General features: G+C 38.6%; 15 protein-coding genes and 1 non-coding gene across 23 annotated transcripts; 8 read left to right on the top strand and 8 right to left on the bottom strand.

Annotated features, from left to right (window-relative positions):
* Positions 1 to 23,948: 23,948 nt before the first annotated feature.
* On the bottom strand, positions 23,949 to 41,511 carry LOC144994587 (2-hydroxyacylsphingosine 1-beta-galactosyltransferase-like). The gene is made up of 6 exons (XM_078953019.1): positions 41,190 to 41,511; positions 34,964 to 35,796; positions 30,481 to 30,623; positions 27,539 to 27,615; positions 26,911 to 27,130; positions 23,949 to 26,778 (listed from the first exon to the last, which is right to left on the bottom strand). The coding sequence occupies exons 1-6, from the start codon at positions 41,206 to 41,208 to the stop codon at positions 26,400 to 26,402; spliced, it is 1,671 nt and encodes a 556-aa protein (XP_078809145.1). The 5' UTR covers positions 41,209 to 41,511; the 3' UTR covers positions 23,949 to 26,399.
* Positions 41,512 to 50,358: 8,847 nt separating this feature from the next.
* Positions 50,359 to 73,049, top strand: LOC144994620 (testican-3-like). Its single transcript, XM_078953257.1, has 11 exons — positions 50,359 to 50,543; positions 50,689 to 50,811; positions 62,414 to 62,453; positions 63,580 to 63,688; positions 64,872 to 64,980; positions 65,710 to 65,818; positions 66,017 to 66,130; positions 66,206 to 66,427; positions 68,867 to 68,929; positions 69,023 to 69,160; positions 70,853 to 73,049. Exons 2-11 carry the CDS (start codon positions 50,689 to 50,691, stop codon positions 71,014 to 71,016), a joined length of 1,191 nt encoding a protein of 396 aa, XP_078809383.1. The 5' UTR covers positions 50,359 to 50,543; the 3' UTR covers positions 71,017 to 73,049.
* A 1,500-nt stretch (positions 73,050 to 74,549) lies between these two features.
* Positions 74,550 to 84,408, bottom strand: LOC101155826 (choline transporter-like protein 1). The gene is made up of 16 exons (XM_023956810.2): positions 84,160 to 84,408; positions 83,866 to 83,967; positions 82,846 to 82,988; positions 81,972 to 82,108; positions 80,989 to 81,082; positions 80,589 to 80,758; positions 79,914 to 80,003; positions 79,688 to 79,830; positions 79,033 to 79,219; positions 77,387 to 77,555; positions 77,142 to 77,298; positions 76,920 to 77,003; positions 76,705 to 76,842; positions 75,378 to 75,614; positions 75,095 to 75,166; positions 74,550 to 75,014 (listed from the first exon to the last, which is right to left on the bottom strand). The coding sequence occupies exons 1-16, from the start codon at positions 84,181 to 84,183 to the stop codon at positions 74,991 to 74,993; spliced, it is 1,971 nt and encodes a 656-aa protein (XP_023812578.1). The 5' UTR covers positions 84,184 to 84,408; the 3' UTR covers positions 74,550 to 74,990.
* A 9,111-nt stretch (positions 84,409 to 93,519) lies between these two features.
* LOC144994589 (rho GTPase-activating protein 7-like) lies at positions 93,520 to 169,450 on the top strand. Of its 4 annotated transcripts, none has more exons than XM_078953032.1 (18): positions 93,520 to 93,818; positions 95,483 to 97,359; positions 100,316 to 100,450; positions 100,901 to 101,014; positions 114,646 to 114,679; positions 153,525 to 153,596; positions 154,728 to 154,809; positions 156,282 to 156,345; positions 157,904 to 159,549; positions 160,143 to 160,322; positions 161,695 to 161,854; positions 163,422 to 163,629; positions 163,946 to 164,162; positions 164,583 to 164,697; positions 165,630 to 165,833; positions 166,430 to 166,647; positions 167,572 to 167,745; positions 167,843 to 169,450. In XM_078953032.1, the coding sequence occupies exons 2-18, from the start codon at positions 95,530 to 95,532 to the stop codon at positions 167,940 to 167,942; spliced, it is 5,553 nt and encodes a 1,850-aa protein (XP_078809158.1). In that variant the 5' UTR covers positions 93,520 to 93,818; positions 95,483 to 95,529; the 3' UTR covers positions 167,943 to 169,450. The 4 variants fall into 4 exon arrangements, with proteins under 4 accessions (XP_078809158.1, XP_078809151.1, XP_078809160.1 ...); XM_078953025.1 differs by having other exon boundaries at positions 93,604 to 93,818; positions 95,486 to 97,359; XM_078953034.1 differs by lacking the exons at positions 93,520 to 93,818; positions 95,483 to 97,359; positions 100,316 to 100,450; positions 100,901 to 101,014; positions 114,646 to 114,679 and adding an exon at positions 128,005 to 128,398.
* A 2,900-nt stretch (positions 169,451 to 172,350) lies between these two features.
* trnaq-uug (transfer RNA glutamine (anticodon UUG)) lies at positions 172,351 to 172,421 on the top strand. Its single transcript has one exon. It is a non-coding gene; the product is annotated as a tRNA-Gln (tRNA).
* A 6,401-nt stretch (positions 172,422 to 178,822) lies between these two features.
* LOC144994593 (LON peptidase N-terminal domain and RING finger protein 1-like) lies at positions 178,823 to 189,441 on the top strand. The gene is made up of 12 exons (XM_078953047.1): positions 178,823 to 179,694; positions 181,528 to 181,643; positions 182,173 to 182,295; positions 184,354 to 184,542; positions 184,638 to 184,851; positions 184,968 to 185,073; positions 185,195 to 185,309; positions 185,393 to 185,514; positions 185,602 to 185,760; positions 185,869 to 186,031; positions 186,173 to 186,325; positions 187,791 to 189,441. Exons 1-12 carry the CDS (start codon positions 178,938 to 178,940, stop codon positions 187,947 to 187,949), a joined length of 2,376 nt encoding a protein of 791 aa, XP_078809173.1. The 5' UTR covers positions 178,823 to 178,937; the 3' UTR covers positions 187,950 to 189,441.
* A 1,774-nt stretch (positions 189,442 to 191,215) lies between these two features.
* cabp4 (calcium binding protein 4) lies at positions 191,216 to 213,604 on the bottom strand. Of its 4 annotated transcripts, XM_023956794.2 has the most exons (10): positions 213,530 to 213,604; positions 208,264 to 208,337; positions 208,061 to 208,121; positions 206,480 to 206,581; positions 206,051 to 206,183; positions 200,623 to 200,653; positions 200,155 to 200,298; positions 194,566 to 194,675; positions 192,920 to 193,067; positions 191,216 to 191,407 (listed from the first exon to the last, which is right to left on the bottom strand). In XM_023956794.2, exons 3-10 carry the CDS (start codon positions 208,114 to 208,116, stop codon positions 191,379 to 191,381), a joined length of 753 nt encoding a protein of 250 aa, XP_023812562.1. In that variant the 5' UTR covers positions 208,117 to 208,121; positions 208,264 to 208,337; positions 213,530 to 213,604; the 3' UTR covers positions 191,216 to 191,378. The 4 variants fall into 4 exon arrangements, with proteins under 4 accessions (XP_023812562.1, XP_078809192.1, XP_011473579.1 ...); XM_078953066.1 differs by lacking the exon at positions 206,480 to 206,581 and having other exon boundaries at positions 213,530 to 213,597; XM_011475277.4 differs by lacking the exon at positions 208,264 to 208,337 and having other exon boundaries at positions 213,530 to 213,579.
* A 19,395-nt stretch (positions 213,605 to 232,999) lies between these two features.
* On the top strand, positions 233,000 to 284,816 carry doc2g (double C2-like domains, gamma). 2 transcript variants are annotated; one of them, XM_004065859.5, is made up of 11 exons: positions 233,000 to 233,139; positions 235,884 to 236,284; positions 239,685 to 239,764; positions 240,261 to 240,335; positions 245,007 to 245,116; positions 257,368 to 257,494; positions 258,348 to 258,404; positions 258,933 to 259,057; positions 275,667 to 275,748; positions 275,977 to 276,073; positions 282,337 to 284,816. In XM_004065859.5, the coding sequence occupies exons 2-11, from the start codon at positions 235,897 to 235,899 to the stop codon at positions 282,474 to 282,476; spliced, it is 1,281 nt and encodes a 426-aa protein (XP_004065907.1). In that variant the 5' UTR covers positions 233,000 to 233,139; positions 235,884 to 235,896; the 3' UTR covers positions 282,477 to 284,816. The 2 variants fall into 2 exon arrangements, with proteins under 2 accessions (XP_004065907.1, XP_078809204.1); XM_078953078.1 differs by having other exon boundaries at positions 233,011 to 233,139; positions 236,036 to 236,284; positions 282,337 to 282,608.
* Positions 284,817 to 285,510: 694 nt separating this feature from the next.
* serping1 (serpin peptidase inhibitor, clade G (C1 inhibitor), member 1) lies at positions 285,511 to 291,541 on the bottom strand. The gene is made up of 11 exons (XM_004065756.4): positions 291,406 to 291,541; positions 291,028 to 291,075; positions 290,849 to 290,957; positions 290,265 to 290,426; positions 289,822 to 290,121; positions 289,495 to 289,701; positions 288,521 to 288,664; positions 288,200 to 288,403; positions 287,934 to 288,073; positions 286,065 to 286,287; positions 285,511 to 285,878 (listed from the first exon to the last, which is right to left on the bottom strand). Exons 2-11 carry the CDS (start codon positions 291,073 to 291,075, stop codon positions 285,631 to 285,633), a joined length of 1,785 nt encoding a protein of 594 aa, XP_004065804.2. The 5' UTR covers positions 291,406 to 291,541; the 3' UTR covers positions 285,511 to 285,630.
* Positions 291,542 to 294,479: 2,938 nt separating this feature from the next.
* Positions 294,480 to 300,507, top strand: LOC144994600 (transmembrane protein 134-like). Its single transcript, XM_078953093.1, has 8 exons — positions 294,480 to 294,681; positions 295,087 to 295,349; positions 295,424 to 295,491; positions 296,088 to 296,174; positions 296,247 to 296,323; positions 298,693 to 298,737; positions 300,026 to 300,079; positions 300,158 to 300,507. The coding sequence occupies exons 2-8, from the start codon at positions 295,140 to 295,142 to the stop codon at positions 300,238 to 300,240; spliced, it is 624 nt and encodes a 207-aa protein (XP_078809219.1). The 5' UTR covers positions 294,480 to 294,681; positions 295,087 to 295,139; the 3' UTR covers positions 300,241 to 300,507.
* Positions 300,508 to 301,342: 835 nt separating this feature from the next.
* On the top strand, positions 301,343 to 305,343 carry LOC144994599 (AH receptor-interacting protein-like). The gene is made up of 7 exons (XM_078953087.1): positions 301,343 to 301,499; positions 302,106 to 302,288; positions 302,389 to 302,577; positions 302,726 to 302,902; positions 303,108 to 303,249; positions 304,444 to 304,673; positions 304,761 to 305,343. Exons 1-7 carry the CDS (start codon positions 301,359 to 301,361, stop codon positions 304,764 to 304,766), a joined length of 1,068 nt encoding a protein of 355 aa, XP_078809213.1. The 5' UTR covers positions 301,343 to 301,358; the 3' UTR covers positions 304,767 to 305,343.
* A 129-nt stretch (positions 305,344 to 305,472) lies between these two features.
* On the bottom strand, positions 305,473 to 309,800 carry LOC101168841 (cyclin-dependent kinase 2 associated protein 2). The gene is made up of 5 exons (XM_004065752.5): positions 309,678 to 309,800; positions 308,214 to 308,369; positions 308,050 to 308,141; positions 306,237 to 306,357; positions 305,473 to 306,034 (listed from the first exon to the last, which is right to left on the bottom strand). The coding sequence occupies exons 2-5, from the start codon at positions 308,266 to 308,268 to the stop codon at positions 305,967 to 305,969; spliced, it is 336 nt and encodes a 111-aa protein (XP_004065800.1). The 5' UTR covers positions 308,269 to 308,369; positions 309,678 to 309,800; the 3' UTR covers positions 305,473 to 305,966.
* An 82,295-nt stretch (positions 309,801 to 392,095) lies between these two features.
* LOC101172125 (G-protein coupled receptor 83) lies at positions 392,096 to 411,813 on the bottom strand. The gene is made up of 4 exons (XM_023956746.2): positions 411,130 to 411,813; positions 410,588 to 410,713; positions 398,788 to 398,921; positions 392,096 to 394,515 (listed from the first exon to the last, which is right to left on the bottom strand). The coding sequence occupies exons 1-4, from the start codon at positions 411,556 to 411,558 to the stop codon at positions 393,798 to 393,800; spliced, it is 1,407 nt and encodes a 468-aa protein (XP_023812514.1). The 5' UTR covers positions 411,559 to 411,813; the 3' UTR covers positions 392,096 to 393,797.
* A 7,994-nt stretch (positions 411,814 to 419,807) lies between these two features.
* LOC144994601 (ankyrin repeat domain-containing protein 49-like) lies at positions 419,808 to 429,165 on the top strand. Its single transcript, XM_078953110.1, has 3 exons — positions 419,808 to 420,000; positions 422,614 to 422,859; positions 428,553 to 429,165. Exons 2-3 carry the CDS (start codon positions 422,647 to 422,649, stop codon positions 429,027 to 429,029), a joined length of 690 nt encoding a protein of 229 aa, XP_078809236.1. The 5' UTR covers positions 419,808 to 420,000; positions 422,614 to 422,646; the 3' UTR covers positions 429,030 to 429,165.
* Positions 429,166 to 441,002: 11,837 nt separating this feature from the next.
* LOC144994604 (uncharacterized) lies at positions 441,003 to 457,709 on the bottom strand. The gene is made up of 9 exons (XM_078953114.1): positions 457,553 to 457,709; positions 451,377 to 451,471; positions 451,016 to 451,079; positions 449,236 to 449,593; positions 448,431 to 448,505; positions 446,413 to 447,431; positions 443,448 to 444,274; positions 443,083 to 443,334; positions 441,003 to 442,471 (listed from the first exon to the last, which is right to left on the bottom strand). Exons 1-9 carry the CDS (start codon positions 457,630 to 457,632, stop codon positions 442,212 to 442,214), a joined length of 3,030 nt encoding a protein of 1,009 aa, XP_078809240.1. The 5' UTR covers positions 457,633 to 457,709; the 3' UTR covers positions 441,003 to 442,211.
* A 6,082-nt stretch (positions 457,710 to 463,791) lies between these two features.
* On the bottom strand, positions 463,792 to 469,976 carry cntf (ciliary neurotrophic factor). Its single transcript, NM_001291290.1, is given in 3 exon segments — positions 463,792 to 466,879; positions 466,961 to 467,269; positions 469,817 to 469,976. Coding segments are annotated over 3 exon segments (603 nt in total). The 5' UTR covers positions 469,937 to 469,976; the 3' UTR covers positions 463,792 to 466,705.
* Positions 469,977 to 470,985: the final 1,009 nt, after the last annotated feature.

A 470,985-nucleotide genomic window follows, 5' to 3' on the forward strand; every position in this document is an offset into this window, starting at 1 on the left:
CCAGATGCCAAATTGTTTTCTCCACCTATGATGTCTACCGTCAACTGCATGTTTCCTCATCCATCGATTACAAGTTTCAAGTGCTTAGGAGTGTAGCATCTGTTAAATGTATTTTCTATGGTCCCTTGAAAATCTCAAATGTGGCATACCCCTATAAAAGAGAAAGTTGGCATGGTGGAAAATGATCTCTGTAAGGCATATAAACACAGTGCAGAACAAAATGACAGGTCTTTTAATTTCCCATTAAATGTTGGAGCAAACATATAGAAAACAAATTGAAGCAAACGCATTGTAAATTAAACTTGCGCAGGTCAAAGCCAGACAAATGTAATCTGACTGACCAAAAACACATGACTTTTATGACATTTAAACTTATTTGTAGATTTCCCAGTTTTGTGTGTTTATTTACGGAGCCCGTGTCCTGACATTAAGATATAAAAATATATCTTGTTCCCACAGATTAATATCTTGTTCCCACAGGTTATTATGTCGTTCGCACGAAATACTATTCCGTTCCCACAAGATACTATTCCGTTCCCACAAGATACTATTGCGTTCCCTCAAAATACTATTCTGTTCCCTCGAAATGATTAACTCGTGCGAGCTGTGCTTTGCTGCCAATCACTGGCCAATCATTGGTCTTGTTGTTAGACCTTGGTCACAGGGACACGGTGATTGGCAGCAAAGCACGCTGGGAAACGTGACGTACTGCTATTGTTGTTATGCTACGAGCTAAAGGTAAGTGCTTTAGGCGAAGCAGCCAGCTTAATATGATATTTTTCAGATTTTCATCGTGAAAATAACAGATCGACCATTCTTGCTTTTATTTTTACCCCTATTGAATGCTCACAGAGACACGGAAGTAGCGGCAGGAAGCGGCTTTTGCAGCAAGATGACTGAGGGCGTACCAGATGATGTGAACGTGAATACGATGGATGCTTTTGTGCTTTTTGAAATAAATAAATCTGTTCTCTAAACATCCTCCGTGTCTTCAATGCAATGTAATGAGACACACACAGACAGAAATGTGAAGGTATCTGCTGTAAATCTATGACGTAAATTAATAACAGGAAATGATCGGCTAGTCAGTTAGCATGTAGCCTAATAGCCTTCGAATGTAAAGATACTGACTGCTAAAGTTAATAAAAGACAAGTCCTGAATATTATTATTCCTATTCGACCCTAAACTACAATATCAGCTTTCTGACAACAGACCAGCCAGTTGCCCAAATGCCGGCATACATCAAAGAGCTCTGCGGCGGAGCTAGTAGTAGCCTAGCAGGAGCTATCGTATGACAAAACAGCCTAGTTATCATAAATCTTTTGATATTTTTGTTATATTCATTGAGACGGTAATAAAGTGATCATTTTTGTTTTTCATGTTCCTTCTTTGAACGAATATGGGTCACAGAGACACGGAAGTTACCGCTGAAAGCGGCTTTTGACGGCGTACAGAGAGCATATCCGCGTGAATGACTTGTGACGTGAATAATTACTGCGTTCGAACGGATTAATTATTGCGTTCGAACGACATAATTATTGTGTTCGCACGAGTTAATCATTTCTATGTAACGGAATAGTATTTTGAGGGAACGGAATAGTATCTTGTGGGAACGGAATAGTTTTTCGTGCGAACGACATAATAACCTGTGGGAACAAGATATTAATCTGTGGGAACAAGATATATTTTTACATCTTAATGTCAGGACACGGGCTCCGTATTTATTTACATCAGTGCAACAATACAAAATGGTGCTGGCATGTGGAGCCATTCATATCTTTTGGACTGGAATGTTGATTTTCTCCAATGTTACAGGTCAGGATTTGTGTTCCTGTTTGTGGAAAAACAAAGTTTGATGTTTTTTATACGTTGAACGTATACTGTTCAACGTATTCTCCAGTAAGATGTTTTACCTTATTGATACGTTGGTTTGACTGAAAACCAAATCAGAAGAAACCATTGATTTTCAGCAGATTGTGTTGTATCAAAAGTTGTTTTTCCTGATAACTGTAAGGAAACAAAGGCAGGTAAAGAATCCTCAAGGCCTATAGATCATTATTATTTTAATGACACTGAAAAAATGATTTCCGTCTTTTAGCTTGAGGTCTTATCGTGGAAAAAAATGGATTATTTTCACATAAACAGCTAATCAAGCAACTTCCAAAGCAGATTTTTTTGTTGTTGCTTTTCTGAAAGATCTGTTTACCCTCCCAAGTGTCCATAAAGGATGTGTGAAGTTGGCCTCGGGCAGGTTGCCAACTCACCTGCAGAATCTGTCTTATTTTCTCATAGAAATAGAAATAAATAGCCACAGTCTGCAGAAATGCATCTGTTTCTGTGATGGATATCTCCCTTGGTCTATGTTGTTGACCTTGCTACTTAACCTATTCTTTTTTTCTCTTTTACTGCTATTTAGCAATCCAGTGAGAGACCATATTTTTCCAGTAATACAAACATTGATGCAAGAAGCAAACAAACACCAGTAGGTGTAAGCAGATAGAGAAAAACAAATGAAGTCATGCATAACAGATATGTGATGACAAGTCTGATTTGATTTCACTCTGTATGACACGAGGTACTGAAAAAATAAGACATACAACTGAGTCTTTTTAATAAGTTACGCAGCCTCGTCTCACATCATAATAGCTGGAGACGGCAACCTAGAGGCACACAATCTGAATATTTCACAAAGTCAAGTTTAAAAGTCCAAAAAGATAAAGACAAGTCAGTTAAAGACTGCCTTGACAAGGGAATTGTGTCTTTTGGAAGTAAGACAGACAAGCAAAATAGAGACAAAATGAAACTGAAAGCGACACGGAAAGGGAGGGAGCTTGTGCCATTTGCTAACTTGGGTAAAACAAAAGTCCACTTCTCAGCCTGATGGCAGGTAATCGATAAAGAGAACAGGAGAAAATATGATAACATGACAGAACACAAAAAGGTGTGTGCTGAGGCAGGACATGTGAGGAATGGCACGCGCACACACAGATTTTAAAGGTCATCAGCAATCCTGCCTACCCGGAAGACAACCAGCAATCAATAGCAGTGAGGAGACAATAAAGTAATAAGCAAGAAGGCTGTTATTTGTTTTGTTTTTCTTAAGTTATTTTGCTCTCTGACAGACGAGGAAAGTCAGTTGTTGTGCAGCTGACCTTCAAACTGCTTCAGAGGTTCCAAACAACATTGGTGGACAACTCATAACATTTCTCTCTCTTCCCTTTGCAGCTTTGAACAGATTGTCAAAAGGAGATTATCACCTCTTGCTCTGGTCTGACATTTTGTATTCTCTGTCAGACAAAGTAAAACCTTTTTCAAATTTGCATTTGGCATTGTCTTTCCTTCAGTGTTGTCTAATCCTGGCTTTCATCCTGATTCATGCAGCTCTTCTAACTTTTTGATGAACATGTAATACAAGTGTTTAAATCTATTATCACTCTAATTCCTGTAGAATCTCTTCCTGGTGGTCCTGCTGTCAGGATGAGGAATATTCAAGTATCTTTGCAAGTGTGTGAATGTCAGTCTGCATGCTAAAAAGGCACTCGTATCGAGCCTGGCAGCACCCTACAAAATAAGAGCTCTCATCCATTTTGAGCATCCCTTAATGAAAGTAAAATGGTTTTACACAAGGGTCTGTTTTATTTGGAGAGTGTCTCAGTATGGGATTATATACACGCAAGCATGACTTTGAAATTGCAGAGGTCTATTATTGTTGCTTAACCATAAACATTTATGTTCCTGTCCAATTAATTGGGATCCAGTGTGTGCAGCATTTTGATGTAGTAATTCTGCAAGACAGCATACACTTGTAACATTTGCAGGACATAAAACGGCTGAGATGTATAGCAGGGAGCCATGCAAGGACACTTGCAGCCCAGAAAAAAAAAAATATGGGTGTGTCATTATTTCAACCTGAGCTGCAAAGATAATTCTTCCAGGGATTAAAAGTCCCGGCTGTAGCTGGCGGCTAAGTCTCCTTCTTCCTCAAATCATGCAGTGGGAGTCCAAACAGGTCCTCCTACCTCTTGTGTGTTTACTAAGGATGCTACCAGGCATAATTTCAGGTAATTATGTTCACACTCACACATAAAAAAGCTAATAAACAAGTGAACTTAACCTCAGTGTTTCCACAAACACACCCCTTATATATTATCGAGCACAGGTGACTAAAACTATATTGGCTTCAGATGTCATGCAGAAAATTACACAGTTATTGGGTTATCACATTTGTGCACACTGACACACACACACTGACAAAGCAAGCTTTCAGTGAGACAGTCACGTCTCCCTGCTTGATAATCCATCTCCATTAGCCACAAGTGATGGGTTCAGATTAATAGGAGAACAAGCAATAAACACTCATGCGTACACACAAGCTCTCAGAAAAAAAACGACACTAACACTTTTTATCCCAGCGGCACTATAAACAATGCTTTCATAATGACATATAATTGTGGAGAAGCTTGCAAACAAAAGTACAGTTTCTAAAGCGTGAGCACAGATTTGTTTGTCTAATTAGTGTTTGAATTTTTTTGCTTTTAGTTAGCTAGACTGCAAACAGGACGAAAACAAATTAAGGGAAGTTTCATTTTTTTTTCATTTGATTCATTTTACGGCTCAGTCACACACACCCGTGCAGAGGTTGACCTGTACGGACGCTGTGGCTTTTTGGGTTGTACGAGCCGTTGAGGTTTGAAGGGAGGACGGGCTGCATCTTGGGGAGGGGCACAAGTGTGTCTTTGAGTTCACTTGAGGCTCGTGCGGCCACCTTAAGGGACGTGATGAAAATGGAATGTACCATTGTTGTGCGTGTGGTAAGTAGTTGTAAGTGTTGTGAAGTATTTGTAAAGATAATATAGGTTGCAGGCACTTGTGATGTACGGGTGATGCTGTCGTACGATGTTCTTTACACAGCATTCCAGTTGCTAAGGTGCACTGGCCCCCAAATGTCCATGCGCAACTGCTGCACGCACGGGGTGTACTGCACCATAATTTCCTCATTTCTAACGGCCAGGCTGCACACAATGGGAAGCACAAAGACACACCTTTCACTTGAACAGCACTAACGGGTTCCCTGTATAGTGTTTGGGTGAGTTGAAAAAAATGAAAGATGAGTGCCTCCGTCTCACCTATTTCTCCCTTACATTTACGTGTTGTGTAAGTGTTCCTCATGACTTGTAGCATTACCGGAAAAAAAAATGTGCACATTTTCACTTTATGGGCCCACTGGGTTGTCTAAGATTTTAAAATCTTGTGCGTGCTTCTTATAGATTTACTTATTTTTTACCCGCAGATAGCCCATATCTAATAGTTGTGCAGTTGTGCCAAAAGCTTTGCATTAAGTTACATAGATTTCTTTCAAAAATTGTTCATGTACTTATTCAGTTTTTTTTTGTTTGTTTTTTTTTACCTATTTGGTGTGGTGCTGTTAGTCTTGCAAGACAGTTGAGGTTCTATGATATTCTTAAGAAACGACTTTGTGGGACCTTAAAGTATTTTGCTGTAGCCAGCAGGACACACTTTATTTTAACCTTTTCAACACCGAAGATATCACCTAAATCAGTGTTTTTCAACCTTTTTTGAGCCACGGCACACTTTAACCTTGACAAAAATCCCGCGGCACACCAGCATCCAAAAAAATAAAATAAAACAGAAATTCATGGTCTGTATTGATCGACAGCCCCCAACCCCCACCCCCCCCGCCCGCCCGCCCGCCCGCAATCTCACGTGTATTTTTGTGATAATTGTGGCCGGAAAAGCAGGAAGTTGCGGCTGTTTTTTCTAAGAGATGAAATGAAAGTTAAATTAGAAAAATTTAGAAACTGTTTGTTTGTTGGGGTTTCAAGGCGTTTCGCAAGGACAACTCATTGTGCGCTGGGACACTGGCTCTTTAAGCCAATGCATCATGGGAGATGTAGTGTGAAAAGTGCCGAAAACTTGCAGAAAGACTGGCGTCTCTGAGATTTATTGTATTGTCCACTTGTTTCACGGTCTGACACCGGACTCTGTGGAAAGCTACACCGCTAAAGAAGAGCTTTAGCCGATATTTTTGTTAGAACTGAGCGACTTTATCAGCAGAATTAAGAACAAGGAAGTGAAGACTTTAAGCACTTCTGATTGGTCAGACTGATGACATGTGATTAAGCCTTCAAGAATGATTGGTGGAGACAGTTAAAGGGACGGGACTTTTCCGCAAACTGTCATAGCTGCAGGTAAATCGCGGTAACGTAATCCTTATCAAAATGTCTTTAATAGAATTAAATAAACACAAAGAAAAAGTAATTTTAAGATCTTTCATATTCCTAACTACTCAGTGTTTTATCAGGGCCTGTTTGGATGAACAAAGAGCTGATTTCCTGGAGATGGGAAATGTTTTTAGATCAGTGAATGATTAATGAGGGCAATTTCTCCACGGCACACTTGACCATCTCCCACGGCACACTAGTGTGCCGCGGCACACTGGTTGAAAAACACTGACCTAAATAACACACGCTCTTTGCCTCTTTAGCCACTTTCTCAATCAACGTGAATCAGCTGATTTTGACACAGAGAAATGCAGCTTTTCATGTTGGATTTGCACCATTATGACGCCGATATACAAAGTAAAGTCTTGCATATCTGCGCAAAGCTGCTTTTCTCTGCTGGAGTTCCGTTAACTGCGTAAACAGCTGCAGAGTTATGGTAGTCGTAAGAATGTAAACACTGGAGCTTTAAGGATTAAACTAGTCAACCTCCTGCTTCTTCACTTATGGATTTATGCGTGTAGTTTTTGTGTCTGTTGTATACCTGTCTTTTATAATGTGCTCTGCATTTCACCGTTTTCCTTCTTCTCCACCCATACTATCCTCTACTCACCAGTAGATCCAGCAAAGCCTCCCTCAGTTCACCTTTTATTAACGTACCAGAAATAGATTTGACTCAAGAGTTTTTTTACTCTGAGGCCGCATTAAAAGCTTCTCAACTCTCCATGTCAGAGCCTCAAAGACAGGGAAATTTCATTTTTGCTCTTGTCCAATTCCATTTAATCCATATTTTGTCTCCCAGTTGGCATTTGTGCACAGTCATCTATGAGGCACAGTTGCAACTGCCACAAACAAAAGCAGACTAGCATATGCAGTCTACCACAAACAGCACACCTAGTGAGACAACTCTGGAATCTTTTTCTTGTGATTTTGAATGGTGGGGTTGAATGGAAGCATTTATCTGTTTGACACAATGCTGCTCCTTTAATCCTGATCCTCCTCCTTCATAATGATGACACTAAGACTCCTTATCCTGCATTGCAACTAATCACTTATCCTTTTATCTGACTCCACACAGTGAGGAACACATATTCCCTTTGTGCAGCAGTCTGTTCTGTTAGAAAAGGCTGGATGCAGAGACAAAGATAAATGTGCTGAGAGACAAATGTTCACAGATCAACAAAACCAAAGCTTGGTTTTCTTAATCTGGAAGATACAATAAATATAAAACACTGACTAGTTTAAAAATGACTAATTAGAATATTGTTGGACAGTCTTTTATATTTAATGTGGGTCAGCTTGTGTATTATTGCATAATTTTTTGGGTATCTTTTTAGCCCTCAACTGCAGTTGATGTTGGTGTGTTTTACATTTTAGAATAAGATTTGTGAAAAGTGTATAAGAATGTTAAAAATGTTTTGGTTATTAGCTTTTCTGAAATTTAGAGATAAATTTTGCAGAACAAACTAGTAATTTTGCAAGTTTCATTCCATAAACAATTGGTCTCCGGCTCATGCACTCATGAGATCGTGGAACCTTTCCAGTCAGGGTTCAGAGCCGGACATTATACAGAGACTACTCTTTTACAAATTGAATCGGTTAGTTCAAAAGGGGCCAAAGTATACAATTTTTTAAAATATAGATATTTTATGATCTATGGTCTTCAAGGGAAAAACTATCTGATTACGTGCAAAAAAGTCCCAAGTCCGTTGCAATGTATTGACTATGCTTGACGTTTAAAATGCATTAAATGCTAAATTCCTGGTCTTGGGCATCTCTTGCATGGATTTTGCCTTATGCCATAGCAGCAATAGTTGTCCAATATGGCAGCGCCCCTGTTTAATTCAAGAAGGGCCCAAGTCCAGAGACTTTAGTTTGCTAGTCCTCTGAAATTATAAAATTATAGCATTTATAAGCTATGAACTGGTGCTAAATCTGGGTAAAGTATTAATCATTTGGTGTAGCCTACATTTAAGCTATGCAATTAAAATCATTTCCTGGAAAAACAAACCTCTTGGACTTGGGCCCCTTTTGAACTAACCGATTCAATTGTTAATAATATTTTGTTAGTAACAGACACAGGTGAGCTGGTTGTTCTTTTTGCTGTTAGATCTAAAGTCAGCTTTTGACACAGCTGACCATGACATTTTAATTGATCGGCTGGAACTCTGGGTGGGGGTGTCTGGGAGAGCACTACTTTGGACGCTTAACTCATAGACAGGTCTGTCTTTGACACTCGTCCAGGTTGTACCCCTTGATGTGTTCCTCAGGGATCAGTTCTGGGCCCATTGTTGTTTTCTATTAATTTGAGGCCGCTGGAAATGCTTCTCCGAAGGCATAATGTGAATTTTTATCTTTATCCTGATGCTGATGACTGTCAAGTTTATATCCCTATACTTATAGGGTCTGACCACAGGATTAAAACAATAACTGACTGACATTAAACTATGGATGTCTACTCCTTGTTTTCATGTAAACAAGACTGATGTAATGTTGGGGATCCCTGTCTCTTTTCCTGTGCATATCTCTCGCTCCAACCTATTCTCAGTTAGAGCCACTGCCTTCATCAGGACAACAGCATAAAGCCCACTTCCTCCAGCCACTCTGTCTCAGATTGTCCTCTTACTGACTCCAGCTTAGCCATTTGAACGTTTTGTCTCCAGAAATCATTGTTTGATTATGCCTGCCGTCCCTCCGCCCGCCATTGACAATGCTGCATCTGATTTTAAAATGCAGCTGCTAGGTTTTTCTGTGGTGCTAAAAAGTTCAAGCATATAATATAACCCCAATCCTAGTCTCATTAAATTGTCTGCCAGTCAAATATCAGATTTTTATTAAAATTCTTGTTTTTACTTTCGTCACTTGCAGATGCAACATTTTCCGCCATATGCAATATGCAAAAATATTTTGACGGAGACTTTTTTCATGAGTAGTTACTGAAAAAGAAAAAGTCAAAGCCTCTGTTGAGCACTGCAAGGATGTTTAACCCCAATATGTTTTTGCAAACTTCAGATATCAGATTGTATTGTGAACCAACCTCATTTTTGTGAGCTACTTTAATTTGATTTTTTATTTATTTTATTCCTCCATCCTTTTTAAGGCAGGGAGGAACAGACTGTGGTAAAATGCTCATAAATGGGTGTGTCTGCAGTTTTGTACGTGAAAACTGCAACCCAACAGACTCTGGTATCCAGGCAACTGATTCACTCCTAAATATTTTAAAACCTCAGATACCCCTGCCATTGTTTCAGAAAGCTCGCACAGACAAGCACTTATTCAAAGACGCACATTTTACATGCACACAGACACATAAATCCCTATGTGGCAGCTGTGGTAACACTTGGAATATAAACACATCACTTCGAGGCTTCAAAAACTTTGGAACACATTCTCTGCTTGACACCCTGGCATCCAGAAATAGACAACAGCAAAGAACAAGTGGCGCTTTGTTTAGACCTAACGACCGAGGCGAGTGACACTTTGGACGGATACAGGGATGCTGCACGTATGCTAAGTGGAGGAGTAACAGGAGAAAGTGGCAAAAAGAGGAGAGAGGAGGTGAGGTAATCACTGTTCAACCCAAACAGATGTTTCTCTGCAGGGCTGGGGGGATCAATAGCACCTTTTTCTCCTTTTCCCTCTTACTGTCACCAGCACTACAAAACAAACTTTAGCTACCACATATGCAATAGCAGCTAAAAAGTGAGGTGAAAGCATGTGTGAAAACATGCATGCAACTCTGAACATTAAATAATGCACAGATAATTTAAACATGCTCACTCATCGGGTAATGCCTTGAGGCCATCTAACTGCCACTAAAAGATATTATCAATAATGTATTACCAGTGTTTATGCAGTGCTCTTGTTTCTGACCTGTTTTGTCCCCATCATTTTTTTTCCTTTTTTTGCCTCAGACATTAGGTGCCCTCACATTTATCAGAAATGTCAAAATTGGACACACAAATACTTGTTAGCATGTGAATGACGAATCCATGCACACAAGCAAAATGCAGTCAGGGTCTGAATGTAAATGAGTGGGATTTTGCTCTCTGGGCAGGCCTGATCATAGGAATTAGTCTTATTTAGCGAGATTCTAATTTTGCACTTAAAGACCATTCATGTTAGTGGTTTTATTTAACTTTTTGTATTGTTGGGTAAGTATTATTTAAAGACAGAAAACGGACATTTAGTTAGAATTTGGCTGAAAAATAACATAAAAAATGATAACTGCAAAATGAAAACACTCACAGAAAACTCAGTTTTTATCCAGAAAGGCAGGATTCTGCATTTATGTGTCTACCTTTTTTGGATTATCCTGAAAGGTATGACTTGTGTATGTGTTTGGGTGTAAGGATAATAGCTTGTTTGTTTATTTGCCGTTTGACACCAGTCCGCCCTCTCCTATTGATTAGTGCTCCTGCCTCTCTCTTTAGATCTCCTCCCAGTTGGCTGGTTATGAAAACACTATTGTTGGAGAGACAACCACTTTGCCTGAAGCCTTCAAAAGCTCTGTGCTGTGCTTTCACAGGTGGTCATAGGAAGGCATTCACAACATCTGCGGGTGGGATTGGACACTAACACTAGTTTTTGGTTTAAATGAATTCCTGGTCTTTTGCTGGCTGTGCTTTTTTTTTTTTTTTGTTTATTCCAGTCAAGCTAGCATTTCCGTGTACATCCTGACAGCCACTCAGAGAGATTTGATGTAAAGGCTGACGTCAGTCGGCTGGTTGAGTAGGTGATGTATTGCAACTTGTCTCAAGAGTCTAAAACAAAGTACTGCCGTTGCTGCCAATAAATCTATATGAACCATTAGCTGGTGGCTTGGGACTCAACCTCATCATTTAGATACCCACACGGGTTCATGGACGCACACACAAACACACACTCATACACCTTTCAAAATTCTGCCTAATGTTTTTTTTTCTTCTTTTTTTTATTTCCAAAAGTCCCTTGTTGACGTATGATGTCCCCTAAAATATTCTGCTTTAAGTTTTTAAACTCTCCACTTTTGAATCATAATATTTTCTACACTTTTATGATTCCACTTCTACCTCCACCCCTCCCTCCCTCCATAGCTTGTCTCATCCATCCTTCCATCTTTTCATTTCCTTAGTGTGCTTACCTCTCTACCCCCTCTGCCTCCCTCGAGGAGAAAGATCCTATCTGTTTGGCCCACTCCTCTTGTCCCCCCACCTGCACTTTTCTTGACCCAAGTGAAGGACAAAGCTGCCCACGCAAGCAAATTTAGCAGAGGCCTAAATGCTCAAGAATAACCCCATCTTGGTGTTTGTCCTTCACAGAAACAAGCCATCGCGTGACCCTCTTCCTGTCGCCCATACCCTTTACCAGGGGTGTAACGGTACACGTAGTTGGACCAAACCATTTTGGTACGGCAATTTCGGTTCGGATCACTTTTGTATTATGTCCCCCCCCCAAATGTATTAACTTTGCGCAGAGGCAGAACTAATGTTGACCGCGAGTTTCCGCCGAGATGGGTCTGCGCTCGCGCGTGTTTATGAAGGAGGGGGGGCAGAGCGTGGCAGCGCGCAGCCCAAGAGTATGTGTGTGAACGCAGGTTCAGGGTGTAGTGCTAGGTTCACCGGAACAATAATAAAAATGGTTTCCTAACCCGCTCTGGAGGCTCTGAGGAAGTGAACCCCTAAGGAAGATCCGCCTTCGGCCCGGGAGAGGATCTCCCCTGCGTTTTCCGACCATGGTCAGAAACCTCAATGCAGGAGGTTCAACAGCTATTAGGTGACGGAGGTGACAGTGAGCATGTCAACAGTATCATGTGGATGTGAGGCCAGAGCTGGAGGACACCCCGCCACCTTTTCCTTGCACTTTCCTTTGTGGGAATACTTTGGATTTGTTTGGATGAAAGGAAAAAACAATTTTAATCTTAAACGAAGATAGCATGTGCCATAGATAACACATCTAATCTGTTTACGCACTTAAAATGGCATCACCCGACTGTAAAAATCGGGCCTACAAGAAAAAAAATGTGCACGTTTTTTGTTTTTTTTTCTTTTCATGCCAGTGTTAAGCATCCAAAGTTTTCTGTTCCTGACAGCTAGTAGTTGTATTATTTTATATAGCTAATCTCCTACATAGGTTAATTTTTATTATTTTTATATAAAACCAATAAAAGCATTTAGCAAGAAAGTTTTTTCTGACTTTTTTGTACCGAGAAGATACCAAAGATCTATCAAACCGAGCCCTATGAAATTCTGAACCAAACCGAATTGAGATTTTAGTGTACCGTTACACCCCTACTCTTTACGCACCTTTAGGGCTTCATTTCATACGTTTCATTAACCTGCAATACTCCAGCCTTTCCTGTCAAACTCTTCCCAACGTACCCTTATCTATGGCATTAGAAATTAAGCCTCTATTTGAAAAAAGAAAGACCATTATCAAGGCTTTGTAAAGAAGAGTGTTAAGATAAGCCAAGAGGTGGAAAGTCATTATAAAACATTCAAATATGAGAAAGTTAAGGAGATGAGCTTGAAATGGATAAAAACAAAAGACTGACTCCTTTAAAATCTAAATTAAAGGTTGCATTTTGCCATAAAGAAAAAAAAACCTTAAATGTACAGATATTCAAACTTATGAAAGACAAAATCAAGGGAATATTTTGAAGGCAAACATATGGAAATAAATGCAACAAAGCAGGGAATGGTGTTTGTTTGTGAGGGACAGAAGTGCAGCACACAGGTAGACTGTGAAAAAGCTAAAGACCGACTACTGCAGACTTGGTAAGCCAGTTTATAGTTTCTCAGTACATTGGCTGCAGAAACCTATCTGGCAATGTTAGGGCCTTCTGTGAAGGTTTGTTTGTAAGATTGTGACAAGAAAAGCAGGCATTTGCACTGTGCAGCTCTCAGATGTTCCACAAATACAATCGACATTGTAGATTAAGAATAATTACAGGTGAACATGCTTGATCATTTATATAAGAAATAAAATGATACCAGCGGGTGTCTGCCCAGGTCTCTTGTGTAGGTGATGTTGTTGGACTGCAATTTGTCACTTCATTTGGGAGAATGTGAAGCATCAGGCATGTTTTCCTAATCACAAATCAGCTTGTAGCAGTTTGCAGACTTCAATTTCTCACAAGTGGACAAGGACATGAAGTTAATCGTAATGAGCAGCTGTCAAATGTGGCTGACCTGTTCAGAGTGGATTTGGAGAGTCCACAGTAGCATTATAAAGCCCAGCAAATGTGAAAATCTGGAATGATTGACATTTATTGTACATGAGAGAGTTCCTTTGCTGCTTCTGGCATCAAACAGAGCAGTTGCTCTGTCTCTCTGTGGTCCAGTCAGCTGCGATGAGCAGAAGTATAGGAATGATCTCACTTTGTGATTCTTTTCAATGCAATGTTAAGTCTGGGAGTGTTCAACTGAAATTGTTCTAACTCGCCAGAGATACAAGGAATCAACTGTAAAATATTCTGATTTTGTTTCAAGAGAGGGAAAAAAGGACAGATGATCAGTATTCTCTTTATTAGTATTTTCTTTCTTTTAGTCAGTGTTCTGTGAAGTATGTGTGCGTAATTAGTATCTTGCCTGGAGTAAACAAGAAGTGGCGCTCTCAATTTGGAGATTCTGGGAAGAATTCTGCTGGGGGCAGCAAGCTATTGAAAATTACATCACATGAGCTAATTCTTCAACATGTATACATTTTTTCAGAAGGAGCTTATTTCAAATATCAGTGCTTTTGGATGAGACATTTGGAGAATATAATTTTTGGGACCAAAATAATTCAGATATGACATGTTTACATGTGTATTCTGCTGTTTTCCTGACAGAGAAGATGTATAAATGCATAAAGATAGATAAATGAGAATAAAGTTCAAAACCGCAAAAGAAAGAAGTCAGTTTCTGATATTCTAAAAGACCAACACTGATAAAAATCATGACGAAAAAAAGGCCAGTTTAAAGAAATTATTTATATAATAAAAAACATGCTAGGAGGACCACAATCTCCCTGCTCTGCTCTATTCTGATGCATCCACTTGGAGACAAATAGATCCATGTATGTCCTCGTTTTACTTTTTCAAATTGGCATCTGGCTCAAAGCTGTATACGGATGGAAAGCTCCAATATTGCTCGCCATTTTTGTTGCACTGGTAATGTCACGTTGGGAGTATAAGGGGCTGTAAGCTAATGGGAGAGCGTGTAAACAGAGAGCTCTCAACAACGGGTGTTACTCCAATTCAATTCAATTCAATTCAATTTTATTTGTATAGCCCAAAATCACAACAACAGTCGTCTCGATGGGCTTCGAAGTAAACATGAACTCAAAAGGATCATGAATACAAAGAGTTCAATAGGAAAATACTAAAATGAACTAACAAACTGACTAAGCAATACTGGCATCCCTGCCCTTACATCCCCCTTCGTGGTAAGAAAAAACTCCTAAAAAACTGGATTCCGGAAAAAACGAAGAAACCTCAGGGGTGCCCACATGAAGGAGGGATCCTCCCCCAGGACGGACAGGTGATTTATCAGAACTCTCCACCTCAAAAATCCCAGCCAGAACTCAGAGGCAATTTTTTTTTTTAATTAAATTTTTTTTTTTTCTAACTTGTCCTGCCCAACAACTGAGCAAGCAGATCAGAGCTGAATACCTCTTGTATTGGACAGATTTTAATGTTACAATTGGAGTTTATGGATTTTCAGACAGACTGGGTGTATATTTGTATAAACCCCTTTTGTATTTGAGGCAAAAGTTATTTATGAAAATTATAGTTGTATGCATTCCTTGTTGGACCAGACAGAAAAAAGAGACAAAAGAGGACAGAAAGAAACAGAGTGGGATGTCAGAGATGGGGGATAAGGGGTTAGAGTAGGGGGTAGTCAATATTACACAGTTATAACATAAAAGTGTCGTAAGTAAATTAAATTACATAACTTAGTTCACACAGCAACAACAAAACAAAACAAAATAAAAAGGCAAATTTCTAATGAACTACTGGCGCTCTTAGAAAAAGGCATATTCCCCTTTAGAAAGACCACTGGGAACATTTTAAAATAGCTTAGAAGATGATTGGAGTGGGACTTTAAGATCTTTTAAGGATGTATGTCATGCTATTCTTAACCCTTGTGGCCTCTGCAGCGTGTCTGCTTTTCGCCTAAGAAAACAGCAGAACTTTCGCAAAGACAAGTGTGCATATTGTGCATTTAAAATGAAAGCGTTTGCCAATCATTGCTAGCTCTGATGAGAAAGTGGGTGGATGGATCAAAACACTGCTTTGGGGATGTTTCTTATGAGTGATTAAAATTATAAGACACTTAAAAGCTCTAAAAGTTGATTTTGCACGATACAGGCCGTTTAAAACTTTAAAAAAATAATGCTTGAAGGTGGATACAAGCCTGACTCAACTCCTAAAGGATTCAGCTAATCTGCAGGATACATGATGCAATCTATGATTGTAATGCATTCCCTGACATTTCTCAGTTAAAAAAAATACCAACAACATAATTACATTTCTGGTTTAAAAGTAAATCAATGTAATATTATGCCAGTGTCCTTTAAAGCTGCTACAGAAGAAAAAAAAGATTGAGTTGTTTTTTTTAAAGGTGAAGAGCATTTTTCTGTGCATATTCTTGCTTGGCTCTCCAATCAAAGCTTATCCTTGACTCTGTAACTGAGAATGTGCTGATGCAGCCCTCTGCAAGCATGGATAAAATCATTGATATTGGAGAGATGAAATATTATTCCTTCAACTTAACAGGTAGGTTAGACTTTTTTATATATAGTTTTGTACATATACATATCAATGACTTTTTTTTAAATTTAGCCGCCAACCTGGCAGATTTTATTTGCCCCGTATAAAGTTTAACGTTCTTTTAATTAATCCATAAAATGGGAATTGAATTGTCTCACTAACAAAATGCATATTAGACTTGCCTGAAAGATGAACCTACACATATATAAGAAGCACTATGTTGTTTTTGCTACTCTGTGACTTTTATTCATTTTCTAAAATTGTCACACAAAAAAAGAGATCACTGACAAGGAAACCTTCCCATTTCACCTCAATTTCATTCAAGAGCCCACATCTAAAGGGGTAGACTTTTTAAACCAGCTTGAATACACATTCCTGCACACATTTCCCCTCTAAAACAACCGATTTCCAAAAAGTTTGTAGGAAAACGCATCAATTTCAAAACTCGGAGAGCAAGCACAGATTTCAGCAACATCTATGGCTCCAAACATGTTTGACCGCTGCACCTCACCTTGGACAACACCAGGTCAACTGCATCTTTATTTCAGAAATCAGCCTCATTAAAAATGGATACAATTCTATCAATATTTCAGTCATAAGCAGTCTTATTTCTGTCCTGCCTGTAAGACTAAATCATTAATGACCTGGGGAACTCTTAAAAACAACACAGCAGAGAGTTGAGTTGCATGCATGTGTGTGCCGGCATGTAAATGTTTCTCCATCCAGACATGTGAGCTGCTGATACTGGGCACATCTGTGTCATCACGTCACCGCATCTCATCCTCCATCTGCAAGATTTGTGGACGTCTTCTCTCAAATCATTTCTGCATCAGCAGTTTAAGACTTTAGTTGACACTCCACTTATGGAAAGGAGAACGGTTGTGATTTTTACATCCATTACCATGTAAGAGAGCTGAAGCATTGAACTTTGTAGCAATTCATTGAATAATGAAAGATTTTAAACTGTTTAATGAAGAGTTTTAATAAATGGCACATTAACCCCAATTTTCTGTTTTCCACACTCCATGCCAGGATCAAAAGTTTGTTTTATTAAAGCCAACTTTACCATCAACTAAAACCTTGCATTACCTTAAGTAAAACTCATTTATAGGTGACTGGGTCAAGAACCACCAGCCTAGAGAAGCCGCACCAGCGTCACTAACATGAGAGCTAGCAAAATGTCTTCACAGCTCTTTGGTTTCACTGTCATTATTGCTCACTGACCAAAATGGATGAGAGTAATAGCTGGTAAAATGGCCTGACTGTCAGAGAGCAAATTACTTTCATTTCATTGCAGCACCATCAAGCAGCGAAAGGCAATGACATGTAAATAGCGGACAAAAAGGAGAAAGGCACTTACACAGAAGTCATTGACATGTAAATACCAACAGAGGGAGATGAAAGATGAAAGAAGGCCTGTTCAGTTTTTTTCTTTTTTTCTAGTGATGTAACGGCCTTCGCTGTCATTCAGGTGTAATTTCAATGAATAGGAAGGAACTTTGATTGATGGCTTCTTGGATGAAGCTTTCGGATCAGACTATAACCCACGAAGAATGGAAATAATTCTCAGCTCCTCTGAGTACCTCCCCTTCTCCTGCTATCTCTCTTATCCAGCGAAGTGCAGCACCACCCATGTAAAGCAGAGAAGTACATGAGTCACATAATATCCTCTCTTTGCACAGAAATGGCTTCCTCAACGCATCAAGCTCCGTGCTGCGATGGCTGTCGCTGTTGCGTCTCATGCCTGGGCTATATGAGTGATGACAGAGAGCAACTGGCTTCCATTGGGATCTAATCAAATGTGAGGGCCCATGTGGGCTGCAGCCTGATAGAGAGGCGCTTTAACAGAGCTGCTCAAGGGAGACTCATCCATCAACCTGCAACCAACCAAAGAGCACCGGGCTACCGCTGGCAATGATGGAGAGCCCCCTAACTGACTCGATGGAGGTGTGCGTGGACGTCTGTCTGCACATGCGTGGCTCAGATCAGTATGTACGGGCAACAGATTATAATAGAAGAGATAACCACGTTATCCCCTGCTTCAAGTCAGTCTTTAAAATGACTGATGTTTGAAGGTGGGATGTCGGGCACATTTGGTAACACACTTACCCATCTTAAACATTGCAGCAAGAATAAGAAAAGTTTCATTCCTGGATGCATCTCCTCTGCTTTCAGAGCAACTTGCTCCAAATGACTGCTGCTTTATATAGTTTTATTTAGGTAATTCCAACACAAGCGGAGGTAAGTGATGAAAGGGAAGTTTGCTCTATTTGCAAAATTGATCTACAATAAAAGTATTACACAATTTTGTTCCATGCTTTTTGTCATTTACACTCAGAAAACTGCACCGCAAAAAAGCTAAAAAAACAACAACAAAATATTAAACCCAATGAAGGTCAAACTTTATCTGGATTAAAGACCCAATCTAATGAAAATTGTGTTTTTGGTGTTTTAACAGTTTTCTTGAGGCATTATTCTTATGATGAAAGGCATTTTTCAAGGAAATTAAGATCAAAATTAGTTTCAGAATTTTTTTGTAAGTCAAATCGTGGTGAATCATGAGCAGGTGCAGATGAAAAAAATGCTGTCTGAAAACGCTTGTAGTTGTTACGTAAAAGGCCACAAGCTCAGCTTCATTCTGATGCATCCGCTTGCAGGCAATTAGATCCATGTATGTCTTTGTTTTCCTTGTCTGAGCTGGCATCTGGCTCAAAACTGTATGGCTGGATAGCTCCAATAAACTACAATATTATTAATATTGGATCTATTAGCAGCGTAGCATGTAAACAAAGGGATGATGGGAAGTGGGGGAAGACTTACTTTGCACCAACAATCCCGCCCACAACTCAGAGGTAAATCTGTGATGAACTCTTGCTGCTCTGCAGAAACTGTATCCAAGAAAAGGACACAGGTTGTTTGATTTTGACTAAAAATTATATAATCACAATTCAAAGACCACTGGGAAAACTTTTACAATAGATCAAAAGGTGATGGGAAGGAAGACTTTAAGATAGAAGTAATAGGTGCTTGGCTGCACGGTGACGTGGTGGTTAGCAAGAAGACCCTGGTTTGAATCCCGGCTGTATGTTCTCCTCTGCAGGCACTCTGGTTTCTTCCCACAGTCCAAAAACTTGCTTCACAGGTAATTAATGATTCCAAATTATGCCCAGGTGTGCATGTGAGAGTGTGTGTGGTTGTGTGGTCCTGCAGCAGACTGGCAACCTGTCAAGGGTCTACATTGCCTTTGCCCAACTGATGCTGGGATAGGCTCCAGCAACCCCATGACCCCAAAAGGGATGACGTGGGTTCCAAAAATGGATGGATTTACTGTAAATAGGGGCTATCTTGAAACTTTTGAACTGATCTGATTACAGTTAGTCCACTTTTAGATTCAGGTGACATAAAATATAAAAAATAAATTACTAGTGTTTAATTTTCCGTGCTTTGTTTTCCTTCTTTGACTAAGACAGTCATTATAGTAGGTTTCAGCTATAGTAGTGTTAGGAATTTGTTCAAGCATGGCATTGACTTTGTGTTTATTAAGAGTCACATAACCTCTCTGCTTTGTCCCTGCAGTAGTGTGGCTATAAATTCACCCTGATAAATATCTGGCCTAAAATGCTGATTTTTCTACAATTGAATTCCTTATTTCTTACAGATGCACTGCATCAGCTTCCAGACTAACTAAAGCTTTGCAGTGTTTTGGAGATGGAGATTAAACAGGACAGGCTGGAGAAAGAAAGTGGGAAGATGTTGTAGGAGTAGAGGGGAAAAAAAGAGACGAAACTGAGGAGGAAGAGATATTCAGGGAGGAAGACAAAATAAATCGGACAGAGAATTAGATCGCCGAGAAGCTGAAAGAGGTAGATTGTTGTGCCAGGACAACATTTGGCAAGCCCTCTTCTTCTCGGCGCTGGCCAGGGTCTTAGAGATGGGTGACACAGGCTGTCTGCCCCTTTGTGCATGTGTGTGTGTGAGCGTGTTGTCACTGGAGTTTCGAGATTATAGTGAGAGGTGAGGCCAAACTGACAACAGCTGCTGGCATACAAACCACATGACATTGATTTATTTTTGATTCCTGCCTAATACCCTTTCCTACCCCCTTAACGCTCAGACACACTTGTACACACACACGATCAGTTATAAGTCAGCATGATTGATATAAAAGCTGTCATTCTTTCTCCCGAGCTGTGGGGCTACTCTTATCTCCATGGTGACACGGTGACAGGGCTCCATCCAACCCAGACACCCTGGTAAACACACACAAACTTAAGTGCAAATATACAAAACATATAAATATGCGCTTAAACACACTCAGATATGTGGCCCACACATACACACAAATAGCAAATGCTAATTATAATTGCTTTCTGCAATTATTTATTAACCATATCTGTCAGTTTCGAGCTTTATCTTATCTTTTGAAGCCGCTGAAGGGGCTCTGTTTATCCACACGGATCATTTAATTTTCATTTGAAATCTTGAACGCACACTTGAAAGCCTCTGATGTTAAAGACTTCTCCTCTCCCACTGACAGCCACATCTGTCATGTACATTTTGAGCTCTGAGTTTCACAGGGCAGAGGGGAGATTTAACATGAGTTACAGCTGCTGATGTAGTGGAAAAAAATAAAAAAGGAACAAGAATGATAACCCAGCCTGACACATTAACCCCCTCTACCGAATTATCAATGCCGAGATTGCAAAATGTTTGCATCAGAACATTCTTGGAATTGGAAATTGGGTTGACTGTTTCAGAAGATATGAGTGAAATTTTCAAAAAGCTACAAAATTACTTATTAAAAAGACAGACATATACATAAGGAGACGATGACAAGAGGCTGTTTTTATGTGGAATGCTACTGCCCTCTACTGGAGGTGTGAATAACATGCACTTTTTCTCCTACTAATTTATTTTTTACCCCCATAAAGGTTAATCAGATTTTTACGTCAGCATTCTATAATCACAATAATCTTTTCTAAGTGTTTTTACGTTATCCTTTGCATATTAGACCTAAATTATAAACTAATAAAAGGCTAAAGGAAAGGTCCAAATCATTCACAAGAAGTTAAAGTTGTAAAAAATAAATATTTAATGGCTCCACAGATGATGCAATCGTAGAAACTTGTGGCTTGAGAGTGGAAAAGCAAACAACAGCTTTCAGAGCAAAGTTCATTGTTTACACAATGAACTTTGCTCAACCGTAGATAAGCACATTCCAAAATACATTTGGAGCTGTAGGCTGTGTTGAGTGCTTTTTCTGTTTAAATATAAAAAAAATATGAAAGAAAAGTTTGAAATAAACTGTATTCATCACTGAAATAAATAGTGAAAAACAAACATGATTTTAGGACAAAGCATTAAAGCAAAAACAAATGAAGTCCAAAGTGTGTCAACATGTTTATTACTTATTTTGTTTGTTCAAATGTGGTCACTCTGGCACTGGGGTAGTACAGAGCCCAACAGGTATTCTCAGTTCTGTCAAAGCCTTTGATAGAAACATTACACGCTGCTGGTAGATCTCCTGGAGTGTGCCCTTACAGAGATGAATAAACACTGAAGCACAACTTTCATTCATTTGCTCTTATACAGGCTAACTCAACAATTTCAAATCCCTCACACACTCCCCAGAGTCACGTGCTCCTGTGCAAGTTAAACCCAATATCCACTTTCACATAAATGTCAGTGAGCGGATGACTTTCTACTATCAAACTACAGGAAGCTTCGTTACTCAGATCTCACACAAAAGGGTGAGGACAGTCCCGCTCTGTACGATGAGCCCACTTAGTCCGACACAAAGTGTTTAATTGCCTCTCCTTCAGGGCACAGAGGGATGTTGGATGACGGGGAACTTGCAGGGTCTATGGAGGGAGGTGTGGCTAATAATGAATGAAGTTGCGGCATGAATTTTTTCCAGTGGGTGCTCTGTGATATCGGATTCCCCATCTGCAGTCCAGCCCTCCATTCACTCCTCTCCAACCATCTCGGTTAACAGAACGGCACCTGATTTGGCCATCAGCAAGCAACAAAAGAAAACAACTTCATGGAATGTAAATGAAGTGTCATGCACATACGTGGGTGTGTGTGTGTGTGTGTGTGTGAGGCTTGCAGGCCCCTGTAGCCAGAGTGAATAATTAACATCCCCGGTGCGTGAAGCAGGGTACCAGGCAGGGGTGTTCAGTTACCCCAGCCTCACTCATCACGAGCATCCAGCATTAGATAACGCTATCTATCTACCCAACATGCGTGTGCAGTTGTCTACCCCAGGTGATTTAACCATTTGATACCCACAAAAGCCTCTTGCAGCTTGGTAACAAACCTGGCCAGAAAGCCTATCCTGCTCCTATTAAACTGAGACTGGTAGCCAGCACAGCTGTAACTGACATCAGTACCAAAAAGATTAGGACGTTTCTTTGTCCCAATCAGGAAACAGTGCTGCCTGGAAAATAATTATTGAAAAAAGAAACTCTATGAAATATATGTGGAAAATTTCATAAAGCTGAGTTTCTTTGTAATAAATAAATGGTTTTTAATTTGAAAAAGTAACTTGAGTTCTAGTGGAAATAAAATACAGGTTTGGCCAAAACATTTTGACAGCATCTTCCTTTATTCCACAAATGTTGTTTTCTGTTGGTCTTGATCGCACCTGAAAGCCTTTAAAAACAGATAATTGTGTAACTTATCATCAGGATTTCCACATCAAAAGCCAGTTTCTTTGAAAACATTGAAATGCCGGAGATGAGTAGCCTTCTTAAAAATGCAAACGTGTTCTCACTGGATGACTGGTCTTCAAATTTCGACTTTGGTTCACCCCTACTTATTAAAGCTCACTCCTGCAAAGGTCAAGAGGTCATTATACCCTTTGGGAATTTTATCATTTGCTTGTTCCCCGGGTCAGGAGAAATTTTGGAAAACAAACTTTTAGTTCGGCTGTAACCTCTGCATGGGACGCCCTACAATACTTCCATTTTTTTTTCCTTTTCTTTCTTAATGATTTTGCTTCATCTGTGATTATTTGTATGCTTTCATATATATATATATATATATATATACATATACATACATATATACATATATATATGTATATATGTATGTATATGTATATATATATATATATATATATATATATATATATATATATATATATATATATATATATATATATAAATAAATAAATAAGAGATCTCAATGGGACTTTTTTTTGGTAAAAAACCCTCGCCATCTGATCTATTTTGAAAACGTTTCCAGTGGTTTCCTAATTCTGATTATGTCAGTTTTTGCCAAAATCAAATAAATTCTTCAGAGCAGAAGTACTTGTTAGGAATTTACCTCTGAGTTGTGGGTGGGATTGTTGGCACAAGGTAAGCCCACCCAACCTCTCCGTTGCTGAGAGGTTGGAGCCGCAGGGATCTTGTGGCCCACCCAGCGTTTTCTACGTCACAAACACGCTCTTTTTCAAACTGCACTTTTTAGTCTGCTCCTGGTTCACAACAATTTGAATAAAGAAGGAAATACTCAGAAATACAATTTTAAGCTGCTTTTTCATAATACATGTCCTCCATGATCTGAAAAATGCAAGAAGAGCATGTTAAAAACACCAAAAACACAATTTTCATCAGAGTGGGGTTTAAAATAAAAATTAAAGGTTAGATAAAATAAACAACTTAAGTTTTGGGTGTATTTTTCTTTTGTTTTGTTTAAATAACCAGCTCTTTCAGGGCGCTTTCTTTACGAACGGTTAACCCAGTTTTAACCCAGCACTTTAATGAGAGTATATCGATATTATTCATTTCAGAGCCATTCAAAACACTTAGATCGATAACGGCGTTCAGTGAAACATAGAAATCACAAACTTTGACATTTCTGCAGACTAGCATTTTACTTGCAACAAGAAGTCCAGTGTAGCAAACATGTGTTCTTGTCCTGAAAAACTGCATTTATAAAAGATAACGAAAAAAAAAAATGAAATCACCTCTGCCAACAAGATTTGGAATTTTATTTAGAATTAGTGTTCTGTTTCTGTTCTATTTACAACTCAGACACACATGGCAGGAAAAAGTCTTAGTGTCAATTCAGAATGAGGTCAAAATGAAACAAAGTGAGTAACAAAGAAGAGCAACTACATACGCAGGAGGGACTCGATGCGGGAGGAAACGCAAGGCGAGGACAAAAAGGAAATCAAGCAGGAGCCCCCCAAAGAGGACAGCATTCAAGTTGAGACAAACATCACAAAATGAAACACCCGAAACATTATTGTAGAACACGGAAGGATGCCTTCTGTCTGTATGGACGGTAATACTGAATGAGAATAGAGGAGAAATCTTTACAACCATTTCAAATCCTGTTCATAGCCAGTGTAGCACCTGCACGTCGAGCCCCACCCAAACAGCCGGTGTTATTGATGATTAAAATGACCTAGTTTCAAGTATAATTGTCTTCAGCAGAATGGGGTTGTGCTGTGCAGGTGTATTAGCAGCTCACAGAGAAAGAATGGTTTTATTTTTCTTGATCAATAAATTGGAACAAGCCGTTTTGACGATTTCTAATATAGTTCTTGTGGTTGAGATAATATTTCTTCTGTATTTTGTCATAAATCTGCAGTTTGTGAGTCCAAGATAGACTTATTTAATGTGGTAAACAATCCCTAAAATGCTTTTTTATCTGGCCTGTGCCGCATGACTTGCAGAAAACATGCATGTGGAGAGGAGCGATAAGACAAAAAAAGTCAACTTTTAAGGTACTGCGCTCATGAGGTATTCCACATCCACCCATTTTTCCTATTTGTCCTTAAACAAGATGCTTTATGTTTAAAACTCCTCAAATTTCAAATGCAGAAATTTCAGTTAGTCATGATCAAATAGTGTAATATACTTCAACCAACATGGCGACAAATGATGACAAGAAAAATATACATGTGGGGTTTTTAGAGACAATTTTGTCTCTTAAATCATATTTTTGCTTTTTTTTTATTAAATGAGCAAAAATCAGAACTCAAATGTTTTTTTTCCCCACACGAATCACAACGGACTGAAACATATCTCATTAAAAGTTTCACCCAGACACTCTAAAATGATACCAATACCAATCAGATTGCTGAAATAATAGCAAGCAAACATACAGATCCGGGTTCAAGCAGACTGCATTCACATATACTTGCATAAAAAAAGGTCACGTGGACGATACGCATCACTCTCGCTCACGATAAATTGCACAGAGGTTTTCAAAGTTTTGTGCTTGGACTTCAACGGTGAAAACCAAAAACAAACAAAAAATCAAAGGTGAGAGACATGAAGCGGAGCGACCTGAATCTTAAAATACCAAGTGAGTATAAATGAACGACGTATGTTAGAATAGAAACGGAATCACATAGTGTGCTAGCAAATCAAGAACTACGTATATCATTGGTAGAATTCTAGCATTGAAAATGGCAATCGACAATCAAATCTTTTGTAGTGTAATGAATGGATGAATGCAAAATTAGGAAAACGGGACTTAATGAATCACCTGATTATTAGCCATTCTGCTTTTACAATCCACAGTATTTACCATGCAGATTATTGCTCATCATCTTTTATTAATACCATCGCCTTTTCACAAAGATATGCCAAAACGTAGCTTTTGATCTTGCCAGAACAAAAGCTAATTTAAATACAACAAGAAATTAAAATCCCAGTTTGGCACTGCTGTGTGAAAAGGAGAATTGTTGTATTTTTCTGCTGACCTGCAGAAGCAACACAGTTAATAGTGTGGCTGAGCACAGGCCGATCTTAAGCATGCCGAACAACGCTGCATAGATGTGAGCTCGGAATAGGGAGTGTATGTTTACCCTCGCTAATGTGTGAAATAAATTAAAATGAATATACAAAAGGTCCATCCTTAAAACGCCTTTGTACAATAATAAATAGATTCATCTTCTATTTACAGCTCTCCCGGCTTAAAAACGTTTCCAAAGCATTTTTTTTATTTTGTTCTAGGTTTGAAGGCATTGGTGCTCAGGTTTATATCACTTTTCCAGTGTCCCATTAGTAAAGGAGGCAGGAAGACAAGACGGAGCTTAATGGAGAGAAGATGCTCAAATAAAAATGACATCCTCCGATTTATCTTTCCGGCATTTCAACTCTAAAGACTTTATGGTGTCATGCTGAAACTGCTGAAGCTGCAGCTGTTATTCTGCTTTTTTCTTTTTTTTGGTTAGACTTGTCGCATTTCACACATAAACATTCACCTAGACTCACACATACACTGGAGATTTTTTTTTTGAGCACCTGATGTTTTGCTCTCATCACGCCCTACAGCTTAAAGTTTGCTCTAAATAGCAGTTGCCTCTTGACACAGACCTAAGAATAGCTTTGCCTCTGAGCTTTCACAACATAGAGCTGAGTCCTTAGGTCAACTTTTGCTTTGCGCCTCTTTACCATTCAAAGCATTAATCCGTCTTCTTCTCGTTTTTCAAAGAGCCATTGCTGCTGTGCTTCCCGTTGGCGATGCTGCCTCTATGACAGTGTCCGTTGGTCATGCTGCTATCATCCCTGATGGCGCCTCCTCTGGCGTGGTCCACGGACTTTCCCCTGAGCAATCGCACCAAGCCTCGCAGGGCAAAGACAGTGAGCGCCATGGCTACTGCGACCGTAAAAACGACATCCAGCAGAAAATACTGATAGAGGGAGACTTCGTACACAGCGGATCGAAGGTGGTTTGCTCCTTTGTGCCGGAGAATGTAGCTAATCCAATAGACAGCCCTGGACACTGGGTGGCCCGGTTGATCTTTGTGAATGTTGGATAAGAGACGAGCTTGCTGACGATACCTGGATGCGTAGAGACAGGACAGAAAAAACATCTTTAAATAAATGTAGGTTCCAAACTAACCAAAGATGGGTTTTTCTATTAGTAAACGATTGGGATTGGTACTGACAAGTGTAAAAGACAAATGAGCTCACCTGTTGTCTTTCATGACGCTAGTCAGAGCAATGAAGAGATCTTCCTCTGACATGTACTTCCAGTGTAGCATGATGCCCATTCCTTTAGCTGCCACACGAGTCATGGTGTCATAGTGGTCACCAAAAAGAGGCACGCCCACCACTGGCACCCCATGGTACATGGCTTCATAGATGCTGTTCAATCCCCCGTGACTCAGGAAAGCTCTTGTATTAGGGTGGCCTGGATGACCGGGAGAATAAAGTGCTTTATTTTCCTTCTTCCATTATTGGGAGGTGTGTCCACTGATCATGTTTCACAGGACACCTCATTGTGACAATTCTTCAGCATTATATTCACAGGTTTTACTGATGACCCAGAGAGGAATAAAACTTCTACTGCAATGATTCCGGGGAGCTGCTAAGTGCTTAAACTGGCCAGATTGCGGAAATATGCGACTCTTTTCATAATTAAATAATAAATCAAAATTAATGCTAATTTTATATGTCTACATAAAAATCACAATCTAAATTTTAATAAATGTAGCTCTTAAGAACAGCATGCAATTTTCTAAGGATTTTCAGATCTTGTATCAAGAATTTTTTTTTTTCCAGTCAAGTATTTAAGTCTGTATCCTGTATCTGCACTTACCCAACAAGTCATTCTGGGGCATCCAATCAACAAGCTTGGTGTTGTTGCCAAGGTTATTGGGTGGAACGCCGGAAAATCTAAGGAAAGATAAGAAAAGGACAGCAATGGGGATAAAATATCTTCCTGGGAAAAACATCCTATCTGTTGGTGACAAAGGATCTGATCACAACACGATGCCCCAATTTGAGCCATTTTTAATTTTATGCACTTTTCTGTGAAATCGAAATAATTATTGAGAAAAACGTTAACCTTTTTTCTTTTTTGACATGCCATCATTCATGCACTACGAGAGTTTTAGGGCCCAAAAAAAAGACAATTAGAAAAAAAAGAAAAACAGAAGAACAATACTCATCATTGGACTAATTTAAACTGTCTTTCATGCAGTGAATGGTTTTAAGATATAGTTTTTCACTTTCCATCATAAGTCAAATACATCTTTTTGCTAGTGGCTAGTTAGCTTGGCTTTAAAGAAGTGGAATTAATGCTTTAGAAAATCCTCTAATCAACACTTTTTAACTATTCACTTTGCAGAGCATCTAAATGATTGAAACTGGTTTAATAACACTAGCCAAGGTTATTCGACAAGGACTGACAAACCCTTGGGAAACAATGGTCTTAGAGCCTAGTAAAAGAAATGTCAAGCTTGGATCATGCGCTCAAATTCAAGTCAGACTGTTTTTCTAAATTGTGTTAAACACCCGCTCAGATGAAAACTGTGTTTTTTGTGTTTTTAATGTGTTCTTGTGGCCTTTTTCTGATGATGGAAGACAGACAATATTGCTTTGAATTGCATTTCATTTTATTGTTTTGAATGAAATGCAAAACAAATTTTCATTCAAATTCAACAGTTTTCATTTAAATTGTTGTGCATAAGGGGCAGAGGGGAAAAAAAGTAGTTTGAAAATACAATCGGCAGACAATAGTAGACAAATCGATCCATGTTCGTCTATGTCTTTCTCGTCCGAGCTGGAATCTGGCTCAAATAAAATATTTTTTCCTTATACCAAATTTCAAAATGAATACTGACTTATACAATGACGTGATAAGTGGATTGCTAACTGGGTAGCAGAGGAGCTGGGAAAGCACACACTGTATGTATGCTGTGTAGATGATATGCTGTGAGCACAGTGATTTATTAATTATTTGTGACTCTTAGAACTGTGTGATCCGCAGTCCTATAATGGTTAATTGGAATGCTAAATGTTTTAACTCCTCATGAATATGCATGCTCACCGCAAGCCCCATCATTGTCTGCTTCCCCCTTCAAACTCCGTCAACACCGGTCAACAAAGCCTTGCTTCATTGTCCTGCTACTCAAAGCGGGCTTTTACTGATTCACTCCTGGTACAATGAATTTCTGTTGGATCCTGTTTCTCTCCTCTGTCTACTTCCGCTTTTATTCATTTTTAAGAACCGCAGAATGCCGGCCTTTCTTCACAAACCTAAGTACCTTCAAAATGATTATTTTTCTCCTCTTAAAACCTCAGAACCGTTATTGAAAATAGCTTTCTGGTTACATCCCTGTTTAACTTTTCTCTTGAGATCACGCATGTCCTTCCTTATGAGGATATTTACTCTTCCATTCAAAAGAAGTTGACAAGCTGCACCAAAGACTCAAAAGATGTTTTTTTCTTAAATCCCCGGTGCTTTCTATCCAGTCTGAATGAAAAACGCAGAGCATTACCAGGCTTTTCATTTTTTCATAATTATTAACCCATTTCAAATATGTCATAATGTTATTTTAGTGTTCCATTTCTTATCAAGGCTGCAATAAATTTCGAAATTGTTTTTTTCAAATGCTGTACAACACAAATGTTTCTTAAATCTTTTGATGCATGATTATTTTAAGCAAATTTAAAAACACTAACCCCTAATTTGTGCACACAGTAGCACATTTAAACATTAACTAAGTTTTATTGTCCTACAATAAACCTAAGGCCTTGGAAAAAAGAGAACATACTGGTTAACATTTGGAAAAAAAGACTTAATTGCTTTATTTACACTTTCTTTTTCTTTTTTCTTTGTTCTTTAATAGAAATTACACATTTTAAAGTTAAAGTTAAATTGAAGTTAAAATTATTAAAATCTGCCAAGACTTGTGCTGGTGCTCTTAATGAATCCTAGGCTTAGAAACAGGGCAATGTAAGAGTAAAACATTAACTTTGTGGAGGAAGCTGGATTTTGAAACATTTTTAAAAATAGACCTCATATGATTTCCTCAATTTACTGTCTTTTTTTTCTAGCATTTATAAGCTTTTCAGGGCTAATGATCACAGAAAATATTGGATCAACACCTAGACCCCGAACCGCAGCTCAAACATATTAGTTTGTGTTTCAAAGTTGAAACGGTTTGTTCCAATAAAATCCCATTAAGGCCACGTTATGCTGCCTAGAAAATAAGGACAAGCATCTGTCAACATCAATGACTTCACAAAAATCTGGGGAAAAATATATATATATATATATATATTTACTTTTTCTTCTTTTCTTTTTAATATATAGCGCTTTTCTACTTTCTTTGAAGGCCAAAACGCTTTACAATCACAGACCCATTTACCCATGCACACACATTCACACACTGCTTAACACTGGTAACAGCTTATAACAAATGTGGGGTTCAGCCCAGCGTTCAGTGACACTTTGGGCAGGAAAAGCAGGAACTGAACCTACCAATCTACAATCTGCACCACAGCAAGCCAAATTACTCTTTGTGAACGTTGCACAGTAAAACAAAGTCGCTTTAGCTAGTTTGCTTATAATGATCTCGGAAAAGTTGAAGTCTGATTTTAAAAAAGATCTTGATGTTGCTTTTACTTTAAGAACATTTTTTGTTAAACTGAAGAAAATAACATTTTTTTTAGTATAGACTATTTTTGTCCCTTTACAGTAGAATTCCTTAATGTCATCCATTATATTAACATATGTGTTTGTATGTGTGTTACCTCCAGATGACACGCTGTGACAGCCTGCCCAGAGCTCCAGCCAGTTTGTTAGCGATGTCCTGGGACAGGTACTTCACTCCAGCTCCAAAGGATACGATCACCACACCATGCTCGGATGCTTCACTCACCCAAGCCTCAAAATCCTGGGGAAAAAAAAACGACTGCTTATTTGCAACACAAGTATTTTTAAGAGATGCTGTTTAACAAATATCAAAATCAGTAATTTCATGTGTGCATGATAATCAATGATTTATATTATTATCTGTTTTTCTTGCATCTTGTAAACTGTATGCAGGAGGACAAGAATTTGCTGAAGTAAAATAAATACCCCCCCCCCCCCCCCAAAAAAAAAAAAAAAAACAAAAAAAAACAATAATTTAAACAGTAATCTGTGGACAACTTTATGTCAAATTTTGAGTTTCTGGATATTGGGTGTAAAAAATGGATTCCAAATCCACTACAATATATATTACCCATGCTGTCCTTCATATAGTGGAATCTCAGGAATGTGTCTTTTATTATGCCTTTTTCATTTTCAGTTTTCAAAAAATCTTTTTTCTTTACTGATTTTAAATGATGCTATTTAGATGAAGATGAAAGAGAACTTTAAAAAGCATTTGTATCAAGTGTAAGCTGATTGTACAGCCCAAAGACTGTCTGAGGTAAACAGGCTTTAAGATCTTACAAAAAAATTTAATTTATGAACAAAAAGAACATCAGCCATCAACGATAAAAATCACCCAAAAATCCAAACACTGCCACATTTAGTTGTAATGTAATGTAATGTAATGTAATGTAAATGTAATGTAATGTAGATGTACTTAGATGTATGGATAAAAGTATAAATAGCCAAAAAGTAAAGTAGCTTTCATTTTCTACAAGATCTGGGATTAGAAAAAAAAATTCTTTAGTCAAACTAGTGTTTGTAAAATAAATGTAATTTTTAGCCTGCTGCTTCACACGTCTCTCTGGAATGTCTTTATTTCGACTTTTAGCTTTTATTTTATCTTACTGTGCTATAATCCTAGGTTAAGATTAGAAAAAATATGTATTTGTAAAATTTGAGAAAAAATGATAGCCAGGCATGAAGTCAACTGAGTTGCAGAAAAACAGTCTGCCATATATAAATCTTTTCTCATGTTTTAATTTGTGATAGGGTATGTAAAATAAACTGCCTTAACTGATGATTTTCTGAACTGTGTCTGATTCTTTAAATGAATTTTGAAGTTTGCAGATCGTGAAAGTTATTTTGATTTTCATTCTGTAATATTTGAATTGGTTAAAGATTGAAACATCCGTGCAAATAAAATTTTAACATAAAAAAATGTCTTCTAGAGATGTAGTTGTAGAGTTAGATAATTTCATTCTTCTCTATGAGTTCTGGTAATTGCCTGTCTGTCCTGGTGGAGGATCCCTCCTTCATGTGGGCAACCCTGAAGTTTCTTCGTTTTTTCCGGAATCCGTTTTTCTTTTAGGAGTTTTCCCTTACCACGAAGGGGGGTCTAAGGGCAGGGATGTCCAGTTTAGTTTAGTCTGTTTAGTTAGTTCATTTTAACATTTTCCAATTGAATTCTACGTATTCATGATCGTTTTGATTTTATGTTTCACTTTTTCAATTACCTATATTAAGCCCATCGAGACAACTGTTGTTGTGAATTTGGGCTATACAAATAAAATTGAATTGAAGAGATTTAGATTTTTGACAGAAGCACTCTACAGCCATAAAATGTATCCTTATTGAAAAAAAAAAACGTTTAACAAGCACAAAGCTTAAGGCTAAAATAGATGTTTGCCTTTTTTCATTCTAAAATAAACCCAAAATTAAAACAACAACATAATTCTTATTTTAAAAAGGAATACTATAAATTTTTTACTAATGTCAAAGTTATTTAGATTACTATATAAGGTAAAACCTACTGAAACGTTTTGCAAAGAATGGCAATGTGTTCATAAACGCACAAAATGCATTAATAAAATCAAATAATGAGCAGATTTGGTAGTTAAAAAAAAACGTAGGTTGATTAGATTAACATCATCTATAGGGCAGAATCAAGAGGAAACCATGGTAGAGTTATAGGACTCCAAGACTAGCAGAGGCAGAGAGGCTGGTGGTCCACCTGCAGCAGCTACGCCGGGCCCTGGCACGGAAGAACCTCGCTGGCACACTGGGTTCTGTGTCCCGCGCAGCACAGCCCGGCTGTGGCTACAACGCAGCCATAGTGGCCGCATAAAGGAGTCCCAGTGTCCCCGGAGATTTGGCAAAAACAATGACTTCGTTCTCCCCCTAACTTCCATTATATCTCCCTACACACAACACAGCACAATGCTGGCTTTAGGCTGGACTGGCATTCCTAAAACCCCCAGCAGCAGATACCGACGACCCGCGCTCTCAGTATTCAAGTGCTTAACAAACCCCCGTCACTGACGCCTCTGCCCTTTATGCCTTCCCCTCCGCTATCTGCTTTAAAATGTACTATGCTCATGCAGCCCAGAGCCATCTTCACCCCAGCATGGCCTATGAAGGCTAGCTTTGTAGCTGCATGCGATAAGAGATGTCAAGTGATTAAAAAAACAATAAGAACTCATTTGAATCTGAATAAAATCCAGAACATGACTTTCTATCGAGATAATAAGGAGATATGCAAAAAAGAAGAAAGCCAAGACGGACTTACCAAATTGATTTGTATTTTCTTTTTATTTTGATTCTATTGTGAAAAAATCTATTTTGACAAAGGCCCCTGGCAACACACAGAGAGAAGTCTGTAATGTTTATTAAAGATGCACTTTAACTGTGAGAGACAGAATGTAAAAAAGAACCCAGGAATTCATTTTGTATAATTCTTTAAAGAAAAAAAAAATGTTCGATGGTCCAGAAAGTTTGCATTTAGGACCAACGAGCAAGCAAGACTTGTGTCCGTCACATAACTGTTATTCTTCTTTAGGAAGCTCTTCTACTTATTACCTGTATCAATGACACCTGTTAGAACTCGTTATTTGTATAAAAGACACCTATCCACACATTTTTAAACAATCCGACTGCAACCTCTCCACCATGACCAAGACCAAGGAGCTGTCGAGGGACACCAGGGACAACGAGACGGTGGATTTGAACATGGTAAGGAAGAAGTTTGGAGAGAAGAGATCAACTGTTAGAGCAATTATTAGAAAATAGAAGAAATTCAAGATCACTGAGAATTTCTCCACACCTGGAGCTCCATGCAAGACCTCACCTGGCATGGTACAAATTAGAACAGTGAGGAAACAGACCCAAGCAACAAAAATGACCAGAGAAGAGTGCTGGGACCACACTAACAAAAGTTACTATTAGTAACACACTATGTCATCATGGATTCAAATTCTGCAGTGCTCCAAAGGTTCTTCTGTTTAAGTCACCACTTGTCCAGACCCATCTGCATTGAAGAGCGGGGCCTTTTGTTTTTGAACAAATACTCATATTCTGCACCATTATACAAACAAACTCCTTTAAAAACCAAACAATGTGATTTCCTGGACTTTTTTTTTTTTTTTTACATTCTCTCTAACATTTTAAGTGTATTTATGAAGAACATTGCCGACCTCACGTCTTTTTATGTGGAACAATTTGACAAAATGACTACCAAATACATAATTTACTTCACTGTACCAGCATTATGTCTTTTCTCTTTAAGTTATTAACTTGTTTTAACCTGGCAACACGGTTGCGTAGTGGTTAGCGCTCACAAAACGAAGGCCCCGGTTCAAGTCCCGGCTGGGGGACCTGAATCAGAAGATCAATGGGGGACCTTTCTGTGTGGAGTTTGCATGTTCTCCCTGTGCAGGCCTGGGTTTTCTCCGGGGACTCTGATCCCATCTTATCCCATCGTCCAAAACCATTCTTAATAGATTAATTGGTTACTCTAAATTGTCCCCAGGTGTGAATGTGAGTGTGTATGGGTGTGTGATTGTGACCCTGCGTCAGACATGTCCAGGGTGTCCCCTGCCTTCGCGCACGATTGGCCGGGATAGGCTTCCATAACCGCGAAAGGGACAGAAACGGGTTTAGAAGAGGAATTAATGAATGGTTTTAACCTCAGTGGACCACACAGTTGACCATAGAACTGAGTTATTGTCACTGGTTATTGTGAAAGGATTTTTAATTTAATGTTTAAGCTTTATAGTTCTTCCATTTCCCAAAAAAATGCAAATTTACTTTGACTACTAGTCATCTCAATAACAAAGCATAAACCACCAACATTCATTTAACAAGTGCATCAACAAAATTTGAATTTTAGACTGTGGATCTATAGATTACTGGGGTTTACCTAATAACCAAGCAACCTAGCTTTATTGCTAAGTGATTCTACATTGCTGAATAATATTAGCTAAAATATTTTAAGCATAGTTATGATTGCTGCAATCATATGAGCTTCTTTTTGATATTTACAAGTACAACAAAAAGGATTAGATTCACTACATTAACCCACCCTTATGCCCCTCTACTGACCTGTGGTAGCGGACTGGGAGGCTTGGTCAGGATGCCCCCTATGTAGACCACATGAGGAAGGGTGGGCCTGGGGAACTCCAAAGCCATGTCAGTGCAAAGCATCCATAAGCGGCTCCCCTGCACCAAGTCAGCCATGGCCGCTTGAGGCTTTACTCCATGTTTCCACATGATTTGATCATACTTGGGCAGTATAATATAATGGACTCCGAAGCGTTGCGCCAAGTACACGGCAGTGTTGGCGATCCTCTCCACTAGCGACATGCGATCTGTCAGCAGTGAATTAAATTCAGGTACATATGACAGAGGGGCTGGGGCTCCGACTTCTGCAGGGTACCACAGGCCTGTGCTAAACACAGCATATTGAACGCCAAGGATATGGGCAATCACAAAACCACACATTTCGTTGGGGTCCACTAGCAGCAGATCAAACTTCTCTTCCTTCAAACGATTCATTAATTCAGTATTGCCGACAACAACATCACAGTTCTGGGCGTAGTGATCAAGTATGTCGAAAAGTTCTAGAAATGTCAAACGCCCTGAGAAGATGTTGGTGACTTTGGATTGGAGAAAACTGTCAGCAGCGCTGCTATTAAAAATTCCTGGGTACCGTTGCAAATGGTAGTGATTGGAAGGCGGGACCTCCCGACCCTCAGAAACCAGAAAATGGCTCTCGTGACCCTCTTGGCTCAGAGCCGTTGCCAGTGTCTTGAAGATGTAGAGATGTGACTCAAACATTATAGGCGGAACAACAATCACTTTAGCGGCCAACGATGTGCCAGAAGTCCAGGTGAGGAGGCTGAGGACAACCAGCAGAGATGATGGTGGCAACATGGCTAAAGCGAAAGATAAAAAAAGGAAAAGACGGTTATTAACAACATTGTATGCCACCAAAATAAAGTTCAGAAAACACATAATAATGCTACAAATTTATTATTTTTTTTAATCTAATTAGCCTTTGAGATTATAAACTGAGAAAAAAAAATATTGTAAATGTAAGAAACATACAATATGTAAGAAAAAGAAATATTTTTGTGACACTATGGAACACCATACAAGAGGCCAGGCAGTTCAGATGAGGGCTATTGGTGTAATGATCAAGTCTGAAAATATATTTTGCTATCTTAACTATTAGAGTTGTAATATTTACATTTTTCATGTCTTATAACATAACCTTGAATATGCCACCACAATACAGATAAACTGCTTCAAACATTTCTTAAAGTGTTTCTTTTCAGAAAAGAGTTTTGTATTGAGGAATAATAAAAAAGGACAATGCCTTGTTTCTGTATGAGCCTTTTGTCTCAACCAACAACACTGCCTGATAACAGAAACATCAACAGGAATTATGATTTTAAAAAAAGTCAGTTTTAACAGTTTGAAAAAAGTAGTGAAAGAAGTGAAAGATTGAATGAAATATTTCACACTAGTTGGTTTGAAGGCATAAGTATGCATGTGTGAACACTATCTGTATTGTGTACATGTTGACATACGGACATTTTTGCAGCTAGCAGGTGTGTTTATGACATTTGAGTGTGTGTGTGGACAGGCCCCGCCCCTTTGAGATTTGTATTACACATGAACCTTACCGTAATGATAAACATCCAGCAACTTGTTGCTTTATGCTGCTTCATGGTTTTATCCCCCCCCCCCCCCTCCTATTATCACCCTCCTATCCCCCCCTCTCTCTAACATCCCTCTCTCTTCTTCTCTCTTTTCCTTTTCCGTCCGGTCCAAAACAAAAGATTCTCAAATTTGATTAAAATGAATAAAGTTTGGCCTCAATTACAAAAGGGGTTTATTCAGACATACCTCTGGTTTGTCTGAAGATTAATAACCCCTGTTGTTAAAGTAAAATATGTCCAACACAAGAGGCCTTCAGCTCTCATCTGTCTGCCCAGCTGTTGGACAGAACAAGTTAAAAAAAAGAAAAAAGTAGTTAAAAGCCCACAACAAAGGCCATGCAACAAGTGTGCTCCTCCAAAATAAGAAGTAATATAGGTTTACAGCTACCTACCTCTTAAGAAGTGGAACCACTTCTTCCTGAATTGATTTCTAATCAACCTTTTTAATCTGCTTTTGCCTTTTTTACGCCGTCTCTGAAATGCTTTATTTCCAATCACAAATGAGTTGTTTCTGTTTTCTTGCTGAAAAATACCCCCATGAGAAGAGAGGTTTCAGTCAGTCACCTGTAGTCTGAACCAACTGGAAAGTCAAATTCAAACCTGCTGAGAAAACAAGGACAGATTTACTAATTCTGCCTCCATGTGATTCATTTTTACATGGACTCTAAACAAAAACAGCCTAAAAACATGATCATGTTTTGGATTCTTGCCATTGACAACTTTTTTTCAGCTCAACACCGGCTCTATAATGTCACAAAGGCACTTCTATAGTATAGTTCCATATGAAGTGCCCCTTACTAAATTTATAAAAAGCCCGGTTTGAGAAGGTTGCGTCAGGAAGGGCATCCGGCGTAAAACATTGCCAAATTTACCATGCGACTTGTTCGCTGTGGCGACCCCTGATGGGAGAAGCCGAAAGTGGAAGAAGACAGTTTTTAAAAATGTTCATAAATGTTCAGCCCTAATTTTAAGCATCATCGAATTGACTGACTTTAAATGAAAAGTGCATTTCCTAACTTGTCTTAAGTCTCTGCTTCAACAGTCTTGGTTCATCCAGCTGCAATGATGATTGGTAAGGAAAATAAACATTTAAGAGACTATATATTGTCTGAGTCATGCCATTATTTCTACTGTATCCAATGGCAGGCAAGGTACTGTGTCAGTATTTGTGCAGGTGCAAAGTTTACTCTGCCTTTTTTTTTTTTACATCTTTTCAGTCCACCCTCTCATACATCCTGTCACTACCCCACTCTAACTGTGTCACTGACACGGTGTGGGTCGCACCAGCGTCATTCTTAGCCTCCAGTTGATCTTTTCACCAACAACAAAAAAAAACCACAAAGAGCCTTTTCTTATGTAACCACGTCATCATTTGTGCTATGTATGCCAACGTCTGTGACGTTTTTCTATAGGTAATTCTAAAAGTTTATTGCCAAAATTCAATATGAACACGGTTCATATTTGGTTCAACTAGACAAACTCAAAGTCTCTAACAAAAGGCCAAAACAAAGAGTGACCGACTTCTCCAAGAATGTTTGAGACACTGGGAACCTGTTAAGGGGCATGCTCCACCTGTGACACGTTTTATGCAGGTAGATGTAGGTAATGATTACCTTCTGCCAATGCCACAAGATAATTCCCCCAGCTAGTTTTATCACTAAAAGAGCAATATCTCATTACAGTGAGCCATTTTGCTTGAATCTACACTGAATAGCAGGACTCCTCTTTTTTCAGATGACTATGAACTATTACCACACAAACAATGAAGTGTCTTTTAATGTTTGCAAATAACTAGGACTTGCAACAGAAAAGACTTGGGGCGGCCACCATTTTGTTTAAGCCCCATCCGGAGTATATCACTACAAACACTTCAAAGTCCAGACTGCTGCCTGTTGCTATAGAAACTTGTCCCCGTCTACTGAGCACTCCGATGCGTCATGACTTAGATTACCAACCATGGAGTCTGATTACCCTGAGCTCTCTGAATCTGGAATGAGAAAATAAATGGATGAGAAATAGTGTAGGGACAGGATCGACGATAAAGCGACTGAGGATGGTTGATTCCCACTTCTCTAAGCCAAAACATTTACCATGATTCTTAAATGTGGGTATGTGTAACAAGACCAGAAGAACAAGACAAGCCAAAATAAGTTAAACTAAAAGTTAATGAAAGTTTAAAATGCTATTTAAAACCAGAATTTTTGCACTTAAGTTTTACCATTTCTTTAACACGTATAACAAGTTTTTCTTATATCGACATAAACACTTTTTGATTCTTCAGATTTCAAACACCTTCATATGCAGTTGTAAATCTCTCCCCAGCTCTGATACAAGTCTCTCAAAGTACAGCACCTCAAAGAATACTTTTTGTTTTTTTTAAATTAAAAAGTGTTCATTTGCTAATAACTATTCTACCCTAAAATAAGCATGGACGGAAAAATACAGGTTTTCGTACAACAAAAATACTGCTTTGGGTTCAGCAGACAACATGTAAGCAGGAAGTCTGACTCAGACGAGGTGTGACACATCGACACTAAAACGTAAAGAAGTATTTTGTAAGTTTATAGAAGGCGATCTTCAGAAACATCTAAAATATTGGTCTTTTTTTGAGGTTTATCATATTTCAAATTCAAAAACACTTGAAAGTATATTTTTTATACTCTCAAAAAGCAAACTTTGAAATAAAAAATAATAACTTCTCTTTGGCTCTTAACCATGGAGTCACATAAAATAGAGATAAAATTGTGCATTAGTCACAAGAGTGTGTGTTAAGCCAATGAGGGGTGGGGTACATTTTCTGCTTTAGTCTAGCAGAATGAGCATACTCTCAAAATGCACAAAATGCAGAGGAGTAAAATGAAATCTGACATTTATTCAAACACAATTTTGATTTTTGTCTAGAAATACTTCTCAAAAACAAGGAAGAAAATAAATAAAGACTAAAAACAAAGAAAAAAAACATACAAACTGACAGATACATGCCTCCCTTGGCTTCAAAGGCGAGTTCAACATCTCGCTCAAAGCTAGAGATTTAGTTCGTCTCTAACAATGTTTGTTTTTTTCCTAATTCGGCATATCGGAAGTTAAACTCAGATAATGGAATCTAGCATGCCAGCACATGGTCGGTCAAGAAGCTGTATATCCAGAAAATAAAAAGAACCCAGTGCCCTGATAGAAAAAATGTGTTGACGAGTGAGCAAATAATTTCACCTGCAACATCAAACCTTTCAGAATAAAAGAGCAGCTGAGGTCACAGCAACTTCTCCATCTGGGATTTTGTCAAAAACAGAATGGAAGTGGAAAAATAAACAAAAAAAATGCATGAAATGAATCAATAACGCTTGATGTTCTCATGCAAAAGCATGGTGTGATGTTTACAATACCAACACGGTGTGTTGGTATTCCTTTATCTCCAAAAGCATGATAAGCGTTTCACAGAAAGAAGACACAGGCGGTGTCTGACACCACCCTTTTTTCTTTATTATTAAAACATTTATCAGAGTTGGATTAACTACAACCTTGGGATTTAATTCATTCCACAATCGTTTTACCTTTTGGTGTGCTTATTCACGTATCCCAGTAGATTTACTACAGACTGTAGTCCATCACAAAAGCCAAAACCCAGGAACAGGTCAGACAGGTTCTATCTATGTGCTAATAATTATCACTTTAAATAACAGCGTAAACCAATACACCCTTTAAAAAGAATAAAAAGGGCTTCACATATCCACCTTTAACACTAATGAATGGGACCAGGTTAAAATCCTCATATGTCAGAAAAGTACAATTCCCTTGTTTATTTCATTTGTGTTAAACTGTATTGAACTGTTGGCAGACATTTCATCAGTTTTCTTGTTTGTTTTTATTTCATAACTTTTAATGTGTGCGGATTTGGTAAGGATACATGTGGGATATAAAAAAAAAAACGATCTCTGGGTTTAACTAATTTTGCACGACTATCTGATAAATGCAAACGATCAGTTTATGTAAACTAATGGGTGTTTGTAATCATAATAGTCAGTTCACTCTGGGTTTTTATTTTTTTTAAAGCTGTCATTGATTTATATTACGCAACTACTGGTTCACTGTTCACAAGTTACGATGTAATATAATAAAAGGTAATATCATTAAAGATAATAGTTACTTTTCTGAAAGCATAACATCAGTCACCGTAGTTAATATACCATTACAAATGATGAGCAGAACATAGTGTATAAAGTTCACAACTTGATAATATAACTGTATCAAATGTTGGTTATCAAATATATGACTAAGTAACAAATATTACAAGATTTCATTATTATATTACATTTTAACATTGTGAAAAATTCCATTCAATTTCATTTTCGGTGACGAAAATTCCGTGCGGAGCCTGAACGCAGCACCGTCACCAGCTACCTTTCTTAAAGAACGAACCATATTTTTAAAAAGATAAATAAACACAAAATACTATCAAACAGGCATAAAAGTGGAGCTAGTATCATTTCAGAGTTGACCGCTTTAAGAAATAAAACAAATACGTGAAATAAAGAAAACTGTTGTATAAATGGGGTTGAGTGGATGGCAACACCTGTAAGAAAACTCCGCCTGTTCACTGGCCTTACCTTCAGACGTGCAGGTCATGAAAAGTGGGAAAGTGGAGTCCTGACTACAATGAACGGAGTTTAGAGAGTCAAAAACATAAAAGAAAATAAGGTTCCCTGCGTGGGGGAATAGAGACTGTACGGCCAAAATGTGTCCCCAGGAAATTAATAGAACTGAGGGAGCATGAAACTCGCCGTCCCCACCACGGAAAGGCGGGACTAAAGAGTGGTGCAAGATGGAGAGAAGGGAGTGGTTGGCAGGCAGACCAAACGCAAGCAGGGGAGGAAGTAAACCTGTGACTGAGAGCACACACAGGTAGCTTGATTGTGTCACTTCTGACAAGGTGCAGAGGTCAGGGGTTTGTCTGAAGGCATAAAAAAAAGATTGTCTTTACAGTAGACGATGTATATGATCATTAAATAGGTTGTTAAAATTATTTTTAGGTGAACAAATCTTTAATAAAATATATTTTTTAAAAAGTTTTCAAAATTGTTTTTATTTTATTTTATTTTTGTTCTCTCCTTAGCACGAATAGTCAATTTACTCTCTTAAAACACTTGGGTAATGTCTTTAATCCAATTTAATTCTTGGGTTATTTGTGTTGGGATTTTTTTCTTTTCTTTTCTTTTTTGTAACTGTTTGGGGAAATAACCTACTTTATTTATTTATTTATTTATGTATTTATTCATTCATTTATTTATTTATTTTAACCAAATTTATGTTTTATTTTCAAGAGTTTTCTTTCTTTTTCTCAGTTAAAAAAACCTCTAGAAAGTTATTCCCTTTTTAACCTCAGAGTGGTCAAAAACAACCCAACTTGGGTTATTTTTAACAATTGACTTTTTAGTGTGTAATAAGTGAGGCCGTAAACTTGTTTTTTACTTTACATATACTATATTGTTAACTCCATGTGCTAATTTAGTCTGAAGATGTACGGTATTCAAAATACTTTATTTATCCCTAGGGGAGATTGCTTGAAAAAATACTAATTTAAAACAAGGATGATGCGTCTTAACACATGTGCACTAAAGATGTTTGTATGCTGTAATGCACTTTGTGTTACGTAGTGTTTTATAAATAAAGTTGTACTTGATTTGATTCAAAAAGAAAGTGCCATGGAAAGAAGTCAGAATAAATAAATGTTAAAACTCTGGAGTCTTGACAAATGGTGGAGTTAACAAAAAATATCTTGTTCTTTTTTAAGAAAAAAAAATGTATTTTGAACACAAAATGAAAATAAACACAACAGTTAAAAATAGACTGATAAAACAAAACAATTCCTTGAAAAGCAGTTATGTGTTGTGCATATTTCTATTTAACGTTTTAAAAGTGAAAGAGTCAAAAAACCTGATTTATAGTTCTTGGTAAATTCCACTATTTGCCATGTTCATTCATTCTGTATAAATGTTATTGCAGCTGAGAATCAAACTAATCCAGTGATGGACCCTCAATTCTAGGGCAACAAGAGGACGGATTGATCTTTACAGATATTTCTTGCCTTAAATCACTTGATTTGTTCACAAACATACAATCTTTGAAAAAGGTTAAAAGTTGAATTTTTCTCTCTCTCGTAACATCATTTTTTTATTTTAATGTTAGCTGAAAGCATTTTTAGTGTCCTCCATAGGACCTTGATAAAAAGGGTTTGCAGAATGCCTGTCACATTTTCTGGAAACAAAGTTCTTTTCTGTCCTTATCATCAAATTTCATGATAATTTTGATATCTGGAGTTGAGAATTGTCACGATTTAACACTATTCCGAGTAAAATATGTTACCATTATCTTTGTATCAAATAAAATCACGTGAAGCCTTTTTTTATTTCCAATTTAGAAAATGATTTTTCCTTCTATCAAAAGTCTACCCTCTTTTTCTGAAATTGGACTTTGTAAAGACTATACAAAAAAGTAGAAGAGCTTTTGGTGGGAACAGGGGGTTGGGTTAACTCCCCACCTGCAAAAAGGCCAAGAAGGCAGATGTTTATCTCCTGCAGAAAATGGTGGAGGTGGAGAATTCGAGGTGTAAGGTCGTTGTGACGGTAACACAAAGGAGTAATTCTGTTGGTATGGTGAACACTTACATGCAAGCGCACTGAAACAAAGAGGAATGCAAAGTAATTTTTTTTGGACCGAGTTCTGGAGACTAGGGTCATCGTGGATGCAGATAAAGACAAATGGATGGTTCTTCTCCAACAGTGATCCATTTGTTATCTGGACTCCACACACACACACACACGCACACACATATAGCTAATCTCCTTCAATACATTCACTGTGCTGTCTATGCCATATCCTTAGCAATGGCCTTAGTCACAACAGGACGCAATCTAGCTTTGAGCATCCACTGCTGTCTCTCTGAGTCCAAACAGCTAAATGGAGGTGGATGTGAGGTTTATGAATTGTCTCTTGTAAGGGTTACGTATTTATCATTTAATTACACGCTATTATTACCATAATATGATTGTCTGGGTTCTATCTTTCAGTAAAGAAAACAATGACGTGAAAAGTGCTGTCTATACAAGATATGTTGTGACAAACTGGCTTCTCCTTCTGCAGAAGTCTAACAAAAATTCTCATCTCCTGTGTGATTCTTCTCTTTGTTGGGGAAAAGTCATAACCCTGACAGTCTCCCTCCTACTTGAGCTCATCATGTACTTCTGTGAACCACCACCCCTCCTTCCAATCTCCATCCAACCCCCACCAGTCTTCTGACCCTATTGTCTTTCCGCCCGCCCCCAACCCCTTCTTCTTTTCCTCTTACCCCCTCATATCAAGTGTGTTACCTGAGCGCCATATCAATAGTTTATTACCCTGGGATATCCAATCTACAGAGCATGGCAGAACTCTCCCATGGAGAGCTGAGGTGGTCATGTCTGTGATGTGACAAGAAAAACAAATAAATAAAAAAGAGAACAGAGGCTTGCAAAAAAGAAACAGAAATGTAGAAGGGTAAAGGCAGAGTTGTTGAGTTTATATCATTTTGTATAGATTGAATTTGTGTGGGGACATCAGGTAACCTTTCTACACTAAAGGCTTTATTTTTTTTTACTTTTCAATTTTGAATACAGTTTGTAACTTTCCTATGGGCAAAAAACTTTACTGGATAATGAAATACTTTCATTCAAAATCTTTCTCAAACTCTCTTGAAATAAAACAAATTATGAATAAGTCGCCAGACTTTGTGTCAATATACTGACATCTACAGGAGAATCAAAAGGATTGCAACTAACCAACTCTATCCTGTATTATTTTACTTTTATAACTATTTATTTTTGTGCACAACACAATCATCAGTATTTCACTCCAACAAATTACAGAATTGTATTGTATTGTTCTGTGGATTTGTTGGTTTTACCAACCTTGTTCGGGAACTATTCCTGATCAATCTGATACAGCCTCTGTGTAAGGAAGGATAACATTCCATACAACTATTCCAGAGTTTTCTCATCAATGTCAATCAAATCTGACATCAGGGATGTCTCACATTGAGACTGACCCTATAGAGATTTTAATTTTTTTTAGGTATAAACTTAACTCCTCTGGGCTACAGCATCGCAGTATTTGTGAGGTTGGACTGAAGTGGCACTTGAATGCTGCTCAAAGGCTCATAAAGCCTTGGTTGCAAAAACTAGTCTCCCCAAGGAACCTGAACTTATGGAAGATGTTAAGAAGTACTGGACAGAAATAATGGACTCACCTTGACCCACAGCTTGGGCTCTGGAAGCAATTTCCTTGAGATAGTTTTGTTCCTGAGAAAGTCTGGCAGAGGAACACGTCACACATATCTTGAACTGGGATATAGAAGCATTTAATTTTGTTCTTTTATTGTCAAATCTGCTGAGTGGAAGTATTCCAAAGTCATATGATTGGGATTTGGTTTTGTGTGGAACTCTGAAGGCAGAGGACAAGTACAAACAGGACAACTGTACTGCAGCTCTGAACGTCACTGAAGCAAAAACCTGATTTTGGGAAGACATGATACATGACCCTTATTGGATCAATCAAATTTCTGGCAAACTATCAGACATCTTAGGAGAGACTCCTTTAATTCTACCTATGTTGAGGGTGAGAATTTGTTGATCTCAAAATGGAAGGAGACTATTCTACACTGTCCCACCAAGTCTTAAAGCCTACTTTGGGACTTGGCTGCCCATTGCAAGGTGGATACGGTGGATAGAAAGCTCAGCTGTGCATGACTCTGGAGTTGGATGGAACCACACTGTTAAATTTATACCAGTCTGTTATAAAACATTGAAAAAAAAATCTCAATTTTGTGACAAACCTGTGGCTTTTTCCTTACTTATAGCCATAGCTGTAAACAAAGGGTTAAGATTACAGATGCAGGCATCAGAAAGGAGACTGTCTAACAGGAAGTGTGTGGGCTTTATTTCCCTACTTTTGATGCTTTCTATCATTTCATTTTAGTTCAAGTTTACAAGTGTACCTCATTTACCACAGGGGGGAGCACAAACCCCACTTCTGAAAACTTGGGATCAGAGCTAAATCATTGTGATGCCATTTGAAAAATTATGCTAAATGTTGTTTCCTTCTAAAATGTTTTGCTCTTTGATATATATTTGTTTAGGTTCTGCATATTCAGCCACTTTATTCTGGGTTTGCTGATATAGCCATATTAAAACATAGGGCTCACATATGACAAACCCAACGTAAAGTCTAGTATATTGAACAATATATTTGTTCGAACAGAACACAATAAAGGAGCCTTGTTTAGGGATATGTGATTCAGAAAACAGTAAAAGTGACAAACAAACAGGCAAGAGGCAATTTAACATTTTATAAAAGTACCGGTAGTTAATTTGAAATGTTACATTTATCTCGTAAGCATGAAGCCTAAACCACAAGTTAATGGCCACACTAACAATATTTTTTTTTGTTTTGTTTTTTGCATCTCATGACTTCATCCATCTGTTATATCTGCACCACCTACATTTCATTTTCACTTCATGTTGGGTTCTTTCCTTTTCTTTTTTTTCTATTTCCATGTTGGTGTAAGCATTGTTGTTTCAGTCCACCCTATATCCTTTTAGCTGTTTCCTTCTCTGTCATTACTCTGCTATTAGCTTTCATCATGAGGCGGAAACACTGACCTTAAGGTCACAGCTCTACTCGGAACAGTTTTTTTTGTTTTCTACAAAACACATTTTTGTGTTTTACAAAAACACATTTTTTTATGTTTTACAAAAACACATTTTGTAAAACACAACACATTTTGTGAAAAAGTTCTAATTATTTTGGATTTTTGGGTATGACAACGCAACAGATGACCCCCCCCCCCCCAAGATGTTTTCTGTATTCCAATGTACTGATTTAAAGTTTTTTTTTTTTTTTTTTTTTTTTTTTTTTATATCAAACTGCTTCTGAAGGATCTTTTTGGCTTCCAGGAACAACAGAAATGTTTATAAATTTGAATTTTACAGCAGTGGATGCAGTTTAAATTTCGTAAACAGAAACAGATATTTAAGGAAAAGATTTCTGCAATTTTGACATCAGATTAGTTTGGAACACTTTTACTACAACTTTTCTTTTACTATTTTTTCATTCCTGCGGATTAGCCTAATCTTATAAATTTACCCTCTAAAAGTAGAAAAAAAATCAATTAAAACACAAAAAAGCTGGCTTTGATTCAGCTATAATTTCCTTTTCCTTCCTAAAAACACAAATGTATTCTTAAACTTAATGATATCTAAATAAATTGAATCAGATCGGTCAGAAAACTCAAGCTTGGCGTTGAATAACTGGCTGTCCTCCATACTGCCCTTATGTCAAACGTATTTAGCGCTATGTGAAAGAAATAGATCAAAACATTTCAGTCTTTATCTCCCAACCCAGCATCCTGTTGCTGACACAGAGAATTTCTTTCTGGCCGGGCTCCAGGCCTTTGAACAGTCGTTCAGGAGAGAGGAGGCCGGTGACTGATAAAATGGGTGTCAGCATACAGGAAATGTAGCATTGCACTTCTTCAGCTTTAGTTTCACAGGATTGTTCTAAGTGCTGAGCCACTCTGCTGGAGTTTGTCCATACGTATATTCATCTGGGATGCCGGCAGCCTCCCTCCTTCAATGTACTTTCAATTGTCCAGGACTCACCTCAGCACTCAATTTCCTCTCATTTTCTCCCTCCATCTGTCTCTGTGAGCAGGTGCACAGTGACAGAGCCACTGAGCTGTGAAATCTCTGCTTCTTGAGATGCATTTCATGCACACATACACACACACACACACACAGGCTCTCCCACGCAATTCACCCTTTGTTTTTGTCCCATTTCTAAACCCCATTCTACTCCTTACTGTATCTCTTTTTTGTGTAATTTTCTCCTGCTGTTCAAAGACTGACACAACTTTTTTTTATTTTGATGGATTTATTTTTTAAAAACAGGGGAGGGGGAGGTGAAAACATTAAAATCCTATCAAATGAAAGATCCTGCAGAGTTTTTTTAAGCAATGACAGAAGCATTTGTTTGCATGAGTGTGCGTGTGTGCAAAAGAGGGAGAGCACTCAGTGTGGCTCTCCTGCATATGTCTCTGACCGCATCTACATCTTTAATGTTTCAGACTGAATAATGGATGACACTTCTGGGCATGAAGACCCACACACATACTTTCATCCCTTCCACTCGCAAGACTGCACAGAGACTATTCCAGACCATCAGAAGTACAATGGAGTATGGTTTAGCATCAAACTGCACTAACCTTCGTAGATCAACGGTAGAAAAGAGCGGGTCACTGTCAAAAAAACAACCCCTACCTGCGCTATCGACCACAGAGTTTTCTACAACCGACTTCCTGTTTACAAGAGGCGCACTTCCTGTTGGAAGGAGTTCAAATAGAACATTGTACACCTGTTTTATACTTTTGTGCCTAGTTGTGTGGTTGACTTCTTACTCATTAACATTGCTGAAAAGCACTTGGTATGAGTTTCTCTGGAGGAGACATGCATGCTTCATTCTTTTAATTTGACTTTCAAATGGCTGCACCCTGTCATCTTTACAAAATGCCCACACACACACTTGCCATTTCCAAAGCTTCTTCTGAAGAGGAAGATAAGAAGCTAAGGTCAAGGTTGGTTTCTACAGCAACTGTGTATAACAATGCCATGATCCAACTGACAAGCAGACGCTTCTCATCTGCAGCCTCTAAAAAAGGCTGTGGGAAGATCAACCTTTGCTCTCCTTCTTAAGCCTCAATGCTCTTTTCATTTACGATCATTTTTTGGTTCACTTTTCTGTCTTTCAGCACAGTAAATGGTTGGAAAATCACTTAAAGTCTCACTCTGATCATATTTTGATCTATTTTCAAAATGTTCCCAGTGGTCTTTTAATCACGATTATCCTATTTTTCGACAAAACAAAAAAGTCCTGTGTCCTGTGTTTTCGAGAACATAGTTTCTGCATAGTGGCAGAAGCCTGTGAAGCTTTGGTACAGTTTCAATAAGGAAGATATCCCTCGTCTTCAGGTACGCTGGGTTGCTGATTCTTTATTCCACACATCACTCATCAATTGGTCTTCACTCTGAGCCTGTCGCTAAAGTGCTCACTTTCTTCACAGCCAATCATAATCAAAATCCCATCTTTAAATTTAAAGAAGTTTGTCCATTCTTATTCCAAATATTTCGCTGTCCCACCTCTGTCCCGTTCTCCTCCTGGCTCTTATTCGGAACGGCCTGGCCTTAACCACCATCACTGTCTGAGCCCAGGGATCTTGTCACTTGGTCAGAGGTCATCTCGAACATACAAGATGTCTCCGGACTAGAGCCTAACCGCCAACGACTACTGACTATTTATACTTAATTCCCGTTTCACTATTAAATCTTTTAATCACACTGTCAAAATTTCAGAGATTCACGGATCTATTTTCGAATGGAGGAGAGTTGGGAGGGAGATTGTGGCTTGCTGTAGTAGCTTCTATGTCACACATACAAACTTTTTCCAACAAATTTTTTTGTCTGTTCCAGATTCACAGCATTTTGAATAAAGAAATAATCAGAAATGCATTTTCTAAGCTTACATTTATTTTGCTCTGCTAAAAATGCCACAAAAACATGTTCAAAACACCAAAAATTCAATTTTCATCTGAGTGGTTCTAAAAATAACACATAGATGGAGAAAGTCTTTTAACAGTTCACCGGAAATCACTGGAGAAATAAAATGACTGCATATTAAAGATGTAGCTTATTTTGATTTAAATTCCTCACTATATGCACAAATAATGGGATTATGGCAAATGGGAAAAACAGTGTCCGGGCAACAAAGAAGTGGTTTCATGAGAAGCATTTCAAGATCCAGGAGTGGCCTAGCCAGTCTCCAGGTTTCAACCCCATAGACAACCTTTGGAGGGAATTGAAAGTCTGTGTTTCCCAGCGACAGCCGCAAAACATCACTGCTCTAGAGGAGATCTGCATGAAGGAATGGGCCTAATTAGCAGCAACAGCTTGTGAAAGCGGTAAAGAGTAGCATACAATGTTTGACTGCTGTCATTGTCAACAAAGGGTATATAACAACGTATTGAGTTGAACTATTGTTATGGACCAAAAACTTATTTGCCACCATAATTTTTAAATACATTCTTTAAAAAATCAGACAGTGTGACTTTCTGGATTTTTTTTTCTTTCATTCTCATTTTGTCTAGCATAGTTGAGGTATACCTATAATAAAAATGACATGCCTCTTCCATCTTTTTAAGTGGGAGAACTTGCACAATTGGTGGCTGACTACATTCTTTTTGCCCCACTCTATATGATTGCTTCTCTAAAAAAAGTAACACCAAATATCAGAGTTGCACTTTCTACAACTTTGGCTAAAAACTGAAGTCCTCTCTAACAAATCTTTGGAGTTAAAGCCCTGACCTCACAGGTCCGCTCACCATCACAAATCAGCCAAAGCACACAAACCTTATCTTTTTAAACAAATGGGAGTCACCAATGCCCAAGCAAGGTCATCTTTACTGTGACACATGATATATATATATATATATATATATATATATATATATATATATATATATATATATATATATATATATATATATATATATATATATATATATATATATATATATATATATATATAATTAGCTGTTCGTGCTATATCATGAGGTTAATTTTTACATTCGGCGCCCCATAGTGAACAGGACTTTCTGCTCTTATTGAGGGCTGACAGGGAGGGAGGGGTGGTTGGTAAATATATAAATAAATTGTCACGACGAGCCCGCGCACGGTGCCATGCGCGTTCGCGCTCTCTGCTGCGCACAGACAGCCGGTGCGGAGAGTCGGGGGGGAGGCAGGCAGGAGAGAGCTGCTAACGCTGGTGACAGATAAACGGCAGCGAGCGCAGACAGTCTGAGGAGCAGCGGATGCGACAAGGTGAGGGCTGGAGATGCGCCTCTGTCCCCTTCTATTCCCAGCCATTCGACGATGGAGCGTTTGTGTTGTTTATTTATTTATTTTTATTGCAGCCTGATGATCCGATGTCCTCTGTGCGCGTGTCTCCGTTGTTGTGTGTCCGCAGATGCTGAGAGTCGCCTTGCTGTGCGTGTGCGCCGTCGCCTTCGGACGCGCCTCTGCCCGATCCGACAGCGGGAATTTTTTGGACGATAAGTGGCTCACCGGAAGGTGGGATAAATTCAGAGATGTAAGTATTGTTTCTGGATTATCACCCCCACGGATACCCCCCCCCTCCCCCCTCTAGAACCCCTCCCACTCCGCTCCCTCCGTCACACAGCCACCCTGGTTGGTTTGAGATCATGCGCTCCTCGTGTCAATGGCAGCCAGGCGACGCGTCACGAGGTCCGTTGTTGTTGGTTGTCACTCGCTCTCCAGTCGCTTCACTGAGGCTGTAAATTAACTACTAATAATACATTGCATGAGTTTTGTTGGTTTCGTCTATGAAAGGCCTCAGTGGCACATGTGAGGCATCCTTACAAAGGCCCAGTAATTGTTGACAGTCAGGCCACACCAGCTGGTGAAGGATGATCAGCTGCAAAAGCTGGAAAGATTCATTCAGAATAAATAGGTCTTTTGCACCTGAACATTAAAAGGATTCAACATGGAAAGGAGATCTAAAAAATGAGAGCAAATCCCACTGCAGAGACTTTCTGATCCCCATGGACGTATTAAAGGAACATCCAAAAAAAGCTGTTTTCCTGATTACCTGGAATGTTTTTCCCTTGATTCTATCAGTGTAACAACCATTTAATGTGAAGTGGTGGCTGATTATGTTGCTACCTCTAACCAAGCATATTAGGGGCCACCATCATGCTGCTAGCTCATTACAGCCCATGGTCTGACTTTGTGATCCTGCTGAAGGTCCTACAGTTGCTTTCATATGGACCATAGATTTTCCAATGATAGTATAGGAAATTGCTGCTCCTTTCATGGGATGGGCTTCATGCTTTAAGGTTCTTAAAGGTGCTTTGACACAACACCTGTATTTTGTTGACAAAAGAAGTGTGGAAACTCCTTCGCATCCCTTTGGTTCTGTCTTTTGCAAAATCTTGCCCCTAGCTGTTGGGTAAATTGCTCTATAGCGCTAGAATAGGTGGATGCAGGCTTGAACTTGCACTCACACATGCACTTACAACAGTCATTGTAACATATTTGTGTTTGAATTAAACACGAACACCCTTTTTTTTGCTAAATATGTGGTCTGATAATATTACAAAATACCTGGTCCTTAAAGAAACACGCTCTTATTCTGAAGTGTTATATTCATTCATGTTTTTTGCAGGGAACTGAGCTTGAAATCTTAAAAAAAAACATGGTGGATATTCTTCTTTTACATGTAGGACAGTCTTGTGGGCCGTTTTCTGTCTGTCACAATGAAGCATGTCAGGTCAGAGGATGCATCTCAGCTTGTGAGCTATAAAAGTAGATCTCACTTCCTGAGCTGCTATGACACACAGTCTGTTAACAGCTGATAGGTTGACATGCTATTCTTTGTCCTGTGGCCCATTAAGTTAAGCCCTTGTATTTTTAAGTCATGTCCTTAGCTCTTCTGTAGCATTCAACACTATTCATACAGAAAATAACTGCACTGCATAGATGAGAACATGGGTTTGGTGATGCTACTCTGCTCTTGCTTGAGCTCCATTGTAGAGTGATGTCAGTCTGATGGATAGATCTGTATATAATGGACCACATGCATCCACACTGTGTCACAACACTGCCACATTCCATAGAGGCTGAGCTTGTGGGTCGATGAGCACAGCTTCACCAGAATGACACCCAACATGCAGCACAACCTATCAACACTCACGAAAGGGTTTAAAGTGTTGCTATTTTTAAGAAAAAAAAAAACATTTCATTAACTAATAGCAGCTTTATATTTCTGGCCAAAAATTGATTTATCATTGCATTATGGGATTTATCCAATTTGCATGTATAGATTGTAATTCTTTCAGGGAAAACAAAAAACAAAAAACATGTTTGTTCTCTTTAATAAGCAGCTTCCGTTCACATTTACCCTTAATTTCAGCAGTATCCTTTCAGAAAATAATCACAGCAGCCTTTGTTTGGGATAAAATCTGTAATTGTTATCAAAGAAATGACTAATGTGTAAGATTTCAATTCATAGTCATCCTTCCAGACATTTTGTGCCATTGTAAATCCAAGTTAATTTCCGTGTTAAGTGCAGAGGATGCACTGTTCCTTTCATCTTCCACTAAAAGCTGTAAGTGGGCCTCATGCTAAGTGCACTAGATAGAATCGTTGCTGCTGAATTACTGGAGTTCCTTTAAAGAATGGCTGAAGAGTCCTGAGGCTGCTTCTTTTTACCAGTACCATCTCCGTTTTTAAACATTTTTCCCTTCCTGCCTGACCCTAGATAATCTGCAGGAGCGCCAGAGTGCAAAGATAAGCTACTGCGGAAAATAATTGCAAGAATGGGTGAAAAAGGATGATGAATAACGTGCGATAACCGGCTCTTGATTGCACGGTATAGCGCAAGAGCAAAATCATGTATTATGTAGACATGCATCTTTAGGGCAGATAATACCTTTTCCATCCCACACTCCCTTCTTGTGTGTGTGTTTTAGGTTTGTGCATCTGTCCTGTGTTGTTTGTGTCCTGGAGTGTAAATGATGTAGGAAAGGTACTGAGCTTGAGGCCTTTTCCACTTCAAAGCACCTAAATGTGAGTTTGTGCGTGTTTGGGAGAGCACGCATGTGACAAGCTGGAGCAAGACGAGCCGAGTCAGGACAGTAAAAGCATACATGTATTCCTACTGTTGGAGTTTGAAGAAAATGGCAGGGAGAGTTGGAGAAGTCTTATGGGAGCAATTTGCAACAGTAGATCCCAAAGTCAAGGTGAGAAAATGAACAGAATATCTTGTACAGGGCTGGTAAATTCATTTTTTACTGTTAAAACAAAAACAAAATCAACACGTTTCTAATATCTGATAAAGATTTAGGTATTTAGTCGATGACATGATCTAATTTTTGATGTTTTGCTATAAGAAATGTATGTAATTCAGTATTTGTGAACACTTCTGTGTTTGTTTTAATTTGTTGACTTCAATTCAATTCAATTCAATTCAATTTTATTTGTATAGCCCAAAATCACAACAACAGTCGTCTCGATGGGCTTCGAAGTAAAACATGAATTCAAAAGGATCATGAATACAAAGAGTTCAATAGGAAAATACTAAAATGAACTAACAAACTGACTAAGCTATACTGGCATCCCTGCCCTTAGACCCCCCTTCGCGGTAAGGAAAAACTCCCAAAAAAAACGGATTCCGGAAAAAACGAAGAAACCTCAGGGGTGCCCACATGAAGGAGGGATCCTCCCCCAGGACGGACAGGCGATTTACCAGAACTCTTAGAGAAGAATTAACTTATCTAAATCTACAACTACATATATAAAAGTCCAGCAGACGAGCTTCATCCAGCCGTGGTTGTGGGGACAGTCAAAGGCGCGAGTCGAGCCGGAGACAGGAACCACAGCCAGGTGTAGGAGCAGGAGCAGAGATGAGGTACTCGGTCAGGTACAGAGCAGAGACGAGCCAGAGATGAGCCTGAGACAGGATCCACAGCCAGGTGTAGGAGCGCGAGCAAAGGCGAGGTAAACGGTCAGGAACTGGAGCACGGATGAACCAACTGGAATCTGGAAGCACTCCCACTCCCCAGGAGGGGAGAGGAAAAGAGGGACAATACATGAATCGCACTGTACCAGACAGAGACATGGAGAACTAAATGATAAATTATGATCAAGAATAGAGGAGAGGAAGGGTAGAAGTAAAAAAGGAAAGAGGACAGAACCCCAGAACTAAATGATAAATTATGATCAAGGATAGAGGAGAGGAAGGGTAGAAGTAAAAACAGGAAAGAGGACAGAACCCCAGTGCACCATAGTTACCCCAGCTTCAACTTCTAGCAGCCTTTTAAAAGAAATAGTTATTATTAAGTTTAATTTAAACAAATTAACATTAAGTTAAATAATCTCTGAATACTAACTAGTCTGACAATAAGCCTGTCCAAAGAGGAATGTTTTCAGTCTAGCTTTGAATGTAGAAACTGAGTCGGCCTCTCTTACATGAGCTGGGAGTTTATTCCATAAGACAGGGGCTTGGTGACTAAACGCTCTACCTCCAACCGTACTTTTACTAATTCTAGGAACCACAAGCAGTCCTGCATTTTGCGAGCGAAGTGTTCTCATTGGATGGTAAGGGACTATGAGGTCCTTAATATAGGACGGGGCCATTCCATGTAAGGCCTTATAGGTTAACAGGAGGATCTTGAACTTGATTCTGGAATCAACTGGGAGCCAATGGAGCGAAACTAACACAGGAGTGATGTGATCTCTTCTGCTAATTCCAGCTAACAATCTAGCTGCTGCGTTCTGAACAAGCTGGAGACTTCTTAAGGAACTCTTAGGACACGCTGCTAACAAGGAGTTACAGTAATCCAGCCTCGACGTAACAAATGCATGGATGAGTTTTTCAGCATCACTCTTAGAAAGTAAATTTCTGATCTTAGCAATATTCCGCAGGTGAAAAAAGGCAGTTCTACATGCCTGAGATATGTGAGCCTTAAATGATAAATCCTGGTCAAGTAAAACCCCAAGGTTTCTAACTCTGGAATTGGGGGCTATACTTATGCCATCCAGGGAGACTATCTGAGCAGACAGAGTATCTCTGAGGTTTTTAGGACCAAGTATAATGACCTCAGTTTTTTCTGGGTTCAAGAGGAGGTAATTAATTGTCATCCAGGTCTTGATGTTTCTGATGCAGGCGTTCAGTTTCTCTATCTGGTCATTCTGGTCAGGCTTCATGGATAAATACAACTGCGTATCGTCGGCATAACAATGAAAATTAATGCTGTGTTTCCTGATTATGTTTCCTAGGGGTAACATATAAAGCGTAAACAGGATCGGTCTCAAGACTGAGCCCTGTGGGACTCCATAGTTGACTCGAGTGCACTGAGAGGAATGGCCATTTACATTAACGATCTGATACCTATCGGACAGATAGGATTTAAACCACTGGAGAGCAGATCCTCTGATCCTTATGTCCTGCTCTAATCTATGGAGTAAAATACCGTGGTCGATAGTGTCAAAGGCTGCACTGAGGTCCAACAGGACCAGAATAGAAAGTAGTCCCTTTTCTGAGGCCAATAACAAGTCATTAGAGACTCTAACTAGTGCAGTTTCCGTACTGTGGTGAGGTCTAAACCCCGACTGAAAGTCTTCAAAGTGGCTGTTGTCCTGTAGGTGGCAGTAAAGCTGCTTAACTACAACTCTTTCTAGGATTTTAGAAATAAAGGGCATGAAGAGATCAATCTACAGGCAATTTTGTTGTTTTGAGGGCCTGGCCCCCATAATGCAATGTTGTCATTGCTCAGCCAGCTGTGCTAAAAGAGACTAACAGACAGATTATTATGTCATCATAGCTTTTTCTTTTAGATTTTGGTCCAAGCTCGATACAAAAAACAATTTGATCAGGGATTTGAAGAGATTCCTGTGAAGATGCAAAAAGGCAATCCAAAAACAGGAAAGAAAAATTGTTAAAGCTGTGATTAAACAAGACTTTTGTCATTTTTTTTTAGCTAATTACAAGAAAGAAAGAAAGCGATTCCTATGGAGACAGTTTGACGGTTTCTGTCATGCTCTTTAAAAATAAAAAGAATCTTGTAGCAAACAGCATGGGTTTGTTCACTGAGTGTTAAAATGATGAAAGATTAAAACATACAAAATCAAATGAGGCAAACCCGTGCGACCATTCAGTTGAAATGAAACACTTTATTACTCATCCTTAACCCATCCTTAATTTCTTAGAAAAAGGCTCTAAAGGTTTGTAGGGACAGGATGAGGGGAAGTCCAGATGCAGCAGATGGTAACACTAGTCCAGCATCCCTAATGGCATCACCTCATGTCAGCCCCCAGCCGTGTGGAGGAGAGGTACAGGTATAGGCTGCAGTCATTAGGGTTGAGCCTGCAGTCAGCCTTTTTTCAATTTTATATCTATTTTACTGATATAGTATTATTTTTTAATCATATCAATGACTTTTATAAGTAAGATAATCTGCTTATATTTTGGATACTTCATTGCCATGTTGATTTCTAAAAGTTATTTTTTACAAAATAATTTAAGTAATTCATCTTTGTCATGTGCTTAATTGATATTTCAAGATTCTTAATTCTGTCTGATAAAAGCTAGGAACCGGATATTGATAAATCATGTAATAAAATGGTTACAGTAGAACAGGGGTGGGATTATATAAATTCGCTACCTTCCACTCCCTTTCAAGCAATATTTAATTTTATGTCTAATTATTCTAAGTTTGATTAGTTATTGTATGAATGCATAACGGATGACTGTTGTTTTTGTGTATTATTCCTATTTGATTGCTTGAAATAAACCATTTCAAATCAAACCATTAACCCTTGTGGTATCCTAGACACTTTACCATTGGGAGTTGGGTCATCTAGACCCACAAGACAGTGCGCTGAACCTTTTTTCTTCAATGATTTGTGATCTTCACTGGTGTCCATGGATTACATGAAATCTTTCCACCTTTATCCACCTTTGTCATGGTAGGGAGAACACGTCAAAGTAAGGGTGGGGTCATCTAAGATAGCACAAGGGTTACACAGATTTGAAGGAATGCAATTCGACTAATAACTTTGCATGCAGTGTGCACAAGAAGATAAGACAGAAAAGGCCTAATTAACATTTCATGACAGCCATAGGATTTGTACAATAAATGCAAATACATGTATAAACTAAAATGATAGGAATGGTTGTATTTTCAACTTTTAGTGTGAAGATCAGGGATTTAGAGATTTTTTTCTAGTCTTTTGTTGAGTTTTGGTTGGTTTCAAGTATAGCTTTAGCATTCAGGTAATGTTTGAAGATGTGCTTTTCGTTTCAGTTTGTTATTCCACAATGTATCAAAGAAGTTTTTTGTCTTTAGGGTTTTTCATCTTCACACATTGCAAAAACTGAATCTTAAGGAAGTAAAATACCCTTGTTTTTTTTAAGAAAAACAATCTTATCAAGAAAGTTTTTCAATAGCAAAATCTTAGTTTGAGCATGTATTAGTGACTAGAATTTTTTTATAATAATTCTTGGTTAAAACAATTTTCTGGGCAGATTTCTTTTTTGTTTTTCTTATTGAATGCCATCTTTTTTTGAAATCTATTTTAGCGAAGTAAAATGAAATTAGTTAAGCTTCTGCCATTTTGTCTTATTTCTCCCATTCTCTTGGTTGCCAACAAACACACTGCATGTTCATAATTGAGCTTTGTGCAATCATTTCGTGTGTTGTCAATAGAAGAAACTGTGAAATTGCCAGCAATCATGTGAGATTAAGTACAATGTGCTTTTGTTCAAGCAGGATGCTGTTTAGCAGAACAAATAACAACTTTTCTTTTGTTGTTTTTCTTCGATATAGCCATTTTCTTATTCTGTTTTTGTGCATCACTTGATGTATTTGTTCACATTTTAAGAAAGTAGTATTTACACCTATTGTGTAGATAAGTTCTGATGCAGTTATTATATTCTGCGTGGTTATTTCCAAAAATGACAAATGGATTGCAGAACGTGCTTTGCTAGCACATAAACAAACACTTAAATAGGTGTGCAAAAATGTTACAATACTAAAACTTACTTAATCTCTGAATTAATTTTCTCACAAATGTAAAAGATTTTTTTTAATTATTCAAAGGTTTCTGAAACTTTGTGATCAGAAATTAATACCTAAAAATGTAGGTTTTAAAATGTTTTACCCACCTATGAACAGATAAACAATTATACATTAATATAACATAAAAAATAGAAACTGAAATATTTACCTTTCCATTTGAATTCAATTTAATTTGTAAATAAATGTGATATAATCATTTGATATCAAGGTAAATCCCCCGAAAACTTTCTGTAATGTGAATATTAAGACATAAAATACTTGTGGCATGTGGCCATGTGGGAGAGGCTGGTTGTGAATAATAAAGAAAACATGAGAAAACGGTGAGATTAGAAGAAAAGGTTATAGCAATGAGACAGAATCAGAGACAACACGGTGCATTTTTAGTTTTGACAAGATTCCCATAGATGAAGGAGGAATCCAAAGAGGGAAATCTCTGAACTCACACTAAGGTCAACAACAGCTCACTATTTGTTAAGCTCCTTTTACTCTGGCATTAGCCTACACCCAAGAGTTTCTTCGACATGTCCCTCTATTGAAAGCCAGCGAATCACTCACCTCTGTGCATACTTAGTTTAGCCCACAGAGTCACATTTACAAGCTACAACCAGCAGTTCTTTTCTAGATTACAAGTTCACTGATCTGAATCTTCTGATTGTCTTAGCATTTTTTGAACATTCTAAATACCCACTCTGATAAAAAAAAAATGTATTTGTGGTGTTTTGAACATGTTCTTGTAGCATTTTTATCATGATGGAGGACATATATAAAGAACATTACGCTCAAAATTGCATTTCTCAGTATTTCTTTATCCAAATAGTTGTGAATTAGGAGCAGATGAAAGAATGCTGTTTGAAAAAGCTTGTAGAAATGCTTCAATGGCAAGCCACTGGCTCCCTGCTTCGCTGCATTGTGTGACGTCCACTTGTAGACAACTAAATCCATGGACATGTCGTTTTTCATTGTCTGAGTTGGCATGCATGAGTTGGAAAGCTCCAATATTCCTTGCCATTTTTGTTGCACCGCTAATGTTAGTTTGGCATTGTGAGTGGCTGTAAGCTAGCAGGAGAGAATGTAATAAAAGGATGATGAGAAGTGGGGGTGGGGTTACTATTGGCCAACGGTCCCAGTCGCAACTCAGAGGTGAATTTCTATTAAACCACCGCTGCAGAAACTGCCCTAGAAAATGACATTTTTTTTAATTTTGGCTAAAAAAAAAAAGACCACTGGGAACATGATCAGAGATGAACTTTATTTTTTTGCATTTCCAATGATAAATAAGAAGAGCAAAAATAAAATAACTGCGACAGACTGGCAACCTGTCCAGGGTGTCCCCTGCCTTCGCCCACAAGTGGCCGGGATAGGCCCCGGCAACCCCGTGACCCCGAAAGGGACAAAACGGAAAAAGATGAATAAATGAATGAAAAAATAAAATGGAAGAAATTCAGGGTCAATGGGGTCATTTGAATGCTTGAGAGCAGGTTTTTCCTGTTTTGTATCAGTACTTTCTCCTTCATAGAGACTTTTTTGGCTAAAAGTGGGGAAACAAACTCACATCCTGCCTATCACTTTAACTTAAATTCTGCCAACTCATTTTTAACACTGAAAGATGGAGGGTTCTGTCTAATAACAATATAAACCTTAAAATCCTGTAACCTCTGTCCTTCATTGAAAGTCAATACTCCTATATAGTTGCCCTTTTCTTGCATTGCTAGTGCAACAACAAGCAAACACACTGATCTATATTTTTGCTATCCAAATTAAAACAAATAATTTTATTTATTTGTATTTTCTTTTTAAAAAGACTGTTTTTGTTTAAAATCTTTATTTGGTTGCTCTGAAACTGACAGCTCCAAACTGCAGGTATAAAGGTAACTTCATAAATTAGGTGTGGGCGATACTGAGGATTTGGGTATCGATTCTATTCCAAATAATTACAGGGCCAGTATCACCAATAACAATACCAACAGCAATACTTTTTTCTTGAAATGTTATAATAATTTCGGAAGTGCACAATTTTTGGTAATTAAATATATATAGAACACTGGGTAGAGACTTTCAGCAAACAAAAATGTTAGTTAAATAATTACAACAATCTGAACTGAACATACATTACATTTTGAACACTTATAGTAATAATAGATTACTACCATAATATTAAGAAAACAGTAACTAGTGCAGAATAAAAAAAGGCAAAAATGTAAGTATAACAGCATCACAAACATTTATTTAACCATAAATAAAGGCAGTAATAAAATATCAAAGTCACTAGTGAAAAAGTAAAGAAAAGCAACAGTGTAAGAAATATAAACAACACAACACAAAATCCTGCCATTGGTGCAAATGGTGGGGCAAAGTGTGAGCAGCAGCGAGAGAGGCGGACAATGTTGCTGAATCCGGCAACTTCCCACACAAATTGACTGGGCATTTACTCAAACTGGGCTGTTTTTTGCCCAATCTGGCAACACACAACACGACAGTGACAGTGCATATTGAAGAAAAACTGTGCCAAAAGTTTAGAAAGCATCGGTCTCATCATGCCAGTAACAATACTTAACCTTGGCAGTGATACTATTGATACATCTTCACCAAAGACTGCCATCACCAACTCATCTACTTACTGTTCTTAGCAATGTTGTCACTTTAACCATCTCATTGCTCTTTTGCACTATTTAGATTGCTGTTATTCTTCTTATTATTATTGTTATTTTGTTTTATTATTCTATAAGCTGATTGCACTGTGGGGTGAGAGGAAAGAAATTTCATCTGTGCTGTATGTCATGTGTATGCAGCATATTTGAAAATAAAGCTGACTTTTGACTTGACTTTGATACGCCCACACACCCCTATCATAAATCCACTATACCACCCAGCAGGGCAGCTAGCAGCACACTTCCTGTCCTGCTGTGTGGGGCAGAGTTCACTTTTGTGCTCAAAAGTAATCAGCTTCTTTTTTACAGAAGGTCACCATTTTGGTCTTACACAGCTTACAACATAGTTGAATATTGCTTTTTATAGTCTTAGTAAACTTTTGTTCTTTGTTATTGTGCATTTAACAAAATTGAAGCAAAAAATGTTGGTGGTTTTATTCAAAAGCATAATTAAGAGAATTTTATTTATTTATTTATTTATTTATGTTCATTTGTGAGATTTTTTGTGTGCAAAGCTTAGTTAAGGGAAAAACATTTCTGTTACATTGAAGTCTACATTTTATGGGCTATTTCAAAACCTCAGACACGTATTTCCCTAGCTCTTTTCTGGTGCGTACATTTTGAATAAGCTTTTGATGTACAAAAAGGCCTGCCTACATTAGTTTCTAAAATACCCTTGAATGCATATAAGTTTAATCAAAGATTACAAGTACATCAAAAGTACATCAAATCTCTAAAACTAAAGGACAAATCAAGCCTAATACACAGTCATATGTGAGAAAACAACCACATCAATCTGTTGTAAAGTGAATAAAATTTTTTTTTTTCTCAAAGTTCAGTTTTTGCTAAAAATGTATTTTTTTAGATCTATCTAATACACTTTGGTATCATCTGTCATTAGAAAATTACAAAATAAATACTAAGATTAAAGCAGTTAGAGGATACCTAGTATTTTTCTTTTGCACATTATTTTCCTTTTGGCTTTGTATATGCAGCTGCAGTACACGCAGTATACCTTTCTGAGATTGTACTTAAAGTATTTATGTAAAACAGCTTTTTTCTGTATCTAGACAGGTAAATATTGGATTAAAGGAGGGTCAATTAGAATTATCTGGAGTTTGATTGTTCCCATTTAATTGTTGCTACTGCACTAAATTGTTGGAATGGTTGTTGACCCTGCATGTCTTTAAGGTTCATTTTATTGCTCTACCGGTACACATATAGACTAAACAGTTTAAAAAGTCTATACTTTCATTTTTTTTAAAACCTGAAAACATTGTTTGTGGTGAATAAATTAGAGCTAATCTCCAACTCTCTATCTTTGTTATGCTTTCTATCAAAGGAAGTTGAGGTTTGTATGGCTTCCTTAATATTGCTTTGTAGCCTTTCTATTGTAATATATTTGAAGTGCTATCTGAAAAACATTATTTGCATGGTTTTGCAGGAGCCTGGGACGTGGACTCCTTCTAAGCCTTTCGATCAAGGTGGGTGTAAATGAAAGAAAGCAAAGTCATGTGATCAAACTGAGTATGCAATGGACAGCAATATTTAAAAGTTAGTTTAAAAGATGGTCAATATTCATTTTTTATGTCATTTTTATATCAATTTTAGGTAAGGATGAATCAGTGGTAACACAAATAAAAAAAAAAGACGTCAGTCTAACCATAAGTGAAGACTCAGATAATGCTAAACAACATCATTGTTAATTGTTAGTAACCCAAACCTATTTGATGGATGTAAAACTAAGTAGGAACTAAAGTAGTTGAATTTATGATCATTTTGTTGACATAATCTGGATATAATCAGAATTTCATATCAATCAATAAACTAATTCTTCATTGCGTCCATCAGAAAATATAATCTCTAACTTTAATCTGAGTACTTTAGGACGTGGACACATCCTCTCACTTCTCACTGTATTTCCAAGCTGACGCACACATACACACACTCAGACAAACACACTCGACTGGACATGAGGGAAACAAAAGCATTATGCTGCACGTTGGAGGATGGAGGCAGGATAATCTCCTAAAGCTGCTCAGAGATTACAGTAAGGTTCTTTAGAGCAGAGGTCATTCAGCAACTGTTCCGAGAACAGCCGAGGGCTTTTGATCCTCTTCATAGGTGTCTTGCTAAAAACCAACATGAGATCATCAAAACTTTGATTATAAAAACCGAAAAAAAGATCATGCCATCTGTTTCAGATTAAAAAACAAATCTCAGCCTCAATGGTTTCATATGATTCTCACAGAGATCTGACTCTGGGTCAGTTTGAGGATCTCTGCTGGAGCACACATGAGGACTCAGTGCAGGCTGATCAAAAGTAGCCTCTAAAACCAGTTCCAAGTTCCAAGTCCAGTTCCTGTTTTTTTTAGCAGTTTTATGGCTCTGAGCAAGCAACCCATTGTTAGTGAGTAAACATCGAGCGGTATTATCTTTACATGTTGCCTAAAACTTCAAAATTAGGATTACATCATTTATTTAAAGGATCAAACACTCATCTGAAAAAAAAGCATTATTTTATGAATACATTTTTTATCAAATTAAGGGTTGTGCTGTTATAGATAGGCATCCAATGATTATTTTTTTATCAACATCCTCTATATTTAGGTCTTGATCCTGCCAAAGACCCCTGTGCAAAGATCAAATGCGGCCGGCATAAGGTCTGTGTGGCTGAGGATTATAAGACTGCCACTTGTGTGAGCCAGAGGAGAGTTAGGTAAGAACGCACCTGGAAACACACAGATACACTCTAGTGCAGTTTGATGCAGAAGAAAACCACTACTGAAATATATTTCAACATAAAAACCATAAGAGCAACATAAAAAAACCAAGAAAAAAAGGAAAGTTACTTTGACTTTTGATTTAAAATATAATGAAATAGGGAAAATTAAAAAAATATTCTACAGCAGGATGTTGCTTGTAAAGGTACTGTCCACTCCATTCATCTTTTTATCTGTTATAAAAGAATTCCCCATGGTCTTTTAATTATGATGATGCAGTTTTTAGCCAAATTTTAAACAAGTGTGTCATTTTCTAGTACATGCAGAATGACAGGACTTCATTAAAAAATTCTCTATAAGTTGTGGGCAGAACTGTTGCGCGAAGTAAGCCTCATTTCCCGTCATCCATCTGTTGACACGCTCTCCTTTAAGTTTACAGCCCTCACAACCTCAACCTAACATCACGGTGAAACAAAAATGGTGAGCCATATTGGAGCTACCCAGGAGTTTTTAAAATGCCCGCTCAGACGAAGAAAACAAAGACAAACATGGATCTAGTCTTCTGTCTGCTCCTGATTCACAATTATTTTAATAAAGAAATACTCAGAAATCCAATTTTTATTTTCTGTCCTTTGAATATGTCCTTTAAGATCAGAATAATGACACAATAATATGTTAAAAACATGATTTTCATTGGAGTTGTTGATTAATAGAAAACCAAAACACTTTTTTAAACACTCAAATATGAACAAATGTATCTTTTTTTGTCTGGTTTTCTGTTTTCCTGGCACTCTTATGACTGCTTTGGGACAATATGGCCTGGTCCAGTTACCCAGGCACTGGCACTAACTTACAATGGCGAATGCAAAGTCCTGCCAAGTGAAATGAATGGGCTTTGTATGTCTGTGTGTGTTTCTGTCTCCAACGCCTCAGACTGGACACAGGACAGTAACACCACACTGACCTCGTTTTTCATTCTAACACAATTCCCACAACACAAAAAAGTAAAACAATAATAATCACAAATAAATCCTAAATCCTTTTCTTCTTTCTGAAATTGATGTAAGCGTATTAGATTACATTGCAGATAAAACATGCTTGTCTTTTCCAACAAGGCATTGTAATTAAGTACACATTTGATGGTTTCCTTTTTTTTTTGTGATGTGATTCTCATTTCAGTTTCAAAGATGCCAGTTTGTACCAGAGTCCAGGGTCTAAATGCAAACCGTGCCCCGTGGTTCATCCCTCGCCCGTCTGTGGAAGTGATGGCCACACTTACTCCACAAAGGTACCTTCACAAGCAGACATGCAGTGAGCTTATATCAGTCCAGGACAGGTAGACTACCCTCTGTAAGTACAGGATGGTGAGATTTTCTGTTCGACCTGAGCCGAACTTGCTCTTATGTCATGCAAACACAAGCAACTGCAGGCACATTAGATAAAGGTTTAAAGGCAAGTCTCTGGAGGAACATTTTGGGTCCTACATAATCTGGGAGCTGATTTGATTTTGATGTTTTTAAAATGAAATGTGTGTTTCATTTTACTAGATTGTTTTTGTTTGTTTTTTAAGCTGGCTTTTTTTTAAGGATGTTCTAAGGATTGTTCTATCAACAGATTGAGGGCTGTGGGGTTGATGTAACTTGAGATGGTTGCAGGACAGGGAGAAATGTGACAGCAAACAGAAAATAGTGTCCTTATTCATTTTCTGAATATTAAGAAAATCAGATTGCTTTACTTTGAGATGCATTTTATGATTAACCTTTTTATGTGAACCTTGTACTTACACAGTGCTGACATACACAAAAAATGTATCTAATTTAAGACCAAAGAGATTTCTTGAAGAAAACTGTTAATCCAGGAAATATGTTCAAAACAAAGCATCTCATGTGCTTTGGAGGTGAAGGAATCATTTCCTGCCTTTAAGTGACTCATTTTTTGTTGTTTTCTTCTGACACATGCTGATCTTACTTCCTGTTTTTTTGTTTTTGTTCCATCTGTCTCTGTTGCTCTCGATCAGTGTAAGCTCGACTACCAGGCATGCATCTCAGGAAAGAAGATTACTGTGAAGTGTGCTGGCATGTGTCCCTGCACCTCTCAGCCTGAAAAGAGTTCTGTAGAAAAGAAAGGTACGCACTTAGACATCAATCAGTACAGGCTAAGCAGGGATGGCTTGGAGGGCAAATCATATCTGCTTATTAACAATTTCTCCAGAGTTTAGGCTTTCTGAAATGTTAAAATATCGTTTTTAGACTTAATTTGAATAAGCTCAAAAGAGAAGAGGCAGCAGCCCTTTGTGAGTACAAATATTTGTTATTGTTTCTCAGTGTGCAGTGAGTCGGAGCTAAAAGAGGTGGTGAGTCGCCTCAGGGACTGGTTCCGAGTGCTGCATGAGAATGGCAACCACAAGAGAGTCAAGATCCAAAAGCCAGAGAAAAGCAGTGAGTCACAATCCCCATTTCCCACCACATCCACTTCACCAACAAACATATCTCACCTTACGCGCTTTCCCTCAGAGTTTGAAGTCGGAGCGTCACCTATTTGCAAAGACCCCCTTGGGTGGATGTTCTCCCGGCTGGACACCAACTTCGACCTGCAGCTGGACCAGTCAGAAATCAGAAGCCTCTATTTGGACAGGAACGAGCCATGCTCTGATGCTTTCTTTAGGTCATGTGACACTCACCCCGACAAAGTCATAACCAGCTCCGAGTGGTGCACAGGCTTCCAGAGATACACAGGTACTGGTACTACATCTGAACACGCTTCTCTTCAAGCACAAACTCTTGTTTTGTAGAGCAGATGGAATCATGGTTTTAAGTAAATGTAAGATACGGACACCTGAATGCCAAAAAAAGAATGAAGATGCAGTATTTGCTTTGAGGAATTTTCTGAAGAACAGAGGTCAGGAGGAGCTGCATTATGTTTTTGTGCGTCTAGAGAATGTCTGTTGCAGATGACAAAGAGAAGAGCTGTTTTTGTATGAGAAGGTCTGGAGTGGTGGCGAAGTTCATTGGAGTTATGCAGAACACGTTTGAGAGCTGTAATGGAGGTGTGACGGATGAGTTCAAGGTGGAGGTGGGGTACACCAAGGATCAACTTTGAGCTTCTTTTTGTATGCTGTGATGATGAAGAGACTGACAGATACATTTAGACAGGAATCTCCGTGGATCGTGATGTTTGTAGATGTCCTTTCTGTGGGGAGTTTGCATCTTCTACCCCAGCGTTCATGGGTTTTCTTTAGTCACTTTGGCTTCCTCCCACTGTCCAAAACCATGCTTAACAGATTGCAAACTCTAAATCATCCCTTAGAGGAGTGTGTGGCTGTCTGTCTCGGCGTAGGCCGGTGATGGACTTGCAAACTGTCCAGGCTGTACCCTGCCCTCGCCCGACAGAAGCTGGGTAGGCTTCAGCTACCTCTGTGACCCCGTATGGGACTAATCAGGCATAGAAAATGGATAGATGGATGGATGCAGCAAGACAGAGAATCTGTGTGTAAATGAGAATGACTCAAGGCTACAGGGCGCAGAGGGGAAGAAGGTGGGGAACTGTCAGTACTTAAGGCTCGACAATCCACAGCAAGAGAGAGCAGGGTAAAGAGGTGAGGGCAATGGGTGGAGGAAGGTGTCAGATGTCATGTGTAATAAAAATAAAGTGTCAGCAACGAAAGGAAAGGTGTACAAGGTGAGAGCAGCCATGTTGTTGATTTAGAGACAGTGGGTCCATGAAAGACACGGGAAGCAGAGCTGAAGATGTTGAGATTTTCTTTGATAGTGGCAAGGATGGATGGGATCAGGAACGAAGACATCGGAAGAACAGCTCTTTAACCCTTAGCAGTCTCTGCACTCACCAGTCCGTTTGCCAATCACATTGGTGGTTTACAATGACATAGAAATGACTCCCACATTAGTATAGTTTTCATTCAACATTTAAGGTAAAGGTTTCAAAAAGTTTGTGGCTTTGACATTTTTGATTTAAAATAAACAAAACAAGAGGTGACTCACCTTGGAATAAATTCCCGACACTTTGAATGAAGCTCCACGCAAAGAAATTTTTCACATTTATTTGACCTTGTCTTTGCTTTATTGTTTTTGGATTTATACATTTTTCTCTACATGTGAGATTGTTGTTATACAACATAAAGTTTTCATATCTATTTGGGATTTTTGCTATAAAAAAATGACAAAACTTACCAACAGAATTAGATATTTCTTAGTAAAGTTTTAGGTTCAGTGTGGAGTTATTGTATAAAAGCATGAAAATTATCTATTAAAAAAAGAAGCTGGGGTTGTACTAAAAAGATTACCACCAAAAACTGCCGTAAAGGTAAATTATATGAGAACATTTTAAAGTAATAAGAAAAAAAATGGGCAAAATGGTTCCTTGACATCATCAGTCGGAAGCAGAAATTATACGACGCAAACCCAGAAGTGTTCAGAATTGTAAAAAACAAAAAAACTTTTATTTAAGCTTATTAGAACGGGAAAATCCATAACTGTCGGGGGCGCCGTTTAAAAGAAAGGTTTTTTTTAGTGATATGAGGGAATTTCCAGCTGGGTCCTCTTGAAAAAAAAAAGCGTAGAAAATAACCATGACTACTAAAGGTTAAGTTTAGACTCATCTATACTTGATTCTCACCACCTAAATGACCCTATTGAGCATGAACCTTTTATCGCTTTGCAATCTACCTGCAACACATCATATTTTAGCCTTCTGCATAAAACATGTTACTAGAATTTATCAAAGGAAAAAAAGAAAAATAAAGGCTTTTTTTTATTAAAACGACTTTGCACCTTAAAGTTGAGAACCAGCTGGTAAAACACTTGAGTTTGTCTTCATGTTTTGCTTTGTTTTAAGCATAAAAAATGTGTTCAACTTTCTGCACACACATAAAAGAATCAAGTCACCTAATCAATCAGAAAGGCAGTTTTCTTTATGCACCTCAGTGCTTTGAAGAAGAAAAAAGAACTACTATTATATGGGATCAAGGATTAAAATCTGATTTTAGATTTTTCAAAGAAAGAAAATATTTTGGCAGATGAGTCATCAGATTCATTTGTGCAAGTAAAGGAAGCAAGACGACGGAAAATACTACAAAAAAAATATAAAAAGCATTCAAAGACAGACAGATGCCTTTAAATTTTCACACCGCATTCTTCTTTTTTGTCTCTCCCATTTAGATTCTCCGTGTAAAGCAGAGCTGTCTAGTATGAACAAAAAGCAAGCTGGGAAGAAGTTACTTGGTAAGACGTGCGCAGAATCACAACAAGCATTCACAAACATAGCTGCTGCTCCTGGTCATTGTGTGCTCCTGTGTGTTTTGGCTGACTCTGTAGGCCAGTACATGCCATCCTGCGATGAGGAAGGTTACTACAGGTCTCACCAGTGTCACAGCAGTAGCGGCCAGTGCTGGTGTGTCGATCGCTATGGCAACGAAGTCGCGGGCTCACGCACCCACGGTCCTGCAGACTGCGGTAGGCAAAACACTAAAGGCGGTAGCGGGTGTCGGGTTTCTGAAATTGAATGGATGCAGTCAGATTTGCTGATTGAAGTGTTTGGAGGAGGGAGCTGCTTCACAGGGAACAGAAGCACTTTTAACACGACATGAAATCAAACAGTTTCAAAATAAAAGCACACTTTTCAGCCAAACCGATCTGAAGTCTCACAAATTTTTTTTTTAAACCTAAAGCGTAATTATGTTTAAGAATTTTTTGAATGTCATTAAAAGTCCCCTATTCATATGAACTCATTATATACTTAGAGTGTGTCCAAATTCCCTCACTACTCACTATTTAGTGCACGATATAGGGCAGGGGTCTGCAACCCTCAACACTTAAAAAGTAAATTGTACAGTTTCTCATGACCAAAACGGAGAGTGAGCCACAAAGCCACATTTCATTTTATAGAAAATACAACACCATATTTCTGCTTTTGTGACCATTATGCAACTTTTTTATAAACTATTGCTTTCAATATTTAAAATAATTAAGTTAGAAAAAAAATACCAAAAATACAAACCAAGTTTCTTTTACCTTTCATTGCTAAATACACATTCATTTCGAACTGAAATTCTTCCTCAAAAATAATTGTCTTGAAGTAAAAATGTAAACAAGTCAACATTTTTCATTGTGACAAGTCTATTTTAGTGTGCTATCATCTGTTTTCTATATGTGTTTGTGAAATTATCTATTCTGAAATATGTGAATCTTTTGTAAAATTCAAAAACCTAACTTAACCTAAATCAATTACTTAATAAACAAAAACAATGCAGTACTTATCAATTCAAATAATTAGCATTTTCTATAAAGCCAGAGAGCCACAATGGAACAAGGTAAGAACTGCATATGGTTGCAGACAGCTGAAATATGGAATTTGCCATTTTGTTGGGATGTCCAAATATAAAATTCCAAAATCCACTGCCCTGGAACTTTCCCAGAATCTCTGCGAAAAACCAGTGTGCTTACTAGATTGGCTAATATAGACCTTAAATCATTGCATTGAAACCATTTTTCAATAGAAAAAAATCATTTATATTTCATTTTCTTACATTTTCCAAGTTTTCATAAGAATACAGTGAATTCATAGTCTTTGTAGGCTTTTACTTTAGGAAATGGGTGACATATTTGCCTTTAAGAAAAAAAATGAGTAAGATTGTGTACAAATGATGTTAAAATCCAGGACTGCATAGTCCCACACTACTGTCTGTTAGGGTTCAGGAAGAATTCATATATAGTCTTAGAGAAACTTCAACAAAAAAAAAAATGGTTTTACCCATCATCCCCTGACACAGAACACGAACTAAAAGATTTACTGCTAAAACAAACAAACAAAAGAAAACAAGGAGGTTCTCATGCTTCATTTGTAATGCTATGCATTTTTTTTCCAACAGCCTATATAGGTTTCTACATTTTTGAAACAGGAGGGGAGGCTAAGGGTGTGAAGGACATGAAAAACAAAAAACAAACGCCTTCAGCAGAAAAAAAAAGGCAGAGCAGACTTTGTTTCAGGTGTTTGTGCTTAGCTTAGATAACCATCAGCATCCTGTTGTTCAGACCCGAGGACAGACACGGCTCTTCCGATGAAAAAAAGAGCCTCCTGCTGTTCGCGCTCATAAATTGCGACGCTCCCAGTGTTTTCTTCATTTTTTTTTGTTTTGTTGCTTCCAGGTGTCACTTTTGAGTCTTCTGGGGATCTCGGCAGCGGCGACTCGCTGTTCAGCGACGACGACGAAGACTCGTTTGTCCTCACTGATCAAGCTGGTATGGATGATGAAGATGATGAGGATGATGATGGGGATGATGATGATGGCAATGATGAGTACTTGTCATAAATTTTTTTTAAAGATAACAAAAAAAACATACTTACAAAAAAAGAAAGTTTGTAAAAACGTTTGGTCAAATTGCACGTTTCTAGGTGACTCAAATCTTTCATTGTTCTAACAGCCTTTGGACTACTGTCTGTGTATTTTTTCATCAGTTAAGAAAAAAATAAGCTATATTCCAGGACAAAAAAATCATTTCTATTCCTATTTATGTAGAGAATATGGACAGTTAATGGCACTTGTTCAAATGTAAGTCAGCCAAACCAGAGAAAATAAGAACTGGTTGACAATCAGTCCATCACTTTGGATTTGATTACAGGTGCAGACCTTTTTTCCTTCAGCTGATAGTCCATGTCTTTCAGTGTCCCCCATCTTTGTGCAGCACTCTAATGGCTGAGTGTGTTGAAGCCTAAGGCACAACGTTAAAGAGATTTTCCCCTCCTTCAGTCCTCCATCTTGCTCCTCTCCTCCTCTTACACTGTTGTCCTTATCAGATGTTCCTATGTATAGGTGGGATGTTGATGATGTAGATAGGAGAATATTGCACTCTTGAGGTTTCTTTTGATCTTGATTTCTGTGACTGTAACCATGTTAAGAAAAAAAGAAAAGAAAAGAAAAAAAAAACAAGATAAAAGTTAGACATCGGAAAAACAAAGACAAAAAAAAGAAGAAAAGAAAACTCAAGTTAGATAAGGGCCAGAACCGACACGTCAGATGTTTTTAATGATCAACACGTCAGATCCTCACAAAGGATCCGTAAGACAAGGAGAAATTACTGCTTGGCTTGTGGTGTGTGGGTGGGGTTTGGGTATTATCTATTTTTGTAATCTGTCTCTGAATGAATCCATAGTAAAAGAAGAAAAAAACAGATTTGTCTTAGCTTGTCCACTCTGTGATGTTATTTCGGTTTACAGAAGCTGAACTTTTGAGGAACTCAAAATATACAAGAACTTGAAGTTGTTGTTGTAAATTAAAAAAAAAAAAAAGGAGAAAAATTCCCCTCAGGTCTGTACAGATAAAATACACTCCAACAGGTTGTCGATCCGTAAAGAAAAGCTCATTAGAGCTCAGCAGAAAATGTGTTTGCATTTTCGCACGTGATGAGATTTTAGCACACAGCATAGGAGGACAAATATCTTGCACAATGAGTAAACCGCAGAGCCATGCAGACCTGCTGAAGATACAGAGTAGGGATTAAAAGGCTAGGTGTGCCTTTCACTGGTAAAGACAGCTGGTGGTGATGGAGGAACAAGCATGCTTACTGGACTGACTTAAACTTGTCTTTATACCGGATAAGAGTAGCTTTACTCTTAATCCTATTTGGACTTGAGTGTGGTTTTTTTTTGTTTGGGGTCTCTCTTGTAAAGGTGTTTACTCGGCCATTCATTAGATGTTTTAATTTGTAATATAGGATTACTAGAATGTAGAGAAGCACATCGATGCTTAGCAGTTAGGGCGTATAAACACTTAGACTCTGCTGGATATGAAAATGTTTTATATATATCTGAATATATATTATACACTGGCTAGGGGAAACTTTGGTTTAGACAGCTTATATGACAAAAAAAGGGTGATCCTAATACATTTTTTGCTTTCACTGTGTTTTAAAAGCTTAGTTTGTACCTGATCTGCTCTAAAAAAAACCATTTTTTGTTCAAATCAGAGGCAAAGGTTCAACTTTTAGCCAATATGTGGGTATTGTTAAGAAAACCTGGGATCAATTTTTCACCAGTAATTTGGCTCCATTTTGAATTTCTGTCAACTTTTCCTTTAATAGCTTGAGAAGTGCCATCCATTTTTTTCATGCCCTTCATCGATGCTTCTCCCACTGAAATCCAGCTTCATTTTATAGAATGAAAGGTGTTTCTGTCATGGCGTGATAAGCGAGAGTGATGACATGCAAATCATTTTTGAAGACCTCAGACACTGTAGCCACTCTCAACAAATCACACATCACAGCTCTGATAGATCTAGGTTATGATACAGATGCATTTTTTACAGTGTATGTATGTTTTGCTGAAATAAAGCTATATTGTCCAATATGTCTTTATTGTGGGTTTATTTTGTTAAAATACTTTTTTTCATTTTGTTGAGGTTGTATGTGTGACTTTATTCATAAAAATACAAATTTTAGGGATTTTGTAAATTAAATAAGATAATTTGACATTTCTGAACACTAAATGTTGAAAATATATAGCTATATTTTTTATTTGCTTTGCAAACAACATTTTGTACAGTATAAAAAGGTGTCTCTATGTTTTGGATAAAGAACCCAAAAGAGAAAGTGACTTCAGTAAATAATGAATGTTCATTTTCACACACTTTCCTTTCAGCTGTAATGTGCTGACCTGCAAAATGAGGAGAGATACCATCTTTGGAGCTCAACTTTTAACGCTGGGAATGAGACTGCCATTTGAAACTCTTTAAAAGAACAATAAAAAGATAACTGCCTGCAAACGGGGAAACAGAGTGACTGAGAGCTGACGGGAAACGTCTCAGGAAGCACTTCTGGCATTGGGAAATCTGGTTATTTTAAGTCCCTTTAACATTAATAGGAATGTAGATGTTGTAAAAGACTTGATTACCAACAATATTTCTTGATTTGTCTCTTTATGGTGCACCTCACACTGACAAATATGGTATCTAATTTAAAAATAGAACAGTAAGACAATTATCATGTTTATGTATATATGCTTTTTTGTTGAAAGAACTTCAATCTATAGTTTCATTTCCATTTAAGGTTCCTTTGTAAAATAGGATAAATAGAATTTCCATGTAAGTAGCCTGACACTTTTGAATAGGTTTATATTAGACACGTTTTTATTTATTTATGCTAAATCCTTTAGAAATCTATTAAAATGCAATAAGTGACCTCAGAAAACTCAAAGGGTCTTTCAAATATTCAAGCTTTTTCCGTTTCAGGCTTTGTAAGCTGTGGAACCATTCACACTCATGAGTTTTTGAGTCACTTGTGACTGACAGAAAACCAACAAGGAATTTGAATAGATGATTCCAGAAGTCATCTTCACTTTTTAATATTTGTGACAATTAGTCATCTGACAAAGCAGAAGTTATGACGAACGAGTGGGGTATATTTTTGACCACTTTCAGGGCTTACAAAAAGGCAAGAGGTATAAATTGAAGTCATTTATATAATTAACTAATAGCGTAGTCATATTAAAGTTTTATTTTTTCCTTTATTCAAAATATAATGTAATAAAGGGACTTTATTTTCGTCATTATATTACAGCAAGTGACTCAATTTGACAGCTGTTTTTCAGCTTCAATAACTATTTCAAGGGATTTGCTGCCCTCTTGTGGCCAGACTTAGAGATAAATAAATTGAGGTGTGTACAACATTTTAATTTTTTTCTTCCTTTTCAACAATTCATGATTAATATTATGTTATGGTGTGTTTGTTTTTTGGGAAAGGGTTGGCTAAAACGTATTCACATGTATCTATTACTTATGATCCCGTATTAATATTTTCTTGACTGAGGCAGACTCAAAAAGGTATAATACGCATAAAATAGGAATAAAAATTTTGTGAGCACATGGTTTTATTCATGTTGAGGAAACAACAACTTTTTTTAATATACAAAAATCTCAAATGTAAAAAAAATATTAAAAAAGGAAACAAATGTAGTTGGGTAGTTACTAGTTTTAAAATACACACAACCTCAAAATTTAGGTAAAATACACGCAGCAGTCCATATAAACATGATAAATTGTACAAATTCTTAAAAAGACACTTAAAGTGGGAGGTTTTTTAAGATGAAAAAATATTAAAATTGACTAAAAAAAAAAACATCAACATTTTTAATGAAAAAACTATAAAAGCAACCACATATTAGTATCAGATTTAAAAAACAAATCTTTAAAAAGGTGTTTGCACAGAAAAGGAACTCAGTATTATCTGTGTTCAATTTAGATTAACTAGTGTTACTGTGACCTTTTTTTTTGCCAGTCTGTTAGGAATGAGGTCATGCTAAAGTCCCTCCACGAGTCTGGAAAAAAAAAAAAAAAACATTTAGCCGAAATGTCTTTTGTATCCACAAAACAGTTATAGGCTCACACATATACCCACCATGGGCTTCATTTCCTTTTCGTCTCCCCTTTCTTTGTTTAGGCCCCCTTTTCTGTTGTTCTCAACAAATTCCTGAAGAACAACAGAGTTATTGCAGAGCAGAAGGTATTGAACATGTTGATGTGTAAAACTGTCAAAATGTTTTAAAAAGGACGACATTCCTAAACATTTTCCAATTAAAAACAACCCTTCTAGAAACCGACATAGAACGCTCAGGAGCTCCTGCCATCTGAGGTCTGGAAGATTCATCAACACTGAAACTGATTACAACCTTCTTTCTCACCATTAAAGACTTATCCATGAAGTACTCCTTCCCAGGAGAGCCATCGCGATACTTGCAGTCCACGGCGAAGCAGAGAAACAGGACGTCAACCACATTCTCGTACACAGAGAGGAAGCAGTGCGCCACCAGGAAGGCAAACACGCAGACAATCAGGAGAGGCAGCACCCAAACTGTGTACTCCCTCTGGTAGTTAAGAGCCAGAATGCCTGAAAACGCTGTGGTGGCGACTATGAGGATCTGAAAATATAAGCAGCAAGTTAGTTGGAAACTTTATTAACTCAAAAACTGACAAGAAAAAGATTTGTCCATGGCGGGCAGCACAGGCCGATGATCTCTGCCACATCAGCAGCTCCGGGTGTCATTCCAGAATATCGATATGGATGCCTAAGTCCTGAGTTCAATACCTGCTCCTGAACCATGTGAAATCTTTTAACAGGATTGCATAACACGCTGTCTGGAGAGGAAACACTTCTCACCAGCCTGTCTGTTAAATCAAAACACAACAAAACAAGAAAAAAAAAGTAGGGCTGCACGATTTGAGGAAAACTTGCGATTTGCGATATTAGTGATTAGTATTGCGATAACAATATAACTTGTGGTTCATGAAAAAACAGCAAAACAACCAAAAACATAGTTTCCCTTAAACTGCAACAGCTAAATTTAACTAATAGTCAACATGTCTTAAATTATACTCCAAATGACCCTAGTCTACATAGGAGGCGAGCATCTAACATAAAAGGGCTCCATCCGATTGGTCAACAACATGAAGGGCTCCATCCGATTGGTCAACAACATGAAGGGCTCCATCCGATTGGTCAACAACATGAAGGGCTCCATCCGATTGGTCAACAACATGAAGGGCTCCATCCGATTGGTCAAATGCATAAACAGATTCATTTTATTCGTTAAATACTTCAAGCTGCCAATAAGATAGTTTTAGCACATTTAAGATAACCTTTTATTGCAATTTTTGCCGACTTTTGCGATACGCATATTGCACAGCTTGAATTCGTGATAACGATAAATTTGCGATTTACTGTGCAAGAGTGAAGGAAATGTTTTTCAAAAACTTATGACAGCAAAGTTTTAATAAACTGGTACCAAATAATCTGCGAGCAGCTAAAGGTAAACGTCACCTGAATCAAGCATGCTGCATTTGTACCCACTGACACTACAGCTAAATGAATTCTATTAGATGTGGAAACATATTATTTAAAAAAAGGAAAATGGTTTCAATACTTGATTTTCTTGAGGCATAATGGTCAGAGCCTAAAAAAGTGTTTAAACCCATGAAACAGAGGACTTCACTGCAGAACAGATCTTGCACCTTTCCCATGAACAGCACAAAGTCCCCCACGGTGTTAATGGTTGCCACTCGGAGAGCATTCTCCACCAGGAGAATGAAAGCTTCACTGGCTGAGGTGCAGAAATTGGTGCTTTTGATGGCTGTTGCAGTATAAGCATTCTAGGGGGGGTAAAAGAAAGTAATTTTATTTCAACACGGCATTGGTCATGTCTCCTTGTATATTAAAAATGTCTTACTTGATTCAAGTATGCCAAACATTTTTCAAGACACCACAGGCAGCAGATGCATGCTTTCAGCATGCAGCGAGCACAGGCGTTTTCCTGAAACACAAGGACACCAATGAAAGGCCAACATTTTACCAGAGAAAGTACCAAAATGTGAAACTGAAGGTCACTGAATAGACATTTTCAGTCCACGTAGGGACATCCAGACTGAAATAAATAAATGTCAGGGCTCACTTTCCCCTTGAGCTGGCTGCTGATGTACGTCAGGATGAGACGAGGGATCTTAACAAGCGTGATGATGAAGGAGCCCTTAGCGATAGTGCCCAGGTGGTAGCGAATGGTCTGCAACATGGCTGAGAGGATGGGTGTTGATGTCATTGTGGACTTGTCTCTAAGGAGGTTCACACACAAAACAAGGACATGAGTGGAAACAGACGGCATGGGAGTCATCTACACGCAGACGTTCTCCAGCTTCATACCTGGTAAAATAGTAGCTGGCCACAGCTAGAGCGGTGGTCATCTGCTGGAAAGCAAGAATGAACTCGCTGATCCAGATGAGGCCGACAACATGGTACCACACGGTGTATTGAAGAGGCCCTTCCATCCGGTACTCCACAAATCCGGTGGAGTTGTTCTTCACTGGCGTCCCTGAAAGGAACAAGAAAGGTGCGCCGGTTCAAGCTGGATCACCCTTAATCACGAATCGCTTTCGAGAACCATCAATCAAACCACTCATTTTTATTTGATTTGGGTTTTACTTTCATCTGTTAAAGACAGAACAAATCATGGCGAAGCTGCTTCCTTTAAGATTAAACACAAAGCGGAAACATGTGAGAAATCAGCTGCTGTTGTGCCGGCCTTTACTTTTGAACGATACTTCAAAGGGAACCAAGACAAAGGGAAGTGCCACTCCAAGACAGAAGTGCTTCTTTGACTCCCTGCATCACGCGACACCAGCACAAGACTGTGAATGTGTCAATGTGGGAGTGCATTCATGCCATGCGAACCAGGCAAAATGCCACAAACGTCATATCCCAACTGAGTTGGAGTGATGGGATAGAGTTATTTTTTTTCAACGCCGGAGTTGTCGCTGGCAACACCTAAATGACCCACACTCTTAGACATACAGCAAATCTTTGATTTTTTTTACACAAACAACGTGAATCAGCTGATCCTGAGTCAGCTGATATGTGTGGATTGCATAAAAACTTTAAAAGTGTTGCATATTAGCGCAAGGCTGCTTTTCTCCGCTTCAGGATTCGCTGGAATTATGTTAATTGAGTCAAATGTCCTGAACTGATCAAGTGATTGGAAATCCAATCAAAATCAGATTTTGCATCCTGATCAACGTTGTAACATTTGTTTTATTTTCATCATTATGATACGCTGTATCAATCTCAGACTTATTATTTTATTTAAATGCCCTAGTAGAAGTCGGATCCCTTCTCTACCTCTGTGCCGGTCCCAAGCCCGGTTTGAGAAGGTTGCGCCAGGAAGGGCATCCGGCGTAAAACATTGCCAAGTTTACCATGCGACTTGTTCGCTGTGGCGACCCCTGATGGGAGAAGCCGAAAGAGGAAGAAGAGTAGAAGTCGGATCGCGACATTTCACTGTCCTAAACTGCAGCAGAAAAAACAGAACTAATTTGAGCAGGAAGACTTCGGTAAAGTTACTAAAAATGATAAAATAAAGGTTAATAAAATGAGAATAGGGGAAAACCTGGATCTGTTTATTACATTTGTTCACTTTTTTAATGTGTTTCAAAAGTATTGGATCAGAACTCAGTATCAGCAAATTATCAAAATCAGGAAGACTTTTTAGCATCACTTCAGGTTGGATAAAATGTCCTGCAAAAATACATTTGACTGGAATGAATGGTACTCTGAATTCTTAACCCTTGTGCCTCCGAGGCACTTTACCATTGGGAGTTGGGTCATCTAGACCCACTAGACAGTGCACTGAACCTTTTTTCTTCAATGATTTGTGATCCTCACTGGTGTCCATGGATTACATGAAATCTTTTCACCTTTATCCACCTTTGTCATGGTAGGGAAAACACGTCAATGTAAGGGTGGGGTCATCTGAACCCTACAAGACAGCACATGGGTTAAAGTTTCCTCCTCACCTGAGGTCCCCAGGAAGAGCAGCACAGATATCCAGTAAACCCAGAAGAGCATGAGGGATAGGAAGGTCAAGAAAGGCTGCAGGACAAGCATTGGGAGATGGATGAACACTTTTCCCGCCACGTGGAAAAGGGAGATGGTAAGAGCCACGCGCTTCCTCATGAAGAAAATCACCAGCAGCAGGATTACCTGAAAGGTTGACGAAAACAAAATATATCAAATGATCATCCTTTAGATTTAAATTATCAAATATTTTCTAGATAAAGGCATTGAGATGAGTACTTTCAGCTGCATATTTTGATCTTTTTAATTATGATTATGCCATTTTCAGCCAAAAAATTAAAAGAACTGTCATTTTTTAGTACATAGTTTTTGCAAAACGGCAGTAGTAACTTAGAAATTTTGCCTCAAAGCTGTGGGTGGGACCAATGGCACGGAGCAACACCGCCCCTCTACCCTTCCCCATTGCCGAGAGCTCGGTACATTTTCTACCTTAAAAATTCACTCTTTTTCCAACTGCACATTTTTTTTGTCTGGGCAACAATTTAAGTAAAGAAATACTTCTTAATATTATTAATATGGCCTATATCATCCGTAAATGCCACGGGTATATGGTAAAAACACAAAAAACTGGATTTTTTGACTCATCAGACCTACCGTGAACACAGTAGCAATGATCGCATACACAAGTAAAGCCTTAACGTTGTCCGAGGTGACCTCTTTCCCAATCGCCGAGGTCGAGTTGTTGTCCAGCGCCTTCTTGTGGTCAGCGTACAGCCACCACAAAACCGCAACCCCGCCTGGAGGAGTTACCACACATTAGTGTGATATAAACAGATAGCAATAAGATATACTTAGTGCCGTAATCCAATGAGCATTCTACCTGTGGAACCGACAATTACCAGGCAGGTGAGGATGTACACCAACAGTTTGGTTATGTATCGGATGACGGCCATCATGATCAGGGATAGAACTGCATTTAGGAGAAAAGATGCATTATTTTGGTTCAACTAACATGCAAAAACTGCGGTTAAGGCTGAGTTTTATGTTGTAGAGGCCAGATAAAGGAACAGAGAAAGTGTGTGACAAGTACTACATGCGTTTTTAACAAATGGAGGGGCTTGAAAGGCTCAACGGCCGTGAAAAAAAAATCTGTCCTGCAGTGAATCATCAAGAAACCTGAGGCGGGCAGATCAAATAATGGAGATGAAAGATTTTGAAATTGACCTGGGATTAGGTCTGTATTCTTTATTGCACCATTGGGAGAGCAGATTTTAAATGACTGCCTCAGGGCTGAACTTTAGTGGGTCTCACAACTGTAAGCACTCAGACATTTCCTGTTTTTCTTTCTTTTTTTCTTTCTTAATGATAAAAATAGCTGGCCGTCCAACTGCTTCCTTCCTTCTGAATTCTCATGAGCAATTTGAGCGGTGCAGTAGAGGAGCCACGAAGAGGGGGGGAAAAAAAGGAGCTTTTATTTCTTAAGATCAAAAAAAAAAAGGAAAGAAAAATAATTCTGCTTAAAGATGCCTGTAGGGCAGATCTGGAAGGTTGGTACCTAAAGCCAGCAGACAAAGACCTATGATGACCTCCTTGCTAGTCACCACCCCGGCTAGGACCCGCCGCAGCACGGTGTTGTCGCTGACAAACGTGATGAAACCCTGAAAAAACTCCGCGTAGCAGCCGATCTCCATGGGAACACAGCGGCGGAACACCGGGAGGGGTTTGCTGAGAACATAAGATGAGAAACACGGTTACGTTTCTAGCTTTGACACAAGATTAACACCAATAATCGACCCACAGGTGTGTGTGGATCATTTGCTTGAAGCAACAAACTAAAGTTAAATAAAAGACCATTTGTGTTTCAATATATATTTATCCAATGATCAATATTTTTTCTTCTTATAAAGTTTAAAAAGAATCTGTAAACTTTCCATAAACAGGATATTTTTAAATACCTTGGTTGAACAGGAAGTTTTGGACATTTGGTAAATCTATCGCCATGACTTTCATATCTTGTGGGAGTGATTTCATATGAGCAGAGATCAGATCCTGAGAAAAAAAAAAAAACATTACATGGCATTTATTTGAAGTGAAACATGAAGAAGTGGATGAAGAAAAAACTTTCAAACATTTTATTCTTGTGCGCAGCTCTTATTGAGCCTGAGTGATCTTCTGACATGTCAGGGATTCCCTCACATCGGAGTACGCGCACCAGTCAGGAGCCGAAAGAGAAAGGCTCAAAAGGCTAGTGCGCCATACTGAAACCCTGACCACAAAAAGAGATGGAATGTGGCCGCAAACATCCGCTGCTGCAAGGCAGTCCTGCTGGAAACGTGCCGAGGAAATGCATGGGCAGACTTAAAAAAATGGACAGAAATCTGAAAACTGTTGTTGGAAACATCCAGTACGATTTGTTGTTCTGTTGTTTAAAAGTCCACATAGAAATGTCTATTTTTAACCTGCTTGAGTTTAAGAATAATGATGAGCTTGATAACATTCCATCAAAAAAAAAAAAAAAAAAATTCTGTACGAGATTCCATCATAAAGGATTCATGCGCTTCCTCAAGCCTTAGTTGGGTTGACCCATGCGGATGCTGCAGGTTTTTGAGTTGTAGACGGGACCAGCTGCATCTTAAGAGGAGCACAGATGTGTCTTGCTGTTCCATTGGGCTTGTAAGAATAATGTAAGTTGCGCACACTTAGGATTTACAGGTGATGCCTTACGCGAGGCCTCCACAGTGAATGAAAAATATATCGACATCACGATATCAGCCTGTGCAATACCCATAATGCAAAAGACAGCGTAAACCATGATGAGTGGTCACCTTAAATGTTTACACACACGCAAAGACGGACAACGGACGCCTGAGCGCACACGACCTACATTGTTCTTCATTTTTGTGAATTAAGGCCTCACAGAGTTCAAATGTTTCCTCACCGTTTTGCAGAGCGAATGCCTTGACAGCCCCGTACGTCTTAAGTTCCATATCTGGACATTTGGAAACGCAAAGTGCGATGGATTTGATCTTCCTGTTCAACAAATCAAGGTTGCAGGGATCCAAAAAGAAAACATATCTGAAATAAAAAACAACAACACATGAATCTCCAATGCACAAAGACAACGTGAACCACAAACAATACCATAAAATGTATCCAGTTTTTTTTAGAGAAGCACAAATTTACACGCCTCATTAATGACTAGAGGAGAAGAAATTAACATTCCAATGAAAAAAAGTTTCTTTCCCTAATTTATGTATTTTATTTTTTTTTCTTCAGTCAGACTCTTCTTGCGAATGTGTTTTTTAAACCCAAAAACCTTTTCACAAATTATTCGGATTTGTTGTTCTAGGCTAATCAACCTATCCAAGACTGGACACCATCAGCCTCTTTGACCCAAACAGCAACATTTTATTCTGCAAACACAAAAAAAAATAAATCTGTTCAATGCAAATTCTTCTGGGAGGCTGCTGCAAGGTCAGTTAGGGACGTTTTGTCTGAGTAAAAGATCAGACGTTTTCTTTCTGATCAGACAGAGCTGTCGTTGTTGTTGAAACGCCTTTGACACAAAGCCTCTGTGGGCAATCAGCCCATCCACCGAGCATGACCCATTGTTTCTGTCAGAACTGGACCTTCAGGGGGAATGCCGATGGAAATCTCCAAACCAACTGAAATTCCAACAATCAAAAGATCGAATCAAAATCCAAAGAGCTGAAGCTATCCCATTGTTTTTCTTAAAGCACTGAACTATTTAGCTCAGTAGATCACCAAAAAGATGAACCACCCAAACATCGTCGCTAATAAATCCAACCAACTTGTTTTGACTCATGTCCCGGCCGCTGAGAGGAACCCCTTCGATCTTGCTGTTGTTGCGGCCACAAGAGTTTCCGTAGCTGTCGTATCCTGTGAGAAGTCTGGAGGCGCCCCCTGTGGCCACGGCAAAGCCGCAAATAAAAACCTGCGGAAGAAACAGATAGAAAGAAAACACACTTCTTCTTTTTTTTTTTTTATTTAAATGTGGCAGTAAAGAAAAAGACGATGAATAAGCAGTCAAAAGCTTCTCAGGAGACTCCCTTCTTACTTATGCACACTGAGCTTTAAACATTTTTTCCCCCACCTTTTAGAAATGTATAATTTTCTAAATCTTCTATAATCCTTTCATTGAGAACATTTCATTTTTCTCTCAAAGGCTCCCTTTACCAAAACATTGGTACAGGGAGCGGACGGGGCCAAAAAAAATGCATGCCCTTTAATCACATGACCAAGTCTGGTGTTTACAGTCAAAGGGTGTGTGTGTCAGAGAGGGACCTTTTCAACATTTATGGCGACCAACATAAAACAATAAGTGACTTTAAAAAAAAAGAGCAACAAAGAGAGCTTAATCTGCACTATTGATTTCAAAAACAACAACAACAACAAAAGCTTAAAAAAAAACAAGAACTATTATAACAGGAGGAAGATAAAGTTGTGACTCAAACTGAAACCACAAGGCTATTTTCTAACTGAGCCAAACCGGTAATTATAAATACCTTACAGGATCAAATTACTCAGTTTCACTATTACTATAGTAACAAAATCACGTTTTCAATGCAATCATTGACTGTGTACTGGAATTGACAGATTGATGACTTGATTAGAACATAACGTGTGCTCGATTATCCAATTGGATCAATTATGCACAAATTAGGATTAAAAATTATCAAAACTTTCTGTACATTCACAACATTACTATATTTTATTAATATACTTGTTCAGAAAAAAGCATTACCCATCTTAAAGCTTTGCACTAAAAAAGAAACGAAGAAGAACACAGCTTGTTATTGACATTAACTCACCATGCCGAGACAGAACAACATGAATATGATGAGCCATGGTATGTCGGTGCATCTGCGATCCTTCGGCAGTTCTTTTCCGTTTACCAGCCAGTCACTTTTGCTCTGTGTCGAGCAGAGGAATCAATAAAATAAAGACAAGACGAGTTTGTTTTTTTTTTTTTCCGAGGATCACCTAAAGTAGCTTCTCATGCAAACTCGAAAAACAAAACAAAAACAAAAAAACGCGTCACCGCCACAGACTTATGTGAATGTTAAAAAAAAAAAAAAAAAAAAGCATTGTAGTTAGTTACTCACCTCCGAGCTGCTACAGCACCCCATTTTTGTGCAGCGGAGGAACACAACTTCCCAAACCGCAGACTTTCCCACCCACCCCCTCCTTCTTATTTAAATATGAAGTTGCTTTAACTATCTCTTTACTTCCTCTTTCTCTGCTTTCATAACGAAAACAAGCATCTTAACCTCCAGTTTGCTTCACCGAGAAGCAGCCATTTCTGTCTTAGCGATCTTCAGGTGAACGCGGAAGGAGAAAAGTTATCACACCCTAAAATTGTTGGTGTGTTCAAAGACCATCGGTCATTTTCAAATAATTAGAACATTAAAGCATAACGATTCTTTTTACTTTTTGTTGTTTATAAGAATCATTTCCCATCTTTCCACGCTTGAATTTTTTTTCAAGATAATTTTATGACATTTTTGCATAAATTATAGAAACAATTTTTTCCGCTTTCGTTTTCTTTTAAAGAAATTTATTAAATATGCTGCACCAAATAACCAAAGGAAAATAGTTTTATAGACAAAGAAACTTCATTTGAACTTTTCAGGCTTCTTTTTTGAGCATTCCTTAAAATACTTGTGTAAAATTATTTATTCTAAATTTTATCACACATACGCATTTTAGTAATTGTATTTGCCTTTTTAATTTAGACATTTTGTTCATTTATAAATAAATCAAATTATGGATTACTGAAAAGAATTTTGAATTGAATTGAATATTTTATTATTGCGCGCTCTACAGTCTCCTTGAAAATTACATTTATCCTTGAATGCAGCACGTCAGTTCTTGTACTCTGAGCTCAGGTGTGGAATCTGGCGCCCTCTGTTGGATCAGAGCCGAAACTTTATGAAAAGATCAAACTCCAATCCTTAAATAATCGTCAGACAAAAGAAAAAAAAAGCGAGACAGGGTTCTACACATATATAAATTAATCATTAAAATAAATATAACAAATGAAACTAATTTCTTTCAGTTTCTTTATTTTACTATAATACTGTTCCCCTATGATCACAAGTCCCTTTTTTCAGGCTTGTGATAGGCTTTTAATTTTATATCTAAGAAGAAGTGATGCAACAATCACAAGTGATAGCAATGTCAGAGAGAAGGTAAAGGGAAGATTAAGAAATACCAAACAAGAGCTGATAAAAGGTGAAGGATATAGTGGTGAACGTGTGGAGCATTCAAGGCTGTGACCTTTAACAACATTGAGGATCTCTGTCCAGTAGAGTGCAGCCTTAACAGCTAGATTCTGTGCACAACCCTCAAGCTCCCAGGCATCTAGTGAAGGAAAACCAATTGCACACAGGGTTAGTTTGTATATTTAATTTAATATCTGTCCCATAAGTGGTATAGAGTTTGTACTACAGGAAACATTTTTTTTATTTACATATGTTTAACCCTGGCTAAAATTAAGGGTAAAAATTTGCCTTTTTTAAAATTTAATTCTTTGTTATTTTATTTTTGACTGCTGTTAATTCATGCTATCAAAAACCAATAAACAAACAAAAAAAAATATTAAATTAACTTTGACAGCCCAGATGATTGTATCCCCAATGTGTATGGGACAATCTGAGCTAAGTGTAATATTTGTAGTAATGGGAATCCTATGGTTTGTACACTTTACATAACCTTCCTTCTAACAGCTCACTGAGACATTTTAATCTCATTGTTCTGTTTTTCTAACATAGTCCTTCAGAGTTTGTAGTGTTCTGTGATGTAATGAAAACGTGTAAGATGAACATGTTTCACAGTTGTATATCCTGATAGCTTTAATAGTAAACTACAAAAGCACAAAACACTTATTTTTGATTCTACAGTGGATCAGGTGCATGCAAGGAGCATTTTTGAAAGTACAGGATGTCTAATCAGTGCTGCAGACGATCAGAGTTTTTGATCAAAAACCTGAGCACATGCAAACATGAATGGTAACAACTGCTCAGGGATCTGTTTCTTGGCATGTGTTGAAACACCTTCTCACCACTTATCTTGTCAACCTTGGTTTCTGTTAGTCCCTGCTGGTGTTGTTTTGACAACAGTGTCCAAGGACATCACACTTCTCTCAATCTACGCTGAAGGAGTCAGCACCGGTACAGCATGTTTCATGCAGATGTCTCAGCGGTAAAGGCGGTGTAGGACTTTGTCTGTTCAGGGTCTAATTTATGATCCAAGGATTGAACTTATTTTCTTCACATACTTCCAAAGATGTTTTAGCAGATAGAAGATGGGATGAACCAGTCAAATAGATGGTGTCCAGCTTTTGTTAAAACCTCTTTTCTGGTTAGGCAATTTATCTTAAGTGCAAGCTAACTGTTAAACAAAAGCAACACATATAGTTATTTGACCTATCATGCACATACACTCATAATGCAGATATACATCATGAGATCAAAGCCCACAGAGGGTAATGTAAGTAAGAAATGTTCAGATCTAAGGTTTATACATAAGCAATGAGTTATTTTTGCTAATGAAATCGTACTTTGAAAAAAAAAAAATAATTCCACATGGTAGCTCAGTTTTCTTTATTGAAAACTGTCTTTTTTGTGAAATGTGAAGATATGGACTCAGTTAAATGCCTGCTTCTAAGCAAGGCATTCTTCTTTTTTCTTTCTCAGTACTGCTGGTTTTTCCACTTACTCATGTCAACTTTAAAGGGCCTTTACCGTGCAAAATCAACTTTATTGAGCTTTTAAGTGTATTATAATCTTCTTCCTCACGAAAAACAACCCCAAAGCAGTTTTTTGATCTGTTCACGGATCTCGGAGCTTTTCTCTAAAACCCTGCTGTCTGAGCACCAGCCCCTCCCAATCCACAGAAACGAGCGGGTTCTTACATTGTCTTGTCACAAAGTGACAACAGCCCCTTCCAGGAAGAGTGCTGGCAGCACCGCCCCCAAGCTAACCCACACACACACACCCTTTCTCTGCTGAGCTAGCGGTGTTTGGCATAGACCGTTTAATTTTATACGTATGCACAACATGCATTAGGCCTGCATAAAATATCATAAATTTCTCGTTATCGCGAAATCAAGCTACGCATTTAACAAAAGATGGCAAACATTCCATTAATGGTTACCTTAAATGTGATAATAGAATCTTATGGCAGCTTGAAGTATTAAGTATTAAGTATTAATTAAATCCATTTGGGTATTTGACCAATCGAATAGACCCCTCGAGACAGACTGGTGACCTGTCCAGTATGTCCCCAGCTCCAGCAGATGAATGAATGAATGGACCCATTAAAATTGTTGACCAATCGGATGGAGCTCTTTTATGTTAGATGTTAACATCCTGTGTAGACTATTATTGTCATTTGGAGTATACTTTAAGTTAAGATGACTCTTATTTAACTTAAACTGTTTCAGTGAAATGGAAATTATGTTTTGGGTTGTTTTGCTATTTGTTAATGTATCGCAAGTTATATTGTCATCGCAATATTGATCATTTATATTGCCCATTGCGAGTTTGTCTCATATCGTGCAGCCCTAACATGCATCCATTTTTGCAAAAGTTCTGATGTTGTTTGTTTTCGTGGGTGAAATGCAGACATGCTGTGGCCTTGAGTCCAGCTCTGGGTTGACGTCATGAAATGGGCGGTACCCACAAGGAGCGAAAACCAGGGACTTAAAGATTGAGTCGTCTTACTTCCAGGTAGAAAAATCAGCTGAAAACAATTCCATTAAAAAATCATTTTTTAGAGTGCATACGTTAATATGTTATCATATATACTGTATATTTAAGGATATACTTTACTCTGAAAAGCTTAAAAAAAGCATGATAGACCCTTTAAGGTTTTTTTCCAAAGTTTATGTAATGTTTGTCAAAGGATTATGACTACACATCTGTTTTTGTCAAATTTACATTAAAAAAAATCTGTTCATGAAAAACTATTCTCACATTTCAGCTATAAAAGTATCTTTTGTCGATGAAACTGCAAGTTCCTTCATTAAAAACCAACAGAAAACCTGTTTTTTTTGTCTCAACTCAAACCTAGTGTAATCATTTGATGAATAAAAACTAAAATAACCACAATAACAAAACAATAGTACATATAAAACTAACAAGCCAAATAAAACTACAGCTCTTGTTGTTGAGCTGTAGTTTGTTGGGCTATAAAACCTGAGTACTAATAGAGGCAAAAATCCCCCTTTTCTCCCACGCAGATGACAAATTCCTGTTTAATTTTACAAATCAAATGACATTTGCGCACATCTTCAAAAGCTACCCCCCAGCATGCACAAACCCATGCACTTAAACCCTCCCCAATAAAAGATGATATTATCTCAGCCTGTGGTGGCCAGTAACCTCAATAATATGTACTTCCGTTCCCACGGTAACAAACTAACCATGGTCAGTGACTAACCCCCCACCCATCTGAGTCTCCCATGATGACTGCTTTTGTGTAGACTCAAACAAGTGAACCCAACATAGATTTGAGACAGTTTTTGCTCAATTGGGACAGATTTAAAGCTACATCATGTACACAGAGAGGCTTCATTCAAAAAAATGCCAGTAACTCATGTTTCCACCCTGGCCTTAATGATAGTTGTTAACCAAGATAATTCACAGCTTTTGAAAGGAGGCTGGCAGCCATAACAAACAGCGGAAAGAACTGCAAGGATCTTGATGTGGCTTACATAAAAGCTACTTTTTTGCATTTTTGTCACTATAAATTACTCAATAATTTTTTTTTTTACACATTTAAGAACATTCTAGCAAAATTTAGAAAAGATTATTAAAAAACCAAAGCAGCTTTTGTAAATATAAAGGACGGAAATTACACCTCCGTGGGAGAGATCCATTTTTTCCCCCAAGCTAACATCCTCAAAAATATTCCAGCATTTGCTAAATTTCTGTATTTTGGTGCCCGAGACTTAAACTGGCTTATTTTTTCCAATAATAAACTCTATCAGCAGGAATGTGAGGTTGTTTCCTTTGAGCCCGCACTACTCCTCAGAAGAATTTGCCAGGTTGACCAGAGGGGGATTTTGGGGGGGATTCAAGAATGGTTCTTTCTTGTGTGACCTCGTCCAAACATGTGACTTTTTGTTTTGCACAGAGTCGTCATGCTCATCCTTCATCCAACAATGACATTTAATCAGACGCAATATAACTTATGGTTTAAATAAGTCTGGTGCCAAGATTAAATTACATTAATGACTTTGCTTCTGTTGCTGCAGTGATTTCATGAAAGTTTTTCTCCATTTATGGGAGACCAATCCTGTAAGTAGCGTGTTTGGTACGGTGACTGCAAAGCACCTCATTTGAATGATATCCTTGATACATCAGATTGTGATGTTCACCAGCTGTTCCAGATGGTTTGGATTCACATGCAGGCCTGTCCTTTAAAATTATCATGTCCGCATGGGTATAATGAAAGGATTGCCTGAGCTGTGCTGTGTTTCAGCCTCTCTGCCTCGATCACCAGTTTTCTCCTCAAAAAAGCTACTGTGACTGAAGAAAATCTGGGTTTCATTACATTACACTGCTTGCAACATGTGACAAGATACAGAGGACGCTTGTTGGATTTGGATCCTTTCCTTTGCATGCCAGTAGGGGCCATCTGTGTCCCCAGAGAACCAGGACTAAGGGCTGTGCACAAGTTCCCAGTAAAAACTCTGAAGAAAAAGAATCTCTCCCAGAGATTACCAAACATCGGGCTGACCCAGAGATTACAGTTGAGCACCATGGGGACACTCATGGGGGGCTTTGTTGTACTTTCTCCAATTGTTTTAGAAAATTTAATGCATTACTCATAATATTGGCAGTTTCTGACTTAAACAATTATTCTTAAGGAGCCAAGGCACTGAGATGACATAACAGTCAGTGTTTGAGGACAACACTTGATTTTTGGGTGATGGTTTTGTTTTGGTTTGATATATGGTTTGTGCATTACAAAACAACAACAAATTAAATATTCGGGAAAATCCTTTTTTGAAATTTTCAAATAAGGAAGTATCAGTAAAGAAGAACCACATAGTTAGCTAATGCACATGCCTGGTGTGAAAGAACAAATATGAAATCCTTCTTAAATTTGGCAATTTAACAATTGTTTGACACTTTCAACTTAAACAAGCAGTATGGATGCAACAGTCCAATTTTCCCATGATTTGGTTCAATAACGTAACATACACTTCGGTTAAAATCCAGAATTGCGGCATCCCTAGTGTTGTAGAAGACAGTTATTATAGCAAGAAATGTTCTAAAACTTATTTGGTGAATGTCAGGATGCTGCATTGTCAACATATAAGTCTTTCAAAAACAAATTTCTACTTTTGTGCCTTGAGGAAATAAAATGCTAGCAGTTAGTTCATGTTTTTATTCACTTTTGAGGTTAAAGACGCCTGTGTTTGTTCACTTTGTCCAAGCACATAGCAGAATGCATAAATACCATTTTTTTTTGAGTAAAAATCCTGTCTTTTGCTTAGTTTGGCCGGTGTGGGTACCGGATGTTCTCGGGTTGCCGGATGTTCTCGGGGTCCTTCGGGGTCCTTCGACCAATGATGACGTCACACTATTTGATTGGCTGTAAGTTGCCACGACCAATGAGTTAACGTCGCTAAGTTTTTTTTAAAAACTTTATTGACAATTGCGGTATCATACATTAACAATGACATTAACGTTAACAACGAACAATAACAATGTAATGAATATTGCTTCGACCTCTGCGCCTCCCTGCTCTCTGGCTCTGGGGGCCTCGCGGCGGTCCTGCTGGCCCTGGCCTGGGTGGCGGTCTTGGTCGCCCGGGGGGCGGTTGTTCCCTGCCTGTTCCCGTGTGGCGTTGGGGGAATTCCGGCTGCCGCTGCTGCTGCGGCGGGGGTATGGGTGTGGGGGTGGCTGGGCGCTCCTCCTCCTTCTTTTCACATTCCACCATCCATTTTAGAAGAACATAAACACTCACCTGAGCACAGGTGTTAGCTCACCTTTGCACTAATAGTTTGCATGATTGAATGAATGAAAGATTTCACACTAGTTGGTTTAAAGGCATAGGTATGCGTTGGTGAACACTATCTGTTTTGTGTGCATGTTGACATGTGGACATTTTTGCGGCTAGCAGGTGTGTTGATAATATTTGAGTGTGTGTGAACAGGCCCCGCCCTTTTTGTACTACATTTGAACCGTACCGTAACGATAAACAACCAGTAAACCTGTCTGCTCTATGCTGCTTCATGGTCTTACCCCCCCTTCCCCTCCTATTATCACCCTCCTACCCCCCCCTCTCTCTAACGTCCCTCTCTCCTCTTCCCCTCTTTCCTTTTCCGTCCGGTCCAACACCAAAGATTTACAAACATGATTGAAATTAATAAAGTTTGGCCTCAATTACAAAAGGGGTTTATTCAGACATACCTTTGGTTTGTCTGAAGATGAATAACCCCTCTTGTTAAAATAAAATATGTCCAACACAAGAGGCCCTCAGCTCTCATCTGTTTGCCTAGCTGTTGGACAGGACAAGTTAAAAAAAAAAAAAAAAAAAAAATGAATATTGCTTCGAAGATCAGTCACCATTGCCAAACATAATATATTAACATAGAAAATAAAGAATAGAGGGGAAAAAAGAAACAATGAACATAACACACAAATAAATAAAAACATAAGTAAAATAAAATAAAGGAACATAGAAAAAATCTAAATAGTCTAATACTAGTTAAGTTAGGGGTACTCGTGAAGTTTGTATTTCTGAACAAAACTAAGCAATTTCAAGCCATTCTTCTTTTTCATATAATGAAGTGATTGAAAGTAAAAACAGAGCTCTTTATTAAATGTTATAAAAAGTGGTTTGGTCTTCAAAACTTGACCTCACCAAGATGGCGGTGCTCTCCTCCAATGAGGAACCACGTGATGTCTCCTCTAGTGATATAACTCATTGGAAGGACCCTGAAGGACCCCGAGAACATCCGGCAACCCGAGAACATCCGGTACCCACACCGGGCGTGTGATGCCTACTCAGGTGACACTTATTTGTGTTTTTTTTTAATAAACAGCAACAACCACTAGAGGGCATTGTAGGTGTTTGTATCAGCATTTGCTACTAATGGCAATGCAGAACAAGAAGCACCAGCCTCTGAGGAATTGTTCAAAAGATGTTCAGACGATAAAAAATTCAATGAACTTCACAATTTGAAGTGATATCAAGAGTTTAGCTGACTTGTTAGTATTTTCTTTATGCTACGGTTATCTGAATAATTGTTTACATGTTGGGCTAATCTACTAGATTCCTCCTCTATTTCATGAGACTGAAAAAGCCTCAGTATGTTGTAGTAAAGTGTTCATATAATCTGTCCATAGTTTTCATTGCATTTTTTGGCTGCTGGGAGTTTTAGTTATAGTTATTAAAATAATCCTGCATTTTGTGGTACCAGCATCAAACTTGGCATGAATATACCTTTGGATCCCCTCTTTCAGAAAAGCACATTAGCCACGAGAAAATCAAAGATCAATACATTATAATATAATTTAATTCAATGTAACATAAGATTACATAATATAAAAAAAACAATGCAATACACAACACAACACAACAGTATTCTGTAGGTTTCCCTAAAGTCAAGACATAAATCATTTTTGCACCAATGAGCACATTGCCGCCTCTTTATTGGTAATTATTTTGGATTTTTCTTATGGCTAAATGCCCTTTTCTGAAAGAAGGAATCCTTAAGCATATCTATGCCAAATTTGGTGCTTGTACCACAAAATGCGTTATCGATATTACACACAATTTGTCAAAAAAATCAACCTAATCGGCTTCGCTATTATATTCTGGAGCAACTTTTTGTCCGAAAAATATGGTAGGCATCCTTCTGTTTATAAATTGTCTGCTGACGTGTCTTGAACTTTTTTTTAAAGTGCTTTTTTAATTTTTCTTTTTTTATTCTTGCCACATGTTTGGTTAAGAATACTTGTAACATTACAAAAGGACAAACTGAAGGGGAAAAAAAACTTTACAAAAATATTTTAATAAAAGCAGGCTCCAGATATAACTGCGAAAACATTAGTGCAATCTCTCCTGGCTCACAGCCGGCAGACTCACAGGGCAGCCAGTCTGTTACTAATCAAAACCAACTGGTTGAAGTCTTAACGGGCTGAAGGAGAATGGAAAAAAAAAGGATGGCCGAGGAAAAAGAAGAGCTGGGAGGAAAAGGTAAATGCTCTCTGAAACAGTTAGCAGAGAGTGAACATTAGAGGGTAGAGTGAATAAATGTGTGTTTGGTGAGTTTTAAGGAGGAGGGGGGGATGGGGCTCTACGGATGTGATTCATACTCCCTGTCAAAACTGAAGGGGAGGAAACCTGATGAGGACAGAACAGAGGAGATCAGGGAGGGTGGGGAGGCGAAAAAAAAAAGAAAAAGGCCGGCCTATTTTACACCACCCCGACTGTTTGAGACTCAGCGTCAGCAAAAGCATAATCTGATCAAGATGGAAGTTGCAGCTTGACTGCTTCCTGGTTTTCTGCTTTCCTTTGGGGGTTTCAGTGTCTGTCCAACAACTTCAGGGTGAAGATGTAGAGTGGAGACTGGAAAATGCCTTGCAGAAGTCTAGATTAGGATCTTTTCACAGATGAAATATGTCTACTCGGTTGGAAAGACATGGATATCTAAAATCTGGATGAAATGCTTTTGGTGGGATGAATGAAACGGCGGCTCAGTAGACGTTTCTGGATGACTGCAAGACGACTGTCAAATGAAGTAAGGAATGAACACTAACTTTAATACATCTTTCCTTCTAGGCCTGCAGCTTCATAGGTAACTGTATCTTTTTTAACTCACCCATTTCTTATTTTACTAGACAAGTAGAAGTCTGTGCCAGAACAGAAACACCAGTTCTTATGGTTTGGGGTTGCATATTTTATATGACTTCTACGGTACAGGAAGCTGTTTTTCGGCAAAGAAGTCGATGTCATTTTGAGCAAAATCATATTTGATGTAATGATATTTTTACAAATGGAGTTTCTTCACAACAGACAATTTTTAGCTGGCATACATATCAAATGCATAGCGTGCAACAGCATATCAAGGATACCTAACCTATTATCTTACTCTGGCACCAGACAGGTTTCCTTCTTTGAATTTATTTATTCTTGCCCCCTCATTTGCCCTTATTTTTAAGTACATATTAGTATCATTATTGACAAAGATTAAAAATCATCTATACAAGCTTCTTTAAGCATAGCATAATAATAAAGATAAAAATAACAAAACAAAAAGTAACATTAAATAATATAAATAAAATTAGCATTATCTTAAAATAACGTTCTCCTTTGCCATCCTTCCAAAGTCACCATTTGAATAGTCTGGCTCTGCCACTAATGTGTATGATTAGATTAAATTTAATGGAGACACTGACTTTTTCACATTTCTTTTCTACATTATTAGAGGGCCGATATCATGCAAAATTAACTTTTTGAGCTGTTTGGTGTATTTTAATGCTAACAACCCCATAGCAGTATTTTGATCCATTCACGCATTTCTGAGTATTCCTCTGAAAACCTGCGCTCTGAGTACCAGCCCCACCCAGTCCACAAAAACAAGCGGGTTCTCACATTGTGGCGTAGAAAGGTGGGGATGTTCCCCTTCCAGGAGGAGTCTGCGCTGCCAGTACGGCCCCCAGGCTAACACAAACACACTCCTACTTTTGCCACAGAGCTAGCGGTAATCGGTTACACGCTTTTATTTTATATGCACAATATGCACATCCCTCTTTGCATATGTTCGGATATATTTATTTTTGTCGGAGAAACACAGAGATGCTGCAAAGGCTGGCTCTAAGTTGATGTCCACAAGGAGAGAAAGGCGGTGCCACAGAGATCAATGAAAATTAGCTGCAATAAATATCCAATTTTCATAAGAAATCATTCTTTAGCTAGGCAAAGGTTATATGAATATAATTCACTCTGAGAGGCTTAAGAAAAGCATGATATAGACCCTTTGAATCTTGAGAAACCTACTAAGAGTTTGCAATTTGAAACACAGTTTAGCAACTTAATATACTCTAATGTAATTTATTTGTTGGGGACTTTGATTTCGTTCTCTTTATCTGTGAATTATGCTTTTTATGTGTGTGCGAAAATGTGAGATTACACCAAATTTTCAAAACCTTTTTGAACTTTTCCATTTACATTTTGTTAAATGTTAGTATAACCTTTAAATGGATTGCACTTTATTGGAGTTCCCAGGGAATGTAAGTGCAGGGTCATTGCATCATTCTTGAACTTTCACTTATTGCTTCCTGTTTACTTGAGAAGTGAGACATTGTTTCCCTTGAGCTTTTAGCTTTTGTAAACTTGGTAGCACTTGATGTTTCTCATGCCAATTTCTTTCTTTCTTTTTCTTTTTTTTTTGTTCATCTACAGCAGATGTGCTTCGAGGATTTATTATGGGATAGAACTGGCTCTCCATCATGCCAGTAGCCATTAGGAAAAGAAGCTGGGAAGAGCACGTAACTCACCCATCTGGACTGCAGTACAGCTACGACGACCTGGATCTGGTCTGCTGTCATGGAGTTGACGGCGAAGGACCTGGGATTGGATCTGGGGATTTAAAACAAGGTCGACGGCTGAGGTGTGCTTCATTGCCAGAAGGCTGCCACCAGCTGCCCACAAATGACCATGCCAGGTCACTCGTGGGTGAAGCAACCACTGACAAATATATTACTGAGTCAGAGGAGGTAACATTAACTGACAAGAATGAAAAAATTGCTCAAGATTTGCTTGAGTCATTCAACGGCTCTCACAAACTGGACTCGCAATCACAGCCTCTGCAAACTACAAACCCTGGAACCTCTGAAACTCATTGGTGTAAATTTAACAGCATGCCTGCTGGTGCAAACAGCTCAGTTGATACCAAAAGTCGGAGGGAGCACATTTTCTGTAATGGAAGTGTTGCTTGTCCACAAAGCAGCCAATGCCACATCTGCAACAGCCATAATGTCTTTAAAAGTCCACATATCTGTCGTGAAGGGCAACAATACATCTCTATCTCCTCAAACAATAGGTCTCCATTGTGTGGTTCTGCTTGTGAACTGCCTGGCAAACTTCCAGACTACCAGGAAACAAAAGAGAGCCACACAGAGGGTTACAGCAGACCTCCTGAAATCTCTCGGGCCACCCTAAACCCGGACTCCGTCACTGAACTCAGACCTCACGCTAACTGCCCAGATGTTGTCAAAGGGATGATTTCCACCTCTGACCGAGCTGGAGCTGGTGAACCGCTTGCTGTTGAGCTGCACAGTTTGGCTAATGAGAGGGAGTGCGGTGATGCAATATCAACAAACAGGACAATGGACTTGCTTGTAAATTTAGTTGCAAATGGAGATTGTGCTGAAGGAAGAGTTGATGGTTGGAGCACAGATTCAGCTGACAAGCTGGATGGAATGAATGACTCAGCAATTCGACAAGAAAACACAGGACTTGACCATCACGCAAGAGACGTTGAAGGAGAGCAGGATCAGCAGAGTTCTGCTGGGTCATTGGATCAGGGTAATAGTTGTAAGATGCTTAACCAGACCTTGATGAAGCAACGTGATGTAGAAGTGGCTGTTGAGAGCTGCCTTGATGGACAGGAAAGTGCAAAAGAAGACAACAAGGAGGCAACGTTGCTCAATCACAGTCCATCTGAATTGTCTGATAATGGAATGAAAAGACAGTGTTGCTCTTTAACAGGAACTATGTCGTCTAATCAACCAAGGTCGGAATGTTTACCTGTAGACCTCGAAAACACTGGGCATAGTGCAAATGAGAATGTGAAACTATCCTTATGTCAGTCAACTGAAAATTGTAATCTTCAAAAATTACCTCAAAAATTGAGTGTTGGTGAAGATTGTACTGAAAATTGTAGTTCCAAACTGGATACAATACCAGAGATCACCTTTATGGATCAAGTCAATGTTCTAAAATCTGAAATGAACACAGACACTCATTCTTTTACCCAAAATCCTATTCAGTTCTCCCATCTGGACGATGAGCATAAGGCTCCTGGAAACCCAGCACCATGCTCTAAAGAGGTCAGTGAGAGCAGCCATGGCAACCAAACCCGTTGCTTGAGTGAGTCACCTGCTGCAGAGGTGACAGATGGTCACAGGGAACACTGCAGACCAGAGGCCACAGTTTCCACAAGGAAGGAGGCGGACAAGACTTTGAGCGACATCCAGCTACAAAGCTCAGTTTGGGATGGAACGAATGAGACGGGGCATAACAAAGCAGACAACATGGTCAAAGTGCGCATGAGAAAGGTAGGAGAAAATACATCACTGCAGAATGGATGCCATTTTTTCACAGCCTACTTTTTCCTACATCTTTTTTTTTTTTATGTAAACAGATTCTCATTGGGAAAAATGCTTGACAGATGGTTTGTCCCACACTCTGGCACGTGTCTTTGAAAACCATGACTTCACTTCTCACAGGCACACAGATCAGTGAGAGGGGGACCTGTTAAATGTTTTACTCCTTCTTGAAGAAAAACAAGGTCCTATAAGGCTATAAAGTCTGCAAATGCAGAGGACGCTGGAAGCTCAAGTATTCTCCAGAGTAAAATGCCTGAACTGTTTTTGAAATCAGCTATTGTGTGCTGTGCAGTTCATTCTCAATCTACCACTTTGATATAGTCATTTTGAATTTTTTGAACACCTGTCTTCTTGTTATTTTATTCTCTATTCGTGCATTACATACCTTTCTAATGAGCATATCGTTTAGGTAAAACTCAACTGTAACCAATATAATTACTTTTTTTATTATGAATTTGAAAAGATCAGTAAAAGAAATCCCATCACTGACTTCATGTTTAATCTTTAACTTTGCACCACTTTGTCCAGCATGTTTATGACCATTTAAAAGACTATTATAAGTTTGGACTTTTTTACAAAATGTGTGCCTTTTGAATTGGAATTGATTTATCTATGGATTTGTTTAAGGGAAAAGTACTTAAAGACCCACTCCAATCTATTTTTGAGCTATAATTAAAGCATTCCCAGTGGTCTTTTAATTTTTATCAGAAATTCACTGCTGGGTTGTGGGTGGGACCGTTTGCCCAGAGCAACCCTGCTCACCAGGGAGCTTGTGGCTCACCCGGCGTATTTTCTATGTCCCAAATATGATCTTTTTCAAACTGCATTTTTTTGTCTGCTCCTGATTTACAATGATTTGAATAATAAATACTCAAAAATACAATTTTGTACTTAATTTTAGTTCCTGTATGTCCTCCATCATCAGAAAAATGCCACAAAAACACAATTTTCTTCAGAGCTGGTCTTTAAAATATTGCAAAGCTACCTGTGGGATAAAATTAAGTATTTATAGATCTGATTTGTTTAACAATTTTGACAACATCATGAAAAATATGGTCAAAACTAAAACATAAACATGCTTTCTTTTTGGCTTTTAATCCTGTATTTTATCTTCTCAACATAAGCAATGGCAACAAAGTCAGACTGATATTCCATTGTGCTTTGCACTCTCTAACAGTCATTTCCCCAGCAGGCCATGTTGATGGTACAGACTCAGTTTGTAAAATGAAACCATCTGGTTTGTATAATGGCTTGAGATTGAACAGATATTGGACCTTGTTACTGTGTTTATTTGTTTTAGCAACAAGGTCTTATCCTAACCCCAGGGCTAAACTGGATGAACAGTTCTTTATCTGGCTGCAGATGCCTTACTTACATCCTCCTGAGTCTTTTTTCTTTTTCTTTTTACCATTTCCACCCTAACTCATTGATTAAATATGTCTCAACTTGATTCTTTTTCAATACATGTTCTACTTATATATCATCTTGTTTAGGTCATGTACAAGTCTTTGCTATTTTCTAATTTTCTACAGCAGTTGGAAGACTATTCCGTATCTGATCAGTGAAAAAAACAGTGAAAACACAATGTACGTGCCAGAGCAATGTGTGGTTTGGGGGGTTAAACGGAGCAATCTCAAGTTTGAGTTGTGTGGGAACCGTTTTCTCTTTCCAAAAGGGGAATTTCAAAGGAACAAAGTAGAAACCTCAAAAATGGGAAAGACAGGGAAAGCGTAACACCCAAACCCCACCATGCCCTAAAAATACTGCACTCTAAGATTGTGCGTTACCCATTTTTTTTATACTGTTGTGTGGTTGTTCCTGCCATACTGAGACTGATCCTTTTGTTCATTCAGTGAAGCTGGGTAAAGATGGCATTGTCTCTTTATGGCACAATGTGTCATTGTGATTGTGTGAGGGGACAGAATGCAGCGGTGTGCAAAGCCCCTGGCTTGGAATGTCGCTGAATGCATCGATGTGAAGACATTTCCACGAGACGGCCCTTGACATCTATGTGCCCTTTCAGCAAACCCCATAGAAACAGACTTTGGCAGACTAATGGGGAACTAAATGGAAAACACACACATGCACTAGTCATGAGATGTTATTGGAGACCTAGTTTGTGGTAAAGTGCAGCAGTAAGCCCGTAATTGATGATTTTTGCTGCTTTAGATAGTTTCGCTCCACTCACATTGACACTACTATGAAAGCAATTCTTTATACTCACGGAGAGTCAAGAATCTTTTGAGACACGTTTGGTAAATATTTGAAATACGTTATTTATCCTTCGCAATCTAATCAAATTTGGGCTTGAAAGTGTTTCCTTTATCTGTGTTTTGCCCTGGCAAACTTTTCCATGTATAGTAGCCCTTCATTCACAGGTTTTACACGCCTGTGAAAATGCATTTCTTGCTTGCAATTAGGTTTTTAGGCAAAACAGGACAACTCTTTTTTTTTTTTTAGTAAAAGCTTGGACAGGGAACCCCACACACCAAGATAGCAGATAGGCAGATAAAGATGAAGACACATAGCTTTGAGCTCTAAAGACTTTTACAGGTTTTTTTTATGTTTGGCAAAAGCAGGAATAAAACACAGCTGTAGTTGCTTCAGTTGTCTTGTATCCGTCAAGCCACTTGAGGTCAGTGTAGCCTCTTTAACACAGTTTTGATTAATAAGAAATACAGATGTATTGTTTATTTCAAGATGACATGATGGTGTCACATGAGAGTCAGCAACAGAATTTAGTTCAACTGCCAATAGAGGATAGAAATGGAAATGAGGTTTGCTCAAAAACCGTGCAAGGACCATTAAACCTGCAAGTAATATGGAGTTTGACAAATTTCTTCAGAAGATTTTTAGGGTATTTTATTAATTTCTGGTTCTCCCCTGGTTTGTCATTTGTTCTCAGCGGGAGCATGCTCGTTTGGACTCAATGGTGCTTCTGCTGATGAAGCTGGACCAACTGGACCAGGAAATTGAAAATGCACTCATTGCAACCTCCTCTGTGGACAGGACCCACACCCTCCATCGACAGCAACGCCTGGTACATGACTTTGCTTTTTGGTTAATAGGTCGTTTTCACAAAAAAAAAAAACAACAACACAGCTATTAGTTAAGGCACTGTTGAAGTCCAAATGGACTTCCCCGGGTTCTGATTTGGAGTCAGAAGGAACCTGTAGTTGAAGGTTCTAATAATGAGACTCGACACTCTGAAACTCTGGTTCGCCCCTGCAGAGGGAGAATTCAACACAGCTGCTTACAACCTCTCATCACAGTCTGTGTCAATTCTGGCTTCTTCCTTCTGCAGGGTCTTTTTATTGAACACTTGTATCCTAATCTACTCAGCACAAAACATCAGATATGTCAGTTTTTTATTTAAATATAATTATTACATGTGCTGGATTTCAAAACAAATTGATTCTCACTTACTGGATGTGAAAAAATTTAAAATAAATGCTGGTTCTAACTTGCTTTTTTTATGTAATTTGTGCAGAAAGCAGATGAAGGATCTTTGCCAGCTGCTTCACAAGCCCCCCCAAATCCACATTTTTCAGGCATTCTCTCCTCAGAATCCACAGCATCTCCTGATGAAAAAACAGAAAATAAGGTAAGTCAAGAGGTCAATGTACAATCAATTCTTAAGACTCTAGAAAATGCAAAGATAATTGTTACTTTTTGTATTTGTCACACTAGATTATTCAGCAACAAACTATGTAAACCCATTACAAAGTTTAGTAATACTGTCTTTCTTTTTATTGTTGTTTTATTTTCTGTATTACCGGTAAGTAGTAATGCTAGTGACAGGAAAAGTGATCAGAAAAATATTTTCTACAAAATATATACACAAAATAATAACAAATTGTCCAATAAATTGCCCAAAAAACTAAAGATTTTTCAAAAAAATCTGAACAGTTATTTGTACAAAAAAATCTTTAAAAATACAAAAAGGAAAACAACATAGATAAACTTTTTACTTGTTATTTATTTCCTAGCGCTCTTTTTTAGTGCTTCTCCAATATGTCTAGAGGTTCTACAAGAGAACTTTACTTTATAATATAATAACAGTAAAATAATTTCTTCAAAGGTAGCCATTTCCACATAATCAGGTACAACAGAAGCAACCTCTGCTGCCCAGTCGCTACTATCACACATTTTCCTCTACACGGCTTTGGTTTTGTTGGGTTTGACCAATTTATATGAGTTATAATCAATATAAGATAAAAAATAGAATGAATCCTATTTGTGTTCATGAAAAAGAAGTAATATTGTTTTAAATTTAATGGATTTCAAGAAATTTTGCAAAATTCTATACAAAGATAGAAAAAAAGAATATCTGCTTAGTTATTCCTCTGTACTAGTATTATTTTAAGCCTTTTGAAAATTTTATTTTGATCATCTTGTATAGTCTTTTGGTCTTTGTTGTGTATCTTTAGTAATATTTATATACATTCTGTCATATTTAGCAGATGACAGGCTGCTGACAGATGCGTTTAAGCAAAATTCCCCTTACCATTTGAATAAAATTAGTTAACCTTGTATGTAAAGTTGGTTCATGAGACATTTTCTGTTTATCTTTGTTCAATTTTTCTTTTTGCCTTTATTGTAAATATTCAAATTTGATCACGTTTGCTAGTGCTTTTTACAGTTCCTCAAGTGTTTGGCTTTTACAAAATCATTTAGTTTGTGTCAGGTACAAAAACATAGTGATGCTTAGGCTGTATAAGGTCAGAAAAAGGAAAAATGGCAATACACACTGAATGCATGCGTAAACACATATACACGGCAGCAAACGTCCCAATTGCAGGAATGTCCTTCTGCTCTTGGAGCTTAGCCAAGCAGACGTTAAAACTCTATAATTAGCTGGTTCCAAAGTCCCCCCCTCCCCTCAACTTAACAAAGGGGTCATGAGGGGAGTCTGGGAGGTTAAAAGCCAGGGCAGGGGGAGCATAGGGGGACACACTTCAAGTGGGACATGCCTTTTAATCCTTTGCTTGCTCATTTTAGGACTTTCTAAGTCCTGCACCTAAACAATCTTTTACATTTTGCCCAAAATTTTTGAATTTGATGAAGGAGAAAAAAAAAGCCTCTTAAGCAATGTGGGCATTTTTTATGCATTAGTGTAAAAATTATAACCACAAATGTCAAGGAGGGTTGTTATGCATCTTAACAACCCTTCCATTTAGCAAGAAGAAACACACACGCATTCCTCAATTTTCTAAAGTTTCATGTTGATATTTCTGTCTTCCTGCATGTCATAACTTTTCTCACAGGAGAGGAATGACATGCCTATTTTGCACAAGCCCAAATGAACATGCTCTATGATTAGTAGGCTTGGTCTGTTGCCAGTTACTCCATGGCATTCATTTCTTATGTAACCCATGGTAACTCACTAAGCTTGGGTAAACAGTCCTTTCACTGTGCCTAATAGGAGGCCTTTTACAGTGGCGGCCCCATGGGGTGATAGATTGAAGCCAAATAGATGACGACTTCATGAAAAGGATTCCCTGATGTTAATTGCTCCTGGTTAATTTTTTTAAATCCCTTACAAAAAAATGTTATGACAATTTAATCTTTTTTATTTTGCAATGTTCTAAGTTACAATATTAATACAACAAAGGGATTCAATGTGTATCTTTTTTTGTATCACTCAATTCAATTCAATTCAATTTTATTTGTATAGCCCAAAATCACAACAACAGTCGTCTCGATGGGCTTCGAAGTAAAACATGAAATCAAAAGGATCACAAATACAAAGAGTTCAATAGAAAAATACTAAAATGAACTAACAAACTGACTAAGCTATACTGGCATCCCTGCCCTTAGACCCCCCTTCGCGGTAAGGAAAAACTCCCAAAAAAAACGGATTCCGGAAAAAACGAAGAAACCTCAGGGGTGCCCACATGAAGGAGGGATCCTCCCCCAGGACGGACAGGTGATTTACCAGAAATCTTAGAGAAGAATTAACTTATCTAAATCTACAACTACATATATAAAAGTCCAGCAGACGAGCTTCATCCAGCCGTGGTTGTGGGGACAGTCAAAGGCGCGAGTCGAGCCGAGACAGGAACCACAGCCAGGTGTAGGAGCAGGAGCAGACAGGAGCAGGAGCAGAGACGAGGTACTCGGTCAGGTACAGAGCAGAGACGAGCCAGAGATGAGCCAGAGGCAGGATCCACAGCCAGGTGTAGGAGCAGGAGCAAAGGCGAGGTAAACGGTCAGGAACTGGAGCATGGATGAGCCAACTGGAGTCTGGAAGCACTCCCACTCCCCAGGAGGGGAGAGGAAAAGAGGGACAATACATGAATCGCACTGCACCAAACAGCGGCATGGAAAACTAAATGATGAATAAGGTTTAGTAAGTAACCAAGAACAATGATATTTTGAGGAGGTAGCTGTTATATTTTCCACCTCATAAATTATTGTGACTCTTGAAAATTCTATGCACGTAATAATATATGCAGTAATAATTTAAGAAAGTTAAAATACTGTTTTCATTTATATTTAGCAAAAAATCACACCCAATGTATCTTGGATAGTTTTTCATACTGTTTTTTGTTGTTGTTTTTTTTTCTTTAACTGACTTGGTGTAACTCTTAACAGATGGGAAATAACTGATATTTGAGTCCAAGCAATGTTACTCAATAAACAGTTGAATATATATATATATATATATATATATATATATATATATATATATATATATATATATATATATATATATATATATATATATACAGTGCAGACCAAAACTTTGGACACACAAAGAGTTTTCTTTATTTTCATGACTATGAAAATTGTAGATTCACACTGAAGGCATAAAAACTATGAATTAACAAATGTGGAATTATATACATGACAAAAAAGTGTGAAACAACTGAAAAATACAAAGAAACTGGCTCACATGGACCGCCCCAGTAAAGGAAGACCAAGAGTCACCTCTGCTGCGAAGGATAATTTCATCCGAGTCACCAGCCTCAGAAATGGCAGGTTAACAGCAGCTCAGATTAGAGAGCAGGTCAATGGCACACAGAGTTCTAGCAGCAGACACATCTCTACAACAACTGTTCCAAGGAGACTGTGTGAATCAGGCCTTCTTGGTAGAATATGCAAAAGAAAGGCAACAAGCAGAAGAGACTTGTTTGGGCTAAAGAACACAAGAAATGGACATTAGACCAGTGGAAATCTGTGCCTTGGTCTGATGAGTCCAAATTGGAGATTTTTGGTTCCAACCACTGCGTCTTTGTGCGACGAAGAAAAGGTGAACGGATGGACCCTGCATGCCTGGTACCCACCGTGAAGCATGGAGGAAGAGGTGTGATGGTGTGGGGGGGCTGTGCTGGTGACACTGTTGAGGATTTATTCCAAATTTAAGGCATACTGAACCAGCATGGCACCACAGCATTTTGCAGCGGCATGTTATTCCACCCGGTTTGCATTTAGTTGGACCGTCGTTTATTTTTCAATGGGACAATGACCCCAAACACACCTCCAGGCTGAGTAAGGGCTATTGGACCAAGAAGGAGAGTGATGGGTGCTGCGCCAGATAACCTGGCCTCCACAGTCACCAGACCAAAACCCAATCGAGATGTTTTGGGGTGAGCTGGACCACAGAGTGAAGGCAAAAGCGCCAACAAGTGCTGAGCATCTCTGGGAACTCCTTCAAGACTGTTGGAAGACCATTTCAGGTGACTACCTCTTGAAGCTCATCAAGAGAATGCCAAGAGTGTGCAAAGCAGTAATAAAAGCAAAAGGTGGCTACTTTGAAGAACCTACAACAGGGGTGTCAAACTTATTTTCCTCGAGGGCCACATCAGTATAGTATTTGTCCTCAAAGGGCCAGATGTCACTAATACATGTAACTAAATGTAATGAAAAATAAATGAAACTACTCCTTAATGTTAAATAACTCATTATTTATGATACATTTTTAAAGTGACAATTATGGAGTCCTATGTTGTTCATAATTAAATAAATAAATTGCAGTTGCATAGAAAACATATGTTTGCTTGTTACTCAATCCTTTTAGATTTGATTCTGTCAGGTTAGGTTATATGGATAATGTTTAAGTCCTAATTTATAGTTGGCAATTCCAAAATTTAAAGTCCTATTCCCCCTAGATATGAACAAATACACACCATTTTATATTTATTTTTTTAAGAAATTAAAAACTTTTATGGTCTTGAGGGCCACATAAAATGACATGGAGGGCCACATTTGGCCCCTGGGCCTTGAGTTTGACACATGTGACCTACAATATAACATATTTTCAGTTGTTTCACACTTTTTTGTTATGTATATAATTCCACATGTGTTAATTCACAGTTTAGATGCCTTTAGTGTGAATTTACTATTTTCATAGTCATGAAAATAAAGAAAACTATTTGAACGAGAAGGTATGTCAAAACTTTTGGTCTGTACTGTATATATATATTTTTGGGGAAATTACTTTAATAGCATAGGAATCTGAATCTAGATAAGGATGGTATTGTCCTCAAAAAAAAAGGATGGAATGAGAATAGAAATAATTAATAGTACTTCCTGAGAATCCTAAAGTAGCTCCCATTCACATGTAGGTGCAACCAGCCTATTAAAACAGTGACAAAAGCAGTAAATATAAATATTTTTACAAGATTCTTTAAGACGTCTTCTATTCAGTTTAGCAAAACTCAAATGTGTAGTACAAGTAGCGTATTTTTACCTTTCCTATTTTGAATAAGAGAAAACTAAAGAATCTGCATTGAATAATGTGTGTTGATTGCTATAATTAATCAGCATTAGTTAGAAAGACCAAACTGATTATATTTTTCTCTTCTTCAGTACCTTTAAAGTTATTTTGAAAATCTATTAACTTGAAACAAAAACTGATCTCAATATAGATTCATATGACTTCATGACTTAATTTTTTTTTGAATTAATATTTAAATTGGTCTTCTTAATGACCCACTCAGATAATCTTATCTTTTTTAAAAGCGTTCCCAGTGGCCTTTAAATACTGTTTATGAAAAAAAAGAAAAAAGAAAAATCTGTGTCGTTTTCTGGGAATTTCTGCAGAGTGGCAGACATTTGTCTCAGAGTTCTGAGAGGGACCGTTGGCAAGGGACAACCCCGCCCGCCTCTCTTCACCTTCCCATTGCTGAGAGATCTCTGTTTACACGCTCATCTGCTAGCTTAGCCCTTCACACCCCCAACCTAACATCATCAGCGCAACAAAAATGGTGAGCAATATTGGAGCCATCCAGCCGTACAGTTCTGAGACAGACACCAGCTCAGAAGAGGGAAATGAAAACGTACATGGATCTAGTTGTCTACAGGTGAATGCATTGGAATGGAGTGGAGCAGAAAGCTTGTGAACTGTTCATTGTATTTTCTACGTAACAAATACACTCTTTTTCAAATGGCCTTTTTTCGTCTGCTCTTGATTCACACGATTTGATTAAAGAAATACTCTAACATGTAATTTTGAGCTTCATTTTCGTTGTATATGTCTTCCATCATCAACAAAATGCGCCAAAGTGTTAAAAGCAACAAAATTTTTAATTTGCCATTTAAGTTGTTATTGGGACGACATCAATGTCCCTGTAGCACCTACTGACACTCACAACGTGCCACACTATTGTCAAATGGTACAAAGCACACTCTCACACTATCCTGTCTTTTTATGTAACCACGATAAACATGGAGTATATGATGAGTGGTCGTCTACTTTTTATCTCTCACTCACTGTTTCAAATACAGTAAGTCATTGGGTTCATGTCAAACTTGGTTTAGCAGGGCACTACTTTTAGGCTTCAGCAGGTGGTTGTCATTATTGCATCCGATGGTGGGGTATGTTGAGGGGGGTAACATCTCGCGGATGTTGTGCCACAGCAGGTGCTTTTTTTTTCGTGCTGGAACAGCTATTCTTTAACCCGGGTGTTTTTCTTGGCAGGATTCCTTTACATGCTGGATATAGCAGGTGTATTTCACTGCTGTTTTGCATGCATTGTTGCTTTGTAACAGATGGGTCTTTTTTGTCATTTTAGTGAACACAAATTAACGACTCCAGAGTTCATTTAGTTTTATATCGAACTACATTTGTGATTAGGTTCAGATTTTTGGTTAATCTGATTTTGATGGTTTCATCCTACTTTTGAACAGATCAAAATAGCCATTTGAAGAAGGAAGTGACATGCAATCAGAGCACAACTATTTAACAAACCTTAACAACTTGAACTAACTAAACACTATTAATACGCAAGGTGCTTTCACACCTTGTGAGTTTCACTGGGTACTACCAAAAACTAGCACGTCTTGATTAAGTTTGGTTTTCTTTTACAATCAACTCTTAAAAGATAAACCAAGAAAATTGTGATCATTCTGCAGTCAGTTGGGTTTTAAGTGGTGTTTTTGATCATGTTTTAAAATTGTCCCTTTGTCAGTGACTCCAGTTTCGGGTTCATCATGATTCACAGCTGTCTTCATTTCAGTTAATTGCCATCAATTTTGCATCAAACAATTTCAATATACATATATGGTTTGAAGGGAACATTTTGTTACACAATGTGTAAAAAACATTTGTTATGAGACCCTATTTTTAGAGAAGTGCTCCGGATGTGCCCAGACATGGCAGCGGGTGGAGACTGCTGACTTCTGACCACCTTCCTTTGAATGTCACAATCGGAAGCAACAGATCATTCACTTTCAGCACCTACTGTTCTCACCAGCAGGGTACAAAAGACAGAATCCTGCACAGGACTTAAGAAGAACAAAGCGTGCGGATCCTGTTAAATTTAGCTCCATTTTTTACAAGTCAAGCACATGTTCACAGTGAAGGTGTTGCTTCTTACTTCTTTGTGCCTTTCATCTTTTGTCAACACTAACAGCCTTTAGTCGTGTTTTGATCTGTTTTTTGTCTCCTTGGTAACAGCCCTCCAAAGACAATTAAGAATTTGCTTTTTGGGACTAAATTCGGGGGGGGGGGGTTCTATTAAGATATTTTTATCTAGGTTCAATATATTTTTTATGCGTGACATGAGCAACTGAAATATATAGCTCTTTATCTGTCTGCGCTTTGGCAGACAATAGAAGTGCTGAGGCTTGCGTGCTAAGGTCACTAGCAGATCTCTGCTCTGTCCTTCCTCCATGTCCCGCTTTGGCAGCCTCACGGTCCCAAAACATCCTTCATGTACACCACACCTTCTCAGAGTTACAGCCAGATAAAAGCCCCAGGACTGTGTTACTTTCACTGGCTTCTGTTTATCTTTACTCGAGCTTCCCCATCCCCGTCCTTGCTTGGGTAGTCAACACAAAGCAAAAACAGGCGTAATTATGTTTGCCTACATTCCACCCACATATTTGACTTAGTCTGACAAACTCAGACAGTCAGCTATGACACTGACCACTATTCCATCTGACAAAAGCTGCTGGAAGGGGTTGGTCACGGCCATGCTGGTTGCTTTGTGTTGTGTCATTGCTCCCAAGGTCAGTCCTCTGCTGAGCACAGCTGTAACATGAACACAAACACAGACACCCCCAAAAATGACTAATGTTTGGAACAGGATGTGGAAAATGAACTTGTTTTCAACCCCAACAAGGAAACGTTGTTTTTTCTGTCAATTCAAGGCTGGGTCATTTTTACTTGTTAGCAGAGCGGATAATATTTAAAATCACATCAGAATCACAAGACAACACATAATAATATGATTTGATTTATCTATTTGTTCCTTTGTTCCTTGTATTCTGCCCCATCTCTTCCCTTCATTGTCTACACATGTCAGTCCAACTCAGTTTGCATTCTGAACATTTTGTTAAATCGTATTGAAGTTATGACTATTTAATTGCTTCACAAATGACAATTATGTTTTAGCATCTGTTTCCAAGTCAGATACCATGTACATTTTTGTTTTTATAGCCTGTGCTTATTCATAGTTCTTTTTTTGATGGCACGAAGCCTAACTTACATCACCTCTGACACCCATGACTTATATTTGTATTTAGTTACTTTTTAACCAAATAATACAGTTTCAACCACAATAAAATGATGCATTCGTGTCTTTTTGCTTATGAGCAGTTGCAGCGTTCAGACAAGATACTGGGTGAATCAATGCAGATACACATCTGTTACATGAAAAGACGACCTCCCATTGCAGTTGAAGCTGTTGGATGACGGTATGGCACATTGACTATAAATTTCAGGGATGACTGGGATATACAAGCATCTGGAAAACAGCCCTAGAGCTAGAGATAATCAAGTGCTATAAATCACAGCATCAACAAATTGAACGCCCTCTTATAACCACAGACATGCACATACATGAATTCACAGTAAATCACTGCGCAATGAAAGCGTCACATATTTAGGGCTGTGACTCAAAACATTAATTGGGACAATTTATATATGCATTGTTGTACTGGATAAAGAACAGAGGAAAGCCTTTTTGGTGGATGTGGCAGTTCCAGATGATGGCAAAAAACGCAGAAAGCTAAGATGCTGAACAGGACTCTCAAGCTCCCAGGCTTGCTAAGGGCATGAATAGATGCCCTGTGTCATGATTTGATTTTGTTGTCTTGTTTTTGGTCCTTGTTCTGTCTTGTTTCTGTTTCCTGTTTTATTTTGAAAGTCTCCTGTCTTGTCTGTTTTCTTGAGTTTTACTTCCTTTGGTCCCCATCAGCCCTGATCGTGTCCACCTGTGTCTTGTCTGCCCTGTCTGTATATAAGTCTGGTCTCTGCCTTCCTCCAGTGTTGGTCCATTAGTTATTCCTGTCCTGGTTGTCCTTGTCATGCCATGTTCCTCGGTTCTTGTTCCACGCCACAGTGAGTTTTGTTTAGTTTTGTCATCCTGCTCTGCAGCGCCTTTTGTTTGTTCATTAAACCCTCTAGACTCTGATCCTCATGCCTCCACCTCTGCGTCTGGGTCCAACCGGCTCTCGAGCCACCCTCCACCATGACACCCTGAAGACAATAACTCAATAACTAGAGAAAAATCCCATAAATTCATGCATTACTGAAGTTTTTTGCCCAAAATTGTAAGGTGTTAATTGTTCAAAACCAAAGGTTTGGCACAATTTTATTCCACCATAGTTTAAAACTGAGACCAAAGCTGCTTCAAGCTGCTAGTCTCTTCAACATGTCAGTAAACTCTGCATCTTGTACAGGACTTGCACCACCTCAGGTTTTGACAGAGGACAGTCTAATCCCTTTTGTTAGCCTGGTTTCTGCTTTCCCCCCAAAATGTCAGCAGCTAATCCACAGGCCAACATTGTTGTTGCAGTCGGGACCTTAAGCTTATCCCTATTAACTCTGGTCTTTTAGACACAAATTCAGACTTAGTGAGCAAAAACAGGTGACACGTTTTTGTTTTTTTTGTCTTGATGGTTGTATGGCAGTTCAATCATACCATTCTTGCAGTTGCACACCTCTGTAAGCAGGTCAAACGTTCTGTGCCTAAGAATGATAGGAGTTGGCTTCAAGAGTGACATCTTGACTGGTGTTAGAGTCAAAAAGTTAGCTGGCTGATTGATTTAATGCTTTGGGAGTTTAGCCTTAAAACCCTCTAGATACAACCACAAAACAAAAAGATGTGATTTGGCATTTTTGTGTGAGGAAAAACTACTTTTTGACTGGTGTGTGCATATTGTTGAGTTTTTATTGTGTAGGATTTCAATATTAACTCTACTCAATTTGAAAACACCCTCTTTTGCTTTCAGCATGTTGGGGTAGATCTGTCAGTCAAAAGTATAGACCAATTTAAACGTTGCACAATTTTTTTTAGCAATTGTTTTCTTTTCAAACTGTTGCTAAACCCAACATCTGGACACTAATATAGCTTTTTTTTTCTGCAGGAAATGTTCCAATGCATCATTACACTAAGTCGCTGCATCACTTTCTGTTGACACACTCCAAGAATGACATATGGAAACTATTAAAATGTGGGGGAAAGGAGAAACTATGAGGGTTTGGTCTCTGGGGAAGTTAAATCTTTGCGTAAGAAAAAATAGCTTTCCCACGTTTCCCTTACACGTGGACTTACACAATACAGAGGAACAAAATCGGACAAAAAAGGAAAGTGCTTATTTATAATGGTCAAGAAACAAAAAACTGAGCTTAAGATAACATCTCCATGGGTTTTGACTGGACAACAGGACTGTAGAGACATACTTTTTACCCCTCCTCCATAGTACAGGTAATACACAGAATGACTGGAATGAAGGCCTGCTTGATCGTGAGCCATCTGTACCAATTTAGCCATTTCTGCTAAGTGGTGGAGAAAAAAGGTTTGGGTTAGCCTAAGCCCCCTAATCCTTGGTCAGCGGAGACCATGGGTGGTCAGACATAACTCACTCTCACCATCTGCAGCTGCAGAACTGGAATGGGATTGAAACAAGCTTGGGGAATGGTTGTTCTTAAAGAATCTCATGACTTTCTTGATAAATTTTACTTACTCATTCAGAAAAGCAAAGGCGTATATATCCACAGACACAAGCTTCCAAAGGGATTTGGTCACTTCTGTATTTGATGTCAACATGCCTAAAAGAAAATTTCCTTCCCTTATTAATTGCAGGTGGACGTTGTTTCAAATTCTCATAGACCTACACACGTGTTAGACAAACACATCTGTACCCCCTTTTCTACCAAAACAACCCATTTCTATTAAATGTGTGGCAGTATATGAGGCAGCTGATACTATTCTGCAGGTCTCTGTGGACACCTGACACGGCCCAGACAGCTCCACAATGTGACAACCTGCACCACGGCATGCCAGAGGGGGTGCAGGCATGTGTTATTGTAATGCTAGAAAAACATTATCAATTACTGAAACCCCTTCACTCACAGTCTTGCAGTTTCTCACTCACATTTCTTAATAATGCAGTTGCTGTTATGAGAGGAAACATAACCCTGTTGATGGGGGATTTACCCTGTGTGAACATGACTCTATGGGTGACCGACAGGAACTCATGGCGCAGTATTTACATAATGGCAAAGGTGCATGCTTGTCAACAAAATGCCTATAGTGGTAAGAACAGAAGCTCGTAGATCTGCTGTTAAAGAAGTATGGAGGGTCACATTTCTCAGTTGGTTTTCTGGGTCAAACTTCAAATTGTTGTTTTTGGCTAAATATTTTGCACTTCCCAAAACACCTGATTTCAAAATTACATTCAGCCAAAAGTGTATTTTTGCAGTTGGTAAAAAGCGTGTTGTGTACCTAATTGACAAACAATACTGAAGCACCAAATTGCAGTCAATGACCAATTGAGAACTTATAAAAAAATGATAAAAAGTTTTCATTTTTATTTTGTAGAGTTAGTTAAGATTAAAAACTTAAAAACAGCATCCAGTTTTGTTCCTTGGTTATTCCACTGTCAGATGTCCATCAAATCTACATTGTCATATGTAGTTACTCTCATGTACAGTACTTCTATTAATGTGGACAAACTGACACAAGAATAATCTGTATTGTGACTAATTGAGTAAAAGAAAGAGTGCTTGTAGACACTTTTCACCTCTTGCAAACCAGGGCGTTAAAGAATAAATCCATGTATTAACATTTGTGATTAACCAGCCAATATTTTGGAAAAGACATGCATGAGCTGCCATTGTCTTGCTATCATCAGCAGATAATGTTATCCATATCTTTGCTCCTTTGTCTCAAATATAAGGAGCTGTGTTGATAGTTGAATATCTAGATTCCAATGGGCATTCTTTTTTCATCTGCTTATCATGTTTGATTGTGACATGCACAGGCTGTATTGTCTGGTTGGGAGAGTAAAAGATAAGAGAACATTTTCCCTCCTATCATTCATATGATCAATATCTTTCCAGACTGGCATTTGGCTGGACTTTGCTCCAGTCTCTAGTCAGATAAAAATAACTCAAAAGACGTGCACACTGATGGAAGATGGACAAAAGCGGGAATGCTTCAAGAAAGAAAAACGGGAGACTGAAATTAATTTCTACTAGGAGAGTATGGATTAGAAACAGGTCAGGGTGTGGAGATCAGCCAAAGACCCTGAGGTCAAATGTCAGTAACAAGAAAGATCTTTGCATTCCATCTGGGTGCTGCCCTTCATACAAACACACACGCACCACAAACACACGCTCAAACTTCATTTCACAGACTTTGCCAGTGCACAGCATTCATTTCTAACAATTCCAAAGAAGAGTCAAACTTTTCTGTTCAAAGAATGATGAATAATAATTGACTTTGTTAAAAAAGCATGAGGTTTTAACCAACGGTTATTGCACAGTTAAAGCAATAATTTTTGAAATGTTTGTTTGATTTTTTTATGTGATTTCAATTCAGTTTTATTTATCACAGGCTTCACACTGGTAACTACACAAATACATAAAATCAGTCATAAAAAACAATAGCTTATGACTAATCTAAACTAAACTAAACTAAACTAAACTAAACTAAACTAAACTAAACAGACTAAACTAAACTGGGTATCCCTGCCCCTAGACCTGGTGTTTGATGCTTGTTTTTGAAAAGCAATTTCGATAAAAGCATCTCCTCGCGACAACCGCATTTAAACCAGGGGCGGGGCTAATGGAGGGACTGGCCCCTCATTAGTCAACATTAGTATAATTATTAACAAAGATTTAGAAATCATCAAAACAATCTTCTTTCTGCATTGCACAAGCTAAAAGATGCATTAAACAACACTGTTTGAAATACGTAGTTGTGATCCTTTCATTTGGCCTTCCACTGTGCTGTACTCATTTGCAACCCTTCCAAAGTCTTCCGCCCCCTCATAAAAAATGTTCTAGCACAACCACTGCTGCATGTAAACACCATAAAAGTTTGTCCCTTTTGGAAAATTAAGCACATCTTGATTGTTTGAATGCATTTTTTGTTTCACTTTATGTTGCTTTAACAGATGGAGTACAACTTAATGGCAGCAGTAATCTAAAAAAAAGTACATTATACCAAATTGAATTAGCCAGTTTTTGTGGAAATCAATATGGTTTACTGTAGTAACACTCAACTACAGTTGTAATAATCCATTTGAACCCATCTACTGCCACTTTCAAATTGAATGGACATTATTCCTTTGTGTGGAGCCAATTCTAATTGTTTCATTAGATGATGTCTTTAATTTGGAACAAGTGAAACCAAATCAGAAAATTAAAGAACTGTGTTTACTTTAGGTCACCTGTAAATAAGCAAAACAATTCATTATATCTTGAATTAAATGCATGACTAATGACATTGTAAATGGCATGAATATAAAACATAACATTTTCCTTTTTTTTTTCAGAGTGCCTTGGTTTTTCCTGAAAAAGAAAAAGGCGGTAAGTTTTAGCTGGTCTCCACAGTTGGTTCACAGTCTGTAGCTCTCCTTCAGAATGAACATGTGATAACATCAGGCTTCTCCATTTCTCACACGTCACATTTTTCTTCTAAAGACAGTGGCTCAGAGATAGAGTTGAAGTTAAAGGTCTGTAGCTAACCTGGCTTTGCTTGGTGTTGTGTGAGGAGATTCAGAGGCTATTGCTGATTGATAACCTTGTCTGGGCTCACAACGGGAGGCCAAAGAGGACTCCAAGCAGAGAGAGACAGTGGTAGAGGAAAGCAGACGCCGAGTCTTGTATGAGACACTGGGTGCAATCTGAGATAAGATCACAGTCATCTTTTAAACCATCAAGCCTTTTGCATTTTCAAGATAAAAGCCAGACTGGACGTCGAGTCTAAGTAAAACAGATTGTCTGAATCATTCCCTTGTTTACCTTTTGCCCTCGTGCCTATAAAATATCCTTTATATACATATCTATGTTTATATATTTTGCTCTTTCATCTCCAGATTTACTGCATGCAAAATGACTTTCTACTGTCTTTTAGCAAATTTTAGTGCTGTAAAAGAGGTACACGTTATGGATTTGTAAATATTTAGTGGGTGGAATACTGGTTAAATTACTTGGGATTATATTTGTTTACTGGTACCACTAGATCTCTGCAAAAAACATAGATCAGACTGACAAAAGTTCTTAATCTGTGCAATGATTTGCACAGATTTAAAGCAAAAATATCAATCTATTGTGACTTCCATTTATTCTTGGATGTCATCATATTTCAGCAGTTAAAGTCCACCTGGAACAGCTTGCGAAAGGAAGAAAATGTGTAAACGTGTGAGCTCAAAAAGAAAAAAAAAGGCTCAGGCCAGAAGGTTTTCAAGTTCACAGTAAAACCTGAATCTTAAGAAAGGGAAAGACCCTTGTTTCCTTCCAACATTTTTTCTGTCTTGCAAGAAAAATAATCTTGTCAAGAAAGTTTTTAAATGGAAAAATAATTTTAGTTTGAGAAAACATGTTTAGTGACTACAATATTTTTCTTGAAATAAGAATTCTTGGTAAGAATATTGGCAGATTTTTAGCTTGTTTAAAAAAATCTACCAATCGAGTGAAGATTTTTGACTCATCTGTTTTTTTTTTTAACAACTTAGCATAAAAGAAAGAAACTAGGAAAGAATTAATACTACAATTACAGAGGAAATTGAAATGAACTCTTGGGGCAGGTTTCTGTATTCCAGGTATTTGTATAAGTATTGCATACTAAAGCATGGAAGAAAATTGCATTCAGTTAAAGAAAAAGGGGTTGTTCTTCGTTTTAATTTTGTATGTATTTTGGTTCTAATGATTTCATAAACTATAAAAGCAAAGCACTGAACAGGGATGAGCACTAACCTTATCTGCTCATGAAAACTATGACATGTGCTGCAATTAAAAGTTGAAAAGCCACAAAGTGTTCGTGTCATAGACATCTGTTTTAGGTGCTCGTTACGATATTACCAGTCTTTTTTGTTCTTCCTACTTACTTTATCCACAAACATTACAGAGCTAAACATGGAAATATTGACCGTATGAACTGTTTATCTTTTTTTGTTTCTGTCAATCCTGATGACAACTTTGGGCACAAAGCGATGAAGTCCATTGGTGAACAGAACTCTCATGCTGTGGTGAACTTTAGTGGCACACAGTCTGTTTTGCAAAAATTGGCTTTTCAACTTTTAATTGCAAGTCATCTTATAGATTTCTAGAGGATAAGTGCCCTGCCTGTTTGTAGTTTTTTGGATTTATAATCCTTAGAAAAAAATTAGAACAAAAATCATGGAAAAAAATTAAACAAAGATCACCTTTTTTTTTTTACTGAATGCAATCCACTTCCACACTGAAGAGATTCTTGGGACTATATATCTTTCTAAACCGCTTGTCACTTCATTGTGTTTTGCTTACTGAATTATGCATTGGACTGATCAGAAAAACAAACTTAACATGCTGCAACTCTGTGCCATTCTGTCTGCATTTGTCCATCGGTAAGCAAAGTATAAATGGCCGTTCAGGCAGCAGGGGAGTGTTGTTCATTAAATACCTCCTGTGTTTTCAGTCCACTGGTAAACAGTACAAGCACGATAGTCTGACAAAAGGATGAGGCTTTCATTTTACCCATGTCTCAAAGCCTGACAGACCTTTGGAGATGCTCCTCCCCTATAATTACTGCTTTTGTATAACTACTTTTCACGAGGGAAGCGTGGAAGTTTTGTATACGCACCCAAGCATCTCTGTTTTAGGTGGTCGTCGACAGCTGCCATAGACTGCCATAAACAATAGAAGAATCGAGGTGTGACGTCACCCATAGAAAATGCCCTACCTCTGGCTCTCACGAAATCAGGTCAAATTCCTCACCATTGCTTCCTAATATGGGTCCTGTTGAAACCAGTTGACAGTCAGTCATTGTATCTATGGCAACTGTCGCCGAACAGGAGTGAGCTTATTATGAGTCCCCTCCTATGCTTCTACCTCTTGAACGGTACTTTTTTATTGACTATGAAATTGCGCTAATTGGATTTGCGATAACAATTTCACCTACTGGAAACTATTCAAGTTTGAAAAAAACTCAAATTTATAAAAAAAAAAAAAAAAAAAAGTTATGCTTGGAGTCTGTGGTCTTTGAGGCGTGATGTAACGGACATATTTTGCAAAACTGCAATGGAAGTACTTATTGAATGAGTAAAATTGAATGAGTCCCGTGACCAACAGTCCTGCAAAGGTACACAGTTTGCATCAATTTTCTTAACCTGCTGGGGCCGCAGAGTTTTCTGACCCCGTCCCGGATAGTGTTGGGCAAAAGAGGGATACAGCCTGGACAGGTCGCCAACCTGTGGTCGGCATAGCAGGTTGCCATGCCCGGCGGCGGAGCACGTTTACCTGCTATGATGGCACCCGGGTGGCTGGCTGGCCATAGACAGCGCAAGCCAGCCAGAACAATTATTAAAAAAAAGATCCTCTAGTTTGATAACAACTATCTATTTCTCAATAAAAGTTTATGGGGTTTTGGCTTCTTGAAATCAGTGGTAACCCAAGAGGGGAGGGGTTGAGCTGTCAATTGTTTTTAAAGTCTATGAAAGCTGCTCTATAAAAAATATTCTTTGGCTTTAGTTTTTTCCTCAATATGAATTATTTGAGTTTTCTAACAATGCCAACTCAAAGCAGTTTGTGCATTCCTGGTCATTTTCTCTAATTTCCCTCAATTTGGAACAAGTTATGTAACCATTTTCTCTGCATTTTGGTAGGCAGGGGTACAATGGGAGTTTTGGGGGAACACAAAGCGTTGTGTTCATTGTTCCACTTCAAATCCCTCTGTGTATCTCCACTATTGATGCCAGTGGGAATGACACATTTATGACATCACATGTTCTGCCCCAAGGGTTCCTGCATGTTCTGCTCATTCATGGGTCGTTTCACTATCATGGTTACAAATGACAACAATGAAAGACGTGTGCAGCTATAATATTATAGGGAAAAACTCAAAGACCTTAAAGATTTTCACAAATTAACGTTTTTTATCTGTTTGTTGATTGAGTTATTTGAAGCAATAAAAACGAAAGACAAAAGCAAATAAAAATACATAGAAACATCTCATAAAAAAGCATATTTGAACCTATAAATGCAGTTTACAAGCAAGACTCATTAAACCCATTAAACATACTGATTGTCAAATAGAGTTTGATGAAACATTTCAAGAATTGTTTGGCTATAAGATGATTTTACTTCTCAGCCCCTGCTGGAGTTGTTAGAGAAGGATAATTATGATTTCCTCTCAACCAGTTTGGTTTAGTAAAATTAATTAATGTCTACAGCATCAACTCACAACAAAAGTTTTATTATCAAGCAAAAAAAGATAAGAGAGATCAAGCATGGAGGATTTATGATTGCTTTTATAATAAAACATAATGCACAGTAAATAGCCTAAGAAAACATTTGTTGTAATTTGTTGGATGGTAAATCTTTCTCACACTAGTTACAAAAAAATGAAATAAATCCAATAGGAAAAAATGGCAAATTATAAGAAGTAGAAGTGAGTGGTTGCAGAATTGTGAACATTTACCAGGATAAGCTTTTGCTCAGCTGAGCTTAGTGGCCTTCTACTGGGCAATGATTTGTATTCCCGTCTGCTTATCTCCAGAGACAGCTTGTTTGGTTCTGTGGCCTAACATCCTCTTATCCAGGAAGTTGACAGGTTTACCTCGTGTCAGTGAAAGCACAATAAGGAAAAATGAAGAAACAACTGAACACAGTGAAGTTTGGGGTTTGCACGTTTCCATAGGCTCTCCTTTGTAGTTGTTGAAAAGTCTCCTTTTTCCGTCATATTTAAGTTGTCTTTATTAAACAGTTACAAAGTGAATGCATTATTCACTAACATTTACCAAATTAATTCTAAGGTTTTGTTTCTTTTATTTTTCTATGGTGGGAGCTTCTGATCCGACAATGGAAAAATATTTCAATAACTTCCAGTGTGACAAGGGGAAAGTTGTTGATTGTTAACAGCAGAAGTGAGGAAAATGCTAACTTATAGTTGACAATGACCATAGGGAAACATAACCAACTCCTTTAAGCATCACTCCAATCATCCTTTGATCCACTGTAAAAGCGTCCCCAGTGGTCATTTTGTCAGGTAGGGAGGGCTGGTGAGCATGAAGGACCCAAAATGCAGAGACGAGAGGCACACGGTTCTAGGGCAAGGGGTTTATTCACTTAACAAAAAGCGCTGCAGAGCGGGGAGACAAAACTAAACTTACTGTGAGTTAAACAGAAAAACAGGGCTGAAGACAGTCAGGGAAGAGACAGTTTGGACCAGCACAAGAGGAAGGCAGAGACAAGACTCAAATACAAAACAGGACTGACAAGACACAGGTGAACATGATCAGGAGAGATTGGGACCAGAGAAGTAAAACTCAAAAGCATGACAAAACAAGAAGCCTTTTCAAAATAAGACAAGAAACAGAACTCAAACATGACAGAAACAAAAGGAAGCAAAAACTAAGGCAAAGACACCCAAACCATGACACTTTTTATGATGATCATGCCGTTTTTAGCCAAAATATAAATAAAAACTGTCATTTTCTAGTACATAGTTTCTGCAGGCCTGCACTAGTTCATAAGAAATTAGCCTCTGAGTTGTGAGACTGCTGGAACGGAGTAATCCTATCCTTATTTCCCATCATCCCTTTGTTTACACTCTCTCCAGCTATCTTACAGCCCCTCCCCACCCCAAAACAACATTACCGGTGGAATCAAAATGGCAAACAAAATTGGAGTTATCCAGCCGTGAAGTCTTGAGCCAGATTAGACGAGGAAAAACAAAGACGTCTGCAAATGGATGCATCAGGCCTATGTGGGCGTCGATTGTAGTTTGTACAAAACAACTACAAGCTGTTTCAAACAACATTTTTTTTGCCTGCTCCTGATTCACAATTTGAATGGTGAAATACTCAGAAATGTAATTTTATTCTTACTTTTCTGTATATATGCCCGCCATTATCATGCCACAAGAACATGTTAAAAACACCAAAAGCCCATTTTAACCAGAGTGGGTCTTTCAGTAAAAACTGCCTTGTAAGAAAAATGTATTTTAAGACAACACACAGGAATGCATTCAAAAATAAAGATGCACCAGGGGAATCAGCCAATCAGAGAGCAGGATAGACCGAATGTCAAACTGAGAATACAGAACTTGCACTAGAGATTACTATGAAACCCTAAAACAATGAGTAATTAAACTAAAAACGAATACACCATCACAGAAATATTTTACCGACAAGGTGATCTTAGTAACATAAATCAAGCCCACAGTCAAGGCAGTTAGGATGAATGGGACAACACTGTTTTTTATTGTGTTTTTCAGTAAAGCATCATCTCTGAAAGTGGCAATGTTAGTTTGCTTCCATAGGGTCAGGGTTTCTTTTTCTGCAGCTTTCTATCTTTAGGCTCCTTTACATTTATTTTCTGTTAATGTGAATGAATGGATGGAAGTCTTGATTGTTTTAAATGATTTTGTTCTGTCCAAGAAAAAGTACATGTCACTTCTTGTTCTGAGTATTTTTGTGTGTCCGGTTTCAGGCTATATTTGAACTCCTCAGAGATCTTTTCAGCACATGGCAATAAAAAAGTAGTAGACTTTTGAGAATTGAGATGTCAAAAATTCCTAACTCCAAATACCTTTTTTTCCCAAATTGTATTTGATCTTTGATGTATTGCCCTGTGTCTTGCTAGTCTAAATATAAAGTAGTCAGAATACAGAACACAATGATGGGCGTTCGACCAAAAGCGGGATTAAAGCTTGACCTTTTACCTGAACTCTAAGGCTTACTTGCCTTTGGGTGTAGGTGCAGGAAAGGAAAACGGATGAAAATAACATCCTCAGTGGGCTCTTGTTAGGGAGGGACTCCCTGATGTTAGGAATATCAATGCTGAACATTTATTTTATTCACCACAAAAACATTGTAAAGGACAAGTTTTTTATCAGCCTTAAAGGATAAAAGCGTTGGACTGTGATCATTACAAGCTCAAAGTTGGATCATCTCATCCACCATTCCCTGTTTTGCAGCCATGACAACTTCCAGCCTTTTTAAAGCCCCAAATCATCTTTTGATATATTGTAAAAGTGTTCCGAGTGGACTTTTAATTATGATTATGCTGTTTAAAGGCAAAACCCCAAAAATCGTTTTTGTTTTCTAGGACATGGTTCCTGCAAAAAAGTGGTAGTTCATCAGAAATGTATCTCTGAGTCTTGGGCAAGACTGTTGCCGTGGTTCAACCCCCGCACCCCCTTCCCGTTTCCCAACATGGCTATGTTAAAGCCACTCACACTCCCAACCTAACATTACTGGTTAGATATATCAACCTAGTCGTCTGCAAGTAGATGCATCAGAATGGAGCCAAGCAGGGAGCTTGTGGCCCCGCCATCACAGGTACAACCTTTTGCCAACGAATTAAATAAAGGAATACTCAGAAATGCATTTTTTAAGCATATTTTTCTTAATGTCCTCCATTATGTGAGAAATGCCACAAAAACATGTTAAAAACATTACAAACACAATTCCCTTTCTTTAAAGAATTTCAGAAAACTTTTGGAGTGCCTCTGTGGGAATTGGTATATTAATCTCATTGACAGTAAAATAAGAACTGGACTAAACAACCCCTTTCCCTTCGCGTTCCAAATGGGAAGTACTCGCTGGTCCCAAAAATCTAAAATCCCTTTAGACTTTTATTGAGAAATAAACAGCTATTACTTTCATTGTGTTTGTCAGAAAAAACATTTTTGCTATTAACATATTCTTGATAATCAAAGTTTTTTTTCCGCATTTTTGCTGTAACACAAGTTTTTCTAATAAGATGCCTCAATAAAAGTATCGTCAAACATTCAAAGCGTTTTACACAGAGTTGTGCATAATTCTTCAGCTTCATCGATTTGTTGCTATTATTCCTAAATGGTTTTTTTTCCAAGCACAGTAGTTGAAATAATCTGTGGAATGTCTTAAAGGAATAAGACATAAAAACAAAAATAGCATTACAGTGCAGTACAACTTAGATGTTGCTATAGATGTTACAAATCTATAGCAAAACAAGTATGAATTTGTATTCACAGATTGGGTAAAGTGGATGAATAATTTGTTGATGTGTATATAATGGAAGTGTGACATGTTTTGTGAAAAATTACCATTCTTTAAGCAACAGTGGAACCCTATAGCGGCCTTCTCTTCACATATCTTGTAACTATGTCTCTGGGCTCTACAGACTACAGACCAAGTTTACATTGTTCAAATTGAACATATTTTGAAACAGGTTTCCAGTCATTCAGAGATTATCACAGTGAAATCAATTATTCACACTAAATTACTTGCTTTTGTCATTTATGAGCAACTCTTACTTTCCTGCCTATTTTTTCCCCCTTTTAAAGGGGATTTCCTCGTTGACAGATTTAATTCAGTTGCTTTTGCAGTGAGCCAAGTCAATAATGCTCTGGATCTAATATTCCTCTTAATTATTTTCTTTGGTCAGTTCACAACCATGATACAAGTGGCTAAAATGGTGCAATACCAGATTCTTGCCTGTCCCATCCATCGGCTCTGGACTCACCCCTGGCAATGACGACCCCCACCTGTTAATGAGCATTGGTCTTTTTTTATACTTGTTTCAATTTTACTGTGAAAGTTTAGGCTTTGCAAAACCAACACAAATTCCTTGACAAAAACCCTTTCTTTAGGTTTCCATGTCTTCAGCTGACCTACTTTGAACAGGAAACCACAGTATGAGGGTGGATTTATTATGGAGCTGTTAGTTCATATGGGAACCCAGCAGACTAGTTGCTTTAGCTTTTAGAGGAAAACATTTTCTCATTTTTTACTAGATTCCTTTATTTTACAGGAAAAAAAAGAATGATAGCATCCAAAAACAGCCTAGCTTGGATGCCTGCACCTTTAACAATTTCTCAATATATCCCTTTTATGTTTACTAATGACTGGTGTATCAATTTAAGGCTACATGACAGCTGTGTGCAATTTATTTGATTTAGTCACAAGCTTTCTGGCCCTTTCTGTTTCGATCACACCCCATCAATAGAAAGTGACTTCCTGAAGGGGCAATGATTAAATTACATTTTTGCTCACGAGCGTTATTGATTTTTAGATTTTTAAATCTTTATCAACATTTATACCATGGTCCGAGTAAATACTCAATTCTGATTGGCTGCTGGGTGTGCTTTAAAAGCTTAAATGTTCTATATCACTGCGCTGGCTTCTTTAAAACAAACTTTTGTTTCATCATCTGGACAAAAACAAGCAGTAAGAGGTGAACTTTCTCTCTAAACTGATGCTTTATTTAACCCCCCATGACGATCCGCATTAATATCGCTTTGACCTTTACCACTGCAGTCGAAATCCGTGCGCTTAACGTGACAACGCGTCCACATAACAAATAGTCTGCTTTTTGTGAAAAAAGCAATCCAAACTGAAAAAAATAACAAGAAAAAAGTACTAAAAACTGATTGAATGTATATAAGCATCGAGTAAAACTATATACCTTTTCAGAAAAGACATAATGCTCTCCTTTGTTTCATGCTGCTCCTCTTTGATCTAAGCACAAAGGAAATGTGTTTTTGCTTTGCACAAATGGCATAATAGCAGGGATACTCAGAGTAAACCCAGTGCCTGACTATCCAACCATTCGTCAATTTTACTGTGTCAGAATTGGACGAAACAGCAAAACAGCTAAAAAATGTCAGTGAGGTGTAGTTTGCACATAAAAACATGTTAAAATGATAATTATGGGGGAGCGGTTATCACAAAATACCAGTCTACACTACATCTGTCAGACACGTCTTATGTGTGGTGATTTATTATATGCATGATTACACATTTGGCCTAATCTGTAAAAAATGGTTCAAAAAACATTGTTTTAGTAGAGACTTACCATCCAACAGGGGAGAAACTTCAGGGAATCCTAAAAAGGTGCTGAAGAAGACCATCAGACAGATTGACTCTACTATTGTCATCACAAGATTTAGGTAAATCTCAGGTTGGCTTAAACATACAAAATTTCAGAAATATACCAAAAAGGTTTCTGTTTTCCTCACACTGACCTTTTATATTCATTTGAGTTGTTTTTTATTTTATTTTATGATTATATGATATTTTCTATAGCGTTTATTTTTACTTAGTGAATATTAAAAAATTTTAGACCGTATACAAGCTATATCTCAAGATAACTGTTAGAATGAAAAAACTAGGCACCCCTATCATCTTTTTGTGTATGTTATACAGCAATGAGCAGCATAGTTCTAATGTTTTCGTAAGCATTTGTGACGAACTGGCACACACTGTTTACACCTGCAGTTTGATATTTACTTATACACCCCTTCACCTCACTTTTGGGTTAGTATGTCATCAATAAACCCTCTCCTGCTGGTACACGTATTTACACAATTCTGGCATGCTGTACACAGAGAGGCATTTGGCAGCACTTCCTTTCCTGGGGTATAAGAACTCCATTGTTTCATTTTCTCATCCTTCCTCCACCCCCCTTTAGGACATTTTCCCTTTATGTCCAGGTTACAGTCTGTCCATTGCCCCTTATCACTGGTACACAGGAATCCACGGGGGAATGCACGTTGTTGTGTTGTGATACAAATGCTAACCCAGATGGTTTGCATATAACTGCAAAACAGACAAACGGTCTTGGAGGGAAATTGGATTCAGATGCCACATGAGTTAAGCAGGTGTGTAAAAGACGTAAAAAAAAAAAAAAATAAAGCTCTCACAGCGTGTGGTGGAACATCCTCAACCTTGTTTACAGTTTTGGCTCAAGATACCTACAACCAGGCATTTGACGGTCGTTCAAGAACAAGCTAAATGCAGGTTCTTGAGCGCACGTTTATCCCATGGTGTCCACACTGGACAAGCAGAGATGGGCTTCTTCTTCTTTTCTTTTTTCTACTGTTTACTAGTGCATGACCACCACCTCCAGTTGGACAACGCTTTGTGCGAAATATCAAAGGGGTGAACATTTTTCTCCTTGTTTTTTCTTTCACAGTTCTATTCCTGTATATGAAAGACTTGGTGTCATATTATTCTGGCTGGGCACAAGCCACAGTTATTAATTTCTCCTCCATGATCAATTTTCAAATGGTTGGCAGCTGTGTGAATTAAAAGGGACACCATACGCTACTAAATCAGTCTCTGATTGGTCAAAGTTTGACTTGGTTTTACTGCCAACACGTAGTTTTTGTTAGCAGGTTTTGTGTGTCTAGCTCGAAAACAGTCTCATAAACTTGAGACTGAACGCCAGAGAAATGAAGGGAGAAGCCCAACATAGACCTTTCTTTGTAACTGGCCGCTTGAACGCGCGTTTCCAAGGGTGGTGTGAACAGAGCTTGAGAGCTTAATGTCAGTTGGCAAGTGCTGGTGGAGATGTCCGGTTGTGTGAAACTGGACTCATCCTTCTCAGCAAACCTTGGGAGTCCACAAAGTCAATTTGTTGAAAAAAAGCCAGTTTTAACTTTGTTTGCTGGGACAGTTAGAATAGGGGGCTGATTTTCTTAAGTGTGAGCTTAGAGTAATGGAGGTCATTCTGGTCACGGCTGCACATTACAGAAAAAAGGCTGCTCAACCTGTGATAAATTCTTATGAGCTTAGACAGTTTAAATAACATAGGGTCATTTATTTTAAGTTTAGTACAAAGAAAGAAACATCTTAGCTATCATTTCATTTCCAGCATGTGTCTCTTTTGAGGTGACAGATAACAGTTTTGGCAGTAAAATCTACACTCCAGACTTTGAATATGCAAAAATCTGTTTCCAACATGCAAGATTTTTTTCATTTGCCTAACATCAAACAGGGGATTAATTCGATAAATTTGTTTAGAGTCCACCAATTTGTAAAGTTATATTAGAGTTTTTAGTCTTGTTTTAAGTTATCTCAGGGGCTATTATTTCGGTAAAGGAAAAAAAACCACATCGGATAAAGTTCAATAAATTGAAGTGCCAGTTCTTTATTCATTCGGCTCATTCCAACACAATCCAGTTTCCAGTTACAGCATAAAAAAGAAGTTAGCTGATTAAACCAACAGATTGCAGTACAGCTTTATTTGCTTTAAGTACCTATTGGTGTCAGTGAAATAACAAAACAAAAGACTACACAAATGACCGTTGGGAGCTTGTTGGAGAAAGAGTTTCTTTTATCTACCAGAATAAAAACAGCATGAACTAGTGGGTTACATTTTTGTCAAAATAAAAAAAAACAAAATATAAAAAACATTTTAAACATCCTTCTTCCATAAGGAAAGTGTCCACTTTGGTTTGTTTTTAAGATAATAATTAGGTTTTAAGAGAAGAAAAAAACGAGGTAAAAAATAAACAAATGAGAATGGATTGCAGTAATGGTTTAAAGACGTGTACATTTCTGTGTAAAAAAAAAAAAAGCCTGGAGATCTCTGATGTTTCATAATTTCCATTCATCTTTGTTATGTTTTAGCATTTTTACATACTCTCTGAGACTTTGCATTTCAGCTGCAGAGCAAAACATTTCACTTCCACAATCAATCCTTCCAGACTCATTTAGCTGCGGATTGATAAACTCACAAACACGCACATGTGTTTAGGTGGTTGAAAATGGGTTACAGGTAAATATTTGGGAAAAAAGCCAGGTTTCATGGAAGCAAAATATAGGTATGGTTGGGGTGCACAAAAACGGTGCTCAGTACTTTAAGTTTTTAAAACACAGGGTTAAAGGTACTTTATAAATAAGTGTGGACCTTTCACAGACCTTTTAACTATCTATTTAGCCTGCACCAATTCCTGAGGAAAATATTAGGTTTGAAAGCTTCTAAATCCTTCACTGCCAACACTCTTTGCTTACCAAAAATATGTATCTGCTTCTTGGTAGCCTGCACATCCATCTTAAAGGTTTTTAGCCTGAGCTTATTTTATCTGAGTATTAAAACACTAAGGACACATGTTGCAATTTTTCAAACCAAAGAAAACAATATTTTGATGTTCAATAAAAAGTTTATCTCAAAAAAATGATTAGTGAGGATTCCTGCATTTACATTAGCGCATTGAAAACATCGTCCAAATATTCTGGAGTCTTTAACACTTAAATACATTTTTGTAAGTGTCATACAAATCTGAAAGAACTTGTCATAAAGTGAAACATCCATATTCTTTATGGCACCACTCTGCTTATGCTTGTATTCATTTTTCATGCTGGACTATGACTAATCCTTTTCACAGACTGCAGTGTTGGGCTTGCCTAACAGAAGCTAATTCAGCATTATCCGATTAAGCCAGCCTCAGTAATAGATTCCAATGGGTTGTTTTGTCCATCTCTGTAGCTTAATGTTCTGTTACATAAGACATTTCTATTTCTCTGCAACTAATTGGGTGTTTATATGTGGAATATCTTTAAGTGCAAAAATCCATGTTTGGTTTTTACCCTCATTTCTAGCTTTGAAGCTCATTTTTACTCTGTAGACAAACTTTTACTCATTGAGGTGCAGCCTAAGCTCTTCTGAAGAATTCTGCAAACCTTTTTTTTCTCCGTACGCGGACCTGAACAGGTGGCACTTTACAAAAAGCAGGCTGTCTTTGCAATCTGTTAACGTTACCTGTGTCTAGACGGCTTTTGGCAGGCAAACGGAGTGGACTAAAGGAGAAGGGTGATGTGAAGGAGAAGCTCAATAAAAGAGATAGATGTTAGATGATAAGCATTCAGTGACTGTAAATCACTAAGATATTCAAAGAGAAAGCTGGGGCTTATGCACTTACACTCACTCTCTCACACACAGCCAGAATAGAATATGAGAGTGTTGCAGCACTAGCTGGATGTGTCCCAGCAGCAGTTACCGCACTGATGTTTGCTGCAGCAGACGGGAGTGCACAGTCTGCACTGGAACGGTGAGGAAGAGAGGGAATCCGAGCTAGCTGGATGTTTTGGAAATTTGGCAAAAGGCTTGAACAGAAAAACTAAAGACAAAACACAGCATCAGCAGGGAAAGGTGTCAAAGAGACAAGCAGGGCAGGAACAGGCGTGAGTCAGGAAGTTTGCAGTCGGATGCTCATCGCCATGTCTCGCTCCATGAGGCTGCTGCTGCTGCAGAGGTCCTTTAGTGACCACATCAAGTCATCCACCACCAAAGCTCTAGATATTCTTAGCAAACCGTCTCGAGAGAATCGACTGGCAGGTGAGTGAAGAACTACAGGTGTATGTTTAAGTTCACATGTGCTTGCTGTGATAAAAAATATGTTTATTGGGATAAGTTGCCTTTTGGACTTAAAACTTTCATTGTTTTTGAGAATTTGAATGCAAAACTACGTTGTCATTCCCTCAGATAGAAGACCGTATTGGCGTCAGGGCTTTTTAAGACAGATCAATACAACCATTTATTTTAAAGTGTGTGGATGTTAATCCAAAAAAGAAAAAAAGGAAAAAATTACTGCTTGGTTCATTATATCTTTAAGGTTTTCTTGTGCTTTCACAAAAGCACCATCATCACGTCCCTCCTGCTTCTCCCAAAAATGATGGGATGCGGTTTTGACCCATCCATAACCAATGAGCAGGTTATAAACACTCGACTGAGTCCATTAGACTGCACAACTCTCTGGGAAGCTTGGGTCTAAATAATAAATATAACCCTCTTTTGAGAAAAGCAGTGAAGGCAGGAAATGAATTATAGAAAGTTGGTCACTCATGGGTGATATCAACCCCAGGTCAAAGTATTTTCAGGATATATGTGCTCGTTCTTTGATGTCACAGTTGAGAAGATTTTTTTTATTTAATCGATTTTAAAGTCTCTGCTGCATCACACCCATAAATAACCCTTTTAAAGGGATTTTTCTAGGGGTCATTCCCCACGACCGTTAACTTACTCCAGGTTAAGAGCACTTGGTTGTAAACATTAGCCGATAAACTGAATGTTTTAGACTTGGCATAGCTCACTGCCCAAGAAGAAAGAAGCGAGTCAATGCTAAGATAATTACCAGGATCTAATTACAACCGCCCTCTTGCATCTATCACCCTCAGGTCATGTGAGTGGTTTCAAAAACTTGGATATCTGTTAGTATAGACATTTTTTGTAAATATTTTTTTCTTAATCTTTTGATAATGACATGGTTTTGATATGGGATCTGTGCGGACTAAAGGCTGTTGGTTAATAACAGAATAAAGACACGGTCTCAGGGACTTTATACTGTGCTGTTGTTCCACTCATCAGGAAACTTAATATCTTTGTTGATATTTCTCACCCTTGTCACCCCCGTGATCAAATCACATATTTAAGTATGTTTACAGCCAAAGGGAGGGCAAAAAAAAGAAAGAAAGAAAACAGATGTCTTCTTGGTATCTGTTACGGCATTAAAACATTATTATTTTCAGTCGGCCTCTGATGGATTCTTTGAAACATGAATCATTGGAGAGCTTTGAGGACATAAAAAGAGTCCCAATAGATATCTACTTTATGACAACTTTACTTAAAGACCCACTCCAATAAAAATCGTGTTTTTTGTGTTTTTAACATGTTTTTTTTGGCATTTTTCTTGAGAGGGTTGATAAGGAAAATAAGCTTAAAATTGCATTTTTGAGTATTTCTTTATTCTAATTATTGTGAATTAGGAGCAAAAAATTTTTTTTCTTTCCAAATGAGCTTATTTGATATGTATAAAATATGGTGGGTTGACCACCAACTCCCTCATCCGCTCCATTCTGATGCATGATGACTTTGTTTAGCTTGTCCAAGCTAGCATCCGCCTCACAACTGGAGCTGGAAAGTTCCAAAATTGCACGCAGAGCTCTCAGCAATAGGGACAGGAAGGGGAGCGGGTTTGCCCTGCATTAATGGTTACGCCAACAACTTATTTCAAATTTCCAAGAGGACATGGCTGTAGACATAAACAACAAGAGCTGGAAGTCATCGACTGGAACCCCCTTATGTCACTCCAGAAAAAACTCAGCAACCCTGACACTTATGGTTTTTCCCATTTTAAGCATTAGTAATAGTCTTTTTTTTTAAATTCAGAACACTTTTTTACATTTTATTTTCAGTATTTGTTTTTTTTACGGTCTCTTTTTTGTACAACTTCTGTTTATTTTGCTTCAACAACGGTGCAACATTGTGTCAACACCTAGACCAATGTCAACACCTTGACATTGGTCTAGTATGATTAAATTACGAGCCAGACTCTCGTGAAGGTTGTTTATACTCCCCACTTAAACCACTTTGGGTTGCTTTACCTGGGAGGTCAGAAAAGTTTATCTTTATCATATGATTCTGGCCTAATATTGTTGCATAACGTCTAAAGCTTAGCCAGTAATCTGTTTTCTCAACCATTGGGGAGGAATGATTGAAATAGTAGAGAGGTTAGTGTTGTTCATACAGTAGAATAGCACTGGATTTGAACAAGTGATTGATTCATATACTGGTAAGTTTTCAAAATCGAATCCATGGATCTACTCTCCTTTAAACCACTTTTTTGTTAGTTTTAATTCAAGAATTTTAATGAAAGTTCCAACTCGTCTTCAGTTTTTTAGAGGGTTGTGATTTTAAAAAATATATGTTTCTTGTTTATTTTATTTTTTTGTTGCAATTTTTTCCTTCAAGTAATAATCTGGGGCTAAATGGGATTGGACAGTGGCGCAGTGGTTAGCGCTCTTGCCTCACAGCAAGAATGACCCCCCCGGTTCAAGTCCTGGCTGAGGGACCTGACACAGAATACCAACGGAGAACCTTTCTGTGTGGAGTTTGCATGTTCTCCCTGTGCGTGTGTGAGTTTTCTCCAGGGACACTGGCTTCCTCCCACCATCTAAAAACATGCTTCGTAGGTTAATTGGTCACTCTAAATTGTCCCTGATGAATGTTGTGAATGTAAGTGTGCATGGGTGTGTGATTGTGGCCCTGCGACAGACTGATGACCCTGCCTTCGCCCACAAGTGGCCGGGTTTCAGGTAGACGCTAAATGAAGGTTCACCTAAAGGTTTCTGTTGTGGTTCATTTTTGTTTTGATTTCTCACAGCATGTGTTGACTCTCCTTTTTACTTAGGAAATCCAAATGAGAATCAATATGCTAACATCAGGGTATCTATGATTTGTAACGCTAATGGAAATTTAACTTCTAAACCTTTTTTTTATGTAAACTGTGCCTAATCAAGTTTGCAGCAAAAACAGATGAGTTGCTGAAAGCCTATCTCAGGCCCAGCTTAGCAACACAAACACAGAACACTCAGTGTGACATAATGGATCCAACAAATCCCCAGGGAAATCCAGGAACTCTGCAGAGCTGTTTCAGAAACAGGTGTTTAAAAGAAGAACTTTTATGAGGTGGTTTAGTCGACTCTCAAAAAAAAGGATTATTAAACAAGGATTATTAAAAGTCTGTTTCCACTGAAGAAGAATTTAGCATCATAAATGGACAACACATATGGTAACAAGTGGATGTGTTTAATTGTAAGTGTACTTTTGTGTCTTCACTTGTGTACAGATTTGTCATTGTTAGGTGGCAGTCAGGCCTTTGTATGGGACTTAGGGGAAAGCCAGTGGGAGGTCCATAGATGTGTTCCGGTCTACGCAGACACAGTTTCTGTACAACCACACAGATGTTCTGAGCCCATTGTGGTCCTGCAAACCTACAGGGATCCTGCTGAGCCGTTTCATGGTTGAAAGATCCCCAAAGAGGAAGTCAGGAGGGGTACACCAGAGCAAGATCAGCAGGGACCTGTTTGAATAAAAACACTACAAGCTAATATGGAACACATTAGCTTAAAAAATAGATATTTTCACAGCAAGAATCAAAAGAGTGATCACAGATTTGACTGGAAAAGAAAAGAAAAACACAAAAGCAGATACACAAGTATGAAAAAGCACCCAGAGCAAAAGCAACTGATATTTTCATGGTCATGAATCAGTTAGGACATTAAAACAGCTTTGACTGCTATAGTTTAACATCAGAATCACTTCTTAAAAGTTACATACAATCAATTCGTTAAGTTTTTTGAGTTTCTTTTTATGTCACTAGACTTGAGTGTTTTTCGTCACCATGCTGAATCATCAAATTTAACAAAAAGTTTTAGATTATCATGCACATCTCATCTTAGAGGTCATCTTTTCCATTGCTTTTGTATGAGCCACTGTTTTGCAGCACTGCTTGTGAAGTTCCAGCTTGTTCCCAAAGCCCTGATGAAACATCACGTTTCAGTGTTCCTTGACATTCAGGTCAAGCTGCTCACGTTGTGCCTATAAAAAGCACCTCTTTATTATTTTATCAAACCACGCCACTGTCTTCAACACTCTGTCTACATCATATCTGAGTCATGAGGCTATAAAAAAAAGTAGGCCAAGAGCATCGTTTTCTGTCAACTATGTTGGCACCAGTGGTTTTATAAAGTGTGTTGCATTGCAGCAGCTTTTACTTTGTAGGGTGTGTTTGTCTTTTAGAAAGGCAGATACTATTTTTGTTGCTAAGTTTGACTTATCTAACTGGTTTGTTTTGCTCAACGTACCACATGGTTAATTACTTTTTAAAATTAAAAAACTTTATTATTCTTTAAAGCCACTTAGCTAAAACAGAGGGGTCAAAGAGCCAAATGTGGCTCCGGACCCTCAGGTTGCAGACCCTTGGATTAGGTTGGTAAATCTTAGTGAAATCAAAGAAAAACAAAATTCTTGCTTATTAGATTTATATATATTTTATTTGCTTTGGAAACAACCTATTTTCTGCTTCCAAGACCCCCTGTGCTGAATCCAACAGTCCTCTTCCAGTTTCAGGCTTGACAAAACTGTCCTGACCGATTCTCTTGCTTTTGTAGAGCTGAGCTGTACTGGTTTTACTTTAAATGACGGTGAGCGCTCTCGAGGTATTTATTATTGAATTAAAGTCCTTCAACGCTGTTCCTGTTCAGTGATTCAAAGTACACTTGTGTCTGCCTCACAAGGCCACTTGTTTCAGAGACTCTGGAATGTTTTGCTAAACCCACTGACTCCATCGAGCTCACGCTGAACTTGTTTACTTTGCTGGTTGCACCGTTCTCCCTCACCCTCCATTTTTTCTCACTTTCTGTCTTTAACTTCTGAAACGAGTCATTTATTTAGTATTTTATTTCTTGCGTTTTTCAATGATTTGTAGAAATTTGGTTACATCTTGCAAGGAGTCACACGATGAGATGAGTAACCATTAGAGTTACTCCCAATCTAGCAGAAAAGTCCATGTAAACCACTTTAATTTTCCTTATTAGGAATTTTATTACAGGTTTACCAAAGAATTTCCATCTAGAGTTTTGGCTTATTGTTTTGTGAGTAATAAGTCATTTCCTGTTATTTCATTTCCTCTGGTAATTACTTAAGTAGGATGTCTAGTGCTTTTCTGCTGGACCGTCAAGTAGCCTCTTGACTTTACATTGTTTCATACTTCACTCCTGCATACCCCCACATGGACTCAATGGCAAAATAAGACTGCACTTAAACAAAATGCTTGCTATTTCAAGTGCATAACTCATAGGTTTTTGAATGTCAATATTCTTAAAACCGCTAATCTAAAACAACCTGGGTTTTACAAAAAACAAAATATGTGCAAAAATGATTAGTGTGCAAGAATGTCAAACCAAGGTCTTTCAGAGTGTTCGCCTCCCACAGCCTTCCTCCTTCCATCAATATAAATGTGTGACTGCTGTTTGGAGCTGTGCTGCTTTGTTGGCAGAGACAGAGCTGTCTTTATTAGTCGCACTTGCTGTGTAGGGGGTGACGATCCAACTTTCATCAATATTGCGTGGTTGATTGGGGGGAGTCATATGCTGTTTATGAGGATTCCCTCTAGCAGTAAGGCACATGAGGGACCGGAGGGAAGTGAAAATGTGACTTCTACTGAATCTGTTTTGAACACACGTTCTTTGATATCACACAAAGGGAGCTGTTGTAGGAAAAAGTGGGTTAGAAAATGGCTAAATAGGGTCAATGGGGTGTTAACTTGGTCTATTTAAATGACAAATTTACAGCTTGGGGGTTGCACAGACATAAGCATAATCGACAATTAAATGGGATATAATAAAGCATGGAAAGTCACCTCTGTGTCTATTTACATTTATTATAGTTTTGTCTTTATTCTAGTCATATTTGTGTATGGAAACTAACAAGAAAAACTAGTTACAACTGAGTAACTTAGTGAAGTAATTTACCAGAAAGATTGCCCAGGAGTTACATTTTTACAAACACAAAAGTCTTTGTTTTTATAGAGTTTTTAAAGTTGTCTACAATGAAATCTGACTTCAAGGTTACAAGTTGATGTGGCGAATATTCTAAAATGACTGAGGTAAGAGGAGGCTGTTGGCGTGACTTGTCACTCATCATTAGCAGAGAAACAGCCACATTCTGGATGAATCTATTCCAGATGGGTACTTAGAGCGATTTTTAGTGCCCCATTAAAACAGTCTCATCTTTGGTGACTTAACTGCCCGTTGGGGTTCCTGATCTCTTGGTATGTTGTTTGTTTACTCCAGCGGGCCTTCATTTCCTGCCTGTCTGCTTCTGGTAGTGACTCTAACTGGTCTCTGTGGGTTAGCTATTTTTAATTTACTGAGTTAACCTGCAGGAGCTTTTAGACTTACCCCTTGTTCCTTTTGCAATGACTTAAAATGCCTCAAATTAGTTTGAGTTTCAGTATTCTTATTTCACTGAAACAACAGGGATTATATTTTTTAAAACATCCAATAATTACAAAAATATAAAAGCATGTTTTTATGGTCAAAAAATAAACCAACTAAAAGAGGAAGACATACAAATGTGTATGTTAGCCTGGAAACTGGTCAGTATGAGATAAAGCAGTACTCAAATAATAACAGATGAATCTCAGTTGTTAAGAAGACCACAGGTTCAGTGTTAGCTTGAGGCAGAAGGATCATTTAAGTCACAGGATAATAAATTTAAAAAAAAGAAGCAATTTTTTTATAGTAGTTAGGACAGCTAGCTTCCCAAAAGTCAAGGGAGCATCAACACCTTGACCCGGTTTCTGCCTCCATCATCTACTCACACACTGACCTCAGTTAAAAAGAGAAGAACAATTCATTTGCACAGCCTATTCTTAAAATTTAAAACACTTTTATTTTGTAATTCAAATAGATTCTTTTATACATCAAGAGAATGCAAAGAAAAGTTTTGTAACCTGCATCAATCAGTCAATTCTCTGTGATTTATTCTTAGAAGTAAAGAAGCTTTTTGCAAAGCAGCAATGTATCTCTAAAAAGGAGCATTTATTTTCCTCACACAATAGAAAATTGGGCTTTGGGTACAGAAGTCAAAACTGATTTGTGGTGTGGACTGATAATGCGGATTTCCTTGACAACATATGAGAATTGAAACAACAACAAATTGAAGTAAACTTTCTCTAAATAAATTTAAGTTGGTGCTGAAAATATAATGTAAATTTCTGTTTCTTAGCCAAAAAAAACAAGTTTGAAAAGATATGATTGTTTTGAGATTTTTACAGAACAGTGAAAGCATTTTAAATAGCATATTTCAGTTCTGACCTCTGATTTGCTTAAAGTTGGGTGTTTGTCTGCTTTTTGTTCCCTGTTTTTGTTCATTTGTTTGACTAAAGATTGCTCTTTACAATTTTTCCATCCAGAGTGTCTTTGTTAAAATACATATACAGATCTTATATGTGTAGTCTTGAGCTCTGGGTCATGACCACAGACGTGAGGTCACGAGAACAAGCGGGCGAAATAAACTTCCTCCGTAGGGTGGATGGATGCTCCCTTAGAGATAGGGTGAGAAGCTCAGTCACCCGGAGAGAGTTCGGAGTAGAGTCACTGCTCCTCCACATAGAGAGGAACCAGGTGGCTCGGACATCTGGTCCGGATGCCTCCTGGACGCCTTCTTTGGGGAGGTGTTCTGGGCATGTCCCACTGGGCGCAAGGCCCGAGGAATACCGAAGACATCCTGGGGGGATTACTTCTGTTGGTTGGCCTGGGAACGCCTTGGGGTCGCCCCAGAGGAGATAGGGAGAAAGTGGCCGGGGACAGGGAAGTCTGGATATCTTTGTTTGGATGGCTGGATGGAGCCTCTAAAGAAGCCTCTGAAAGTTCCTTAAAAGATTTCAAGGACTAAAACTACCAGATGCATGTAATGTTTGATGTTTTCTTAACCTTGTTTTTTATTTGTGTTGTTGCTTTTCATGCAAGCAAAGATCTCAATTTTATTTGAACATAATCTTCTTCTTAGACTGATTAGCCACTAACTGCCCCTTCTTCCCCTGATCAAGGGGTGTTGCCAGTGACCTTTAGCCCCCTAGTCACTCCTAACCACTTTGGCACCATGAATGGGTGAACACAGGGCCACTGGCTGAGTGTTGTCACCCTCCACGCACAGGCCAACCTCTGATCTGCTTCTTTATAGCTGGTAATAATGGAAGCAGTGGAGCGCTTCGCATTAGCATATTGGCTGAGTGACACTTGGACAACTTAATGTCCACTGTCGTTGGGGTCAGGGTCAGGAAGTGTTTCATGACTGGCATTTCTTTGCCCACGTTGTTTCACAGATCACAAAGTTCCCTTCTGGCATTTTAAAAATCTTATCTTCATAATGTATTAAACCAACAAACAAGTAGATCCATCATGCTTTCAACCAGACCCATCACAAAAGACAAATAATTATCTTTACTTCCATCCATCCATCCATCCATCCATCCATCCATCCATCCATCCATCCATCCATCCATCCATCTATCCATCTATCCATCCATCAATCATCATGCACCATTTTTTATTTTACTTAAACCACTTTGTTTGAACCACCTACTGTATTTCCAAAAACTGCAAAAATAGTCCCTTCTTCATAAGGAGAATACCTGATTGGAGACAACAAATTTTGATTTCCAGGGTCCAGTGTTTTTGACGCATGCAGGCTCTGTCACAATTACTAAACTCCAGCTGGACAGTGTTAGTCGCCCTCTATTCTCAGGAGTCACACTATCATCCTCCAGGGACCAATAAGGAGCAGCGGGTTCAGGGGGAAGTTACAGGTCTGACTGCAACTTCTGTTCATCAACCCAAGTCTTCACCCTAAAACAAGGCAGTGCTGTCTATTAGCTTGTAAAGTAAATAAACCTACTGCACCAGGATGTTAGTCAGACGGGGAAGGAGTGGGTGACTGAGAGCCCTGGGTATTTTAGGGGCAATCACATAAATTGTTCAAGTTTGTAGAAGACAGAGATTACGACATACGATTAAGTAGGAATTAAAAATAATCTTCTGGAAAAAAAATCCATCTTAAATTCTTCATTAAGGTGCTTGTTGCTAAATTTAAACTCCCTTTAAGAACGGGCAAAAAAAGCCAAATTCAAACACAAATCACCACAAAATCCTTCCACTATATAGCTAAGAAGGTGTTCCCCCTTTTTTAATCTGCATTTAAGTTAATACATCAAATCTTAGGATCAGCTATATAAATAAAAAAACAGAATGTTCAACATGCAAAATTCGAAATTGTATCCAACACATTTTTGTTTCACAAAAGTAAAAAAAATGGACTTTAACTGCTTTTCAAACTGTAAAAAAACAACTTATTTCTGCACCTCCTTGATTCTTGCATATGTGAGACATTTGTTCTATCAATATCACGTCTGTCTCTGGTTTGCAAGGTCAAGATTGCCATGTAAGGAATGAGCTAATATCAGCTGGCTAAGCTTTGCTTTCCTGTTGTGACTGCCATTGTGCAAAACAAAATGGGATGGGAAAAGCCCTTGAGTCTCTTTTATTTCACCTAAAAAGAAAAACTAGGAACGTCTGCAGTAATGTTAGGTGCTCCACAAATTATAATTTTAGAATACATGCAAAGAATTTGAAACTTGACATGAATACCAAATTCAGATTTATGGCCAGAAATTTACAAAAAACTTTAAGAGACACATATCTTTTGAACATCTAAAGAAATGTAAGTACTACTACAATGGGAGCAATGAAGAATTATAAGATGCAAACCTTCTTGGTTCACTTTCAGTGGAACCAGTTATTAAAATAATCATGCATTTTGTGGTACAAACACCAAATTTGGCATGATTGTAGCTGATGGACCACTGTTTCAGAAAAGCGTGTTTCCCATGAGAAAAAAAAAAAACAGTACACCTCATAATCTGGAGCACTTTATGTATGCATTAATTCTGGTTGTGTTTTCTTATATTAAAGCAATTTTAAGAGGTACATGGTGCTCTTTCATTATGTCAGTTGGTTTGGCTTTTTTAAGTTGCAAACAAGTTATTGTGAATACACTAATGCAGTTGATGTGTAGTGGTGTCAAACTGTGTTGTTTGACGTGTTAATAAAAAGGTTGGGAATTAGTGTTGTCACAGTAGTGTTTGTTAGTGGTATCAGACTGTTTTGTTTTTTTTACATGTTGCAAACAATAGTATTCTGTAGGTACCCCTCAAGTTAAAAGACTGCATTTTGTGCACTAACATACTGGGGCAAATAGAACAAATATGTTTGTAACAGTTGAGTTTATGGCCAGCATCTTTAAAATGGCTCTTATTTTGAATTTCTCTCATGGCAAACATGTTTCTGTGAAGGAAGCACATTGGATGCTTGTGCCACAAAATGCACAATTTGTCTGATATTTCAATCTAACTGGCTTCGCTATATGCCAAAACGAACCATTGGGTCGGTGATGATGTCCAACCTGAACGTGGCTTGTGTTTTTTGTGACAGCCTTCACGTCTACATGGTTCATCATGTGGGTCACTACAGGTTAGAGTTCATAGAAGGTTGCAGGTCAGAGCAGGCAAAACTAAAGAGTCGACTTCCTGCATTACTTGCTTAAAAAGATAAAGGATACATTGTATATTGGAATTTGATCCTAGCTCAACACAGTTTGAACCCCAGAACAAAAGTCAAAACAGGAAAGATAAGGGAGAGAAGAGGACCTTGCCTTCAGTGTTGGGAGAGTTTTTTTGAGCCTGGCATTGTTGTTGTGATCATGTACCCAAATTGAATCCTCTTTATCACCAAGTTGGATATTTAAAAGATAGTGACATAGGCCACAACTTGTTTTCATAACCATCAGGTACAAACTTCTTGTTATCTGTACTTTTTCTTTTTCTCCATGACGATACATTTTGTCATCTTTCTGACAATGCCCACCCACTCCCACCTAAAACAACAACTACATTTCAAGAAATGTCACTGTGGGGCATATTTTGCTCTGATTTCAAATTACACCTCAATGGACTGTGATTCACTGGTGCTGAAAGCAAATACATTTGACACCTCAGCCAACTCCTCCAAATCCATGCCATATCCGCCTTCATCCTGAGCAATTCATCAATATGCCAGACAGCATCAGCATACCTAGAATTCTTATTGTATCTTGTCACTGTATTTCTGTTGTGCACAAAGGCCTTATGCCAGTGCCGGAGAAGAAAAATTGTGGGCAGGATTTAAAAATCATATTCTGACATTTTTAGAAGCTGAAATGTAAACCATTCTGACTGTTTGATTCTAGACATTTTAGCTATTTTAAGTTGAACATGTTGGCAATGCCAACTTTTCATGTTGAATTTTAAAGCTAGCTTTTCCACTGTAAACAAATGCTTTTGAGGGTTTTCTTTCTCCAAAAATCTGTCATTTATAAGATTAACCCATAGATGAGCTGCCGGTAATCTGAATCGGAAAAGACTTAAATCTAGTTTCTTGTTGTAATATTTGTGAAAAAAATAATAAAATGATTTGCAAAAATCGTGGTATGGATCAGTCCTTACAGTGACGTCTATGCATCCACAGGTGGCTGCTCTTAAAGAAAGGAATGCATCATTGCACACTGGGTTTAATTAGTCCCTCTTTTGAAATCACTAAAAACCCTTTTAAGTAATTTTTCATACAAACCGTTCCACTTCAATGATTTTAAAACCTTATGATATTTGAAACTAACACAACTGAAATTCCAGGGCTTAGAGTGTTATATTTTACATGCATTCATTTCTGTTCTTGATTCGTCTTTTTTAGGGTCGTGAGGAAGGGGTTGGAGGATCTAGATCTAGGATCTAGTTTCAACTGGTGCAATGCTTACACAGCAGAAGGGCTGCCAAATTACATCAGAGATAAACAATATCTTGTTAGTTATTTTTTCCACTTAATTCATGATATGTTTGCTCATTCGGGGAAGATTAGATGAGTAGAAATGAAGGCATCTGTTGTAACGCAGGAAGTTTGGAGGCGACACGGCGCAGCATGGAATGTGTCCTCGTTCACAGCCATATGGTCGCCATCATTAACCACTGGCTTAGAATTTTTTAGTGGTTTTCCATAGACCCCTCCCCCCACCCCCCCTCTTCTGCTGGGATGGAATGTGGTCGCACGCTCAAATAGCCAAATAGCTCGTAAAGTACAAGATATAAAACCAAACTTGTTTTGTTAATTTGAAACAGTGATGACAAAACTCATCCTTCACAATTTTAGGAGTAGTTTTGCAGTTTTTGCTTAACTTTTAAGTTCAAACACAGCCCTTAACACCTTGATCCCTGTAGATTCAAGTTATTTTTGGGGTTTTCTGTGATCAGAATAAAAACTTCATTAAGTATGACTTAGTGAAGTCCTATTGAGTTTTCACACATTTACCCACATTTACACAAGGTTACATAGGTTTTGAAGTTAGATGGTGCATTTGAAAAGCTTACCATTTACAAAATCAGAACACCAGCACTTGTAATGCTACATGCAGTACACACCGAGCATGTGATGCACTGAATACGGGTTTTTAGCATACAGTGCTAACATATGTCTGTCGCTACCCAAAACTAGCCCATGCACTCACAGGTGAAAGAGGCTTGCTGCAAATCTCGTGATCAGGATTTTTTTCTCACAGCTCTATTCCGATATATGAAAGACTTGGTGTCATTTACAGTAATTCTGGCAGAGCACAACCTGTTATTTATGCCTCCTTTTGAGATTGACACTTCCCGTACGTCTTCCTGTACGTCACTACTACATGAGTTCCTGATTGGTCAAAGTTCAACCAGTTTAACTGCGCGTTTTTTATGTACTATAGAGCCTGAAAATGATCGTAGAAAGTTGAGTGGTGAACGCTACAATTTTGAAAACAGAAGGCCAAAATGAATATGTACTGGTACTCGGGTTTCCATTAACTTTTTACTGGAAGGGGTTGTTTGAACGTACATTGCCAAGGGCGGTGTGAATGTAGCATCAGCAATTCCTTTAAGTCTGCAGCAAATAACCAAATACAGGTCTTAAGATGTTGTATTTTGCTGGCCTCTTTATTTTTTTATTCATTTCATTTTCAGGTTCCAAAAAGCCTCAATTGGCAAATAGAAGATGGTAATATGGGATGTCCTGCAATTTGACACAGAGATAAATAAAGCAAGCAACACATAGACCGCAATGATATAATGTTATAGCAATTCTTTAACAACTCATAAATTGTTAGTCAATCCCTGCAACACATCCGTTGTTGACAAGTTAATGTTGGTCCAGATTCTGTGCTTAAATGTGGCTAAAGTATCTCATAATTTCAGAGTAGTGAATGTATTTCCTCATATGTTTCCAATTGTGCAGCTTTGACTGTCAATTCTTTGCCTTGTTTGAACATCTGCCTTGTAAACATCTGGCCAATTTAGCATCACCACTAGGAGTCAAGAAGCTGCAATGCAGTAGGGAAGGAAACAGGTTTAGAGCTCCTAAGTTTTACTTTAAGTACTAATATTTGCTTCCAGAATATCTAGACTTGTATTTTTTAAAAGGGGGTGATGACATGTTGACAAGACCACATGGAGATTTGTCCACTCAACATACAAATCCAAGGAAACAAACACCAACGGTTGAAAAAAATTCAAAAGAGTAAATTGAAATAGGGCCTTAAAAAAACAACAACATAGAAAAGTGGGTCACCAGAGAAACCCAGACTTTGTTCAGGATGCATGTGACCATCATCAATTCAGCATCACCATGAGTGGAATTTAGAAGGCTGTTCTTTTTGTTTTTGTTTTTTATGAGCAATTTCCTCAGGGAGTCCCCAGATTTGGTCTGAAAGCTCTTTTCAAGAAATGTTGTTTGTGGTTAGCTGCACGAGTTTGTTCAATTATTGGAATGGCCTGAATCCGTTTGCCACAAATTCCGCCAGTCACAAGTTATTAGTCTGAACTAATGGATCCACTCTGTGACCAGATACTTTTGAAAATGATCAAAATCTGTCCAAGTCCTCAGCACAAGTAGTCAGATAGATTATTTAAAACTAGTTATGGAGACACTTTCAGGATCAGATAAAACACTATACACACACTACTAAATGCAGACTATTGGTCTGATTGTGTTAGTGTGTGTTTGTAATAATTTAAAATGCCTTTATTCTTGTAAATATGAATGTGCACACACAAGAAAGTAGACAGACAAAAGCCACACACAATAACTCAAAAGCTCATCATCCCTCTCCTAATTATTCACTTTTTTCCCCATAATTGTCTTGTTTAATGTTGTTGTTGTGCCATAACCTAAACACACTCTCACTATTGTAACAATGCTGGAGATCCATTGTTTGTGTTAGTGTGTGTGTCAGACTCCTGCCTCTATTGTGATCACAGTGAGTCCATCAAAGCTCGGGTAGGATACCGGCGAGGTATTTGGTCGACTGTCTGCCTCGGGCTTCCTTATTTTGTGTGTGTGTTTGTGTGAAACCTGGTCCAAACCCCTGTCTCCGTGCACTTCCTCATTGCCATTGTGTGCATGGAAGCATTTGCTCTGTCTTTCTCTTTCTGCTGTCAGTGTCTTTTTGGGCTGATCCCCAAGACTATGGATGAACTATTTCTGGAAATTCCTGTTATGAGGAGATTATGACTCCCTGCCTCCACCCTATTTGATTATGTCTATCGCAAAGATAAGTTAAAGCAATTCATCTCTGCCAGCATCAGGGGAAGCCTTAAGACAGACACATAATTGTTAATAGGGGAATATTAAATAAAGTTTCATATGTCTAATTCACTGTAATACGAAAATCTCTAATTTAACTGTAATGAAATTATCACTGGCAAACAGATTCAATATAATTTCAATTCACAAAGTTAATTTTGCGTTTTGCTTTCTGGTGTACTATAATAAGATCAAATATATTTGTTTCTTTCTAAAAAATCAATTAATTTTAGCTATTAACCTTTGTTTTTTGACATAACAAAAACTGGATTATTCATTAAAATGTTTTGCAAAATTTTGCATTAAAAACAAAATTTTGTCAAACCCCCCAAGAAATTCCATTAAAAGAGAAAAGATTCCCAGGTTTGATGAATTAATTTTGCGTTTTCCTTCCGAAGATTGATTTGATTTTGACAACTCGGTCGTAACCCTCTAAAGCACACTACATCAAAGAATTGACAGAGAATTCAAATTTCTTCGGCTTAAGATGAAATCCATTAAAGAAAAACTTAAAAAATGCAAAATCATGTTTTTAAAGAGATATTAATGGTATCAATGATAGTATTTTGAGTGATGTGGTAGGTTTTTTGCTCACAACAATGTTGGTTAAAGATGCAAAACTATTGACATGAGTTTTCAGGAAAAAAGCACCTTATTTTCCCCATGATCTCAAATTTGATCCCCACGTTTGTAACATGATGTAACTGTAATATAAAGAATTAACTATTAACAAATGTTGCCATGTTTTAATAAACTAAGTATTCATTTAAAAAAACTAATAACAAGAGAGGAGTTATTCTTACTATAAAGCTTAGAAAATTAGCAAAACTTTTCCCGCCAAAAGTGATTTTCAAATTTGAAATGAGCAGGAAAATCCCTTCTTCTGCCCCTAGTGGATTGAGCCCTTCTTCTGCCCCTAGTGGATTGAGGATGAACTACAGGGCAGAAAACATGTATCAAGTTATATACACTGAGTATTTAAGGAAAGTTTGAATCATGCCAATAAGATAGGGGTCTCAGAAATGGGTGCATCAATTGTAAAACAAAAGGTTATATAGGGCAAATTATGATCAAAATGTTACATTCCTTGTGTTTAACTTACATTTTGGGAACTAAATAGAATATACCTTCATTTTAAAATTTTCTATGACCTTTGAGAAGGTCTTCTTCGCTTCTGTTGAAACGGCCTTGGGTGTTTGCGGGTGTGTTAGCCTGATGCATCCATTCATTGACCCTCACTTGGCCCTGCTGTTTGAGGTTAGGGCTGGCAGATAAAGGGAGGGCAGATCCCAAGGCAACCCCACAGGGCGTCTCTTCAGGTCAGGAGAATTGTTTTCATTCTTCATGCTTCTTTCATTTCTGCAGCTATATTGTTCTTTCTTTCAGGATAACATAATTTTTCTCTTTGTTACTGTTGCAGAAAGTCTTTTTCAAGTCATTTTTTGATTGTTTTCAGTTGCTCTTCTTTTCTGCCTTCTGTCTCTCAACTTCTGTCTGTGTTTGAGGGTCAGAGGTGACACTGTTAAAACTTTACAACCGGCAACAGTGGCTTCGCCTAACAGTTCAGGAGTTAATGGCCCAAGTGAGAGCCTTTTTTAGATCAAATATCTGCAATTTGTTTTCTTTCTGCATTAGTGCTTCTGTTGTTTCAATACAGAAGTGATAATTAAAAACCCACAGCACACATGAGTAAAATTGACCATAAAACAAAAGCTAATCCAGCAAAACGTCCATGTCTGGGAAATTGTATTTTGGCTGTTTTCTTTTCTGAAAAAAAATGGTTCCAAGTGATGCAAACTCTAATCCTTTGTGTATTTCTTTTCTAACACCGATGCATCTTCTCATTTCCTTTCTTTTGTGCAAAGACCCTTATTATTCTCGCATGTCTTTGATTTGTATCTGAATCATAAGCCAAACAAGCGCCTGACTCTGACAAGCTTTGAGGAAGGAAAATTGTAGACACTAGAGAGACACACTCATTTGCCCTGCAGCTGCTGGCATCAACAGCAGTCTGCTCGTCTAATCTTTCGCACTTTACCACACACAATCATCAACAGCCCGCGCCGTTCTAATGTATTTGTCACCATCAAACAAGTTGAGCGCTGGAGCTCCCTCATCTCTGCGCGGGGCGGTTGACCCATCTTTGCGTTGGTGCATTGGGTGCTCCCTCTGGGTGGTCAGGTTTTGTGGTTCTGGGATTTGGCCTTGTTTGGTAATCTCTGCTTCCTTCCTATGCTTTCTCTTCCTCTGCATTGCAGGCACACTGAAAGACCATAATTATCCTTCTCCCTCCCTGCAGGTTATAAGATTTAGTGAAGAAATCTGGGAAGATTTACCTCTGTTAATGAGCTCATAAGATCATGTATTGTCTGTTGACGTGTTGATCCGACGTTTATCCTCTGATGACTGGATAATTTCACATTTGTGCTTTTACAGTTTGGCCTTTGAGGAAGTAAGAAACAAAATAAACGTTTTAGCCAAAAAATCCTGCGACGCTTTAAATGATGATCAAAACCAAAATTAGTAAATTATTCAATTTTGATTATTTTTACCTAAAAACATTATTTTTATCATAACATTTCATTTTTAGTCTCACATCTTCAAAACAACCTCATATTTTGTTAGTTTCAGAATTAACAAAACTCATTACAAACATTTTTGAACATTGTTTTAGCTAAGTAGTCCATACATTCATGCTGGCACTATAAAAATATATGCATTTCATCTTTCAAGTTGTGGACTAATCATCTCTGGGAAGTTTAGAATAATATTTAAAGGCAAAGTTCTCCACATAGTTACAACTGAATTTACTTTTGCTGCTTGCTATGACTTAAGCCCTACATAACAAGTGTTTGAGTTCTTCCATCTTTGTATCATGGTTAGAACAGCTCATGAAAAGGACATTTTCACATGAAAACTACCAACAGAACATGAAGGCGGTTTCTTGAAATCTTTTATTTTGACTAATGGAAATTCATAGCTAATTTTCCCCATGGTTCCCACCCTTTCATCATGGTGGCATGGCAACAGGCAAGTAGCCGGTTGGATCTTTTTCCTTTGCTTGAATCTCCTCTGCTTGCGGTCAGCTGGGAATGGTCTGGCAGCTTACAAGAAACTAAAGAGTTAGCCAGGATTTTCTGCATCATTCTTTCCTCGGATGTCCAAGCTGTTGATTACCACATTTCCCTGTCACTTAGTGACACGTCATGGCCTGCATTTACATCAACCCAACACAGTGAGTTACCATGATTTAAACTGAAGAAAAACATCACGTTGGTGCTTAAAAAAAACCCTGCAGTTTGGATGAGAGTTTCTTTGGTTCATGATGGTTGGAGGAGGTCTAAGCGTGGCGCAGCAGCAGGCTCCGTGCGCCGGACGCGCCCCGATTAGGGCGGGCAGGAGCAAAAGCATTACCATACCTGCTGTAGTGGTCTTTTCACGGCACCACTTGCGCTTTTCAGGCTAATCTGGCGTCACAAAAGAGCCCCTCACTGTTGTCTCCACTGCTTTCTAATGAGATGCAAGCCGGTCACCAGGCCAGGAGCCGCCAGCCCTGCTTCTTAAATGAGGGGGAATAAGGCTGTCAGAATGAAAGGTCACATAGGAGATCCCAGGGAGTCAAGTTTGTCCCCCCCATATAAAACACACAGAACTGGAAACTCGGGAAATTGAGTAAGGAAGGGAGAAGGATGGAGCATAAAGCATGTAGATCTTGCGTCATTTACGCAGAGACAGTGCTCTTGTGTGTGCGCCCGCGCCTCCTGTGAGTGTGTTTCAGCTCCTTATCAGGTGGGGAGCAGCAGAGCAGCTGGGGGTGGAGCAACGGCAGTTTTCCATTCCTAAAGTTTGAATCACACTGTTCTCCATTCACAGTCCTGCTCGGAGCTGCATCACTTGGCTGGGAAGAGCGAAGCGTTTTGTGGAATTCTATGAGTCGCAGCTGAGTCAAACTAGAACCATGGATCTACTGTCTCGCGTTACGGCTAGAGGACATCTGCAGAAGACTGTATAGTTTTTCTCCATAGTGGATTATCATGCGGACTTCGTTCTAACGGCATAGTGGGTCTGAGCGGACAGTCGAGCAGGCGCAGCAGGGAGTTTTACGCAAAGCTGCTGGCGACCGTGACACTAAAAAATGATATTAACACGTAAGTTTATTTATTATTTTTATAAACACTTTTAGCTAAAGTGTGACTCATATTTATTTTAGTCCCTTTGACAAGCATTTTTTTTACTTCAACTTAGCGCTTTCATCAGTCTACAGCTCACCGCTCCCGCTCAGGGATGGCTGCGGAGAACAAGTTTGGTGCGTGACAATTAACGGAACTTCATCAAACAATTATTTTATATTAATTGCTAAATATATCGTGGTTAGTATGTAGTCTTTTTTCCCCTAGAACCTATACTTTTAACGTAGCTATAAAGGTTTCTCCAAGAGTTGCGCCTTGAGGGCGCAGCGCTGCGGGCTGTCAGATAAGAAATCCACCCCTCATTCAGCCTCCACGTCCCCACTCCCGTTTTCCATTCATCCTCGGGTTTGGTTCATCTAACAATTTTTGAAGTTCCGCAAACTGTGAGGTAAACGTTTTACGAAATCCCCTTCCTCAATGCTTCTGATCTCTTTTTTTTACGCACAGAGCAGCCAAAATTCAGAGCTTTGTATTTATATGTTGATGTGCAATCTGCGTATTTTCAGTTTTAAACTGTGCTGTAGATCTGTTCAGCCATATCTCTGCCCCGTCAGTGCCTACAGTTGGTATGCCGTTGGTCTAATCTCCTACATGCAAAAGAATCAGAGGGCTTACATTGATTTGAGGGTTCTCTTTCTTTCTCTTGTCTCATTCGTTCAGTCTTCTCCAGCACACACATCCTTATCAGTAACCTAAGGCCGAGAACAGATATGAGTACAGAGTGGTTCAGTTAGGCCATAAAAGTATTGGGAACGTGCTCAGAGGCACACAGGCACTCACATTTACCCATTTGCCCATTGTGACACTATGTTCTGGTCCAGTCACTCACTTTGTCTTTCAATTAGGGAAGCATTGATTCTGACTGAGCTGTGTTGGAGTTAGGGGCTATCCGATGGGAAAAGTAAATGAAGGAAGCGCGCCTCATCAACAGTCTGTGTGAAACAGGAAATAAGCTCAGGCCTTATCTGAAAGGCTGCAGAGGCATCCAGATGTTTCATGTGAATACTCTTTGGAGATCTGAAGGCTAAATTGTACCCTAATTTTTCTATAGCAAAGTGGAAACCTTCATTCCTTGAGTAGTTTTTTAATGATGTTTTTTATTGTTGGGGTGGTCATTGTAGGTATAGGCTATTATCTGTCTGTATCAAGCTTCTCAAAGGTTTTGAACAGAACTGGTCACCTGATCCAGGGATAGGACCCTCCATTTGAGCATAAATCTGTCATCAGCAGGATGACACAGGGGCCTTTGGGGTTAGCGGAGCAAATGATCCATTCCAGGCCATCTGTGTGTTTGCATGCATGTGTGCTGCTGAATTTGTGCCTGCATGCCACCAGCTGGTGGGAAATAACTGGAATGGACCATGTTAGTAACTTCATTTTCATTTTGTGGATCTGTGTGAGCGGGACAAAGCTTGAGGCTCGCCAGATGGTTATATTCCTGGCACTGTGTCCCTTGGCTAACAGTTAGACCTTCTTTGTGAAGCCCAGCTGTCCAGCAATGGAATCACAAAATATGATCCAGCGTGAAGAAGAAAAATCTGTTTTCAACCATCTTTGCATTCCAATACCGGTCATGCTAAAACCATCTCTCTGGCTTTTCAAACTTTGCTTCCATATGATGAATATATGTTTGCTGTTTTCACATAGCCAGTTGTGAAATAGTTTTAATCATAAATCATTTTTATAGTACTGAAAGTTGAGAAAGGCCCAGCAATAATTGCAAGACTTGAGGCCTCAGGCTTGACATGGCTAGCTATGTCTAAAACTATAGACGGCACCTTTTGGAATGGGAAATGCTTTATTGCTGTGTGTTTCTAAAAAACAAAAAAACAGGTTCCCCCTTGCCTCTTTTTGTAATAACACCTACAGGCACTTGTAGTGGTAGAGGTTCATAGCTGTAGGTGGAAGCTTCTTATTAAAAGGAAGAGGTTCCAAGCCCAGCTTCTAGTAGCTGTTTGGGGGCTGTTGTACGAATTAGATAAAATATATGGCCATGGTTACAAAAATCATTCCGTTCTTGTGGTTAGATTTTATACTGTCAAAAATTGTTGTTATAAACTTCATTATTGGATTTTATATTAGAAATTGTACCTTTATAGGGGTTTGATCTTTTGATTGCATGTAACTGTCAATCCACATATTTATCAGGTGTATTCCACTAATTGTCAAGCTTTTATTTTGTGTTTTGGAAAGGAAGTGCTCAGTGACCTCATATCCTGCCAAGATGGCGATGAGCTTCAAAACATGCTTTAAATCAGCTCTATAGAAACCAGGAGTCACGGCTCTTCATTTCATACTTGTGTCAGAGTTTTTTCAGATGCTTGCATTTTTGCTGTGCTTTGTGACTACCTTTAGACAGATAACAATATTAACTCAGAAAGGTAGTAGAATTGATTGACAATAGTAAATAGAACAGTCACTGTTGAGTAGATCATCATTTGCACATGCTTCTCAGGATGGGATGCTCTTCATCCCAGTTGCACTGGGGCTGCTATGTTGATTAAAAAAGGCAATATAAAAAATAACCCATTGTTTGTCATTGATTTTACATTTTAATTTCTTAATTATCAACTTTCACTTAATTTTCTGTATTGCTTTAATGAGTTAAATGTTAACTATTTTCCCAGCATGTCATCATTGCACTTTGCTTTTTTAAATTGTTTTTAAAAGAACACCACAGACTAGCACACTAGAGAGCTCAATGCACTAGCACAACTTTATAGAAACAAAGGAGTGTCAGATTAAATTGAAAGAAATTGAGTTGTCCTATTTTTTATTTGCTTAAAAAGACACAAATTTAAGCATTTCTCCATTCTCCCATTGGGGATCGGAGCTGAACCACAGAGTCTGCCAGGTTTATCACTGTATCTCTCTCGAGCCACTTTGAAGCTCTGTCAGAGTTACCCAGTCAAACCTCTAGTTGATAAGAAGCCATGACAGCCTTTTGATTTTTTTTTTTAACTGATAGTATTTTGAAACCCACAGATGATTTGATAATTCTCGATAAGCTACCAACACAGAAGATGTTGGTCGGGCATTCTTCTCAATCTGTCTTCTTCAAAGGACTAGTTGTTAGTGATAACTGCTCAGACCCATGACCTCCAGATTGCTGTGGGTGAGACTTTGAGGTGGGGAGCAGTCTCCTTTGTTTGCTGGATGCTGACAAACTCTCTCTGGAGCGAAGGCTCTGCATAGCTGGAGCCTTTTTGCCTTTCTGTGACGGAGCGAAGCCTTGGCCAGCAATTGTGAGAATTTCCTGCCACCGGAAGGGAGAGAAGAGATGTGGCAGGCTGAGCTGAAATAAGCAGAAACAGGGTTAGAGATGAGAGGAACTAAAAGGAAATCAAACAATGACTATAATAGGTTAATTTTAGTAACTTTAACTAACAGCAAACCACAGAAGTATGGCTTCTTTAGATTCAGATAAAATCTATTGAAGTTAACTCAGCTATCTTATCCTCAGATATCATTCTTATCATTTGTTCCCACAGAAAGAGAGACAGCCATCTCACCTCACGGTGTTGTTTCATTCATATGCAACAGAACTAAATGTAATTAGCTGTAAAAAGAAACTGCCCTGTTGATGCAAACAGTAATACATTTATACAGAGATGTTTCTTTTTATTTATTTACTTTCAGTTTTGTCTGAAAGCCAATTTTGACTGGTCACATGTTGGCATCAGTGGCGTGAGTCCTAGCCAGCCAGGGTGGAGCCACATCCATTCTTGCAAGACAATGCACTCTATTGGTAAAGTCAAGTTTGTTTTTAGTATTGTCCTGAAATTCTCCATCACACTGGAACATATGGAAAAGTTACCCAACTCTGTGAGCTGTTCTTATTCATGTTCAGTGTTGTACCTGAATCGACTCAGCACACACGCCACCATCGTAAAGTAATCTATTCGGCTTGATGTTAGCACAGAGATTGGCTTTTTTCTAAATGTGTGCCGTAGGACATTTGTTCTGTGTGGCTTTGTATGTGCCTTTAACCATAAGAGCGTTTGCTAAGTACACACAATCACCGGAGCCCATGTTTGTCTTGGCTGCCTCTGCCTATTATCTGCCCAGGAACAAATGAAGGGAGGGCCTCACAGCCAAGTACTCAGCAGTCAATGCAGTGCTGCTCGCCTCCTTTCCTGCAAGGGAAGCAGGAAGAGGAAGTGAGGTAGTTCCCTAGTGAGTGTTAGGAAGCTGGGGCGGACACTAAGAGGGAAAAATAATAAATAAATCAAAAGTAAAAGATGTTAAATCATTACAAAAAAAGTAAGAATGAGGTTAGTTTGCAATTATCTGTGTTTTGTAAATATTGTTGAATTTTACTTTTTTCTTCACTTTTTAATAAATGAAATAAATCTGAGGGTGTGTGGGTGTGTTTCTGTGTGTGGTTCTGGTTGTTTATGCCAGACCCCCATGTCCACTTTTTTGTAGCCAAACAAAAGGTCGACAAGAACTATGAATAATTGGGGACACATTGCAGGGGAAAACATTCGGCACCAGCATAAACGTGGTGAATACATTTGTTATCATTTCATTTTCTTAGCACGTTAAGTGACATGTCACTGTAAAGTGGATCTGACACACATTTTGTCCCATGGAGGGGTGTGCTCATGATAGCTTCTCTCCGAAAGAAGCTTATTGGATCCCATACTTTTTCAGTGAAAAGCTTTCCGTGTGTCTGTACATCTACTTTGCATTTCAATTACCGGTATCCAAGTGTCTTGCTATATATTTTTTTTTTTTTGCAAATACTGCTTCTGTACTAACACACACACACATTGATACACATACAAATGCAAGAAATCTGTAGCCCTTCGCAGTGTTTGCTTTCAAGAATGTGGGCATAATTACCCCTTAGCTTTCTATGTTCTCCTGGGTTCACAGCACTCCCTAAATACAAGGTTTAACACACACACATGGTCTTTTGAGGCATGCCATTTCAAGTCCACTGGGAGAAAATAGAAATTGTTTGTCAGAAAGTACCACTTTTTTAGTGCTACTTGACCCTTTTGGCACATGCTGGTTACATGGTTGAGATCACTCCTGGCCTGCCTACCCCACCGTGGCAGAGGGGGGACTGTTCTGGTCATGTCACACCTTGTTGTCAGAGGTTTTATCTGCTGTCTAGGCTTGCTGTTGGTATTTAAATGCTGGTATATCTTTTAGACCAGACCTAAGATTGTTGGTCTTTGTCTGACTTCAGTCTGGCAGTGTATTACGGTTAAGTTTCATCTGTTCATAGAAAACAATCAGTCCAAAGTTATTCCCAAATTATTTTTATTTAATGTTGTCTTTGCTCCACAAGAACAAAACATGCACGGTATAGCAACATAATTTAGCTTTAGAAAGTAGCAGAGTTTTGCAACTCAAATCTAAAATGCATTAGTCAGTCAATAGTCCTATTTAAAAGTGTAGCAGACTATTACAATGTCAGAGTTTCTGTTTTATCTATTGTTGTTGTTTTATATATTAGGTCTAATGGTTTGTTACAAAGTCTTTGTTGTGCTACATCAACACGCTAAGGAAGCATTGTAAAATGAGGGTCTTAAGGTCTTACGCCATGTTTGTGTCTCCTATCCAAACTACTGACTGTGTGAAGATGGTTGGCTGCCATTTGGCACATATCATCTAAAAGGCTTTCACACATAATTGGGAGACATTGCTGTGGCTCCCGACAAACCATGAACCTCAACATGCAGTCACAGTAGTTAGCACAACAACCCAAAATGTCACACCTTGTGTTTAAAAGGATTTATGAGTTTCTTTGGTTGTTCTGTGAATATGATTGACTGCAGTGACGGTGACACATTTGGCATTTTGGGTCACTTTTTCTGTCGTTTCAAAAGCGTAGGTTTTCTGAAAGCATCAAAGGCTTTCGGACACCATAGAGGCCTTATCAAAACATCCAGACTTTGGTGATGTCATTGTAAAAACTGAAAGCACCTTTCTCAGCGAAGAAGCTCGAGCTGCGCATACTTGGCAAGTGGGAACGTGAAGACAATTTACATGTAGATGCTTTGAACTCCAGTTTTGGAAACAAGAGAGAGGAGAGAGACTGATGGTTAATGAGGTGAAAGAGTTCACATGTGATAAGATCCTCACACTCTGGAGGCATTGGGCTATCTTACGACATGATTTAGGCAAAATGTAAACAAATGTCATAGCATCTGCTTGTAATTAATGGTTAATCCTGTTGATTTTTATACATCTTCTCTTTCTGTTTTTGTCTTTTTGTAGAGATTGAAGCCAAAGAGGCCTGTACCTGGCTCCGAGCTGCAGGTTTTCCACAGTACGCCCAACTTTATGAAGGTAAAAAATGCTTTCAGACACTTTATATTTGGTTGTTCAAATAAAATTTGACACTTAATTTCTTCTTCAAATTCCCAGGTTCCACTATTAAATTAACTAATATCACATATCCAAACAATGTATATATTCAAAAATACAAAAAATAAAAAATAAAAGTCTGGCTTTAACTAGTTTTATGTAATACAATCCATGCATGAAAATTTATAAAACTTTTCATTGGTCTTTGTGTAAGTGAAAGCAGGAAAACATTACCACTGTAGGATTTTTCCACTTAGCAGACACTGGTTTCAAATTCTTGGTGGTCAGGATGTTTTCACATGCAGGATGACACCTTTCAGACCATATGAAAACAAAAATAATCCACAGTTTATCCTTCTGCAGATTCTGCTATAGATAAACCTTTGTCATCTCCTTATGAGAGGTATTTTTTATTACTCGTGCAAGCAAACATTTTGCCTTCATTGCATATATGGGCTCGTTTGTTTTGTCAGTGATGTCAAGGCAATTGCCCCATGAAAGATGCCTGATATGCATTCTTTAACCTCAGTTGTTTGAAGATACTGAACTTTCACGAATAGAATTCTCTTATCATCGTTGCTCCTGAGGGGTGGAAAAGCAAGATTTCCATTTTGACCAGGGTCAGCACATTCCTGACAATATCTTGGTGTCCGTCCATCCATCCATCCATCCATCCATCCATACATCCATCCATCCCCAACATTCCATCCATAGAAGTGCATTCTGTTTTGACACAGACTAACCTTTATCAGTGCTGCAACTGGGTGAAAAGGTGACCCTGCTGCTGAAGTAAAGTAGAGTGCAAAAACAAGAAACAGAAGGAAGTCAGAGCGCGGAGCAGAAGTGGAGTAGCTATTGTCAGTCTTCAATCAGTCCCCTGTTCTCTCCCTCTGTGCTCCATATCCCCCCTGCCTGCCCACTTTCAAAGCTGCAGCTGTGTTTGTTTGGTCGGCTAAGACGCTACTTCCTCTTTTAGCTTTTCATCAAGAGTGTATGGGGGAGAATGAAGATGTTTGAGCAGTGGGTGTGTTTGGGGCAAGTTGGGGGATAACTAGTCTCATCTGCACACACTGACTGAATGAGCTTCTTCCACTAACCTGACTTTTATTTTAGATGCCCAGTTTCCCATCGACATTTCTTCAGTCACCAGAGACCATGACTTCCTTGATCGGGATGCCATTGAGGCTCTTTGCAGGTAAGATAACAAGATATACCACACCTTGCTTTTGCTGGAATGCGCCTTTCTTTTCATTTTTTGTGGGCTATCACATATTTGCCCTCACATGAAATTGCAAGAGCATGACTTCAAAAGGCAGCTTGCTTTAAAACGTTTTAGATTAGATCAATACCCAATTGAGTCTTTTATGCCATTATTGCAAGCACACATGTCACTCCTACCACTTATTGTTAAGTAGTAATAGTGAAACAGCTAATATTTGAAATTGTTGTACTCTAGTAGAAGGGGTATAAAACGTCTCATCTTATTCACTTCTTTAGTACAAAGTGTACAATTCCTACCACAAATATCTGATTGTAATCTGATTTATCAAACTATTGGACTTAACAAGTGACATAAACAGGACAACCTGATGTCTTTTGTCCTACCATTGCAGATATCTAACAATCAGATATTGGATGAATAAATCAAGATTTCTCCCTGAAAAGTCGATACTTCCCAGGCTGGATCGACCTTTATGCATATTGTAGTTTTACATGTAGTAGTAGTGCTGCCTAACGGAGGCCAGTTTTGTTTCTTTTTTGCAGAGTGTAAAGGAAAAACAGCAGCAATGTGTTGTTCATTTTTAGATATATTAGTCACTGTATTAGCAAAACTAACGCTATAACGTTTACAATTGCAATCTTTACAGAGAAGAGACGCTTTGGGCTTTGAAAGAGATAGAAAGTAAAAAAGTTATAACATTATGTAGCGCTTCGAAATAAATCAGTGAACTGAGTCACAAGTAGACTAGGATTTTCTCATGATCACTTTTCCATCTATGTAATTACTCCCAGTAATCTGATTTTTGTGGGCATAAAAATGGGCTCATTAACTTGTTTTTATTTAAAAAGGGCCTACTGATGCTAGACGTCACTAGAAAAGGCTGTCTTTGTCAACACTGCATTAATTACCATACGTGAAGGGTGTTGATATGTTCTTAAACGTAATGAGTTCCTTCACCAAATTCCAGCTCTTAATAATGAACCCCAGTAGGTGTCCTTCCAAACATCTGGAAACTATCATCTTAAGAGAGTCTACTCTTAACAGCCTTTCACCCTTTTCCCAAAGCCGCAGCCATCCTTTGGTTTCCATCACTCCATTTCTCCATTGTTATATGATATGCACTCACAGGAGGGTGGACCCCACCAGTGCCCTTGGTCCCCTTCTCCAGGTGGCAGGGGGGATAAGCTTTCTGTCCCCTCCCCACATTTTTTTACACCACTCCAGCAGATTTCATTCTCCCCACTTTCCTTATCTGCGCCTTTATGTCCACGGAGGGGATTATCCTTCAGCAGCTCATTAGCCAGACTTGTGGCTCTACAGCATCCCCTGTCTCTCTTTTCTCCAGATCTGCTGTTCATTTTGTTTGCATCCTATCTGTTGTAATAGTTTTAAAACATTGGAATGTTTTGATTATTTACTCAATTTTTGTGATTCTGTGTTTGCAGGCGACTAAATACCCTTAACAAGTGTGCTCTAATGAGACTGGATCTATCCCCACAAAGAAAAAGAGTAAGTTTTATGCTCACACCTGTACTTCCTTCAAATTTGAAACCCCCCCCTGACCATCTCCTCAAATAGGATTTAATTTTCCCACTCCCACTACCAGTTTGCCAGTGGATCAAAGGGGAAAAAACAGCGTTGTTGAGTTTATTTCTAGATCAGGCATGCTGTGTGAACCCTAGCTAGAGGCAGGATATCTTCAAGGGCTTTCATTAACTGGGACCTCCTCCCATTAAAGGCATGCTATGCTCCTTTGTCACATACTTCCTCAATACTCTGAATTCATATAAACTGCTAGTATTTTGTGACTTACTTGTGAAGTAATTTTGAACAGGAATGAAACTTTAACAAATGAAAGGTATTTTTCTAACAATCACATACTAATACTAAGTGCTCCTTTATTTCTTTTACTTTCAAACAACAAAAGAAATGGCAAAATTCCAACTATAGACTTGTTACAAGTAAACTTTAAAGTCCAGACAAAAACTTTAATGAAATCTATTTTTTATTCAAATACAATGTAATTCCATGGCAGCATAGCACCATGCCTGTTCTATGCATAGTGGTTTTCATCAGAATGACCCTCAACTTTCTTTTCAGCATACTGAGGGACATAATGGGGCCAAAAAGGTTATTTGGCTCCTTGACTCCTTGGCTTCTATATGACAGCAACCAACCACGCTAAAGCCCCCCTCCCCACCCAGACAACTTAGGAATGCATTGATCTCCTCATGTCTTCACATTCTCTATCCTTTTACATCACCTTCTGTCTACTTTTCTCTCTATTTTACTATCCTTTTACTTTTCTTTTTATGATCTCCTCTGTGTGACCTTGATGATAGCGACCTTTGCTGACTGCTTTGTTGATTTGATGGATTTGGGATAAGAGATTGACAAACAGTCACATTTCTGTTGGCCTATCACTGCTCAAAATACAATACGGAATGAAAAAAGAATGTGTTTATTTTGGATTCCAACCAGGAAAGCTAGAGAAAAAATGATAATGATAAAAAGTAAAATAAAAGTTGAAGTCCATCCATCTCCTGCTTATATCCTACCCTAATGAGTAGGAGTTTGTGTGTGCCTGTGTGTGAATGCACATGCGTAGACAGAGAAGATAAAGACTATTAGGTAAGTGACCCCAGTCTGGCTGGCTGGTTGCACTGTGAGCTGTGGGGGTCATGATGGAATTTCCTGGATTCCCTTCAGGGTCTGAGATAGATTAACTACACTGGGGGCGCGGTGTATTATGTTAAAATGCCTGCAAATTGATTGGAACTCAAAGAGGACTACTTCAGTCCCTGCCCCATGTCAAGAAAATGTATATGTTAAATCCTCAGTTTCCTCAATTATTGAAGAGATAATAATAGACTGACGGTGATTGTAAGCAGAAATGCTATTTTTTGCTTGTTTCTGCTATTTTCTTGAATCACTTATTCACATCTCTTGAGGATGATCTTGTGCAATGGAAATACTTGACAACTTGAGCAAATAGTTGTATTGTCTTACGTAAACAAGCACCTCTCATTTTGCATAATGTCCTCTCCCTCCCTTGCCCTGTATTCAGAGTGAAGATTCGGATGAGGACGAACCTTGTGCCATTAGTGGCCGCTGGACCTTCCAGAGGGACAGCAAGCGCTGGTCACGAATGGAAGATTTGGAGGTGTTTTCAGAGTTACAAGCAGATCCTGTCCAACCCTCGTTTCCCAAGGACCAAGTATCCCAGAAAGGCAAGCTGGGTTTGCGTGAAGGCAACAGTTCAGAGAGCGTGCTCACTGATCTCAGTGAGCAACCTGAAGTTGGCTCTATCCATAGCAGTGGTTCTGGAGGAAGAGGAGAAGAAAAGGGCCATGCTGCAGCCTTGCTAAATGAAACTATCCCTACTGGTGCCCTTCGTGCCAATTCAGTGGCTAGCATGTGTTCATCTTCAGGCACAGGTGGGTCAGGAGGAGCCAATGAAGACTCTTTATCCGATGGGTTACCTCCGTCACCCCTGGATTCGTTCCGACAGTTCACCTTTGATGTCGATACAGGAATGGTAGGGGGACATCTGGACAGAGGAGAAGGCAGTGGCAAAAGTGCCCGTTCTAGAGCTAAAGGCTTCCTCAAGAGGATGGAGAGTCTGCGGCTTCGCAGTGGCACTTCCTCCAAGAGAAAGAAGAAGACTAGCCCTACCAACGGAAGGATCGAAATTAGTGGCCCTGTTATCAAAGAAGGTTTTGATGATGACAAACTCAGAAAGCTTAACTGTGTGGACATCTCAAGCATCAATCTGAATAACCAGTGCAATCCCACTCAGACGATGACTCTTAACCGGAATCGCTCTTTATCTTACTCCACTCAGACCAGCAATGGAAGCACTGGCAGCACTGGGAGCAGCCAGTCTGAAGCCAGCAGTGGGAGTGCGGTGAGCACTCCAAGCCCTGTCACCCGAGCTCGTAGCCACAGCACGGCAGCAGGTTTCAGTAAAAGAGGAGGGATGTATTTGGAAGGATTTGACCCTTTCAGTTTTCTCCAACAAGTCCCAGATCGGCAGCCGTCTCTGCCTAAGTCTGCCCCACCCATCTCCTGCCAATCTGGTAGTGGGATGTCAAGTGATGAACAGAACTGCAGGAGCAACTGCAGCATTCCAGACAAGATCAGACAAGAAGAAGATGAGGAAGACGATGATGAGGAAGAGGGGGGCATGATTTTTTTCTATTTGCCAGAAGACCACAAGCCTGGAACTTTCCCCAAAGACTTGCATGATGGGAATTCACGTAATAACAATGGGAATGATAATGGGAACTCTGTGGTCCTCAGGGGACGGCAAAGTAGACGCCAGCGTTGTTCCTCTTCGGGCTCTGTTGACTGTCGCCTTAGTTTTTATGACAACGTCCCCTACACTGAGAGAGAGGAGGAAGAGGGGGATGAACACAAACTGGAGGAAGTGTTGCAACACGTTAGCGGCCTGCAGCGCTTCGTTAATGCCTGGTCAGAAGCTGCAGCCTGTGAAGAGGAAGAGGAAGATGACGATGAAGTGGAGGAAGGAGACTCCGATTCAGCCTTGGACTCTGCATCCCCTTGTCCTTCGTCCCCTTTGCAGAACAGACTGGAAGAGACTGAGAATGGAAGTGACCAAGACAGCACAGGAAACCCTCTGGGGGAAGCAGAAGAAGGGATGCGAGAGAGGAGGGACTCAGGAGTTGGAGCATCACTAACTCGAACCAGCAGGTTAGTAAAGATTGCAAATACCTTGATGAGATTTTAATGGATTGTAGGTAACAAAAGCACTTCAACAGTCCTCCAATTTACCTGCTGTTTTGTAGAAATTATCTTCAAAGAAACCCTTTTTTCCCATAAACATAGTTTACTCTTTTCCATTATAAAGGAATTATCATTTCAGAAAAAAAGTGCATATATAAACAGTGAGGCAGCTATAAAAGATGATTAAAAACGAAGTGACAGCAAAGGATAACAGAGGTGCAAGCTGAGACTTCTCTACTTACATAATGATGGCAAGTAGTTAGGAATGTGGCTTGGTCTCCATGGGGACTGTTCCTTTGCTCTCAAGAATTCACCAGCAAAATTGCACATGGTGTTTTGTAGATAATCTCTTGATTGATGTATACATACATCCTTGTAATCCCTAAACTGATCACTTGGCCACACGCAGTATTTGTTCATGTTTTGTGTTATTTTCCACTTTTACGTATACAGAGGCGTGGCATAGTTCCTTAAGAGTGAAACTTGTGATTTTTTTATCTTATTTTTTCACTTCCCATGTCTCAATTTCTGCTTTCTTATGCTCTTCCAACATCTTCCAGACCCCAAAAACTTCGCTGGCCAAGCTTTCAGAACTCCCATCGACCCAGTTTGGCTTCTGCCCAGCTCCAGATTAGCTGCCAGTCCGTGCTGCAAATGAATCTGTTGCAGAAACTTTCCCTTCTGCAGCTCACCGCACTGCTGGAGAAACACACCCCTACGAACAAACATGGCTTTAGTTGGTGAGTGGATATGAGTAAAGCAGAGGGGGAAAATACAGAACAGATATAGAGAGAAGCAAAAGGTTTAGTGACACTATGACATACAGCTTCTTTTTCATGTAAAACAGTCCATGCGTCCGTCACATTGTTCTTCGAAGTGATGTCTCCAAATAAACTCTTTCAAACTTCTCCATACTGCTCTTCGTCCAATCCACTCCATCTGCTAGTTGTTGTATAGCGCTGTGACGGCTGTCCACACAGAGGTTGGGTTTCACATTCTTTTCCCAGGGCTGTAATTGCTGAGAAGGGGTGTACATTGTCTTCTTCACAAGCGTGCAATCATGGCAGTTCACACGCAAGGTGCTGTGCTAGAGGGTGGAAAGAACTGCCCACTTCTCAAATGATCTATTTCTAATATCTCCTAAACCATTAGTAGGCAACAGCTTTGACCCCACTTTAAATCAAACTCTTCTATTATGTGTTTACATTCAATGTCCCAGTGTTGATTGTGACAGATGTTTTAGTTTTATCATCCCTCTAGGCAGAAATATTGCTTTCTCTGTTTTGTATCATTAGAATGTCAAGTTCTTAGAAGTTTACCACTGAAATAGAATATTTTATATTATTTTTTCACAGGCAAGTCATATTTCTTGAGTCAGTTCCCTTGGATTTTATGTAATCGCTTAAACCCAAGTACCAAAAAGTGAAAAAAAAACAAAATTTGGTTGTTTTTCTTCTGCTCCAGGCTTCTCTTTGACAAAAACAAAAGACGCCATGACAGTCCCATGATGGGCTCAATGAGTCAAATTGTTGATCATTTGAGGCCGTGCGTGTTCAGGATTCCAGCTGCTGATCATAAAATGTTCATTTTTCCATAACAGTCGTTCTTAGAAGAACTTTGGGTCTTGTGAACATGAGCTTGTACAAAGACGGGCTTGTACTGACTCACGCACAGGCTACAAAAAACATTCACACTTTCGCAATGGGACACGCATCCATAAATCTGGAGGCACTCTCTCGTGAAATGGATAGTACTTTATGTTTTATCCCTGAGTTTGTGGTTATTCACTAACTCTCTGCTGACAACTACGTGCACACTTACAGAAAGCAAAATATGATTTGAAAGCAACTGTATGAAAACAAGCTAAAATCTGGCTTTTTTTCATACATTTGTCCTAAAATTTTCCTTGAAATTGATACCTTGAAGTTAGGCAATTAGTATTTAACACTGCAGAATTTTATTTTAGGTCAGTATCATGAATCTTACATGTAAGTTGTGCTAAGATAACCCTGTCAATATTAAAAGGAATATTCGCATGTAAGAAAAGTAACAAACATCTGGATTTTCCAAATAAAATAACAGCTAATATTTGATTTTATCATCCAAAAACAGGGCTGTTCCAAAGTTTATGAAGCGGATCAAGGTGCGTGACCACAAAGACAGAAACGTGTTTGGTGTTTCACTACAAGTCATCGTCCAGCGGACTGGCCAGCCCCTCCCACAAGGAATACAACAAGCCATGCGCTATTTGCGCAACAATTGTCTTGACCAGGTATCAATAGACTCACATACACAGTACATACTATCGACTGTATCTGAGAACTGGACTGAGTGACCCCTCCCTCCTGGTGTTCCAAAGGACCCAACGTTCCATGAAACCAAAATCCTTTAATTGAGGAATAAACAGCTATTATTCAGTCATTCTGTTTGTCAGAATGACCATTCTTCATCTGCTATTTTTTTTTTTCTTGCTAATTCCATTGTTTTTTAAATTATTTTCCTGTAGTGCAAGTTATTCAAGTTCAAAGTGTTTTGGTAGACAAACTCTCTTCAGCTTGCTTTCAAATGGCAGGGTTATGGACTTCCAACAAGCTCACTCCTAAATTTTGAGGGTTGTAGCAATAGAAATGTTGACTCAGACCAACTTACTGCCTACTGACGATTTCTGGTTCCAACATGGCATAGTCTGCGTGAAAAATTGGCAACTGAATTGACTTAATTTTGTTGGAACTAGAAGTAAGATGTTTTCCATGGGTGAGGCCACACTCACTGTCCAGTTTTCATACAGTCAATGGAACATACATACTTATGTTGGAAGCATAATTCTTAAAGTAAGAGCCAAGGGTGGAAAGACTGAACTGTATGTATAGAAATCATGTTGAGTTCACACTTCTGCAGGACACCCCAAACTATCTTTAGCAACCTTGCAACTTTGGATTCATGGGATTATACAGTATAAAAACAATGAATCAATCATACTCCTTTTACTTACTCGGTTGATGCATAGACTTCAACCATGCTGTGCAGTATTAGCTGTTGAAATAGCTCGTGCAAGTGCAGCTCCAACAATAGAGAGCGTGCTGGTGAACATACACTTGTAAAAACTCATATAAAATCTTTCAACTCCAATCAGAAAACCAACAAAGAAACTGTCTAACACTCAAAGTCCACAGTTCAAGATAACACCTTCCGTCTAACCACATAAAACATGGTTTCATTCAAAAACACAAATACTCTCTAATGACTCAAGTGACGCACTTTGTTTTTTTGGATAAGATTAAAACATCTTTTTGCCTCAGGTGGCTGGATTGCATAAGCTCTTAGTTTTAGAACATTTGCAGTCAATCACACTTGTATCCATGATTGTTTTTACTGGACATTACGTAAGATGGATTAGTGAGCTGGATAGAGTTTGATTCCTACTTATGCTGTGCGTACACAGCTTCTCTCTTCACACTTAATCTCAATGTATGTTAAAACTGGTGAGACGTGGTGAGAATCCTACCATGCAGGGATTTGTAAATCACAACCAAGTGCAAAATATGAAGAAAATAAAACCTGATAGTATTATTTTCAACGTGAAAAAATTCCTCTGAACAAATTTTAGTTAATGAACAATACTTAAACTCTTCACTTTTTAAGTAGTCACCTTTTTTTCTGCCCTAAAAGGCCCAACATAAAGTCCTACCCAGAATTGTGTGCAATTATTGGTGCAATGGCCAACACCTGTTTCCAGATGAAAAGAAATAACTCAAACTGAGGCTAAACAGCGAAATGTGTCAAAAGTCTATAAGGAAACATGTAATGATAATTTTTCATTTGCTTTCTTCCTCTTCCAGGTGGGCCTTTTTAGGAAATCTGGAGTTAAATCTCGTATTCAGGCTCTTCGTCAGATGAACGAGGCGAGCGGCGCCGATGGGTGTGGAGTCAACTACGAGGGCCAGTCAGCTTATGATGTTGCTGACATGTTAAAGCAGTATTTTAGAGACTTACCAGAACCGCTGTTCACGAGCAAACTGTCAGAAACTTTTCTTCAGATCTATCAGTGTAAGTGCAATACCAAAATCACACTTTTAGGGGAATATATGTATTTGGTCCCTTTTTTCTTAAAAAAAAACCCCAACACATTTTTTGAGTTAAAGCCAAGTCACACATGTGCACGTTGCTTATAATGAAACAGATAGTCTTGTATAACACACTTGGGTTAGTGCATATTGCATTAGAGCTCATTTTTGGCAGACGAATAGCAACTTAACTAAATCTCCTTCCAGATTTAAGCATAATTTTCATCAACGATAGCATCAAAATAGGGTTTTGGTTATTTAAAAAAAGTACCTTGAGGAATGCTATTTTCCCCCCGCAGACATGCCTAAAGAGCTCCGTCTTCAAGCCACTCGGGCTGCGGTGCTGCTTCTACCAGATGAGAACCGAGAGGCGCTCAGGACGCTGATGTGTCTGCTCAGCGACGTGACGGCAAGCGTCGCCGAGAACCAAATGACTCCCACCAACCTGGCTGTTTGCCTGGCACCATCACTCTTCCATCTCAATACGCTGCGGCGAAAGGAGAGCTCCTCACCGAGGTGTGTGCTTGCGCCTCGTTCACCTGTCTGTTCCTGTTAAATCACTGTTGTTTGGGGTTATGTAACAGATTGTATGCTATATGTTTTGAAAACAGGAAAGGGTCCTTATGAAGGGACAGGATATTGTAGATGGAGGGCCCAGATTTAAAAAGGGAAACGAAAAGTTGGAGCAAGAGAGGAAGGAATAGGGAGAGACAGAGGAAACAGAGCAGTTACATAAACATTTTAATCTAATTAAAAGCACATTGTTCCACATTTGGCTCTAATGTGTGAGGTCTCATAAACTGTATGCCGTTTAACCCTCTGTTTCCACTCTCGACCTTTTACCTCGCCTTGCTTTTCCGTTGCGCTCGGGCATTATAACAAATGTTGGTGATCAATCTTGCTATGTCCTTTTGCTTTGCCTCATCTGGGATACAGAGTGATGAACCGAAAGCAGACTTTGGGGAAGCCTGATCAGAGGGACCTGAATGAGAACCTGGCTGCCACCCATGGCCTGACGCACATGATCCAGGAGTGCAGGAAACTCTTCAGGGTCAGTGGATGGAACAGAGCTAGCACAGACAAAAACACAGAGGTTGACATATTCGCTGCAGATGTCTTTTTGAGTGTTTTGGTGACATTTTTGAAGCATCTGTACCACCTGTCTCCCTTTGTTTCCCCTGTAAGCAGACATGATCCAAGTTACATAACTGATTCGGGTTTTGTTGTGTGTGTGTAGGGGTTTAGTCATGTGTTCCAGCTTAGTCATGCTTACTAAATGTCATATCCAACCTCTTGCTGGGGTCACTATGTCATTTAGAAGAAATAATGATCAAGAATGTAAGACTGTAAGTCTATGTCATGCCACAGCAAATGCTAAATGGTCACATCATTCAAACTTTTATTAAATTGTACAGAAACTTCCTGTCTTCCTGTCATGGTCATATCTCACAAGTAAACTCAATTATCCAGGAAATGACTTTGTCTAATTAGATTTTTCTTTTGTCACAGAGGTTTAAAAAAGAAGGACAACATTTGAAATATTGAAAAGCTAAGTTTTCATTTGGGATTTTTTTAAGCTATTGGTTAGTTTTCAATCTTACTTTTTTGCAGAATCAGAGGTACAAATAAAGGGATTAAACACTGTAATCCTAAAATTTTAACTATGACAGATTCTTTAACAAGTTTGCAACTGCCCGTAAACTGAGAGGATTAATATGTTTAGAGCAGAAGTGCTTATTCTGCTTTCTGAAGTTTCAATCAAAAAATAGTTAGGTTTTTGGGGGTTTTCACATTTCCTATAAATGAGTCCCACTTCTGCATGAATCACTGCTGCTGGTATTTTTTTTTCCAACAGTTCAACCAGATGTGTCAAATTAAACCCCTTACTTCACCCTTGTGGGTAATAGCATCCAGCAACAGGCCATAAAATGTTAAGTCGTGTTTTTTTTGTGTTTTGACGTTGTGTGTCCTCCGCTCTCACAGATCCCCGAAGAAATGAACCGCTGCAGGAACTCATATGTGGAGCAGGCTCTTCTGCCAAAACGATTGGAGGAGCTTGGAAGTGAAGCCAAGCGAGGAAGTATCCTGCAGGAAAGCTTAGACACTCTCCTGAAAGAGGCCAAAGACAAGTTTAGAGGTTACGACAGCTGCTCCACTCCAGAACACGTCGAGCTGGCCTATAGGAAGGTAATCATTCACCGCAAATGAAAGTAATGGAAAAACAGAATGTAGTCACTTTTAAAGCAGGGAGAAAAAAAAACGGCTTATCTGTCTGCGATGTGCAAACACAATGACATTCATGAAGCCTGCGCGTCCTGCCGTCTTTACTTTTGGTGTTTGCCTCGCCCTAGTCCTGATTTTCCAAATAGCGAATGGGAAAGTGCAGTTAGGGTTTCCTGTGCAGAAAAAACATCTGTGTGAAAGTGGCCTGGCCTATTGGCTTCTCATTCCCATCCCCCCCAGCTCTGGACACTCTCCCAGAATGATATCATCTTGACATGGACACACGCTAGTACAACCACACCATTATCCCAGGCCATCTTCTCCTCTTTCTAGTGTGTGAATGTGGTGGGTTGAGTTATTTTTTTCCTACTTTGTGAAAGTGTGTGTTCTTCCTATCAGTCTGAAGACTTGAATAAAGGCTAGCTGGAAGTTTTGAAACAACTCTGGACTCTTGTGCAAAATAATGGCTCAACATCTGGGTTGGGGGTTGTACAAAGTTTAAAAACAGAGTTTTAACTAATAAAGCCTTTAAATTATTCTCCTTGCGCTCTGTTTCTTAGGTTAACGACGGTTTTCCACTGCGGCAGTGGAAAGTGACCGTAGAAATTCATGCCAGTCCTGAGGAGGTTCTGACTCGGGTGCTGCGGGAGCAGGGCCAGTGGGATGAGGATCTGCTTGAAAGCCGAGTCGTGGAAACCCTTGATCAGCGGACAGAAGTCTACCAGTACGTCAGGAACACCATGGCTCCACATCCCACAAGAGACCATGTGGTGCTCAGGTAGACCTTCTCCTCATCTCATCCTGGTCTTTACTTTCTATTTTACATTGTTGTTCAATGTAATGCTACTTTCCAATACATGGTTATGTGACCACTTACAATGAAAGTCTATGTAAACGCATATATATGCACGTTCAAAACTCTCGCATTCACTCAAGTTTTTAAGTCCGTTTATAATAATTACGGTTTGTGCCCAGCTGGAATTGAATCGGTTAGTCCAAAAGGGGCCCAAGTCCAAGAGGTTTGTTTTTCCAGGAAATTATTTTAATTGCATAGCTTAAATGGAGGCTACACCAAATGATTAATACTTTACCCAGATTTAGCACCAGTTCATAGCTTACAAATGCTATAATTTTATAATTTCAGAGGACTAGCAAACTAAAGTCTCTGGACTTGGGCCCTTCTTGAATTAAACAGGGGCGCTGCCATATTGGATGACTAGTGCTGCCATCTATGGGATAAAGCAAAACCAGTGCAAGAGAGGCCCAAGTCCAGGAATTTTACACTTAATGCATTTTAAATGTAAAGCATAGTCAATATATTACAACGGACTTGGGACTTTTTTGCACATAATCAGATAGCTTTTCCCTTGAAGACCATAGAACATATAATATCTCTATTTTGAAAAATTGTGGACTGGGGCCCCTTTTGAATTAACCAATTCAATTCTATGACACCAAGTCTTTCAGATATCTAAATAGAGCTATGAAAGAAAAAGCCTGAAACAAGATTTGTGAGATTTGCACCACTTTATCATTTGGCACCAAGCCTCTTCCAATGCTAGTATTGGGTAGTGGCAGTCCAGTGTGAACACCATATGCTAAATTCACATTCAAGTGCAGGTTCCGCGTTCTTGAGCACGCATCGCATGCGCCTCTGTGCACATTGCATAACACTTTATCCAACCTTTGTGTTGTCCTCCAGGACTTGGGTGACAGATCTGCCGAAGGGAGCGTGTGCACTCGTGAGTTCATCTGTGGACCATGATGGGGCGCCGATGGTAGGCGTCCGGGCCAACGTCCTTACATCACGCTACTTCATAGAGCCTTGCGGGGCCAACAAATCGAGACTTACACACATTTCAAGAGTTGACTGCAGGTGGGCATAATGTTACACTATTTTATAAAACTAGCCTTACAGTGCACTTCGAGTCACTGATTTATTCATCAAACATGCAAATCTTTCTTCTCTCCAGGGGTCGTTTCCCGGAGTGGTACAATAAGCTTTATGGACACTTGTGTGCTGCTGAGGTGGCACGGATTCGGGAATCCTTCTCTGTGCCCATGGACAAATAAGAGAGCAGCACGCCGTTTTGACTGGAATGCCTTGTTTCAACAAAATACAGATGAAGTGAAAGTCTCTTGATCCTTTGATAAACATAAACCAGGATTAAAGGAACTGTTTTCTTCAAAACAGACTGCTTTTCCCTTTAAAACTGGGACTGCCAAGAGGACTAACAGAACTAGCTGGGCCTCGGGACGTTATGTTTCTGACACGGGATGTTTTGCCTCCGACTTAATTTAAAACGGCGTTATCGCTTCTGAGAAGCAAGGGGGATCTCAAGTGGGAGTGAAAGGAGGGACATGGGAAAAGCCAAAAACGTATATCTAAATAAATAAATAAAATTGTATGGGTTGTTGTTGTGGTTCCCCCAGGAACAGAATAATATGTACATATACTGTAGTGTGCTCTGGTCGCGTAGAGCCAGTCGGTGTCCGCTTTGTGTTACCTCCGTCCCCTTCTCTGTTACAGCAAAGCACAGGAAGAAAAGGAGACGTTATTATAGCGAGCTGATAGACAAATCTATGGGTGTCGAAAGATGCGAATGTGCTGGTAGTTTGCAGACTGAGTGAGGCCAATAAACAGGATATCGTGAGATGACAGGTGGCCTATAGTACACAAGGTTTTAGTGTTTCAGTGTGGAGGCAGAGGAGTATTGGTGGCTGGTTCACCAAAATGAAATGACTGATCAAAGAAAGGACATAATTGACTGGAAGACAAATAAAAGGAAAAATCTCTTTCAGCCATGCCTCATCCAATAGTTTGATCGAGGTTGCTTTTGATCAGGAAAATCGGGTTTCAACGTTGAAATACAAAGCCAAAATGCTTAAAAGTTTGAAATCTACAAGAAAATCCTGTTGACATTTAAAGGGCCAAATGAATAAAGGATGAAAAGTTTTTGATATTGATACTGATACCTGTAGAGCACAGCACATTTATTTTACTTAAAAAAGGTAAAAAGAAAAAAGACAAGAAAGGGCAAAAGTTATGATTGCTTTTACATCAAACAAGCACAGAAGACGCAATTATCTGACTTTGAACATTAATTTCTCTCTGCACGGAAAGGTAACCTGAGGAAAAAAGAGGTCCTTTTATAAAGGTGGGGATTTTACAGGTTTTACTGTATAGAGGAGGGCAGATTGAATGTGTAGATTTTTAAAGGAAGGACAAATATTCTGCAAAGATTCTGTGTTTTAAACCAAGATTGAAACATTTCTTTGGCTGTAACAGTTGCGCTTCAGTCTGTTCATGTTACGTGTATCATAAATTCACTAAACCGTTGTTCACATCGTAAATGTTTTTAGCTGTAACTGTGTCTCTGCCAAATAATAATGCATGACAATGACAGTTAATTTAAAGCAAATATATTTATACCTCAGATATATGTTTGTTTTTGTTTTTATATCATTTATTTTATTGTATTGTATACGTAAAACTCTGTGTTACAAAAAGTTTTATCTTTTTTAATAATATTATTTCTGTACAGGTTAATCAAAATGCACTATTAAATGTATTAAACTAACTGTTTTATGTGCTTTTTGCTATGCATATAGGAACCATGCAAGAAAGTTAAGTCTGTCACTATTTTTGTTTTCCTTTTCTAATCCATCATAATTTCTACTGTCACTTGTTTATGATTAACTTTGTTTCAAGTAATTACACCCGCTCTCATTTAATCTGAATGCAGATCTCTCTTCCTGTGACTGTATTTCGGTGTCTCATGACTCCATTCCACACCAGTGGATCTGTTATTGGCCCCGAGGGGTCTGGACGATGGTGATCTCACTCCATATGGTTCATACAAAGGTATTAGAAAGCAGACGGCTCTGCTGTGCCTCAGCCGACCTGGTCGAGACAAGGCAAGGATTCTGAAAAGAAGGGGAGGAGGGCTGTCATGTTTTAAACAAAAGGGGGCTTTGAAGGATCTGAACAGGTTCTGATGTGCCTCTTCATGTTTTCAGTCACTAAGTCACAAAGTGACATGCTGTCATCTTTTTTTCTGGAAAACAGGGTCTGGGGGTTTGCTGCCCTTGTTTTGTAATGCACTGCTCCTCAACAAACAGAAGACTTTTTGCAAACCTTGAACACGTTCTGATTTACTTCCAACATGTTCTGTGACAGCAAAAACAGGTTCTAACATGACTTATAGGTCTTGGCAAAGACAAATCTGTTTTATGATAGCATCATGAAGTACTTGGGCAGAGGCAGAGATCATCTAGAGCTTTGTAAGGATCAAACACAAGTGGAGCCAAATGTTTTTTGCACTCTTTTATCTTTACATTTTCCACTTTACTCCTTTAATAAAACAAAACATCTCCAAGAGTATGTTCTCAGACTTCCCACCTATCTTCATGTATGTTTGCTTACACAACCCCAAGCACTGGGGTGTTTTTCCATGTACTCGAGTATGTGTTTTTTTCCCCAGCACCCCAAACACCTCAGAGAGATTGTACAGGGTCAGATAACCAAGAGTCGCCAGCAGTGCTACGTTCCCGCACTGATGTTTGAGAATGCAGAGCACAAGGTTTCCCACAATGATAAATGAATATGAATGTGCACGTTCTCCAGTGTGCTTGCCAAGCATTCATCGCAAAACGCTGCTCCCAGTTGCAGAGAAAAAGTAAAAACAGGTGTAGAAGGTGATATTGGGCCACATGTTTCTTACCTAATGCCTATTTCTCAATGGTTTGGTTGATTTTTTTTTTTCTTATGGTTATTTTTATTTAGAATTTTCAGAACAAATGAAGACGTCCGACCATATTTATGTATTTATTTGCATTCCTGCACACAATACATGATTCTGCCTTTTTTAACTTGTGTAAACCAGCTGTGTTAGTGAGCCAAGAAATAATAAATGAATGAGCTGCATATCTTAGCTTGGAGCAGGATGCTGTGATGGAAGATTCCCAGTGCTGTTGTGGAAACAGAACTAATATATCTCTGTGATAAAGTTATTTCAGGAGTCAACATGGGAAAAGGATGGGAATGTGGATATGGTTTACTGTGTGTCATTTCCTCAATATGACTTGATAAGTTTAGAGAAATTTCTGTATGGAAATTTCTGGGCTAAAAAAAAACTGACTTAGATGGTTGTATATATTAATTTGAGATGATATGGGAAAAGGAAAAGAAATTTTCACAAACTTGTTTTTTCTTGTACATCAGTTTTCTGCTTGTTTGTTTGTTTGTTTGTTCGTTTGTTTGTTTGTTGGACCTCAGTCCCTCATATTGAATGCATTACTTTTCTTCAGCTTACCGATTTGAATTTATCAAAGCATTTTTTCAATTATTATTATTATTATTATTATTATTTGTTATTGTTTAACACGGACAGAACAATTATGCTGCAAACAACTTAACCTTACTGATGTACAAACTGAGGAATGAGTAACACGGACCAACACTGCCTTCTAGTGGTGATATCTAAAACTGCTGAAAGGAATGAGCTTATTGTAATTTTTCTGTTAAAAAAAACGAGTTAAAAACAAGTACATTGGAATTTTCTTTGGCAGCTTTCGTGCCAGGTCGGTGAATTACAACAATAACTTGAAGAAGGAGAATAAAAAGAGAAAGAATATGACTTAAATAGCTAAGTAATAAGGGAAATGCCTGTTTAGTTTCATCTTCAACACTCATGTAACTGTTTTTGATTTAATTTGATTTCTTTTCTGCCTTTTATGTATTATCTTATTTCCTTACCTTAAATTAATTACTAGTAGGTGCATTAAATGCCTATGTTTGTGTGTGTGTGTGTGGGTGTGTGTGCCTGTTTGTTGTCTTGTAAATTTTAAGTTCTTTTTCGTCTTGTTTTGATATATGTAAAACTTGCTCAGCTGTATCTGTCGGTTATTTATTTGCTTGTTTTGTTGTATTTTGAGGACCCCCTTGAAAACGAGATGACACATCTCAAGGGGCTTATCCTCTAAACAAATAAATTGAAAATAAATAAATTGAAACCTACTCTCCTTTCACATCATTCTTACATGGATCAAAACCAGGCCTTGAGGGCCAACATGCTGCTGGTTTTCCTGCAATCCTGCCATATCTGCAGTAGTTTACATGGATCAGGTGTATTTAGCCAATAAGAGCCTCAATACCAGGAAGGTTGGAAAACATGTTGGACAGCAGTCCTCAAGGCCTGGAATTGGACATCCCTGAGCAATCCAGCACCTCAAACCCAACCAACCCTCCTTAATCATCATTGTGACATGGATCTAAACAATCCAGTGCCTCAAATTAAAAATAAAAGACACCCCCTTAACATACCTTCTCTTTTCTGGCCTATAGCAAAGAAAAAATAATTTCTTAAGAAAAAAAATGCTCTTTTAGTGAAAAAAATATCCCACATTATTTTTTAGATCTTTGACTTGGTTTCCAATTCATTACAGTTTTTATTATCAAAAATAATTTTAAACCTTGTGAGGTTCTATGGTGTAATGGTTAGCACTCTGGACTTTGAATCCAGTAGTCTGAGTTCAATCTCAGTAGAACCCTTAAACCCAACCTATTCTTCTCACACATCATAGTTACATGAATCTAAAAAAGCCAGTGCCTCAAACTAACATATAGGATGCTGCAAACAGCATCAAACATGCCTGCAGTTTTCTGGTGTCAAAAATCACATGTTTGTAAACGTGAATCAAGCTTTATGAGATATATATTAAAGTCTACACAGATCATTAATTGTTTCTGTTGCTTTAGATTACTTAACATATCTTCTAAATTTTCCCTAAATGTTTACATTTTTTAACCTGGTTTCATATATACACATCGAACAATCTTATTTTTGTTTTTGTGTTACTCTGTTTCCACAGCAACACTTTCCATTAATCATCCATAGCAGAAGTCATACATTTTACTGGTTTCCACTTTAAACCGTTGTAAATATAAAGGGCAAACCCCCCCCCCCCCAACCACTCAAATTTCCAATAATTCTCCTTCCCTTCATTTATCCATGTCTCTGACAGTGCAATTACTTTAAAATTTCCTTTAAATGTTTCCAAAAAAGTATTTAATTTAGTTAACGTTAAAGTTTCGTCCACCTTTTGCTCGAGGAGTTGAACCCTTAGATCCCTTTGTTCAATGATAGCCTTTAGCTCCTGGATCTCTTTTTCCATGAGACCTGTCAGTGTTTTCTGGATTTTTACCACTTCACTGATGTCCCTTGTAGTTCTGTGGTATAGTTTTCACCATCTCCAGTTTTACTTGACAGGAAGTTCTAGTGAGAACTGTGAGGAATCGAAACATACCTTCTGATGTAGCAGCTGATTTTATCAATATTGTACACTAAATTCCCGCTCAGATTTTACCCGCATCATGTGACTTTTTGGTCGAAAATTTGAATGCTTATGAACAGCCAATGATGCTGTGGCTCCACTTAAAACAAAAACTGTAAATCTAGAGCTACAGCACTGTGGAGAAATGAAAGAATCAGAGCCATGAAACGTGACAGCAGAGGAAGGGGACAAAAACAAACTGTATAACAAGAGATTTTTATTGAACAAGCAAAGATGTACAAAAATAAAATAAAACAAGCTGGTCACAGCTTGTTGATACTCTGACACATGATCGAGTTTCCCCCCAGTTAAACCACCAGTCTCTTTGACCCAATCCCCATATCACTATTAAAAACATCTTATGAATTCTTTGAGTTTGAACTTTCCAATATGCTAAATTACTTTCTTTAGACAGGTTTGCCTTTAAAACAGCAGTGGTGAAGCCTATTCCTGTCCTGCATTTTTGGGTCCTCCACCACCAGTTCCTGACAGTTATATTTCATAGAGCCAGTGTTTTGGTGTGTTTATTATTAATTGCGGTTGTCTTTTATGTCTCTGCAAGATTTCTGGCTCTCACAGAACTTTAACTAATTAGTAAGAGGATCCTCTGTCCTCCACTCGTTATTTTGATTAATGGCACCTGTTTGAACTGGTTATATGTAAAAGACACCTGTCCACAACCTCAAACAGTCACACTCCAAACTTCACTGTGGCCAAGACCAAAGAGTTGTCTAAGGTCACCACAAACCAAATTGTTAGAAATGGAAGACATACAAGACAAGACCACTGATAATCTCCCACCATCTGGGGCTCCCCGCAAGATCCCACCCTAGGGATGGGAATAGAAGCCCCATGAAGCCTCATTGGGGTTCTTGTAATTGTGCCGGAAAAATGAACCACTCATTCAGGGCTTCGAAACCACACAGAACAACGGCATCTGGTGGCGGACTGGTTGTATTTCGACATATGTTTCAACATGCACAGCACTTTGAGTGACATATGTTGTTGAAAAAGTGCTATATAAATAAAGGTTGATTTGATTTGATTTGATTTGAACAAAGCTCCTTGTAACACTTTAATGAGGAAATGATGATGAAAAAAATGTGAAACAACACAACATGTTACGTTTTCTGTGAGAAGTGCTTTACACAGCAAAATACACATCACATGAAGAAAAAAATATACGCAAAAACAAATGTATAGTGCTAGACTCAAACCTAGGACCTCTGGATTTAAGTACCACTGACTATTCCACCGAGCTATCTCTATTCACAAGATACTGACATGCCATTATACATTCATTGCAGTGTTTTTTTTTTTTACACAACGTTCATAGTGTATTGTTATATTAGGAAAAACCGAGTTGAAATCATCCTGAGCCACCGAACGCTTTTTACTAGGAGCCATGGTAAAGTGCAATGAACTGACGCTGATACCAATACAGGGGAAACAATGGAAGTGGTCGGGAAACGTTCAGGATTCATTTCGCATTTCTAGAGAATAGCGCGCCCAACTGTTCGAAACGCAAGTGACATCTGAACCGTGGTTCCACTAAACGAAGCATTTGGCGCGTCATACGTCATCCACCACGTGATCTGCACTGGTTGACACACGCCCTGAAACATTGTGCTGAAACGCTCTGTTTCATGAAGGTGAACCGCGCGCCGAAGCGCTGTGTCAAACGGGCCATCCCTATCTCACCCCATGGGGTCAAAATGATCACAAGAACGGTGAACAAAAATCCCAGAACTCCATGGGGGGACCTAGTGAATGACCTGCAGAGAGCTGGGACCAAAGTGACAAAGGCTACCATCAGTAACACACTACGCCACCAGGGACTCAAACCCTGCACAGGCTCGTCTAAAGTTTGCTAGAGAGCATTTGGATGATCCAGAAGAGGATTGGGAGAATGTCCTTTGTTCAGATTAAACCAAAATAGAACTTTTTGGTAAGAACTCTATTCATCGTGTTTGGAGGAGAAAGAATGCTGAGTTGCATCCAAAGAACACCATGCCTACTGTAAAGCATGGAGGTGGAAACATCATGCTATGGGGCTGTTTTTCAGCAAAGGGACCAGGAAAACTGATCTGTGAAAAGCAGGGGTCGCTAACTTGTGGACTGTGGTCTGGATCCAGACCGAGATGCTGGGTCATGCAGACCCAGACCCGGGCAAGTATCCAAACTCGATGGAAAACTAATGTTTTAAATGGTTTTGCCGTCGTTGCAACCAACACATTCTCACTCTCATCTCGTCATGGACATATTTGGGGGGCCCTTCCGCATCCCTTTTTGATTTTTTTGGGCCGTTTTTGATGTTTTGGGTGTGCTCAACTCGTTTTTCAATGTGCTGCCTTTTCTCATTCAATCGGGTGTCGTGAACCAGTGCTGGGCCCCAGTCCAAGGGTCGTGGGTCGGGGTGCAGAAGGGGAAAAAATTCTTATGCTAACTTTGTTTTTCCGGCTTTTTATTTTCTGATCACGAAGGAAGTTTTATTTTTGGAAAACTGCTCTCCACATCCACGTGTCGTTCAGAAACATCATGAGCAGGTCGGCAACTTTATTTGATTGAATCTTCATTCTCTGAATCTTCTTTCTCTAAGAAATATTAACAGCTGGTTTCAACTCAGACTGTTTTTCCTTTAATGTCAAAGTGGATGCTAACAAGAGGACGATAATTTTTGCCGCGACTAACTTTTAAGATGTGATGGATAATTAAAGAAAAAACGACACAACCTTTAGAAAACTGGTATTTTTTAAATTTAAACATGAATCTATCGTGTCTGCAGCTTTATTATTTTTATCTGAAACATTCAAGAGTCAGTTGATGCATATTATGCAGAGCAAGTTGGTCAGTGGAAACAACTGCCCATAGATCCATACGTCGAGGAAAACTCCAGGTTTTGTCTGTAAACTGCAGCTTTATGTTTCTTTAAACTTGAAGGGTCTTCCTCAGTTTCCTCATTGACTTTTTTTCTCCCCAAAGAAACTGTCCAAACACATCTTTTTGTTTGGCTTTTGTTAACTTTTAGCTTTGGGCTTATAACTTAGCTAGTGCTATGAGCGAGCAGCCCCTTCATGCCGTCTCTATCCGATCTGTGACGGCTACCAAATCAGTCTGTGCATGCACAAAAATTCAACCACAAAGTCTAAGTTTAAAACAGACGCAAATATTGTACAGAGATTGAAGATTCAATCACTTAAAGATGCCAACCAGCTGAAGAAACTTGAACTGAGAAAAAACTTGTTAACCCTTGTGCTATCCTAGGCACTTTACCATTGGGATTGGGGTCATCTAGACCCCACTAGACAGTGCGCTGAACCTTTTTTCTTCAATGATTTGTGATCTTCACTGGTTTCCATGAATTACATGAAATCCTCTTCACCTTTATCCACCTTTGTCATGGTAGGGATAACACATCAATGTAAGGGTGGAGTCATAGGATAGCACAAGGGTTAAACGGACATTTAGGATTTTTTTCTTACAGAAAGACTGAATTAAACAGGAATTTTCCAGTTTTGAAAAGCAACCTTGATAGATAAATTTGAACATTTGTTCAAATATACATTCTTCCGGGGAGGTGTTTGACTTGTGGAAGAAGCTAATGAGGCTATTGTATCCTCTTTCATCAAGTTTTCTTGGTGATGTCGGTAGTTGCCCTGTGTGTGTGTGTGGGTGTGTGTGGGTGTGTGTGTGTGTGTGTGTGTGGTTATGCTTTCTTCACACTAGATGGGGGTATTACACAATAACATTGCTTAATGTGGATTAAGTTCAAATTAAATAAAGTTAAAAGTAAAAATCAGCAATTCCCACAGTGTATAATTTTAAATGATCAGAAATCTAAAGCTAAAAGAAAATTTTTAATTATCTTGAAGTAAAGTTAGGTAGAAATCAACACATATTTGAAAATGTTAACTCTGTGACAAAGTACCATATTTTTTTTTGTCAATTACTGGAGTTAAACTAATTTTATTTAGACACATTACACATATATTTTAATATTTCAAGTCTTGATACATTGTAATCCTTAATATCATAGCTCTTATTGAAAAAAGCCCAAATTCTGTCTGTCAAAAAATTAGAACAATGTGAAAATGTTTTATGTTAGAAACTTATAGAGGTACCCAAATTAATTAGTTGATGCCTGCAAAGGTTTCTGAGCCTATAAATGGTCTTATTGTCTTTGTCATTGGACTGCACAACTATGGGAAAGACTGCTGACATAGCAGTAGTCCAGAAGACAGTCATTGACACAATTCAGAAGGAGGGTAAACAACAAAGGATCACCTTAAAGCAAGCTGGTTGTTAACAGGGGACTGTATGAAAGCATTAAAGGAAAATGAGTGGTAGAAAAAGCTGTAACAGAAACAGGGATCACCGCAGCTTTCAAAGGATTGCCGAACAAAATCTATATAAATTTAGAGATCACAAGTGGCAAATGCTCCTTTTCTCATATCGAGCCACTTTTGAACCTAAAGACAAAGTTAGAAGTGTCTAACTGGGACTAAGGAGAAAAAAGAACTGGGCTGTTGCTGAGGGTCCAAACTCATATTTTCAGTAATTTTGTATTCCATTTGGAATTTAAGGTTTTGGAGTCTGGAGTTCTGGGGTCTAGAACAAAAGTGGAGAGGCATAGAATCCATGTTGCTTGAAGTCCAGTATGATGATTTAAGGTCATTGGCATCTGCTGGTGTTGCAGATGACAGTTGACTTTTCTGACGTCCACAATCAATGCAAGCATCTGTCAGGAAATTCTAAAGCACTTTACACTGCCCTCTTCTGACAAGGTGTGTGGAGATGCTGCTTATATTTTTCAGCAGGACTTGGCACAAATATGGGATGAAAAGATACATTTTTGATTAGTCTGATGAAATTTTCTAATATTCTAAGACAGTAAATGTGAGGCTTATATCATTTATGAGCCATATTCATAAAAAGGAACAAAGAAGTCCTTAAACTGACTTGTTTATTTAAATTGTATTCATTGTATTGACTGGGAAAAATAGTAAGCTTTTTTGTTTTGTTTTGTTGCTAAATTCTAATTTTGGTGTTGTATAATAGGTTAAATCAGTATTAAATTACCTTAAGTAAACATAAGGAGTGCTCATACATTTTGCAATATATTTTACTATTATAAGGATTAATGTTTGACCTCAGTCTGATGGCTAAGCAAAAAAAAAAAAAAACATTTCTTGCCAAAAAAATTGTGCTTTATTCCCTTATATTTACTTTTATCCTTTTAAATACGTACAAATAAATCCCCACTTTAATTGTTAATTGTACATCATACTAAACATCTAAAAAATTTGATTTAGTGAGATTTTTCAAAATGCAGAAAAACAATATCATGCAACTTTTCTATGTTTTTTTTATCTCCATCCAATTGGGTCGGATTCCTTTAGTCTGTATTTATAATTATGATTACTCTAAAAAATATGATTACTTTTTTATTTCGTTCTTTTTTATGACTAGGTAACTTTGCTTTTATTACTTTGTGGTTGAATTGATAACTCTCCTGTTTTCCTAAATGTATTAATTGCTGAAATATGTGATTACCTGCCGTTCTCTAAGAATCACATAATAAACTATAACAGTGTAAAATTGAAGCCCATGTTTCTGACGGCGTCGACATCCAGCGCACTTTAATACGTCCCTTCCGTAGTTATGAAACTTTACAGCACATGTTTTGTAACCGAGACAGTTTGACCAATCAGGACTCAGCGTGCTGTTCACGTGATGCAGATTTTTTTATGTAACAATCAGAGTATCTGTGAGAAAAACAGTTCTGTAATTTGTCAAAGACCGCGGCAGCTATCGCCATGTATAAACACACAGCTAGACGAAAAGCTCCGCATTTATAGCATTCCCAGACTCGTTCATGCTAAAATGTCGCTACAACCACAAGTGGCGGAGGCACCGGAGGAAAGACTGAGCTTCTTTATCGGTGCGGACCCGGTCTCAGGGGGAGAGGAGGAGGACCATTCCCATCATTGTGAGCTCATTTTGGAGAAAGGAAACGCATTGGCTTCGAAAGACTGTCTAAAGGAAGCCATTGACTGGTTCTCCGCGGCCGTGCGCTATGGCCCCGTGCGACCCGAGCAGCTCAGCACCTTCGTGGACTGTATTCTCCGCAATTTCAAGACGAAAACGGCCGGACGAGAAGGACCCACAGGCCTGGGTGAGGAAGAAGGGGAGGACTCGGTGTTGCTGGAGTGTCCCAACTGTCGGGGCTTTTTGGGCGAACCCGTGACCGTAGCCTGCGGACACTCGTACTGTAGAAGATGTTTGCACCGGCGGTTGCTTTCGAAATGCAAACTGTGCTGTGAACCTGTCAGCGGCGAGGAGAAACTGAATGTAACTCTGTGCGGACTTGTAGAAAAATGTTTCCCAGAGGAGCTGAAGAAGTTGAAAACATTAAGTGAAGTGGACGCCATGTGTAAAAGGAAACGCTACAGAGAAGCTGTTTCACACGCGACTGCTGTTCTCCGGTCAGGTGAGTCTCATAACACACACGTCTCTAACTAAGGTCGGTCACAAGAAGGCTCTTTATTCATCGGTATCTATGACTTTCTGGTGGAGTTCAGAGGTTCGCGGGGCTCTGTCGGTTTTTTTATTTTTATTTTCACTAAGCTCAGATTGGATACTTTTGGTGACATTTGTTGACCCACATTTTCACTACAAACGCTGAAGTGGTTCGCGGCTCTCGGGATCTCGGGAGATGGCAGGGCCTCGCTTATGAAAGTGGGGAGACTGCGCATGCGCGTTTGAGGAAAGTTGTGTAAGGCAGGTCGTGACACTTTGGGCAGGTTTTGCAACTTAAAAAAGGGGGGGGGGGGGATTTTGTAATTGTGTGAGCTGTTACGAACCATGCTTTCATAAATATTTTTTTACGGCTGCAAACGTATATTCATGGGGCGAGAAATAGTTTTTTTTCGGCCAGTACTTACACCTACTACTAGCAAAGCAGCAAAGCGGGGGTTTTCAATAACAATATCCTCATAGGGAGAAATGATTTTTTTTTTAACTCAAATCTATGACAAAAATCTTCACCGGCTAAAATCAAACAAGTAAAAAAATAAAATCTAAGATAAATAATATATTTTTTGAAGTCCTACATAATTCAATAGTTAAAAAAATGTTTACTAGCCACTTCAAGTTAACCAGTTTATTAGAATAGAATTGAATGCAAATTTATTGATCCCATTGAGAGGAAATGATTGTAAGAATATTTAATATTATTCAACAGTTGCATAGTAGTTTAGAATAACAATTGGGCCTTCAAAAGATATAGTATCACTTTCAACCTACTGTTGTAATAAACATACTATACAATTGTATGTTAACAAAGCTTAGATTACCTATTTAAAAACACTTTAAAACATTCTTTATTAATTTTTTTAAACAAAATATTTCAAACTATGTAAACAAATTAAGACCGTTCCAGGTTTTTTCCCCCTGATCAATAAGCAAATATTAATTTTTAAAATATGATTTGGAGTAAATGCCGATGTGCACTACTTAAAAAAAGTGATTATTTAACCAAATAATAATTTTTTTTTATTACAATTGTTGTTGCTATTATTATGCTGTATTAGGTATGCAAAGTGACATTGTGTTGAAAAAGTACAATGAATTAAAAAAAGTAGGTGGACTACACCAAGACAAAACATGATGACATGAAGGTGCAGCGTAGTGATAACCCTTGTAATGATCATAAAGGCACCTGGTCATGTTTAAAAAAATGTTCTGTTGACATTTATTGGAGCAAAAAAATTCATTTGAAAGTGTACTATTTAGTTATTTCTCTACCCGATATGGAAATCTTCATTCTCTCAAAGTTCCATTTGTTCAGATTGTGTATTTCAAACACAGCTTTAATAAGTAGCATCCAGCAAAATGAAAATTATTCTTCTAATATCAATTTCTGCTTAAAAAATATATGCTTTGATTAGAAGGCTTACTTCCATTAAAAAAAAAAAAAAAAAAACCACATGATTTATTTGGAAACAGAAAGTCAACTTAAGTCTTTTTATGTAATTCCTTCTAAATCAATTTTTTCCTGACATTATCGACACTTTTGCAAAATTTAAGGAGATATGATTATGTAATGTATGACCTTAAGGAAAACTTTCGGTTTCAGGAAACGGGAACTTACTTGCGCAACCAGACTCGTACTTTTTTCTGGTCCATGACACACATTCATGTTTGTTTTGAAGTTTATGGTATCTTATTGGTAAATGATTTATCTCTTCTCTGCCATGGATGGAAACTAAAACATTATACGATATCAACAAACATGGCATGAATATTAATTTCTCTCTTACAGATCCACACATGATGGCGGCTCGTCTGTCTAGAGCGGAAGCATACATGGCTCTCAAGCAGTACCGACTGGCTTTAGAGGACGCCGAATTCTGTTCCAGATCCACTTGTTCTGCTGAAGTATGTCACAAACAGCAGTTTTTTAAAATTCCATCCAATATCCTTTTGAGCGAGGTTAAAAAATAAATGTTTTGGGTTAAATAAGGTTAGAAAACCAAAATGATCTATTCTTCCATTGATTGTGAGGATCATAAAAGTTCTTCTAAAAGTACCAAAATACGATTTCTTTAAAAAACAGGGATATTGAATTTACCTCCTCTTCTATATTTAGGGTTGTTTCCATTGGAGTAACAAGAGTATCATGCTAATCAAGGGTTTTGTTTACTAAAGCGGAAAATGTAAAGATTAAGGTCAAATCCAATCGTATTTTTAGATCACAAACCAGAGAGCATGTTCACATTTATTGTTTTTAAATTGTCGTTTATTTCCACTTTTTTTTTTATATGCTGCATCCCAAAGTGAGAGTTGCAAAGGAATACCTACACACCATAAGGAAGCTGTTGTCTGTTCTCCATGTGACTGAGCTTCAGGGTTAATGTGAGGTGTAAGCGTAATTCTTAGGAGACTAACAACATTTCTGTTCTTGCAGGCCTTGTTTAGGAAGGCGATGGTGCTGCATGAAATGGGGCAGGTGGACAAATCCCTGCAGGTCTTCCTCCACTGCCTGTCTGTCAATGAAGACTTCCCAGGAGCTAAAAGACAAGTGGAAAAGGTTTGTTCGTAAAAAAAAGCTGCTAATTTGGAAAAAAGATGCTTTAACCCTGTTATCGTGGATGTGATGCACATGGTTGTGTTAATCAAAGGTTCATGTTTGTGGGACGAGTGAGTGGAGCTGAGGAGGGTGACAATTATCTGACAGAATGAACAAAACAAAAGGACAGTCATGTGTGAAGGTTTTATAGCTTGCATTTGTTCGTCTGCCACGGATGAGCAGATTTTGGCCCATTCAAGGGATTTATTTGCTGTTGTTAGATGGAACAATCATCCTTTCATCAGGTGTTTCTCACCTATTGATCTGAAGGTTTTGAGGTTTGATCGGTCAATAAGAAAGCAAGCTTATTTTCCTCAAGTGAGATTCGATTTTAACCCACAAAAACTCATGGTGATATCAGCGTAACTAAAAAAAATGTCAGAAATGGATTCTGTGGTCCACTTGTTTGTGGTAAAATATACATAATTTTATTTTGAAGAAATAATGGGTCTGGGTTCTTATGGGTTAAAACTTTGAGAAATAGTTTTTCCGTTCCTGTTGACTAACATCAGAGAACCCAACATTTTGTGCGTGTCAGAACATTTGACTGAACCTGTGAACAGAGCAAGATCCAGCGGGTCTCCTCTGTGATCGTTTGTCATGGACTTACATAAGTTAGTGGGTCAAGTCTTGTGACTGCGCGTAATGACATTAGTGCCACTTAATAGACAGAACACAGACACTATTGTAGTTATGTAAGTGACACACTTTCTCCTCATGCATTTTTTAGAGGAACATGATTATTCTTCTGGCAGAGGCATAACGTGTGATGAATTTGTCTGCGTCTGTTTGGTCGGACTGTCTGTACAGATTCAGACAAAAACCTCATTCATACGTTTCTGTTTTGATCCGGGTTTAAAGTGGAGATGGGGCTCCGATAGTCACTAGAGGACGTCTCAGTACACTCTGGACAGGTTGTTTATGGGGGTCAGATAACAGTCAGCCCCATGGTTTTTTGGAGGGGTGTGGCAATCACCTGGCTGGGATTAAAGGAGAGATAAGATATAGACAACATTAACTTGCTTTAAAGTAAAAGTAACAATGTGTTTCTTTACCCTTTGTAAACAATAAATAGAATTTATTGATGTGATTCCCAATCATCACACAAGTGCCGATCCTTTTACCCCAATTATTATACCTTGTTTGGTTGACTTGTACTCCGGAGTAATTTATAATCCGAAAAAGACGATACAAAACAACATTCTGACGAGAAATGGCCACTTTTGCTAAGGGATCTTGACAGATTGTCTGAGTAATTCTTTTCGAGAACCACATTTTGAGTCAGCTGATATAAGACTAAAATGACTACATAGGAATTACAAATGATATAATAATGACTCTGCAGTTCTCTGAAGTCTTCTGCAACCTCTTGTTGCCCAAAAAAAATCGATCATTTATGAAACAAGCCCCAGATAGATAACTGGAGAGCCTTTTTTGTTACGCATGTAATCTGCTCATAAGGCAAATGTCGTATCAGTGGCGTTCCAGCAGTTAGGAAACACCAACTCAAACAGCTTCTTTGGTGTCACATTATTCATAGCAAAGAACAACACGGTTGCTCTTTGTGGCTGCATGGACCAGACGTGGAAAAATTCTGAGCTGTCTCCATATGCTGGGGGGAAAAAAAGCAATAATGGCATTTGTCTTATACATAACCTTATTCACACCTTCATGAGATTCTTTTCATCAGAACCTTTTGACATGGCTTGTTAAAAAAATATTGCCTTTGTTCAGCTGACATACAGATTCCTCTCAGCTCTTTTTGGTCAGGCTTTTCCACAGGCCAAGTAGTTCCAGCTGGTGTCAGGTGATCGCTTCCAGAGGTTTTTAAATCACGTTAAGATTCCACTGCATGTTTTTGGTTTAAACATTCCAGTTATTAAAACTGATCTGTATGACTTTTTTTTAATAAAAGGTACTTAACCCTGACTAGATGTTGCTTTGTCTCTGACGGTTTTGATGAAGCTAACGAGTTCTCTTGTTCAGCCTGATAACATACTTGTTTGTTTTTTTTTGCAGATCTTGTGTGACCTTCTTTCCCCCGCGGATGAGAATATTAAAGTCGGCCTGAAGGAAACCACTCAGAACACGTTGCCTCATTTACGCAGCAAAGCCCTTATGGCAGAAGCACAACCACAGTGTCCGGTTCAGAGAGCACACCAACAGCAGAACCGAGCTGTTTCCGCACACCAAGTGAACAGCCAGGAGGTACCTTTGAATAAATACTGCTATATGCGTGTTTAATGAATGACTTGATTCAGTGCCACTTAGGGAACCATCGTCTGTCATCTGTCATTATCCAGAAACGCTGGGAAAGTCTGGAGCGGCCCGGTCTGAGCCGAACTCAATCGCTGCGAACGCACGGCTGCAACAGTGGCGATGAGGGACTGAAGAGAGTCAGCTCTGCTCCTCAGCTGGGCGACCAGGACAAGGGAAGTCTGCTGAAGAGGAAGCTGTCTGTGTCCGACCTGGAATCCTGCTTTGTGGACAGTGGAAGTAGCAAATACAAGAAGCAAGGTGTGTTGTTAAGACTCACTGAGATTATTTTGGCTGCCTTTAATAAAAGACATACTATAACACTTTACTGCAATAATAGTTTAACAGCTTTTTTTTCCCCCCTCTTCCTAATTTAGGTGTCACCAAAGGCTCCAAACAACACATTTCCAAAGCAAAAACCTGCAAAAGTGTTCCTGAGGGTATGCTGGACTCTAGTGACCTTGAGTGTTCTCTTTGCATGAGGTAAGAGAATACTAGGATGAGGATTGTTTGTTTTTACCAATGCCTTCTACATTATTTGTTGTAAAGTGAAAACAAGTCAAGAAAGGCCTGTTTGTAACTCAGATCCGTTGTGTTTGTACAGATTGTTTTATGAGCCTGTGACAACTCCATGCGGTCACACCTTTTGTAAGAACTGCTTAGAGCGCTGCTTGGACCACACACCGCACTGTCCGCTCTGTAAAGAGAGCCTGAAAGAGGTGAGGCAGCAGTCCTAGAACAGCCTCAACGTCAGAACACTTCAGGCCTAACTCTCTGCTGTTACTCATCCTGCTGTCTCCAGTACTTGGCGTGTCGGAAGTACATGGTAACCACAGTCCTGGAGGTGCTAATCAAACAACACCTGAGCCACGATTATGCAGAGAGGACGAAAACTCATCTAGAAGAAACCAGAGAGCATTCTGAGTAAGAAGTCTTCTCTAATACTTGGTTTTATATGGTTATCTCCTGGTGGCCTATGACAAATTGACCTTTGTGCTTGTCTCTTTGCAGCCTGACGAAGAATGTGCCTATCTTTGTGTGTACCATGGCTTACCCCACCGTGCCTTGTCCTCTGCATGTCTTCGAGCCTCGTTATCGCCTCATGATTCGCCGCTGCATGGACACCGGCACACGGCAGTTTGGAATGTGCATCAGTGACTCCCAAAAGGGGTAAGCGCGATAAAAAAGCAGTTCTTCAAAAAGACTTAAAGGGAGATCTGTTCCTAATGATCCAGAGCATTGAAGCGTTCCTTCAAACTTCTGTTCCCTTCCCTGCAGGTTTGCTGACCATGGCTGCATGCTGATCATCAGGAGTGTCCATTTCCTCCCCGATGGGCGTTCTGTGGTTGACACAATCGGAGGAAAACGCTTCCAGGTTTTGTCTCGAGGAATGAAGGATGGTTACAGCACAGCAGACATTGAATACTTGCAGGATAGCAGGGTAAGAGCCAGCGTGAGAATATGGTCGCGTACTTTTCTAAGTACATTTGTCTTTTCAAATACTTCAAGAAAATGACTTGTGATCTTGTGCAGTTAGAAAGAAAAACAAGTCGGTTAAGAGACAACCAAACTTTTTTGTCAGGTGGAGGACACGGATGAACTGGAAAAGCTGCAGGAACTGCATGATGCAGTGTATGAACAGGCCCAGGTCTGGTTCCAGAACCTCAAGATCCGCTTCCACAACCAGATCCTGCAGCACTTTGGACCAATGCCAGAACGAGAAGCAGACATCCAGGTACGCACTCATGTTTACAGCTACCTGTAGACGTTTGATCCACAAATGAAGACGTTTGTTTTCAATAAATAGCAACCTTTTTCTTCTACATTTCATTCCATGATAAATCAATACTCTTTATGATGGCACTAGTCTGTGGAGTAGCTCACATAATGCTTATAAACAACTTTTTGAAGATGAAAGAAAATGTGCTAGTTGGTTTTTGACTGAAGTCAAGCTGAAGCCCACAGTCAAGAAGTCAATTTCTAGCTTTGTGATTATCGCTTTTCCACAACTATAATTCTTATCAGAAAGAGAAGCTGCAGAAAGCTGTAATCCTCCTCTGGATCTTTAAAGCTGGTAGTTGTGGAAATGCTAACAGAAGCCCTGATTGCTAGTTGTGAAATGAGCGCTCTCATGGCACATTGACCGTCGGGAACACCCACACTGACGTGGAATCGCCAGCTTCGGAGGTCTTCATATCTGATTGCCATGGTTTGGAGCTCAGCTGTGACTGCAGTGCGGTCTGTGGCGCTCACGGGGATTACATCCCCGCCTCAAGGACAGCCAATACAGACTGTTTTTACAGTGTAGGCTAAAGAGCTTAATGGGTACTTTACGTCTAATCCCGCTGGCTCAGTTGCGTCACAACGCTGCCATGCAAAGAATCTCCACTTCTGCACAAGGCAGCCCCCTCAGAACAAAGTGGGATCTGAATCCTTTTGCTGCTGTTTTGCTTGTGAACTTTTTTGCTGACAAGAACTGTTTGATGAGTGGTGAAGACAAACATACCTCTAACACAGAGAACATCTTACTCAAATCCTTCCAAAGCATATTTTGGAACTGGCTCTCACTTTCATCTGCATAATTCTAAAATCAGTCATTGTGTAACCAATCAATTGATCTGATAACTCTTTTGAGCCTCGCAGGGCTGGCTGCCTGACCAAATCATCACGGATGAAATTGCAAATGTTTGAGTATGAAAAGCTCAGAATCAGAGCTGTGGAAACTCTGCGCTTTGCATCTAATTTTCATGCTACATAACTATATTTGTGTTTCTATATTTGTGTTGTGCTCGCCTGTTGTGCATAAGTGGAATTTGTTGCAGCGCTCGAGCATCAAAGGGAAGCAGAAGCACCTCATTAAAATGATGGAGGATAGTCATATACAATTAAAATAGTTATGCAAAAGCTATTGACAGCTGGGACACAAGTGTAGCCTAATCAGCCTAAAGTCCAGTAAAAGCCCACTGAACTTGAATACATGCGATAAAAAAGACAAGATTTCTTTGTTATTATATTTGTGAATGAAAGGAAATGAAAAGCCACACGGAGAAAAACATTTGAGACATTTAGAAGAAGATTTCCCATTTCCCAATAAAATACATGTTAGAATAACTAGGTTCATTTAAAAAAATTCTCCTGTGGGGCGTTTTGATGATTGGAGAGTAAAAAATGTCATTTTTTAATGTGTTTTTTTTCTCCAGGCAACCCCGAACGGTCCAGCATGCTGTTGGTGGCTTCTGGCTGTTCTGCCCATCGACCCTCGGTACCAGCTCTCTGTCCTCTCCATGACCAGCCTCAAGGACCGGCTGGTGAAAATCCAGCACATACTCACATACCTGCAGAGCATCCCCAACAACTAAAGCTTCCCTGCAGCAAACACGCTTTTGGACTTTCCCAAAATTAAGCTTCAACTTTTGCCTCCGTTACCAGCTAACAACAGTTAAAACACAGCAAGACCCGTCATTGTCTTGTGCATGAAAGTCACACAACCAAAATTGCAATATCCTTGAGTTGTGGATCAATAAAGAGGCCAAACTCAGGGATAGCCACAGTATCATTTTGTCTTTAGCAAGTCGAAGAAAGAAAGAAATCTGAGTTTTTTTTAAAAAGATTCTGCAACTTTTACAGAGAACTTCCATGACTGGTGTGCTTACCAAAAAGTGAACAGAAGAATGACTGACATCCGGATGGATGCTCTTGCAAAATATTTTTTAATATTTTAATATGGAGATGAGGTGTGTTGAAAAATGTTCCACCAGATTCATGTTTATGTAAAGGAGGGCAGAGTGGTAAAATCCTAAATGCTGAAAGTCCAAAAAGTGATAACAAGACAATACACTGTTTCCCAGCACTTTAAGAAGGCACTCAAACATGCTTCAGAGTTATCTGGTTTAAAGTGAAGATCTATCAAAAGGACTTAGGGGATGCACCTACAGTGTCAATCAACCATCAATGAAAGTATTATCTTTGAAAATCCACATTTTCTTGTTTTTCCTCACAAGCTTAACACGCACAACTTCCATTGCGGTTGGTGCCGAGTGGCAGTTATCCTTTTTTGTTTATAAGGTTATATATTTTTCATTTTTCTCCCCATTTTCCTTTTTTTATTATTAATCTTTTTATTTCAGGTGTATTATGTTAAAAGAAGCCCTGAAATGTATATTTTTTTCCAAGTTCTTCCTGTAATTTCTGTGGGACTCTCCCTGTTTCTTCTTTAGCCCAGTTTAAATCATCTTTTTTTTTGGTTTTGTTTTTTTAAATCCGTTGGAAACCAAAATCTTTTGTGATGGACACATTTTCAAATGACAATTTCAACGGTCCATTGATTCCGTGCTCCTATTCTGCCTCATTAAAACTAAATTCAACCTGCCGCTAAATAATTGTGAATTGGATGATTAAAATATGAATTTTGACACCATTTTTCTTTTAGAAATACGAAGGGGTTTTTGCAATATAATGACAAATCCAAACCAGAAAAGAACTTTTCATGGGTGAGCATTTGTTTTCATTTAAAGCTGCTTTCTCTGCTTGGAGGAGAAGAGGATGCCTGCAGTGCTTCAGTTGCGGGACTGCATTTGCCTTATACCATTTTTGCATCAATAGGATAATACTGGGCTTGGTTTCCATTCCTTCTTTTTTGCCACAGCATGAATGTTTTTTTTTCTGTCTTATTTAGTTTTAATTCTATTGTTCACAGTGTTTAAAATCTGAGCAAAACATGCAACCTAAGTTTGAAGCTTTTTAATGTAAACCATTTGTATGAAAGGTTTTGGGCAAATGATGCATTTTCTTTTTTTTTTGCTCTCATGTTTTAAGTTATCAAGTTTCAAAATAAATGCACTTTTTTCAGCATTAGCCTCATTTTTTTTAAATAAACATATCTTAAACAACATCCCCCATAATGCAATTAAAGTGAATGAATGCAATGATTACATGTCACAAAGTCTATATTTCACATTTTATACATCTTATTTCAAATTACATGGGAATTGCATGTCATGGGATGCCAAGAAATGTCCCACATAATAATTGAAATATATTGAGGTTCCTACAGTGACTAAAATATCAGAAATTTACAAGTCTCCCAATATGCTACTTATGTTACAGTATTTAAATTTTGCAGCTCTAACTTTGTTGTAATGTTTCACCGTGTTTGGTAACTTGATAAAACACTTAACAAATAGGAAATGAACACTTTTATTACCATTTTGGAGAAAAGCTTAGTTTTTACTTTTACTGCCTTTCTTAAACAAAGATCATATCTAAGTAAAGATGCTCCACTCTCTTCTGAACACAGGTTTAGTGATTTGTTGAGGTTTGTGATTGAGTTTATCAGGGATGAGTGACCACACTTGTTCCATAATGTGGGCAACATGGAAAAGATTCAACTTCAGTAATGACTATGACACGACAGTGAATTTTTTAATGAGTGGATTTAAAAAAAGACGGAAAATGCAATATTTAAAATAAAATGAAAAACTCAATGCTATTAAGATAAAAATGAAATCAGTTTATGACAATAGTTGTCATCTTTTTCAAGTAATGGGTTGCTTCATAAAAGATAAGCTGTTTTTTATTTTTTTTAACACGTTCAAAATTACAAACTAATGGGCTTACATGAAAATAAGGCAAGATGTATTGACAAAAATAACGTAAGAGAGACATTTGCCTCTTTCCCGTGAATTTTTATTTAACCATAATTTAATAATCTGCCCATACTGCCTCATGGGATTTCGCATTTTCACCTCTTAAGATAGGATTTTAACAAAGTTGAGAAAAGTGGGAAAAAAAATATTCTGTACAATTATAAAAACGGTCATTTTACATATTAAAGACAGTAAATTGATGATCAGAATTAAATCATTTGATCAGTTCAGCTTTGAGGTTGTGGATTATAGATTTTAATTAACAGTTATAATTTGAGCCTAATGGCAACAAGGGGAACATTCGTATATCCCACTAAATGCAAATTTTGTCTCATTATTCCACCTAAATGTCTAACGTAAAAATAAATAATTCGCTGCTTTGTGTCCTATAAAATATTTAAAATTATGTGATTACCTGGAGCAATGTAGCAGCTAATTAGAATTTGAATTAGCACTTTACCCACATGGAAATATCACAATAATACTGCATGTGCTTATCATATATGCAGTACATTTCTGCACTTTTCTTTATCATATATCTTTTACTGGTGCACTTTGTCCGGCCATGTTGTAATATTTATAGGTGTATGGTGTGTTGTGTTAACTGCTGTGTGTTTTATTTTTTTGTGTTTAGATATCTCGAGATTGAGTCATTGCATCTGGACTTCTGGTCTTTTCTTCTTGGCATTAGATATGAAAGTGTTTCTAAAAATAACTACACGCAGGACATGATTTTGTCGTAATCTGATATTGTAACAATAAAGACTTTGTTTCCATAGATTAAAAGGTTGAAAATAAATAAAAAAAGATTGACTACATAACTGAGAAAACAGACAAGAAGGATGGAAAGGAGAATTTATAACCACAGGGGGGCAGTCACGCTGCATTTCCTTTCCCCACACTGCAGGTTTTTGACACTAACCCTTTACCCAGTTCAGTTACACAACCAGAACTCTGTTTACCATAAAAATCCAAGGAGACAATTTTATTACAATTTTATTTAACTGGACAGTATACAACAAGGCAACATACATAAATACAAAAAACATATGTATAAAAAATATGAATTTATTACAGGCTGCAGCCAAGTAGTCTTGCTACACAGCTTCTGGGCCCATTTCACTCTTCATCTTCCATCGAGGATTATCGTGCAGAAAGCATCATAACAAATTCTGCACAGAAACAGAAGAGTCACAGAGAAAGATTTAAGACTCTCCAGTAAAGAAAAACATGCCGTCATACTCCTCTGAGTCAACTTGGAAGTTTTAACCAACATCCCTCCTGAAACTGTTTTTTTCTTTTTTTTTTAAGTATTATTATTATTGTCACTAAATTAGGTCCTTGTGGAGCCATTTATCAAAACAGGACAAACTAATTAAAACATTAATCTATTTCTTCATTTGTTATTGTTAATAGCAAGCAGCTAATTATCCCATTTTTTTTAACTTACCATATTGATCATTGTTGATCCACTTGTTCATTAACAGTGAGACAAATGGATTTGGTCACATAAGAGGGTTTAGCTTGAGGCAGGTTTTTAGTTTTAGTTTTTTTTTTAGTTTTTGTTTTGGAAGATGGCAGATTTGGGGCATAAACAGTAAACGTCTTGTTCGATGAGAAACAGCCTGTAATGTTTGATAAAATTGTATTCAAAAATCATTAGGGTATGATGCATCAAAGCGTTCTGTCACACTCCACATAAAACACGTCAGCACAAGCATTTTAATAACTAATTTCATATCTCAAAATTAAAATCCCTGAAAAATGTTGTTTGTTTTTTTTTTTGTTTCAGGAAAAGGAATTTTGGCAGAGCCTTTAACTATCTTCTTTTTGATGATCAGATTAGAAAATGTCATAAAACCACATTAAAAGAGGCATCTAGCCCATAGTCTCATAATGTACAAAAACCAGGACAGGTCATCTCACAAGCTTTTGCTCAGAAACAACCCCTGCTTGTTTTACAGTCTACAAAGAGTTCTGGATAGCCTCTAAGCTGTGCAAAAAACCAAAAAAAAAAAACGTAATTTGTCATTGGCTAATGTTAGTGTTCACAAGGCCATCATAAAGGGAACACTTATCAATAATTGTGTGCAATTTTCATCTCCTAAAGAATAGAATTGCTGCCTGTGTACAGTTCCAGCAGTCCTCTTTGCTTGTGTCCAGAAGGGTAGAAGATTTCAGGATAGAAGAAGATAAAAAGGAACATTCTGGTTTAACCCTTTCAAGGCTTCTTAAAAATGTTGCATACTTTAACATGCATGATTTTTTATCAATATAAAAAAAACACAAAATGAAAGCTTAGTATTTTACACACAGGATTAAAAAACATGTTTTTTTTAAGTTAAAACATGCAATACTTAATGTGATTTTTCTTTTCTTTCATTAATCAGTGTAATATCTTCAACAGCTATATGGGGTAGTTAAGTACACTGTTCATTTTAAAATTTCTAAATGAGTTTTTAACTTTTCCAAAAGTCCTCTTGGTGTTGCCTTTACACTTGTAATGGTAACATTCTCATTAATAAACTCACATTTATCTATGATTGCCATCACATGAGTGAAAATGATTGTAATATTTTAAGTGGTTATTCGTTAATCTAAACTCAAACAAATGTGCCAAATCTGAAAATATATGTAAATGTATAATAATATGGTGTTAGCTTTAAGAATCTCAATCCACTCACCATCAAAGTCAATGCAGCCATCTTTGTTGAGGTCAATGTCCCCCAGAATCTCTTCCAGCTCGCCCTTCTTTAGCTTCTCCCCGAGGAGGGTCTTCATGCCTTCCTTTAGTTCTTCCAGGGTGATCTTTCCATCACCGTCACAGTCGAACTGTCAAGATCATGGATGTCATGACCAAAATATTGAAAGCAAAGCAAACTTTTCTGCATCGTTAAAAGTGGAGAAAACACCACAAAAATATAACAACATTCACAAACAAATCTTTGAAAAGAAGACTTAAAAACCTGAGTTTAAAAAGTTAAAAGTTAAAAAACAAATAAACACAAAGTTGAATGAAAAATATAGTGAACAGATATGATCCCAGCTGAAATCATTAAGAGCGTATCAGCACTGATGTTTGCTTTTGCAGCAATCCTTTAAACCTGTTAAGCCATAGTGCATCAAAGAAATGTGTGAAGTAGTGATTCATCACCTCATTTATTTTGCTTTGTCTGATGTGTCACAAAGGCCTCCAGTTCTATGGAATTTTCAAACAAGTCTCATAGGCTCAAATTTAACAGAAAAGACAAGTATTCTGCAAAAATTCGGATTTGCTTTTCATTTTTCTAACATTAAAACCAGAGTAGCAGTTTAAGAACATGGTCAATCATATGCTTATCTAACACTTGGATAAATATCTCCTAAAATCCACATATTGATTAAACGCAGGCAACGTTCTGGTTTGAACTTTGATCTTTCCTCTTACCAGAACTGCACATTTTTACACATTTTTCTTAAAAAGGGATCACTCGTAAAGTTTAACAAGAGTTTCAAATGAAAACTAATTTTGCAGCTAATTGAGACAAAAGTCCAGGAAAAATATGTTAAAAATAGAATTAAGCAAACAGCATCCAATATCATTAAGCTTCTGGCTGCATGGTTCAAATGTACATATTAACACACCTTTGCACGTTTGGGCTAAAAACAGTTTGTCCCCATCTGACTCAGAAATATTTCCTTAGGAGGCATTTTTTCTGTGCAATAATTCAGTAAAATTATGAAGGGTTGGTTTTGGAAAAACCAGTCCTTTAGTGCATCATTGAGTGCAAGATTAGATGAAAACATCTGAGGTGTTCTAGTAGGTTTAGGAACCTGCCCCTTACAGGTTTCCTGGGTTATCTTTGAATATTCAGCCAGAATTTGTATGTACAAGTAGAAAACTGCAGATCTTATTTTTGTATAACACCACTAAGGTAAAGTGCACTTTAACAAAGTAGAAGAGAATTCTGGAGCTGGAGGTTTGAGTTGTCTGAGCAGATGCATAAATAATTGACATTTTTAAGCCACAATGATTTCCGAAAGCTAAAAACTAAGCCATAATTGTTTTTTCATTTGTTTTAAAGCTGCACATTGTGCAAATACAATCAAAAAGAAATTTCTGGAAACTCAATGGGACAATTCTGTCTAGGAAATTATATAAACAATTGACACAATTGCTCATGAAATTGTTATGTCTGTGTTTTAAAAATTGAAAGGTGTCAATAAACAGTAAGATAAACTGCTGTAACTCAGAGTCTTTCGGAGGATTGCCTTATTTTTTATTTTTGCTTTCTTTGCTTATTTGCAGTTATATGTATTGATAGCATCATTTACCATTCGTTTTGTTTACCTGTCTAAAAGCACAGCGCAGTTCTTTTAGTCCAACCATATGAGCGGTCTCTGCCACCATCCTCGGTCCCATTAACTCACAGAAATCATCAAAATCCACATGGCCTCCCCCTGCAGAAGTAAAAGAGTAAAGTAAAGTGTGCACGTTAAAGCTGGTTTTACTGAAGCATCTAATTAATCTTTAACTCTTTAGATGTGATATTTACTTAGGCTCGACACATTTAAGATTTCTTGCAGATACTCTTCTCATGCATAGTAATTTATTTTGGTTTGCTTTCACACTTGAGAGGATCAGTGTAAATACAGTTGCAAGCATGTAGAAAAAGCTTGATAGTTCTCCTATACAAAAATTAACTCATCTTCTCACTACACCACATTTAATTGACCCTTTTTAACATTTTGCCCCCTATAACTTACATTTTTTGGTTAATAGATGCTCAATGTTTGTGTAACGGAACAAGATCGGTCTTTTTGTTTTAATTACACAAAATATTGATTGTGCCTAAGTTTCTTTTCCCCCCTGTATTCAATGTTGGGTTGGTAGCCCTGTCACGGTTTAGGTTTTTTTGCCTTAGTTTTTGCTTCCATTTTGTTTCCGTCATGATTTGAGTTCTGCTTCCTGTTTTATTTTGAAGGTTTCCTGCATGTCATGGTTTTGACTATTACTTCCCTGGTCCCAATCTGTCCTGATCGTTTTCACCTGTGTCTTGTCAGTCCTGTCTTGTATACAAGTCATGTCTCTGCCTTCCTCTGTGCTGGTCCATACCGTCATTTTACTGACTGTCTTCTGTCCTGTTTACCTGGTTAGCCCGCAGTAAGTTTTGTTTGGTTTCTCTGCTCGGCAGCGCTTTCTGATACGATAATAAACCCCTTGGCCTGCAAAAAAAAAAAAAAAAAAAAAGAGGCTGAAACGTTCTGTCAGGTTTTGTTGGGGACAGCCAAAAGAAGCAAACCAGAACTTACACAAAATAATTTGACTATTTTCCTTCTGGCTGTCCTCAACAAAAGCTGAAAAAACCCTCCTTAATGTGTTCTTCTTTGCTGGTTTTCCCTTTTATTTTTGGCACTTGCTTTTTCCCTCTCCCCTTTCTGCTTTATTGTCCAGCAGGAGAGGTGGGTGTCCTGTAACGTTAGGATATTTATTATAGCTTAGACCCACTCCGATCATCTTTTGAGCCATTTTAATCACGTTCCCAATGGAATTGTGCCTATTTTAGCCAAAATGGGGGGGACTGTCATATTCAAGAGTATAGTTTCTACAGAGCAGCAGTAGTTCATTGGAAATTTGCCTCTAAATTGTTGCTGGGACCGTGGATACAAATGCAAATTCATTTTATTTTAATTCTAAAGCGGCTTTCATGAAAAAAGAACAGCTCAAGATGCTGTACATAAAAACAAACAAGAACACAGCAATCCCCATACATGCAATAAAATAAGCCCCTCATCATAAATGCAATGAAAAAAACAGAGAAATGATTATAAAAAGCAAAATAAGAGGGTACCAAGAAGGTGCCGTCCACCCTGTGGCCCGGGTGTCAGCATTTCTTTGCAGAGCAACCCCGTCCCCCCCCCTTTCCACTCCTTGTTGCTGAGAGCTCCCTGTTTACATGCTCTCCCGGTAGCTTACAGTCCCTCACACCCCCAACCTAACAATACCAGTGCAAAGAAATGGCAAACATCGGAGCTATCCAGCTGTACAGTTTTGAGGCAGATGCCAGCTCAAACGAGGAAAAATGATAAGGTCAGTAGTTTTGTCCAATAGTGCGCTGCTACCAAACCCCCCCTCACAAACAAAATGTTCTCTCTGTTTCACTGGAAGCAAAAGCACATGTTCAGCAATGTGCTGGTTTTGCTTCAGCCCATCCAGTCACAACCCTCTTTGCTCTGCTTGATACAGTGGTAATTATTAAACACAGACACAATGGGCTGGCTCATGTTATTACTTTGACAAAAGGCAGGCTTATTTGATGCTGCACACACCAATACACTTGCTGCGCTTTCATTAGTTTGAACCCTCGTAGAAGTAAAAAGCTTAGATGGTTTTGATGGGTCAGAAATTTGATCAGAGCTTTTTAGTCTCCGATTGCAGAGAGACAGACTAGCGCGGGGAGAGGCAACCAAGAAATGCTTGACAAGTGTCATGTGGTTACAAAATCAGCTTAAGGCCTGTCAAACAAAAGGCCCCCTTTGGAAATAGATTTTCAAGTTATAAAAGTAGAGTATCATTTTGTTTGACTGGTTTTGATCTGAAGCAGGAGCAGCAGGAGCAGTCCTGGAGGACTCCTGTCGGGAAGACACTTTGTCTCAATCTTTTGGTGAGCCTTAAATCTGAGTTTCTCTGCAATTGAAGGTGTGATACCACTGGTAATGTATTTCCACAAAAGCTCTATAATGCTCTGACAAAGCTTAGAAGTTATATTAAATACAAAATGTGAACGTACAACTATTTAGTTCTCTCAATTTATCTAAAAAAATGCAGATTTGCTTTAATTTTTTCCTTTTTAAAAAAAAAATCTTATTTTGATTTATTGTACATATGCTTTAATTGCATTTATGCCTGTCTTCAGTTCCTACTGTTTTTGATTTTTAAAAATCATAAACGTCTTATTTGGACATTTTTTTGGTGAAAATATTCATTGAATCTGTGTTTTCAAGAGCCACTGTTAGTCTTGTTCAATCTAATCAGGAAATTATCCTCCTGTGTAATCTGATTAGCTGGCAGGAAGGAAGCCAGAAGCTAGCAAGTCTGTTATGCTTAATTGGTCAGAAAAACAAAAGTTTTTATTTCCTATCTACTTCTTCTTCACTTTATTTCCAAATGCCAACATATTAAAACAATTTGATTAGTTAGACCTTGAAAAATATCACACTACTGCAACAACTATCTGATTATATTGAGAAGGGACATGGCTGCTATAATCAAATACTAAAAATATGAAACAAAAATAAATTTTTCTGCTTTCATAGTGTGGATGGATGGAGTTTTCCTGCTCGCTCTTTTCCTTCAGCATATTTTTATGCAAATGAAAGTACAATAATTGGATATTCTCCAGGGCTTTGAGATTTTGATTTAAGAGATTGTGCTTTTTAGTCACTTTTTGGTTTATTGACATGATGCTGTGATCCTCTTGTCAGGTTGTGCTCTGTTTTCATTTTCCCAGCAGTCTCAGTCATAGCAGGTTTGAGTTTTAATCATCCTCAGCTGTTTCTGTTTCAGTTAATTTCTCTTCCATCTATTTAAGTCCATGGTTTTCAGTTGCACATTACCAGGGTTTCTGTTGTCCCATCTGTTTTGTTTTTTTTATTCTGTGGTTTCATTGGGGTTTATCTTTTGAATATTGTTTTTTTTTGTGTGGAAATTATTTTATTAAAGATTTTGCTACATATCTTTGTGTCTTGCATTTAGGACATTCACTTTCTTTTTTTGATATGTAAAAACATACTTTTTCCCCTCTATGTTAATGTGGAATATAAACATTACATTTTGTTTGGTAGCTCTTCTTTATTTTTTACTTGTGGGTCATTTCAATTTGTAAACCTTTATAAAAGGAAAAACCTCTCAGAAAGTGAGGAACACAAACTCACTGTGTGTGTGATGCAGCTTCTTTATGTCCTCTATGGAAGTCCACTGATTAGATCACAAGCTCAGTTTTTCAATTGCACAGCATTCAGTATGTGTGCAGTGTAAATCTTTAAGCACAGACTTCTTTCTAAAGCAGCTGTTCTTCTGATACGCTGAAAGTTCTAGTTGACGCTTTTCTGTTTCCTACATAATATGCCTATGTGCGATTTCTGTTTGTTTGTTTTTCCTCCTGTCATGCAATGGACTCCTAAACCATCAAGGGTGTATCCCACTTTTGCCTGACATTGACTGGGATTGGCTCCAGCAACACTGTGAACCCGAAATGGATGGATGGATGACTTCTTCCCACAGTTCTAAAGCTGCTTCCTCTCCATTGCTTAGTGATTTTAAAGAGCTGTAAGTGTGTATGTAGTTTGTCCAGGTGGGGCCCTGTGATCCAATGTCTATCCATGGTGAAGATTTTTTTTTTTTTTTTTTTTTTTTTTTTTTTTTTTTTTAAGAAACTGCTACTAAATATTGTTTGGCAATATATACTGAAAATGATGCTTTCAGAAACACTTTTTAGAATATTACAGTATATTAAAAGAAAATTTGGGTGGTTATTAGAACAGTCAAAGTTGGCAGAGCTCACAGAGTCTCTGAGACACAGTTCCAAAAGTTCTGGTCTACATAGGGATGAACATAAAATCACAGGTAATTTATATTTTTCAACAGTGCCGGAGAGCAAACGCCACAGCAGCATCTAAATGGTATGATGTGACATTTGCAAGTAAAGTACTGCTCTTTAATGGGATGCAGCTGGCTGTTTATGCAGATGGCATGACATTAGTACGTTAGTTTTCCACAGAAGCTTGTGTGGTCACTTGTGCTGATGGCTGGAACTAATGGCTAAATGTAAACCAAGCTCAGTGGTACTAATGACAAAGTTTTTCATTAATCAAATTGGCAGCATTGGCAACAACTAAAACATTCCTTATTGTTATTCTGAAAGTTACACTTAATAATTATTTAAACATAGTATTTATGCAAATATAACCTTTCATTTGTACCTCATATAATGGAACTCTGACATAACATTGGAGAGAAAAGCAGATTTGTTTAGTCAAGACTTCTTTTTCTCCATTCTTTCTACCTCCTGACTGCTTTTTCTTGTATCTGTCCTCACATATTAACCGGAAGGAAGAACTAATGTAGTAAAATATTCATCTGCTGTATGATTTGAAACATAACTGTGGTAAAATAGCTGTGAATGTGAAAACTAAAACAGTGCCCCAAAGAAATTCCCTGACTGTGCAACAGTATAAATGTTGCCAAGCTGGTAACCTGCTTTATTTTTACATGCTGCTGTAGTTTAAAACCTGGAGCAGTGGGTTCAGCGTGAATGATGGATTTAGCCAAGACGTCCAGGTGCAGGGGAAATAAAGCTTACTGTTTGGAACAGTGTTGCAACCAGATTTGTTCTGTTGCTGATCTATATTAAAAGTTCAAATAGTTTTTTTTAAACATTTTTATAGCACCTTTTTATGTAAAAATAACAGCTCCAGGTGCTAAATTACAAAAATAAATAAAAACAGAAAAAATGTATATTACACAATAAATAAAGTCAATTTGAAACTTTAACCCCTTGAGTTGATTTGATTTATCCTTACGTTAAAAAGGGATTAATCTACAAGGGAACGCAATCACTAAATGGATCCAGCAGACAAATAAGAGCCCCTCCACATGCAAACTAACTAGTCCACTTTCCGTCTGCAGTGAAATGCCCAGTAATCAGTGTGACAGAGTATCCTGCTGCTCCTGGTCCCCCAAAGACAAACATCAGTTCCTCCAGGACTTGTAGGGAGAGAAAACAACCACAAACTTTCTTGTTGTACACACAAAAGACATGACTCACAAAGTCACAACAGCTCATTTCAGAAAGTCCCATCAATCATGCACACATGCTCTAACCCCCAAGGAATCAATGAAAACCGGACCGTCACGTCCAGGCTGACGGATAATACTGACATTTCATCTTGATTTGCTGGATGATCTCGATGAGCTCCATCTCAGTAGGCATGTAGCCCATGGTCCTCATGCAGTCTGCAATGTCTTTGTAATGGATGAAGCCATCTGCATCGTAGTCAAATTCCTTGAAGGCCTCTTGCAGCTCTGGTAAACAGAAATTTACATTGATTGCAACAGCATAAGACAGGTGACACATCTCTTCCAGGAGTAAGACTCCAGTTATGTTTGTGCAGAAAACGAGAGTAGAAGGTTGGAAGATAGTTTTGATTTCAGCAAAAAGTTCCAAAGTGGACTGGGGGGGCAAAGCATGTTGTGCATTTTAAGTTGATGTTTTGTGTCCCTGGAATGTATTTTTAGGGGAGTCTTTAAAACATTAAATATCTCCCATATATCAAAAAGCAAGCAGGTTTAAAGGTGAAAGTTTTACAGGATAAACAGACTATCTGTGCTGCTAGATTTCCATCTTACCATCTAACTCCAGTGGCATCAGCTCTCTTTCCTGCAGAGCAGGGGGGGTACAAAGGCAATAATTAAAAGGCAGCATGGCAAGATGGCACAAAAAACCAAGAGCGCTTTAGTTCTCCTGAGAAATATTGAGCAATAATTTGTTTTTGACTTCCAAATTAGTACAACATGCATTTCATGTCAATGCTGCTGCAACCTGACAGTGAACTCTAATGGGATTTCACCCAGCGACATATCTCCCTAATTTGCAATCTGATACAATATCATGCACTACTTGGTGTCGGCGCACACACACAAACGCACACCCAAACGCCATTGCAGCATCCTCAAAAAATAAAAATAAAAACAATAGCGTTATCGCCATCTGTGTGCATACAAATAAACACCCACGCATGAGAGTATGACAGGGAGTTGCAATCCTTGCAATCCCTGTTCATGTGGATGTACTCCCATTCACAGATATGCACACTACTATACTTTGAAGCTTTTTGCAGACAAGTTGGTATTTGTATACATGTATGAAGCAGTCTGATTTCTTTGGCTTGCTGTGATATATCACTTTGTTTTGCTCCCTTTTTTTTCCCTTTCCCTCATATTTCTGGAGGTGAGCCATAGCTAAAGGCAAGGAGCAAAGTGTCCATTTTAAGCAGAATGGATGACGGCAGAACACAGGCATGCTGAGGGCTTAAAGCAGCAGGATGTACATCTGTCTGAAGACAAAGTGAGGTGACAATCCATGTCAAATTTTTGTAACAAACATTAAAAACCCAACAATGTCTCTAGGGAGCAGATTTAGGAATCAAGATCATCCCGTTTTATATATATTTCTGATTAAGCGTATTAAACTTTGAACTTTTCTTAAAGATCTCCAATCTTCTTTTGAACTACTTTCAAAGTGTTCCCAGTGAAATTTCTAATTACGATTATGCTGTGTTCACCAAAAAGATAAATATGCGTTTTCTTGTACATATTTTCTGCAAAGCGGCATAGTTTATAAGAAATTCTGAGTTGTGAGCGGGACTGTTGGCGAAGTAAGCCTGCCTCCATCCCATCAATTCAATTCAGTTCAATTCAATTTGTATTTAGATAACCCAATATTAAAACACAGTTGTCTCAATGGGCTTCGCTAATTGTACAAAACCTAAAATCAGTAATAAAATACAATTGCTGATTGCTAAACTAAACTAAACAGACTAAGCTAAAAGGGACATATTTGCCCTTAGACCCTCCTTCCAGGGAAGAAAAGAAGAAACCTCAGGGATGTACACGTGAAGCAGGGATCCTCCCCAGGACGGACATGCAATGTACCAGAACTTAGAGAAGAATTAACTTATCTAACTGTGCAACTGCATGTTAGAATACTGTAACAGATGGGCTTCATCCAGATGGAATAGGGTTAGGGTTAGGGTCAGAAGCCAGGTCCACGGCCAAGTACGGAAGAACAGACGAGTCAACTGCAATCTGGAATCACTCCCCGGACAGAACCCCAGTCAACCATACTCTCCCCAGCTTCTAGGTTCTAGCAGCCTATTATCAACTAATTGTAATTGTTATTAAAATTAAATTCAAACCTTAGTAACTTGCATGCACTTTGGCACATACAGTATAGCCAATGGTAATAATAATAATGACAAAAATAGAAAATCCACAGTTTTAGCATAATAATAATAACACAACATAGTATTAATCCAAGCATGGGGTTTATGAAACCATCTTCCTTCTGCAGAGATATATGTATAATGGATATAAAAAAATTGTAATTATTCCCACAAACGTCATTACAGTAGTGAGAGCAATAAGTTAAATATTCCCTGATTACTAACTAGCCTGGCAATAAGCCAGTCAAAGATGAATATTTTAAGCCTAACTTTGAATGTAGAAATTGTGTCGTACTCTCTTGAATGAGCTGGGAGCTTACCCAGTAACACTGGTGCTTGGTAGCTAAAGGGTCTACTTCTAACTAAACGTTTAGACATCCTGGGGGGGATGGTAAGGCAATATAAGATGTTTTTATTATAGGATGGGCTCATACCATCTTAGGCCTTGAACTTGAACATCCACTGTTAACACGCTTTCCCGCTAAACGCCCCTCACAACACCAACCTAGCATTACCGGTGCAACTAAAATGGCGAACAATAAATAAACTATCCAGCCATACAGTTTTAAAGCCAGAAGCCAGCTCAGACTTACATGGTTCTACTCGTCTACAAGTAGATGCATCAGAATGGGGGTGGAGCGGGGAGCTTGTGGCTTACTGTAGTAGCTTCTATGTCAAATCTTCAAGGGTTTTCCAAAAGAATTTATTTTGTGTCTGCTCCTGATTCACAACAATTTTAATAAAGAAATACTGCAATACTGGAATGCAATTTTAAACTTAATTTTCTTCATATTTGTCCTTCATCATAAGAAAAATGCCACATAATATATTAAAAGCACCATTTTCATCAGAGTGTACACTTGCCACAGAACCCCAGTGTCATGTGATGCTTCTTTCGTTAAGTATTTATTTAAGCATTGTGTCAGTCCTGCCTCTAAGAGTGTATTCTCTGGAAGGGTCATGAAGAACTTTATCTTTACTCTCTTGGCTGCCGCTTCTCTCGTTTATATTTCAAGGCACGCAGCCAGAGCTGCGAATTTTTGATTGGCAGTCTCTGATGCCTGAGGTAAAAGGAAAAAAAAAAAGTTTATAGATCTGTATTTGTTACACATTTTGTTGCTCTGATAGTTTGCGTGGTTTTTTCCTTGCCTTGATGTCATGTTTCTTCTTTACGAGGGAAAATAATCCTCCAGTTTTGTTGTTCTCAGCTCATGACCCCTGATTTCTGCGATTGCTGCTGCAGAGTTGTGTGTCGGGTGGAGCTCAGGGACGGTTTCAGCAGGTATAAAATACAGTTTTGATCTTCTTAGAAACCACCTGCCTCATATGTGCACTTTTAACAGTATAGTTGCATCCTTCTTTCTGTTTCTTCTGACACTCTCATTAGGAGAGTACAGTTTTGACCTTTACTTCTGAAAAAGTGAAAAAGGAAAAACTTGGAGCTGAAATGCAAAGGAAAGAGGAATATTTTCCCCCTAATTTATCACCAGTCTTGGCAGTTAAAACATTAATCACACAAGGTCATCCTGCTTACGTTTGCAACTGCAACAGTAAAAAGAGAGGCTCCCATGGTTTATCTTGGTGCTGCTCCACGTTTCAGGCTCCCAAACGATTATTCACACTAAAATATGGGCAACACAGTCAGAATGCGATGCCAAGATGCAATTGCATAAATAGCTATGTCACTTCTCATCACTGCCTATGAGCTTCTGTGGTTATTTAAGCCTTCTGTTCTAAAATGATTTTCCTATTGTGCTGCTCACAGTTTATTGCAGCTGTTTCCTGATCCCAGGATCCTCCAGTCAAACAGGACTAACATTTAGATAGCAAGGTCAGACCAATAATTAGATTTTTTTTCCCCTCGTCCAGAAAGCATGGACAGCATGCCGTGCAGACTCTAAGTTCATCCATCAGAATAAGCCCATTAACTGTTAATGTCATTCTGCCTGCCTTCACATAGCCAATTTGAGCAGTCCACTGCTTTGTAAGCATGACACATGTGCTCTCACAGAGCTTTGTTCATGCTTTGCAATAACACATAAAGACATCAAAGTGAAAAGGCGCCAAGAAAATGAGAAGGAAAAGCACATATAGATCCTGTTGATTCAACAGCCCTATCATACAGCCTTTACTGTTCATCTATCAGACTTTTATGTGTACCAATTGCTTTTCATTTGTGGCAGCTCTATGACACTTAGATCTAATGATTGCTGACGGTGAATCTTGGGTTAATGAAACAAGTACTGCTGCAGCATCGAGGGTCTCTCTGCATCCGTGCACCAGCATCATCTATCTTCAGCCAGGAGAATAATATGATCAGATCAGCACCTATTGTTAGGCAAAAACCCAAGAGCTAAATCTCACATTTATAATTTTCCCAAAATTTCTCAAGAACAATAAAATAGGGATCCCATTGGTTGATAATGATCCTGCTGCAAAAAACACCATTCAATTTTTATAAGTACAAAAAAACGCACTTGGTCTTTAATTCTGTGTAATCATGGTAAATCATTTTCTGATCATAAAGGCAGCCTTTGATTCTGTTTTGTATTTCCTCTCAGCAGGGTCTCCTTCCATTCAGTGATTACAACCACTGCCTCTTTGGCCTCAAAACTCCAAACAATGGAAGTAAATTGCTGAAAAATGGCACAAAAGTTTCTGAGTTTAAACTCACATTTGTGGATTTTGTATGCATACGTTTCTCTTAGAAAAAGAGCTAATCATTTTGTTGGCGCTAAACAAGGATTGTTAGTTTAACTCACCTAATTCATGCAAAAAGCAAATTGTTAAATGTTGAAAAAAATCTGCTTTTATTATAATTACCAAGAAAAAGGTTTTTATATTGTGTGCACTTTGGCCAAATGGGAGTGACAACGTTCAAGACCAGCGCAAGTTGTAAAAATACAAATTAAAGTCCCATCAGTTGACACACACTTTGTGTGAAATATATTCTCCACATTTGATCCTTGGGAGAGCGGTGAATTGCAGTCAAACCTCACTGAAGAATCATTTGGTGATTTAATACCCCCAAATGCTGAATGTCAAGCAAAGAGGCAAGGGGTCCCATTTTTTGAGTCTTCGGTATGACTCAACCATTGATTTAAACCAACGTCTTCCCAGATACTCCTCCTAGGCTACTGAACTAGTTTATAGGTTTACTCTAACAATTGATCTTCAAAAATGTTTGTTTTTTTAAAGCTTGGAGCTATTAGCTATGACATGGGGGGCTGTGAGTGGAGACATTTGAAGCATGTGCACTAAAGGTTTGCAACTCATGAAGCTCTAAAGACCAATCAGCATGTTAAGCTATGTTCACACCACCGTCAACAATGTGCGTTCAAGCGACCATGTCCAGTGAAAAGTTTATGTAAATGCACGTAAATTTCTGTTTTTGTCTTCCACTTTCAAAACTCTCAGGTTCACATGTCGCTACACAAGTTTTCAGGCTCTATGTACAACGCGCCATTAAAAGCTCATTGAAAGTTAAACCGGGTCAAACTTTTACCAATCAGGGACTAAAATTGGGTAGTTACATACGGGTAGTGTCCCAGAATTATATGACACCAAGTCTTATATATATCCAAATTGAGCTGTGAAAGAAAAAGTCTGAGGCAAGATTTGCACCAAGCCCCTTTCAACTGTAGGTAGTAGACATGCACTAGTAAACAGTGGAAGAAGAAAAGAAGAAGAAGCCCCTCCCTGCTTGTCCAGTGTGAACAGCACGGGCAAAATGACTTTCTTGAATGCACGTTCAGGATGTTCTTCAGCCCTTATTATGCCTGGTGTGAACGTAGCTTTACATTCTCTACAGACTTTTAAAGCTTTGAACTGACCTGTCCAAAAAGCTTATTTAGATAGGAGACATAAGCTGCAGCCACCATTGAACTGTTGCTGAGGCTCCTTTTACTCTTCCGCTTACCCTCCTCTTCTCCAGGATCCTTCCCTTTGGCTGTGGAGGACTTGGTGCTGTGAAGTGTGGATTTTTATTCTAGTTGTTGAGAGTTGTCATCATCAAAACAAGCATATAATTTGAAGTAAAACGACCTAGTGCAGCAGTAAATAGTGACTTTTAGGTGGTAGTCTTTAAAAGACAATTATGAAACGACTGCTTAGTGTCAGTACCATCTACAACAGCAAAAAAGTCACTATCAAAGTTAAAGCTCTTATTCTGCAGCTCCTTGATATCCATCATGCAGGGACACTATTCCTGTTCATAACTCCCAACCCACTCCCATTTGTTAGAAACTGAGAAGGATAGAAACCAGAATTTCTTGGAGAGGCTAAGCTGAAGGGCCTTGTTTTTGAATTTCCCCATAGCGGGCGATTTTCCAGCAGGTGCAGCCCTCCCTCCTCGTGGAGACACGCTGGGAGAAAAAAAAGCCTTTATCAATTTAAGGTGCGCTGGGTTTTAGGGGAACTGTCATGAGTCATTATCTTTTAACGTTCTTCTAAAACAAACATGAAAATAACTCCCAATGAAAGCTAAGGATGACATCACAGTCCTCACCTTGTTACATTTTGGTTTCTTGGTTTGGTTCTTTAATTTGTAAAAGCCTGATTTGTATTTACTAGATATTTGACTTGCATTTAATAGTTGGTTACCTTTTTTATTAAGCTTTCTTGATTAGGCTACTTGTATTAATATTGGAAAGTGCCATTTGGATTGAAAGGTTTGGATTGGTAGGTTTATTTTCCTATAATATAAAAATGACCTGGTGATATTACAGCGGACAAAACACATGTGATGACAGAAAAAAACTGATCAAGCATCATTCCAGTCCAATGTGTTAAAATACTTTGAATGTTTCGAAGACATGTGACCATACAGTAGAAGGTAGTAATAATGTTTCATTTGGATTATTTTAAAGAGGAAAAACAACAGGCGGCTGAACTATATGAAACTAAAATGTGAATGGATATGACTCTAATTCTTCTTTGCTTGATTGTGAACAAGTTACACTTGATTATCCTGCAAGAAATACAAGGAATCTGGAAAACCTAACCTGCACTGTTCAGTACCCAGGTGTTTATCTCTGAGTCACACTGGTTGAAGTTATGGCTAAAAATGTCCTGGATTGATTTTAAGTCAGTGAATCGGATCTTTCAAAATGAACAAACATCAACAATGAATAGGATCGTCAACCACACATTACGATGTGAATCGAATTTTAGATCATCACGCAATCAAAATAAAGAAGCTGATTCTGTTGCAGAGAAATGTGGCTTTATGCTGTTGTGTCACTTTTCTCTGAATCAGAATCAGCTGATTCACGTTGGTCACGTAATCGGACGAGGAGTTACGATATGTCAAAGAGCGTGTCATTTAATTGTTGCTGACGACATCTCCAGTGTTAAAGGGTTAAATAAGACTCCCTTTCATCGTCCATAAACAGAGGAGTGCAAATGCATACAGCAGTCACAGCAGACTGGTGACTTTGAATAAAATGGAACACAGGTGTGACCCACTGATGAAAACTACAGCAGACACCAAAACTTCAAAACTGGAGTTCGCAAAATAAAACAAACAGATGACCAACACAGACCAAATCCATCCAGAAACACACAATCAAAGAACCAAACCAAGAAAACAAAAACACAAGTCAGAAGTTCAATAATGAGAGACTGATTTTTCTTGGTGGAAATGCGACGAAAAGGTTATCGAGATAAGCCCCTTATCTTACGACTATTTCAGCAGATACAAAACTGATATTTAGAATGTTCTTGTTGTGTTAAAGCACCACATTAAGATGAAAGACTTTAAAATTTATATTTGCATTGACAACAATATGGCTATTTTTCTAACTTTAATTGTAGAAGACGTTTTTCTGCACTTCTGCACTGACCTGGCAGCAGAGGAGGGCCTGCTTTCCGGTGTTGCTTTTGGACTTTTTATGGACATCTTTACTACAAGACAAACACAAAGCATTAGTAAAGAAGCTCAGAAAAACCACACACACTTTTCAAATAAACTAGAGACACACATTCATTATTTACAGTGTTTTCAAAGCTAAATTAATGGATAAATGAAATGCAGAGGTACTCTGACCTTTTATTTGTAATTGTGTAGATAGATGTTTTGTCAATTACACTATAATTGGATCCTTGGTGTAGCTTCCCAAGCTGAAATTATAAATGAATATTACATTACAGTTTTTGAAATGTCTCCTTCATTATATTTATGTTGAAATGTCTAAGATGGAGAAAAACAAATTCATTTCAAGTTCTGCATCTATTACAGACAGTATTCCTTGTATAAAAGGGTTCTCCTATATTTCAGTCATATAACTCCCTGGGAATTTTCAATGAGTTCTAACTTGGGTTAGAGTTACAGTTAGATGTATAAAGATAATTCCTCAAGGACTTAAATAAATGTATACTTAATTCCTCAGTTTTATCAGGTCCTTACACAATACTAGACACTAAAGCTTCAGAACTCCTGTTTCACAATGTGTCCTTCTTTCTTTTTAGTAACTGCATCATTTGTTTCCCAAATATTTATTTTGTTTTTAAGTCATTTTGATTTAAGAAAAAAACATCCAATTACATATATACATATTACACCCTTCACAGTTTAAATGTATTAATTTTTTTTAAGAATTGTTCTCATTCTATTGCCAAAACATAAGTCTTTGGCATGTATGGTTATCTCATAGTAATTCAGAGTGTAAAAGGTTTTGTCCAATAATTATTAATACATTTGCACCCCTGTTTTTTGAGTTAATGCCTCAAAAATGGGTATACAGAAGATAAAACTGCAAGCTCATCATTATGTTTTTACACCATAAATATACTTTCTGTATGCCTGGTTTGTCTGCATCCACATAAATCATTCAACTAGCCACATCTACAAACACCCTACTTTTTTATTTATTTTTTTACATAAAATATATGCCTTAGTTTGAATACATTTTGGAAAATACTTTTTAGCCTCAAATTTCTTCTGGACTTTTTTTTTTTTAGAAGGCAGAAGCTTGACCTTTAGATAGCACCATTTTGGAATAAAAACCTAAAGAAGGCTTGATCAGCACTTACAAAAATCTACGACTAAGATATCTGACACTTTGAGGGTGAACTTTTTCACATAGGGATACACCATCATGGACTTTGTTTGAATGGGCAGTATTCTACCTAAATTTTTCACACCTCCATTTGACCTTTTATATTTTCCCAAAAGGGGAACAGAGACAGATGCAAACCAAACTATGGGGAAATGTCAAGGTAAAAAATGACCATGTAGTTTGTCCTCCGAACAGATTTCCAGGTGCCTCCACATCTTTACTACACCATGTTTACTAGAGATATTTTCAACTTTTTCACGATAGGCGCTTCTCTAAATTCCCACTGTGGCCTTTTTTTTTCTACTAAAAATTCAAGGAATGCACACCAAATACTTCCTTTTTTTTCTGCTGTGTAGTTTGTCCACATTGGTATTGTCACTTAACCCGATGAGGGTTTTCATGCAGACAAAAAAATGACAAGTTTTCAGGAGGATCAGAGTTTGCATGTTAGTCCTTATCAGGTGAGATTCTATTGATACTAAATAAAACAAAAGGACAGCCCAAACAACTCCAGAAAGAACCTTTAAGGTCCCACTCTGATCATCTATTGACCTATTTTAAAAGTGTTACCAGTGGTCTTTTAATTATCATTATGCGGTTTTTAGGCAAATTCAAAAGCCTTTGTTAATTTTTTAGTCATAGATTCTGCAGAGCGACAGGAATTCATCAGAAAATTGCCACTGAGTTGTGGGAGGGACTGTTGTCACACATCGAACCTGCTCTTATTTCTCATCTCCCTTTTGTTTACACGCTCTCCTGCAGCACCTCACTACCCCAACCTAACATTACCAGTGCAACAAAAATGCAGAGGAATTTTGGAGCTATACAGCTGTTAAAATTTGAAACAGGTCCCAGCTCGGACGAGGAAAACAAAGACGTACATGGATGTAGTTATCCATAAGTGGATGTATCGGAACAGAGTGGAGCAGGACCTTGCAACTGTAGCACCTACGCCCTGCTACAGGCTTTTTCAAACATCATTTTTCGTCTGCCCCTGATCCACAATGATTTGAATAAAGAAATACTCAGATATGCAATTCTAAGCTTAATTTTCTTATTATGCCTTCCATCATCAGAAAAATGCCACAAAAACACTAAAATTTTAATCGAAGTCTGTCTTTAAAAAGCTCTAAGGAAATTCACTTTGAAGCTAAAAATGTCTCCTTTCTTTATGGGTGTGGCTGTCGTGTTGATATAGGCCGGTCTCTCTCCTGTAAAAGCGGGTGAATAATAAAAAGGTTGGCAGTCAGCTAAAGCTCTCATATAGAAATACTGCTATAAATGTGAGTCACAAAGGAATGAATGAGACCGAGGCTGAAGGGAGCTGAAACGAAGACAACAGTTGTGTGGACGAACAATGGAAATCAGGTATGTGGGTTACAGGAAGATTGAGAGAAGAAAGATGTCTGAGAAGAAATGAACAAGAATGATCTGAAGAGGAGGAGGTGGAGGAGAGTTGTAGTTGTCTGTTTGAAAGGGAGATTAATGGTCTGTCGTGGAGCTCTGCGGGGATGTAGGGACAAATTGTGCACTCACGCTATTAGCATGATGCCTCAGATGCAGTAAAAACACAAAGACAGATGCTCAAGAGCTGCTCCCGCGTTACTGCTTAAGGCCACAACAACCGTGGGGGCTCCAGTGAAAACGCAAAGGGAGAGGCAGCTCTTTAAATTATTGTGGACTATTTAATGTGTGACTGTTAAATGAGTCACCTCCCACTAGTCCGGACTGAAACGTGCCATGACTGAGTAGTGATTGCCTTTTTGCAATGAACTCCCACAATCAGTGTGACGTACATACTGATTGCAAAACACTGGAGCACGATGAGTTGTTAAAAACTGGAATGGAAGAATCTTTAAGGAGACAAGTGATGCGTTTCTTTTATGTTTCTGTATACCTTTATGCAATTAGTTTTATAGATACAGATCTACAGGTATGATATATTTAAAAATGAGTCTAAGAAAAATTCACAATGTTGATGAAAAACAACTTAATTATTTTCTCAGAAAATTCTCTTCCTCATCTTCAACAAGCATATCTCCCATCAGGGTGAACAAGCACATCAACAACTTGCGCACATGTGAGTTTCACTGCACAAACCACTGAGTAGCACTCTCCGTGTCTTCGGCACTCCTCCCTAAGTGGCCAATCGCTGTCAATCACTGAGCCAACACAGGCAAATGTAAATTCTAATCAAGCTAAGTGAGGTAATGAAATGGGAAGCTATAGGTGGACCGAGCACAAACAAACCCATCCAACACAGCTGACAATAGAACGCAATGCTGCTGCGGTGAACTAATGTGCTGACAGTATCTGGGAGACGCCGCCCAGAGCCCTTAAGGTTAAATAGAAACTCCAAATGTGTTTTTGTGAGAACCACTGGAGTGGAGATGGTCAGGCTCATTTTCTATGTGACTCACACGCAAGCTGTGCAAAAATACAGTACTCTCTGCAATGATTTTGTTGATATTTTAACAGGACAAAACACTTGTTTGAATGGAAAAAGGGCTACCATGTGAGCATCCACGGATTCATTAATGTGCCAATTTTAATGAGAGGGAAATGCATAAATCCTGCAAACTTTACTTCAAAGCTGCCAAACACACTAGGACATAATAGAAAGAAAATAGGAGCAGCTTAAAATGAGCCTGGAAACCTTTTTAAGCTGAGTGAACACAGTGGAAGGTTATTATCATGGATGTTTTTTATTTATTTATTTTGCGTTCATTCTGATTTTGTGTCCCACAATTTAGCAGCTAACGTTGATTTTCACATAAGAACAGGCAACTGGTTATAGAATTTCCATTATTTGCAAATTGTGGAGCATTTAGTCGTGCCAACAGGCAGACTAACATGGTAACCCACCAAGGATATCATGAATATAAACATTTTATTGACAAAAAGACCTTTCTGAATACATTTATGTCTATACTCCTGTTTTGCTTTGTCTCTGCTCAAACACACCTGACTCAATTCACAGTGACTCATTTTCAGGCTTCTGGAAAGCTGATGAGCTGAATGGAGTGTGTCTGAGCAGGAAAATCAAAACTCGCAGACCAGGGTTGGAAAGCACTGCTCGAGGAGATGATGGGAATCAATGAGGAGTGGAAGTTGTATTACAAGCAGCACGTTAAACGTGGCAATGCTGCAGGAGGTGAATATGCAATTATCTCTGTCAGTGAAAGTCTTTCTTTCTGCTTCTGTAAAATCTTAACAATCGTAAACCTGTTTTTTCATTGTTTTTAAAATTTTAGACTTTATGTGGACAAAAGCTCAAAAACCCACTCCCAACCCAATTTAGAGGTGAATTTCTAATGAACTACTATCATTCTGCAGAAACTATGTCCTAGAAAACGATACAGATTTTTTAAAATTTCAGCTAAAATTGGCAAAATCATAAATAAAAGACCACTGGGATTACTTTAACAATAGATTAAAAGATGATTTGAGTGGAACTTTACATTTATATAAAGTTAAAGTGTGACTTAATTTTATTTTATTATTATTAAAAAAAGGCTACCTTGATAAACAAAAACAATCCAAATTGTTTAACTGGAGTAGGCTGTGAGTTTAGATAGGCTTTTGTTGCTATGTGCTTTTATCTGCCCCTCACATTTTGCATCTTTACAGTGTATTTTTGCATGATCCAAAAACTACATTGGAGGAAAAACTGTCAGGTTTGGAGAGCTATCAAATTGTATCGTATTTTAACGCCTCCACTCCAAATCTTACGTACCTACAGATTCCCCACCAGCACTGATTTCTGGACACAACTCTGAAATGAGGCTGTTTGCTTGAGATCCTCTCAGCCAAAGAGAACAGAGTTCAAGCATATCTTTATCTTCTCTCTCATTAAATAAAAACGTCTTCCTCCAGTGGAGTCCAGCCTCCCCTCCCTGAGTGTGTTTATATGAGCTGGCAGAAGCAATCAACAAGGGCACAAATATTGAACCACAGCAAATAGAAGCATGGCATTGGGTATGTGTTTGTTGCACTAAAACGTAGCATTGGTTTGAGTAATCAAATGGTGTAGAGCTGAAACGGCTGTCAGTCCCATCAGACTGAGTAGGCTGCCTCCAACACAAGTAGAAGCAAATGAGCCAGTATTGATAGAAGATAAATTATTGAACAGTATATCTTAAAGCAGGTTAATGCCTCGCTATAAATCATTTGAACAGAAAATCTTTCGGATTCGTTCCCTCTCCAGCCATAAAACAAGGAAGAACGGTTGAAAGAATTGCAGTGTTTACTTACTTGTAGCTCTTCCTGTTCGTCTTGCGTGACGGATGCAACTGAAGCATAACTGCAAGGAGGCCTGTTACCTAACCTGAGGATTATATGATGAAAGGTGATTATCCAGCTAAATATGTCTGGATTAGAGATGCAACTCCTCAAGAACAAAAAGGACAACAATGTGTTCATACTACACATGTCCTCCATCTGCCAATCATCAAGTCAGCATTTCCTTTCACAAAGCGAGGAAGCCTGTACGCCAAAAGAGCTCCACTGTTTCCCTGTTCAGTGTTTGAAGCAGTTTGTCACATTGGATTGGGCTTTAGGGAATTGTAGCTGCAGCAAATGTCACACAGACTCCAAATGAACTACTGTGTGAAAGATTAATAAAAGATGTATGTGGCCAACGTTATTTCAAATCAGAATAAGCCGAAAGTCAAAGACTAGGCCGGTTGAAGTGTAAAAAGTTCCAAGATTTGAGAAAAAAAAAACCAAATTTCTCTCTCAATCGATATATAAAATGATGAATGTTTTATTTCAAAGAGACCTTTTTAATATTTCAGTGATGGATGGTTAGCCATTTACGTCTTTATACGTGACTGAGGGCTTTTTCCTCTTTGTACTGTCCCCCTTTTTTATCCCAGAGTTGAGTTCAAAGCGTGAAAGCCGTTAGTTAGTCGAGTCTTTATCAAAAATTTTATCATTTATCAGCCCCTCGCTGCAAAATGCCACTAATTGAGGCATTCGTTTGACATCACTTTATCTCCATCACAGATGGAGAGATGTTGAGATCTTTAGATCGCAATACGTATTTGAAGTTGAGAAATATCAAAAGAGATATTTGGCTTTTAAGCCGACAAAAGAATCCAGAACCACATCTATTCTCTTGTTCCTCTCCTTCTTATTTAAGCGTAGAGGTCAGTGCCTGAACTTTGTCTCACTCCGCTGAACAAACCTTTGGCAGAGCACATGCTTCACATGTAAATGTCACTTCACTCTAAAACGTGTAAAGGTATATAAAAATAGAAGCAGTGTTTTTGCACCAAAAATTGTAAAAAAAATAAAAAAATTAATAAAAAGTAGATGTTTCATTAAAGCTTTAGGAGAATCTGGTAGCAGTTAATGTAAGTGGACATTTTGTGGTGTGCATTTGAAAAAACAAAACAAAACGGCAAGTCAAGCACTATTGTATTTCTCTGCTTCTCACTTTTCCTACCTCCATTCTCACTGAGGCAGTGCTGCAGTGGGACACTATTGAAGAACCTATTCCTTTGTGCAGTCAGACTCTTGCCACGCTCAAATATGCTTAGTCTGTCAAACCAAAGCCCTTATTTAACACTTTGACTTTTTGAAAAGCTATTTAAATGCTTACCTTCACATAAAAAAGGTGTGTAAGTCGAAACAATTTAGTTTCCATGCGCCAGTCAGCTCCCAATGGAAAGTTAGAAAGCAGATCTTTGAATTGCTAACCCTTTCAAACCTGAGCTGCTCACTGAACACACTGCAACACTCTTGTGCTGGACGGGCATTGATGGGTTAACGGGTTCCTCTAAGGAAGTGGAGGGAAAGGCTGCTGCTGCAGAAAAAAAAGGTTATCTCAATCTGCTCTGACCCAAAATGATGCTGCATTCATCGTCCTACCCTTTCTACTGCAACTCCGACAAAAACTGCAGTTAAGTTGCACTTATCTTATTTTAATCAAAAGGAGAAGACAGCCTTTCAGTTCCTTTAACATTTAACTTTCATTTTTTCTCCTTCATTTTCAATGTTCCATGCTTATTTTTTTATATTTACACTTTATTGTACTCAGAACATGTAAAGAACCTTGTGTTGTATCATTTTTATATGAAAAGAACTGTACAAATAAAGCTGATAGACAAATTGTAAGTGTTTTATAATGCAAGAGCTTTTCTAACTTTTACTATTTGTACAAAATGTTTCGTCAAGATAAATTTGTCATGGAAAAATATAAATGACCTATTTGGAAATTCCATAACTAAAGTCTAATTCAGAAATTGGAAAATGCACTGAGTGGGACATCTGGCTGTTCTCTCTCAGCACAATTGAGAGTCACACATCATTTCCTTCACATCGGTAAATGCTAAGCTGCCAAGCCTGTGCCTTTTCTCCATTTATATTATAGGAATGTGTTTAAACAAGCAGTTCAAGGCCATTGATACTGAATATAAGTCTAGGTTGGAGATCACAAAATAAATTGTTTAATTGTTTTTTTTTTTTTAACTCATAAATCCATAAGAAATCTACTGTTACATCTCTACCTCTGTGTGTTCTGCAAAAACTAAAAATAAAAATAAAAAACTAAACAGGGATAATCTTGCCATTCAATATAAATCTAGCAGGTTCAAATTTATAAATTTGCAGGGTTATTTATACAAGGGTAGTTACAAAGAAAATTGGAAGTTTAAAAAAAGTTGACTTTTATTTGCAAAGAAAAGTGTTTATGAGGGCTTAATATAATAAAACTTTCTTTTGTTTAGAGTTAAAGAGATCAAATCAAAAGTAAAAGGCAACTGCCAACGTACAAGGAAAACGGTTGGAAATGATAATTAAAAATCCTAAAACTATGTGAGTATCTCTCAACCATTCTGCTCAAGGCTGTTCATTTTGCTTTACAGTTTAGGCTTAATCCTTGCATCTTTTTTCACAGTGTTATTGCATTCAGTAGCCTCTAGCATTTCAAACATCTATGTGCTGCCCAGCTAAGGCTTGTGAAAAATACAAATGTGTGGAACATTTAAGGGTGAAAGGGGGGGTGGGGGGTACAATGCTACAGCAGCAATGCAGCAGCAAATACAGCAGAGCAGTTTGGAGTTCAAGCTTTTTTCTAACTCCTGACCCATATGCTGCTTTCCACTATCCTTTATGAAGACAAGTAGTTCCTCTTTTTCATGTATATATAGGTATAGTCTTCCTGCAGCACTGATTTAGATTGTTAATAATAAAATGAATAAATTAGTAGTCACAGAGCTCAAAAAAAGGTTTCTTTGTATTTTTTGTCTTCACATCAGTAGAATACATAGTCTGCATATATGTTGATTTAGGGAAACTTTCTTTGATAGAAAACAATTCAGGCTGAAGCAACAATGATTTTTGAAGAGGAAAAACTGGACACGTTGGAGAAGTGGCTTGTGGTTAATGATGTGTTCACTTATTGTTGATGGATAATGTCAAAGCAAGAACTAATTGCCTGGACTGTTGGCTCATTAAGCAATGCACAACGCACTGTCAAGGGTTACTGTCTACACATCACGCTGAAATTGCTTCTTTGTCAAAACATCTCCACATTGCTCTGTCTGCTGCTCATTCTGATGTCAGCCTTTGCCCTTAAAATCTTATTTGTGTTTCAGAAAAAAAAGAAAAGAAAAAAGCAGGAAAGTTTTCTTTCTTTAATTGCCCATGAAATTGGAGAAAATCAAGGGGGGTGGGTGGAAAATACAAAATAAAAGAAGCTGCAGCGCGTATCTTGATGTTGTTTAATTTGAAAGGAACCAAAAGGAGCTTGACGTACTTTGGTCGCCTCATCATTGTCTTCATATTTTCAAGCAAAAATCCATTATAGCTGTTCTAGTTTCCAAAATTTGGCATGAATTGTGTGTTTTAGCTCAGTCCTGTCGCTTTGTTTTGGAATTCCTTAAAATTTAAGTGCAGTCTTGGCATCCAGTCACTGTCTATGTTGGAGAACAAAAGTCCACCACTGACATCTTTGTCCTCAGAACACTTCACCAATGCCTGCATTCCAAAGCAGAAGAAGTTTAAGTAAGGTGGACTGCCCTGCCTTTGCCAGTCAAGCCTGTGCAGACATTTGTTACATGAAAAACACCTAAACTAATTAGGATGACTGATGCTAGGAAACAGTATAGAATTCTTGTAAAGAAGAAAAATGCAGCTACCAGATGAAAAAAAGCAATGTTGATTGGAGCTGTGTTACAAAAACACAACAACCTTTTAAAATTAAAGCAATTATAACTTAAAAAATGCAATATTGACATCAAATCCTAGAGCCATTTTCCAAAAAAGTTATTCTTGAATTTTATTTTTTGTTTTTTAAGTTAATAATTCAATGAATAAAAGTTCATTTTTTCATTTAGTTTGCATCACTAACTATGTGAAAATTGTTCTTTTAGACCTATACAAAATTGATTTTGACCAACTTCATAGACCCCTTTTGATGAAAATGGTATTTTTGGTGTTTTCAACATGTTCTTGTGGTATTTTTGCCATTAATGGAAGGCGTATATGAAGAAAATTAAGATAAAATTGCATTAATGAGTATTTATGTATTTGAATCATCGTGAATCAGGTGCAGACGCAAAAAATGCCATGGGAAAATACAATCTGCAGCCCATGACCTCCCTGCTGTGCTCCATTCTGATGCATCCACTTGTACACAACTAGATCCATGTACGACTTTTTTTTTTCCTTGTCTGAGGTGGCATCAGCCTCAAAAACTGTACGGCTGAATAGCTCCAACACTACTTGCCATTTTTGTTGGGGTTGTGAGAGGCTGTGAGCTGGCATGAGGGCGTGTAAACAGATGAATTATGGGGAACTGGTGGCGGGCTTGCTCAATGCCAACAGTTCTACCCACAACTCAGAGGGAACTTTCTAATGAACTCCTGTTCCTCTGCAGAAACTATGTCCTAGAAAATGACACAGGTTTTTTGATTTTGCCTAAAAACTGCATCATCATAAAAAAGTCTGATAGGAACACTTTAACATTAGATCAAAAGATGATTGGAGTGAGACGTATCCAAAGAAATAATCCATATTTTTTTTATATCAGGAATCAAATCTTGAACTTGCAAATTGAAATCAAATTGATTCGATATAACCCAGCCCTAATGAATGCAATGACATGAAAGGCGAGTTTTTTTACATTCTTTATTTCTCCATTCATTTTCTTTCTTCATCTTTTCTTTGACTCACTGAAGTCACCTTCACACTGTCCTCAAATAAAGCAGTTTGCTCATCTTTGCCCTTCGCTCTCTGTTCATTTATTTTGCACATGAATACTTCCCTGCCTCTGGGCTATACTTCTGTCTACAACAACCTCACCATCCTCCTCTGAGCATCACCAGACTGTGATTGGTAGATGTGGACGTTTGTATCGAGTTCTCGTAATAGTAAACTGGAACTAAAAAGGATTGAAAAGGGACAAGAGGCAGTAAAGGAACAAAAGCAATTCATCAGAAGCAGATGAGAAAACTTTGAAGGCTAAATATGTAAGGCAGATATTGTGAGAAAGGGAGAGAAAAAAAATCTATTATGGGATCTATGCAGAACCTAATTGGGTCAGTGGCAAAAAATGTGCCGCTGCTGTGTTTCAAGAACTGGTGGAGGGGGAACAGTAACAGCAGGAAGCCATGTAACTCAACCTCATAAAAGATAAAAAACAAGAAGAAGAAAAAAAAGTAACCTGCAACCTCCTGAGTTGTGTTTGTAGCTCAACTAAAGCAGACAGAGGCTTAAAGCAGCTTCTCATCTGTAGGTGAGTGGGATTCACTTGTTCCATCGAGGGGAAATCTGGAAAATATCGAAATAAAGAAATAAATATTTCACAACTTTTGAGAGTATAATTAGGTCTTTGGATCATTGCTTTTGATGGGATTTAGTCTTTCTTTACAAGATGTCACAGTCAGTTCATTTATTAGGGTTTTCTCTTTTGGTGTGATACCTTCAGAGTTAAAGCCAAGTAAAGGTTGGTGTGTGGGATATCAGTCTGTATCAAAACAACCTTGAGGGGAAGAAACAGTGAAGCTATAACTGATGTGATGAAGGACAAAAGTGGAAGGCGAGCTTAAAGAAAATGAATGAAGGTAAAAAAAAAAAAATAGGTGATGTTTTTCTTTTTCTTTTCTGGGTATAGAAACCATTTGGGATCTTAAAAGGAAACGTAAGATCGGAAAAGAATGATGCACCTTGACAGAACAGCAGTCCTTGCCGCCACCACCAATGTTCCCCCCCTGCCTTCTCCACCCTAAAATAGAGTGATGTAGAGCTCAAGCAGCACCTGTGACACAAACTGTCAGCCTGGAGGAGCATTAGCAACATGCCACCTGTTAAGAAATTGCGCTCCCAAACATCCCATTGCATCTTATATTCATCTAGCTTCCTTTGACTGACATCGATTCAGATGCGATCACTACAGCTGACTGATTCATGTACAGAGTTCCAACTGCTCTAAAGTTATTTATCCACCCATCCATTGTCTATACTTATTCCTGTTTAGTGTCACAGGGTTGCTGGAACCTATCCAGCTATTGTCAGGTGAGAGAAGGGACAGTTTTCCAGTCCATCACAGAGACAGACAACCACACATTCACATTTACACCTAAGGGAAGAAAAGTTAAGATTCACCAATCAACCCATTAAGCACAGTTTTGGACTGGAAGGATCCCGGATTGTCTGGCGAAAACTCACGCATGCATGGAGAAAGAAAAAGCGAATTCCATACAGAAAGGACCCAACCAGGGCACTTTTGCCTTGAGGTTAGAGCACTAACCACTACACTGATGTGCAGCAGCCTCAAAACAATTATTTAATGGGGAAAAAATCACACTGTGTTCTCACGAGGAAACAGTCTGTGGCTGCAAATCAATACAAATATGACAGACCACTTTGCTTGAAGAAAGACCATTATATGTATAGGTTTTTGGTACTGTAGCTTTTCCACATTTACCTCCAGTACTAATTTTTTACTGCTCGTATTGTTTATTGTTGCAATCTTTTTCGATGTAAGAAAAGATAAGAAATGGATTTCAGGCTGGAGTAAAATAGAATAATTGTGTTTAAAGTTTGCATTTCCTGCGTTTTTTGTTTATCTTGTAGGACTTTTTCATGAAACTAAGTAGCACCTGTGGCTGTCAGCACACAAAAAGACCAACTGGTTAAGCTTAGTGGATGCTTAATGCTGTAAAATGTTGACTTGTGCTACGGTCACATATCCCAAAATGCCACTGCGCGGTGACCTAAATGCAAGTTTGACAGCAAATTTGGCAGGAGGTTTTAAGCAAAAGTTAAAATTTTACAGCAATCATCGGTCAGTGGCAGCCAGTCAGTGCGAGGTCACATGATGGCATTGCAATGACAGGCAAAATGGCCCACTTTTTAGTACCCCCAGGCTACCGCGCAGCTGGTGGCACTTGATATGGACGGCCGCTGCGCCCTGCGTGACTGTACGCCGCCTCACTGCCGTTGTCTATATTCATGACCATTTTTTTTTTAAATCACATGAAATCTGAAGATTCTGCCGATGCCCCCCCATTGCAAGATGACAGTTGTTTTTGTGACCGTAGCCTTAACGTCTAAATACTAGGGATTTAAAAGATACAGATGTGTATTGAAAAACCGATCAAGAAACAGGAATAAAAGCATTATCAGTTAAAAACACGGATACGAACAAGATTATGTAAAAATGTATAAAATCGACCGGGAAATAAATAATCTGTTTTTGGCAAAATGTCAGTTTCTGTTCCTGTTGTGTTTTCTACTGTCTGCCTCAAAAGACATTTAATCACAAGCATTGTTCTACCAAGTCGAGTTAATAATAATTAGGTGAAGGTGAACCACATGGAGTTATGTGTACTGGGCGCAATAATGAATGGAATAGAATAGAATAAAATAGAGATTCACTGTCATGTGCACAGTGTACACTGACATACGAAACTTTGTTCCAGTACAACCTGAACAAGAGCAGAGATACAACAGAAATACACACATACAGTTCAAAGTTAGATTAGGTGCAGCCATGTTAGGCACAGACAACAACACACTACAGGAGGGTCAGTGGGTGGGGGGGTGCCTGTGGATCAATCCAAGTGTGCAGCGGTGAGGCACATCTCCAGACATTGAACAGCAGAGGGAGTTAGTAGTGGGAATGCTGAGGTCAAGAAGAGCAGCAAGTGTCATCCTTTGCACACAGCTGTTCTTTACACTCTGTAGAAGCAAATATGTTTTGGTAGAGCCAGGGGCAGCAGACCTCAGCTCATGAAGAGAGTCTGATTAGATAAAATTCTTCCGGGGACCAGCAGTTGATGTTTAACTAGTTGAGTTCTTGACTGGTCTTGCAGATTTTGAGACAGATTTTGCTCCAAAAGTGGGCATTTAGACCAGTCTTCCCTTGATTCGGGCAGACACATGCTCCAAGTTGGCATCCATCTTGTGCACAAGTTCAAGGGTTGTGAGCACCCTGCTTAAGTGGGTAAGACGAGCACAGTGCTTTTGATCCGTTTCTCACTGTGAGTCTCTACTCCCCGAAGGATCTTTCCACAGAGCTTGGACAGCTCCTTCTGCTCCCATACTGACCGATGAATTAAAAATTCTCCGATTCCAATTAGAAGGAATCCAATTACCAGAAATCCGAATAGGTACGTATCTTCAAGATCTTCCACAGACAGTTGGGCCAGGCACGCCAGCCTCCACTTGCCCCGCAGATTGTTGGTGTATCCAGCCACAAGGGTTCCGTCTGGGCAGGAAGGGTCCGCTTTCCCGTTCCTTAGCGTGGAAAAATCTTTGTCGATCAGACCAGCTGATCAGATCCATATTCAAAGTGCAAAAACAGAAGTTGCAGAAGGATAAAAAGGTGCAAGCTCTGGGGCAGACAAGACAAAAAGCTTTGGGAATGGGCTGACACAGGAGGAGCAAGAGGAAAAGCGTCTGTCCTCTGCGAGAGTCAAGCAGAATAAACATGTGATAACTCTTTTTTTCTTCACAGCATTGCAATCAGTTTGACGCTTTTTTTTTACCACAAAGAACAAAACAGTCAAAAAGACCCAAAATATCAAATATTTGTGTTATGTCAAAGACATTTTGTTTTTGTTGCTTAACGTACTAAGTGCCAGTAAGAAAGAAAAATTTAGTTTATTTTCTGAAAGACATTTTCATGTCTAGTTTTAAATGCAAAACAAACAATAAATATCTAAATGTATCCATATAGGTAAAAGAATTGGACTGCGTTGTACCACCACAAAATGAGTTTAAACTTTTAGATATGAATTTGTGGACCATGTATTAAAATACTTATTGAATCATGTGAGAGGGAAAGACATATACTCTCTGGCTCTTACTTCTTGACTAGTGAGACATAGTACATTTTTTCATGTTACACCTTTTTACACCAAGGGATGTGTTGTCAGTTTTTAACAGCTTGTATGCTATTTAAATGTCTTAATTTTTTTCTATGTGCAACCTAATAGATTATCTTAACAATTTAAAAAGGGCAGACAACCTAATCAAAAATTCAAGACATGTCAGCACAAAATCTAAAGTGTGCGTGAAGATTGAATCAATAATTCTCTTGATCTTTATCTGCAGGTATGTCTGCATTTTCCTGTCCTCCAGGGGCAAATGTTAAAGATGTCAGCATGGAGAAATGTTACTGTATGTAAATAGAAGTCTACTTAATCTAAAAGTTAATAGCTGATTGAGAGTAAACAGGCTGAAGCTTGCACTTAATGGAAAACCCACTATGCTTTGTGTTCAAGTAATGGGAGGAGATTATCTTGCCTTGCACAGGAGTAAAATGAATGCTTCTACATGAATTGCCCCAGGCTTTGCCATCCTTCCTTCCCATCTCTTACAAACTTATTTTGGATGCTCACTGTTCATATAATCTGTGTACTTTAATATTTCTGGCATAGAGTCAGGTTTAGCAGATAGACAATTTTATTTAGTTTTATTAATTTATGCATAAATTGCTGTTATTTTTTCATTTTTTGGGTTTTCTTACTTAACAGAGTGGTTTCATCACTTTGACATCCTTATTTTTCAAGGCTAGCGCTGGGTATTACTGGCAAAACACTGAATCAATTCAATTTTGATTTGTTAGTTCACAATTTACTAAAATAAACTGGGAAAAGTTGCAACTTTTGTTTAAAAATATGTGAATTCTGTTTTAAAAACAAATTGATGCCATAAAAGAGTACAAACTACATATCAGAGGAAAACTAATTTATGAATTTAATAAATTGATTATAACTTTTTAAAGTAAAAATTCATATTGATTAATCAAATTTTTAAAACCCCTTTTTGCCATTTGTCAATTTTGTCCTTCTCATTGCATCTTGTTTTTTTTTTTTCTTACTGCAAGCCGACTTTTCCTTGCTTTTTTCATGCTATAGAAAATGTCACACATAATACAACATCCCTCTGACAGGCAAAGCAATGTTTACCCTTCAGCAAGATTATTATCACAGCAGCCGTCCCCAGACTTGACGATGAAGCACATTTGCATGGGACTCTTCTCCAGAACTCTTCATTTCAACATGGTTAGAGTACAACAGAATCCAGTCAGAGCTTCCTAAGGATCACAATGCCTTACAGTGTCGCATTTCATATCCCAACTCTGCTGGTTGGCTCAACTGTTGTTTACTTTGCAATTGGAGATAATTCATTTTACACTGTTTGGTGGACACCAGTCTGTTTTCTGGAATACAGGACTTTGTTTAACCCTTTAGCTGTCTGCTATACCAAACCCTGTGAGGGCCTGTAAGCTATAGTGGTAGAACCTGTACACAGAGAGTAGGGAGGGGAAGGGGGACGGGGTTGCTCTGTACCAACGGTCCCACCCACAACTCAGAGGCAGAAACTTTGTCCTTGAAAAACAACAGATGTTTTTTATTGAATTTTTGAAAAAAAACTGCTTCATCATAAATTAAAGACAACTGGGAATAGTTGTTCATAGATGTTAAAATGTATCACCTTATACAAAGACAGAAACTGAACTACAAGAGGAGCACTTATTTCCACTACAGCACTTAGATCAGAAAAAATGCATACATGCATGCATTATTATGTTATTTTTAGTTCAAAAATCCATTCTTTTAAGATTCATAAAAGGATTATGTTAATGTGTGCAGTACCTCTAATAGAATGTTGGTATTTTACCATCACTTTTTAAGCAGGTACTTTGTTAATATTTATAATGCAGCTGGAGGATTTTCGTAATAATTTAAAAAGTACTTTCCTTGATTATGTTTGATTGGCTCTGTCAAAGTCTAAGTAATCTCTGGAATTCACTGGGAAACCATAAAGATGTAACTGTGTTTTTGTTTTTACTATTTGGAAACATGAAGAGCCTTTAAGAGTTTTGAGAGGTGAACAGGTCGGCTGTGCTTTGTAGCTGAAAATGTTCTAACTCGACGTGTAGTTACTTAGTTTCACCCACGCATACACCTTTATTAATTGTGTGCATCATACAAATCGTTGGGGATCATTTCGTCTCAAACCAGTGAAAGCAGATTCTCCAGGTTAAGAAGAACTGTTTAAAGTTAAATGGATCTGCAGCAGCAAACTGATGATTTATCTTCAAAAGTCATTTAGCCTCTATCTTCTTCTGGAAAATTAATTAATGTAATGGGCTGTTAACGCAGTATTAATGAGACGCTGCTGTCTTTTTAATGGAGGAAAAAGAAGCCCAAAGTAAATGTATGCATTTACAAATGGATGAGCATGTGGCCTCCCCCAACATTCCACTACCCATCTATTTTTCACTAACTGACTATTAATTTAATTGGCTAAGCACTTTGGTTACTATGGTTACTTTTAATATTGCAAACTTGCTGAAAAAGTGTTTGTTTCTGTAATGGCCCTCAGATCAGACAGCCTTCATTAAACTAATAGTTCAGCTTCAGTTTGATGGCTCCTTTAAGCATCAAAAACTTTGTTTGTTGTTGTCTTTTTCATGTTGTTCAGGGATCATGTACACCCTGTTTTTGAGCAGCAGTGGAGAAGTGATTATTTGTGGGGGATTTTTGCCACAGAACCAGAAATTAAACACATCAAAACATTTTACAGAACAAAGAACAGCTGAAACTTGAGTGAAAATAGTCCAGTGCAAAATAGCTATCTGACAACAAGAGACCAGATCTTAAAGCTTTCAAATCATTGCAAACCACCATCGTTGGATTCAATTTTTCATCCATCCAACCATCTTCTCCTGCTTTTTTGGAGCTGGGTTGCAGGGACAACAGTATAAGTGTACATACAGACCAAAAGTTTGGACACACCTTCTCAATTAAATGAATGGGAAGGTGTGTCCAAACTTTTGGTCTGTACTGTATGTATGCTCAGACTCCCTCTCTATACATACATTTTCTCCAGTTCTACTGGTTGAAAACCATTGACTATATTGACTGAACAACTGTGATGTCGCTCATAGAAAATGACTTACTTCTGGCTAAAACAAAACAAAACAAAGTCATTTTAGTTGCTATTTTTTTGCAATATGGATCCCACCATGTTGGAGCCAGACAATGTCAGTACGCAGTTATTGGTCTGTCTGAGTCAATGTTTCTATGGCAACCACTCTCGACAATCAGGAGTGAGCTTTTTGGCAGTCCACACCACTTTTACATTTGTCAGACATGGTAGCCTGCAGGCACCACATGTTGAGGCATCGGATTGGCCAGTTTACTCCCTGTCCAAAGTACAAGGGGGGAGGGATCATTCAGTTCAGGTCTCACATACAGTCAATTAAGAAAATCAAAGGTGTTCCCGAGCTAGCTGAGAGACACAGTCTGTTTTGTAGATGATGTTGTCCTGTTGGCATAATAGAATCAGGACAGTCATTATGTACTGGGGTGATTTACAGTCAAGTGTAAAGTGGGTGGAATGAGAAATAACACCTTGAAGTTTGAGACTGTGCTTCTCAACTGGATTAATTGGCTAAATTCATGAATATTTGTTGTCAAAGTTGTTAACAAAATAAAAATCTGTTTAGCAGCTATTTCAAGCATCAGCAACTAATTTTAAAAACAAGTTCAAAAGTTGAACTAATTTAACAAATTAGAAGGGATATAAAGGAAATGATGATGCTATTCCCTCTCTGGGTAAATGGAAAGCTCCTGGCCCAAATGTAAGCATCTTGGGGTCTTGTTTTATGAGTGACAGGAGGATGAAGTGTGAGATTGACAGGTGGATAGGTGCAGCAGCTGCAGCAATGCAGTTGCTGTATCGATGGTGAACAAGGAACTGAGCCAAAAGGCAAAGCTCTCAATTTACTGGTCAATCTATGTTCCTACTCTCGCCTTTGAGTCATGACCAAAAGGATAAGATCCCCTAATAGAAGCAGAGAAGATGAGCTTCCTCAACAGAGTGGCTGGATGCTCCCTAAGAGATAGTGTGAAGAACTTGGTTGTACGGAGCTTGGAGTAGAGCTGCTGCTCTCCCAAAATAAGGGAAGCCAGTTAAGGACTCTCTACCATATCTTTAGGATTTTTTTCTGGACTCCTCTCTGGAGAGGTATTCTGGACACGTTCCACTGGGAAGAGGCACCAAGGAAGACTCAGGGTGCATTAGATTGAGCAGAAATGCCAAAAATATGTGATCTTTGATTTGATTAGGGCAGTTTCACATTTGCCCTTGTTTGGACCAAAAACCTACCTCCACCTGAACCAGTCACACAGTCGCTCATTTAGGAGGTAGTATTCAATGGAAAAAGCACTGTGGAAAATCACATTAGGAGGAAATCCAAGCTAGAGTGTAAAGTGCTTTCATTCAAATTTTCCAATAAACAACACAGCCTCTTAATAATGACAATTTTAGTTTCTTTCTTGATTCTGTCTCTTTGAGATATACATATGATCAAAATTACAGGCTTCTCTCATTTTCTTAAGTGGCAGAACTTGCATATTGGTGGCTGACTAAATACTTTTTTTCTCCTTTGTATATCACTTACTCCAGCAGAGAGACTGATGTTAAATTTGACAAGAATGTCATTACAGACATTCTTTATTTTCTATCACTATCTATTGTATCTATTATTTTCTCTGTAGTTTGGCTTTTCAACCAGGTCATGTACATCAATCAACATGTAGGTTTAAAGCTGGTAATGACATTTTTCAGACCGGTTTGTCAAAGTATTTCATAATAAGGGGGTTGGTTGCAGTTGGAATCAGTCATTTGGCACATGAAATATGAAATCTGAGGAAGAAAAGTGTAAAAAACTCCTGCACTATAGTTGAAATATGTCATAAATCCCTCCAAGGCAGTCAGTCATCTAAAACCTTCAACAGACTTTTAACACTATCATTGGTCCTCCTTGAAGAAGTCCCTGTTGCCCTTTAAGTAAACTTCACGTCATGCTCCTTATTGATAAAGACATGACTGTTATGATGTAGCTTCATGGTGGTAACCTTGAAGTGGGAAAAGTCATTGACTTCCTGTGGTGATGAAGTACCTGGTAGCAAAGATATTTCTACAGTAGGTCTGTGGGAAGTAATGTCGTCCTATCTTCATCTCTGCTCATCTTCGTTAAACCAGATCCTTTCAACCAAACCCTTACCTGGCTGAACACAACATTAAACAAGCAATAACTGCATTGCACTGCAGAAAAATGCAGCATGGAAAGTTCATTTATCTTATTTTGTTTGTTCCCTTTCAGGGTCACGGGGCTGCCGGAGCCTATCCCGGCCACCTATGGGCGAAGGCAGGGGACACCCTGCAGTAAGGAAGGACCGAGCCAGTGTCCCAGGAACCACAGCACAACGGCAACAACAACTACCTCCACCAACACCGGTCAATGACTTGGATCCAGCAGCACCAGCACAACAACCACCTCCATCTAAGGACTCAGCTGTACCAGCATCACAACAACCACCGCCAGCTAAGGACCCAACCGCAGAACCACAACAACAACCACCAGATTTGGCCCCAGAAATACCACCATCTGACCAGCTCTGGGCGCCCCCTGCTACATCTACTCCCAGTGAAGACTCACTTTCCTTTTCATCCCCCCCACTTTCACCCATGGCCCTACCTAGCCATTTTGATAGCCTGATTAAGTCAGGAATTAAGATGGCTCCCCTAACACCTGTGAGCCTCACACCACACAGGAGCTCTCCTACCCCTCCAGCGCCCCCTCCACATCCTTCACCCAAAGTCCCTCCAACACGTCCTTCATCCAAAGCCCCTCCAACACGCCCCCTCCGTCGTTCACCCAAATCCCGTCCAGCTCCCGCTCCTCCTGCTCAATCACCCAAACTACCCTCAACTCGACCTCCCCTGCGCGCCTCTAGACGTGCTATCCCCCAGAGCTAGGATGAAACGGGCCCCCAGTGTCCTAGGAAAGGTTATGTCAAACTGGGGCCCTGTGATGAACAGCTTCCTTCTGGTGCTATACCTGTAGTTGCACCACGTAGAATGCAAAAAAGGGCAGTTAGACTGTCCAATCACAGAAATCTAGTTGATATCCCTTGCAAGAAGGTTTTGACCAGTCCCAAGGAAACTAATCTTAAACTTGCTGCACTCAATGTCAGATCTTTATGCAACAAATCATTTTTAATCAATAACTTTATCTCTTCTTTTAATCTTGATTTTATGTTTTTAACTGAAACATGGCTTGACAAAAACACAGGAAACATAGTTCTAGTTGAATCAACTCCCCCAAACTACAAACATGAATCGGAAATACGAGAAAATAAAAAGGGTGGAGGCGTTTCTGCACTGTTTAGAGATAATATTGCAACCCGCAGACTATCATTTGGTGTGTTTTCATCATTTGAGTATGTGTCCTTTAAGATTGAGTTAAAACAAACTCCTCCCTTACTCTGCATAGTTATGTACAAACCTCCTCAGCACAGCCAAAGTTTTATTGATGATTTCACTGAAATGCTCTCAGTTGTGTGCACAGACTTTGATGGTCTAGTCATTACAGGTGATTTTAATGTTCATGTTGACAATGTCAATGACAAAAATGCAAAAGAGCTCAATGCTGTCCTTGAAACCTTTGATCTAATTCAGCATGTGAGTTGCCCCACCCACAACAGAGGGCACACTCTGGACCTGCTCATCACAAAGGGGGTTAATATTCACAATGTCAGTGTGGTTGATGTCGCCCTCTCTGATCATTTCTGTGTATTCTTTGACCTGTCTGTTGCTCCCAAACCACCGCCTGGCCCTGCAGTTGTCCAAAGGAGACAAATAAATGAGAGCACTAGGGCACAGTTTGTAGAAATGATAGACCTTGAAAACGCCTCTGGTGCCAATGTTGATGAAATGCTGAATTCTGTTACTTCTAGCATCTTGAATGTTCTGGATGCCATTGCCCCTATGAAAGTTCAATTGAGAAAACATAGACAGAAAGCTCCCTGGAGGAACGATGATCTAGTCAGGGCACAGAAACAACAGTGCCGCAGAGCTGAACGACAGTGGCGCAAGTCAAAACTCCAGGTTCATTATGAAATGTATAAGGGGGAGTTGTACGCTTACAACCAGATCTTATCCAGAACAAGGGAAAGGTACTTCTCTGAAATCATTGGAAGTTGCAGCAGCAACTCTCGTGTCCTGTTCACAACAGTAAACAGATTAACTAACCCTCCAACCCAGCTACCAATAGAATTGGTTTGCACACCTAAATGTAATGAGTTTGCTGTATTTTTTAATGACAAGGTTCAGGGCATTAAAAAAGCCATCAACTCCACAACACATATAACTATCGAACGGCCACCTACTCACTCTAAGCTGACTCACTTTATACCTGTCACTGACCAAACTGTCCAAGAGACCATCACCCGTCTGAGCTTGTCTACATGCTGCCTTGATGTGTTACCCACTAGATTTCTAAAGTCTGTCCTGAACAGTGTGTTGCCATCAATTACTCAAATAGTTAACATGTCTCTTCAATCTGGAATATTTCCAGAGGCCTTAAAAACTGCAGTCATTAAACCTCTCTTGAAGAAGAGCGGTCTTGATCCCACTGTACTGAATAATTACAGACCTATCTCTAATCTGCCATTGTTAGGAAAAGTCCTTGAAAAAGTTGTCTACCAACAGCTCACTGATTTTCTCTTATTAAACAATTCATTTGATGTTTTCCAGTCAGGTTTTAGACCCCATCATAGCACAGAAACTGCTCTTATCAAGGTAACCAACGACATCCGCCTGAACACTGATGATGGCAAAGTCTCTGTCTTAATCCTGCTAGACCTGAGTGCTGCCTTTGATACTGTTGATCATGGGATCCTTTTGCACAGACTCCAAGACTGGGTTGGCATCTCTGGATCTGCCCTAAGTTGGCTCAAGTCTTATCTAGAAGACAGGAAATATTTTGTTGAAATTGGGAGTTGTGTCTCAGACTACATGGCCTTGACTTGTGGTGTGCCCCAGGGATCGATCCTGGGACCCCTTCTGTTCAACCTCTACATGCTGCCACTAGGGCAGTTAATACGCAGTAATAACATATCTTATCACAACTATGCAGATGATACTCAGATCTATGTGTCACTGACAACAGGTGAATATGGGCCGGTGGATTCACTCAGCCACTGCCTCCAACAGATCAGTGCGTGGATGCAGAACAACTTTCTCCAGCTAAACTCAAACAAGACCGAAGTTATTATTTTTGGCCCACAGAAACAAAGAGAAAGAGTCAGTAGCTACCTTCATTCTCTGTCTCTTAAACCCTCAAATCAAGTCAGAAACCTAGGGGTAATCATGGACTCTGACCTGAACTTTAACAGCCATATCAAGTCAGTAACATCAGCGGCATTTTACCATCTGAAAAACATTGCCAAAATCAAAAACATAGTGTCAAAACCAGACCTGGAGATACTTATTCATGCATTTGTCTCCAGTAGGTTAGACTACTGTAACGGCCTGCTCACCGGCCTCTCCAAACGAGGTGTAAAACAGCTTCAGTACATCCAGAATGCTGCTGCTCGAGTCCTGACCAGAACCAGGAAGTATGATCACATTAGTCCTGTGCTCAGGTCTTTGCACTGGCTCCCTGTACCTCAAAGAATAGACTTCAAAGCAGCTCTGCTTGTGTACAAGTCTCTCCATGGCCGAGCACCAAAGTACATCTCTGACATGTTAGTGCCATATGAACCATCTCGTACTCTGAGGACCTCAGGGGCCGGCCTCCTGTTGATTCCCAGAGTCAGAACTAAACAAGGGGAATCAGCGTTTCAATATTCTGCAGCTAAAATCTGGAACAGCCTCCCTGAAGTCGTAAGACAGGCCTCTTCTGTGTTCATGTTCAAATCTAGACTTAAAACATTTCTGTTTAGCCGTGTATATGACTGAAAGGTCCTATCTGCACCTTTCTTTCCTTCCTTTCTTTTTAAATCTTTTTTTTTTTCTTCCTTTTCTTTTAAAGTAAATTTTATGTTGATTATTACTATGATGTATTGTGATTTTAATGCACTTTTCTGTTTTGTGAAGCACCTTGAATTACTTTGTGTACGAATTGTGCTATACAAATAAACTTGCCTTGCCTTGCCTGGAAAGGTTGCCAGGTTGGAAGGATCTATTCAATTTTAGCTCGGACTTGCATGAGGCAAATAATGAATTCAGTGTCAGTCATTTAAAATCCAATTAACTTTTACTACATTTGAATTATTTCTTCATGGATTTGATTTCCAACTGGAATAATGTCAACAAATACATGTGCTTTACTAAAATTGGTCACCTCTAAAAATAAAGGTTTACAATGAGCAGTGATTTGTTGAAGGTTGATAAAACTCCAAATGTACATCCATGCATTTCTGTATTGTGACTCAAGTGTGTCATGATAAAAAAAACATTTCAGTTTAGTCAAAACACTTTATTTAAAACAATTTAAAAACAAAAACAGCTTAGAATGTGTGTAGAAATGCACCAGCAAAGATCATATATATTCATTCAAATTGTAAATATTAAGGATATTTTAGGACCGTACATTTTTAATACGCCATCTCAATATATTTTAACGGAAACAAATTAATTCTTAAAAAACAAAACGCTTTTTAAACAGCACTTTTTTCCCTCCTAATTCACAATGATTTGCAAATAGAAATACTAAAAAAAATGCAATTTTAGGCTTAATTTTCTATACATATTTTCTTCATCATAAGAAAAATGCCCCAACAATGTCTTAAGAATACAAAAAATACATTTCTTCCTTTAAAAACTATGGCAGGTAGAAAACATTTGTATAAAGGCTGCTACAGGTGGGCACATTGAAGCAAACATATCTGCACACAAACACAAACATTTGCTGTTGTTATAGACAGAAAAAGTGTTCTGACTGTGACATTTCAGTGCTGGCAGTGTGCTTTTTTTCAGCGAAGTCAACATGATGAAATAATTTTCCTTTTTTATGTCAGTCTGTGCTTTTTTTTTTTTAATGCTTAGCAGCAATATTTTCTTTTGGGGTATAGTCAGCCACTGTCCCTTCTCCTTTCTCTCCATTCACATGTGTATGCTTTGCTGATGTTGCTCTGAATTTTCCTGTGTATCTGCATAACATTGGTTTGGTCTCCCCAAATGTTCGTCCTTGTCCGTCTGCCGTCCCGTCCCTGTCTCTTGCTCCCTCTTTGCACCTCCCATGCATATCTCATGCACTCCTCACCCACCCACACGTTTTCCTGGGTTCTTTTAGGAGTGACAGTACTGTATGCACAGGCTGAAAACAACTGATGAGGGGTACGTCACGGCTACAGAGGGAGGGACAGAGGAGAGGAGAAGAGGAGGAGAGAAAATGAGGAACAGAGACGGGGAGGGAAGAAGAGAGAGAGGGAGTATAGAGGGATATATTGACTCAAAGCTGGTCTAGATGCTCCATAGAGTGTGGGAGACAGAGGAGGTGAGAGCAGGCAAGATGGAGTGCTGGCACAGATGAAGATTGTCCCTCGGTAGGTTTTTGTAGATGGCTATATTTGTGTGCGGGTGTCTGTGGGAGTGTGTTTACACATGTGCTGGCATGTCTTCAAACACCGGTAATTGATGTGAGTGAGTTTGTAAGCATGGATGTGCTCATACGCACCCAAACAGTGGATCCGGCTGTTATGTAAGAGCGTCTGAATGAGCGCTGAAGATGAGAACAGTTCAGTTTGGGGTCTTTCTGTGTGTGGAGTCATGTGTCATGCTTATGTGTGTGACAGTTATCCTGTTTTTACCTGCACATTTGGAGGAAGGCAGGTGGTGATCTGAAGTTCTGCGTGTGAATCTGTCTGCTGATGTGTTTCCCTTTACTGTACTTAAGGTTTTAAATGCCAGAAGATGTGTGTGTGTGACAGGTAGCAGCATATATGGTGGAGAAGAGTGACAGCAAAAGACATGAAAGCAAAGTGAAACATTGGAATGTTTTCCTTTTGTTGTTTTATGCCTTTTTTTGGTTTTGAAGCAAAAAAATTGACATAACAGGTTCATAACAGATTGTAAAGATGATAAAATGCCAATTGTTGCATTGGCAGCCTCTTGGATGAAGAAAAAATATTGCTCTTTTGAATGATATAATATATATAAGTATTTTGAAATTGTGCAACCTAACATCTAAAAAAAAGCTCTTGGAATTAAAACTTGCCATATTTAATATTAGAGGCACCAAGCAGTCAAATCCGACTTTAAGACACCTGAAGTTTTTGCAGCATAAACTAACTGAGCTGTAGGACAAAAACCTAAAATATAGAATTATAGAAAACAAACTGTAAAAATAAACTCACAACTTTAAACTTTAAACAATCCATGCAGAAATTAAATGTTGTTTTTGAGAAATCTTGAACATAAATCCGAAATGAGCAGTGCAACAGAGGTTAGAAATTTGTGACAGATAAAGATTCCTAAAAAATTATAAATTGCAAGCCCAACAAACAAGATTTAACAAACATGGCACGTGTTTCAGCTATCAATCCTGAAACCAGATGTTTACCTTCCAGTTATAAAATATTAAAAGAAAATTTAAATTCCTGTTTGGTCAGATTTGGGCATCAACCAAGTCAGTTTTTGGCAGAAATGAATTTTTTGGGAGCTCAATGTTTGAGCTGGCAGCAGCCATCGGGAATATGAATAGCGAACATGATATTAAACCTTTTGACAAAATTAATGGTTTCCTTATCACTCCCTGGGCAGGACTGGTGACTATTATCATGACAATAGAGGAGAAGGATGTTGGGATTTGTGCCTCCACCACAGAATGCAGTTCTTAGTCACTGCGCATGTTTTCAAATGTGTCCAGGGTGGGAAAGTTCACAGTTTCTCACTTTTCAGTTTTATTTAAAATAATCTTCCAGTGAGAATTCAAAGATTGTCACAAATTTTGTGTATATTCAAAGAAAACAACACAGTTGCCATCATGTTTCCATAAATTTACTGTTATTCTAGAGTAAACACAAACAGATGAAACATTGAAGGGCATAAGTAACTATTTGGCCAGAAGTGATGTGAAATGCAACACAAATGAGTACCATGAGCACCATGGAGCCCTGAATGACCTGCTGCTGTTCAGCTGTGAGCGGTGCTGACACACTTCCATGTCACTGCTCAAAGTGGATCTCTTTTCATGTTCTTACATCCCATATTAGGCAAAATATTTTTTTTCTTTTTTGTTTTGCAAATGACGTGCACCAGGAAACAAGGTGAAATGACTTGAGTGTTGAGCTTTTTTTATTTTATTTTGTGAACTCACAAAAGAAACCCAGATTGCCTCTCGACTTTCTTTTTTTTTTGAGTGTTTGAGAAAGAAAGTAGGACAAAAGATCTTTAGCCTTATTTATTTTAATTAGGGCAAAGAAAACATAAAAATGGATCAATTTGGTTCAATGATGTTGGTGTTTGCCAACAACCAAAATGTTATGCCTCATTTAGGACCGGCTCACAGCACTCCAGTTGGGATGTGTCAGAGTCCATCTAGCCCGAAAGCACGGCGCTTTTGGTAGCTGTGATCCCTCCAGTGCCGTCTCCGGGCATTGGCTGCTGGTCCGCCTCGCAGAGGTAGCCCACAGCAGCGGATAGTGTTGCTGTCAACGTGACCCGTGACAGATCTTGAGGTCAATAGAAGAAAATAAATGCCGCCTCCTACTGTGTTTGTGTTGGCCATGCTTAAGCACTGCAGGTAAAAAGAGTTTCTGAGTGGAGCCAGGCATCCTTTGCAGCATGGTCGTCACTGCACGGTTTAACTAGTGTGATGTGAGTTAGCCTTTAGTAACGAATATGCAAAGAAGTGCGAAAGGCTTCAAATTGCATTATGTAAATATTGCTCAGAGGGGGGGGGGACGTGTGAAAGGAAGTGATAGAGAGGGATTAGAGATATAGAGCGACATCACATGTTTGTACTTTACATGCTACATTACCACTATGAGCTCAAAGTTTTCGTGTGCTAACACAATGTGTGAGTCACACTTGAAGTGCCAAAGGTTCTGTCGAACGCTATTTTGGCTTTTAAGAAGTGAGGATTGAGTCAGTGGATGAAGCACTTTTACAGTTCTCTCCAGGATGTTTGAGATGCTCCCAGACAAACTGCCTGCTGTGGCAGCTGTGAAAGAGATGGAACGCTCAAATAGAAAACCAAGATTTGACTGTGATTTTAATCTTTTTTATTCTATAACCCGTGTCCTTGTTCTCTTTAACTTATTTTCATCTCCTCTCCTCCCCACCATAGTTAAACAGTCTAGATGAGCGTGTCCAAGCCACCGCCACCGCCCTCCACCTCCCACCTAACCATCCCCCCTCCTTCTGCCTCTGCCCCTTCCTCCTCCGCCTCCTCTCCCTTGGCAACGCCCCATTCCACTGCTCCTCCCCCGCCCTCTCCAGTCAAGATTTCTATGCAGGAGCACTTTGCCATAAATGTTTGCCCGGGCCCCATCCTCCCCATCCCGCAGATCTCTGACTTCTTCCCCCGTTTCCACGATTATCCCTGCACACCACCGCCCCCTAGGGAGAAGAAAATCCTAAAAGAGGAGACCTTCAATGGGGAGACGGGCGGAGGTCACCTGGATGGGGAGAGACGAGGAGAAAACGATGGCAATGGGGAGGAGGTGTTGGACTCCGATGATGATGACAGTGAGTTCTGCGGTGTTCAAAGTCGCACATGCAATGCAGCATCACAACCAGCTCTGCAACTCTTAAAGACCCACTCCAATGAAAATAGTGTTTTTGGTGTTTTTAACATTTTCTTGTAGCATTTTTCTCATGATGGAGGACATATATAGAGAAATTGAAGCTTAAAATTGCATTTCTGAGTATTTCTTTATTCAAACCATTGTGAATCAGGAGCAGATGAAAAAATGCTGTTGGAAAAAAGCTTGTAGGTGTGATGTAGGACCTACATCGGCTTCCTGCTGCGCTCCATTCTGATGCATCCACTTGTGGACGACTGCGTCCATGCATGTACGTCTTCATTTTCCTTGTCTAAGTTGGCTTCTGGTTCAAAACTGCACAGCTGGATAGCTCCAATATTGCTCCCCAGTTTTGTTGCACCGGTAATGGGAGGTTGGGATTGTGAGGGGCTGTAAGCTACACTGTAAAAAGAATTTCCTTGATGGTACCTAAAAAAAGAAATTCATCACTTTCCAAGCATTTCTTTTGTAAATTACTGAACAAGGAGAATTTTGAGGTTTTAAAACCTAATATTATTAACTTTTTTACAGTCATAGACTTCAAGTTGAGTCAGCATAATTATTGAGGAAAACTACTTTTAAACTACTTTTATTTGAGTGGGTAGTACTTAATAAAGATAAGTTGTAAGTAGCCATTTATAATTCCTTTACATAGTCAAATGTATTCATTTCAGTGAAGTCTTAACATTTAAGTTTTGACAAAGTGAAATTTTTTGTTAGCACTTAAAATAATTTAAGAAATACAAATATGTATTTTATTTTGAAAGGATGTATTTAGTTTGCAAAGTTAAAATTTTAAAAGTACCGGTACTCTTAAAATTCCAAATAGAAGTAAAAAAAGTTTTAACTTAACAACCAACTTAGTTAAGCCTTTACATAATTGAGTTAAATTGTCACTATGGCCTATAACTATGACTATAACTATAGCCTTTAAAAAGCATCACAGATTTTTTGAGGGGTCTTGGTGGATCCCAAATCAGCAAACAATTGGTTCTTGAAAAGCCATCATATCTGTAAGAACAGGAATTCCTGATGATTCCTGCTGCATCTGCATGGCAGAGGAAAATCTTCTCCAATGTCGAATCGAATGTCTCATGCATGGCAGTTTTTGCAACTCAAGACACAAAACACAAAAGCTATTTAGAACTTCCAAGTAGTCTAAAAAAGGGTACTCATTGCAATTTAATGGTAATGCAAGACCAAAAAAAATATCTTTAGTAGAAAATACTTGTACGTTAATCAGTTTTGAATAGATTTTGAATACAAGAAAGAATAAATTACCAAGACAGCGTCTATGCACCTGCTTAATTTTCTATGTCTCATTTAAAATTAAGCTACTTGCCGGCGCATGAGGAGTAATGGACCAGACTAAAATATTCTGTCTCTGCTCCCAAAGAAGAAGCCAGACTGAATTTGACCAAGTTGTTGAAAACTTTTGCAAACTTTTCGACACACTGTGAATTATCAAAATGTGAAGGAGAGTGTAATTCATAGCTCTCATCCCCACTTTGAATTGCAGGACTTGAAATTGAAGACTAAAAGTGCCATCCAATGAATAATTTAATGTTTGTTTATAATACATTTTTGGGAATTCAACAGCATGTTGATGTTTAATGGAACATGTGATTTAGCCAGTTTATCTTACCTGTATCAGTTCAACCATCAGGTTTTTGAATGGCTGGGTAACCGCTCGCCCTTTGACACTGAACACCTTCAGAAGTTTTGAGCTGTGCCGATCCAACTCAATCATGGTTCCAGTGTACAGCGGTGCATCTTTGAAACTCTTCTTTTATCTAGGAGACATCAAAGTATCTCCATCAGTTTGAACTTTTAACATTTAAATGTGATGATATCAACCTTCCTGGAATTTACAAAAATAAAAAATGGATATCAGAACGTTATTTCAAGAGAGCTGGACATAATCCTCCATCCCATGGAGATGCACAATCTCCTCTTTCAGAGCTACAGACTGCAGAACCGCAAAGTTACAAAAGTATTAACTTACCTGAGATACTTTTAATAAAACCCATAAGTGAAAAAAATGCTTGCTTTGTTCTAGTTCTGAGCAAAGTCTATAGGCCGAGGGCATTCCTCCACTCCACAGCCAACTCCCTGAAGGACCAAGCGTCACATGATTATATCAACAATTTTCACCAATTGTGTTATAAGTCTTTATACATTTTTGCCTAAATCTTCTTACTCAACCTTAATTACAAACTATCTCCAATAAAAAAACATGGTAATGCTAATTAAATCGAATGCTAAACCTAGTAATGATAAAGACTAAAATCATTACAAAAAATGTTACTTTGATTAACCACAGTGTTAATGTAATGCTAAAGCTAACTGGCTGAGTTTAGAGAAGCTAACATTTAAAACGTAAACTGAATGTGAACTAAAGAAATTTGCTTTTTATTTTATAAGGCTTACAATATTAAACTCAAAATAAATATGACTCACAAAAACTCCACATATCTTTAATTCTGGCAGCAAAGTGCGTGAAAGCAATTCTTTTTGAGCAGAACAAGTCCAAACTAGTCCAGGTTGGTCACATGACCTTTTAGTTTTAAATGAATTCATTAAAAACGAGTTTTAGGAAATACAATTGTGCTGTAGTTCAGTGAAATCATATTTTGTTAGTAAATTTTGAGTTGCAATATTATTTAAAAAAATTACTTTTAGAGAAGCTAATTACCCACGAATATTTGATTATTTTTTTTATTTTTTTTATTTATTTTTTTGATTTATTTTGTAATAAATGTACTTAAATAGATAATGTTTCATGAACAATACCCCTTGAAGACTTTTAACAGTGTAGCAGAAGAGAGTGTAAACAAGAGATGATGGTAAATGGGAGTAGGCTTACTATACTCAGAGGCAAATTTCTAATGAACTCGTGCCACTTTGCAGAAACAATGTTTTAGAAAACGGCACAGGGAACCACTGGGAACGCTTTGACAATTGATCAAGATGATCGGAGTGGGACTTTAAGACTTTCTTTGTCCTGCTTATTCCCACTTTGATTTGCTTCAGAAGAGTTGCACAGGGTGCTCGCACAGTAATTACGGAGTCTCATGTTTTTCCAACACTGCTTGCACCTCCCACTTTATATGACAGAATAGCTCAGATGATTTATCGCACCACCGAAATAGCGGGAATGTAGTTCTTGCTCATTCACAAACAGTAATCAAACAAGACAGATCAATTCATGAGCGGCAGCGCCGCGTTTTTAAAACACCATCTGCTCCAAACATGACTCAGAACTTTTTTGTGTCTCCCCGTTTGACTGAATGTGTCTCTGCTTCTCGCTGACAGTAATTGCTGTTTGTGTGTTTTTTTTCTAGCCTATCTTGGAACGCTCGAATTCACGCTGTTATTTGATCAAGAAAACAACTGCCTCCATTGTACTATTCACAAGGCAAAGGTACACACAGTGTTTAAATTCCCTCATCTCTTGCGTAATTATCCTTGAAAACCTATTGAAAAGAGTTCTTTCGTGCTGGCAAAAGATGCCACACTGATGTTCTCTCAACCCTTCAACGGAGATGAAACTCTCATCTGCATCAGTTTTTCAGTCAGTCAAAGTTAAAACCTCAATGAAATATGGAATACGCATGCAGACACACAAAATCTTGCCCACTTCACAACAATCTTTCTGCGTACTTTGTACTGTCACACAGTGTTAATTATGTAAATCTTCCTGAAGAGCTTCTTTGATGAACAAAGAGATCTTGGAAAACACAAAAGTAGAAAAAAAACCCTGAAGACAAAAAGAAGAAGAAGGAAAAAAAAAAGCCACAGTAGAAATGATTTGACATATTCGCTGTCTTTTTCTGACCTTGTCAGCCGTCAGGGCATGATGACGTCACGTCTGACAGTACAGTATGTTTCTGACTTTGTGTGCGTCTGTGTGTCTGCAGGGCCTGAAAGCCATGGACTCCAATGGGCTGGCTGATCCATACGTCAAGCTCCATCTTCTTCCAGGAGCAAGCAAGGTCACTGCTTCAACACAACCTTAGCGCCTAATAACATAACCTCATTCAGGACCTTTCTGCCTGTCAGCACTTGCAATCAGGGATATCAAAAACATAAGAATTTCATTTTTTTTTACCTTATTTCAACCTCTTTTTGGAACTTAATGACACTATTAACCTACAAATAACACAGTTTTGTGAGATTCCACAGTTCTAATGAGTTATGTGGACGATGTTGTCAGTCATAAACTCAACAATGTTAAAAACATAATGTCTAGTAGTTTTTACATAATCAGATCCAAGCTTTACAGACACAAAACTACAGTGGCCCTGAGGTCACATCAACAAATTACTCATTGTAAAAACATTAAAGATCGAAACAGCAATTAAAAAAGCAAAACTAATAATAAAAGACAACAATATAGTGTAGGAAGGACAGAAACCAAAAAGTAAAAAAAAAAAAAACTTTTTCGAAAAACAAAAGTAATTTCCCAAAAATTCCAAATGAAATGTTAAAAAAATGAAACAAAATAAGAAACTGGAAAAGGAAGATATTATGGGACGTCACTGATTGGATTATGTCGTTTAGGTTTTTGACGAAGTTGGAAAGCAAAAGGATGTTTTCCCCAAACTGTTATAAAGAGTTAGTTGAGCAATAAATGAACTTTTGGAGTGGCTGTGGCCAGAAGCTTGAAGAAATATCTCCTGTTGAAAGATGAAATAAGGCCAAGTAATGTCTGGTTAAAAAGGTGAAAAAACTTCATCAACTAATCAGTCCATTGATGTCCTGCACCACCTACCTCTTCTGGTTTCTTATTTTCCTTCTTTTTTTTTTTTACATTTCATTTATTTTCTTAAAATTAATTTTGTTTTTCAAAACATTTCTTTTTTTGTGTTTTGTATTTTGAAATTATGTGTTGTGGAAATTGTATTTCGAGTTCTAAAATTTAATGCGTTTTCGATTATTTATTTTGCTTTTTTTAATTGTTGTGATCTTAAATATGATTTTGCGTTGACTGATTTGTCGATGTGATTTGCACTTCGGAACCGTGGTACAAAACAGATGTAGTTAAATAAATGAACAGGCCTTCAAACTAAGATTATATGCTGAACAAAAAAAGAAAAAAAAGTTAAAAAAGTTTACTTGGTGCTTTTACATTCCTGTAAAAACATGCGGTGGGACTAATTAAGTGTATTTCCTCAACCGTTGAGCATTTCCCATGGCTATTGCTTAATGCGCCTGGTCCAGTCGTCCGCGTTATTGAACACAAACAGGTTCTGCTCAGTTGCACCGCTCTCGTCTCGTTTTAAGCTTAAGCGGCAGGAAGATAAGGGTCGCCACAGCGGCGTCAGAAACCTGTTGTCAGCCATTTCGGCTGAAGGCTGACAGGAAGTGGGGCTTTTGAGACGGGCAGGGGGAGGACGCCAAAGCCAAGTCAAGTTAGGTTGAGCAAAGCACGTGTCTGGAGTCTGTGCTAACAGTAACTGAGGGGAGAGTGATGTTGTGACGTTTGACCTCCAGCTTTCTTTGCAGCTCTGTTATCAGTCCCTACTCTCTGGTTTTTGCTCAGATCTCCGGTTCGGTAGCGCTAACTGCCTGTGCCCCTCTTTGACCTTGAAATACCAACAGTGTGCGAAGAGAGAAGGGGGGAAACAAGTGAGAGGGAACCGGAGAGGGGAGACAGATGAGGGGAGGACAGCAGCAGGTGGTTGTCATGGAAACAGGGAGGATTGTTACACGGCTCACGTCAACAGACAAGAGTTGATGGTGGTGCTGGTGGTGCTGGCGGCGGGAGGGGGGTGGTAAAGGGGGTTTGCTGGGAGCGGGGGGATGCATCAATGTGTAGCCAAGTGCCCATGAGCCAGTGTTGGCTAAATAGCCACAAGACCAAGGTTATGTCACTCGGAAGGAAGGAAAGGGGGTGTGCAAGGCATGAATGACGAACGCACCGTGACACGGTCCCACATTTTCATTCTTATCCACTTCATTTGTGCACTTTGTGATGACTAATCCAGCAAAAAAGAAAAACCGCAAGACTTTTCTGAGATATGCCTCTCCCCACACGTCTCCTGCCAGCACATGCTCTCCAACTAGAATACAGGCAAGCACTCTGTTGGGATGTACAACAGGCACTGCAACCCACGCGGTGTTTGACCTTGTATGCATGCAGACACATGCTAAAGATTTAGTCACAGCCACACAGAGCTGCCCCCCCCCCCCCACACACACACACACACACTCATTCAAACCCACCCAATCCTTCTGTCCTTCTCATCACTGCCCCTCTCCATCTCACACACACAAACATGCTCTGACAGTGGCTCATGGTGCCCCGACGGTCACTGGTATTTTTATGTTCCCCTTCCAAGCAGAGATGCATGAATGAGTTGCTCGCTGCCAGACTCATCAAGGCTCTGGGAAATAGGGACTGAGTAAGAGGCAGTGTGAGATAAGTAAAAAAAATAAAAGGAGTAATCATGCAGACAGATGGAGAGAAAGGAGGAAGAGTGTGATAGACAGATGGAGGTTTGGCGATAAAACATTTAGAAACAGATTCTAACCACCCGTTCAGAGCCGGAATGCAGGGTGGAAGTGCAGGAAAGGTAACTGGTGTTTTGAATGTTTTGTGCTGTGAGATATGTGATCGTAAAACCAACCCCACTGTTAAAAAACAGCTGAAGATTTAAGAAGGTGGTGGGGGTTGTGGAGTCCACCGTGTGCAGCCACGCCGCGAGATGTGCCCCTGCTCGTGCGTCCTTCATCACTTTAATCACTCAGACAAATTACATGAATTGAAATGCTTGCTCTGTTGATGAACTGAGCTCTGAGAGGCTGATTCCAGCTGATAAGTTTCCAATACATAACAGAAAACAAAAGACAGGACAGGCACGGAGAAAGAAGGAGGGTAGAGGAGAGAACTGATAAAACAATGGGATGTGGTGACAATAACAGACCAAGGGGAGGCAAAAAAATGGCAGGGAGGGTTGGCATATGGCCCCAAGGCACTGTAACGAGGGGCTGACAGTGGCAGAATGGAAAAGAAAAGCTGAGGCGCTTAACGGTGGAGCTTCAGCCATGGGCAGCAGTTGTACTGAGAAAGATGGAAACACTTTCTTTACTGGCTGCATAATCAATGTGTTTGCAGCATCATTTATCATAGTTACAAAAAAGGTGATGCAAGATCATTTATTCAAGTTTGTTCAACAAGAATATCTAAGAATATTGCAATACTGGGGAAAGCAAATAAATTGTAGTAAAAATGTTATATAAAGGAGAAAATTTGTACAAAGTGAAAGTAGAACCTGTCCGTTCCTCTGAATGTTTCATTAATCACAAAAACAATGTCTTCTCATATGAAACCTTAGATATTTGTTAACCTATATTTGTGTCAGTTGAGAGCAGGGCTCTTTTTTCTCTGCAATTGAGAATTTTTCACCACCATCACAGTTTTACGTGTGGCCACTGAGCAGCACTGGAGCAGCAGTGAGACTTTTGCTGAAGGGCACTGCAGTAGGGTTTGGGAAGGTGGAACACTCCTGGGCATTTGTCCCTCCCAGATTTTATCCTGCTAAGTTTTAAACCATCAAGCCTGCAGCCAAAAGTCAGCGTCTGTAACCATTAAAGACCCACTTTGATAAAAATGGTGTTTTTCTGTGTTTTTAACATGTTATTGTGGAATTTTTGTCATGATGGAGGACATAAAGACAGAAAATTAAGCTTTAATTTTAATTAAGATTTTTGAGTGTTTCTATATTTGAATCATTGTAAATCAGGAGCATTTGGAAAAATGGGTTTGACAAAGCTAGTAGGTGTGACGACCTACATCTGCATGCCACAAGCTGCCTGCTCTGCTCTATTCTGATTCAACCACTTGTAGACGACCACGTACATCCGTGTACATCTTTATTTTCCGCATCTGAGCTGCATCTGAATCAAACTTGTTACGTTTTTGTTGCACCGCTAATGTTCAATTGGGGCTGTGAGGGGCTGTAAGCTAGCGGAAGAGAGTGTAAGATGATGGGAAGTGAGGGAAGTCTTGTACTGTGCCAACGGTCCTGCCCACAATTCAGAGGTGAATTTCTGATGAACTACTGCTGCTCTGCAGAAACTATGTCCTAGAACACGACACAGGTTTTTGATTTAGACTAATGACAGCATAATTATAATTAAAAGACCACAGGGGACACTTTAACAATAGATCAAAACATGATAAGAGTGGGACTTTCAGATTCCACTGGGGTTTGATAGATTTGTTAAAATAGTAAAATAATATCAAAATCACATGCACCAAATTAAAAATGGCTAAATGATTCTCATTTTCGACGTTATCAGGCAGATGTGTTGCTCTATCATTTTGCTGTGGTGTTGCACTGAATTTGAAACGGCGCTTCTTTTGGAGGTCTGACTGGTGTCAGCACAACTCTCTTATCAGCCAGAGAGGCAGAGGCATGAACAGGTGAGGCAAGACAAGCCCACCGTCCTTTCACTCTCTATCTGCAAGATGTCAGAGATTTCCTGAGGGACAAAGATAAATGATGCCGCTCTCTTTTTTTTGTGTCTTTCTTTGTCCTTTCTTGGTTTTTTTGTCCACACATTTATTCCGCATAGTTATGATCCTTTGTGTCCTTTATTTGTTTTGATCGGGCAGTTCCAAACCCCTGCTTTCATTTCTTTTTGTTGTCCTTCTGCAGGCAAACAAGCTACGCACAAAGACCCTGAAGAATACTCTAAATCCAGTATGGAATGAAACACTCATTTATCACGGCATCACAGGAGCTGACATGACCACAAAAACGCTCAGGTAAGTTCTCAGCTCTGACGTTCTCTAAGGCAGGCCATTAGCATCCCTCCCTAGACAGCCAAGTGAGCAATTCATTATGAAGGTAGGAGATGAAAGGCCAATGCTCTCCACTGAGATGCTGGATGCACAGCGTGCTTCCCGGTGGAATTTTTCAGGTACTGCAGTTAATTATTACAGCCAGGTGACACAAGCACACTGTTCTATTTCCTATCGCCGCAGTAACAGCTCAGGTGTTGGCTTATCCAGAAGTCCCTGCCCCTCCTCCTCCTCATGGTGTTCTCCCTTATGGTATGATTGAGGTCAAATGTAGCCATCTTGTCCCAAAAAAAATCAGGTGCACTCCTGTCATCCTGCATGAGAGTTACACATGTGCTTCATTTGTCGATGTGTGTGCTGAGTGCAGTCAGTGTCAGTTTACTCAACACGTTCATGATAGGGTTGGATGTTTATCCTGAGGAAATGCAACACTGATGCATACACAAACACAATTCCATCTACGCTGTAGACACAAATACACAGTGAGGTGTGTGCCTATCCTCTTGTGATTATGTCAAGGGCAATCACAGGCAGGAAAGAACATGTGGCCCCTCCTTTGTATGTAGACAGAACACACAGGCTAAACCACAAATGTCCTTGAGGCGTAGACCTGCTGAAAATTTTTTCCAATTCCAAAACCAGACAGAGGATCCTTCAAACGAGAGGAAACCCAGCTCAAGGGCACATTGAGATGATGCCAAAATGAAAAAGAGGAAGATGTGGAGTATGATCAGTAACACTCATGAGATAAAAGTAAGATAGAGTGAGGGCTTGGACCATCAAGGATTTGGAAAGAAAAAAGCTAGAAGGGTGTTGAGTGACAGATAAATGGGGGAGAATGAGAAATGTGGGAAAGTCAAGATGACAGGATGGAGACATGGAGAGGATCCAAGGGTCAGATGAAGGAGAGAAAAGATTTAGCACAGAGATTCTGAAGTAATGTAATGAAGAAACTAATGTACGGCGAAACAAAGCACTGAAAAAGTAAAAACACGTATGAGAAAAATGTAAAGCATCGTACAAAAATGTGATACTTGAATGTGGGTTTAACCCACAGTGTTCACACTAGATAAGCAGGGAGGGGCGTCTTTTCTTTTCTTTTTCTACTGTTTACTAGTGCGTGAAAAGTCGAAGCAGTTTTTCTTTCACAGCTCTGTTACAATAAATGACAGACTTGGTGTCATGAAATTCTGCCTGTGCACAAACCGCAATTATTAATTTATTCTCCACGATCAATTTTCAAAAATTGGCACTTCTGTGAACTAAAGGAGACGCCATCCATACGTCACTACCAAATCTGAGTCACAGATTGATCAGAGACTTGGTTGACTTGATTCAACCTTCAACAAGCGTTTTGCACGTGGAGCCCGAAAATGGTCTTAAAAATGTAAGTAACTATGAGTAACATGAGATTTTTGAAAGCAGAAGCCCAAAACACACATTAATGTGGGCTTAGATAGACTTCTACGTGTTGCTGAGGGCGGTGTGAACGTAACTCAAGACACGAGACAAGTGTGAAGGATGAGATCTCTGACAGCAGAAACAGACATAAAGACAGGCTTGTGTTTAGATGCAAACTACCACAGCTAAAGAACAGGTTTTGTCATCACCGCATCTCGTCAGATAGTGGCAGGATAAGGAAGAAGCTGAGAGGAATCCCCTCAGCTGTGTTTATGAACTGGGTTGTGCCACTATGCATCAAGCTTGTGCCAGCAGGATGTGGAGGAGAGCATGTTGCCTCTACTGATCCCTGTTCTTTGTGCTCAGCTAACAAGAAGGCCCTGAAGGCCCGGGAATTTTTGAAGGTTACTATTAGATTGGCCCACAAAGCTGTTGAAGTCACAACCCTCAAGTTTAGAGGAATGGTTTATCGTACTCGTACAAGAGCTTTGACAGGAAAGTCTTTTAGATTGGATTTTTCCATCCTCTCTGGAATAAAAACCTTTCAGCCTTAAATTCTGTACTCCTTTCATTAATCGCTTTGGTAAATGAGGTGTTCTTTACAAAAGTAACAGAATATCAGCACTATTTATTTGAATTTATACAAGGACTTCAATTTCATAGCATCTTGGGGAACGGATCCAATTCTGTTAGCACCACCTTGGGGCTAACACATTAATAATGCATGCACGCAAATACATCCTATATTTCAGAGCTTTGGTAAATAAATTAGGAAATGCATTTATGGCTGGTTTCTCAATAAAATAGTACAGTGGACTCAGTTCAAACAGGAATGCAAGTAACATTACTCCTTTGGTTGGATTTGCTTTCACACCAGGCGTGCTCTGAGGCAAACCAGACTGACGCAGCCCAAATGCTTGGAACAATCACACAGGTCCAAAAGTTAACCACTTGGAAGCTCTATTACCTGACCAAGAGTGGGATAAAAGCAAGAAAATGAAAAGCTGCTATTGCCTTGTGCCTGTGCCTCCTCTCTTTATTGTATTGTGCTGTGGGTGATTTATTTCGTCCCTCGTAATATGCACCATTTAAAGCATTTTCGCTTCTGCGCATGTGTTTACCCTCAAGTGAGTCAAGAGCCCTGCTCTTGAGGGAACTATGGTTAGTATGTTTGGTCAGCAGCAGGTTTCGGGTTAAAGTTTTAAAAGGTAAACTATCCAAATGAACAAATACTGTTTTGAATCAGGCTGCCTGGTTCCACAGTAGTTAACGCAGCGAGAACGCAGCGAGAAGACCCTGGTTTAGATCCAAGATGGGACTTTTCTGTGTGGAGTTTCCATGTTCTCCCCCTGCATGCAAGGGTTTTCTTCGGGCACTCTGGCTTCCTCCTACAACATGCTTCATAGGTTATTTGCTTGTAGGTATAGATAGATAGATAGATAGATAGATAGATAGATAGATAGATAGATAGATAGATAGATAGATAGATAGATAGATAGATAGATAGATAGATAGATAGATAGATAGATAGATAGATAGATAGATAGATAGATAGATAGATAGATAGATAGATAGATAGATAGATAGATAGATAGATAGATAGATAGATAGATAGATAGATAGATAGATAGATAGATAGATAGATAGATAGATAGATAGATAGATAGATAGATAGATAGATAGATAGATAGATAGATAGATAGATAACTTTATTTATCCATTTGGGAGGTTCCCGCATGGAAATTGACATCTCCATCGCATACAGCACTGGTTGACATACATATAGGAAAAAGCAGCACAGTAACTAGAAAAATTAGAAAAATTAGAACAGTAAGAAACAGTTTAAATATCTGCAAAACAGCATATACAAAAAAGAAAGGTCATTCAGGCCCTTTCCCTTTCCTTTTCTGTCGCCCTCCCCCCTCCTAAGTGGTGGTTAAAGAGTTTGATGGCACGGGGGACAAAGGAGTTTCTCAGTCTATTAGTCCTGCACCTTGGGAGGAGCAGCCTCTTGCTGAAGGTGCTTCTCTGGCTGCTGATGGTCGTGTGCAGAGGGTGGGTGGCATTGTCCAGGATACACGTTAGTTTTTTTAGTGACCTTTTCTCTGCAACAGTAGCCAGAGGGTCTAGCCTTGTGCAAACCACAGAACCAGCCCGCCTGATCAGCTTCTCCAGCCTGGAGAAGTCTGTCTTTGAGGTGCTACCCCCCCAGCACACCACAGCGTAGGTTAGAGCGCTGGCGACCACAGACTGGTAGAAGATCCCCAGGAGCTTCTTGCAGATGTTGAAGGATCTTAACCTCCTCAAGAAGTACATCCTGCTCTGGGCCTTCATGTACAGCTGCCCCGTGTTGCTCGTCCAGTCCAGCTTGTTGTCCAGCCACAGCCCAAGATATTTATAGGTCTGCACAACCTCCACCTCCTCCACTCCTATCAGAACTGGTCTGGGGTTGGGTCTGTCCCTCCCAAAGTCGATGACCAGTTCCTTAGTCTTGGAGGTGTTGAGCTGTAGGTTATTTTTGTGGCTCCAGACAACAAAATCCTTCACCAGGCTCCTGTACTCCTCCTCCTCGTCGCCACTGATACACCCCACGAGTGCGTGATTATGTAGGTCTGCGACAGGCTGGTGACCTGCTCAGGGTGTACCTCGCCTTGCCCGGACAGCAGCCAGTTTAGCCCCCCGAAAATGAATTGATGGATGGTTTGAATTAAACTTGCTAGTGTGAATTCACCCATGTATAAATAGAAAACTTATTCAGTGCATTTAGTTTTTACAATCAATTGCAGCTCTCAGAAATTCACTGTTGGTATAAGGTTTTCTAGAGAACCAAAATGCTAGAAATTTACGATACGCGGCTGCAAAATTCATCCCTCACATTAAACAATCTGAAAATGAAACATGAAAAAACTTCCTTGGCAAGTAATTAAAGTAAAATAGTGGTGTTTTTAACAAATTCTATGTTAAAGTCTTCTGCTACAGATGCTACAGATTCTCTATAATTTAAGATACATTTCTGAATATTTCTTTATTTAAATTGTTGTGAATCAGGAGCAGATGAAAAACTGTAGATGAAAAACCGCCATGAAAATGCTCTCATCTAAAAGGCTCACTTGCTTAAATGCTGTGATGCAGCAAGTGAAATGGGCAGACCATATTTTTACAGCTCCACCTGATTTTGATGCATCCATTTGGAGACAAATGGATAAAATTAACATTTTCCTCATCTGAGCAGGCATCTGGCCCAAAACTGTACAAGTGGATAGTTCTAATGTTGTTTGCCATTTTTGTTACCACTAATGTTAGCTTGGAGTTGTAAGGGGCTGTAGGCTAGTGGGGGAGTGTGTAAATAAAGGAGTAATGGGACATCAATGGAGGCTTACAACAGCCCCAAAATTCAGAGGTGAATTTCTGATGAACTGTCGCTTTGCAGAAACTATGTTCTAGAAAACGGCATCTTCATCACTAAAAGACCACTGGGAACGTTTTTACAACAGATCAAATCCACAAACTTTAAAAACCACAAGCTCAAAACATAAGACAAATCTGGCAAAAACAAACTACTAAAAAACGGATGCACTGAGAAATGCTAAACAAGCAGCGTGAAATAAACTGAGATTTGGGGTTCACAATCAAAGAGAGTTTAACACAAAAAACAGTAGGCTGAACTCGCCAATAGGTGTCTCTTACACTGCTGAAAATTTTGGCCCAAATCTGTATTGTCTTTGCTTCTATGCCACTAAATTACATACATAACACATGTGTATCAGATGTTTTAAGAAGAAGCTCCAATGTCACATTTCGTTTGACTTTAATATACCATCAGCACGCACAGGCATCGTGAACTACACTGGAGGAGAACACAACAATATCAAAAAATGGTTAAAAAGAGGCAGACAAAGCTTACAGTGCGGGACATTATTTCTGCCCCACATTCAGGTCACACTGTAGACTACTCAGAACTATCTAGAGAGAAGCCCAGGGACATCCACAGCAGCAGAAGGGAAGGGATTGTTTGATCAATGAGACAATCCTTTACATTTGTACTACAAACACCAATCAATTATGAGGTCAAGCCAAGAAAAAAGTAGCTTAGATCACAGATCCCAACAAACAAAGGCTGAAAGCAAAGTTGGACTACAACCAACAACTTCTGGGGCATGGAGTGATCCTCCTGTGCTGTTCATTGTGTGACACAGAAAAGTTGGCAACTGTTGAGATCAATGAATTATATACGTTTTTCTTTAACCCTTATGCTATCCTAGGCACTTTAGCGTTGGGAGTTGGGTCATCTAGACCCACTAGACAGTGCTCTTTTCAGTGCTTTTTTCTTCAATGATTTGTGATCTTCACTGGTGTCCATGGATTACATGAAATCTTTCCACCTTTATCCACCTTTATCATGGTAGGAATAACACGCCAATGTAAGGGTGGGGTCATCTAAGATAGGACAAGGGTAAAATGATTTCCTCTGAGAGTAGCTTTACTGCATAAAGCCATCATGTCCAATCAAAATAAAGATATCCAGGTTGATTGAAGAGCCATAAATGGTTGAAAATAAGGGAAAAAACTCAAACTTCCAACTGCAATTTTGTTCTTCCTCTTTTCAATAATCTTAAAATGCTGAGCCTTGGTGTGCTTACTTATCTTTAAGGGCCACAGGAAGTCCATTTTGTTATTAAGAATGAAGCAGCCGAATAAACCAATAACTAATTCTTTCAATCCTGACTTCACGGTTGGCCTCAGAACAGCTAATCCTTTAATTGATGCAGCAAAACTGCTAGAGGTGCTCTAGTCTTGAGAGAAAAATCCTTTGAACTGTAATGCACTGCATCATCTTGATGAATAATTTATGCTGTTACTATGTATTAAAAGCATAATTATTTAAAGGCATTCGAAAGAACTCAAGATACTTTTAACTTCCAGTAAATGTCTGCTTGTTTCTCAACTGATTTTGTCATCTGGGGTCAATGTGACAGGAGGAGTAGATTCCCTTGAATCTGCCTGCTCGTGAATTTCCGGTGGTTTTGAAAGCACTGCCCGGTAATGAGGCGATCTTCAAACCACTCCATTGCACCGCACATTTTAGAGAGAAGCTATTTGGGAAGACTCATTTTTAGTTCTTGTAACTATCATTATGTCACTAAAACGATTAACAAGCTGCCAAATAACAGCAGCGAGATGGAACACGTGAAAGTATTGAGATCAGTGGTGGATTTCGAAGGAGTTTCTGTTTGTTAAAGGAGTACAAACAGGATGTCAGTGCAGGGTCTAGTCTATCTCCTCTTAATTTCTTCCATCTATCTCTTCATTCCTCCATCTGGCTCCATAATAGACTTGACCATCCTCTTCTGTGGGCAGATGGGAATAGGTCTACCACTCTGATTCGATTTCGTATTGAATGGAGGGCAAGCTGAGATTGGATACCAGATGCTGCTGGTGGAATGTAGTCAGACACTGAAATTTAAAGGAAAAGAAGAAAAAGAAGTGATGTTAGGGCCTAAATGATGCATGGTAATGGCACTTCATTGAAAAGAATTTCATCCACAATTAGTTGGAAATAAAAGTCTCCCTATTTTGCAGCAAAAACATTCTGATTGAGAGAGGCATCAAGCTATCCAGCCACTGTGTAAATAATCTGTTAAAAATCTTAATGGGACCCTTGATTATAAAAAAGAGAGAAGAAAAAAGTGGTATGGAAGGAAAATATATGTAGATTAAAGCACATTAGTATTTTTGTTTAGCAAGTCGGGGATTAACATGGACATCACCATTTTGTTTCCTGCATTGCATCAAAGTGCCTCCTCAAGCTCTGTAAAGACTGCATCTCTACATCCCTTGCAAAGGGTGTTCCAAAATTCCTCAGGTGTTCTGTAATCAGATCACAGGTTTAATGAGATCTTGAGCCCCTCAAATTTTTTTTGCTTCAACTCTGTATTGTGTATGCTGGCTCATCAAAGTCTTCTGCCCCTTCCAGCTCCCCACATAAAATGTTCTGCTCCTTTGCTCTTGCTGTGGGTATCCTAACACCTTCTCTAACTGTTTTTGATTTAGTTTTTATGTGCGTAAAAAACAAAGAAACTTTATGAAAGCCCATAAAACCAAAATGGCGGATACCGAGTTGGTTTGACATTCCAAAAATATTGCTTTGTTATCATTAACTTTTTTTTTCCCGTTTTATGTGAATGTAAATTGTTGCCAATTTACATATTTTGTCTAAAAATACATAAAAAACAAGAAATTCAAAGCTTAGAGAATGGTTCCTTTGCTAACAATACCCAGACCGTAAGTTACTCGTTCTCTTCAATCACTTAGTGTTCCATTTGGAAGGGCACCAGCCCCTAAAAAGATTGTCTCAGCGTAGAGTCTCAATGGGCCAGCTGTAAATTGCAAACAGAACATGCGAAACATTAAAAACCAAAACAAGAACAGCATTTTCTGGACATGAAACTGTAAAACAAAACTATTATTCTGCAAGAATAGAGCATGTTTACATGACTGCTGCATAGCACACTGGTTTATGCAAAAATAGTTTGAGGCTTCCTTATACTTTGTAAATCAGTCAAAAATCCAGTTGCCTTTACAGTGAAAATTATCGGTCATTCCTCGTGATTTTGTGTGTTCAGAAAGCCACAAGCTTTCACAGCCCAGGGTATGGTCGCATTTCCTGCACTTTTTTATCTGTCAAATCAAAACAATGTATATCTAAGTTTAATTTGACATGTTTGAGATGGCTCTCAAATATTTTGAAGTCCCATTACAGAAGGTGATAGTTTTCTTTTTTCTTTCAGCTTGTCATGTTCAACAGCTGAGCAAACAGATTTGAGCTGAAAGCCTCTTGTGTTGGACATATTTTACTGTTATAACAGGGGGTTATGAATCTTCTGACACACAAGGTATATATTTGTATGAACATCCTTGTTTTCATTTTTTAAAAACGTTTTTAAAATTCTGAACTGAAACTGAAGACTCTCACAAATGTTTTGAGACATAAATGTATTTTCTGATTTAATTTGAAGTCTGGTGAGGCGGCAGTGGAGAACTGCTAAAAATGACCTGGCCTCAGTCAGACCCCGAGGCAGATTTACAGCTTCCTCTCACCTACCAGCAGCAACACTGTTCTAAGGATTGTATTTTTATTTACCACAAAAGCACATAGCAACTCTGCAAACTCAGGGCTCTATGGATCTAATCTTTAGCAGTTGCTTCATTACTTATTCCTAAATAAAAACAGCTGTTGCTGTAGCAGATTACACTTAAAGGTTGTGCAGCAACAATCAGGTGAAAAGGTGGATTAAAGAAGTGACTTGCTGTGTTAATGAATGGCACAAAATGCTAGAATTACAAAACAAAACAAAAAAGAAATTAAAGGAAACCTAGACAAGAATCTGCTTTTTAATTTAAATGAGTTTGCCCAATAAAGTAAGACATAGTAATTAATGCTCTCCTCTTTGTTTTTCCAATTCATTCAATCCAGGGTTTTTACTTCTCCAGTGTTTTTAAAACCCATCCAGAGATCCCATCCACACGTTTTATGATAATCACATGCCAGTTATTTATTTATTTATTTATTTTTTCATGTTGAATTTCCCAGTGCAATCCACCTTAAATTATGTGGTTTGAAGTGATGCAAAACAGCAGAGAAAAGATAATAAACCAACAAGGCTCTAATAATTCCACATGTCCTTATGATTTAATTATATAATCCTCAAGGAATCTCTGATCATATTTTCTTATATATTACGGAGTTAAACCAACATCATTATTTCACCAAAGTACATGAAGTACATGAAGCATTGTATGTAAGAAGATAAAACATTGAAAACCAGAATGGAAATGTTAGACCATAGAATGTTGAAGGAGGCTCCATGAATGTATTGTGACATTTGTGTTGAACTACTACTTACTACTACTGCAGACCTACAAGAGAGAGTTTGGTACTTTTCCGCAGTCTCAATATCAAGATGACGCGCTCAGTTTACTAAATCATGATTTATTGCATATTTGCTCACAATAACCTCTAGAGTTTACGATAATGGTCCTAAATGACAAGTATTAACTTTTTTAAAGTCAGAAATGTTGCCACAATGTATTAACATGACAGGAAAGGAACAGTATGTTCAGGGCAGTGCCCATTCATTACAAGTTATTTATTTAGAAAATAAAACAGGTTGCCTTTTGTTTCCGTAAGGTGACACCTCTGTTCACACTTGATCGTTAAAAAAACTAAGCAATGAGTTTTAGATAAACAAAAGTGTCCATAGCTAAATTAGGAAAAAAGAAAACACACTGTCTGGTCTGATGATTGCTACTGAACATAGGTGGTAGTCTGAATCTGGATCACACCTCAACTCTGAATAACACCATTTGTGAATGTTTAGGTGTAGGTTTTTGAGGAGAACTCAATAGCTGGAGACTAGAGCTAGAGCAACAAACATGTTAAAACATTTTAAATGTAACTCTAGCAACAAAAAAGAAGACCCAAGTTCATGACAAAACCAAATCTGAGACACAACAAACCCAAAACGGTGGAAAAACAGAGGACCTGACAGTGAACAACCTAATCCAGTGACCCAAGAAAGCTTGATAACAGGACAGAAACTGAACACAAAAAGCTGAAACAGATGACCATGTTTATTAATCCCAACAGGAAAAAACATTTCTTTAAGCAACATTCCATTCTCAAGTTTTGGTCACATCTTGACGTGAAAAACATTTAACTCAATCACTTTTGCTAACTTCTGCATTCCCGGTAACCCTTTGACTCTGGAGATATTGCTGGCGACACCTAGATAACCCACACTCTTTGACATACCGTAACTCCTCCACACTTCATGTGATCAATGTGAATCAGCTGATTCAGAAAAGCCACGTTTCATACCGGCTTTGCACCAATATGCAATAAATAACTAACGTGAAGAGTTGCAAAATGGTGCTTTTCTCCACGACAGAATCAGCTGATTTATATCAACTGTGTAATTTACTGCTGTTCAGTGTTGCACATCAGCACAAGGCTGGTTTTCTACCCTTCAAAATCTGCTGGAATTACATAAATTTTGTACATACACAGTTGAAGAGTTACTGTAGTCTAAAGAATTTAAACACTGGAGCTAAAGCTCTGGTGTATAAGGGTTAAGTTGATGGTAGCCCATGTCTGAGGGTGTGATCCCCCTCGGGTCTGTTGTGAAATGTAAGAAGGCTGTAAATGTGTAACAAAACATCTGAGACTAGATGTGACAACCTAGATCAATAAATGGAGAGCTGTGGGTATTCTGATTGATTTAAACTTGACACTGTTGCCATGTCAATGTTGTGAGCGAAGTGAGGAGTCGACATTTATGTTTATGAACTTCAGCAAGCTGACCATATTTACGATTGAGAGGGTACAGCTGTCCTCTTGTTGGCCATGAGGATGTTTGTGTTCCTTTCAGAGAAGAGGGAACTTACTGTAGTACTCAAATCTGCTTACTTTGGTATTATCTATAAGAATGATTCACAGTTTAGCTTGTAAAAAGTGCATATTATTAATGTGCCACTCCAATTATCGTTTGATCTATTGTAAAAGTGTTCCGAGTGGTCTTTTCATTATGAAAATGCTGTTTTTAGCTAAAATTCTGCAGTGCAGTAGGAGTCAAGGGTAGGACCATTGGCACGGACCAACCCCACCCCCCTTCACAGTTTCTGAGAGCTCTCTGTTTTTTATATGGTCTTGTTAGCTCACATCCCCTCACAACACCAACCTAACATTACTTAAAAAAAAAACACTTTAACAGTAAGAACATCGAACATGGTTGTGATTCTTTGGGCTTATTGCCAGAAAACGCATTCAGCTTCCAATCTTTCATTGACCATAATGTAAATTAGAAGTCTCTTTATTACAATGTATTCTTCTTGTGATGCTGTCTATAAGAGGAGACAGGTGAATCAATATCTCCCTCTGTACTTACACAATGGGGCCTCTATAAAATGAATTTAGAGCTCGCTCTTCTCTCTTTGTCTTCATTGACACACCTTGACCCGACTCCTCCTCTTCTTTTTTCTCTGATAGTTGGACATTTGATATCCCTGTCCCAAGCTTTTATTCATGACCAATGAGCATCTCCAGCAGATGTTCCCAAGTCACTCTGAGTTATGACCACGTCTGTCAGATGAGATAATGTCGTTAAACATATGCAATGTTTGTAGTGACATGAAAGATTATGTTAAATTAAATTCCATACAAATAATTACTCTTTTGTCTAATTTAATATTTCGAGATTGAAATGTGCCACAGTTTTATTTTTGAATGAGTTAAAGTTGCTGAAAAAGTCCTTTTCAGAATTGGTTTTACAGTTTTTCAGTACTACAGAAACAAACCATCAAGAAATAACAAAAACGTTGCTTTCTTTCAAGCAAGAAATAAGCAGCGTTGTTTCAAGTCCTTGAGGAGTTGTCCAGTTAGGTTGATAAAAAATGTTTCTAGATGACGAGAATGGAAAACATGGTAATCCCTGGCAATAATACAAGAAATGTTTCGATAAAAAAGCTAACCCTGACCAAACTCTGTAAAACTAAAAATGAAAAACCAAAGCCAAAGTATTTTTTAAACTCCTATTTATGAATCGTTGTGGTTTTTGGACACATTTACAACCACCTGCTTGGCAAGTTGCCAGTAAACACTTTAATTCTCTATTGCTTAGCTCTTCTCATTGCTAAAGTGGCTCATGAGAACCTATGGAGCTGAACACCTTGCAGGGACTAGTATTTAAAACAGGATGCATGCCTGCTTTAAACGAGTTTTCACTCATCCAGCTGTTTCTTTTCTCCTGTTTGTTCAGACTGTGTGTATGTGACATGGACAGACTTGGACGAAATGAATTCATTGGAGAAGTGAGAGTGGCTTTGAAGAAACTGAAGGAGGGTGAAAACAAACGTTACAATATGGGCTTGGAGAGAATTGCACAGGTTTGTACTGTAAATGCTTGTTTTCCTGTTTTTTGAAATAACTACTGACCTTATTTTCCCCCTAAGAATCTAAATAGTTAAATAACTATATTAAATCTTTATAACATGCTCTGGGTTAGCTTTGCAAAAAAAAGTCTGTTAAATGATGCAAGTGCCTGAGATTTATCGGGTTGCTCCTCAAGAATCTCTCACTAGATTTGACTGGAGTTTGTCCCATTTGACTTCAGTTCAGTTCAATTTCATGCCAATTTGGAGTACAAAAAAAACTTCAGAAAACAATTGGAAAGAGCTCAAAGTGCACCATCAACGTTTAAACAGTCAAAACAAACAAATTGCCTAAATGAAAACTTGGAGCCAAGTCAACTGTCAAGGTTTTTCTGCAATAGAAATCATTGATAATTGTGGGACTAAAATTTGAACTTGCAGCCTCAGAATATTTAATGCCACTTAATGAAATGTTGAATGAAATGTTTTGAGCGTTTCTCAATAGGAATACCCACTGATACCCAAGTTTAAGCTTCTCTTTTGAAGATGTTAATTTTCCTTCTGTGATCATAAAAAATGTTTTCTGATGACATTTGCTTTGAAAACTGCACCACACACATTATAATACTTCCACCCCCAAATATCATAATAAGGCTTTTGTATGGATGACTTTCTCTTCGTACTCTACATTTAATATTGATAAGCCAAATTTATACAAACAAATAGTTACATTTTTGTATCAAGACTTAAGTCTTCAAACCCTGATGTGAACCTACAAACTACAATAGGCTAAAATATTCTGGCAACATCCCTTTCATGGTCATTCTTGATCCTAAATTTATTTCACTTGTTTTGTATTTGTTTTCAGAATAAAGAAACTAACAACCAGTTGGTGGATCAAGGAGCACTTGTTGGAGAAGAGGAGGTAAGATGACGATTTAGCTTATACATGTAAAATTAAAATGAAAAAATATAGGTATATATACATGTGGGATGTGCAAAACACACGTTTGTGGCACGTTTCATCTGTTGTGTGTCGGCTCTATTGCAAAAAGGATGTGTTTAATTACCATGATCTGTGTTTGAGGCATCAATTTTAATAGCCTAATGAGCAATGAAACTGCTCACACGGATACCATGTAGCAGCGGTGTGTTAATCACACCAGAGCATTATCTCATCCCTTCTCATGATTTTAGACACAGAAGCTAATTGCTTCTGGTCTCTGATAAGATTTGGTTTATGGCTCAAGCGAGAGATTAAAGGGAGACGAGAGTACCTTTATTCTGCCTGGCCTCCAGGTTCTGTAATTACAAGCTGGAATTCAAATCCCCCACATTGGATTTTATTTTTATCTTTCATTTTGTTGTTTTGTTGCTTCAAACAAATTAAATTTGAAGCAAGTTTGCGGAGCTCTTAGGATGTAGATGACAGCTGGCCTTTTTACGTTCACAGCGAGGCCGCATCCTGGTGTCACTGTGTTACAACACAGAGAAGAGCTGCCTGCTGGTGGGGATCATTCGCTGTGCTCACTTGGCAGCCATGGACTCCAACGGCTATTCCGACCCTTTCGTCAAAATGTAAGCTACTGCAGATATTCATGAACATCCTACAAATGATCTTCCTGTACAGATTATTTTTATTTTTTATTTTTTTGCATTTGCCTTCATAATTCAACAATGATGCAAAATGACAAGTGAAGAGTGTGGAATGAATGAGAATACTGGACCCACTGTTTTGATCAATCTTCTCCCTACAAGCAGAAGATCTTTGCATCAACCAAACCACAGTTCTAACCATTCTCTTCAATTAAGATATACAGAAAAAAGATTGTCAATTGTTCCATTTCTCAGCTTAAAATCTGGGCACATTATATAACTTTTAATCCTATTTAAAAGAGGTTACAGTGAAAACATACACATTTTTCCAAACCAGATTTCACATTGTCTTTCACATTATTGGAAAAGCAACACAGCATGAATAGAAACACTGAGGTGATTCGTGCTGATGCAAGCAGAGAGCTGCAGAAGCAATGAAGTCTAATGGCAGATGCTGAAATTAACCACTGGCACAGTGAAGTGACACTACTGTGCAGCCAAATCTGTAAGGATCTCACAGATGGGACACTGTTTGTAGAGATATAACTCTGCTGGAACAGACATTTTCATTCATTTTACTTCAGCTTGTGTCTGAATCGCCACATCCCCTTGAAAATCACTTCCTGTATGTTTTGCACATCTGACTTAAAGAACAAAAATGATTGATATGTAGTCTAGTAAAAAGAACTAGGAAAAAGTGCCAGGAACAGATTTAAGAATTTACAGTTCTCTCCTTAAAGATTGGGATTTAAAGTAGTAAAACAAGAGGTACTGTAATTTGGACTTGATGTTCATGAAATCAGGGGGAAAATGATCAGACATGGAGGATTTAACCTTTGTAGCTCATCACTGTTGTTTGTAAACTACAAAAGCAATCTAAGTGATGTGCCCCTGGGCTCCCAGTGAGGATGATCACAAGTGAAATTACTGTGTGTGAAAAGAAAACTGACATTGACATGATATTTAAAGCCATGCATAAAAATGAAGCAGTTGCACTTATGTTTGGTCATGAATGAGCAACAACATAGACCAATGTTTGGTGAAATTGCTGTAATTTAGTCAGATCACATTCACAAATCGCATTTTGTGTTTGCATTCATTTTTCATAACGTGAAAGTATTTTAAAAACATAAAAAGACCCACTGATTAAAATTGTGTTTTCGGCTTTTTTAACATACCAGTACTCAGTTTTTCTAATGATCAAGGACGTATTTAAAGAAAATTAAGCTCAAAACTGCAATTCTGAAGATTTCTTTATTCAAATCATTGTGAATCAGGAGCAGATGAAAAAAGGACGTTAGAAAAAGTTTGTAGCTGTGAGTTAGATGCTACAATCGGCAAGCCTAAAGCTCCCTGCTCCGCTCCATTCTGATGCATCCACTTTTAGACAACCAGATTCATGTATGGCTTTGTTTTCCTTGTCTGAGCTGGCATCTGGCTCAAAACTGTACTGCTGGATGGCTCCAATAGGTGGAACCTTTGGACCAATGGTGTGACAGAGGCGGAACCTGTGGACAAACGTTGTGACAAAGGCATAACGTGTGGACAAATGGTATGATTGTGGTAGAACTTGTGAACCAATAAGGTTACGGAGGTGTAGCCTTCGAACAAATGATGTGACCAAGGCAGAGCCTGTGAACCAATGGTGTGACAAAGTTGGAGCCCGTGGACAAATGGTGTAAAGGAGAAAAAAACGAAATAAAGACACATTACAATACCGAGACTACCTTATTTTTGCCAGAAGTGTCTCTTTAGTCTATAGGGTCTGTATTACTAAAAAACAATGGGCCACTATAATACTTCATTCATGTTACAGTGTGTTAATAATAACAGCAGGTTTTCATAAAATGGCTGACATTGGTTAAGTGAGCAAAAATAATTATTTATTAAAGGTAGACAACTGTATCACAATGATGTAAAGATTTCTACATGTTTTCCAAAAAACAGCCCACATATGCACTGTGGTCCATTTTTCTGTTTTAATCAATGGGCCCCCATTTGTTCACATTCATATAATTCAACATGGAAACTGCCACATTTACTGAAAATGTCACGCATTTGCTAAATGATTGTGCCCATACTAACATTTTAATCAGCAGACCACTTAAGGATCACAACTATATTTTACCCAAGAGAGGTTTGCCACATGTTCGCTAAAAGCGGCCCAAATGAGCTTTCATGTAATTGGACAATATTATTCATTATGAGAATGGGCCACTTTTGGCAAACAACCAGTACATTTGGCTCAGATAGTTTGCTGTCTGGGGTGAAACGGGCATGCAGTTTACTCTCAACAACTGGCTGATTGTGGGCAGGACAAGGTGAATTTTAAAGCTCTGTTGTGGCTCTACATATGAACCAGCTCACCTGCCAGTCAAAAAGCCCCACCCTGTAAAGAGTAGGTTACACCTTTTGTCTGTGTGATGTGTAATTTTTCAGTTCATGTTTCCACCAGAGGTGAAGCTAGTGTAACTAAGGAGCAGAATGCAATTTTGAAAAACAAGGTTCTCCTTTGTGTAGTTTTTTGTTTCCCTTCATTGCGACTGGCATCTTCTTGAGAAGACTTTAAAGGACTCGTCTTACATTTTTTTTACTAGTACAGGTCACAATAAAACTTTTAAAAATATCTTTCAGTGAGTAATTGTATCTGTCCCTCTTTTTGACAGTAAAAAAAAGAAAGAAGAGAAAAGAAAAAGGAGGGCTAATTGGATTCTCTCTTTACAGTGAGATTTCCAGACCTCTATTTCTGGCCACAGTTCTGCAGTTCTTACAGATAAAACAATTGAAGAGTGACATTAGTGTAGGAGCTCAATGAAAAGCCAACGTCCAATACTCAAAAATTCACGAGAAGTCTAACGCTAAAGCTGTCTGTTTCCTTTCAGCCTGAAAGTCTTTGGCTTAGAAGAAATACTAAATATTTTTGAATAATAAAAATATCATTTAACAACTCTGAATACAATTAAATTTTACTTTAATTTGTTATTTAACCAAATGTAAATAAATTATTGGTGAAAGATAAAAGGAATATCTCAAGCTACGGACGTGGGCATTTAAGAATGCACAAACGGCACATTTAGTCAATGGTGTTCACATTGGGCAAGCAGGGAGGGGCTTACTTCTTTTTCTTTTTCTACTGTTTAGTAGTGCATGTCCACCACCTACAGTTGGAAGAGGCTTGGTTCAAAATGTTGAAGTGCTGTAAATCTCGCAACTTTTGATCCAGGCTTTGTATGTGCGTTAACGTAGACTCTTCATTGGAAGTGGCCACTTGAATGCGATTTGCCTAGTGGTGTGAGAATGTAGTCTTATATATAATACTTTACTTAGTCAATAAAATCAACTACAACTTGCTTTGGACTCTCTAAAACCTTTTCTGCAACAGTGAGCAAACATCTGGTCCTACGTAGAAACCTCCCACTGGATGAAATTGGTCACTATATCGATTGTCCTAAGGGGAGGTTTCTCATCCTGCACTGATCGTATTAAGTACAACAAGAAGATTAGAGGTTGGACCTTTTTATCTGTCCCCATCCCTAAGGGTAGGATGGCTCAGGCATGCGGTGCCAGATCATTTACCTCTCTATGCTTGTGTGCTTTAGTCTTTGAGGAGACCTGAAGCAACTGAAAGGGGAAAAAATTCACACTGAGGCATCCAGCATCATCAGGATAAGGAATCTGCTTCTCATCCCATCCTGCAGCATGACAGATACCCAGAGTGTGTGTCATGAATACATTCAAAGAAGCTTCTCAGCTCAAAGGGCAGTTGTGAGATTTTCCTCTGATCGTGACTTGCTGAACTGCATAAGATGCTGAGACTTCACAAGCACTGTTTATCTATGCAATCAAAGTACTAATTTTCTGTTCTTCAGAGCAGGTATTTGAGTAAGTACAATGGCCGTCAAGTTGGAATCATAACAACATGGTCATGTTGATTTGTTAGAGGCTTCAAAATTACGGAAAAACATTGATGTGCATCCAGAGCATAAGGGTGTACTAGCCGTATCTTGGAATAAATTTTTAGCATGCTGATTGTTAAGGTGGAATTCTCTGCAAAAAGGTAGATTTATAGTAATATAATGACAACTACTGATGATAAAATGGTCATTCTAACTATAACATTTACGGGTTAAGACTGAAACTTACTGCTGGAAAATGTTATTTGATTCAGGTTTGGAAATTTGATTAACTCTATATTAAGCTGCAAAAAAAGAGTGTTTTAGCTGTAACAATGGCAGAATTGTTTCTGAACTCAAAGGAAACTCATACCAGGCAGCAGTAAAAGCAGTCTAGATTGTGGGCAGAAAAAAGTTTTGTTTATGATCCTTTCCAGCTTCATGAACCCATTTAAAGGCAAAGCTGGATTTTCCACAAAGCTGCTTCCTAAATGAAAGTATTTTAGTTGGCCAGGAGTCAAAATATAATAAAACAAAAAGCACCATTCTGATAGGTAAGCATGAGTTGGTGTTAGTATGATTTTTTTCTTTGTCTTTTCACATAGCCATAGTTTGAAGGTAAAACAAGCTATTATAAATAAACCATGAGATAGATGCAGAATGAATGAATGAATGCAGTCACAGGTGTTCTTACTGTTCATATCTATGTACAGAAACAGCAACACGGCAAATAGTTGTTTTCTTTTACATTCATTTGCTACTCTTGGCCAACTGTCATTATATTTAACAGAATATATATTTAACTATGGTTCCTTAAGTTCACTAAGAGGGATGAAGTTTATTCAAATTATACCAAAAATCCTGCTAGATGGAGAAACATCTTCCCTGTCTACTGTGTTTCTGAATATTAAGCCCACCACAAAAAAAAACAAGTATCAACATCATGTGAAATTAAGCAATGAAGAGACTCAATGGTCATTAGGGAGGAGGCATCACTAATAGCTGGAAGAAGAATTGAGAGGATTAAAGGACCAGTTTTCCTTCAGTGTCACAACAATAACTTCCTTAAACAAGCTCAAAATTAATCATTTGGTCACATTAAGATTTGACAGCCTGTAAACAACATTCTATGAACTCTTTAGCTGTTTCTAAAGCTATAGTGTCTGAGTATCCTCCGTACTGTGCCATAAACCTGACTGTGACCTTACCTTAATGGCATATACTAAAGCTCAGGGTTCTTATTTTATTTTACATTTTTAAAACGTTTTGACCTACAAGGTAAGTTAAAGTCCCACTCCAATTATCTCTTGATGTATTTTAAAAGCGTTCCCAGTAGTCTTCCAATTACAACTGTGCTTTTTTTGGCCAAAAAAAAACTGTGTTGTTTTCTAGGACATAGTTTCTGCAGAGCGGCAGGAGTTTATTAGAAATCTCCCTCTGAGTTCTGGGTGGGACCATTGGCATGGAGCAACCCAGACCCCCTTCCTTGTTGCTGAGAGCTCTCTATTTACACTCTCTCCCACTAGCTTACAGCCCCTTATTACTCCAACCTAACTTTAGCGGTGCAACGAAAATGCCGATCATCAAGCCAACTATGCCTCTGTCACACCAGTTGTTCACAGGCTCCGCCTCAGACACAATAGGTACACAAGCTCCACCTCTGTCACAGTTGTTTACAGGCTCCGCCTCTGTCACAGCAGTTTTTAAGGCTCTGCCTCCATCACACTAGCTTTTTAAAGTTCTACCTTCATCCCACTTGTTTTCCCAGCTATGTCCCATGTTTTCACAATACTTTTTTGTCACAATAATTTTTGAAGTTCCACCTCTGTCGTAGTTGTCCGCTGACTCCACCTTTTAGCAACTCAGCTTTCTGTGGGTTTAGGGAAGTTATAGGGAAGTGTGATGGCAGTAGCAGTGTAAACTGCAGACACAATCAGCAAGTAACGAGGTTAGTTACAGGCAGTAAATAAATAAAAGTAAATGAATAAAAATTTTTAGAAACGTTTGGAGGCCTTTTCTATTCTCTGAAATACTACAAAAGGTGGTGATTTCAAAATGCCAAAAACTGTGTTGGTCATGGTTCATTATGAGATTGAAAGATTGAAGGAATGACATAGTGACAATCCTGTAGTGAGAATTACTACATGGCTTGAAGCACACTTTTGAAGTGAACAGTTCTCTGCCTTCTCTTTACATTTAAACACTTCAGTTGCTAGAAAAAAAAAATTATCTGCATGCTTTGTGCACTGACTTGACTAAGGTCAAATGAAGACACGGTCTTGTACCCTGACAACGTTCTTTTTTAACATCATCAGGTGCTGCAGGCTGAAGATGAAAGAAAGCATTCAGGTTTTTATCAGCACATGGTTCAAAAGCAAGCATCTGCCATGGCGAAGGGCTGCATAAGAGCATATGGCATGAAGGAACGTGAAGAAGCCACTAAATAATTTATGCAGGGATTTGGAAAACAAGAGGATGCTGAGATGTTGGCTTTTATCGAAAAATTCTTGCTTCTTTTAACAGGACAGTTATCACACTTCTTTACATGTGTCTGTAATGGAAAAGTCAGAAATTTGAACTGATCTATCACCAAAAATGAGTTCTTAGAAATAATGAAGGAATTATGACGAAATTAACCCTTTTATTGCTGCTTAAGCTGAAAATCCTATATTAATTCATAATTAGCCATTGATTTTATTGTATTTTTCATTGGTTTCAACCTATATCTTTTCTTTCATAATTAGTTTGTTCTAGTTATCATAAAAGCTACACTGCTTATGTCTCTTTTAAAGTTTCTGCCACTGTAATTTCAAAGAAATGAGGAGATGTCTGTTTCTAAATTCCGAGGCTTTCTAAGGGAAAACAAAAAAAGCTCCTACCCCTTAAGAATGAAGTTCAGTCTATTTTTTAATGTTGTTCTTATTTTTGACACCTCATTTATTTAGAAATGCATTTTCCAAGTTCACTCCTGTCTTTGCTTTCTCGAAGAGATGCAACATCCATCAGCCAGAGCTGCTTTTATTAAAGTTTAGCTGAACAATTCTGAGAAACTTTAAACCAATAATTCCTATCACTTTCCTAACAACTTGATTTGACTTTATTTATTTTATCTATTCATACTTCAAACAGTAACACAGTCCAAAAAATTGACAAATTCATCTTTAGTTGATTAAGAATTAAGATATTATTCACATGTTATCTGTGGGACAGACACAGAGCGGCCAAAACTGAGAGACTTTGAATGAAAAAAGATTATAAAAAATATTAATTACAGCCATTTCCTGTGTTGAATGAATCCAGCACTGAAGAGGATGAATGATAATAAAAGGATTTCTTTGAAGAGATGAAAAAATGAGAAGAAAAATGTTTTGTGGTTTAATAAAAGACTATCAGCCATATTTTAAGGAAAACCTCCAAATCTATTAGAAAAAAGACTGAAAGGGGAAAAAAATGAAAAGATTAAAATCCTGACAAAGTGACATAAAAATGCAATGCCTATTGTTTAACCTTGAATCACTATTTTAGAATCTGAATTGCTGTAGTTCTATTTTTATATATTGTTAATCAATGTAGAAGAGCGAGTTTGACAATTGACTAAATGTTCAAAACTGCAAATAACAGATGAGTGCTTTGAAAATGCTCTGATTCCCCAAACTTGATAAATTAATAATAAGAAGAATAAAAAAATTTAAAGCCTCCAAGGAAACTGTAAGAAAAAAAAAAAAACTTAAATTACAATAATATAATGTGCAAAATGACAGTTCATAGACGAAACTACATTTAAATGTTTAAAGCCACAAAAAATATCTTTTTTGGACCTTTTTTTGGCCTGCCTTTACAGTTTCCATGCCAATTAATGCTCACAATTACCTATAAGATTTGAGTTGACGTCTTCAGAGGACCCCGATCTGTTTCGCAGCTGTTCACATTCATAACATGTGTTAAAACTAAATTATTCTGTCAGAAAGAGTTTACTTTAAAGGCAGAAAACTAGAACTGCAAGGCATTTAAAAATTCTGCTGACCGAGCACATGGACAGTTTTTTTTTTTTTCTCGCAGTTATTCTCACTAAACTCATGTCAAGAGTAAAGCGTGAGTTCTGCCTCTGCAGCAGCCACATACCTGCATCAAGTCCAATCATTGTCTCTCCAACTCTGTCTTTCTTTTCAAATGTTAATGATCCATTGTTGGATGTTAGGTTTCCCACTTTGCTTTTCAGCTGTAGCTTACTCTACTTTATCTCTTTTTGGTGTTATTTCAAAGGACCTTTCTCATTCTTCTGAATTTTTTCCTCAATTTGAACGTGCTGTCAGAGCGGTTTGGGGCTATTAATTATCATGACTCCAACAGTTTGTGCTGTGACCATGACACGTAGCTTTGATGATTAAAAAAAAGGCAGAAAAGCAGAAAAAGAAAATGACTTTGCTGTCAAATTGCTGTTTATGTTTTTCATTTCTGTATCTTAGTAATTTTTTATCTAAAAGTAAAAACAATTTGATGATGGAAGACCTCTCACTTATCTTTTTGAAGACTTTTTGTCATGACTTTGTTAGAACGATTGGATTGTTTCAAATTATTTTGAAGAAGTATTTTACTACACACTCACTGGCCACATAGGCACATTGTCCAACTGCTCGTTAACGCAAATTTCTAATCAGCCAATCAAATGGAAGCAACTCAATGCATTTAGTCATGTAGACATGGTCAAGACTATCTGCTGCACTTCAAACCAATCACCCAGTTCAATCTGAATGAAACCCATCTGCTACACTATTCAAACATGTACCTGTAGAGTTAGATAAGCAAATTTTTCTTTAACAGTACATGCATGTCTGTCATTGAACATGATCCATCCTTCATGTGGACATCCCTGAGGTTTCTTCTTTGTTTTTCCTGGAGTTGGGTTTTCTCCTTACAGAGAAGGAGGGTCAAAGGGCAAGGGTGCCCAGTTTAATTTATTAGTTTATTATTGGATTTTATGACTGATTTTACGTTTTGTTCAATTACCATTGAGAAGCCCGTTGAGACAACTGTGTTGTAATGTTGGGCTATATAAAGAAAGTTAAATTGAAAAATTAAAGTAATCTGGAAAAAAGGTGATTTAATTGACTTTGAACGTGGCATGGTTGTTGGTACTAGTTGGGCACACCATCTATTGGACGGTAAGGGACTGGCAAAATGTTGCCTGGTCTGATGATTTTGCTGCAACACTCAGATTGTAGGTTCAGAATTTGGCATCAGCAACATGAAAACAACAGTCCCACCCACAACTCAGAGACATATTTCTGATGAACTCCTGCTGCTCTGCATATACTGTCCCCTAGAAAACGACACAGAACGCTTAAATTTTGTCTTCAAAAGGCATCATCATAATTAAAAGACCACTGGGAATGCTTTAAAAAGGCATAAAAAATGACCTAAGTGGGATTGTAACAATTAATGCCACTTTAAATAAAAAAACAAAAACAAACAAACACTAAATATTTAGGGGCAGTTTTAAAACGCTGCTGTTGTGATGGCGATAGCTCCATCAGCTTTTGAAGTTTGTTATAAAATTTTAAATTTAACGAAAGCTGTGAAACAAAATGTTAAATAACTATTCAATTTGGAACAGACTTAAATATACCAGAAAACTAAATAATTCCACAAAGTGGAGCAAGGGTTTTTGCTTTTGTTTTTTATTTTTTTCCTATTAGAAACCCTTTATAACATCAGTCCATCTGTGGAGATTTTATGAAGTCTTCTTGCTTTTATATAGGCCCCCCTTTATTGTAATATAGGGGGATCGAAAGATTGATTCGATTTAGTTATCAAATTGCTTCATTACTTATCATAAGTGGTGTTTTTTAGAAGTGGAAATTGTTGTGTTACATAAACTTAAGTGACAACTCTTTTTGCGTTTAGAATAAACGTTTTCCTAAATATTTCTATCTTTAACAAGGCTGGATAACGATTGATACCAGGAACTGGAGCACAAAAAGTCAGAAAATAACAAGAAATATATAAATGTAATACGTCAAACTGATTGTTATTCAAGAATTGAATGTTAATGTTCTGTTTTTGTTTTTTTAGGGTCACATTTACTCTCGGCTAAATGCTAACAAAGCATCTCGAAGGTCATTTCACCATCAGCTACGTAATTCAGCCTCCAGTATTGCTGCCACTCAAACACTGCTCTGACTGCCTTAACAACAAAGAAAAGGGGACCTTGTAGGGAAAAAAGTGTAAAAGACTGACAGAGCAAACAAACTGTCAACTCGGCCAGCAGAATGCGTGGAGCCAAAATGAAAGGCCGTGGGCCATGTCAGTGGGAGCTGTGCCAAATCACACTTTACACATGACTCAGAGCTAGTTCCAACTAGAGTATTCCAGTTTCTTGTCTAACCACATTTTCTCTGACAGCTACATTGAAATATATATATATACAAGGATGGATAAAAGACACTAGTTGCCAAACTAAGCCAAAATTAGCAAAGAAAATTTCTCATTTATAACATTGGAGGCTGGTCTGCAGTGATATGGGAGGATTACTGTCCTTTTTATATTCCACACAGGGCGCTTCAATGCATATGTTCATTACAAAACATATGCATAATGACAAACAATGAGCTGTAAATGGGCTCTGCATTCATGTGCAGTTGTGATAGGCCAGCTTATGCTCGCCAAAAGAACAGGAAGTGTTTTTCTTAAAACAAGAACTTGTTTTGAGAAAGCAAGAAAGAAGATAAGAAAATAAAAATACACACAGAGTTCATAACCTAAAATTAAAGCATTCATCCTTAAAAACATATAAAGAATGCAGAGGTGATTGATATACTAATGTGATATTGTTGTAAACATAAATTAGCAAAGGTTTCCGTACATTTTTGCATGCCTATTGTAGTCTCATTTTATTTGTTATTTTAAACTTGTGATGTGAATGTGTGCGTGTGCAGCAGAGTAAAGTAGTTTTAATATGCAGCTAGTTGTAGGGCTCTAGTGCTTGGGACAGCTGGTATTGCACAGCCTTCAGCGATTATACAGTCTTTGAGCCTCATATTGTTTGTGTCACATTTCTGAGGTCGATGGCAGTACCATGTGGTTAAACTTCAGGTTAAACCACTGATTTATGCAGGGAGAAACCTGGAATAATTCACAAAAAGCTTGGGAAACGTATTGTGTGCAGAGTTGGAGTGAAAGCATTTATCAATGATACTCAGAGAACTAACAGCAGAACTAGATAGTTTCCTCTTTGTGATCATTTTACCTGGTTATTGCACATTGTAGGCAATTATGTTGTAGCTGTGCAATGTTTACAGGCGGCTTAGATAGCTCCCAAAAGGGTAATGTGAAACAAACCAGTCCCCATTCATTTTATATATTTATTGATTTATTTATTTTGGCATTCTCTTTTTAATCAAATCATTCTTTGTTGTGAGATCTGCCAACTATGCAGTTGTGGGTTTTCTGTTGTGGCTTCTTTTGTACCACTATGAAACCTGCTTTAGGCTACAAGCAGGCACAGTTTGACATGGAGCCACTGCAGAATTAACATTGTACCCCACCTGTTAGCTGGTAGCAGCTGGGATAGCTATCACCACTGCAACCCAACAACTCTCTCCTGCTAGCTTACAGCCCCTCACAACTCCAACTTGACATTAACGTTGCAACAAAATAGGCGAGTAGTATTGGAGTCATCCAGCCGTACAGTTTTGAGCCAGATCCCAGCTTTACGAGAAAAATGAAGACGTACGTGGATCTATTTTTCTGCAAGTGCATCAGAATGGAGCGGAGCTGCGAGCTTGTGGCTCACGGATTGTGGCACCTATGTCAAAGCTGCGGTCTTTCTCCAACTGCATTTTTGCCTCTGTTCCTGGCTCACAGACATACTCAGAAACCCAATTTTAAGCTGAATTCTCTTCATAATTTCCTCCATCATGAGAAAATTGCTACAAGAGCATGTTTAAAAACACCAAAAATATGAAGTCTTCAAATAGATGACTGAGCTTGTACTGATTGACACACTATTGCAACAAAACGTCAGATAAGAACATTTAATAAGCTAAACTTTTCAGAAAGTCTGTATAGCAGCAAGGTCAAAAATCAATTTTTTCCAACAGACTGTTAAATCATCAGCTTTTTCTTGGCAGCGGTGATCTGAGGAAGGACTGATTTCTAGCTGATAAGTCAAGTTGAGAACCCGTCACTAAATGGACATGTTCAGCTGTGATAACCAACACAGAGTGGTTCAAATCTCTTCAATGCCAACTTCCTTCCTTCCTGCTTCAATTCCTTCTACAGTTCAATTCCTCTATACTTCACTCATTTTGACTCTGGCTCTGCTGTGACAGTTTCTGAGTTCTCCTCATGCTTCAGCTGTCAGGAAAGCATTTCTCACAGAAAGAGAAGTAGGGTTGCTGCATGAGTGAGACATCTCACAGACTGAGCATCTTAACATGGAGTTTTATGCTGATTGGGACTCTTGCCTTTCGTTGATCTCTTCGACTTTGCAGAGTCTCAGATTTGAGAAAACTTAGCTTACCGGTAATCATTTAATACTTTTATATGGTAGGTTTGTATTTTGGAAACTTCACATCATCCTCTGTCAATTGCTAAACAATATCTAAAGTATGTATGGAATATTGGTCTGATCTCACAGAAACAGTTTCTGTTTGAGAAATATCAGAAGAGTTAAAATTATTTAAATTTAAATGAAATTTGAAGTGGAATTTTCCAGTTTGTTCTGCTTGTCAACCAGAAATCCATATCAAACACTGTTAAAAGTAATGTAAGCTGAAATATTGTCCAGTTTTCATAAACTGACATAAACTGTCAATGTCTTACTTTTATACACTAAATACATCAAATCAGTTTTTCTTTTTTAGCACAGTTTCTTGTGTAGTTAAAGTGTAGTTAAACACAGACTTGATTGCGGTGCTGTATGATTTTGAAAAAAAAAATGCTACTGAATAATCGTTAAAGACATTAAAATATACAAAAAGGCGTTTCTGTATTTTTATAGTTGCATTCTTGGAATTAAACCAAGTTGGTCCAATATTGCACTCCAGAGACTAAAGCTAACATTAAATAGCCATTACGGAAATGATGAGTTATTTGGGCCACATTTCTGCCAAACAATTAGCAATGGTCTGAAACAGCATGCATGTCAAACATCAGAACTATAGCTTTTTTAATGATCATCAAGCTGCAGTAAGGAAATAAATGTTAAAAGTAAGATGAAACTCAGAAGAGCATTTTGTTAAAATTAATGAGAAAATTGAATACCATACCTGTGCAGCACAGGAAAAACAAAGTACAGATCTTAAATCCTTGCTTTTAGAACTCAAACTGTGCCGCCTATCAGTCAAATGCCAGAAAAACAGCTAGTTTATTTCTGGTGCTGTACTTTTTTACCTTATCTTACACTTTTGAGGAACTCACTAATGAGCAGCACTTCTTAAGGAATATGACGTCAGAGGAATAATGGAGTCAGACAGCGATTCTGCAACAGGGAGAAATCCACATACAGACAAAAAAGTTTTTTGGAGGGGATGCAGGACATTAAGTGAAGGTATTTAATCTCTGTTGAAAAAACAATTTAGGAATTCTCTTTTGAATCTAGTTAAACATTTTCTCAATCTGTATTGGTAGATTGGTGACCCTAAAATGTCCTTTGGCTGTGAGTGTGTGGCTCTGTGAAGGACTGGCAACCTGTTCAAGGTGTGTCTCACCATGTTCCTGGAAGAGCTGGGATAGGTTTCAAGACTAATGGGAAATAGAACATTGAGTAAAATTGTTTAACAGTTTAAACTGGTTGGGTTGTTCCTGTGCTCAATTTGAAATATACTTTGACCTTTTTTTAAAGGTTGAAACATTCATCACAGAATTAGGAAGGGCGCTTTATATGTTACCCCTAGGAAACATAATCAGGAAACACAGCATTAATTTTCATTGTTATGCCGACGATACGCAGTTGTATTTATCCATGAAGCCTGACCAGAATGACCAGATAGAGAAACTGAACGCCTGCATCAGTGACATCAAGACCTGGATGACAATTAATTACCTCCTCTTGAACCCAGAAAAAACTGAGGTCATTATACTTGGTCCTAAAAACCTCAGAGATGCTCTGTCTGCTCAGATAGTCTCCCTGGATGGTATAAGTATAGCCCCTAATTCCACAGTTAGAAACCTTGGGGTTTTACTTGACCAGGATTTATCATTTAAGGCTCACATATCTCAGGCGTGCAGAACTGCCTTTTTTCACCTGCGGAATATTGCTAAGATCAGAAATATACTTTCTAAGAGTGATGCTGAAAAACTCATCCATGCATTTGTTACGTCGAGGCTGGATTACTGTAACTCCTTGTTAGCAGCGTGTCCTAAGAGTTCCTTAAGAAGTCTCCAGCTTGTTCAGAACGCAGCTGCTAGATTGTTAGCTGGAACCAGCAGAAGAGATCACATCACTCCTGTGTTAGTTTCGCTCCATTGGCTCCCAGTTGATTCTAGAATTAAGTTCAAGATCCTCCTGTTAACCTATAAGGCCTTACATGGAATGGCCCCGTCCTATATTAAGGACCTCATAGTCCCTTACCAACCAATCAGAACACTTCGCTCGCAAAATGCAGGACTGCTTGTGGTTCCTAGAATTAGTAAAAGTACGGTTGGAGGTAGAGCGTTTAGTCACCAAGCCCCTGTCTTATGGAATAAACTCCCAGCTCATGTAAGAGAGGCCGACTCAGTTTCTACATTCAAAGCTAGACTGAAAACATTCCTCTTTGGACAGGCTTATTGTCAGACTAGTTAGTATTCAGAGATTATTTAACTTAATGTTAGTTTGTTTAAATTAAACTTAATAATAACTATTTCTTTTAAAAGGCTGCTAGAAGTTGAAGCTGGAGTAACTATGGTGCACTGGGGTTCTGTCCTCTTTCCTGTTTTTACTTCTACCCTTCCTCTCCTCTATTCTTGATCATAATTTATCATTTAGTTCTCCATGCCTCTGTCTGGTGCAGTGCGATTCATGTATTGTCCCTCTTTTCCTCTCCCCTCCTGGGGAGTGGGAGTGCTTCCAGACTCCAGTTGGCTCATCCGTGCTCCAGTTCCTGACCGTTTACCTCGCCTTTGCTCGCGCTCCTACACCTGGCTGTGGATCCTGCCTCTGGCTCATCTCTGGCTCGTCTCTGCTCTGTACCTGACCGAGTACCTCGTCTCTGCTCCTGCTCCTACACCTGGCTGTGGTTCCTGTCTCCGGCTCGACTCGCGCCTTTGACTGTCCCCACAACCACGGCTGGATGAAGCTCGTCTGCTGGACTTTTATATATGTAGTTGTAGATTTAGATAAGTTAATTCTTCTCTAAGAGTTCTGGTAAATCGCCTGTCCGTCCTGGGGGAGGATCCCTCCTTCATGTGGGCACCCCTGAGGTTTCTTCGTTTTTTCCGGAATCCGTTTTTTTTGGGAGTTTTTCCTTACCGCGAAGGGGGGTCTAAGGGCAGGGATGCCAGTATAGCTTAGTCAGTTTGTTAGTTCATTTTAGTATTTTTCTATTGAACTCTTTGTATTCGTGATCCTTTTGATTTCATGTTTTACTTCGAAGCCCATCGAGACGACTGTTGTTGTGATTTTGGGCTATACAAATAAAATTGAATTGAATTGAATTGAATTGGTCAAAAACTACTACTATAGGGGTTTATACAAATCTACACTCTAGTTTCTCGAAGCTATATAACCTCTTTTTGTGATAGTAAAACCTGTCCAACACAAAAAGCCTTCAGCTCTAATCTGTTTGCTCAGCTGTTGGACAGAACAAGTTTAAAAAAAAAAAAAAAAAAAAAAAAACTACTACTATTTTCAATCCATGTCTTATTAGACTCTTTTTTTTGTGATCCATCTTAACCATTTAAAGAATGTAAAAGTCCTGTTTGTTGTTCAAAACAATTCTCTTTTTTGGAGGATACTGTGCTCTTGCAATTCACAATCTATCGTGTTTTTCTTACTTTACATGAACCAGTGATGATGCTGAAGTCAATCTGATGCTGTCTTTTGTCAGATGTCATAATCTCTTAAAGATCCATGCAGTTGCATTAACAAGAGATTCTGAATGTATTATAGATTTCCACTAAAATGATGCAGTGGTTAGCACTCTTGCCTCACAGCAAGAAGGCCTCCGGTTCAAGTCCCAGCTGGGGGACGTGAAAAACTACATCACGGGGGACCTTTCTGTGTGGAGTTTGCCTGTTCTCCCCGTGCATGCGTGGGTTTTCTCCGGGGTCTCTGGCTTCATCCCACCGTCCAAAAACATGCTTCATAGGTCAATTGGTCACTCTAAATTGTCCATAGGTGTGAGTGTGAGAGTGAATGGATGTGTGATAGTGGACATTCTACCCTGCGACAGACTGGCGACCTGTCCAGGTTGTCCCCTGCGTTCGCCCACAAGTGGCCGGGATAGGCTCCGGCTGCCCCGTGACCCCAAAAGGGAAAAACGGTGAAGAAAATGAATGAATGATGAATAAAATAACTCTGATTTTAAGAGGGAGACTGACATACAAACACGTTTGTAACACTTCAGTGCTTTCTTACTGTTTACAAGTTGCAAATAAATGTTTGTGTAAGGCTAACTGGGTCATCATCTGTACAATACGATGACAGACACACACGTAATTGCATGTTCAAGGTTAAGGTCATATTTTGTGACTTACCTTCTCTCCTTTCCTTCCAGCATCTTGCAGCCAGACATGGGCAAAAAGTCAAAGTACAAGACCTCAGTCAAGAAGAAGACTCTTAATCCAGAGTTCAATGAGGTAAATCTTGTCTCCTCTTCAAAACCAGGCTGCATTTACTTCTTTGATGTCTCTGCTGTACTCAGGTTGAATGATAATCATTTAAAAACCATGGGTCATCTGCAGCATGTCGTCCTAGAATCAGATTGATCTATTTTCACAGAGCATTTACTAAACTCAGGGCTTCTGTCATGAATGTGTCTTTGGACTACTAATTTGAATATACCCTTGTGTGTACCACCTGCACAGGAGTTTTCATATGATGTATCCTTGGATCAGCTGGCAAAGAAGACCCTTGAGATCTCTGTGTGGGACTACGACTTGGGAATGAGCAATGATTTCATAGGTAGGCTGAGAGACGAGTGATTGTGGAGAGGAGAACTGCAGCAAAGCATATCTCTATTTTATGAACGAGGAGCAACTGCGGAAAACATGAAAAGCAGGCCATGGGGGGTGGAGGGGGTGAGAGATGAGGGGTAATTATGAGGCATGAGGGAAAAGACTGAACAGGCAGAGAGGAGCTTGAGTGGAACAGAAAACCAGGGGAGGAATCTAAAAGAGAGATGTGTCTCTCTGGATCTTTATCTTTCATGAATTTGCCCCTTCGACGTAACAGCTCAATCAGAGCGCTAAAAAGCTTTTCCATGCTGTGTTGTGTGTCGTGGCAATAAAGCATATGGGAGCTATAGCAGTGTCGTAGAATGAGTGAGGCGACGTAGATTACCACCCTACGAGCACGCAGGCTTTCCAATCAAAGCATTTTTACTCTCCCTAATGTGAACATTTGAGGCTTCCATGCTGGTGCAAACTGAAAGTGTGTAGGTTAAAGGAAAGCACTAATTATTTAGATAAGCCCAGTGATGCTGGGACCTGCTGACTAAAAATGCCATCATTATATGTAGCCCTTGATAACAGCCAGTAGCTTTATCATTATCATTACTGATTCACCTACACTCACCTGCTGGTTCCATTAATTAGTGTGGGGAGAATACGACACCAAGACAAAAAAAAAGGAATAGATGAAATGAGTTAATGGATGGACTGACCCAATCCTAGAACATCTATGCATGTTACCATTTGGAGCAATGTGCTGAAAGGCTCTACTGAAATACACAGGATTGTGTATTGTACTAAAATCGGTATATAAACAAAGGAGCAGTTTTCTGTAGGCAAATTTATGAAATTGAAATCTCAGTAAAGATGCACTGCCCTAAAGCAGACCATCATTCATCCATTTATCTTTATTTACCAATTTATCCTGTGAGGGGTCACGGGGGGTTGTTGGGGCCTATCCCAGTTAATTCCAAATGAAGGTCAGTGTGCCGGTCCATCACAGGGACCTACAGACAGAATTTGCATTCATCAAACATTCATCAAACAACCCAGGGGTGCCAACACCTTTTCGGCATTTTGAAGATCCACTCCAACCAAAACAGTGTTTTGGGTGTTTTTAACATGTTCTTGTGGCATTTTTCTTATCACATATACAGTCATTGTTTTTCTCATCTGAGCTGGCATCTGGATCAAAACTGTACGCCCGGATATCTCCAATATTGCTCTCAATTTTTGCTGGGTAAAATAATGTTGGTGTTGTGAGGGACTATAAGCTACCAGGGGAGCGTGTCAACAGATGGATGACGGGAAGTAGGAACAGGCTTTCTCCATGCCAATGGTCCCAGCAACAAGTCAGAGGCAAATTTCTAATGAACTACTGCCGCTTTGCAGAAACGATGTCCTAGAAAACTACTTTTTATTTTTATTTATTTTAAATTGGCAAAAAACAGCATAATCTTTATTAAAAGGCTTCTGAGAACACTTTTAAAATAGATCAAAAGATGGTCTTAGTGAGGCTTTAAAGTAAATTAGACTATTCTTTTTAATTAAATTCATACATTTAGACACAAATGTAAGATTACAACATGATAAAAAGTTCCTCTTTCACTTTTCACACAGCAGCTTGTTGAATTGGACCATATATCCTTAATTGCGTCAACAGCACCACAGCGCACGGTGTTCCGACAACAGGTGTGCATTCTGATTGAGGTTCTGTTTGAGTAACTTATCCAGGGCTAATAGGGAAAAAAGAAGGCACATTAGCAGCTACAAGCATAGTTAGGAGTCCGATGCTGAACTCTCACACCTTTCTAAAGTTTAGGGGACAAAAACATATCTGCAAGAGGAGCATGGCACTCAGTTTTGGGAACAAGCATGTGTAGTGACGTGTAGTGACGTGTAGTGACGTATGTATCAGAGGATGAAAGATTGACTGTTTGGCTTCTCAATCAAGTCCATTCACTGTGCTGTACTTCAAGGCAAGGAGGATGATTGGCTGACGGCAATATATTTTAAAAATATATTATCATCTATTATTAGTTTTTTTATTTTTGATGGCCTGCAATCTACCCACACATCTTTAGACGTATTGGGCACTCCTGCTACAGGGCATGTTTTGGGAGTCCCTTGAGAAAACCAACACATCCATGAGGAGAACACGCAAAATTAACACAGATAAGACCCATTAAAACTTAGCATGGTGACCGTGCTACTGTAAAAATAGACTGTTTTTTGTTACTTAATACTGAACAGTTAATTTACAACTAAACTACCAATGCAATAAGGGGGATGTAAGACAAGCAAGAAGAGATAATGGCCAATGAAGTATGCATTATCAGAAATTAACAGACACCATGGAAGCCTGAACTGTAAGACGCGAATTGCGCATTATAATTTCTGAAAATGTACACTTCGAAGGCCATTATCCCACTTATACCATGGTCATTTACAAAAGAAATAAATATTCAGTCAGTTTTTAGTACTTTTTTTCTTATTTTTTGGTTTAGATCGCTTTTCTTACGTAAAGACGCAGACTATTTGTTACGTGGTGGTTTCTCTTGTTCCCCTGACACAATTTGTTTTCCTTGTTACTGCACGACGTCTGGTATTGTTGGCTTGTTTCCTAGCACTCATATTTTGCTACAAAAAATGTATAAAGAAGGTGGAGGTTTGTGATATTCTTTATTTTGGGGCATGTGGGAGTTTATATCATATTTGAATTTTTTCCCCACATATTTTGCGTAAAACAATGAAAGGGCCAAGAATTCTGTCAAGCCGCTGATCCAGCCTGCTAGACTCTGTGCCCCCTGATAATTTGCAGTAGAAGCAACAACTATTTATTAATTGTCTATTGTTAAATACTTCCATAACAAAGTCACTTTCATCAGTCATGTTTCTTATTCCAAATTTGCCAAAAAAAAGCAATTTTTTTTCTTTGTTTATTTACAAAAAAAAGCTTTAGTTTCACATAAAATATGTGGAATACAATACAAATATTACTATAAACTCCCAAACGCCGCAGAATAAAGTATATTATAAAGTGTACCTTTATTTTACGCTTATTGGGGAAAAATACAGGTGCTACGAAACAAATCAAGACAGGGGAAACAAATTCAGGCAGGGGAAACGTATATCGGCACAGCACCGGCACCGACCTCGACTGCAGCGGCAAAGGAAAGCGATATATATACTGATCAGTTCAGAGAAAAAATTTCAACCTTTTACCACTTGTTTTTGGCCAGATGATGAAGCAAAAGTTTGTGTTGGAAGCCGGCGCAGTGATATAGAACATTTATGCCATGTGACTGGAACTTCTTTTTAAGGCGTCCATTATCGCTGTGGATCATCACTTTTTAACACCCTGGACTTCACCTATTTTTCCATTTGAAACCAGCATTAGGAAATGAAGGTGGAAATGAAGGTAGAAATTAAGTGATTGCACCCTGAGGGGTAATCCAATGACGATAAATGTGACAGGCAGTCAAGGAATCAATTAGACAGCAAAGAAGAACAGTGCAAGAGAGAGAGACTTGCAACAAAGCAAACCTGGTCCAAAAAATGAAAGACAGATCAGTAAATGTGTGGCAGAAGTTAAAAAAAATATTTAAAAATTGGTTACATTACAATCTACAACCAAACATTCAAACATGCTCATTACTGTATCTTTGCTCAGCATATTTCGATCATGAGTAAAACGTTCATATGTTCATTTACTGTTCTTTAGCAGGGAAATAGGAACACCAATGCTTACTTTTTTAAAATCATATTCTTTTTGCATCCACACACATTTCCAGAGAGTTAGGAGGTGTGGGGAGTCAGGGATGTTCCACTGATCAGAAATTAGGCAACGATTGTGTCGAATGGATGCTAATTCTTTGAGGTTTTAAACCTCGCTTTCTCATTTAAAAAAAATTATGTTAACCTGCTGGCCTGATGGACTGGATCATATATGCAGCTCAATAAGTTTTAATGTCAAATAGAAAAATGCTGAGGATATTCTTTAGGATGTTTACCATGTTACCAACTTGGATGTCAACAATGACTCCTGTGTGTCACATCCTTTGGCCCCAAGATTCTCATTCTTCTTCTGTCCTACGACATGTGTCTAGATGGTTGATCATTTCTTTGCCAGGAGTTGTCTGCAGCCTTTAAGAATCCTCCATCGATCAACGTCCAGAGGGGATGAGGGTGATATGGAGGTGCACAGACTGGGTGACAAAGTATTTTCTGCTATTAACTGTCGGCTGGTTTAGATTGGCTTCAGGCATGCAGTGATAACTGCACCTGTCCTGCTTATTTTTGCTAAAAATTCGAATGAAAATACCCTAAAACTGTCAAGAGATTTTATTTAATAATCCATCATAGTTTAGTAATACAATTTTTGGCAGCTTTGTCAGTGTTTAGTTCAGAGTTTAGATTAATTGCAGATCACCTATCAAGTCTTGTTTGGTCACGTTGTCATTTTTACGACACTGATAAGAGACAGAACAACCAAAGTACTGTGTTTAATACCATGCTCTATTGATTGTGCAGCCCACGGAAACCTTAGCTTTGACCTGAGTGTGACAAGCACAGATATCTCCCAGTCATGTGGCTCCATCACCAACAGCTTCATCACCTCCATTTCTTCTCACCTCAGTTATTTTGGTTTCTACTTTGCTGGCAGCAGCCTCGTGTTCCTTTAGTAGATAACTCTTCATAGAACTTGTAATTCTCCAGGTATATTTTATTTTATATGAAGTATTCCATCTAATTTTTGTGCTTTTTTCCCCTTTCTTTTGTGTCACACTTATTTCCATCTTATTTCGTTAGAATGTATCTCTATATCTGCTTTAGCCAAGAGGCAAAGGGCCTGTGGCAATGGTTCAATGGATAAATGAAAAATTTGAATTTAATGAGATATTGGTTGGTGTTACGACAGCCAGGTACTGCAAGAAACCAGTATTGAATCTGACACATGCATTTTGAAAACCACCTTTATTCATATTTGGTTTTTAACATGAAAAAGTCAAATTAGAAATGTCCACACAGGTGTTAGTTTAGGATTATACCACTGTCTTTTCCCATCATGCTCCACCAAAAAAGTAATATAAAAACATAAGAATTCTCCGTTTGGCTGATCTTATAAATTTGAAACATAACTTTACATCCTTATCTTAATAAAGGTAGTAATTAACTCTGCATATATTTGAAATACCTATTTATCGTTCTAAAGCTGCAGACTCATATTTGGATCCTGCAGATTTGAGATTGTGAGGCAGCAGTGGCTCAGGCGGTTGAGCAGTCGTCCAATGATCGAAGGGTCGGTGGTTCGACAGCCAACACTGTCATTGTGTCCTTGGGCAAGACACTTCACCCCCCTTGCCTGCAGTGCAGCTCCACTGGTGTGTGAAGGTGTATGAATGATCCCGGTGATGGTCAGAGGAGGGGCCATAGGCTCGAACTGGCAGCCACACCTCTGTCAGTCTGCCCCGGGGCAGCTGTGGCTACAATAGTAGTTACCATCACCAAGAATGAATGAAGAGTGAATGAATAATGGACACATTCTAAGCGCTTGGAGCGTCTGGAAAAGTGCAAATAAATCTAATCCATTATTGTTTTTTTTTTACTTTTTAGGTAGTTAGACCTAGAAATGCCCGTTGAGACAACTGTGTTGTACTATTAAGTTACATAAATAAAACTAAATTGAATAGATGTAAATGCATACACCTTCCACCATATAGCTTAAGGGTCACCACAGCAAATTTGCTTTTCACTGATTTGCACAGGTGGTTTGGGGAGACCCAGACTTGGGCCCCCTTGTGGCTACAAAGTAAGGCAGTAATGCAAAGGGACGAAGCTTATCAAGCCTCCTGGGAATCAAACCCCGATTTCCCTTGTGCCAGTCCTGCACTTGACCAAAGTTAGAAGTTTTGTTTTTGTTTTGTTTTTTAACAGCAGTTAACATTATTTGTTTGTACTTTTACACTATGATTCTTAGAGTTGGTATTTGGAAAATGCGTTTGTTTCGATTAGATTGTGATATGTTAAAATATACTAAACTAAATTACACTGAATGAAAATGACTTATTAGTTGGTGATTATCAACCAGATGTGAAATATATACTTTAAAAAAAACATATTATAAAAATAAAAAGTATTTTTTCCATTTGATTACTTATGTACTTTTTCTGTTATTTGATTGTGTTGATTGCTGCCTCCTTTTCTGAACCATCTCTTTCACAATACAACAACTACCTGTCGTCTCTGATTGCTTCTTTCTTTCCATCCTTGCAGGAGGAGTGGAGCTGGGCATCAATGCAAGCGGACAAAGACTCAAACACTGGTTTGAGTGCCTCAAAAACAAAGGGAAGAAAGTGGAATACTGGCACACTCTCACTCAGCAAGGAGCTCCGAGCACCGACAAGCCGGATTAAAAGATGCCAAACGCAGATCCAAACAAAGACACTCACACGCACACACAGCTGTCTCACTGAATGATGGTTGATGAAGTCCAAATTGCAGTGAACTGACGAGGGATAAATAATGCAATAACAAAAAAGAGAAAATTTAATCCTATAGTGCAATTAAAAAGACAACACAAAGTATTAGTATAAATATATATACTAATGTTAATCATAATTAGTTGTAACCTGGCTATATTTTCCTTCCAAGGTAAACAAAATTGTAATGATAATGTCATTAAAGCGTTGACATTACAAATCGTGGTAAAACGTCACCGTATTGTGGAAGTCACTCATACTCACCTAATTTGACACCTAATAGGCCGATTTGAGGCTCAGATGCTCAAAGGTCGTGGAGTGTCATCGAGCTGTGCACCCTTGTGACTCATAATGTGACTTGTAGTTGCAGGAGTGGGAATGTTGTCCAGAAGTCTGTTTTAGTGTCTGTCAATCGGATACAAAACAGCACATCATGTTATACTGTAAAGCACAATATGATCCATTTGGTGGATTGGTACCTTTACTTTTTCAGTATTGTCTTTTTATGGTCTGTGGTGATCTGCCACCTTTTTGTCGAACGGTAATTTGTCAGCATGTGTGTTTGTGCGGCTGAAGAGGTTGTGAAATATGAGTGCCTACATTTTTCTGTGTGTGCAGTTCTGTGTTTGTCTGTATTCTGTTCATGTCCTGTTCAAAAAAAATATTATTATGTCCAACTCCTTAACTACTGAGGTGTGAAAAAGCGTTTGACACGAGATTATAAAGAAGTTCCTTGCGACCGCCACAAGGCTCAGGAGTGTTTCAGGCTGTCAGAAACGTGGCATGTCCCAATCCCGCGGGGATCTCAGCAAGGAAATATGTCCTGATCCACAACGTCTGACTGCTCCTTTTGATTGTTTGATTCCAAACAAAAGAACAAAGTGGATTGGATATACTGCACACTCCTGTACTTTGTCGCACCATTTATAATTCAGAATCCCATTCCATTAAAGAAAATTTGCAGTTCACACCGTACGTGATTCAAGTTCTGCTCCAACAGACAAATGATCCAACATTTTCTTCCTGCAAGTCAATGGTTTACATCCTTATTTGGAAAACACTATGAATTTTATCAGTCTGCTTGTGTCTATACATAAAGTCCCCAAAATATCAACAGCATGGCTGCACTTTGACGTAGAAGAAGAAAGCAAAATAAGGTTGAAAAGGATGAAAATGGCTGCTGTAGTTGATGTTCTGTTGATCCCTCTACTCCTAATCTGTTAGAAATACTGGGTAATTAAATCTATTAGATCTAGATTCAACTAAATCAAGTTGCACAATTATTAAGCTGGATGTAGGTTGTGCATAAAATGTGTGCAAAAAACAAAATTAATCAGATCTGTTTGTCTGAAGAACTCAGTCACACAAAAACCCACTTATGCCGCCAACTTCTGAGAGCTTTCCAACTACTGAATCAATCCAGCTGCTCATATCCTGCTGTGTCCTTCAATAACCTTGTGAATGTTTGACTGCAGCTATGGTACCCCTCAGTGCTGGGTTAAGTTTTAAAAAGGGTATCATGAAAGCTTGAAGAGGTTTAAACTATATTTTCCGTCAAAAACCTTTAAAATGTGGGGATGGGAAAAAGGATGTTGGGCTTGTTCTGCACTTTCTCTATGCATATTTGAACTCCCAACATGTCAGCAGTGAGATAATCAAACCAAAACAACAAGTTTGTGTTGTTTGTATCGGCGGTCACCTGCCGAGTTATTTTCCCTTTTGTTTGCTGGATGACAGCATTCTAATAGAGCTCCTGTTTATAGCTGGATGGTTGCTCATTTCTGTCTCTGGATCTGTTGTTTACCATTAGGTTTTCTGATTCTTGTCTATTAACACCCCCCACCCCCACCCATTTGGCTTATATTTATCCGCAATACCGCTGCATGTTTAGCAATCACCTTCTGCTTGCATGAAAAAGGGGGTGCAGCCTCTGCACATCATTCTGATGATTTTAAAGTGCTTTTTTTTGTGTGTGTTTGTTTTTGTGAAGATGACAATTCAGGGTATTTCTGCTCAGTTGCTGTGCTTTATGAAAGCAATGTCTTGCTTTGACAAACAAAACCTTTACTGTCACAGACTTTGAGACGTCTTCCTTAAATCAGCGTAAGTGGTGATGATGCAGCGGGAGGGCTGACATGGGGAGCGAGATGGGGGGGGGAGTCATGATAGCTGTCCCTGTGTGTTCATTGTCCGTGTCGATTCCCACAGTATGGCTGCCATCCTGTGGCTGGCTCGTGTCACTACTTTGCAAAATAAACTGAAGCTATCAGTGGCCGTCTGTCTTCCTTTACCTAATGTGTCTTTGTGCTCGACTTTTTAAAGCAGGCATGTCCAAAGTGCGGCTCTTGGGCCAAATGGGGCCCACATTCAAATTTCTACGAGCTTGCAGGCTCCTGTCTTAAAATCAATGTGGTCCCAAGCACCTTCTAAGAACTACGATTTCTTGATTGTGAACGGCTAAATTCTGTTACCAGCCGATGTAAACGTGTGATAACAACATGAAGAACACATTTATCTATTTCTGTGATCAAAATCATAATGGTTTGTGCTTATTTTCCTGTTCACTCAATTTACATTTAGACGTTAATTTTAAATAAAATGTATACCATATAATATGAACCTAGATTGAATTTTGACAAAAGTTTGTTTATTTTTTCCAGACAGACTTTTTCTTTAGTTTATTTCTGGTCTTCAAATATGAAATTTACAGTAATTTTGTAAAAAATGGAAAAAATGTTTTTAGGTATAATTCTGTTCTATGTGAGTAAATGAAAAAGATCCCACAATAATATAATATTATATTACAAAAATATTTTCTTTAAATATTTCATTTGCATGTAATGTTACTATAAGGGTTCAAAGACTGCAGGCTGAATGGTTGGCCTTCAATCATTTGTCTACACAAAATGTGCCCCTATTTGCAAAAACAATTGGAAACTGCTGCCTTTTAGTCATAAGACAGATGCCGTTCGGCGTTTGCATTTACATGTTTATTTGTCGTGGTTAAAGAAAATCCACATCAATGTTTGTTGACTCATCAAGTAAAAACTGAGACTTCTTTCTGGATTAAACATTCCCTTTCCATGTTTTATGGCTCGGTCACTCTGCCGATAAAAAGCGGCACATCTGCCTGGTCGTTCCACAGCAGCAGGACGAAAGGTCGCAGGGCAGAAAAAACAGGAAAGCTACGGGAAATGGACACGCTGGTGACAGCCCCAGCCTGAACTCCCTTTTCAGTCAGTGCCAGGAAGGCTTTATGCTTGGCACTGTTCAGAACCACCCTCTCTCCAGGGAAAAGGCCGCACAAGTTGGCCCCCTCGAAAAGTGATGAAAGGCCTGAGGGAAAGGAGGGGATAGTCAAGGGCATGGAATCAAATTCAGAAAGATCAAAGAGCATCTTAAAAACATGTTTCCAAAAGTCCTCAGAGGCTCTGGGGAGTATTATACAGACTGAAAGTAGTGGAGCAGAAGCCTGTGCTTTACACAGAGTGAGAAAGAGAAAAGCATAGAAGATGAACCAACCTAATTTCATCATAAGTATCTTGATGTCTGACTCTACATCCAGCTTGATCAGCGGCAGAGTCATCTCAATTTGCTCTGGAGAGGCCTCTTTCATTTGCTCTATCATTTTACGCACAGATGAGTCCGTCATGCTCGCCTCCACTTGCTCCAGCTCGGTTAGTTTGTTGTTGCGAGGCAGAAGGATGTACAGACTGTTGTCACCTGTGAGGGACAACTTTGCCACCTGTTTACGTAAAAAAGCATATTAAATGAGTGAAGTACAAAGGTTTAAATGAGAATGTAGCACAGCTCGGACTGCACAGGAGCACTTTTGGTTCATTGGTAACACATAGCTAATATTCACTCATTACATCCATTTCTTTCTGTCTATTCATATAATCTATAAACAAATTGGAGGTTATTTAAAGTCATATTAAACTATTTTATTCATAAACATCCGTTCAGACAGATCTCTTCAAAATATTTGTTATGCAGCTTTTAAAAGTTACTATAAGAAACTTTGCTCGAATGTACAACCAAATGGTAATTTTTACTCCAAAATGTGTTTCCTTGCTCAATTCAATTTAAAAAAATAACTTAAATAAATAAAATGATATGGTACACAAACAGCTGAAGCAAATTCTGCTCTTTTTTTCAACCAACAAGTAACACTTCTGACATTTACGACTTGTTGAAGTCCCCCTCTGATGGAAATCACATTTTTGGTGTTTTTAACATGCTGTCGTGGCATTGTTTTCATGATGGAGGAGACATATAAAGAAAATTAGGATTAAAATTGGATTTTTTTATTATTTCTTTATTCAAATTGTGCAGAATCAAGAGCAGATGAAAAAGTGTCATTGGAAAAAGTTTGTAGCTGTGGTGTAGTTGCTGAAACGGCAAGCCACAAGCTTTCTGCTCCTCTCCATTCTGATACAGCTGCTTGCAGACAACTAGACCCATGTACGTCTTTGTTGTCCTTGTCTGAGCTGGCATCTGGCTGAGAACTGTACGGCTGGATAGCTGTAATATTGCTCTCCATTTTTGTTGTACCAGTAATGTTAGGTTCGGGTTGTGACGGGCTGTAAGCTAGAGGGAGAGAGTGTAAACAAATGATGATGATGGGAAATGGGAGCAGGCTTACTACGCTCCCACAGATCCACCCACAACTCAGTGGCAAATTTCTAATGAACTCCTGCTGCTCTGCAGAAACTATGTCCTGAAAACCACACAGGTTTTTGATTTTGCCTGAAAACGGCATAATCATAATTAAAAGACCACATGAAATGCTTTGAGTATTAGAACAAAAGATGATCAGAGCGGGCCTTTAAACACGTCCTCAAACTAACAGCAAAATATTTAAGTCTTGCTTTGCTATTTTTTCCACTAATTTCTGCACGCAGTGTCTCCTCCAAAAAGAAGAGGAAATAATCTTTTTTTTTTTTTTTTTGGCAGAGCATCTGCAGTTAATTCCTTGTAGATTTCAGCAAAAACTATTTGTCTTCTCAGTCATGCACAGAGGCTCATTAGCTTAGGATTCAGTCTGTTTTCTGACGCTTTGTCAAGTAGGGCAGTGAATCAAACTGCAGATATCCCAACTGGCTGACAAGTGTTTTTCCATAGAACAGAAGCAACTCACTCTTTAGCAGTCGGACACACAAATAACCAAATGTGACTTTTCTTACACAAATGAATTTCTTTGTTTTCCCATTTTTGCATTGGTGAGTAAATGTCAAATTACGTTGGATAAAGTATAATGCTCTATTTAAACCTAATTCATAAAGATTGTAGGATTTCTATAAACTGATGTAATTATTATGTTATTTCCCTAAATATCCAAAATAATTAGTAAGTAATTTTGCCAAAAGATCAATGAATAGTGATCCTCACCCGTGCATTCAGCTCCGCTACAGTTCTTGCAACTGCCCGGTATTTTGGGTGATACAAGACAGGCACACTTATGAGATCCCCATCCAGTTTTGTGAAGAATTCTTTTTGTTGTTTCAACTTAAAATTGCTGTGCCACAGACCTGATGCCCCCCAAAACACAGCAGTCACTGAGTGATCAATATTCACTGTACATACAAATGTTTAGCCATATGTGGAATAATCTTGCTGTTGTTGTGGCGAGTGGAAGTGATCTGGATTCTCCCTACCTTCAAATGAGACGGCGCTGAGTATGATCACCTGCGTGCTGGGTGGAACTGAGTCCACCAAATGTGTGATTTTGTTTTTAGTCTTGTTGGCCACCCAGCTGTTTATCATGAATGCATTTTCCTCTGGGGTTTCCAGCAGCTGTACAGGCTTTGCTTCATAGTGCTGAATGGACCGGTTTGTAAAAGACTCACTCAGATTCATTTCTGAAGAACAGGGAAAAAGAAAAAATTAGACTTGAAGGAATGAAACACTAAAAATGTTTTTGCATCTCTTGACATTTTAAATGGCATTCTTGTTTCTTGTTTACTATGCAGTCATACGAGGGTTATAATAGATCTGGGATGCCATTTGCAAAGACTGGCTCATCTTTTCTCTCAGCTTCTTCATCTGAGAGTGAATGCAGTTGAAATCATGAGGCACAAAGATGGCACTCTGAAGGGCTCTGCGGGTGTCATCACCGGCACCTGAAGATGCAAAATCACACAAAATTCATAAATTAAACATGCATTATCCAAAAAACTGGGTGTTAAACATTTGTGCCTAATATTGTAGGTTGTTTCTTAAAATAAAGGAAGTCTTGTTTTTGTTTTTTTGTTTTTTTAATTTTGGGTTTCTTCATTACCAATATGTTTTCTCCTTTCATTTCAGAAGTTTTTGTGGGTTCAGAAGTTCTACATTTAAACACACAAAATGTTTAATCTTGTTTCTGTAGGATTCAGGTTTTTATAAAGGTTTGAGCATAAATAATTGTTTCCATTTCTTCAGATGCTTTTGCCAGATTTTTGTGTTTTTCTTCTTATTTTTACCAAAGCTGCTATAACTATCAGTCCTGAATTGAAGCTCTTTGGCATAAAATGTTTAAAAAGCAAAAACGAAACGGGTTCGACAGTGAATTCAGAGTTGCTTCCTAAAACAGAACTGCTGTTTGTCACATATTAAGTAAAAGTAGTTGACCTAAACTTTGTTAAATGTCTTATTTTTACTGTTTTTTTAAATGTCCTCTTCAAAAGCTGTTGACCCACTTCAATTAATTTACGTTACATTATAAAATAAAAGAATTCTAAATCATTATACACATTTTTAACTTTATAATGCTGATAATATCTGGTAAAAAAAATAGATGTCATATACAGCAAAAGTCAAATAATTTAGCAGCTCATTGTCTAGTTGTTTGACCCCACAGCTTTATAAAATGTAGCTGACACCATAAAACTAATTTTCAATGCAGAAAACACAAACCTAGTAAAAACTTTTTCAAATCTCTGCTAAAAAGAGCTCACTGAACTGTTCCTACCTAATAACAGATTGGAGAGCAACACACTGATGCTGATTGGAGAAAAGAGTAAGTTATTTGAAGGCTGGAGTTCTCTGAGGTGAGAAAACACATTCATGGAAAACTCTGTCAGGGATTCTCGCAGCAGAGCTTCGGCTATGCGGCTGTTCTCATCCTGGCACTCCTCATCAAAGCCTTCGCATTTCAGCGGCGGTGCAGTGGGACGAACTAAAGATAAGTCAAGAAAAAAGTTTCTTCAAGAATTGGTACTTAAAGGTGTCCTTCTACATATTTATCATTTTGCTTTTTACAGTGTAATGAGAATAAAAGATAAAAAGGGATGACTACCTTCCACACTAAGGTAAGCGGTGGTGTGCTTCCCTCCATTGTGACTTTCACATGTGTACAGTCCAGCATCCTCCATAGCAGCTTCTCTGAGTATGATGGTCTGATCAGGATCACCTGGATAGAGCAGCTCTACTTTCTTCTTTTCATTCGACTCATCCTCCGTGTTCAGCTTTGTTCTTTTGCCAGATTCCTCTTCCTTAAACCACAGTGCGTTGGGCTTGCTTTGGTCGGAAGTCGGGTGATAGCACGGTATGTGCACACTGGAGCCCTCAGTCACCTTCACAAAGAATTCAAAATATCCTTCAGAACGAAACAGCAGGAGGGGGGAAAATAAAGTTAGTTAGCTTCAGATCCTGTTTAGGCTTTATGGAATGTATTTGATATGTAAAGAAATGATTACAAAATGTTATATGAATAGTTGGTAAAGCAGAGGTAAGTCTCACCCATCACTCTGACACTATATTTTCCCATTATCTCCACATCCGTCCCATTTGTAAAACATTCATATTCTCCTGCACTACTAAATGTTACTGGAGAAATAACAAGCTGGCCTTGTTTTGCAAATGAAGCCGATCCATGCTTAAGAACAGGACGTATCACCTCTCCTGCAATCATTACAACACACACAGAAAAACACAAACACTTGTTTTGACAAACAAACATATAAACGGTTACTAAGTAAATTTAGAAATACCAGAGGTGGTTGCAAATCCCTCTTTGCAAGTCTTGATTTTAAAATGTTTGTTCTGTTATCACAAAACGTCTGAGATCAATTAAGTGGGAAACATTTTAAAAGGGTGGTGTCTTCCACAAATTGTAACTCAATGACAAAACATAGAAGCTGCACATGTATTTACTTATTTATTGTCAGATCTAATCTAGAAATTGTTCTGGTAAATAAAAATAAAAAAATGAGCACTTTTTATTTATTTATTTATTTTATAAAATAAGAATTGTAAGTCTGAAGGAAGGATGTACAATGATAACTGACATGTGCCACAAATCTAAAGAAGAATTGTGGCTCGACCTTGGAATTTCCAAGAAACTTCCATCCCATTAGAGTCACTTTCTGGATGCATACAGGGCAGCACCAGAGTTGAGCCGTGGATCGTCTGGATCTGTGTGCACTGAGAAAGCTGAACCGAAAATGCAGAGTCAAAGATCTAAACACAAGCAAAAAAAAAAAAGAAACACATTTTTGTTTACCTCAAAAATGAGCGGGAGCAAAATGAAGAGCACCGCCTGTCTTCCCATCTGCAAAACAAACAAAAAAAACAAACTGATTGGGTTGATTTCAACACTGAAATGGCATCTTGCCTTGGTTAAGATCAATAAGTGGTGCAACTTTTGCAGTGATTTTTTACACAGATTTTTTTTATTCTGATACACTGTTTTTTTGTTTTTTTACACATTCACAATCATTTAGCTAAACATTCTTTTTACAACCTGTACAATTCTTCAACAGTTTCATATTACAAATTTAAAAAATTCAAACAATGTAAATATCAATTCTTGCAATAGATCACTTTGTTCAGGTCACAAGTTTGTCAATTGAAAGAGCAGTAAAACGTTTTTAAAACTCACAGCGTCTATATTTCTTCGGGTCCTAACTCAGCAGCAGCACCACTTTTTATCACCAGCTATTTTCTTCAGTCAAACTCTGCTCATTGGGTTTCCACATCTGACTCTAGGCTCCTTTGAACTGCAACTGAAAAAGTCTGATCTGTAATTGTTGGTTTAGAGATGTTTGTTTGCATAAACCAGGTCTTCTGACTTGTTGGAAATCACATGGTTTCTCATGTTGGCACAAGATACTAAGTGCAACCATTTGCACTCCAGGATTTACTTTTTTTGTTTTGTTTTGTTTTTTACTCCTTATCACTTTGACTTGCACTAAGTTGCAGAAATTCGCATAACTTTTTTTTTTTATATAAATGCTTCATTGCAGAGCTATCTGACAATTATGCCCACTCAGTCACGACAGGTCAACTCAGTTATAATTAGCTGAGGGTGCATAAGCGCTTTCACTCAGCCTCATTTCTATTTACATAGTGAAATGTTTTTGCCTGGGGTGTTTTGCATAATGAGGTTTTGCTGAGAGGTGTGTGGGAAGCAGACTCTTGGGCCAAGTTATAGGCAATAAAAAAAGAGAGTTTGAATTTGTTTGCAGAAAACACAGCTGTATTATTTGTAAAAAAAAAATTTAACCATCAGTGTTATAAATGTGGATTATGGTGCTTCCCCTTAAGTTGAGTATTTTAAGGAGGATATTTTCCTTGTAGAGAGCACCAAAAATAACACATTTCAATTAAATAACCAAATTGACTGAAACTTATTTTTGCTTAAATTTCATAGAGGAAAACAGATGCATGTCCTTTTTTTGGGTTGATTTTCAATTGTTCTGCTTATTATAGCATTTATGTTGTATGAACCAATGGAAAATATTATATCCATCCATCCATCTTCTTCCGCTTATTTGAAACTGGTTCACGGTGGCAGCTGTCTAAGCAAAGATGCCCAGACTTCCCTCGCCTCGGCTACTTCCTCCAACTCCTCTGGGGTGACCCTGAGGTGTTCACAAGCCGATTGAGAGATTTAGTCTCTCCAGCCTGTCCTGGGTCTTCATCGGAGCCTCCGCCCAGTGGGACATGCCCGGAACACCTCCCCAGGTACTTTCTGGCTCAGCTCTCTCTTCACCACAACGGACCAGTACAGCGACCGCATAACTATGAACGCTGCTCCGATTCGGCTGTCAAACTTACGCTCCAGTCCTCCCTCACTCGTGAACAAAACCCCAATACATTTAAACTCCTCCACCTGGGGCAGGGACACTCCACCCACCGAGATGGCAAACTTCCACCTTTCTGTGCTCGAGAACCATGTGGCTTCAGACTTAGTGGTGCTGACTGACCCTCATGCAGCTTCTTCACACTCGGCTGAAAACCGCCCCAATGCATGCTGGAGGTCCCGGTTCGATGAAGCCAACAGGAAAACATCATCTGCAAACAGCAGAGAGGAAATCATGTGGTCCCAAAACCAAAACCCCTGCGCCTAGAAAATTCTGTCCAGAAAAACTATGAAAAGAACCGTTGATATTAGGGAAGCCCTGCTAGAGTCCAACATACACCGGGAACAGGTCTGACTTACTGCCGACTATGCCAACCAAGCTCTTCCTCCGGTCATACAGAGACCGGACAGTCCTCAGTAAGGCTCCCCGGACCCCATGCTCCCAGGGCACCCTCCAGGATCCCACGGGGGACGCGGTCGAACGACTTCTCAAAATCCACAAAGCACATATGGACTGGATGAGCGAACGCCCACGAACCCTCCACACCCTAAAGAGGGTGTAGAGCTGTTATACTGTAGGAAGGAAACCGCACTGTTGTTGCTGGATCTAAACAACATGGCTAAAATCTTATTAGAGACTCATGTTTTTCATGTGTTTCTGTAGCAAATTAAAATTTCTCGTGCTCAGTCATACATGTTTACTTGCATTTCTTCCATTGTGTGGGACAGTCACATAGCACCTAAATTGTTTTGGCCTCTTGCTGTAGCCTATAACTGATCTTGCATTAATTTGTAGCATTTTTTAACAAAAGTTAAACAATCATGCTCACTTCATATTGATGTAACACAAGTATGCTTGACTTTATTTTTCTTCACAACAAGCCTCTAAGAACAACACAAAATAATGATTAAGATGTCTGATTACTAAATGTTTTACTATTTGTGCATCAGACAAGCTGTAATTAAGGCATTGTTACGACTTCTCATTTGTACTTGCCCTATCATTAAGACAATAGATTATTTTCTCCTCTCTTTTATTCAGTCTAAGCTTTTTGTTTCTTTGGTTTAAAATAAGGCTTGTGTTTGCTTAGATTTCTGTTATTAATAGAGTACAAATTAAATAGATTGAACATTTGTGTCATCATTTGGAGCACCACTGTTTTTTTTTGTAATTTAACAACTGAAGTATCCATTTTTGTTCAAATTAGAGTTTATTATGTTCTCAATGCCAGACATGATGTTTTGATTATTAAACTGGATTAAAATGGTCTCCAAATGTAAACTGATGGGTTTATTTGTTTGTTTGTTTGTTTGTTTGGAATATGTTTTACATTGTAATGCAGCAAAGATGCTTAATTTCTAATCAGAAAATTAAGACCTTGTTAGATTTACATTATTAATTAAATTGTTTGCAAATAAATAAAGACCTTATTTAATGTGATTTATTTTCATTTTTTAAGGAACTGGTTGCACTGCACCATTTGAGTTATATTTGGACTATTGGGTATATTGCTGTATAATTACTGAACGATGACTGACAGATATGTCTTAACGTCAGTTGAAAAGTACTTTAATTAACTTTCACTTTTAAAAAACATAATCATCCTTCAACACTGAGCATTTTTGTGAAAGACTAAAATCATAATGCATTAACAAAATTCATTAATTAAGATTTTTACTTGTTTATGTTTTTATTCATTAACAAATATAAAATATTATTTACTAAATTCTATCTAACACCGCAGATGTGTTTTTAAAAACGTAAAATCTGGAGTTTAACATGTCTTGCTTCTTTACTGTGATCGATCGACAAAACAGCACTCAATTAAACGCCTGGTCAAGCCTAAAGGGAACGGGTTGGGCGCAATCTCAGACATGAGCAATCGAGTGTCGCGCGACAGTGGAGCAACAGTCCAAACTTATTGAGATTGTCTTCGCACCGGGAAACGAACGCCTTTTTCGCCACCCAAACAGTTGTAGAAGGAGTAAACGCAAACGGTACCGACATGTGACAACCTTAAAACAACTTGAAGTGGAGTTTGGCCTCGCTGGAGAAAAGATTTACCGAAGACAGTAAGGTTTTCCTGGTGGTCATCTGTCGACAAACGGAAAGAGGACAAACAATAGCGGACCGTCATCAAACCCAGTTAGCTGCTGGTCATTTCAAACGACATTTAAGCCCTTAAACTAATGCCTTGCATTATTTATAGGACTACGTCTTATTAACTTTTAGTTATTTCTCAACTGCTTTTATTTATTTTGAGTGTATTTAATGATAAATTGAAAAATAGACTAAACTTTGTTGCGGGTTAAAGAAACTATGTAAAGAATTTGCGCAGGCGCTTTAAACGTTTGAGGGTTTGCATTGTTCCAAAATGGATAAACAATATGAGAAAAATAATTTTTACCATGCATATTATAAAAAGAAAGTAACATATTGCTGGAGCGGAAGCACTAATGAAAGCCCTTGAACTACAGTGAGAACCAACTTCAAGGACCTGGACGCGTAAGAGGCTTTCACCACAGTAGCCATGGCAACGCAGTTTACCATCGATGATGCCTTTGTGTTGGAGGGAGACGAAGAGACAGCCGGGTCTGATGAAGGGACAGAGGGGTGGAAGAGCAGGGAGAAGGATCGAGAAGGAGAGATGACATTTGGCACTCTGAGTTTCTCCAAACCTCAAACACATCCTTCGCCTTCTGACACCGGCTCGCCTGAACACAGTAACCTGAAGTACCAGGTAAACAGAGATTGAGGTTTTGCCAAGAAAGATTTCCTTAACCTATATATAACTAATATGTGTTTTTTCTTTAGAATCTGGAAAATGAAGACACCGTGAGAGACGGTGGCAACTCTTCTTTCAATAACTTCTTTAAAATCAGGTGCGTTTCACATCTCAAGAGTTTCTATTGTATTTGTTTCTAGTTATTTCTTTAAAAAGTGTGACTAATTTATTTGGTTTGTAGGAATGTTTCTGTTATTGTGCTGTATTTCGAAAAGGAGAAACAAAGCACAAGTACAAAACTAATGAAAAAACACAAAAGAAGAAAGCTTTTCCCCCCTAAAATGACCATCTCAAAACCAAAAATACACAAATTGAATGTGTCCCTAGACAGATGGATTCTAAGAAGGAATTAAAAAAAAGATGTTTCAGAGGACCTACAATTGTGATTTTTACAGCCACTAATAACGACAGCAACTAAAAATTCTGCTCCTTGTGGTGCTAAAACAGGCCAAGGAGACAATTAAAGGAGTTGAGGAGGATGTTCTTGGTGTGGGCGTGAGTTCAGACAAATTATAGAGTTTGTGAACAGCCTTTAAAGTTTATAGAGGGATATTGAAATCAAAGTGGATCCTAACCAGGGGGCAGGGCAGCTCCTGGAGAGCAGGGATCACATGCAAGATAAAACAGGATCTAAGTGATCGAGCAGCCTTTGTGAAGGGTGTGTGGTGAAATGGGTTTGTGCTCTCTCCACAGTGACCCTGCCACGCTGTCTTACTGCAGTTCTCAGTGGTCTTTCAGCACGCTAAGCTCCGTCCAGCAGCTCTCTGCACATTGCTGTGGGTGAGTTCAGACGCTCTTGTGTGCGCGCCGAGAAGCAGAAGCAGAGAGAGACTCTAAAAACCTGTTTCTCAGGTGGGTGTCGCATCCTCTGGTGAAGAAAAACAGAAGAGTTGTTCTTGCTTCATTCCTTCTCCTCATCACTGGAGTTGGTGAGTCATAGGCACAAGTGCATTTTTTTAAGTTCAAAATAAAATACAAAATGTATAGCTGCTGGATTTTAACCTTAGAAATGTGCCTGTTCTTATATCCTTTTTATTTTATTTTTAATCTAGTGTTAAAAAACAGACTATAACTAATGGCTTGTAATATCTCTTCTAACTCCTTTTCAAATGTAGATTTTATTCCCAACAGTGAGGTCACATACAGTCATGATAAGGATTGGATTTAAAATTCTAAGTGATGAATGACAAATGCAACACTAGCCTGAAAATGCTTCATTTTAATAAATACAAAAAAAATTGTATTTTTATTCAAATAAACTAGATTAGTGCTCCAGTTTATAACTTTTATTCCTAAAAAGTTCATTTGACAATTGATTGCAACTCAAAACCTAAACTAAATAATCAAATTCATATCTAAACTGTTATTTATGGAAAGAATAAATCCACAAAATGTAAAAAGACAATTGTAGAACTTCACTGTTTATTAAAACCTGATTAAACTCAATTAGTCAAAATAAAAGAAGGAGAAAGTTTATTTCTTACTGATCACAGTCTTTTGACTTCACTCTTTTATGGAATCATCAATTTTGCAAGTTTTAGATTGGCTGAGACTGGGTTTAATTCAGTCATAAATGATACTAATTATTTGAGATTATGATAGATAAAGCCTTGTAATAATTTAAGATTTTTCTTATCCACCCTCCAAAACTGATTATCCAGCAATGCAAAAAATGCAATTGGGCTCATGCAGCCTTTAGCTTCATATTATACATTTTGCATGGGGTGTGTACATGAAGGGATATTTATTATGAGGAGAAAATATATATTTTTAGTTGTTAATGTAGCTTTGAAAAAAGAAGAGTCAGAAAACTGAAGTATTAGCATAAAAGGGTCATTGAAGTTGATCATCATCTCAAGCAAAAGGTCCAATTTCTTAAGTATAGTAAAGTAAAAGCGGTTGGATGATTACAAAGCCCCACATGAGAGCACAATAACTGCTAAAGTTGTACAATCCAAAACAAAGCAGTTCTACTAAATACCATTTGTCAACTTTAAACATGTACAAAATAATTGTTTTCATCCCTCCTTACATCTTATACACACATTATAAGTACTATTTATGTCTGTAGTAGAAGAACGGCTGGCTAAATACTGACTAAAGGGAATTTTAAAATTTATTATTATTTATTATTTTAAAATCCTGTTTTGCTCTCAGACACGTTTTACCACATTTCCCAACATCTCCATAGCAATTACAACTTTTAGCAGATATAAAACGGATCACTTTAATTTAGAATAGCTCTTATTTTGTTGTTGAAAAAAATGCTATACACCGTATTTTTTGGACTATAAGTCGCTGCGGAGTATAAGTCGCACCAGCCCAAAAATGCATTATAAAGTAGAAAAAAACACAGATAAGTCGCACTGGACTATAAGTCGCATTTTGACGGGAAATTTATTTTACAAAATCTGAGACCAAGATATAATAAGATCCACAAACTCATATGACACAATCATAGCAGACTGTTTATCTCATAATTTCACAGTAATTCTTTCTCATACTTATTTCATTATTCCTTTCATGAAGCATCATTGGCCAATTAATACTCTGTTTTCATCCTGTATTTGTAGAAACAGTTGTCATTTTTATTGCATTTCTGAATCTATGAAATCATTGGAAAATAGAATATTATGTTGTTAGCCTTCAAGATCTTACTGTAAAAAAAGGTTCGCTGATTCTCTGAGTCACTTAACATCCTCTTAACACTTAACATACCTCATACATCAAATTGACCCAGGAACATCATCTCTGTTCCTCACAAATGAACATAACAGGAGGGTTAACAATGTATTTATTTCAATTTATTTCTAATATAAGTCGCTGCGGAGTATAAGTCGCACCCCTTGCCAAACTATGAAAAAAAGGGCGATTTATAGTCCGGAAAATACGGGTACTTCCATTGGAATCAACATTCCTGATTTAACAAAGACTGGATTTAATTCAATTCAATTTTATATATATTTAATTTAAAAAAATTAATATATATTTTATATATCGTATTCGTATCGATTTGTCAAATTTGTGAAAAGTAAAACAGATTAAAAAAAAAAAGAAAAAAAAAGGCTTTTTGTGTATTCAAAGTTAACAGGCTGCTCTAATCTCTACTGCTGTTTCATAGCATTCAGTTTGCTCAGTGTTAACTCTTGGACTTTGTCCTCAGATCAACCAAATTCAGATAAAAAAGCAAAATTTTTTTGTTTTTATAGCAAGCAAGGCTTTTAAAAGTAATTCTAAAGGCAATGCAGCAAATTATTCTCTTTCTACACACTAACATGTGAATGTTTTTTATTTTTAGCTTTGATTTTCACTGGGATTGTCATACAGCTGAATCCAAATGCAGGTAAGAAGAAGCATTCTAGGGAAAACTTGTTTTCTTTTATTTCATTTTTTTATTTATTTTTTGATAAATTGACCTGTAGTTAAAGTGACAACAAAAATAGTCATTTTTTGTTGCAAAAAACAATAAATTCTGTTTATTAGGAGGCACATTTATGTAAGTAAACAAAAAAGTTACCACATACATTTGTTTTTATCTGTGTCTTTTAAAGACGTTTTCTGCGAGTTCTTTCAAACGTGTCAAACCTTGACTCACTGTCATTCAGCTTCAGCAGCGTTCTGCTGTTTGTAATCTTGTTTTTATTATACCCTGACGGGAACTGCAGTCTTTCAGTGCCAAAGTTCACTTGTTGCTCTTCACCAGTTTTTTTTTTTCAAATCTGAGCTGACTTTTACAAGAAGACACAGAACTCTCTTTGATGCATTAGTTTGGCTGGCTTAAGACTTTTTTTTTTAAAGAGCTTTTTTGTTAGGCATCTAACACTTCAATTCATTCATGATGTCAACACAACACTAGTGTGTCCAGCCACAAAAACACATGTGAATGTACAACTCAAAAGCTCTTTCAATTTGATGTTGTATTTCCACATAAGATGTTGAATATGTAATGGATTTGTTTAAAATGTTTACCACCTAGCTTTTCTAATGAACTTTCCATTTAACGGCATGGGGTTTGGTCTTTTTCTTTTAGATTTTGCTTTTATAGACATTTTTTTAAGAAAAAGGAAACAAATACGAAATGTCTACTTTAAGTTATAAAACCTTAAATTCAGAATTGTAATGGGTACATAATATAATATAGTATAATATACCGTAGTATAATATAGTATAGTATAGTATAATATACTATACCATAATGTAATATGATATAATATAGTATAGTTTAATATAATATAGTATAGTTATTATTAGTAGTAGTAGTAGTAGTATTTATTTATGTATTATGAATCTCATTTTCGATAATAATTTCAATAATAATTGTAATTATAATTTTAAATCATTTAATATTCTTAATTATTTAATATGAATGTCATTTTTTATGTCCTTTTTTGATGTTATATAGATTATTTCTGAATGTCGTTTTTTTTCTGCCACAGATATATGAAATTTCCCCATTGTGGGATTAATAAAGTCATCATCTATCTAGTATAATATACTATAATATAATATATATTGTATTGTATTATTTTATTTTTAAGGTTCTAGAAGAATCGTTCAAAATAAAGTTCCTTTTTATTATGTCACCCATGTGCTAAAATACTAAAAATTGAGCTGTTTTGTGTTTCTTACAGGTGTTTCAAGTGCGATCTTCTTTATTCCGGGTTTTCTTCTCTTTATTCCTGGAGGTAAATTCATTTTTCACACTCCTTTATTTTAACTTCAATAGCACTCTATAATACATGTCTCTCTTTGTACTCCCTCAGTGTATCATGTGATCTACATCTGCTGTGCCGTCCGTGGAAGAAGAGGCTTCAAGCTCTTTTACCTCCCTTATTTTGAAAAATAAAATTTCAGGAGTCACCAGTATTACTACATTTTCTTGTTTACTACACTAAAATGATTGATGTCTTGTCATTTGTACCAAAAATTCCAAACCAAGTATTGGGTATTGACTTTTGGGCTTTTGTTTTGTTTTTGTCAATGTAATGACCACTACTGCTTGTTTTCACTATGAATTGCTGTATCTAAGCAAAGAGGGAGGTAGGTCTTGTCTGTGGTTTCCATATGTGAATAATTTTTGTGAAATTACAATAAAATTGTTTACATATTTTAAGTTTTGTTGCGAATTATTTTGAATTACATTCAAGCTTATTTTCAGCACTTTTAATTTAGACTTTTTTTTTTAGCAAAGTATCTGATACAATTACATAAATAAACACATTTGGAAGGGACTATAAATGTAATAAGATGTCACAAAACTAACTCTAGGACTGAATAGTCAAAAGTCAACCTTAAATACATTCAGCCAAGGTCAAAATGAATTGCTCCCTTTAGGAAACTAGACTTTAGTGTCTTTGCCATTTGGGAGCAGCAGATAGTTGGCATCCATCAAACCCTCCTTTCTGAATCTTCCTTTACAGCAACCACATTCATTCCCTCATTAATACATCTATGAACCTCCTCTTTCAGTCTTCCTTAAGTCCCGTGAACATCCCGCTTTCTTTTACCAAAACATCTCCTCCGTACACACTCCTGAACTTGTTCATTCCACCACAAAGTCCCTTTATCTCCTTTCTTCATTGCAGATGACACACCAACTTTACTCCCAGTTTACCAGTATTTTAAGTTTAATTATTTTAAGTTTAATTCCTTTTCTTTTGTCATTTGTTGTGCTAGTGGTGCTTGTTCTATGTGGAGCATAAACAAAAGAGATTTTCAGATTTTTCTTTTTTTACCTACTTAATTTAAGTCAGTATTTGAATGTGAGTTACATGTTTCGTTTTTTTTTAGTGGTCATCATAAACATTTCTACACTGTAGGATTTTGTGTGTTTTCAAATGTATTTGCATGTCAACTCCAAACGTGCATTTTACATTGTGGTTCATGGTTTTATAAACAAGGTATTAAAATACTACCATGTAATGACATCAATGGCCTGAGGGGGCGCTACATTACAGGAGACGGATGACTTCGGCTAAAATCGTCATTTGTCGTGAACGTTCAAGGATGGAGGAAGAGGCACGCAAGCTTCACGAAGAAGGGATAAGAAAGAGGCTGATAAGTCCCGGTAAAGGAGAACTTTCGAGCTTTCCTAATGGAACCAAGGTAAAAATAACAGTTCCTTAACATTAAACCGTTTACGTACAGCGTTCTGACGAGGTTACACAAGAGTACGAGAGCTGTTAGCAACAAAAATGCTATCGGCGCTGGTACTGTTTGGTCAATCAATGTTTGGCATGTTGTCAATAACCTTAATCTGCTATCTTAAAGCAAACGTTAGAAAAACGTTAATGTTTTAAAGTCGCTATAATAATTTAAGCCGGGGTTTGTTTGCTACTCGCGTCCGGCAAATGTCTCTTTTTTTCTTTATCGTTTCCCATCAGATGGAAAGATTGTGGGCGGGACTTGATGGGATGTGTTTGTACATCCTGATTGGACGGTTTGTGATGTCGATCAAATGTTCTATGCCGCAATTGGTCAGAAAGAATGACACTCAAAATGCTCTTAGGCCCATCACAGACTGTAAACATCTGCTGTTTTCGCTGATTGAAATCCTTTCATTTTAAAAAATAAATCAAATTAAAAAACAAAAAGTATAAATTGTATTTTACTCATATGTAATTGTTTTCATTTAAAGTAAAAAATAAAAAAAAAGTGCAGCTATTTAAACAGTAATAGTAATTATTTGAGCTTTTACGTTGCTTTTTTCAGGTGATTTTTCATTACCGTACCTGCAAGTGTGATGGCACTGTGTTAGATGACTCCAGGACGATGGCGGGCCAGAGCAAACCCATGGAGCTCATCCTGGGCAAGAAGTTCAAACTGGCGGTGTGGGAGCGAATAGTCATCACCATGAGACCAGGCGAAATCGCTGAATTTACATGTGACACTAAGGTTGGAGTGATACTACATTCTAGATCTGCGGAGAATTTGATCCAACTCTTATTCTAATATATATATATATATATATAAACACTTTTGCCTCAAATTCTAGCATACGATGCTATATCCGCTAGTATCCCAGTCGCTGAGAAACATAAGTGCAGGTAAGGACCCTCTGGAGGGGCAGAGGCACTGCTGTGGCATCGCTCAGATACATTCCCATCATTCTTTGGGGCACAAAGATCTGGATGAGCTACAGGCTAGTCCACAGCCGCTTATCTTTACTATTGAGCTGCTGGAGGTGAGTGGCCTAGACGTTTCCGCTCTTTTCTTTTTCAGCATCATTACCTATTGTGTGTTGCAAACTATCTTTATTGGGCAAGTTTCATGTATTGTAGGTGAGTTGTGGTTGTGGAGCTAGTGGACTCTACTCTCTTTGTTTTCTTTAGGTCCTATGTCCAGGATCATACCAGCTGGATATCTGGGCTATGAATGATAAGGAGAAGCTGGAACTTGTGCCACAGATTCACGAGGAGGGCAACTTACTTTATAAGCAAGGAAAAATCAAGGAAGCCACAGAAAAGTACTACAATGGAATCGCCTGCCTTAAAAATTTACAGATGAAGGTCTGATGATAGTCTGTATTTTGTACTTCCTTCAATTACAGCTTTAAATGTTGTGTTTTTAGTTATGGTACCCCATGAGTCAAAAGTTTGGACACACATGAGTAAATTTGACTAACAGTGTACATCAGAAATGGAATATCCTGTAAATGTGCTTTTATTTTTTAGGATAATATTTGGAACTGATGGCTTTTGTGTCTTTCCTCAGGAACATCCTGGAGATGAAGCTTGGGTGAAGCTGGACCAAATGATCACTCCACTGCTTCTCAATTACTGCCAGTGCCTGCTCCTACAGAACCAGTATTATGAAGTCATTGAACATTGCTCCTCCTTGGTCTTCAAATATGAGGGTGAGTCCTTGAACAGACATCCCTCATGAACATCACAAAGCCTTATGGGAATAGGGGTGTGCCAAAATATCGATATGGTGATATATTCTGGATTCTTGATGCGTCTTCATCAAATATCGACCTTTTATTTACGTTTGAAGACCCTCTAAAACCTTATATTAATCATCCTTTGGTAAGACGATTCTTCGGAGGGTCGATAAGGGGCACTCGTTGCAAGATTGGCTGTCGCGGGCGGACGAAGAAGAATAAACAAACAAACAAAGATGGCGGAGGGGAAAAACAAGGAAAATAGCCTTGCAATATACTCTTCAGTCGAAAACCAAAATTTAACCCTTGTGCTATCCTAGGCACTTTAACATTGGGAGTTGGGTCATCTAGACCCACTAGACAGTGCTCTGAACCTTTATTTTCAATGATTTGTGATCTTCACTGGTGTCCATGGATTACATGAAATCTTTCCACCTTTATCCACCTTAGTCATGGTAGGGAGAACACGTCAATGTAAGGGTGGGGTCATCTAAGATAGCACAAGGGTTACAAAAATAACAACATATTTCTTAGTTCAAGGTAAGGAATCAATTCTCCCCAGTTATTATAAATATATCTCCATGTATTACCGAATATTGTACGTTTACATTGGTACATTTGATAAAAAATTCATAAGAATTCCAAAATACATAATGTTATTTGCTTTTGTCACTTGAACAATAGATATGAAGTATGGAAAAATTGGTGGAAAAAAGATTTTTTTTCAAACTTGTCAGTTTGAGTTTTGGTCTTTAACATTTAGACAGCGTCTATATAAGTGGGTTATTACCGTATTTAACTGTTATTGTCATTCCGTGTATATATGGTATGTATACAAAAAACAAGAGTATAGCTGAGTGTAAAGTTGATGCACTTCTGCACAAATTCATGAGGCCTCAGTAATTTATTGGAAGAATGTTTGAAATAATTGGGGTTTACTGCTGATGACATTCCAAAGAAAGTGTGTTGTATAGTTTATAAAATAACCTTTTCTCTTTTGCTTTTCATTGCTTTAGCTTCCTAAAAGAAGAATACAACAATCTGACTTCTCGGGCAGTTTAATCCTTTAAAAAAAAAGGGAAACTTGACATGAAATCAGTCAGTAAAACGTTCTTACTTCATGCTCTGTTATCTATATTTTTTAAGCTTTTTAATTGTTTCTTCCAGACAATGTAAAGGCTTACTACAAGCGGGCCAAAGCTCACGCTGCAGTGTGGAACGAGGCCGAGGCTCGATCGGACTTCGAAAAGGTGCTGAAGCTGGACCCTTCTCTGGGACCGTCTGTGGCCAAGGAGCTGAGGGTGCTGGAGGAACGACTCCGCTCCAAGCAGGAGGAGGAGAAGGGCCGCTACAAGGGCCTGTTTGATTTCAACACTCAACCAGCCACTGCCACCACAGTCGGTCTACTTTGAACTTCACATGTTTATATTGTGTTTGAAATTCAAACATGAATCGTAATTTCTTGACCATCCGTCTCCCCACAGGGCTAAGTGTTTGTAACAATCTGGACGAGGTTGCCAATGAATTTCAAGATGGAGGAAAAGTGACGGGACACGCCAGATGTTTTGCTTTTTTATAGTCGTCCCATTACCTCTAGGCACAACGTTTGTGCTCATCTGAGTGTCAATCGTAGTTTTCCACCAAAAAAAAATAGCCCAACATGAAAGGTTTGACTGAAACGAGTTGAACAAATACCATACCTACAGCACTGGTAACTAGAAGATTAGGCATAATCTCTTGAAATTATGCACTTCTAATGTAGTTATAATGGAAGTGGAATATAATTTTACAGTCTCCCTTCTTAAGTCATGTTTTCTTATGTACTCACTTGCACACATTTACCCTGATCACTGACAATCGTTAAATTGAACAAGCTTGTGTTTTATTATATTCCCTACAGCTAAGTACTTAATGGTTGTATAAATATAATTATTTTTTTGTTTTTGTCAAGATGTATTCAGCAGAAAGCCCGGCACTTTTTAAACTGCATGTGGGTTGTTAGCTTATCAGAAGTAAAATCCTACTGTGGCTATAAATGTTACAAAAAATACATTTGTTAATCTCAAACCTTCTGGTGTCCTCGTTTACTATAATCACATATATTCTAACAGAAATAAACATTAACTCAATGCATTTTAATACTTTTTTTCCCATTAAAATACAAAAAGGTATAAAAAAAAAGAATGAACGCACTCATTCTTTTCATGTTATTTATTTAAGATATACATACCCAAATGCAAAATTCTAATTTAAAAAATTTCCGTAGTAACAAATTGACTTGAGATGTAAAGAAATGGTATGTGCCTACTTCACAAAATGTGACAAAGCCAGGTTAAATTGAAATGACAGCATTTAAAAATGTTAATCTCCCCACCCAAAAAAAAACCCCCATCTGTGTAGAAATTCAGCTGCTATTATAAAACAACAATTGTATGTTTTAAATTAAGTGTACTCGAGTTCAAAACTCTTAAAATAGAATCTTTTTTTGCATCGACTTTGCATGTTACAGTAATGTAACTATGAAATCAAAGCAGTTAAATTGAAACCCAAAATAGACAATTACCTATAAAATAAAATAAAAACAAAGCAAAGGTGGGAGGAAGAAGACTGGTGGCAAAATATCCAAAGAGGTCATGATGAGGGCAGGACTCTAAGGGTGAGGGCTGGGATGAAGGGAGCTTTCATAGAGGTTATGTGCGGGCGCTTCTCTCAGTTTCTGCAAGACATTCCCTGACGAGTGCACGAGCGTGGATGATACCTGCAAGAGAGGAGTCGGGATTTTAATTCACAAATTTGAAATGATAGGAAGCACATATTTACAAAAAACACCCCTACAAATCTGAAAAGAGAATATGTCTGTTATAGTAGAACATCAAGAGAGAGGAAAAAAAAAACAACTAATCAGAAATGATAACTGGTACCTGCATGGAGCAGAATAATGTTGGTCACAAAGAAAGTACCTCTCTTTAGCCTTTCCATTGCACTCTTGCTCCCAGCATATGTCGGCCTGATCTCGCGGCTCATCTCCTCGATGACGGACAGGAGCTCGCTGTAGGTGGACCCCTGGGACACTTTGACAGGCTGAGGATTTTCAGAAATGGGAAGTTTTAAAGAATAATAAAATGCACATGATGTACACTAACAGAATAATTCATATAGTAATGTTGAAAGGGTGACTTTCTGCTGACATAATATCCACGACGACATGCAATGAAGTGATTCTAACTTTCTTGTAGGTTTGAAACCGTTATACAACCTAAATGATGTCGGTTCAGATAAGGAGGATACATTTATTAACCAGGGAGACACATTCCCTTGACCAAAGTAAAACAAAAATAACTTGTTGCAAAAGGAAGTAAACCTCTACATACAGAAACAGAGATGTGTTAAACTAGAAGCACTTGGGATCAAATAAAGGATGTATTCAAACTGGAAAAGTCAGTTGGTCCAGACTGCCTGTTTAATTTGATCCAGATCGAGTCCTAAACCTTGCGTTTGCCCTTCAACCAGACATTTCTGTTTCATACCAAAGCTTGTCAACAAAAGCGCACAACTGAGGATCTCTTCAGGAATTATGAGGGCGGGGCAAAGCAACAAGAGGCAGAAATTATGGAAGTCCTAAGCTTTGCAAACATTGTCAGGATAGCTCACATATTTAAACATTATACTTTGCTGACCAATTTTGAATGTCTATATCAACGTCAGGTACTTTTACCCTTTCTTGCTGCTTTGGTCTGGCTGAAGCACGCTGCAGGGCATTTACTGATGAGACGGCAGCTAAGAAGGTACGCTGAATTAATAAACAAACTCTGGTTCCCTTTAAGCAAACCAAGTGTGTGCACAACACCACAAGATGCTTCATTTAATAACAATTCTGAGAATACACTTCTCACTTTTTTTTTTAATCGCATCAATAATCACAAAGTCAACGGTCCTTTTAAATAGTCTTCTTGAATCAGAATTATTAAAAACAACTTTTGATTTCCCTTTTTCAAAAAAAAAAAAAAAAAGAAAGTGTTTTAACGGTGCACATTTTCAAAAGTTCTTTGCTAGCCTTTTACAATCACATTTAAAATGATTCTTTAAACTATCAGTGCAACTGTTTACCAAAGAAGAGCCTAAATTAGGACAAAGCTTTTACATTTATAAAATCATATGAATGAAATGAAGTACCGGTAATAATTTACTTATAAAATAAAAAAATTCTTTTAAATCCTTAAATGAATGAATTAATATCATACAGCGTTGCCTGATCAAATCACCTTGTATTTACAAAACAAAAACTCTATTTGTTCACATTATATTTAGAAGACAGTAAGCACTTCAAGAAAGGAACGCAATTCTTCACAACAACAAAATTTCCTTGCAATACAGTTACTCAGTTTGAGCTCCTGGATGCTGCAGGAAGATAACCAGGAACATTTAGATATGCAGTGCTGTCATCAAATCAACAACACATCCAACATTGCAAGTCCCTATTTCTTTTAACCCTTGTGCTATCCTAGACAATTTGACATTGGGAGTTGGGTCATCTAGACCCACTAGACAGTGCGCTGAACCATTTTTCTTCAATGATTTGTGATCTTCACTGGTGTCCATGGATTACATGAAATCTTTCCACCTTTATCCACCTTTGTCATGGTAGGGATGACATGTCAATGGTCATTTTGAACCCATAGGATAGCACAGGGGTTAAAAGTATTCTTTTGATTGCATATGAAACATAATTAAAATGAAAAATTGTTTATGAGTTTGAAAGCGCAAGACACTAACCTGAACAAAGCCCATAGATGGGGGACCAAAGTCACTGAAGACTGGCCTGAAGTTGGATGACGAGGGTAGAGACGGCGAGGGGACCGAAGAGCCTGAAGAAAAAAAACAACTTAGTGGAAACCAACAGGTTGATCATCATAGGTTCAACCCGGACCACAGGTTACCTGGTGGAGTGTGATTGGACCCAGACGGCGCAGGAGCAATAGGTTTGTAACTCATGGCGATTTCAACAGGCAGCTCCACATACAACGCGCTGCTTTCCTCAATCCCGTCAACCCGATGCTTATACAGCTTCACTGGTGATGGTGAGCTCCTGAGAGCTAAACAAAGCGGAAAAGCACACACTGTAACAACAATGGGATTTTATTTTCTGTTCATTCCAAAATTTTTGAAGACATTTTTCACATTTAGAAAGTGATCTACTCGTACAGAATGTTGTAATAAAGTATAATAGATGACATGAGCTGAAGCGTTAATGGAAACATGACTACCGGTAAATCAATTCCATGTCATGTTAACACAAACAGAAGACTAGAAGCAGATGGGCTACACCAGCAGACAACCAAACAAAAAGTCACCAATACTACAAACATGCATATAAACTGCATCTGAACAACAGAGATGTTTCCAAGTATAGTGCTTTATTAACAGTCCACTAACAACAGTCGAGTCTAAATAGCATAGTAGTGAGTATTTTATGCTTCTTTAAAGCACTGCATGAAAGTAGTTTAAGACTAAATACTGACACCCCCCCCCCCCCCCCCCTCCTCACAACCAGTCTAGCTCTGGGAAACCACGTGATGAAAAAAGTGAAACTGCAAATCTATTTTAACAGGAAGCAAAGCACCAACTTTTCATTTGTTCCAACAATTTTTTTAATCAAAATCAATATTCTACAAACTGGCAACCGGATTATTGATAGAACGAGTTAATATGTCAGACCTACAGCGTTAGTTGTTTTCTATAAAATCGTGTGGTTTTCTTAGTTTTACAACTATTGTGGCATGGATAACAGTAACACAGCAATATAATTCATCAAACATTAATTGAGGATCGAATAACATTTCCTTTTCATTTTAAATTAAGCTTTCACTTAAATTGAGTCGGTCGGAAAAATAAATATTCCACATAAAAAATTAGACTAATTCGTTTAAAAAAAATAAACTTTAAATATGTTTTAAAAGTAGTTCCTAATCATTACCACACTAACGCATAGTCATAATTCATTTGAAATCACGATTATTTTATTCCACGCGTTACAATTTAATTCATAAACTATCTTTAAAGCCCCAAGTCAAAATGTACCAGGATGTATCAAAAAAGAACGTTTTCTAAGTAAAGGAAGTACAGAATGTACGAACGGAGCAGGAGGTGACTGAGGTAACAAAAAGCCAACGTTAGCTTAGACGAAGGTGCCCAGCTAACTACTACTAGATAACGTTAGCCGGATTAGCTAGCTATTGCCGGTTAGCAAAATAACCTGGGTACAATCTTTAAAAAATAAATAAGTTAACAGTTAAGCTGTTAATGTATACTTCCTGAACCACAAATAAAGAAAACACAGAAGCCACTAAAGACGTACAGAGGGGATAAAAGTAGCCCCAAAACTGTTATTGTTGTTAATTTACCTTTTTACTGAGAGCAGCAATCTTAGGTATGACGTGAACCTTAGCTCCGCCTCTGTGTGTGAGCATGCGCATTATTAAACCCCCGCTAGACTATTTTACTATTTTTTCCTCAACCATCACAGCTTTGTGATTGGTTAATCTTCCCAAATAATTTTATGTGTTAAACAGTGTAATAGTTTATTATTATTATTATTATTATTATTATTATTATTATTATTATTATTATTATTATTATTATTATTATTATTAGTAGTAGTAGTAGTAGTAGTAGTAGTAGTAGTAGTAGTAGTAGTAGTAGTAGTAGTAGTAGTAGTAGTATTTTATAAATGTGATATTATTATGCCAAAATAAAATGGTAAATTTCGTGCTTGTTTTAAAAAATTCTTAGGATCAAACCAAATATAAAAGAACTAATGTGTTTTTATCATTTCAAAACAGGTTTAATGCAAGGATGCAATCAGGATTATTCCAACTGAGATTTTTCATCGATTTCCAAGAATTCAAGGAAAATTTGCTTTTTAAAGCTTTCTTTTTGTTTTCAAATTCAAATTCAAATTAATTTTATTTTGTTTTGCAAAAAAAAAAAAAAAAAAAAAAAAAAAAAAAAACTATTACCGGTAAAGTTATGTTTCTCCACTTATGGATTTAAAAAGCCTTTTGGAAGTATAAAAATGTGTTGCTGATTCATTATGTTGTTGAATGGCCTACAGTTGATATCAGATTACTTACTTGAATGCTGATTTCCAAACAGAAGGTTGTGCTTTAAGCTCTTACAGAAAGATCAGAATTGATTATTTTTTTAAAGAAGAGGAATATTTTTAAGCAATGGATAATTTACAAGAAATGCCTTCACTGCACTGTGGCATACATAATGTCAGAGTCATGCTGTTAATCATTTTTTTAATTACTGCTGTCAGCTGCTCTGTTGGGAAAAAAATGGTTAATCCCTTTAAGAAAAAAAACAATCTTATTTTTCCAGTCACATTATATATTTCTCTGTTTTAAGGCCTTCCATGTGTCAAAGTAAAAGATATAATCTACTGATTTGTTTTCCAAAGATCATCTATGCGAAAAATGACAGCAGCAAAAGATTCTGTTGGTTGTCGGCCCAATTGTTGAATTGTTTCCTATACTACGCTGGTTTCTATGTTATCATTTTTTGTTTTTGCGAGTGATCTGATTAACAAATATCTCCCTGTCTTTTGTTGAAAACCAATCTATTATACTACTTTTACTGTTCATTTGATGTTGCTACATTGCGTCAGTAGATGGTGCTGTGGTGTTTTTGTGAATCCATCAGTGTATTTGCAGTCAATTTGGTCTCCTTTGGTTCAGTGAAAATAACCATAACATAACCATAGACATATCTCTTTAGGCATTTAATCCACAATATTTTTTATGTGACATCTATTATTTTCTCTATTAGCTGGTAAAGGATTTGCTGCAGAATTAAAAAATAGGGCTTTTGTTTCTTAACATTACACATTCTCAGACATCATCTGCTGGGGATAATCAATACAATGTTATTAACCATTCTTGCCTTAAATTAAGGAGTTAAAAATCAATGTGAAAGGGTTCATTAAATAATTGAAAACATGATTAAACTCCGATGACAATTTTTGTATTAACCAGGGTAAGAAAAAATAACGCCAAATGTCATAAATCTAAATTTCTGAACTGTTTGTAACTATGTCTGTCTAAAACTTATTAGAAATAAAACATGAGCCTCAACCTGCATGTATTCTCCCACTCTGTTGCATAATCTTACAAGTTGTTAAAGAAAAGCTCCATAAAGACTAGAAGCAGTTGTTGTTGGTAAATCACGATAATATGTAAAAAAAGAAAAAACAACCAAACTGCTCTAGTAAGAAATGGAATTCTCATTTTTTCACATTTTTTTCACATTTTTATTGAAATCTTTTTACAGTTCCTGTTTCCTTAATTGCCTGCAAAGTGCTGTGCAAGTTTGTATTTTTTTCTTCAAATCTAGAGCTGGTGGGTGCTGAGCACAAAGACCGTGTACTGAGTATGAGCAAAGATCACTGCCATGGCTACAATTTTTATGTTTCTCAAGGCAAAAAAGCCACACGGAAACTGCATGGCACAAAAAATAACAGAAGTGACTATCAACCCTGTTCATAACAGTAATGAGCAAGCTGTTGGTAGTAATGGAAGTCTTGTTGCATCATTTTTTTAATTTACTACTCTTTTTTTAGTTAAACGCACTTCATTCTTTTTATATGCATATTTTATATTGTTTGTTAACAAAAAACAAACACATGATAAATTGAGGACACACTTGCCATTCCACTTCTCTAAACAGCTTTTCAGCAGAACTCTGGTGGTCACAATTATAATGTTTCCAAGAATAATCATGACCAGAAATCGGAGCACAAGCTATGTGCGGCATTGAAAGGCTGACGCTCAAAACTAGAAGGTGAAAAAATATAAGTGTTTCTTCACCGAAATGTGTCAGAAATTTGACAGAAGACCTCTTGTCATGGAAAAATGATTCACTTCTGAACTGTCTCGATGATGACATTGGCAGGAAATCTCTCAAAGTGTGAACCGAAGAAGAAAGTGTTTTTCTAAAAAGACAAATCAGTTTGCTACACCATTGCTCTTCTGCAGTGTAAAAACTCATGATTCAAGCAAAGAAATGAAAACATTCAAATCAATTGTCTCACAAAGCTCTTCTCTGTAGGGAAATCCCTATAGTTCTTAGTTTTTATGCAGAATGAAGCAGAAGTGTGTCAAAGTTCTTCAAAAACTAATAAAAATAACAGTTTTAAGTAAATTGTGATTCAACTGCTTTAAGCAAAAATGCAGCAAGTAGCTGATACAAGTAAGTGGCCTGGAGGTCTGGAGTTTGTACCTTATATAGAATCAAATTTACTTTAGAGTTCCATTCCAATGAAAATTGTGTTTTTGGTGTTTTTAACATGTTCTTGTGGCATTTTGCTGATGACGGAGGATATATAATATAGATTAAATATATAACAATATATATAAAAACAACAATAAAGCTCAAATTTGCATTTCTGAGAATTTCTATAGTAGAGGGAAATTTCGGATGAGCTCCTGCCGCTTTGCTGAAACTATGTCCTAGAAAATGACACAATTTTTTAAAATGTTGGCTAAAAATGATATAAGCATAATTAAAAGACCACCGGGAGTGCTTTTAAAGTAAATCAAAAGATGTTCAGACATAGCAATTTTTAAAAATTGGGTTATTTCTGGTCCAAGTTATTTCTGTGTGGTAGTTTCATCTCTTTGCTTTTTTCTTTCATCCATGCTAATCCTCCTTGGTCACCTGTCACATCTGACACTTTCCTTACGTGCTTGTCCACACCTTTTTACCACACTCTCTATCATGTTGACCTCAAGTAGAAGAAACCCTCCAGGTGTGCAGTGTACTAATTTTGGTCAAAGCCTGAAATAAATTTTAGCACTATGCCTTCTCCTGCAGTGCCCAGAGTTTGAGTACTTTATTTTGTTGGTGTCCTTTGCTTCTAACTTTTATTCAAATTGAACTCAAAAATTACAGATCAACATTGTGTTTTACTCTACAGTTTTCTCAAAGATAGACATAGAGAATGCTCATTTCACATGTCCTGTGTTTTGGTGACTCAGAAGGAGTAAGGAACCACTAACTGACATTTTTATAGAAGTTCTTGATTAGAAGGAATACTGATTAGAAATAGCATTTCTGTCTACGGTTGATTGATGAGGAAAGAGGGAAAAATTAGACGCATGTTTCTTGTCTGAAATAGTACAGCCCAGTAGTTTACTACCAACCATGTAGAGTGAGTAATACTCTCCTCTCCTTGCTACAGTCGGACAAGTTTACATAGAATAAAACTATACATTTACGTTGATCTCATCATAGTTAATGTGTGAGTAGTTCTATTTACGAATTGTCTTCAGGAAACAGAACGCTTTTCCTCATTTTTATATTTCTAAAAATGAGGATATTTTATTGATTAAATGATTGGTTGGTTTGTTGGTTGGTAGATTGATTGATTGATTCATTCATTGATTGGTTGATTCATTGATTGATTATCTTCAGAAAACATTCGTTCATGATTTCAGTAAACAGTAACGTTGAGAGATATGTAATAATCATTGATTATTCTTAGAATACATTATCACAATAAACCTGGAATTATTGCTACACATTGCAGATCAAGGAAAGAAAATCAATAGCTTATTGATTGTTATTAAAACATTTCAGTAATCATTATTGCACATTACACAATGCAAAACTCATTGGTTGTAATTAATAGATTTCACCACAATCAAGTTCATACATATATTTTAAATTATTCAAACAACAGTTGATCATTAAGTCCTCTTATCTTTTATTGTGAAATCAGAGTTTCTTTATAGATTTTCTTGAATGTTTGGATATTTGAACAGTTTGAGCTTATTACTTAACCCGTTCCAAAGTTTACTGTCACACACAGAAACTTTTCTTTGTTGTTCTTATCAATTTGATCCTGAAGTTCCTACATCCTTTCAGTTTGTAGCCTCCTTCATTTTCTAAGAACTGTTTTTGGATATTGAATGGTAACGATTTCCCACTGACTCTGTAAAGAAGCTGTATTTGGTTGACAAACATTTGAAAGATCCAACTAACACATCTTTATTGGAAACCCAAATAGTACAGAATGTTCTGCATGTGATTCTCAATGTTTTAAAAAACAAAACAGAACTCATTTAAACCAAAATAAGAAAAGTAAATTTCCATTACAGCTCCTCTGAATCTTCACCATTGAAGAAAAGTAAAAATATAAAAAACGCAGAATTACTGACAGATGCAGTCCAGTCTCTTTCCTTGATAAGCTGCAGTGTAAAAGATGAAGGTGCATTGATAGAACCTCATTGTCATGTTTTTTCTGGAGCTTCAGTGAGTTGCAGTTGTCCAGGCTAATGAAATAAAGTTCAAAGGCAAAGTCAGCCAGAGATTTGTTTTTTGAAAACCCACAGCTTACTTCACACTGTAGTGCTGTGTACTACTTTTAAGACAGCCTCTGTCACAGTTCAGAGTAAAGGCTATTTCTTTCTACCATTGGTTCTGTCTGGCAAATCAAACTGTCTCTATTGTAATCTTCAATGTCTTTCTAATTTAAAAGTCACAGCATTGTTTCAAATATCAGAAAGGAAATCAAGTGAAAATGGACCACGTTATCATACAATTCTATTTACAGAAATTCCTTCAATGACTCTTTCTTTCCAAATCCGGGTGGTGCTGATAATACATTTTCTTGATCTTGGTGGAGGTTGTGCAGACTCTGATGTGTGAAGCATATGCTTTTTCAATCATGTACTTTGCAACTCCATTAACCTCACTTCCCAAAGCACTTAGCGCAAACAGTTCAAGCAAACTCATAGATTTTTGCAGTCTTTCCTCTCTACCATTAAGCTGGTTTGAGGCATATATTTTTCCTAGGCACAGGTACCTTTATAATTCAACTTAATTTTCAGTGGTTTATACTGTAATTCCTAAACCGTTCTTGATACAGTGGAGAACCCATTGACAGTAAACACTCCTATTTAAGTTCAAAAGCACAGTTTTCCAAATTAATTTATGAGAGATGCCCAGATAACAACCACCTGAGCTGCTCCACTGGAGCATCATGGGGGAGAGGAGAAATAATAGTGGGGTAAATACTTCTGAGAGTCTGTTCCACCCAGGTGTAACCTTGCCTGTCCAGGGACTTAAAGCTGTGAACTTCCAGCTGGAGATATCAAATATTGATTACAGGCAGCTTAACTCATGGTCATTATTTCTTCATTGCAATTAAACTCCACCTGTAGGGTTCACTCAGACCCCCTTTTTCCTACAGCTACTCACAGATTTCTCTTTTTTTGTTGACATTTGGTACAGTCTTTGCACACTTGACTGACCAAAACTCTAAAACAAAAATAATAAAGCAAATAAAAAGAAAGAGGATTTTTCTTTAACTGGGTTCACAAACACAGATACTCAAAATGAAAGAAAAATCTTTCAGATACACCACTACTGTCTGCTGTGTCGTCGTAATGACACAGTGGAGAAACAAGTGATGGGTAGACCATAGTTTGTGCTGTTTGTACAAGAAAATTAATAAACTGATATTACTGTAATTAACGTGTGCAAACAATTTGATAGTTGCAAAGTTTTAAAACTTTGATCTTAGTCAGTCAAGATATTTTTCCAGGTTTTGAGTTGTTTTAACTTGTCTTTGCTCTACACTTTTCCAAGAGTTTCTCAAATCAGCACAGTCAGGACTTTTTTTCTCATTAAGAGTTGGAATCCATATGGCGGGGAAGGAGGGTTGTAGTGGGTAGGGTTATGGGAGGTGGCTGTGGGTGCGTGGCGATCTCTGGGTTGCTCAGGTCGGGTGCTGGGGCTGGCTCGCGGAGACGGGGCGCCGGTCGGGTGGTGGGCGGCTCATGGGTTCTCGGGGCCCTGGCTTCGTCCTTGGCCCTGGTCTCGGTGTCCAGCACTCGGTGGCCCCCATGGCTGCCGCCTGGTACGGCTAAGCGCTCCTGTCCTGTGGCCTTGGGGCCGGGTTCGCTTATGCCTTTGGGCGTCGGGGGGACCCCTGTAGGGGGGGGCCTTCTCTGCGCCTGGCTGGGTGGGCGATCCCCTCCTCCCCCCCTCCCGGGCTGCCGGGGCCCGGATGCCGGGGGGGCTCCTGGCCTGGGGGTCTCTCCTCCCCTCTCCTGGTCTGGCTGGTCTGGCTGGGTAGGATCTGGTTCACCTTATGAACACACGGTTCACCTCGGCAGCGTGCATGTATCTCCACCCCCACGTGCACGTGCATACTGCCACACTGCTCCCCGTCTGCTTCATCCCTCCTCCTAACCCACAGTGTATTGATGGACAGATATTTTCCGCTCATCCTCGTGTCAGATTTTCACCTTTGATGTAATATTTGTCTTTCCAGCAGATCTGGTATAAGCTTAAAATAATAACTTATTCACATCAATACTTGTATCCCCCACTTTCTCACCTATCTTCCTTTTACCCCCCCCCCCCCCCCCCCCCCCCTCACATTCTTCCCCTCTCCCTCCCCACACACACTAAATGTAACAAATAAATAAAAAATAATACAACAAAAAGGGGTTTATACAAATCCACACTCTGGTTTCTCCAAGCTATATAACCTCTTTTTGTGATAGTAAAACCTGTCCAACATAAAAGCCCTTCAGCTCTAATCTGTTTGCTCAGCTGTTGGACAGAACAGGTTAAAAAAAAAATAAGAGTTGGAATCCATAAAGAAAACTATTATTAAATTTGTTTTGCTCCATACTGTTGATAACAGAAAAACTTGATTTTAGACTCAAAAAACCTGAAATTGTTCTGTAATTTTTTGGTTCAATTTTGAGGATGTTATTTTAAAGTTCAATAAATGTTGACAAGTTAGTCCGGCATTCATTGCCATGTTATAAAAACAAAAATTTAGATTTATATTTCTAAAATGATTTCTAGTTTTAGATTCTATGGCATTTTATTGAAATGGGTCAACGTGGACTTAGATTGTGTTCTCATTTTGTTCACATTTTGTACTAAAATGAGACATTTCCACTCATTACACTAGTTTTTTTGTCACCATAGTGAAAATAAACTATACAATTGGATTCATAAAAACTTAAAAAATACAAAACTTAGAGCTAGAGAAAAGTGTATTATTTGGCTGAATAAAATTCAAATTTTAGTAATTCTAACAGTTAGCTTTTTTTAACTTGTTTTTTTCCTGTTTTGAATGCTTTAGTGAAACTCCTTGTTTCCTAAATTCTATCTTATTATAAGACTTCCTGTTAAGTAAAAAAAAAACTTGTTGCATGGACATGCACTTCTTAGTATTCTTCTCTTTTAGGCTGCTTCTTTTAGCAGTGTACAAGAATGGAAAAAAAGTTAATTTAACAGTTTGTCCTTTCCTTTGATTGTTTGATGTTGGGGTGTAACAAGAGTCTTAGTGGTTACTTGATGAACAGTAAATAAATCCAGTTACTTTGGCTTCTAAAAGAGTTTTATTTTGGAAGTAAAAGTGTTACCCCTTGTGAGAAACAAGCATTCACAAACAAACATACAAACTCCAATGGGAAAGTAAAAAGCAAATAATTTTGATACACCACGTTTGTCCACTTAGGACAGTACACACTCAGTTGTTCCTTTTAATAGAGGAGAAATAAAATCCTTTTGGCAAACGTACAATTTAACCACATCTTTTAAAATGTGACATTATGAAAAAAACGAAAAGTACCCACAATTTTTCTTCTTTTACACTGTTTTGATACAAAGTCAATACCAATAATAAATCAGTTTCAAAAAGAACAAAAGGGAACAACTCAGCGAGTAATTGTTTTTTATCGAACTTCCTTTAGGTTTCCAATTCAGTATTTTATTCATGTAACTTTTCACTGAATTATGATGCTCCACATGATGCTGTTATGCTTGAGATGACTGTATGGTGGCTGCACTTATGTTCAAGAGCTTCTTTTACCTACTCTTTTGCATCAAGGGTTCTTTGTTTCTTCAAAACTGCACAGTTTATGTATAAGAAATGGGCTCTGCTCCACAGTCAGTTGGTTGAAGCATTTTGATCAAAATGAGCACATCAAACGCCATTGTTAAAAAAATACCAATATTCTTTTGGGCAGCTAAAGAATTCCAGTGACATAAAGGTTGGGAACACTTTTAGGGTAATTATTCTGACATTACAAAAGAAAAAACACAAGTCTAACATTAAGTTATGACACGTTCTTCAGCATTAAATGAATGCTCCTGCTGTGTTTAAAATGTGGTCCTTTGTTGACATTTACTTGAAGGGCAGGGTATAATCAAGAAAAAGTGGAATTTCTTTCTTTATAAAAAGTAATATAAAAATTTTGAGGGAGCTCCAAAACATTTCTTGATGCTGAGGCAAAAAAAGTTTTAGAAAGTTGCAAAATATATATATATATATATATATATATATATATATTAGGGCTGTCAAAAATAGCGCGTTAACGACATTAATTAGTTGTTTGCTGTTAATTACGTCAATTTTTTTAACGCATTTCACGCATGCGCAGTGTGACAAATTATTCAGGTCAGGAAAGTCAGGGAAGTGGTCGGGAGCTTTAGGCGAGATGGAGCAAGGTGAGCAAAGTGGGCCTATTGACGGATTCAAATACAAAAAGAATGATGATGGTACAGTTAACAAGTCCAAGGTTATCTGCAAGATTTGTAACAAGGAGTTTCAATTTCACCGGAGCTGTTCAAGCTTGAGGTACCATGTCAACGCCAAACATGCGTTTGCTGGGCCGTCAGGTTCAGCAAGTGGTTTGCGCCAGACCACGCTGAATGTTCGCAGGCCATTAACAAAATCAACCTCTGATCATTTGACCAACACAATAGCAAAATGGATTGCAAAGGATTGCAGACCCATTAGCATTGTAGAAGACTCTGGTTTCCTTGATGTTTTGCAAGTGGCATCTCAAGACTCATCCTATAAGCCTCCGTCAAGAGCCACAGTTATGAAGAAAATCCACGCGCTTTATGAAAGCGAAAAAGAAAAAAGGAAAGAGGTCTTGGCTCAAGTAAATTATATCGCCCTAACAGGAGACCATTGGACATCAGTGAATAACGACAATTACCTCGGAGTAACTGCACATTTCATCAGTGACACGTGGGAACTGAAGTCTTTTGCGCTGACTATATTAAAAACTGAGGAGCGTCATTTTGCGGAGGCTTGTAAAGAACAGTTCCTGTCTGTTGCACATAAGTGGGACATCGAGGGCAAGACGACAACGATTGGGACTGACAGTGCACGGAACATGGTTGCTGCAATTCGACTTACACGCTATGAACACATGAACTGTGTCGCTCACATGGTGCAGAGATGTGTCACAGTGAGTCTTGCTGACAGTGGCTTTGCAAATGCTTTGGCCAAGGCTCGCAAAGTTGTCGGTCATTTTATACGGTGGCCCAGAAGGGTCACAACACATTAACTTTATACACAACACATTAACTTTACACACAACACATTAACTTTATACACAACACACTAACTTTACACACAACACATTAACTTTACACACAACACATTAACTTAACACACAACACATTAACTTAACACACAACACATTAACTCACAACACAACAGAATAGCTCACAACACAACACATTAACTCACAACACAACACATTAACTCACAACACAACACATTAACTCACAACACAACACAATAACTCACAACACAACACATTAACTCACAACACAACACAATAACTCACAACACAACACATTAACTCACAACACAACACATTAACTCATGGCCCAGAAGGGTCACAACACAACACATTAACTTACCTCACAACACATTAACTCACAACGGAAGTAAAGCAGCAATTGAAGTGCTTTTATTCTGAAATTTTCTACTGGGCTGAGCAGCTAACTACCTAACAGAAAGTAATGTCACAGTGAGCTGTGGAGGAAGCATGTTATTGCTACAAGAGAAGCTAGCAGCAGTGTTGCCAGAAACTTTGTCTTTACTACGGTTCTCCTTCCTCTAAACACACACAATATGAACGCACACTCCTCCCTCCGCTCTGACACCCCCCTCTGTTGCTGTACGCGCGCTCCTCTCCTCTCCTAATATATATATATATATATATATATATTAGGGCTGTCAAATGATTAAAAATTTTAATCAAATTAATATATATATATATATATATATATATATATATATATATATATATATATATATATATATATATATATATATATATATATATATATATATCAACGCCCTTCTCACCCTTCTCATCCTTCTCACCCTTCCGCGGTGGTTTCTGACACAAGCTCGGGTCCTCTACCGGAGGCCTGGGAGCTTGAGGGTCCTGCGCAGTATCTTAGCAGTTCCTAGCACTGCGCTTTTCTGGACTGAGAGGTCTGAGGTCTTTCCAGGTATCTGTTGTAGCCACTCCTCCAGCTTGGGGGTTACTGCCCCGAGTGCTCCAAATACCACAGGCACCACTGTCACCTTCACTTTCCAGGCTTTCTCCAGTTCTTCTCTGAGTCCTGGGCCCGGGTGGTGAAAACCGCACAGGAGATTGTGGGAGGACCCCTCCCACAACTCAACTCAGTGTACGACAGCCGGGTCCAACGGAAGGCTGGTCGTATTGCGGCAGACCCCACCCACCCAGGACATAACCTGTTTGTACCTCTTCCCTCTGGGAAGAGATACAGGAGCATCAGAACTCACACAAACAGACTGAGGAACAGCTTCTTCCCAAGAGCAGTGAGGTCCATCCACCCCCCCCACACACACACACACACACATCAAACAACTGGGTCAACGAAACCGCCCCCTCCCCCCAGACTTTACATAACCCACTAACCCCTGTCAGCACACAGCTGACAATGCTCTGACTGTATTTTAAACTATGTATGCAATATTCATGCTGTATGTGCAATATCCATTCTAATGTGGAATACCCACTCATGTGCAATATTCACCCCACTCTACTGTACAGTATTTATGTATTTATGCCTTATATAGCTCCTTATTCCTATTTTATTTTATTCTACCTTTTTATATTGTTGGACGAGAGTTGCTGGAAAAAATTTCATTGTGCACTGCAGAATGATAATAAAAGATTCTGATTCTGATTCTGATTCTGGTATTTCTCCAGTTCCTCATGTTCCTTCTTCTTGATGTTCCCATCGCTTGGCACTGCCACATCCACCACAACGGCTTTCCTCTGTTTTTCTTGAAATGCATCTTGGATGTTTCATCCTGGAAAGTGGCTTCTACGCTCACTAGTCCTCCTAGTGAGCGTAGTGAGCGTAGCTTAGGCCTCCTTCCTTGCAACTAGCATAAAGTCTCAGGGTGCTGGATTTGGGATGGACCCTCCATGCATGGTGAGGAGCTTTTGTGTTTCAACATCCGTGGTCTGTATCTCTTCCTTTGGCCATCTTATTATTCCAGCAGGGTATCTGATACCTGGCAGTGCGTAGCTGTTTATTGCCCGGGTCTTATTTTTTGCCATTGAGCTGGCTTCTCAGGACTTGCCTTACTCGTTGGAGGTATTTAGCTGTTGCAGCTTTCCGTGTTGCCTGCTCCAGGTTGCCATTTGCCTGTGGAATTCCAAGGTACTTGTAACTGTCCTCATTGTCTTCTATTGTTCCTTCACCTTGGAATATCCCACATTTGTGCAAGTGGCTTCCCATTGGCTTCAAGGGTGGTTTTCCACAGCTTCATTGAGTTTCCTATGAAGGCTCTTAGAGTCCTGTTAATGTTATACAGCTCCAAGCATTCAGTGATCCACGTGTGTGGCATTGATTCATAGGCTTTCTTGTAATCAATCCAGGCTGTGCACAGGTTGGTGTGTTGTGACCTGCAGTCTTGAGCGACTGTTCTGTCAACCAGGACTTGGTGTTTGGCTTCTCTGAAGTCTCTACCAATGCCCTGCTGTGTATTGCTCATGTATTGATCCATGTGCCTATTTATCTTGGATGCAATGATGCCTGACACGAGTGTCCATGTTGTGGAGAGACGGGTTATTGGCCGGTAGTCGGATGGGACTGCACCCTTTGAGGGATCCTTCTGGATCAGGATCGTTCGCCCTTCTGTTAGCCATTCGGTGTGAGTCCCATCTCTTAGCAGCTGGTTCATTTGTGCTGCCAGGCAAACGGGGAGTGAGGTGAGTTTCTTTAGCCAGTAGGCACGTAGCATGTCAGGGCCCGGTGCTGTCCAGTTCTTCATACCTGAGACTCTTTCTTGGATGTCTGCCACTGTGATGGTTACTGGATTCTGTTCAGGGAGGTTGCTATGTTCTTTTCTCAGAGAGACCAGCCACTGGGCATTGCTGTTATGTGCTGTCTCTTTCTCCCATATACTTTTCCAGTACTGTTCAGTTTCTAGCCTTGGTGGGTCTGCTCGGCTGTTTGGACCCTGCCAATGAGCGTACACTTTCACAGGTTAAGTTGCGAACAGCCTGTTTTTCCAGCCTGTCTGGCTTCATTGTCTCTTGTGTACCCCTTTAGGCAGCTGTTCAAGGCTAGGAGCCTTTGTTTGGCAGTTTCCAGTGCTTCAGGTATGGGCATCTGGCTGTATCTCTTGGGTACTTGCTTTCTCATTGTACCTCTTTGAGCCTCTGTCAGCTTACTCACATCCTTCCGAGTTGCCTTGATTTTGGCCTCTAACCGTTGCTTCCATGGTGGGTATTGTTTTCTCCCATGGTTGCTCTTATAGCTAAGCATCTCAAGGATCACTGCTGCTGAAGTGTAAACCAGTTCATTGATTTCTGTGATTGTTGTGGTAGGAATTGCCCTCAATGCTTCATTTCCGTTTTCCAGAAGACTTTCAGGCGGTACATCACTTAACCAGTGTGGCTGGTGTCGTGGTTGCCTAGTGTTCATTCTAGACATGATCTTGTCTTTCAGGTCAGTTGCTGCCTCACTCAGCATATCTATGGTTGTTGGGGCTGTGTACCCAAGCTCAGGGTGAGAGTGTGGTATAGCCTCCTCTCTAACCTGGTGTTCTGGCTCCCCCGTGGTATTGCAATTGTATTCTACCGCTTCAATATCAAGTTGTGATAGGAGTTGCCGTTTGTGGATGTTTACTTGAGTAGTAGCATACAAACAGAACCTTGTTCTCACATCTAGTCCATATAATGAAAAAGAAGTATCCAGTTTCAATGTTAGACTTGGTTAATTTTCCTAATTGAAGATTGTACAAAAAATTGTTTCATGGTATTTTCAACACCATTTGGTGCACATAAAAGCCTTAATTTATTTATTTTTTGCCGGAAATGATGGTGCACATTTTAATTCAAACCACATTATGTAAATGTTAATGGCCGACGAAGTGTGAAATATCAGAAATGAACACACGCCGTGGAAGCCTGAACCATCCAACGCAAAGCAGAGGACGGTTGCTTCTGCGAAGTGCGTTTATTCTGATAATGCACACTTCAAAGGCCATCAACCGCTTATATCATGGTCACTTACCAAAGAAATAAATATTCAATCCGTTTGTAGTACTTTATTCATGTTTATTTTTTTGGTTTGGGTTGCTTTTTTCACAATAAGTGGACTATTTGTTACGTGGTGCGGTGCGTTGTACTGTTACGGCACCGACCTAGACTGCAATGGTAAAGGAAAGCGATATATATGCTCATCGTCATGGTGGGTTAAATAAAGCATCAGTTCAGAGGGAAATTTCACCTCGTACCACTTGTTTTTATTCCAGATGATGAAGCAAAATTTGTTTTAACCCTTGTGCTATCTTAGGCTATGTTCATACTGCAGGGCTTAATGTTCAATTTCTTTAATGCTGAAAAATACGATTTGTTTTGCAAGGCCGTTCACATTTCCAATTAAATGCGAACTTTTGTGATCTCCTGTGTGACCCAGAAGTGACCCAGAAGTGACCCAGAAGTGACCCGCATGCGCAGAAGAGTACTCAACGATGAACGATGTCACTCGTTGTTTGAGGAAGTAGCTAACGTTAACAATGGATGTCAACAACAGTGTTGTCAACAGCGGAGCTCTTTTTGCATTATTAAATTTATTTTCACAAAGGAGCCACCACAATTACAATCTTCTTATTTTAAGAAGGCATTGGAGCCAAGATCGTCTGTACCCACTGTTGTGGAATGGGGATGTGAATGTGCTGGGGCCGCGCGCGTGTGTGTAAGAGAGAGGAGAGAGTGCGTGCAGCGAGGTAGGGAATGAGAGGGGCAGTGGGAGCACGCATTCATGTTATGTGTTAAGGAGGAAGGAGAACGATAATAAAAGGCGGCTTCCCCCCAGCGGAACTGCTATTGACTCTTTATCAACCCGCTCTGGAGAATCTGAGGGTCCGAACGGGGAAGTGAACCCCGAAGGAGGATCCGCCTTCTGTCCCCGTGCTTCTGACCACGGTTGGAAAGGAAAAAAAGTCAAAGGTTCAACACCATGCTCTGCCATTTCGCTGGAATTTTTTTTTAAACTGCCCTGTTGCGATAAGAGCCCCTGAGTTTTACCTGAATAGAGCTGTCACCCCAAATATTAATCAAATCGGTGACCTCACTCCCCCCCCACTGACTGGTCTCAGCAGCATCGTCCGTCATAGTTGTTTATGTTTTTGTTCCCGCCTACTTCAACGCAGAATTATGACTTTTGTAGCGTATCAATGACGTACAGGTTAAATACATGTAGCCTGGCTGTTCAGACGGAGGTTGCATTTCAAAAGATCGGATACGAATCGGATTCAGGACCACACACCCAAGTGGCCTGGGTCGCATTTGAAAAGATCGGATCTGTGTCGTTCAGACTGTCATGAAAAGACAAGATACAGGTCGCATAGGGCCAAAAAAATCGGAATTGAGTCGTTTCAGCCGGCAGTGTGAACGTAGCCTAAATATCAGTCTCTATTCTACTCCAAGGCAGAACCTGCCAAACCACCTGTGCAAATAAGTGAAAGTTGATTTGCTGTGGCAACCCCTGCAGGGATACAAAACGTGAACATTATTTTTTTGCTAAAATGTTACTTTTTTTCCCCTGAAATATAAAGTGAGAGGTTGCACCGATTGTTTACATTGACAGTTTTGAAAAGCCAATTACAGCATGTTAGCTTCTATTTTCATTTTTTCACACAGTGAACTTTATGGAACATATTCAGAACAAGTTTGTCAAACCAGCAGATGGGAACCCATTTTCTTTTTTTTCTTTTAGCATTTTTCATATTTTTTATTATTATTTCAGTGAGTTTACCACGTAAAACCTCATAAGTTCTCAGTGGTTGTCAGACTCAGACACCTCAATGTCAACAGTACGTGCAGTAACCTTCTGAATGATGGACCTATCTATGGCATGGATGAGTAGAGCAGGAGACAGAGGTTCAACATGAATCTTAAGTCTGTTTACCACCTCATTAGAAATCAGATCACCATCAGAACCAGAGTCAATCAGAGTTTCAAGCTCCTCCTGCGCTTCTTCATGTGCCACCTAGATCCTGGTAGGTGGTCATGAGGGTGGAGAAAAAGCTGAAATGCGGTTCACCAGTTCCCTCCTAGCCGGTGAACCCTGGCGTTTTCCCGGACAGTTGCGGACAAAGTGTCCAAACTGCCCACAGTGTAAACACAGTCCCGCTTCCCACCGCAGGTGTCAGACACGTGCTAAAATGTAGAAGAAGGAAAGGAAAAAGAAGAAAAACCACCTCTACGTTTAGCCAGCTGACACCATGGGCTAAATGCGCTATCAAGAACCTGCATTCAAGCACATAGATTTGGACACCATCCTAGACCTTTTAGTTGATTTTAGTCCTTGCTTTACTACATTTTACTGTGTTTTGTTTAATATTATTATATTTTATTACCTCTCTGTGTTTTGATTTGTTTTAATGGTTCTTAAGGCACTTTGTGATTCTTTCTGGGAAAAGTGCTACATAAATATAGACATTCTATTCTATTCTGTGAATTAATTGGAATACAAGTAGCTACAAAGGACACTACTAGAAATATCAGTACAAAGCAACATCCATTGAAATGACACAATTAAAAATGTTGTACTTTTTCATTCTTTTCAACAGTACGCTTCAAGGTTGTTCATACCATAAGCAGAATATATTTGAAGCAAAAAAAGTTATAAAAACAGTCCTTACTGAGAAGGAGGGTCTAAGGGCAAGGAAACCTAGTTTAGTTTTAGTCTATTTAGTTTAGCAATCACCTGTTGAACTTTATGACAGATTTCATGCTCTTTTTACATTACCGATATGAAGCCCATTGAGACGACTATTGTTGTAATATTGAGCTTTATAAATTAAATTGAATTGAATTATAGAGATAACGTTTGGTCTGGAATAATGAACAAAATATACCTGGGTTAGATCAAAGAAGCCATTCATGCAGTTAAGCAGGAATTCTTAAACACATGGGCCAACAGGTGCTTTGTACTTTGCATGTTCTGTGTCCTTGGGTCAGGTATTTAATTGGATGCGGCTAAAGATGGTTGATGTGAAGCCATGCGAAACTGCCAAGTTACAAAGCTGCTGATGACTCTAAATACAACACAAAAACTTCTTGAAAGTGGTTGAGTTAAAAATAGTTTAGTTGATATCTAAGATAAAGATTAAATTCCAATATTGTACAAATTAGGTCTCAATGTCAGTTTAAAAAAGTATTTCAAGTGGCCAATTATTTAAGTTTGTTGTTCAGTCTAAGGTTTACATACCTTTAATGCTGAATGGACCACAGCTTCTTTTGCATAATCACCTCACTGCCCTCGAGCAATTTACGATGGTATGTTGGTGTTAGTCACTTCTAAGAAAAGAACTTATATCTCTGAGTTAACAGAAGGCAGACTTCTGGGTGTAATTAAAGTCACACCTGCACAAAGAGCAGGAAAATCCCAACAAAACAAGTCATATGGTAATGAGATACAGATTTATTTTATTCTCATCTGGTTCATTAGAGCAGAAACAGGAACTGTAAGACTTTAGTGTGAATTGTGAAAATGTAGCCCATAATGAAGTTGTACAGATGCCATCATTATTCATGGGCAAAAAAAGCAAAAAATATATCCATGTAAACTAAAAGGTTGTGCTAATTGAAATTAGTGCCAGAAGTGATCACACAAAATAACATATACCGCACCCAAAAGGAAAAAAATGTCTTAATTTCTGCAGACGTGTCCAACATTGAGAGGAATTTTTATCCTTGTTGTTAGCCTGGAGCTCAAAAGTGGTTTTGAGAAATAATTTTTCTGCATGTCAAGTTGTCAGCGTCTTTTTAGTTTAGTTTGCCTGGTCCCTTCAGCTTGTTTTTAATAGCTACGTTTTCTAAATCAATTATTCATCATTTAATTCCTTGGTTTTCTCTGCCAGATCCATTTGTCTTCTCTCCTTCTGTCACGAATCAGAGTTTTGTTCCAGAACAGTTAAAGAGCATCTTCTGTTTGTCGGGTTTGAGTTCATTTATCAAAATAAATTACTGCCATCGAGTCTTTCTCCTGGTTGTCCAATAATCACTGTTCCTGACAGAGTAATTATAGAAAATTAAGTCACCATGCAGTGACAGTGTGGTGACCCTGTGGGCCTTTAAGACCACGTGACACCTTAAGCTCAGTGTATTTAATCCTTCCATAAATTACATAAGGATTTGAATGGACCAAGTCCTCCAGCAGTCATCTGGGAATAAATCCATATTTTTCCTATTATGTTTTCTCAACACTCCTCTAACTTAAAAAAAAAAACAGCAACTGAAAAAAAAACATTGATTTTAGGTTGGTATTAAATGCTGAACATAGTATTTAATACCAACCTGTATTGAACCAAAAACATGTTCAGAGTACAGGTAAAATCAGACCTTAAGACCCTGAACAAAACAAAAAAAGCTGACCATAAAGAATTTTTTGCAAATTCTTTCAATGACATAGATGGAAGACAGTAAGGACATTTTTAGGAGAGAAGTTGAAACTTACAGGTATAAAGCTGAAAGCATTTTGCACAAATCCCCTTACTCCCTTTCTATGCAGCCCATGTTAGTTCTGTGCCAACACTATTGTTCAGTGTTACACCCCCTTTCACGTCTAGGAATACTTCGAGGAGCATAACAGAAAAAGTAAATTGTTTTGGCTACCGAATTTAAATTGGCACACACACCAAACAAAGGTCTACATAAAATATAACAAATTTACAAATAAATAAACAACCAACAATAACTAGAAGTGAAGAAAAACGGCTTCAGGGTGAACCAAGGCCAAAATAACAAACAAAACCCCACCTAACTGAAATCTTGTAATCTTACCTGGAAATGAAAGAAAAGGGAAATCAAAGACAACCTCTAATCTCCCTGAACTACGAAAAACAGGAGCCAACAAGTACTAAAGAAAATGGCAGTTCACCCCTACAGCTTCACATAACATAACTACAAACCAAAAGACTAAACAGAGTGGCCACAAAACCACAAAGAACAACCAAGAACAAACAAGAACAACCAAGATCAACAAAGAACAACAAAGAACAAACTTTAAAAAATTTTTGGAGAAGAGGGCCAAGCTGGAGTGGCGACTTGTTGCTGCAGTGGCGACTTGTTGCTGCAGTGGCGACTTGTTGCTGCATTGGCGACTCGTTGCTGCAGTGGCGATTCGTTGCTGCAGTGGCAACTCTGCAGTGGCGACACGTTGCTGCAGTGGCGACTCGTTGCTGCAGTGGCGACTCGTTGCTGCAGTGGTGACAAATTGCTGCAGTGGCGACTTGTTGCTGCAGTGGTGACTCGTTGCTGCAGTGGCAACTCTGCAGTGGAGACACGTTGCTGCAGTGGCGACTCGTTGCTGCAGTGGCGACTCGTTGCTGCAGTGGCGACTCGTTGCTGCAGTGGCGACTCGTTGCTGCAGTGGCGACACGTTGCTGCAGTGGCGACTCGTTGCTGCAGTGGCGACTCTTTGCTGCAGTGGCTACTCGTTGCTGCAGTGGCGACTCGTTGCTGCAGTGGCGACTCGTTGCTGCAGTGGCGACCTGTTGCTGCAGTGGCGACTCGTTGCTGCAGTGGCGACACGTTGCTGCAGTGGCGACTCGTTGCTGCAGTGGCGACTCGTTGCTGCAATGACTACTCGTTGCTGCAGTAGCGACAAGTTGCTGCAGTGGCGACTCGTTGCTGCAGTGGCGACCTGTTGCTGCAGTGGCGACTCGTTGCTGCAGTGGCGACACGTTGCTGCAGTGGCGACTCGTTGCTGCAGTGGCGACCTGTTGCTGCAGTGGCGACACGTTGCTGCAGTGGCAACTTGTTGCTGCAGTGGCGACTCATTGCTGCAGTGGCAACTCTGCAGTGGCGACACGTTGCTGCAGTGGCGACTCGTTGCTGCAGTGGCGACTCGTTGCTGCAGTGGCGACACGTTGCTGCAGTGGCGACTCGTTGCTGCAGTGGCGACTCTTTGCTGCAGTGGCTACTCGTTGCTGCAGTGGCGACTCGTTGCTGCAGTGGCGACTCGTTGCTGCAGTGGCGACCTGTTGCTGCAGTGGCGACTCGTTGCTGAAGTGGCGACACGTTGCTGCAGTGGCGACTCGTTGCTGCAGTGGCGACTCGTTGCTGCAATGACTACTCGTTGCTGCAGTGGCGACAAGTTGCTGCAGTGGCGACTCGTTGCTGCAGTGGCGACCTGTTGCTGCAATGACTACTCGTTGCTGCAGTGGCGACAAGTTGCTGCAGTGGCGACTCGTTGCTGCAGTGGCGACCTGTTGCTGCAGTGGTGACTCGTTGCTGCAGTGGCGACTCGTTGCTGCAGGGCTCCCTTCTCACAGACATCAGCTTATCCAATGGGAGGCCACACCCTTTCCAGCACACCTGAAAATAATCAGACATAAACAGACACACAGAGATGCACAAAAACACAGAAGTCCCTCTCTGATACAAATCCAAGTACACAAAACACAGAATAAATAAACCAAACAAAACCAAATACACATCTCAAGCTCCTAATTCAGTTATTTGACATTATTTATATTTTGGCAATCTCAAGGTCTACTCTCAGTAAAAGGTTTTAAATGGCAACAGGCGGTCAGGTTTTGGAACAAGTCTTGGCAACATATAATCTATCATTTCAGCTCTGGCTTTCTTTTTGTGCAAAATAAAAGGAAAATAATTTATCAGGTCTAAAACAGCTTTCACAGTTAATATGTTATCTATTATTTTGTCTGTCTTGTCATTTTTTGACTGAACATATTTATTGTAATTCTGTTTTAAGAAATATGTACAGAGCATTCTTGGAGCTGTGGACACGAATCAGAGTTAAAACACATTAAATCAAGTTGATGTGGTTGCTTTCAAAATTACACAACATTAGAATAAAAATGACAGGTATTTTTGTGCAAAGTAAAGGTCAGTAAACAGACAAAATGAAAAGCAAGGCATTAGAAGGCAATCAAATGTCCAAAATGAGCCGAAAGCTAAATAAAATCAGGGACAAAAAGCTTTTAAAACCAGTGAAACGCATGAACACAAAGTCACAGGCATCTAAGTCTTTTTCTTTGCAGATGTTTTTATTTGAAAATCTCACATCATTGAAAAAAACACCTGTGCAACATGTAAGTGGCTGCGCCTCAAGAGTGGTTTTGTAAAAAAGCCGCACATCCTTGGCTTAGCATGAACTCTCTCATTCTCATGAGAAGCAGAAAGCAGGAAAAGTATATTGCGTTTGTCTCTTTGTGCCCCTGCTTTTTACGCTCACGTCAGGAAAGAACAAGATAATTACATTATTATGCTGAGAAGGTGAGGAGCATCAAGTACCTGATCCTATCAGTGGGATATTTGTTGCCACCTTCCCGTTCTTTGCTTGACTCAAAGTCATACAAGTCTCATTAAGATTCAAGAACATTTGTTTTTTGGCCATTTGAATTTAAATTATGCAACAGCAAGTTTTTTATACTGAAAATTATCTCAAATTTTTTGTCAACTTTAAAAACTCCCAAGATTTTTATTCACATTTTTAGAAGCTTTTCAAAAATAGAGCTTAGGTTACACATACAACACTGTCCTGAAAAAAAAGGTTAGAAATTGATTTGAATGATTTCACCTTCTTTAATGTTTGCAAAATACGAACCACAGCTCTATTCTTTCATTTCAGAACAGGATTGGGTTCATACTTTAGGCTTAATGTGGTTTGAGAGGAAGTTTATATTTGCTTCTCAATTTATGTTGTGAAATAAAACCTCTAACTAAATCACACTGAAAAATTCAGTTTTTCTTGTTTGCCTTGAGGTTTTTTTTTCCTTCTATGTAAAAAAATGACTGTAGGTTATGTCTTGCTAGTACCAGGTTGGATTCCCTTTTACCTTCAGACCAGTCAACAACCATGCCACATTCAAAGTCACTTAAATCACCTTTCTTCCAGTTCTGATGCATGATTTGAACTGCAACAGATTGACTTCATGATGTCTACATGCTTAAATTCACTGAGTTGCTGCCATGTGATTGGCTGATTGGAAATGTGCGTTAACTGGCAGATGGACAGGTGTGCCTGATAAAGTGGCTGGTGAGTGTACGTCTTCCATGTTAGAGACACCACCAACAACTACTTTACATTTTTTCTTAGGCCCCAAAGAAAACCCTTAAAGAACTCCAGCTTAATTTGCCATTGTTTGAAAGCATTTTTGGGACAGTGCCTGTAGATGTGATGGTTACATTTACTGTTATTCCAGTGTGTTTATCTCTTTCCTGTCCTCTGAACGCTTAGTAGAACCTTGCTGATTTCTGTTGGAGTTTTCTTCTCATTAATAGGTTTATGGGGAACTGTTCTTCTCTACAGGTGCTCAGTAGGAGAGATTATATAAAAGATTGTTGTGAAGGAACAAAGAGTTGTTTTTTTGTTGCATAATTTTACTTTTTCTCCATACCTTGTGAAGCGCCTTTAAAACTAAAGCAAGCCAGATACTGAAAAAGCAATGATTATGGTTTAATGAATAGATGAAATCTACAGAGCAAAAGGAAGTGATCCATATAGAGTCAGTCAAAATAAAAATAAAAAACTTCAATAAATCCAAAAGACTGGGAAGCAGCACTTTGATTTTTTTCTCTTTTTTCTCATCCCTCATTGTATCATCTGACTTTGGTCCACCAAAGCTGCACCACATGCACAGTACTAGCTACTTACTTTCTGAGGAAAGCAGAAGTTGGGGCTTTTATGGGAGTTTCATGCCAAACAAAAGGACTTTTTTCTGAGTGCATGAAATATAAAGGTTCACATTAAAAAAGAAATGTTAGTCGGCAGGTTCCATCTGACTGTTAAGGACAAGAATGGCAAAAATGCCACCTTTGAAGAGGTCTTTTAGCCGTATCCAGAATGTGAGCACATAAGGTACCCTGTTTAAAGACTATAGGGCAAAAAACCAGAAAGAAAATTACTTTTCTGAAAGGAGAAAGTGCATGTATGAGTGGAAGGAAGGTGTGATTAGGCCAATTCAAGTTTTCTTAAAGTTCAAAACTACTTTTTACCAAAGCAACAAAAAACTGTCCTTGCGAATTTTCATGTGACCCAAAAAAAGAGATTATCATTGACAAATTAGAAACCAATTAAGAAGAAATTAAATTCTAATTACTGTTCACTCATTATACCACAGTTTAAAGTTGAAGGTTTTAAAAGCAAAATGGCTCAATGGAAAAAAAAACTCCCCAGTAATGAACATTGATGAACGCAAATGACAGAAGCAAAATAAAGTGTATTGTAGATACTGTTATTACAGGAAAAAAAAGGGGTTGAAAAGATTTTGGATTACATAACCAAATAGGATGACCTCAAAGAAAAATTGTGCAACATTTACTCTGCATAATAAACTTACTTGTTTTATCTTATATCTAAGTTAATTTCTAATAAATAGTGGCAATTCTGAAAAAAAAGAAGAAGCTTTTAGAAAGACAGTTGAAAGTGCATTGTCCTTGTGTGGGGAAATGTTTAAAGTACCTTAAATGAAGAGGGAACATTATAAAATCAAAGGTTATGTCACTATGGAAGTTTTTTCAGCCATAATTCCAAGTAATATGCAATTCTCAATTCACAATTCAAATTGCAATTTAATCATGTATTGAAATGTCTTTTGTTGTACTGATTTGAAAATTGCAAATTGCGTTTTCAAAATGCATGGCAAACGGATTTTCATTTAAACTATGGTATCAAAATTTACAAGAATTTAAAATGCAATTGATTTTGCCTTTATTTAAAATTTTACTTTTAAAATTCTAAGAATGAATTGTAATTTTTAATATTGAAATCTAAATGGCAAAACGCATTTTCATAATGCAAGCCATGGCATATAGAAATATTATTAGCAAAATGCATTTTCAGATTGCATGATCAAATTACTAATTGAATTGTAGATTGAGAATTGTATGTTACTTTGAATTGTGGGTTAAAAAAAACTTCCCTATGTCACAGCTGGTTCTTTTTATTATTTTTTTTAATTTTACTGCGCAGCAGTGATGCAAGATCTATGAAGGAAAAGCAACATGACATTGAATTAGTCAAAAGCACCAAATGGTAAAGACCAACATTGACAATCACATCAATGAATGATTACAAAATACTAAACTTCCTGCTCAGAATGTATTTCCCTTTTTTTGAAAGAGAGACCTTTTATTCATCTCAATAACTTGGAATTAGAATCTTTTCAGTACTCAAGCTTTTATCTGTAAAGGCATCCTGCAGGTGGGATTTTATGTATTACTCAATCATGCACCTTTCAGGACGGAGGATGTGAGAAGCACACTTACACACTTTTTAAACTACAGTTCATTCAAGCATGAGCATCATTACATGAAATGGAAATTCAGTTCAGACCATAATCCCCCATAAAGTTGGACAATTTGTTATTGTCAAAGGTCAAATCTGTCACGGTGCCTGTGTCAGCCACCTCCCCCTCCTAGCTCACCTGCTCCTGCTCTGCTGATTGGAACCAGCTGTCCTGCATCTCCTCATCTCCTGCCTGCCTTCATAAGGGTTCTTCTCTTCAGTATCCAGCGCCAGTTTGTTATACTCACTCTGGTGCATACGGCTGGCCTTTTAAACTTCGCTAACCAAGCTAAGTTGTTTTTGCTCATGACTCTTGTGCTCACCCTCAGGTCCACTTAACATTGGTCACGCTGGTTCCTTCGTCCAGAGCTTCTCTTCACCCTGGTCTCGCCGTCCTCGGCTCTCACGTCCTTCCTCAAATTGGTTTCGCCGTCCACGTCGCTGGATCCACGGATCACCTCGCTCGTGGGAAATACTCCACCAGTTCTCGTCGTCCACATCTCCGGTGACGTCAGACCTTCACCCGAGGATTACTCCACGCACCTTGAAACTGTTTGTTCTCCTTAAGAAAATAAACCACCTTCAAGCTAGTCCTGTCCGAGAGTTACTTCCGGGTTACAGCTTCTGGGTCTGCCGCGTCCACGACGTCATGACAATCTTATATTTGACGATGAAACTAAGACAAGTGACTTGCTCTGTTTGACAACTAAAGGATTTTTGATGTCTGTTTATGCTTTTAGGTGGTAACCCACTTTTTTGCCAGATTTTTAACCGCTTTTGCATCACAAAAGGAAATTAATTTCATACAAAACTTGAAATGTCAATAGTTCTGTGTGAAACATTATTTGAAAACAGACTATAGACAAAGCAGTCCCAAAACTACATTTGTTCAATCACGGCTAGTAAAGTTTTCCTTTAAGCTACGCACACAATGGGCATGTTGGGCGCATTTAAGAACATGCTGAATGTGGGTTTTTGTGTGCTCTTTTGGCATGTGGTGTTCACACAGGTCTGTCACTACCTAAAACTGGCAAATGTTCTCGCAGTTAAAGAGGCTTGGTGTGAAATATCAAAGGCGGGCAAATCCCAAAAACCTTGCTCCATCTTTACTTTCACATCTCTCTTGATATAAAAAAAAAATCGATACATGATCGATCAATCGTTCGGTACTTCCGTGTTTTGTAAAAGGGAGGCTTTGCATACGACATTACCACATCCAAGTCCCTGATTGGTCAAAGTTCAACTTGTTTAACTTTCAACGTGCGTTCAATTGCTGCATGTTTTGTACATAGACCCCCAAAACAGACTCAAAATCTTGTGTAGCAACATATGAATGTGCTTTGAATGCAAAAGCCCAAACCACGCATATGCATGTCTTTAGAAAGACTTTTCATTGGAAGTGGTCACTCCAACTTTAATTTCAAGGCCCAGTGTGAACATTACATTGTGTTTTTGAGATTGCTGTGCATGACTCCATTGCTGTAGTTCAGCAAAGTGTTATCTTAACATCTGTTTCCTTCTGGCATTTTTCTAACAGTTTTCACTCTTTTGTACAAAACTTCAAGTTTTTGTATGTGCAGCAACCTGAGTGTAAGCTTTACTTTATTAATGATTATAAAACTAATTCTTTACTTATCTCAGGTTGCTGCCAAATATGACAGACCACCTGGTTTATTGATATATTTATTAAGTAAAATGTTAATTCATAATAAATGTTTACTGGTAAAAATAAAGTGAGGCTAAGATTTTGACTGGTTCATTTTCTGTGCCTACTCGATCTCTGAAATTTTGCAGGTTTGGTTCTCGCCTTGCATGTCTATTTTTCAGTGTCCCAAAGTGTGTGCACACACATATACACATCAGTGTGTATATGTGTGTGCATGAATAAATGGGACTGCAAAGTGCCTTGGTCCTTAATCAGGGTAGAAAACCAGTATATAAGATATAATGATATATTTTAAAGCTGACTCAACCAGCGGTCATAAACTGGGGTCACCAATCAGGTTTCTCAAAGGGCAAGCCTTGTAGAAACAGACTGTTTGATTATCATTACTTGATGAGCCTAAATTGTTCAACTATTCACTCGCTTTTAGTCAAAGAAGACTGTCACAGTCATAATGAAACACAGATTTAAGGCACATCGCAGGAGTTTTATTTACATTCTTTGTCATTGTGTCTCGCAAATTCAGTTATACAATTGTACATTACAACAATCACAGATATTTTGAAGCACAATCAAACTCAGGAACATCTTTTTCTTCTATAAATTAACTCTTATCTTGTTTCATCTCATCTAAAACCAAAGGTGTGGTTGGAGGTAGCAGGTTCCTCGTCACTTCAATTCAAACACAGATGCCAAGATGAAAGGTAGTTTTTTTCATAACCTTCAGAAAAAGTTTCAAAGAACTGTGTGTCAAAATTTGGTGAAATCCAAATCAATCCAGGAGCTTTACTTGCCTTTGTCTTTTTTTCAGCATCTACCTTAACTCTTAATTGCTCCCAGTAGCACCGCAAAAAGATAAGGTCTTTTATTTATTTTCTCAAACTGTCAATTTTCTCAACTGTCAAGACTCATCTCTCCCCATCTCTCCTCTCCAAAGGAGTCAAGTTAATTCAAACCAGTAACAAGAGTTTGTGGTAGGAATGAAGCAGTCACCACCTTCAAAAATCACTTTGGTTGAAGGGAACTCTGTCAATACCATCACGCAATCTGAATTTTATAATTTAGCTCTTTTACAAAAAATATTAGCAGCACAAACTGCTGCACATAAATTTGCGAACAAAACAAAACAAAAACTAAAAAAACACACAATAAACATTGTTAAATTAGAGAAAATATTGGTGGTTAATACAAACAATAAAATAAATGGTCAAATAGCCATTTGCAATATTTATTACAAATTGACCAATTATTTTAAATGTTTATACAACAATGCTATTATAAATGGTACAGCTCAGTGTTAAAGTAATAAAAAACGAATAAAACCAACACAAATAAAAATAGGAAGATAATTTTTAGCGCTCAAAGTCTGTTTGTTCAGGATGTAAATTTGAATTGTTTTTGGCCAGTGTTCTTGCAATATTTCAGTTTCACTTTTTCCAATATTACAAAAAGTATTTTTCCATCTCCTTGCCACCAGTTCCCCACAAAGCTCTTGCCTTGACAGCATGAATGACATCTGATTACTCTCCCTATATTCATGCAGCCAATCCCTACTGACACTAAAGGTTGAAAGAAGGTTGAATTTTAGCTTTATGTTTGAGACACTGATGGGCCGCCTCCAGCCTCTGTCAACCTTTATCCCTTCAGAAGACGTACACATGCTCACAGCATAGCATAAAGAAACATCTGTCAGAAATTAGAGTTGTCAGGATGAGATGAGATCCTGGGGATAAGATAAAATCAGATCTAGGGAGCAACAGAACAAGTCAAGTGAATGAAACATTGATGACTTACATGAGTTGCCTGTGGGCTGAATTTAATCCAATCCCTGAAGAGTCGACTGCACCAGTGAAGCCCCAATATGAGTGAAAATGAATATATGCAGAGCATTTTAAATACAAAACTGCCAAAAAATCAGAACTCCCTCAGGTTGTCTTCAACTGAGATTCTAGTCCTCACCTGGATGTTAGACTGGCAGAAGCTTAGTTTAAAACCCCTCTGTTGATTTATTCAGCTAATGCCAAGACATGCAACAAGATTAACTTTATCCTGTGTTCACACAAATCAATAAGAGGGAGCTATGACTTTGGCACATGGCATCAGGTGAAGAAAACTGAAATGATTGAGCCTTTTTGGAGGTGTGAGCGGCCTCAAGGAGAGGAATCTGAAAGAATACAAGGTCATTGGAGCTTAAAATGTAGAAAAAATGCTGATGGCAGGCCAGGCTTTTAAGTGGAGAAGCAACGGCCACACAAAAATGAAAGAAGTTGCAACGTGATGTTTGTGGGGAAAATGCACGAGGTAGAGGTAACGTCAGATGTTTGGTTTGCACAACAACTTCAAAGATAACAAAGAAAAAGAAGAGTGGCAAGATCAATGATTGATTACACGGAAGAATAATAACATGAGTTTAAAAAACCAAGTCAAGACAGTTTTGTGTCAACGGTGAAAAGTGTAGTCGAGAGAGATTGTCAAGACATCAACCATGGACAAAGATAAGAAAGCAGATTGACTTGACTCCAGGGTGAAATGTGAAAAAAATCTCTGGATATGAAATAAGTTTTAAAAGAAAGACAGACGGAAGCTGAGAGAGATGCAAAAATAAAATCAGGGGAAAAAAGAGGACTGAAGGGATCAGATACTTCAGGATGAAAGGAAAAGGCAAAGATCAGTGAGTGAGCAGCAGTCTGACTTCATCCCATAAGAGTTTACATGGACACTCTTCACAGTGAGAATGTAAAAGTCGTCTGAATGTATGAAACAAAGAGATTCTGTTGATCTTTGTGGATTTATAACATCCATGAGGCATGACATAAAAATGATTGGTTCAACAGAAAGAGGTGTTGGCAGATATCAGGCATGACATTTATATCTTATGAGGTATGCGGATATAGCGGGAATGAACTGGTCTGAGCTCAAACTTCTCCAGCTGTAAGAAAGACCAACGGAAAAAAAATTAGGTTTAGTGAGAGAAATGGTATTTATTCAACAAGTTAAAGAAAAAGTATTACAGACCAATGGATCAAACTAAAAATGCATAGGTTCAATTCAAAGCCCCTAATGCATTTCAGGAGAAAATAATTTGATAAAAACTAACCAGTTATCTGATCATGTTATGCGACAAAAGGAAATGTCTACCCAACAGCAGCAACCCCATGACCCCAAAAGGTCATCTGGGTCCTGAGTTAGATGGATGGATGGATGGATGGATGGATGGATGGATGGATGGATGGATGGATGGATGGATGGATGGATGGATGGATGGATGGATGGATGGATGGATGGATGGATGGATGGATGGATGGATGGATGGAGAGGAAGTGCACACACACAGGGCTGATATCGAAAACAGCAGAGCCAAGAAGTGGGAGGAGCTGGAGGCAGCAGATGTAAAGCAAACAGGCTTCTGGTTACAAGCTCCATGGGGCGGCAGTGGCTCAGGTGGGTGAGTGGTTGAGCAGGTCGGCCAATAACCGAGTTTGAACCCCCCACCCCTCACTCAACTGCAGTTGTATCCTTCAGCAAGGCCTCCCTGCCTCCAACGTGGTGTCACTGGTGTGTGAATGGATATGAATGCCCTGGTGATGATCAGAGGGGCTGCAGGCATGCACTGGCAGCCACGCCTCTGTCAGTCTGCCCCAGGGCAGCTGTGGCTACATCAGTAGCTGACCATCACCATGTATAGATGAGGAGTGACTGAAAATTGACACATTGTAAGCGTGTCAATTTTCTGACCATCACCATCTATAAATGAGGAGTGACTGAAAATTGACACATTGTAAGCGCTTCGAGCATCTGGAAAAACGCAGAAAAAACTAATCCATTATTATTAGTATTTTGACCTGAAGAGCCTGAACTACACCTCCTCACATGTTACTAACACTCCGACATAAACAGAAATTAAAGTGGCAGAGGAAAAATTGAAAGAAATAGTGCACAAAGTAAAACATTTGCACATTTCTTTCAGATCACATTTGACCTTGAGTCAAAAAAAAACAATGCAGGCACGAGTATTCACAGGGAGAAGAGCAATGAGAGCATAGAGAAGCCAAACAGAGAATGAGAGAAAAGTAATGTGGAGAATGTAAGAAGACCACATAATAAAGTAAAGCATTGCCGTGGTCACAATTGCCTGTACAGGTGGATATGGGTGTAAAAAAAGGGCAAATCTGCCCTTACACAGCATGCAGTATTGTCAGCAACTCGGCGTAAGGCAAACATGTTCATGTGCATTTTTATGTGGGCATGCAGCCGCCGACAGGTTGTAGTGAACACTTAAGACACATGTATGGGTAAGTAATTTTTCTTTTTTTTTTAATCCCCTCAGATCCTGCGCAGGAAGACCATTGGTGCTGTTCAAGTGATAAGTGTGTAGTTGTGTGTCTCTTGTCCGCAGTCTGGCTGTTAGAAGAAATAAGTCAATCAGAACATAATTTGCGTGGACATCCTACAGGCACGTATGTGTATCATGCACAAAGTTCAACAGCTTCCTTCCTACGTCGTAAGTGTGTGTAACTCCGATCATCCTTACAAATATTTCATGATACACTTAAAGAAAGCATGACAATGATGCGTTCTATTTTCATAAGGTGGATGCACAAGCCTTAAAGAAACTGCAGACCACACCTGTGCTCATCGTAAGATGCAGCCTCTACTCTTTACAACCCTCAACGGGGCCGGAAAAGTAAAACTTGAACATCAACACCCGTACAATTTTTTAGGTCAAACATATAAAAGAAACCCACAGAACTGGTAAATCGCCTGTCCGTATTCTGGTAAATCGCCTGTCCGTCCTAGGGGAGGATCCCTCCTTCATGTGGGCACCCCTGAGGTTTCTTCGTTTTTTCCGGAATCCGGTTTTTTTGGGAGTTTTTCCTTACCGCGAAGGGGGGTCTAAGGGCAGGGATGCCAGTATAGCTTAGTCAGTTTGTTAGTTCATTTTAGTATTTTTCTATTGAACTGTTTGTATTCGTGATCCTTTTGATTTCATGTTTTACTTCGAAGCCCATCGAGACGACTGTTGTTTTGATTTTGGGCTATACAAATAAAATTGAATTGAATTGAATTGAATAGAACAGTTAGATTCAATTTCTAAAAGTGATGTGACAAATATGGCAGCAAGAGTTAAGGGACACTGATGACATTTTTATTCTGAGTCAAAAGCAGCATTAGAAAGACTATTTTGAAAAGGAAAAACATAGGAGGAGCCTGAATAATGCACATCCTCCCCTTTAATTCGGGCTGTTTTGACTTCCTCCTATGCCCTGCATTGTCCTCCTTCTCTGCTCTCATGAAGTGCATCATTTAAGTCTGTTGCTTAATCGTTATTTTCCCTCTGTCATGCTGTTTAAACTCAAAAAACACTTAGTAAGATCCTTTAGATTTTTTGCACAACAACCCCGCCTGTATCTTCAAGATAATAAAAGCCTTACAATAAAACCCCCTAACAAACTTAAGTCTTTCATTTCAACATTCCACTGAAACGTTCAAAAAGAAAGACAAAAATATAATTAAAAAAGCCCCGATCTCGGTGCCAAAGAGGATATATTATTTTCTGTCCTCCTCCTGTCCCTTATCTGATCATCTCCCTGTCTTTGTGTCAGGATTTCTGTTTTTCCAGCCTTTATCTCATGTTTTCCTACAAATGCTTCTGACCAAACCTGAGATGAGCTTAAATCGTATCTTTCCCCTGTTGAAATCTTCTCTTGGATTTTCTGTTATTGGTACAAATACTTACTTCAGGCTTTGATCCTGGTGGCTGAGTCATGGTTTGGAGACTACATATAGAGAAAATGGTTTTGAAATAAAAAAGTCTTACAAAAAAAGAGGATGGAATTTGAAGGGAAAGACACATTTGTAGCACAGATCTTTGGTTTGAATCCTTGGATAAACTTTGGAAAAACTTTTTGTTATCTTTTTTGTTTACCATAGCAAGTCACATGATTCTTTTTTAATCACCTGATTTTGTTGTTTAATTTAATGTTTTTAAAATTAATACTAAGGAACATTTAGCTGTAACCTGGTTTTACGATTATAATTTTCTTTGACAATTTAATGATTTTAAATTTTTGAATGACTGTCTTGTGTTATTGCTGTCATTCTGATTGTTTCTGTCTATGTGTCTCTCTTTATTTGTCCTTCTCAAAAGGTCTTGCCTTTTGCCAGACCGCAGTTAAAAATTAGAAACTTTTACCTTTGTTTTGCCTGGATAAATAAAGGTTAGATAAAGATAAATGATGCAATATTATTGTGTTAACTTTAGGCGAGCAACTGAAAGACAAAAAAAGGAGATTCAATAAGTGTATCATAAATAATGCAGATTAGGGGACATTTGACCTCAGAGGAACTGGCCTTGAGCACCCAGAAATAGCACCAGAGGGTCCGCCACATCAGGAAAGAGGAGCAAGGAGATTACAGCTTTTGTAGAAATGGATCTATCTCGCACCTGAGGTTTTTTCACAACCCATGACCCTCTGAGTAAGCAATTGAACTCAAAGAAGGCTGAGATGAAACAGATACAACAGATGAAAAACAATTGAGAAGTTACCAAAATGCTTTTTTTTGTCAAAAGGAAAGAAAATTGACAAAACAAGTGTGAAATCCTGTTAGTTTAATGTCAAAATTACCCAGCAGCCTCAGTGCCAGAATACTCTGGTAAATCAGCGTAAATCAGAGTGGTACAAACAAGCTCAGTGGCCTTGTGGTAGAGTGTGCGCCCTGTGACTGTAGGGCCGTTCATATCCAGGCCGAGTCATCAAAGACTCTAAAAACAAATGAGACCCAAGGCCTCCCTGCTGGACACTCACCATGAAGGAGTTGGATTGGTGGGTTTAACCACTAAATGGTTCAGAGCTCAGCTGTCTCTGCAGCTCACCGCTCCCCCCAGGGGATAGGTCAAATGCGGAGAACGAATTTCACACTTAGGTGCGTGACAGCTTATAGGACTTTGACTTTAAATAGTGATCAAATCAGGCTTAGGAAAGCAAATGCTCATGATGTACGTGAGGAAATAGAAAAAAGCAAAATCAAATGAGTATGCATTCATAGTCAGGGAAAAAAATATTCACACAGTAACATTTTTTCTCCATGGACCTTTTTTTAAGCATTTGCATTTCTTTATTACAGTATGTAATGATAACTTAAATATACACATTTTGCTAAATTATGTTTTTATCAAAAACTTGGAGTGCATGCAGGGAAAACTATTCATTAAGCTCAGTGATAAAAACTATCAGAAGATCTTACTAATCAGAAATATAAAGCCACACACTCAAACCTCTGCTTCCAATTGCCTGATCTCAGACTCCAATGGCACTAGAAGAAAGGTGCTCATAGCTTTGTGGTCTGTGGCATTCTTGGATTGTTAAAGAAACCCTTGGATTCAAGTATTCAGCTGAGGATTTTCAATGTACTTGTATAACATTTCACACAAAAGCAGTGTATAGAGCAGATTTTCAAACAACTATGACATGATTCTTATAAATAATGAATTATCTCGTAGGTGAAAATAATTTGCCCTTGTTGGAGATTTTAATAAACTATCATGCAGTTGAATGAAGTTCCATTTCAAAAGCCTTCAAAGTAAAAAAAGTCTGTTTCTTTACTGATAACGACAATTTACACAAAACTGAGGATAAATTACTTTACAGAAGGTTTTAAGAACATGAATAAAAGGCCATTTGATGTGATTCATTCAAGGGCTTTTGACAAAGAGATTTAAATAAGCAAAAAGCGAAAAATCTTTATAAAGAGCAGATAAAATGTCCTAAAACTCACAGTGGCAAGAAGCCTGGTGCGAAATGTTAAATCTTGCTCCAGGCTTTTTCTTTTACAGCTCTCTTCCAATATGTGAAAGACTTGGTGTCATATAATTCCAGCCGGGCACATGCCGTAATCATTAATTTCTCCCTCATTATCACTTTTTAAATGGTTGGAACTTTAGCATTTTGGTCACTACCAAAGCTAAGTCCCTGACTGGTCAAAGTTCAACTGGTTTAACTTTCAGCGCATGTTCATTTGTCTAGCGTTTTGTGCGTGGACAGACTTAATAATTGCGTAGCGACACATGAATGAGAGAGTTTTGAAGACAGAAGCCTGAAACTTGCATATGCACCCATCTACATAGACCTTTGATTAGAAGTGGTGACTCATTTCTGAGTCCAGTGTAAACTGGGGCAGATGTCAAAGATGACAGGTTCACCAGGCTTTGATGAACATGCAGCACAAACTGGGCAGGATGTGGAGTTTTGGTGATCAGGGTGAAAATAAAAATAAAATAGATAATTCCAGCAAACGATCTATAGATTTATTTTGGACATTACATCACTAAACTTTATGTTAAGTTACAAAGGATCAGAAACTTAGTAAATCCACTGGTAACTCAAGGTCCAAAAGGAGATTAAAAAATCAGCAGTGAGACCCGAATTCTAGGCTTGACCATGAGCATGAAATCACAACAACTGGCAAAGAAACTGTGTAAAGCAGAGGACTGTAATCCAGTTGAGAACAGGTAGGGGTAATGAGGCTGATGAGGAGGGAAGGGAGTGTGACAAAGACCCGATTGGCAACAGATGGTGGAGATCTGGCAGCAGTAAGAAAGATTGAGCAGTACAAACAACCCTGAAAGTTCTCACTGTCAGGGGTCTCCCTCGCACCTGAGGTTCAGGTCACACAAACCTGTTCTACATCTAATCAGACAGTCTGTATCAGTCCATCACGCCCTCCAGCCATGGTAGGTTCGTCTGCTTCTCTATGGAAGATTACACAGATCTCTGCTGGTTGAAGCAAAGTCAAGTCAAGTCAAGCCAAGCCAAGTCAAGCCCTACTAAGCCAAGCCTCTTCAAGCCACATCAAGCCAACCCAAACCAAGCCACGCCACTTTAGGCCAAGTCACTTGAAGCCAAGCCAAATCCTTCTGGATTCTTCCCCTCTACGCCATCAAAGAACAACTCTGGATCTACTGCCCATGCAGACACCTTTTCACCGGATCTGCCATCCACAGTTCTTCATTCAATAAACTAAACAACTTCTAACCTAATTCCTGTCTGCTTTTTGTTCCAGCTTATATAAACTTGACACTCACTTTTATATTCGCTATCAGAAGTGAATGAAATTACAATAAATTACCACCTTGTGTGACAAAAAAGTTTGTTATCAGAGTTTTTAATAAGCTAGTAAGGATTTCTTGATTTGAGCACCTTGGGTTCCTCTATCAATCGAATTCCAGCTTCCTTAAAGAGTAATATGCAGATTAAAAATGCTTGGCTAAATTCTTTTGCATCAATTGGCAACTTCTGACTAAGATTTTGGTTGTTAGTTCACACCTCATCTGCTTTTAGTGCTGTTTTCCAGCCATCTTAACAACCTGATGAATCCTTTTCAGGGTCATGAGGTTAGTGGAGCCAACCCAGCTACTGTTGGGTGAAGGCAGGTCACCACAGACTCCCACATGTACACCTAGAGGCAATTTAGAGATAGCAATTAACCTATGAAGCATGTTTTTCAACTGTGGAAGTAAGCTGGAGTGCCCTGAGAAAAACCCACACATGCATGGGGAGAACATGCAAATTCCACACAGAAAGGTCCCAGCTGGGATTTGAACCAGGCCCTTCTCGCTGTGAGAGAAGCCTAACCTTTATGCCACCATACAACACTCCATTGATGATTCCTGACAGAGAAGTTGCCATTCTGAATAAAGTCAGTGGCCTCTAGAGAGAAGGTTTATAAGTGTGGCCAGATGGGGCCTGCAGGATTCTAGGGGTCATGTCAAAAAAAAAAAAATCCTTTAAATTTTGTAATTCTGATTCAGTTTAGCTTGGAGGTGTCTATATTTGTCTCATTACACCTAAGAAAAAAAAAACCTGAGACATGTCAAACACTTTTAGTTATAAAAGTCATTGGCTACTGTCAGGTGTCGAGGCCGCCCTCGCACACCTGCCTCAGGTTCCCGCACCTGTTCTACATCTAATTGGTCTGCCTTTATAAGTCCTTCACTCCCTCCGGCCATTATCGGTTCGTCTGTTTTCGTCTATGGAAAAGACCACTGATCCCTGCTGGTTCAAGCCAAGCCAAGCCAAGCCAAGCCAAGACAAGCCAAGCCAATCAGCTCAAGTCCAAGCAAAGCAAGGCCAAGCCAAGCAAATCAAGACCTTCCTCAGCCTTCCCAAGCCAAGTCAGACTCCAAAACCAAGCTGTCAGGCTTCGTCTTCCGGATCTTCTGCCAGTTTCCTCTTTTGAAGATTCCATCCTCTTTTCAATAAACTGTTTCCAGTCTGTATTTGGGTCCAGCTTATTCAAAACCTGAAAGGCTACATTTCTGACTTTTTTTTCTCGTAAATGTATTTAAAAAGATTCTGGTCAATTTATGATTTTTTTTCTTGTAAATTGAAGTGTAAATTTACAAGAGCATTTTGTAGAGCTTTATTTCTGTATAGGTTTAAAAAAAAATATTGAACCTTTTGACTAATCAAAACCAAATTGTTGTTGGTATAGCCGGCTTTACGGGGTTTGGTGTCCGAGACACAATTTTAGGTAAAAAGGACTGATACTTTATTCTGCTCTTATCATTTAAATACCCAGAAGTCCATTTGTCACCTTACGTCATGTAACTGTCATGTAAACAACAAACACCAAAGGGAAATGAAAATAGTGTTACATACATCCCCTCTACGTCCCCTCCTCCAAATGAAATGTTTCGTTTCACCACAAAACAACAAAGGGGAATGAAAACAGTGCATTAGCATAAGTGCGTTGAAAATGCTGAAAACTGGGCCTCTTCAGACAGAAGCATCACACAGACTTAGAGGAGATCTTGTCTTTAGGGAAGCAAGAAAAGGTTAAAGTGGACAGTTGCAGGGACACGATGACCTCATCAACCGGCTGCAGAGATCCCGCAAGCCACCCACCAATAAAAAAAACATTAATCTCGTAATATAATTTTTTTTTTTCTTTTTTGTTGGTCTTATACTACGTCGTAAATTCAAATGTTAAATGCAAATACAAATTATTTTAAATGGTCAAATATCTGCAATGTTTCCAATTTCATAAGTCTTTGTCAGGTCTTCATGTCTTACTGAATCCCTCTCCTTATTCCAGTGAATTTGGATTTCTTTATTGTTTTTGTTTGTTTTACTTTACACTTCTTTAGCCTACGTGTTTTTGTTTTTTTACTTCTTGAATTTTGATTCCTTTTTATGTATATATTTTATTTGTCAAATCATCCCAACTCTTTGATGGCTGAATTTCCAGCTATGTTGAAAAAAGAAAAAAGCCTTATGTTTTCGCTCTCAAGTAGACGTTGAATTAAGGCAATTTTGGAGCCCAAGTGTTTTGATGCATATTTACATCAATAGGCGTCACAGGGTTAAATTATGTGTGCATTCTAATGTACACTTGAAATCAAGATGCCAGCAGTTGCATCATCCATGCTCAATTTATATTATTTCCAGTCTGCACCCAAAAGTTGTATTAATTGGACACGAAAGGTCTCTCCCTGCTCTGACTGTAGCTGACTGTGTATGCTGTGTACATGGTTTTTGCCTCCAAGTGCATTAGAAATATACCAACGGCAGCTGGTCTATAAAATGTAAAGGACTTTAAGTCAAAGTCATTAAAAAATACCAATATAACTATCGACATTTTTAACCAACTTTAAAAAAAAAAAGTTAGCTGTAAGGCCAAAAAGTTGCTAAATTTAGAGAAGTTAAATTGGCGACACTGACGAGTTTGCATTGGCCACCTTGTTTCATTTCACGCAGCAAATCTGCAATGTTGCTACCTTGACAACAGGGACTTATAACTGATAATTTTTTTCTGGTGTTACTGTGGAATTGTGGTGTGAAGCATCAATTTCTTCTTATTTTTAAGTAGCTGAGACTATCTTCAACCTCTCTCACATCTCAAAGCACTCACAGCAGCGACTGAAGAGGTCTGAAAGATTTCTTCAGCAGTGGTCTCAGCTACAGAAAAAACATGCCCACCTGCAGTTCAAGGAACCATGCTAAGTGTGTGCATGTCTTCCAATTTTTAAGTAAAAGTAGTGTTGGTCAGTTCATTCTTATTCTTTCTGGTCACGAATATTCGAGCACGGCTCTGTCTCCATCTTACCGCAACCCTCAGTGGATGGGTCACATACAAAGAACAAATTTCACACTCCTAGGTGTGTGATAGCTAATAGGACTTTAACTAGGCAGGTTTTGATCCATAGCCTAAACATTTTTTTTTATCATTCAGTCTGTTTCTCAATTATTTTTAGCTTGCTAAGTTTACTGGACCCTGAAATATTTTTTGTTTTGTTTTTCTTTTTTGTTTGTATTTGTGTGAAGCCTTTGGCCATATGTTTGTCACTTACTTTTAAAGACATTTAAAAAAAATAATTGCAATATTATTTTATATCCTCAATAGTGATTGTGAGGGATTAAGCAGCCAGAGGACAACAGAAGTTTATCAACAAATGAAAGTGTAACCCTTGTGCTATCCTAGGCACTTTACCATTGGGAGTTGGGTCATCTAGACCCACTAGACAGTGCGCTAAACCTTTTTTCTTCAATGATTTGTGATCTTCACTGGTGTCCATGGATTACATGAAATCTTTCCACCTTTATCCACCTTTGTCATGGTAGGGAGAACAGGTCAATGTAAGGGTGGGGTCATCTAAGATAGCACAAGGGTTAATTTTTCTCCCAAAAAAAGTAAATAGTTTGCAAACTTGGCCCTTGAAAAAGGTCAACAGAAACATAAGTAACTCTGGCAACAAACTTTAACTTAACCAACTGAACAGACCAAGTAACAGAAACAAACTGACCTACCCAAAGACACACCAGGGGGAACATTTATACTGGCTGATCAGACCACCTGAGAAACATGGGGGGAATTAACAACATTTAACAAAAACTACACAAACAAGACCAAACACAAAACTTGGTCTCTTAGTGGAAAAGAAAAAACAGAACAAAAGTAGACCAAAAGGAATAATAACCAACAGAAGCAAAGCAAATAAACATTAAACACGTCCATGGTTTTTCTCCTTGGAGGCTTCTGTGGATGGCGCCTGCCCAGTGCTCAATGCTCCTGACTGGAAAAGGCTGTGATGAGGTATGCTGCACATTGATGGTGGACACAATACCATATAACTTTATTACTTCTGCTTGTTTTTTTCTTTTCTAATGAAAATAGTAACATCTATGATATTACAGGTCCGTTTTGACCTAATTGCCCATGTTTGGTATCTGGGTCTAGGTCCAGATAGAAATGAAACAAAAAATAACTTGAAAATCAAACGCTTTGGCTCATTTTCTTTTTTGTATTTATATTTTATTATCTTTTCAAGAAAAGAACACAACACAAACCAACAAAGCACACCAGATATCTAACTATTGCAAATAAAGGTTACAATAACATGTTGTGATATTTTCTTAAAGCAGTTACTAAATACTTCGAAATACAAAATGTGAGGCTTTGGCTCATTTTCTGGGAAGAACACAATTAAAAACATATTTTCAATGACCGCATACTGTACACCCACTCAACGAATTACATGGATTGCATGCTGTTTGGGTCAAAAGAATGTTGTGTTTATCTTCACTCTGTCTTCTTCCTTTCTGGGGCTACTGAGAGTTTTTTCCTGCTCCTCCTGCTCCCACACAATGTTATTGTGTGGTATTTTGGTATTAACATTACTGAAAATTCATCTACTATCATTGTCTGCTCTCACATTCCTGCACATTTTAGCCCCTCTCATGCAGAAAACAAACGTAATTTTTATCATACCCTATCCCACCTGCAAATTAGCGGCGTAAAGGCCCGTTCACACCGGGACGAATTTCGCCGGCGATTTTCGCCGACGTTTAACGCTTCGTGACTAAACAAAGGGCACCAATGAGAGTGTGCACACCGACGCGAAAAAACGCCACGCGTCAAAGCGTCAAAAAAACCAAAACGCCTCGGGTTCGTTTTTTTTTTCGACGCGTCGTCATTCGACCAATGAGAATGGCGCTTTTGCACACGTGTCTGGAGCTTCTGAAGTTACAGTAAAACACAACTTGGGGGCGCTCAAACACAAAACTGCCTTGCTGAGCACACATACCAGCGAAGAAGATAGACGCCAAGTAGCGTCTACACTGCCGCGAAGAAATAATGACGGACATTCTAAAATATCCCCGAACCAAGCACCAGTTGGAGTAACTGATGCTTGAAATATTCATGTTTTCTTTGTATTATTCTGACAAGCGCGTAAATACTTGCTCTCTTCTTCTGAGTGAAAAGCGACTTTAAGAAGCGTAAATTTGCGCAGCGCCACCTTGTGTACAGGAGTAATTCTGTTTACATTAAGCGCCATCTAATGTCAGGGAAGGAAATTGCATGTTCGCTCGGCTCATCGTCTGCAAAAATCGCCTGGGTGGGTGTGAACACAAAAAACGTGGCGAAAAACGCTGGCGAATAACGCCTGGTGAATATTCGTCCCGGTGTGTACGGGCCTTAACACTACAAATGTTGCTTTGCCTTTTTGGTTCCTTATCACTGATGAACATGATCAAAACATTATCTGCTGGGATGGATCTTGCAATTGATTTTGGAAGAGAGAAGCTTCTGACGAATGTAAAGATGATATTTCTGAAAATGTAGTCCAACGATGACTTTGAAGAAGAGGATGAGGTTGAAACCAATTAGTACCAAAACAAAGATGAGCAGCCTGTCAGCAGTCAATATCAGGACCAGTCCATAAGCAGCCAGCTCCAGGACCAGAACAAGCCCACCAGATAGCAAGTGAAGACATGGATGTTTAAAAAAAAATAGGTCTTTGGAAAACTTCTTGCTCAAGAAATGAGCCACCCGAGGTGCTAATGCAACCAGGATCGGTACACCAGCTTCTGTAGCCATCATGAGAAGAATTTACCCAACCTACAAGCATTGTTTGGAAGATGTGGGTGCTGCTGTTGCAGTAAATGTCTGACATTTAATATTTTGCACAGGAAGGTGCTAGTAACACTTCTGAGCTTTTCATTGTCAGGAGTTTAATGCTAAATGAGTCATTTATGCCATTTTCCTACCAACCAAAACCTGCAGAGACCTGCAAAGCCCCACTTAATGTTTAGAAAAATACTCTTTATACTTTTTTTACACTTCTTGTGGCCACTAAACCTTTGTAAAAAGGTGGCTATTAAATATTTACAATAAATGAATTATGACTTCCTCCCACTGTCCAAAAACATGCTTCACAGATTACGTAATTGGTCACTCCAAATTGTCCATAGGTGTGAATGTGAGTGTGCATGGAAGTGTGATATGTGTGACCCTAGCAACAGACTGTCCAGGCTGTCACCTGCCTTAGCCCATAAGAGGCCGGGATAGGCTCCGGCAGCCCCGTGACCCCGAAAGGGACTAACGGAAAAAAAAAATGAATGAATGAATTATGACAGGGATATATTTTTCTACAAATCGCATCTTTGATTTCTTCCACTTTTGCCAGCAGGTCATCAAAGTTCCTCTTAAAATAAAATACACCTTGTGTCAAATAAGATTCTCCTGCTGCTGCAGATTTACTTGACTTAAAAATGCAAAAAAATAATAATAATAATATAAGCCAGGTCAAACACATGGCATTTTGTATAATTATGGATCCCTGCATGGATGGAAAGACTGTAATAGCGTTGGTATTTTTTCAACAATTTGTAGTTTTTCTTTTTCTTAACTGAGAAACTTCTTTAAAATTTTTTACACTTTTTAAAAAAATCTTATGGATGTCAGACTTGTTGCCACCTATGTGCTTCGCTCAGCAATGCTGTGCTGTCTTCAGGAATGTACTGGGAGGATCCCTGCTGGATTGTGCAGCAGTGATCAATTTCTTTGAAGAAGTGTCTCCCGTTTCTTTTCTTTTTACTAAAGCCTGAAGGATTCAGAGAAACATGGAGTTCATGTTGCTTCCATTTACAGAGAAATCCATTAGCACCACAAATATCCCCCGCTAATTTTGGAATTCTTTCAAGATCTGAAATTGGATCCCTGTGAGTCATTTTTTCTCTCTGCTGCTTCATTTCTGTGAATTGCAACTCTCGATTGTGACATTTAGTGTGAGAACACACCACTGTGCATCTGCACAAATTGTGTGTCTGCATGGAGGACATTTGGTTGCTGCGGACCATCTTTGTCTTTTTAAAGATTTACCAAGAAATTCAATTCAATTTGACAATTGTAACAAAAACAACTGGTAGTAACTAGCTGGATCTCACATGAGACTGTGTGAACCTTAGTACAAAAGTAAAAAAATGATAAATTAGTTAATTCAGTCCACCAGGTTTAGGTTGTTTCTGCCTCTTTTAAAGTCCCACTCTGATCATCTTTTGTGTTTTTAAAATTACATTTGTGCCGTTTATAAAAAAAACTATGTTTTCCAGGACATAGTTTCTGTAGAGCGTCAGTAGTTCATTATAAATTCACCTCTGAGTTATTGGTGGAACTGTTGGAGAAACTCTAACCCCCCCCCCCCCCCCATTTCCATTATCCATTCATGCTCTCTCACTAGTTTACACCCCCAATCTAAAACTACCGGTGCAACAAAAATGACGAGCAATATTGGATCTATCCAGCCATACAGTTTTGAGCCAGATGCCAGCTAAGACAAGGAAAATGAAGCTGTTATAGGATCTATTGATCTCCAAGTAGATGCATCAGAATGGAGTGGAGCAGGGAGCTTGTGGCCCGCCTATCATATTATCTTAGTCATAATTACGATCTTTCTCAAACTTCATTTTTGTGATTTGAAAAAAAGAAATGATCAGAAATGCAATTCTGAGTTTCATTTTATTTATACATGTCCTCCACCTTTAAGAGAAATGCCACAAGAACATGTTAAAAACACAAAAAAACCCAGAAATTTCTTCATGGTGGGTCTTTAAATTAAGCTGATTGCAAACTTTATAAAATAAGAGACTTAAGTTTTACAGACCACCAACGTTTTCAGAGTTAGGATCAAGTTGCAGGTGTTTGTGTACATTTTGGATTTTCACACATTTGCTCTTTTTCAAACAAACAAGGTCCTCCATACAAAAACCAAAAATACATAGAGACAAACAAATGAGAATGTAGCTGGCTTCTTTCTTTTTTTGTGGCTGTAAAACCTGAATAATGTGGAAGAAAGGTAAACTCTGAGTCAAAATGACATCCACGTTTATGCCTTGTTGTTCAGCCTTCAGCACATCCCCTCAGGGGTCGCCACAGCGAATCGGCTTTCACTGATTCCCACAGGTGGTTTGGCAGAGATTTTTACGCCGGATGTCCTCCCTGACACAACTCTGTGTTTTATCTGTGCTGGAGACCGGCACAAGGAAATGCAGACCTGGGCCCCCCCTTGTGGCTACATAGGTAGGCGCCATTGAAGTGAAGGGTCTTGCCTGAGGACCCACACTGGATTCTGCTCATTGTGCCACCTCAAAAACCAACCCAGCTTCCCCTTTTCCAGTCCTACATGCAGCCAACTGAGACTTGATTTGATGTTTTTCTTCTAGACTTCTAGTTAACACAGGAGTCGGCAACCTGTACCTCTCAAAGAGCCATTTGGATCAGTTTCCCACTGAGATGAAAGCACAGGGAGCCGCAACACCAGGTGTGTTAGAAAAAATGTTTTTGCCAGTATATAGTGATGGTTCATTTGGTGATACTCCTATTGATTCAAAATGCTGTCAGGATATTTGTTTAATTATTTATTTATGAGCGTGATGTTTCCTTTGATCTTTTGCCTGTTTTCAACAACCTTGAATAGACTTTGTCTGTCAAACACCCAGAGTTAAGACGAATGAGATGATGGAAACAAATTCACTTTAATGGAGAATCCCATTAATTTTTTTTTTCTTTAAATCCAGTAAACCCAATAAATTATATTAATTTTATGGATGACATCTATTTTTTATTAGGAAGCAGCTGTTAATTTGTTGCGGGTCTGGAATCATATGCAGTGAGTATAAGCACCGCCCCCTCCTCTCTACCTGTTCGTTGTTGTTCCCCGCGTGCAGGGGGGAACAACCGATACACCAGCTGGTAGAGCTGTCGACCTCTGAGCGGAAGATAGCAGGTTCTGTTCCCGCCCTGCCTGCCCATCTGTTGAAGTGTTTTTGAGCAAGACATTGAACCACACATTGCTGGTTATTGGTTGGTGCCAGTATTAGGCAGCGGACGACTATCAGTGCGTGAATGTGTGTGTGAAGGGACTGTGACTACAAAGCACTTTGGGCCTCCTAAGAAGGTACTTAAGAGCTATATAAGTATATTCCAAATAAAAATATCCTGTAAATGCCAGTAGGCCTACCATTCACTGGAAACTGTCAGGGTGGGGCTTTGAGCCACTGAGTCTACATTTTTTTGGGGGGTGGCCAGTAAAGTGGTCAACTGGGACATGATGAAAATCAGGTGAGAGAGGTTATGGTGACATATTTTCTGCTTTAAAAAAGTGTCTGCTGTCAGCTCCGCCTGTATCATCCCTCCTCTGTTGTGGCATGCAGTAGTGACAATTCTCTCCCAAAGTTTGGTCTAGTCTTAAATCACTTTAAGGAAATCCTGATTTCGCCCCATAGAAAAGGTTTTGTAACTATTCAGTCTTGGATATAAAATGGTAGGTCCAAAAATCCGTCAGACTGCCAAAAAGTAGTATTGCTACACCTTGACTTTTACCTGCATTAGCCAAAAAGGCTTCAGGTGAGCTATCTTTATAAAAGTATTTCAAATAAATATTTATACTAATAAAAAAAAGATTACAAAAAACATAAACAAAAGGGGTTTATACAAATATGCACCTCATCTATCAGAAGAGGCATAACCCCCTATTGTAAGAGTAAAATCTGTCAAACACAAGAGCCCTTCAGATCTCATCACTTTGCTCGGTTGTTGTACAGGACAAGTTAAAAATAAAAAAAGTTTTTCAAAGAAACTGTAGCTACAGCATACATGTGGGGCAGCTTCACACCATCTTCACCACCTCCAGGTTTGTTTTTTTGCTTTTTTTTGTAATCACGTTTTCACTTTGCTTGACGTCTTTGTGGTGCTCAACAAACACAGACAGGATCATCAAAATCTTATTACAGTGCTAGTAAAGGAACTCATCACCTGCTGCCCTGTCCTATCCAGGATGTTTCTACCGTCTATCTGCACAGCTTCGCTCCCTTCAGGTGTCCATTTTTATTCCATAAAACTATCACACTGCATTGTACCTGCATTTGAAAGGGGTCCTTCAAATCACGTCAGTTTTCAACCGCGGAGCTTTCTGCCTCTTACTGCCAACAGCTTTTATTGTTTTCTTTCTATAGTTAAAGACATTCAACCTTACGGAAAAGAAAAAAAAACTACCATCATGAAACGTTATTGCCATAATGACTGATATGTAGTATTAAAATATGCAAACTCTGGGCATCAGTATTTTAGCTTTAGCCACAAATGTGAGTTCTTTATGAACTGTCCAACAACAAATCACACTAAATTCTAATTCGTTACACATGAAAGACTACTTTATACATATCGCACTGCATTGTGCAGAGATGTGAGGCTGCATTCCATTGCGTTGTTGTAGCAGACATTTATCTGAGCAAGTGGAAATGTGATGGATGAGAGGATTTGCTAAAATACGAGATGTTTTGATTGTTAATGCTTTTAATGTTTCCTAAAAAGATAGTAAACAAACAACAACACCTCAATTATATATATAAAAAAAACATCCATTACACATTGTTTGAGTGTTTTTTTCAAGCATCAGGGGAAAAATACATGGGTGCACATGCTGGAAACAACTAGTTGATGTGAAAAGTGTGAAGTGTGAAACTGCTGGAAAGAATAGTTTCAACCAACTAAAGGCTATCTCAGGTGTGAAAAAAAGGTACTCTGTTAAAAATACACTTTCTATAGTTGTTTCTATCATTTTAAATGTACCAACTGCATCAGCAGATAATCACTTGAGGAGAATCCTTCTTATTTTCTTTGGGTATGTTCCCCTTCTTGAGATCAATAAAGTTTTCTTTTCTATTCTATTCTATTCTATTCTATTCTATTCTATTCTATTCTATTCTATTCTATTCTGTTCTGTTCTGTTCTAAATATTTGAGATAGGTGTTTGTACCAAATGTGTTACTTTTTGTGATTACTTAAATGACTGTCTGATTTAAGTCAGCATTATTTCACATGCCCATATCTGTAAATTGTTAAATCACAAAACTTTTTAGTGTTATTATCTTCACAAAGGGTGTATATACACTTTTATGAAACTAAATCTTGTCTGTCATATTTCCTTCAGTAAGACACTTTGTTTTGCATTGGTGTATTGTTGTATTTTGTTTTCTGCTTTAATGTGTTTCCGCTTCATTTTTTTCACAGCCTTTTTTTCTGCCATCTATTTGCTGCTCACGCTTGGATTCCTTCTACTTATGTATTGTCTTTAAATTAGTCTCCCACAGTTTTTCCCTGCCAGTTCTAGTCTTTCGCTTCTGCAGATTTATTTGTTCTTTGGAGGGGGTTTGAAAGTAGCAATAAAAACTGTGGTCTTCTTGCAACCAGGCAGATCCAATGATCCAATATAAACACACAATGACTTTCTTTAAATTGAGTCAGGAGGGAATGAACAACAGGCAACATTTTTTTCCTGTATTTGGGTCCTCCAGTCTCAGGAAAGACGGTAAAGAGACTTGGTGGTGGAATGAGGAAGTACAGGAATGCGTCCAGAGGAAGAGGTTGGCTAAAAGGAAGTGGGATGTAGAAAGGACTGAGGAAGGTAGACAGGAGTACAAGGAAGCGCAGCGTAGAGTGAAGAGAGAGGTGGCAAAGGCCAAACAGAAAGCTTACGATGAGCTTTATGACAGGTTAGACACAAAGGAAGGAGAGAAGGACTTGTACAGGCTAGCCAGACAGAGAGACAGAGATGGGAAGGACGTGCAACAGATAAGGGCGATTAAGGACAGAGATGGAAAGGTGCTAACAACCCAAGAGAGTGTACAGAAAAGATGGAAGGAGTATTTTGAGGAGCTGATGAACGAGGAAAATGACAGGGAAAGAAGGGAGGAAGATGTGGTTGTTGTGGAGCAGGAAGTAGCAGAGATTGGAAAGGATGAGGTTAGGAAGGCTCTGAAAAGGATGAAGAGCGGAAAGGCCGTTGGTCCTGATGACGTACCTGTGGAGGTATGGAAGTGCTTAGGAGAGACAGCAGTGGAATTTCTAACAAGGTTGTTCAATAGGATTTTAGAGAGTGAGAAGATGCCTGAGGAATGGAGGAGAAGCGTTCTGGTCCCGATCTTTAAGAACAAGGGTGACATGCAGAACTGCAGCAACTATAGAGGAATAAAGTTGATGAGCCACACAATGAAGCTGTGGGAAAGAGTAGTGGAAGCCAGGCTTAGGAAGAAGGTGGAGATTTGTGAGCAGCAGTATGGTTTCATGCCCCGTAAGAGCACCACTGATGCCATTTTTGCTTTGAGAATGTTGATGGAAAAGTACAGAGATGGTCAGAAGGAGCTGCATTGTGTGTTCGTAGATTTAGAGAAGGCGTATGACAGGGTGCCGAGGGAGGAGCTGTGGTACTGTATGAGGTCGTCTGGAGTGGCAGAGAAGTATGTCAGAGTAGTTCAGGACATGTATGAGAGAAGTATGACGGTGGTGAGATGTGCTGTAGGTCAGACAGAGGAGTTCAAGGTGGAGGTGGGACTACACCAAGGATCAGCTTTGAGTCCTTTTTTGTTTGCTATGCTGATGGACAGGCTGACAGACGAGGTAAGACAGGAATCTCCCTGGACAATGATGTTTGCGGATGACATTGTAATTAGCAGTGAGAGTAGAGAGCAGGTGGAGGAACAGCTAGAGAGGTGGAGGTTTGCTCTGGAAAGAAGAGGTATGAAGGTCAGTCGTAGTAAGACAGAATACATGTGTCTGAACGACAGGGATCAAGGTAGAAGCGTTAGGTTACAGGGGACTGAGGTGAAGAAGGTGCAGGAGTTTAAGTACTTGGGGTCAACAGTTCAGTGTGATGGGGATTGTGGAAAAGAGGTGAAGAGGCGAGTGCAGGCAGGTTGGAGCGGTTGGAGGAAAGTGTCAGGAGTGTTGTGTGACAGAAGAGTGCCAGCAAGACTCAAAGGAAAGGTGTACAAGACAGTGGTGAGACCAGCTCTGCTCTATGGGTTAGAGACGGTAGCAGTGAGACAGAGACAAGAGGCTGAGATGGAGGTAGCGGAGATGAAGATGTTGAGGTTCTCCTTAGGAGTGACCAGGTTAGACAGGATAAGGAACGAGTACATCAGAGGGACGGCTCACGTTGCCTGTGTTAGCGACAAAGTCAGAGAAGCCAGACTGAGATGGTTTGGACATGTTCAGAGGAGGGATAGTGGATATATTGGTAGAAGGATGTTGGAGATGGAGCTGCCTGGCCGGAGGGCAAGAGGACGGCCAAAGAGGAGATATATGGATGTCTTAACAGAGGACATGAAGTTGGCTAACGTTAGGGTAGAAGATGTTCATGATAGAGTGAGGTGGAAAAGGATGATTCGCTGTGGCGACCCCTGATGGGAAAAGCCGAAAGAGAAAGAAGGAGTCTCCAACCTTAACTAATGATGTAAAAAAAGAACGTACCACTTTTCAAGGTTCCGAGTTGTTCATGAAGTGCTGTCATGTTTTGCAGTGCTATGTAAATACAGCTTTTATGTCTACACATTATTATACATTTCTCTTGTAACTGTGCTGCATAACTGAATGCTGAAACAAGAATAATGACAATTTCCTCTACGAGTTACAAAACAACTTACAGTAATAACTTCAAGTCTCTTAAAAATACCCAAACAGATGAGTAGCAGAGCTTAATTATACTTTTTTAAACTAATATATTATTTAAGCAAAATTCATATTTAAGCAGAGGGAAAAATAGGAAATAAAATATATTTTCTAAGAAGAAGAATAAAAAATAAAAAACTTGACAATTGATAAAAGGGTATTATTTATTGTTTCATCAAAGCACAGGCTGCACAGCCAAATATTGAGAACTTTCATTACTGTAAGCCAAGAAAATGTCTTTGAGAAATGAGAAATATGTCCTTTATTTGTTTTAGCGTCATGGTTCAAAAAAGTCTGTTCTTATTCTTCATTGATGACAATACATTTCAAGTGGTTTCAGTTTTGAAAAAAAAAGTTAATTTAATTTAGCTGAAGGCAGTGTCCCTTCCAGCTTTCTCCAGCTTTCTCAAAGTCTGCTTTTAAATTTCTCAGAATAATAATAAATATAACTCTGAATAAAAACCTTATTCTACAAAGGATCAATGAAGAAATATAATAAATGGAGTATTCAGGGATTTTTTTCTGTAAAACAACATTTTTGTTAACAAAATTCTGCAAACACCATTCTGAAAAAAATGTATGTTTTCTAAGAAACTAATGGGTTTTACTTAGTTTCAGCATTACTGTGTACAAAAAATACTTGGTATCATTCTATCAAGTCATAGATAGATAGATAGATAGATAGATAGATAGATAGATAGATAGATAGATAGATAGATAGATAGATAGATAGATAGATAGATAGATAGATAGATAGATAGATAGATAGATAGATAGATAGATAGATAGATAGATAGATAGATAGATAGATAGATAGATAGATAGATAGATAGATAGATAGATAGATAGATAGATAGATAGATAGATAGATAGATAGATGATGGATGGATGGATGGATGGATGGATGGATGGATGGATGGATGGATGGATGGATGGATGGATGGATGGATGGATGGATGGATGGATGGGCTGGCGGTAGAGGGAGGGAGGGAGGGAGGGAGGGACGGACAGATAGATAGATATTATTCATGCCTAATGCATCACTTTACAATCTTTGTCTTAGAATGTAAAAGAAAGTACAATTTTCTTATGGTGGGCATTGAAACTCCATTTGAGGAATGAATCATTTGTGGAGAATATTCCAAATTTTCTGGTTTTAACTCAAAGATAATCTCCATGATCTGTGTGTACCATTTATGGCGACCTTGAGAGTCACCACAAATGCATTTTTGTATTAACAATCCTTTTTATTTTTATTTTGAAGTTTTGTTTTAATGCTCCCAAAGCATAAAATGCCTCTGTAAAGCTAAGCTTTGTAAATGAAAGGTGCTGCACAAAGAAAGTTGCATGGCCGTCCCTTTTCTTCACAGTTCTCCATACCACTGTTAACAAGTTCAGCTCGATGCTGCGACCATATTCTCTTTGCTGAAAGCTTTTCTCAAGTTGTCTGAAATGTTTACCCTTGTCTGCTTGTCAGAGGAGTGGGCAGTTCGAACACAAAGAAGTGAGCAGGAAAAATAGCACAAGGCTTTTCTGCTTGTCTTCAACACACTTAAAGCAGTGAACACAGTCAAAAGGTTAAAGGTGCCTGTGTGTTTCTTTGTTAAAAGTGTTATTAATTTTTATTTTTGAGGTCAAAACAGTAACGGAGGAAATGCACAGGATTAGTCTTTAGAGAATTTCGAATAGGGACTATTACAGAGGGAAAAGTGTTAATCACATCTTAGGAACATAAATTTAAAAAGCTTAACATGTTGAAACAAAAAGCATAAATCACTATTCACTTGGACATTTTACATTCTTTTCTCACAAAATGAGCTTATTTTGCTTCCACAGCAAACACACAAATCGGATGTAATATTTAGCCAATCTTCAATATAAGTAAATATCATCACTACCATCACTTAATGTCATCACCTCTTCCTTTCAATTATTTTACTAGTCCTAGTACTAGTACTCATAGTACAACTACAGTGATGGGACATTAATCCTCAACTGTCTACAATGATGTAGGAATTACCCCCGACCCCCCAATTTAGTACAATTTTCATTCAAAATTTATTATGAAGGATTCGAAAAGTTTTTAGCTTTAAAATGTTTTGACACATAATTGTAATTCACCTTGGAATAAATCCTTAGAAATTCAGGTGGAGCTTTGGCTGTTTTTTTGGCACTTTTACATAGTTTTAACTTCATCTTTGGTTTATTTGTGGATGTATACATTTTTATTTTATTTATTTGAAAAAAAATTACCAATCGAAACTGAGTTTTCTGGACAGTTTAAAGTTAATTGATGAATTATTGTAAAACCTAATGAAAAATATGAGTCTAAAAAAGAATCTGGGGTTCTATTAAAAAGATGGATATCAATTTATTTTACCAGAGCCAGTTACTTGATTTATAAAGTAAAGTAAAGAATGTATTTTTTCTTGTGTTTGTATGTATGAAGGCTTTTAATTATTGGGGCCGTAACTATAAAGGGGGGGTGGGTTTGTCGTCCAGTGTTTTGCCCAGGGCGTCAAACTAGCCAGGAGCGCCTCTGATGACTGCAAATTAAGGTTTGGAAGGATTTTATTGAATCCAGACATGCTGTAAGGTGAGGAGACATATCTTGCATGACAGAGACAAAGAAGTCAATTTAAAAAGATTACAAATAAAGAAAACAATATTTAAGCATTGTACAGCATAACAATCTATGAATTATTTTTACGACATGTGATGCTTTGTTCTTTTTATAGGTCAACACAAACCGCAAAAACAGACAACACTGTGGAATCAGCTGAGTGACAGCAGCCTAATTTTTTGTTCCAAGTCGTTTCAGTAATGTCGACTCTTTTGTTGTCTCAAATTAAGGTGGAATAGAGGTGGAACAGAGTGTTACACTATTCTTTAATGGTGGCATTCTCAAAGCACAGTATGGTATAAAAGAGAGCTTTCAGAAACACTACATAAAAAAGCACGAGTGAGTGTAGCAAAACTGGGTCGCAGATCAACTGGACAACAGGATCTCCACATTTCTTTTCCCAGTTATGATCCTTTTCTATAGTGAGTGGGATATCAGTGTTTCAGTCAGAAAAGTCTGATCATCACATCGTCACCACAGAGACCAGATCATAAGTGTTGCTTTTGCTTTGTCCTGCTGTTTCAAAAGAAACTGAACTCTGAACAATAAAAATGCGTGGGGCTATTTGAACTCTTTACACCTAATGCAGAAGCCATTTATTGTATTCTTCATTGTTTGGGGTGTAATTTGAATTTTGCAACACATTGGATGGCAGGGAAGCACACCAGGTGGAAAGAAGTGACAGCCACAAGGAGGTAAGTGAATTGGTATTGGTGCAAGAAGGAAGCACAGCTTGGTTAAGGACTCAAACATGCGATTCTAGTGAAAAGATTTCATTTTGCCATAAAAGTGTAAAAGAATTACAAATGGGAACTACACCCAATAAGGACAATGGCTGTGGACTAATCTTTGAAAGCCCGCTTAAAAGAACTCTTAAATCAAGTGACCCGCTGACACGGTAACTACTAATGATTCATACATGTTAAAAGAGAAAAATATACATTTTATTCATCCATCCTCTATACCCCTGTAATCCCCTTCTGTGTCAATAGTATTCTGAAGCATATTCCAGCTACTGTTGGGCGAGGACAGGGTAGACCCTGGACTGGTTACGAGTCTGCCACGGGTCACAGCAACACACACACACACACCGAGGGGCAATTTAGATTCACCAATTAACCTATGAAGCATGTTTTGTGACCGTGGGAGGAAGCTGGATTGCGCAGAGAAAACCCAAGCATGCACAAACATGCAAACGCCACAAAGAGAAAAAAAAATCTTTATTAAATACAGCAACAGTTGGAGAGATTTAATCAGGTCCCTAGCTTACACCGAACACAATTTATGCAGCAGGGGCGTCCAGTTTCAACGTTAATGCAATGTACAGACCCAGCCCGGTGCAATTTGAGTTCCGTGGAGCAATTCAAAGAGTCCATAGTTTAAAAATTTGGCAACAACAAAGAACATGCATCGCATCAACCAATCAGGGACTCGGATTCAGGCATGTGACTTGTTCAGTGACGCGATCAATAGTCCAAAACTTACACAGGGAGAATCTGATCGTTCTTGTCCTGAACTTTAAACTTTCCTATTTCCTATTTGCATTGAGACAATAATAAAAAGATCATTTAATTTTATTCTTAGTTTTATTTTTCCCTCCTCCTACTTGCGGTAAAACAAGTCATCAAACTGGCTTTTTGCCGAATGATCTAATGAAACCAGAAATATAGAGACGGATTTACCGACACTTTTGTAGATCTCTTCAAAATAAATAAATTTGGTAGCGGTTCAATTCCTGGAGGGGGTCAGTTACCATATCAATGGCGAGCAATTAACATCACCCAGTGAGGGCCTTTGGGCAAGACCCTTAATGCTACTGCCAACCAGTTGTGCGTGAATGATCCAGGTGATGGTCAGAGGGACCGTAGGCGCGAACTGGCAGCCACGCCTCTACCATCACCAAGTATGAATGAGGAGTGAATGAGTAATGGACACAATGGAAGCGCTTTGAGCGTCTGGAAAAGCGCAGATAAATCCAATCCATTATTAAATGAGATGTACACAGATGATCCACATAGCAATCAGCCTGAAAACATTTGGCGGTTACTCCTCCCACATGCGTCTGGGGCATCAATGTTACATTTTTGTACAAGAGTCGAGCAGCAAATTTTTCCAAATATAAGTGATTTACAAGAATGTAATGAACGAGTGGAATTCTGTGTTAACGCAGTTTTAGATTTATTCTGCTTCATTCATCCACCAACAGTGGCAGTCTGGTGGGGGATCTCCCTCATAATCAATTGTACATTTTGTTTTTATTTAGGGTTTTTGTTTTTTGTTTTTAATCAAAGTTCATTTTTGGCACAATGGCCACCAAATGAACAACATGACTGATGGTCTACTTTTTACTGTTTTTTTCATATCGATACAAACGCCTCAAAAACGTATCACGAAACCCAAATGTGTGACATCGAGTGAAGCTGTTGGTGTCAACATCTCAGAGTGGATAACCAGAGTGAATTTGTGTGAAGAATGTCTTAAAACTGTTATGTTACGAAATAGCATTAATTCAACAGAATATTCAAGGATATGTAACTTGATATGTTTATAAACATATTGTTAAAGTTTTACCTGACTTAAACCTTGAAACACAGGATATGAAGACCCATACAAACAGGTTTGAAATTACATTGACAGAAGGTTAATTCAACACATTTTCCACACCAGTTGTGCTTTCTAATGGTCTTTAACGTTGTTGTTGTTTTTTTTAAATTTCCCTAATGAAACATTCCATTTAAAAGGTAGAAATAAAGTAAGAGTTATAACAAAGATTAAAACAGAAAAAAAGAATGCAGAGGCAACTGATTTGAGACTGATTTTTTTTTAAATGCAATAGAAAAGGAAACTTGATCCATCAACGGACAATCATGGCCAGGGCTGTAGTCTGTTTTTGCAACACAACATTTTTACCTGATGTACCTGAATTCCAACTGTGCTGCTCAAAATTGGAGTGAATGTGCAATGTTTGGAAAATCCCAGTACAGATCAAATTTGCTTTTGAGGAAAGTCTCAGCAGAGTTATAATTGTACCAGAGATCTGTAGGTAATTATATTTTCTTTGTAAAAAGAATGTTAATGTTTGAAATGTTTTGATGTATCATCATACTCTGAACTTCATTTTATCCTGCCATACAATTATGTTTTTATCCTTCCTTTCTGGTTGGGGTTTTGTCTCAGCAACAAAAGAGGTGAAGCTTGGCTTTGTCAGACTTCACACACATGTGTAACAAACAAGATGTGCAGCAATAGGAATTCATTGGTTTTGTTAGCTGGGATCTTGCATCTTTTTAACAAGGAAACGAAAGAAAAACTAATTGTATCACAATCCATTTAAAGACCCATTTTCTGCAGCTTGTTGGTACTCAAACAAGAGCTGATTCACTGCTGAGAAGAAAATTGTCTGTGTGTTTCTTCACCTTCTCAAATCTCAAATGTTTCTCATAGGTTCTGCTTTTCTTTCACTACCTTTCATTTACTAAAGAACATCCCAGGGAAAATATATGTTCTGTGAGAATTTTCAATTATATTTTTACCAAAAATCTGATATCGTTTAGTTTGGGAGTTACTACCTTACAAGTATGAAAAGTATATGGTGTTTATGCAGGCTGACAGAAAATTCTCCACTTTTAAGCTGGTTCTCTGTTCACACCGCCCTCAGCAAACCACGTTCAAGCGGCCATTTCCATTGAAAAGTCCATATAAACCTGCGTAAACGCATGTTTCTGTCTTGAGTGTTCTCACAGTCACATGTAGCTACGTGTGTTTTAGTGACCATTTTCTGGCTCTACGTACAAAATGCGTGGCTATTGAACGCACGCTGCAAGTTAAACAGGTTGAACTTTGGCCAGTCATTTGGATTTGATAATGACATATGGATTTGATTCATCTGGTGAACCGACACGGCAATGGGTCCTCCGACATCCGCATTTGTTTTTAAAATAAAGATAAACCAAGGCCATTCTCCTAACATGATGGCTATCCATATCTGCCATCGCAACGATGCTACCAATGAACCCAACTGTTTTGTCCCCAAACTGCAATATTTGCACTGCTTCAACATTTCGCACTAAGCCTCTTCCGACTGTAGGTGACAAACACGCGCTGGTAAACAGCAGAAAAGAAAAAGAAGATGCCCCTTTATGCTTGTCCAGTTTGAACAATGTGCTCAACGTGTACCACAATCACAAGCGCACGCCAAATGTTTGGTTTGTACATAGCTTAATGTTATGATTTGCTTGTTTGGTTCTTTTCTTTTTTTTCATTGTATCTGGTTTCTGTACACAATGCCTGTGACTCCGTCCATTAACCTGTGAATACTGTTGAACAGTCACAGCTGCCGGCACGTGGCTGGTTAAGCCCATTATACTTAAGGAGCCTTGCCTCTTCCTTGCATCTGGGTTCTGGCTGACCGTCAGAGTTGGTCACACAGGAGAGGAGCAAGTGTGCTCCAATGCTTTGACTGTCCATGACAGTAAAACAGAAGCTTGGCTGTCATTGTGCAGAGCAGGACGGTGGGAAGGTGCTTAGGGGATTTGGTGGAAATCACCTAGAAGGTGTTTAATCTAGGAGATATCCTAAAAAGCTAAATTCGTAGGGATGTTTTGAGCCTGAAATCATGATCTTTATTTTTTTTGGTTTAGACCAAAGATTAGAAACAAGGGAAATCTGGAAAAAGACTCATAAGGTAGTTGGAGTTGAGTATTTTCAGATCAGTCAACAGATATGCCAGCAAGGAAAGCAGAGGTGATGAGTAAGAGATAGGTACATTTGGTATTCGTGACCAAAAAATTCTATGTGAAATAGCTGCTGTGAATACTTTCAGCAGAGACATGGACAGAGGGTGAATTGTGAGGACAGAGGCAGGAGCACAAACTGGAATTATTTGACATGCAACAGTTGTAATCTAAAAAACAGCTCTGGGAAAAAAGTACCCAGAAAGAGTAAGAAAGGTTGGCAGCAACAAGACAACAAACTAGTGTGAAAGTGGACTGGATGTGGAAAAGGAGCAGAGGTGAAGATAGGGAAGGATTTCTTGTGTTGAAGGTCAACAAGCAAGCACAAATGGTAGGGTGAAAAGAAGCTGAACATGTGTTCATTGTTCATAATGCAACAGCTGGAAGAACATAAAAGCTGTATAATGTTAAACCAAAAAAAAATACAATCGGAAAGAAGAAAAAGATTTGCAAGACATACACATTTGTACTATGTGTGGCCAAAACAGACCTAAATCTTTTCCAACTCTTCATGTAACAATAAAACTTTTATTAAAACCTATAGAACACAAGGGTTGTTTTTTTTTATCCCAGTTGAGGGTAAACTTTTTTTTTTCATTTGATTGTAAACATTCTTATTCGATTTGACTTTTGCAATTTGTAAACAGAAGCAAAAGCTTGATTCCTGTGGGCAAAGAAGCAAAGAAGTGGGTTTGTTCAGTTGCACAACAACTGAACAAACCCACAGAGTTACTAATAAAACAGTGCCAACAGCTAAACATTGGCAAACCCTCAAAAATGGAACAAAACAACAGAAACTCCCATAGTGCACCTAGCCTACAGCTTGTTTTGCATTGAGGGAAACGCATTAAGATATGAAAACTGAAGTCAAATTTGCTGGGCACTAATACCCTTCTGAACGCATGATTTGGCTTTTTTTTAAATCCTGATGTGTTATCCCTACCATGACAAAGGTGGATAAAGGTGGAGAGGATTTCATGTAATCCATGGACACCAGTGAAGATCACAAATCATTGAAGAAAAAAGGATCAGCGCACTGTCTTGTGGGGTCCAGATGACCCCACTCCCAACGTTAAAGTGCCTAGGATAGCACAAGATCTAAAGATCAAATGACAATTTAACCCAACTCAACTCAACTCAACTTTATTTATATAGTTCTTTCAAACAACAACAGTTGCTACAAAGTGCTAAACACGAAAAATAAAGAAAACAAACACTTAAACACGTTGAAACACAAGATTAAATATAGAGAGATAAAAATAATGAAACCAGTACTATAACACTATAACAGAAGTCTCATGTTGGATTAAAAGACAGAGCATAAAAATGGGTTCTCCAACAGGTTTTAAAATGGACAGTGATGGAGCTTCTCTTATGGGCAGCGGCAAAGAGTTTCAAAGCTTTGGAGCAGCGACAGCAAAAGCTCTGTGCCTTCTGAGCTTCCGTCTGGACCTAGGTACCTCTAGAAGCAGCTGATCTGAGGCACCTGCATGGTGAGTAAGGAGAGAGAAGCTCAGTGAGGTACAGCGGGGCAAGACCATAAACAAGTAAAATAATTTTAAAGTGAACCCTACAATGTGCAGGCCCTCCAGACCTTCAAAAGGGGATTGAGGTCCAGTATTCATCGCCAGTTCGTTACCCCTGATGGTGCTTAGTCTGGTCATTAAGTTACTCATAGCTCATTTGCTTATGCTCTTGTCTAACCTCGTCTTACGCCTCGTCTTCAGGACTTCTAAACCACGAGTGGTCACCTGAGTCTTCTGACGTCCTGAGCCAAAGTACTTCACGGAATTCCAGGATTCATACAGTCACGCCACGAGCCATTGCTGAACCTCCAACCATGCATCGAGCCATTGCTGAACCTCTAACCAAGCCACAAGTCATTACTAACCTTCAGCCACGCCACGAGCCACAATTCAGTTCCCTGCCTCGCCACAACTCCAAGCCACGACGGATCAAAATAAACTTTATTACTTACCTCACAACTCACCTGTGTTTTCCTTCCGGGTTCCAGTGTCTGAGTCTGCCTCGCCTAGCAAGTCATGACACTTTATTCATATAGCCCAATTACATTACAATTACATCATAGTTGTCTCAATCGGCTTCATACCGGTAATTATAAGAGCATGAAATCAGTCACAAAATTCAATTGGTACTTGCTAAACTAAACTAAACAGACTATGCTAAATGGGCATCCCTGCTCTTAAACCCTCCTTCTCCATAAGGAAAAACTCCTAAAAAAACGGACTCCAGGAAAAAAAAAAAGAAACTTCAGGGATGTTCCAGGGATGGTTCTGGAATTATATTTTGGTTTATGGACTTTTGTTTTGATTTCTAAAAGGTATTGTTATTTTGTTATTTGTTTTGCTTTTTTAATTGTCATTGTACGGAGCCCTAGACCTGACATGGATAAAGTAATAAATATCTCATTCCCACAAATTAAGATTTTGTTCACACAAATAAATATCTCGTTGCCATAACATAATATCTCATTCCCATGCAATAATTAAGTTGTGCAAATGAAATAATTATTCACGTCACAAGTCATTTATAAACACAGATGTGAGGAATATAAGGATTTACAGCAGATACCTTCACATTACTGTCTGTGTGTGTGTCATTACATTGCATGGAAGACACAGAGGATGTTTAGATATCAGAAATATTTGTTTTAAAAAGCACAAAAGACTCGGTAATCACGTTTTCTGGGTTTATTCACATCCTGGTACCCTCTTCGTCCGTCCTGCTGCAAAAGCCACTTTCTGACGTTACTTCTTTTGTTCAAGATGGGAAAAATAAAAACCAGAATCATCGATTTATTATGGTGAATCCAGACACGGGAATATGCTTGCCGATGCCTCTGTAGAGCCCTCTAGAACATGTAAAGCCAAGCTACTTTCTCAACATCATCATCATCATCATAAATTTTTACGCGTTTCAAAAGAGAAGGGGCAAACATGAGTTTGACAGTGTGAATGCAGCATAATGAGGTTGCATACGTTCTGATTAAATTAAATCTAAACTCATGACTAAATAACGTGACTAAAGCTGGACAACTGTCACTAACTAAAAGAAGTTAAACGGGATCCAGATGAGACACAGCTAGTATTAATGATACCCTTCATTAAGTGTGAAGAATAATTTATATTTGGATAGATATATTACTTTCTTGGCTGCAACAAAAGAAAAAATCAATAACGTTTTTATTTCCTACACCAATTGTGTCTGTACAATAAATGGATTATGTTCTTTCTTTCAAAGATAACAGAAGGATAATCACAAATCACCAGGGGAAAAAAACTATGAAAGTGAGCTGAAGAAAGGCTCTCTGGATGCCTTTTCCTAAAGCTGGAAGAAATGTCAAAAAAGACACGGTGTCACAGCAGTATCATTTAAAGACACTTTAAGTCTTCATACTTTTTCTCCCAAATTTAGGCTGTGGTTGACATAAATCAAACCCTTGTCATCTCTGGATTTTATTCTGTTGCCGGGTACTTTCGTTGCTTGTCTTGGAAGTTTCGAGAACATTCTCACGTGAGACCAGTGGCAACAACACTGCCAAGTCTATAATTCTATAATCTATAATTTCCTGTGCCTACAGAGTTTAAAAGGTTTTCTGTGTTTTTTTTTACCTGTCTTTCTGTTTTTGTTTATCTGTGCCACACTGCTCAAGCCTGACCTGCACCAGTGGAGCAAACAAAAACATCATGTTGGCCTATAATTCCTAAAATGTGCCTTTACTTGCTAGGTCTTCCAAATTCACGTCATGTTCTAAAGTAACTTTTTTGCAGGATCAGAATGCATTCTGTGTCACGATCAGCAAGGCTGAGCAGACTCAGACGCTGGAACCCTAAAGGGCCACAGGAGATTGAGAAGATTTATTATTCTGGACGAGGACCAGTGGGTGAGCATGGTTGATGAATATCCAATGTCGTGATGATTCTGGCGAAGTGGCTGTGAGCAGTGGCGTGGCGTGGATTCGTGGTCGAGGCATGGAGAGGAGCAGAGACTTGAGTTGAGTTGAGTCGTGGCGTAGCTAGGAGTCGTGGCGTAGCTAGGAGTTGTGGCGTAGCTAGGAGTCGTGGCGTGGCTGGAGGCTCTGGATCTTTGATGTGGATCTGTCTGCTTGTGAGGAGGTAGGACCCAGGTTGACACTCGTGGCAATTTGTTTTTTTATTAGAGGGGCAACAAACTGGCGATGAATCCTGGTGAAGGATGCTCTTAAAAAGAGCAGACAGGTGATGAGGTGAGTGCCAACAGCTGGGTCCAATCTGGAAAGCAGAGCAGAGAGGGGAAGGGGGAGGAGAGACTGTACATTACTCTCACTAAAGTACCATCACCTTCAAAACTTACCATGATGCTAGTAATTCTAACCCAGTGGTGGGTAAACGTTTTGACTTGTGAGCCATTAGATTTCTAAAATTTGATAGAAGGGCTGGACCAGGAACTGATGCATGGAGAGTTTTGGTAATCTACCTTGTGAGAGAAAGAACTAACAAGCTTTAATTGGGATTTAAAATAAATTGTAAAATATTGCATTTTAATTGCTGTTTATGGAGTTTTTACTTCAAAAATGTTATTTTTGTTTTCAATTTAGTGCCAATTGTGACAATGGGTTCAATTCAAGTTTATTTATATAGCCCAATATTACAACCACAGTCATCTCAATGGGCTTTATACCAGTAATTGTATCATAAACATAAAATCATAAAGAACATGAAGTCATAGAATTCAATAGGTAAGGAAAAACTAAAAAAAAAAAAAAAAAGAATTCCGGACACAAAGAAGAAACCTGAAGGAGGGATCCACGCCAGGATGGACAGGCGATGTACCAGAACTCTTAGAGAAGAATTACCTTATCTAACCCTACAACTACATGTCTCGATGTCCCTCAGAGATAAATGCAAACTTGGAGAACTGCCACATTCATGTGGTGTTGGGATGATTGGAAAAATGACTCAGATGATGAAAATAACTCAGAAAACAAACATAAATCTCAAAAAACAACCCATCTTCCAAAATTACATGAATTCAAGATAACTGTCAACAAAGGTTGATGTATTTATAGTGCACCGTCAATGGAGAGACACAAGAAATGCAGGGAAAATTAAAAAAGAAAAGAGTTGTGAGGATAATTTCTTCAAATTTGGCAGGCCAGATTAAATATCTTAACTTGACTCCCAGGTGGTAGATTGCGCGCCACTGTTCTAACCTAACTCTGAGGAACTTGAGAACCAATATAAGATATATTTTGCCAGATCATTTGGAGTAAGTTAACTGTCAGAAAGACAGATTCCTTATAAAGATCCCGACTGTCATCAAATCTTTGCATGTGTGGATGTTTAAAGATCCACACATGCAAATGTGTGGATCTTTAAACATGCTCTTATGGAGTGAGGAGCGCAAAGAAAAACCAAATTTTTATTCAGCATCAAGCACAGTTAGGATAGATCTATGTCTCTCCAGATTATGTGTCAAGTTAACGTCACCATGGACCCTGAAATAAATATGATTTGACTGCTTGCATGTGCTGGTATGTATGGCTGGCTACTCTTTTTTGTTTTTTTTGAGTATATCTTTACTCTTTCAGTCCCTGTAGTGTGCACTAGAAAGGAATCCTTTCACAGTTGGACTGATTTAGGCTACTGAGCTCAAACATAAAAGGATGTAAAAAAATCCCAACGTGCTACTGATAGCATGCTAACACTCACATTAGCATTCTGAACATAGTCATCACTGCTGGCTATTTTGTAAAAAAAAAAAAAAAGTTTTTTTTTAAGTCACCCAGGAGAAGAAGCAACCATGATTCAATTGTGTTCTGATTTTGTAGAGAGCATTTTGATTTCCACTTCAAAAACCACAGCCTCAGGTGATCCATTTTGGTATGCAGCAAAGATATGTGCAAGCCTAGAGTATCTCAAATGTCTTATGATGTGATCCATTATGTGTTAATTATGGATGGCTTGGTCATCTTTTGGGTTTTGCACTACATATTTGTAATCTGTTCAGATTTAATTTTTGTTTGAGTTTCATTTTGTATTAAATTACAGCGTTCGAAATAAACGGTTATGCTGTTGTTCGAGACAACCAGATTTCACGGAGGACAACCAAAAATGAACCTGATGGTTGTCCGTGTGACAACCAGGTCTTTTATTCAACATTTGGGAAATTTTCTAATATTTTTCAAAGTTTTTGGGAAACCCACGTCCGACCTTTTAAGATAAAACCGAGTGTACACTAACGATGTCACGTGACTTCAGAATGAACCAAGTACGCCCGAAAACATCGTAAAATGACAATATTGCACCTGCATGTCTTGTTTAAAAGATCAGGGATATTAGTCGTTACTGCTACTGCAGCGCATAATGTAAACATGGTATCACTTACACATGTGTTTATTTGAAATAGATGTTACATCATTTTATAACTTTTCATCACATATAAATATTACTTTATATTTGGAATTGTTTTTCTCCGCTGCTTTCCCTTGTGTAAACATTAGAGGTATAACGATTAATTGACTTGATCAACTAATCAATTTATAATCCTAAAATCCGATCAGATTGATTCGTCTGAGCCAAACTGTTAATCAAATTGACCTTTACCCTTGTTAAATCATTTCAAAATGAAATAAATCAATTATTAGGAAATGCTTTTTGGATTAAGGTAGGTTTAATTTACTACATCAACCAAGTGCCATCAAGGTGGACATCACGCACGTGATGACATTAAAAAATAATCAAGTCATTTTTACAGTCCAGTGTGTGGAAATACTTTGAATTTTTGGAAGTCATCTGACCATACAGTGTGGTAGAATTTTCTAATAATGTTCTGTTTGTATTATTTTGATGTGTCCATTTACATGTCACAAGCAAATTAAGCAGGGGTGTAATGACCAATGAACTTGATCAATAAAGCAATTTCTATTCCTAAAATGCTACCAGATCCATCTGTCTCAGGCAAGTTGTTAAACAAATCGACCTATACCATTATAAAACCGTTTCAAAGTTAAATACATCGATCATGTCGATTTGGTTTAAGGCACAGTAGGTTTATTTTACTGTGCCATCACAGCAGACAACACACATGTGACATCAGCAAAAAATGATGAAAACATTGTTACAGTCCAATGTCTGGAAACATGTTGAATTTTCCAAAGACATGTGGCCTTACACTGTGGTATAATGTTCTAATGTTCCATAAGTTATTTTTAGGGCCCGAGCACGGAGTGCAAGGACCCTATTGTAATTCGAATGTTTATTAGGGCCCGAGCACGGAGTGCAAGGACCCTATTGTATCTGTTAGGTTTATTATTATTATTATTATTATTATTCTTCCGACTTCTCCGTCGCCTTTTTGAGGCCTTTAACATACCCCAAAACTCACCAAATTTTGTATACACATCAGGAGTCGCGAAAAATTTCATATTTTATAGGAGAACGGCATAGGTAAACAAAAATGGCTCGATAGCGCCACCTGCAAAATTTGTTTTCGCGAGCACCTCCATATGCTTTATAGTACAAACCTGATTTTAACAGGGCATGTTCATCGGATAGAAACCTACAAAAAAGTCTCTTGGGACCAAGCTGTCAGTCGCACAGGAAGTCTGATATTTTGATGACAATATGTCATTTTTGCTGTATTTTGGTCATTTGCAGGCCTCGCTCTAGAACAAACTCCTCCTAGAGATTTGAGAGTAATGACTCCAAACTTTGGTTTTGTAAACTAGACACATGTCCGATGTTAAATTGCAAAGCTTTTAAGTTTTTATGGATGTTTGTGACCATGGCGGCGCGTCAAAATTGGAGGTCGTTTCGAAAACACGCCATGAAAAGAAAAATGGCCATTACTCAGCCATGCATAATCCAATCTGATCCAAAATTGATGTGCATGATTGTAGTCTGACTCTGAACACATCTGCAGTGAAAAAATCTGGAAAAAGTGTAGCGCCACCTGCTGGCAAGAGGAAATGACATGTTTTACTTGGAGCATCACTACTCCGAGTAGGATGAGCCGACACACCTGAAAATGACGTCCACCTGTTGAAAAGCCATTGAAGTTTACTCTGACAAAAAACCATAACTTTCAATGCGGGGGTGTGGTCGTGACAGAGCGGCAAAGTTGGGCATCTCGCTATGCACACAAAAGTTGCTCTCACGTGCACATTCCTTGTCCAATCTCACTGAAATTCAATGGATATGATGAAGCTTCTATTCTGAACCCATGGATATGACAATCTTGGACGAGCTCTATAGCGCCACCTAGTTATTGCATTGGGCACATTCTGCCCTGTATTTTCTCTTTGCTTTGTCCGATGTGCATGAAATTAAAACTGGAGATACTCAGAAGGGTCCTCTCTCATCATGTAAAGTTTCATGGGTGTACACCTGACGGTGCCTGCGTAACAGGAAGTGGTCGATTATGTGCACCCAAATAATAGAAATTTATTATAAATCAGCCGTTTGTCTCAGGAAGCTGAGATTTCAGAATTAGATGCCTTTAATAACCTCCAGCTTTGATATGTAACACTATAGGGTATACGAGAAACTTCATCACTTGATTTTTTTAATGAAATTTTGGACTGAACAAAGATTTTTAGCATAAATTCTGTTTAGGTTATCAGCACCAAGAATTCAACTTTCATAGGCATTTATGTGCTACTGCTTCCTAAAAAAATTCAGAATTATTGAAGTTACAGGTGAACTTTTAGACATCATTTCATCCAAAAAGGTCCGAAAACGTCTTTTTAGGCAAAACTGCAAACACCTATTTTTTTGCATAACTTATCTTTCAAATATCAGCACAAAAAAATTAAAAACGGTAGGGATCTGTGTTTGCTGCCTTCCATATTTTTTTCAGACTTAAAAGTGTAACAGATGATTTATAAAAAATCCTTTTTCATCCAAAAACCTGTGTTAAATCTGTCTAGACTCCAAACAAACATTTTTTTATGGTAACTTATGTTTCAACAATCGACACCAATTTTCACAAACCTATAGCTAAACATGTCCCATAGCTACCTGAATATTTTCATAGATATAAAATGAACTGGTCATTCTAACATCTGGCATTCTAACATCTAACATCTTACATGTCAAAGCCTCTCTCAGCCTGGCTCTGCTGAAGGAGTCGTGTTACAACCCCGCCCCCTCCTGCTGGGACCCCTGCTATGTAAATTAGCAAGCAGTGAACAGAGAGATGAGGAGTAAGAATGACCATTATTCAGGCATGCATAATCCAAAGACAGCCAGTTAAACACTGAAAGACATATTTTTTCGGTATGTCTTTCATACATCTTTAGTATTAAAAACTCTCCAAGATGAATGTGCCTGACTCCACCTGCAGGTGGATCACAGACTTCCTGACGGACAGACAGCAGTATGTGAGGCTGGGGAAGCTCGTCTCAGATACTCGGACCACAAGCACCGGATCCCCCCAGGGCTGTGTCCTTTCACCCCTGTTACTCTCCCTGTACACAAACAGCTGCACAGCTGGTCACCTGTCTGTCAAACTCCTGAAGTTTGCTGACGACACCACACTCATCGGCCTCATCTCTGACGGAGATGAGTCGGCCTACAGGAGTGAAATAGCCAGGCTGGTGTCATAGTGCAGCGCTAACAACCTGGAGCTTAATGCTCTGAAGACAGTGGAGATGACAGTGGACTTCAGGAAGGCCCCAGCCCCCCTCCCCCCTGTCATCCTCTGTGACTCCCCGGTGACCTCTGTGGAGTCCTTCTGCTTCCTGGGAACCATCATCAGCCAGGACCTCAAGTGGGAGCAGAACATCAGCTCCATCACTAAGAAGGTCCAGCAGAGGATGTACTTCCTGAGGCAGCTGAAGAAGTTTCACCTCCCTGAAAAGATGCTGGTAGACTTTTACACCGCCATCATCGAATCCACCCTCACGTCCTCCATCACAGTCTGGTTCGCTGCGGCCACGGCCAGAGACAAGGCCAAGCTGCAACGCGTCATCCACTCAGCAGAGAAGGTGATCGGCTGCCACCTCCCGTCTCTCCAGGAGCTGCACATCTCCAGGACCTGGAGGCGGGCAGCCAGGATTGTAGCCAACCCCTCTCATCCAGGACATAATCTCTTTCGGCCCCTCCCTTCTGGCAAGAGGCTCCGGTCCATCAGGACCAGGACCTCGCGCCACAAGAACAGCTTCTTCCCCACTGCAGCCAGCCTGCTGAACAGAACCCCAACTCCCCCAGGTGACCCCCCCTCCCCCCCCGCCCACCAAAGGACTGTCGGTGCCACTTACAGGCCCCACCATCCCAGCCCATCTGTGCTCCCACTTTAATTCACCTTACTCTACTGTATATAGTGTGTTGTTGTTGTTAACTTAATTTTTAACTTATTCTTAATTGCACTATACACCAAGTCAAATTCCTCGTTTTGTAAAGTGCGCTCTACTGAACCTGGCAATAAAACTTTTTCTGATTCCTGATTCTGATTCTGATTCTATTAATCATTGTTTTTTATTCATTCAAAATGCAATTAAATCAATATTTTATCTTTTTTCTTTTCCTTTTTCTTTTTTTTTTATCTCTTATATCCTTTTTTATAATCAATGTTTGAACTTCTTTTCCTTTCTATTGTCATGGTTTCAGTTTGTTGTCTTTTTTTTCGCTTTAGTTCTTGTTCTGTCTTGTTTGGTTCTGTTTCCTGTTTTATTTTGAAAGGTTTCCTGTCTTGTCATGTTTCTTGAGTTTTACTTCCTTTGGTCCCCATCTGCCCTAATCGTGTTCACCTGTGTCTTGTCTGCCCTGTCTGTATATAAGTCTTGTCTCTGCCTTCCTCCTGTGCTGGTCCATTAACTTCTGCTCATGTTGATCACGTCTTCTTGTCTGGCGTCCATGTCCCTTGCCATGCCACAGTAAGTTTTTGTTTTTAGTTTTGTCATCCTGCTCTGCAGCGCTTTTTGTTAGTTAAATAAACCCACTTGCCCTGAACCCGTTTGCCTCCCGTCTCTGCGCCTGGGTCCTACCTGCTCTCGAGCCTCCCCCCCACACGACATCTATACATCCAATGAAATTAAACTACAAATCAACAAACACAACTGATAACAAATATCTCTAAAAAATGATGTGTATATTTGCAGAACCTTAAAAACACCAAACAAATAACAAATGCTTCCCAATTAAAGCACAAAAAATGGAACACAAAATGTAAAACCCAAGTTAGAAATTGCAATTTGAAAAAGATACTTTTTTCAGCAGCTTTTCAAAATCAATCACCAATTCTACTCTTCTGTGGATGAAACAAAGAACTCCAGAACAATGAAGCCATTTCTCTAAGTCTCTCTCACCTTCAGTTTTAAACAAGGTCTGTGAAAATCCACCATACATTGGTCACATGAACTCAGAGACCTGCTAAAAGTGCACAATTGTAAAAGCTCTTTTATATAGGCAACTGTTTGTTTGCTTAGAGCTCTAAATATAAAAAAAAATGCTTTTCTATCACCTAGACACAGATGGAGAACCATATCAACTGGATTAATAACAGGGTGGCATGTTTAGACAACATGAAGCTGTCCATCACATTTTTGACCTAAACATGTAAACACATCCTTGGCTCTGCGGTTAGGAAATGGTATTTGGGAATCTCTTTATACCAGGAGCCAGCCTGGCCATTGGAACATCGCCACAGTGCCCATCCAGACTGGGACAGCAACGGGGTCCACTTCAGAGCCGTGAGCTGCTGTGTTTAACTCCAGCTGTCCCAGCAAGGGAGACAACTGCAGCAACATCCACTGACCAAGCTGACAAGCCCTGGCAGAAAAGATCCCCACAAGAAAAACACTGGCTCAGGCAGGCTGGTCAAAAAAAAATAGTTTTGCCATTGTCTTGCAGCTCGCAGATCAAGTGGTTTAGTTTTCCAGTAATGTCAGTCAAGAATGCAAGTTCAGATTCACAATGTTCATATTCACCATATTCAACAGACATCTCCTCCAATAGCACCTTAAAAATCCTGTGCTGTTTTGCTTTGCAGCTGAGGTTGTTTACGATTTTCAGAATAAGAGTCATTATATGTCCAGAGCCAATCACTTCTGCACATAAGGCCTGCTGGTGAATGACGCAGCAGTAATGCAGACATTTTGGAAAGTCTGGGTCAGCTTTACAGTGAGTGATGAAACCTGTTTGTCTATTGATCATAGCAGGAGTCCCATCTGCAGTCACTGCTACCAGCTTTTCTAATTGTACCTTTTTCTGCACAAAAACTCCTTCACCGTGTTATACATTTCAACTCCTCTTGTAGTTGTCTGTTAGGGCAGATGTGTCAGGAGTTCTTCTCTTGTGGAAACCAAAAGCTATGCTGTACTGTTGCCGTCCACAGACTCATCACACTGGACGTTAACCACCTGCACTTTGCAAGATCCCGGTCCAGCTAATTGGCCAAGTTATCAGACATAGCTGACACTCATCTAGACATTGTAGTGGAAATTGAATGAGTTCTATTGTTCTCATCCTTAGGGACAGTGATAGCAATTATCATCATTGCTTGAATTTTTTTCATGCTATATGCAAAAGTCTTTGTCCCTTAAGGCAACAGATTACAGCCCCCCCCCCCCCCCCCCCCCCCCCCCAGGCTGCTGTCGTGTTAACAATAGCTTGGAGCTCCAGAATGGACAAGAAAAAACGACGAGAATGGCTCGAGCAGGGCGTTGCTCACGGGGCGGTCGCTCGTGCCATGCGGTCGCACGTGCTCGGGCCCGCTAAATGCTACTTGTAGCTTTAATTATTATTATTATTATTATTCTAACGGAAGAGTCGCCTTTTTGAGGCCTTTAACATACCCCAAAACTCACCAAATTTGGCACACACATCAGGAGTCGCGAAAAATTTCGTATTTTATAGGAGATTGGCATGGGCGCACAAAAACGGCTCGATAGCGCCACCTACAGTGACTTTTGTCCCGACGCCCCGCATACGCTTTAACGTACAAGCTTGATTTTTACAGGGCATGTTCTTCAGATGGAGACCTACAAAAAAGTCTGAAAGGACCCACCTGTCACTCGCACAGGAAGTCTGATATATTGAGGTCAATATGTCATTTTTGCTTCATTTTGGACATTTGCAGGCCTCGCTCTAGAACGAACTCCTCCTAGAGATTTTGGAGTAATGACTCCAAACTTTGGTTGTGTAAACTAGACACATGTCCGATGTTAAATTGTGAAGCTTTTAAGTTTTTACGGATGTTTGTGACCGTGGCGGCGCGTCGAAAATGGAGGTCATTTTGAAAACACGCCATGAAAAGAAAAATGGCCATTACTCAGCCATGCAAAATTCAATCTGATCCAAAATTGATATGCATGATTGTAGTCTGACCCTGACCACATCAGAAGTGGAAAAATCCAGAACAGGTGTAGCGCCACCTGCTGGCAAAAGGAAATGACATGTTTTACTTGGAGCATCACTGCTCCGAGTAGGATGAGCCGACACACCTCAAAATGGTGTCCACCTGTTGAAAAGCCATTGAAGTTTACTCTGATAAAAAGCCATAACTTTCAATGCAGGGGTGTGGTCGTGACAGAGCGGTGAAGTTGGGCGTCTCGCCATGCACACAAAAGTTGCTCTCACGTGCACATTCCTTGTCCAATCTCACTGAAATTCAATAGAGGTGATGAGGCTTCCATTCTGAACCAATGGATATGACAATCTTGGACGAACTCCATAGCGCCACCTAGATATTGACAAATATATTTTATGTCACATTCTGACCTATCTTTTCTCTGTGCTTTGTCCGACATTCATAAAATTACAGCAGGAGATACTCATAAGGGTCTTCTCTCATCGTCTAAAGTTTCATGGGTGTACACCTGACGGTGCCTGCGCAAGCCACCACCAAACAGGAAGTGGTTGATTGCGTTGCTGTCAGATAATTAAAAATTCATAAAAAATCAGCCGTTTGTATCACGAGGCTGAGATTTCAGAATGAGATGCCTCTTACATATCTCCAACTTATATATACAGCACTTGCATGGGTGAACAAAAACGGCTCAATAGCGCCACCTACCATGTTTGTTTTTGAGAGCCCCGCCATGTTCTTTAACATACAAGCTTGATTTTTACAGGACATGTTCATCAGATGGAGACCTACAAAAAAGTCTCTTGGTACCAAGCTGTCAGTTGCACAGGAAGTCTGCTATATTGATGTCAATATGTCATTTTTGCTGTATTTTGGTCATTTGCAGTCCTCGTTCTAGAACGAACTCCTCCTAGAGATTTTTGAACAATGACTCCAAACTTTGGTTTTGTAAACTAAACACATGTCCAATATTAAATTGCGAAGCTTTTAAGTTTTTACGGTTGTTTGTGACCGTGGCGGCGCGTCAAAATTTGAGGTCGTTTCGAAATCACGCCATGAAAAGAAAAATGGCCATTACTCAGCCATAAATAATCTAATCTGATCCAAATTTGTTGTGCATGATTGTAGTCTGACTTTGAACACATCTGCAGTCGAAAAATCCGAAACAGGTGTAGCGCCACCTGTTGGCAACAGGAAATGACATGTTTTACTTGGAGCATCACTGCTCCAAGTAGGATGAGCCGACACACCTCAAAATGACGTCCACCTGTTGAAAAACCATTGAAGTTTACTCTGATATAAAACATATCTTTCAACGCAGGGGTGTGGTCTTGACAGAGCGGCAAAGTTGGGCGTCTCGCCATGCACACAAATGTTGCTCTCATGTGCACATTCCTTGTCCAATCTCACTGAATTTCAATGGATATGATGAAGCTTCCATTCTGAACCCATGGATATGACAACTTTGGACGAGCTCTATAGCGCCACCTAGTTATTGCATGGGGCACATTCTGCCCTGTATTTTCTATGTGCTTTTTCCGATGTGCATGCAATTAAAACTGGAGATACTCAGAAGGCTATTCTCTCATCATCTCAAGTTTCATGGCTCTACATCTGACGGTGCCTGCGTAAGGCACTGCCAAACAGGAAGTGGTCGATTCCATTGCAGTCATATAATCAAGCTTTATAGGAAATCAGCCGTTTGTCTCAGGAAGCTGAGATTTCAGAATTAGATGCGTCCTACAAAGCTCCACGTTTGAAAAGCAGCACTATACGTAGGAGAAACATTTAACCACCTTAATCACTCTATTGTGCTAAAAGCAAATTTTTGGACATTTTGACTCAAGCAAATATTTTTATCATAACTTCTGTTTAGTTTATCAGCACCAAAATAAAAAATATTTACATTTATAAAATGAACTGGTCAACTCTAGGATTTTATTTATTCAATCTTACATCCTCAAGCTTTTCATCAGTCTCCCCTGCTGCAGTAGTGGAGTTAGCCCCCCCCCCAACCCCCGGCTGTGTGCTCACATGTAAATTAGCCAGGAGTGGCAGACAGAAAGTAGAACAGTTAGAAAGCCTAGTTCAACACTAAAATACAGCAATTTCCTTTGTTTTGTTTGTCTTTTATACATCCTTAGCACTAATCATTGCTTTTTTATTCATCCAAAATACAATTAACTTTATATTTTATCTTTTTTTTTTTTTTACAAACAAAACATATGAATGTGCTTCAAAACAAAACCCAGCCTCAGTACACTCCTACAGATGTAACATCAGACAGTAAATGTCTCTTTTATGCTTTTTTTAATCAATGCTGCAACTTCTTTTCATTTCCTTTCAATACATCCAATAAAATTAAACTACAATGACAACAAACACAACATATAGCAAATGTCTCTAAGAAGATTGTGTATATACAATATGTACCACCTTTAAACACCAAATAAATAACAAATCTTTCTAATAAAATCACAAAAAATGGAACACAAAATGTAAAACCCAAATTAGAAATTGCAATTTTAAAAAGATACATTTTTCAGCAGCTTTTCAAAATCAATCACATGTTTTACTCTTCTGTGGATGAAACAAAGAAGTCCAGAATAATGTAGCCACTTCTCCAAAGTCTCTGTCACCTTCAGTTTTAAACAAAGTCTGTGAAAATCCATTATACATTGGTCACATGTATTCAGAGACCTGCTAAAAGTGCACAATTGTAAAAGCTCTATTATATAGACAACTGTTTGTTTGCTTAGAGCTCTAAATATAAAAAAATGCTTTTCTATCACCTAGACACAGGTGGAGAACCACATCAACTGGATTAGTAACAGGGAAACATGTTTAGGTTTAAACTTACATCAATAGACAACATGAAGCTGTTCATCACATTTTTGACCTAAACATGTAAACACATCCTTGGCTCTGCGGTTAGGAAATGGTAATTGGGAATCTCTTCATACCAGGAGCCAGCCTGAACATTGGAACATCACCACAGTGCCCATCCAGACTGGGACAGCAACGGGGTCCACTTCACAGCCGTGAGGCTGCTATGTTTAACTCCAGCTGTCCCAGCAAGGGAGACAACTGCAGCAACATCCACTGACCAAGCTGACAAGCCCTGGCAGAAAGGATCCCCACAAGAAAAACACTGGCTCAGGCAGGCTGGTCAATAAAAAAATATAGTTTTGCCAATGTCTTGCAGCTCGCAGATCAAGTGGTTTAGTTTTCCAGTAATGTCAGTCAAGAATGCAAGTTCAGATTCACCATATTCATATTCACCATATTCAGCAGATATCTCCACCAATAGCACCTTAAAAATCCTGTTCTGTTTTGCTTTGCAGCTGAGGTTTTTTTTATGATTTTCACAATAGGAGTCATTATGTGTCCAGAGCCAATCACTTCTGCACATAAGGCCTACTGGTGAATGACGCAGCAGTAATGCAGACATTTTGGAAAGTCTGGGTCAGCTTTACAGCTTACAGTGAGTGATGAAACCTGTCTGCAGTCACTGCTACTGGCTTTTCTAATGGTACCCTTTTCTGCACAAAAACTCCTTCACCGTGTTATACATTTCAACTCCTCTTGTAGTTGTCTGTTAGGGCAGATGTGTCAGGAGTTCTTCTCTTGTGGAAACCAAAGGCTATGCTGTACTGTTGCCGTCCACAGACTCATCACACTGGACGTAAACCCTCTGCACTTTGCAAGATCCCGGTCCAGCTAATTGGCCAAGTTATCAGACATAGCTGACACTCATCTAGACATTGTAGTGGAAATTGAATGAGTTCTATTGTTCTCATTCTTAGGAACAGTGATAGCAATTATCATCATTGCTTGTTTCTTAATCTGATAAAAACCTTCTTCTACTTGATGAGAAATTGAGCAGGTCTAAACGAGGCTTAGATTTAAGAATTTTTTTCATGCTATATGCATAAGTCTTTGTCCTTTAAGGAAACAGATTACAGTCCCCCCCCCCCCCCCCCCCCCCCACAGGCTGCTTTCCTATTAACATTAGCTTGGAGCTCCAGAATGGACAAGAAAAAACAACGAGAATGGCTCGAGCAGGGCGTTGCTCACGGGGCGGTCGCTCGTGCCAGGCGGTCGCACGTGCTCGGGCCCGCTAAATGCTACTTGTAGCTTTAATTTTTGTTTGTTTTTTTAAATAAAAAACAGTGTTCCATTTGAATTATTTGGATGTGAAAAAACTACAGTGGGCTGAACTTTAGGAAACTAAAATGTGAATGGATTTTCTCTCAATTCTTGTTTTATTTGTTTGTTCACACATTGAATTTACATTTGATTATCTTGCAAGAAAAACACAAGGAATCTGGAAAACGTCACCTGTATTGTTCAGTACCCAGGTATTTATCTCTGAGACACACTGGTTGAATTTCTGGCTGAAGACGTCCTGGATTGTTTTTTGGTCAGTGAACTGGATCGTTCAAAAGAAACCGACATCAACTACAAATCATATACTCAACCTTGAATTATATGAATCAAATCGTTGTTAAAACACTAACTAACATAGTCACCTGCATGTTTGTTGAGCCTGACGCCTCAACCTTGATTAAGCCTAGTATTTTCTGGGTGGACTGTAATGCTTTTGGGGACTTCTTACCAGCCTCTAACATGGGTTAATTTAAGATCCCAAAGCCCTATAATCAGAGAGTGTGAGTCTGGAGACATCAAGCCCTCTTTGCATCATGTTGCGTAAGATTTATTCAATGATGCAAGTTGAGCTTTTATTAAAAAAAGAAAGAAATCTTCTCCACAGAAACTAGGGTTTTGATTCATTTATCTTTAATTAGATACACCTAGACATTAGTGTCTGTGTGGAAATCAATGCACTTAATCTGCTGTGCAGGTTTCAAACCAAACCCCCTGATAGAGTGAAGCTTTGACCACAGACCACAGAGATTGCTGTGATTGATTTGGTTTAGATCTTTGCTCAGTTTTTGCCTTTGAGGGTTTTTAGGAATCCATGCAAGACAAAAATAACTCTTTAAAAATGTGTTGTTGTTGAGTGTTGTTTTACTTGTGGAATCAAAAATGTAGAAAAAAATACGCAAAAGCAGATTGCTACACTGGGTTTTGTTAAATTCATTCATAGGAGGCCATCCATGTCACACAAACAAGTTAAACGAACACAGAAGAGTGTTGAAATGTGTATTATTATTATAAATGATTAAATGTGAAGCAGTTAAAGCCTGTGTAACAATGTCTTGTTCAAAAACTCAAAAAATAAAAGAAAACAAGTAGAAGAGCTGTCAAAAGCCTGTCTTTATCCCATATGGCTTGGTGCCTTTATTTGGCCCCCTAATGTAGTTGTCTGATGACAAACTCATGCAAAAATAAATGATTTAAAAAGGCATGTTATAATAGAATGAATGAGAGTTTCAAATGTCAAAATATACTTTATAATGAACCTGATTCATCTGCTTTTCTCTGCTGACAAAAAATAGCTCATAAGGTCAACAAGATAAAAGACTACACTGCAAGAAAGAGAAAATGGAATAAAAATGTAGATATTTAAATTGCATCTTGCAGAAGCTAACTCCCATAAAGTTCCGTGAATCTGTGTCTGTGACAAGACTTGATGGAGTTTTTTTGTCCTCTTTACCCCTAATCCTTTGTGCTTTTAAAAAATGGAAATGAGCTGTCAAACTTTCTGACCAATTTCTCTGCAATGTGCTGTTATTTCACATAGATAAGACTGATAGCAGGCCAGCATTTGCTGTGAAGTCATAATGCTTTTTTTTCTTTATGTCAGAAGTCCTGCTTTGGTGTGTCTAAGCTACACATTTCTGTGTGCAGAAGTATGCGGTTGTAAAAGCCCCGGGTATTTATTGCAAAGAAGGAGTGTGTGACATCATTTGGTAGACTAGAACAAACTGTCTCCTGATTTTTTGGCAGGCCTAACACAACATTTGGTTTTAGTTATAATTTTCTGTCATTACAGTCTTGGAAAAATTGGGTAGTGCTGTACCCCAGCTATGTGTGAGTGTGGTCCACATATCAAAGATCCAGCTTTGTGAGATTTATGCCTGGCCCCAAGCTTTTTTTTTTTATTTAAATAAACATTCGTCCAACATTTTATTGATTTTCAAAAATATACAGCTAAAATATCACAGTTGTAAAACAAAAAGCTCACATGTGCATTTTTTCAACATTTAGCCCTTGATGTAGTTATCACCAGTAATTGGACTTCACTGAATTACTATCTCCAACAGAGTTGGACTGCTGGTTACACATTCATCAGCCTTTTGCCCACTGTTTACCTCAAGGGGTGGGAAGTGTAAGGGGGGATTAAAAACCCACTTTGATGAAAATTGTATTTTGCATTTTTCTCATGATTTAGGACATTAAGAAAATCATCTCAAAAATGCATTTCTGTGTTTGTTTTTTATTTATGTATTTAATTCGTTATGAATCAAGAGAAGGCAAAAAAGCTGTCTAAAAAAAGAGTGTATTTGTTACATAGAAAAGACGCTGCTCTGCTTTATTCTGATGCATCCACGTGTAGACAAATAGATCCATGTAAATCTTTGTTTCCCTCGTCTGTGCTGGCATCTGGCTCTAAACTGCACAGCTCGATATCTCCAATGTTTTTTCCTTTTTTGTTTCACCACTAATGTTAGGTTGGGGGTGTAAAGAGAGATCGTGTAAAGAGAGATCTGCTATGGGTGACAGGAAGAGGAAGGGGGGCGGGGTTGCTTCATGCCAGCAGTCCCACCCACAACTCAGAAGAAAATTTCAAATGAACTACTGGTGCTACGCAGCTACTACATCCTTAGAAACAACAGGTTTTTTATTGTCATTTTTTATTTTAAAAACAGTGTAAGTATAATTAAAACACCACTGGGCATGCTTTTACAATAAATCAAAAGATGATCAGAGTGATATTTTAAGGTCTGGTTTTACAATTAATTAATTAGATTTGTTCTGTTTCTCAGAGAGCTATGGCTCACTGGCTGTAAAAAAATGAGATTGCAGTTAGTCACCTTGCTTTCCCCTCAGGCCTTGCGCCTTTTTGCATTTTCTGACTAAAATGGATGTAACACTACTTAAAATTGTTCCAATATTTTATATTCTTGAAGTTGGAGCCATTGTGCAAACTTTTGGAAATAGCGGTTATTAGGATTTGTAGGAATTGATGCAAAGTGATTCACTTGACGGTGTCTGGAGGTTTGCTTTGAGAATCCTGAAGGTCAGTGGAATATTTTCGTAAAGATAAACAGTTTTGCTCCAGATTCATTGTAAGCAAAGTAGAAGGTCCTGACTAGCAAAGTAAATTCAGATTTAAATAATACGTTTGAAGGCTTTTTAAAAAGAAAATTTAAAAGGCCAAAATTAAGAGCATGAATCACAAATTTCATTGACCTTCTGCAAATAAATATGTTTTGAAAACGGACATTAATTTAATTTTCTTATAATATCATTTTCTCTCATTTTGTTTTCTTTGCAGTTAAGCCATAATATTATCAAATAATAAAATGGTCAACTTGAAATTTCAAGAGAATAATGTGAATTCTTTTAATCATAGTAGTAGGTTTAACAACCAAAAAGAAAGAAAAAGTCCAGATGACAGCCCTTAAACCTTTTACTATGATGGAATCAACCTGGATGAATGAGTATCTTCGTAGGTATAAATTATTTTAATAGTTTTGCCGAAGGCTATTTTTTTTGTTAATACATTTTTCCTTCAAGTTGTGAAGGCTCTAACTAGTTATAGATCTGTTTTTTTTTCCGCAAAGATGAAGGCTATTCATTAGTCTGATGAGCAACAACACCAGTACAGCCTCTTTGCAGGAACACACAAAGCTGTGCAGATAAACAGCAACTTAATTAACAAACAAATAAACAAAAAAAAAATGAATGTCCATCCACCTATCTTCTATTTTTGCTTTCTCTATTGTAGGGCTGCAACAGCGCATTTACGGTAAGTCAACTTTAGGGCAAATGAGGGGTGTGCCTTGGACAGCTGGCCACAGGGCCCATTTTACAGGCCTTTTGTTTGCATTGGAATGTGTGACAGAATGGCCAGGGGAGAAACTCAGGAGCAGAGAGGACACAACGCAGTTCCACAATAAAGCCAAGCTTTAATATCGTGAGAGGACAAACCACAAAACCAGGTCAGGTACAAAGACGCTCAAGCACAGAGCACAGAGGAGCCACACCTGAAATAGGGACCTAATAAGGATTGCATGCAGCTGTGTCACTCACAGGAGACCTCAGAGAGGAGAAGGCCTCCAGGAGAAGCCACAGCCTGTCAGGATTTCAGACCCTTCATGACATAACCCCTCCTCCTAAATCTGGCTACCAAAGGGACAAAGAGGTTGTCCAGGATGGTCTCGATGAAAACGGGTGACAAGGTCCCGGTCGAAGTTGTGACGGTCTGGGACACATTGACAATCCGCAGGTCCGCAACCCTCCCAGTCGACTAGGTATTAAATGCCCCGACCCACTCGCAAGCAGTGCTTTCACGGTGTAGACCGGACCACCATCCACAAAACGAGGAGCTGGTGGGGCCACTGGAGAGGGTTAAAGGGGCGAGTCTCTGGCTGGCTTTAACTTGCTGATGTGGAAAACGGGCTGGATGCGAAGGGGTGGGGCAGTTACAATCTCATGGCCACAGGATTTAGTATTCGAGTGATGGAATATGGGCCGATGTAGTGGGGAAGCAGCTTCTTGGTTCCACCCTTTAAAGGGACAGCAGCAGAGGAAAGCCACACTTTGTCTCCCACCTTGTACTCTGGAGCAGCAGTCCTCTGACGGTTAGCAACAGCCGTTAGTGTCTCATGGTTCTGCAGGAGCTCGAGTCTGTACCTGCTCCAAGTACGATGACAGCGTCTCATGAATGCAGCAAGTCCAGAGGAGGAAGCCGTCTGCTCCTGGTGAGGAAACAGAGGAGGCTGATACTCCAGAGGAGTTGCTAAGGGAGTTGTGGGAGTACTCTGCCCAGGAAACCTGAGATTACCAAGTCCTGGGGTTCTTGAGACATATGGCCTGTAGTGTCGTCTCTAGATCCTGATTTTACCGCTCTACATGGCCGTTGGTTTGAGGATGGAAACCAGAGCTTAGACTGACCGTTGATCCCAAGGAGGTTGCAGAACTCATTCCAAAAAGCAACTACGAACTGAGGACCTTGATCAGATGTGATGTTTTGGGAAAGACGAAATGGCCATGAAGACGAAACAGATGTTGTGAGAGGATCACAGCCAGTTCCTTGGCCGATGGTAGCTTAGAAACCAGCTTAGAAAATCTGTCAGTGATGGTAAGGATAACTTTTTTACCTCTAAAGTTGGGTAGTCCAGTAATAAAGTCCATAGCTACATGGGACCAAGGTCTGGACGGCACAGGTAGAGGATGTAACAAACCAGCAGGGGGGGTCCTAGGCGTCTTGACGCTGGTATAAATGCGACATTCAGCCACAAAAGCCCTTACGTCGGAAGACATGGTGGGCCACCAAAAGCGCTGAGCCACAAGGAAGCTGGTCCTGGTCACTCCTGGATGGCAAGCCAGACGGGAGGAGTGACTCCAATTTAAAACCAAGGAGCGCACAGAGGGAGGGACAAACAGACATCCAGCAGGACGTCCTGCAGGCAATGTACCCGGATCTGTAAGCCTTCACTCTGCATTCGACTGACCAGCGAGTGGTTCCTAACACTAGATGGAAAGGAACGATAGTGGTAGTAGATACTGGGGTCTCAGTGTCCTCATTTTGCTGTTGGAACTGGTGTGACAGGGCGTCAGGCTTGGTGTTCTTGTTCCCTGGACGGCAGGACAATGTGAAATTAAACCTGTCAAAAAGAGGGCCCACCTCGCTTGGTGAGGGTTTAGATGTTTAGCAGTCCGTATATATTCCAAATTTTTATGGTCAGTCCAGACCAGTAATGGCTGCTCAGCCCCCTCCAACCAGTGACACCATTCCTCCAGAGCCAGCTTAACTGCCAGTAGCTCTCTGTTCCCAATGTCATAATTTCTCTCTGCGGTAGTGAGCTTGCAGGAGAAATATGCGCAGGGATGTACTTTGTTATAGGACAGGGATCAGGCTGAGTCAGAAAACGCCTTATCGGCCCCCTCATTCCATATAAAACATACCTTCGCCTACGTGAGATTATGGAGGGGTGCAGCAACGCCACTGAAGCCTCTGATGAAGCGCCTGTAAAAGTTGGCGAACCCAAGAAAACGCTGGAGTTGTTTACGTCCAGAAGGAACAGGCCACTCTAGAACGCCTTTGACTTTAGAGCTGTCCATCTGGACCTTCCCAGGAGACACCACATGACCAAGGAACTGAGTCTGCGTGGTGTGGAACTCTCACTTCTCTGCTTTACAGTAAAGCTGGTTCTCGAGTAGGCGCCGGAGGACGGCCGTGACGTGCTGCACATGGGTGTCAAGATCTGGAGAAAAGATCAAAATGTCATCTAGATAGACAAACACAAACTTATTAATCATGTCTTTTAATCAGACTTTGGAATACTGCTGAAGCGTTAGTGAGTCCAAAGGGCATAACCAAATACTCAAAATGACCATTTGGAGTGTTAAAGTCTGTCTTCCACTCATCCCCCTCCCGTATGCGGACCAGATGGTAAGCGCTTCTGAGGTCCTGTTTAGTGAAGATCTGGCTCCAGCTGGCGAGGACGAGGGACGTATTAGTCCAGCCTGTAAACTCTCCTGCAGATATTCCTCCATAGCCTCCCGTTCAAGTGGAGACAGAGGATAGATGTGGCCCTTGAGGGGCTGTGTTCCTGGTAAGAGGTCTATAGCACAACCATAGGGACGGTGGGGAGGCAGAGACTTCGCTCGGACCTTACAGAACACAGCATCTAGGTCATGATATACATTGGGAACATTACTGAGGTTTGGAGGATAAGGAGAGTGCTGACCCCTAACTGTAGAGTGAACAGCAGCAGCAGAAAGACATTTTAATAAACAAAAGGAACTCCACGATAACATTCGTCCTGAGGACCATTCTATGTGAGGAGCATATCTACTCAACCATGGAAACCCAAATATAATTTGGGGTTTTAATTCTTCCACAACGTAGAAACTCATTAGTTCTGTGTGGTTTCCGGAAACCTTCACTTTAAGGTTCACAGTGCGTGCAGAGGCCCTGCAAATGACGGAACCAGTCAAGGTGTGTATGTCCAAGACTGGAGACAAAGGCTCAACAGGATTCAAAAGTTTTTCCACCACATCTAGAGAAATTAAATCCCCATCAGATCTAGAGTCAATTAAAGTCTGAAACTCCTCCTGAAACCCAGCATGTTCTATCAAGACCTTGGTAGGTGGTCTTGAAATTGAGGAAAAAGAGGAGACACAGCTCACCAGTTCAGCCTTTCTTCTGGAGTTCCCTGGACAGTTGTGCAGACAATGCCCAGATAACCTACAACACAGACAGCGCTGCTTCTTTATGCGCCTCTTACGTTCAGCAGATGTGAGACGACCAAAATCCAGCTGTATGGGCTCCTGGGAGGAAGAGAAATCCTGACGAGGAGTACAGGTGCCAGAATGGATTGATGAATCACACACGGGATGCAGCGGGTAGAAGCCTTTGTCGCAGCGTCGCTCCTGACCCCGCTCTCTCATCCCCCGGTCAATGCGCACGGCCAGGTTGATCAGCTCCTCCAGTTCCTCTGGAACCTCCCTCGCCGCCAGCTCGTCCTGGAGTACACTGGAGAGGCCCTGAAGAAAAACATCCACCAGCGTGTGGTCCGGCCAGCGTGCGCTGGCAGCAAGCATCTGAAATTCCACAGCGTAATCAGAGACGCTGCGGGCTCCTCCCTGAGAAACGCCCGGCAGTCCTCAGCAGTCCCATCAAAAGGCTCCAATTAGTCTTAGCCCTCCTGATCACGGGCTAAGACAGTCATCTTCTCAACGGCTGGCAGGGGTGAGTTTTCAGATCTTGATCCTTCTGCTGGGTTAGACATGACCTGAGTGCAATGTGACAGAATGGCCAGCCAGGGAAGAAACCCAGAAGCAGAGAGGACACAACGCAGTTCCACAATAGAGCTAAGGTTTAATATGTCGCGAGGACAAACCACAAAACCAGGTCAGGTACAAAGATGCTAAGGCACAGAGCACAGAAGAGCCACACCTTAAATAGGGACCTAATGAGGATTGCATGCAGCTGTGTCACTCACAGGAGACCTCAGAGAGGAGGAGGCCTCCAGGAGAAGTCAGGATTTCAGGACCTTCATGACAGAATGTGCAGCTTGAAAGAATTCACCTACATCATTTCATTCAACAAAGCTGGACTGCAGATTTTATCTTATAACCTGCTGGGATTGCAGGTACAAAAGAAGAGCAAATTGGGTTTTTGTATATAGCTCTGTTTGTTTTTCAACTGACATTCCTTCTGTGAACCTGTTCTTACTGTTTTCTGCAGACAATGAAAGACCTGTGAGGTGCAAGCAATTTCACTGTTACACACTTAAAATAAAATGTTTGAAATGTAATTGAATTACTTCTTTCCTGTTATTTCCTGAAATAACAGACAAAACCAAAGTCTCCAAAAGCCTACCACCCTATTGAGATTCCAGTTGCTTCTGTTTTTAATTTGCAACTGTTTAAATCTATTTAAATTCATGACTGTAATAATAAAACAACTGAGTGACACATTAGATTTTAAAACAGGAAGTTTATGAGGCAAAAAAGAGCAAACATTTCCTTATATGATCACAGCTGTCATAACAGCTCGATGCATTTTATTTCTGGATTGTCAGCAATTCAAACATAGTAGTACAATCAGCATTGATGATAGCCTCTTCACAGACATATGCAGTCAGGAAACTCTGTCTGACTGTCAGGAAACATTCAATCAGTCAAACCTGACTTTTGTGGCCCTTTTTGACCACTGAAAAGTGTTTTTGCAAAGATAACTTTTTTAACCTGTACATAAAAATAAAATGGTAAAACCTAATTATCAAAATAAAAAGTGTTTAAAATTACTATATTTACATTTTAAGTTAAGAAAAAGACATTTAAAGAAAATACTAAATAAAACACAGAAACGAGATATCCTCAACACAGAAGTCATATTTGAAATATAGCTGCAATTGATGAACTTTTAAACATCTTATCTTTATTTCTGACCAACAAATGCAGGGGTTTGCGTCTGTGGTATACAAAGTCAACAAAATGTAGATACATCAAAGGGTTATGGTAATGCAGAGGATTTTTTGGAAAGAAACCAACACAAATTGTACATAGCTGTCCAGGAGTCATCAGAAATGTGAATAATATCTTTCCAATGTCTTGTTGTTTCGATTATGAAGTCTAGGCAGAAAAGAAAGGATGGATTGATAAGGAGAGAAAGGCGACACATGAGGGAGGAAGAAATGGATGAGATAGACAATAAATTTGTTCCCACATTTCTAAAAATGAAAACAGGAAATCGAGATTTGGGCATGTGTAATTTTGAACACTTAAACCCCCACAATACTTAAGGGACTTGTTTAAGCAACAGGTAAATCAGATATGTGACACGCGTTGATGCTAAACACGGGTTATTGAACGTGCATTTAGCCCGTGGCTACACCAGACAGCCAGGATTCTTATCCTTTTTTTTTTTTTTTTTTCAATTTACTAACGCATGTCCGCCACCTACTGTAGGAAGAGGTTTGGTGTGAAATGTCAAAGGGGTGCAAATCTCAAGAATCTTGCTCCAGGCTTTTTCTCTCACAACTTTATTCCGATATATGGAAGACCTGGTGTCATATATACTGTATATCCAAGTCAGAGTTCTCAATTGGTTAAATTTGACCTTGTTTAACTTGCAATTCAGTGGCGACGCGTGTTCTAACTAGAGCCCGAAAAAGGATGAAGAAACTTGCGTAGCTACGCGTGAATGAAAAAGTTTTGAATGCAGAACGTGCATTTACACACATTTATATAGACTTATCATTAGAAGTGGCTGTGTGAAATGCGTTTTAGAAGGCCTTGTGAACATAGCTTAAGGACGCTTTAAGGGTAAAATCAGATTATGACTTCCAATGATGGATAAAATATGGATCACAATCCTCTTCATGACTTGTGTATTGGTGTCCTTAAGCATACTTGAGATGAATACCAGATAATGAAAGAAGAGCACAGCTGCAGTCTGACACATTCACATCTGCAAAGGCTGGTGAAAGTGTAATTAATCATTTTTTCAATGCAGACACAGACTGCTTGTCATAAGCATAAAAGCCAGTTTTCAGGATCCTCTCCTGCATCATCATAATAATGATGTTGGGGGGTGGGGGGCACATTTGTGAAAAGGAGATGAAAGCTTGAAAGTGTGACTCAGATGATGAGTCAGTATCTGAAAGGCTTTATATGTTGCATTTGCTCAGCCTAAAATATTTTTAAATTAGAAAAATAAAGATATATTTTTTAAATCAATGTGAAAATGCTCAGAGAAGATATACAATCATCCAACAAACAGGTGTCAAACTTCAGGCCTCGTCATATGTTTTCCCAATTAATCTGTCATTGTAGCTCATCATTGGCAAAACACACCTGATCCAGACAATCAGCAGCAAGTAAGGTTAGGTTTCTGCAAACCAGCGAGATGCCGGCCCTCGTGGTCTGGAGTACGACACCTCTGCTCCAACAGAGAAACACCATCAAATCAGCAAATAGTTCAGGAATATTTTTCCCCGTCATCTTGTCTTTGTCATATTTGGACCAGCCAACCATCTGTGTTGCTCACATTTTATGCTCTTCTTTTAGGACGAGTAACATTCCCAGTAGGTTGTCAAATCCTGCAAGAAGGTTTTCTTTATTTTGTGGCCACAATGGGCTCCACTGCGAGGATGTCAGTCCTGCCTGTGAGGGCCTGCCTGGCTGTGAAGAGCACACATGCATCTTTCAGGTTGTGGGAGTGGCCGGATGAAGCGTGACTTTGCTGGCAGGAGTTCTGGCTCTGGTGGGACAAAGGTTGGCTCGGTCTGGAGGACTCTTGGTTGTCAGGCCAGGCTGCTCTGTGGCGGGGAGCACAGGCGCCCGCAGGGTGACGCTCTGGCACCAACCCTATCGCTGATCTCCGCCTCCACCTGCAGCGGTTAAGAAGGAGCCGCAGCTCCTGGCGGAACGTGGGATTCAGGCAGCAGTAGATGAAAGGGTTGTAGCAGGTGGAGCTCATGGCCAGCCAGTGAAAGCAGAAATAGAGAGCGTTGGAGGAGTGGATGGCCTGGCTCGAGAGCAGCACCACATAGCAGTTGAGAGGGAACCAGCAGATGGCAAACACAACAACAACCAGGAGCAGCATGGCCAGTGTGCGTCGCCGCTTCTTTCTCTGAGTGGCGTGCTGAGCTGTTGTCGTGTCACCAATGATGTTGTGGCGCCACAATCGTCGGGCCACCGTGGTGTAGGAGGCCGTGATGATGAGGAGAGGAAGCATGTAGAGCAGAATGAAAGTGAGAAGATCTATGTACTTCCAGTAGACGTCCGATGGCTCTGGAAAGTCTGGCACACACAAGCTACGCTCCATTTCCTTACTGGTGGAGAAGCAAAGGAAACATGAAAGGAGGGTTTAGTATGATTCCATCAGACAAAGCTGTGGATGATAAAAGAAATAGAAACTGATGAAGATATCTAAAGTAGATAATAGGGCCAATATAAATGTTGTAAGACCTATCAGTATTGTGGAGAGTACAAGTTGCATTTTTTTTCTTTTTTTTTTTGCATAGTTAGGACAGAGTTCTGGTCACTTATACCCAGGTTTGAATTATACAATTTTTAAAATATAAATATTTTAACAACCACTATGGGGGCACTGTAGGTGTGTGGATCAGTATTTGCTACTGACAACAACGCTCAGTAGCTCAGTCTAATGCTACATAGACACCAGGCATGTGATCCACATGCAAAAGAAGTGAACGCGGGTTCTTTAACGTGCATTTAGCATTCAGTGTTCAAACCGGACTATTGTTACGTAACACTTACAGACGCACAGTTAAAAGAGCCTTTGTGCGAAATGTCAAGGTGATGCAAATCTCTCAAATCTTGCTCCAGGCTTTTTTCTTTCACATTCAAATATATGAAAGACTTGGTATCATATAATTGCAGCCAGGTACAAACCAGAATTAACAATTTCTCCTTCATGATCAATTTTCGAACGGTTGGTACTTCTTTGTTTTGAATAACATAACAACATCTCTTCCAAATCTGATTCCCCTGTTGGCCAAAGTTCAACTGGTTTAACTTTAAACTGGCTTTTAGGGTTACATTGAGCTAAAAACGGTCATAGCTTGCACAGCAACACTTGAACACGCATTGCCAAGGGGGGTGTGAACATAGTTTCATGAAGCTGAATAAGCATCAATGTGAGTTGATGTGAAGTCTGCAAATATTCAGTCTATTATTGTAGTTTTTGTGTTAATATGATTTGCCTTTCAAGATAAAATGTCTGTTCCTTTTCCTGTATTTGTCAAATAAATTTCTCTCAAAAGTGTGACTTGTACTGCATTAAAACCTACATTTGATTTTTTTCTTTTCTGTATTGTCCTCCTGTGGCTTGTACTCGGGAACAACATGTTGTCTCGAAAATATGGTAAATTGCATTGAATGATTTTAATATCAAAGTAGAAACATTATTTGGTGTAAACCATGAATGTAATAAAGTAATATATCACATATTCCTGCCTGCACATTTCTCTGTATTAACGAGATTTTAATAAAGATCAAAACAGACGCTTTTTTTTCTCTATAACTGATAACAGAAAAAGCTCTCAAGGAATCAGATCTGATGCTGATAATTTAATACCAACTCGTTTTCAGTAAGTCTATTCCGCCTGAAAATGTTGTATGTTTTAAACATGTTGTAGTATTCCTTTGTGAGTTGTATTTAAATATTTGTTTTAGAAACACTTCTTAAGTTAACCCTGAATTGAGCAGGTAGAGCAAAGGCTCCTATTTAAATAATGTTGCATAAAATCAAGAAGAATCCGCCTATACATGAACATGTTGTGTCAACTTTACCTTTCCAAGCTGCTGCACTGAACAAGCTTGAAAGAAAAGCCTAATAAAAATGTCAGAGGAATTAAAATTAGATCACATAAGTAAGGAATACCTCTGAAAGAATTCATCTTCCCTCAGTTTCTGTGATTTTCTTGAGATAAAAATGAAAGAATAAACAAGTTAATTGACCTTGCATCTAATCTGAATCTTTAAATAAATCACATTGATAATTTAAAAAGCTGTCTGACAAAAAACGTGTTAATATTGTCCTCACTTTTTATAAAAGGCACGCCTAAGCGATAAAATCCAAGTAATTGTGAGAAAATAATAAATAAAGTATCTGTTTTTCATTTGTCTACCAGAGTTTTATGCAGTTGTTTGTTGATGCTGGTTAATCAAACAATTGTGATTGTACAATTCAGTGAACAAAACATAAAAACATTTTAAATATAACAAAACATAATAAAGGAGGAACGTAAATAAAAAAAAAAATTGATAATCTAGTAAAACTAAAATGCTGCCTGGTGTCTTTTATGTCAATTTGCCTCTCATGCCAACAAAACAGAAGTTGTGATGCAATCAAATGCAAAGTCAGACATCAAAAGTTGTGCACCTTTAACCTCTGTTTAAATTAGTTTCAGCACAAACGCAGTGGGATCAAAAAAAAAAAGGATTTCCATCACGTGATGCTTTTTCTAAACAGGAGGAACATTTTAGAGGAACACTTGGATAAGGCTTGGTTTAAAAAGTAAAAGTCTGATTGGCCAGCACATTGTACAATGTTGCCATAGTTACAGCAATCACGTGTCAATTCTGCACAGAAAAATGTGTACCTTCTAAATTTGAGCTGCTACCGTAATTCCGTGCAGCGTTTTGAAGCTATATCCCAGACAAAACAAAGCATTTACAAACAAACATGCTACTTTTGAATGACAAAAACAATTTGCATGCAATTTTTGGATCGTGACTTACTGCATCTTTTCTGTTCTCATTATAAAAAATAAAAAAGGTCAGAATCATTTTAGTTATCAGAATCAGAATTCATATATTGTCCTTTGCACTGCTTTTACACTGACATACGATATTATTTCCAGTACAACCCAAACAAACAGTTCAGAGTTGACTGAGGCTGCAGCAAGAAATGCGCTGCCTTACTGGGTGTATGTGCGCCTTAAGGGGTTTTCACTTCACTTCCCCACTCATAAAAAAGCTGCTGAGTGGCACAGCTATAAGTTGTGTTAATGGATTTGGTCCTTTATCATTACATTATCATTACAAACTAAAATACATCTCCTTAAACAACAGCCATGTGTCACCATTAGTGAGTCTTTGTGCTTTCACCTTTTTTATGGAAGATAAAACATTTTGTCCTGGTTCAACACATTAAGTAAATGCATGAGGTAAAATGGGGCAAGAAGTAGTTTGTGTGTGTCTGTTGTGCACATTTCTTCTGTATGTACGGAGCCCCTAAAGCGACATCAAACTTAAAAAAAATTGTTCTAGTTTTTACTTGCACAAGAGAAAGAGACTCATGTTCAGCGCACCAGTTGATCAAAGCTGACGCATCCACTGTGCGGGAACAAGCACCACGACTTTAGAACTCGTTTTAGGTGACGGTCAGAAATAAAATAATGTTTACGCTGGGGAGGCAAAGCTGTGATGTCTTTATAGGTGCACTTCACAGAAGCAACCGGTTCAGGCTTTCACGGCATGCGTTAAAAAGTGATACTGCATACTTCGTCGGCCATTAACCCTTACGTAACTGAGCACAAATGACCCCTTATCTCATGCGCAGTATTTGGTTTCCTATCCACACCAGTTTGTTTCTCGTGCACAATATATACCTTCTTGTGTGCACCTGTCAATGTATTTTTTTTTTTGTGCACATCAGTTTGTCTCTCATGCACACCAGACAGTTCCCTAAGTCTAGATACTTTCTCGTGCACACATGGGGCGCCATGGTTCAGTATTAGGCCGATCAACATCTGATCGGAAGATTGCAGGTTTTGATTCCCATCTTTCCCCCCCATGTGTCGAAGTGTCCTTGGGCAAGACACTGAACCCCACCTCGCCTCTGGGGGAAGGCTGGCACCAGTGTGAATGTGTGTGTGAATGGTACAATAACTGTAAAGTGCCTTGGGCCTTTGAGGAAGGTAAAAAAGCGCTGTACAAGTATACGCCATTTACCATCATTTTGTTTTATGTGCACACCAGAGACTTTCTTGTGTACACAAATTTGTTTCTTGTGCAAATCAATGTGTTTCTTGTGTGCAAACCAGTACTAGTTTTTTACTTATTTTTTTTTACTTCTTTGTGTTTTTAGGGACTCTGTACGTATGAGCCCACAAATTGTTAACATTGTTTTTTGTTTGTTTGTTTGTTTGTTTTTTAATTTTCAAAATAAGTCCTCAGTCCCTAGGTGGGATCCATTGGGTTGAGTACATCTAAAACATAATTACCCTAAAAGTTTTTGTTTATCCACAATAATGACAAGAAAAATGTCCTAAATCCAAACACTACTAAACAAGAAGCATCAATAAAGGCTGTCAGATTTCTTTAAAAAAAAAAAAAGGCTTTCCTGGCTGATAACTTCCAGACCTGAAAATAAAAGGCAATTTCACTAAGTTAATTCACTGAGCTGGGAAAATAAAAGTTATAAATGAGGCCTTCAGAATAATGTCTAAACTCTTTAAATGATAAATATTCTTTTGGCAAAACAGTTGGTTAGCTTTTTTCCATCATTTCACCTGAACTAATGGTTATATTGAGAACTGTTAGTGGAATCTCGTTGTCTGTGTTTTTATTTTTACCTGTATGTGAAAGTGAGAAGTTTTTGGTAGATTGCATGTGGGAGGGAGAAGCATGAGGCCATTATCCAGATAACAGCCACCCAAAAGCCGCCTTGAACCGGAGACATGCGGGGTCTCAGAGGATGTAAAATCATCTGTAAAAACAACAACAACACAATATCATTTAAATGCAAATATGGCTTCACTGCAAACCAACAGCTAACTTTACATCAGATCATTTCAACAAGGCCAGTATAAATAAGAGTGTGTAATCATGTGTGTGTGCAGATGTACATGTGTGTGTGCGCTTTAAAAGTGAATGAAGGACCTAAAGGGTAGATGCTTAAAATAAACTTCTTAGGGACCACAAGGATAGAAATGGGGGAAAAGAGAGGTTACTATCTTAATTTTCATAGAAATGAAATGATAAAACTATAACTCAGTCTTTCAACCAAATCACTGTCAGAGGTGTATATTTGTGTCTTCGCCTGCGCTGTAGGGATTATGTCATAAACAAACCCATTCCTCTTGGTTATTTAATGTTTTTCTTTTTCATATTCTTTGCAGCATAGGCTGAATAGCAGCAATCTTCCAATCAGATGAAAGCAAGACTGCAATAATTAGTAACTCACATTAGAGCTGGTGGGCAAACAGGGTCTTCATTTGTTCGTAGATTTTTCACAAAAATGACATTTCCATGTTCAGGACCGGTTGTGAAAGACTTTTGATGTGTCAGATAATAAATGTATTTATGTAAAAAAAAAAAAGTTGCCATGATTTCGTAGCTGGGAAGGGCTGGGTTAACTGCAATGCCAATGAATCTGAGCTATTTTGAATGTTCAAGTCCATAAAAAAACAAAAACAAATAGGGCTTACAGCTTTGGCAGGAGGATGACCTATAAAAATGGACATCATGGATGGTAATGCAGCTGGCCAGAGCAGACAATGCACATGTACAAGTGATGTCTTTGATTTTTTTTTATGTATCTAAAGGAATAAGATTACCATCAATAATAAGGGACACTAGTAGGGAACAGCTTGTCCTGGACCACTGGTGTGCATTTGTCGTCTTATGTCTCAGATATTTCAAATGAAAAAAGGAACAAAACAAAAAAAAGAGAAGCTTTTTACAGCAAAAGCTTGAACGTTCCAGCCACAGTATACAGTGAAGCTTAAAGGAGCTGCAACCCTATGAACTTTTGATATTACAGAATATATAATTGTACAGTCTGTCCTTTACTGCTTTGGCATTCACATGTTCGCCCACACATCATGGAATGCCTGAAAATTGCTTTTCTGCATGCATGCTGCTAAACAATACCGTTTTTTCAACACAGAATGCAAATTCCCAAACAAGTTTTCTTTTGTGGAAAACAAAAATCTTTCAGAACTCTCTTTTCTCATGGAGAGTCAAAGACGCTCTGTGCAATTTTCATCAGATATTGATTTTTGTCTTGTGGTGAGCTTTCTTCTCTTTTAAAGTGCTTTATTTTGCAAAGGAACAAAAACTAAAGTTATGGGGAATTTTGTGAGAGCCGGTTTGAGGTCCAATGTGAGTATTTTCTCAGCCACGAGTATATAATTTTGAGCCAGAAAACACCACAATACAGCAAATTGAACTAAAACAGATGTTCCACTTAACTTTTGTCCCTCTTTCGCTTATGTCTGACATTGAGGTCTTTTCTCATTAATCCCACCCTTAGGTCTTTAAGTGAAGTAAGGAAAATTAAATAGAAAAACGTTTAAAGTTACCTTTTTTTTCACACAAAAACTTTGTCATAAATATAACAATTTAACCTTAGACAAGAGTTTGACCTTTTGTAATGTCCTGATGTTAATATTGGATTATTTGTGATGTAGCTTCCAAAGAAATCATGAAATAGTTTTGTGTGAAAGTATGAAAATACAAAAAATCTACATTTTCTTGAATTATTCTGGTTAAGAAGAACAGCGAAGGTCATGAAAGAGCTGAATTGTGGTGAATATGTAAAGAACAAGTATGAAAAGAAGAGAGAAAGAAGGTGTTGAAAAAGTATGTCTGAGCTGTGCAGAACATCTGTGAGGTGTAAGACAGTGGCGAGAAAAGGAGAGGAATAAAAACTAGCAGCAGCAAGACCAGATGTATGGAAGTTGGAGAGATGCAAGTGGAGGTTAAACTATCTGAATGAAGGAAGTTAGAGGTGAAGATAATGGAGGTGATCAGCAATAAAGTGAGTCACAAAGATTGACATGTTGGTAGGCTGGGCATTGTAAACAATGAGAATATAAATGATAAAAAATGGGAGCTGTGATTTTAATCAACATAAATAAAATAAAATAAATAAAAGGGTTAACAAGAAAAATATATTTAACCCTTTAACTTCAGTAACGTAATTCTAGTGGATTCTGATGGAATTACAAAAAGCAGCCTGAAATGCACCACTTTTCACTAGTGAAGTTATGTAAACAACGTCAATTAGCTGATTCTTCCGAGGTGAAAAATGTTTTTTCATGTCAGCTTTAGCCGATTCATGTTAATCGCATAAACTCTTGAAATGTTACGGTATGTCAAATAGGGTGTGTTAAAAAGTAAATAGCAAGATTTGTCCAAGTCAAGTTGTCTGGTCATTAGCTTCCATTCCTTAATTTGACATAAACCAGAAGTACCAAATGTTGCAGTTCCTCAAAAGACCACTAGAGGCTCGTTGCAAAAAGGAGCAATTCTCTGGTGACTCCCATGTAAAAAGTCAAAGTTTGCACAAATGTTGGACAGGTTTTTAAACAGATTTACAGTCAAAAGTCTTTTTTTTACGTAAATTGTCTTAAATTCTATTGAAAACAACTGTTGGAGGAGGATGATTTAAAAAAAATCTAGTTATATTGTTTTTTGGTAAAGCTTAAACTTACACATATTTAGGGCAGGTGACCTAAATACTATTTTTGAACATTGTTGAGATGGACACAGTAAATGTGCCAGTCCCCATTTTGTCCCCATACAGAATTCAATGGGCAACGTAAGATATTGTCTGTCCAGTATATTTATGTGTAAAAGTACTGAGTGATAGAATTTAAATTCATCAAAGAATCTGGAAGAGACACACACTTCAGAAACCTGAGGCTTAGAGGAAGAGGAGAATTAGAAACTCAGTAAAAAAAAAGGCCATGAGTTTAGTAACTGCAAGGGTACAACGGATGGATGGAGGCAGACGGCTTGCTGAGGTGACCACTAAAGGTAGGAACTGAAAAGAAAAGGTGTGTGAAGAGTAAAAGGTTCAAATCTGTAAAGCTTTGTGAGGAAAACATCTCCAAACCTCTGACTGAGTGTTTGACTCAGAGGTGCGTCACCTTGGATGTTTTTAACCAAAACTGGACAGAGAATGTTATCAGCCAACTGAAAAATCCATCTTACTGACAGTCACAAAACAGTAGGAATTATGGATTTCTCAAAACAGTTATGAACAATAAAACAAGAGTGCTAACAGAGAGAACATATAAGGAAATACAGAATTTTGGCTGGAGCACAAAGTCTGTTATCGTCAGAGGAGGTTGATGCAGTCACATAGTTTTTGCTGCTTTTGTCAAAGTTGTGGAAAATGGAGAATAGGTCAAAGGAAACATCAGGTGTCCAGTTTAGAAAGAAAAGAAGAGAAGAGGAAGAAAAACACTCCCAAGGATAAAGGAATACAGGCCGTGTCCAAAATTAACATTCGCTAGGTGCCAAATATCACAAAATGTACTCTTTGAGTAGTGAAATTTTGAGCAACATTTGCCACATGGTTATTGAAGGTTGGCACTCATTTAGACTAGTCTTGTAAATGAACTTATTGGTGGATAGCATTTTAACTCTTCTGCCATTCTCATATACAGTCAATGCTTCAGATGCAATGTACACAATCGTTTATCTTTTTTTGTTCAGTTTTGTGTGATACTTAAGCACATTGATGTTCATTTATGGAGCCAACGGACGGAATTCCTTCATAATTGGTGTCAGGGTTGTATTCAGCTCATGAAAAAAAGAACAGAAAAATGTGGTTATTTGAAGGCCAGCCAGCCTTCACGAAGAAAACACAAACTGATACGTGTTCACTGTGAAATAATGGTGAATTCAACTATACAAATATATTTTATTTATGTGTTTAATAAAGTAAAATGAATGATATATTTTCTTCCCGTGTTTGTATGTATGCAGGCTGGGGCGGGGCTGAAATGGGGGGTGAGGGTAAGGGGGATGGTGCCGTCCAGTGTTTTGCAAAGGGCGTCAAACTAGCCAGGACGGCATCTGAGTTGTAGTATAGTCTGTCTAGCTAGTAGTACAGTGTAATGTCAGAAATAATTTTATTTTAAATCACCCCTTTGTTTTTGGTGCTTCTTAGCCAGAGATGTGTAAATCTCGCAAACCAAAATTAAACCAGAGCTTATTGTAGTTTTTTAACCATTAGACACTTAAAATCCTTGAATGTGTTCAAGAATAGAAAATCTGTTTTGTAATCTAGTGTGCCTTGATTCTGGTTGGCGCACAAAAATTTGTCAAAAGATTTTATTTTGACTTGTGATATGTACTGTCCTTCAACTGTTTGTTAATATGTGCTGAGTAAAGTTTGACTTACTTTTGTACAATTTACTACTTATTTACTTTGTAAAATTAAGACAAATTTATTTATTTTTTAACCAGAGAGTAATGGAGGGTTAAAAGATCCACATGTGGCTTTGGGACCTCATGTGGATCTTTTAAGGGGTTGCAGACCCCTGAACTAGAGTTTAACGTTAGGGCACAATTCAATAGCATTATCCGCAAACGTCAGTAGTGTGTCTAACTTACATTATCCTTTCAAATACATACATTACGTTTTTATAACGTCCGTTGAAGTAGCCGCATTAGCCTCAAGACACTCCTGTGCTCACCTTAAGATTGCTCTCTAAGACCCTCCCGGACAGCCCAAAAACCCGCAGCACCCCCATACGGTGCATGTAACTAACACATTACCTTTAGACTACATCTACGACATTAGAAATTCTACTGTTTGGTACCATTTTTGTGAATTTGTGCCAATACATAAAAGCTAAAATCACCTTGATGTTATTACCTGCTTTCAACATACAGTTGCAGTTGCCAGGATTAACAATTTCCGAAGCTCTGTGACATTATAAAAAGATCAAGGTAATCAACAGAATTCAAATGACAACTATATGGATGTTTATACTTCTTCCATCTGCACAGGGGCGCACTCTCACTTTTTCGCATTACAATGAAGAACAACAATGTGACCTAAAAGAGAGAAAAAAAAAGAACAAATTACAATAATAACCAAACCGTTCTTTGTAGCATTTGAACACTTAGGAGGGATAATAAAGCATTTATAGCTTTTTCTGATGATTGGATGTTTCATTACATGAACTAAACGTTGTTCTGATTTATGAAAGAGGGTATAAAAAACTGAAGAGACTTATGTATAGCATCTCCTACGTCAACCAATCATTCTCTTCTGACAAACGGCTTAGTAGTCTTCTCTTTTTTGGAGAGGCATTCAATAAAAAATTAGAAAATAGGAAATGGTTACTCAATGTACATAATTGATTTAGCCTGTGTCAATCTAAAACCAAATATTTTAATAAAAGACTTTAAATTTTCCCTTTTTTCAAAAAGTGTTATCAAGCACAGAAGACCAGTGATTCCCTTTTTGCTCCACTTTTATCCAAACAAAATTGAGTGTTTAAGAATAAGCATATTACCTTAAAATTTTGATGTAATTGTCTTCGCCTCAAATTAATCTTTGCAACAAATAAATTAAAGTTGTGTGTATTTTCAGCTTCTTTTTGTTTTTTGTTCGGTACTTGGTTTTTTACCAAAGGGGACTTCAGTTATTTTAAAAAGCCTCAAAGCCTCTTTACAGGTGAACATAATCCAGCTGGTAAAATTAGATTTTCCTTTTTTACAATTTAATTTTTTACATATTTTTTACAGTTGTACTTCAAAAGTTTTTTTTTATAATAATTGTTAGTACATTTTTGAGAATAAAAATTGGCACACACATCTTGGAGCTTGAAGGAAAGACATAATTTTTACCATGATATCTTTCTTTCATTTGAATCTACAGATCTGACTAGGTTTTTTACCTTAGCTGATGCACAATTTGTGAATCTATAAGTTATTTGTGACCTAAGGTTGCTCGACATTTTTCACCATGGTCCACTAGCTTGTTCTGGTAACTTTTTTGTAAATGGCTTTAAAAGAAGAGTCAAGGTTACTTAATCCTGTGTTTACTTTTGCTGTGAAAATGAAGTGTAAGGACTTCTCCTTGACCTTTTTTTAAATGAGTGCAGAGCAGCATTTTTCAAAGAAGACTTACCAGCATGGAAGAATATTTCAAAACATCTCTGTGCTGATTGGGAGTCAATTTTCTCAGTTTTTCTTATTTTAATGTTCGTATTATTCAGAAAAGTTTCTTTACCAATTGCATAGTATGTAAGAGAGACTAGTTCTTGTTTTTGTAATTTTTCTATATACAGTAATGTCATTTATCAAATTCAATTCAATTCAGTTTTATTTGTACAGCCCAAATTCACAACAGCAGTCGTTTTGGTGGGCTTCTTAAAGATAATTGAAAAAGTAAGACATAAAATCAAAAGGATCACGAATACATAGAATTCAATTGGAAAATACTAAATTGAATTAACTAAACAGACTAAACTGGACATCCCTGCCCTTAAACCCCCCTTCTGTGACAGAATAACTTTTTTCAAAACTTTAATATTCTTATATTGCATAAATATATGTTATTTTTTTTATTGGTTTGGTCTTGGTTCACAATGAACGCTTCCTGCTTAATTTCCCTTTGTTACTTTGGTTTGATTCACTTTATGAATGAATTTGCATTTTCACTTTGTGAACTTGTTTTTTATTTTATCACAGAGGGCTTTACCATAGATACAAATGCAGCAAAGACCACGCCCGTATACAGCCCTAATAGATGAAGATGTGAACGTGGACGATTGTATTTAACCCTTCTTTTTTTGGGGGGACGAATATGTTTTTTCACAGTCGAACGTGATGCATTTCTTGTCTAAAGTAAAGACGTGTTCAGTTTTAATGCACTTTATTAGCTTCATTGAATAAACGTATTAGTTTACAGACACCCAAAGCACGACTCATCTGCCTCAGCATAACAATAATGTGGCAATCTTAAAAACACACACACGCTTGGAGAGAGCTCATTTTGGAGGATGTTGAAGGACAGGAAATATATTCTGGACAGTTACATTACCTCTGTTATGAACTACTCTTTGTTATAATTGAAAGAGCAGATAGCCTCTCTTCACTTTGATGTTTTTTGAAAAGTCACTTCTCCCAGTCACATGTGTGTACTGTACATTTGACGATAAATTGGCGTTTTTTATAAGTTCTATACTTTCTTCAGAACCAGGGCTTCCCAATATTTGAAAGGCTCAAAATCGACCACCCTGTTTGTTTTCCAGCTTTTATTCTACTTGCTACTTGTTTCCCAGATCAGGTGCATGTAAATGATGAAAACCTAAAATCACTTCTTCTAGCTAATCAGTGCAAGTATGCTTGAAAACATGCAGGATGGAAGCTCTTGAGGACAGGGATTGGGGAACCACACTTTGGATTAAAGATTTAAAAAAAGGTTTCATGGTTATGTGTAACAGCTGCTTTTTAGCACAAAATCGCCATCTCTTCAAATTGTATCGCCATGTTTCGCAGGTGTACCTAAATGATTGATCCATCTGATTTTACACTTTTCCTGTAATGTTGCTCACTGAGTCGATTGTGCTTAATGTGAATGTGCTTGCAGTGTTTACAAAGCTGGAATAGTTGCATCTAACGCTGCTGACGCTGCAGAACAATTTATAGCCTTAGGCTCTCTTACAGTTTGCTGATCTCTCTGCATGTGTCGCTGTAAAAAAAGAGACACTAGGTTGCTCTCATCTTTAAAGGTTAAGTTGATTGCATAAAAAACCAAGATGTCACACAAAACCGACAAAATGCTAAAGGTGCATGGCCTCCAGGGGACACCACATTATACAACTAGGTAATACTTGTTAACAAAATATTAAAACTAACAGGGATTCAAATGCTACCCTCATTGAATATTCCCTCTTTTTCTGTGTGTGTGTGTGTGTGGGGGGGGGCGTATTGATCTGACCCTACCAAGCATATTAATCATTTCTACTATACCAAAAACGCCTGGAGCAAAGGGGAGAAGAGGGAGGAGGAGGTGGGTGAAATCATGAGATAGAAAGAGGTAAAGAAAAGTCAATATTAAAATGAGGCATACAGTTACTCTTGAGTTGATGATGTTATGAATTAAATTGACATGAATGTGTTTTATGGAGAAGCATTATTTGAAACTGTAACACAGGATGAGATTAGAAATGAGCAAGTAGTTTTCAAAATGTATTAAAGCCTTTTAAAAACAAACACAAAAGTCTGTGAATATGTATTTTGTTTGTGATGATTCAAAGCCTTAAAATAGCACAACTTGACCTTCTTCACAGGAATCTTCACTTATATGGTTCAATTTCACAATAAAGCCTAAATACCTAACTCACTATGATCAAACCAAGTTAAATTCAATTTATTACTGTTATTACGGCTTGTCTTCATTGCAAGTCTCTGTTTTTAGTTAACATGGTCACTTTATGAATGATCACTTTAGTGAGAACAGAACTGGCGGAGGTTTGTCATATTCGTTCATGCATTCATCTTCTAAACCCATTTTGTCCCTTTTGGGGTCACGGGGCTGCCGGAGCCGATCCGGGCCACTCATGGGGACATCCTGGACCAGTCATCAGTCTGTCGCAGGGGACACATGTCACACACCCACGCCCGCCGACATTCACACCTATAGGGACTATTTAGAGTAACCAATTAACTTATGAAGCATGTTTTGGGACGGTGGGAGGAAGCCAGAGTCCCAGGAGAAAACTCAGGCATGCACGGGGAGAACATGCAAACTCCACACAGAAAGGTCCCCTGTTGATGTTCTGGTTCAGGTCCTTCTTCTCGTGAGGCAAGAGCACTAAGCACTGCACCAACACGCATAAAGGATGTCTCAAAATGATCAACGGTCAAACACATTATTCTAGTTATTACAGGAAAAAGTTTTGAGGTTAAACCTGGGGGTCATATGGATTCGTATTTCACATCCAGCAAAGCAAACTTATTGATTTAGTAATATATTGATTTTTTTTCTTTTTCGCTTGTCAAGAATGACAAGTGAAAAAACATTACCAAGAAAAGGGCTTAGACCCCTAGATGGAGACGTAGACTTGGAGTTGAGTTGCACCTATACTCGCATGCAAGCTTATCTTGAGACTTTTAGGACTTGTGCTGAAATTTCTCCATTCTTATTTTATGACTTCAGGTCTAATAATAAATTATGTCTTTTATTGCTTTTTGCATTGAGTATGCAGAAACACCAACTGCATGTTTTTGTTTTAACAGTAACACCAGAAACCTGACTTGAATTCAATGCAAAGACTTCAGACTTGACTTGAATTTACAAACAGGGATTTGTGTGCATCTCTGAAGAGAAAAATGTCATCATCAGAAGAGTGCAGAACACTTACTAGAGCATTCGGTTCAAAGACCACTTTATAGACGACAGCAACCAGACTAACTAAATTTTAGAGCGGGGGCAAAGCTCTTAGACACAGCAGTTATATAGTTTGGATGGACTAAACTTCTTAAGTCAATACCAACACATTTATCAGATTTTTTTTTCCAGATTTCCCAAATAAAATGAAATGGCCACTTTCATCTCAGAGCACTAAATGCCGCTTTGTGGAGAAGAACTTTGAATTGGCTCTTCTCAGATTAAATGCTTTTTATCCCAACATACTCACTTTATTTCTGTTAGGGATCTTTTATCTAAAAATCAATCAAAAAGTACATCTGACCAACTGAAGAAACATGAGTCTGCTGAGGAGCTACAAGAAAGCAAAGATACATAGTTCTTTTCTTAAAGAAAAACTCAGGCTTCTTAATTATGGTAAACTGGGATACAATGGCAAAAAAATATGGTGAATGCCTTATCCTACAAGGCAACAGACACACCGGGCATTTCACGCTAAACAGGCATTATTGGACACAAAAATCTCAGATGTTTTATCTTTGATAAGACGTCCCTCTTCCCGCCCACTTCCTCCAGCTCCTCTGGAAGGACCGCAAGGTGTTACCTGGCCAGCCGAGACACGTAGTCTCTCCAGCATGTCCTGGGTCTTCCCCTGAGCCTCGGCCCAGTGGGACATACCCGGAACACCTCTCAGGGAGGCGTCCAGGAGGCACCCGGACCAGATGCCCGAGCCACCTCAGGCTCCTCTCGATGGGGGTTTCGTTTCAAACTGGGTTTCTTTAGGTTTCTTTTTGTGGGAAATGAACGTTATTCAAAAGCTCAAAATTTGATTTTGCATGGCATAGGCCCTTTAAAAAAACTGTTTTCAATATAACACACATTTTAATAGGTTATTATTGTTAATAACATCCGAAGACATACTTTAACCATAAAAGTGCTTTAGCAGAAGTAGACGCATTTTACCACATGCGGGGACTGATCGGGTAGCTGCTACATATCAGGTTAATGGCGTATATATGAATAGTGCTTTTCTTTCTTCCTTGAAGGCCCAAAGCACTTTACAGTCTCAGTTCCATTCACCCATTCACACTCTGATGGCGGCTCCCCTGCCGAACACTTCAACCAGAGGCAAGGAGGGGTTCAGTGTCTTGCCCAAGGATACTCTGACGTATGGGTAGCAACAGCGCATTTAACCAGCCATTTAGCATGAGTTCACTATGGACAGAAAAAGAGGAGTAACTTCTTCTTCTGTTTTTTACTATCACATGTTCTGAACCACCTGGGCTTGGTGAAAAAAAATGATGCAAATCTTGCTCCAGGCTTTTTCTTTCACAGCATGTTATGATTTATGAAATAATTGGTCTTCAACTACATTCAAACCGACAAGTAAAAAATAAATAAATAAAGACAGCCACTTTCAATGAAAAGTCTATGTAAACACCCATGAATCTGTTTTTGGGCTTCCGTGTTCAAAACCCTTGCCCTCATGCGTCGCCAAGCATGCTTTTAATTCTCTGGCTCTTTGTATATATTGGGCATTCATTAAATGCATGCTGAAACTTCAACCACCTGCACTTCCGACTGCTTGAACCTCAAACAGCAGAACTTTGACCAATCAGGAAGTCGGATCTGGTAGTGACGTATGGATAGTGTCCGTTTCAAAACACGGAATCATTTGCCAATCACTCGAAAAGTTATCATGAAGGAAAAATTTATTATTGCAGTTTGTGCTCAGCTGGAATTCTATGACACCAAATCTTTCCTATATCGAAACAGAGCTGTGAACGAAAAAGCAAGAATCAAGAGATTAGCACCACTTCAACATTTCACATCAAGCCTCGTCCAACTGTAGGGGGCAGACGTGCGCTAGTAAACAGTAGAAAAACAACAACAAAAACCTCCCTGCCTCTTCCTGCTTGCACAAGCTGAATGCACGTCCACGCACAACATGCCCAGAGTGAATGTAGTAACATATCATTCTGCTGGGCACAAACCACAGTTATTAACTTCTCCTTCATGAAATGCAAATTTACATTGTTTTTCAATGGAAGTGGTCACTTGAACGCGCGTTGCAGAGGGCGGTGCAAACATAGCTTACAGGCCTGTTTTCTCTTTTCTGATGCTCCCTCCTTACGTCCTCTGAATCTTAAAGAAGGTACAGAGGAGGTGAGGAGAGAAGTGTTTGTCACAAAAACCCAAAGATGGAGGGGAAACTCCCGCCTCCTCCACTTCTCCTTTGACTGACAGACCTGTCTCCGGTCCAGCGCGATGGCAGTGAGGGTGAGGGTGGAGACGTGCAGGGAGCAGTACTGCACAAAGCGACTGATGTGACACATCGCCCGTCCAAACACCCAAGTGCTGTGCACAAAGCGGACCTGACAAAAACACAAAGAACACAAAAACGTGTTTCTGCATCTGTCACACTTTCTGCATCTTTCACAGATTTAAAATGATATCATGATGAGTCTAACAGGAAAAAAACTCTTCTGATTAAAATAAAGCTATATTTGGTATTTTGTCTCTCTCGTTGCCTTTTAGATGAAAGGATCTTAATGGATTTGGAAATTAAGAAGCATTCAAAGAGGACAGGACTTTTAATGACTCCACTGGTGCCACCTAGTGGTCAATTTGCGCACAAAAACTAAAATCAATTTCCCAGAAATTGCAAGAAAAGTGATACAAATCTTTAGTTTAAACAGCAAACACGTATCTCAAACACACATTTCTTGCAGTTTAGGACACATTTAATGATTTAAACTATGATTTAAAGTTGGAATAAAGTTGCTCTCACCAGCGTGAAGGGGGTGTTGAGCACCGTGATGAAGATGTCAGCCACAGCCAGGTTCAGAATAAACAGGCTGGTGGAGGACTGCGTGCTTTTGTTCTTCACCACCACATGACACACCAGCGTGTTCCCGAACAGCGAGATCACGATGATCAGGGAGTACGCGGCCACGAGCAGCACCTTCACGCCGCTGTCCTGTGACTGTTTCCCGCTGCTCTTTCTGTCGGCCAGCGAGCGCCAGTCCTCCAGCATCCCTTCATCAAAGTCCAGGAGGAAGAAGACAGAAGTTCGGTTCCCCGGCTGTCCGGACGCGTTCAGCAGCAGGTCGTCCGTGAACGGAAGGGTGCTGTCCTCTAAAAGTGAGGAGTCGTTCAATCCCGCCGTCCAGTCAGGATTAGTAATCCAGATGAGGAGGCAGAAACACGCTGCTCTCATGTTGGCGCCGCTCTTCTGCCTTCTTTTCTCTGGTCGGAGAAGTTCGGAGGTGGTGCTGATGCTGAAGCATGAGAGTGAGGAGATGCTGAAGCATGAGCAACAAGTGTTGGGATGCGGCGGCAGCCTCTTATTAGGGAGCAGACGCGGGCACGCGCAAGGGCGGATATGGGATTTTATTACACAAATTGATCACAATCTGACTATTGGGGAAAGCAAATTTCACTGCATCCTTTTCTGACCAGTATTCTTCAAAACCAAATGTATCTTCATTCTCGAATATCTGGCACGTGTCAAATATTTAGGACAGAACAAACAAAAATTACACATTTTCCCCTCATCTGTGTGTTGTTTTTGTGCGCACAAAATTGCTAATTTGCCCAAAAAGAAGAAAAGGCTAGTGTTTTGAGATTCTCGGTGAGTTTTTGTACAGGATTTCTGCCTGTTTGAGCTAAAAAAATTAATGAAAAACTAACAAAATGGTTAAGCTACTTATCTCATAAAGTGCTATTTTTATTATTTTTTAAAGTCTTTGTCTTTACCTACAAAGCCTGCACTCTTTCTTAGTAAAGTACAGGCTGAAAGGCTTGTAAGATGCATTACTGCTGTTGATTTTCTTTTTTTTTCTTTTTTTTTTGGTAAATTCTCACTTTTTTGTGCACTCCTGCTGCAACAATCAAATTTCCTACGTTGGGATCAATAAATATTTTATCTTATTTTAAAACAAGCTCTCTTTTTTTACATTAATACGGTTTGCAGGGAGAAGTTGAGGGAGCTTATGCACAAAGATTACCTTTTTTATTTTTTTTGCTCTAATTTTTTCCCTGCTGCCACTGATTGGCACTTGTTAACATGTTTGTTTTCAGGGCAAAGTAGCCTTTGTAAATTCGAACACTGTGCTCCCATGTGGGGGTTCTGCAAGCAGGCGGCACAATCTCAGTCTTGCTTTCAATTAAAAACGCTGGCATGTTTTAGTCAACAGGCTTTATTCATGAAAGGCACTCTGTTGCTGAGCGATTGCCACACCTCCTATTATTTTCAATAACTCTTTGCTCTCTGTAGTGGGTATGATAAGCTTTGCACTTGTTTGACACACATCAAGGATTCCTTCAGCAGTTCTTGTACCTTTGTTGCAGGGCTTTTCCCTCTTGATCATTTCCCTCAGGCCTTATCATTTCAACATGTTTTACATTAGTGTCAATTATGTGTCAATTTTTCTTTGTTCAGTGGCTTGCTGCGTCTTACATCACTGTTTCTTTTTTCTTATTTGGTCAAAATATTTGCTCATTCCACCCCAAGGTCTCCTCACTTTTCTGTCCAGTATTTACGCTAAATACCTTTTTAGCAATCTTCATCAAACACCTCAGCGACGTATTCCCTCTGAACTTTTCAATCATTAACTCTTTTCACTCGTCCCTTTCTCTTCATCTTCTGTAATGTCACTAATTTGACCAAAAGTAGCCTGGCGCTGCTTATTTCCAGCTTTTTTCTCTTTCATATTGCAGAAGGGACACATGCATTCACTTTTCTCCCTCTTTCTCTTTCTCCGTCTTGTATCACCTGCTATTCCTTCCTCCTGAAATGTAGCCATCGTTGTCACTTTCATCCTGTTCTGTGTGGTTCATGAACCTCTTCTGCTCTCCTCTCTACGAGGCTGCGCTTTTCCAAAAATCACATCTGTTTCCTTCTCTGTCAAGCCCACTTACATGTGCTTCATTCACTGCTATCACAACCCTCTGCACACCTTCATTTGGTTTAGCCTGTATTTCTTTTTTGCTTTCGAGGTCAATGAAGTAATCTCTTTTTTTGTGAGCCTTTTTATTTTCTGCATCTGAGAAAAATATTCTACTCCACCTCAGGTGCCTCATTTTCACTGGGATACCAACAGTTTCTCATTTCGAGCTGTCATTAATGCCCATAGACTGTGTTTCATCTAGATGTTCATGGGGAGAAAAAAAATGGCTTTTTTGATTAAAGCATCCCTATTTATCTCCATGGGTACACAACCCAAACAGTAACGTCGCGAGTGACAAGATGCTTGATTTCTCTCAGCTGCAGTAAATGTCAGCAGAGAAACCTGAAACCCCAAAGAATTATAATCAAGAAAACATTTAGAGATTGCTGTAAGAGTTTTTTTCTATTACAAAGCATTTGTACAATTGTTGCACACCTGTCTGTGTGATCAAAACGAAAACAAAAATACCTGCTTCTCATAGTTTAGTTTAGTTGTTTTTTCCACTTTAAGGTTTATGTTTTGTGATGTTCTGTCATTGCCTGATGTTGGTTGGGATAGGCTCCAGCATCCCTGCCAACCTGAAAGAGATTAGGCAGATTTGAAGGATAGACTGATAGATGGATGGATTCGATCAAGTATGTATTTTTTCTCTAATAGTTTATCTCCTCATTATTCAACCTAGACATAACACAGAAGATCTTAGCAGGCGCTGCACACACCCCACAGCAAGAATGCCCCTGGCAACAACTGTCATAAACAAATTGATTTTAAGTTCAGAATTAACGAATGTTTCATATGTGTTGATCTGAATGCATAAGTATGTGTGTGCGAATGGTAGTTGTATTGTGTACACATCGACATGTTTGTATGTGAACATGTTTTGGACCAGCAGGTATGTTTGTAACATTTGAGTGTGTGTGGACAGGCCCCGCCCCTTTTAGATTTATTAGACATCTACACCTAACAGTAATAAACTTCCAGCAACTTTTTGCTTGATGATACTTTGTGATTTTACCCCCCCCCCCCCCCCCCCCCCCCAATAATCACTCTCATAGCCCCCCCTTTCTCTCTTACATCACTTCCTCTTGTTCCCTCCTCTTCTTTTCTGTCTGGTCCAACATAAAACTGTTACAAATATAATAATATAAATAAAGTTTAGTCTAAATTACATAAGGGGTTTATTCAAATATACACCTTGTGTATCAGAAGATTCATAACTCCATGTTGTAACAGTAAATTAAGTCCAACACAAGAGGCCTTCAATCTGCTTGCTCAGCTGTTGGACAGGATCAGTTAAATTTCAAAAAAAGAATTGAAAAACCATTTGCATTTAGTTGTCAATGCATGTAGATCCACATTAGTCAGTGTTAAATGCTCTTGTTCATTGTCTTACAGTTTTTTCAGTTGCTTTAGTACAATTCTCAGATCAGAATGAAATTCCCAAAACTATTTGTTCAATCTTCACATCATGATGTCACTTGTGCACATCATATAAGCAGTTTCTCACTTCTTTGAACAAGTTGCAATTGCTTTAGTACATCCATGCAAATGATTATGTACAATTCTCTGCTCTTTGCTACATTATCAATCGTTTATGTCATGTTGATCAAAATGTATTATATAGTTCACTGTGCAATAGTCTTACTCCTCAAAACACCTAGTCATTAGTTCATCGTATAAGTCATTAACTGCAAAATGGTTGACCAAGTTGTCGTAATGTGACAAACATATTTCGCTGCATTGCAAGAGAGAATTTTCGCTCTGATGTGGATGAGAATTTGTGTCCTAACACACAGGAACGACAAGAGGTGTAGGAAGACCACACCAATTCCTACTGCACTGCCTGTACTGTTGTACAGAATATTGTCCTATCTTTTTTTCCCTTTGTGTTACTGTTTGCAGTGGGTTTTTTCTATGTTGGTATGACATGGTCTGTCAACAAATTACAATATGAACAATAAAACTGTCTTGTTCATAGACAATGACACAAGGACTTGACATTCTAATGGCACTGACATGTTCAATGACATAAAGACTTAGTTTTGAGAGATGAACTAAAGATTTTGAGCAAGTTACAGGCTTTTGCAAGAAATCCATAGTGTTTTGCTGTTTGTACAAATTGTTTTGAGAAATGCACACGTATTTGCAAACTTCAATTTTGATCTGAGAATTGTACTAAAGTGACTGAGAAAAACTGTAACATGCTATGTTCAGGTTCTATATTTATCAGTTTTAGTTTATTATTTGTTTTGATCCTGTTTAAATTCATTTATTACACTTACCAAGTCTATTTGGGTTTTACATCACCTTCATTGCCAAAAAGACTCAAACAATTTTGATTTCTTTTTCTATCTCATTAAATTTTGTATTAATAGTGTAATGAAAGGTTTTTTTCATCATTTAAAAAAGTAAGTCTCAGCTAATTTTATTCATATCTGCTCTTAGTAAATCGTATGTCTGTACATTTTAAATCCTAAGTAATTGTAAGTAATTGAAGAAGGAAAAATTACCTGCCAGGGGATCCCTGGGGTCATGACATTTAGGTCTATAAAACCCTCATCAGTAATATTTCACTTTTATTGTGATGGAAATAATGCAAGGGTAGTCTTTATAACTATAGAATGCTTTAAAAACAAAAAATAATCTGTGAATTTTTGTTCATCTGTAGTATTTCAGTCAAGCACAAACAGAATCACACAAATACAATCGAGCATGTTTGCTCACGCTTGAGCTTCACTTCTGCACATTGAGCTCAGAATCATCCCAATGGTTGCTTTTCGTGACATTTCAGTGCTTCTCCCTGGGAGACTACCGTTGGAGAGACCAGACGTACAGCAATCTCTCAGGTAACTTTAAGATAATTACTCAGCATCTGCAATAATCTTGCTCCTACACTGCAAGCCAAAAGGGACTTTTTGGGTTGTACAGCACTTTATCTACAACAAAAGGCAAATAATGCAGAAAACATTAGGAGTTTGTCTTCAGGAATTGAGCAACATCATCACAGCTGAGTGGATGCAACCTTTGCTATTGCTATGGAGATGGAGTCCAATGATGATCTATTTATAATTTTACCACAACTGTTTTAGAATGTGAGTCCATAAAAATCACACAGAGGCATTGGGTCCTTCTGGTAAACCCCTGAGAAAGCACAACTGTCCTGAAAGTGCTTCTCATGGTTTTGACAGTCTACTGAAAAGGGAAGAAAAAGCTCCATGTTTTTCAGAGAGGGGCAAGTTTCACAGCTGCTGGTCACAACATTTTATCAGTGCCATGTAAAATGCAGCGATTTGCCTGTTTAATGGATTTTTTTCTTTTAAAAAGCAGTTTTCTTACAGGAAATGACAGTTTAAATTTTGGAATCCTTCTTATTCTGTGGATTATCAAATCCAGGTTGTTCACAGTCTACTTAGTGCACAAAAAATAGTCATTAGACAACACAGAACTGCAGAAAATACAGCCAAAGATTCAAAATTTAAGAGGAAAATCAAGAAGTAAGACAACATAAATTTAAAAATGAAAATCTTACAATGATGAAATGTAAATATAAATCTTCACTAGAACATTAAAAATTAAAATTAAAAGTAAAAATTGTGCAGCCTAATGGTAGAGTGTCCACCCTTGTGACTGGGAGGTTGTGGGTGCAAATCCACTCTCAGGTTACAATCAAATGTAACCCAATATCCTTGCTTGAATTTTAAAGAAAAATATAATTTGTTTGCTCGCAAAAACCCATCTGTACCTTCAAAATCTCTCTCTTTGGTAACATAATGCATTTTTGCATTTGGAACCTTCAGAAACCTGGTTATTATCATGCTATTTCATACAATTGTTTACAGATGTTCTCTCAAACACCAGCTGGGTTCTTTCTGTACACAATTTGTATGTTCTCCCTGTGCACATGTCTTTTTCCAGGTACTCCAGATCTCTCCAACAGTCTGAAAACTTGCTTCGTAGGTTGATTGGTGACTATTCAATGAGTGTGAGTGTGTAGGTTCCAGAAACCTCAACAACCTTGCACTTGACCAACAGGGGATATAAATTGGAGATTCCAGTTGGCTCGTCTGTGCTCCTATACTTGGCCGTGGACCTCGCCTCCTGATCGTCTCAAGCCCCCAGCTGTCCCCCCAGTCCAGTTCCATTTGGATGAATCCCATCTGTTACAGTATTCTAACATGTAGTTGTAGCGTTAGATAAGTTAATTCTTCTCTAAAAGTCCTGGTACAGTCTGTCCTGGGAGAAGTCTCATCCTTCATGCGGACAACCCTGAGGTTTCTTCTTTTTTTCCCTCTGGAATCTGTTTTTTTAGAAGTTTTTCCTTACTGAGAAGGGGGGTCTAAAGGCGGAGATGTCCAGTTCAACCGAGTCTGTATAGTTTAACAATCAGGTATTGTATTTTATGACTGATTTTATGTTTTGTACAATCTGTGAAGCCCGTTAAGACAACTCTGTTGTCATATTGGGTTATATAAATAAAACTTACGGTAATTGAACTGAACTGAACATCCTTTTATGGAGCACTAAGGGAGTCCACATATGAACAGATATAAGTAATTGCTTCACTTGGTCAGACATCATAGTTTTATTAGATAAAACGCAAAGAGGATCTAAACACTGAATTAAACCTTTTGACTGTTTGTAAAATGTAAAAATGACTGTCATGCTGATAAGGATTTTGGCTTTTACTCTGACATCTTTTTGCAAATATGACGAGGATCTACAGAGCTTACAGGGGCTACGTGGATATTAATGAAGGAATAGTGTTAAATTCTCAGTACTAGGGATCCTGAAGAATGATGAATGATGCAATGACCTAAGAGTACTTTTAAAATTCATTGTATGTATGAAAATGACAAATAAAGTGTCTGATCTTGATTAGAATTCTTCTGATGTAGGCATGAAATAAAGTCGTGCCAAAAAAAGAATTCAAATGAAACTATCTCCTCGACCCTGAAAGGCAAGAAGAGAACCTGTCTAAAATAAATGAATCTGTAAAGAGAGTGGTGTGTGTAGGGATAGAAGCACAATTGAGAGGCAGCTACTAAGATTTTCATTGAACACCATATTTTCTTCACTTTCTCTATGCATGTCGGCACTATTTCCTGCCTGTTTGAGTCAGAGACTGTTTGAGTCTCTGTCTGAAGTTTGGGTTGAGTGACTTCAAGAGGAACTGAATAATAGTGCTGTAAAGCTGAAGGGGGAAACTATTTGCAGTAATGTTCTCTTGTCAGGAGAAACTCTCCCAAGAATCATTAAATGTGAATGACAAAAGAACTGACTGAAGTGAAAGGTTTTAAGAAGGGGCCGCTGTGGTACAGAGGTAGTGCAGTGTGAATGTGTGTGTGAGTGGAACTGTGACTGTAAAACGCTTTGGACCTTCAAGGAAGGTTGTAAATCGCTACATAAGTACACGCCATTTACATGTCACCAGCAAATTAAGCAGGGGTTTAACCACTAGACTATTCCTACAATGCAACCAAATCCATTTATCTGAGGCAAGTTGTTAATCGAATTGACCTATACCATTTCAAATTTGTTTCTAAATTTTATAAATCGATTTATGAGTCAATTTGGATTAAGGCACTGTAGGTTTATTTTACTGTTACGTAAAAATGACCACGTGCCAACACAGCAAACAACACATGTGATGACAGCAAAAAATGACCAAGCCATCATTCCAGTCCAATGTGTTTAAAAATCTGAATTTAGCAAAGACATGTGATCAGTGCGGTAGAATACTCAAATAATGTTCTATTTGTTTCTATGTGTAAAAACAACAGTGGGCTAAACTATTTGAAACTGTGAATCAATTCTTGTTTAATTGTGCACATAATTAATTTGCACTTAATTAATTTCCAAGAAATAGAAGGAGTCTGGAAAATTTAATCTGCACTCTTCCGTACCCAGGTATTTATCTCTGAGCCACACTTTGAATTTTTGACTAAAGATGTTCTGGATTGATTTTAAGTCAGTAAATTGTTAAAAATGAATCAATGTTGACTATGAATCATGTCAGTAACCACAAGTAATGATAACATTATGATTTGAATCCAATCGTTATTAAAATAAATAGTTGCATTCCTAAAATTAAGCAGAAAACACTGCACCACAAATAGTCAGACTTTAAGTTTTTATTTATTTATTTTGTATATTTATTTCAAGTGAATGCATTTCAGGAGAGTAAGCAAAATACAATCAATACAATACATAATAAAATACGACAAATTATTGTATTATAGGTTAAATAAACAATTTCTCTTTGTTCAGTTGTTAAATAACGCCAAGTTCATCTAATGTCGCGATGTTGTGACTTTGAAACCTTTATAAATCACCTGTAATGTAACAAAGATGCAAAACTCATCAATTACACCAGTTACAAACGTAGCCATCATGAACGCTGCTACAATGTTTTCAGTGAAGAAGTAAGTCGTAAGATGGACTTATGGGTAATGGTGTATATTCAGTGCGATTTCACAACGGTGAATAGCTTAATAAACTACATATCCCACAATGCTTTGCTTGTTTTACGCTTCCGACTGAGGGTCCGGGGGATGTTAAGGGTTTTTGTGTCCAAAAATGGCACGTTATAGTTTGATATAGCCGATCAAATGGAAATTACCTTAAATTTAGGATTGTATTAATGTTACCGTATATATGCAAAGCGGCGGTCTCAGCGGTTTGAAGTGTGCACTTGCCGAAAGGGTTTCTGGGTACGTCTTAACCTTTGTTTTTTTACAGAAGTCATCCAGTTACTTTGTCTTCAGTAGTTTTAAGGGTTCTAATTGCTTTTTCATTATTTTATATTTTTTTGTTTTTTTCAGACATAGTTTCCACTTTTCATATACATCGATTAGCCTTTTTAAGACTCTGAAAATATCAAGTTATTTTAACTTTTTAAGCTAATGCTATTATCCATTCATCGATTCGAGAATGAAAGACTCGTGTTTACTCTTAGCTTCCTTTTGGGGTGGATGATAAAACGTTTGAATCTCTATCTTTGCTTAGAAAATGGACAATGTGAGAATTTTGCACTTTAGTGTAGTTCCAGAAGGTAAAAGCTAACGGCATATTTATGAATATAATAATAGAATGATCAGGTATTTCCTCCTGCCTTACAGAATCATGGCATTTCGGAAATGATTCTTTACTTGGTAAAAGTCAATTTTGACTTTGTTCAAAGTTTCACCTAATAGCTGAATTATAGCATTTAGGTGTAACATCCCTTCAACTATAAAGAGAATCTGGTCCTTTTGAAACACATTTACACATTTAGCTACTGTTTTCAGTTTCACTCAAAAAAACTTCTAGTTTGTTTGTTTCAACAATGTTTAGCCATGTGACCCATGTGTGTGCCAAACAAGTGACTGTCAAGCCTGGGATTTGAACCTCTAAACAACCAATTGGCAGAAAAATGCTCGATTCACAGAAGAAACTATAGCTGTGTATATTAATGTTTGCCAAACATCTTGAACAAATGATCTGAAATTGATCAACAAGTTTGCAATAATTTTTTACAATTGAACTCAGTTCAATTACTGATTATTTTTTTTAAAGTTTAAGCGATTTTTTTAGTTTATTTATTTACATAGGAATAATTTAAATTAATCAAATGTGGTGCGCTTTATTTAAATAAATATATAGATATTCTCCTTAAAAAATACAATAAAAGGCTTTAAAGGAGAATCAAAACCTCCAGCTTGATGGGTTGATTGTTAGGTTTTCTGAATTTCAATTTAATTCATTCAAGATAGAGTTGTAACATTGATCTAAATAAAATGAATGTCCAAACCTCTAAATGTTTTGGTTTTTGTAGAATGCTCTGCAGCCAACTATAAATCCTGAACAGTATTGATGACAATCAATACTTGATTCTCTAGATGACAGGATAACAATAACAATTTCCCTTCAAATATTTCGACCTTTTTGTTGTTGTTTTCTTATGTCGGTTTAACAGGTTCAACTTTGAGAATGAAACAGACACCAATTAAAGAAAATAGATTCAAAAAAAAACGCTCTTTGAAAGAACACAAAAGTAAATTGCTTTACGTTGTCATTCACACCTCATAATGTTCTGTGGTGGTCTGTTAGATATAAACTAGTCATAAGAAAACTTGGGTACATTTAAAATTAAATGCAATTTGCATAAAATAAAAACATCAGGGGGGTTATAGTTTTAAAAAGAACTTTTTAAATACAAGTCAGTGTGACATCAAGATCCAAGTGAAGAATGGCAGATCAGTCAAATGCAACCTGAGGGATTTTATCTCTAACTGAAGGTTTCAAATTCACAGGAGACCCAGTTTGTTACTCATTGTTACTCAAGACACCCAACAGTTGCATTTTTCTAGGGTGAATGCCTTCAACTCCACTTGGGAGCAACTGGAGTAGCTAATTTAAAGTTGACATGTACATGCCAAACTCTACTGTTCTTACTAGAGGAGAGTAATTCACGTTGATGTAAACAAAGTCACTGCACACATAGACCATTTCAAGTCCCACTACGATCATCTTTTGATCTATTTTAATAGTGTTCCCGGTGGTTTTGAATAATGATTATGCTGCTTTTACCCCAAAAAAGAAAAATTCTGTGTCGTTTTCCTGGACAAAGTTTCTGCAGAGCGGCAGTAGTTCATTGGAAATTCACCTCTGAGGAGTGGGTGGGACTGTTGTCACGGAGCAACCCCCTTCTCAAATACTCAAAAATGCAATTCTAAGTGCCAATTTCTTGACATATTTTCTCACTTATAAGAAAAAAAAGGCCACAAGAACATGTTAAAAACACAATTTGCATCCTAATGGATCTTTAAATGCATCAAAAACTCTCATCAATGGTGAGTCTGGCAGCCACACAGTTCATTATTTTTCAATTAGCCAACAACACTCACTGAAAAAGGCAAGTGGACCCCTAAAGCTTGTTTGTCATTCATGTCCAGATCCCCCCTCAGGAGAGTTGAGATGAAAATTCAGAGTTGACAAAAGGAGAGCAGAGCAAATATTTTCTGCAACAAACTGTCAGCTGGTGGAAAGAGTTATGCAGATATCAGAACATCGTGCCTACAAGGCCAGTTACAATCCATGTTGTTAGTGTGAGCATGCTGAAATCCTCTGAGTGAAGGTAGAATCTGTCCCACATGTCTCATCCTAAATGTGAAATATCTGGATTATTAACAAATATGAATAGGAATGTATTTGAAAAAAAAAAATAGTTCTAAAAATGAACTGCACTGACACAGATGGAGTTAAACTCCTCTGCTCCTCCTTAATTAATAGTATTTGACGTGTTTCGGTCTTTCCATTTGCTGAAACTTGTCGCTGTTTTTCAGTGTGTTAAAATTCTGAGTGGACAACAGCCAGAGATGGACTTTCCAGAAGACTTTAACCAGCTGGAACTTCTCGACACTCACGGTCACCTGATTCCTCGAGGAGGCAGCGGCCTGTGGACCGAGAGCAAGGATGAGGAGAAGGAGACGGACGAGGAGGACCACAGCGAGGAGTGGTATTTAGCAAAAGAGGACGAGCTCGGAGACAGACCGGCCGAGCTGGTCCTGTGGGCCGCAGAGAACAATCGGGTGAGTTAAACCGAGGCAGTGCTGAAAGGTGGTCCAAAGATTTGGAATAATTATAGTAATCATTTAAAAGCGGCCAGCTGCTTCCATTCATATCATTTCTAGCACATCTGGGGGAAAAACTATAAAAAAAGAATAAAACCATAACAATTAGGTTTCGGCAGGTTTTACTGTATTGTTCTGAGTATAAGTCACATTTTTTTCAATATAGTTTGGCCAGGAGGTGCGATTTGAATGGCACTTTTTTTAATTTAATATTATTTTTTTGGCTGCTGGGACTTATACCCCAGAGCAACTTATAGCTTACACATTCACACCTAACGTCAGAGACACCTATTAACCTATGAAGCATGTTTCTGGACACATGCATGGAGAGAACATGCCAAGTCCACACAGAACGGTCCCAGCTGAGCCTACTGTGACAAAAAAAGCCCAATTAACATGACCACCATTTGACAGACTGTAACATTTTCAGCACCTGAGGGCACAGGACATGCTAAATCTGATGAGAAGATCCCAATTTGTTCAGTTTGTCCTCAAGTTTGCACATCTTACATGAAGTCTAAAAAAGAAAAAAGCATTATAAATAAATGTAACTGAAAGAAAACAACACTTTTAAGGTGTTTAGGCTCTAAGAAATGATAAACGGCTTGCCAACAAAAGTAACACAATCAGTAGATGACAAAAAAACAAAAATGAAGAAGACACAAAGCATTTTTGCTTTGGGGATGCTTCATATGAAGGTCAGAAGGATCTGGATTGGATCTTTGTAGATCGAGGAGCTTTTTTTGGAGGAAGTTTGTTGTAGTTGTTCAGAACATGTATGATAGCTGTGAGACAGGAGTTCAAGGTGGAGGTGGAGGACTGTTTAACCCCTTTCACTCCTGTTTTTGCTGTTATGTAGATGTTAAATCAAGGTGTTGTTACAGCAGAAGTGGTTTGATGCATATTTGAGGAGTTAAGTATTAAGGGTCAGCAGTCCAGAGCAACGCAAAATGTGGGATAGATGAAGAGGCGTGTGCATGCCATGACTAAAGAGTGTCGGCAAGAATTAAAAGGAAAGGTGTAGAAGACAGAGTAGCCATGTTGTTGGCTCTGAGAGAGAGCCAGGAAGCAGAGATGAAGGTGTTTTTTCTTTTCTTTTATGGAGGTGACAAAGATGGGTAGAAAAGTATTAAGAATGAATACTTACGTCAGATGTGTCGCAGATAAATGCAGGGAAGCAGACTGAGATGGTTTGGACATGTTCAGAGGAGGGACACAGATTATGTTGGAGCCTCCAAGAAAAAGGCCTTTAGGAAGATCAAAGAGGAGGTTCACGTGGTCGGTGTGAGTGAGAAGGATTCAGAGGATAGATGGAGGCAGATGATTGGCTGTGGCCACCGCTATAGGCAGCAACTGAAAGACAAAGACTATAGCTGTGTCCAGAATCCTTCACTACTTAGTGGACTATAGCACCATTTTGTAGTGCTGTCTGAATCTACAATTCCAAAATCGAGTGTCCTAGAAATTTCCCAGAAGTCTGTGCTAAAAAGCAGAGTGCATCGATGCTCCCTAGATTGGCGGATATAGACAACAATGCATTGCATTTGAACAATTATTGTCAAGACAAATGTATTTAAATGTATTGTTTTATTAAAATATCAACGTTTTTATCTTTAGAAGAGAGTTGATTTAGAAATGTTTGTCGCAAAGCGCTCATATCAATCAGATTTTCACTTTGTGAAATCAATGATGTCATATTGGCCATTCTAAAAAATAAAGAAAGTAGTGAGCATGGTATCCGAATAGCTTTTACGATCCAGAGCACTGCATAGTCCTGCACCATATAGTTTTTTTAGTAGTCAGGGATTAGGGTGGGAATTTGGACATGGTCTATGTTGCCAGGATACAGATCAGGTGTATTCAAACAAAGCATACTCAGTACAGAACAAACAAAGTAGGAAAAGAGTTTTGCTGCAATCCCAGACATAGGATTAAATGTCAAATTGGTCCTTTAGAAACCTGCCCCCAGTGGTCATTTTGGAAACTGCAGCCTTTGATACTTCTGTGTCACCTTTAAAGGGGCTTTATCATGCAATTCTTAAGTCTTTCAGGGTAAACTATATCCATATGTATGATCATATGTAACCTTTGGCACACTAAAGGAGGATTTTTTTTCTATAAAAATTGAGTTATTTCTCAAGCTCATTTTCCCACCCGGAAGTGAGACGACTCGATATCTGAGGCTCCGCCTTTCTCTCCTTGTGTGTGCCGCCCGTTTCATGACGCCATGAAATAGATTTGGCCCCGGCAGCGTGTCTGCATTTCTCTCACAAAATCAAACAGCATCCAAACCGTTGTGCGTATAAAAGTAAAGTGTTTAGCCGATCACCGCTAGCTCCTCAAAGAAAGTCTGTGTGTGTTTTCCTGGTGCTGGCACCACAGACTCTTCCTGGAAGGGGCTGTTCTCACTTTGTGATGTCACAATTTGAGAACTCGCTCGTATTTATGGATTGGGAGGGGCTGGAGCTCAGGGTTTTTTGAGGAATACTCAGAGCTGCGTGAATGGATACCGCTTTGGGGTTGTTATTTTGTGAGCAGTTAACATTATAATACACTTAAAAGCTCCAAAAAGTTTATTTTGTGGATTTTGTGAAATAGTGTTTAGTTTTGCTCACCTAATATTTACAACTTCCTTCGTTTTCATTGAAATCCTGCCAAAAATGTAGTAGTAGGCAGATTTACACACATTTTTCTCCAAGCTGTTTTAAGCTGAACACTTAATGTTAAAAAAGAATGAAAAGATAATTCGGGCTCAACCTGTATAACTGAGAACAGTAATGAGATCAATTCTCCGTAGTCTGAAGTGCAGCTTCAGAGCTTGCTTCAACTTTTAATGAAAACAGCTCTGCTTTCTCTCAGGGGTGTTTTGAATAATGTAACATGTAATTGCTTTGTTTTTCCTCGTGTTCCAAAGTCATGTACAGCATTTAGCATTCACGCTTGTCAGATGAACCTTCATACATACTTGCTCTGTGAGTCATATCTTATGTGCCTTTTAACAGTCGGCCAAATAATATTTTTAGTTGTTTTGATTAAAGCAAGGCGATGAGTTCTGGGAGGACAGGAACACATCATTTCTATGGCAGACACTGAGTGAAGGCCGATGCTGAATACAAGTTTGACTTTCTTTTTTTCTTCTTCAAAATCTTCCTCGCAAACATACAGTCGATGCAAAAAGAAGGTTAGTTGTTGCAGCATTTCAGCAAGTTGAAGAGAAATATTCAAAGATTCTTAAGCTTTCAAATTCCGTTTTTTGAGTCCACTTTTAAGTTTCCATGCAAGGCTTTGGCTCTAATTCAGACTAAGACGTTTTTTCTGTTTTTCTTTATATTCATTTCGTGAGAGTTTTGCAAAGTGGAGGTGGTCACATGACATTAAAGCAAACACATTTGCCTCCTCCCGCTGTAATGCATGTCTGCACCTGTTGCCATGCTGCTCTTTGCTGCAGCAACATCCACTTGTTCAAATTAGCAGCCTCACACTCGTGTGTTTGTCCTCTTCTTCCATACTCTTCTCTTATCTGTCCAATGGGTGTTGCAGAGGCTGAGCAGAAATGACATTTTAGCAAAGGTTGCTGTAAAAAAGGAAGAAAAAAACCCCAATTACATTGACAGAGCATTTCTGTTAATCCAGAATGAGCCTGAGAGGAATTGACTTCAGAAAAATCAGCATAAATGAAAGCAGTTTAAATAGAATAAAAGCTGTGCGACGGGGAGGCAATGAAAAACGCGGCATGTCGACGCCTCATGCATCCCAAATACATTTTTCATGGGCACAAGGCCTGAAAAGAAATGCCCTGTGGATTTAAATCAATCAATACAAAAAAAGTACAAAGTGATTTAGCTGAATTTACTTACAGCACATTGTAGTAACTGCTGCCATGTTGCTGTTTTCCCCAGAGGATTATTTACCCTCCTGGGAATGCAGATTATCTTTAATCCCTGCCTAAATGAATTCATTCCCATCACAGAAGGACACGGTCAATAAAATCTAAATCTGTATTTCTGCTGTGGCTGAACATGGTTTTATCCACACTTTTTTGTGTCAGTCAAGGTTTTTTCAAATTAAAAGTGTTTTTTTTTTCTTTTCCCTTTGTTCAGAATTTCAGATTCACACATTTTGAAATAACTATCATGGTTGGACTTTTTTCCCTGAAGCCTTTTAGACAATCATTGGGGTATATTTTTGGGAGTGGTCAGATGTGCAACAGTTACCCCAGCTGCCTCATAGGTAAACTTTGCCCATGAACACAAGGATAAATCACCTATGCAATAATGAAACTAAACAGCAAACACAAGAAAATGGCTTTATAGGCAAACTTTTTAAACCCCACATCTTACATTTTCTTTTTTTTTTAGTCATTAGAAACAAAAGTTGAATCTTTTTTCTAGTGTTGCTCAAGATCTTTGGACTTGATTTTTTTGGATGAGCTGCAGCAGGGGTTGCTATAGACCCCTCCCACATTAGTGTTTTTGAGCCCAAAGGTTGCAGAGAATGCTTTATAAAAGCATCAAGCTCTGCGAAAAGAAAATGAGTTCATACTGATGCATTAACTTATTAAAAAATCATCATTTTATACGTTTCTTGTCTTTGCCGGCTGAACATCTTTCCTGAATGATAAAAGACCCGTTTAGTCAGGAAATAAGATAACACAGAATAATTCATTTTGTTTGTTTTTTATCAAACCTCGTCTGCTGTTATCAATACACACAATAAATCATTTCATTTTACAATTAACTTGTAGTTTTATTGCTTCTTTTATCAGTTAATGTGTAATTTATCATCTTAGTTCGGCTTTTTATTTTGTGATCCTTTTTCCAAAAGGATCACAAAAGGTGATCCAAACACAGAGAGATGAAAGGGAGTAGCGGTTCTGCAGCTTGATCTAAAGCCCCATTCCTTTAAAAATTGGGATTTGGGTGTTTTGAACATGTTCTTGTGGCATAATACTGATGAAAATTAGGCTAAAATTTGCATTTCTGAGGATGTCTTTATTCAAATCTGTGTAAATCAGGGGTAGAGGAAAAAAATGCAATTTTTTAAACGTCTTTGTATGAATGTAAAACTACCATGTGTATTGTTTTGTTCATTATTCTGGCTTTGATTGCTTGAAATAAAACAAGTCAAATAAAAATAAAGAGTGCATTTGTGATGTGGAATATATGCTGGGCGGGCCACAATTTCCCTGCTCTGGGCTGTCGGCAACAGCAAATTTCTAATGAACTACTACCTCTGTGCAGAATTATGTCTGAGATAATGACCCAGGTTTTTGATTTTTGCTAAAAACAGCCTAATCATAATTTAAGGACAACCGGGGAACTAGGGGTGTAACGATGAATCGATTTGTATTCCTTCGATCCAACCAGAGTTATTTGTCTGAGGCAAGTTGTCAATCGAATCAAACTGGCGTAAACCATTTTAAATCATTTCAAAATGCGATCAATCGATTATCAATATTGCAAGATACCAAGTGCATCACAGCAGACAACACACACGTGATAGCTGCAAAAAATGGGAATCGTTTCACCCCTACTGGGAATGCTTTTGAAAGAGCTCAAAAGATGATGGGAGTGGGTCTAAAATGTGAATTCCTTCAGAACAGAAAGGAAATCATGGGTTACTGTTGCTAATTATCTCACACTTCCTTACAGCTGCCAACGTTGCTGCGTCTGCTGGCGGCTGATCCTCTGCTGGTGCACTGCCGCGACGAGGACAACTACACGCCCCTGCACCGTGCGGCGTACAACGGTCACGTCGAAGCAGCGTGCGCCTTACTCTCCCACGGCTCCGACATCAACCCTCGAACCATAGACGGCTGGACTCCCCTGCACAGCGCCTGCCGCTGGGGCCGCGCCGCTGTGGCGAGCTGTCTTCTGCAGAGCGGCGCAGACATCAACGCTCAGACGAACGGCGGCCTTACCCCCTTACACCTGGCTGCTTCCTCATTCAAACCATCCTTCGCTCAAACGTTGGAGCTCCTCCTCTCAAAGCGCCACCTGAAGCCCAGGCTCCTCAGCAGCAGCGGGGAAACGGCCGCAGAAGTGGCCCGGCGCAGCGGCCCACATTATTTTCTGTTTGAGATGGTAGAAGACTGCATCAGTGTGATACCACCTGCAGTGCCAACTTAAATATTTGCAGGTCTCATGGAATGATAGCATGAGATGTGTTCTACCTTATAAAAAATAAACTGATATGATCAAAGATGAATGTGGCTAAAATACTCTAGATTTTGAACTGTTTTATTAAACTATTGGTATTTCAAAAGCATCTTGAACTTGACTATTAACCGCTCAAATCGGTGTGGAAATAGAAGATGAGGCAAAGAATCTTGGTTAAGTCTTGGTTCAGTTAATAATAATGAATTTAATAATAATTTTTCATTATTAATAATAATAATGAAAAAGTCTTCCTTTAAAGTTTAAAGTCTCACTCCAATCATCTTTTGATCTTTTTTAAAAGCCTTCTCAGTGGTCTTTTAATTATGATCATGCTGGTTTTAGCCATAAGAAAAAAAAAACTGCCCATTTGTGGCCCACGGAGTGTAGTTTGTGAGTCACGACAACACATTTTTTTGAAACAGCATTTTTCCATCTGCTCCTGATTCACAATGATTTAAATAAAGAAATGCACAGAAATGCTGTTTTAAAGTGTTTTATATACCAGTATCTTCTATATGTATTCTATATCCCCTTGCATCAGAAAAATGCTACAAGAACGAGTTAAAAACACCAACATTTTCATTAAAGTGGGTCTTTAAAAGACTTTATAAATACTTTTTTAATGAACCACCTTTTTCCTAATAACCATGACACAGTCCCCATTAAAGTCTGAATGTTTTTTTTTTTTTTTACAAATCCATTAAAAACATTTACCATAAACATTATTACTGCTTTTACACATATAATGTGAAACCCTCAAATCAGAGAGGAGTCGTATTGACACAAATTTACAAGCTTTAACATGCTTCGGACACAACCGTTTCTGCTTGGATATCTGCTGGTGAGTAATAAAAAATAGAAAATATTCAATTCAAATAAGCGATCACTGAAAACAGCAAGAAAGCACTAAAATTTTAGGGAAAAATTGTCCCATTAAATAGTTCTAAATATCTGCAGTTTGGTTCAGATTTTATTTGCCTTCATCACTGTCCTCCACTAATTTAAGAAGTGGTCTGGTTTCAGGCTTTGGAGCACACAGTTAAGTTACACTTAATTCTTGTGGACACTCATTCATGATGGTTTCCAACCAGGATCTAAAGATCATGAGGAAATAAAGCATCAAAAGGATTTTAATTTGGAAATTTAATTCTTCTTCCACTTCCGGCTTCTCCCATCAGGGGTCGCCACAGCGAACAAGTCGCATGGTAAATTTGGCAATGTTTTACGCCGGATGCCCTTCCTGACGCAACCTTCTCAAACCGGGCTTGGAACCGGCAGAGGTAGAGAAGGGAACAGGGAGCAGCCCGGAGTCGAACTCTGGTTTCACGGACGGAAGGCGCCGCAAACCAGCACGAGCTAAACCGCAATAATTTGGAAATTTAATTATGCTTTGTTAATTTTGTCAACTTCATTGCAAGGTAGACGTGTCTACAGCTCAACTCTTATGGACTTTAAAGGTAACCAATTTACCTTCAAAGGAAAATGAATGTGTGCCATCCTTTCAAATTGAATGATTATCAGAAGTTTTCTCAAAAGAATTTGCAAGATCCTTTAAAGTGGTGCAGTGGTATTGCATTGTCAGCGTATAATGTGCAGGTTTGTCAAAAAGTAGAAAAGGAAAAAAAGAAGTTGGGTTATCAATTTTCTAAATGCAGCTTTTTCTGAATTCAAGTAGAAACAACCCTTAAAACGAGAAAGACAGAAAATTGCTGTTACAAAATCAACCCTCCCTATCTGGGTCAGTTAAACAGAAAATTATACACAACTTTTCACTTGTTAAACCACTGACAGAAAATGTTTTAACATTCTTCTTTGTACCTGTCTAACAGCTCAGCTCATCCATTAGCAACTCATTGCTCTCGCTTGTGTAATTTCTCAACCATTTACTGCCAGATTGTGATGTCAGCCCAGATGACACCATCTCATTTACCCTCTTTACTCATTTTTAGAGCATTTTTGGTTTGTTATGCATTTCATCATTATTTTTCATCTTATCTGACAGTTTTAGTTTGTCATCATTCTAAAACCCATACATTTTCTGTACTCAATTGCTTATGGAGTCATTGGGTTGCTAGAGCCCATCCAAGCCACTCACAGGCAAAGTTGAGGTACACCCTCATTACCAGCCCATTGCAGAGCAACACAGAGACACACAGTCACACCTCAGGGACAATTTACAGTCTTCAATTGATTTACAAAAATTTACAAGATTGTTTTTTGGACCGTGGTGGGAAGCTGGAGTGTCTGAAGAAAACCCACACCTGTACAGGAAGAACACGCAAACTCCACACATGCAAACTGCTGGGATTTGAACCGCTAATCACTACATCGCCCTGCTATCCTAGATTCTAAAAAAACCTTTCCCAATAATGGTGTTTTTATGTAAACCCGGGATTGAAAATCCTCGCACCGTGTACAGGTCGCTTTATGTTTTTCTAAGAAGAGGATCCAGTGCTGTCTGCCTGTTTTCATAGGCACAGTGAGGCAAATACGTATTTAGGCAAGCAGCTTGGTGAAAAAAGATCCACTGTTGGATTAAATTATTAGTAAATGAAAGAAGCTAAACATGACTGTCAATCTCCCCTTGGACTGGGGCTCCATGCAAGATCTCATCTCCTGGGGTCTCAATGATCCAAAGAAAGGCGTGGATTCAGCCCAAAACTTTAGGGGAGGAGCTGGTCAATAACCTGAAAAGATCTGGGACCACTGTTTCCAAGGTTACTGTTGGTAATACACTAAGACATCAGGGCAAGGAAGGTTCCCCTGTTTAAACCACCACGTGTCCAGGCCGGTCTAAAGTTTGCCAAAGACCATTTGGATGATACAGAGAGGAGTCATGGAAGAAAGAGGAATGTTTAGAGGAAGAAGAATGATGAGTAGCATCTCATCTCTATCTATCTATCTATCTATCTATCTATCTATCTATCTATCTATCTATCTATCTATCTATCTATCTATCTATCTATCTATCTATCTATCTATCTATCTATCTATCTATCTATCTATCTATCTATCTATCTATCTATCTATCTATCTATCTATCTATCTATCTATCTATCTATCTATCTATCTATCTATCTATCTATCTATCTATCTATCTATCTATCTATCTATCTATCTATCTATCTATCTATCTATCTATCTATCCATCCATCCATCCATCCATCCATCCACCCACCCACCCACCCATCCATCTATCTATCTATCTATCTATTTATCTAATTTTCTGTATTACTCATTTCCTTAGTGTTTTCCGAAAAACATTATAAAATCCGTTAAAAGCAAGCAAGAATGATTTTGCCCAAAAATAAGATATAAAAAAATAAGAATCTTACATCTAGCTTTAAAAGTAGCCAGTTACATGATAAGATGGGAAATAATGATATAATTTTAGTTTAATGCTGGTCAAGATTTTGCTTCAAATTATCCAATAAGTAAAAGCTCCAACTGTCTAAACGTTGGAACCAAACTTGGACCAAAAGGCTCAAATTTGTATGTCCAACACAATCTCTGGGAGCATCAGAACTTAAGGCGGGTGAAGGAAGAGAGCCCAAACTGTTTGATACGTACATTACAGACCAAAAGTTTGGACACACCTGCTCTTAAATGAGAAGGTGTGTCCAAACTTTTGGTCTGTATTGTAGATCTCTCTGTTATGCTTCGCCTTTGATTTGCCAGATGAAAGAAAGGTCAACCTCCCTTCAACCTGATAATTTTTTAGCATTTTCAGGCTAATTGAAATGATAATTAGATTAGAATGTGATCAAGCTGGAGAAAAAGAAATCTTACAAACCTAGTATCAAACCACAGCTGACTAAATCCAAATCACTACCTGGAAAAATAAAATGCGATGCAAATTGTGTTCCCTTTTGTGTTCTCCTTGGAGCTTTTATCTATCAAAGAAACTATAAAATCAAGCTTTTATCTCCTCAATGTGAAAAGGAAGACCAGAGCAGTTAAGTTTATTATAAAATCCATTATGTTGCTTCAACATTTGAGTTTAAGTGTTAAATTATTACAGAATCTATCACACATGCTAGTTTACTGGAGGTGAAAAGTGCACCAAAAAATTATGAATTATAATTACACTTGCATCCATCCAAACATGATATTCTTCACATTAGCACATCATTTGAATAAAAACCAGGTTCACAATGAAGCAATGTTTTAAATAATGAATTTGTAACAGGAATATTTCTCTTTGCAGATTCCATTGTGTTTTCTAAGCACAACAAATGGGGTGATGCTTTATTTTCCAGCAACTCCTGTTTAGAGCTGCAAGATGGTGTAGTGGTTAGTGAGAAGGCCATGGCTCCAATCCCAGCTGGGACCATTCTGTGTAGAATTTGCATGTCCTCCTCATGGATGCATGGATGCACAGGTCTCTTCAGGCACTCCAGCTTATTTCCACAGTCCAAATACTGCATAGGTTGAGTAGTGACTCTGAATTAGCAGTGCATGTGTGTCTGTGGCCCTGCAGTAGATTGGTGACCTGTTCAGGGTGTACCCTGTTTTCACCCAACACTAACTGGTTGGGCTCCAGTAGACCCATAACCCCAAACAGGTTTCAGTGGATTCTTGGGTTGGATTGAAAAAAATTCTCTTAATACAGAGAAAAACACCGATCTGAAGTTTTGGCACAATTGGAGTGCGGAAGATCTACCTCCCGTCCATGTATGCTGGCTTGTTACATCACTCCACACTGCATTATATATTACTCACTTTGTACCATCACATTTTTACCTTTAAATTTTGCATTCTAGAAGGTTCATTGGCCCTCCTCCGCCATCTTCTCCACCTAGAGTGATGCGTTTCCATCATCCGGTCCTTCACTACCATCAGCACCCAGGCGTTGGGTTTAGTTCATCTATAGTCCGCGTTCATTCCAAGGATGAACGACATCTTCAGTCCAGAGCCTAACAGCCAAAGACTGCGGACATATTTCAAGCAATTTTTTCTATATCACAAAAAAATCATTATCCTTATTCCTAACATCTCCACTTATTGAAATTTTGTTAACATGTCCAATATTAGACCATCCATGTAGCTAAAATGCAAACGCTAAAAATAAAGATGTTCGTTTACACCCCAGACTGTCCAGGAAAGAGTGTGGAAAGAACAAACACATATTTTATGTCAGCTGATGAAAAGGAAATTCTGCTGAATCAATCAGTCAATAAATCAATTCATCAATGCATTCCATCAAAAATGTGAGACATAATAAACACATAAACACAAGTTAAAACAATAAAAAGCTATGACACAGATTAAAAGGAGCAGTATATAAAAATGTACTTCATTTCAAACATGTTTTTCATAAACATGTTTTCCCAAAAATTGACTTGTATCCCCAAAGTAGGTTAGGAAAACATATTGGATTATGGAATACTAGCCTGGCTTCCTCCACTGGATCCAATTCACTGAAGATTAAAAAAATAGTTCTGACATTTCTTGTGGCTGAAACACTTTTCTCACAGCTTTAACTTGTTTTTTCCTTGTTTTGTAGGGAGTTGTAAGTAGCTTTGGATAAAAGCATTTGCTAAAGTTATTACATTTTCAAAGGGTCATGTAAAATTTAAGAAAGAAACCATTATTTGATCATATTGACTTTGAAGAGGCTGCATCAATATGAAACTTTAATTGGTGATTTAGTGTCCTTTTTGTTTGATTTATGATCTTCACAAGACTTTTCACTGCTGTTGCCTTTTTTTTTCCAGTTACAACATCTAATGTCTGAAGTCTTTGGTATTTGCAAATCCTATATTTCTTAAGCTGGTTTACCTGCAGAAATAAAAAATACTCATATTGCTTATTATTAAAAGACAACGGAAATGTGATTCAAATTGTCTGGAATAAATAAACTATAACTAACCTTTTTAATTTGGAAAATATTTAGCAGTTTTGCAAGGGATACTGACTATTTTTTCCCTACTTTTTGTAAAGTAAAATGTCTCATATCATCATGCTTAGTCCACATTTTCTTTAATCTAAAATCAATAAAAGAGATGCTTGTAAATATAGAAAAATACAGAGAAATTGAATGAGTAAAAAGTCTATGGGGAAAAAACTTAAAGGACTCTGAAAAGGACAAGTTGCTTTGCCAATTCCCTGCTGAATGCTCCTGCATCTGGTCCTCTAAATGAGGCAGCATATTAGTGAACAGCCAGGGGACCTGCTCTGTGTGGGAGATGCTGCAGTGACCACAACCCTAGGTTTGCTTGAGCTCACATCTAGCCTCAGCGCCATTTGATAAAAAAAATAAGAAACTTTTCCAAGATCTCTCTGACACAAACCTTGAAAAGTTCAGAGTAACCTGACTACAATAAAAGACATCAACCTGAAAGGTTAATGGGAGTCCTTGAGCTGAGACCTGCTTTTCTTTAGGAAGATTTGTTGTTCCATTTCCCCACTAAAAGAAGTCATTAAGATGGGCATAGATCTGATTGAATTTCCAGTCATTTCTTGTTAAACGCATGTCTACTACATGTAATTTCAGAGGTATAACAGGCATCCTTGTTTGCCCACACAGCCCCCTCCTCCAGACTGATTCACAAAGAAGTGACTCAGTCCTTTCATGAAAAATCTGCAACGGTTTAGGTGTAATGGTGATCCTGATCGACATGACACTTAAAGTGGGCCGCTGCCTCTTGTCACCCACACAAATGAAATAAAATTAATAAAAACATTTCTATTGCTCAAACACACCAAAATTTACTTGAACCCTTTTTAACCCCACAAAATCATTAATCTACTACATCCTCTAAAGAATAACTGATTACAAATTGGCTGTTTCTAAATTAGTTGAGATTTTTTTTTATAGTATTGAGGTTTATAACCCTTGTGCTATCCTAGGCACTGTAACATTGGGAGTTGGGTCATCTAGACCCACTAGACAGTGCGCTGAACCTTTTTTCTTCAATGATTTGTGATCTTCACTGGTGTCCATGGATTATATGAAATCTTTCCCCCTCTATCCACCTTTGTCATGGTAGGGAGAACACGTCAATGGAAGGGCGGGGTCATAGGATAGCACAAGGGTTAAATAATGAAAAGTGTGAACTGAGTGGGTTTGTACCCAACAGAGGGAAAACTTGTTATGTTGTAGTCATGTTTGCTATTATTTCATTGATCTGATGTATTGCCAGCCCTTCTTTGATTTAACCCTTGTGCTATCCTTGGCACTTTAACATTGGGAGTCGGGTCATCTAGACCCACTAGACAGTGCGCTGAACCTTTTTTCTTCAATGATTTGTGATTTTCACTGGTGTCTATGGATTAAATGAAATCTTTCCACCTTTATCCACCTTTGTCATGGTAGGGAGAACACGTCAATGCAAGGGTGGGGTCATCTAAGACAGCACTGTCTGTCCAGTGCACTTCTGTGTCAAGGTTTACACCAATACATCAGTGGCCTTCCACTGGAAATAAGGTACAACGTATTACTGCAACTCTTAAAAGACATAGTCATCTCCTTTATCTTTGCTACTGCCAATAATTGTTCCTACATTATGTCACCATGGACACTAAGCCTGCACTGTTTTGAAACTAACTGCAGCTCTAATCACTAATTAGCTCTATTCAAGTCACCAGGTTCCACGTCAGTCAACAGGGTAACTGGGACCGAACCCACCTGCCCACCCTCTGGACTCCCCACAGTTCTTTCTAAGCCTTTTTCTAATTGATCATTAGTAAGAGCTTATTTCACTTGTGGCACATTTGTTTCAGGTGAAATCAGTTCACTAATAATGTTATATGCTTCCAGTGTTCTTGCAGGTTTCAGAGGTCCCGGCTGCATTAAATTACCTTGTTACTATGAACCCAAGTCAGTGTCACTCTGGGATTCAAACCTTCAACCTCTTGATCTACAGCTGTAAAAACCACTTCATAAAACTGAAATACTTCTTTAGGTTATCCTCTTAGTTAAAAAACTAAATAAATTTCCCTTTTACACCTCTAATTTTAAGCATTTTTGCTTTGGATTTTTGTTATGCAAACTTTGGCCTTCCTATTTTTTGGACTTGAGTCCGTCCTGCTACAGGGTTCCTCCTGATTGCAAACATCACATCTACCTATAAATTTATAGAATCTAAAAGAAAAAAAAAAGAAAAAAACACTTCTCAAAATTACTTCACTACCAAAAGAGTCTCTGAGTACAGAAGTTATTTTTTATTTATTTTGAATTTATTCTTTTTGTTTAACTGATATGTGGAGTTTGCATTCTTCAGATCAGATCAGATGAAGTTCAACATTTTGACCCCCTGAACAAAAATACTATTCTCTATTCCATTATTTCTGACCACTTTGTTTTTAAACATATCTTTACCCCTTAAATAAAAAAATAATTACCAACTTTGATTTCAAACAATCTCATTATTTTGGCGGCCAGAGGACACATTGATTTTAACTTTAAACATCAATAGTCCAGTACTGAGACCAACTAAATCAAAAAATGAAATTCCCTCTGAAGGGATGTGCCGAAAGGTGAACACAACCTAGTATGTTGTTGTCTGACAACTTTCAATATTTTAAATGAAAAAAGTTCTAAATTATATATAAAATACCCCAAATATGCCAATATGTTAGCAGCGCGTTAAATATATCTGACCATGCTCCACCTCACACAAGCTTGGCGTCCCTCAGGGTTCTGTTCTTGAACTTCTTTTAACCCTGGTTATTTATCATTTCTTCTTCAAAATTCATTTAATACCTTTACCTACTATCGCGTGTCTTCATCTTTATTTTTCTTAGCATTCTTACTTTTATTTTTTAGCTTTTAATGTGTTACACATCTTTCACTGTTCTCATGCTCACAAAAAGGCTGTATTTTTTTCTATATAAATAAAATTGGTTTGTCATTTTTTTGACAAATGTGTCTGAGTTTATAAAAAGGAAGAAAGAAAAAGTTATAATAATAATAAATGTAACTTTTGAAAGAGGACTTCTATGGAAAGGATCTTGCTGCTAACGCTCCATATTCCCACAACAGCAGCTTTTTAAACACGTCTTTAGTTTTGATAATCCCTAAAACGTGCTGTAGAATAATCCAGAACACCCTAATTACTGTGTTTAGCAGCTTGACTTGCATTAACCTTCATCAAAGCTCATGAATGTGCTAAATTAAGGAAGTGATTAGGTATGACGAGGAGATGATGAAAAAGTCAAAGAAAATAACTGAAATAATAAAACTAGAAATGTGAAAGTTTTTTTCCCCCCATAGAAATCTAAATCAGATCCTGCTGTGTTTATCAAAACTGTAATCAAAATGTATTACAATTATTATGTTTGTATTTGTTTAGATGATTGCAGTTCATGACTCGGGAAAAACACCTTCCAACCTACTTTATAGGAACATACCTTTAATGTCAATAAGGTTCTCATTAAGGTTCCGTCTTCCTTTGCTCCTCCATTGTATGGGGTCCTGCAGGGTTCAGTCCTCTGGCCTCTGCTACTCTACCTGTCCTTACTCCCCCTGGGTTCCATTCTTAGAAAGCACAACTGTGCTTTTCATTGCAATGTGGATGACACCCAGATATATGTGCCATTGACCAAGAAAGATGCCTACTCAATCAGCTCTTTACCTGAGTGCTTGGAGGAATTAAAAGAGCCTGGATGGTCAGTTCATTGAAGGCTTTTAAATCCAACTTGAGAACCCACTTTTTCTCTCTGGCTTTTAACTCAGTATGAGCTGGTGATTGTATTGATTTTTAATACTTTTGTATTATGTTGTTTATTTTAAATTTTGGTTTTGTTTTATCTTTCATTGTTAATCACTTTGGTCAGCCTCTGTTGTTTTTAAAAGTAAATAAAGTTGACTTGACTTTAAAATAATGTTATTCATATCAATTATCCTTAATTTTCATACTTCTTTTAATTCTCATATTTTATATTTTGATTTAGTTGGTTTTATGTCAGAATGAAATAGGTTATAAAAATTTTAGAAAAACAATTTAGAAAAAGGGTAACGTTTTTTAAATAACTGGATAAAAATTTCTTTTTACATTTCAGTTTATAAAGAAAACAAAACCTCACACATTTTACAAAGCAGAGTGGCACATTATGTATGTGGAAGGCAGGAAAAGGAATATTTTAAATGAGAGTTCTTACTTCCTTTTGCCGTATTTGATGTAAAAAAACACCCTTTTCATGGATTTGCATACGTTTTTAGAAATAAGTGATAATAAATGAAACTCTCTTTGGCTAAAACTGTTGTATAAAAACAAAATTTGTGTTTCTTTTTCTGTTCTTTCTTTTGTCTTTTTGTCCTCTTTTTTAACAAAATCTAATTAGCAATGAATAGTTAATTAGTCAGTGTTTACTGACAAACTTTAAGAAATAGGTGTTATGTAGAATTGTAGCTTTTCCATTTTCCTTCCATTAAAAAAAATCACATTTGCATGTTCTCCCCGTGCATGCGTGGGTTTTCTCCGGGGTCTCCGGCTTCCTCCCACCGTCCAAAAACATGCTTCATAGGTTAATTGGCAACTCTAAAATTGTCCCTAGGTGTGAGTGTGAGAGTGAATGGGTGTGTGTTTGTGGACATTCTACCCTGCGACAGACTGGCGACCAGTCCAGGATGTCCCTCTGCCTTCGCCCACAATTGACCGGGATAGGCTCCAGCAGCCCCGTGACCCCGAAAGGGACAAACGGTTACGAAAATGAATGAATGAATGAATGAATGAATGTTTAGATTTCAGGATTTCTAATTTAACTTGTCAAGGAAGATAAGCCCCTTTCCTTTTAGTCAGAGCCTGGTGTTTTACAGACTGCCCTTTAGGCTCAGCATTATCCTGCATGTTTTCTGAGTTGCTCTAATGAAAGAAACCTGTCATGGCTCATCTTTTACTCCTAGAGAGGCTTGATGACAGTCAGTAAAGTAAAATATCTCATAAAAATATCTGTTAAAGTGCCTAGGATAGCACAAGGGTTACCATTGGGAGTTGGGTCATATAGACCCACTAGACAGAGTACTGAACCTTTTTTCTTCAATGATTTGGGATCTTCACTGGTGTCCATGGATTACATGAAATCTTTCCACCTTTATCCACCTTTGTCATGGTAGGGAGAACACGCCAATTCAAGGGTGGGGTCATCTAAGATAGCACAAGGGTTAAGAAGGGATCCAGAAATCATTCAGGGTTATTTGTTTTAGAGTTGGAGTTTGTGGAACACCACCATGCAGTTTGGGATTCACACTCACACAAGTCCTTCTTGAATTAAAACAATCTGCATGCACAGAGGCTGTGATGAGCATTGAGAAGATTACTGCTGGCCCTTTTGTGGCTTGATGGCTTGAAATTGAGACCAAATCTTCACATCCCTGCAGCCTGATGATCTGTTTTTATTCAATTGTTTTGTTTCTCGTAGAAAGAGCAAATCTAGTCTTATCTGCCTGTTTTTAACTCCTAAAAACGTAATTGTTGGCACTTTCTGAAAACTCTCACCAAACAAATGTTTACATTCAAAACTCGGCTTCTCCAAAAACTCTTGAGAAGTAAATAAAGATGTTTCTGTGTATGTATTTCTTTAATACAGAGACATGACAATTTGATTAACAAAGGCCTTTTCTATGTTCTAAAACTCTCAAATTTGTCATTTCAACCCCTCTTTAATATAATTTTAATAGAACTTAATTTAACCTCTTTTATAGCTTTGATTTTAAAATAAGCATAAACTTTTAAAATAATACAACCCAGAAACTGAACATGTTTGTTTCATAGGAAGACTCCCTAATTTAGAGAATTGACTTCACCTGTAGTGGTACAGCACCGCCATCTAGTGTTTACTAACTGTAACTGCACAAAGAATGAGTTGAAATGGAGATGAACCTGCATGGAAATTCTGTTCATATGCATGTCATGATACTTGTAAATAAATTATAAAATACCCCAAAAATATTGGTTTACAAAAACAACTCAACAAAATAAGAGGCAACACACAAAATAATTCATAGAACTTTTAGGATTTATAAGATTTATATATAAAAAAAAGAATAACCACACTAACCAAGGCATGTCACAATGTTATTTCTTTTTCTTAGTATTTACAAAACAGTCCTCTGTACAAAAAGCAATGACTCAGATCTGAGAAAGCTACATAATATCTACCCAAATAAACCAGTTAGCCTTCTACCAATATATTAGTTGTATACAATAAAACAGACAAGGCTAAAGCAAGACAGAAGATGAATTTCTTCAAATTAAAAAGAAAAGGTTCAAACAAGTTCAAGTACCTGCTTTGAGGTTGTGTGAAAGTCTGTCACTTGAAGGTTTGAACAAAATCAAAACAAAGATCTGGTTGAGCGGCCAGCTTGGTTGGAGGGGAAAAAAGACAGGAGGAAGTCTTTGTTTGAAAGAAAAACACAACTAAAGAGGCATCACAAAACAATCTCTTCTCTGACAAATGCCGGCTTTGCACCTTTAAGACAATCAGCGGAAATGTTCCTCTCCGCACATAAAGTGATATCCAGTTTATTGGCCTATATAGCTACTTGCTAATGCTTTGAACAGCTGTGCAACAGGCAGTAACACACACATATAGGACAATAACACATATGACAGCACTTAAAGGCAAAAAAAAGGGGAATTTTAGCTGATTTTGGGAAACTTACAATAATCTAAAGCATCAATGCATTTCATCTAAAAAAAATGCAGAGCTCATTCATCAACTCACACATAAGGTCCAAGTGTCATGAAAACAGAGTCATCACTGAAGGTAGAGAGCTAGCTTATTTGAGAGAAAGACTCCTAACGTGAGTATAAAAGAAAAGTTCAAGTGAAATAAAGTGTGACCCAAACTTTAGCCTTTTTTTTTAAATGCACAAATGTGCATAAACACAAATGCTACTTCACAACACTCAAAACAACACTGTAAGGATCAGCTGCCACCCAATTTTCCGAAAAGTGTGTCTAATTCTGGAAGGGTTTAAAAAAAAAATAAAGTTCAAATACTAGTCTGTGGGCTGCCAAAGTTTCAGACTGGGAAGTCTTTTTTAGTTATCACAAATCCATGAGAGTTGCTTAGGACCAGATCAGCATCAGGAATCACTTTATGACCTTAAATTAAAGCACCAACAAAGAAATTCTTTTTTCAAGGGAAAAATTAAATGCAAGTGTTTGTCAAATGAAAGTCTGTCGTTTCTCTTCTCTGTCTCCCTCAGCAGACTGTGAGAGGCTGCGGCTGCGGCTGACTCTCCCGCCGTAGGTTCTTCTTCAGCAGCTGGATGCGGTTGTGGCAGTAGAACTTGATGGCGCGCCAGTCGCGGTGGTTGTTGACCAGCAGGGGGCACTTCTGGAGGCAGCGCTCACAGTCTGCCTTAGCGGGGACTCGGAGTTCATTGATGTTCTGGGTCAGGTGCTCTTCCACCGCTGCTCGCTCTGCCTCGGACCACGGGCGCTTCAGGACGCCCCGCTTCCCTGCAGTAACACAGAGGAGGGAACCACGCTGCAGGTGAGTACACTTCACTCCTCACAGCTGAGAATCATTGTGGAGATTTAACATCACATTTAAGCCACAATATAACTTAAAGCCTCACTCTGATCATCTTTCAATCTATTTTAGAAGTGTTCACAGTGGTCATTTCATTACAGTTTTGCTGCTTTTAGGCCATTGTTTGCTAGGACATAGTTTCTGCAAAGCAGCAGTAGTCCATTAGAAATTCCAACCTAATATTAGCGGTGCAACAAAACTGGATGCTTTGGAATGGAGCAGAAAAGGGAGTTTGTGGTCCATCGACTGTTCAAGCTTTTTCAAACGGCTTTTCCCCCCCGTCTGCTCCCAGTGTCATTTGAATAAAGAAATACTCAGCAATGCAATTTTGTGCTCAACAATCTTCAAATATGTCTTCCATCATCACAATCAGCCAGCCTAAATATTGAATGCTATAAAAAATAACCAGATTGTGAGCGTTTGTGCAAACCTAATTTTACCCTTGTAACCCCCCACACCCCAAATATATTAGTTTTATATAAATTTAACTCACTAAACATTTCTATTAATTAATCAAATGCATTAGAGTTGAACTGACCTGTGCCTCTTCTGCGGTTTCCAGGTGAAAGTGGAGGAAGAAGTTGGGATGGAAGAGGAGAGGGAGGGGGCTGAATGCTCTTGAGTTTCTTGGGCCGTCCCACCCGTCCGTTGTTCTTGCCCTTGCTGTCGTCCAGCAGGGCCGATGGCGAGTTCAGAGCGGGAGCAGCAGAGGGCATCTCCAGCTTTTCCTTTCGGTGCTCCCCTTTGGACTCTCCCTCCGAGAACGAGTCTGCGGAGTTTCCCGACATCACTGCACAGGGAAGTCGAGAAAATGATAGAAATTCAAACTCAATTCAATCCAATTTCTAGAAAAATGTAGCAAAAAAAGGTTAACCCTCTGATTTGTCCATCTATCCATCTTACCGTCCAGTTCCAGACAAATGTCGTTCAGACTCATTCCTCTGAACAGAACTCCGTCGCGTTCTCCACACAGAACCACTCTCCCCACCCTTCCCATCAACCCTGGGTCTTGACCAATCCCAGCACAGTTCTGGGTCACATGGTATTCTCTTTCCAGGAAGTGCTCCAGCCTCTCAATGGTGCTGCTTTCAGTCTGCCCTGGCTCCTCTCCTTCTCCTAGCAGCAAAAGCTGAGTTAAGATCGCGACCTGGCGGCGAACTCTAGTCTGGGTCAGGGCGCGGGGATTGCGGGTTCCGCTGGAACGAGCGAGGCTGCGCAGGAGGTCTGTTCCACGCAGTGGTGTGGCAGGTGAGTGGTAGGGTCTGGCAAAAATGTAGGGGTTTGCAGGGTCAACCCCAACGTCATGCCGTGTCTGCAGGAGAAGCTCCAGGCAGGGTTCACAGTGAGGGGGAAGTATGAGAGGTTGGATCCGACCACGTTTACCTTGAACTCCAACTCTGGGCAGGTGAGGCAGCACCAGCCGCTCAAAAGGGGAGAGGGAAGCCTCCAGGGGCGTGAGAGCAGGACAACCACTGGATGGGAGAGTAGCGTGGCTCTGGGGCGTGACCCGAGCACAATATTCCGTGATGGTCAGCTTGGACACCTCGCACTCGCGTCGTCGGTTGTACAGGATGAGGAGAGCAAGGCTGGAGTGACAGAGGAGGCGCCAGGCCTCTGCGGACTGAAGCTGGCGGGACAGGGACAAGAAGGCAGAGTGCTGGAGGCGACGCAGGTACAGAACCAGTGAGGACAGGGATGACAGGAGCGGCAGCATGTGGTGTCGCCCTGAACTGTTAAAGGAGGAAAAAAAACAGAGATTTTATTATCTGAAACGTTTAAATTATAACCGTTATAGCAGGAGGAGGAATCTTTGGTATTAATCCTTCATTGAGGGAATTTTTACAGCTGACTGACATTGATTTCATTCATATAAAGACCCACTCCTTTTAAGTCTTTTAACATATTCTTGAGGCATTTTTCTCATGATTGAGGACATATATATTAATACGCTTAAAATGACATCTATGAGTATTTCTTTCAGGAGCTGACAAAAAAAAGTCATTTGAAAAAGCTTGTAGGTGTGTCGTAGAACCTACAACTGGCAAGCCACAAGCTCCCTGCTTCGCTCCATGACATGGCCTCTGCTTATTGATGACTAGATCCCTGTTCGTCTTTGTTTTCCTCGTCTGAGCTGGCATCTGGCCCAAAACTGTACGGCTGGATAGCTCCAATATTGCTCACCATCTTTGTTGCACCGGTAATGTTAGGTTGGGGGTTTGAGAAGCTGTAAGCCAGTGGGAGAGCGTTTAAACAGATGGATGACAGGAAGTAGGGGTGGGCTTGCTCTGCACCAACGGTCCCATCCAGAACTCGGAGGCGAATTTCTAAGGAACTACTGCTGCTCTGCTGAAATTGTCCTAGAAAATGACAGGCTTTTTGATCTGCGTAATTTTCATCTTAATTAAAAAACCACTGGGAACGCTTTTATAATCGATTAAAAGATGAACAGAGTGGGACTTTAAAAGCTAAAAGGTTTACTAAAACAAAAGCTGAATCCCTTTTGATGCGAGACTCTTAACTGTTTTTTTCCGTTTCTTCACTTGTTAAAGCAACAACATTTGTCTTCATTCAGAATTACTCATTTAAAGAGCCTTTATGTTGCAAAATAAACTTTTTGAGCTTTTAAGTGTATTATAATGTTCATTATACGGTAATGTCCGGTGCCTCCGAGATCAAGGAGTCCAGGTTGGAAAATAGCGCAGGAAAATAGCTAATTTTTAACAAAAACTGTTGTTTTTTTGTGTGACAATTATCACATACATGGATATTGTTTACTATAAAAGGCTTTGGTATACATCCTTTAAAGTCTACATCATCTACAGTTTATTCCAGTTTATCTCAGATCTGGACCTAAAGCTGCAAATGCAACCTTTATTTTGACAAATATTGAAAACCCCAGGCTGCAGACCAGTACGACAGTTGATACTGGGCCGGACAGAAAAAATAACTGTATTTTTTCCATTTTACTTCTAATCTCATTCTAAAAAAAGTTTTAGTTTGGAAAACGACTGGATTCTCCATGCTACATCCGACTCCATCGGTCACGTCTCAAAAATACATTAAGCAGCTGCACCAACCGCTATATTGAAACCTTGGAGCTAGCAAAGTTAACAAAAAACAAAAGTAGAGCCAGTGAGAAAACAGAAGAGACCTTGACTTCAAAGACAAAAGAAATCTGCATTTAACAGACGAAAACCAGGAATCTTTACTCCAAATATGGATTTATTGTGACAATTGTTACCACAGACCATTATCCTTAGTTTGATACGTCTATGCATGAATGCATAACTGCTGATTGTATTGTTTTGTGCATTATTTTTATTTGATTGCTTGAAATAAACATTTCAAATCAAAAATTCAATAATAATGCACAATATTCAGAAACCAGCTGTTCAATATTATGAGGATGCTTCTAATAAAGTTCCTCAAATGGTGGATTCACGTTTGTTATATTTAAAAAAAATATTAGTTATAGTTTAGTTTTTTTATTTATCCGTCGCACCTTAAAAGCCTGATGAAGCTGAAGTTGGTGTCCATTTTTTAGCTTCACTTTGAGAGTTATGGGTTAATAGGAAACACAAAATTTAGAGTCTGAAGTTTATAGCAGATGCAGATATTTTACAGATTAAAAAAAAAAAAGGAAAAAGGAAAAAAAAAACAGACGCCCACTTCATCCTCGTAAAGGCTGATCTGTGAAAATATTGTTCGACAAAACCGGTCAGAGACCACTACTTCTACTTCCATTGGCCATAAAGGAAAGATCTCAACCACAGCATGTGTGCAGCCTGACCCTTATGTGACCCCTTTGGCTGTTTAGAAAAGTTCTAAACTGACGCAAAAGGAAAAAAAGAAAAAAAAAAAAAGGTACCTCAGCATCCTTTCTTTTTCCTCTGTTCCACTTTCATCTTCCACCTCCATCAATCCATTCTCCTCCTCTGCTTCCTCCTCCTCGTCTTTTGGTGGCTCTCCCACTTTGACTGAATTGCTGCTGAAGGACTGAGGACATGTCAGCTCCATGTCGTCTTCCTCATTTAGCCCCCTTATCGCTACAACATCGATTTCTTCTTCATCCTCCTCTCCCTCTCCCAGTCTTTCGGTCTTCAGTCCAACTGTTGCTCCTTTCTTTGACTGGATTCTCCCCACAAGAGGTGGACTTCTTTTTAAAACAGACGCAGCGTTCTGCCCTTGGTGTGGAGTCAGCACAGAAGGCATGGAGCTTCTTCCAGAGGAGGCAGGGGACTGGTTGGCTGCAGAGAGGGTGGACAGAGACATGGACAGGTCCTGGACACCATTCTGTGCAGACTCTAAGCTGCGACTGTGGGAAAATTTTGAGTGTTGTTGAGCAAGAGCGTGAGCTGTAGACGAGTCTTGTGCATGAAGACGAGGCATTTGAGTGTAGCGTTCAACCAGGGTGGAGCACAAATCCGGCTGGTGGGAGTGGTGTTTATCGAGGTGGCGGCCCAGTGAGCGGAAGTGGCGTCCACAGTATTCACAAGTTTGCTGCACAGAGTCGGTGGAAACGACTCCTCTGGAGGGATTTGTGGTGTTTCCAGAACTCAAAGCAGCCGGTGGTTTAAATGCAGACTTAGTGGGTGAAGAGGAAGATGAGCACGAAGGTGAGAACTGAGGAACACCAGAGAAGGAGGGTGGTGTGGGACGCCCAGGCCCGTGGGTTTTCCTTTTTTTTGAAGGGGTGCCACGGCGTTTTTTCCGCCGACGAAGTGGGCGTCCCCGTGGGCTGCAGCGGTCCTCGTCTCCAGCATCTGACTCGCTAGCATCAGAGTGGGAGATGGGGGAGGAGGATGGGGACAGGGACCAAGAGGGGGTGACATAATCCTGCTGCTGCTGCTGTCGCTGCTGGACCGTCAAAGGAACAGGCTCATCCTCCTGAAAGGATAATCATATTTACTGTACTTTAATAATACATGCCAAGAACACTTAGCTTTGGATGCACTAAAAATCCATACGGTCATTGCTGCAAAGTGCATCTTGGCTGCACGTAAATGTGTGAGAATAACATCAGCCTTTTATTCTAAACTCAAAGTCCCGTGGTTATTTGAACAGTTTCTCAGGACTGTGCGGAGCAACATTTCTCCATTCAATAGCCGCCTAACGCAAGCTCACACACCGTCCCAAACCCACTCCTATGCTTGGAGACACGGTTCTCCTGCGGTCCGAAGCCTCCTTCGGAGTGCACACCATAACAAAAGCACCCTCCCCTTGCCCCCGCATACATGAAGCTACGAGTCCGGCTGCTCTGCTCAGAGATGCGGTTCGCTCGCACGGGGCAGCCAGTCCTGTTCGCGCTTCAAAGCCTCCTCTGGAGCGCCACAACATTTACGCTTAACGTAAAAGCAAGGTCAGTAGTGACCCACAATCGGATCAACAGTTGGCATAACCCACCTATCTCGATCGGAAAGGAAATTTTGATCTGAATAAGTCTGATCGGGCTAGAGTATTCCGAACGGCGTGTTTACATGACGCATTTTTATTCTCATCAGGCGTTTATTCTGATTACTTTTGCCCATATAACAAGTTAAGAAATGAGGATTTAATTTGTTTTATTTCAAAGCTAAAAGGAGAAAGTCCAGCAGTAGCCCCAATTTAAAGGAATGGAATCAGAGCAAAAACAAAACTATAAGACGACTGTGGTTTGCTGCAGCAGTTTTTTCCTTAACTACAAGTTGACAAGAAAGGCTTAAATATCTAAACACGTCATTGACCCTCATAGTTCAGCCATGAAAAGTGTGTGTCCACTTAACTATTGATTAAAAAAAGTTATTTATGGTGACTGAGCTGAAGTCAGGTCGAGTCTCCAGTGAGTCCTGAAAAGCCGCCTGGTTTTTCTGTTCCTGAAAAAAATTTGTGTATTTTTTTTCTGTTTACCTTTTTGATGCCGTTGCAGCTCTCAATGTCAGAGTTATACTCGCGTGGCGCTGGGGACAGAGTGGTCCGGAAACCCTGTAGAACACATAATTAAAGGGGATAGAAACTAAACAACAGTGGACATAAAAAAAGTAGTTTCTGAGTGGGGATATCTATTATTTGTATTATTTCAGCATCTGCTGAGTGTTTAGGTTTTGATCCTTTTTTTTAATTCGGTTCTGGTTTTGTCATTTTATCTAATAAATTGATCCAATCTCATGGCATCCATTAAAGGCGAGACAGATGTAATGGAATAACCATGGTTACTGTTGCTAAAGCACTATAGGTAGAAGGAGAGCTGGAGCTCTCAGTTATCACCATGGTAACACCATGCCCTGCTTAGCTTAAGTGTAGAATGAGTGACAATGAGTGGAGCTTATAAGCATATGGCAGCCTATCGGAGGTCACTTGAGACTCAGTGTAAACATACAAATAGATTCAGAAGCAGAAACAATAAGCTTGGATCTGAAAAGTGATTCATTTTTTGTGAATGATGGTTTCATATGTAAAATGAGGTTATGGAACGTGACAAGAATTTAAAATTTGATTGTAGGGAAAGCACTTGGATCAATACATGACTGGGTTAAATAAAACAGATTTTATTTTAGGCCAATGGTTGTTAGCTCCTCCAAGAAAAAGGTATACAAGATCTAGGTGATGAGGTGAAGTTGCAGACAAAATCTATTCTAAGAAATTTCAGAGCATGGTTGAAGTTTGTAACCAGAATGCGACACCAAAAGCCTGAACTTCCTTGTGGTGAACTCACCAGATTCTCCCCCCACTCTGTAAGGCTGTAGTCAACAGTGATTTCCTCCCCCTTGGCGATGTCCCGAATGGCAATAACAACCAACCGCACCTGAGTGCCACAGTGGACTTCTCGTATACGGCAGTTAGGGGAGGGGGAGAAGGGGCTGGTTGCAGGAGCCGGAGCAGAGGCGGTCGGAGTCACCGGCACCGTGGACCCAGGAGTCAGAGAGCGGGCCTGGGCAGAAGCCGTTACGGCCGGGGCCGGGGCAGGAGCTGGGGTTGGACTGGATGAGGCCACTGAAGACGGAACAGGTGTGGAAGCGGAGCGGGACCTGGAGCCAGTCAGACCTTTACCTTCAGTCTGCTCTGATGGACCACTGAAGAATGGAAGGAATGATGGATTTCATTGTCTTCATAAAAAAAAGCCTACAACTGGTTTTATTTTGCTACGTTATTCTATTTTCCTGTCTCAAGGGCACAAACCATATTTTAAAGTAAACCCAACTGCCCGTCTGTAGTAGCCATTAAAAAAAAGGGGGGGGGGGGATTTTGTTTGAAATAAATCAACATTCAATAAAAGTTACCAAAGAGATATTGTGGGGTTTTTAACTGATCAATTACAGGGGGAAAAATGTGTTAAATTAAAAAAACAACAACATACTACCAGAATTTTATGGAACAATGCAAAACATTTCCCAGTTTCCAAACCTCAGGTGCTACGATCCACAAGATGGAATTGAGCAAAGCGAGTGGGGAAATACCGAATAGTGTACGTGAAGATGAATCATATTGTGAGGCTAAAATACAGTGGGGCTAAAAAAGTATTTGGCAGTCACAGATTCAGAAAGTTGCCCCACTTATAGAGATGATAGGAATCCAGAAGAGAGAAAAATCCCATGATTATGTTTCTATTGTTGTGATTTCATGGTAGTTCAAGGTACTGTAGTAGCTTTACTTAAGGTCTTCTGTCCCTCATTCTATGTGGATAGATGAAAAAAACTAAACCTATATTGATTTTCATTATTTATTAGCTTAGAATAAATTTTTTTTAAATAAATTTCTACCACATTAAATGTTTAGGTTTTAAAAAATACAACTTTCAAACAAATTGACTTCTCATTTTTCATTTGCCAATTCATTGGTCAAAAGTTGAAAAGCTCAAGGATAAAAGTTTTAGAGTCCCATTTCATGTTGCCAGCAAAGAGGGCAATGTCGCCCTAAATCCATAACTGCCCCCCTGAAATGTGATGGCCTGCAAAAAATCTGAGATCAACTAAAGAAATAAAAATAAAAGACAAACAAAACGTAAGGACTGACCGACAGACAGATGCACAAATAGTCAAACAGACATCAAATAAAAATGTTTTTTTAAGAAACAGGCTGCCTCAACAGGGCACAAACCAGTGTCCTGTTTACGCCTGTCCCAAGCCCAGTAAATGCAGAGGGTAGAGAGATAGATATATTGGTCGATGACCTGATATGATGATGAAATGGTTTTCAATGCATTTTAGGGGTTCTGAGGGATTAGACACCCCAAACTCTCAGCATACCCAGACTTGCCCCCACCCCCCAATATTCTACCTGCACCCCACAGTGGAGCTGACTAAATCCAGGCCTGTTTGCCAGCCAGTTTGGCAGTGTGCACACCCCACGTTCAAACCCTCCATCCACACCTCCCCATGCTGTTACAACAGTCGCTCATTTGAGGCAGCACTACTGACAAACGAATCCGGACCAAACAGTACAGTGTGAACGTGCAGAGAGATGCTTCTCCGAGTCACAATAGTGAAGGCACTCACCATCTGTGAGAAGATGGCGCATCCAGAGTGGCCTGCTTCCTTTCTGCTGCATCCTTACAATCACCTGAGAGAACAGCAACAGTCTGTATGAGAGGACTACAAGGCAGGGAGCCATGCAATACAAACACACACACACACACACACACAAAGGTCATCACCCAATCTCATGGAGCACACACACAGGTGAGCATCCAAAGTCAAGCACACACTCAAAAGTAGGTCACTCACACACCGGTCCACCCCCACAGCAATTACAGACACCATAGGCAAATGCACACATGCTCACAACCTCTCACCAGCAAATCTGCTCACAACCACAACTGGTGGCTATAGGAAAAAGATGTATGAAACAAACACAAACCTGGGATGAACTTCTGTTCAGGTGCACGTTCTTCTTCTGTGCTCGTGACAAAGACTTTCATAGGTGTTCCTTTTCTTTTTCTTCCACAGCCGCGCCTGCAGCAAATACACAAAAAAGGCATGAACACACACATGATTATCATTTAATCAATATGGCCAAACTTCATATCTGTCAAGTCAGGAGTTGATCAATAAAATGCTGGCTTAAACTGCTGCCTTATAAACACAAATAAATACTAACTTCTCTTTAACTACAACAGTAAAAGATATTTTAAGTTGTTCTTTTGAATTTTTCTCCACAACAATACCAGCAGATCAGAACACATATTTAACCTAGTGGAGGGGGGGGAGTTTCTAAAAAGGTTACAAATGAAGACAATTTTATGTTCTGCTTTAGTATTTGGTAAACTAAAAAAGAAACAAAAGTTTACTTTTAACATTTTAAAGAAACCTATTTTTAAAAAAATGTGTGAAATATGAAATTAACAAAACAAGTTTTTTTTATGAAAAGGTTTAGTTTAATAAACAATAGCTCAAAACTGACATAAAAAATATTTCACACTCAAACAAAAACAATACTTTTCAGCACTCCTACATACTTTTATACCCTTTTGCTCACCCTTCGGAATATTGCCACAATGAATCAGCTTTCACTGATCACACAGGTGGTTTGGCAGAGATGTTTACGCTGCATGCCTTCCTGACAAAACCAGGGCTGGGGACCGGCACAGGGGGACCCTTGTGGCTACATAGTTAGGTAGTAGCGTGAAGGGTCTTGGCCAAGGACCCACATTGGATGAAGCTCATTGCAGTCCCTGGGATTCGAACCCTGCCAGCCCTGCACATAACCAACTGGGCCATCCAGCTGCACGTATTTGTATACTCTCAGATACAGGAAAAACATCATGACTTGTGTGAAATACTAGTTACTTTTGAAACTATTATTATTTCCCCCATTCTTTCCGGGTTTGTTTTGTTTGCTTTTTTGCCTGATGTCCCCCAGGACGGACAGGCGATTTACCAGAACTCGTAGAGAAGAATTAACTTGTCTATCTCTAAAACTACATATTTAAAGTTCAGCAGACGAGCTTCATCCAGAAGGAGTTGGGGGGACAGTCGGGGGGCACGAGTCGAGCCGGAGACAGGATCCACAGCCAAGTGTAGGAGCAGTAGTGGAGGCGAGGCAAAATACCTGCCTCAACTCATCTATTGTGAGTTTTACCCGTCCTTTACCTCACAGATAAATTTAGCATGATGGATGTGTGCTTCAAAATGATAACTACAAATATCACAGTGGCCTATTGACCAAAGTTCTCACTACAGCTCTTCAGCAGAAGGCAACTTTGGCTGCTCTCTAATTAAAAACAAAGAGCTGAGCTGACGCGTTTCAATGATCTGAGTGTGGTACTTCATGTGATGAACACTCCACACTATTGACACCATGTAATGATGAATTGGTTACTTGTAATTTAATGCAATAAATACCCCAATTCAGGATTGTCTGCTGATCCTAACTAAACCCGCAGACTTGGATCAGTTGGAAGAGTAATGCCAAAATATGTTTGCGCCTTTATTTGGATAGTTTTCCTTTATTTTTGTTGATTCTTGCTTTGTGCCAGCACTGCCTAAAACAAACAAGGAGGGGTGGCACTAGGGAGTAAAGAGAACCAATCTAGTTCAGTGCCAACATGTGGTTCTTGGACCATACATTGACAAAGCCCAAACCTCACTTTAATAACACAAATGGTCTCACCACGGTCTTTCTAAGCAGTAGTCGACACTAAGGCTATGTCTAAAGGACCTTAATACTCCCAAACCCCTAAAAGACCATTTAGCCCAGGACTATGTATTGGCGGGAATGCAATTCGGACAAATACTCACAATATTTTTTCAAAACAGCAAATATGAGATCAGTACCCATTTGCTGAAGTAAAAACCTAGGAATTATGAACATTTTATGGAGATTATTTATGTATCAAATGTGTTCCGATGATAAAAACTTGGATGATTTATAAAATAAATACCTTTAAATACATTGTATTTGCATTTACATACATTGTATTTAAATGACCAATTATTCAGTGCATTGCGGTCAATATTCGCCAATCTAATGAGCATCAGTCATTGACTTGTTGGGAGAACTGGACTGAGCGACCCCCTCCCACTTCACGTTCTAAATCAGAAGTACCTGCTGGCTCCAAGAAGCCAAAATCTAATAGACTTATATAGAGAAATAAACAGGTATTACTCACTTAGTCATAAAATTTGTCAGAATAACTATTCTTAATCTGCTACTTTTCATAGAATTCTTGCTTATCCTATTTTTTTCATTTATATTTTCATAATATTTGTTCTTTAGGCAAGATCTTCAAGTTATGAACTGGCCGATCACACGCCTCTATAAAAGTATGTGGTGCTTGCTGGCCGCTGCGTCAAATGTTCGAAATGTTTGACCGATTCTCTCAAACAAATCTTTCAAGTGATAGGGGCAACAACCTCATTCCTAAGAGGCCAGAGTGGTTGCCTTAGAAACGATGACTCAGGTCAATTTGGAGCGATCATTACTTACTGATATCGTCTGGCTCCAAGACTATGGCGTCCGCATCGCAAAAAAATTGTGACTTCCTTTTGTTGGAGTCGTAAGTGAGCCGTTTTCTATGGTTGACGTCACTTCACTCGATCCAGCTCTCATATGCAGTCAATGGCATTGATGCACACTGGTTTTTTCCAAAGACTTCTGGGAAATTGCCAGGACACTGCATTTTGGAATTTTAGTTTTGGATACCCCAAAAAATGGCTAACGTCCTTTTATAGTGCACCAAGTAGTGAGAAAATTCGAATACAACCCAACGAACAAAATCAACACCAGTGCCATTCAACAGGTTAACAACTTCCCCTAGTTAAACCCTGTTACTGTTTTTTTTTTTTTCTGGATTAGTTGTGTTTTATGGAGTGTGTCTTTGTGATTAGTCTTGGTTCAATGAGTTTCCATGAGGTTTTTTGATCTCTGAATCCGTCTTCTTGCAACTCTTTAGCAGACTGACCCTTCAACATCTCATTCCGTTCTTTTCTCCATCATTTTCTTTTTCTTAGCATTTCCAAACAACACACACACACAGCTCTCTAACAGTGTGCATGCACAAATGCCCAAACAACAAAAAAACTAACACACACATATGGGTAAGCACAAGCATAGAAACACACATGTGCACACACGCACATACACACATTTGTACCCTTGCCTGGCCCACATGCATGCATCAACACACACTCCCACACATAAACAGAGTGACACGCAAACAGTGCTTTCTCTCTTTCTCTCTGACTTTGACACACACACAGACACACACACGCAAACCCCGCCCTCTCAGGCTTACAGGCACGTACACACACACTCACTCATACACACAAATATCCTTACTCTAGTCAAGCTCACGTGGATACACACACACACCCTTCCCCCCTCTGTAACTCACATGCATGCACGCTCACAAACACACACATACACACTCTCTCTCTCTCTCTCAAATAACCAAATCCACAGTCTCATGTTCCATCGTTGACACACACACTCTCATTTGCACGCACATACACACACGTCAGCACACCCACACTGTATGAGACAGACTCTCACACTCCTGCATGTCTGCTTTAGTGCATTGTCTCCCCCACTGAAAAGCGCACACACAAACACACACAACACATATGTTCCAGCAAACAAGTTATTCCTCCCCAGTCACAAGCAAGCAAACACTGTGTGTGCTTGTGGATAAAAATACACACAAAAACACAACCTTTTGTCACGTCCTGTCAAGTTTCTTTGCCGCTTCATCCACATTTATTTAGACTGAACCCTATCAAACAACACACATGCATATACACACGCACTCACACATACACACTCAAGTCTCTACTTTGTCCTTCATGCAGAACATTCTATTTCAAACACACACACACAATCCTCAATAATAACACTAATAAAAATACACACCAATCTTTTCCTTGCTTGCATATACCATTCCACCCACATAGATATAGTTTTCCTTTGAGCATGCGTACAGACACACACACACACACACACACACACACACACACACATAAACTCCTGTCCTCTTTCATAAACAAAGTAGATGCATAAACACTCTCCTTCCCTCTGCATGACACACACACACACACACACAAACACATTGCCCTTGTCTAGGAGCTACAAACACACATATACACAACAAACACATAAACCTTGTGTGTCTCCCCCATGACACACACACACACACACACACACACACACCCCTCCCTCTCAACTGACTGCAGAACACTCACACACCTCTTGCAGAACAAACACACAGAAACAGTTACACATGCAACACACACTCAATACCAAGCCCTTTTTTCAGTTTCCAAGACATACACACGCAACCTCACACATGCACACACACACACACACGAGCCTGCACACGCACACATGCCACCCCCCTCTCTGTTTCTAAAGCTTGCACGCATGCAAGTGATTGCTGACACGAACACACACATCCTCACTGTCACACACCCTCCCATCTCTTTTTCTCTCTCCCACTCTTTCTCTCAGACACATACACACTCTGTCTCTGCAACACACTCTCCATCTTCTTTACCCTCTCATGCACATACATTAGACACATGCTAAACCTGCACCCCTCTGATTATCACATGCATGCACGCACAAACACACACACCCCAGTACATTAAAGACCAAAAACACTCCAGAACTTTCTGCACAAGGCACCAATGACCCTTCAAACTCCCAATCACACATTTGGTTACGCAAAAACACAACACTTCACACACTCACTCAATTCTCCTTTCAGTCTGTAACACACACAAACAAACAGACACACACATTCCCTCCCCCATCTCTGAACACACATATGCGCAAACACACTGTCCCCTCCCCTACTCTGCACATCTAACACACTTCCCTTCTTTCTCTAACACACACTTTATGTCATTTGTGTTCTACACACATAGGCTTTAGTTTTCTCTGCTTCAACACACCTTCACTCTGCACTCTTTTTACAGGCTTTCAGAGTCAGTTTTTCTATGTCACAATACAACTCAATCACAGATACACACTGCAACAATTATGCAGAACCCACTTTGGACAAACACACCCAGCCATACTAACAACCTAGTGGATGAAAACACACACACACACAAACTCACTGAGCTCCACAATCCTAGTGCATGAAAACAGAAACTAACTGAGCTGCACAACCCCACACATAAGCACACACTTGTGTGCATGCACACACAATACACACACACACACTTGTTCTCTTTGACACACACTCCTCCCCCTCCCTCTCCTCATCTCTGTCTCCCTCACACACTGTCACGCACACTCTTTTCCCCTCCCATCCCTTTCTGTTTCTCTCTCTCTCTCTCTCTCTCTCACACACACACACACACACACACACACACCCACACACACACACACACACACACCTCCTACCTCTGCCCTACACACACACACACATGCACACACCTCACACAATACTCCTTCAATCTCTCTCACGATCCCTCTCTCCCCTCTGTGTATGTTTGTGTCTTCCACTTTTACACAATCACAGCCTAGGCGTGTGCCCGCGCGCCTAAAGCAGGCACGAGCTCTTTCAAACACACGCGCGCGAGGCACAAACATCGAAGTAGTTTAATTCCAACATGTTTGAAACTTCGCGAAACAGTCGCGTAACATTCCAGGGAACTTTGTTCTTCCCAGCGTCCTTCTCCGTCAGAAACGGAGACTCACCTGTAACAGGTGTGGAGGACGTGTGTGTCTGTGACTGACTGACGTGCTTATTTGTGCCTTCATTCCTTTATGCTGTCACAATATAACGAATAATAATAAGTGGGCGTGTTTTAATCACACGCCTCTTTGGAGACCTGCTGTAAGGGGATATTAATGTTCAAAACCACAAACATGACGAAACCGAGCGAGTTTATCTCATAATTACCATCTCTGCCACATTTACTCTGTGATCATAAACTAAACTAAAACCCACGAGGAGAACTTTACTCTCTTCAAAACACGCTCACGCATACGGGTGCGCACACGCCCACTCGAGTTCCTCTGTCACTCAGTGGACAAGAAAACACTGCAACAGTCCACCACTGTCGCGTGTTTGCAGTTGACAGACTCACCCCCGCGTTGGCGCTGTGGTTTTGACGCCTTCGCCGTCACTGTGAGTATATTCGAAGCCTGCGCGTGCGGTCTCCGCCATGTTCACGCCAGCAGCTGATGGTATCGTACCGCCTCACGGTTCAGCCTCTCGCTCTTCTCTCCGGCAGTTCAACTGGCTCACATCAAGGTTATTCCGGCCGCTTCCACAGCAGTCGAGCGGAGGGGTCGGCAGTGCACAGCAGGGAATCACTAATGAACGCTAACATATAAAAATGGCCATAATAGACCGAGCGATGGTTTAATGTTATAAATAATTAGATGATATCTCTATAAGTCTCAATTATTGGCTGCATGACAATTTATTAAAAGAATAGTGTATTCAATTCCCCCTACGGGAGAATGGACGCGTCCACCTAGCAAATGAGAAAAGTAGACCGTTCAAAAAAGGTGGAAAAACTTGATGACCACGAATTTTTTGTTATAAACATACTTACAGAACAAAACAAATTTTAAAAAATAACGGTTAAAATGTCAATGATGTAAATTTTTCCTGAAATCTTTACTCCTAAATTCATCTTCTTAGAGAGAAAACACCACACCACCAACAAACTAACCTTGTTACCAATATTTTGGAATATTAAAAAGAAATTCCAGTTGCTAATTGTTTAAAATTTAATTTACACCATCCGTCAATGTAAAAAAGGAAAAAAACTCAGAATAAATGCATTACTTTTACAAGCAATTTTATACTAAAATTGACTAATTCAAACGTGACAAGTGCTCAAACTCACATCTCTGCAATGCATGTGAATTTAAAAGCAAATGAGGTCAGTCAGAGACTGGATTCAGCATTTTAATCCTATAACATAACACTGCTTTAATCAAAAATGTAGAAAATGTTTACGTTTTATTGTCGTTATTGTTATTATTATTATTATTATTATTATGAGTTTTTGTAGCATACTTGGTTACGTTTGGTGAAATATTTTATATTTTCTTACCCTTAGCTTTTCAATGAAGCAATTTTTCATGTCTTAATAATAAACTGGATTTTTCTAATAGTCTATGTTCTATTCTTTTCCATTGATAAATTTGTATCCAACTTTTCATAACTCACCAACTTTTTTTGCCTTTTCACAAAAAAATGGACACTCCCATCAAGGTTAACATCTTCATCAAAACTCCTTGACCAGGTGTCACGGATGCTCAAATGAGGGTCAAAGTTTACATTTTGTTATCATTTGTTATAAAAAAAAAAACGGGGAAAAAAAGCCTTTGTGAAAGAAAATTGAGAGAATCACATTTGGACATTTCTGTAGCAACCAAAGACTTCACAGAGAATGTATGAAAAGACCAGTTTTAGTTAGGGGTGGAACGATTAATTTGAACTACAGTTCGATTCATATCATAATTTGTGGATGTCATTAAGATTGATAGTCGATATTGGTTAATTTTGAACGATCCAATTCGATCCGATTCACTGACCTAAAACCAATCCAGGACATCTTTAGCCAAACATTCTACCGGTGTGACTCAGAGACAAATATGGGTACTGAACAGTGCAGGTGAGGTATTCCAGATTCGTTGCTAGATAATCAAGTGTAAATGAAATACAAACAGTACGAACAAACAAGTAAACAAAAATGAATGTTGAATCCATTCACATTTAGGTTCCTAAAGTTCAGCATACTGTTGTTTTTCCACAAAAAAAATACGAATGGAACTTTATTAGAACATTCTACCACACTGTATGGTCACATAACTTGCCACACATTGGACTGGAGTGACATCACATGTTCCTTCTCCGCTGTGACGCACGAGTTCGTTTGTCCATTAAAGTAATAAAAACCTACAGTGCCTCAATCCATATGGTATTTTCTACTATACATACAAGCAAATTGATGTATTCTATTTTGAAACATTTTTATGGTATACATCAATACAAATTAATTTGATTGCCAAAAAAACAAATATTTAATGGAAAACTACAAAAGCAGGAGGCAACAAATCAGATCTGTGCAGAAACATTTTATTATTCTTGTGTCCCATAATGCAAGAGATTTTTTTGTGTGTTTTCTTTTTAATAACTTTTATAGGATCTTTACTGTTGTTTTCATGAATATAGTACTTTGGTCCCTATACAGCCAATTATAAAGCTTTGTGTCATTCTTTTGTACCATTTGTACCAAATTGGATTGAAAAAAAAGTACATTTATATGATTTCCACACTAGTGACAATTTGTTTTCAAGACAGAAATTTCTGTCTGCTTTAACACCCGTGATAAATTCTTATAAATTGAGTGTGTGTATATATCTATCTATATCTATATCTATATCTATATATCTATATCTATATCTATATCTATCTATCTATATATATCTATATATCTATATCTATATCTATATATCTATATCTATATCTATATCTATATCTATATATATATATATATATATATATATATATATATATATATATATATATATATATATATGTACTGTATATGTTATATGTTCATATTCTTCTTTTATTTTATTCAGCTGCGGGCATTGCCAGTCTTGAACAGGTTCATGGGGATGCTGGAGCCTATCCCAGCCACTAAAGGCCAAAAAGCTCACAAGACAACCACACGCATTCAGTCCTATTGGGAAAATTTAGGGTCACCAATCACTCTATGATAAACGGTTTTGGTGTCTAGGAGGAAACCGGACATGTGTTCTTATGGAGAACATGCTAACTCTAAGGCCCTCACTGCTGACCACCACACCACCAAGCAGCACAAGTGTTGTTATGCAAATAAATGAGAAATACCTGAGTGATGATGTAAGTTTGTAGTTGTTGATTAAAATATCATTGCATTCTGCCAGGACTTCATTAAAATGCTCATTTGACATGGAATATTGGGTTAGCCCTCTTTTGTAGATAGAAAATGCTACAGTTATCAATTGTCAAAATTCACTTTAAGGACTTTATTCACCTAAATACAAATTAAGTAAAATAGTACATACATTTCTATTTTGTGAGTTCGAATGTGTATTTGTGAAATGTATTCTTACACAATCAATTATGAATGCCCATAAATCAGGATCCTAAAAAATCCAGTTTTGCACATCTGTTGTCATGGGCTGCTAAACTTTGTATATCCGCAAAATATATTTTTAACTTTTGTTCTCCACAGTCCTTGGATTCTTTTTTTTTTTTGTTGACATTTATGTATTTTTCTAGCTAGATTTGCACATGTTCAAATTTTCAGCCTCAGGCCTACGTGCAGAAATGTATAAAGCGCAAAGATAATATCTGACATTTGTGTGTTTCATGATAGGTTATACAATTCCTTACTCACACGCACATACATGCACATACACACAGCCACAGCAGAGTTTCACAGTTCAGGAGATGTTTGTGCTGATAAATATCTGTTTTGTTGTCAATTACAGGCAAAAAACCTTTTCTTTCACTTTCATCTCATCTATTATGGTACGGTATAGCTTGTTACATTTTTCTGATCCTCTGTCAGGTTTTTATGTTCTTTTTTTGACAAATCTTCTTCTTCTGACCCCTAAAAACAGTGTACTTCTTTAAGGTTGTATTGAGACTGGGAAAATCACTTGTTCCAGACCCAGTCCACTTAATTTGGTCCGGATCGAGCACTGAACCTTGCATTTGGTCTGTATTCAGACTGCCGTCAAGTGGCCTGTCGCCACATTCTGACTGTGTTTAGATCATGTGACCTCCAGTTACGGTGGCTGTTATGGTACAGTTGTTCCACCCAGAGGACGAATTGTATTCAGACTGAGGAATCTCAGAGCGAACCGAAGATCAGTTCGATTGAAAACGAACCGAGACCACCTTGAAAAGTGGGTTAGAGAGTGGTTCCTGGTCCCGGACCAAGGTCTGCTGGAGTTCATGAAAATTGACTGAAAATTGGTTCCAGATTATCGGGGGAAACAAACTCTGGTTCAATTTAAGCAAAATGTGCACAGTCTGAATACACCCTAAAATTCATTTATTTGTTCCAAAAACTTCCAAAGACTTAAAGACCCACTCCAATAAAAATTGTGTTTTTAACATATTTAAGCATTTTTGTCATGATAGAGGACAGACATAAAGAATGTTAAAATACAAGTTGTTGTGAATCAGGAGCAGATGCAAAAAATGGTGTTTGAGAAAGCTTGAAGGTGTGACATGGAAGCTACTACAGCAAGCCACAAGCTCCCTGCTCCACTCAATTCTGATGCATCCATTTGAAGACGGCTAGATCCACGTACGTCTGTGTTTTCCTCGTCTGAGCTGGCATCTGGTTTAAAACTGTATGGCTGGATAGCTCCAATACTGCTCGCCATTTTTGTTGCACTTCGGATGTTAGGTTGGGGTTGTGAGGGACTTTAAGCTAGCAGGAGTGCATATAAACAGATAAATGATGGGAAGGGGAGGGGGACTTACTTCGCCCACAACCCAGAGACAAGTTTCTAAGGAACTACAGCTGCCCTGCAGGAACTATGTCCCAGAAAACAACTTAGGTTTTTTTTTTTTTTTGTTATAAATAGCATTATCATAATTAAATGACCACTCGGAATGTCATTAAAATAGATCAAAAGATGATTAGAGAGGAACATTTTTTACGAGTAAACGCGGAATCTTAGTGCAGCTCTCAGGTATTCGCATTTTTTCTTGAAGCAATGCATGGTGGTTGTGATCATCGAGTAAATCTTCTTGGAATAACAAAAGTTTTGAAGCAAAACTGCAGACGTTGACAAGGATTGCTCTACATTAAAGTTTGTAACAGCAAATAAAGGTGGGCAGAGACAGTATGGATACTGGTGGAACATGGAGACAAAGAAATACAAATACAGAGTCGCTATACGATGCAACATACAGCTCCAAGTGATGAAGACGTAGAAGAAAGCTGAAGGAAATATGGTGATCCTAAAGCAGCTTTAATTGTAATTCTACTGTTTGTGAGCGCACACTATCATGAACACCTCATCATCTGCAGTGATACGCCCAGTAAGTGTGTGTGTGTGTATTCTCCTGCACACTAACAAGAAGCCGCGTGCACACACAAACACAACTAATCTTACATGAGAACAAACATCCACGTGCATGAGTGATGCAAACTACACACTGATATACACACTCGTGGTTCCAACGAAATAAAGATACACACCCTGTTCCATAACATACACACAACCACAAACACACCGAAGGCACACAGTGCATTCATTTCCCTTTTATTCAGCACAGGCACATATTGTGCTGCTGTAACACACACTCACACACACAAACTGACACACACACACACATACCCTTTGCACAGCCTGCTCATAGCTCTCCCCTCACACCCCTCCCCCTCTGTCTCTGTCAGACACACACTCACACACACACACATACACATTCCCTCCCACGCAGGCGCAAACACACACTTACACACATGCAAACACACACACACCCATTCCCTCTTTCCTTTCACGCACACACCCCTTCCCCCATCCCTGTCTCTCTCTGTGTCTCTCTCTCACACACACTTATACACACATGCACACACACACCTACACACACACACATGCATGTCTCCTCTCTCTGCTCACTCACATGAATACACACACATTCCCGCTCTTGCTCTGCACCTCTCCCTCTCTCAGAAACTCACACAGCTGTGTGAGTTTCTGAGAGGGAGCTGTGTGAGTTTCTGCTCACACAGCTTTCAGCACACACACAACACACACACTCGCGCAAATGCACACACTTGTCTTCAGCTTACTGTCTGTCCTCTGCCTGCTGTCTGCATCTATGTGTGTCTCTCCCACACACACACTCTCACATAAAACACACACACCCTCCTGCCCTCTTTCCCCTTCTTTTTTTTTCCTGCACAGTCTCTAAAAGACACATACACACTTACATGCACACAAGTGTGCAAGTACACACAAACAGAAGTGCAGAAAGAGGCACATACTCATTTTATCTGTCAGACTCTCAAACACAAACACACACACACACACAAACACACACATTTTCCATCTTGGTCTTAGTATGAGCAAACACACATTTGCAATGTATGTACTCGATCACCTGACTCTACGCAATGATGTGTGCTGCCTGTTACACACAATCTGCTGCAGTCAAGCAGGAACACACAATCGCACAAACGAAGGTCAAAACATAAAGAATGTTTTTTTTTTAACTTTGAAACATTCTGATTTTTGCACACATGTTAATCATTACCAACATTTGTCAACAGATTTAAAAGAGACACAACTTAGACAATAATCAAAAACAGTTTATTTCACTGCTGACCCTCCGCCAACAACAACAACAAAACACAATATAGTTTGAAAAATGTTTGCAAAACATGAAACATGACGTGGAATTGACATTAAACCTCACCAGCTTCTTCCCTTCAAGATAAAATAAAGAAAAAAAACAATAATTATCGTTTGCAAAACATGGAATTTACATTGGCCATCTCTGCTTCTTCCATTCAAAATAAAATCAATTTCTTTGTAGGAATCTGACCCCTTGTAAGCAAAAAAATAATTTAAACATTTTGTTTAAATTCTTTGTGGCTGCATTTCTAGTTAATTTATTCTAAATATCTTTTCAGTTCAGCTGGGATCACATGACACTTGGAAGCAACAGATTCTTCTCCTGTAGCCGAAACTTATTCAAAGCTGAAACTGTAGAATATTGTCCCCACGGCAGCAACAAGCTTTGTATACAAAAGTAGACCAATGACCATACAGGTAAAACCCCAAACATGCAATTAAAATGCTCAATCAGTAATCAACAAATAATATAATATTTTGAAGGAGTAAATTGCCAAAAAAATAAATAAAGAAAACAGAAAAAAAACAAAGAGAAGATGTGTTTTGGTTACATTTCAAATGCCTCTGGCATTATTTTTTTACAGCCAAAAACTAAAAAATGAAGAAACAAAGTAAAGAAAGGGAGGGGTGTTTAGCGCTTCTGAAGAGTAAAAAAAACATCAAACTTGGCTCTGCTATGTGAGCAAACACAAACATTTGGTACTTAGTTCATTCAGTCGACAATCTAAAGCCAGTTTCTTTATCCGCATCATAAACCCTGCATGTGAAGAAAAAGGTTTGTGACTTGTAATCTGTGCATATTTTTGAATTTCATCCAGCAGGGTCATTCCTGCAGGCAATTGAAATATTTCTGCCTGAAAAATATCCAACATCAACCAGAGTACCCAGTAAATTCCACATTAAAAATGCATAATTTACACAGACAGATATCAATGAGAATGAGGGCTGACCAACTTTAAATCAATGGATCAAATAGCTATTTCATTTTTTTTTAAGAATATCTTTCTTTATCTGTCTTTAATTGATTTAAAAAAAATGAAGACTATTTCTGGTTGAAATTTTTTAAATGTCAGATTTATTTGTTGTTTGTTATGGTCTTAATTTTGCAACGTTTTGCTGTTCTTTAGAATTCCATTTTCCACATGATACTTTCTTAAGATATTTTTAGAAAACTGAACATAACCCATAAAACTTTGTCAGCATTTACATTTTTTCCAGACTTGTTCTAGATTATTTTGAATTTAGAAAACTGGTGGGAGGTTACACGTATGAATTAGAAAGTAAATCTATCTGCACCCTTCTGGCATTAGAAAATATTTATATTTGCCCATCTGACAAATGTTTCTGTTTAGATACAACACTGACTGAAATTCATGACAACTTTAGCTAAATGTGCAGATGATTTCAGAGTAAAGTTTTATTTTAATAACCGAAAAACCTAGAAAAGAATAAAATATGAACGTGTTTTTAAAACTGATGCACAATTCTCGGCTCAGTCGATTCTTAGCTCTGCAACTTTGACTCAACGTTGAAGGAATGTTTCACAATTCAACAGAATTAAATTGCCTAACTTACCTTATTTTTTAGTGAAAATGCAAATAAGTAAAATTTAATAGAAAACTGTTAAAGTTAGTACTTTTTAAAAAAAAAGTAAAAAAAAAAAAATTTTAGGGAGGCAATAAATAAAAAATAGGTCTGAAGGGTTCCAACCAACCTGGAAGAAAACATCCATCCCACTAAAGCAGCATTGTCATTTGTTCTTGATATCATAAACGGCTTGTAATCGAAGTCAGTTGGCAGGCATAAGTTTGATTGAATACAGAAATATATTTAGATCTTATATCAAGAACAGTATTCATAACTCTGAAGCCTAAACACCCTGTAGTTTTTAAACATCAAACCTCCAGTGCATTCATATTCAATTCATCTGATGAAGTAAAAAAAAAAAAAACTGCAGGATAGAAATGCTCAGCCTCGTTTTATGCAACACTTAACATAAAAAACTGTTAAAATCTCAGTGCTAAGACGTAACAGATTCATTCTTCTCACTTTCACGGACCTCACTTTCTTTGGTTCTTCGGTAAAGGACCTACAGTTACTATACATACATTCACTTTTCATTGTAAGGCACTGAATTTCATACAGAACATTTAAAGCTTTGCTTGATTAAACTGAGCCAAAAAAGAACAGCGGATTCTGTTTCATTCATTCGCTTACAAACCATTTTTAACTTGAACTTATCTAAGCAGATGTAAAATATTATCCTGAAGTAGTATGAAAACTTTAAAATATACATACAGCTATTTTTTTTTTCAAATAAGCTTTGCATATAGAAATGAAATAAATATCACTTTAAAAAATTTGGAGAAATAACAGCATGAAGCGAAGTAACAGTGCTATGTAACCACTAGAGGGTGCTGTTGTATTGTGCATTATTGCTGCACAGCAGTACAGTATAGACAGGAAGTACAGCAGCACATGTAAGTTTGAGAGATTGCATAAGAATGTCATGCATGTGTTTGAAGGAAGTGCTGAACTAAAAAGTCATACTAAATATCATATTACATCAAGAAAGGAAATGTATCATTCTTTTTCAGGAAGAATATGAAAGAAAGTTTATATCATCACTTTAAAAAAATGTCTTATTTCCTCCTTTAAAATAAATAAATACGCAAAAACCCATTTAACTTTCTGTTTTACTCTCATTCTTCTCCGTCTGACAAATTTCCGAGCATCTTTCTATTTTGTCATGTCTGACTTCACTTGAGTCCTTGTTCTGATCTGACCCTAAAATACCTGGCATGGAGCGTAGTAATTTCTGCCACAGACACCCTCCTCCTGTCTCCTTCTCATCGTCGAGCACTTCTTGTGCTCCTGACCCGGGTGGTGCTGCTTCGCTCGTCTGCAGCATTCGTCAGCAGCTCTTGCAGGGTGGTCACGGCTGCCTTGCTCCAGTGATGCACCTCGCTGAAGACCTGAAGCAGCCATAGCTTCAGCTGAAACAGAGTGGCCGGACCATCTAACTGCAAGCAAGAGAACAAGAGAACCTATGTTTCAGTTTCTCCCCCACAATCCTCATCTTCTCTGCAGACATCAGCATCTACCTCCAACCCCTCAAGGCTTGGAGTCAAACTGGCAGCTCCATCGACAGCTTTGAGAAGGTTTCCAGTGGTGAGAAGGAGGAAAGAAAGCCTTCCCTTCACAGTCTTCCTCTGGTTCTCATACTCCCCCTTTATCCCACCACCCAGTTCTTCCTCCTCTTTGGTGATGGCCCTCTCCAACAAGCTTTGGGTTTGCAGCAGAGCAGAGTGGAGGCGCCACAGCTTGTCTCTGGTGTCCAGCTGAGAGGAAGAAGGAGGGACCAAAACCAGACGTCCATCAGTCGCATCTGCAGGAAAGCTCTCCTTCTGTCTCTGAAAGATGCAGAAATAAATAACAAAGACGTAAATGGTCCCAATATTTTAAAAAGATGACAACAAGATTAACTCAACAACTCTTGTGACTAGATACTTGAAAAGAAAAATTGACAGAAATGTCAAGTTTTCTTTAAATTCCTAGTAATTTTTTCCATTAATTTGCCAGCTTTACAACAAAATATTTGTCTCACATTTATGCCGATTAAGTTCAAGCAATTTTTACTTGGGAGTGTTGAAAAACTAATTACCATAGAATATTAGGTGGAAATAGAAACCGGTTTATTCTCTTAAATAAGGGGTTATTTGAATCCTGTCAAGTTCCAGAAGTTTAAAGAAAATAGCAATAGGACATGATAGACAGCAAAGAAAATAGAAGGAGAAAAAAAGTTGAAAAAAATAATTATGATCGTTTTCATCCTGTAGCCAATGAGTTGATCTTATTTAGTTCATGAAAAACTATTCTACAGTTTGTATTTTCTCTTTTTCAACCCAGTTTTTCTAAAGACGCAAAGAGAAGGCAAATGTTGGATATGTTTTGGTAAAGGGACACCCTTGTAACTGTTTAAAATGATTCAACTCAAATTAAAATGCTCTCAGTCTGTTTCCATAACTTTATTACTTTTGCCATATTTTAATATTTAATACTAATTTATTAAGAGTGGAATTGCTTTATACACCTATCATCCATTTTCAGAACCTACGGAATCCCCTTTGGGGTCAGGAGGCTTCTACCCAGCTGCTGTTTGGTGAAGGCAGGGTACACCCTGAACAGGTTACCAGTCTGCTGCAGGGCCACACACACTATCTAGAGACAATCAATCAACCTATGAAGCATGTTTTTGGACTGTGGGAGTAAGCTGGAGTTCCTGGACACATGCATGTAGAGAACATGCAAGCTTCACACAGAGGGGTCCCAGCCAGGATTTTAACCAGGGCTGTCTTGCTGTGAGGCTAGAGTGCCACCAAGCAGCCCCTACATCTATCATTTATTTTGGATATGAAAATAAAACTACTTTCTTTTTTTTCTTTTTTTTAATCTATCACAAATGGTCAAAAATAAAATGAAAGGGGCCACTGCCTCACTTGTCATCAACTGTCTCACATTTATCTCAGCTCAATAATTTCTCAAAATTAGACTTTCCATCAAAACGTGACATAAAAAATGGACAACCAACGCCGTCAAAATTTCAAAAAATTTTAATGCTTCTGAAACTAAAACATATGAAGGGTTTTTATACAAATGTCACAGAAAGCTTTGTCCAGAAGGAGAGGCCTTCATTTACAGTAAAGGTTTGACCAGTGTGTGTGTTTGTGTGCATAATTTGTTATTATTGTTATTATTGCATCTGTTGTTTTTGAGCTTTGCTAAATGAATTCTACTGTTATGGGATTCTATTAGTCTATTCTATTCTATTCTGTGTGTGTATTTTTTATACATGTAAAAGAGAGTGATGCTCTCTGTAGCATCCATCTTGGTGTTTTTTTTGAGGCATACTGAACCATTACACGTTTCACATTCTTCCTAACCCGAAATGTACCTGCTATGTGTGCGGAAAAAATTTTGATAAGCAAAAGAATTCTGATATCAAATATGATACACAATAACTTGCAAAGGCAAAAAATCTTGGGAGTAAATATTTTTAAATCTGACTCTGAAAGAGCCTGTGCGTCTCCAGCCATAAACCTTACATCACTGATAGTTAGCGCTCAAACTGGATCGAATTCTTCTGAAGGCATTTGTGGAAACCACAGAAAATGTGCAATCATAAAACAACATTCTCTGGAACAGAGTCACAAAAGCAGAATTTATCAGGCCCGTGTTACTAAAGCGTATGTATTTCTATGAGTTTCCTAAAGGGATGTCTTTAAAGGCACCATTTATAGAGGATAGTTATGTTTTATATTTGGAAAGAACTCAGTAAAAGCTGCTTTTAGTGAAGACAGAGGATGAAGAAATACTTCTTGTCTCAACAAACATCACCTATGAGCAGCTGGTGTTCTCTAAAAGATTAATCACTGTAATCAAGAAATGGGGGAACAGTAGAAGTAGAGACCCAGAAAACCAAGAAACTGGAGATCTGCTTTAAAAAGATGACTGCAGTCTTACGGGAAAGGTAAAATCCAAAACCTTCTGATAAAACAGGCAAAGACTGTCGAGATCCATTAAATAATATATGTCATCTATTGGACTTTCACCTTCAGAACTAAACCCCAGACTGCTGCCGGAAAACATGGGAAAGGCAGGAAAGAAAACTTGTCCTGACAAAACAAGCTCTGAGCTTAGTGGAAATAAGGAGATGGTTAATTTTCCAAGAAGACAGAGTGCTTGTTGAAAGCAACTTTCATTTAGCTGTCATTCCTTTTGAGTAATTCTTTCCAAAGTTCAGTGAAGTATCAGTGAACTTCACTGAACCTACAGGCACAGAAACACTCACTTCTTTACACTGATCTTCCTAACACACTCAAGGAAGGAAGTGTTTTCCCTTTTTCTCCCTGCTGAATTTTGTCGAGGAGAAGTGGAAAAAGGGAAGCCTTCATACTCACATAGAGCTCCAGTAACTTGGAAGACTCGCCCTGGAGCTGTAAAGCAATCATCGAGGCCCGGTTCACTGCGGTCCTGCTCAGATTTGAGTTCTTCATGCTTCTGGTACGCCTGTCTGCCATTACACCTCCAGCTGTCTCTAAACGTGAAGGAGAAACTGCAGCCAGCCTACTGATGCAAGCCCTTTACCACAGGCAAGTTCCAGTAAAGAGACTAACAGTGGGCGACTAATGTTACAACGTGTGGAGCCAAGTCCCCGCCCTTTCCAGGGAGACCTGATGCCATGCAGGAGGAATTCAAAGGAACAGAGGGCCACTGGGGTTGAGGAGGGAGGATCTTATCAGCTAATGAGGAGCTTATCTGGTTTACTGGTAACAGAAGCAGCCAGTGGTCTAAATATAAGAGAAACAGCAGTCAGACTGTTCAAAACTGCTTCCCATTGTCCACGAGTGATAAACGCAGAACACAAGCCCCTTATCAACAGGAAACTACACGCCAGTCCTGCTGTTCAGAACTCTGCCAATGGAGTTTTAAAGGCAACAAAAACAAATTATATACATTTGTACTGACCTCGAAACATTTGTATGCATTGTTTAGATCAGGGGTCTGCAACCTGCAGCTCTGGAGCCACCATTGTGACTCTCTGGTTAGAGAAAAATAAAGATTTTAACTTTGAAAAGTAAAAGAAAAAATAAGTAAGCAGTAAAATAAAATAAAACCAACAAACTCAAACTGTGTTCAAGTCATTCACAAACAGTTTAAAGACATGTCGAATTGAAATATTTTGACAGATTTTTGTGTGTCGTGTACCACAGAAAATCAATTGGAGGTCAGAAAGCACAACCAGAATTACACTGGATTATCAGACACAATTTCTATTTATTTAACAAATTCAAGGACTTTCAGTGCGCCAAAAAAGACAGATATGGTTGTTAGATTTACACATTTCTGGCTGAGATGCCCCACAAACTGTATTTCTTCACTTACTGCTGACATCACAGTATTACTAGTTTGCTGCATTGAAATAATGTGATGCAGGGTGTCTTATTTTGAAAAGAAGTCAAGAAGTCATTTTCAATATTGATTGACCATTCATATTTGAAAAAAGGCTATTTTCTATGCTTTATTGGTTTCTTTATGCCAAAAAACAATAGTTTTTTTATATTTATTA

Source organism: Oryzias latipes, chromosome 1, assembly GCF_053564925.1.
Source record: "Oryzias latipes strain Hd-rR chromosome 1, Olatipes_Hd-rR_3.1".
NCBI lineage: Eukaryota > Metazoa > Chordata > Actinopteri > Beloniformes > Adrianichthyidae > Oryzias > Oryzias latipes.

Excerpts from the sequence above, each read along its gene's own strand:
- LOC144994601 (XM_078953110.1), top strand. The coding sequence starts at position 422,647 with ATGGACTTTCCAGAAGACTTTAACCAGCTGGAACTTCTCGACACTCAC. Across the intron at positions 422,860-428,552 it reads GGGCCGCAGAGAACAATCGG|CTGCCAACGTTGCTGCGTCT; the intron begins GTGAGTTAAACC and ends ACTTCCTTACAG.
- LOC144994604 (XM_078953114.1), bottom strand. The coding sequence starts at position 457,632 with ATGGCGGAGACCGCACGCGCAGGCTTCGAATATACTCACAGTGACGGC. Across the intron at positions 449,594-451,015 it reads GCGCCATCTTCTCACAGATG|TGGTCCATCAGAGCAGACTG; the intron begins GTGAGTGCCTTC and ends TCCATTCTTCAG. Across the intron at positions 443,335-443,447 it reads CATTTGTCTGGAACTGGACG|TGATGTCGGGAAACTCCGCA; the intron begins GTAAGATGGATA and ends TTCCCTGTGCAG.
- LOC101172125 (XM_023956746.2), bottom strand. The coding sequence starts at position 411,558 with ATGAGAGCAGCGTGTTTCTGCCTCCTCATCTGGATTACTAATCCTGAC. Across the intron at positions 410,714-411,129 it reads TCAACACCCCCTTCACGCTG|GTCCGCTTTGTGCACAGCAC; the intron begins GTGAGAGCAACT and ends TGTTTTTGTCAG. Across the intron at positions 394,516-398,787 it reads CTTCTCACTTTCACATACAG|TAAGGAAATGGAGCGTAGCT; the intron begins GTAAAAATAAAA and ends CTTCTCCACCAG.
- LOC144994599 (XM_078953087.1), top strand. The coding sequence starts at position 301,359 with ATGACTTCGGCTAAAATCGTCATTTGTCGTGAACGTTCAAGGATGGAG. Across the intron at positions 301,500-302,105 it reads GCTTTCCTAATGGAACCAAG|GTGATTTTTCATTACCGTAC; the intron begins GTAAAAATAACA and ends TGCTTTTTTCAG. Across the intron at positions 302,903-303,107 it reads TTAAAAATTTACAGATGAAG|GAACATCCTGGAGATGAAGC; the intron begins GTCTGATGATAG and ends GTCTTTCCTCAG.
- doc2g (XM_004065859.5), top strand. The coding sequence starts at position 235,897 with ATGAGCGTGTCCAAGCCACCGCCACCGCCCTCCACCTCCCACCTAACC. Across the intron at positions 259,058-275,666 it reads TCCGACCCTTTCGTCAAAAT|CATCTTGCAGCCAGACATGG; the intron begins GTAAGCTACTGC and ends CTTTCCTTCCAG. Across the intron at positions 276,074-282,336 it reads AATGAGCAATGATTTCATAG|GAGGAGTGGAGCTGGGCATC; the intron begins GTAGGCTGAGAG and ends CCATCCTTGCAG.
- LOC144994593 (XM_078953047.1), top strand. The coding sequence starts at position 178,938 with ATGCAGATTTTTTTATGTAACAATCAGAGTATCTGTGAGAAAAACAGT. Across the intron at positions 185,310-185,392 it reads GTAAAGAGAGCCTGAAAGAG|TACTTGGCGTGTCGGAAGTA; the intron begins GTGAGGCAGCAG and ends TGCTGTCTCCAG. Across the intron at positions 185,761-185,868 it reads ATCAGTGACTCCCAAAAGGG|GTTTGCTGACCATGGCTGCA; the intron begins GTAAGCGCGATA and ends CCTTCCCTGCAG.
- cabp4 (XM_023956794.2), bottom strand. The coding sequence starts at position 208,116 with ATGTCCATAAAAAGTCCAAAAGCAACACCGGAAAGCAGGCCCTCCTCT. Across the intron at positions 206,582-208,060 it reads AGGCCCTCCTCTGCTGCCAG|CGTGTCTCCACGAGGAGGGA; the intron begins GTCAGTGCAGAA and ends TTTTTCTCCCAG. Across the intron at positions 200,654-206,050 it reads TAAATAAGCTTTTTGGACAG|GAAAGAGAGCTGATGCCACT; the intron begins GTCAGTTCAAAG and ends CCTGCTCTGCAG.
- LOC144994620 (XM_078953257.1), top strand. The coding sequence starts at position 50,689 with ATGCTGAGAGTCGCCTTGCTGTGCGTGTGCGCCGTCGCCTTCGGACGC. Across the intron at positions 66,131-66,205 it reads CCAAAAGCCAGAGAAAAGCA|AGTTTGAAGTCGGAGCGTCA; the intron begins GTGAGTCACAAT and ends GCTTTCCCTCAG. Across the intron at positions 68,930-69,022 it reads AGCTGGGAAGAAGTTACTTG|GCCAGTACATGCCATCCTGC; the intron begins GTAAGACGTGCG and ends CTGACTCTGTAG.
- serping1 (XM_004065756.4), bottom strand. The coding sequence starts at position 291,075 with ATGGGAAGACAGGCGGTGCTCTTCATTTTGCTCCCGCTCATTTTTGAG. Across the intron at positions 288,665-289,494 it reads GCTCTCCAATCTGTTATTAG|GTGCCGGTGATGACACCCGC; the intron begins GTAGGAACAGTT and ends TTGCATCTTCAG. Across the intron at positions 288,404-288,520 it reads CCAGATCTATTATAACCCTC|AAATGAATCTGAGTGAGTCT; the intron begins GTATGACTGCAT and ends CCTGTTCTTCAG.
- LOC101155826 (XM_023956810.2), bottom strand. The coding sequence starts at position 84,183 with ATGGGGTGCTGTAGCAGCTCGGAG. Across the intron at positions 79,220-79,687 it reads TCATTGCTACTGTGTTCACG|GTAATCCTGCTGCTGGTGAT; the intron begins GTAGGTCTGATG and ends TCAACCTTTCAG. Across the intron at positions 75,015-75,094 it reads AAAAGGAAATGAAGCCCATG|ACTCGTGGAGGGACTTTAGC; the intron begins GTGGGTATATGT and ends TTTTTTTTCCAG.
- LOC144994587 (XM_078953019.1), bottom strand. Across the intron at positions 30,624-34,963 it reads CTCCCAGTCCGCTACCACAG|GATTTTGAGGCTTGGGTGAG; the intron begins GTCAGTAGAGGG and ends TTTTTTCCCCAG. Across the intron at positions 27,616-30,480 it reads TCACAGCGTGTCATCTGGAG|ATTTTCCGGCGTTCCACCCA; the intron begins GTAACACACATA and ends ATCTTTCCTTAG.
- LOC144994600 (XM_078953093.1), top strand. The coding sequence starts at position 295,140 with ATGGCAACGCAGTTTACCATCGATGATGCCTTTGTGTTGGAGGGAGAC. Across the intron at positions 296,175-296,246 it reads CTCTCTGCACATTGCTGTGG|GTGGGTGTCGCATCCTCTGG; the intron begins GTGAGTTCAGAC and ends CCTGTTTCTCAG. Across the intron at positions 298,738-300,025 it reads ACAGCTGAATCCAAATGCAG|GTGTTTCAAGTGCGATCTTC; the intron begins GTAAGAAGAAGC and ends TGTTTCTTACAG.
- LOC144994589 (XM_078953032.1), top strand. The coding sequence starts at position 95,530 with ATGCCAGTAGCCATTAGGAAAAGAAGCTGGGAAGAGCACGTAACTCAC. Across the intron at positions 101,015-114,645 it reads ATGAAAAAACAGAAAATAAG|AGTGCCTTGGTTTTTCCTGA; the intron begins GTAAGTCAAGAG and ends TTTTTTTTTCAG. Across the intron at positions 163,630-163,945 it reads TTTTCTTCAGATCTATCAGT|ACATGCCTAAAGAGCTCCGT; the intron begins GTAAGTGCAATA and ends TTCCCCCCGCAG.
- LOC101168841 (XM_004065752.5), bottom strand. The coding sequence starts at position 308,268 with ATGAGTTACAAACCTATTGCTCCTGCGCCGTCTGGGTCCAATCACACT. Across the intron at positions 308,142-308,213 it reads GTCCAATCACACTCCACCAG|GCTCTTCGGTCCCCTCGCCG; the intron begins GTAACCTGTGGT and ends TTTTTTCTTCAG. Across the intron at positions 306,358-308,049 it reads CATCTATGGGCTTTGTTCAG|CCTGTCAAAGTGTCCCAGGG; the intron begins GTTAGTGTCTTG and ends GAAAATCCTCAG.